This window comes from Pelmatolapia mariae, linkage group LG17 (assembly GCF_036321145.2).
Source record: "Pelmatolapia mariae isolate MD_Pm_ZW linkage group LG17, Pm_UMD_F_2, whole genome shotgun sequence".
In the NCBI taxonomy this organism is placed as follows: Eukaryota; Metazoa; Chordata; class Actinopteri; order Cichliformes; family Cichlidae; genus Pelmatolapia; species Pelmatolapia mariae.
Window position 1 is genome coordinate 33,086,689 of NC_086242.1, and position 515,812 is coordinate 33,602,500.

At 40.4% G+C, this 515,812-nt stretch overlaps 9 protein-coding genes across 41 annotated transcripts; 5 read left to right on the plus strand and 4 right to left on the minus strand.

The window, feature by feature from the left end:
* The first annotated feature begins 30,793 nt into the window (after nt 1-30,793).
* ebna1bp2 (EBNA1 binding protein 2) lies at nt 30,794-34,378 on the plus strand. Its single transcript, XM_063501098.1, has 9 exons — nt 30,794-31,001; nt 31,270-31,353; nt 31,538-31,710; nt 32,071-32,194; nt 32,488-32,577; nt 32,687-32,762; nt 32,878-32,968; nt 33,099-33,261; nt 33,353-34,378. The coding sequence occupies exons 1-9, from the start codon at nt 30,906-30,908 to the stop codon at nt 33,398-33,400; spliced, it is 945 nt and encodes a 314-aa protein (XP_063357168.1). The 5' UTR covers nt 30,794-30,905; the 3' UTR covers nt 33,401-34,378.
* cfap144 (cilia and flagella associated protein 144) lies at nt 34,116-35,530 on the minus strand. The gene is made up of 4 exons (XM_063500562.1): nt 35,410-35,530; nt 34,992-35,051; nt 34,779-34,882; nt 34,116-34,211 (listed from the first exon to the last, which is right to left on the minus strand). The coding sequence occupies exons 1-4, from the start codon at nt 35,528-35,530 to the stop codon at nt 34,116-34,118; spliced, it is 381 nt and encodes a 126-aa protein (XP_063356632.1).
* A 36,955-nt stretch (nt 35,531-72,485) lies between these two features.
* Nucleotides 72,486-75,742, minus strand: dmrt2b (doublesex and mab-3 related transcription factor 2b). Its single transcript, XM_063460551.1, has 3 exons — nt 75,386-75,742; nt 74,158-74,260; nt 72,486-73,336 (listed from the first exon to the last, which is right to left on the minus strand). Exons 1-3 carry the CDS (start codon nt 75,740-75,742, stop codon nt 72,486-72,488), a joined length of 1,311 nt encoding a protein of 436 aa, XP_063316621.1.
* Nucleotides 75,743-144,914: 69,172 nt separating this feature from the next.
* On the plus strand, nt 144,915-315,550 carry lrp8 (low density lipoprotein receptor-related protein 8, apolipoprotein e receptor). Of its 4 annotated transcripts, none has more exons than XM_063460688.1 (19): nt 144,915-145,030; nt 145,806-145,931; nt 226,923-227,045; nt 245,411-245,539; nt 265,252-265,626; nt 268,670-268,792; nt 269,958-270,080; nt 272,348-272,467; nt 274,755-274,880; nt 282,547-282,718; nt 285,948-286,172; nt 287,789-287,907; nt 289,258-289,397; nt 296,147-296,288; nt 298,592-298,744; nt 300,896-301,267; nt 304,905-304,973; nt 307,555-307,745; nt 309,453-315,550. In XM_063460688.1, the coding sequence occupies exons 1-19, from the start codon at nt 144,964-144,966 to the stop codon at nt 309,489-309,491; spliced, it is 2,934 nt and encodes a 977-aa protein (XP_063316758.1). In that variant the 5' UTR covers nt 144,915-144,963; the 3' UTR covers nt 309,492-315,550. The 4 variants fall into 4 exon arrangements, with proteins under 4 accessions (XP_063316758.1, XP_063316759.1, XP_063316756.1 ...); XM_063460689.1 differs by having other exon boundaries at nt 307,573-307,745; XM_063460686.1 differs by having other exon boundaries at nt 307,555-315,550.
* A 12,727-nt stretch (nt 315,551-328,277) lies between these two features.
* Nucleotides 328,278-410,221, minus strand: kank4 (KN motif and ankyrin repeat domains 4). Of its 4 annotated transcripts, none has more exons than XM_063500762.1 (10): nt 410,157-410,221; nt 347,222-347,295; nt 343,211-346,639; nt 339,836-339,929; nt 336,793-337,068; nt 334,436-334,520; nt 334,123-334,342; nt 333,864-334,006; nt 333,248-333,448; nt 328,278-331,602 (listed from the first exon to the last, which is right to left on the minus strand). In XM_063500762.1, the coding sequence occupies exons 2-10, from the start codon at nt 347,238-347,240 to the stop codon at nt 331,483-331,485; spliced, it is 4,587 nt and encodes a 1,528-aa protein (XP_063356832.1). In that variant the 5' UTR covers nt 347,241-347,295; nt 410,157-410,221; the 3' UTR covers nt 328,278-331,482. The 4 variants fall into 4 exon arrangements, with proteins under 4 accessions (XP_063356832.1, XP_063356833.1, XP_063356834.1 ...); XM_063500763.1 differs by lacking the exon at nt 410,157-410,221 and adding an exon at nt 407,888-408,171; XM_063500764.1 differs by lacking the exon at nt 410,157-410,221 and adding an exon at nt 376,749-376,974.
* Nucleotides 410,222-412,214: 1,993 nt separating this feature from the next.
* On the plus strand, nt 412,215-420,552 carry usp1 (ubiquitin specific peptidase 1). Of its 2 annotated transcripts, none has more exons than XM_063460462.1 (9): nt 412,215-412,541; nt 413,024-413,264; nt 413,595-413,739; nt 415,009-415,110; nt 415,494-415,660; nt 416,123-416,847; nt 417,150-417,308; nt 417,559-417,760; nt 417,983-420,552. In XM_063460462.1, the coding sequence occupies exons 2-9, from the start codon at nt 413,092-413,094 to the stop codon at nt 418,788-418,790; spliced, it is 2,481 nt and encodes an 826-aa protein (XP_063316532.1). In that variant the 5' UTR covers nt 412,215-412,541; nt 413,024-413,091; the 3' UTR covers nt 418,791-420,552. The 2 variants fall into 2 exon arrangements, with proteins under 2 accessions (XP_063316532.1, XP_063316533.1); XM_063460463.1 differs by having other exon boundaries at nt 413,598-413,739.
* A 417-nt stretch (nt 420,553-420,969) lies between these two features.
* dock7 (dedicator of cytokinesis 7) lies at nt 420,970-466,297 on the minus strand. 25 transcript variants are annotated; one of them, XM_063501359.1, is made up of 53 exons: nt 466,173-466,297; nt 461,816-461,915; nt 459,757-459,932; nt 458,931-458,999; nt 458,697-458,826; nt 458,345-458,557; nt 458,111-458,196; nt 457,938-458,004; nt 457,290-457,439; nt 456,810-456,890; nt 456,378-456,540; nt 455,802-455,944; nt 455,595-455,688; nt 455,310-455,472; nt 446,570-446,687; nt 446,322-446,392; nt 444,223-444,361; nt 443,818-443,919; nt 443,472-443,558; nt 442,481-442,712; nt 442,229-442,393; nt 442,022-442,042; nt 441,592-441,761; nt 440,339-440,431; nt 438,641-438,730; nt 437,309-437,404; nt 437,032-437,172; nt 436,790-436,903; nt 436,316-436,483; nt 436,051-436,190; nt 435,739-435,908; nt 435,299-435,477; nt 435,013-435,195; nt 434,384-434,543; nt 434,014-434,110; nt 432,456-432,473; nt 431,388-431,484; nt 431,143-431,277; nt 430,897-431,049; nt 430,452-430,610; nt 430,166-430,266; nt 429,829-430,021; nt 429,560-429,703; nt 429,341-429,472; nt 427,966-427,980; nt 424,786-424,920; nt 424,605-424,694; nt 424,274-424,510; nt 424,046-424,189; nt 423,838-423,944; nt 423,457-423,624; nt 423,285-423,304; nt 420,970-421,800 (listed from the first exon to the last, which is right to left on the minus strand). In XM_063501359.1, the coding sequence occupies exons 1-52, from the start codon at nt 466,208-466,210 to the stop codon at nt 423,289-423,291; spliced, it is 6,453 nt and encodes a 2,150-aa protein (XP_063357429.1). In that variant the 5' UTR covers nt 466,211-466,297; the 3' UTR covers nt 420,970-421,800; nt 423,285-423,288. The 25 variants fall into 25 exon arrangements, 24 of the variants coding, with proteins under 24 accessions (XP_063357429.1, XP_063357426.1, XP_063357421.1 ...); XM_063501356.1 differs by lacking the exon at nt 423,285-423,304 and having other exon boundaries at nt 434,384-434,519; XM_063501351.1 differs by lacking the exon at nt 423,285-423,304 and having other exon boundaries at nt 424,786-424,911.
* Nucleotides 450,232-455,249, plus strand: angptl3 (angiopoietin-like 3). 2 transcript variants are annotated; one of them, XM_063500932.1, is made up of 7 exons: nt 450,232-450,894; nt 451,111-451,221; nt 451,372-451,483; nt 451,585-451,698; nt 451,927-452,022; nt 452,682-452,954; nt 453,112-455,249. In XM_063500932.1, the coding sequence occupies exons 1-7, from the start codon at nt 450,367-450,369 to the stop codon at nt 453,294-453,296; spliced, it is 1,419 nt and encodes a 472-aa protein (XP_063357002.1). In that variant the 5' UTR covers nt 450,232-450,366; the 3' UTR covers nt 453,297-455,249. The 2 variants fall into 2 exon arrangements, with proteins under 2 accessions (XP_063357002.1, XP_063357003.1); XM_063500933.1 differs by having other exon boundaries at nt 451,930-452,022.
* A 1,393-nt stretch (nt 466,298-467,690) lies between the features above and the next one.
* atg4c (autophagy related 4C, cysteine peptidase) lies at nt 467,691-478,487 on the plus strand. Its single transcript, XM_063500821.1, has 10 exons — nt 467,691-468,110; nt 468,523-468,606; nt 469,140-469,364; nt 471,231-471,570; nt 472,367-472,437; nt 474,665-474,867; nt 475,055-475,133; nt 475,904-475,980; nt 476,455-476,574; nt 476,958-478,487. Exons 1-10 carry the CDS (start codon nt 468,035-468,037, stop codon nt 477,123-477,125), a joined length of 1,443 nt encoding a protein of 480 aa, XP_063356891.1. The 5' UTR covers nt 467,691-468,034; the 3' UTR covers nt 477,126-478,487.
* Nucleotides 478,488-515,812: the final 37,325 nt, after the last annotated feature.

Below are 515,812 nucleotides of genomic sequence, written 5' to 3' on the forward strand. Positions count from 1 at the left end.
GGGTGAATACCATAGAGTAAAAGAGTGAATGTGGGAGTGGAGCTATATCCAAGGACCCTTATTATCTTTTCATCTGTACATTATACATACCTGAACATCAGACTGTGTCGCCAACACTTTGTTCAAATGAAGTTTTTGTTTGTTTTTTTGCATACTAAGGTGCCTTCACAGTGAGTTGTTCCTTCTGAAAAATAGCCTCGTTGTGATATAACACATTGAGCATAGCATCTCTGACACAAAGGAGATTATTGGGTGCTTTCTTTGAGGGGGAGGGGCTTTGCCAAGAGTAACTATAATCCATTTATATCGTTTGTAGCCTAGTGATGCCCCATAAATTGGATAATACAGAAAAAACATTTTATGCCTCTTGTGGAAATAAAAACAAAAAAGAAGAGTAAAATGATTTCATTACAAAAATAAAAGTGAAAACGTAGTGTCACCATCACTAATGTTCAGACATGGTGTCCTGTGATGAATTACCTCTATGGTTGCAATATTACAGTTTAGTACAATTGTATTTGTTTCCTTTTCCATTTGGCAATGTCATTCTTTGGATTAGTTCAATGTCTGATGTGTAATATGTTAGAATGTTAGAAAAAAATCAAGCTGTCTGTGCATGACACAAGCACAAATCATGTTAAAGAATAGGCCATCCATCCATGTAATTAGTCGCTTATCCAGTTCAGGGTCGGTGGAGATATGGAGCCTATCCCAGCTCTCATAGGGTGAGAGGTGAGGTACACCTCGGACAGATTTCCAGCCCATCACAGAGCTAAAACAGAGAGACAGACATAGAATTGCCAGTTAACCTTAGAAACATATCTTTAGACTGTAGAAGGAAGGCACTATGCAGGCACAAGGAGAACAATCTCCACGCAGAAAGGCCCTGCCAGGATTGACCCCTAGGACCTGTGAGGCAACTGCAGATTAATTTCAGTTTTAAAACATCACATTTGACGTTTTAACCAAAGTCTAGATGTGACAAGGTTTATTTATTTATTGTGCTGTTATCATGAATACAGTTTTTTACATTTTGGTTTGATGGTGTCAGAGTAAATGGTATAATCTCACCAGAACTGGAGGGGTTCATCAAAGAGAGATTGTAAGTGCTATCACTTTCATGTCACTTTAACCAGTGTATTTCCAGAGCTTAAAGTCTGACACACTGACATGGCCACGCTTAAAAAGATATTCTATAACAATAATAATAATAATAATAATATTCCAGCTAGACGAGAACATTCCCAGATGTTACTTTTTCAAAAAACAAACATTGTAATTAGATTTTCAAAGAACTTTACCCAGATGTTTAATAATGTTCCTGTAAGGTCAAAAGTTCAACTAAGCTCTAGCATTGCTACGAGGCAGCAGTGGCAATAACCACACCACCCTGCCACCACCAGAAGAAATCACAAATGTATTAATATTTTAGGTTGTTTTGGGTTACACTGTCAGACCTCTGGTGCAGCTAAGGATGTTGTTTGTGTATGTGTGAGTTTCCCTTTCACTTTGGCTGTAGTAAAGAGATTTTGTTCTCTGTCTAAGGGGACAATTTACTCTTTCAGTTTTTCGGGCTCCAGCTAAAAATTGTCTGCCAAGCTGAAGTAACACTCAACTAATTTTGAAATGGATCATTCAAAAAACTAAAAATCTGTTGTTTTGCATTTCCAAATACTAGCGCTGGGTGATGTGTTAACCCAGCACAGCACTGTGTTGCTGTTGATCCAACCAGCACACTCACTCTGGGAGGTAAAGGGGCTGTAGTGGGGGGTAACAGACAAAAACAAAAGCAGCCTATCATTTGGTTACATTAGCAGCTCTTGTTTGTTTTCGTGATACTCGTTTTTTTTTTTTTGTTTTTTTTCAAGCTGCATTATGCCACCCCCCCCAACTGAAGTAAACCAAATATCAACAATGACTGAATTTAAAGTGGCTGCCATCAAATGACTCCAGAGAGGGACGCTGGCATGTGAGAGTGAAACAAAATGTTACTGATGTAGTCTCACAGCGGTATATTTTATTCAAAGTTAAATTAAATTGCAAAAAAAGGTCACATTTCTTTTAAACAAACCCAACAGCACTCTGGCACATTATATTGATTATCACATTCTCCTTTGAATTCTGCAGCGGTGTTTAGAAAGAACCTTTTTGCCATGATTTTGCAAAAACTGGACCCAAGGAGCAGATTCAGACTACCGACAAAAGGTCTAAAAGATTTATTTACAGAATGAATTGAACTGGAAACTGGCAGGAGGTCAACAGGGCAGGAACTAATCACAACTGGTGGGCTGATGGTGATCGACAGCTGGTAGTAGAAGTTTGCAAAACAGATGCTGTATTCAACTTTAAGATCTTATTTGTTAAGTTTAGGGTTTGAGGCGTTGGAGGGGTAGCAGGTGGGCAGGCTGGAATCCAAGGGAGGCGGAGGAGGTTTGATGGATTGTGGGCAGGCAGGTGAGCAACAAAAGAGCCCATGTTTCCGCAGTGATCAACAAGCTTCCATGTGCATAAGAGGTAAGAGGGCAGCTCTGATCTTCAGACTCCTTGAAGGAAAACAGGTAAGTACTGTGGAAATGAATCACAAACTCAAGGAAGGGAAGCAGGAAAGGCTACTGAAATACACTAGGACAAGCACTAACCAGGAAGAGCAAAGTTACCACTGTTGTGGAAACAACAATTTGGTCTTTAAATAGCATGTGCTGTTAAGACACTGCACTGCAGGTACCTGTGTGCAAGCCTAGGACAGGGCAACTCCATTCATAGGTGGAGGCACAGATGATCAACTCACATTCGCCAACTAAAAACAGGGAGAGAGAGAGACAGAGAGTGAACAAGAAAGAAAAAAGGAAAAAACTCCTTTTTTGTCAATGACCTGGGCGGGAGGCAGGCATCAGCTGGAGGGCACAGGGGATTGGAAGAGACTGGCTTTAGTTGTGAAACACGGAAGGCTGGGTGAGATGTAGCAAAGAAAGGCAGCAAAACAATATCTCTGAAGGACAATCAAACATTCTGACTTGGAACATTTAGCAGGGCCCAGGTCCTCTTCCTGTTAGCAAGATGGCAAGATTTTCATCAGCAGTCCAAAGAAGGTTCAGTTCAAGTTTCTTTATTTACAGTGATTCATCTTTTCAAACTATAACATCCCGGATCAGGGCTCCAGCTGTCCTGCCACCAAGCTCAGCATCAGCTCTCATTCCTCTCTTCCCAGGTGCTGGTGCGCTACTGAAATAAGGGAGGCGAGATTAGACAATTATTGTCAGCTGTGTCCTCCAGCCTCCCCTGCACCTGAGCCACAGACCACACCCCGCCACATAGACTATGCCTTAAGAGATGCTGTGTAACCTGAACACATGATTTGCTCAGTTTAGCAGTTTAAGAAGCGGTGGGTAGCTTTGGTAAAGTTGTAAATGGCTGTGCGTCCTTCAGATGGGAGCAGAGGAGTTAGAGTCATATGTAAGACTGCGATCGATGTAGAATGGATAGTGGTTGCAAATGACCTGCAGGTGGTTGTGTGCCACTTTTATTGCTAGCACATACAGTGCATGCCAAAACATATTCTGTTCCATCATTGTCTACTGAGGGCCATCAAAAAGAACATTTTAATGATGAAATGATTCAGCTTACCTTGGGGTGGCATGCAAATTTAGCAGTGTGGACTAAGCGAATTACCTGCAAGTGCACAGAAGCACAGCACACCTGGGGGGATGGGTGCAGGGTTCGGGTCAGTTTGGAGCCTGCAGAGAACTATCGGGACAGAGCATCAGGTTTGGCATTTCGTGAACTAGAGCAATAGGTTATGAAAGTGAAGCAAATAGTTTGTTTGGCATTAAGGTAATTGGCGTGAAAGAGGGAAACATTTATCAGTGAGGCAATCTGATTCCAAGAGTCTCTTGAAGCAAAGTCTGACATGTCTTTGGTGTTTGGTGGAGTCTTAGAAAATCAAAATGTCTAAAAATGTTCAGGATGTCTCTCACAGCACATCATTTTTCTGGACCTGAAAGACAGTGGGAGCATTAGTGAGCCCAAAGGGTAGAACCAGATATTCAAACTAAACAAGAGAAGTGCAAAGTGCAGTTTTCCATTCATCCCCTTTCCTGATCTGGACATGACTATAAGCAATAGCAGTAGCAAAGGTCTACTTTAGTGAAAGCTCTGGTGCAATGTGAGCTCAAAAGTGGATGTGATTAATAGGAATGAATACTTGTTTTCTACTGCGATCTGATTTAGTCCTTAAAAATCAATAGAAGGTCTGGGAATCTTGTCTCAGACTCTGCACCTACCAGGGAAGAGGACAGATGAATTATACCAGCTTTGAGTTAATCTTTTCTTCTCCGTGACCTCTCTCTCGGGATGAGAGAGGTTATATAGATGACTGGAGAGAAGACGAGATCTATTGTGCATTTGTTTGGTGTGGAGGGAGTGACAGAGCCTTCTCTTTATTGAATACTGGACCCAAGTCGCGGTATGCCTTTGGAAAGAGAGAACGATCAGGATGTGTTTGTTTGGGTCTCTTAAGCTCTTTTGATCAATATGTCACACAGGCAGTTATTATTAATAAAAATCTTTGGTTCATTTCAAGATGACAATTTATCTTTTATCTGATCATTTAGGGAGGGGCTTTTTCCTTCCCAACCAGTTTAGGCAGCCATAACTCGAAATAAGGAGAAATCTGAGAATTCTTATTACCTTTCAGAAGATTCAATAAAAAGCAGGCAAACTCTTTCTCTTGGTCAAAAACTAAATCAGGCATAGCTGACAGATTTGGTGAGGTTAGTGATTATATAAGCTTTTGCCAATTGAAGAGTGTAAACCTTTAACAGACTAATGTGTGAAATATTGTGATAACCATTGGGGAAGAGCTTAAACAACAAGGTACACTGAAGCGGGAAATCTTAGCAACATCCCAACTCCCTGTCAAATGGCTCAGGTGAGCGGGGAGCAAGATGGCAAGCGTGAGGTTGTGAAGGAGCTTCTGAACTAGAGGTGAATGTACTGGTTTGGGCTGTTGCTTCAGTAATAACTAGGGATGGGTATCGTTTAGGTTTTATCCGATACCGGTGCCAAATCGGTACTTTTGAAACGGTGCCGGTGCTTAAACGGTGCTCGAACCGGTGCTTAAAGAATGGAGAACACAAAATTCGTCCAAAAACCTCTCGTGTTTTTATTTTTAGCAGTCCCTTTTTTTCTGCAAAATGATAAGAACTATAACAACATATAAACATCATCTGTGCAAAGATTTATGTTTTTAAAGTAAAACAGTGAAAAATTACAGCGCTGTCAATACATGAATATCCAGACGTTGTACAAAAATGTCCAATTCTGGCACACAATTGGACACCATGCCAGCTGATTTTTTTAGGTATTTAAGAGCAGAAATTAATTAATTTTATTAACATGCCTTAAAATGCTTTTTTAAAAAATACGTTTTTGAAGAATTAACCACACATTTACATGGTAATGGGCCTTTTCTGCCATGGAGCGCTTAATTGGCCTCTGGCCCTTTAAACTCTGAGGGGCTGTAACTTTGGTTTCTTTTTGTCAATTTGCATGATTGACACCTCTTTTTAATTGTTTGAGCCAATAGAGTCACAGTAACGATGCCACATTCACGTTACTTCAACCAATCAGACGTTCCAAGGCCAAAACCCACGTGGGCCCAAATTTACTGCATGTGACGTCTGTCCAGTCACGTGTCTATAGGTGGGTCTAAAATGGAGGTTGTTGACGGAAAACGACTCTGATGCGGCTAGGTAGGCGTGGTAACTGCTGATAATCACATGGCTACCGGCTACCGGCGAAAATAACGGAGGAAATCTGGACGGTAAGCCAATTTCTGTCTTAGCGCATTTGCGCCGCTGTGTGTTTTTGTGGTCTTCTTTTGTGGCTCATTCAGTGAATTTTGGTCAGAGTGTGGTGAAACTTGGTGTTTGGAATTGGTGATAGCTCTGGAAAATAACCAGCTTTTCTTTAGCCGGTTACATGAAGTCTGGAGAATTTCTGGTTCGCCTTGTTTGTTTAGCGGACTTGTGCGCATTTACATGACTGCTCGTTTAATCATGGCTTGTTTTCGTTGAGTTTGGTGGTTGTAGAAATGGTTTATATGACATTTTAGCTGAGATTCAGAGGTTTCTGTGGATACCACACATGTATGGACTTATATTTCTCACCCCGTGTTATAACCGATTAAATGTGATCTCCTCCTTTTACGTACGTACCTGGGCCCGCCTACTATCCTTGTAAAGGTAAAATGATTGGCTAGAATCCAAAGTGTATGACATCTCAAGAAAAAAAAAGCACCGAAATAAAGCACCGAAATGTGCGCTGCTTTTCGGTCTGGTTACTACCGTTTATGTCAGAACCGGTGCCATAATGGCACTGGATACCGGTGCCCATCCCTAGTAATAACTTATAATTTGTGGACTCCATAGTACAGTTCATTTGTTCTAGGTGTTGATGAGTGACACTTAATCAAGGAAGCCATAAACTGCTCACGTGGGTCTAACAAAACTGGGGCTTGAACTGCAGTTGGGTTTGCCGCACAGGTGCAAGGAGCAGACCCAGATTCCCGACAAAAGGTTTAAAGTGGCAGGAGGTCAACAGGGTAGGAATTAATCATGACTGGTGAGATCTGCAGAGAGGGAGAGAGACTGTTAGAGATGGCCAGCAGGAAATAAAGGTTTGCAAAGGAGACATCCTATTTAACTCTGAGATCTTGCTCGTTAAGTTTGGAGTTTGGGGCATTGGAGGGGTAGCAGTTGGGCAGGCTGTAATCTAAGGGAGGCGGAGGAGGAGTGGGCAGGCAGGTGAGCAAGAGTGGAGTCCTTGTTTTTGCAGTAACTGACTAACTCTGTTTGAAACAGAGATAATTGACTTTGGACTCGAAGGGAAACAAGTCGGTGCTCCAAGTTCGGTGTGTTCGGACTTTAAATACCATACATGGATAAGACAAAGCAAAAAAAAGGCAGAAGCACAACCAATGTCTTCTTCACCAGAGCGAGAGAGAGAGGAGAAATCAACCCAGAGCCTACTTAGAACCTAATACTTTCAAATGTTGTTCAGAGGTGCCTGAATCTTTGTAAAGAAAGCCACATTTCAAACAAGTCTTTCATTTTATAGATATTATAGGCTATATTATCAATCAAATATCTATGTTTGGCACAGAATAAAGTTAGAACTTGAAGTGTGAATCTGCTTAAAGCATGCATCAGTCTTGAAGAAGTCCTCTCAAATGTGCTCAGTAGTTTTTCTATGTAATATAGCCTTTATAGTCCACAGCTCTGATAATTAAAGGTCAACCATGTGTATCGAATGCTTCGATAATAAAAATGCACTACCTCACACTTTAGAAAATTAGAAGAATTGAACTTGGAAGAGAGTCTGCTCACTGTCGCCTGCACACAGTCTTATTGCCTAGAGGTTGACATTCTGTGAGTCTCAATAACTTGTTTTTCATCATGTTCCTCTTCAGAGCCACCATGTTTCTCTCCAGGTGCTCCCTGTGGCAGGAACACTCCATCTGTGTTTATTATACTTCTAGCCCCACCTGAGGGAAAAGGGGAGTGTTCTCATGAACAGATGCACTGCAATCTGTTAATAGTGGTGACACCACCATAAGAAAACATCAGATTTATTCCTAAAATACAGGGAGGAAATCTACATTCATTCTGGAAAATAACTCTTTAGGCTAGTATATTATGAATATGTGAATCACAGTTGTTCATCTTGACATTTGATACAAAAATGTCCTACAACCTCAATGTAATTTAGTTTATCTTTTTTGTAATTAGAGGAAAGGTGTTAGGGAAGGAACCAGTGGAGAGGAGAAAATAGGAGATGACGTGCAATATTGCTGCTGACATATGGGAGTAATAAGTAATGTCGGCACTAATGAATACAGTCACTTTAACAAGTGTTCACACATGTGCACCCCCATGCACCTGCACACACTCCTCCATTTTTGGCCAGTGGCAAACTGCAATGCCACACATTATTTGTGTATACGTAATCAATGCATGCAATGATCTGTATTCAGAACAATGATTATTCTCCTCAGCCTTATCCTAACCTTTATCTAGAGCTACGTCTTTGTCTTTATCTGCATTTAAATTAATTTTAACATACACAACAACCTGGAAAAAAACTAAAGCAAAAGCTTGTGTCTGTTCACAGCATATCAAGTCTTCTTCTTCACTCACCTCTTTTCACTCTCTGTGTGTTTATACATCACTTTAGATTTAATCATTATTATTCATCTCTGGCTCTTTTCCACAGCATGTCTTTTGTTGTGTCTCCCTCACCTTCTTTCCAACTGGTCGCAGCAGGTGGCAACCTGCCTGAATCTGGTCGTGCAGGAGGTTTCTTCCTGTCCAAAGAGAGGTTTTCCTTCCCACTTTTGCTTGGTAGTTGCTCATAAGAGGTCATGCTGGAGTTTTCTCTCTATGTGTTGTGGTGTGGTTGCAGCACTGAATTTAAACACTTTATTCTTTGTTTGTTACAATTACAATGTTAGATTCCTGGAAGAATTAATAAATTTTTCTACACATGAAAAGAAGTATCCAAAAGGGAAAACAAAAGTAAGTATAGATCAAATAAAAAATATCAGCATCATGTAATCCTCTAATCTAACACGATCAACAGGCTTTGGAACAATAGCATATTTTTCTGGCAGGTTAAATGTGAACTAAATGAATAAGTGATAAGGATTAGACATTCTTACTTACAGGATCTTCTTTCTTCTCAGCACAATGTTGTGTATGATGTATGATTTATAATAATAAACACTTGCTGCTTCCATATTCAAATGAAATACATTTAGCATCAAACATGCATTAGAAAGCACATCTTCTCCAGTGTAAATGTTTATTTTTTGTAGCCTTTTCTATTGATTTCTTTTATTGATTTTTACTTTTATCGCGTGGGTGCCAACCCAACTTTTCCAACATAACAGATGATACGTTGTCCGACCTTGCTCTGAAAGGCTATATATTCACCTAAACATATACTCAACTAACTCCACAATTTCCAAAAAGTTGTACTTGACATACTTTTTTTTATTTAACCCTGAACAGTATCTTAACCATCACGTATCCCATTTAGATCAAAGGAATAGTGAAAATGCTCTCATTTCCAACATATATACCTACCCTGAAAGTCTGAAGCTCACAGAGATAGCAGTTGAAAAGCACGCACTCACACGTACACATATGCATACCAAATGAGAGGAGAAGCTCATCCAGCACTGATCAGGCACCTGATCCTCAATCTATAAGGACCAGAGTCTCATTTCCATTTAAATTAAAGATAACCCAAGTTGGCAAGATGATACAAACTATCACCAATGACGAGGGAACAGAAACTTTTCTTGCCCAATAACAGCAGTGAAATGAGCCCTTTGATCAATAACAGTTTGTTTTTGCTTTTCTAATGATTGGACAAGTGTTTTCCAAGAATTCATTAATTTTTCATTGGTGCGGCTGAAAAACTCTTTTAAGATGCATGTAAATGACCACTTTTAGACTTTTAAGAACAAGGTGACTTCGAAAGGCAATGAAACAGCAAAAATACTTTGGATTAAAACAGCATTAGCTGTGAATGTGAACTGGAAACACGATTTTTGTCATAAATTGTTTAATGATGTGCTACACAAAGTTTTAAGAGTAGCATCAGAGCTGACAGTGATAGACCTCAGTAAAAGATGTGCATGATAACAGTGAATTGTCTGATAAGAGGTCACTTTTAGATAATGAAACAACAGTGTCCTCGACTGATCGCCACTTCCAGTCAGTGTTGAGACAAAATCTTTGACCTGCTATGTTTCTGGGGCTGAAAATCCAAGAGGAAAGTGTTTTAACTCTAAGACAGCACTGCAGTCTTGGTAATAGGATGTTAATGTAAGGCCTAGGACACTGGAATCAATTCAAAATTCATTTTGGCTTCCCCTTAACTTGTGACCAAATGAATGTCAATTATGGCTGTTTGGGGGGTGAAGTTCGGTTCATGCTGCTCTAACCTGGGTCGAAAAGATCCCTCCTGGGAAAGCCATACTCGAGGCCATCCACTAAGACATTTCCCAGATGACAGACTCTTTGGGTCATTGCTAGCACCACCAGAGTTGGGCTGTATGCATATTATACAGTTCTGTGAAAAAGTATTTATCCTCTTCCTTTTTTGCCCATTTGTGACACTTGTATGTTTTAGTTCATCAAATAAATGTTAATATTAGACAAAAGCAATCCAGGTAAATCCATCATGCACTTTTTAAGAAAAGCTATTTAAATCTAACTGGACATGTGCCCAAGTAAATCCCCAGTCATTCAGGAGGTAACAGCAGAATCCAGAACAATGATTAAAGTCAGAGTTCAACAATAAGAAAAAGACTGGGCAAAAATGGCATCCATGGGAGAGTTCCAAGGAGAAAAACGCTGCTGAACACGAGGAAAAGGCTCATCTCACATTTTCAAAAAAACATCTTGATGGTCCCCAAGACTTTTGGCAAAAAGACTTAAGCTGAAGTGTTTAGAAGTTTTGAGTCTCGCTACATCTGGCGAAAACCTGAGCCAGCATTTCATAGAAAGAAAACATACCAACAGTCAAACATGGTGGAGGTACAAATAAGTTAAAAAATAAAAAACTGCATTTTGTATTTACACGGGTTATCTCTGTTTAATATTAAAATTTATTTGGTTTAATTGTGACAAATGTGCAAAAAAACTAGAAATCAAAAAGGGGGAACATACTTTTTTCACAGCGCTGTATGTCCAAGATTATCCACTTTGCCAACCTCTTGCAGTCAAGATGCCAAGGTTGAGCATCTTGCTTGGTTAACAGAATCCTCACTATAGTTTAGCTAAAAGCGTCAGCTCTGCTGCACACCAGACTATAGACCAGGCCTAGGACACTTAGTTGAAATTTAGGAAGGGAAAATTTTAGTTTTGCTTTAACACAAAAAATACCACAATAAATTCAGATGAGATATTTATTTACATTTGACTGAAACCACACTCTTGGACTAAAGTTACCCAGTACTCCGTGTCAAACATAGTGTCTCCAGCTTACATGAAATGAAGTGGCACAGGTCGGAGTTCAAGCTACTTTCACCATAAAATCAAAAGAGTTGCTTTCATGCTCTGCAGTGCAATGAAAAAAAAAACAAGTCCATTCAGTCAGTAGGACATTAAACTGCAAATGGCCTTGTTCCTGTTGAGCTTGGAAAAAATACATTAACATTCACCAAAAATGATTTACACAGTCCTAAACTGGGGAATAAAGCACCTGAAATCTTTTTTTAAATAAATAATCTGTGTATGTGTTCTTTAACGTTTCTTTGTTGTTATTCTCTTGGGATTCAATATGTTTTCTTTCACCCCTTTTCTTCTTTTTGTACTCTAGACGAACCTTGAAAACGTCTCTCTTTTTTTCATCATGACTCACAGTCACACCTACTGTATTAATCCTTCTGTCATTCGGTGCTATGCTTAAGGAATCATGAATCACCATTGAAATAAAATGCTTGTACCCAGTAAAAGACAATGAATATCACTTGTGTCTCACCAACGGTCCTCTCAGCATGCCCAAATCCACTGATGTGATTAAATGAAGTGTAAACTGTTCTATTGAAATGGATTATAATTAGAGAGAGCCACAAACCAATCTGACAACAGAGCATGTGAGCAGCAGCTGCTCCACGAGCAAATCTTTAATCATGAGGTAGTTGTGAATGTATACACTCTTTCACTTCCACACACACAAATGCCAGAAATACACATACTTCCTCTGCACGTTCAAAACAGAGACAGAAAGTCCAAATTATTTTACAGTGCGATTGGTTTTCTGATAGAGAGCCTCAAAGTTTTCACATTCAACATCTGTGACACTTTAACAAAAACGTATCAATGACCGCCCTCCATCCCCTCCTCTCCAGCCAAACAAAAGAAACTGCATAGTGACCGGGATCGCAGATGGGATGTAAATTTCTGTTGACTAGACAGTAGCATGGTGGTGATGAAATATGGACTTGCTCTTTCCAAAGAGGGCAAATGCCAGACTGCCACACACACTGCTAAGGCAGACAGAAGTGAGCTCTGTTACAGAGGATCGCTTCTACAAAGCCTGTGATGAATGGGTAAAGTTTTGGGACAACATTAATGAGCTGTATCGAGCAAGCAGTCGGTACAACACCGTTTGCATTGCTTAAAGAGGTTGATTAAATGGACTTCTTGATGCCAGAATCAATTTTAACCTTTTCAGGGTGTTTTACTCTCTCTCTTTTTTCTTACCAAGCCCTCAAGTCAGATATCCTTTTAGACTGTGCACCAGATAAAGCTTTTGAATAAATTGAAGTAGTAACAATTATTCCTCTTTACTTTGGGCTTACAAAGCTGAAGATACGAGGAGGCCATTAGGAATTCACACTGTTTCATAATTTAGATGTGTTTTACATGTGTGCACTTCCACTTCTCTGCACATCTGTGCTGATTCAGTGTCATCACTCCTGACCCAGACTGCAGCTCAGTCACCTTGCCAACTGTGATGTATGATACTGAGGCTCATTGAGCACAAATAAGGTGAGAACTTTGTGAAGAGTTTAGAAAGGTGTGCAAATGTGATTGATGATGAAATGATTTTTCCAAAATGGAATTGTGCATTCAGAACGTTATCAGGCACCAGTTCCCACATTTTTGAATAACATTATCTTTTGGGTAAAGGGAAGTGAAACAAAATATAGTCAAACACTCCCACCGTGTTTGGTATATCTGTTCAACTTCTTAATGCAAATATCTAATCAGCCGATTACATGGCAGCAACTCAGTTATTTAAACATCTAGATGATCAAGACAAGCTACTGAAGTCCAAACTGAGCTTCAGAATGGGCAAAAAAGGAGAAAGAAGTCACTTGGAACATGGCATGGTTGTTGGTAGCAGATGGGCTGTATTCCAGAAACTGCTGATGAGCAGTTCCAGTGAGCTCGAAGTTCTCTGGGTGAAAATGCCAGAGGTCAGAGGAGAATGGCAAGACTACTTCAAGCTGATGGGAAGGTTACAGTAACTCAAGTAACCACTCATTACTACCAAGATTGCAATTTAGAGATGCATAAGAACATCTCTGAATGCACAACATGTCAAAGCTTGTACTAAATACACCACATTAGCAGAAAACCACACATAGCTGCTACTTTTGTCAGCTAAGAACAGGAAACTGAGACTACAGTTTACACTGTGTCACCAAAACCGGACAATAGAAGACTGGAAAAAATATTGCCTTGTTTCATGAGTGAGTCTCGAGCTCTACTGTGACATTAAAATGGCAGGGTCAGATTTTGGTGTAAACAACATGAAAACATGAATCTGTCCTGCCTTGTGTTAATGGTTCAGACTGATGGTTGTGTAGTGATGTTAGGGAAAAAAATTTGGGCCACTTTGGGCTACTTTGTGCTTACTGAGCATCTTTTAAACACCACAGTCTACCCGAGTATTAATGCTGACCATGTCCATCCTTTTAAGACTATAGTGTACCTATATTCCAGTGGCTGGGTTTCTTGAATTTAACAGTGAGACACCCTACTCCATAGTCACTAGATCTAGATCCAATAGAGCACACCAGGAAAGTGGTGGAATTGGTGATTTGCCTATCGACAAATCTGCAGCAATTGTGTGATGCTATCATGTGAACATGCACCAAAATCTCCGAGGGCGCTTTGGTGAATGTATGCCATGAAGAATTAAGGAGTGCTGAAGGAAAAAGGCAGTCCACCACAGTACTAGCAAGGTGTACCTAATAAAGTGTCCGGTGAGTATAATGTTACATCAGCAGTGTCATGGGACTTTAAAAGGTGTCAGTCACTGCATTTTACGCTTTACGTTTAATTAGGTAAATGGGTAATTCTAAAGAGTTCGGAGACTTAATGTCACAACTGCTTAATGAAAGCTCTGATTTTTCTGTGATAATTTTCTTTCCAGTCTTATTTCTTCTCTCCTGGGACTGTGATTTTTTGCTTTGCCAGCTTCACCTTGTCCGCCTCCATGTTTCATTCCTCTCTGTCCTTCTTTAGACTGCTGAACTGGAGCATGATCAAAACCCAATCAGTGGCTCTGAAAACGTGGCCACTGACAACAAAGCCTTAAAACACTGTTAAATCTCAGGTAAAATAAGACCACAGATATAAAAAGTGCTCAGACAAAATTATTTCTTAAATGACATAATTTATTTATTTAGTTTGTGACATTTTAAAAATGCAAAAGGGAGAGAGAGCGAGAGATGCTTCTTTCCATTCATGACAAATCAATATTATGCTAAAACAAGCTATTTTGAGCTTCGGGGTTTGTGTGATGAAAGCAGCAATCTTGGAATGCATAGCAAGATTTGATGATGCCCATCCTGCCTGGCATTTACCTGAAAATAATAAACACAGATTCAGGTATTTCTATCATTTTAGAAAAAAGTACAACCTTTAGAAGATGAGACAAATAGTTCCAGAAAGTTATTTTACATGTTCAGACAGTTAATAAAGAGCAAGGAATACTTTATATACCAACATCTTCGATCTATTGTTTCATTATTCATAGGAAGTCACATCTTCGATCTTCTTATTTCTATCTTTTCTTTAAATATTTGACAGAAAGAGTGACAATGATGTATATCTGACTTCATGAGTCAAACAATCCACTACTGAACAAGTCCAACAGCAACAACTCACTACAGACTTCATTACCTGCTGAAAGACTGTGCTTTCAGATGACAATGATAATCTGTTTACAGCATCACAGATAGATAGATGGAAGTTGAGTTACCATAAAAAAAAAAAAAAGACTAATGTGTGCATTATTAATGTCAAATAAGTCCTCTTGGAGGAGCCGTTGTGCATCTGCTCAGCTTGGAAACCACAGTTCCATAATAGACAGATATATCGATGTATCGATCTGATACCGGGTAAAGAAAGGGCCAGTACCAATATCGATACTGATACTTTAAACTTTTAAAGGCAGCTTATGTAGAGGTGACACGACTTATGAGATGAATCAACATCAAATTGCAAAGTCTGGACCATTTTATGACCACTAAATCATATTTTTACTTCCACAATAGTTATTCAAAACAATAAAACTCAACTTTAAGCTTTTATGCATTTTGAAAGTGGAGACCTGGGATGTAAATTTCTCCCATTGATGATGTAAATTTTGGGTCAACCTGTGTTATTTAAATGTGGTATAGGGCATAAATAAAAGAGACGAGGCAGTCAACACAAATAGATTGAGACATTTTTCATATTGCATGTTTTTTCATTTCCAAAAGAAATTATTTAACACAGTTCGGTGACCTATATACTGAACTACAAGGATAGAAACGATATATCGCTCCTACCGCACAACGGTCAATCCGATATCAATACCAGTGTTGATACTGATACTATCAATACGATTGCTCTGCCTGCCTCTAATAGAAAGACAGCAAAATGCAGGACTAAGACAGAGGGCGAGGTTACCATTCACACTCATGGCCAGTTTAGAATTGTCAATTAACATGACTGAGGCAGAGAGGCCGTATTACCCAGAGAGAACCCACACAAGCACAGGAAGAACATGCAAACTCCTCTCTGAGGAACCCCACCCGGCCAGTGGCAGTTCAATCCTCAGACCTTCTTCCCGGAAGGTAACTCCTTTTACCATAGCACCACTGTGCTACTTGCAATTCATAGCTATAACCCTATAAGTCTTAATTACCATGTTGTTGCCTTAACTAACTAAAATGTAAAAGTAGCTGCGATGATAAAATGTGCATATTCTTGTCTGTAAATGTTGTGTTAATGAGTTTAACCTTGCCACTTCAAAGGTTTGGCACACTCACACAGGCGTTCCTTACTCTGGCTAATTAGACCTCAGCTTATGTTAGAACTGTTTGGAGCGTTTCTGAGCTTTCTGAGTCTCATGAACCAAAAACAAGGGTCACGGTGTGTACAACTCTTAAAGAGGGTGACAAAAAATAGTTGGAGGCCAGAACCTTGGTAGTTTTTGGGCTGTAGGCCAAACGGTGTAGCTGCCAAGCTTACGGTTAGCCAAGTCACAATAGCTCCCAGGGTTTTTCTTTTCTTCTTTTATTGTTTTTTACTTTCCCTTGCTTAGGTTATATTTCCCTGTGATTTCTGCAGACACTGTTTCTGGTGGTTATCTCTTTGGTGGTCAGCACTGTCAATTGATGTCAAAATTATATTTAAATGAACTCTGAGCAGTCATAAGTAGTGATTAGCCACTCATCAGAAATCTCTGCAGAATCTTGCTGGTTTATATATAAGAAGTTTATTTCCACCCACACTGTTTTCAGTGTGTTTTGAAGTGGAACCAGAGAAAATAACAAAAGGTAAACTGCTGAAAGCAATATGCAGAACAAGTCAGCTAAATAAATCATGACACGAAAAGTCTGCAACAGCAACAGATTTAAGAGAGCTCTTGTGTTTGTGTGTTTTGCAGACGCTGTGAGCCAATGGCTGTGCTTGGGTTGAGTTAACTGAGGACAGGTGTACTGGATTGCACTTCCACTCTGATCTACTAATACTGCTCTCACATTTTCTCTGTTCAGCAATGTTATATATACAGTCCACATTTAATATCGTTTGAGATTAGATGCAATACTTTTATAGTAATTATTCTTTTGTGGTTCTGTGAACTTTACAGTTACGATCCTGCTAAATTCTTGGTCACGTTATCCTGTTTCTCTGTGCAGGGCAGGCCCTACTACATCTTGCAGTTTGAAGAGAGAGCAAAGAAAGATAAAATAGGCGTATGCAACTACATGATGTGCAGCCATTGACTTTTTTGCACTTTTCCTAAAACTCTGTGCTGGACTGGCATTAAAGAATTAATATGGAAAATTCTTTCATTTTAAAATGGTACATTGAGATGGGTTTTTGTGCTGTTATGTTTCCTTCTTTAAAAAAAATGAAATATTCTCTCTGTACACAATTTATAAAGGCGAGTCTTAAAAGATAGCCTGTAAACTTTCTTTATATCTTGTCATACAATCTTATTAAAAAAAATTACATGACTTTCTAAACCTAGTTACCCTATAATAACACCACAGTGTGTATATTAACAATAACATGAACATAAAACAGCAGAAAGGGTTTAAATATACTTTGCAAATAAGCTGGAGACCACACAACAACAACACAGATGGCGCAATAAGTGGGAAGCTTGAAGGTACGAAGAAACCTGATTTGCAGAGCAGTAATCAGTGAAGATAGGAAGACGGGAGATAAATGAGTGGACACTGAGTCAGTGAGCAAGGCAATTATTTAGGGGGAGGAACACGCTGAAAGAAGGAGAAAGGATGGAGACGAGAGGCCAAGGATAAGAGGAAAAACAAAGATAAAGAGGCGCTTGGAGAATGAAAACAAACAAAAAGAAATGAATAAATGGAACGAAAGACCAGAGAAAGAAACTGAAGGAGGAATAAATACAAAGACTAAAATGTCAGTGGTAACTTTCATAATTCACACTGTTGGAATTTTACAGCGATCTCTACACACGCACGTGCACAAATACACAAAAGAAACCAGTATTAAAATGAAAAACCCACACACCCACTGATTAGTGTTTAAGTGTGATGTCACGGTATGCATGTGCTTGTGTTAAACTTGTGCCAGGACATGCGTTCAAGTCATTCCCCACAAATGAAAGTGATCTGTTTGCTTGTTGTGAGAGAGTCAGTGGAGCACAGAAGGCTTGAGTACGGACAGATGGACTAACTGGCTGGCTGGCAGGAAGTAACAGGCTGCACGCTTCTTTTTGATTGGCTCTAATTATGATCTACTGCCGTGCCTCCCAGAGATTTGCTGACTGGTTGATGTGAGTTGTGTGGATGTGTGTGTGAGCGTGTGCGTATGCATGTGTATGTGCACACCCTTCTGTGGTGAATCCAAAGTTTTCACAGGGAAAATAGGACAGGCAAAGGTGTTGAGCAAGTAAGAAACAGTTTGTGTTTACATTTAGTTAAGCCATATGGTAATGCAGCAATCTGAAAACAATTTGTCTCAGCATCTGACTGCCTCAGAAAAAAAAAAAGGGGGGGGGGGGGGGCTTTGATTGGTTGCAGTTTATCAGTTGCACGGTATTTCATTGCTGTTAGCAAGTTAATTTTGCAAGCCCACAGTCATCTAGAGCTAAACAGCTCCATCAGTGAGATTTAATTAGAAAATACCCTTTTTTGGCTCTGTTATAATCTAGCGGAAGAATTTTCTGTTAGTTGTCAGCGATGCACTGGTGATTTAGACCCTGCAAACTCAAACCATGCAAAGTCTCTTTTTAAGAAATATGACCCGAGTCGTCATCCAATTTTCACACAAATTCTAGAAAGAGAACTCAATTAAAAAGATGACATTTTTAAAATGCACATAGTCATTTATTTATAAAGGAAAATGAGCTTATAGCACATATCTGTCAGGGGAAATCGTACGCGCACCTCTAGGATTAGCAGTAAGTTTGTAGGTGACCCTAGAATCAGGTGCTTAATCAGGTGTAAGTGTTTTAATTTAAAGAAGTGATCTATTTCAAAACCCGATCTTCATAACGCATATTTGCAGAACTCAGTCATGGCATAAACAAATTATATTCCTATGTTCTTCAGTGAAAAGAGTTGATGCTCAGTGGGTAAGGAACTATCTCTGAAGAGTTGCCTAATGCTAGAGTCACAGTAAGGAGAAGAGCAGTTGAAGGATGCGGCATGACCAAAATGATCCCGTATGTCAGTCAGTCGCCACCTTTAAAGCGACTTTGGTGCATCAAGATGGCGATAAAACAGCAGTTTGCAATTGAATGTGGTCAAACTGGCAATTACATGCAATCTGTTTGTGACATTACAGTCATTAATTGTGATAAATCAGCCAACATTGCCACTGCTGTCCTTTGTCCATCTGCTCCTTTCTATGAAGACATTCACAATAGACAGAAATTCACATTAACCACTTACATTCAGAGTCTAGTCAAAACCTCAAAGTTTTGGAAAATAAAATCAACAATTCTTCAACAAATAGTGGCAAAGTTGCTACAGGACAGCAATTTAACTGCAAAATGCCTTTGCTACTCTTCTATATAAAATCTCGCTTTTATATAGGAATGTATGCTTCCTACAAAATACACTGCTGATGGCTGTCTTTGTTCACACTCTCAGAATTTGTTAGTCAGAGCCTTTCAGTCTGTGGCACCAAGGCTGTGGAAGAGTCTAACACCGGAGTTACGTTTAGTTGACTCTGTGGATTCTTTTAAAAAGCTGCTAAAAAGTTTAAATAGGCTTTCTGTTCAGAATTTGTTTTGAATTATTATTTATTTATTTTGTGTCTTATTGTACGTTTTTATGGCTAGAGTAAAATAAATATGAGCTTTATGCGTACAGCACTTTGTGACTCCTTGTCTCTTAAAAGCACTTCAAAAATAAACTTTATTTACTTATATATCTATAATACAACCAGTTGTTGAGTCAAGAATGCATTGCAAAGAGATGTGTCACAAACCAGTCGCGCTCACTGGCACAGCTTGACTCTGACTAACAGCAATGTGTTGGCAATCTGCCTGCATTTATAAATTAGACTGCAATTATTTGCAGACCTTCTTCAATCTATCTGACTGTGTAACACCCGAGTGTTGCACACTCGTGCAGCACCTCTTGTGAGAAATGCAATTCCAGTGCAATCACAAAGCTACTGAATTTTCCTAGTCATAAGAAAGATGCTGTCCTATTTTAACTGGAGTGTGACTGAGCCATGATGTTCATGTTCATGACTCCACCATCAGGAGAAAACATGGCATGCATATCAGGGCTGCGGGGAGAAAGCCACCACTCTCCAATAAGAAAGCTGCTGTCCATCTGCAGTTTGCTAAAGCCAGAGGGTTACTGAAACAGTTTTTTGTATTCAAAGGAAACTTTACAGTACTAGCTCATAGGCTTTTTCTATCTATGAAACATTGCGGTAGTTTGAGCCTTTTTTTTTTGCTGCATTTGGACCAGAATAATGAATAATGAATAATGAAACAATAGATTTTGATTATACTTAAGTTGTTATCCTTGCTGTTAAATGTGTTGGCATTTTAAAGGACTTCCCAAGGGTTAACTCTCAGAACCATCATTAAAGCTAAATAACCTTAAAAAAAAGGTTTATTAAGTGCATTTAATTTCTAAATTAGGCAGAGAGCACTTGCTTTGGCACAGTTCATTAGGTTTATGTGGGATGCATGCCCTACGAGGTGAACTACAGAAGAACTGCCTCTTTATGCCCTTTCCCAATGAGTGCCAAACTCCATTGATGACCCTGGAAACACCCAAGTGTTCATGAAAACTAAATTTTCTAGTAAAACCATCTGCCGAGCAAGTAATTCAGTCAACAGCTTCAGCGTATTAAATGGCCCTTTGGTTTGATTTTTTTTTTTTGGTCAGACAGTTTTATTGGCTTCAGTGTTAGTATTCCCTCCTCACCCCTTTTTGCTCTTGTCTTTGTTTCTGATTTCCCTAATTTCTTTTCCACCCTCTACATCTTTAAACCTCCATTCTCTTCTCCCACCCTTCTGCAGTTTTGTTTTCCTCCTCCTCCTTTATCCTGCTCTTTTCCTCCCTTCCCTTCCTCCTCTCCTTATTCCCCATCTTTCAGCACGAGCTGCTCTGCATGCCAGGCCTCTCCTCTTGCCTTCTCTTCTCATCCAACCTCTAATCAGATCAATTCACTATTCCATTCACAGGGATATAATAAGGTGATTATGCATGGGCCCCGCGCTGCTTCCATACTCTTGCTCGCACACACACACACACACCCTGCCCCTTTAGCACTGATGGAAGTTGACGTTGCATTTCCCCTAAAAATTCTGTGGATGTTCTCCGTCAGAGAAAGCTGGCAACCTGGTGCTCCCCGATTAATTTGTCTCTTCGCTTCTAATCAGTGTCACGACAGAGGAGGAACGCAGAGATGAGAGAATGAGGGAGAGAAGGAGGAGGAGGAGGCAGGGAAAGAGGAAAGCAAACAAGGAAGGGAGGAAGGTCCCTCTAAATGTTTGATTAGAGTCCACCAGGAGACCTCTTCAGATCAAATCCCCAAACTCAGCACACAGAATAGGGGTGATTAAACTTCTATTGCCGTACTTCAGCAGCCACCTCAGCTTCTTTGCACACCCATAATAGCCCCATGACAAATACACCAAGGTTTCAGAGATTGCTGTGTTTGGTGTGTCTTACCTGTGGTGCAAACAACAGCAAGAGCAACAACAACAAACCCTTTAATCAGGCTGATTGCTGCATGTCTTCGTTTTAGCATAGAGGTTTAGCAAAGTAAAGGTGAAATATCAGCTCACTCACACACACACAGCACGTTTCTGGCTCTGCTTCTATGGCCCACCTCTGATCAATTGCACCGTGCATCACTGATTTCACTGTCCATGATTCTGTGACAGTGAAATCAGTGATGCACGTCCATGATGAGTTCATGATGCGCTGATCGTTTTGTTCATTTGTGTTTTATATTGTGGAATCTTTTTCCAGGGTGAGCAGATATCAAATAAACTTAAATCAGGTATGAGGATTTCTTTTGAATAGGCTGAAATTTTTGATGATAAAAAACCACAAAGGTTGGGATACTTGATGTATTCAGCTAGATAACATTCTACTCATTTTTGACTACAACCATTTGGTTAAGTGTCTTATGACCTTTTTGATTGGCATCTGCTTTTTTCAGGCCACAAGCAATCAAAGGAAGATAATTGTCTGTTACACAAGAACAAAACTGGAGAGGATTGTAGTATCGCTGATCACATAACTGATTAATAGGCCAATCATCCCAGTCTTGTAATTCAGGGATGCTAAAGAATTACCAAAGAATATTTGGCTGCAGGGAATGGTAAAGAAACAAGAGAAGCAGTGACAAAATCCAAGAAGAATACAGTAGGAGAGCTAGCTCACAGTTCAGGAAGAGAGAGTGGGTTATTTCACACAGTATTTATGTATTTTGTGTGTGTGCATGTGCGTGCGTGTGTGTCCTGATTCAGTGATTCACCGGGATGCTGCATAGCAAGTATGCAATTTTCACTTCATTTAGAGAAGAAGAAAGTCGTTGATAAGAGCAACGGTTGGGGGGGAATCACAGAGAGGTGGGGATACATAAAATGGCTCGGATGGGCAGTAGAACACCTGGCCATGTGGGGGAATAGCTCACTAATTGGATGGAGAGTGAAACACTCCCATGAAAGCAAACCATGCAGCCTTGTGGAGCCTGTTTCTCACTCTGTATGGGTATATTATAGCTCATTTAAAGAAACAGAATTAGTGTATGGTGGATGCAATAAGTAAATGATAGTGCCACTGAGAATGCAAGATTTTAGGAATTTGGCATGCTTATGAACAGAAACATTTTGTTTGTTTATTAAGAGGCGAATATTTTTTTAATTGTTGCTGGTCTACTCTGCTTTACAAAAACAGATGCTAAGACACAATTATGTCACTTGGTTGTTCGCATGTGATTTGTCACCTCCAGTCGAGAGCTTGGAGGTGACAAATCACATAAGAGAGTTGTGAGAGAGTTCACAACTCTCTCACAACCAGAGATGTAATAAGTATTTCAACCACTAGGGGCCACTGGGAGCTACTACTGCATGCAACTCACTGCTGTTGGTCAGCTTTCATCACTATTGTCTTCTGTTAAATTTCCATTATTGATTTAAAAGAGATCTTATCACGCCCAACTTCAGAAGACTACACCATGTGTGCAGAATGAGAATGTACCCAGAACCCCACACAAGACATATTGAAGACTAAAGAACCAAAGTCTGCTGTTTTTTCTCCAAAATAAATGCAATTTAGAAAAAAAAATGTGAGCAACCAGGTGAAAAATTAACAACCAGTGTCTCTGGTAATCATATACCTTTTAGTTTGCTCAGTCCTTTCGAGTAAAGGTTGCAGAAGGCATAACTGAAGGCATGTCCATCCATCCATTCATCCATTTTCTTCCACTTATCCAGGGCCGGGTCGCGGGGGAAGCAGCCCAAGCAGAGAAGCCCAGACCTCCCTCTCCCCAGCCACCTCCTCCAGCTTATCCGAGGCCAGCCGAGAGATATAATCTCTCCAGCGTGTCCTGGGTCTGCCCCGGGGCCTCCTCCCGGTGGGACATGCCCAGAAAAAACTCGCCCAGGGGGCATCATCTTGTCAGATGCCCGAACCACCTCAACTGGCTCCTTTCGATGTGGAGGAGCAGCGGCTCTACTCTGAGCCCCTCCCGAATGGCCGAACTTCTCACCCTATCTCTAAGGGAGAGGCCAGCCACCCTTCGGAGGAAACCCATTTCCACCGCTTGTATTCGCGATCTCGTTCTTTCGGTCACTACCCACAGCTCGTCACCATAGGTGAGGGTAGGGGCATAGATCGACCGGTAAATTGAGAGGTTCTGAAGGCATGTACACTTCTTTTATGAATAGGAATATAAGGGTGCTTCATATATGTAGCTTACCAAATGAAACCAAAATAGCCATTAGCAATTTTTTTCAGGTTAAAAAATGCCATGACAATAAAGCAATTTTAAACATGACTGTCAGTTTTCTGACAGTTTTGTTTAGCCAGTGTATATCCCTTCCAAAGAGAACCTCAGACAGAAACAATTTGAATCCATGAAGCGCTCTTATCAAAAACAGTTGTAGCCATACAGAATATTCGAACAAACCCTGAGCACAATGAAGACAGAAGATATGACACAGATAAGCTGTGGACATCAAAATTCCCCTTCCCATTTGTTTTACAGCAGTCTGCTGTAAGCTAGAACTCTGGGTTATTATAAGCTGTTCTTCCTTAAAATAAAACACCACCAACAAAAAAGGCCTTTATTTTTCACAGTATAAACAGAGGAAAAAAAGCACAAAATGTACTTTCTACTTTTTTTTTTTTTTAATTTAACCAGTGATTTTCCATCTTGAATGTAGCCTCATAACTGATATTTGACAAAGCAAATTCTGCCAGTGAATCTGCATTAAAGGGTGGGTATTATCATCTAGATAATGTGAATAAACATATGCATGAACTGCTTTTTCTCTCTACTGTAATTCCCCGTTATAGTGATTTATCTTGTCTCGTTCCTATCCTTATCACTTAATGTTATTCAGCCTGATTCTCTCCAGCAAACTGAGCTTGGGCCAGAAAAAGCTGGAATATAACAACTGACTGGGATGCGACCAGTATTCACTCTTAAGGGTATAAGCCATGAGTGGATTTTTTTGCCCAACACGGACTACTTGCTTTCACTGTAACACTTAGTGACCAAGGTTTCTGCAGGCACTTAATGACCACCTGAGGATCTACAGTATAGGCTGAATTATAAAGCACTTTGTCACCTGGCCAGTGGTTACTTTTTGGACCACATGAGTGTCTGTCAGTCAGTGCCCCACTAATGCGCACAAATGGACTTTGTGCTTCCTCCGTCCAAAGCAAAATGTCTGCTGACTTAATGGCTGGGTTGGACAGTGTCAGCAGTCAGCATTTTAGACAAAAGTCAAGGTCGGAACTCAGGGTCGGAGACCTTTCTGAAATTTCTTGCTTTCTGGCCTCGTCATTTCCAATTCTAGCCATTTCCTCTCTTTTTTTTCCTTTTTCCTTTCCTTTTTTGCTAGTTTGCCAAAAGCTTTCTCACTAAGATTTCCTCTGGAAACATCTGCTCTCTATTATCGCCATTTAATTACATTATATGGTGGTAATCATGCCTTCCTCATGAACTGATGACATGAGATGTGACAGAAAACCCTAAAAGAAATCTAGTAAGTAGAACACAAATAAAGAATTTCTGTGAAACATTTTCTTAAAGGTTGGCACGGTGGTGCAGTGGTTAGCACGGCTGCTTCATAGCAAGAAGGTCCTGCGTTTGAATCCACTGACTGGTTGGGGCATTTTCTGGATGTATGCTCTTCTATTGTCTGTGTGTTTTTTCTTTAATTACTCTGGCTTCCTTCCATAGTCTGAAGACATGCATGTTAGGTTATTTGGTGGCCCATATGAACGTCTGTCTGTCTCTCTGTGTCAGCCCTGACCTGGTGTTGCCTTATAACAGTTGGGGTAGGCTCCATTCTGATGCGATCCATCCATTCACTTTCATATACAGAAGTGAATGGATGGATGCAACACAACCTTTTGAACTGCAAATTTACAAAGTTCATTGAGTACAGGCTAAAATGTATTTATTCATGCTTGGCACACAGTGTACCTCCTCTTCACTAGTACATTTTGGTCTATACTCCCTTGCAGACAAAACACATGGACAGCTGCCTGCAGCAGCATCAATTACACACGACTGTGTATTGTTCTTGTAACCCACAACAGACCAAAGATTGAGCAAAAGGAGGTAGATGAACTATGAGAGAATAAACAGATGAACTAAAGTGCTGTTGGCTATTTCTGAGAATGACAATCAAAATAAATGCTGATGTGATGAAGTAAACACATCCTACTGCGGTCTAATAGTGTTGGGGATCAAAGATACATTAGCCTCGAGAGCTAACGCCAATACTTAAAGTTGCTTAAATAAATGAAGCCAGTATTTTTGCCTTAGAGTGACATTTCTGGCTTTTAGTTCCCAGTAACAGTAACTGTCAGATCGACTTCATGAAACAGAGTGTTGATCCTGGCCAGAAGAGCAACCTTGACTGATGGTGACTATGGTGATCCAGGTTCTCAATAAAGGTGATTTTGACATTTGTGGTTTTGAGGGAAATCCCTCAGAAGCAATTGCATGGATTATTATTGTTATGTAAAATTTTACTCATGCCTCTTCCATTCAGGGTGAATTATAACCATGGCAATACTGTAGTTGTGATTACTTTCATTTTTGTCCCAATACCCACAAAACTAAGCAATTCTCATCTGTCTAATCAGTACTTTTTGGTATTTGAATTCAATCCATACACAACCAACCATCTCCAGGCATTTTAAGGTCAGTGTCTAAGAGCATTATGAGAAACTCAAGATTTTCTTATCTTGGAAATAGTTGGCAAAGGTGCGTCAGACGAAAAACCCACAATTTTCACAGAAAGAAGCTTCCAACAGGGCAGGGAGCTGTTTGTCTCAAATGGTAAGGGTGAGAAGACAGTGCAAACAGAAAATATGAGAAATGAGCAACAACAAACAATAAATATAAAAGAGATTTTTAGAGAAAGTAACCTCAAATCATAATGTAACTTCCAAAAGTCAAAAATGCCTGGGGCACAGGAAGTGAGGGCAAAAGCATCTGGTGAACATGGTAAAAACTGCCTGGAAATATGAACGCACTGATATTAGCGATCACTGTAGTGTCTAAATAGGACTTCATAAATGCCACAGGGCTGCTGTTTTCTTTATTGGGGGTATGGCACAGCAAAAAGCACAACATAAGCCATGGCATCATCCTCAAATTTAGCTTTGTATTAATAATATTTGATCTTGAAAACACTGGCAACAGTATAGATGTAAGCCCATTCCTTGGAGGTCACACATGCTAGCTGCTCATGGTTGACAGACAACAGAATGTGGCTACTGTGTGGCTAAAGTAATACATGGGTATAGGCCTGTTCTTTAGCAGTCATCTCACAGATGTTTTGATGGATGGAGAAGGAATGGATATCCACTCAAGAAAAGGACAGATCAAGAAAAAATGACCTAAAAACTTTTCCCAGTAATTCATCCAGTATTGTTTACTTGCACATCCCTAAATCTCCTTAGGCTGATTGAGAGCTGTAGGAGCTAAAGCACTCACCCATCTTAGGCTCAGACATTCATGACTGTATTATTGTTTTTTTGTCCAATCCTCCAGCAGCCAGGAATAACTCCAAAAGAGGAGCTTGACAGAGTGAATCCAACTTATTTTCAATCTGGTGTCAGGAAGCAGTCTGTTGCCCTGATATGAAGAGTGACAGCAGAATGGGAATTTAATAGACCACATTTCTGTCTGGCTCAAGCGATTACAATGACAGAAATGTAAATTATGGGTTTTTTTCTCCTTTTGAAGATATCTCAGAGCAGGGCTCTGACCATGCAGAGAATGGAAGAATTAAGGGTGGTGATGTTCAAATCGTAGAAATCGATTTCCATCAGAATAGAACGAATGTCACTCTCAGGGGGGCTCAGACAGCCTGTGCTTTGAGGACTAGGAGGATAAAACACTGAAAGAGGCCGATGACATCTCAAATGAACAGCGGCTGTCAGCACAGAAGTCCCCAGTCTACTTCGTATCCTGCCCATCTGGTATTAGTGATAGTGGAACTCCTCTAACCTGCTGAGCTGTGAAATAAACAAAATTTGCATGGTTTAATACCAAACTAAATGTCTCATTAATATGCTAAAGTGACATGAAAAGATCATTCTTCATCATCAGTGTACATAAAAATCAGTTTGTTATTGCTAATTATTACATCTACAATCATGGTAAGAAAAATAAAGTAAACTCTCTTTAAATTCCAGTGTAGTAAATATAACCTGTCTGCCAGTACTGCTTCCATAGGAATGAAGATCGTAAGTAGCAGACAGGTGCTGATAATCAAATGCACTTAAGTCATAAGAAAGCGTGACCACCTCTTTGAAACCTTTGGCAGTTTTCTGACCTGAAGTACTCAGGTGAATTAGCACAGTGCCAAGGAGGAAAGACATCAGCAACAATCTTAAAGAAGCAACTGTTGCTCCCCATCAATCTGGAAAGGGTTATGGGGCCATTTCCAAACAATTTGAAGTCTATCATTCTGCAGTGAGAAAGATTATTCACAAGTGGAAAACATGACACATTCATGACAGCTACCAATCTTTTCAGGAGTGGATGTGCCAGCAAATTCATCCCAAGGTCAGACTGTGCAATGCTCAGAAAACCTGAAAAAAAAAGCCAAAGTCTACATCTCAGACTCTACAAGCATCAGTCAGCATCTTAAATGTTAAAGTTCACGGAAGAACAATCAGCAAACGGCACAAGTATGGCTCTTCTCTCTAAACAGAACATGGCAGCATTGCTTAGGTTTGCAAAGTCTGAACAAACCACAAATGTCTAAAACAATGTATTTTGGATAGATGAGACCAAAAATGTGGCTTTTGGATAGAAGAAAGCCAAACACAGCATATCAGCACAAACACCTCGGTGGTGGAAGGGTGAAGATTTAGGCTTGTTTTGCAGCAACAGGCCCTGGAGACCTTGTAATCATTGAGTCAACCGCAAGCTTCTCTGTATAATAAAATATTCTAAAGTCACATGTGAGGTCATCTGTCTGACAGCTCAAGCTTGGGTCACGCAACAGAAGAATAATCTCAAACACAGCAGCAAATCTACAACAGAATTACTGGAAAAGAAAAGCACCAAAGTGTTGCAATGGTCCAGCCAAAGTCCAGACCTCAAACTGTAGAAATGCTCTAGCTGGACCAAAAGACAGCTGTGCATAAATGCCCACAAACCTCAATGAACTGATCAGCCTTGTAAGACAGGTGAGCCAAAATTTATTTGTTACAATGTGAGAGACATATAGTTAATCCAGAAATTATAACTTCAAGTTACAGTTCGACAAGCTATAAAATGATTTGCTGTACTTAGTTTTTAACACATTTCTTCTGCATTTTGGCTAAGTGTAATATATCAGGTGTTGTTGTCCACCTGAGGTTGCATTTACCTAATTTTAAGACTGGGTAAGGACCAGATGACCTTTTATTAACTGAATTGCCAGAAGGTGTACTGTCATTTCACCATGACTGTATGTTCTAATTATTACAACTGTTATTCATTAAAAATAACACATTTCTGCAAGACTACTCTGAGCTTTCATGACAAATCAAAGTAATGTCAGTAAGCCTGTAAAGTTGGATCACTTTTGTAGTCCAGGTGTCATGAAAGCGAGACGGTTATTAAGAAGAAAGCTGTTCATGTTACTATTAGTCAATCTCAAAAGCAACCTTCAAAGAGATAATGAATTTAACTTTCAGTAACATAGATAAGAGCAGCAGTGTCATGTAAAGAGAAAAAAAAGTTAGGATAAAATAGGCAAAATATTAAAATACTGCATTAGTTCCAGATTCAATATCTTTTGATGTTTTTTAGTTATTTGAATGGCGTATGAAAGCGAAAATCAAAGATGCTATGTGCTGTTTCGTTCAGTTAGCAGTTCTGATGCACATTGCATAAGCTAGGACACCAGCAATCACCCATGTTACGACCATACAAAAGAGTTTCAATATAATGATATGTCTTATATTTTTCTTTATGTTACATTCACACTGAGAAACCTGGACACCACATAAAACAATGAAAAAAGGCAAAGATACGTCTGTCTGATTCTGCTTTACTTTCTGGGTGATTATTGATTATCTGTTTCTTTGCTATGTGGCTATAATAAAGGTTTGCAATTACCTTGTCCTCCAAAGGAAACCATATCTGTTAAGCAGCATAAACATAACACAGCTAACCATTAATTGCATTTAGGAGTGTTTTACTTCTCACCACCCGAAAGGGTAAATTATCTCTTAGACTAAGTTTTAGTTTTAGTATGCACACTTTAAAGCATGTCAGCTCTTTGCCTTGCCCTTGGTATGGTTGAGGTCCTTGCTTGACCACTTGAGATGAATCCCTTTCAAGTGACATTTTGAGTAAGATCAACTTACTTCCATGGTCATAGGCAAAGCACACCATTAGCATTCAGCACATACGCACTCTGGTTCTAACTGCAAGCCCTTCACTCTACAACTGCTACGTGACCACATAAGATGAATACAAACTGTCCTTCGCTAACATTAAAGTGAATGATTGTGACCCCCATTGGAAGTACTCCTCAGTTTTGGACATTTCAATGCTGATAGCCTTTGCATACTGCACATCCACTGGTTTCTCTCGGGTACAGATCAAAATGTGTGTGATGTGCACTGGAGAGTTTAAGGAAAAGGTCCTTGGGTAGCATGATTAAAGAGGAAAGGATCACAGGCAGAGATCTGTATGTTAAAGACACATAGAGGCTACATCCCAAGAAATAAACAATAAAAGAATTTATTTATTTTTGAATGTCTAATGAATGCAGAAACAAACTTTACTCAGAGCACCAGATTTTGGCCTGTCCTGATTTTCCCCACAGACAAAATGTTCATTGACAGTGACACTGGGCCAAAAATGCAGACATTTTTCTCAGTCGTGCCATGTCAAAGTGACAGAAATCGACTCAGGAATTGAGTAATGGAAAAGAAATGTCGATAGTTTCTCTCTTGATGAGGTGGCAAGTGAAAATCCTGAGTCTTCCTTTACACAGTAGGAAAAGATTTAAAGTAGAATCTCTAAATTGACGTTAGACTGTAAAGTTCTCATATCGACCCATCCACTGTACTTTCCAGTCTGCGCAGGTGTACAACATCTCCTCTAAGAGGACTTATTTGATATTACACATTAGACGTAACGGAAACGTGTTTTCGTCAATGACCGTAGACTTTTATACAGTCATTGGTTTTCGTAAACCACCCAAGGCATTTTATTTTATATGTTAAATCAAATTTAAAGACCGGAATGGAATTCAAAACAACATTTTTATCTATATGAAAAGCGGAGATTTAAATAAAATAAGATGATACGTGACAAAAGTTGCATCAGAAACTTACTTGTAATATAACTTACTTGTGATTTTCGCCGCTCTTCAACGAGCGAATCGGACATTGAGTTATCGGATAGTGTGACTTAAACGTTATTTACTTATGTATTATTATTATTTTTTTAATTATTTACTTTTTCTGCGTTGTTATTTTTTCCGGGTTGGAACGATTATTTTTACACTTTTTATCCGCCGGCGAACTGAATAGGTAGGACGTTCAGAGGCGTCACTTCCGGTCCACGTGAAAGGCTCCTTATAGTCCATGTGAGGAGCACTGTATATCCGAGGCGTATTCTTTTACGTTTTAACATTGATAGTTCACATATAGTCATTTCATGGTTATCGACAGCAAGACTATGGCGTCCGTAGAGGAGGAGGCGCTGCTCGGTCAGGATTCAGAGGAGGAAAACAGTGAATTATCGGACGATGAGGTCAGTTTCCTAACATGCTACCATCGTTAGCTAACCACATTCCTGTTAAGTATTAAGGTTTTAAACGTCACTGTGCCTGGTGTTTATAAAGTTAATCAAACAAACAGAGACCTGGTACTATTATCAGTGTCAGAATCTTTATTTTTCTAATCAAGCTTTTTAGATAGCACGAAAGTTCACGTTTAGTAGGACCGTGTAGTCTTGCTGTAGCAAGTGGTGGTTTAGATAAGTCAGAGTTAATATTATTCATCTTCATTTCATTGCCCAGCTGCAAGAAGCCTTCGCAGCGGGGTTGTTGAAGCCTGGGATGAACGTTCTGGTGGATAAACCCAAAAAGTTCGTCAACAATGTGGTGAGTGGCATCTCACATCTTCTGTTAGTGGCAAGTTATGCTACACAGGGATGATCAACGTACTATAAACAACCATACCACTGTAATAGTTTTAAAGCAGCAATGGAACAGTTCTCGAAATTCCCTGTAAAGTGAATAATATTGTTACTTGTTGTACCTTTATTGCTCCTATGTTGTCACACAGGAGGGGTTGAAACAGTGTCTTGCTGATTTTCGTAAAGATCTTCCCTGGGTGGAGAGATTGGATCTGACCAACCTACCAGCTGCAAATATCATTTCTCAAGCTGAAGAGAAAGCTTCAGCGCCAGCCGCTGGGGAACTGGATGCTGATGATGATTTCCAGAGGGAGATGTTCTTGTAAGTGACCGTTAATTCAGCTCAGTTTTATTTATATAGTGCCTGCTCATAAGACAGAACCAGGGTTGGGGAGGGGCAGCCATCTGCTGCAACTGGTTGGTGGTAAGAGAAAAAGAAAAGGAAGCAGAGCGAGATTGGACTATAGGCAAAAAAGCATCACATATACTTGTATTTTGTAACCACACTAATATAGTTTGGTTACGAGTCAGACAAAGAAGTCATTTTTTTCAGCTAAAGAGTTACAAACATGCATACGATGTTGAATGTTTTAGAGAATAGCCTAAAAAAACATGTTGGAAAAATACAACACAGCTACAAAGAGACCATTCCAATTCCTTTGTGTTTTTTGTTTATTTACAGCTACCGTCAAGCTCAGGCTACAGTCCTCGAGGCACTGCCACTCCTAAACAGGCACAGCATAGCCACCAAGAGGCCCGAAGACTACTTTGCAGAGATGGCCAAATCTGATCAGCACATGCAGAAGGTGAGTCTGGTCTCCTATGTGATGATGCAGGTTCAGTTTTAACAAATATATTTAAAGCTCAAACTGTATTTCATTACATTAAACCGCCAAAGCATCAGCTGTTTGCTTTTTTTTTTTCCTCCTTACATGTTCCATAACACCTGAAACAACATCAATGTAATTTAGTATTAGTTCTGACCCAGATAGTAAAGCAATTAACATTTCTTTGCACATACTGGTTCAGGACCTGAGTTTAGTTCTTTCGTTCTGTCAGGCTTAAATTCATATACTTTTTCATTTGTTGGTCTGTTCAGATCAGGAAAAAGCTGATCTCAAAGCAGATGATTATGGAGAGGTCAGAAAAGGCCAAGAAACTGCGCGAGCAAAGGAAGTTTGGCAAAAAGGTTGGTGACTGAGTTCAGAAATTCTTCTTAACACCTGTAAATGTTATGTGTATGATACTTCGACTGTACATGGCTAAAAGACTGACTCTAATTTTGAATTTTTTGCCAGGTCCAAATAGAAGTGATCCAGAAGAGACAGCAGGAGAAGAAGGCCATGATGTCCGCTGTAAAGAAATACCAGAAAGGTGGGTGTTTACAAGTGTAGCATGGACGTTAGTTCCTTATTTCTTTTATCGTTTTGTCGCTACACCAATTTGGGCGCGTCACTTATTGAGCACTGGGAACATCTTCTCTTTCTAGGAATGACCGACAAACTGGAATTCTTGGAAGGTGACCAGAAGATGAATAAAGAATCTTCTCAGGGCTCAAAGAAAGCAGTGAACAAAAAGGGGTAAGTTTGAACTTTTCAGCAGTGCACACAGCAGTCATTGCTTTTTTTCTTTTTTTTCTTTTTGCTCCCACTTCAGATTTGTGGCATTTTTACAATGAAACTCTTATTTATTTTTTTATTTTTTCCACAGGCCTAGCGCTAAGAGAAAATACAAGGACCAGAAGTTTGGCTTTGGAGGCAAAAAGAGTGGAAAGAAGTGGAACACCAAGGAAAGCTACAACGATGTTTCTGGTTTCCGTGCCAAAATAGCTCACGGCAAGGCAGGGAAGAAGGGGAAAGGAGGAAAACAAAATGTGAGTCTCTCACACACATGGTTATCTATTGACTGTTTTATTCAAATGAGTAAATAAGAAAACAAATAATTTCTTTCTCTTTGACTTCCAGAAACGTCCAGGCAAGTCTGTGCGCAAGAAGATGAAGAATCGCTCTTAGAGACTGGTGGGCTGCTCAGCAGACTGGACTTTGCACTCTGCTTTTTGGCAGGATTTGCCTTAAGGGACTATGAGCTCTTCTTCTACACTTTTTGGTACAATATACCTTTCGTACATGCATCTGGATTGATATGGAGGTCCATATTAATCATATTCAAACCACAGATGGACTGAGTCCGATCACACAGCTGGGGAAGCTATTCAAAGGGCCTGTAAAGCCAAGAATGGACTGCACACAGCTCCAAAATACAGAGCTTTCCTAAGGTTGAGAAGGACAATGTTATTTGCTGTAGATACCCTGATATTTGCATCTGTGGCTGCAGTTGTCCCTACCCTAAGGTGGTTTTAGATCCACTCTCTGTGATTACACCTCCATATCTCCACCTTCTCAATGACACAGTGTTCTCCTGAGGTTTGTGTGTTCTGTTTTACTTTACTCACTCAGCTTTTTGACTCGTTGATTCTCTCCCATGTTACATGACATTTTATAATATTGAGCAGCTGTCAGTTTTGCCCTTTTCCATTCATTAGTATGATTAGTATGTGATGGGCGTGTGTGTTTTGTACAGACCTGTGCAAATGTTTCCCCCAAGTGTTTCTCTAAGAAGGGTCAGCTTCTGTGCTGACACCCACATGATTGTTTGATGAACAAATACATTTCAGTAGGCATTCAGTCTTTATTCTCTCTCTTTTGTGTGTGTGAGGGGGGGGGGGGGTTAATTTTGTGTTCTTTGGCCAAATTCATGGTGTTTGGTGACGTCTGTCATAAATCGGAAGAAATTGAATCTGGTGTCTTGGCGGGACTCCGGGACCTGGTGGAAAATAAATCAACAGAGTTAAGGTTGATGCACAATTACATCAGCCTACTGGTGTTGTTTACTGTCTTAAAAAAAGAAAAACAATTTTCAAATATCAAAATGGCATGAATAAATGATAAACAAATATCTGTATTGTGTGTGTTATTCTAAGCATCCTTGTCAGCCCAGGAATTTAAAATAAGTGTTTCCCTAATTAAAAGAGGAATGTTTGGACATGGTGTTCCCAATTTTCAAGTTATTCCACCAATAATTGTCGTTTACATTAGGCTGTGACAACGGCTTCTTCCCTGAAGTATTTTTTGGGTGTCACACTATTTGCTGCAGACATTAAATTAAACTAAACACATTAAATATCCCAGCTGTGTCCCAGCCATTTCTACTCGAGCTTGATGTCCCACACCAGACTAAACACTGAGAAAGTATGGGGGGGGCAGATTCTTCAAAATTTACACAAGCGGGGTTTCATGATGTCATCATAGTAGTGTTGGGGTTGTTAGTGTTAATTTTTCACACATTTAAGCTACAGTTTGTTCCAGAATCCACTAACAGAGTTTTACTCACCAGTGGAGTTGACATCCATCCTATCTCCTGGCTCTCAGTGAGTGGCATAGAATACTTCTTGGTAGGAACTTCGTGGGCCTTGCGGAAAGCCTTGATGAAATCCTCTGGAGGCCAAAAAACTCAAATTATAAAACCAACTTGTTTAAAAAAAATTATATAAACGGAATAGATGGATAGAATATTTCTCATATTTAATTTCAATGGAAATTTTACCGTCCTCTGGAATCACTTCTGTCGTTCTCCTACACATGGGTTTGTCTGGCAGTACATGCACTGTAACACAGCATACACACACACATAAGAAAAGGAGGTATACAGTACAACAATTATACAGAGCTCTACAAAAGAGGACCAAACTGCCATGAAATGCACAGCACTCGTGCTTTTCAGTGTCTGGCTCTTCCTAATAAGCATGCTGGACACTGAATCATAGTGTAACCTTGCTTGCAAGCACTGCTGAAGTGGTGGGGGCCCTGATTTTGGTCCCCTAATCGCAGTGAAAGTCAAAAGCCCTTTGAAGGAAAAAAAAACCCCTGCCCACTCACACTTTTGAGTAAGTGATAGTTCTTATTTTTATCATATTTTTGATGTGAGGGAGAAACGGAGCAAGAGGGGAGATTAGCTTACTTACATTTCCTGTGGGGGTTGATGCTGAACTCCGTGTGGAGCTTCTGGTGTCTTTGCTCTTTCCGGACCCGCTCGGCGTGAATCGCGTCCCGATGGACCAAATCCAGTTTATCTTTATCTGCCATGTTGAGAGAAAAATAAAAACGCCGACAGTTAGGGTTGGATAATCAGCAGAAAGCCTTTCACTGGCGTTAAACTACGTATGCGCGTTACCTAGCAACAGTAAACACCGCCTCATGCTGGCTGCAGTTGCGAGCCTCGAACACGTGATGGCGCCATGCTCTCAGATTTGGTCATGGTGGATTGGTAACAGTAACAGTTTATATTAGACGATTTATGTAATCAAATGTATTTTATTTTGGAGGAAAAAATAACTAACTACTTTTCTTTTCATTGTTATTATTTTTCTAAATCCTCAATAATTCAGTCTGTGATATCAGCAAAGAGAAGTGACACTTGCATCTGACAGGTTAAACACTATATGAAATAAAAATTGAAGATGTTTTGAATTGGTTGATTTTAAGCTGCCAATTCAAATCAAAGAAGAAATCACTAGTTATTTATTATGACATTTATTAGTTATTAATTACACATAATTAACTTGCCATTATTGTTGCCTGTTAATTCTCTGTCAGTCTGTTTGATGAGGTCATTTCACCTCTACTCTTATCTCCTGGATACTTAGTGGCAGGGCAAACAATGAAATTTCTATGTATGATTATGTGTAATAGAGACTCACCATGTGTGAAGGTCAGTATAATTAATCCAGTGAATACACCGGGGTTAGGCTGAACTCATCCTACTTCTGGTTTCACAGTTTAAGACTGATTTGCTTACTCAAATATATATTTCTCACTTTTGTAGTACATTTTAATGTGAAATTTTTAAGATGCTTTGCTTTGGCTGGATTTTGACAGGCTGAACTCTATGCAGTCTAAATCATTAGCATTTGCAGTGTGCAATTGCTATTCAACATCACTTTCGAATAGATCCTCCTAATGAATACTGCAAAGAGATAAAACCTTCCATTTAAAAGAAATATGAGAACCCAAAAACATTTGAGTGTTACACGGAAATGTTGCTAGAGAGCAGATGTGGCATCTTTCATGTAATCTCATTTCTGAACTCCATTTGTGTTTGATTAGAAAATTATAGCCTAAATGAGGCAATGTTGTGAGTCTTTTCATTTGAAGCTTTACTAGCTCCTTTAGTCAAGGATTCTAAATATATTTAGTGTGGAGCACTTTGCTCTCAGGAAGTGCTGACTAATCTTTACAACATATTAACTAGAACCTAAAGATAAAGAAGATACGGAAATAAATTCAGTGACACTGACTAACCATCTGCTTTTTCTTAATATTCCATTAAACTAAGAGCAAACATTAATTTTTAAGAACCAACATTTTTCTTCACTATCAATCATAAAAATCAAAGTTACAGAAAATACCTGTGACTTGATGCCTTCGGGAAAGGTGGAGGCTGATCAAAATCCTGCACATCCTTTGGCTATGAGCCAGGATGCTTCTTATGCCCTTCTTCTGATGCAAGGGCGTGGGAAGTCCAGTTTACACTGGATTTCATCCAAACCACTAAACCATGCTGAAAATGTTTGCCTGTAACAAACACACCCATCAAAACGTGGAGAAAGAGCTCTGAGTGAATAGCAAAACCCATCAGTTTAGAAATATTGTTGTATTCCAAAGAAAAAAACACTCTTTTTTGAATGAAAATGACATTCATTGAATCTCAAATACTGGAAATGGTTATTGACGAGTGCTGGAAAATCAATGTAGGCGTACAGCGGCCCATTTATTAGGCCTTCAAGGCTGTATTTGCTACAAATGGGAAATTCTTCACTGAAAACGTAGAAATAAAATCTGCTAGCTGAGTGTCTGCCACCAGCCCTGGTGCTCCAGATTTAAATAAATTTCAAGAAAACTGAAGAAGGAACGTACTACTCCCTTTACAGAATGCTGCATACTAGCTCTAGGAATAGAAATGGAAGGCAAACCTGGGCAAGAAGGCAGTGTTTCCGTCTCTACTGTGATAAAACAAACACCTGACAGGTCCTCAGCTGATAACGTCATTAAATGGCATGTACAAAACACAAGTCTCGGAATCAACCAGCATGACTCCTGGATGCTGGACTTCTAGGCAAAATGCAAAGAAAAGGCCATATTTGATACTGCCTGGTTGAAGAACACAAACTCTGATGATTGTATGATGCCCACTCCTTCCACCCGGGAATAAGAACAGTTCAAGTCCAATATTATCACAGCATTCATTCCCATGATGAGTGTGCAAGTGTACATAAACTTCTGGCCACAGCTGTAAACAGGATAACAGTCTATCACTCTGTTTTGCAATGCCACACTACACCCCGTGTTGCTTGACAACCGATGAGGTTTTGTGGGAATAGTTTAAAGAAAATGCCCATCAAACACCTCTGAACTTTAGGAGGTAATCTCTAGAAAATCTCACTAAAGGTCTCTAAACCTCTAAGTGCAAACTGGACTATTTTGTGACGAGACAAACATGAAAGTGAATCACTTATATTGCATGTCCACACTGAGAAAATATAGCCACCCCTGTTTACAGTGTGATCTTAGTTTGTACATGTTCTCTTGGGGCGACAGCTGACAGTTCAGGCCTTTTGCTCGGTTCACTCACCAGGACTTTCCGAGTTACGCACACAAAGACAAACATGTTGACACGTTTTTGCCGAGCATGCACAAGCCGGCGACTGCACAAATATGTTTGTGAAGGTTTATTGGCCTTGAGCGTGTCACACTAACTGGAAACAAATTTGTAAGAATGCAACTGGAATGACAAAGAAGAAAAGTGACCCAGTGACAAGCGCAGTGTGTTTAAAAACCAAAAAAAAAGTGGAGTGGCATTTTTCACATTTCCTTGTACTGCCTTTGACTGTCCCTGCACTCTGTGGCATTACAATTCACACATGAATAACGACCCTTTCACATTTATTAAATAGTACTTATGGTTGTGTGATTCCTGTGAAGGCACTGATAAACTTTCAAGGCTGCTGTGGCCTACGCTGTCTGATGACTTCTTACCAATTGTCTCCTCACATTAGGATATCTTATTTAATTTCCTGTTTCATTTGAGTTCCCCTCTTCGCCTTCCTCTTCCTCCAGTTCTTTCTCCCTTCACACCGTCCCATCGGCTCATCTCTGAAGCGATCACTGTGCTTTTATGCTCTCCAGTTTCTGTCTGTGTTGATTGTGGGAACTTTAACTCTGTGTGTGTACGTGCGCGGACGCTTCCTCTTGCAGTAACAGACAGCTTAATAAAGGCTGAAATGTTCAGCTCTTGGTTCCCGTCTCATAACTCGATTCATGCTTTATTGGCACTGTGTGAACGATATAATAGAAACAGGTAATAACTCAAAATGTGGAACGGCAGGGCGGTAGATTTCAGCGTGGGTGGGTGACAAGTCCCCTGTGGTGTTTGTGTACGTGCGCGAGGAAGAGTGAGCAATATGTATAACGGAGGATGGGAGGGCTTGCGGTGTCAAGCCTCGTTCCCTGGCTCCTGTCACAGTGTCGGACCACGTTATCATCAAAGCAGCCACTGAGCTCCTCAGGCAGAGAACAGTCAAAGGCCGGTTTGTGAGTTTGTTCAAACTCTACTTGCCAAAGGAAGGTACTACAGATGGTGTGTGATTTAATCAAATATGACAACTCTTTCCCATTCTCCCCGTGTGGCATGCAGGTAGAAAGGAATCATTTTATGCCATTTATGTTAACTAATTCATGTTAGGAAAGTGGATCTAATCTCTTTTGTCCCTGAGTGTCAGCGGGAAGGCATCATTTTGTTTGGCTTTAATATGGTTTAAAAGAGATATTAATGATGAAACAAAGTGATGTGAACTGTGATGAAAGTATTATCCTGCCATGCTGCTTTGTCAGCCTGCCTCATGAACACAATTATAAAATTGTGGCATTTAAAACATTCATTTGCCAGCGTCCAGATGGTTATCAGGTAAATTCTTATCTTTTTTTTATGTTTGTCTCTTAACTTTTTTTTGGACATCTAATTTGGCCAAAATATAGAGATGACAAACCTCATGTACACCGGCACATGGAAATGCTCCTCTTTCATTCTCAGTCAGATCCACCTCTTACTGCCGCATCTGGTTTTTAAACACAAGGTGGTTTACCAGTGGCACTTCATGAACCACTGGTTGATGTCACAGTGCTGTGCTGTCTGTGTAAATAAAAATGGACTCTTAGCAAATTTGGTGCTATTCTTATAGTAAATTAAATGATTGTGTCGCTTTGTCAATGACTGTAGTTTTTTACAGTCATTGTTTAGTCATGGCTCCAGGTTCCTGTGGTATTTCATGATTTCATTTGTTATTTTTTCTTTCTAATGTTAGTTTTTGCAGTTAGTGGAATTGACTAACTGCAAGAGTGCAAGAGGATGGATGGATGGATGGATGGATGGATGGAATTGCTGTAGTCCTGCTGGAAAACTGTTCCACAATTTTACTCCACAAATGGAAATTAACTATTTATATCACATTATATTGTTTGTCAATTAAGACACTTCAAGTTTAACTTTCCCCTGTGGTTACTGTCCCCATCTCTGTCAAAAAGCATCCTCTGCAGGTTTCCTGGTAGCATATTAAATGCAGTTTTATTTTATGAGGTGCATGAACTTCAAAAAAATAGAATGTAATTGCAGACTCTAAATCCTGCACGATGAACCATTCCGACTGCTCTGTTTTTGGAAGTTTCCATAATGATTGACTTGAACTTTTGAATGTGTTGCCCCAGACTTTTAAACAGTAATCTAAACAAGGTAACGGAAGTGAACAGTAAGCAACTAGCAATGTTAAAGGTGTTACTCTTTCTCAACGATATTTATCATAATTTTTACTCCAGTATCTTTTATACAGTTTCCAAATTACATAAAATTTGAACAGTAAGTAAATTTATGTCTCGATGCATGATCAATCATCCAGGTAAGAAAATCACAGAAAGTTAATTTTATTCACCTGGATGCAGCAGTGGGAGAAACGTTTCATCACCTCGTCATTTGCATAATGAGAGAAACCAGCACCGCTGACTAACAATGATTTTAGGCAACGCTATGTCTGAAGGAACAGGATCAGCTTTGTGGGTTCAAATTTAATGTTCACTGCTTTCCATCAAACCATGAATTCAGCTGACTCATTTCTTGTGAGACAATTTCCATTTTTTAGTTTTTAATATTAAAATTAATAATGTATCAGATGACTTTTCATCATCAGTGGAATGCTGCCTATTCTCCCTCATCTGTTTTAGAAGGAAAGCAAACAGTGACTTTACTAGCTGGTTTACAGCAGAGGCACATTTCTGTCCGCTCATCAACTATTCTGTGTGTGCAGTTCAGATACCAATACAATTTGGAGAAAATGAGAAGACAGTAGGTCTGAACAACACCACACCATCAATTTGAAAATATATTCAAAGAGTAACAGCAAACGCGATGAGATATTTTTGTTGGAGCTTCTTAGATCAAGCCGTCAAAACCTCCTTTCATGAAAGAAATCTCAACTTAATTTGCCCAAATGATCTACAAATGATCTTGCAGACAGTGAAAAAAGATAAGACAAGCACACTGAATGAGACTCAGTTTCAACTGGAATGTGACTGGCTTCATTCAGGAGCCTGCATTTATCTCGGAGATCACTTGCTTCCTTTTAAACAAACTCCCAGGCCCCAACGCGATCCCCTGACCTTTCATAACAAGACTCTATTTTAATTAGCAAGTGCCCTCCACTGCCTGCTAATTAAAAACACCATGTCATGTATTATTCAGCCATTTTCCCAACCACCACTCCAACATAAGACAAATGAGAGGTACACACTGTGTCTCGTCACACTCCATCTAATCCCCTCTAACATGTATGATGGCTAATGAAAGGTGCTGATATTTTTCAAGAGGAGGAAGTGTTTGCTGAGGTTTTAACCTTAATGAAATCCCCCCGTATTCCCTCCCACCCCCACTTGCCTCATCCTGCTAGCTGGTGACCTTTGTATGGAGTTTCTGTGACTGAAATTCAAAGGAATCTGTGCTTCTTCTTCTTTCTTTCTTTCTTTCTTTTTTTTTTAAATCAAGCACCACTTAATAAAAATGGAAATTGATTTTCTGTTGCTCAAATACATAGCAGAATGGAATTTTAAAGAGCTGCTTTCAATGAAAATACACCAGTATAACCAGTGATGAGTGAATGATTAAGGAGTGCAGTAACCTGCCAAAGCTAAAATAAGCACATTGCTTGTTTGGTATACATTTAGATTAATTCCTAGGGATAATGTAAAAATTCAAATGTTAATTTAAGTTTCTTTTACAAGAAAGCTCTGAGGATTTTTTATGGGGGGGACACAAGAAGCTCAACAAATGTGTCTAGTCAAGATCGTGAGAAAGTGGTTTTGTGGTTTGCCTTTGGACCCCCTTGCCTGCTCCATCTGTGGCTGCCCGTCAACCAGAACACTAATCTAACAGCAGATAAAATCCCACTCATGTCACCCCTTTGTCTCCTCACGTACTGTGATAATAATTTATCACAGGTTTATCTCTCATTTTCTTTTTTTTCCATCCCTGCAGTGGGACTGTGGTTATTTGCTTATCTGATTATAGATTTTTATTCTCTATTTTAAACAAGTCATGTTTGGAGACACGGGGCACCTTTACGCAGAAGCACGCTCATGTTCACCTCCCCTCTGCGACTGTCTGTCCACCTTGCTCTGGAAACAAAAGGTGATAGCTGAGCTCATGTTCTTCCACATAGATAAACACACACTTACATGCCTGCGCTTTCCAGTTTGTTTTGATAGTCATGTAGGTGTGCGGGGCTAACTGGAGACATCATGGTCGTGGGAAAGCTGTCTTTTCATCAGATGGTAGCTCTGTGTCACCATTGCTCTTGTCTGTAATCTCCTGTTTTGTCTTAGGAAAGAAAACTTTCTCAGGTAGGACAGACAACAGCAGAGATTAGTGCCGTAAACATTAGGCTAGACTTAACTGTAGCTCTATCATAGCAGAAATAGTAGACACCCCAAAGTTACACATAAGTAATTTATACAGCTTTACGCATGTTTTATTAACCATAATAAAATTTTGATTGCTCATTAGCATTACCTATAGTTAAGCCTCACTCACACAAGCACAGGACACAAGTGGTGTGGTTGTAGTACAAAGTTTGTATGGAGGACACCGCGTTGTCTACAAACACTGAAATTCTCATGAAGTGACAGTAAAACTGTGATGATTGGGATGCAAACTGGAAACTGAGATTATTCGTCTCCAAAGTAAAAGCTACACATTATGAAGTGTTAGTTTCAGGAGTAAGGCACAACTTTTATTTTGAAAGGTTTGCATGATACTTATCACTGTCATGGTACGCGTCCCTCCTTGCAACTGATTTCACCCAGCGACAGCCAGCAACCTCCAACAACCACTCAGGGAACACATATTTTTCCCTCGTGCCAGGAGCCCTAACTAGTCACTGTCAGCTGCACAGGCCAGAGGAGTATAATGCTGTTCCTGTATGAAAATTTAAATGGTCTAATTTTTCATCCTTTTTTTGTCTCTTTGAAATCGGAAGTGATAAGCAGAGTACGTGTTACTCATAATAAGCTTGGAACCTAAGCATATGTTTGTAACTCTCAGCTGATAACAAAAATCTGGTATGGTTGAAAAGGTTTCTTTTTTTTTAATTGCTGATGGAGCAGTTTATCATATGGTTGTACTGTTATCTGTCTGTGTACTAACAGCTGAGGAGAAATGGTTCCCCAAACAGGTGCTGCATAAAACATATGGCCCGTATTTGCTGACAGCAGCTTATTGTTGTTAGGTTCAAGAACTTTCTTCTTCAGTATTAGAAAAATAGAAAACTTCTACATTTATTAGAAGAAACTCACAGCCAAGATTGGTTATCCGAATTTTCTGTCACATCTAAACAGATGGCTACAAACAAATGACAGTGATGAGTATGTAACTTTTCCAAAGATGTAACTATTTTTAACTGAGAATGCTGTGATTGTGGCAGAAAAGGAAATAGTACGATGAGGACATTTTCACATTGAGGACTGTGAGTGCTGTGCTGAGTTTCCTAAAATGTATAGAAAACAGACACTTAAACCTCAAAAACATCTGCCTGTGAACACAGACGCTTGCAGTTAATATGTATATAACTGTGAAGGTGGTTCCTAACAAGCCTCACTGTTGTTTTTGGGAGTTAGTCAGTCTGTGGTGGCTATGGACACCATAAACAGATGTTTGGCTGTTTCAATCCCAGAAAGCAAGGTGAATAAAAATCTCTGGCATTGCTTTTCTTTTGCTATTATTATTTCATAAAAAAATTTAGTTTCTTGACTGCAGAAGCTTGTAATCATGAGCAGCAATGGCCTCTAATGAGTATTACATGGATGGCTTTTCTCTGCTTTGACTGCTAGCGCAGGCAAGTGATTAGCTAAACATAGGTTGGGTAAATGGTGGCAAAATAGTGCATCCCTAGGTTTGTGTGTGCTTCTTTGTGCAAGGGGCAGTATGAATGCATATGTAGAGGCTAAGCCTACACTTGAAGCCACTAAGGTGTTTGATGGCAGGGGCTACGCGGTGCTACTGTTATGAATGAAACTTGACATAGTCCAATAACTCCAGCCGTACTTATCTTGTCTGTTTAACACCTGTATTGATTTCTATCGGTTGCATTTGTTGTTCAACAGTTTGTATCCAACGTCATTTAACATAAATTACAACAGTGCAGCGGTCACAAACTGTTTGCTCCTTCAGACTAACAACACCTGACAATATTTGCATGTGTCCACCTTAAATACCGTACCATAAAAACATACCATACTCTCAAGTCACAAAAAGTGACCCCTAATGGCACACACTGTTACAACAAAAAAAACTGGCTCCTACAGGATAGAGGAGAGAAAACATGAACGCTTCTAATTGTGAGAGACTCCTTGTGCTCCATGACTCACGCTCCATCAATCTGCTGAAGAGATTGTGTTTTCACTCTCTACCCCAGTGCCTCTTATCACCACTAATGTGTGTGTTTGGTCTTCTGGTGAAGACAATCCCACCCAGTTTATTTGACATGTAGAGTTGCACACATGCAAACAAAGTCATGCGTTAGCAATTCATCTGTTTTTATCAGCGTTCCAGATGTGATCTGATTATGTGAGCAGGTGTGTCATGTAGGGTTGCTGAATCAAAGGATTTGTGTTGAGGAGAGGAATGATGCTCTAAAATACACAATCGTTCCCCTTGTACAAATGCCCTGGCCAGGTACACATCTTCTCTGAGTGAATGTCCCATCTCCCCTCTGGAATCAGCATTTATTACCTGGACACATTTGTGTCAGTTGTATCACTTTTTACATGCAACACTTAATGGAAAGCTACATGTATTGGCTAAATCATGTATCACAGAAGACAACTGAATTTCCTGCATTACACACAAAAATGCTGCAAACATATGTGCAATGATTCAATGATCAGGTACTTCTCACCAAGTCTAGACTAGATTAAATATTCATTTATTTAGTAATTATTGTTTGGGCTTTTTTAAAAAACCTAATTTTGTTGCATGTTGAACAGATGCTATGCTAGCAGCTTATTTGGAGTCCATTCAACTTTAGCTCTCAAAACATCATTTTTCCATTAATCTTAGTAGGAAATTCCAAGAATGTACCCTAACTTTCCAAAGTCTTGAGCCACCCACTACTTCTTTATATTTTGCTAGGAAATGGAAAATAAGTGTTGTAATTTATCAAAACATGCCAACATACATAGAAGTACAGTATATATGTCAGTAACTGGTATGACCACGTTTATTCTTCAGCACAGCCTTGACTCTCTTCTTCGGGAGTAGTTCTCCAGGCTTCTTCAAGAATAATCAAAGCTCTGCTTTTGATGTTGGCTACTTTTAGTTTTTTTCTCTGTGACGCTCACCCAATACTGCTTCATTAATGTTGAGGTCTGGGCTGTGAGGAGGCCAGTCCATGACTGGTCATGTTCCACTGTGTGGCTTTCTATCCAGGTCTGTTTTTAACCCTGGAGAACCCATGGGGTCAGATCCGACCCCACTGGTTTTCTAGGGAAACCATGGGGTCAAATTTGACCCCATGGGTTCTCCAGGATTAAGATAAGATAAGATAAAATAAGATAAGATAAGATAAGATAAGATAAGATAAGATAAGATAAGATAAGATAACCTTTATTAGTCCCACACGTGAGAAATTTGTTTTGTTACAGCAGAAAGGGGACAGTGCAAAGTTATATAGCAAAAATTAGAGAACACTGGAATACAATAAGAATAAGATACTGTACACAACTGTACAGAATAGAATAGAATAAAATAAAATACTATATACAATAGAATACAATAAAATAAGAGTATTGCACTTAGTCTTATTGCACATGTGTGGGTTTGTGTGTTTGATCAGCTGCAAAGTCTTTGTTGTGCAGTCTGACAGCAGTGGGGAGGAAAGACCTGCGAAATAGCTCCGTCCCACATCGTGGGTGCTGCAGCCTGCCACTGAAGGAGCTGCTCAGTGCTGTCAGAGTCTCCTACATGGGGTGGGAGGTGTTGTCCAACAGGGATGACAGCTTAGCCACCATTCTCTTGTCACTCACCACCTCCACTGGGTCCAGAGGGCATCCTAGAACAGAGCTGGCCCTTCTGATCAGCTTGTTCAGTCTCTTCCTGTCCCCGGCAGAGATGTTGCCACCCCAGCAGACCACACCATAAAAGATGGCTGAGGCCACCACAGAGTAGTAGAAGGTCTTCAGGAGTGGGCCCTTCACTCCAAAAGACCTGAGTCTCTGCAGCAGGTACAGCCTGCTCTGCCCTTTCCTGTAGAGGACTTCAGAATTATGAGTCCAGTCCAGTTAATTGTTCAGATGAACACCAAGGTACCTGTAACTGTTCACAGCCTCAATGTCCATACCTTGGATGTTCAGTGGTTGCAGTGAAGGATGTTTGTGCCTGCTGAAGTCTACCACCAGCTCCTTGGTTTTATTAGTATTGATCTTGAGGTAGTTCTGCTGGCACCAGTCCACAAAGTCATGGGTCAGTTCTCTGTACTCCTTGTTGTCATTTGACTAGCTGGGATGTCATCCTCAGTTAGGTTTGATGGTATTTCTGGTAGATAATAGCAGATGGCGTGAGCATGAATTGAAGCTGGGGTTTGGGGTAGGCCTCAGACACATACAAACAAACGAGAACAAACACCAGGTTGTGCAAAATTTAGATAAAGTATTTCCATTGGCTGTGTGTTTGGGTTCAGTGTCATGCTAAAAAAAAGAATCCATTGCAAATCAGATGCTTTCCAGATTGCATTACATGCTAAATCAAAATCTTTTCTATGGTCAGAATTCCATCAATTTTGACAAGATCCCCAATGTCACTGGCTAAAGTGCAGCTCCAAACCATGCCAGAGTCACTACTGTGTTTCACACAAAGCTTTAGACACTCTCTCTCCCTCCTAACCTCCTCATTTATACTGATAACCCAAAATTTCAAATTTGGATTCACTCCTTAAGACTTGCTGCAACTACTTTTCAGTCAAGTTCTTGCGTAATCTACCTCAGCCTTTCCTTCCTGTTTTGCTTCCTTAAGAATGGCTTCTTAACAGCAAGACCCTTTCTGATGAGACTATGGTAAATAGCAAATGGATGAACTGAAGGGCCAGATGTATCTCTCTTTTTCTCAAGGACATGACTTTCAGGTAATCTTCATCTGCTGTAGATAGTTTTTAGACCTGCCACTTCTTTTTTTGTCCCCCACTTGTCCAGTTTCATAATAGTTTTAAGGACACATCACACACCATGCTGAGATATGTCAAGTTTTTATCTAATAACTAATAGCAACTTTACTATTTTATATCTATCAAACTGTGTTGTCTTTGGCATTTTTCATACATTCAGATAAAGAAATATGAATTTTTGTGACAGGCTGCCCAAAACAATGTGCCTAAAGATACAATTAAAACTTAGTTCTTTGCTAACTTATGTGTAGTCACAACAACACTGGTTCATCCCTTGTGTTAGGCACCTTTTTTATGCTTGGATTGATTCATAGGTCAGTAACAAACAAAAGAAAAAATCAGTCTTCTAAAAATGGTCAGGTACAAGAACTGGACTGAAAATGAGTGAAAAATTAGCCAATGTCCAAAATAAAACCCTTCAAGAAAACATTCAGATATCCTGAAGCACTAGTGCTAAAGGCCACCTTAAAGACAAGCTGTAAAAACTGAGATTTTTGCACAGTACTGTAAAGTATATAGATAAGGACAATGTGATAACACATTCTAAAAACAAAAGATAAAATTAAAACTATTCAACAATAGTATAATCCAAGTTAAAAAGGCAGCCTTGTTAAGCACACAGCTCTTGTTCTCCTGTCTAGTTTACTCGAGCCATCATGACCCACTCAACTGGCAGCTGCTCAGGCAGCCATCCCCTAGTCCCTCATCAACCTCCCAGCGTAAATAGAGTTCACTTTTCGGTGCCACTTGGGTAAATTGTGTGTGTTTACAAGCAGCTGTAGCACCCAAACCATTTTTGTACCTGTTTCTAGTTATCTGACTATAATCACTTTTTTTTGCTTCACTATGGCTACCCTGCAGCTGCGTGTCTGATTACCTGCTTCCCTACATCAATCCTCATTTGGTTTGTTTTCCTCATTTGACTGCATGTGCTTGCAACTGATTTTCACCATATTTTCTGTGTCAGTCAAGTTATTAAACACAGAATTTCTCCCACATTTCTCTAGTAGAGTAAAGCAGAGCTACCTGCTGTGGCGATCTCAAAGCAAAATCACTTTGCTGTCAACTGTTTTGTGACTTTAAGATAATGTTATTTTAGAGATTAAAAGTTGGGGAGCAGAAGATAAAAATGTGTGCAGCTTATTTAAGAAAGCAGCGGAAGTCTCATTTCGGTAAGTAGAAATGAGTTTGCAGGCATATCCAAATTTTAATTTGTTTGGAAAAAATTCTATCCAAATTAGTTTATAGCAGGAGAAAGAATTGCCTCAGGAACGTGAAAAACAATTTCAAGGTTTTATAAAACTGTCTGATCTGACAGCTCACTAAAGCCTTATCACAACATGAAACAATCCCCTTTATAAAAAAGTGATTCCACATTATTTTAATGCAGTGATTTTTTCAGTGCTACTGTGAAATAGCAGAACAGATCACACTGAGACTTAATAGCAGCCTTTTCCTCCTGGCTTCTAAACATCTTATGAGAGAATAATTTTGGACAACATCAGTAAATTTAGCCTGAGAAAGAGACGTGAGCTATGAATCCCCGTCACTGCATTTGCTCAGACAATCATCTTCATAATGACTGCTTTTCAGCCCAGCGCTTAAGTGTCTTGTTATTCAGGGATTTTTCATATTCTCGGCATTAAGACCAAGATAAACCAGCTACTATTTCAAAAAATGTCAATAGACAGTACCGCTGCAAGTCAAGAGATACATAGAGGAGAATTGATGAGCCTGTGATTATTAAAAGTACTGCTGGTGGGCTTAACACTTGACAGTAAAATTACCTTAATGGCAACTGTTGCCAAATAGTGGATTTGGAGTACTTGAAGCTGATACGCTTTATTCATGCGACATTGATATTTTTAAATATCAAGATATACATTAAGAGAAAATAACCACTCCTTACAATTGTGACTATAAAAAAACCCTCCAGATTTATAAAGCGTGAGCAGCGGAGCCAGAACTGACAGACATTTAATTTTCTTTTGACTTTATAATTTCAGCATGAAATGATACATTGCAGAACAATTGTGCTAAAAAATGCTTATGCATTTGGCAACATGTTAGATAAAACTTGTTTTGTATTATTCTCCCCTTATCTCCTCACCCAGGTAAGTGAATGAGCTCTGAGTTGTATGCAACACTGTCATTTCTTGCTGCTTCTAAATCCACATTTTTTGGTGCTTTTAGTAATAGTTCATGTTTAAAGCAGGCCTCTGAAAAATGCTTATGGGTCTCTTGCATATCTGCAAGGACATGCGCCAACACTTTGGCAACCTGAAATAGTCAAGATGCTAAAGTGACTTCATGTTTGCCTAACTTAATCCTGTTGATATCCACTTACACCGCATTTGCAACAAAATGGTTTACAAAGCACTGCCTCTCATTTACCAGTTCCAACACACACTTTGACACCAGCGGCGGCAGAGATCTCATGCAAGGTCAATCAAGTAGCCAATAGCTGTGAGTGTTTTATCTCATTTTGTTCCCGTCATTGCAGTCTGGTTTATTTTTCTTATAATTCATTGGTAAAAATCTAAGTGATGCCTAATGTCGTCAGTGTACCTGTAGTTTCTCTGACCTTTAGATAAGCAGTTCTCTCTTCCACTATGGTGTTTACTGCTTCGCTGGTTTTACATCATTAACCCTCTGTAGCTCCAGGGCTGATAACACAAACCCAAGTGTCCATGCCTCAGATCTCTTGAATAGGGAGATTGTTGGGAGAGAGCGATGGGGTTATCACTCATGTCAAATTCCTGGCCAAAGAGGTCCACTTTGTTTTTTTGAAAAAGATCTGGCTGTGTCACGGCTTGGCACTCATTCACTCCCATCAAGTGAAAGGAGCTCAAGACAGACCTCAACACTCAACAGACCGTCACTACGCTGAGGAGATCTTTAATTTTAAAGCAAACGGAAACTTTTTTTTTTTTGTTATCCTCCAGGAATTTTACACCATTCTCCATCAGCTCAGAGGTTTCATGCTTGTAAGGCACTTTGACATATTTTCTTTTTTCTTTTTTCAATAATCGAGCATCAGTTATATTTTTACCTGGATAAATAAAGGACTAATAACAAATAATAAAATAAAGTTATAAAGCTACCTCACAGTTTCGCTAAAGTCCTTCTCCAAGACAGGAGATTTTCATCTGACACGGATATGAGACACTGAAAGTGAAGAGGGCCACTTAATCACTCCCAACATGAGCTTAGTGAAAGACTCCAAACCAGCCATGACATGCTGGGATAATAAATATGTCAAGCCATCAATTAGGAAACTAAAAACGGGCCGTATATAACTTGGCAAGGAGTGTAAGGTCCAAGGTAGAGCTGGGCATTGCTGAATCTGTATCAGCACAGATATAATAAGGTGTGACAGTGGCTCACACAAGGTCACACAAAAGATTATGTTTCTACATGCCAGGTGAGAAAAGTGAGTCAAAAACCTGTAACAGCAACGCATAAGAGTGGTAAGATTAAGGAAGCATAAAATGTATCAGAAATATGAGGTGACAGTGATGCATGTTGTAAAAACAAAAGCTTTTCCCCGTGCAAGTTGGCAAAACTCATTATCTGCTGAAAAAAAAAATCCCTTTCCTGTAACTTTTACAGGAAATGTGTAGCCAGGCTAAATGCTGGGTGTGCTACATATTCTAAAGGGGATATTTCCTCTACACACCTGCACTTGTAAGTGGATCGTTTTGGAAGTTTGAGAAATCAGAACTAAGTTCCCGGTCCCCTTTCTCTTCTCGTCCAGCTAAATGTCAGATCTGTCAACGGCTAGCACTTTAACCGAGCGACAAAAGAGGGGTCGAATTGCAGCTGCGGCTCAGCGTTTTGACGAGGAACTGGTAGAAGCTTGACACTTGAGAAGCTGGTTTCTGGAGTTAAAGATACTAGTCTCGAAGCAACAACAGACATCTAAGTTGGCAAAGTGTAAAATAATGTGCTTTAAAAAAAATCACCTCTTTGTCCACATTTTTGTCTTTAAACTCAAATTCTAGCAATAAAACTGCTTTTCAAAAAATATGTGAGCAGTGCTTTTAAGCATCTAGGTGCACAAAGTGCTTACTAACGTGGGTTTTTTACTTCAGTTTAAATTTGCAGAAAATAAATGTCTTCCTCCCAGAATGCATTGTGCATCCTTGAAGCCTAACAAATATGTTGAACACTTGAAAAACCAAATCTTTTGAAGGACTCGGAATGAACAGTCTTCCTCATTCCCTTCTCTGTTACACTGTATCTTTCTTGTCGATGTAATAAACCCATGGATGTTTATGTGTAAGTCTTTTTTCCATTAAAATGTTTCTTCTTTAATTTTTCACCATTCTTGCAGAGGCGCTTCTGTGAGGCCAGGTTGGATGAGAAGGCCTGGCAAAAACCACCCATAGGGTGGGTGTTTTCCTGGTAAAGTATAAAATGATCAAGAAATTAAGTACGCATTGAGGAAATTTGGGGAAAGGGATAAAATTCCAGTGTTCTCCAAATAAAATCCCAATCTTTCTGTTGCTGAGGTAAAGAACTGCAAAGTATTATTTGAGAATTTGTGGAAGCAGGTCAAAGTTTTATGAAAGATGAAACAGAACTTCAAAGTGACGGTCTAGGTAATGGTGGGATAAAATTTTCATAAAAAAAGGTGCTTGTGAAAGCAAAATGAAAAAATCTTGCCTCACTGACACTTCGATATTCGGAAAAATGTCTTTAATCTATGTTAATGCAGGAGGGGAGGTTTTAGGCAACACTTCCAGTGGCTTCTACCGAGATACTCGAAGACAGGTGCCGTCAGACCCTGTTTGAATAATCATTATCTGCTGCAGAGCAAGAAAATGGCTGACCAGACTTTCACGGTGAGGCGGCCAGGCGTGGTGTCATCACCTTAAGTTTTAAGCTATTTCATCAGCCAAGAAAAGGTGATGCAATTCTCCTCTCATTTTCTCCATTTTACTCCTCTTCATCTCTCACGATCACCCACAAACTCTATATCATCTCTTCACAAACTCATCATTTCTTTCATATTCCACTTTTCAGACTTCAACCGGAAAAACTTGAGGCCCAATACAGATCCAAAAAAAAAGGAAAGGAAAGTAAACAACTTCTTTTCTGGGCTTCCATTAAGCTGGACTATTTATCAATAGGAGTGTCTGACTGTAAGGTGAAAGATGGGAACCGCAATCGTTTTTTGATTTGGCTGTGCCTGGAGGAGAGCATATAGAGATTGATGAGCTTATTAAAAGCAAATGGACTCCCAGACAGACAGCTCATTAAAACTACAGCATTTGGAGCCCTTCACAATGCAGGTCAGTAGTGAAGTAGCCACTAGAAATCGAGCTTGTCCATCATAAAGAAACTCTAGACAGTAAAAAAGAAAAAAAAAAGAAAAAGAAAATCCAGATTGTTTTTCATCTGTCAGGGCAAACACTTGAAAGAAGACTTGTGGACATATTTGTCAAATGTTTTTTGCGTGGTTAAGGTGCGTTATCTCAGTGATAGCAAGCACACCGGCAAAAAAAGAAACTGTCTTTTGTGCTTCCAGAAATGCTGCTTATCCTTCGCCTTTCTTTATTCTGAAGTAATCATTCGTATTTCGGCCTCAGAGCCATTTGAGTTTGGAGATCGATCGCTGCAGAGCTCTGCTAGACTTCGGGTCAACACGTAGGTCGACCATTGCACCGCTTCTATTGTCTTCACACGTCCTTCCAGAGTGAAGCAGTGTATCCCTTCAAGGATTCCTGGCTTTCAAAGTGTTGGCTTAACTGGAAAAAAATTAACCAATGTCTCATCCACATCCGGATCACGGCTCCTACAGACGTAAGCATCAGAAGAAAAATGGCTTAGCTGACATTTGCTTCTTATGCTGTATAATGCCTGGCGACGTCATGCAAAATAGGATTGGGTTTATGTGTGTGTGTGTGTAGAGTGAAAAGAGAGGTGCCGCATCAACGGGAAGTGGGTTAAACGTTCCCCTGTGCTCTCCCGCGATGGCTAAACCGCTGACTGGCATTTTCCTGTAGCAAGACTGAGAACATGCGCAATATGTATCTTCATGCATTCACATACACACACACAAGCTTGTGCGCACGTCCAGTATACACACACCTGGAGGGCTTACATGGCTTTACATGGATGACTGGTACTCAGCCAAGAGCTGCTGCCAACAACCCATCATCACACTTTTCACCTGGCAGTGTCTCGGCAGTCCATCTTTTTACAGCTCTCCCATTAAAACGGGCCCGTGTCTGCGTGTGAGTGTGTGTATGTGCAGGTGTTAATGTGTGCGTCTCTGATACGGTAATGTGTCACAAAATAAAGTGCTGGCAAAGTGAAGTGTATGCTGAGACATGGAACAACAGTGGAGGCTGTTTATGTGCAGGGCCTCATTCCAGCCACATTATGACTCGTAATGGGTTTCATCTTTAAACGATTGCATTTGTTGACACAGCACCAGCTGCCGGTGATGTATTGCTTCTCTATGTGCATTTGTGTTGCGCTGCTTCAAATACAGAGAGCAACAGAGAGAAAGGTAAAAGTTTAGGACGAGGACACAAACTCTGGAAGAAGACAACAGCCCAGTAAAAGACTGATCCACCACTCATGGTGGATCAGTCTTTTCCAAATTTTGCTATCAAAGGCCCACCTCCTAAGTTTGAGTGACTCACTATTCAGCAAAATTACTAGTTAAGAAGACGAATGGGTGCATTTTCTATAAATTTAAAAAAGGGGGGCATACCTGTTTGTTTGCTACTTATGATGCGAGGCTTCACCAACTTCAGTCACTCCTGATTCACCACGTTGAAACGGCATTAAGGTATTTATTCTTGAAACTGAATGAAAGTAATCTTCAGTTGCACTAAAGTGGTACCCAGGTACTAACATAACTCCTCCATCATTTCCCTCCTTTCATTCTTTTCTGGGATCACTGCTCATCTTGCTTTCTGTCACTCTTCACCATCCAAACACAGAGATTATGTTACAGCCAACAGCAGTGACCCCCACTTCACGCAGAGATTCATCTGGAGAGGCCTCCTTTGTCCAGTCACGTCAGAGATGGGGCTTGTGTTCTGCCATGACTGGCCTCTAAAGACAGCAAAGGATGCAGCGACCAAGACCGAGTGTGCATGTGTGTGTGTTTTGGAGATGCTTTTGCTGGAATTACTTGCAAAAACCTTTCACTCCTTGTAGGCTCCTGTTTGGAATGATGATAACTGTTTTGGGTGATGGAATGCATTTAGAGGTCATAAGCATATTTTTGGGCAAGAGTGGTTTTCAGTGTTTAATTTACATGAGCAGATCTGTTTGGGGCCTAACCCTAAACCTTCCAGCACAAGGATAAGAAATGCTAACCAGTTTTTATGCAATCAACATCAAGTCCTGTCCTTTAAATTCACTAGTGCACACGGACCGGGTCGACACATTTATTATAACACAATGAAGCTTAAAATGTTTAAGACATTCTGATTTTTTATTATTTTAAATTAGGTTTGAAAGGAGACTATTTTTTCCTTCGAGGACTGAAAATATATTCAGCTACTATACATTTGTGACTTCTATACCCAATTTTTTAAAAATCAATTTTTTATGTCTGATTCATCTCAAGGACAACAGATTTTCCTTTTAACCTTTTCTGATTTGAACACAGTAAATGAAAAAATGAAACAGATGTTTTTTAAACTTGTGGCTCAAACTCTGCTGTATCTCTGTGGTTTGTTACAACAGCTCAGAGGCTTGTATAGCGTGTAATCAGCTATTTATCGCTCAGTGTTTGTTATAGTGTGAGCTGATTTCAAATATAGATATAGTTTGGCTCTTAGATTGACTTTAACGTTTGAGGATTTTTTTTTTCTGTGTAACGCAAGCATTTTATTTAAATTTCTTATCTACCAAGTAACAGCTTGAAGCCAGTAATGTGACAGCTGGGTGGGTTTGTGAAAGAATATATCTCCGTGTATCTCTCTGGAGAGCGTAGACACACTCATTGCATTCCCTCTGGATCTGTGTGTGTGTGTGTGTGTGTGTGTGTGTGTGTGTGTGTGTGTGTGTGTGTGTGTGTGTGTGTGTGTGTGTGTGTGTGTGTGTGTGTGTGTGCGTGCGTGTGTGTGTGTGCAAGTGCGCAGGCTGTGAACTCTTTTATGATTTCTGCAACTAAATATATAGCATGCGTGGATATACATAACCAGGCACATTTTCATTTTCAAACGAAGGTTCACGCCTCTCCAATTACACCTTATATTCCTCCTGGCTGTGCAATGAAAATCACAAACCCAGTGTCATTTGGGTTTAATAAAATATGGTTGCAGTGTGCACTTTGACAAACAGCACGGGCTTCCATCGGCCTTCTTGTGTACAGCAAACAAGACAACTTAATTGCTTCACATAAATGTATATGATAGTTAAAAGTTTTAATGGCGTTTCATCCTTCTGACCAAACCACGAGCAATGGCGCTGTTTGCATTGGAGTGAAATTTCAGCGTGTAAAAGTCAATCTCACACAAGAACATAAATCACTATGAAATAATTTGCCCAAACAGCCAAAACCCATTTTTTGTGACTGTGTGCTGCAGGTGATGTGTATTGCATTACATTATATCATTTACATTATGTTGGACTATTATGTTGCCACATTAATTTCAGCCTGCAGTAATATGTCCAGGAGAAATCTCTCCCTGAGGAAAAGCAGTGTGAGGGTTTATTATTGAAACCCCAAAGACTTTGGGGACACCACCAAATAGAAAATAAAACCTTTTTGTAAGTAAGATGTAGTGGCACACTTCAGCAAAAATGACTCCATCGGGGGCGGCGGGTTCGTCTTTCATTTTTTCTCTCTTTGGTGTCCTAATTTGGCCCACGTGGAATATCGTCCATTCCCTCCTGGCAGCTATGATGCTCTCCAAAGTGACAGATGTTGAGAGCTCATTCCCAGAGCTCCATCTCTCTTTCCCTCTGTCGCCCTCTCCCTCTTTTTCTTTCATTGTGTTATACTGACAGTATACTGACACTCACACTCACAAAGATTCTTACACATAAGCAGAAATTGTTCTTCCTCACACATACAGTTATGTGAAAAAGAATATTATCACAGGACTGTAAAATCAAGTACATTCAGTGGCTTATCAAACCATCTTTAGCAGCAATAACTTTTAAGTAATCATTTTCTGTGTGACTCTCTCATCATTGTGGAGGAATTTTGATTAACTCTTTGCTACATTGTTGCAATTGCAATAGTTCCTGTGCAGTTCTTTTAATTTCCCATCACAGCATTTCAGTCAGATGGCGTCTAGACAATTCCTGAACTTTCATTCTTTTGTTTTCAGCCTGTGGATGCAAAACAAGCTCAAATCATCACCCTTCCACCACCGTGCTTGGGAGCTAGGATGATGTGTTTGTGCTGATATGCCGTGTTTGGTTTTATCTGTCCTTTGGTTTGATAAAACCAAAGCGCTTTTTTGTTGTTTTTTTTTCTTTTTTTCTTTTTGTCTGTTCTTCCTTCACTTCTCATGAAGATTGTGACAGTGTGCTAAATACTCCTGATCTCAAACTGCCAAAACATCTGCTTTTATATTGGTCCTTACACTTGCTAATGATCAGTAAATCACGTGCATTTGATTAACAGCACCTGGCTGCAGCGGCTATTTACCCTCTTAATTCCTATGGAAGCAGTAATGGTGTAGTTAGGACTGCACAGAGCCCTGTGAAAACTTGTTTTTTCACATGACTCTACACGCAGTATTGGTGCGCTTGTTCGCTGAGGTTATTAGTTATATGCTGTGTATTTGAATGGCAGTATAAGTGGTGACAAATCATGAGGTGTTGCCAGTGGAGCAGTATCATTAATTATAGTCATTATACCTATCAACCTCAAAAAACACATTTACGCACAAATTTAAACACTGTCCCTATGTAACTACCATCGTGATGTCAAATACTGAATCACAACTAAATAAATGTGCACCTGTTGACACAGCTGGAGAGACAGTGTGTGTCTGTGCAAGACTAACTTCTCTGTGTGTCACTTACAGAGGTAAATTTGTCTTGCGATGCATGCGATTCTGTGTTTTCGAATGGCATTGGCTATGCAGGACCCAGAACAAGACATGTGACAAACAAACCTACCAGGCATCACTGCTGAGTAATAGCTGGTTGTTTCTGTGGTTTTGGTCTGACAAATGTCTTTCTTCATTAGCGTCAGAAGCTTTCCTTTTTGCCCCTGACCTGATGATTCCCAGGGAACAATGACTCATTTTAAGTTGGTAACAAGAATTCACATCATTTGACTGTATATTTTCTCTGTTTCTCATCTTGTTCTCCAGCAGCCTGGACATACATTTAGCACAGAAGGCGGATAGCATAAACCTAGAATAAACAAAGGCGTCACCAGGCAACAAACAACATTCATTTCTTTGGATCTAAGAGATTTAAGATTATCTAATCTTGCCCATGTCTCCTTTACTTCTTTGCAGCAGACCAAAATAAGAACAATTTTTCCTTCAGGAAACATATCTTTACGGTCCTTTCTGTCATATTTATCAAAACCTTCGGCTCTCGGAATATATGCTCGCTGTTATTTTTAAACACATTTTTGGTTATTTTATCTCAGCAACAAACAAAAGCTCATGTGTCAGTACAGAAAACTATTTCTAAGACTGAACACACATTATTCTCACACAAAAACCAGAGTCAGAGTTTCTGAGTCTGATTTTGTGTATGTGTGATTGTGTGTGTAAGAACAGTGATGCGTCTGAGATTTGTGATGGGGCAGATTGCCGGATGACAGGGAAAGAGCACAGGAAGAGGGGCAGGCGTCGGGTCTGACACGCAGTCTGACAATCAGCAGCCTTGCTGTCTCCACTCTCTTCATTTCTATCTGTCTGTCTCTATCTTCCCCTCACATTTGCTTTCACTTGCACACACACAAGCGCCGTTTTAGAGTCTGGCACATAAGAAAAGAAGCTGATTATGATGATGATGATGATGATTCATTTTCTTTCTTGGAAAAAACAATAAAGGGGATGTTTAATGTTTTTGGGGAGCTTACAGTGATATTTTTTCAGACGTTGTGATGATTCATAGAACTGAAAATGTTCACAATAAACATGTAATCCATTAATAGAAGCAAGACTTTTACATCATATCCATATATGGTGGGTCATAGGAAAAATGTTCTGAATTACAAGGGGAAAAAACACTTCTAAAATATATAAAGTGTTACGACATGTGTTGTAACACTTGACATGCACTTTCATGCAATATGATCTCAGTTTACTTAGCATCACCGCTGATGGTTGAACCCTCGGAAAACTGAACGGGGCTTGGTAACGTCAGTCCTATTTTTGCCACTAATCCATCCACAAACTATAATGCACTCTAATTTTGCGAGAGGAAAGTAGCCCCATTTGTCAGCACCGTCACTACTATGTTTTCTCATTTATCTGTCAGTGATTCGGCTCAGTGACTTAACAGCAACCCAATTCCCGCCATTCATTCACTCGTGGTTCACTCTCGCTAGGGTGTCAGTGACTCGCTATAGGGCAGTGATTTAGTGCACAGGAACATAACTACTGCGAGTGGAAACTCACAGAGGGAAGGAAGGTCTTTCCCTCCTCCTACGATGATTGATAAATGATAGTCAGGGGGCCTCCGAGCCTTCGCTGCCCTGCTGTAATAACTGGTTACGTAGTGAGGAGAGACACGCGACTAAATCCTTCCACTGCTGTCTCTCAGCCTGCTGTCTCTCCATCTTTCTTTTCTTTTTGCCTGTAACAGTGTAGCCACTGTCTGTGAATATGTTCCTAATCTGGAGTGACTACAGCTCTTCTGTTAGACTTTCGGGCTTTTTCTGCCACACTCATCAGTTTGATTGATTGTTAGAAAATAGTGGTAACCGCACGCTGCAATTTCAAGCCAATTTAGGCCACCTTAAACTTACATCAATTTCGCCTGGACATGGACTGTGGATCCATTATAAACTGGACTCAAAGCAGAAGCTCACTTTGCCAGAAAATTGCAAGTCGGAATAGCGCAAGCTTATTTGAAATAAAATGCTATAGAATTCATATCAGACATCAGTCATCAGACATTTATTTCCACCGTAAACACTTTCATCAAAATCCACATGGCCACTTTGGAGACATATCTGTATATAACCGCTGTATGTGAAATTAAATTGCTGTCAGAGAAAAAGCACAATAGTAAGAGTCATTATGAAAAAAAGGCTTTTTTTCATAAATCTGAAAATGAAAAGTTATTCAATTAGTCTGTTGATGCACACACCTGGAATTATTATTATTATTATTGAAAATGCAAAATTTACAAGATTTTAATAACGTTAAACAAGTTAATTGAGTGTTTGTGCGTGTGTGTTGGATGACTGATGCAAGTACCCACTTTGGGGTTTATATACTGCACTGGCACTGAAGTTTGGGATTAGAAATGATTAATTTACACAATGAAAGTCATTCCTGGGGGAACGTGGCAAGGTGTCATAAAATGTATGTTCTTTTTTTAAGATCTCATGTGTTTTGTCTTTTTTTTCTCCCACTTTTCCCCTCTTTTATTAGCCTCAGATTTGGGGGAGTATTTACTGTGCTATTGTTATGACAGATGGTTTTAATCCTAGCTGGGATGAGTGGGAGTGGATTCAGTGTTCCTTCTAATCTTTGAATATTTTATACCGGGTGAGCAGGTGATGGATTATCCACTAACTTTTGTGGTCCCTTGCTTAGTTAATTAGGATCTCACTTGATATTTTGTTTCTTTTAATATTAAAAACTGTTCATGCCTATTGAAGAAGGCACTAAACTGCTTGACTGAGTTCCCGAAGGCATGTTAAGCTTAGCTGCCTTGTCTGAACACTGCTGTAAAAGTGTTTATATGAATGAATTTCTAATTACTCTCTCATGTTGTCCACCATCTGTTTATAGCCTTCTACAAGCACTTTGATACGACCCAACAACTTACCCATCCCCTTTTAATTCCCCTTGATGTTTCATAAAGAAAGACAACACCCTGCAATGTGAATATCACCCACAGACTGCTACATGTGGGTCTGATTAAATCTGCACTTGTCTTCCTTGCTGTCAACAAGCATGGTTGGCATCATCTGTGGTGATCCAGCTCATGAAAGGCTATAGCAGAAGAGCACCACAAGCTGTGTTCAAAGGAGCATACTTCCATCTTGGATATCAAACATTTGGCAGCAGACCCTGGTGCGAGTAACCCAATGAGCAATCAGCAGTACAAGGATAAAAGATGATCCTGTGGGTAAGATACCTAATCTCTAAAAAAAGCTGGTTATCCTGTTGCCTTTATGGGTCAAGCTGAGCCTTAAGTTGATGTGCTGCAGTATATTTTTATTCATTTTATGTTAAAGCAGAACAGAAATTTAATATTTGAGTGGAACTATTCAGTACGGAGGAAACCAGAGTGCCCAGACAGACACAGGGAGAACAAACTCCACAGAGAAAAGGATCTTCTTCCTGTGAGGTGACAGTGCTGACATCCCACCATGCCTTCCTAAAGGTTTAATGTGAAATTTAATTGATTAATCCTCCAACAGTGTGACAGAAACACTGTTCATCTGAGCCCATTTTTGTCAGAGTGAGTTCAAGGTTTGACACTGGGCCCCTAAACATCTGAGCACTGGTACACTGCTTAATCCCATTCTCCCTCTTCAAGATCTATGACTGTGTCCCCATGTACAACACTAACGCCATAGAGAGGCTACTGATCTCATCACTGACAATAACAAACTGGCTTACAGAGGAGAAGTAAACAATCAGGTGGACTGGTGCTTAGTGCATACTTTGTCTCTGAATGTTGCAGATCACACTCCAGTCCTCATCCATGGAGTGGTGTTGAGAAGGTGTCCAGTATCAGGGACCTGGGAGTTCATGTGTTAGAGGACTTCACATAGCTCAAAAACACCACTACACAGGTAAAGAAGGCACAGCAGCAGCTGTTCTTTCCATGGACTCCAAGAAAGACACTGGCTACTTTTTACTTTTGCTCTATAGAGAGCATCTTAACATCTTACATTTTATTTTACTAACTCAGCTGCACTGCAGCTGACCAGGAGGCTCTCCAGCATGTAGACTCCAGTGCTCAGAAGATCACTGAGAGTCAGCACTGGGGGAAATCTACAACACCACCAGCATCTGTGAGGACCCCACACTCCCATGCCATCACCTCTTTGAGCTACTGCAATCTGTAAGATGTTACAGAGCACATCTGTAGGGCCTCAAACTAAATGTGAATGCACTGCATAATAAACACATGGCAATGACGATAAAGATATTCTGCTTCAGTTGCAAAGTTGTAATTGCAGCCTTCCTACCTCATGGCTGGGTTGAAGCCTATTATTTTGTGATCTTTCTGAAACATTAGCGTGTCAGTCATTTAAGCTAATCTTTGTCTCAGTGACAAAGCCCTCTAGTTACCATAGTAATTATGATGTAAGCAATGGAGGGAATCAGAGTGTACGTAGGAATGAGGTCAGGGAGGATGGATGGGTCAGGAAAATGTCAGACTTTAACAGGAGAAACCAGCATCTTTTCTTCTGGTTCAAACCAAAGTCAGTTCGTAAGTTTTTAAGTTCAGGTCTTCTAACCTTAAAAAGCACTCAGTCAAACCTAGGCCGTGATGTTTCATTGTCTTTGTGCCTTCTACAATAGCTGTGTCACATGACAAATATATTATAAAAATGATGAGCTATATTGTCACACCAAATTGTTGCGAATAAGCTTGGATCGTTTCACACACTGCAGGAACAAATTATCTACGTGGTTGTTTTGGCAGCAGCTGTTAGAGTTATTACATCGACAGAGAGTTTGTTGCTTCCAGCTATTCTCAGTTATTTGATTGTAATTGTTAATGTAGTTTTGGTTGTAGTTGAACACCAAATAGATTTGTGAGCATCCCAGAAAGCTGAAAATACATCACTAATCTCACGGACTGTTGTCTTGTTCACTCTTACATTGTTCTTGTGTTTTATTCCCTTTTTATTGTTTTCCTGCTGCAGTGTTGGGAGAAAAACAATCTTTGTGGGAAAGTAAAGATTGGAACTAAATTGCCTTAAAGAATTTGGAAAATGAAACTGTTCTTCTCTCTTTTCCGGCACTATGCTCTTTTGTGTTTCTGTGCTTCAGGGATTCCCTCTCCTCCTGCATGCAGCATATAGATGCACACAGCTTTGGGTGTATGCTTTTACCCTTCTGTATCGCTAATCTCTATTGGGCCCCCCCGTGGCTGTTTCCACCATTTCCCTCTAGCTAATGTTTTGTCATCTGAAGCAGTGATATCATGTGAATTAGCCGGTGGTGGAGATTGCCTTGTGGTGGTGATTCATCACCTGTTTGGCAGAGGTGACTGAATGAGCAGTCACTTGTGTGACGTGCAGAGCGAGCATCTGGCATAAGGGGTTAATTGAGGGCGATTAAGGTGATTAATAGCTTTGTTTGAAGTGAAAACACAAGACAGACTAGCTTGTGTTACAGAGCAAATATTTTGGGGAAAAAATCCATCAGTGGCAAGAGTGTAGCATGGCTGGAGAAGGTAGCAGTCGAGTGTGTGTGCTACACCTAGGATATTTAGGCGCTCAACTTAATGGGAATATTTTTTTAAAAAAAGACAGTGCGCATTTGTGTGTGTGTTGGATTTGGGAGCTGGCTGTGTGTAGAAGGAAATTGAGACATAGGGTTGTGTGTGATCACTGCTGGGGAAAAAGCAATATTGACACAGAGCTGGCTGTTAAAAAAGAGAGAAAAAGAGTGCTGTTTCATTCCTATTATTGTCTTACAAGAGTTTTGTGTGTGAGAATGAGTGAGTGTTAGAAGGAGAAAGAGAGCGAGTAACTTCAGAGAGACTCAATAACAAGACAGCATGACAGCAGTCATGCTCCCATATCCATGCAAGCATGCTCAACAACACTTTATCTGCGCTGTAGTTGTGGAAATCTAAAATTTCTCCTCCACAGATGCTGCTCTCCCTCACCCCTAACACACCACCACCTTGAAAAATCTTGTTACTCTGAAACAGGAGGCAATTCTGCTCAAGTGGATTGAGAGATGGCTGCATTTTCCTCAGGCGTTGAGGTTTTGGAGAGGCAGAGCTCCAGCATCAAACCACACACATCATGGTGAATCCCACTCATTTTGTTTCACAGCAGTGTTGGTTTGCTGCTGTGATTTAAGATTTTGTTGGAAAGACAGAAACCTGTCAGACAGGATTTTTTTTCCCCAAGATTTATTTTACTAGCTGTGTGCAGGTCATGAAATACTTGTAGCTCCAACCTTGGGGTCAGTTATGAACCTAAATCAGTTATAACACAAAGGCAATGTGTTGTGGTTTAATAATTACTAATCTGAAGAGGTATGAATACATTTGGCCTTTACTTGAACCATTTTTTATTCCACTTTATTTCATCTTTTCTGTGGTCACAACAAAAATACCTGATTTAAAGTCTGAATAGTGCAAAATCAGTTCCAGTCCTCCGGTTTATAAAGCAAACTTTTAAAAAATAATATGAAGAAGCCAAGCAATGAACTGTGGTGACCACTGCTTAGACACCATTATGGCTGTTTTTTAAAATTTGGAAGTCTCCTCAGGAGATATTCTACAACTGTTTTCACAGGCTGTGTACTGCTAGTTATTTCTGTAGGTTAGTAGTCTTACAATCATCAGGACAAAACTCATCTGTACATCTACTATGAGATGAGGACTCTGAAGATTACACATTGGACCAACAAGACTGTGAATGACCATTAATAAACAGAGGTGGTGGCCTATGACACCAGCTGTTAGCCACCTATGATGGACTTTTGGGATCTTTTCCTAAGCAGCTACTCAGATCTTGACCCACGTGATACACGTGACCTTACCAAATCACATAATGGCACAGTGAAGCATTCTCTCACAAAGGATTCACACCTTCAATCTAAAGATCCACACTTTGATTTACACCTTGGCTCAGGTGACCTTTAAAGACTCAAAGGTCAACAACCCTAAGCACTACCTCCAAGGTGATGCCTGTGTCTCCCAATCAGTGTTTTAGACCTGAAGAAGCCTCATAAGAGGCTTCATGAAGTCTAGTTGACTTTAACTCATGTGCATAAGAGTACTCTTTATGATGTATGTGATGAGTGTCTGAAAATTTGTGTGTTAAATAAGTTTTGAAATGAAAAGTTTCTTTGACCTCTTTGCATTCCCAGCACATAAGCTGAAGCTGCTGCATTTGGAATGAGCTGTAACTGCAGAATGGTTTATTACTAGTTATATATCATGTTTGTTCTCAGGTTGTTGTTTTTTTCAGCGTGAAGCATCCCATTTTTCTTATTTAAATATTTCATATTTAAGCTTTGAAGCCTAGATTTATGGGAGAGTTTCGTTCCTGAATTCTGAATGTATTCCACCTGTTTGCTTCTGGGAAGTTCTAAATACCCTGATGTCCATTTCAAAGAGTATCATTAAACTTAGATCCATGATTCATAACATCATGTTGGTTCAAAGTCAGCAGTCCACTGGACCCGAGAGAGATGCAAATTAGATTGCAATAGACATCAGCTGAGCTTAATCAATCCTCCATCAGCCCCCATTACCGTGTCATACACTGCTCAAAAAATTAAAAGAACTCTTTGAAACCACATCAGATCTCAGTGTGGGAGAAAAATCATGCTGGATGCTTGTACGCATGCCTGACAATATCAGGGAACCGGAGAATTTTTTATAAATGTACCATGACTGGCCGGGAGGGAGCGAGGGCAATAGTTCTGGGATCTGTCATGGTTGTATTTCTAAGGAGGATGCACCATCTGGATTCAGGGAAATGTTTCATTTCAAAACAAAAAAACATTTTCGAACCAGTCGCGAGGGAACTGAGCAGGGAGACAGACACAGTGGCATCTACTCCACCACCAGTCAAAACACCAACTTGAAATAGACGCTTTGTTCCCCGTAAATGGTTTTAACACGTGCGCCGCTGACACTCGAGATGTTTAATAACATCTTTTTACTGACCCTATTTACACTGTAAACGCTATTAAAGTCAATTGCATGTCATCCTCTTTCCTCTCTGTGTTTTTAATACCTCAGACACTTGCATGGTCGAGGGGTCCATCTCTGAGCATAATCTGTTTTGACTAAAAGGGAAAGTAAAATGCTTTAAAACATGTTGCTGATCTTGGCAGGTTGTCGTGGGTTATAGCGAGCCGCAGGGTTCCTGCTATCACGCCATCTTAACTTGACACTTTTCCTTGAACAGTTGCCACTCCCTCCCAGCGCTCTGCCTGTGCCAGCTGTTATTCTTAAAGGTCCGTGAACCTCACATCAAAACACAGTTTTATATGTCATTAAACTCCACTGTCCTTCCCTTATAGGCCTCAGGGATAATCAATCACTTGTTAAAGGGTGCCAATATGTTAGCATAAGGAGGGGGTACAGATCAGGACATGAATAACATCAGGGTGGATTGGATTACCAGGAGTCAGAATGTGGTCAATGGAATTGTTTAAGTTTGGGTTTGCAGAATTTTCTATAGAATAAAACCCGAAGCAAGCTGGATAAACACTGCTTTAATGAAGGGGGGGCAGTTTGAGCTGTTTTTGCATTGATGTTATTGCTGCCACCCTCGGCCTATAAAGTTCCTGAACTTGCCTGGCATGCACTGGTTTTATATTATAAAGGTAAGAGTCCTGAGGCTGAGGTACAGACCTGCAAAGGTTAAGCTAAAGCTGAGTGGAGCTGCTAGAAGGTTTTGGGAAACCTGCATTACAATGTATTTATATGCTAAACATTCATATCTGATGAAAAAGATTACGGCGCTCTTCCCCTTTTCCCCCTTCGCTCTGTTTGGGTTCACTTCTCCAAAAAGTACCTCATTCTCTGTACCTAGGGCAGGAAAGGGATGAGCAATGATAAGCAGGGAAAAGGCATATTAATGAGAAGGAAAGGGGTAAAAAGGATTAAGCAACATCGTTCAGTAGCATCCAACTTAGCTCATATAAAACCCATCCTGGGCATGCTGCAATATTGTGGCTCAATAAATGATTCATTAAACAGCAGGAAGTTGTTGACAAATGCTTAAAGTTGCATAATTTTCACTATAATTTTGATGTTATGCTTACACAGGATTGCAAGCTTGTTGCAGGCTGTTGTTTCAGTTTTTCCTTCAGTGTTTTAATGCTCTTTGGAGGCTGAGACAGCTAGTGAGAGAGAGAATGAGAGGTGAGAGAAAGTGCGGTCTTGTGGTCTCCTTCGGTTTCTAATATTGCAGAGGTAGTTCTTCAGGAGCCAAGCTGCACCATGTGATGGTAACTGGATCGCCACACAGCTGCAGCCATGGGCACCCTCGGTCGTCCCCAAGGCCGCTGGAATAGCGACAGGGCCGCTACGCACACACACACATATGCGAGCACACAAATACTGTACACAAACACACATCACTGGATGGAAAATCCCAAATACTACAGGATGGGGGTAAGTGGGGAGAGAACTCTACACTGCCTGTTTCAAAGATGTTTTTAAAGCTGTGAAATTTCTAGTCCAACCACAGCAGACTCGGTTACACACAGAGCTGTCTTTTAAGCTGAGAGCCTGTATGTTTGTTCTTCTGTTAAATGAAGGGTGGCGGTGGTCAGACGGGAACCCAACTATGTTCAATTAGGAATGTCTGTGTCACAGGGCAGACCAGACTCTTGTTTGCTATTAAAGCCTTGTTGCTTCTGTCTTCTGATGACAGAATTTATGGAGAATTTGCTACCTTAAAGTAGCATGAAAAGTTAAAAACAGACCACTTTCACCTGTGACTGAATTGTCTGATCCTTGCGAATAAATCTGCTGAAGCAGAACAAACGTAGCCTTGAGTATCACAGTCACACAAAACAATGATATTTGGGTTTTTTGGTAACACTTTATTGTATGGTCCACAAGCAAGGGTGCAATTCCCCATATATTAAATGGAATTCTATTTTATTTGAAATCTAAATGCATTTACCTACAAATACCTAAATACTGGTACACTAGAATAAGTTTTTACAGGATACAAAGGAAGCAGTGTGCAATTTCATGAAGGTTTTGCAAAAAAAATAAACATTTCCCAATCTTACATCTAAAATACGAGGTATTCTTCAGGTCGCTGGATGTAATATGGAGTGGATTCATCTTAACACATTCACTCGCGCATCTATATAACATTCATTATATAGATGTGCATGATGGATTTTCTATTACTCCCTTGTCCTTTCATTTTACCAACATAAATGTGCTGTCACTTAACAACTTAAAAGAAAAATAAATATGAAAATTTGCTATGTGATCTTACAGTGATAGAGCCAACTTATATTTATTCTTTCACAGTCACTGTTCAAGCATATTTTTTAAAAGGGGTGTACAGGAGTGTCTACTTTCCTGTAAGTTAGGCAAGGTTAGCCCACTCCATAATAAAAGTGCAGCATACTTACAATGTAAGATGGGGAAATATTGTTTGTTTTTCCTCAAAATTACCAAGAAATTATGTAGTATTTAAAATTATTTAGAGTATAATTGTGTCTCCTTTCCTCTAAATCACCCAGTACTACCACAGAGTATTAATGAATTTCTTATGCTTTTACGTAAGTATTTCTTCACTCCTGTAAAATACATGAAGTTATGCTATGATTAGAAATGCTCATGCACTACCTAAGCTTACTTATGAATTGCCAAAAATTACCTAAATATACTAACAGTATAAACATTTTTTTGTTTCTTGTAAAAACCTGGCTTGTTACCCCTTTTTTTGGGGGGGGGGGGGGGGGGGGTAACAAGCCAGTAAAGTTGTCCTTCATTTAAAAGTAAGGACTGCAGTGCACAGAATCGGTCTGTGCAGACAGAGTTAGGCAGGCTGTCTGGTGATCTATTGATATTGTCTTGTTTTGCTGTTTTTACCATCTATCCCTCATAAGGTATTTCATGTCATGTCTTGAACTGATACTTGCAGAGATCATATATCTTCTTACTATGAGCCAGTCTTTAAAAAAATTAAACTCTGTAGATCAAACAACAAAACACAAAGATCTCAGTTATCTTGGTCAAATTTAGAAAATCCTCTATGACTGATTCCTGGCATGGTTCTCTAACATCTAAAGAAATTACTCAAGCGGCCACTGTGATTGAAATGCAACACTAAGCTTTTTAGTCAAAGAGGTGAAGGCACACCTTTCTATCATTTGGGTTCAGTTGTGCTTTAGAAACAGTCAGACAGCAGACTGTTGTATTTTTAGTGGCCACTGTAAAGCATCAAAATCACTGTGAGCTGATTCATGCAGTATAGCACGGAAGATGCTTTCATTACTTTTCGGTATCTACAAATCATTGCAAGACTGCTGCACCTCTGTCTGTCACACATGCAGCACACACACACACTTACACAGATACACACAAGTAAGCAACGAAACCCTACACCAGTATCTCTGAGTCAGGCTTGGCTACCAAACACCAGAGAGCATGCAGGGCTGTTGCAGGGCAGGGTAGGAGAGGAACAAATCCAAAGTGCAAGTTGGCAGACAGATCAAACGCGCTGCCCTGAACCATGATACTCAATGTTGCATTCTACTTGTTAAAAATAAATGGAGGGAATGCAGATTGGAATGTAATGATAACATTAATCAGAACACTAAATATAGTGTCTTGGAGATATACAAACACATAAAACATACAGGAAATTTGAGTTTTTGTATTGAGAAAAAGGGCACTTTCTTCTCTGCCTAGAGCTGTGTATTGTGTGCCCGACATGAAGGATTATAATAAGTATAATACTGTTTTTTTAATACATTTTTTTGTTTTTAATGAACAAGGTTTATGTTTGTAGAACACTCAGAAGTAATAAAAAAATAAAACTTGAGTGATAAAGAATTAAATATACCCAAAACACCAGTCTTAGCTCTAAGCTCCTATTATTCGTTGTAGTAGTAGTAGTATTCAGGCTCTTGGCAAGATGTGGAAATCTGTCACCTTATTGGCTTTTGGATGGGTAAACATTCAGATAGCAGTCAAACCGTTTTGTTTCAGTGAAATATGTTTGAAATTTAGTATTTATTATCCAAATATACTCAATTTTATACCCGAGTTTTCACACCTCATCAAATGAATTTACTTTTTACAGGCCAACAAGATCACTACTAAAGACCCTGTGAGTAGGGATTCTGTTTATTTCTATTCAGACTGGAGGATGTTCACCAACCTGAAGAGTACTTTTCCCTGCCCTCACATCTTATTACGACACCATTAAATTCAGATTGTGTCTCTTTTAGAAGTGCCAGGGGTAATGACCTTGCTGGGCCAAGACATATGCTCTTAGCCCACTCTCGTTCTGTAATGAGGGGAGCTGGCAGGACGATCAAAGGCTTTCCACTGAACCCTGATACTAAATGTTGCTGATGATCTGTCCAAGGGGGGAGCAAACTGGTCATACCAAACAAGCAGAGAGTTCAGGCTGTGTCAGTCAGGTCTTAAAGTGAGGCTGGAGTGTAGTTATTAAAAAAATAATAATAACAATTCCTTGATGAGAATTTACCTTCCTTGCATGTCTACCTGTGTACACACCTAGCATAAACACAGAAAGGTGGGAAAGTAAATGAAGGCAATAGGGGGGAAAGATCATGTTGATAGTACTGTACAGTAAACTTGTAGTGTGATGGCTTTGTGCTAGTAAAGGAACAGGCCTATGCTGGTGTAGTTACAGACTGCAATTTCTTGGTTATACATTGAATTTTTAAAAAAGCACCTTCAAGGATGAAATAACAGATCGGAGGTGAACTTGATTGTTTTTTAATGCATGTAAAACTGGAGGTTGCTCTTTGTCACGTCTACATCAGCTCTTGCTGGCTGATGCATTATAGTGTCTGCAACGTTTACTGTTCCTACTGTTGATAATGATGCAGTCTGTAAGATGAAAATATACATATCAGACTTCCAGGAAATGCCACAGCAAATCTTTTCTACCCTGAACTGAGTGAAATTGATCTGGCTGAAATGGAAATGAGACACAACGCAAGACTGAACCGCAAGAGTGCAAGAGGTGGCCGACCAAAGGCGGAGGGCAGGAATTAAGGAGAGGGGTTGAGAAGACTCAAAAACATGTTTTAACCTGTTGGAATGACTTTGTCAGCAAACTGGCCTGATACCAAAGACCACCCCCCACCTCCCCAACACACACATTCTTTCTTCATTTTTCCTGGATGTGGCCAATCATAATTCAAATTCAGATTTATCATACCACAGAGCAGTTTCTTTGCCTCTGACATCTCAATTTTTATCATCAGACTTTTAATTTTCTGTTTTATTTTTATTTATCGATGCATCTTAATATGTGTTTTTGTATTTTATTGCAGTCTTTTAACTGATCTACTTTGTTAAACCTCCCTAGAATTAAAGTTGGATTGGATTGCATTAAATGAATTTGGGTCCAGAGAATGCAGCTGTACTTAAATCTTATTTATAAATAATATTGAGGGGGGCTTAAGTTTTAACATGTATTTGTCCAGCAATATGATGTGTTCACCAGCATCAGTTTTCAGCCCATGAAGTGACCTCCAATGCAGAAGTGTATTTTAAATGCAGTGCAACCCGTTCAGTCTTCTGCTTCTGGATGGATTTTTTGGAGGTGCAATATCATATCAAAAGAGCACAGAGTATAATTAAAGCTAATCTGTTTTTCCACAGTCCTAACAAGAACTTTGGAGAGTGATTGACATTTCAGAGCACTCGATGCCTATTAAGCTGACACAAAGCTTGGCTACAGGGACACTGCAAAAACGAAAGGAAGCGGATAAATTAGCTTTTTTCCTCCAGGTGAGGAGAAGCTGATTTAGATCATTTGTGTTATTCTTCACAGAAGTCATTATCAGCTCTCGGTGACTGATGTGTATCTTTTGTGAAATTGGCCATTTGTGTTCCCTGCAAAAGAACAGGTTTTAATTTTTGTTAAAAAAAAAATGACACAGATAGCGCGCAATAAAACAGGACGCCCCACCTTCTGCGACTGCAGGCTCCAAATCTCATCTTCTTTTTTCCCCCTTTTTTATGCCAATCTCCCTTCCCTGTCTGTCTGTGAAAAGACACGGGGGAGAGAGGCACTCTGATATGCTGGTAGACTCTCGCAAACAAAGCCTCTGCGCTATCACCTCTGTGTTGACGCCACAAGGTCCCGAGTTGTCAAAAGTATCTGACCTCCATCTCTGCGAGATTACAGAGCAGAACAAAAAAAACTGGAGAAGAGAAAGAAGTAAAAACCGGATATAGATCAAATGCGTGTTCAAACAAACTCGGCTGGCGTCAGGTTCAGCATACAATAAAGAACAATGTCGCCTAGGCAACACTGGCAGCCTCCCAGTCAACCTTTTGGTGAGCATTTCCCATATCCCCTCAGTCTGCTGGTGTGATGAAATGATACTGTGTGAAATATTGAACCGCGTGCTGTGTGATCAATATTTATACAGTCATAATGTCAGAATGGCAACATGTATTCTCACTGAAGAACTGCAAAGCTTATCAAATGCTGATAAATATTTAAAGCATATTGCATTTATTCTTTGGTGAAAAAAAAGGAGTAGATAAATGTTAAGCTGTTTATGAAAGTCTTTGTGCTTTAACTGTCTCCTTGACAAACAGCCAGCTTCACCTAGTGCTCCTTTCTTTGTCATTTTTAGGTGTGAGCTATTTCTGAGCAACAGCACCTTGTTTAGACCCTAAACAGCCCTGTGAGAGCACCACAGAAATCAGCCAGGGACATCTGCACTGCAAGTTAAAAATCAGAGCATCGAGTAAGGAATGGGCACAAGTTCAACAAGCACTTGACTTTTTCATTGGCTTTGTTTTATGTCTGTATTGTATATTTCTTCTGAGGATAAAGACAGTAAAGCGTGACTGATGAAAGAGAGTCCAGACAGACTGGTTCAGTAGATTTTTATGGCACTACTGACATGGGATGATAAAAAAGAAAACACTTTTTCAAAGTATGCATGGTGCAAGATGTGATTAGCCCAGAATGGAAATACAAATATGGTATTGTAGCACATATACATATCTTTTAGCGTTACTTTTTTCAATAGATAAAATATAGTAAAATACCTTTTCATGGAAATAAAAAATACAAACACTGTGATTTTACTCTATAGAAATCGTTTTTAAAAAATCTCTCACTTTTGGCACTTTACAGAATAGCGTTTCCAAACCTGTACCACAAAATCAGTTTTTGTAATTATATTCAGACAGTTCAGGTTGGATTGTGCATAATAAAGTATGCACTATACTCTGCTTGCAGTTGTCTGTCAGGCCCTCAGCAAAGCCTCTACAGAAAAAGGTAATGGCCTCACAGCCGGAGTCCTGATTGAGCCGCCGTGAGGGCTCTTAACAGAGTCGGCATGAGGAGCTGCCTGGGCGGCAGGAGTGTCTGAGCTCCAGCTCTTAGCTGTCAAAGGTCTGGGATCAAAAGTCCTGCTGGGTGCGCTGATGTCTGGCTGACCCAGGACACTCTGATCTGATGCAGAAATAGCAAGTGTGACTGTTGAAGAGCCATTTGAGTCCATTATTTCTGCTCGTTTTGAAGGGGATTTGACAGGAATAGCACATGACATGGCCTTGCCATCATTTCGGAGTCTTTGTATGGATGTCGAAGGAATGACCTCTGCTTGTTTTGTCTTCTCGCTGTCTTTCCATCCATTCTGCACCTCCTTCTCCTGTCTGCTTTGCTGGGAGCTCTGACATAACAAGAAGTCATTATAGTCATTTCCTGTGGAGTACCTGCTCTTCAGGGGAAAGAACTGATAAAGCTGGAAGTCACACTCATAAAAGGGCTTGTATTTGCACAGGGGCACATAGCTAGATTGCCCTTCAGTTGTGGGATCCTTGCTGGGAGGGCAGCAGTGGAGACCAGGGGAGATGGGCAAGGGTGGAGGGTGAAGCATAGGAAGGAGAGCCGAGGGGGGGAAAAGGTCATTCTGTAGCTCCCTCTGTCTCAGTTCATGCTCCAGCATCACATTCTCCAGCTCTTTGTCTGCAAACGCTCGTCTCTTCCTCATCCGGGCGCTGATGGAGGGGCACGTAAAGTGTGCTTGGTCACGTTGCGTCTGCTTCGACCAGCAAGGGGTGTCGTCCTCTGGAGGCACAGCAGGTTTGATCCCTGAACGTGGGAGCAAAGCCACATATTGCCGTTACACATTTGTTTATGCAGTCAATTTATGGATAATGATATTGTTCCGACCAATTAATTGCTGTGTTTATGTCTGAGCACTTTGTTGTTTATTATTTTAATAATGCAGTTGGTTAGCCGCGTCACTGTTGCTTTATGCACTGCACTGCTTTTAGGGAAGACAGAGAGGGCTATAAAGAAGACAAAGCCTCCAGCAGGTCTTGACTGCAAGCCAGCAGGTAATAATGCACACAGTGTATTACAATAATGGCCTGTTGTTATGAAATAGTGAAGTCTCGATGATGGGGGGTTTGTTTGGATAAATGAAGTGTGTCTAGGCAAACTAAGAAGGAATACCCGTGGCACACTGACTACAAAAGGACCTGCAAATGCTAATGCAATTACACGTTTCTACACAGGGGCTGCAAATGTCACTGAGAAGGTCACTGTCACCATTTGAGGACAAATATACATTTATTTGGGGGGGGGGAGCTGTTTCCCATAATACCAGTTAGAGTTAAAATTGAGTTTCTACTGGTTAAAGCTGGAGGAAACCTACAGGGAAACTACGTCTGCACAATTTTATTTCTCTTCCAGCTTTGACAGAAGGTTCAAAAGCTTTACCATGTCAGCACGGAGCAGGTGATTGATGATATGCTCCATGGAAAGCTTAATTTATGATGTTGCATGAACCTAAATACCATTAAATCAAAAGCAGAAGTTGTCTACACGTAAAGATTCATTCATGTACAGAACATGAAAATCTGGGAATAAAGCGAGACGCGATAAAGGAGACGCTAATTAAACTTTACCCTGCAGGATGCTCTTGGCCACGATGCTCGACTCGGCCGCTCTGGTGTAACACTGATATGCCGTTCTGCGCAGTGGAGCTGCACACCTGACCCCCTTCTTGCCCTGAGAGAAACATATGAACAGGAATAAGACATTTGGACATAATTATCTTACAGTCAGACGTTCACAAGGTAATTAAAGGAAAATAGTGCATGATGTAAGAGGCAAGGAGAATCTCTGGGATTAAAACTAAAGACAGAGAGAATTTGCCCTTTTAACTCCAGCATTACTGCTATTACTAGGATTGCTAACTATGTGGAATTGGTATGCTATTTTGCGCAGAGAAGCACCCAAGCACCCAGTTGTATCTATAGCTGCTATTTATAAAATCCATTATTATACCATATGTATATAATTAGTTTAAATTGATTTTTTTTTTTTTAAAAGGAGGATTTAGAATTTTGTCTGCAGTAATAAAATCAACGTAATTTTTCCTATAAATGCCAAATTAGCAAAGTAAGAGGCACTCGTTATTCTAAGGGATGTTATTATTATTATCATTATATTACCTAATTTGCTTCTTTTCATTTCTGCACTTTTCTTTTTATTTGTGATATAACCCACTGAGCTGGTTTCTTATATTTCTTTTCTGTCATCCTAATGAGCACTTGACGCTCTCTCTTTAAAGCTCAAACCACTCATTAAAATTAGAAACAAAACAGGGCTTAAATGTTTAAAATTTGAGCATATAAATGCTGTTACATGAAAACAATGCAAGTATTTAAAATATAAAAGATATAGTTCTGCAGTTCATCTAGATTTTAAAAAGTTGTCCCTTGCTCGATATATAATTATTGTATCGACTGAAAAAGTAAACAGTAGTACTATCTCTACAACACAGACTGTGAACAGTTTTTTTCTAAACGACCTAATAAAATGTATTATATGCCCTTTGTGTCGCTATAGAAACAGATACAGAGACGATTATCCAAAGGTGATATTAAAACGTGTTGTCACCCTCACTGCCTCAGGCTCATCCTCAGCTTTTCTAGTCCAGACGATCAGAATCAACTTTTGGGGAGCTTTCCTACTGATTTTGCCCTTTCATCAACCATACACTGTGCGTACTTGCTCCATAATAATCATCAACAGGATGCCATGGATACGTTTTTGTTTGTTTGTTTTATTTGTTTTTGGTTGCCCCCCTGTCTTTCTTCTTTCACTGACCTGCCCCTGTGCTCGTCTCACCTCCGCAGCCTGCTGCCGTCTGAGAGCGACCTGCGCCGCCATGACGCGCTGGCGCTCCACCACCAGCAGGCAGCAGGCGCAGCGGCAGTCCCTCCAGCGGCAAAAGCGTTTGTGGCCTTTCAGACAAGAAACGACGCCGTGGTTTCGACAGCGGGCGCATTTTGGACTGCGAGTCATCTTGCGTGGCTTCATCTGGGGCTGCTGCTGCTGTCCCTCCGGGAACAGAACCACTTTATTTTCTCCTCCGTCCCGGGGACATCCGTCAGGCCTTGTCACATCAAAAACTTCTTCAGATTTTAGTTCCTCAAGTTTTACTGTGGTCTCCGGCTGCAGGCCTCCTCCCAGCTGAGCGGACATCTATGACTAATACTGAGGGAATTCCGCTGCGAATCTGCTTTCCTGGTGCTTGACTGAGTTAACCTTTACGCAAATGGTTAAACAGGATTCTCGAGGCACAATACAATGCAGCTCAGTTTCAACAGGAGGGTGTTTAAATAGAAATCTTCCAATATATATGTAACAATTCAATCAGGAGAATTACACGTAAACAGAAACAGAACAGCTCCTTCCTAAATGAGCAAACAAAAAAGAGAGAGAGAAAAAAGAAAAGAAAAAAACGAGGCCCCTGGTTTGGAGTGGCTGTGCGCAAAGGTTTACAGAAAACTCATTCCTACAGCACCAACTCATGTGCCGAGGTGTCCTGTACCAACCCTACTGCTACTGCCGCATGACACTGTTTTCGGGGTGGAAACTTTACAGCCTACCGCCAGACGTTTGAAATGTTAAGCCTTTGCTCAGCTGCTCTCTGACGCCGTTTCCAAGAAGAAGCAGATAGGAGACCGGGCCACAATGCCGAGCTCCTGGCGCGGGACTCATCCGCAAAGATTTCGGGGAAGCCCAATCTACAGCAAAAGCGTTACCCTCTCCCTATAAACGCCTATACCTGCCCTGCCCTGCCCACCTTCCAAGCTGTTCTCATCTTTCAGGAGAGAGATTTTGGCAACTTGCCTGACCATCTTGAGCATCTTGCTGCTCGGCGCAAGATCTCAGTTTGTGTCCGGAAAATATGTTTTTTAGCATAAATGTCCGACGCCTTTCATTAGTAAATTCTAACATATAGGTGGGTTAGGTGGTGGATTTAATATAAAATATACAATAAGGTCACGTGCAGTTAGTGGTGCATGTGGGAGCTGTTATGTTTTACCAGACTTCTACAATATGGGCTAATTGCGCACGCGCCTCCGGGAGCGTAGGCTGAGAGAGTGAAACAAGAAGAATGACATTTTCATATTACCAAGCAGTCATCTTCATACTCATATTTATTCATAAAACGTTAAATAATTCAATGATTTAATGGTTCTCTTGATGTTAGGCTCATTTACCATTTCTGACTCTAAATCGGAATAATCTAAAATTTAAAAAAATTAAATGCAAAAATATTCCCTCTCAGTAAGGGTTGAGTAAATGTGTAGACAAGTGTTTTAACATTGGTTTAACGAGGGGAAATTAATCTCATTGTCATATTTTTGAGAATTAATATGGTTTCGTATATTTTATTATAATGTCAACATCAGTAAACGCTGTTGCATTTGCCAATGAGTTGTCACAAATAGTGCATGTTTTTGCAGATTTAAATGAAAGCTGGTGCGCCCCCTTCCTCTGATTTAGCGCTCAGTTTGAAAAGAGCTCCTTGTCTGCATGGGTACCACACACTCTGCTAAAATGCTATGAAAAGCCTGCTCCCTACTGGAGGCGCTCTGCAATTACACCCGGGGCAATTTTGGAATTTCTTGGTCATTTGACATCTTTGTTATCTCTGCATCATCTGACTGGACTACCTCAGGTGGCTGTAAGCATCTACAGGTGTAGCTCCTGACGACCGCTTGTCAGTTTTATCATCATACTACTGATTAATGACAATTTAATTATAATGATAATTTTTAATTCTCTTAAAAATCTCTCTCTCTCAGATAGATAGATAGATAGATAGATAGATAGATAGATAGATAGATAGATAGATAGATAGATAGATAGATAGATAGATATTCAAAAATTCAAATTATAAGCAGATTTTTTTCCATGCCATGTCTTGGTCTCAGCGTCTCAGATGGGAAAGGGCCAGTCATCTTTGGTCTTGATCCTAGATTTAGACAAAGCCAGACGTGCTCAGTCAGGAGATTGTAGTTGTGAGCTCATAAAGGGCCAAAAGATCAGATGGTAAAGCTACTGGTAAGAGCCACCTGAGCCCAACATAGGAAAATCAAATATTTAATAACAGACATGTAGGACAGCAGCAGACGTTGTGATGATCTAACATTTTGTCGTGTCAATAAGCAGCAATCTGGAGCTCTGCCACAGTGGACAAATGTGTTACAGTAAGTCATAAATGTATTTTTCAGTCCATCAGCACCTTTTAAAAGACATGTTGTTCCCAAAATAGTGAAATATTTGACAATAATTGACATTTGACTATGCACAATAGATCAATAAGCAATAAATCACTTTACATTTAAGATGTACATAAGTCACAGCTTTTACCATGACACTCAAAATTGAGCTCAGGTGCATCCTGTTTCCACCGATCACTTGACAGATGTTTTTACAATTTGACTGAAATCCACCTGTGATAAAATCAGTTTATTGGAGATGGTTTGGAAAGCCACACAGCTGTCTATATAAGTCCCATGGTTGACAGTGCATGTCAGAGCCCAAACCAAGCCATAAAATCCAAGGAATGGGCTGCAGATTTCCAAGCTAGCATTGTATCAAGGCACAGATCCGGGGAAAGGCGCAGAAAAATATATGCAGTATTGTAAAATTCCCAACAAACACAGTGACTGACCTCCATCATCTGTAAAAATGTTAGGAATCATTTGGACTTTTCCCTAGAGATGGTCAACTGACCATACTGAACAAACATGATAGAAGGGTGACCGAGAACATGATGGTCACTCTGACAGCTCCAACATTGTCTGGTGGAGAGGAGAACCTGCTTCACTGTGGATCAAGTGAAACATTGTGAATAGTTTTCTGATGCACTGTATTTGGCCATCTTCTGTTGCTCAATAAGTCCTGTCACTATAAAGCCCCCAGAGCTTTTGTCTGCATTATATGCATCTATGTGAGATAAAAAGCATCAGTCATGGTGACCCCATGTGTATCAAAGAAAGCTCACAAAGAACAAAAGGAAGGTCATATAAAAGAAAGCTGGTCCCTAGAGGCCGCAGCACTCGGGGGAACTGCTGGTGTCCAAGTGGCTTTCACAAAAACTAAAGTACGTTTCTTCAAAAGGAAAATAAATGAATAAATGAAAACTGTGAAAACTGTATAAATGTTTCATGTGATGTGCCACTTAATTGATAAGTCTAAGAAAAAGATCAAGCAAATAAGATAAAATGTCAAAACAATACAGGGGAATACATTACAATAAGCTCTTTGGTTCTTCTGAATGTTGCACAAAATTCAGCAAGTCTTCTTCTGATATATTCTTTTTTTTCCTGACTTCACCATCATGTGAATACACATACTAGCTGCTACACCTTTGACAAGAATGACTTATATAGATAGATAGTGTTACGGGTTCGAAATTGAGGACGAGAGTAAAACAATGATGGTCCAGAAGAGGTCGTTCAAACAATTGATTTTAATGAATGCACGCAGCGTGGAGAGGTGCAAACTGCAAAACATCAGTTGTACATCTCTACCCAAAATACACTCTAGATTGCTTTTATAACATCAGGGTATTGTAACGCCCCCTCATGCGTTTACAGTCACATAATTTGCATGTACAGAACATTCATGTATTTTAAGAGATAACTGCAGACACAGAAGTTCCCCTTTCTGGCATCCATCAAAATATGGTGATGATCTCAGGCCTTTGAGGTCTCCATGGACTTGTCCTCCTTGTGTCACCTGTAACTATAAGCTTTTAAGATGATAGATTTACCTCAACGATTTAAAGTGGTTATAACTGCACCTGTCATAAACATGTTAATATTTGATTATGATAACCCCTGTAATACAAATTATAACATCATGCCGACAACTTCAATAAATGCTTTGATGAAATGATAATTAATGTAATGATAAGGATGGTGGTTATATACAGTTCAGCAGTAAACTAATTTCTTTAATTCTACAATTCCCTCTCTTGATGTCTCTCCAGAGACATCACCACACCATTTCCTTGTGTCACTCCTCGACCCACTCTGTCACCTCTACATCCATTAATGGCATCATGGGCCCCGAAACCACCATTCCCAGGTCCACTGCCTTCGCTGTGACCCTCTCTAGCCGTGCTCTGACTCAGCAAATCAGACAACCACCTCATGTCCTCTAGGTGGTCCAGTAATAAAACACCAGCTCCCACTTGAAAACACTTCATGCTTAAGTGGTCCCTGCTCCTTTTCTGGGTCCCTCTCTAGTGGAAATCTTCTCCTGTAAGGGATAAAAACAAACAGCCTTTCTCTGCTACACCTCACTAACCTACTGTGTTCATCTAATATTCCTTGAATTATTCAAAGTCGGTTGACAATATCATGTTCTGGGCTCTATCCATTATATTAACTTTACTTAATCTCAATACTCTTTATGTGTGTGAGCAACGCTTTTAGTTCTATTAAAAACACCCCGGGTAAAATATACACCATCCCTATGTCAGCCTAAATGTCCGCTAGAAAACACACTTCAAAATTTTCTATCATCATTTACGCCTCTTTTTGCTTCAAGCATATACATAACATGCAAAAGTTACTGTTAATACCAGTTAGACAAGTTTCTATTATCTACAACATTTTGTTTCACCCGGCTCACCCTCACACATTTCCTGTTCACTTATTGCATATTTATCTTTAACACCTTTTACCTCAGCAGTTGCTAAGCAGAAACAAAGCACCATGTATTCCACCTTTACCCTACAAAATAAATCTATGTCATGTTTGTGTCTGTAAGCATGTTTTGCATTCATTCATTACACTCCACGCCATTCCTGCAAGTTAGGAGCTGTATATTTAAAAGCTACATAAAGTCCAGGCCTTCGGCCTGGCCTATATTTAAATCATGTGTGTTTGTAAGCGTGCATGCAATTAACCTACTATGTTCTCATCTTCCCTCAACATGTATCACCTGGACACTCTCACCAGTGAAGCTTAAAACCCTTTTGGACGGAACATCAACTCTAAACAAGCACAGTTATGCTTTGTGTATGAAATCAACTCAACCTGTAAATAGAGACATCACTGTTATCACAAACATATTCAATACTATTAAAATAATACTGTACAACCTGTTATTAATGCAGTCATCATAAGACAGATTATATGATAGCAATAAAAGAATCTCTAAATCCCAAATCCCAACAGGTCCTGCTTTTAAATCTTCCCTGACTTTCCCTTCAAGTTCTGCTGTCTTAGTACAATAATTAGGTCCTCCTAATCCCATTAAATCTGCCATATTGATTTCTTCATGTGTAAATGTCAGATTTCGAGCATCTAAAACTTTACTCAGTCTCTGTTGTGCTAATGATGTCATAGTGAACGCCTGCAAGTTCACATAAGCCACCACACTATGTTAGTCAGAACCTTTAGTGAGTATTCTCTCCCTACATGTGCTGTTTCCTATATTATTTTGGCAACCCCTGCTGCATGCGGTGCGCATTTAGGGTGCCTTGCTTCTGTTGGGCTCAACCTTATGTTAACCTACATAAGTACCTGTCTTAGAGCGACCTCTGCACAGCTCAGACGCCAGTTGCAAGAGCTCTCTAACATTAGAATCATCAGCTATGACTTATATAGTGTTATTTCGGTACTTTATACTTCACACATTTTGAATGTTGTTTATATGGGGAGTTCCTCTTTTTGTGTCTATATTTTTAATATGAATCTGCTCATTATCTTGTTTTATGTACTTTAATAATGAAGGCTGGCTTGTAGAGCAAGGCCACCTTTTACTCACAAACAAGTGCTCAGCCAGACTGAAAAACAGGAAGTTTTAGTGCACAAGGCATATTAATAAATATAGACACAAAAAGAGGAACTCCCCATATAAACAACATTCAAAATGTGTGAAGTATAAAGTACCGAAATAACACTATATAAGTCATAGCTGATGATTCTAATGTTAGAGAGCTCTTGCAACTGGCGTCTGAGCTGTGCAGAGGTCTCTCTAAGACAGGTACTTATGTAGGTTAACATAAGGTTGAGCCCAACAGAAGCAAGGCACCCTAAATGCGCACCGCATGCAGCAGGGGTTGCCAAAATAATATAGGAAACAGCACATGTAGGGAGAGAATACTCACTAAAGGTTCTGACTAACATAGTGTGGTGGCTTATGTGAACTTGCAGGCGTTCACTATGACATCATTAGCACAACAGAGACTGAGTAAAGTTTTAGATGCTCGAAATCTGACATTTACACATGAAGAAATCAATATGGCAGATTTCGAGCATCTAAAACTTTACTCAGTCTCTGTTGTGCTAATGATGTCATAGTGAACGCCTGGTTATATACAGTTCAGCAGTAAACTAATTTCTTTAATTCTACAATAGATAGATAGATAGATAGATGGATGGATAGATAGATAGATAGATAGATAGATAGATAGATAGATAGATAGATAGATAGATAGATAGATAGATAGATAGATAGATAGATAGATAGATAGATAGATAGATAGATAGATAGATAGATAGATAGATAGATAGATAGATAGACATTTTCTCTAGGTACAGAAGTTAATCAGTGAACTGACAATGCATTTGAACAGCTACAATTGCCTCAAAACTTTTCCATTTGTTTTGCAGTTTTTGAGTAGCTGCAAAAGCTGTCTAATGACCTCTTTTTAGTTTCAAAGATACACCAGGGGTACTTCCCAAAGTCTGACCTGCACAAGCCCAACCACTCTGTGTCCTCCTCAGTCATGTTGGTTACTCTGATTGCTGCAGAAGCACTAAAATACTGCGAACCGAATAAACTGAGCTCATACTGCAATAACCTACTGGCGATATGGGTGCTTACGTTTTTTATTATCAAACTGTGTAAATTAGTGTAACTTATGGTTGAAATGCATCACAATAAGCTGAGGAATCACAGTGACTTTATTGGTCAGGCCTGGATCCGCCCATAAAGTTTAATATAACTTATTAGTATAATAGATAATATAATTATATAAAGTTATATAAAGTATAATAGACTGTCTTCATGTATTGAATGAAGCCAAATCTTGAGAGCAGAAGAAGAAGAAGAAGAAGGACGCTGCAACAACTTGTTTGAAATCTTAGTACCATATACAGAACTCACAAAATGTTATACTGTAGCACAAACCTTCTAATTTTTTTCTTTTTTAAATTTTTTTCCATGGATAAAACACAACATCATTGTATTGCTACCTCTGCTACACAAAAGCTCTAAATTTTCTGGGAGATGAGAACAGACCAGAAATGGATAGATGGGTTAAAGGGCACAGTTGCTTGGTAGATAATTGGTGGGACATGCACGCTGTTGTACGGTATGTCCCTGGAAAACAGGTAAGTGCTCCCCTCATTAACACCATCAGCTCTGCTGCTGCCTGCAATGGAGTGCGCTTCTCAAAGCCCCTTGACTTTCAGAAAAATTGACTGTCATCAGCTGTGACATGGTGCTCTGGCATTCCAGTCACACGTCCTCCTCCTCCTCCTCCATGCACTCTCTAAAATGTCCCGCGGTTGTACTGAGAGTTGTGCTCTTCTGGTTCCATTTTCATAGCAGCGATGGAGTTTGACAGACTCCTTGGCTCCCACCATTCGACCTGCCAGCATGTCCTCTCCCTCTATGACTGACATCCTCAATCAGCTTGTAGAGGGAATTCAAACGAAACGCGAAAGACAGACGACCTGTAAGTCGCTTTCAAGGACGAGAGGGCGGCTCCGACTTTAAATAACGTGCTGAAGTTTAAAGGAGGAAAATTTTAAAAACAGAGGAGTTTGGGAGGGAATGTGCATGCTCAAACAAAATCCTGAGCTGAATGTCAATTCACTTCAAAGAACAAAATAAAAAAAGACACTGGGCTATGTTTCACGGTGCCTTTACACAAAGGCTTTAGCTGTTTTATCCACCTGCTTCCAAAGAGCGGGAGACGCCTCGGCAGTTATCAGCAAAAGGCAGGGGCCATTAAGCCGACAGTTTTTTTTCAAGGGAGGTTTAACCTGCACCTCAGAGAGTATTTGAGTTTGTCAAGCCTGTTAAGATGAAACAAACACCTGCTTAAATAAAAGTACTTCGAACGTCACCTTATTAGACACAATGAGGTCATTTAGAGACTTTTTTTTAAATATTCAGTCCACGATAACAGGAGCATTATTAACAAGAACCAGAATGAGAAGTCTCCCATGACAGCGCTGTTTAAATCGCCTCCTTTAACCTGGCCCAAAGTGTTTTTTATTCAAGTCTTAAACTTTGGCAACAGATGAAAAGGATATAATCTATGCCTCGGGCTTTGCTCTCTGTGAGAGCCGCCTGGCATGGCTGGCAAGACTGAGAAAGGATTAGATTTATTCCTTCCCTTCGAAGAGGTTGAACCGTGGTCAAGAAGCAGCATCACTCGGAAGCACAAACACCAAGATGAGTGATGGCTTGCCTTCATACTCACCTTCAGTCATATTATTATAAAACACTTCCAAAGGGTAGCATGGTGGTGTGGTGGTCAGCACTGTTGCCTCACAGCGAGAAGGTCCTGGGTTTGAATCCACCATCTGTGTGGAGTTTGCATGTTCTCTCCCCATTTGTGTGGGTTCTTTAGTGTCCTTCCCCAGTCCAAAGACATGCAGTTAGTCGGGTTAGGTTAATTGGTGCTTATAAAAATGGCCCCCTAAGTGTGAATGATTCCTGGCGACCTGTCCAGGGTGTACCTCATGACCCTGAATTGGATAAGAGAAAAAGAATGGAGGTATTGATGGTTTACAAAAGCTATTTGAGCACTGATGGGCCAGTCTATGATGTTATGTCCGCCCTATTTCTCTAATCAATAGATTAGTCAGGTAAGTGTTTTGTGATGTTGTATTGCGTTTAGGGCAGGGGTGGGTAGCTCTAGGCCTCATGTCCTGCAGGTTTTATATGTGTCCTTGATCCAACACAGCTGATTCGAATGGCTAAATGATCACCTCAACATGTCCTGAAGTTCTCCAGAGGCCTGGTAATGAACATGTGATTCAGGTGTGTTGACCCAGGGTGATATCTGCAGGACACCAGCCCTTGAGGCCTGGAGTTGCCCACCCCTGGTTTAGGAGGTTTACAAAATGGACACATCTGCAATTGTAAGTCATGATAATATCCAGGTGTCAAAAGGCCAAAAGCATTGCAGCATCAGCATCAGCATCAGCGCCAGTGACAGAACAGTGACAGTATCGGGCTTTATCTAAAGCACAGAGACTTCTAGGGTATGCTGATATTTTTGCACTGGTGTGGGCGAGAGAGATCTGAAGAGACGCTGCGGATGGAGTCAGACAGTGGAGCAGAAAATCTATCTGGGTCACAAATATTCAGATGTTTTAATGGGGGCACAATTGAGGTTTCATATATTTCATGCTTCTCTAAGTCAAGCCAGAGTATGGTCACAGTTTACTGTTTAGCCCAGTCACACAAAGAAAATGAAGGAGAGAATGAAGAGGAAGACTTTCGGTTTAGGATGAGTCATGAATGTGGAAATAACAGAGCAGGGTTTTGGCTTCGCCCGTGCTTCCGTGGCTATAGCCGTGACCATGGCTGCGTTTGCCTCTCCATGATGTGATGCTTGATGACCTGAAGAAAATCCTCCAGGAGCCAGAAGTTGCCCCCTCATGGTCCATTTGAGCCGACACTATGTGCTGTTGGCTTCAACATCTCCATCTGCCCTTGAGTTTATCCTGCCCTTTATTCTATTCTTATTCCTCTTTTTTCCCCTCATTTTTTCTGTTTTTCCCTGTCACTTTCGATTCAAACTTTTCTTTCTGAAGCCTCCATATTGTATCTGTGAATACAATTACAGCAGCCCCGCTGTGTTTCAAAGAAAGTAGATGCTGGCAGGCTATGAACAAAATGAAAGAAATAAAACAAACGCGGACTGTAATCTAAAAGTCGATATTTGCCCACAGACAATTAGTTTTACAGCTTCACGTAAGCGCTAAATGTGTTTGCTTTTATTTGAAGAAGAACCATGAATTTGAAATTGATTAAACTGATTTACCATTTCATTTTATTCCCTGACTTCGTGTAGCAGAGAAACGCTTCACCTTATGTCTTGACAGCGCTGAAAAACTCTTCCTTCGCCAGCAATGTCACAGTGCAAAGCTGCCATCGTATTTTAGGCACTCGGTGGATTGCAGTGGCGCAGGTGTTGGATACAGTGCTCAAACTGAAGGTAAAAATGACACTAATGCTATGTGACAAGTTTGTCATGATCTCGTGAACACAAATGAAGACCAATGATGCTATTAGAGTGACGCTCAAACAAAATGGCCCAGAGGATAATGGGGTTTTTTTTATGGAACTTCTACTGTCAACCCACCAACATTTCACTTTAAGCTTGAATAAGTGAGATGCTGACCAATACCACAGCAAACAGCTATTAGTTGTCTGACTGAAAACACGAGTCGTTCGTTAATGGTGCATTGTTTCAGAACAACTTGGGCCGAAGGTGTCAGTGATCTGAGACTATATGTTTTAGTGCCAACTTGTCAGTCAGTCTCCTTTTGGTGATGTATAAGAACAGACTGCCAGACAGAACAGGTAGACCCAATCAAGCAGTTGCCATCCACTGAGAAAAACTGGAAAAGGACTCCTTTTCAGGAAGAACTGAAAGGAAAGACTAGGTGGCAGAGTGTAGTTCAGAGCATTCAGCCAGTGTACCTAAAACAGCAATTTTATTTATTTCATTTCAGCTCCTACTGCACACAGATACACACCTGCACACAGACAAACAGGAAAAACAAAGCAGGACTTTCGTCACAAGGGTAACCAGTCGCAGCAGATGGCTTTTCCTTCCCACTGTTGCCATGCGCTTTCTAATAGGGTTCATTTTCTTGCTGGGGTTTAAAGCGCCTTAAGGCGACTGTTGTTGTGATTTGGTGCTATGTTAGTTTCTAGCTATCATAATCTTTTTTTTTTTAATTCCTGCATGCACAGCTTTTTCTGGTCAGCACACCCACTTATATGGTTTCAGATGCTCGAGCTATAGAGCAGCTGAGATGACTTTCCTCACACAAATAAAGCAGACTGTGGATATTCAAGATCAAGGTGACCCAGCGTCATTACACAAATTCAGAATCCCTGATCAGTGTGTGTTGTTTGCCAAATCTGGTTTCAGGCCAAGTCAATAGAAGACAGGTGACCCCTGACCTAGACAGCCTCTGTGTTATCTCTGTTCAATGAATTTAACCCCACTTCTCATCATGAACCTGAGGACTAAATACGGAACATTTATAGCTCTTTGAAATGCTTTCTGTTCCTGCACTGACTATTAGATTTTGTCGCTTTCATGATCAGGTTAATGAGATCTTTTAAATAATGCTGACACAGCCGTGCACCATGTACACACAGCCCCCTTTTTTTAATACATTTTTCTTCCTCCCAGCATTTTCTCACCTGTCCTTTCACCCGCATCATTTTCTCCTTATAGACAACATCTGAGCATCCATAGAGGAAGGTTGACGAAGAGCACCGTCGCCACACTCCCCTTACTTTTAGTTTTACTGCAGTTTTACAACCTCGCCCATTGTCTTCCTGGCTGGCATGAGATTCAAAGGCACCTCTTACAGCCAAAGATGGGATACTAGAGTTGTGATATCAAGAGAACAAGAGGATCTCAAATTAGTCGCTTCTTTTTCTTCCGTTATCAGATTGGATGTGTTTCTGCTGGTTTATTGGCTCTTTTGTCTTTTAGCTTGTCTCAGGTATCTCCCTGAAAGCGTGGCTTAATGAATGGCCTGCAATATCCCTTCAGACACAAAGCCAAACGCTCTCCGTTGTCCAGCTATGAAAGTGTAATAAGCTTCTAGTTGAATAAGCTTTCAGTTAAGCAGCACTTCCTGCACCAAAGTTCAGCATAAGCAAAACTGTATCTGAATGCATTTCAAATAATTGAAAATAACGACCAGTCTTTCATTCTTTTGGCTTACGTTGCACTTTTCCTGCAAGAGAAGCGCCTCGGTAGTGGATGAGAAAAAGATTTCCTGGATTCTAATAAATATATTACTCAAATTTATTGATGACGGTCTGAAAAACATAAAGCTGTATTTGACGGTTTTAAAATAGCACGTGGCAAATCTCAACTCCTCTGTGCTCGTTATAAGTCAAGCTATTTGTAAGTCAGAAACTCCAAATTTTGCTTACAGTAGAGGTGATGAGGTCTCTGGCAGATTCAGCAGAGGCCTCCAACAGATACTTTGCAATGCAAATCACATCATTATGACAAAATGTGAGATAATTCTCGGACGCCTTTTGGCACCAGGGCGGCGTTTTAAATGGCTTCTAATGTTATTTTATTCCAGCAGGATGCAAAACTACACAAATACACAAAAACTAATAAAGACAATCACAGCTGTGCAGGGTACAAAAAAAATTGAAAACATCAAAGCTCTGTGGTATCTCATGTTTCTGGAAGTGTCGTCTGATACCAATTAGACAGCATTAATTGACATGTGGTTTTAAATTGCTTTTGACACGAAACAAAAAGACAGCAGGCAGCAGAAAGAGAGGGGCTGTGCCGTCGAATCACTTCTAATGGCGAGCTCGGTCTTCACATTCATGCGTTTGATCATCATAGTTGCGTCGGAGGCAGGCACAGGTTGAACTTCCCTCTGCAGCCTATGTTACACTTGGTATCTCCCCTGTCTGCTCCTTTAGGCTTGAAAACGAGATCGTCTTCCCGTGTCTGCTCTCCATTCAGCGCCTGTGACAGCAGGGGGAGAGCGTATAGGGAACAGTCGCTGGGGGTACATTATAGATGCTCTCACGCTTCACTGTTTCTTCCATTAAATCTACTCATGAATCAAATTAGCTTTCTTTCCTCGTCTGTCACTTCTTTTTCAAAGCCCACCAAAATGCGGTAAGGCCCCCGTATTGTGGTCCTGATAAACACTACAATGAAATAAATAAATTGGGTTTTACATAAATGGAATAAGTAACAGTAATAGTAACGTCTGCAAAGTGGTGGGGCCTAATCAGAATCTACTGCGGCTGCTGGGAAACTCATTAGCATAGAGAATATGCTTTTCCACTTTATTGCTTCCTAATTGTCGATTTCTCTGACTGGATGGTTGCCTCCCTCTTGATAATGATGCCATGCCACCCTCCATATGGGAAGAAAGGCGAGAGGAGACACAGGAAGAAGGCTCAGAGGAAACGGACACTGTAAGCTGTTCATTTACAGCCCACCCCCACCACCTTTCCTCAGACAGTTGAAAAGCAGCATATCCCGCACGGCTCTGTACTGTGGAAAAGAGAGGGACGGGTAAAAAAATGAATAAATATGATGCAAGACGCAGAAGCCTGGACATCACAGGTCGATACTTTGAAGTCGACAACAGACGAGACTCAACCAGAGCAGCTTGAATTCTTCCAACTTCAAAAGAAATGAAGTAATTAATATTTGATAGGTGTCAACTGAACCAAAACAACTCTGCGCACAGCGAATACAAAGGGAGAGACTGCGACTTTAATGCATCTTTTATACGTTTGAGAATAAAGATTGTCTTTACATCGTGCTTTGAGCCCCCATCTCTGTCAAAATATTTAGACCCCCTGTTAACCCTCTGAAGTCTACGTTGTGATTGGTGATGATCACAACCCTGGGCAATCTGAATGTGTCATTTTTGTTTTTATGGAATTCTTCTCTAAGGTCCTGACCTTCAATAACTATTTAAAAAAAAATCAAAAACATTCTAGTATCTTTCTATGTTTCTCCAAAATACAAAGTTAGGGTTACCTAACCTACCATGGCTTAGACTGCAGAGAGTTAAAGTCAGTTAATTTTTTCATATTATCACTAAGCCTGTAAGCATATCATAATTGTATATGGGAACTTCCACATCAGTGTGATTTTTATGTCTTTTTATGTCTAAAACATGTTCCAAGTTATCCATATTGTCCCTTTATGATTACTGACAATGATGTCTTGCGATCAACATCTGTAATTGTCAGGAGCTGTGACCCAGCATTTTCAGTTTGTTTCAGTTTGCTTGTTTTGTTATTATGTTATATTTTGATATAATGTTAAGTTCTAGGATTATTATTAGTTTGCCTTAAGTTTTAGTTTAGGTTATGTTTCACCCACTTCTTCTGTGTTAGTTGTATGCATTTCTTGTCTGTGTTACATATTGTCAAGCTTGTGTTGTCATATCTACGTCTCAGTGTTTCCTGTTTTATGTGCTTAGTTTTACTTTTCCCCTGTGGCGTCATTATGTTCATTCCATTCAGCTGTTTCTCCATGTGTTTCCACTTCCCCCAATCACATCCTGTGTGTATTTAGTCTGTGTGTTTCATTCAGTCTTTGTCAGGTCGTCTGTGTTTAGTCGTAGTTATCATGGTTTTGTTTTGCTAGTTTAGGTTTCAGTTTAGTTTTCGTGTTTGTATTCATGTTTTCCAGCCATAATAAACGGCTCGCTTTTTGTTTGAACCCAGTTTCGTCTCCTTCCATGTCCACACTTGGGTCCTCCTTTTCACTCTCACACAGTAAGTGAGCGACAGTAATGCACCCCTTTACTTTCATATAAAATCTTTCTTGTATGTATGTCTGTAAACTGTGTTGCTTCTAAGGGGGATGTACGGTGGCCCTGAGAGGCCTGCAACTTAAGGACCTTGCAGGAACCAAACTTCCAGGGTCAACTTGCAGGAACCAAAGCATGCTAGATAAGTGTGTTTTAATCTCATGATTCATGTAATACTGATGACAGATTTTTAGGCTAATAGTTAGGCTAACACACTTACCTCTCATCTTTTCTTTCTTCACAAAACTCCTCCACTTCTTTTAAGTGTCTCCCAGTGCGATACTTAGCATATTTTGGTTCCACCAACTGGTCCGTCGGCTTATTGTCTGCCCAGAAACACTTCCCTTGTGCTTTTGGAAATCTGTTTTTTCCTATTTCTGTTTTCTTTTTTCCTATTTCCGTTGTGTTTTGTGTGCTTTTGCAGCGTTTTTCTTATTGCTGGTGTTTTCTTAAGTTGCAGTCCGTTTGGCCTCTCAGGACCACTGTAGGGATGGCTTTGTAAAAGAAATTCTTAATGTCAAATATTAGTAAAATAATATTAAGAATAGTAATAGCACTTAAAATAAATGATAATTCCCATGGCCCAAGGTCATAACCTAGTGCCTCCATTTAATCATTGTTTCTATTTATATTTTCATTAATATCTTTATCTTCATTTATTTTTCCTACTTTCTTCTCTCAGTAGTGTTGTTGTGCTGTTGTTACTTATTTATTTATCATGTAGCAACATGATGTGCATAATCTTAAATACACAACACATTCATACATGTGTAACTCACAGTTTTAATATGGAAAAATGTACAAATATTTCATTATTGTTTGCGTCAGTGCACAAGAAGAATAAGAATGATAATAAAGCTGTACAGAGAAGGCAGTTATACAAGCAGCAGCGATCAAATCTGGGCTGATAGTGAGGCCACATTCAAACAGGAAGCAGGAGTGTTGGCTGCTTATCTGTAGAAAATACTACAGGAAGAACAGCAGTGGTGGAAAGTAAGTGCACAGATTTCTTTGCTCGAACTGACAGCAAAGACCCCATGGGGAAGTGAACACGTGTGTCTGCGATATTGTCGCCAAAACTGTCTTCACAAACCCAACTGTTTTAAAACCAAAACACATCCCATCCTTCCCAGATGTGCTTGTTTTAAAGATGCTAAGACACCGTAGAGTTGTGTGGATCCTGGACATAAAGAATAAAGCCTGGCAGATTTATCAGTGGGCTGATATTATCAGCTGATAGTAACTTTATCCAAATCTATTTGTAAACACCCATAAATGAAAATTTTAAAAGTAAAGAAGAGATGGAAGAAGCAGCTTTCATCCTTGTTATGTGTTATTGTTGCATAGATTATCCACTGCAGGGCACTTTAGAACTTACCTGTTGGGAACGCATATTTTTAGAGCGTCACAAACAACAACCATCAGTAAAAAGTAGAAGAGTTAATAAATCACTACATGCAACAATGTTATTTTCGTGTGTCTGAGTAGGAAAAAAAAATCCGTTGCTATATCTGATTTTTAAAATGACCAAATATCATGATCGCTCTAATAAAGGACATAGCCTGAAGCACTTGCTAAACTGGCACTGAGCCATTGCTTTTACTCCCTCCACTTCTGCCCTCCTGTGAGCCACGGTGCATGCCTGGCTGTAAAAACCTTACCTGGGGTACTTGGCAGGGTGATGCGGTCCTTTGATGAATACTGATTAAAAAACTTCAAATGCCCTCTCTGTGAGTGTGAGATAATGTGGGATGACTGAGAATCCGGCAAATAAAGAAAAATGTAATTTCATCATGATTTCATAATATTTCGAGTAGTTAAGGTGAGTTTATTGATCTTTCATGACTGTTCTGCTGCCTTAAAAGTGAGTACTTCAGCTAGAACTCGAGATCAAATGCTTCTCATCCGTTTTTGAAGCTCTATCTATATTCCAAACTTGTCCAACAGATAATTCATCAGCATTTCATCTGTGTCTCAATCACAGCTTGTGACATACTGATAAAAAAAAATGAATACATGAAGTACTTCTATATGTAGTTGAAGCATTTGCTCTCGGCATCTAATTTTTGCCTCAGCTGGTGCATCACACCACCAAAAGACATCCTATGCGTATCTCAGAGACACGAGCAGCTTTGACAGAACTGCGGTATTTGATGCCCTGCGAGGGGAAACATGTTGAACACATTACAAACTTGTGCACATACACATTTCCCCACAAACTATTTCAACCTGGAGTGACAGATTTATCCCATACTTCTGTATTTAGATTGTAAAACAATTTGGTTTTGTTCTTCTATAAGATTTTACTGTTCATTTGATGTTGCCACCATTACTGCACAGAGATATTATGGAAGATTTGATTAGAGACTGTCAACCAGTCATCAAACATCAAATTCCTGCAACTTGAACCTGCCCTCTGTTCTTCTCAGTGACCAAAGGTTGAATAGAATTCCCGGGCAAACAGTAATATATCGTCACACGAGAAATTTTGAGCCATTTTCTTTTAAATGAAGTCATAGATGGCTGAGCAAATGCTTCAGAGTGAATCTGTACTGAGTGAAATAGCTCGGCTGTGAGCCTAGTCAAACAGTAGAAAATATATTGCTCCTGTGTATGCTAATCTGTCAAAAGACATTAGCATTTAAATAAAGTTTTATACCTCTTTTCAGGCAGATATTACAGATGATAGATATGGATAATAATATCAGAATGCAGGAAAGTGAAGTTAGCACGCATAGTTATGGGTTGCATGGTATACTGACTATTTTAATCTGGTCATCAGCGATACAAAGGGTCTTCTGTTTACTCTTTGCTATTGGGTCACAAGCTAGTGTACTTGCAGCGCTATTCCCAAGACCAGATAAATAGAAGGGTTGCATCAGGGAGGACATCTACAACAACACATGGATCCATCTGCAGTGGTATACCCTTGATAAATAGAGGAGCAGGTGAGAGTTTTTATATATTTCAAAATTACATAAGAGAAAAGCCATCCACACATATGGAATTCATTTAACAAAAACACATACAGGCATATTTTAGCCTTAGAGACTTGTTGGTGTTGTCTGTGGTGTATTGTAGTAATGAATAATCCATTAAATTATATCACACGCTTTGCAGATGCAGTTTTGTTTTTATTATTCCATCTAGTCTCTAGAGTCCTCTGCGTCAGCACCTTGTGTCCTGCTGTGTCACACTTTCCCAATCATCTCATTTAGTCTGAGCCTTCATGTCTTAGTGTTTTGTACCTTTAGAACATTTCCCACCTTACTTCAAAGGTTAGTTTTTTTTCTCTTGTGCCTTGCACTAGTTTTACTTTTTGTTCTTTTATCTTCTTTGTCATTTGCTTCCTTGTCTTTATTGTTTTCACCCGTTATCGACCCGCTCACCTGCGCTCAGTTCCCAGCTGTGTCCTATTGTGTAATCCGTCCCCAGTGTGTATATATAGTCCCCCCGCCTCTTGCCTTTTATTTTAGCCAATAAAGGCTCCTCCTTTGTGTATTTTCAACCTGCCTATGTGTACTGCATTTGGATCCTTCCCATCTCTCCACTGATGGGTATTAATTCCAGTAAGAGGTAAAAGAAACTAACATACATTGTAAATCTGTAATACCATGATGTGAAACTGCTAATGTTCTTTGAGCAATGAAATAATATCAATAGATTTGAAACCATCACTGGGTTTCAGTGTTAATATAAAGAGAATAAAAATAACAAAATACAATAAAAATAATACAACTTAAAGTTGATCAGTGCCAGAGTTGGGCCACTTGCTTGGGTAGAATGACAATGATAAGAATGGAAAGAAAGGCCTGTATTACGAAATAGGATTTGGGCCTATCCAGGTAACTTCAGAGGTGTCCCTGGGTTTTTCAGTACTGTAAAGGTGTTTCACTTTTTTACAGAGGTACGTTGCCATCGTAATTTGTATTGCAGATCTAACTTGTTTCAGAGCAGATGTGAAGCACAAGGTTTAGGGTATGTTTGAGATTAGTGTTTACCAGGTAGAAAATCATCACTCACTGAAGAATATATTCTTTGGAAAATAGTGTCACCATTTCTGGAAGATGCCTTCGACCTAAGTGACCTAGTACGAGGGTTTAAATTTTCTCAGTAGTATCTAATGTCTTTGTTTATCCCTGATGAGCATCAGTGGTAACCAGATCCTTAGACAGTTTTATTCATTGCCTTTCTCTTTTTGGTAACAAACAGGTTTACAATAATTCTACTGTTCTATAAACATTAATATATAACCAAAACCCAGGAAACCTATATTTACTTGCTGGTAACTACTGTACAGTGCCTTTCTACACAGCTGCTGTGTTGCATTCAGTATGTACTATGTGTTTAACCTCCTCATATTTTTCCCACAGCATAGTTTTATCTCCCTTTATAAAACCAACTACCTGCTAGAAGCAGACTTATACATGACTGCCACTGGTCATTGTTTCCAATGAAAACCCTTTTATATGGAACACACTTCTGCTGGCTGGATTTAGCAAGATGCTGATGTTAGGCTAAGTGAATACAATAATGCAAAGATGTGTAATGTATGTGAAAAATCTGTCAATTAAGATTTTTTGAGTAGGTTCCAATCGCAGACCTACAAATGACACAGCTTCTTTAACATGACCTCTTCCTAATGCTATAGCATGCTAAATACTGCAGTGCATTAGCATCAGTGGATCTACTATACTACAGCGATCATTTTACAGCCTACTTTTAGCTAGCCAGCTATGTTAGCTAGCCAGCTATGCTAGCTAGCGGTAGGCTGGAAGCTAACGGTGGACCATTGTAATAGCCAGTAGTGGCCTGTGACACTGATGAGGAATTACTGTATATTTTACACAAACATCAGATAGATAAAGATTAGATATATTTTTATTTATTTATTTATTTGCTTCAGTGTGTGGCATAATTACCAAACCTTTCAACCATTTTGTTGGGTAGTTGTTGTTTTTTTTCCAACTTTCCAAACTGGCTATAGGTGCAAATTGATGAAAATATTCTACATCTAAAGTCGTTGAGATTTCACCACCTAACTGTCATATTTATGTGGACCCAAATTTAGGATTCAAATTCAGCAAGCCTTTAATTCAGGCTAAGAACAAGATCCAAAATGTAAATCTTAGCAGACATCCAAAAACATCAGGAAGCAAGGGAAACCAGGAGATCATGGAAAGTAATACAAAGGACGGCAGAACAGCGTAACAGCGGTGACAATGAATCAGGGGATTCAGGGGAAGACAGGGACAAGAAAGAAAACTAACCTTCAAAGTAAAACAGGGAACAGCCCAAAATTCACATTAAATATTAAGACAGGAAACACTGGAGGACAAAGCTATAAACACAGGAGACATCACAGAGGAAGAACCGACAAGGGAAGAACTGTGTACCCAAACACAAATACAACACAAATTCAATATTGGAGCTATAGCTTAATACAAGAATTAGAAACTAAAATCTAGGTCTAGGTCAAAGGTTGTTCACTTGCTAGTTACTAGATCTATTAAACTAAAGAACCTTCATATTAGATTTCCATCAGAAAAATTTATCAAAAACTAAGCTAATTAAATTAGATTTTAAGTTAGAAAATGCATCTTACAAATTACTAAAAAAGACTACAAATTGTGATTTAAAAAAAAAAAGAAAAGCTATATGTTTTCTATTAAAATTTGTCTCCTGTTATGTACTTTGAATATAAAAATTACCTTGTTAATAGAAGTAGCTTTTTAAGAAAATAAATCTTTTGGATAAAAAAGTTTGTCCCATTTTGAAATACAATTTCGAATAAAATTGCATTTGCTTATTTTCTGAGCAATCTGTGAAACAATAAGGCAATCTTAATTGGTACCCAAAATTCAATGCAAGAATTAATACCTCAAATTATTAAAATGAGCATAGGTAGCAAGTAAAAATAATAAAAACACTCTAAATTCAAAACTTGACAACAACAAATGATGTTGCCTGATTTGTTCCTTTTTTTTCCTGCCATTAATTCGGCAACACTTCTATCACTGGAAGAAAAGGTGGGGATGTGGGGCAAACTGAAGAAACTGTGTTTATATGAGCATGTCTGGGGGAAAAGGTAGCGGGATACACAATAAATCATTTAAGTTACAGGGACATCCCTGACCCGGTCTACTTAACTACATGTTTACAATGACTAATTTTCCACTTCAGTGGCACTTGTTCATCTTGGCAGCCTAACACACTCATATTCACACACAGCCATACAGATACATATACAAAGTGCACACAGACACAAATATATACAATAATAAAAGTTTCATACAAGTGTCACACATATTTGTTGAAAAAATCTGAATTAGTGCAGAAAGAAAGGAAAATGAGTCGTTTTCAAGAAAGCTATTATTTCAGTGCTGAGCGTGAGATTGCATCTGACTGTGATCTATGAGACAAAGTCCTGAGTCTTTTCCTTTGAGATGTGATATCCCACGGGACATTTATTACCAGTGTGCTGTCAGTCTTATATTACTTCAGTTGTTGCCTTTTGATTGTTCTAAAGCTTTTATATTTTCATATATATATTCTTTTAGGATGAGCAGATTCGTCACTTTGATGCCACCTACCACAGATTTAAAAACAGTACTTTTGTCTACCTTTTGCTGGTGAAAGAACACATGAAACCATTGGTGAGTTGGGTTATAAGAGTAGTGGTTATAAACAACAGTACAATAAAACAGCAGAAATGCAGAAGAGCCAAAAGAAACCCAATAATGCTGAATAAACTGTTATAGAGTAATACTGCAAGGTGAGAAAGTAACGAACATCATTAAACTAACCTTTGAAGCCAACTTTCATCATCCAGGACCTGCCTGTGTACTCTCATCACATGAGGTTGGGCATTGTTGAGCACAAGGAGGAACCCAGAACCCACTGCACCAGAGTAGGGTCTGACAATGGGTCCTAGGATTTCATTCTAATACCTGATGCCGATGCCTAGCCTGTAGAGTTCTGCGTGTCACTCCATGGATATGCCTCCCAGACCATCACTGACCCACCTCCAAACCAGTCATGCTGAACAATTTTACAGGTAACATAATGTTCTCCACAGCTTCTCCAAACCCTTTCATGTCTCTCACATCTCCTCAGGGTAAACCTGCTCTCATCTGTGGAAAGCACAGAGCACCAGTGCCAGACCTGCCACTTCTGCTACTCTATGGCAAATGTCAATCAGACTCCACGGTGGCAGGCAGTGAGCAAAGGTCAACTAGAGGGCGTCTGGCCCTCAGGCCACCCTCATGAAATTTGTTTCTGATTTTTTTGGTCAGAGACATTCACACGAGTGGCCTACTGGAGGTCATTTTGTAGCTTTGACGGTGGGTATCTTGTTCCTCCTTGTACAAAGGCCCAGATATCGGTTCTGATGATGGGTGAAGCATTTTCTACAGCCCTGTCCAGCTCTCCTAGAGTAACTGCTGGTCTCCTGAAATCTCCTCCATGCTCCCAAGACTGTACTGAGAGACACAGCAAACCTTCTAGCAATGGCACGTACTGATGTGGAGTTTATCTACCTATGCAACTTGTGCAAACTCTGTAGGGTATCGCCTCATGCTACCAGTAGTGACACTGACCCTAGCCACAAGAAAGAAAAGACAAAGAGGGAAAAATGTCAGTGTCCTTCAGCTGTAAAAACCATTCCTGTTTTGGGGGTTGTCTCATTGTTGCCCCTCTGGTGCACCTGCTGTTAATTTCATTAACACCAAAGCAATTGAAACTGATTACCAACCCCCTCTTCTAGTTAACTGGGCAAGTCAATATCCCCAAAAGGTTAACTGATTTGATCCTATACTCTAATTAAAAACCTTTCCTTTCATTTCTTTTGAGTGGTGTATGAATATATAGATAGATAGAGAGAGAGAGAGAGATTCACAAACAACAGCAACAGCCTCACTCTTCTTTAGCTGTTTGACTGTGTTTACAAGGCAAAAAAATCTAATTTAACTGGGAAGGTTGAACGAAAAAAAATCTCCTGACCAGATAGCTGTGAGCATAATAATGGCTCTCCCTTGAAACCCCCCATCTCCCCACGCTGCCACCCAAGTCCATTTAGACTTGGATTGGTGCATTCCACCCATCCCATCACAGTAAGCCATTGGTGGATGTCTAAATAAACATTTGTTATGGTCTGAGTGACAGTGATGTTGCAGTTTGGAGGTCACGAGGGAAGAATGAGGTGACATTATTTGATCGACACACAAGGAGCTACGGGGACAGATGCTTTTGTTGCAGTTGTCAGATCAAAAAATTAGCATAGGGCACATTTGCATCTGCAGGCGTCTGCCACAAACTTCGACGACATCTGAATTATAATTCAAAAGCATACACACAGTCACATCGAGACGTGTTTAAGTACACTCACACATAACATGCCCAGAGTCAATTTGTTCACCCAGTTTGTTCATTTCCTCAGCTTCCTCCTTTCATCACTCTCTCTTACTGTCTTCTGCTGTGATGACAGCCCAGAATAGGATGTGTATGAGTGTCTGTGCTGAGTGTGTGCATGTTTTGCCCAGTGTTTAGCCTGTGAAACAAGATATTAATAATGAAGTCTCCTCAGTCCAGCCTGACACCATTGTTATTAGCCCCCTCCTTGCAATTACCAGCCACAAATCACTGGGGTGTATACACTGCGATGCACGCTGACACACACACGCACGATCACTCATGCACGTACAAATGCAAAAAAAGAAGAAAAAGGCATACAGACGCGAGAAGATTCAAATATTTCAAACAGGGATTTTTGGATGGGAGCGTAATGGCTATTCACTGAAGTCAAATGTGACAACAAAAACTCAGCCACAGATTTGGCCGTTGAGTGTCATCCCATGCCGGCTGTGCCAGACTTTTAGGAAATTATGCAAATTTGATTCAGGAGGCATTTCCAGATGACTGACAGGCTGCCTAACTGGCAATTAGCATGTGTTGGTTTCTCATTGGCTGGAACGGTGTGACTGTCTGGTGACAAGTGGAATGGATATACCCTTCTGGCTCTCAGGCATTTAATCACATCTCTGTATTTGTCTCTGTCTCTCTCTGTTTGTTTACTCCCTCCCCCTCTCTCTCCCCTTTTCACACTCTTAGTTATTAGAATTTTCAATTTTTTGTCACTTGTATGATTAAGATGCGGTGTTTCTAAATATGCGGCCAACAGCACTTTTTCACTAGATGCCCCTATCGGGTAAAATTGCCTATAATTTTCAAACTTATATGCATTCCCCAAATGGTGTCGTCTGATTTCTGCTAAAAATCACCAACATCAAATCCTAAACAGAGGCTATCCTGGTGACATCATTAGACGTTTATTTTCTTAGACAGCAAAAACCCTCAAGACATTAAATGGGTATATCCATCATAACCAGTAGCCAATGTACTGCAGCAAGGATGAGAGTGGTGTGGTCTTGTTCCTTTAAAAGTCTGGCAGCCTGAGTTTTGAATAAGCTGGAGATAGGAAGTGGACATCTGATACTTAAAACAGGGTTTCCAGGGTTTGTTTTGTTTGTTTTGATCCAAAATTACAGGTCAGCTTTGGGGGCCAAGTACAAAAATCACAAAGCTGAAAAGAAATTTTTATGACACACAGCATTTAACATCAGAGAGACAAGCCACAAGATCTGAGACTGCACTTAGATTGCTACCTGTCACTGGAACACATATTGGCATGTCATCCATATAACCATGGAAATTAACCCTGTATTTATGGATTATCCAACCCAACAGAAGCATATGGATATAGAATGAGAGAGAGGATGAGGACAATTTTCCCTTCACATCAGAACAGAATCTGTTAGATTGGCAGGAGCAAAACTGGCAATCATAAGCTTTTGTAGCATACTGTATGCTTATATGGACAGATGATAAATTGCTATTACATGCAGATATCAGCATCCCAGTTCATTCAGTCAAAGCTTAGGTTAAGCATAATACTTGTGTATCACATATATCTATATCTATATCTATATCTATATATATAGATATAGATATAGCTAGATAGATATAGATATATATAATATCTATCTAGATATGTATATCTAGATATCTATCTATATAGATAGATAGATAGATAGATAGATAGATAGATAGATAGATAGATAGATAGATATAGTGCAGATGATTTAATTCCCTTTCGAAAGTAAGAGTAAGAGGAGGACACAACACGACCATAGGAAGATATGAAAAGGTGCTTAAAGACATTCAGATGTGTTTCTTTCTCAGCAATGAAAGCAGATTGGAGGATTAGGCCTGCCTATGGAACACTGGATTTTATCAATGCCATCTAACGAGTCACGATTTTAATGAGCAAACCAAATGATGTGCTTAGGGTTAGTAATCACTTATTCTTATGGCTGTACTTGCTGGTACAGTGTTGCTGTGAGCAAACATCTTAATGAAGGGAACAACAGTGTTCTCTGTTTCTGACAATGGAGCTATATCGCTATGGCCCCAGGTTAGATTGCAACGCACTGAATTTCATTGTTTCCAAGTGGAAAATACAAATTAACATAATTAGTAATAATCTGAGTTAAAGTGGCACTCATTATAAATGTAGCACCTTTTATGTGTTTTAATGACATTAACCAGTGTATCTGACATGCACCCCCCGCCCCCATAACATAACCAAGGATACAGTTGTATACACTAGACTTTTTATTTTAGATACAGGCATAATTGGAATGGGAAGTGCAGATGTGTTTAATGGATAATTTCATGGGCATCTTAATGAAAAACTATAACTCTTAAAGAACCTTTTCTATTTGTGATGCTCTTTCATCCTGCGCCTGCATCATTTTTTTTCCTTCCCTTCTACCTCACGCTCTAACTCTCTGAACCAACACACTGTTACACAACCCTGCCGCATATCGCTTTTGAAGAAGAAAATGTTTTAATTTTTGCTCTCCATCTGCCTCCTGGGGAATGGGGAGCATGAATTTCACACCAAAGTCTGTGTGCTTAAACTTCCACTTTTATTAAATACATTGGATCTCCTCAGGCGTTTCAGTCAAATCCCCCAATATTCAGAGCAAATGTTTGAGTTGATATGCAGTTCCAGCCCCAGTATACTCTAAATCTAAGCCTGCACCCTGTCATTTTATTTTATCATCATTGCAACGTGGAAGAAAAAACCCTAACACTATACCTCAGTGGAAATGGTTGTTATTGAGGGAAGTTAAATGTTTACTTCTTAATGGAGAGAAAGCAATGGCGGTACACATTACACTACATTCCACATATATATAAGTATCACTGGCACTATTTTATTTGGCACAATTTTAAATTAAATACAGAAGTGGTTTCTGACTAAACATTACATAATTGGTCACTTTTGATCAATGAGGCTTCAGATTCTCCCCCCGAAAGGAGTAAGTATGTAATCAGTTCTGTTTGTTTGTCTGTCTGTCTGTTTATTAGCAGTACAGCATCCACATTTTCAAATTTTATGTGATGGTAGATACCAGTAACAGCTTGAGCTGAGTGAAGTTCGCTGAAAATCAATGAAAACTTTATATTACTCACAATTATTTATGGATTATGTTAAAACTTCACAATAACATACTAGGCCTTGGGGGGCATGAGTAGCTAGTGTAGCTAAACATCTGACCTAGACCTTCACTATTAGTGACAAGGTCAAAGTTGACTGTGGAAATAAACGTTTTAAGAAACCATATCGAGTAACATAGCATATGAAAGGCTGTGACGATGTCACAATGATGTCATAAAGTTTAGCAAAATCACACACTGCATTAATACATCTTAAATCTCAAGTTTTTACAGCTTACAGAAGCCAAAGATTTCAGCTGATTCCACTCATATGGGTAATCAGAATAAAATGCACAATTTTCAGATGCAATGCTTCAGAGTCATAGGTCAAAGGTCAGGGTCACACAAATTAGGAAATACTGACATCAGAGTGTAATAAAAGCAGGTTGATGTCAGTATGTGGTATTAAAAACATCATTAAACATCATTAGTATAGCCCTTGCCTATCGGGAGGAGTGCTCATGTTTTATACAACTACACTGCAAAATCAGTCCTGTGTAGCAATAAATCAGATACAAGTCATCTGTCTGGTGCTGGATTAGCTCTGCCATGAACTATATTTGAATTTACAAACACAAGACAAAGAATGAACATGAGTGAGCGAATGACAGTGTGTCTGGCAAAGACAGAGAAACGCCGGATTGCGAACTACATCGGCCAAAGCTTCAGCTCATTTAGGACTTCTTGAGGTTGGAGATGGACCGGAGGCACTGGTGCATACATTTCAGAGAGGGCAGTGCCAGAACAGATGGAGAAATAAAATGAGATCGAGAAAATCAATTCTATCAGACAGTGGTGGTGATGGCCATGTCATTTTAAATAACTATCATATAGGGTGCTCTGCTGCTCCGCCCTGAGCCTATTTTATTTCTAGTTAGTTATGTGCCCTACTCTTCTCCACATTGCTCTCTTACACACTCAAGGAAGATGGGAAACAAGATTTTTTTTAAACTGATTCCTAATAACCTCGGCAAAGATCACTTCATTATCCCATTGCCTATATCTCACCAGTTTACAATTTTTAGTGCCTCTATAGGTTACGTTAATCCGGTGCACTTAACAGAAAAGTATTGCTGCTCCTCTTACAAGTTTGGCAGTAAGGTTTTCTTAATGGCAAAAATATACCGCTGCTCTTTTGGTTAGTCTGTTTTCCATTTGTTCAGCCTGACTTGCTGATGCCAGAGGAGCAACCGGGACAAAGATCTGTTTAAGATGCAAAAACAAATGTCACCCACACTTTAGAAACAAGCGCTGAGTGGCTGATTAAGACAACATCTACTAATCTCTCATAGTGTTTGACAGATTAACACAGTGCATCGTTTGCTGTTTGACTTGGCTTGTGCGCAACAACATGTTGTTCTATGACGGAATTTGACTGCATAGAGATGACTCAGTATGTCTTTGTTGCCGCTGAATGACAAATGCATCCTTTGTTACTGACACTGAATTTAATTTTATCATGTGGATGACGGATTATCATCTTTTTTTTAACACACATGTGCTACAGAAATGCTGCTGTAGCACATCTGTGCTGTACCATTTTCTTGGAAAAGAAAACATGAGAAAAAAATAATAGACAAAGAAATTGAAAAAAATAATTGTTCTCTCATGGTGTATAATACATATTTATCATAAATGTCTATTTTTATCCATTATGTATATAATGGATATTTTAAAAAATGCATCCAAACACCTCCGATTGTGATGAAGGCTGTCAGTATTTTTCAAATTTGTCCGACTGTCCCCTCACAGTAAATCTGATCTCTTCCTGTTCAAACGCTATTACATTTCTTATCCAGTGAATGGAGGGGAGTGGCATTTCTTATCGTCTTTAGACGGATCGAACCCCTGGCAGGCAAGAGTATCAAAGGCAGCAGGATTTAATTATACTTTGAAGATTGGTTTCTGCTATTGCCAGTTCTATTGGATTTAGAGAAATCTCAAAAGATATGTTTTTTGGGACTCTCAGAGTCCAAATCATGGTGATGAGAGCTGCTGTAAAATACTGTACATATTAGCAAGAAGCTAGTTTGTATAGTTTGAAGAAGTATATGTGCAATAGAGTTTGATCTGTTTCTTCTTTCTTGTCAAATATAATAATAGATAGACATGTAAACATGCTGTTATTATCACTTTATTACTCATTGCATCCTCTCATGATATTTGATATCTTTCCTTCTTTTGATTGTTTTGTCAGAAAACTGTTGCCACTTTATAACATACTTCCTTGCCTCCGTCAACCCAAGTAATCATCTTTTGACTTCTGGTTCAATGCTTTAGAAATTAGAATTATGCCAGTTGTCTCTCTTGATTGGATGTTTGGTTTCCAAGTGCCTCATCATGCTTAGCACTTTAGCCAGCTTCTCCAAACAGATGACGCCATCGGACTGTTGCCTGAAGATCATAAGGCAGGTAGCTTTTACAGCACTATCCTATGTTTTTTTTATCTGATTATCTTAAATCATATTTATAAGATAAAATAAATTGTGGCTAACAGGATAAAGAAAGTACAAATGAGATAAAATAAGGCATCCTTGAAAAAGAGTAGAAAACTAATTTAAGATGTATCGTCTCCATTTAATATCTAGCAGGGGTTTAAGGGAATATTACACTGTAATGCACTCAGCCCAATATTATTTAATGAGCAGGTTTTATTAATGGAAAGAAAATCCTATGAAATTATGAAAACAGATCGAGATAACACCAGCAAGTGTTTATATTTGGAGAAAAAGAGTGGAAATCCCAGAATTTATAACAGCCATGTTTAAAGCTGGTAAGTGCATGAACTCTGGTGTAAAATGCTTGTGGTCCTTCATATTTATAGATGAAACAGGTTTCTCATCCTGCTCGCTCCACAATAGAGAACGATTCTAACAAATGTGAAGGTTACAAAGATATTGGAGAAGCTGGCATAGCAGTTTTGATTGACTGATTTTATTTCTCACACACATAGGACAACACTGTTAAGCCACAAATACATATGTGGTTAGAGCAACAAAAGCAGAGACTAGAGCTATCAAATGAGAAAAAGAAACTAGAATTTAGGGGCTGATGGAGGAAGAAAATGTAAAGTCTAGAGAAACACCAGAAGACACTGGATGCATCATAGTGCTGTATGATCCCAGTGAATTACGTCGCTCTCAGGCTCCTGGTTTACTTGTGGTTCCTATGGCATTTAAAAGTAGGATGAGAGGTATAGCCTTCAGCTTTTAGGCCCCTCTTCTGTGGAGCCAGCTCCAAGTTTGGATTCAGGAGACAGAGACTATCTCTTCTTTCAAGATTATACTTAAAACGCTCCTTTTTGACAAAGCTTATAGTTAGGGCTGGATCAGGTGACCCCAAATCCTCCCTAAGTTATGTTGCAATAGGCGTAGGCTGCTGGGGGCTTCCCATGATGCACTGAGAGTTTCTTTTTCACTCACCTTTTTACACTCTCCATGTGTTTATACACAACTCTGATTTTTAATCATTAGTTATTATAAATCTCTGGCTCTCTTCCACCCCGTATCTCTTGTCCTGTCTTCCTCCTATCACCCCCAACTGATCACAGCAGATGGCTGCCCCTCCTTGAGGCTGGTTCTGCCACAGGTTTCTTCCTGTTATAGAGATTTTTTCCTTCCCACTGTTGCCAAGTCCTTGCTCAAAGGGGGTCATTTGATTGTTGGGTTTTGTCTGTTTCCGTTGCATTATTGTGCGGTTTTTAACTTACAATATAAAGCGCCTTGAGGCAATTTGACACAAAATAAATAAAACGGAATGAAAAATAAATTGAATTCGTTGAGGTTAGACACATTTCACACCTCCTGTCTTCTCTTCAAATATTTTATGTGCATGTTTACAGAGACAATTAAGACACAGAAAGGCTGGAATTATGGTTTAAATAAAGGTTGGTGTTAAATGAAAAAAACAAAAAATATCATATCAGGATGATGAATGTGTGAATATAATTAGTTTCAAAGCTGTGTATGTTAATTTGGGGGTCATCTCATTCCTACTCATTTAAAGGTCAATCATTGACAAGTCCAGGCACTGTGTCCTCTGTGATTGTCGCTCAGATGTGACATAGAAACATCACAATCTTTACTCATTGCACCATACCTGCCCAGCAACGTGTACGTGTTTGACTGAATTTTGTGTGTTTAAATGTGACTCTTTCTTCCACAAGCACTTGCATTTTGTTGTGAAGCCAACAGAGAAAACAGTAAAAACAGAAACAAACACATATTACTTTTATTATTGTGCCAGCTGAAAGGTGCACGCTGGCAAAGTCCCTGAACATTTTTGTGCAGCTTGTTTGAAACAAAGTGAGGGGGAGTCATGTTCCCAGCTGTACACAGAGACACCAGGGCATTTCATACATGTGAATGCACACAAACAAGCATGCTGCCGGGGACAACAAAGATGTGAGGAAAGACAAGGTCGTACCGCTAACCTCGGGCTCTTACTACATATGTCAGTCACACGTTTAAGCTGTCAAGATCAACAACATTTTCTGGGGAAAAGGGGGTCACGCAGCCCCAAGATGCAGATCTGTCAGCTTGGGTATATATATATGTGTTTGCGTGTGTGTGTGTTTTTTTCCTGCCCACTTTACACTATATAAAATGTCTGCAGAAGAGATTTTGTTGTCAAATGATTCGTCAATGTGACCTCCACAATGTTTTGTTTTTCTTCGCAATGTACCATCCAGCAAGCTCCCTAAAGCAGAGCTGCATAGAAATGTAATCATTAGGTTCCCTACATATATTGTTAACATCTATGCCCTCATTAGTGCATTTCTTTGTGTCAGGGGAAAGTGGAAAGGCAAAAAAAGGCACACGAGCTCTGAGGTTGTCAGGGTCTGTCCTAAGGGTCATCAATATACATTTATTTGTGTACATGTTTAGGTGTGCATGAGCTTGTGTGGAGGTTTTTAATGGCCCCATGTGTGCATTATGTCTACTCTGCCAGAGAACTCAATTGATTTCCCTCTAGAAGACAGGAACCCAAGCTCTGCCTACAATAGCCACTAATGCTGCCAAAGTGATACTGATGGCAGTGTTTGAACAGCAGTTCCAAAACATTTAAGTGCCAAGACACTCGCTGGCTGAACAACAGCATATGAAACACGAGGCTGTGAAATCTTAACTGAAGGCTCAGAAAGCACAAAGTGTGGTGCGGCTTTGCTTTAAATCTTTTTTTTTTTAGTTTGTTGAGGTCTCAAATGTCAATGAATATCTGTTCAGTCTAATTTTGTATTTTTATTTCTTACTTACTTCCTGGTACTTTTGCCATTAGAATACAGAAAGGGTGCATGGATAGTGAAAGTGGTTGTAGAGGTCATGCAGCAACAGAACAGGCTCATTATTATTTTTATAGATCTACTGGGTAGATAAATAGACAAAATGGGTGGTTACAACAAATGCCTCTTTTCTTTAGTACCTCCTCAGCCCGACTTAACTGTTCTCTACTCAGTTTCGGTCTTTCTCCATTACAAATGAGTACCACCTCAGCATGGTTCGGCTTGTTTTGGCAAGCATCTGAAAGGCCTATGACATCAATTGTATGCGACAAAATGCAGATTGGTGATATACCTGCTGCTGAACTGTGAGCATCTGCACCTCTTTGCTGGAACAAGGTGTTGGTTTGTGTGGAGCCATTTCCCTTGTTGCTGGGTTTCAAAAATGGCAGCGACATGTAGAATCACATTATAACCTTAAAACAGGTGTCTTGGCATATGGATCAACAGCTGATTTTTTTTTTCATTTGTGTGGATGCTTATATTGTAGATACTTAGCCATGAGCATTATAGGCCGGAAGACCAGTGTAACAAGTTATGAAACAGGATATTACATTACTTTTTCATTGTAATGCATATCAAAACAAATTTGTTTTTCAATAAGAAACTTGTTACCATTGAAAAAAAATTTCTTTTTCCTTTCGTTGTACAAAAAGAAAAATATCCCAAATTTATTGACAGTGTTTCCTTCTATCTCTGACTCGTTTATGCTTTGTGGAATATATCTGTAACACCCGTCCCACGTTCTATTGAGAGGGGCCCTGGGTTCCTGTTGTTACTTTCCTATTGATACTCCCTTTTTAATGCTTATGGTACAAAATATGCAATAAAACTACACTGTATAGAAATAAATCACACACAAGCAAGTCAATTATAAAGTTAACTCCACTTTAGTGAATGATTAATTAATGACACAAAAGAAAATAAGTAAAATTAATAAAGTTTGTTAAACAATGTAATGTATCTACTTTAACAGAAACAAATAATCAAACAATATTGTGGGCCCACACACACTCTCACCGACACACACAGACCTCAAGTGCTACAGTCTTTCTGCTAGCAAACCCCTCGTTGCAGGCCTGAGTCGTGGCTCGGGTGCGTTGGGACCTAAAACAATATGGTCGCTTCACTTGTTGCCAAGCAGTAAAATAAAAAGCACGTGCAAACAGTACTCACACCTCCAGGCAGTTCAAGGGGATAGCAGGGGAAACTGGGTCAAGGCTACCAGCAGGCCACGGCAGCAGCACTCACAGTCGTCCTCGCCACGTGCTCCCACGTGAACATATACCTTCAGCACACCAGCAGAAGGGACTTCTCCGACACGCCAGCAAGACGTCCGTCTCCTCCTACTGAATCACACAACCCCGCTAAATGCCAATTCACAACCAAGAACATTCAATCTTAGCATTAGCTTCATAAATAAAAACAGAGCAGGACAAGAGCTTAACGAATATGCTAGGCTACGCTAGCGGCTATGTTAGCAGCTGTGCTAGCGGCTGATCGCGGTTAGCGGTTTTACACAATAACATAAGGCACAAGTGTAAGACAAAATTGGCATTTACCTCACAGTAGGGTACAACCGATTTTCACTCCAGCTAACTATCCGTCAACCCGAAAATACGTCCGTCGGCCCTCTATGAACTCTGCGTTCACTCGACACTGTTCAGCTCTCGTCTCTCTCGCTTCCTGCAGAGTGCCCACGGCTCCCCACTTGCTCCCACCCCCTCTACCTGAGACTACTTCAGGGTTCACTGGAGCTGTAGTACATGTCAATACCAAATCAAAAACAATGACATAAACCTCAAAATACAAATACAAAGGTTGTGCATTGAACTCACACACATCACAAACCTTACAGGCATTTGTATACACATTATTGAACACAGTGAACATTTGCATTTAACAATCAATATAAATGAACTATTTAAATAAATGAGCTACTTATATAGCCAGGGCTACATATCAAATCCTATGATTTTGTCTGTGAGCATGTTAAAGTCAGCCAGTATGATGGCAGACAGGAAAGCTTTAACCCTGCACAAGTATTTGGAGTATTTTGCATGGTCCTGGGTCAGCAACAGTAAGCAACCCCCTGCGGTCACTCGCCAGCGAGCCAGGTGACCAATAGCTGCCAGGTGGTCACTGACTAGTCTCTAGGCTAGTGTTTCTTGGGCATTAGCAGTTGATTTTACAGTGACAGCCAACAACTTCGAGCAACCATTTCCAACCAATGGAGAATACTCATTTTTCGTAAGTCATGGTGGTTGCCAGGTTGGTCTCCAGGTGTGCATGGGGCCTTAAGCTGTGTCTACACTGGCAGCGATTTGCAGCAACATAGTGGCCAGAGACCATAGAAAGTCAAGGAAGCGACTGAAAATGACTACACTCAAGACAACTACCGGTGGCGCAAAGATGGTGGGACCCGAGATAAACTTTTTCCAAATCCTAGGTGAGCGACTGAAGCAACTACCAATGAGAACATAAGATACCACTGACTGACATATGACCTGGTAGTAATTGGATGGTTACCTTGACAACCGGAGCCTGGAAAATGGCAAACGACCAGCCGTTAGCTTCAAAGTAATGTGGGACAAATGAATGACTTTCAGCACTTTAGGAAGACTTTGCCACAGCTCTTAAGTAGCAACTGCTAGCTAAATGCTACTTTAAGGGAAATTAAGAGTTTTGCTGTTACTTATGTGGTGAAGGAAATACTGCCATTATCAGCGTGATATGCAATCAAGTAAACACGCTAAGTCAAGCTACACAGCCTCTGGGGAATAAAACAAACTATGTAAACATGGTGTGCTTCATTTTTATAAATGCAAAAGTACTCACAGCAATACCTGCTGTTCTCAGGAGAGAATGATGTGATGGAAAAGATTGCTTTTTAATGGCACTAGTCTTGTAGTGTAACAAGTTACATTTAAAAAATAACATTACACTGCTGGAGAACCTCTAACTTCTCACAGGTGCTTTCATTGATTCTAGCTAATTAGACTTCCACTGCCCTCAGGTTGAAGTTAGGAGCCATGCTGCCAAACGAGGGAAGTGTGGTTAAATCAGAAAAAACAAGCCCAAACAAGTGCACAGATGTATCAGATGCAGACAACCACAAAAACTAAACTACTGAGAAATAAAAATGATCTCAGACTGACAATCAGTGCAGCACGCCAAATTCCCAACAATGATCCTCACCACATCTACTGTGAAAACTGCCATTGGGTCTGCAATTTTCTGAATGTGTGGAGTTTATACGCTGGAGAGCCTTTGATCTCACACTGGCACCATCATATTCTCTACCAAGCCAGCCTGTCTGTGTTACAGATGAATCCTTTCCTGTTGCATCTTTCATGATGAACTAGCCAGCTCCTTGTTGACTGTTCATGAGGACCCTCATTTAAAATCAACGTGATACTTCAAGGAAGGGCTGCTCAGAGGCAGAGCTCCCTGTCCCTCTTTGAAATGATAATAGGGCCATGTGGAATAACAGATGTAGGTGAAGTGGGAGGGACGGATGGAGGGACAGATGCCAAGAGACAGAAATATATGTGGATAGTGAGACAGATTGATGCAAAATAAGATGTATGAATTGACTTGAAAGGGGGTACACACATTTAAAGAGTGTTCAAAGAATGTTTGGAGGAAAGAAAGGAAAACTTGGTGAATGTGGTAAGGAAAGTAGTAACAAATATATAACAGAGGACAAAGGCAAAGGATGAAAAGAGAAGTAATAATGGTTGGATGGTTAGGTTGGGTGGTTTCTAGTCCCCCCTCTCTCTTTTGTCTTTGGAGATAGTAGACATTTGTGTACCCAAAACATAAAGGTGGGTTTCTTTTTTTGTTTTCATTTAATGCATGAAAGTACATTCACTTTTTTTGAATAAAAAACAATTTTCTGCCAAAATTAGACATGCAAATTCCAGCATTTTTATCTAATAGACTTGAGCTTCACTTGTTGAATAACAAATAAAAGCCTGACTGAGTGATTCATACAAACTTCTGTTTAGTTTACATCAAAGAAGTGATTGAAACTGAGGTTTGAAAAAAACTTTTATCTCCATGAAATCATTATAGTTATTATATCCATCAGCCTTTGTAACTTTTCAGTCAAGACAGATATTGTAAAATTGCTTTTGCCGTGGCTTTAGTCAAGTAATTAAGCGCAATTGTAATCTGAATCACAGGGTAACATGAGACCTCTTTTGTTATTTAGGTATGAGGACTCTTAATGGTATTAGTGGCAGGTGTCAGTGCGGGCGTATATGCAGGTCTATCCTCCCATTCCACAACATCCCAAAGGCAATCTATTGGCTTTAAATCTGGAGACTGTGGGTGCAATGAACTCACTGTCATCTTCAAGCAACCAGTAGATTATTTGAGATTTATTGTTGGAAGCAGTCATCAGAAGATGGCTACACTTCAAATTGGAGCCTAATTTTTCTGTTCTTAGCTGACAGGAGTGGCAGTCGATGTGGTCTTCTGCTGCTGTAGCTCATAAATGTGCAACATTTTGTGCATTTTAATTGTAACAAGTGGTTATTTTAGTTACTGGCTCAAAGCACTCTAACCAGTCTGCTGTTATTAGTATCAATAATCCCTTTTGACCCAGAGAATTGCCATTAACTGGAAATGTTTTTCTTTTTCAGACCATTCTCTGTAAATCCTACAGAGAGCCCTGCAGATCAACAGTTTTTCAAATATTTAGAGCAGCCTGCCTGGTACCAACCAAAATGAGAACTTCAAAATAACTTCACCTTTACACATCACCTTTATGACTAAATGTGCTGAGTTATGTATGTGACTGGCTAATTAGATTTTTGTATTAAGAAGCAGTTGAACAGATTTACCTGCTAGATGGAGTGTGTGTTTTTTAATGTGAGCATCTAGTTGGACAACTCATAATTCCCAATTCTTTTTATTCACTATGTCTTTTTAAGACTGAATTCCCCACAGGGTTTAGACCTAATCTTAATAAAGATCATGTTATTTTCTCAAGTGTGGAAAATGTCAACTTTCTCATCCCACAGCATTAAACATCAGTGTCTCAGAGCTGTCTGTTAAGCGCTGCTGCCTTAAAACACAGGCTTTGACAATAGCCGATGCTGAAACCAATAAAGTCTCTAAGCAGTCTATTTAAAGAAAGAAGCGGTGATGGTGTAATCACTAATTTCCCAGTCTTTCAAAAACTTTTAGTTTGTTTGTTTAGCCACTAAAACTCCTTGGTTACGTTTTGGAAAAGATTGTGGTTTAGATAAAACAAACCTCTTCACAATATTACCCCTGTGTGGCAGTGAAGACGGATCCGACCACATACTCGCACTTTTAAACACTTTTTATTCCCGGTTGCTGTATCCAACAACTCACGGCAGCAGCTTTGCAGCTGTTTCCTACACACAACAACAACATTAACCTCAGGTCTGGCACTTTTAATATAGTGGAGGCGTTATGAGCTGATTGAGCTCTGGTGTGTCAGCCTCCCACGCAGCTGCGCCACGAACTGCTGCGCCCTGCCACACCCTGCTTATTAAAAGATTACAGATTAAATGTGCCCAGTGGATTTCAATGTGAGACCAAGTGTCTATATGAGAAGTTGGGAGAGAGAGATCCATCTCACATATGCTATGACCCATGGCAACAGTGAGATGAGACAGGAGGCTGTCACATTCAATCATGGCATCAAACCAGGGGGACACATTTTGCATGTCTAAAAATTCCTCCGCACCATATTTACATATCAGAGCCATTTTCTAGTTTTGTATTCCCTTGTCCAAACGCCAGGCAAAGTTTGCACTGGATTTCATTTCATGTCAGACACAAAGACATTTATCTGGCAGAAGTGGAGATGGAATAAATGTATTTACATTAGGTTTATGAGTTACGTTTTAAGAATACTGTGACGCACGTTCTATAAAAACATTGCTGTTGGACTGAGAAGAACTTTTCATGTTATTTTCCAAATGTTACATGTTTTGCAGTCTGATCTGGATTATGAACAAGGTCACAAGTGTCTTGATGGGATCCGCAGCAAGTTGCCAACTCAGATGAGAGGCTTTGGTTGGAGTCGACAGCGGCACTACACAGGTTTATATTTATCTCCATGTGGGCACTTGTACATGCTGATATAGCTCTCTGTGCAGCACTCCAGCCTATCCTTCATGGGTTTGAGAGTTGTGCCTCGAGTTAACTAATATTAGAGCCTCCAAATGGACCATTTTCAACACCGACAAATGTTTATATTAACTCAGCTTGCAGCAGGAACACAACAAAGAAGCCAAATGTACGATGATATAGACAAGTGAGAAGCAGAGCATCTTACATTTGCGAGGCTACAATTAGCTAATCTTCAAGGCTACAGTTCATTAAGTTTCCCCACAAATCAGTTAATCTACTAAGCATTTTGTCACCATTTGCTGTGACAAACCAGTGAGTCTCTAATTCCAGAGCAGCAAACAGTTGTTAGGCAAAAATGCAGTGGGCTGAACTGTGACATCGTTTAACGATGAGATTTTATTTTATCTCTGTGAAGCAGGCACTCAGGCTCCATACATTACTTTCCCCCTACACACTCGTGCCTGAATACCACTGCTGATTTGCATCAGCGGCATATTCCTTGCTACTCCGCATCCATTTTTACCTCGGTCCCCTCAACCTCTCTCGGCACTCGGAATAAAAAGGACTTTTTGCCCTCTAGATGTGTGTCAGCCCTCAGAATGTGTCTGTGCAATGCAATCTTAATTATATCGCATTAGCCGCCATATCACGCGGAAAGGCGTCTGAGTAAAAAAGGAGTCACTAAACACATTTGGCCTGTGGCTTCAGTCCTCTGGGTTTTCGAAGTCTCGCCCCTTGCATGACTGTGTCAGTGAGTCAGTGTAGGACTGCATGGAGTTGCATGTGAGCAAGTGAGAGTAGATTAGTGTCTAGGTATAGTGTGTGTATGGAAGAGGGTGGGGGGTATGTTTTATTTTTTTCTTCTTTCTGATGCTGTATTTATGGATAACCAAAACATATGCAGACAGTGATATAAATGTATATTACTTTGCTGAAGGGGCCAAAATATGCATTTGCATGCGTATGCATTTATCGTTGTCAGTGTGTTGTGTGTTGGCCCATGATGTGTACCATTTAATTCAAATTTCAAACTCATGCAGGCAGTAACATACAGATGTGTATCACCCAGAGGGTTCTGTCTCTCCCAATCCTGTGCAACGGTGCAGCTCTGTGGTCTGTACACAGATGTAAACCAAGCAGGTCATCTGAAATTAATTTTCTTTCTGTCCTTTGAGATTATAGCCAGAATAAATAATGCTAACTGAGATGGCTTCTTTCAACATTTAATCCGTCTCCTGTTAAAATTGTTTTTTAGGCTGCTGTGTAATCTTTGAAAGGATTAAATTAGGTTTGAAAAAGAAGGAAAAAAAACAGCATTGATATCCTGCTACCTTCTTAACCAGACAGCCAACGGTATCTCTATTACGTAAAGCGAGACAGTGCGATGAGAGACAAATCCCTTCAAAGGAGTGATTCAGAACTACATGTTCCAACTTTCTTTTGACATCACAGCTTTATGTAGCTTTCTGGTATCTTAAAAGAAGTACAGTCACAGTAGGTGACCTATATTAACTATGCTCTTGTAGTGCATGTTAATTTGGTTTCCCTGTATGATAATGACCAATGCTGCTTCATGGCATGGACTCCACTAGGAACCTGAAGGTGTGCTCTGGTATCTGACACCAAGATGTTAGCAACAGATCCTTTAAGTTCTGTTGTGAGGTGGGAACTCAATGGATTGGACTCATTTGTGCAGCACATATTAGAGATGCTTGATCTGGGGAATTTGGAGGAAAAGTCAACACCTCAGACTTGTTTTTGTGCTCCTCGAACCATTCCTGAAGAATTTTTACCTCCCTACGCCCCTGGCAGGGCACATTATCTTGCTGAAAGACGACCATCTTCATCCTTCTGTGGTCCAGTTCTGATGCTCATGTCTCTATTGTTGGCGCTTTCAGTGGTATACGAGGGTCAGCATGGGCACCCTGACTGGTCTGTGGCTATGTCGCTCCTTACACAACAAACTACAATGCACTGAGTATTCTCACACCTTTCTGTCAGAACCAGCATAAACTTTTTGGTCTGTTGGTTCGGATCACAAGGACCAGCCTTCGCTCCCCAAGTGGAGCCTTGGCTGCCTATGGCCCTGTCGCTTGGATCTCTTTTTCATAGATACTGATCATTGCAGACCAGGAACACCCCACAAGAGCTTCAGTTTTGGATATGCACCCAGTCCTCTAGCCATCACAATTTGGTCCTTGCCAAACTCCCTCAAATCTACGCTCCTCCATTCCTCCTGCAACCCAAACTGATTGCTGTAACTCTCAGACAGATTGGCAAACGTTTGCAAATAATGGCCATGTCCTTTATAGAACAGACAGATTGCCAACATGTCAATGTGAGTCAGTCTGATGAGTGCAACTTATCTGCAACGCATCCTTTGGCAGTAGGAGACCTGACTGAAAGGGTTGTCAACTGGTTGTGTTCTAGTTTTATTCCTATTTAAAACAATTTAATTGCTGTCCCAATTAATATGAGTTTCATACAGATGGCAACAGATTTGCAACATATTTTCACCAATTTATTACAGTTAATTGCTGTATTATCACAAACAGATTGCATATAACTGCCAGCTTGACAGCAGACTGACTCTGTCCTATTAACATTTTATTGCCCTGTGTATGCAGACAAGTCACTTTGAGTCACAGCGACTGATTGAGAGTGGTGGCAGACCTGATCCTTCAAAGGTTCGAAGGAACCGCTTAAAAAGTGAAGAAATCATTCATTGTACACAGTCGGAACAGTCCACTCAAAGGCCCTGGCTGAATAAAAGGTTTATTTGTACCTTCTAATGCAACAGAGGTAAGTACTGCACTGCTGTGCCAAACCTTCAGGTTGTTCTGCAGTCCATTTCCTTAAAATAAAACATTAACAGTCAAAATGGTTCTTGTGTGTGAAAATGATGCTCCTGCATGTATATTCAAATTACACAGTTGCTTGTATGTAACTGGTGCTACTTGCTCAGAGGAGACATAATTTCCAAAAGAAGCAAATCTCAACAAACATGAACTGTAATAATGTTTTAATGAGACAGCCACAGTGGTCACAGGGTCATCTCCCCTGCAGACACAGTATATGAGTCTAGTCAGAAAATCAACTATAACGGCTTTAGTCTAATTTTGGCTCTATTCTGTATGCAAATACTGAAAAAACTGATGCAGCAGAAACAAAGGAACAATAAATATGCAGTACTTTCAGGGATCCCATTTAACAGTGCCTAATATTTGTGGTAAGAACAATGTCAATACCGATGATGTCATGAGAGAACAATGAACTATTAAGTCCACTGTAAAGAAAGAATATCTGACAATCCTTTCTAAAGCATATACAAATTGCCTCAATAAAACACACAGACATGCACACCCGAGAGTAACACCATTAAGTAACCAACCAGAAAAACAATGACCTATTTTAAAAATGCTACAGTCTAGAAACAAGCTTTTAGTGTGTAGTAACTATAGTTTCAGCACAAAGTGACCCAGTCATGGCTTTTTCCACCAGCCAGCGCTCTTTTAGTGCCCAGGGAGAAATTTGTTGAAGATCAAAATGATGGCGTTTTCGGGCATTTTCAGCTGACAGTCACCTATTGTGACTTGCTGGACACATTCAAGCCAAAGGGAAGTATGAATCACTCATACTGCACTCAGTTTTCCCTTCACTGCTTCATTCCCCCTGCAATGTGCTCAAAAATAAGTCTTAGTGCTTTGTGTTTGCACACAGAGCCAGTGAGCGATTTAAAGTTGAAACTGCATGTGTTTTCATTCACGAATGTTCCCTCATTAGTAGAAAGCCATGTACAGTTGTGAATGAACAGTCATAATATTCTGGCAGCTGTTTACTTGGGCTTCTGCAGTTTATGCTGATTAGCTTCTACTGAGAGACAGACAAAACACTCTGGAGGATGTCAATTAATGTTTTTTTCCCTACAACACAGACTCCTTAATTAAGCTCAGTCAGCCTCTTCAGCGTTGATTTACTGAAATGAGAATTAAGATTTAATTCCATGAATAGAAGATGCCAGTAAGTACTCCTCAGAAATCACTTGAGTTTCAACCTGCTTTTCTTCCTGTCAAGATAGACCTTTGATTAAAACCTCATTTTGGGATTTTCAAGAACCCCGAGGAGAGAGGTGGGTTCAACTTCCACTAAGAAATTCAAAATATTGACTTTTGCATATGCTTAAAAGGATGTCTGGATTAAAAATTTTGGATGCAAGATATTGTTTTAATGCTTTGATGATTTTCATCTCAGCTAAAACTTGTAACCTTGCCAGAAGCAAGGTTACAAGTGCATTTTTAATGATTAGAACTAAGCATCTACACAACTAACAGCTAATTTGCAAATCTTAGTATGCTAATCAACTGAACTAAGATAGCTAACATGGAAAATATGTGCTAATCGGCTAATTAGCATCAGTTTTGGTGTTGGCATTGTGAAAATGTTAGCATTTAACTCATAGTATCTATCTATCTATCTATCTATTTATCCTCTCTCTCCATTCTACAAACATCTATCAATGAGAGGCATCAGTGTTCCCACATTACCTCAGGGTTATCTCTGCACTAGCAGACTGATGGATGGAGAGAGCGTTTGTGCTGGCAGATGAGCGGAGGTCTAAGGTCTTCTTTATCTATCTGCTACCTGTCATTCATCCATGTCAGGCTTTTCAAACATTCTTTCTCTCTGTCTCCCTCCCTCTACAGACTCCTCTCCCCTCCTGACTTGTACTGTTTCGTTATGATGTGGTAGGGGTTAGAAGGTGAGGGTGTACGTCCCCCTCCTTATAGCGTAGGCCTGCAGTCTTAGTACTCATCGATCCGGCTTTACAGTTGAAAAGCCAGTCCACCCATGGGTCTGTAATACTGACACCGAGGTGTGACATCAGGGATGAGAGACATGGTCAGCGTCTGCAACCTGATGGACTGTCTAAGCACTGACTTCCTAGATGTCTTCTGGGAGCTTAGCAAACATAGCACAGTTGTATCAGTTAACAGTGGCAGTGTAGTTAACAGTGTAGGAATTTTTTACTAGCCTCTAATCTCATAAAATGATATGTTACTGTAGAACACTGGAACACAGAAAAGATCAGATGTTTAAACTGAAAAAACTCCCATTGATGGGAACATCCCAAATTCAAAATCTGATCATTTTGAATTTGAATTTGAGGCAACACATCTCAGAAATGTTGGGACATGGCCATGTTTACCACTCTAAACATACCACGTCTGGGAACAGAGGAGACGAGTTGGTAGATTTTTTGGGAGAGAAATGTTGTCCCATTCTTGCGTGATAGAGGATTCCAGTTGTTCAACAGTCCCGCATCTTTTTGTAGAAATGTTTTTGTTCCATGATGCTTAAAATGTTTTTAATTGGTGAAAGGTCTGGACGGCAGGCAGGTCAGTTCAGCATCCAGGCTCTTTTACAAAAAAGCCCTGCTTTTGTGTTATATGCAGTATGCAGTCGACCATTGTCTTACTGCAATATACAAAGCCTTCCCTGAAAAAGATATTGCCTGATGGAAGCATATGTTGCTCTAAAACTTAATTTTCAACACTGATGACGCCTTTCCAGATATGCAAGCTGCTGATTCCATAGACACTAATGAACCCCAAAAGAACCAGAGATGTTGGCTGAGTACTGATAACAAGAGGGATGTTCTCTCTACTCTTTAAAAAGAATTTCAAATTTGGATTCATCTAACCACAGAACACTTTTCCACTTTGTTTCAGTCTGTTTTAAAAGAGCACTGGCACAGAGAGGTTCACATATGGCTTCTTCTTTACATGACTGAGCATTGAGCTGCATGGCACGGCAAACTGTGTTCACAGACAGTGATTTATAAAAGGGTATCTGAGCCCACTGAGTGATTTCCACAGCAGAATCATTATCATGTTTTTAATTGATCATAGTCATTAAATATTGATTGTCCCTTGTGCACAGAGACTTCTTCAGATTCTCTCAATCTGTAATTTTGTAATATAGATGGTGAGATATTGAATGTCTTCACAAGTTTATGTTGAGGGACGCCATTCTCAAAGCAGTTTTTGCAGACTGGTGAACCTCTGCCTATCTTTACTCCTGAGAAACTCTGCCTCTCTAAGATGCTATTAGGGAAGCATCATCTAAAGAATATAATATCATCAAGTCCAGTCATGTTACTAACCTGTTTCCAGTTAACCTAATTAGCTGTGAAATGTTTTTGCAGCTATTTCTTTTTAGGATCACTTAGTTTTCTATTCCATTATTTACATTTTGCACAGCATCACAACCTTTTTTTTGTCTAAAAATTCCCCTGTAATATAACTTCTACAGGAAAAAAGAAAGTGAGAAATCACACATGGGAAATTTCTTTTATGAAGATTACTTTGAAAGGCACTGTACAGGCAAATTTCCTTGACTTCACATTTTCTAGAAAAAGTGTTTTGGAACAGATTATTTCCTTAAAATTATGCTGTTAAAATATTTCTCAAGGACAAGCACAAAACATTGTTACTGTTCATCGAATTGTAAGCTTCACTCTACAGTTGAAACAGATTCAGTGACTTGTTTCAATAATTATTTTACTTAAAATGACAGAGCGATCTGAAAACTCACACTTTCTGCATATTTCTGCACATTAGAAATGGAATTTAAATAATCTTTGTACGCATGAAAAGTTGATTACTGTTGAAAAATCTGTGGTTTCTTTTATTATATTCCTTTCACCCACATGGATGTGATTAGTGGTCCAAAAATATTCTCACAGGGACTGCAAGCCAAAAATGTTTAAACCACAGTAACTTCTCATGTCTGAAGACAAATTTACTCATTTCAGCAACATGTTATGATGGCCTGCATACATTACTTTTGCCTTGACCTTACTTCACTATTAGACTTTGGCACGAACACCTTCTTTAGTCTCAGCTAATTACTTTATTATTTTCACCTGGAAAGGGGACACTAAAATATTAAATGAATAATTGACCACAATTGACCAAAAACTGCACTGCATGTTTCCTGGGGGACCAAAGCACATATTACTACAAAAGTGTGAAAATAGTGAATGTATATTCAGATTTATAAAAATATATTTTATATTATATATTTTTTAAGTATATAATAAAATTAAAATAATCAGTAATAAATTAATAGATAACTTTATTGGTATTTCAGCATCAAATTCTTTATTTTCTTTTTTTATTAGTGTGTTGTTATAGTATGGCATAATACTATTATACAAAATGTGCCATTACGAGCACAAATTGATAATATTTTTGATTTGTATTTGGGTTCAATTGCTTTAAGGTTTCTGGACTTTGTGGGTAGACAGGCAGAGGATTATTTATAGAGAAGTCAAAGCAGCTGGATTGCTAATGAGGCCTCCAGTGTGAGCGTCTATGCGCACCTGTGCGGGATGGTAATAGGTTACACGTTTAGGGGTTCAGGTGGAACTCCACTTTGTGTGTTTTTCTCTACATGTGAATGAGAGTACAATTTATTCCAAAGAAAATCTCTCAGAGGACTGTAAAGCTGGGAAATTTAACCGTTTTATTCCACCACAAAATGACATAATGTTGAAACAAACGTGAACAGAGTGTGTCTGTGGATGCAGGTATGCCTCTGTTGAAGTGTTCTAGTAAAAAACATACATTAAAAAAAAAACCACTCACAAACAAGGTAAACACTGGAAAAGAAAAGGAACTCTGTGGAAAATTATGAAAACCAGGGATTGCATGCACACATCAGCAAGATTCCAGTGCAAAATGAATGCTGTAACTGGTGCACAAACCACAGCATTTACTCCCATATGGGATTTTGGTGCTTTTTTTGTTTGCAGAGGCAGCTTTTTGCACAAAACCCTCACCGTGTCACAATCCTGCATCTCCCTGTGTCCTCTATTATAACTGTGTCAGTGCACTGGGGCATCTGTGTGTGAGCACACCTGTGCTTTCATGTGTCTGACAGTGAGTCCCTGTGACTGTCACTGTGTCAGTACAGTTCTTTCTGTTCCTCTGTCTGACCAGCACCTTGTCCAATTACAGAGTCTTGCAGTGGCTTGTCTTCTTTAAGCTCCGTGTTCAGTTCCCTCAGGTGTGACATTTATTTCTGTCCCAGATCCACCTTTGTTGTCTCCTTTTCTTTAATCATCACCAGGTCACACCTACTGTTCTTTTTTTTCTGTTTCCACTCACCTTCCCCTCTCTCCCAGGTATTATTCTAAATGTGTGCAGTACGTTTTTGTATATCATGTCCTCGATTTCCCTGCAAACACAATTCTGAAACTGGTTTTGAAACGTCTGCATTTCAACTTTTGCCCAGGCTTACATAAGACTGATGTTGAACAACAGACTGTTGTAATGTGACTAACTGAACTCAAAGGAAATTCCTTCCTGTGTGACTGAATGCTATAAAAGTGTGTTTTCTGGACATGCTTATGATATTAGTGAACTGACTGAACTGTTTTCAGCTAAAGATCATAAAGTTGGCATTGCTTTTTCATGTGGAAGTTAACAGTTTTGTGAGACTGAACTGCACATGGAGGGGAGGAGGTTTTCATTCATTGGCCCCTAAATGCAATGAAGTCGTCCTGGACCCTTTGCAGAAAAACAGCCCCAAAGGATGATGTTGATGCCAAAGAGCAACTGCAAAGTTCTTTTTATGGTGTAGTATGTTATCCATGGTGTTCTTGTAGACTGTGGTTCCAACTGCCTTCAGGTCATTAACAAGCTCCTCCCAGGTAGTTTGGGACTGATCCACCACCTTTCTCATGATCCTCACACCATGAGGCAAGATCTTGCTTTGAGCTTCAGACCAAGGGCGACTGATAATCACACCAGCAGTCTTCTCACCAAGCTTCTTGCCGATACTCTTGTAGACCATTCCACCCTTGTGCAGGTCTACAGTCTTGTCCCTGATGTCCTTTGACAGTTCTTTGGTCTTGTCCATGCTGATGAAGAGGTCGGAAGGGAAGAAAATGATTCTGTGGATCTGTGCTTTGTACACATAACGGGATGGGATCAGGAAAGCAAGGGCACACAGCAAATGTGTGGGAGCCACAACTGTAGAGGATCAAATATTTATTTCGCTCAATAACACGCAAATAAATTTGTATGTAATGTGTGTCTCTCACCATTAAAATGAAGCTACCATAAAAAATGAGTAAACCCACAAATACAGCAGGGGGTCAAATAATTATTTCCCCCACAGTGTGTAGGTTTGTTTCTAATTACGATATCTTAATTTTACTCTTCACAGAGATTTAAGACACGGATTACCGTAGTGCCTCAACCTGTACTGCAAAATAAAGCAGGGTAGGATATGACATGGATGGATGGCCGGAGTGGGAAGGTAGGCCTGTGTATATGCGTGTGCAAAATTCATTTAGTCTGTGCATGTGTGATGAAATATTTTCTGCATTTTCATCTTCAAATCAAACTCAAACTTTCAAGTTCTAATCACCTTACATCCTTACGTGACCTCATGCTGTTTTAATGACTGAAACAGTTTTTCATATCTATGTCAACAAACCAAATCCGTCAAAATGAGCACCAAGTGTCAAAGCATCAAGGCCATCATCAGTTCAGAAAACGGATCTTTTCAGAAGGAATGTAAATCTGACATTTAAATGATGCAATTTTTCGGTAAGGCCTGAATGAGTCCATTTCCTCGCAGCTCTTATTTTCTCATGAAGATTTGATATCATCAAAATTCATCACCTTTTGAGAAATTTCCCCCTGGCAGTTTCTCAGTCCATTTCTTTTTATCTTGCCATCACAAAGGCTGTGCAGAAACAAAGTAAAAAAGGGGAAGAAACGGGCTAATTTACGCTCCTCTGTCTAGATTGTAGCAGTCAGGAAGAAGAAAGAATTCAGTCATTATAAGAAGATAACTTTTAGACTGAGCTGTTTGCTTGTAGAGTAATTGTTTCATTGAAAACTTGTTTCCTTTCTGAAGCTTCTCTTTGGGTTTCAAAGTTCGAATCATTTTTCTTTGTCTTAATTTCTGTCCTCCTGTCTGTCTGCTTATCTGCTTCCATTTATTCATCTCTCAGTTTTTCCTCTTTTCCGTTCCCTTTCCCATAAATTTTCTCATTCTCTCTCACATAGTCACACATTCCCTCTATCTACTCTTCAGGCATAATTGAGCATTTTCCAGCATTTTGGTCACAGTAATAATTACACATGTCGACTCACCTTTGTCTCCTTTCTCTCTTCCCTGGCAGTTTTTACTGGCAATCTCTGTCCTCTGTCTATTCTTAGTCCATCTCTCTTTCTTAGGGTTACAGCCTTTCCACCCCTCTGCTATATCTTCTGGTAAGGGCACCCAGTACTGTCTCATACCTTCTCTGTCTTGCTTAATGAAGGTTTTGATGGAAGAGGAGGAATAATTGTTGGTATCCTCTTTCAAATTATTTTACCTATTATGATGAAAGAAACAGCAATGCTAGATGTGCTTTACCCTGTCAAGGATACCTGAGAGGGGGATTTGCCAGTCCATGTGATTTGTGGACCTGAAGCAGAAGGAGATGGGTTGTTTTTTTGTTTGTTTTCTTTTAGATCTATTGGGTCTATTCGGTCACAGTACAGCCTTAGTTCCTGGTCTGCTGGGGTCAGTATCTGTCAAAAGTGGTCCAAGAAAGGAATAGTGGTGAAGCAGTGACAGGGTCATGAATGGCCAAGGCTCACTGATGGACTTAGGGACTTAGGGACTGAAGGCTGGTCCATGTTGTTGTTCCTGGATGCTACTATCACATGTACCTCCTACTTTAGCACTCTTGGAGACCATGTACACCCGGTATTCCATAATAATGGTGGCGTCTTTCAGCAGGATAATGTGCCCTGCCTCAAAGCAAAACTGGCTGAGGACTGGTTTGAGGAAACTTGGCCTCCAAATTTCCCAGATCTCAGTCCAATCAAGCATCTGTTGGACTGGCTGGACAAACAAGTCCATCTATGGAGGCCCCATCTCGCAATTTACAGGACTTAAAGGATCTGTTGCTAGTATCTTGTTGCCAGATACCACAGCACACCTTCAGAGATTGAGTGGGGTCCATGCTTCGATGGGTCAGGCTGATTTGGTAGCAGAGGGGGACCAACACAATATTAAGCAGGTGATCATAAGTATTGTATAAATTCTCTTTGGCTCTCACTGTCAATATAATCAGTACTGTGACCCACTTTGACAGAGAGGAAATATCCACTCATAATCATAAACAAAGTGACATGAAACTCAGTTTCAAGCTCATTCTACCAGAACAACTTCTATCACAACACCAAAAAAGTAGTGAGGCCAAAATATTAGTAAAAATAGATTGAATCCAGTGTCACATTATTAAGCTCCAACTCCAGGGCTGTTGTTACAGTGGTGTTGGAGTGGGATTTGGGACTAGGAGAGGGCATGAGGCTAGATGCCTGGATCAGTGCCCTGGCTCAGTGCTAAATCCCATCACTCATCCTTATCAGCATGAAAGAGATGAGAACTGGTCTTTAGCCTCCAGCTCAGAAAATGACTGAGCAAAGTGAGAATTAAATGTTTAAACTGGAAATGAACTTTTAATGAACCAGTTCAATAAAAATGGTTTAACAGAGAGGTTGTGCTTGACAGAGGGGATATTGGTGGTATAGGAGTAATATTACAGTTTTATGCTAAAGGGGTGAATTTAAACACCAACTTGATCTCTGACTCCAATCCAAATTGCACACTTTTCCCTTTCCCACCGTCTGAGAGCTCTGAGCAGGCATCAAACTAAATGCTCAGTTTTTAAACAGATACCTACAGTTAAGGATATTTGCTGGTCGTTTCTATATTCCTTTTTCCCCTTTGGCACCATTTGCTTCCGACTGGCTCTCATCTTTCTGTTTCTTTTTTCTGTATGTGTTCATATCTGTCTCATTAGCGGATGTGCCATGGTTGCCTATGGCAACTGAATGCCATCCCGTGACCTGTATCTCAGCAGTCCTCCATTCAACTAACAGCAGGAGGACCATCCCCTTCTTGCACCTGACACTCCTTTGCTAATTTGTTCCCTCTCCCCATGCCACTGCACCCTCCATCTCTTCCGTCCTGCTTTTCCACTCCCCATCTATTTGCACCAATAAGAGCTGACCTTTCTTTTCCTAGAGCACTTTGAATCTTTACAGTTTTTAAAATTACAGGGACATCAATTGTTGCCAGATTCAGATAGTCAAAATAGTTTTTCTAGAACCCAAAACACAAGAATAGAAACAGGAAAACATCTGCAGCTTAAATTTAACAAAGTCCTCCAGTTGCAAACCCAGAACCTACATTTTGTGTTACACCTTCAGTAAACGAGAAGGGAGGGGGGAAAAGACCTGAACTTGGGAGGCGTTCATGCAGCAGCAACATGATGAAAATACCAAAGCAGGCCATGTAGTAGATCTGGAACTCTATCTGGGCCATATATCCGGTAAAGCAGCTTTATTTGGCTCTGTTCGGGCCAGCTGAGGCCAAAATAAAGTGTGACGGAGACAGATTAAATGCTGCAGACGATTGTAGAAATCCCATGGTGATATACTCAGTGATTTCTCACCTGATATATCATTCAGATTTATTTTTTTTTCTTCATGACTATAAGTTGGTGATCATTGTAAATACTGTTTATGAAAAGATTTTTTTCACCCAGCAGTCAAGTTTGTAAGCACATCCAGTGTATATATTGTATATTGTAGGGTTGTTTGTGTGGTGGATGCAGCTCAGGAGGTAGAGCAGGTCATCTACTAATCAGAAGATTGGTGGTTTGATCCCTGGCTGCTCTAGTCTGCATGCCAGATATCTTTGGGCAAGATACAATCCCGAAGTTGAAACCATTTATGTAGGAGCGCTGTGTAAGATTGTTATTTCTTTTTTACTTACTTGGTTAGTTGTCAGCTGTTGTGGCTGGACAAAATATTAGAGACACTCTTTTTAGTTTAAAAAAAAGGTCAAAAGTATTTTTTTTTAACTTCAACACAATACACCCTTAAAATGCAACATAAAATGAATTTGACGCAAATATGTTTGAAGTTGGAGCTCATTATTAGAAAGGCAGCGTTGCAGTGGATTACATCATAATTCAATGCTAGAAACCATCATTTCCATTTTTTCTTGTCATTCAGTGGAAATGTTCAGAGGTACAGCATGCACGATCACGGCCCGCGATACGAAACTTTAGAAACTTTCTCCATGAATATGTTGCATCGAGTCAATTTTATCTTTTCAGACATTTGTATCATTCTGTGGGTGACATTGCAGGCAAGATACATTATCAGTCTACCTCCCCAAACCCTTCCAATCATCCAGCACGCACGCACACACCTTTGGCGTTAACGCGGCTCATAGAACATTGCACCGCTTCAATCATTTGCATCATGCTCGGCAGAGATACACATGCACATGTTTCTGACACCTGCGCTGTATAAAAAGCATCTATTTTTTTAGGTGACAGGGCCATTTATAGCTTGGATTTCTTTTTTCCTTAACAAGGCTGCTGGCTGCACGAGCCAAATATGACACATCTGCAGCAACTTTTGGTACTGCTGGCTTTGCGCACGATCATGCACATTGATCATTTGTAGGAAAACGTATGTTTTCTGCTGCTATTATTGCTGTGCAATATATTTTTTTATTTTTATTTTTCCTAATATTCTGTGCAGGTTTGTACATGTATATGACTTGCTGCAGATTTCTCTAAGATTCTTGTACATTTAGATTTATTTATTACTTGTGTTGTACAGTCCGATGGTGAAAGAATGGACAAAAATTTAATTCTATTGTGCACTAACTGGTGTATGTTCTGAATGACAAGAAAGTGGTTATTTTGTTCTATTCTACTATTGATCACTAGAACGTTGTCTTTTTCTGTTGTCCTCTGGGATGACTTGTTGATGTCATGGTCCAGGGCTGGTCAGGTTTTTTCTCCCTCCCCAGTCTACTTGTTTCTCTCTAATCTCGGGTGGAGTTTTGGTCGGACCCAGCTTGCTCTCTGCCAGTCTGTTTCCCAGTCTTTAGCCGGCACACCTGTTTGTCAAATGTTAATTCTGTTCTATATTTAAGGACCAGTTCAAACCTATACTTCTTGCCAGATTGTCATTGGAGAGTGATGGTGATCAGACACTCAGAAAGTCCCAGTGAGATTTCCTTGCTAACGTCGCTCTTAGGAAACCTGCTAGTTCTTGGTCAGCCGAAGCTTCTTTCCCAAAAGGATTACTTACCTGGAATCCTGAGCCAATTAGAAAAATGTCACTTACCTGTGCCTCATCTGCCTGCACATCCTCCACCGCTTCCAGTTTAACTTCACACACTCATACAATTGGGGTTCAGTATCTGGCCCAAGGACGCTTCAACACAGATCAAACCTCTAACCTTCCAAGCAGTCAACAGCCCGCTCTATCTCTTGAGCATCATTCATTCTGGATTCTGGAAAAGGGATCCAAGTAAGAACTCCCACCAGAATGCCAAAGCACTGTGCTCTGGGTCCTGCTGCAGAGTAAACTTTAAAAGTAAACGCGATTGGTTTTGACAGTTAAAACACCTTAGATCTATGGACCCAAGAAGTGTGCTACACATTTTCCCAACACTGGATACAGATTTAGAGGGAAAGAAAATGCTTTAAGAAAAATCCGGTTTCCATGTATTAAACCACCTCCATCTTGTTCTCTCTTTTTTGCTCACTTCTTCACAAACTCGTGCCTGTTTACTCAGAGAGCTCCAACCTACAGACAAAGCCTCTGTCAAGTGGGATTTAACAGCGACATGGGCAGAATTGGCTGGGACTGTGAGTGACATCATTTTAAAGCAGCCCCATGAAGAGGAGGGTTATGAAAGGAGCTGAGGGAGGACAGGGAGGAGCGTGATGTGTTACACAGCGTGCGTGTGCGTGTGCAAGAGGTGGAAAGAGGGAGAAGAAAGTGTTTATGCATGTTTACAGGCCCTGCCGCGTATGATTTTTGTCTCACTTTCAGCATGAGATAAGCCTGACTGATGTCTTCACAGCTGTCTAACACGTTTGTAATGACGGTTGTTATTGAGGAGGGAGAAGTACAGAGCGACCGAGAGAGCAGACAAAGACCCCCAGCGTATTTCAGGATGTGCATGATGCAAAAAAAACAAAACCACAAAACAGTTAGTGTAGCTGTAATGTATTCATAAACGAAAACCTCGCTAAATTGTATTTCACTCACAGAATGAGCTTTCAAAGAAGCTCATCTGAGAGCGAGATCAACAGGTACCGCTCAGCCAGTCGTACATCAAAGCTCCCTGCAATGAATCTGTCTCTGTTCAGCCTCCATCTGTCACTTGCACTGCATCGCCCTGTCATTCCAGCGTGCTCTAAAATTTTCACAGCCTTTCCATTCATCTACAACATTTGGGCACATTAGAGCGCTAATGTTTTTAGTAAAGTGATTTTCCTTTTTTTTTCAGACGCAGTAGATGAAATCCAGCATACTGGCTGATTGATTTATTGACTGATTAAATTAATGGATGATGGCTGAATGGATGCCTGGACAGATGGGCAGCGGAAGCAATAAAGGTCATGCAGGAGACATGCAGTACCTGGTTAAAAGTAAGGAGGATAAAGCCTTTAACACTTAAGGGAACTGTTATAAACGGGCCAAATACCACTGTGAAACACTGAGGTTAAAATGCAGCACATTTATAATGTCAACCTACACTTTTAAGCAGTCTTTAATGGCAAAAAAAGTGAAATTGCTTTAGAGGTAAAATAGTTGCCATGTGCAGCTCTCCTGCTGTTACAGTTGTTGCTGCAAATAAAGAAACCCGCTACAACGAACAAGAATCATGTCGTCTTTGCAAATGCAATTATTAATAAAGGACTTGTTTGTGAAGAGAAGCGTGAGCAGGTAGCAGCTCCCTGCACCTTGACATGCTTTGTGTGTTTTTGGATTCTCTGTGCTGTGCAAACACCATATGGTCAGGATTTTTTTCAAACCAGTCAGTCATCCTGGGAACTAATCTAATGAAACAAATAGCTCTGCGCTCATGTGGGCAGCTCTAGAGGAATATGCCTCTGACAAATTTTTTATATTTTTTTTACTCTAGTCCATTAGGTTAAGAAATCGGGGCATATGGTGTTGCTTGTATTTTGCCAACATTGTCTTTGAGCTGGGAAAAAGGGGGAAAGTGAGTTAAATAGTTTTTCTTTAGAGGCACATGTGTGTTGCCGTTTTGTAGCCCGGAGCAATAACTCCCTGTGTGAAACCAACCAACAAACCTCTTCCTCTCAAAATGAAGTTGTTAAGGCAGACATAAGCCAGCACGTTTGATTTGGCGCTGTTAGTACCCAAAACAGCTGTTTCTGTTGCTAAAACAACGTAAGATAAACGGATTTGCTATTTATATTGTGTGTATTTTTAATCTGTAAAGCAGTAGCATGCTCAGATATGAAGGTTACAATTCCCAAAAGGAAACAATTTTTTTTTTAAGAAGCCTTAAAACATTTTTGGCTTCAGCGAACAAGTGGATGTTTGCTGCGTTCTTTTCCCACCAATCTCTATTCTTTAAGGTACTCAGCCTGGGTTTACAGGTTGACAAAGGCCCCCTCCACAAAGCTCCACTTGACCTATTTTAATCGCCTCTTGTTGGGCTTAGGCAACATGTTGCCAGCATGTGGTGGTCTAAGCTGACCCCCCCCCCTCCTCCCCCCATCTTAGAGCGCAGGAGGGACTCAGCAGAAGAACAGACCAGATCCCTGTTCTCAGAGTATAAGTCCTTACACTTAATCCCCCAGGGAGGTTGTTTGTGAGCAATATCACTCTTAAGAGTATAGCAACCCCCTAAACCACTTTCCTCCTCCTGCTGCGGAGAAAACCAAACGCAAGTGTGTCGCCAGTGCTCCGGAGCTATCTTCCTTTTCCATTTTCTGACTTTCTCAGCTTTTCTCTTTTCTTTTGTTTTTTCTTTTCCCATCGAACATACCTCACTCACTTATTAAATCACAAATACATGTGCCTGAGCGAAAGCGCACACAGCTTGCCATCAATCTACATCCACGTCTTTCCATGTAGCCTTTATGTCTGCCTCATTGCTCCCTCCTGGACCAAAACACACAGGCCCATAGGGAAACACAAGCACACGCAGCCACCTGCCAAACCCTGGTAAGTGGCATCACTCACTTTTATATGGCTCGCTGAGTCAGCAGCTCGCTCTTTCACTCCGGCATGTGTTCAACCAGAGGCCGTCTGCGATTTCTTTTCTCCAGTCCAACTCGACATTAATCATTCTTATTCTCTCTCCCATTCTTCCCTCCTAAGCCATCTAGAATTGATTTGATTTACTATTGCCAGTTGTCATTTAGCCCAATTGTGAAATATAATATAAGATCTGAAAAGGTCACCTCTGTAGGTACAGTACAAATGCTGGAGGGTTAAGGTTATGTCTGTTTCTTGGCAGCCCTAAGCTTTGGTGATCAATTTTTTTCTTTTAAGCTGGGGGGAGGTTGCTTTGTACTGCTAAGAAAATATCAGATGTAGTCATAGAACTGATGGTTTCATACAGGTAACCTTATGAGAGGTAAAAACTAAATATTCAAACAGTAATTGCATGACATTACATAAGACTGTGCTCCTGGACTTTCTTTGGTGTATTGACAGAACATGTACTATTACTTCTTTTGTTTATTGCTCTTCTACTATGTTGTTTACTGCTTGAACAGAAGGATTAGACCCGATCTCAATATTCTGTCTTCATCCCCTTGTTCTTAATTCCACTTAAATGCTCGTCTGAACACAAGCCAGGTCATCCCTATAGCCTACTTTCCATCTCACTTCATTAACAGTGCTGCAGCCCTTAAGTCAAATCCCCACTGAATAGCAAATAATTGGACATCCTCTGTGTTTTCGTGGGTGAAGACGCATCGTGCTCTCATGCCGTCATGACTTCTGACCTCTGCTGCATGTTCCCCTCCTTTTGTCTTCTCACGCTGAAACACAAAAACACAATCATACCCAATGAAGGAGTCAACATTACAGTAACATAGTGCTGTGACAGTCCAGAGGATTTGTTTACAGTAATGTGCTGTTCTTTGTGAATATTATTAACACCGCTGATGCTGATACCTTTTAGAGAAAAAGTAATGCCATAGAGGTTTTTTCTTTTTCAGTTTTGTTAGTTTTGAGCTCCACTGTGCTTCTCCAGTCTGCCCCTAGCACATCTACAAAAAATGATTTTGCAACATGTCCCACTATATCTGATTTAGCAAATGGTCAATTACCAGAATGACAAAGTCGCCATAAAGTCATCATACAGTGATCCAGTTGCTCATGGACAGATCCCCTCCTGCCAGTACAAACACACATGGGGGAAGGTAAACTTCATAAGTTTAAACTACATTTACAGCAGCTGTACAGCCAAGAACAGTGGTAAGGTTTAGCTATATGGCCACCATAACATTCTGATATCTTCAGTCAGTATAGTGTTAAGTAGAAGTACAGAAGATTAATTTACATTATATTTTTTTCCCTAACCACACAAAAAAGGTAACAACCCAGTTTCAGCATTGTTGCATTTATTGATTTTTCAGTTCAATTCAATTTTATTTATATAGCATCAAATCACAACAACGGTTGCCTCAAGGTGCTTATATTGTAAGGTAAAGATAGACTTGTAGTCAAGATCGCCTAAACCAAGACCAAGACAATACCAGAGGGTATCAAGACCAAGACACGACCAAGACCAAGACAGACCGAGTCAAGACAAGACAAAGTCGAGATGAGACCGAGACAAAAAAGTCTTTAAATTGCAGCCAGATGCTGCTTCGTTTATGGGTTTCAGGCATCTTTATGTGTTTTTGCGATGCACTTGCACAGCCCTCTTCACCGCTGTCTACTGTCTCACTTACTTACTAAGAGGACAGACGCACGCTCCACTTGACTGTCGCGTCTCTCACCCTCTCTGTTTTTCACATAATGATATTATCCTATATCCTCACATGCGATTGGCCACAATATGGAGGGATTGGAGCCAGGGCTGGACTGGGACAAAAAACCGGCCCGGGCATTTTGACTAGAGACCGGCCCACCAGGTATTATAGGAAAAGCCATAAAGCCTTTGAATGAAAACAAACGCTGTTGTGACAGTGATGTACGCTGTCTTGTTGGTATGCCGTATGTATGATTTCTATACATTTTACATCAGATAAAAACGTTGGTTGTAAGATACAGATAATTATTTATTAAAAGCTAGACATTTTAAATGAAAATAAGAAAGAAAAGTATTTCTTTGTGCCCCCCTTTCCCTGTTAATGCTCTACCTGGCCCCCTGGCAAAACTTTGTTAGACCCGCCCCTGCACAGTTACCAGCTGTCAGCTACATAGAAAAGAATCCTGGTGTTATTTGTCTCTCAGAAACAGTTCATAACTTCCCTTCAACTCATTCATGTCACCTAAAAGGTAAACCTGTTTCTCCATCACCTGTTCAGCTCTGATGATTCAGTAAGGACATCTCCTGGTTTCATCTTCATGTTTTCCTCTCACCACATATCCAAACTGATATCAGGACCAGCAGCTTTACGTCTGTGGTTCCAGCAAACATCAGCTGATACTAGAAAGTAATATTAAATAAATTCTACCAACAGCTGATCAAGCTTAACCCTGGAGAACCCATGGGGTCAGATCCGACCCCATTGGTTTTCTAGGGAAACCATGGGGTCAATTTTGACCCCATGGGTTCTCCAGGGTTAAACGTGCTGCAGTTGTTTAGCGCGACATCCGCTGGTTTCCTCTTTCTGGCGCAAAGTGATAAACAAACAAGAGAGACGGGACTTGCGTCAGAAAAGCCGATCAGCTGATCATTGATCAGTTTCATGACTGAAGTAGCAACAGGAGAGGGAGGGGGAGAGAATGAGAGAAGAAGAGGCAGCTGTGCAGCGTAAAGATGCAGAATAAATCCAGCTTGTGTCTTTGTTTCATTCTAGCTGAAGTACGGGACAAACTGTGCTCCTTTTCAGCTCAATACAAAACGCGTAATATTTTCTCTGAATACGGATTCGTCCCGTATTTGTATACTCTACTAACCTTATGAATAAAATAAAGTTCACTATCAGTAACATCATAGCACCCACCCAGCTGTATAGAAACTCCGTCATGCTAGCTAGTACGCAGTACGAGTTATTGTAACTGACTGTAAAAAGTCAGCACAACGAAAATAAACTACACCTAAACTCGGTTTATATCTGACCCAGACAGACTGCAGGTCATAGCTTCTTACCTGAAGTTCAGTTCACCTGACACTCGGACCGGCGGCCGTCTCGGGTCTCTCCTCTTCCTGCCTCCCCTTTCCCTCATCCACCTGCTGGCCTCTGTGGAAGCTCCGCCATAGCCACCACCAAACAACTGAGTTATTTTTATCTGGCCGATGTGTTAAAACGGCCTATACCATTATAAAAAAAAAACATCGGCCAATAAAAACGAAAAATCACCATCGACCCACCAGGCAAATGCCCGGTATGCCTGATGGCCAGTCCAGCTATGATTGGAGCATAGCTGAGCCACTGTGTGAGAGCTGAGCAGCTAAGGGAAATTAAGTGAGGAGCCGGCTCTTGCTCAATGGGAGTCGACTCTTCTGATTCACTACAAAGCACTCTCTAAGCACGGCTCTTAGAACTGATGCTTTTGCACATGACACATTATCGAACGTTACGTTGTGTGTCATGGATACTGTTGACTCCAAATCTCCCGACCACTATATCGATCTAAGACAGCAAGACCGAGACAGCGAGACCAAGACAAGACCAAGACCACATAAAAGACCAGTCTCGAGATATCCAACTCTAGGTAAAGACCCTACAATCAGGTGACCCCCCCATGGAAATGCACTTTGGCTACAGTGGAAGGAAAAACTCCCCTTTAACAGGAAAAAACCTACAGCAGAACCAAGCTCAGGGAGGGGCAGCCATCTGCAACTGGCTGGGGGTGAGGGAAGAAGACAAAGACATGCTGTGGAAGAGGGATTAATAATAACTAATGATTAAATGCAGAGTGGTGTGTAAACACATAGTGTGTGAAAAACGTAAGTGAAGAACAAACACTCAAGTTCAAGTTCAAATTTATTCATATAGCACTTTTAAAAACAACAGGTGTTGACCAAAGTACTGTACAATAAAATGGACAAGGCAGAAAACATAAGAGAAAAACAGAATAGTGTTTAAGAAGAGAATAAAATCATAAAAAGAATAATAGTAACAAATGCATGATTAATCAAAAGCAAGAGAATAAAAATGGGTCTTTAGACGAATTTTAAAAGTATCCAGTGTTCGGGAGGACCTGATATGCAAAGGCAATGTTTTCCAAAGTTTGGGGGCAGTCACAGCAAATGCCTGGTCTCCTCTGTGTTTCAATCTGGACCTATGGACAACCAAAAGCATTTAGTCTGCAGACCTCAAGGTTCTTGGGGGAGAATACCAGGTTGACATTAAGGATTTTTCATAATGTTAAGATTCTAAGGAGCACTAAAAATCTCAGTGTAAACTTCTTTTCCAAATAAAAGACTGAGGCAGGAAAGATGTAGGGAGAAATTTCAGTATTAAAATTCCACAGCAGCATGTTTATTTGGATGGAAACACTTTCATCTGCGTACATGAAAATTAGACACAATGCATTAAGTAAATAACTGGAAATGACATTTATGATTTGCATTTAGATGAGCAGATTTTCATCCTGTACTGATATTGTTATTATCAGCCCTGTGGGGAAATAATAGCAGAGGTGAGAGAGAACGCCGCCACTGCTGACGGAGCAAGGTTCACTGCGACATAAATAAGACCTCGTCCATTTATACACATCCCGCACAGTCACAGCCTCACACAGAGAGTCCAAGAAAATAAATGGCTATTCATGAGGTGCTATTGTTAGTTAAATGGCAATGGCGAGGGAATGGGGGTTCATATGGGAATAGATGCTTGTAGCAAAAGAACAGAGTGCAGTAACTTATTATGAATTCTGATGTGTGCTGGCAATGTTGGAATTGATATATATATGCATGACTCTCTTTCAAGAAACATCTAAATCCTTAAATCCTTTTTCTAATATTTTTTTATGTTTATTAAGTAAATGATTATTATAAAAAAATGAGTTGGTTGGAATATTGGAGCTATTATTGGAGCCTTTTCAAAGAAAGAAAGAAACTAAGTGATAAGCAAGTGTCAAAGTCACATTAAGCACTTCTGTTGAGTAACAAACAGTACAGACAATTCACTCGTAGTGTAAATGTTTATGGCTGTCAAGGGAAATGTCTGCAGGTTCTTTGCTTCAGTAAATCTTAAGTCATCTGACTCCTATCCTGCATTTCCTCTTCAGAAATCCTAATCATCTTGTTGTATCTCTAAGATTAAGAGTTTAAGTCCTATTAGACACTACATGGATGTACAACATGGATGTACAAATCAATATTTGGTAAGCCAGCTCAGGCTGTGGGAATTTTTGACGGATCTGCCTTTCTCCTCTCCTCTCCTCTCCTCTCCTCTCCAGAAAGAGACCTGACCTTTCACCTCTGTCTGCCTAATGATCTGACCTCTCTTTTTACCTCCCTCTGCACCATCTCTTCAGCCCTCTCTCTGCTCTCCCATGGGACCTAGTAAGTGAGGAATCAGAGGGAAGAGGGCAGACTGGGTCTGCTCTTTCCGGATGCTTTGTCCTCCTTCACCTTCACCTCTGTCCCCCTTTCCTCTCTCCCACTCTCTTTTCTATCTGCCTTCTCTCTATCATTGACATCTCTGCTTTTTGCTTCCCTCCATCTACCAAAGAGGCCAATCCGAATAAGCTGTGCCTCTCACTCTTTACACTAATGTGTAAGCTGGGACCCGCTGGAGTAGGTTATGTTGCGGGAATAATGATGGCAGTTGAGGGAGAGAACTAAACTAGTAACATAGAGGCTTCATATTTACATCCAATATTACTCAAGCCATTTCAAGCCACAAATTAAAAGTTAAAGAATCGCCATGCTTTTGCCTTTAATAACCAACCTATGTTTGCACCACGACTTGATTGGTCCTGATTAAATTGTCTGCGTCAAAGTCACAGCTCAGCCTGGGGGGTGGAGTAAACAGGCCTATTAGCTGTTAACAAAGCTTCCCAGATATGAAACCATGCCTGCATTCGGTGCTAAAGCCAGTGGGAGATTATCCAGACTGCAAATACATGGGCGACTGAGATGCCCTTTGTACCATACAACAGAGGGCATTTCATGGGCAGAGCGCTGATCCCCTTACTGGTGTGCAGCTGAGGCAATGTAATCCCAAATTATTTAACCAGATTACTAGAGCATGAGAAAAATTCTGCCTTTGAATTATGTATGTGCGGGGGGGGTGGGGGGGGGGGGGTATGTAGCAGGATATGAGTTCCAGTGTCAGTGTGATTATGCCCCACTAAAGCCAGAAACATTCTGCAGTGGGAGATGGTCTGTGAATGATTTCAAAATGCAGGTGAAGGACGGGAGAGCACACAAATACAAATTTTCATTTCTGTCTACTTGTGTTGCTGATAAATTAAAGTGCAGGTCTTCCAAACAGCTTGACATCTTGCATTAAACATATCTGAGATGCAATGATATATTAAACATGTCAACAGTGGCTGTAGTTGAAAGCCAAAACAAGAAAAAAAAATAAAGAATAAACAGCTTGGAGTAAGAATTTTATGTACTTGGCAAATACCAAGCTCGGAAACAAAGAACATCCTGGCAATTTTATTGAAAAACAGAGGTCATGCTGCCAGAAAAATAAAGGCTTTTTGGCAGCGAGGTTCATTCAACCCCACTTGTGTTTTAACCACTACAAGCTGTTCGGAAAGAAGTGCCACCAATAGGTTTGACCCAGATAAAGTTACCTGCCAAATGATTTTATTTTTCTACAAAATTTGCTCTCTATCCGTTCATAAATCAACATCAGCTCTCAAGCAACAAAAGCAGGACAATTCTCCATCAAACAGCCGTGACACTGGTGTCTTCTCTCCTCTTTCCTGTGTCTACATATAGCTGTTAACCCTTCAGCATTAGACAGAAATGCTGGTTTTTGGCAGCTCCAGGTGTGGCCTAGCTCAGTGGATGCCCTTATCCCGGTGGTTCAGTACCAACTTTTGTGGAAGAAAGAATAAGGTCAGATGTCAGGGGATGAAAGGGTTGTGAATCCAAAACACAACTCAAGACCTGCAAATCAAGAGGCTTTCTAGATCAAGTGATGTGAACATGGTGGTGGTTATTCCAGTCCACAGTCTGTATAATAAGATGGTGGTTCCAGTGCTTAAAAACTGAAGTCAGCGCAAAAGTGACTTAAACTTGTAATGGCCAGGAATTTGCAAAAGCATTTCCAGTGTTACTGAATTACAGTGAACCCTTTTCTAGTGAGCTTTTGTCCTGTCACTACATTAATGTCAAACTAAATACAGCATTATGCTCATTTCTGACAATTATCGCTCCCAGTAGAATGGGATAAAGCATTGTATGCATCTGATAAGTCACTTTAGCCTCATGACAGTGTGTTGCTTATTAGCGAGAGCCACGTGTCAGTTGAGCCTTCATAACAGGACTTGTGACGGTTATGTCCATTTTTAAAGACAATCTATTTTTTCCTCACCTATATGAATTATTAAAAAAGGATTGATGGCAGGCTCCAGTTTTGAAAACAAAGTCAACGTGCCGATGTGAGCAGTGTGAGCAGGCACTGCCCCCAGTTTCTGATCAGTGGGCTGAAGGCCATCCCACCTGCTACAAACTGAAAGGCTGCATCTTTGACTGGTTGCCATTCTATCGCAGGGCCAGCACAGAGAGATACACAACCATTCGTGCTCACATTCACACCTACGGCCAATTTAGAATCACCAACGAGCACGTCTTTGGACTGTGGGAGGAAGTGGGAGTGTCCTGGAGAAAGCCCACAGAGGCACAGGGAGAACATCCAAACTTCACATATAAAGGACCCAAATGGCCAAATAACACAAATTGCACAGTGGCAGTAATTTACAAAAATACTGAATGCCTTTTTAAAATGGTCTTCTTCTTTTTTTTTAACTGTCTCTGGTGATGTACATTACTTTTAAACAGTGGTTTTCATTCCATTTTCAAATAGCATGGTTTAGAAATATAGATATTTAAATAGTAATAGTAATATTGACGGTGAGAAATTTGTAGAGGATAAAGGAGAAAAAAGTGATTTAAGTTTGATATCACTGAAAGAAGCTAGTTCTTGATTTCATTTTTTTAAATCCAAGAAAATACATAGAAACAGCATCATAAATAAAGGATTCAAAAATCAATAATACATATCCTCTAACAGAGCACATTAAAGCAAGCTTCCTAACCTTTTCTGCTATATTGTCTGATGATGAAATGACGTCAAAGTCTCATCTATCGCCTCTCCGCCTGCAGCAGGCACCTGGCCAGCTATCGACCAGACCTCACTTGTGGTTTTTGGGTCACAAGCTGTGACAGGAAAGCAGATGACTCTCCTGTCCCATATCCAGTACTGTGCCACACACACACACATGCAAGCACACACATTGATGCTCCGCGGGAAACACACAAGATTTGCTGACCACCGGATCTGTTGGCTTCTTCCGACAGCACTATCTGTCTCATGCCAGAGAGTGGGCGCAGTGTAGAAAAGAGAAAAAGGGAAGAAAGAAAGGACAGAAAATGAAAGAAGAACAGTGGGAACGAAAAACAGAGGAAGAGAAAGCGAGCATGGTTAGAGTGAGCGCAGGCAAAGAGAGGCAGAGAGATGGGCAAAGAGACAGAGGAGGAAAGCAATCTTCTTAAAGGTCTGAAGGTCTGAGTCGGACTCACTCACCATCCTCCGGCAAAGATGAATGCACGCGTTAGCTCCAGCTGTGTGTGCAAGGATGAAAGATGAACACGATTTCAGCATCGACCTCAAGGGGGGGTGAAGAAATCCGAAATTGTTAAATATAGTGTCGAAACATGACAGCATGATACTGCAGTGGAACTGCCCTGCTGCATGGTCTCACCTCAGACATTCAATGGCAGGCTGCTAGCATGCCCTCCGTATCGCACTCTCTCTTCATTCAGGTAGACCTGCTGCTGCCCGATAACATCAACGACATTCTCCACTTCAGCGGGTGAATGTGACTCGACGCAAAGGAATCTCATCACAATGTCTGAGAACCTCTTTCATTAATCAGCGTTTATCCCAGTTGAGCAGTTCAAAGAATTTAATTCGTTTTTCTGAAAATGATGTCCAAGTTCCCACTGCACAGACATACCTGGAATCTCTGGGATCATTTTAAAGGCCTGCAGACAAAATAGCCAATACTCACCTTTAACTTTGTGTGGACTCTACTAACTTGAGAGAAAATATTATCTGCCTCTTTGAATGCTAAATCCTCTGTTGTTAGTTTTGAACGTGGGATTTCGGGGGGATTTTGTGAAGCGGGCTTTTGGCAGCTACATCTGAAAAATGGCACTAATGAGAATGGAGAGAATAACTCAAAACAGTAAAGCTATGAAACCAAAAGTGTTTGCTGAAAACCAGCGAAAAGCTTTTGTAGAGTTGAATGAAACTACAGAGCTGAGTAATAATAATCTGCAGGTGTTACAGTGGTGAGAACTTTCACAGCACAGCGGAGCGAATGCACTCATTTGATCAATTGTTCATATAAAAAAAAAAAAATCAACTAGGCTGCAGACTGTATCGTCAAATGCCAAGAATTATTATTAGCTTGAGCTCACTGTTGGCAATGCACAAAAAATACGATTTTAACCGATTCCAATGAGATACTACTGGCAGAAAGAGTTTTTTATGTACTTTTAGCCAATCTCAAAGCCTATCCATCCAATGCAGCTGATTTTTTTCCTGCAGATTGCTGCTCACTTGCAATAATTCAGGAAGTTGGTTATTTTATGCATGTGACCTTTTAATTCGCTGATATTCATTTGAAATTTTTTTATGATGTTGCTGCTGGCATCTATCTATCAGGTCTTGTCAGAAAACCTGCTCTTCTGCTCTTATTCATGCCCATCCTCACGTTCGCCAGTACTGTGGGGCTACGCCACAGGTGCAGCAGACACGGTGTTATCCTCTGAGCTTCAAAATGGCATCACATGTACATGAAAAGTCAAACATGTGCAATAAACTCAGAGGATCTAACAACAGATACGCACAGTTTAAAAAAACCCAATTTGTATACTATAAGAGTTTAAGTTTTCTTGAGTTTCTCTAGCTATTCTGGTATGTCTCCTGTAGCAATAACATATGCATTTGCTTTTGTGGTGTACTCCTTCCCCCGAGGAACAACAAACACTGCTAGCAGTTAATGTGAAAGTGATGCCAAACATCCCCCCCCCCCCTTTTAACCATTTTCTGCACCTGTGCTAGCTTTTTAATGTTTCATTCACACTCTTTTTTTATTGAATAATGTATAAGAGGCACGAGTGGTATTTTTTTTCCTCCCCTTCTATTTATACAGTAGTTTTATTCATTATTCATGTGTTGATTCATGTGTTAAAGTCATTTCATGCACATGAGCCATGCTGAACTGCAGAAAATCAAAACTGAACTCTTGCTGCATAGAACAGCAGTGCAGACCCAGCTGTTCCCTTTCAATGCACACACTTTTCATTCAGTTCAAGATTGAACTCGGTTGTCATTCTCTCTCACTATGTCAGGTCACTTTTCTGGCTTTAAGTATCTCTACTGATATGACTCTACATACCCCCAACTTTGTATTATTCTTAAGCTATTCACTATGATTCTTCCAGGCAGCTAAAAATCCACCGGCCTCATATTTCAACAAAACATATGACACATAATCGCTTACAATTTTTTAAATGAAAGCACGCCAGTTACTCAACTGTTTAACAAGCTTACTTTAGAAGATGAGGAACCAAAATAAACCTTGCTAAATGCACTGGAAAGCATTAAAAAACAGCTCCAGCTTGCGGCATTTGCCAGTGAATAAAACATGATTTGCCAGTGGTGTTCCCATTTATTAGCTAGCTTATATTGTTTTCCGTAGCAACACAATGCATGACAATTAGATGTATGTGGGAAAATTACACTAGGACTTCTAATGTTATCTTTTACAATTATCACTGGATTACAATGGCCATTTCGGATGCTGCTGACAAACTTTAAAAAGGACATTTACAGAGCAAAGACAACACAGCTTTATTTCACACCATGTTGGAAAGAAGACTATTTGAATACGTGGTGATTCCACTGAAGATGCTTGCTTTCACATGAATTTTCATCTGGTGCTCACTCAAGTCCCGCCATGTGGTAGTACACTGAAAAGAAAAACTTGATAGAGAACAAAACAAATAGTGAGTGCTGCTCAGTGGACATTTCATTGTGACCAGTTTCTGACTTGTAGGAGCAGAATATGATTTGAGCACACAGGAGTCCTTATTCCTGAAAAAGGTCTCAGTTTTTCCAGTTATTTAGGCAAAGGTCATGCACTGCAGTTTTTCAAGACAACCTCATGACTGTTTGGGACAACAGTGCGATTTACATTACCAATATGCCTTCTCATTTAGCTGTCAGGTACTTATTATGTTGTCAGCATGTTGCTCTGCACTGTGTATTCAGGTTGAGCCAAATTCTAGGAATAACAACTGATCCCCTCAATTATAAATGATATAAAGAGGTGAGGCTCTGCACAAAGTGAAAATTTAAGGGGATTTGGAGAGCCAAAAATGACCATGAGCAGCTATCAGCAACTGTGTGATTCAAGGTTGTCTTAAAAGAATATTATGGCATCTCTGGTAATAAACATATTTACCAAGAGTTACACAAGCGTTACACTGGTTTCTGTATCTGTGAGTATACAACCCAATGCTATCATCTGTTTAAAGTCTTTGAACCACCGTCCATGTGCCCTCCATTTAGTTGTGACTATACAGACTTTTACACCGCTACGCTACAAGGCCACCAACTGCTTATGCGTCCTTCAAGTGAAGTAGAAAGTAATAAATATAGTACTGTGCAAATGTTTTGAGTCACTCCTTTGTATTTTTAAGAGGTTGCAACAGTTCTCTAAGCTTTCTGAAGGTCTTTCAACGTTTTTCTTTGGACATTATCTGCTTTTTCACTCATTTCTGGTGCAGTCCTTGTACCTGACCATTTTCAGATGTATGTTTTTTAAGACACTTTTTGTTTAAGCACTTTGTTACTAAGAGCCTGTTGCTAAAACACATAAAATTTTTTCCCATTTTTGTTGGTGGCACCTATGAAAAATGCCAAGGATAACACAGTTTGACTGGTATAAAATAGTATTTTTGCACCTACAGAGTAAATCCTAAAGAGCTATACGACATGGTGTTTAGCATGTCCTTAAAACATCTGACAAAATAGGACTAGTGAAGAACAAAAGACAACGAGTCCGGCCTAAAAAATAATGTGACATGGGATCTTAGAGATGCACTAGATCAGTTAATCCATGTACGGTTTACTGAAGCCTCATCAAAAATAGTTTTAGTGAAACGATGGCTGTGAAAAAAATCAGTGGCAACAGGTCTAATTGAGTGATGAATCCATATTTTAAAAAATTTGGTTCAGATCACTGTCAATATGTACGGAAGAGGCCAGGACAGAGGTACAACAGTGAGCTTCTACAGCTTGTAAAACACGGTGGAGGCTCCGTCATGGTTTCGGACTGCATTATTCGAGATCAAAAAAGAGACGACATCAGCAGCTGGTGAGTCGTGACTCATAAACAAATGACTCCTCCGACTGTCGCTGGGGCACTCATCAGTAATCTGCATCCACCATATGACATGAAGAGCTAATGGTGGATAGAAATTACTGATGTGGTTACATGGTAGAAAAGCCATGCTTTAAGCAACCAGGTAGAAGACCTGACTCAAGATAGAAATACCCAGGTAGTGCAGATTTTTCAGTTTTATTATGTGACAATATTGTGCAGGCTCCTAATGAGCTACAAGGTTAAATACTTTAGTGATTGTTAAATAACAGTGTTAAGAAATTATTTTATACCTTTGTTTAAAATTTTATACTTTTGAGACTATGTGACCCACCCCCACTTCTAGCTACAAAAAAACCTGATAGTAGCCAAATTGCTAGCATGAAACTTTAAAATGCGCCCAAAAGCAATGAGTGCAGTCATGGTGGCTGTGCCCATGTTCTATGTACAATCTATGATTTCGATGGGACACCATATTCGAATTTGGTATAACTAATACATCCATCACCTATCCACTTGTGTATCCTTAAGTTAGTTAAAGTAACTTAACTGAGTTGTGTTTTCCTATCCTCTCAATTCAAGTGCATAACCCTGACTATGGTGGCCGCTGTAGGACAAACAACTCTGGCCGCCATTCATCTGTAGTGAGTGTAGACTGTCAGTTTGCTGTTTACTTAAGCAGCCAAGATGACTGCAGTGTCAATATGCCGGGTATCCATGTCTGTTTACTCTGGAGGAGGCTGTAAAACTTTGTGAATGGAGTCCAATATGAGTCAATGAGTCATCGATGCTCACTTCTGTCCCATGACAGCGATACTGAAGTGAGTTATTAAGAATAATCTCAACTTTTTTGTTGGTAGGCACAGGGGTTAAACTGTGAAACTTTCTTTGAGATGGATCTAACATTTTGGACTTGAACACTTAGAGAATAAACATTCATACCATGTGAGAATGTAATCAAACTATTTCGACTGTGTGATGTATTTTTTTTAGAACCTCAAACCCTGCGTAAGTTGGCATCATGTTATAATCTCATAAACAGCAACTTCTGACAATAAGTGCTGAAAATAATTGACAGTAAGTGACAACATTGGAATAAATAAGCATATTTATGCATGTTTTTGTGTGTTAGAGCCCTGACTTCAGTCAGGAGATGAGGTTTGAGGTGAGTAGGAAGAGGATATCAGCAAATGTGGAGGAGTTACGAGTATTTTCTAGCCACATACATTAAACGTGATTAGGCAGAATTTCAACGTCCATCTCAGCCACTGTATTGAAGATGGTGTGACAACATAGCAGCTTTCACAAACTGGCGCCCGCTTCTGTTTAATGGATTAAGTTCTAAGTTCATGAGAACACATCAAGTGACTGGAAGACATAATTACACACTAAACAGTGAATATTTATGAGCACAACATCCTTTTTTTTCTGTTGAACAACATAAATAAAATACCTTTTTGTACCTTTAAGGACATTATAATTTTACAGGGATTTGTATAGTCACTGAGGAACGTTCTTTGTTTCCAGTTGTTGCGCAGCAGCCCTTAAACTCTTATATTCAGCCACCTTTGTATTTTTCACCTGGTTATACACCAGTGAAAAAACCGCTAGGTTAAGACCACAAAACTACCGGGTTAGGACTAGTGAAAGAAGACGGTCTGCATTACAGAACACACCCCCTTCCAGAAAAAGTGAACCACGTTTCAGAGAACCTGTCTGGGGTTTCCGTTGTTTCACGGAGGTGGGCAACTTCCTCTTTCTTGTAACATTTCCTTAATTTTGGTTACATTTTATGCTCTTGACTAGCATACATTTATATCATTCCAGCTAACTCAAGATGAGGAAGTCAGAACTATTTATTTAGCAGTTTACTTTCGGTTTGCTACTAAAGTGCTCAATAGGAAATAAAAAAAAAATGACTGTGACTCAGCTCTTTCTGCAGATGTGTCTCCTTTGGCTAGCAGCCAACCACGTAGTTTTTTTTCCTACCTACTACTTTAACCGCAGGCACCATCACACGCTGAAACTATCCCGCCCATAAGCGTCACTGATTCAAATTGCAGCCGAGGCAGAGGGAGAGAAAGCAGCAAGCCGGGCTGAGCACACTCACACACTCCGAGCAGACAGGCTGGCAGAGCAGCACGGAGCGAGTCACTCGCTGGAGATTCTTCACACTGTCTTTTTTTTTTTTTTTTTTTTTTTTTTGGGTGGGTGGGGAGGAAATTTTACTTACATGCGGACAACCGCGGAGCCCCCCAGGATCTAACGATGTGGACAGAGGTCGGAAAGCTCGTGCTATTACATCTGTTACTCCTGGAGCTCCATTGCGCTAAAGGTAGGGGACTTGTTTCGAGGGGTGAATTTGCATCGCAGCGCGGACACTGGCAACGCTTTCTCAGGGGATCTGGGTTGCCTGTTTGAAAAAAAAAAAAAACCCAAAACAAACGAGTTGTCTGTCAGTGCGATCGGCGTCTTCTTAAGTGCCGAGCTAATGTGCTGTGTGCATCGTGCGTACATACTTATGTCCGCATTTGGACTGCTATGAGCGGCGGTAGGAGGTGACAATGAATGAAATAAAGGGCAGCACATGCTCTCTAGCTGATGCTGGAAGATGGAAAAAGGCTGTCAGTGGTGATGTGATCGCTGAGTGGAGATTGTAATGGTGTGCATTGGATGCATTCTTTGTAATTGGAGCTGACATTTTGAACAGATGAAATAGCCTGAAATTGGTCTGAATGTTTAAGTGCCAGCAGGAACTTCGGCAGCAACCTAAGTTAACCAAAGGTGGCATAGTGGTATATAAACAACAGCATGCCCATTACAGTCATGGTGGAAAAAGGGATAGTTGGCATTTGAGCAACACTTGAATTAATACTTGATTACAGCAGCAACATTATTAATTGGGGCAACTTTACCAATTTCCCACTTTCATTAGTCACAAATGAAAGTTTGTCAGTTAACCTCCCAAACTTGTTTGTAATTTGTTGTATTTTTGTTTCTCTGATTCACTCCTGTGATGTTCACAATGTGATTTCTAAATGAGAAATGAAAGTGACGGACAGTTTGTCTTTCTTTCTTTCTTTTTTAAAAATATTCCCCTCAAAACACAGGAACTCACACACAGTCAGAGTGTGAGACCGGGCAGTTTCAATGCAAGAGCGGAGCGTGCATCCCGATCGTGTGGAGATGTGATGGAGATGATGACTGCCCCGACAGCAGCGATGAGGAGAATTGTCGTAAGTAGCCCGTACAGAGTCTTTTGTGTTGGCTGATTAAACGCAATGATGCCTTTGCTTGCTGCTTCCTGGAGTTTGAACCTGCCGTGACATATAGCTGCGTTCCTGCTTCCATAGGAGCAGGCGCCTTTGGATGAACTCTGGATTTTCAGCAGCAGGCGTCAGTGTCTAAATACTGCAATCTGGAGTTTTAATCCAGGGCAAGACATGCACATGAATGGATAATGGTGGATGCTGTAGATAACCGATTAAATTCCAAATATAACTTTGGAATGAATGAAGTTATACTAAGAGTTGGCTCCTAATCATTTTGCTTGGGGCCCCTCTGGAATCTCCCATTCAGTTGTTCTACACAATAGAGCGCAGAAACTGTTGATCCTGGATCAAAGTCACATGGCCACAGGAATTTTTTCACTAAGCAAACCTCTGACATAAGCAGATTTTTTTTTTTTCTTTCAAAAGATGATTTTTTTTTTTTTCATCTTTCTCTGGCTGTGTGGAGATAATGTCAGTCTGGTTATCAGTTCTCAGCATTTTACAGTCTCATAATTAATCTAGCATGGTTTCACAGATGGAGTCCTATGTGAAAGGGAGTGATAGCATTTCAGGGTTATGTTACATGACATCTAAATGCTGAGTAATGCCGGCTCTTCTGAAGTACTCGGGCTCTTTGATGGGGCTAACCACTAATTTTCTGCTTTTCTGGCCTTCGGTTATTGTATTAGTGTTATGTTAGGGAAGGGGAATGGGGGCTGGTAGTTTATGCCTCTGAACTGGATCCTATCAGGAAATTGCACTGACAACCAACTTTACTAATCATCACTTATGAATTTGTCATGGTACTAATTGCTCGAATGGTTCCATTAGGGGCCAATTGATTCTTCACTGATGGCAGGGACCAGCACACCGAGCGCATGATTCCGTCCTCTGGCACGCCGGTTGCTGCTGACTGTCTCGAGAGTTTCATGCAGGAATGCCGTGACATTTACAGGCGCGTGTCGCTGACTGCGGAGACTGATTGGGATTATTGGACATTTAGTGGGCAATACTCGACGGTAGCTGAATTGGATTTTAATGAGCTCCGCTTCAGTCTAACAGGTTGGGTTTACTTTTTAATTCAGTACGGGGTTGGGTTTTTTTTTTAAAAAAAGCATTAGACTGGTACTTAAGCCACAAGGTGACAGAATGACCTTTCAACTGAGCTGCTCTGTCTGCACCAGAAATGTACTCCTGTAAGCTTCAGATGTGGGTTTGATTTCCTCCTGGGCTCTCTGTCACTCTCTTGATCTGTTCTCCTGCTCAGACTCTACCTTTATCTACTTTTTCAAGCCCCTCTCACTGTGCCTTATATACTCTTCATCCCTTGCTTGCGCTCTCCCTTCCTAACAGCTTTATGCTCTATTCTTTGAGAGCTTCAGCCCTCAGCTTGTGCTGGAAGTTTTTTTTTTTTTTTTCTTCTTTTTTAAATCAAAAGCCACTCACTTCTCTCACTTCCTCAGCGTTGAAGCGCCCACTGAGGCACCCCCCCCCCCATTTTTGAAGTCTCTTGTGGCCACTTTGGCAGTGCGAATGCCCCATCCTCAAAAAATAGGAAAAAAAAAAGAAGGTTATGCCCGCCCAGCTTAACGCCCACAAAAAGCATCAGCTGACAGGTTGGTTGGAGATAAATCCAACAGTGTGACTCTGGCTGCTGGAGTGATGCTCGATGGCTGGCAACGCACCAGCCCTTCGAACAGATGCCAGCACTGCCACTGCTGCCTCCCCACCCAGCAAGAGCCCTATGGAGAGGGGGAGGTGGTGGTTGAAGGGGAGGAGGAGGGGCAGATATGATCAGGAGGAACAGGATGCTGTAGGGCAGCCATGATAAGGAAAATAGAAGCAAGTAATTTTGTAGAGTGGGCGGGGGCAGCATGGAGAAGGTCTACAGCACAATTGTGGGAAGAATAAACCCAGCGAAGCCAAATGATAAACTTTTCTGTCACTCATGATGGTGGGATAGGCTAAACAGGGTACAGGCGTCTTTTAACACACTCTTATTCACAAAGAACCCTTTTAGTGCTCTTTGGTAATTCAACATGATTTCTTTTATGGCAAATTAGCCAAAGAATACTCTGTACAAAAAATGATACTGTGTAAAATTGTGTGGACATGGGACTAGTTATTCTCAGTTTCCCTGCATGAGATTTAAACAGTTTATTATGGAGAACTTACCCCAAACATCAATGTTCCCTCGAGCTTGGAGGGTTATTGGCTAAGTTGATTGCATAATTTGGTTTCTGAACAAATTGGAAGCAGGAAATACTTAAATTTCATGTGTGCAACACTGAAGGAGGACACTGCATGAAAACCTACATGCGAACATGTGTTTGTGTCATTGCATCAACTGTCACATAGAGTTTAGGCAGTAGTTTATATGCAAATAAACCAGACATCATTCTTTTACACATGCCAAGGCCAGATATAACTGTCTGAGCATGTGCTCCATTATCTGTATCCATCAGACGGTAGCCACATTATCCACCTCTTTACACACTCGCCCATAGACGGGTGTCCCACAGCAGGGATTACCCCTATAGTATCCTCCTCCTAGCAGCTTATTAGAATAAGTCTTGGTAGATTGGGTTGTCTTTTGTGTCCATCTCTCCGTTCTTTCATTCTCTCTTCTTCTTCCTCCTGCTCCTCTCCTCCCCTCTCCTCTCCTTCATTCTCAACATGCCTCTTGGTAGATTCCGCTCTTGTTGCCCTGGGAGACGGGTAAAGTGGTGATGGAGGTGGTGGTGGTAGTTGGATTTTGTGCACGCGCTTTCTTTGTAGGGAACAGAACACTGCTGCACATGTGTGTGCATCAACTCTGCATCTCTGCTTGGCTCTGTGTGACCTATATTTCAGCTGTGGAACATACAGAAAAAAGCCCTTATCGTTTTAACAGCGGATTTAAGTGGATTTAATCACGTCTAATCCCAAGTGCTACTGTACAATCATTCCACATCAGAACTCTGTGTTAGATTTCAATTGTTCTTCCTCTTTTGCATTACTGTAGATTCCTCTCTTCCAAACGGTCTAATCACGTGGCACTTTGATGGTCTGTCAGTTACTTTGAAGTCATTTGTTAAGCAATCGTGCCTAATATTAAAAGTTCACAGGTTTAAGGATTGACGATATTGATATGAGTACGTTTCTAATCAGCCACAAAATCAAGATTAGAACTTCTGAGAGTTACTTGTATGTGGATGGTACTAGGAGATGCAGCACTGCAACAGGTTTGTACTACAGAGGTCGCCCAACTGGGGTGGCTGTAGCTCAGGAAGTAGAGCAGGTCATTTACTAAGGTTGGTGATTTGATTACTGGCTGCTGCAGCCTGTGTGCCAAACTATCCCTATAACTAACCCTAAGTTCCTCTCCAATACCATCAGAGCGTAAATGTGTGTGAATGTTAGGTAGGAAGCTCTTGGGTAGAAAAAAGTGCTTTTGTTATTGGGGGAATGTTGTATAAATTGCTTTGAGTGCTCAACTAAAGTAGAAAAGACGTGCTTTGACAGCCATTAGAACAGGTTTTGGGTTTTAGTCCCAGTAAACTGTGTGGGAGATCAGCCTCACTAACTTTTGATGCACACAGTCATTTTGTTCAGGAAGCAGGCCCGAAATATGACAGAAGCCACTCACGTCAGAAAAGAAACCACTAGTAGGCGTCCAATAGGGAAACAGTTAAAGCATTTAAAAAAAAAAAAAAAAAAACCCTCCTTTGCCTGGTTTTTCTAGAGTGGAAGTCACCCCCTCAGTCATTATTTTGGTATATCCACAGATATTCATTGTGCCATTTATAAATGTTATCTCCCCAACACTTCTTGCACTAATGGATCCCTGTATCATCGCACTCACACTGCTTCTGTACTTCACTTTTGGGACTTTGCATTCATACATTTGGATTCATAGTTTAAAGCTTGTGGCTAACCTGCTTGAACCCATGTGAACCCCAAAAAATATTTATTTGATTAAAGGATGTGGTTTCGTGTTCTTAGTAAGTTCAGAGTTTCAGTGACTGTTCATTGGAGGAAATGTCTGCTGATCAACTAAAAAAACAGCAAGTTTTGAGAAGTGATACAGGTGTGACTTATTCAACATCAAGCGATATGCAGGGGCGTACTCACTGCTGATCTGAAAGCATTTTCTGCAGCCTTTACTAATGATTCACACGCTGCTGGAACACGTTCAGCCAGAGGATAGGCACTGATTCAAAATCGTAACTCGCCAATGAACTCAGAGGACCTAATGTTTCAGAACATTTACAAGCAGGGGCTGGAAGACAGAAGACATAAGGATGGAGGTAAAAAAATTAGCTGTGTGTGTGTGTGTGTGTGTGTGTGTGTGTGTGTGTGTGTGTGTGTGTGTGTGTGTGCGCGCGCACGCTCGTGTGTCACAGCAAGACAATGAGTTTGAGCAGGTCAGAGAAGGGGAGCGTCTCCTCTGTGGTCTCAAAACAGCTTCCCATAGCGGAGACATCACAACACATTTCACGCTGCTTCTGTGGGTGTGTGTGGAATCAGCCTCTCTCTGTCTCACACACACAAACAGGCACACACACGCAGACACACATGACACTGTAATAAGAGACTGCAGAGAAACGCTTCAGGCATAAAAGGCATTGTACTGATAGGCTCACCAAAACACATTTGGTCACCTGCTGACCCAAACACACACATGAACGCACACACATGGCTTTCTCTCACAGCTGGGGTCAGACTTTTAATGGGAATATGAGTTTGCAGGGACCAGTAGCTTAATACATTACACACACACACAGAGACACACACACACACACACCGACACAGACTCTGCACTTGTCTAGGTTAAAACAGCAGAAATCCACAGATCTGATATCAGGGTTAACGCCACCACTGAACGTGTTTCTAGTCCAGCTCCTTAGCAGGTCAACCACACACAACCACACATGGGGTGTGAGTGACACGTCACGTCATCATTTAGTTTCCTGTGCTGGCACCGAGTACCTATATGTGTGTGTGTGCATACGATTATGGAGTGTTGCACTGATCTTTAGAAAAGGAACCCCACTGCTGTGCGGTGTGACTATTGAGGCCCCGTGGAGCTCTCTAATTTTGTGTGTGCGTGCGTGCGCCTGTGTTTGTTTTATCTGTTTGGCCTTGTGTGTGTGTGCGTGGTGGGGAAATGGATAAGTATTGTATACTGAAGAAAAAGCTTGTCAGTAAAAAGATAAAGCTGTCCTTTAGAAACTGTTTATTTTTTGCTTTTACTACAACTTGAGTCTTGTGTATTTTTATTTTATTATAAAGTTGCACACTACTCCCTTTGTATTCTGCACTCAGACACCATGCATGTGACTGTAATTTTTAACTGCCACTACAGACTGTTGGATGTCAGCTGCAGATTAATATCTTCAAATTCTATCAGTCTTGAAGCTAAACAGTGAGAATCTGTGTAGCTGCATTTTACAGTGATGGCAGATCTGTGTAGCAGTTTTCAGAAGAAATGTATGAAATGTATTGATCGCCAGTATTTGTATCAATGAAAAAGGTAATTTATTCAGATCTAAAGTAAAGCAGTGTCATTATCCACTATTGATATGAAAAACTGTCCCTTTTTTTTTTTTTTTTAACACATTAAAGGTTAAGAATTCTGCCTGGCTAATCCTAATACAAAAAACTTTCTGTTAAGATTATATATATGAAACTTAATCAGATGGACAGTTTCTCCCATGCAGCTTTGCTCACCTGACAGATGACAACCCCCAGAATTTGCCAGGGCGCCACCTTTGTCAGAGCCTGTATCATGTTCTACACGATAATAGTACCTGGTGTGTTGAATAGGTGTTGGGTGCAGCGGTGCAAAACAGCAGCAGGGTAATTTTAGCTGGGGTCAGTGTTGGCCTGAGGCGCTAACTCTGCCTTCTCTTTCTTTCGCTCTGCCTGTGTGTCCATCTGTTGGTCTGCTCTTTCTTGCTCATTTTTGGACATTTTTTACACCTCGCTGCCTCCTTCGTTTCCTGCACGTTAGGCCTCTGAGTGTATGAAATAATGACTTTGTATTGACATGAAGGAGTGTGAAATGTAGCCTACAAACACGCTTAAAAGAATAGTGTGTGTGTGTGTGTGTGTGTGTGTGTGTGTGTGTGTAATAAATTGAGACTTTACTGTCTGTCTGCAGTACTTACAATCCTATTAGTTAGTGTTATTATTAGTGGCTTTTAAAAATGGTGCCTATTTAAGTCACTTTAGCATTGGCTTCACTTTTCGTACCCAGAGTCTACTTCCTTTTTTTTTTTTTTTTTTTTTTTTTTTTTTTACACTGTCTATGAATTGTTTGGTTGCAGTGGGGGGAAAACGCCTTCATCGTTAGCTTTAGGAACTGATATCAGTCAGACATGGCTGATCCCTGTGATTACTATAAGGTATTTACATATTTTGGAAATCCAAAAGTGGTTCCTGCTCGTCTGCAAAGTGACTCTCTTGCAGTAGTTTGAGTTCTGATGGTATCATTACACTTATTTCATTGTGTTTACACTCCCACTCTCCCTTGTGTCTGTTTTGTCAGAATTAGCTTGTGCCATTTCCGAAAGATTACCTGGTTTTGTTTGCCTGCTCAGCTGCAAAGTCACATATTGTTCAAAGTCAAACCCTGATAATACTACAATCCTAATTCCCCACCGCTTGAGTGTGTGCGTGCTTATATTTAGCTATGCGTTGACTGTGTTGTAGTTACCCCCCCCCCCCCCCCCAACCCAGCCATGTCTGACAGGGTATCATGACATTAATCCCCAACTCAGATTAAGCGAATATCTTCATGTGCTTCCAGTTTATTATTTACATTTGCTGTAATCCTGTTTTTCACCGTGTGCTCTGTTGCCTTGTACATGCAGTCAGGATAAGGCATATGCAATGACAACTAAGAATGCTGATGAATAAAACATGGCCGCTAATACCAGTCTGCTCAGCTGACACCAAGATAGGGCCCTTAAGTGCAGCATGTCAAAAGTTTTCATCATAAGTTTTTACACAGAATTTAAGTAGTGGGGGAAGAACTCTAACAATGCTCCTACTTTAATTTCTGACTTATGCTTCATGAGTACTTGCCAATGCTCTGTTGTTTAGCCCATTCGTGCTGTTGGCAAAGGGATGGTAAATGTTGTTTATATGCTAAAAATGAGCCATTTTAGCATATGCATGTTTAATATGTCATGTGTAACTCCATCTATGTGGACATAAGCGAGATGTTATCATGAAATTCAAATGATAGAATGCTTTTATAAGATGTAATTGATGCATAAATGCTAAAAATTGGTTGCTAGGCAAAATAATGACATTGTAATATCTGATATAGATTAAAAACCCTTAGGGGCCTATTTTATACCTGTGCGCAAATTTTGGTCACCATACTCTTAATTGTCTAGGAAGAGTTGAGCGGACAAAGAGGTAAACGCACAGACAGAGCGATATTTCGTGTTTGGATTTTGCTCCATTGTGATGTTTTTGTTTTTTTTCGTTTTTTTTTTTTTTCTTGTCGTTCCATCTTTTTCTGCGACTCAAGTGTCTGTTGTGTTTGATTGTTGAAACAGATAGTTTACTTTGGTTAAAGAAGGAACTGTTGGTGACTCCGGTTTGATGAGTAAACCTGTGTATTTTTGCATAATGTTGAAATGTAGGTTTTTGGGTTTTTTTGTCATCTGAGAAACTCGAGTTTCTGGCCCAGCACCTGCTGTAAGAAAGCAGATGGGTAAAGCCTTTGAAGATGTCGGGGGTAAAAAAAGGCAAAACTCTTAGAAAGCCTCTGGTAAACCAACTTTACATCTCAGCATCATTAGCAAGAGGAAAACACCAACTGATACAGATGCTAAAAATACATTTGAAATGATAAAATGATAATGTAGATGGAAAACCGTTTGAGGCTACACAAATTGGATGGACCAAAGCTGAAATGCAGTGTGTTTTTTATTAATTTGATTTGATGATTACAGCCAGCTGTGTGAAATATCAGAGCAGTTATTACATTAGTGAGATCTGTGCTTTCAATTGTGTGTGCCTTATCACTGAAATCAACCATTCTTGAATAGTAGCACAAAGAAGTATAAAAATGTTAGCTACTGTTTCCATGACACAAATTAAAATTTTATCCATGAAGTAGCTTGTGTTGCATCTAAATACCAAATCTACTATATATGTATGTTTCATCCAGGATGTAATTCCTCCTGTTTCAAGGATCTAAGTCTTGTGAACATTGTGGATAATTGATCAGTTGTTTGAATGATTCACAATGAATGGAAAAAACTATTAATCAGCTGGTTGGTGCTTAGTTTTCTACTTGTGCTTTTTGGGGGTTTCTCTTCTTTCTGTTTTATCTTTCTGTTTGTCATCTTCCCTCCATCTGTTTTGAATGAAGCTGTTCATGTAGATTACACACAAACTCATACACACAACGTATCTTCTTCACACACACACACACCTCGCCAGCTCTTAAGCCTGTGAAACGGGTCTTTTACCTTGAGGGGATTTTGCTTGTCATGTGTCGCAGAATGATGGGGGTGAGGTGGTGGAGGGATAAGGCACTCTTTGATGATATACCCACTGCACAGTAATGCTGGTTATCAGGAGAAATTCTGTTGCAAAGCATAATCTTACATGCACGCAGAGGCTATGTTTTGGGGATACACACATTACTAATGTTTTACCTGCAGGATACTTCATTATCGCTTAGCGCTCACACTGTGTCAACATAAAGAGAGCGAGGGGAGATTAAAGGGTGAGGAAATGGGGAGGGAATCAACAGCAAGCACTGTGTTTTTCTTCACTGATTAAGGAGAAAAAAGATTTTTTATTTTATTTTATTTTTTTTTTAATTAAAAAAAAAGCACTTTTCTGATCTTCTGCTCAAAATCAGATTAAAAAGTACTTCCTATCGGAGTTACAATGTGGGGATTATTAGAAGTGTGTTTGAAGTAAAACATAAAAAGCGAATGCGCTGTAGTTGCTAGAGCGACATCAGGATACTCATGGGATGTATTGACATGCGGACTGTCCTTGGCTTTTTGGATTGTTCGCTGCTTTGCAAAGATTGTGACTTGTTAAAAGATGCTGTTTTCAATGGAGGAGCCAAATCTTAAAGCAGATCAAAGTTTGGATCAGGTTTCCCTTTTTATTTGTTTTCTTTCCCGCCATCAATGATGTGTTTTAAGCAGTGACAGTTCTTTCTCTTGCTTCTTTTGCCTTGTCCCCTCCACCCCCACGCCCTATTGTGCATCATTGAAAATAATTCCTGAATGTTTGGAAGCAGGGTGATGCCTTCTGAATAGGCCCTGAGAGGCCCTCTGTCTCTCACACACACATTTTCACCCAAACTGTCCAATGCATTTAGTCCCAGGAACGTTGTTCAGGGTACTCAAAGGTTCCTTTTAGATGTTTGTCTGTGTTTAAACTGCAGAATGTATGCTAATGTAAATTTGTACATTTATGTATGTAGGGGGAAAACATTTTTCTTTATTAGAACTTTTTGGATAGTTCAGTGGAACTTCATTTACATCCTGGTTCCTGTTAGAATAATATTACCTGAAGTTCTTTAATACTGTGCCTTTTATATTAATCCTCATATTAATCAAAATGCCATATAATCATATAGTGTGGTATTAAGTGGACACAGCCCTGAATAATAAAGGCCTTAGAATAGGTGTCCTTCAGTTATAGACTCTCGCCCACGTTTGCCTGCAGAACAGTAGATAACAGGGAACCATCTTCTAGTGGAAACTTACTGAATTGCTGTTGTTTAGACTAGAATAGGGTGCCCGGTAATAAAAGTGTCAAGTGCCCGTCACCATTTTGAGATCCGCGGCAATGTGTCATGCAGGACGCATCTCCCTTCTAGAAGTAATTGTGTAAGAGAATAAAGTGTGAAATGGTCTACTGAGCAGTGTTTTGTCTTTCATCGGATGCCTCTGAGGTATCAAAAAGAACTCGGTGAAGTGTTGATATTTAACATTCCTCCAAATGTTCAGAGTTCCTGGGAAAAGCAAGACTGATATACACTTCCTATTGGATAGAGTAACAGTGGATGTGTTATTGTCGTCTGCCTGCCAAGCGGCATGGAGACCCAACATTCTGAATACGTGGATTTTCAAATTGATACCATTGGTGCATCTACTAAAAATCTCAGATGAGTTTAAATCTCGTAATCTTGACCTCAAAGTCAAGGTCAGAAGTCAAGTTTTTTGAAAATGTTGAAAACACAATAAATTGAAAGATGTCCCCTAAGATTTAGAAATTTAAGCCATAAGTGTATCTATTTAAAAAAAAAAAAAAAAAAAAAAAAAAAAAAAGAGGGAGAGAGAAAAACATAATAAAACAAGTTGTTCGACCAATTTGGCGTTGCCAACAGTGCAGAGTGCCCTGCAGCGGACAAGCTATATAATGTTGAGAATGGTCAAGTTTACCATCACGTTATGTTATTATGTTAGCATATCTGTGTTGACATGGTTGAACGGTGTTTCTCCTGTATCTTATTTACTTTATCAACTGTTATAAATGCTAAAACTGATAAGATTGCAAATAGCTAATATTGGCCAGGCTCTCTAGGCTCCATACTAACTATATAAATCACTAAAAACAGTGTGCATTGAGAACTGTGTGTGGTTTTGAGTGGACCGTATGGTGCATGCAGCATCTGCAGTGTTATTTTATATATCAGCTTTTCCAAACAGCTCTTCTTGTTCCCTTTAGCTTTCCGAAATCAGTGTCTGCATTTACATAAGCATGTGTTTATGTATATTTTCCAGGATAGGATAAAAAGTGAGTCCAGAAGCCTTTTTGCTTGTCAGCTCCTCTTGTTGTTGTTGTTGTTGTTGTTGTTGTTGTTGTGGTTGACAATTTTTGTTTGATTTGGACAGGCCTCTGAGGTTTAGCATAATTAAACGAAGCAGAAACATGATCAGCCAAAACATTTTTCAGGGATTTGTGGGAGGAAAACTGAAATTCCAGTTACTCAGATACACATACCCATCGAATTAACAGATGAAAATAGCCATAGCAGCATGACAGACCTGCATGTAGCGTATGCAAAACTCTGATCTGTACCTGTAGTCTCTCCGGTGTACACACACATGTGCACGCACAGTTTTGCATGAAGAGACTGAATACCATGAACTTGTATAAAATACAAAGTAACCTGCTTTGCACAAGAGCGATTTTGCCTTTGTTTGGTTTCAGATTTTTAAAATGCTGCTTGATGCCATCTGTGTGGCCCCGGCTTGCTAATGTTGTGCTTTCACTTGGAATATTGAATCTTACCTGACCCGTGGGTTTTAATTCTTTTGATGTGAGACATTTCTTTTCATGTTGTTGCATCACTTCAGAAAACATTTACTTGGGGGAGTTTAAACACCACTACCGATGAGCAGTTCACATTTATCTGCAAGATTCTTCTCTGCTGTGTTCTGTCATTGCGTATGCCCTCCACTTCGTCACGTTATGTGTGGCATCACAATTTCAACACTTCCATCTTGTCTTCCTATTGCTGCCTGTATTCAGAACTTTTTTTCCGCCCTCATTTTCTGTGAGGCTTATCCAACACCCCACAGCTTCTAGGCCCTTAGTGCTGAATCCATACATCTGTTTTTAGTGTATTTTTCTCAAATAATAGAACGGTGGGAACACACAATACTTTTAGATGAGTTGGAACGTAAAGATTATGCGGTAGTATGATTAGCTGTTCTCGGAGAGGATTAATAGCGAAGCCCTGGCCGTCACACCATAAATGCCAAGTCTGTTTAGCAAGAAATGCTTGGGGAGGAGGAGGGGGGACTCCCCAACTGCCATGGCCCATCTGCAAGTTTTCATGCCTTGTTGCCCATGAATTTACACTTTGCAGTGCCTGCTGCGCTCAGGTGCAACCACCACTAAATCCCACAGCCATGTTTAAGAAGCCAACATTTAATCCCCACAAGTAAACATCCAAAAGAAGTCTTCCAAGCTAAATTCCCAGTTCCTTCTTAAAGTAAAAGGCCAGGGGAAGATTGGAGGCTGGAAGTACGAAGTGTTCAAAGTACTTTTCAGCAGACTTAGAAAGGAAAAACCTGACACTCCGATTCCCAAAGCCAAAAAATAAAGCATTTTGAGCTTGGAAACCTTACTTACTTTTTATTGTTATAGTTTTAATGTTTTGGGTTTTTTTTTTTTTGTTTGTTTTTGTTTTTGTTTTTATATTTGCCTTCCCAGCTTTGGAAACTGTTCCAGACAATAAATTATTAAAACTCTGAGTAAAATTTAATTAAAAAACAAACAAAGCAAAAAATAAAGCCTTTGTACAAGTCTGAGTTGCAAACCCAAATTTCCAGAACAAATGTGTATATTGGAAAGATATCTTCTGGAAATATTGTCATCACATAACAACACATGTGCAAAGCAGACCTTCTATAACACACACACATGCACCTATCTCACTCAGCATGGAGTGACCCAGTTGTGACAGACCACAGGCAGTAGTTAAACATAATTGGCCCGCAGTGTTGTTACAGTGATGTGTTTTTTTTTTTTTTTCTCCATGTAATGGCTTTATTCCACCTCTTTAGGCCCAGACAAGACCACTTTGGTCCTGTTTCTTGTGTGTTGATGTGTTCATAAGTGATCATAGAGGTTAATTAAACCCTGACACTCTTTGGATGAAACACCATTTGATGTGTACCTGTACTTTGTAGTTTGAATTTAACCTTCATTGCACTATTGAATGATGGACATGCTGGTTAGCCAGCAGTTATATGTGTAGAGTATGTAGTATTATTAACATAATCCTAGACTGATAACCAGATTTTGTTGGTAAAGGCTGTATAGTTGATGGGCATTCAAAGCTGGGCACTTGTTTGTTACTACTGAGGCTTCTTGGACATCTGTTTCTCTCACCTGGAAGATCCTGCGATAAATGGAAGTAACAAATTATTGCATCAGCATCCATATTCTGCTGTGGTAAGTTAAATGAAATTAATGCCCCTTTTGAAGTCGTTCAAAAGCAATTTTTTTTCAGCATCTACTTTCTTTCTATCGAGCATCACTCCTGTCTTTGGACTTAACTGTGCGGGAGTTCAAATCTCATGGTAAGCGCTGAATAATCAGCCATATATTGCCATTTTCCTTTCAGTTGTGCTAGTCATGGAGTGAGATAGAGAGACAGTCTCAAGTTGCCTTCTATAATTAAGACTGCTTCACAGCTTCCCTGATTAATTCTATTCATTCCTGTCCTCTGCTTAAAGTCTGCAATATTGAAATGTCTTATTGAAATATTAAAATTGCCCAGACATCATTTACTTCAACGTGCATTTATTAGACGCCACGGTTTTTTGACTTTTTAAGAAACGTTGGGCCTCATTCACTAATTAAGTGCATTCAAACTTTTCTTACTTCTTAATAATTTGTTGATGTGGCATATTTGTTGTGTTTGTTAGTCAAACAGGCACGAAGCGCTATTTGCTATTGGAATTGCACAGTGCCACCATTTCTCCACATAGCTAATATTGTTATTAGACAAACATCCATAAGTGGGATGTTCACAAGTAATGAGGCTGAAAGTGGGAAAAGATTTTCTTAGACAGCTGGCTCTTTGTTCTTGCATTGATGCGGCTCTACATTTGTTTACAAACAAATTTCAGATCACAGATTCATTCAGGAAGCGTTGCGAGGAGTGGTTCGAGCAAGGATTTGTTTGCAAACTACATTTCTTGCGTGAGTGTATTTGTGCATGTAAGCGTGTCTGTTTTCTAAACTTCAAAGAGCAACGGCACGCTTTCAGCTCAACACGCTCGAGGTGGTTCGATCAATTTCTAATCGAACCGTTCACACCTGCACCTGATAAAGAGTCCAGAGGGAAGACGGACAGCTTGCACGCACATTATTTTCTATACATTGAAGAAGTGTTTAAAAGAAGTATAATAGTAGGACACATCAGTATGTTTGTAGATCATTGATGGTCTTACTAGTGTGTATGTGCAATCAAACAAAGAGCCTTTTTATGGTTTCATTTCAGCTCAAGTGCTACACTGCATTTATCATCAAATACGTTATGATTTCAGATACCTTCTTAATGTCGCTTTTATGAAAACAAAATACAATCTTTAAATTGAAAGATAAAATACTAACAGTAAGCAGAAAAGGCAGTGAGCTATAGTTGTGCCCAGGGCGTTCATATTTCGGTTGAAAATATACTTAAATGATCGATTCATAATCAAAATCATTGTCAAAGTATTCTGTAAAGTTATGTTGTGTTTGTATGTTTTTATATGTGAGCAATTTGTCATCATTTAGCAGAGGAAAAACTAAAAGTTGCCCAAAATATTTGGCATCATTGGATGTGTGGCAGTCATACAAAAAATTGATCTTAGGTCAGTAACCAAAATTGCAACATGCATTTATCAGTAATTTGACTGAATCAGATGTGGGCTGTTGTAGTCACTATGGTACATCTACAGCTAGAGGTTTAAAAATTGGGTGAGATCTAAAATATGTCAATGCTGAAAGCAGTGGTCACAAATCACCTGGTGTGTGTGTGTGTGTGTGTGCGTGCAAGGTGTGTGTTTTATAATGAAAGTTTAACTCTGTGTGGTTGACCTTAATTTATCACATTAGTACCATGTCTCTAGAGTCTATGGAGATGTGTTTAAAGTTAGCAACTTGCGGCTAATTGATTTCAGTGAATGGCATGTTTATACTTCAGTTAGTGAATTACACCAAAAGGCAAGTGTGTGTGTGTGTGTGTGTGTGTGTGTGTGTGTGAGAGAGAGAGAGAGAGAGAGAGAGAGAGCGAGCAGCAATCTGTAAAGTCTGTTTTTTAATGAGATCAATGCTTTCCTTCCCACATCCCCAGATGGTCAGAGTGCTAGAAGGTGTGTGTACGTATGTGTGTGTCAGAGTGTGTGGGTGAAAAGGGAAGGGGCTGCAGGGACCTTGGGCAGATAAATCTTTAATCATGTGCTTGCTCTCATGTTTGATTTAATTGGTCCCTTAAATCCATAAAAGGATCGAGGCATAATAGTTTACTAGCAAGTTGTCTCTGTGTGTGCATGTTTGTTTGTTTGTTTGTTTGTTTGTTTGTTTTGGTGCTTAAAAAACAAACAAACCAAAATATCTCAGAGACACTGTGTTTTTAAAAACAAAGTTATAACATGTCTTTATTTTCATGCCTTGGTCATGTTTAATCTAGTGACTGAAGACTGAACATACTTTATTTGCTATGTAGATATATACTCACAATACAAAATTTTTGTGATTTTTAACATTTTCTCACATGCTAAGTATTACTATAACACATATTGTGATGTCTTAACTTTTTATGGTAAATGTCTTCAGAGGCAAACTTTGTCAAAACATGCCAACACTGGCACTAAAACCTGCCATAAATCTTTCTATAAGATGGAGTTTATAGATTTTCTTATGTAAGTAAGCTATTAGCTTGCTCTGCATTATTTTTCCTTTGAGTCAATTTAATGTAAGTCTGCTCAACTAACATTATCTCAGGATGGTGATGAGATGAGTTTGTAGTATTTCCAGAGTATTTAAATTTATTTAATAAAATATTGATATTTGGTGTTCATCCATCGACACAATATCACAAGCAAAATACAGCAGAGTATCGCGATATCGACTTTTTTCCCCCCCACCCCTAGTGACATAAGGGAAAGCTCATTTAAAACCTGTTCATGTTTGCATTGACTTTGCACATATATGCACCTGTATGTAGCTGCTTCTGAAAGAAGAGAGATACAAGACTTTCCTCAAGAAGTCTCTCCCTCTGTCTTTCCTTTTCCTCAATTTTAAACCCTTCACTGTTTTCTCCCTCTGTCCCTGATGCAAGCCTTTTAATCAACAGGAAGAGCTGTGCAGAGGGGGTAAAGCTGTTCATGTGTGGAAGTGCTGTGATTGCGTTGTTTCTTTTGGGGCAAGGAAAGCGAGCGTGTGAGACAAACAGATGTCTGTATAGGTTTGACTAAATGTGCATGTGTGTGTGTGCGGTTGTCTGTATGTATCTTTGCATGTGTGGTTTATCTTGTTTTCTGCAACATATTCAACCAGTTTCCTTAAAATCCTTTAAATGTTTGTGCAATGATATAAATAAATACATTGAGTGATTAAAAACTTAATTAAAACACAAACTAGGTGTATGCCAGACTGTTTATGTGTCTGTTTCTCACGATCCATCTTTCTATGCAGTGTGGGAGAAAAAAAAAAGAAAAAATAGATGTATGAATTGCAGCCAAACTTGCTTCTTAAGTTTTAATTTTCCAGCACAGATGTTCACGCTCACCACAAGGGAGTCAGCAGGAGGAGCTGCAAGGGAATTTTAAAGAAGCGTGAAATGGCATTTTGAGAGCTTCATGCTTCTGATATTTGACTACTTTGAACCAAATGAACGAAGAAGACAGTTCTCCTTTGGACAACCATCGGTCGTCTGTGAAAACTTCTATCACTATAGTTTTTGCAGCAAGCAGTGTGTGACATTTGCGTGCAGCAAGCACTCTGTCCCATTTTATGTAGCTCTGAATTTACATGTTTTATGAGTAAGATTTTAATATTCTTGTTTTGTTTGTGCATCAGCTCTGTGTTGTGCAGAGGTCTTGAGTCATCACTAGTTCAGTAGGTTCTCTAGGGTTTTTTTGAAGGTCTTTAAACGGCTTTCTTTGGACATTTTTCACCCATTTTCATGGGAATTAATGTTTTTTGGTAAGCCACTTAAGACTTATGAATCATTCAAGTGTAAAAAAAAACCGCCGCTTACTCAAGGTGAAAAGGATGAATTATGCCAAATTACATAAGTGGGCTGAATATCAGTGGCAGCAGGTCTCATGGAGTGATGAATCCAAATTTGACATTTTCACTTCCTTCCTACGTCAACATATATACAAAGGAGGTGAGGAGAGAGCTACAGCACTAAGTGCCTGCAGCCATCTGTAAAGCACGGTGGAGGCTCTGTCATGGTTTGGAGCTGACTTTAAACCAGTGGTGTTGGGGATCTTGGGAAAATTGAAGGAAACTTTCATACAGAAGAGTGGCGTAATCTGGAAATCACCTGACTGGCACAAGCTTCATTTTTCAGCAAAAGTTAATCTCTTCTAGGTTGGGCCGAGACCCACCTCCAGTAAAGTTTTCATTATTTTCATAACCTTGGTGGCAGAGGGAGTAATAAAAATGCTGTGCACACAGTGACAGTGTGTATATCTCTATGAGCCTTTTCATACCGTAGGATCCTTTGTATCTTTGCATTTCTGTGTGTGTGCGCCTGCTTCCTACTGTTAGTGTCACCGTGATGAAGAGACTATGGATTGGTGTGTCGGATAATGAGTCTCTCTCTCTGTGTGTGCCTGCATATGCTTCCGAAATGTCCCGGTGATGAAGAGTTTTGCACCTCCTGTGTGTGCGTTTGTGTGTCTATAATGGAGAGCACATTACAGAGTGTGTTCCCAGAGATGGTCATTAACTTTGAAGGATTGTAAAGCCAGTGACCCCAGCTGGAAATGGAGGAGCCTGACCATTCCCCGTTTCCCCCTACAGACCCCAGACTTCTCTACTAATTGATTAAGCCAAGCATCGATGGGGGCAGCAGATACACACGAGTACACTGCACAGAAAGACCAACACAAACGCAAAAACCCACAGCACGCTGATTTAGGAAGCTTTCCACAATGAGGCTTCAAGGTCAGAAAATAAAGATCTAATATAGAAGCAGTACACACACACACACACACACACACACACACACACACACACACACACACACACACACACACACACACACAGTTCAATTTGGCCTTCAGCATTCCTAGAAACAAAACTCTGCTGAAACACTTATGCTGACAAACCGTCATCTTTCCCTCAGACTTGACAGTGAGATCAGTAACCAACTTCCTCCATGAGCAATGGTTGCATTTTGAAGTGAGCAAATTGTGTTTTGCAGTGGACAAAAACCATAAATTAACTGAATTTTTTTCTCTCAGCTCCATAAGCAGAGCACATGCATGCAGGGCAGGGAACACCAGGAATAATCTAAAGTATAAAGTTGTCCGGGACTCGTGGGGGTGAGTTCGAGTCGAAGAAGGTAATCGGTTTTCTCCAAATTAGCCCAACTAACCGAGGAAGCGTGGTAATGAGAAAATGATTCTATTTTCCTTTTTTGCTCTATGGCTAGGGAAGGTCTCTCTGTCCCCATCCCTCTTTTTCTTTTCTTTTTTTCAGGAGGGGTGATCTCTTAACTTAAAGTTTCAGGAATTCAACTGCAAGGCTTATCAGATCTGGTGTGCAGCAACATAAATTTTAAATGCAAATGGATGATTTTAAGATTAAGTACAGGCTTTGGGGGATGAGTGATGGGAGTGTGTACACGGTCTTCTGAAACGTTATTTACCAAATGATATTATGAAAACTATAAATGGGGAAAAATGATCGTCTGTGGCCCAAGTTTGAAATTTACTGATGGATACTAATGTAAAGTGCAGGAAAAGTCTTCTGTTAATTGCTTTCATTTGAATTGTGAAATAGAATTACTGACACACATGAACTTGTGCGAACAGGGTGGCTTGGAGGGAAGAGATCATGTGTTCGTGTGTGTGTGTGTCCTGCTGTTCTCCCAGTGTGAGCGCACCTGCTGCTTTGGAAAAAGGATGGATCCAAGAAGCGGATGAACGCTGTTTCCATGGACTGAGTCAGCTGTTTGTGTGTGTGTGTGTGTGTGTGTGTGTGTGTGTGTGTGTGTGTGTGTGTGTGTGTGTGTGTGTGTGTGTGTGTGTGTGTGTGTCTAGGTTCAAGGCTAAGGGAGTGGGAGAGCAGGCGAGGAACAGATCAATTTCCTTTTTATTGTGGCAGAGCGGAGACTTGAGATGCATGGCCTCCTGTGACCCAGATTCATTCCTCTTTTCTCCCTCTGCTCCTCCTCACTGGCAAAGTGGCGTAACATCAGATGGAGGGAGAGACAGAAAAGGACAGATGAAAAAGAATGGGTGGAAGAGGAAGGCGAGGGAGATGGTGTTGGATCGTTGCTGATAATGGAAAAAAAAAAAGTGAGAAGCAGAGAAGAATGGAAATACGAGGCTTATTGTGAGGGCATTTTATGAATTACACCTGAATGCTCATGAGAGCCCTTTGTGCATATAAAGAATATGTCAGGATGGAGAGTCTGAGATACTTCCATTCCTTTGTTTGTGTACTGTAAGTTGGACTAATTCCAAAGTGAGTGACAGCAAAGGGACAAAAAAATATATATACCTGAAGTTTGTTGTAAAGTGATGGAGACAGAACTGCATCACCCAGGAGAAAGGGTATTTAACAAACATGCTGCCATTATGTAATATGCTAATTATAATTACAAACATCCTCTAGCTGCTTTGCTTCCTTCCTTGTTGCTTCAGAGAGTAGGCTGCAGGCACACATGCTCCAGGTACCCAGCGCTCCCACTACCTGCTATGGTCACTGTTGTTTATTCAGACCTTCTTTGTGATGTCATAAAGGGTTCTGGGGACAGAGTGAGATTTTCCAAGGTGTGTGTTTTTCTTTTTTTGTTTTTGTTTTTGTTTGTTTTGTTTTTTTTAACTCCAAGAAGGACACTTTGATTTGGCCTGCTGGGTGGTTCGCAGCAGGTGGAAAAAAATAGTCATCAGCAATTTTATTTTTATTTTTATTTTTTGCTGAAATTCCGACCTGCTTACTGGCCTTGAAATTCTCCTTGTGAGCAGATTAATGTGGTAAATGTTTAATATGTTATTTCTGTGGAACTAAATCTGTCGTCTGTATCCCTTGGTTAAAAGAACGCCTCCAGAGGCTGATGGTATTGACAGTTTGACAGGAAGTAAACATTATTGGTGCATCCTTAAGCTGAGCTGCAGTGCTACCTAGCTGTATTCTCCTTTCAGTTGGTCGATGTAGTTTTTCAGATGTATTTGTTTTTTTTCTTTGTGGGCTTTGAGCGCATAAGGTGATAGATTTACAGCCAGTTTCTAAAACTTAACTCACAGCTGAACTCTTCCGATGGATTAAAAAAAAAATAAGTTGTTTTTGGGCTCAACTGTCACAGTAATTGTGATAACACTACATGGCTACCTCACAGTTGTAGGCAGCATTTTTTTTTTTTTTTTTAATACATCAGACTTAGTTTGAGCAGCCACAGAGCAACATTTCTTCACTGACTTTCCCACAGTTGGACAAAGGCAAACTGCCTTCTAGCAGAAATGCAGAAACGTCACAGACGAGGGTGTCCGTTTGCCCTGTCCTTACCTTCTGGCTGCCATCTGTTTCCCTCCTTCGTGATTTACAATTCAATTTATAATTTACATGAATTGCTAATTCTGCAATTTATACGTCTGACAGTTGCATTGTTAGAAGCCTCATTTACCAAAGTATTTTACACAATATTAAAACCTAATTCTCTGCACAGGCTTTTGGTCCAAAGCCTTGGCTCGCCTTGGCCTCATTTGGCTCACTTTGGTCCTCTAACACACTGACAGATCCCGCCAATGCACAGATCTTAAGTCTGTCCAGTTCAACGGGAGTTGTACACACACACACACACATAGCCCCCCACCCCCCACCCCAGTCCAAAAATTCTTGGGAGGTGTGAAGGTTACTGCATCCAAAAGTGACTTACTGCTACTGTGAGTGGGGGGGCCCATCTGTCACATGGAGAAGAAGCGCCATTTAAACACACAGAGCAACATGGACGTACACACGGTGTCATGCTGAGGTAGGGGAAATGGCTGACTATCCCCTGTGCGAGTGGGAGTGTGTATGCAGTGAAGCAATGCAAGGTCATAGCGTGTGGCTGAGGCTCCAGCTTTGTCTGAATGTAGGAAAAAGTAGCATAATGGCTGTCATCATATACAATATATAGAGGTGTATTTCAGTCTGCATATCTAAGCAGCTTCTCTTTTTTTGTGCACAAACAAAATGGCCAGTGCACACCTATGTGCAAGCAGATTGTATCTGCTCCTCGTTGGCCTTGTGGTTTGGCTGGAATTGTCTTGTACAGTGGACAATTTTTCACTTCACAATAGGATTTCTCTTAATATACGCATATGCATCTTTAGGTTTGCCAATTAGGCTCCTCACATGTAACAAACTGTGTAAGCGGTGAGTGAGTACACTGCAAAAGATGGTAATCTCTTAAGATATTAAAATTACAAGCAACCCCAGTGCTCATTTCTGCACCATCCTCATTCGCACGCGCGCGCGCGCACACACACTAAAACTAGCAGACCATGTAGCTTATTATTAAATACCCAGTGACCTCCATCTAAACAGACCTAAATCTGAATTATAGTGCTGATTAGAAAACACTCATCCTTCACTGTGTGTATGTCACCTCATTAAATGAGGAGAGATCCCAGTCAGCTTCTCTTATTATCTCTGAAGCGTCATGCACGTGCTCCTGTGGAATATTGGGTAATGAAATGTCATGATACTCTGAGGCTGTGGTCAACCAAATTGTACCTACTCTTTAACCAACTTAGTGTTTTAAGCCTAAATGCACATTAAGAACCTAGTATTTGCAGGACGTTGAAGCACAGCAACCTTGTTATTTTGCACTGAATTGATAGTTTGATGAAGCACAGTTAATGAGCATGCATGTGCACGTATTCAAATGGCATCAGGGCGGATGATGATAAGGTCAATGGTCACTGGTCCTGAGCTATAATAAACATTTCCATCATGATGTAATTTTTCGAGATGCATGCACTGGATGCCTTTTCGGAAACATTAGGCTAAAATATATTGAAACATGCCAATTTCAATATTATATTAATATTAAGCCTTCAGCTTTGAGTGTAAATATGAAAAATGGTCATAACATCTAAACGCACACAAATTATCTTGCCGATTTTAGATGAGATGCCATGAGGGTTGTCGCAGTATTCTAAGTTTATATGAATTAAGTTAGGCAGGGATGGTCCAACCCTTTTCAGTATATTTTGTTAAAACTATAGATTAGACAGTTTTCTAACCAATTAGAATACAGGCGGTCAAGTTGTATTGATGAAACAATTGTTGAGGTGACCTTGACCCTACAGGGTACCAAAGAAATTGAGGGGAAGGTAATATTGAGAGTTTGATGTATGTTTACTGTGACAATCTTTGATATTGATGTCATGGGCTTTGTATGGCCAACCTTCCACATTGACCTACACCCTTGGACTTTCACTATAAAATTCACTGCACGACTTCACTGTTCATATGATATTATTAGTAAAAGGTTCAGAGGGTTTTAAATGAATTACTGGTGCTCTTGCTATTCTTGGTCTTTTTGTTTTCCTCTAAATTGAGGGTAGAGTATCTGTTGTTCAATAAAAACCATATGAAACCACAAGAGATCTGTCTGTGTGTGCTTTTGCTAGCGGCTAATGAATGAAGGTAAAAACAGCACTCAAGTGCTGGCAGTCACAAATGTTTAATTCTGTCTTCGAGTTTTATAAGTGTTTCTGACATGAAGACACGCACACACCTTTCTGTGTCTGTTAACGGTGTGAGGCTCACCACTGAGTCACCCTCTTCACCGACACCTTCACATTTTTGCAATTCATGCTCACCCACCAGTTATCACCACCCATCTGCCTTCCTCTCCTACGCCTTGCAGCTTGTTATGGCTCAAGTTGGCAGCGGGTAGACACTCATTCGAGCTGTGCTGGTGCTACATGTGGGCAGAGTTCAGGCCTGCAGGTCATTAAATGGTGACAGTGTCCGTCATGCTCTTCACAAGAGGGATATATTGACTCCAGTACTTCACACTTGATTTTTAAAGCAGTCAAAGAGTAGTTGGCACTGTGAAAACACAATTTAAAATAAACGAATCGACTGCAACTTTAAAACCATGGATACAGGAAGTGAATTACTTTTATTTTCTTGTTACACTGCAATGTACTGTTGAAAAATTCTGTGTCCTGGCACTCATGCGGATGTTACCTGGTTATAGCCATGACACAATGCCTGGGGCAGTGACCTGGCCTCCAAATTCCCCCAACCACAATCAGTTTTCTGCAGGATGCACTAAAAGGAGCCAACTCCTCAAGACCCCGCCCCAGAACCCACAGGACCCAAAGGATCACAATCCTGGTGGTGGTTGTGGTGTCAGCTGACTTTGGGAAGACTGGTGTTCAAGAAGGCTATATCCTGTTTATAACACTTGCATCTCTTTGGTACTTTTACATCTAATTTCTTTCACAATAATAAATACAGATAGATTCTTGAGGGTTGGCTGCACAATATGGAGTATTCCTGTTTGCCTAACTGTGTCCCACATTGAGGCAGGACTCCCTGTCTGACTGCCCTGCTCGTCCTCCCCGCGTTATCTCCCCTCCGTTTCTCCCTTTCTTCCTCTTCCTCATCTGATTTGGTTTTCATTAAGTCTTAATCTACGTTGGGGCTCCAGCGTGTCACACAGTGCTCATTGTGTAGGATCGATGTGTCGCTCGTCTCCTTCCCGGTCGGACCCTTATCAGCCCAGACAAACCACAAGGCCCCTAATCAAGGCTGCCCTTCTTTCCATGCTAATTCAACAGCAGCTAGAGCCGATTGGAATTCGGCTCATTGTTTGCCATCCAACTCAATAAAACACTTGCACCTCGGGGAGGAAAAGGTGTGTCGGCTAGCTTCACTCATATTGCTAACAAGACTTTACTTAAGATGACTCAGGGAAAAAAATGTTTCTCCCAGTGTGATGAAATCTGATGGGCACAAATTCAACAGTGAAAATGTTGAGGTGTACCCAGCAGGTGCCTGAAGTATCCTTGAGATGCTTTAACTAGTGTTTAAATATGATAACTGTTTGTGTGGGACTCTGAGTATTAGCTAAGACATGCTTTGAGCTAGCACTTAGAAAAAGAAGAAAAGAGTTGTATGATTCATTCCTGCATTTTGTTAGTTTGTGGAAACTTTAAGCTCTTTGCACTAATCTGTATCCAGGTTCACAGATTTGTGTGGTTGGTATGAAATGTTGCCTTCAGTTGCAATTAGGAGTGCATTTCAAAGTTGATCTCTATTGAATATATTCAAGACAGAGAACGGGGGAGCCTGGCTTTCTTAACACTTTTCTTAAGAGTTTCCTGAGGTTTGTAATTAAGGAGAGCAAAGATGCCTTTTGATAATGATGTTGGAAACGTAACTAGTTCTCAGCAGATTAAGGCCAGCAGAACTCAGTAGGGGCTTGAGGAGCATCTGAAATAAAATCTAAAAATGGACAAATGAAGCCAATAACCAGCCCCCACCCACCTGCATCTAAGCAACTAGCTGACACTGAAAATCATCAGTGCTTTTAAACGGATTATTTTATTTAAGAAAAACAAGTTTGCCGCTCTCTTCTCTCAATAGGAACAAAAATCTATTGGACTTTTGGATAATGTTGCCAGTTATTCATTAAAAAAATGAGTGTGATTAGATCATCGAATAATTTGTTATGAATAATTTACGTAATGACGAAGCACTTGAAGTACCTCTTGTTTTTACGTGAATCAGCAGGAAGTGACAGTCATGTGTAGCTCTGGGTAACATTAATGCCTTGGTGTTACTTGAGGATGGATACAAAAGAAAATATCTATAGACTGGACAAGGTAATGGAGCATAGTCGATAGTAAGTGTATAGAGGTCATGGCAGAGTGAAGGGAGAACAAATCTGAACCTTTTGCAAATGAGGGTCATTTGAAAGGAATCTGAATTTCCAACCCCAGCTGTGGTCGTTCTTTGGTTGAATATTTGAATCCCATGTGCATGGTGTTTTTATTTGTTCTGCTTTTGCTGGTGAAGTTTGTTTTCAAATTCAAAAATCAATATATGACTTTCTTTTGGTCCCCCCCCCCCCAGATACTTAGAGTTGTTGATATGCTTCCTTAGCCTAGCTCAAAAAAGATTTAATTTTAAAGCTGCACTAATCAATACTTTATCATTTTCTGTTTCTTGAACATGATGGAGTAGCTGACAAATAAAGCGGCAAATCCTGACATCCGAAAATCTTGAACCAACTAATGTTTATCCAAATGGGTTATACAATTAATGAGCAAATGTATTAAATTAACCATATGTTTTAGTGATAGACTGGTGTTGGGTATTTTTTGTGTTCACACATATTGTATATTGTGTCAGAGTTACTGATTGACTCAGCGGTGCTTTGTGCAAGGTCTCAGCACGCAGCTTATGGAACCACTTAAATAGTAGTGAATTGAATGAGGCACAAAAGGCTGCGTGAGTCATTTTGCCCTGGACTCGTATCAAACGCGCATCAATCTGTCCATTAAAATTTATATGCACAACGTGTTTCCTGCGCTGTGCAATAGGAGTACAGCACTGTGCAGCTCAGTCACTGACAAACAGCTGAACTTTTCAGTGTAGTAATAATAGCAGGCTTTACGATGAAGATTAATGGACATGTGTTGTGTTAATGATGATTGTTAATCTTCACCTCACCACCCCATCCGCGGCACATACACACGCGTTCTGGCTTTTCATTGATCCCCACTGTGTTTAATCACGGGGTATCATTCTGCAGAGATTAGGACACTCGCGCACACTAATCGTGGGGTGTCAGATGGTCTACGTGGGGTCTCCTTCTCCATCTCTGTCACTCGCTGATCCTCGGATGTCAGTCAGTGATGATCTGTGAATGATTTTAGAAGAGATTAGATGGGAACTAGCAAAACACTTTGAAGATAATGACGGTTATAAGAAGCTGTGTGGGGCGGAGGATCGGCTCCTTTCTGACAAATCTTTCAAGTTTAGTGTAGTGCTTTCAACGTGAGTATTAAAAGTGAGGTTGAATCTCAATGCTTTATGTCCTTTATGTTCCTTTGCACTTCCTCTGCTCCTGGTATCACACCCTCCAATTATACCGTCTGACTTTACCGCTCAGCAGGTTTTTGTCCTGTAACCTGGAGGTCAGAAAAATCAGCACTGTTTTTCCTCTCGTTTTGCTGCTGTACACCCTTCTTTAACTGCTTAATTGCAGTAGTTGATAATTTATGATACTTCCTTTTATAGGTGCCCCACAGGGCTCAGCAGAAAGGTTAGACATGCCTCAGAGAGTGAGCTCCTCAGCGTGCTATCCCAGGAAACTGTGGTGTGATGATGGATTTTGAAGCTGAACTGTGCATATATTTCTGTGTGTATTATTTCAACAATAATGGAAAAGAGAAATAGAACATCAGCAGTCTTAAGTCCTTTACAGACTTAACGCTGTGACTATTTCGTGGTTTAAAACTATTTTTTGGGCTTGCCTATTCCTAACACAGTCGATGAATTTGATCTAAATAAACAGATCTGACCAATCAGACCACAGCATTTGTTAACAGGTGCACAAATAACTCAATACGTGCGCCGGTACTGAATACACAAGTAGTAAAATGAAACTGTATATACCTCAGACACACAGCTAAATGCTGTTCTGGGTCAGTCGTCTCTCTGAAAGGATTTCCCTGCCTCCTCAGATGTGGTCCCAACTCTACCAACAGGAGCTCAACTTGCCCTGCTGACAATCCTGACATATGTACGAAAGCGGCCGAAATACAGCTTCAACTCCTGGATCAGATCAAGAAAGTCTCCCTGCTGCTGCTGCCGTCTCGTGAAACTTTTTGATAAACCCAGAATCTTTTGTTTCTTCCTTTTCTTGTTTAGAAACATCAGCTCATGATTGCTTGATGTCGACTACATTTTTTTGTGGCAGTGCATTTTTTTTTTAAAAAAGACAACCTCTTTGCAAAATGGCAACGCTTTCAGCATGTCTGTATACGTTACACGATGCGTTTCACTCCAAAAACATCAGAATTTCATGTTTTATCACGGTGTGCTCAGTGTATAATGGCCTCTACAACCTTCTGCTGTACAAATAGATGTCTTGTGATTTTTTTTTTTCTAAGTTCATCCTTTGAGCGTACATATCTTTCATCTTGCATTGCCTGCATGCCTTTGTATTATTATTTTTATAGAAATATTATTGGTGAATCTTTCATCTAATAGCTGTTATGCAATGAACTGCTGAACACAGGCTTGACTGTGGCCAACGCTTTTTTTTCTCCTACTCTTTGCTATATAATTTATACACCAGGACTCCTTTTAATGCTGATTCCTGTGAAACTGCCGTCCTCCACAAAAGGATGGGGTCACTTGAGAACAGGGTGTACTGAATTGCTAAAACAAAATATATAAACATTTTTTAAATATCTTTTTTTGTAAGTTTTGTCAATAACATTTTGCTTAGATTTGTGTGACTAAAATTGATTCCCATAAATCTTCTTTCAAATCTTACACCTGCATGGTCTCTAGTGCTGACTCCTGCAGAACCAGCTTGTTTTCCTCCTCTGCTGCTCAGTGGAGGTGATCAGTCAAGGTCATAGTGTGAGCTCCTTTACTTCTCCTGCATGGCTAAACACCCAAGCCCTCTGTGTTTGGCTCATATTTGTCCCCAGCCTCTTGAAAATCCAATTATTCTTATCCTTGATGAATGGATGGAGGATTCGGGGCCTGGGGATCCACCCCACATTCAAATTTAGTAACTTAATAACTCCACATCCATGCATAACACTTCTCTCATTCCAAAGAACAGCACCACCGAAACATAAATATTGTTCAATTTCGCTGCGCCTTATTGCAACATTTTAATGAATAGACATATGCGCTAATCAGATATTTTTCATTATATAGGAAGCTGTCAAAAGTCGCTCTCTGGATGTTTTTCCTTTGCCCTTGCTCCCCTTTTCATATTAAAAAGCTGTTGTGTTCCAGTGAAACCAAATGGCCAGTTTTTATAAACCTCCCATGTTTGTTTTAGCTTTCCTGCATTTCCTGTGTTACTGGAAGATTATTGGGGGAAATGTGAATAATAATGAAGTGAGGATTTCTCCTTTGTGAATGGGGAAAACTGAGGCCAGCTGCTAAAATGTCAGCATAAGAAACGGGGAGAAAGACAGCAGACAGGCGTACACTATTGCACACAGGTGGTGATATACACAGAGGCCCCTATAGGCAAACCACTTCTGTGTATGCTCAGAAGCTGCTGATAATACTGCTAGGACAGGTTGGAGGAGGAATTGCAAATAAAAGAGAGGTGAGTTACTGCCCTAAAATTTTCTGTGTGTTTGACGGAGACGGAGAGAGATGGAGCTCTGTGTCGAGTGAAAATGTCAGCCATCCTTGTGTAGCTTGTTGTTGAATTCAACATCTTGGCGAGAGAGAGAGAGAGAGAGAGAGAAAGGAGAAGTGTTCCTCTCTTAAGCTTTTCAGTTTCCCACTTTTCCTCTTCTTCTTGGGTCAAGGCTTTTATGACTCTTTAAGCTTTAATACTTTAGATGGCTGCAGAGAGAGAAGAAAAAGCAAACGTGACTTCATTTCATAATGCAGAATGGCTAAAGGTAAACAGAAGTTTGTTGCGATGACAAACCTAATTTTTTCCAAACCCGGGGAAATATGCAGTTGCATATTTGAATATTAATATTGGTATAAAAATGTTGCTCTGTCAAAGCCGTACCCTGATCAACATCTTCTGCTGCCTCAAAATGAATTGTAATCCACCTTTAATGTATCATCTACTGTTAACTGCATGTGATTCACATTGTTGGACAATTAGATGGACCAAGAGCTAAACAAGGGAACACCTGGCCCTGTTTTACCACGCAAGTTCAGTTACCCGGATGAGTCAAAATCCTGCTTCATAATACAGTGAATCCAGATAGCTTTCAGTTACCTGGAATCGCTTATCCAGACAAATGTTTATCAACGCGCTAAGTTAACATGGTTTCTCCTGCGTGTTCACATGGAAGGGGTGGTGTTGGCAGCATTTGACCAATCAAAAAACAGCATTTCATGGGTCATGACTTTTCTTCCCCAGAAAATGATCCCTATGAGTGCCACCTACTCCAGAGACCTTATCAAATGGTGATTAAAAATCTATAAAGAAAATAAAAAATAAATTGGAGCGGTAAAATAGAAATTTTAATTCCAGTTGATTATTTTATCACTGAATGCGCTTTTGATGATGCTCTTTATTTCTGTGGTGATGAGCGCACATTGGAGCTCTGAAACTTACAAATGGCTACATTTGACATTTAATGTTACTGACACACCTTCAGTCAGTGATTTTTAGTACAGAAAACCCTGGATTAGCCCTAAAGTTACCTGATTAAGCCAGTATCCTGCTTCGTAGTACAAGTCCCTTGTAAACAAATACTGGAAACTAAATGAATAACCAGGCACAAAGACAGGAAGTCATGCCAACACAAGTACACAAGGTGACTGCAAAACACAAAGGAGTTGCTCATACAAAATTACAACAGAAGGCAAAATTGAAGCAAAAACAGAACATGACAGATAACCCCGTATGTAAAAGTCGTAGATGAGCAACGAGTGGAACAGATCGACAGGCATCGGGCTTCTACTAATGCCACATGACTCGGTAAAACATGTCCCTGTGATTTCTTACAGCTAGTTCATGAATAAACGATCTCTAACATGACACTTAGCTGCTGGAACATTATAATCTCCATGCCACTGAGACAAACAGAAGAAACATACTTAGGACTACTCAAACTGCACAATCTCTGAAGGCAAGCTGTGTTTTTGTTTTTGTTTTTTTTTTTCTTTTTTCTCTCACACTTTTGTGAATTAGAACAAAACATCTCTTCATGATTCTTTTGAATCTAAAACCATTTTTCGCATTGATTGGGAAAATTAGGAAAAGCCATAAACAAGTTAGCCGCTAAAAGCTTGCCAATTCAAATAATGTTCATTTTCTAAAATGATTATTGACCCTTGTATCAAGAGAAAATTTAATCTGTTTTAATTACCACTCGAGTTTATGAGTTAAGTACTGATTTTAAACCTAGCTTTTCCAAAGCAAACACTGTTAACAGCTGCCTGTCAGTAAGAATAAACTAGTTACTGTTTTATTTCTTTTTTTCTTTTTAGTCTTCAGATTAATTACTAATAGTTTGGATTTTTGTTTCTTCATGGTGTAACTGTAGACCTGCGATGACTGATGTGTTCCATGTCTCTTTATATCAGTATCAGTTTAATTAATGTGGTAGCCACAGACTGAATGAATGGAAAGGTCATAGCCAGGACTCAAACGCAAGATATTACATATCCATCTAATCTGTACTCGGCTCCCTGACTGGGAATTATGTTCATGTGATACACTTGTCCCAGTGTAACCCAGAGTCTGTATATGCAGAGAGAATAAGTTAGACGGCCACTGCCTTGTTATTTAGTGTCTATTTAGCTCCTCAGGCAGTGCTTTTAAAAAATAAATGTTATTTTGACGGTGCAATTATATTGCAAGTGTTTGCATCAGACTGCTGAATTAAACGGTTGTGCAAGTCCAAAATGTGGTCCAGGTGCAGACCAACACATGTGAGCTTGCGCTTGTGAAAGTGGTGGGATGCTAAATCTCAGTGCACTGATCCATAGAAACAAAACCACAGGACCCGCTTGTGCCACCTTCACACGGCTAAACTCAGTCGGAATCGCTCTCCCTGATGGGTTCTGCTGTACGGTACATCTGAAGTTAGTGTTGTAGAACGTAATCTTCCAAACATAACTGGAAACAGGATTGTTTGCCACTCGAGACAGATTAAGACGCAAGGTTTGAGCCCAGGCGCCCCACCCCCACCTCCGGCAGGGTCGGTGAAACCAAATGCAACTTTTCCTTAGTAATGCTTTAAACACGGCTCTCACACACTTTGCTTATACTCAGTTTTATAACTCGCTGATAATGCCCTCTTTCCCTCCATCTCATTTCGATTGTACCGGCCAAATGACCTCTGTTAGGAATATTGATTTGAATGGGAATGCTTGTTCAAGCCTTTCTAAATCTGTGCGCTCACCATCCGTGGAAGAAAATAACATGCTGTTCTGTCGCTCGCTGGGAAAATGTCATTACACCAGCTGTCTCAGGCCCGATGCCCACCGCAGCCACTCGACTGGCTGCTGAAACTCACAGAAACGCACAGAAAATGACATAAAGCTGCGTCGTGGGAGGATTCCTAATAAGATGTTATGCTGATATTCCCATCTATAGTAAGTGCAGCCATAATGACAAATAATATATAATAATGTAATAATATATACTTAGGTTTCAGTTTCAGTTGGGGAACTCGGCATCTGCTGCTGGTAGATAGAGATGTCTGGTCTACCACAAGCTACCACATCTGCTTAATATGACTAATGGATTAGATTAAGCTGGGGTGATATGCATGTACTGCATGCATGTCTGCTGGGATGGGACGGGGTGGAGCCGAGTGAGAGATTGTGTTTGTAAGCATTTTATTTCCCCAGAGTGGGTGTGCGTGTGTGTGTGTGTGTGTGTGTGTGTGTGTGTGTGTGTGTAAGAGGGGGTCTGTATGCATGCATGTGCAATAAATCTGCATTAATTAGATGTGAGAGAGGGGGAAAAAAATTCAGCAACCCAGAATTTTTGGCAGAATTTTGACGCGTGCAACGTCAAGGTCGAAAATTGTTCGAGAGATTCAGGGCATCTTTTAACAATGACATGAATCTCTTTGTATGTACTACTTTATTACAAGGCCTAAAAAAACAAAAAAACAAAAAGAAAACAGAAGACATAAACTGTTTAAGCGTTCTCTGTAAGGGATTTAGTCTGACTAAGTATGAGTGTAAATAGGATGAGTAGAATGTTACCCTGGCTTTATATGAAATTGTGGTGCGGTATTTTGGTTGTGTGGTCTGCCACGTCAAGCTCTGTGTTTTTGGGGATGATGAATTTCACTGTAAAGAAACACTCCTGCAGTAATAATCAGTATAACCAAATGTGATCCATTTCAGGAAGCAGCATAACAGCATTTTTGGGCAAAATGTACTTTATTCGGCCTGAAGACCTGATCTGACGAGAAGATCGATCAACAGTCTCTAAGCTCTTGACAGAGCCGGCCATGTTTACCCTGTAGGCCCAAAAAATTAAGACCACTTCAAAACCATTTCCTATGACAGCAAACAAGCTTATAAAAACTTAATAGTTTAATTAAAGTTAAATGTGAGCAGTGCAGTTTCCATCTACTAACCCGAGGGCTCGTTTCAATCTGATGATGCCTGATGTTCTCATGTGCTGTCTAGATTTCAAAATCAGTTTTCACTTAAGTTGAGTTGCATAAGAGGCCATTGTACAGCCGAGCGTAACAGATAACACGGGGAGAAATGGAGTAGACGGGAGCATAATGGACTGTGAACCAGACTTAAAATCACAACATTATGAGCAGAAGTATTATAAACCCATCTGGAGCGCAGTACCTCCCTTCATACCTCCTCTTTTTTTCTTTTTTTTTCTTTTTCCTCGAGGCAAAGACTCCTCAGGCAATTTAGACATGACGGCATCGACAGTCCTCAGAAGCTGGAGGTCAGAACAGTGAGGAAGGCTTTATGCATGATAGTCTTTGTTAGCCACTGTTATAGTAGGTGTGTGTGTGTGTGTATCAGAGAGATGGAGAAAGTGAGAGAGAGGATGCCCTGGAGTTGTGACTTGCTGTGGGGCTCATCTCTTCTCATCCTCGCTCCCTCCATCACTTCATCCTCCTCCTCGTCATTGCCTGTGGTGTTTCTCTGTCACTCTCTGTTAGTTAATCAATGTTGTGTGATATAAAAAAATCACTATATTTGAAAGAATAATTCTGCTTTATTAAAGCGGGGGGAGGTGGGGAGGCAACATGTATCTTTTGCAGCATTAGACAAAAAAAAAATCTATACTAACCTTTCAGCATTTTGTAATTCAAGCAGCCTGAGAGGGAACAAGACTCCTGCACATCCTCTGGGCTCTCGCTGTGTCTAGATTTCTGCCAACTTCTGTGATCAGCTTTGGTGTTTTTAGCCATAATTTCTATCAGTAATACCAATATTACACTCAGCAAGTTAAGTGCGTAGAATCACACTGGCATGTCCTGATATGTCCTGATACCAACAATCCAATGTTGATGCCTACTCCAGCAAGTGGAAGGGTTGTGGTTTTAAAGCTTTCTCTATGTCATGTGAACAGTACCATGGCTGTTTGTCGAACACATTTGATTTTGGAAGCAGTCATATGACAAGTACTCAAGTATACCTTAAAGCTAGCCAAAGATTTTACAGGAAAAGAATCTCGGTGGGATCGTCACTTAGTTAAGACAACTTCTCTATTGGGAATATTTCTATAACTTTATCTTCTCTGATACCGATTAGTCTGTCAGCAATGACCCAATACTAGTGATCTTGTTTTTAAAAATTGGAAATATGCTTAAAATTCATAGAAGGAATTTTTTTTGGAACATGCTGTGATCTTTATTCAGCAGGATAAGAAACAGTTTCTTTCCACCAATAAAGAAAGTGTAGTTACTGTAATACAGGGGGTGGCTGTAGCTCAGGAGGTACAGTCATCTACTGATCGGAAGGTTGGTGATTCGATCCCTGGATCCTCCACTCTGCATGCCAAGTATCCTTGGTCAAGATACTTACCCGAAGTTCATCCATGCATCCATCAGAGTATGAATGTTAGGAAGCACTAAAAAGCTTAGAATAAAGTGCTTGTGTGATTGGGTGAATGTGACATGTTGTACAGAGTGCTTCGAGTACTGTGGTAGAGTGGAAAAGGGCTATATAGGAATCAGCCATCCATTTTCAGCCACTCATTCAGGGCAAACTGGTGATATACAATAAAATAGATCTAGGGACAGCCTTTTGGGTCCTAGACTCTTTTTTTTTTTTTTAGTTTCCTTTTCTACTTTGGGCATAGTCTCAGGTCCGTTGATGAATGAGGTTTGCGAAGATACTGGTTCCAGGCAAGGAAAGCGGTACACGTGGCAAACAAAAGTCAGATTGCATTTCCTGAAATGCAATCTCGAAACCACTGGCTATCATCTGGGGTCAATTTGGTTTTCTAGCAATTGATCTGCAGATGTAAATAATGACATCTGCTAGCTGCACCAGAAGCACTGTCCCCAAAAGCTAAGGTAGCAAGCAACTGATGAGCTCTGATATGGCTGTGATGGTGTTAAAACCTTTTCAGGTCCAGCCATGATTGGTGACTTTCCACATCTTTTGGAAGGCAATACAGCCTTTGGGAATGCTTAATAACTAAAATCTTTAAAACATCCACTGCTGGCTATAGACTGTGACTGTCACTTTCTGCTTTACTCCAGGCAGGTGTTTTATATGTAGACTATGTAAACAGTAATGCTTACTTTCAAATTATTTCCCCCCAAAATTAGCCAACATACACCAAAGTTACTTTTCTAGGCTAACATTTTGTGTTGGACACAATGTGGATCAAAACGGTAGAAGGTGATGGATAATTATCAGATAATGATTTGTTATGGATAAAATTCTATATCTCTTGAGCAAGAGCAATCAAAATACCTGAAAGCAGGTCTTGTTCAGTAAATACACTACTGAAATGTCATGCAATAATGTTGCATACATTTGTGTGCTCTGAGTACTGAGAATCCAACTCTGAGGATGACATTCTGGCAGAACAGATAATAATTTAACTGTCTGCATTTCTAAACAAAAATCTTGCTCTAATTGCAGCATGTACAGCATTCAGTTAAAATCGTATGCTTACTAATAGCTTTCAAGGCACATAAAGAAATGTTGGTCCAAGCGTCACCCTCCCCTTGTAGAGATTCCTCTACTCTCTTTGCTCCAATTACTCCAGTGCGGTCCGCCATAATGACTTGTCGCCAATTGTGTAGAGAGGAGGGGAGGGTGTATGAGAACAAGAAGTGTCGGAGAGAGAAAGCATGAAAGGGTGATGAGGTGTAAATGATCTCCATCCCACTGCTGTGCTGCTTGTTTCCCCATCCTATCTCGTACCCAGTTTTTCATACCGCTTATGTGCCTGCAGTCTTGGTGGTGGTGGTGAGGAGGTTTTCATTCGCTTCATTGCTTGAGACCCAGATTTGCTTCTTGAGATGCAACACATCCACAGACTTTGCATTAGTTGAATCTCAGGAGTTGACGCCTCTCCTTCCTAGGATCTAATGTGAAAGCTCACCTCCTACCACTGTCATTACCCTCGCGTGATCTTGTTTTTCCTTTCTGCCCTCTAGGCTTTGGGGTGGACTTTGGACCTCGCTCAACTGTCTCATCATAGTCTTCACCCTTGCTCTTCTTTTCCTTACTTTGCCCCTGTTGTCTGCTTTGCCTTAGACAGGATCACACAGAGTTAGAAAACCACCTGTCTTTGTTCACCTGCTGCCATAGATTTATTTGGAGGGTTTGAACAGAAGCAGGAACCACTCCACTGCATTCCCACTGAAAGAAAAGTGATGATTTATGCTTTTAAATGTGTTTATATCTCATAAGAAATGTTTCATCATGTGGTTTATTTATGAAAGTGGTGCCTATCTCTTTTTATGTCAAATGTGTATGAAATCACCATACGAGATACAGATCACCATACGAGATCTCTACAAGTCTAGTATGTACAAGCCATACTAGACTTGTACATAGGGGAAACTGGAAGTTTATTTTCCTCATATGGCTTAAGTCTTTGATATAACACCACACTACAATGTTAACGACCCATTCTGGACCCACTTATAGCCATAATTTAACTCCTTGTCTCCTGTGGATTACTACCATTTGTTGGCTAAAGTGCTCCTTTGTTCAGCAGCAGTTAATTATGAAAAGGGGATCAATTGAATTATTCGGCTCCCCTCAGCAGGGAAAGTAAAGGCATACCTCTTATTGTCAAGTCTGACCAAAAGCTTTACAAAGAAATTCTGTTCTTGCAGAGTACTGCAGTTTTCTTTTACCAACATTACCACTTATTTTTTTCCCTGTCCTGAAAATCATTATATGTTGTTGTGCATTGTGCATTGCCTGGGAATGATTCACAGGAGGGAGATTACAAAATAGGGTAATCATAATCCTGACATTTATTTGCAGTTGAGTTTTACACAAACTATTGCATCTTGATAACATGTTTTCTTTATCAGCCACCAGCACTGTAAAACTCAATTTTCTTTCTGGGCATTACTGTCTTTGTCCAAAAAGGTCTATAGCCTCAAAGCACAGACAACTCTCTAGAATGTAGACTTTGAACAGCTCCCTCTATAGCAGCAGAAGCCATTATACAACTGTTTTCACAGTGCAAACACTTCCCATGACTTTGTACACTGACGGTAATGTGTCATTTAGATTTAAAGTGTCAGATGTTGAATATGAAATGCATACGTGCCCAGAGTTTCCAAAGACATTGAAGGATAATTCCCTGGAGTACTCTGTCGCTGTAATGGTATTAAAGACGTATATATTTACCAAACCGCTGTAAAGTAAATCTTTCTTTTTGTCAACTTATTTGTTTTGGCCCCCTACCAACCAAACATGGTTCTGCACGAGGTTACTTCCTGTTAAAAGGGCGTTTTTCTTTCCCACTGTTGCCAAGTGCTTGGACGATGCTATGTGTCAGGCAGGGGATGGTATAAGACACTCACTGAAAGATGCACTTTATATATCGATCCAATGTTTCTCGTGTCAAGTTTAATAAACACACCTAGTGCCTTTCCTATTAGGAGGAATATATTACAGATACATGATTTCTGTAAAGAGAAATTGTTTTCCCAAGTTGGCATCTGCCTTTCCACTGGCAGTCTGTGAACATGAATGTGTTTATAGATGTAACAAGAGTGTCTCTGGCCCCTTAATAGCTCCTGTTATTGGGTGCCTGAACATTACCACCTTGGAGGAATAGCTCTTTGGAAACCCGTTAAAGAGAGCTGTCACTCCAAGATGGAGCCTGACGAGATGTCGCTATAATAATGATGAACGATGCACCTAAACTGGCCTTTCGGTCTCTATTAACGCACACACCCGGCAACGTCCATATACTTACACATGAGTTGTCACTTAGTCCCTGCTATCTAATGCGATGATATTCAGGGTGTCAGTCTGCGCTCATCCATGCATGGATTCATTTATTTGGAGGGGGACTGTGTTAAAATATTAGCATATATTTCTCCTGGTGTGTGGCCATGAAATAGAGGTGTTAGTCATGTTCTAGATTTGTGCTTAAAAGCACTTGTTAATTTGGAAAAAATAAGCCACCAATCTCTTTCCAATGGCGGTGGTTAAGGAAGGTTTCAACAGTAAAAGCTTTAATAAAAATTACAGTCTGACTTAAATAAAAACTTCTCTCCCAGAACAACTTACACTGAGGAACATTTATTTGTATTCTGTCCTCATAATCAATATCCAAGTAATAAGGATGGATTAATTGCTTATTCATCACCTAACACCCGGTCCCTAATCCCATCCCTGATTATCATAACAGGCATTATCATGGGTGGCTCAGTGTTGCCACACGAGATGCTGGATCCTCACAGTTGAACTGTTGAGCTGCTGTGGTGTTTGAATTTTGCATGTACTTTCCCATTTTCCTCATGCATGAGTGTCAGTTTTTTTTGGCCATTTACATGTTTGTTTCCTGGTCTTGTTTCCTCATTAAATCGAGCTTCCTTCCCTATATGTGCCATGAAATACTCCAGCTTAGAAGCACAAAGTATAAGGTTTAGTCAAAAATAGATCCTGATGTTCTGTCAAGCAACAGAAACGTTCTGGTTCTATGCAAAGGTAGTTCGTGGAATAAGTCTTATTTCCTTGTAGCCTGACTGGGTGCAGTCAGTTAGGATACTTACTAGATGGATGGAAAAAATAAAGTGATTTGAATGAAGTGAATGTCAAAGGTTCTCAACTATGTTACCCAACTATGTCATCAGAGCAATTGAATACATACATGCATAAATACCAAAGCTGAATCTGTAGTTGTAGTTGTATAGCATGCTGTGTATTACAGTACTGTGATGCCTGGAGGTTTAATGTGCAGGCTTACCCATCGGGGTTTTTTTCCTTTGCTTTCCTTTCCTGATGTAAGTGCAACTGACCCTTGACAGTAAAATCCCGAGGCTGTCTTTGCTCATGTAAATGTGGCACATCTGTAATTTACTGCTTACAGCTCGACAATGTAGACCTGTGACTGTCACAGCCTTTTCTGCTTGATTGGCAGTCGATGAAATTATCATTTCTTCTTCCATCCACCTACACCTCTACCTCATCCCCCTTTCTGGCAAGAATGCTGACTCATGATTTTCATACATCATTACTTCCCCCCCCCCCCCAGCTTTCTGCATTTTCATCACTGTGGATGTACTGGCGTCTTCCTCCTCCTCCTCCGCTCGAAACGTTCCCATTCCAGTGTTTGTTTCTTCTGCACTGACTGTGCCGCATGATCCTGTCATGTGTTGTTTCTTAAGAAGACTTTTTAGGAACAGGCTTTCATCTGCTTCTACAAGAAATTCTTCCGAGTTGACGGCTTTTCCCAGGCCTTTAGGGATCTGTAAACAGCGCAAGAGCAGCTGAAGTGGTGGGCAGTCCTGCTGTTCTATGGGCAGGCCACAATGACTTTGGCATGCAGGACAATCAAGGGCTCCTTTCTTTTTTTTCTTGAATGTCTTTCTTGCTCTCTAGTTACATTCAGTCACTCTTTTTTTTCTCCTCTCCTCTTCCTTTTGCCACCTCCTCCTATTTTCCCCCCTCCCTTTTTATCTGAGAACAGAGGCTTATGAAGGCACTGACCCCAATACCAGTTTGCTGAGGATGAAGAGTTGAATGAAAGCAAATTAAACACAAAGACCTCCCTTACTCAGCTGAAGCCACACACGCACTAGAACACAGGATGAACTTTCAGACAGTCAGTTTTACATCTTCCACACACTGAAGTTCTCTTTTAAAGGCCAATGTCTGTCTGGGGCTTTTTACTTACAGATTTTATATGAGAACACATGTCATTATCATTGATATACTGGTGTGTGTGTGTATCTGGGGGGGGGGGTTCTGTATATGACTGATTGCTCCTTTTTTGCACAGCAGGTTTGCTTTAAAGGAGTTTTAAAAACCTGTAACAATCTGGTTGTATAGTGCAAATCATTTTAAGCGAACTTCACCTTCATCTTTCCTTGAAAAAACTGCAATAATCAAGATCCTTTGTAGCAGAATTATGCTACGTGATCAGACTCACAAATCCCCTCACAGATTTACATGAACTCGTGATAGCATGAGTGGTTGTACCCAGAGTGGAAACAAAGTCTTTTCAACTTGACACAAAAGTGTAACTTTCAGATGTCTTCATCCTGACTTTTAATTTTATTTTACTTTATTGCATCTTTAATTGACTTTACTCATTATCCTGACAAAGCTGAAGAAATCACCATAGAGGGTACAAAAGATACCAAGATATCCCCAGGCCACCCGAGACATGCAACCTCTCCAGCATGTCCTCCTTCCAGTAGTACATACCTAGAACATCTTACCCAGGAGGTGACCACCTCACCTGACTCCTTTCGATGTGGAGGTGTAGCAGCACCTCCCAAACGGCCGAACTCCTTACCCCATCTGTAATTGAGAGGACCTCTACCCTTCTGAGAAAGCTCATTTCCGCTGCTTGTAACCACAATCTTATTCTTTCGCCTTCAAAATATAATAATAGCAGCCCTAACAAAAAGGTCAGGCCTAGATTAACAGAGTCACAGCGTTTTTCCATGACGATGTCTGGGCAGCAGCTCCATCTGGTGGCAGTTGGCTGCTATGAAAGAAGAAGGCTATTTGGGCTAGCACTGCTAACGAAGGCTACACTTACTAGGGTTTTGACCTTACAACATATCGTGCCTTGAGGTGACAGCTGTGATTTGACGTTATATATAATAAAATTGAACTTTAACAAATCTGAACTTAGCAAACCAATCTGCCACTGTGTCATCATAAAGAGGTTTAAAATAAAGTGCTTGTTAAATAATGTGATTAAATGTTTCAAATAGCTCTTAGAAGACACATGCAGTGGGTGGATAGATGGTATTTATTGTCGTTCATTAGATTGTGCTCAATTCGGACTGTTTTCTTAGTGCTTTTTAACTTTCAAATTGGTCTGATTTTGATTCTCTTATTTAAACCAGTAAATTAGTTGCCCAGGGATATCTCTGTGGACTGTCTTGACACTTGGTAAAATTCCATTCTAAAAGCCTAGCGGGATAATTGGTATTGACCACAGCACAGCTCGTGCCAGAGAGCACAGAGTCACAAAATGCTGTTAAACTTCTTCACTCAAGGGAAAGAGGACATTATTTGATCCCAGGTGGTTGTTGCCTCCACAGCTACTAATTAACCCCCTCCAACACTGAAACAATGATAGCCTTGCTAAGGCTATTGCCAATCTTCGTCCAATATGCTGTTTTCTGCAAAAAAAAGTTGAGCATCATTGTAATTGTTCCACAACCAGTCATGCCTTTGCCTAGTTTATGTGTGAAAATGTGGTTAACTTATTTGTTTATCTGTATGACTCCTCAAAAAACAGACTCGTCAGATGGCCCACCTGTACTTGTACGAACAGTCACCTAGACCTCACAGTCCCACATTGCGGCTTTAATCTCACTCCCACTTGCACAATTTGAGGATGAGTGTAGGTGGTGGTGGTGTGATTCCTTAAAAAGATCAAAGTAGCTAAAGCAAAATCTGAGAACAAAGAAAGGAGTGTTATTCTCAATTTGCCTAAAAAGGAGAGGCTTTAGCTGCGTAGCCCTTGTACCCTTCAACTTTGTACTTGGCAGAGTGTTTAAACACCATCTTATTTTTAGTGATGGAGAAAAGGCAGGGGGAAAAAAGGAAAATTAGTTGCAAGATCTTAAAGGAAGTAATTGGATAAAATATTCCATATATGGGATTTAGCTTGTTTAAAAATGACCCTTGTTCTTGTTCGTATTATTTGTAATGTGCAGAATGTGTGCTCTCTCTTTCACATATACATACATGCGCACACACAAAACTGTGAGCCGTGGTAATGAAATGCTTGGCTGTCAGAAAGGCTTAAACCTGTTTCAGATGGTTTCCTTTTATTTGCCTTTTTAATAAAAACGGGATTACTGCATCCCAGCCACAGTGTGGAGTTATGATATAGAGGCATGGCACTGACAGACAGTTACATATGGGGCTGAGCTCTGTGGGACAAGCTTCCGGAACAGGAGAAAATCTCCTCACTATTGATTTGTCTGGTTGGAATCGGTTTTGAAGAGCCTCCCTTCTGTTAGTGACTTTGTTTTCTGTAAGCAAAAATGCTTTTAGCATTAAGATTAAGACAAATGGCTTAATATGAGTGTTTAATGGTTATATCCAACCAAAACCAGACCCGGTACAGTGTGTGTTACTGCTCGACAAGAAGGTCATTTTCTGTAAACGCTATGTACAGTAGGAAGAAGCATTTTCAGTTTGTGAATAAATGATCTGTCCGTTCTATTTTTAGATGCACATGAAGCATGATTGGAAAAGGATTTGTTGCCCTCTACTGCATTTCTTTTAAGCTTTTGTGAATACAGGTATAAGTATATCTAAATTCAGTAGACGGGAAGGACATTTACCTTCCAACTGATTGCATTTTACGTATGTGGCTAGAGACCGGCCCCATGTGTCGTATGAAACATTATACCTATGTTTTTTGTTTTTGTTTTTTCTGGAGAAGGAGTCAGCTTCACCAAAGAAGTGAAAATGTGAAGAAAAAGGCATAACACCACAAGAATCTTGATTAAAATCTCATCTTCTTCCTCCTCACCTCAATCCTAATATCTTGAACAGAAGTTAGGACTCTAACGAAACATGATTACTTATTGCAATTACTTATTATCAGCAGATTAGACATGCGACCTTCCCGTCTCTGGACAGCTCACGAGCTAGCTAGACCAGCGGTCCCCAACCCCCGGGCCTCGGGCCGGTACCGGTCCGTGAGTCGTTTGGTACCGGGCCGCGAGAGTTGAGGGTCAGGTGTGAAATGTATGGTTTTCAGGGTTTTTATCGGTTTTCAGCGTTATTTTGTTATCGTTTTTTATCGTTAACTCAGTTTTCCTGGGTCTTTTCACGTGTGTTATGAATAAATCTTCTTTTTTTCGGTACCGGTACTAGTTTTATTTTGTTGTATTTATCCGCGACACCTAAAGGCCGGTCCGTGAAAATATTGTCGGGCATAAACCGGTCCGTGGCGCAAAAAAGGTTGGGGACCGCTGAGCTAGACAATGTAACAGCTGGTTATAAGATAAGATTAGGCTACCTGAGGTTAGGCTCAAGTGTCCTCAAAATCATACTTGGCCTTTAATAAACAGTTTGATTACATTCTCAGGTTTTATGAGAGTTTATTCACTAAATGTCAAAGTCCAACAATATTAGATCCACTTCAAAGACGGTTTCATTAACACTGGGTAACACCAGCTAACAGAGGCTAACAGTGGCAAAAATGGCATCACTTATTGTTAGAAAGGTTCAGCATGTCCTCAACAGCTCACCGGGGTATGGGTGTCATCAGTCAGAAGAGCTTCACGGAGTTATTAACTCATAATGTACTCCGTAAAGTTAGCCTGCTCCAGAGTAAATAGACAAGCTCGCATATCAACAGGTGTTGCATGTACGCAAGAATAATATTTATTACATGTCACTGGACTGACAGCCTACCCGGATAGTGAAAGACCTTGCGATGGAACTGGTCTGGAGTCACTTTGCCATCTGCAGATGAACAGTGAGTTATTGAGGTGACTCAGTAATAAAACTAGTTATCTAGTGGTGATATTTAACACACTGTAACTTTAAAAAATGTGCCCATTTTAGAGACACATTTTAAGAAAAACAAAACAACTTCTTAAGATTGTCAAAATCAGCTTTCTTTTACTCAGTGTCATTTCATGCCTCTAAAAATAAAAGGCCACTGCAACTCATCATGTATATGCATTATTCATTTCTACTGTACACAGCAGTTATGAAAGTCATTGTAATACCAACTCCAGGTAAATGCATTATTGATGATATTTAATGATGTTGAATTAGCATATGGAAAAGACTCGTGCCGTGCCTTGAGCGCTCTCCCTTGCATTCCAGTGGACTATTTTTGCCAGGCGACCCCGTGTTGTAATGAGGAATGTGTTTATGCACTCTCATTTCCACTAGAGTCAAGTGCCCTTAGGCAGAGGCAGAGCACTGAGAACATTTTCACTTGCATATGGAGGGACTGTGTGCATTGTTTGAGTTCATCTTTCTTTTTTTGCTTTAAGATTATTACCTTGGTGTATCAATTTGAACATTTTACTTGTTGGTGTAGCTGTATGTACATGATGGGCAACCTCATTACAATATTTTGGAAGAATACTGGACAAATTTGCATCATTACTATCTTTTTTTAAGAGAAATGGATGGATGTACTTCTTCGTGTATGTAGGTATCTTTTTGTGTATCTTCGTTACTACTGTGGATGAGACAGTACATGCATTGCATTGCATTGCATGTACGCAAGAATAATATTTATTACGTGTCATGACATCATGATTATCGCGTATCGTAGCATCACTGACCGTGATATCGGACAATGTATTGCAGCAACACTCAGATTCTAACCCACTGACATGAGATGCTGCACTTGGCTTTTGTTTCATCCTACCTTATTATTTTTCCTGTGAGCATTCAACCTTGCATTTATAAACCAGTTTTTTTTCTTTTTTCTTGATGAATACTGATTTACATCATTTATTTGTGCTACAGTGAGATTTTTTTTTTTCTCTTTTCCACACCTTGGTGAGGTTATTCTTGTCCTCCAATGCTGCCACGGCTCACTGTTATTAGCTGTAATCTTGCTGTAGGGATCAAAGAAGAGATCAGAACCAATCCTTGTTTGCCCCACCCCCCACCCCGCCCGGCCCCCTTCCCTCTATTGTAATGAAGGAACTGAGATGTTTAGGTTGTACAGTACAAATCTGGCAGAACGGAAATGAGGAGACGTTATCACCTACCTATCTTGATACAATACAAATTGCTTTTGCAAGGATACCTGCAATATACCACGGCTCTCTCTGCCCTTTCCCTTTCACCCTCCCATGAGCCCCTCCCTTTTTGTAGTGCATCTCTCTCTCTGTTTTCTCTCCTCTCCCCCCCACATCCAGCCCCCACCCCCCACATCTCGTGTGAGACATCCATAAACACGGGGCACATATCGCTGTCACTTCTCATTTATCAGGCTCATTCGTTTCACTGCAACATAACATCGTCTTCATTCATGTGTTCATTTCTACCTGGAACAGATACTGCTCTTTTTTCTTTCTTTTTTTTTAGACTTGATTGTTGAAACGTTGCCACATTAACGCTGTAAATAAGGTGAGAGGGACAGCTAGCAATTTGTATGGCTAAATAGCCTGAATCAAGCTAACAAAGGGGGTAGAAAGAGAAATGCTTTGTGTAACATTTTGAATACAGGATAGAACAGCCTGCACCAAAGTTGGGGAAAAAAAGATGAGCCAAACTGTAGAGCAGAAAAATGAAAAGCAAAGCATTTTTTTCCCAGGCTGGTTTCAGTCAGACATTTCTGTGATTAAACCATCACAATGAGGAAATCTTGTTCAATACATGTGGACGCCTCTTGTTTGACTTCTGTTTATAAATACTCACATCAACTCCTTAAATTAGCTTTTAGATAGACCTCTGTTTGAATGATACTGACAATTTTTTAAAAAATCGCATTTTCAGTCTGTACTACAACTAAAGACTTACCGCTCTCCTCCTCCTTCCACCGATATTATTCTTTGTTTTCTTTTTTTCTTTATTTTTACCTCTACAAGCTGCAGCTACTATATGACCTTGTTGATGGAAAATTGCACCACTTCATAACTAAAAAAAAATCCCAACAACCCCCAAAAAAGCAAAACAGCAGCATATTACCCTTTCAAAGTGTTGAATTTAAATCTGTGTTCATTGATTTCTGGCCGTTGGGGAGGTGTAAAGAACCCTCTTACATTATCTCCTTGTGACGCTGCTGTCATGCACGAGGCTTCTTTTACACACATTATTGTAAACACAGAACAATGCTGGAGATTTTGTGTGTGTGTCTGTGTCCATGAAGTCATTACACCTCCACCTGGCTCTTTAGCTGCTAATGCGTCACAGTGCTCACCATCTGGTCGTTAAGTTTTTTTCTGCTCGCCTTTTATTGCGGGGAAGGCAGAGCGCGCCAAAGAAATGAGCTGAGGTGACCTGCTTACCCTGGTGAAATTTTTCTGTCGGTTAGTCACTTCGGACGGATGCCCCCCATTCTGCACGACGACGTGATGTATTCTTTGTGTAAATGTCTTTTATTAAAACAGCTGGGTGTGTATGGGTGTGTAAGGGGCAGGTATCTTTCTGCACACACACAAAAAAGGAGGAGGTGAGAAGGGCTTTGTGATGACTGGAGGTAGAGACACACACACAAACACACACAAACGTATACGTACACAGACACTGATAGCTGCAGACAGGCACCACAATGCCAAGGCAAGGTCGCAGCAGGTCACTGTCCCGCCGTTAGCCTCCTGAGCTTGCTGAGTTCAAAGGCTTCTCTCACTGTATCTTTCGTTGGCTGTCTTCCGACTGTACCACTTCATGCTGGAGACGTAAACAAAAAAAAAAGTTTCGAATGTTACAAAATTGTGTTTCATAATAGTCTCAGATGAAGTGGTGACTAAGTGCTGCTCTAGCTGGTGGTGACGAAGCTCTAAATGTCCCGATTTATCCGCGCGGTCAAAAATAAGGCTAGTGTAAGCTCCTCTGTATGAATTCATTCCAGGTTGGTCCAGGTGTGTATTTATTAAAAGAGGGATGATGGTGGCTATGACTCCAACTAGTCCCGAGGGACCTAGTGGCCTAGTAACAGCTGCCTACGCACACACGCTTAAGCATCCGAACACTGTCATGGTGTAAAGGTGGGGGGAAAATCACCTTTTCTTAAACCGGTGTATCACACGGCTGTTCTGACCTTGTTCTGGGTTGCTACGAGCTACGGGCATGTGTCAGAACACCGGCTTTGTCTGTGCAGCCTTGACAAGCATTCTTCCCGTGTGTGTATTCTTGTGTGGTTTTGGCATGTGTGATATGTTAGCTGTCCAGAATCTCAGAAATCAGTCATTTCCATCTCCCTCGAAAATCCCCTTCAAACCAAAACCTACAGCCCCATTCAGAGCGCTGTCGGGCTGGAGAACCATCTAAACACCACATTACGGGAAATAATGGAGGAATTATCCTATAATGTACTTTGTCACAGGAATGGAAGGGGGATTTGCATTACACATGTAATCTCCTCACCTCAGAAATAATTGGACTTCCACCTTGAGATCATCCCATCAGAGATGTAGGAAGATTACCATTCACTGTAGACAAAGATGGGAAGCAAATGAGGGATTGTAAGGAACACTGGGAATCTTTTTATTTTTACAAGGCCTGCTGATGGACAGAGAAATAAGTCCTTGGCTAGAAAGAAAAGCTGCAGAAATGCCGGGTTATGTGTGAAATTCATGAAAATATTATCTGCTTTTTATAGTAAAGCTGAAAAAATAGGTGTTTGGGAAATGAAAAGAGAATATGTTTGTGATGTTTGCTGTTTAAAAATAGGCCATGGAGTTAAAGAAGTTCAAAGTTTCTGCTGAACTTCTTGTTTTGCGAAGACAGCAAGTTTATTGTGGAATCATTTCTCAAGCACCCTAGACTTTCAAGTCCAGTGATTGTGCACAAGTGTAAAAGGAGTGAAACATCTCCCTTCTGACTGATCAGAAATTGCCAGTTGATTCCCTCGGTGCCCTGAGCAGAAGCAGAGAGAGGCACCTTTGGACATCTTTTAAAAGAATCCTTTAGAGCTTTATTTACTCCTTTTGCTGAGTGGTTCGGGCAGTTTGAAGAACAGTTTTTTGAAATCTTTGGTGGATTTTTTTTTCTTGATCCAAGTGAAGTGTAATATTTAGATGTAATTCAACTAAAATCCAAGTGCTTTGACATTTTAATTTTCAAAAAGTGTTACCATGTCCACTGACAGATCTGCATGTGTAATTATTAGGGGTGCAACGATACACAAAATTCACGGTTCGGTTCGGTTCAATACTTTGGTGTCACGGTTCGATATTTTTTCGATACAAAAAAAATGTTCATGCTTTTTTTAATTTGTCATTTATTAAAATTATAAATATATATTTTAACTCAAAAGTGCAGTTTTTAAATTAAATGTTGCTGAAAGAACAAAGTGATAAAAAAATAAATCTATCTGATCGAGAAATCACTCATCTTTGGAAAAAGAGAGTTTATTACAGATAAATGTCTCTTTCCAAAATAAAAGCTATACTATACCCTTGTTCTGGGCTATATTCTCAGCAGCATATTAAACATATCAGGTCCCCATAAGGAGAATCATGTGCTAACGGCTGTCTAAATGACTCGGGTAAAGTTTGTAGCATGCGTGCTTGTTGTTTTTGTCTGCTTCCACTTGTCTTTGCACTAGGATGATGTCGGAGTAAATGTGCAGTCATATTCATTGTGTTCCCACTAGTGCTGTCAGCGTTAATCTGAAATGACGTTAACGCCACAACACGGCAAATCTCCGTTAACGAGCTACCGCGGATCGCCCGTGCGTGGGGCTGGACAGCGTCAACACGTTAACGAGCAAACTGCACTAACGCACTAGTTCCCACCCATGTAATTGAGCATTGCGTGGCACATCCGACATACTGTTTTACTTTTGTCCATGACGCGCTTACCTTCAGGGTCATACTTGACATGAAGACCAAAATAGTTCCAAAGGCCAGATCTGAATGAGGGTGGGGGAGGTTCAATTTGCCATGTTGCAGCGAGCTTAGCCTCTGTCTTGCTAGCTTGCGCTGCGCTCAGTGGATCTGCGCTCGACAGTGCAGCCTAGGTGGAGTAGTCGAACGCAGATCCACTGAGCTCTCAACACAGACAGCATCGTCAGAAGAAAAGTTGATAAAATAAATTAAAAATTTTGTATTGTTCGATACACATGCATACCGAACCGAAAGCACTGTATCGAACGGTTCAATATCGATACCAGTATCGTTGCACCCCTAGTAATTATGTCTGCCAAGTAGTCCAAGTTCAGTAATTAATGAGATGTTGCAGACTCTAATGCACATTAGAAGGACATAAAATATCTTTGATCTGCATTTGATTGTGGTGCTTGTATACAAGAGCGGTCAAAGTTGCCTTTGAGATCAGCAGCTATCTCTGTAGCCTTGACGTGGATAGTCATCAGAAAAGAGACTGCTGCATATTCAGCGGTATGAAATAGGAATGGCACAGCAGTGGCCCACAGGAAAGAAAAAGAAAAAGGTTGGAGGTTAATACATATCCCCAGACACATACATATATAGTACTGAGGGCGGAGAAGCTGTTATGGTGGGCTGCTATCCATCCCCTGCCCCAGTACTGGCAAGAACTGAAGTTAACGCATGCTCACATGAACACACACCCGAACAAAATGTGTGCTCTCTAATAACCTCCCTCTTTGTAAATCTGCTCACACACAGATTGGACTCCTGAGTCTGGTTCCTGGCTTTAGTCACTGTGAAAATTGAAGCCTTCAGGATTCCCATTGTAACAGGCCAAAATTACTTGGACACCAGCTGGGCGTGTGCATGCATATATACATGTTTATGTGATACTTGTGTGTCTGTGTGTGTGCATGCAATATGTCGCAATAGAATTGTAGGCATAGGAGACTACCGGTATTCTGCTGGTTTTCATAGGCTGCGTGTATATGGACGTTTTTGCCCCGCATTCTTCGTACACAAATAATCTGTGTGCAAATGGTAAATGGCTCCAAGTGTCCTTCTGCTTTCTGTTTTAGAAAGCAGAAAAAGGACGCTACCTCATATCATTTCGATGTGAAGTATCCGCAAATTTTCCCTGCCCAACACATGGCAAAGATACATGACATAAATAGGATGGGTTTCAGCCATTGATTTCATGAATACCTAGGCCATCTAGTTTATTGCCAAGTAGCAAGTTTATTTCTGAGCACTGGTTCCCCACTGGCCTGCTCACATTAATCTCAGTCCACAGGCGAACCAAATGCACAGAGCTACCAAGCAACAAGTAACGGTAGCTATTAAATCACCACAGAGGAAGGGCATTACCACAGAGTACTGCTGGAGCGTTCTAGTGTCTGAACAGGTCAAGGCACATACTGTGTGCTCATTATAGCCTGGATTTAAATGATAATCAGTTCACTCGATCGACTCAAGGTTTCTATCAAAAGAGACCAGCGTTACTTTTTGAAGAAAAAAAAAAAAAGCTGAAATGGTGGACTAATTCTTGAATGCGAGTTGTATGTTTGCAGAGCACTACACCTTAATTCTAGGGTCTTAGGGATGTTGTGCCTTTAAATGAAAGACATAATAAAATATTTGAAAGTAAACTTTATTGGCTGATGTACATATTTAGGCGTTGCTATTAACCCATAAATTGCTTAAGGGTGTTTCACACCATTAGTTTGTTTACCCTGGTCTGAGTTTGTCGACATGTGGCTGTTTCCCATGGTTTTATTTTTTCACACACAGGAAAATCCAAGTAAACTCCAAGCAAACCAAAATGTGGTCTGTACCACGTGAGAATAATCAGTCCACTTATTGGCCAGATCTGTCTGGGGCAGGGCAACAAAAGTAAAGCCAGGAAGAAGGTGTTGTGTTCTAGACTACTGGAGAACATGGAGAATTTACTTTCATTTCACGGCTAGCTGCTAGCCCGTACAGACTTTTGCACATCTATAGCACCTTGCTGCATACAGAATACAAAGCAAATATGAAAGTTCCACATGAAACTTTCATATTTAGGTTTTAGGGTGGTTTCACACAGCACTGTTTAGTCAGTTTAAAGTCATTTTCCACCTTTGGCCTCTTGTTATTCAGTCTGGCACTATGTTCATGTGTATAAGGGCAGTTTTTGAGACATGGGGGCTTCTTGATCTTGGGAGGGGGATGAAAATCCAGGTTTTCTTACTATAAAATGCCTTTTTTTATCAGTTGATTTGAAGGACCCATTGGACATGGTTGTTGGAGCGTAAATGCATGCGGTCTGCAAAGTATTTGATCTGGATGGCAACAACTGTAGATTCAGAGGAAATGCATTTTTAACACAGCTATTATTGGTACCTGCCCAGCAGCTCTGAGGTGAAGCAATGTCTGCTCAGCCGCTTTGATTCGATTGTGATGGGGACAGTTTTCATGGAAAAGAAGGCTGGTGTTTGCCTCTTGAATCAATAAGCCATTAGCAACCAAAGAAGCAGATGTTGTCAATGTTTGTCCTCGAGGCATCACACTCACCTCAGCTGTTAGGTTTTCATTTTGTTAACTCTCTCACCTCTTGTGTGGATGTGTCCTGGACCCAGACAGGTTGAACTTGGCGCTAGAGCCTCCTTAGAGCTTTGTTCAGGTTGTGCCTTTGCTGATGTGGCTTTGCAAACATGTCAGTGAGTCGTGAAATGAGATTTCTCTGCTATCATTGATGGACCGAGAAGGAATGCCACATCTTAGTCGGACTGAATGCCCCGCTGCTTTTCCCCTTTGCCTCCTCGCAGCACAGGCATGTCTAACCATCACTAAGACGGATCGATAGAGCTGAGCTCTGTAAGCTGCCTGCTGCCAATACAGGGAATACTGTATGCTGTAATGGGATGGGGATATTAAGCAGTTAAAGAGGATGGTTTTAGCTAAGCAGTAGCAAGATGTGATTAGCGTATTTGGGGAAAAAAAAGGATTTGTTTACATAAGTTTTTTAACACGAGAGTCTTTGATCTCCTTAAGGGGCTGCTAGGCAGAATAAAGCACGGGAGGCCGTATCTCTCCCTCCTGTATTGTTTTGGGAGCTAAGAGTTCACAAGATTTCTGCTGATCTGACATTACAGCCCGGATATTGAGTTCCATTGTTTTCACACTGTGTGATTGATCTCTTTGTGCATTGTGAAATGCTCAATGGCTTAGGCACTCCTTAGTGGTGAGGTGGCTTTTCTTATGCTTCCCATAGTAGGGTGTGGGAACTAGCTAGCTGTGGGTCTAAATATGACATAATACTAAATTTAATCTAGTAAAACAATATGGCACACAGACTTAACTATTCCCTCTACTTCAGAGTTTACATTCGCTGTAGATCCTTTGCCTTCCCTACCTGCAGCTTGGCTGGATGCCTCAGTTTTGCAGGCCACATAGACATTTATCACAGTCGCTGCATAGCGCAAGCCTCTGGAAATTATGTTTCCGAGTGATGAAAAACCAACTGTGAAAAGCCTATAATAATCGTAGGGACAACCCTACCATTAATCTGATCCATCCGGAGCTTCTTCTGACAGGTCAGATGTTCACATGCTGAGCGTGAATGCATGGCACATGTAAATAGAATTATTTTCTCTGTTCAGTGAGTCTAAGGCAGTCATTTGCGGTATTTATTGCACATGCATACGTGAAAAACATAATTTATGGGGCATCACCAAGTGTTTTTTTTTTCTTTCTTTCTTTCGCATAGTGTTATAAGCAGAAATGCGCAGCGATGAAGGGAGTCTTGTTTGACGTTCGGCATTGAATCAGCTATAAATGATTCTGTTGGATCCCTGTATGAAACAGTAAAAACACTGTTTTGCCAAGGGTAGAAATTCTTTTGAAGCCAAATCTCAATCAACTGAATATCACATCAGAGCATCACCAAAGATCTTTGAACAAATCAAGCTCACCTTACTTTTCTTTTTTAGAGGAGGATGAAAGTATATCTTTTTTCTTTTATTTTTGATAATTTAGCAGTGTTGCCCATATACTCATATATTTGCCAAAGGGCATGTTTTGACATCAAAGGGCCAGCTGTCAGCCTTGAAGGGCTTATAGTGATGGCAGATGACTGTGAATTGAATGACTTCCAAGACTTGATCAAAGATCGAGTGTAACATTTGGAGACAGTTTGCCACTTTCCTGACTATCCAAGGTCTATAAAGGCCACGCAGTCTGCTTGTTAGAGAGCAGTCTTCTTTAAACAGCAAAAGCATCGATTCTTCTCTTCAATCAAAATAAGAATCCAGTAGTTTGATATACACTTTTAATTTATGCTGTGCTCTGGGCTCGGTGTGTATCTGTTGAGCTTTTTGTTTCATTTAAATAGATAATGGTTCAAAAAACCCCCCAAAAAAACCAGAAGTGTGCTCCCATTCAAATACATCCAGCTCCTCAAGGTGTTTACATTTCAGCAGGGCTGATACCGTCTTGGCTGCTGTAGAGGTCGGTGTACTCGCTGTCAGGGTGGTGCCAGACACTTCCTGTTGCTTCTGCATAATAGAGGGCTGTAGCATGCCAAGCTATGCAGCGCTGTTCCCTCTAACCTGGGCTCCCAGTATTTTTGCCTGAGGATGATTGTCCATGGTGAATTGGTCTTTATGTAATTAACAGTAGCTCTGGAGCTTTTTGGAGAGGTTGACTCATTAAGGGCTCACATGGGCTTTATATGAATTGGCCTTTCAGGAGGATGGCACTGGCCAGACAGCCCCTGATTGAACTTGCTTTCGTTTGCCAGAGATTGTGACATTTGTACCCGCCTAGAGTGTTCTCAATTAAATGGCCGTTATCAGTTTTAATTTACCTCAGAAATTAACTTTAGGTGCTCTACTGTATATACCATGAGTCCTGAAGAAACGCAGACTGTGTAGTACTGCCAGTAATGGTGTGAGTAAGTGTGTGTACTAGAGTAATCTTTGGTGAAGTCTTCAATCTGGTAGTCCAGTAAAAAGAGCTTTCTAATATGTGGTTAATGTTGGGAAAAAAAGGTTGTTTTTTTTTAATGCAACACATGCTCTTGTCTAGATCCTAACAAAGTAGTTTTTGCTGCCTAAACTGATTTTAAATAGAAAGTGAAATTAAATTTTAAATTGTAAGTCCAAAACACTTGCTCAAGTCCCACAGCTGAGAGGTATCTGATTTATGCCACTGCCACATCTGCTACCTCTTTTTTTTTTTGGATTGTTAGATACTTTTTGTTGAACTGATAAAATCAGTTGATAATAGCAATCCATTATCCAGAGGGCTAATTAAAATTTGCCCCAAACAAGCCGTAGATCTAGAAACTAGTGTCTCAGAGGACTTTTAAAGATTTCCACCAGGTGTTTCAAAGTCACAACTGATCTATGCTTGCAGATTTGATTTTCCTCATTTTAAAATTGATGATGATGCCTTGCATTACTTTGCATTCATCTGACAGACTGCTTTGCCTGAAGCAACTTATGACAAATGCATTCAAACTTCATAGGATTAAATACGAGACATCAAAAATGCAAAGTGGAAAGAAACAAACAATGAAGTGCTTCAAAGTACAAGCGCTCAGAAGTGAGCACTTGTAGAAGAAAATTATTTACATGGAAACACTGTTTCCTTATGGTAAAGTGGCACTGCTGTTTTTCTGAAATCACTCCAGACCTCTGATTGATACTCATAATAAAGCAATATTCTGTAAGATATAAGATAACATGCATTCAAGAAGCAAAGCAAGACATTTTCTAAGGGACGGCTATACTGAACAGAGCTGTAACCTGAATTAACCCCAATTTACCTGTGTTTTTTTTTTTTTTTTTTTTTTTTTTCTTCTGTGCTGAACGGCTCACGTCAAATTCATTGAAGATGAAGGTGGTTAGAGCTCTTTGTAGTGAGGCTGAAGGAGTGGACCAATATTACTCACAAAAGGTATAGTAATAATGAAATATTTATGCTTACACATCAAACCCGTTCAGCAATTAGTAAGTCAGTGGGATCCACAGAATATGAGATTCTGGATGGACATAGAAGAATTTTGTTTCCCTTTTGAGCCAAAAAAAGAAACAAATCTTCATTATAAAAACTTGTTACAGACAAATGCAATCAGCTGGATCTTTCCTTAACATTGTTTCTACAGATGAAATTTTAAAACTTTTAACTGATTTAAATTGGAGCCATCTAGAGTGGTCTAATGTGGAAAAAATTGGTAGTGATATAAAATTCGTTACATGCTGTCATAAAGATGATGTTCTGCTTTCCCTCCAGCTGCCTCCAACTGCTTCTGTCAGCAACCTTTCTGTCACTCTTAGGGATATTATACCCCAGCTGACAGGGGTTTGACAGCAGTTTAAACTCAGTAATTTTTAGGGGCCCTTGAACAGAAACAACCCCAACCAGCTTCAATTGACTCGCAGTGTTAAAGCTATCATCTTTGATTTGGAACCAGTCTAGATGAAGACAGTTCCTCCTTTTGTTGCAATGTGTCAAAATGTCATTTTAATGCAGTAAGTCTGGCTTTCTGCAATACTGGTGACAGATATAGGGTTAGGGGTATCGACTCAAAGCAGGACTGCATGCATTGCATCCGAAGTTTGCAGGTGACATTTGATTGGTCTCAATTTAGACCAATCTATATACTATCTCGCCTCGATTCCTTTTTAATCTTAAAGTTTAAATCAATTTTCCACATGAATGTTTTATATCTGCGGCACGAAGTGTTTATCTCTCGAGTGTTTGACGAGACGTTGGTAATATTTGTCTTTGCCTCTCAGCTTTTGTGTACTGTGTATTTTGTTTGTGTACAGTATGGGCAGATACTTCTTCAGCTGCCTCGGGCATTCGCATTCCACCATCTCTGTTTGCCCCTCGATCGATTTAATTGCACAAATATATTTACAAAGCAAAACAAGCTATTCGAGCAGCTATACCGAAACATCCGACCAGCTCAGCTGGCTACCCTGGATTCCTCCACGAGTTATATATACAGACTAGATTATGTATATTTGAACAGCAGCGTAAGCGAAAGCCTAATCCAAAATAAATTCTGAAAGGATTAAAACAAAAAGTGTATCAAAATGCTGCTCTGGAATCTGGAAACGAATGAATCTATTGACTTACTGTAGCTCTTTTTCTTTCCTCGTCTCTACCGCGATTCTTCTTGCCCATTTCTCGGGATAAACTACTCTCCCTATTCTCAATCAGAAGTAATGAGACCATCTGTCTCACAGTGCTGCATAGGAACAGAGCTTATCTCTGTGTTTGCCATTAGAGGTGCTTATTGCCCCAAGAACAGCCAGCTATCATTAGTACACTATCATTAATACTTGTCGCACAGCTATACAAAGTTTTGGTGACTGCCACTCGGCTCTTTTTCTTTATATTGCAATGGAGGATAAATCAAAAGGTGGCCCGGCCACTTTGCTTGCATGAAGACTCTCAATAATTGATATCAAGCAGACGCTTTCACCACAATGTCTAAATTGATGTTCATGTGTGATCTGCTTCTGACTTGTCCTCATCTCTTCTTACTTTTTCGATTTCGTCCTCTTAACTGTCGTTTCACAACAGTCTCCCTCCCTTTTAAGTGGTTGAGATCAGGACAAATGCATGGATGAAGAGTTTCATTGTCTTCTCCTCCTGCTGTGCAAATTGCCCTGTTGCTGTTCACATCTGATCTGCAGGTAATTGGATAGTGCCTTAACCAAGGAGACTTCTCTTGAGGAAAAAAACAAGTTTTTTGCTATGCTCATCTCTACCAGCCGCATCGTTTTGTTCCACAAACTTGTTTTGTGCAGAGGTTTATACGCCTTTAGATATTTAGAAATTTCTGAGTAGTCTGGAAAAGCAGCATTGCGCTCGTACACTCGTAACTTCTGCTTTTGTTCGGCGTCGGCAGTTAATGTTCCTTCGTGGCCCGTCCAGTGTTTGAAGCCACATTCCTCACGCCTTGTTTGTGCTAGCCTGCCAAAGAGTTGTTGGGGGTGGAGGTGGTGTATGTGTGGATGTCTAGTCTAAATGATGGGGAGGAGGCATTTATAGAAGTCCAGGGTCCATGTTGGAGACAGAAAGGGGGACAGCATTAATCTAAGAGTTCAAGTCTATAGTTGTCACCCTCGTGTGGGCTTGGAGGGGCTCGGAAGGCCCCGACACTGACTTTAGGGCCTTTAGTTTGAACAATAGATACCTTGTGTTTTGGCAGAGAGAAAGCAAAAAGTTTAAAGTTCAAACTGTCAACTTTTTTTTTTTTTTATTCCCAATCTGCCTTTTTATGCTTTTTCTTTTTTCCATTCCTCTAATGGCACATGCTGTTCTCTCACTCGGTTTTTCACATCTCTTCTCTTACACAGGACTTTTTCACACATGCAGCCTTTTCTGTGTTTCATAGCAAGTATTCTGTTTAGATGCCATGTTTGAATAAGCTGCCTCGACGCGCAAGCAAATCAGCTTTGGCAGGCTGACAGCTTGATATGTAACGCTGATGGGGGGGGACAAACAAACAAACAAAAAACAGATGAAATATGACATTGGCAGCTTCAACGCATGGGGCCAATTTCTGAGCAACACAACATTGTTTTACTGAAAGATCCAGCTTTTTGAAAAGACTGAAAGTGACATTTTAAAAAGCCACAAAAATGTAAATAAAAGTTGGAAGCTGTGTATAAAGTGTAGCCTCAAATTTACAATGTGAATTTACCAACATAGATTTGTTTTTGTGCATAGGAATGTCGTACAGTACAGGACTCCTATATAGAGTTTAACAGGAGTACTCAAAAATCTGATTTGTTATTGGAAGGCAATATCAATGGAGCGATATTGTTATTTCGTGATTGAGAAATATATATTTTTCTTTACTATTCAGATACATGAAACAAGCAGATTTTCTTAACATTTGATATGTGTGCTTGGATCAGATAGTTGTTGTGTTGCGGGACTTGTTCCCAACAGGAATGTTGCAGAGTGCCCTCTGGTGAGCAAACTGTGCAACATCAACATTTTTTTTACATTGTTGAAGGGTGTTTCTCTCATCTTTTAAATAAATGCCACTGCCTAAAGATCGGCAAATGGGGAAAATCAGCTTCCTAATAAATCAGTTGGGCTCAACTCTCATCCAAACTTGGCATTGCACTTACTTATTTCTTACTGTCAAGTTAGGTAAAGAACAGACACACCCACTCTATAATACACATACAGAAATGACTGGATTTATTAATAAGATTCAATTTCATTCCATTTGGGTCATTATTAATTAAATAAAATTCACTTCCACTCCCATTTTTCGCATCATTTCTTCATTGACTAAAAGATTTTCCACTTCAGGAGAGCATAAATGTGTCAGTGTGGGAGCAATTTAATCAGATTTGTTGTTTATATCTAACCATTATGATTTGGTGTAATTTGCACAGTGGTGCTGTTAGAGATGTGTAGCTTCTGATGGGGATAGAAAAAAAACAGTTGTGGTTGCATCAGAGTCATAAAGTGAAAGAAAAAGGCAGAGAACACCTCTAGAATGTCGGCGAGGGATTATTTATCTTTCACTTAAATCAGAGTTCCATTTCTGGTTTCCTTCACCGGGTTTGGACGCTCCCTCACTTTACGCCTCCCAGTAATGCAATTAAGATCTATAAGCTTTTCCCAGGAATAAAGGCACTGAAAGACGGATTGTTCCGTGCTTCACTGAAGTTGGGCAAATCTGTGTGTTCTCATGTGTGTGTTTGCAAAGATGGATTGATAGAGGGGTGGAGCTACAGAAGGTAATAACATTGTATCCCTGCTCCCTGCCATTCAACTGTTTCCCACTAACAGACATGGCGAAAGGCTTGGAGTTGTATTCTACCCAATCGAGCGCGCGCATGCACAAACACACACGCACGGGCATGGAAGCAGTCATTTCTCTCCCTTTGTTACCTCCATTCCCAATGAAATTCTATTGTGTTGCCATAGTGTCAGCGTGACTTTTTGAACAAAACTTGAACCATTCAAGCTTTTCTCTCCCAGCCATTTCAAAGCGGGCATTGCTGCCAGTGCAGCAGATTGCTAGTTACTTATCTAAGCAAAAAAAGAAAAAGAAAAACACATTAAGCATGTTAAGCATGTTTGTTGCAGATCGGCAGTGTGCCGTTTGCTCGTGTTTTACCCTAAGCTGAGTATTCCACTGCATTTTGCGGTAATTGAACATGAATCAGTAGGGAGAGGGGTTTACAGATAGCGTCAGATGCCTCATCTCATGCATTCATATTTTACCTTTACTCAATCCAAGTGACATCTTCTCGCTGTAGCTTGCTCACGAAATTAAGAGAATCATTTGATGCCTTTTCACATTCTGTTGCTGCAGGCAAATTACCGTTTCTGATCTTAATTGTGCATTTATTACCACTCATAGTGCCTGCTCCATTTGCTTTTTTTACGTTTTAGGATTATGATTAAAACAGAATCCCTGTATTTCATTTAGTGTCATAGCATCTATACAGAGAGATGTAAACACTGCCACCTAAGCAATATCATTTCTGCATAACACTATATATTTTCCAACTGTATATCTCACCTAAAGCAAACTAGATTACCCCCACAATTTTCATCATCCTCTGCTTTATTTCCCATTTGTGAGGAAAAAAATAAAAATAAAGCAAGACCGTCAGCTTATCCCTTACAGATCATAAATTAATGCGGTTAAGAGGTTGTTAGAAGATGCGTTAAAAAACCTCTGCACAATGTGCTAGAGTTTTTGATTAGGAATGCAATCGAGTTTTCCTCCTTTCTGTCACTGTTGCATGCCCTGCCCCAGTTTTGTCACTTCGCCAGCATTGTTGGCTGTTTTGTACGTTCAGCAGTGGCGTGGGCAGTGCCTAAGCTGTATTGTGGCGCGATTGAGACGATAATTGGCTTTTCACTGAAGCAGTTTTATGCTGATGCAATTGAACCGCTGCGCGGCGTAAAGGTTAGGGCGATATTAGGCCCCATACAAATGAGAACAGGACAATACACACTGAGGCAGATGTCAAAGCCAATCTCTTCTTTTGGCCTAACCAGAGGGAATGTGTGTCTGTGCGGCTCAGAGGTTTGTGTACTCTGCTGAGAGAGTTGGATCTTCTTTTACGTGGAACAAATGAAAAAGTCAGAGGGTGTTAAGTGTATTGCAGCTGCATACAGATAAAAATAAATAAATAAAAGCAGCTTGAATGCACACTTCTGACCACTTGCATTTGCTGGCAGGCACAGAAGCAAATGTAATCGCAGTTCATATTTTACATGCACATACCCACACGGTCTGAATAAACAGATATGTCTACAGAAACTGTGATTGATGAAGCTAAAGTACTGATCTCGAAGTTGCTCCACCCTCCTTAGTGTTTTATTGCTTCTTCCTGATTTCTCACTCCTGAAAGGGTTTTTGTATTCTCTGGACAATCAGGTGGATTTGTTTTAAAGTTCATCTTTGAAATTAAAAAAAGCAATTCGAGAAAAAAGTAACTCTACTTAGAGGAAAAAAACAAAACCGAACTGAATGTGAAACTTTTAATCTAATAACACATTTTACGTAATAAAATAATAAATGGTTATTCCATTTACATACTGTCTTCCACACAAGTCTTTATAGAAGACTCGGGACTGCCTACAAGTTGTCATCTTGGGTTAAAAAGCCTGTAGTTAGATAAATAGGAAGGGAGCCAGAGATTAATGCCACTAGCTGCCGGTATATTAAAACTCTTTCCACATGCTCACAAGTCAAATCTGATTTAAAAACTTTATAAAATGATTGATTGGCTGGGGCAACCTTCATTCCCCAATAGTGTCTTATTCAGGTTTCTCTGAGTCTCATGTCTCAACTTTTGGTGTGTTCACACCAAGCATAAGGTCAAGTTTATGCGTAGCACAAGTGCATACAAAGTCAATGCAAAGAAGCAAACTGATGCATGGGTTTCCAGTTTGACTAAGGGTGACATTTCTGTGTGAATCCACCATTATAATGCCTGTATATCAAAAGTGGGAAGTACTGCACTTAAGAGGATTTTCAAGTGCTTTTCTTTTATTTCCTGCTTTTTTTCCACAGATATCTCTAATTTATGCTTTATAATGATTTGAACATCAGTGGAAGGAACAACAAAGCATTATAGACAGTCTTATTGGGGGGGGGGGGGGGGGGGGTGTTCATCGTTGTTTCTTATCACACGACACACATGAAAGAGACACAAACATGTAATTTATGGATCCTTTATTGCACTTTACTCAGGGGTTAAACTGCGCCAGAATGATCTGGAACGGTGTTCAAGGTGCAGATGTCAGTAAATTGTTGCTGTGGCATGTCCAGTCAGCTTAGTACAAAATCAGCAGGTAGAATTGTCCTTCAAAGAGCTAATTTTAAAAAAAAAATGGTTTGAGTACATTTCAGAGGCTGTACAGTTTCACTGTCACTTGAGTAAAGAAGCCGAATCAGTGCTTCAGTATTTTTTTAACACAAGCATCTCTATTTCTATTTAAGTTGCAAATGTGTACTTTTTGCCACCTCTGCTGTACTTCATTTCACCGAGGTTGTATGGTTCAACTGAAGTATCTCCATGACAACAAAGTAGACTCGGTGCAAGACGATACTGAGAATCAACCTTGTGAATTTGTTCCTTTTTGTTTTCAGTCAATAACTTTGATTTCTCTTTGACACAGTCGATAAATCAAGGATTTAGGAAGGAAAGGACACTAAGAGGTGAACTAAAAAGTACTATAAGGTTATTCAGTACTGAGTGCAAACAAACAAAATCGCAATGTTGCACATTCGCACATGACCGAAATCCCCACTTGTGCCATTAATGTTGTTATTTTTTCTTCCCTTTAATAATTCAAACCATTCTCTCCCCTCTTTGCCGCCTCCTAGCTCCTTTGTTGTATGATTGTATGTTGCTATGCTCAGCTATCTGCAAGTGAGCTATGTCGCTATGGCCAGTCTCTGACTGCCTTTGGCCGTAGTGAGGGAAATCAACTGTGGCAGAGCTGTAAATTATTCCTCTGGAGGGCTAAAGGGGCCTGAACCCACACTCGCTTCCGTTCGCCATACCTTTATCAGAGTTCAGTCGGTTCCTATGGGCTCCTTATCCGTCAGGGCTGAAAGGCCCCAGCCAAGCAATATCAATGACACGGACCACAAAAAGAGGTTGTTTAGTGTGCCGTGTGTGTGAGAGAGAGGGAGAGAAGATGGACAGAAGGATAGAAAAACAGTGAGAGAGGATGGGGGAGGAGAGATATCCTGGTGGGATTGTGGAGCTATTATGTGTTAAATCTAATTAACGGTGTTGGAGTGGCAGCGATGAGAAGAATCAGAATCATTTAATTCCCACAATGAAATAAAATGTTTTGTTTTTGTCTTTTTCTTTGAAATATATCTCTCTTTTCAAAATGTTAACAACTCTATCATTATATATTTGATGGCATTTTATGCTCGCGGTATTTCTTTGGATTGAAGGAATCAAAAATCAAGACGCGCTGCATTTAAACTCGAGGCTTCAGTGAGTGAATTCAACACTATAAACCAAAACTCAGACATTAATCTCAGAGGTCAGAGTTGGACGTTTATTAAGACATTTATTAATAGTCAGTTTGAAAGAAAAAAAACAAAGTGTTTAAGAATTTGAAATGATTCATGAATTCATGACAAATAATAAAGGGGGGAAAGAAGGTGTCACCTTCATCAGTCTGTGTGATTATTCAGGAATCCTAATGTTTCAGCTTGCAAGGACTTCAGCGTCTGCATTTCTTTTCTTTTTTGGCAGCACTTTTTTTTTTTTTCATGGCTGCGCACGCTTTGTTCCTCTTGTCACAACACTGTCCTTTTATCCGACATGTTCAGATGCTGTGGTCTTTTGGGGAAAATGGGTATTCGAGGCACACGCTGACTCGATATTCCATACCTTAAACTAATTTCTGCTCGCCAAAACCATTTGCAAAGATCTTTAAAGACACCTTAAAGACGATGAAGGCTTTTTCCTTTGCTTAAGACTGTGCTGCATTGTAAATGCGATCTTTAAAGCTTTGTTTACATGGTAGACAAGCCTCTGCTGTCTCGTCCCCCTCACCCTCACTCCTTCGCTGCCTGAAAGAGGACTTCCTTGCATTCTGATCGCGGGCCTGTCTGTTCTTACAGACTCTAAAGAATACTAATCAGAAGGGCCTTCTCCGCCTCTAAGCAAACTCTATTCATTCGGCGATGGTAGAAAATAACAGGGGATGTATAGTAAATGGCTGTTCTTATAGTTGCTTTTATTTATTTTTTTAAGTCCCGAGAGCCACACGCACAACACTACTAATACTTAATGCTACAGCACCTCTTTTGTTACGTACACAGTTTGGTGCCTTACCGGTGAACCTAGTGCTCTTTAAAACTGGATTGCATGGAATTTAATCATCACAGCCTTTCTTTTCCTGTGTTGCCTATTCAAAATCGGTGTAAACGCTGGGGAAGACGAGTATTAGCAGTATAATGATTTAATTTATCCTGCTAGTGTGTGCAGATTGTTCTGTCAATGTCAAGAGTGTGGCTGAGAGTTTGGTTTACCTTTTGTGTAAGCCTAAAGAGAGAGGGAGACAAAAAACTCTGCACAAAAAGAGAGAAAACTGTGACTGGGGAAACAAGAAAAAACTGAAATTTGACATTATGCGCTAATTATATCGATGTAATGATCCAAAGCATACAGCGGAGTGGCTCAATACCACTGGTATTGGTGTCATATCAATGCTAGCACTATGTGATCAATACTTTGTTTCTAGCCACTAAGTTCAGTATGTAGCTCAATAAATTGTGTTAAATTAAAAATTATTTACTTTGGAAAAAGAAAAAAATACCACAAAACGTGAAAAATGTCTGAACCTTTTTGTGTAGACTGTCACGTCTATTTTATTTATATCTGTAACACAGTTAAACAACAGAAGTTGACCCAAAATGCTTTAGAGAGAGGTACAGTTACATTTCAGGTCTCCAAAAAAACATTATAAAAATGCAGTTTTAAGATGCATGAAATGCTGAAATGTGTATTTTATTGTGTTAACTAATTATTTTGGAAAATAAAAAGCACAGTGAGACATTAAAATATGAACAATATTTGCACGTTTATAATGATTCATCTTATAAGTCATGACAAAACGCTCTCCCCCTCACATAAGCTGTCTTTATAAGTTAAAAGTATCTCAAATCAATACTGAAATACCAATACGGTATTGATTTCAGATTGATTTGGAGTATCGCACAGAACTAGGATACAAAGGAAGAAAACAACCTGAAGAACCTTCGTGTTAATTCTTTGTGCCGTGTTTCTTTTATAATGGTTAACGCTTTTCAGGATCAGCCAGAGTATTTACCAAAGTACATTAGGAAACTCACAGGATGGCTTCTGCATTCTTTTGTTTAAAGTGTTGCTTAATTACAGGCAAAACTCAAGCTGTGCCCGTTTGATCGAAAAAGGTCCATTAGTTACACACGTGTGAGCTTCTAAGAAGAACCTAAGAGCTATATGCGCCTAGCTTCCGAGCCTCCATTTGTCCACTTTTTTGTCCATTTCGAAAATATCCCCTCAGTCAAACTCCCACTATAATATCTCAGAGTACCTGATTCATTTCAATGGCCTGGACTATACTGCATACCAATCTGTCATATATTCAACATAAGCATTTTTAAGATTTTGAAATAAAGAGCCTTTCTTTAAAATCGACATAAATTTGTAGCGTAAGGATAATTTTATTCTGCTCACTTTCTCCTTCACCACTGACGGAAACCATGTATAAAGCTTAGATCAGCTTACCGGCTAGCCGCAGATTTGGGTGGTCATACGGGTTCAACCCCCACCCCCCAAGTGGCTGGCACAAGCTGTACAGAGCGCACACATACTGACACAAACACACACAAAGGAATTAGAAAACATCATTGCCATCCAGGGATTCTTTCCAAAAATGCTAATGTGGCGTATTTGACCTGTTTGCTCAGCCTACATTTTTTAAAGGCATTCAGACTTCAACAGAATATTGGAAGACAGTTCTGCATTAGGTTAAAGCGCTGCTGTTATCACATTAAGCCAGGAGTTGAGGTCATCTTCCCCTTAGCTGGCGGCAAAAAGAGAGGAGAAGATGAGGGGGGAAAAAGAGAATAAGGAGTGACGGGGGAGACTATCCTGAAATATTAAAGGCACCTTCTTGGACATATATATATGCACATGTAGCGATGAAACTGCCTTTTCTCTTTGTCTGCTTTTCCCACACAGACACACGTTTCTCCCTTACCTGTAGGTGCCTCTGGGTGAGGCTGATCAGGGTCTAAATACCCCTCCGGCAGGGATGTCTTTGATGGCTGTTGCCCAGCCTAATTTGAAGCAGGGCTCATCGTAAGCCTCCCAGTGGGATACTGGATCAAAACACAGCCAGTGGAAAGAAAGCTGGGCCTGGAGGGGTGTGTGTGTGTGTGTGTGTGTGTCTATGAGGGTTTTATTGTTGATGCCCAGTGCGTGTGTGTAAATGTGACTGTGTAGTGAGTGTGCGAGTGCATGTGTGTACTCACCTGGCTGTTCGTCTAAGAACTGCCAGTTACAAACACTGAAAGAGGACAGAGGACTGAGGGGGCGTTACTGACAGTTCTAGCCAAGGAGCCAGCATTTCCATTTTGTTCGCTGGAAACGGAGTGTGAAACTTTGATGAAGAGCAATTTGCATCTCTGGATGGCTGTGAAGAGGTCTGCTTTGTTCGGGGCCACCGAAAAAGCCTGGGCCCGCGCACTGCTTTCTCCAAAAAATCTGCCCACCCTATCGCCCAACGGCACCCACCCTCTGCCCTTCACCATCAGCCCTCCTGGCACCACTTTCCTGCCACTTCGGCCAGTGGCTATTCTAGTATTGTGTTGTGTGGCCAAGAGCACCTGCTGGGAGTCTGTTCATCGTCCTTCCATGGGATTTTTTTTTTTTTCAAAGTGATCCAAGGGCACCCCCACAACCTCTGCACATGACTGAAATCAGACAGAGAGGTGGAGGTACAGATGCAAATTTTTGTTCATGTGAGACTAAGATAGTTGTGTCACGCTGACTGCACAATCAGTCTTCTAACCCATGTGCGTAAAGAGGGAAAGTGGGTAAAAGGCTAAAAGTAAAGCTCCCTTTCTTTAGTTCAAAGGTACATAATGCATCCCACTTTAAATTTTGCATAATCTCTGAAGAGCAAATGAAAGAGCGGTTCCCCACTGCCCCGTTTATTAAAACTGAACAAATAGTCCCCTGTGCCCGTCTCGAAACAGAAGAACGGTTAATGAAGGGGGATGGTGTGAGAGACAGTGGAACAGGAGTGAAGACGGGGTGGTTTGGGATTTGTGTGTGTGTGTGTGTGTGTGTGTGGTAATGGGGCTGAGAGGCGAGCGTTTGGGTTGTATTTGTATTCCAGTGGCCCAGGGTATCCGTGGATACACCTAGGTGACTGAGAAGCATGCAGAAGGAGGAAGTGGGAGAGCAGTTATTTCTCCAACATGCCTCTGATACCCACGATGATTAAAAAGAGCCACACAGTGTGAGGTAACTTTAGGTCATTCCTTTGGAGAACATGCTCATCTGTGGCCACATCCTCACTGATTTATTTCATGTGACCGTGAGTGATTGCAGATGATTTTGTGAGTAGGACAAAAAGGGAAGGTGTCAAGACACGGTTACTGTCTCCAAAGCACTAGCAAACCACTGTTTAAGAAGCAATTGAATATAGAGGCACGGTTGGTTCTATATTTGCTGAACCATGATATTGCCAATTTTAACAGAATATTGAGCTGAATATGCAGAAAAAAAAACACGTTACCCACTGCAAAATGATTTGAAAGAACTTTTGTTTGACACTTTTTTCATGCAGTGATTGAATACATGCAGTATATGAAATACTGAACGTGATACTCATTAAACAAGAAGTGTGGAACCAAGGTTTGAGGAATTTCTCTGGTTGCCTTGCATTAAACTCAAAATTACAGCAAAATTACTGGAGCTGCTCAGCCATAGAAACCCATGCAGTGACGAAGCTCCCAGAACAGTTTTCGAGCTGATGTTAATGCCAGAAGACGTTTGGAACTTATTGAATCAGCGGAGCGTTGGTGTCTTTAAACCTCCCTCTGTAACTTTGTGTGGTCTACAACTTCATTTCTGAGTTGCTGTGGTTACTAGATGCTTCCACTTTACAGTAATACCACTTACAGCTGATTGTGGAATATCTAGAAAGGAAGAACTCTTGAAAACTGTTTTGTTGCAATGGTGGCACCAAATACAACACCACGCTGTGAATCAGTGAGCTCTTTAGGACCGCCCATTCTTTCATACTGTAAGTGTTTGTAAAGGTGGTTGACTTTATACACCTGTGGCTGTGGGACTGAAACAGCACAAAGTCAAAGATTAAAAGGTGTGCCTCAATACTTTTGTCTGTATAGTATATGTATGTAAAAAGAGACGTCAGTTTTTGCCACTTTGGGAAATTTAAGCAGATGATTGTCATTCGCTGGCTGCAATTCACAAAAGTTGCAAAGCACTTGCAAGTCACTGTAACAATAAACAAGCCAAAAAACAACAGTTGAATAGCAGAAAGCAAGAAGACTGTATAAGATAACTGAAATAAAACTTGAATGAATATGTTATGTGAAATCATTTAACATAATTGCAACAGTAATACTGCTCTACAGTTGAAACAAACTTTAATAGATATGTCAGTGGGCTACATAGACTGGGGGATTTGGGCTTAAGTTCAGTGTAAGCCTCATCTGATTGTGGGCCAGTTAAGCAGTACTTTGTCAGCAGAGTAGCTGAGGGAGGGTTTTCTGGCCAATTAAAACACGTCCCATGTTGTTTAAGATTATCAAAAAATCCCAGTGTCTTAGTGTGTTCCCAGCTTTAAAAGCGAACTCGGATGAGGTCACCTCTTAACCGACTTAAATGAAAATTTAGTCACTGTGATCAGTTGTCGTCATTACGAAATGTCAACACGGCTCCCGGCAGCTCCTCCATTTAAAGTTGAGATGTCACGAGATTACACCAGACAGACGAGCTCATTTGGTCGGCTTACGGAGCGGGATGATTCATAAGCTGCAACAAAGGCTGTGTCAAATGGTTCCCACCGCATGCTTTTCTTTTCTTCCCCTCCTAATGTTCCCAAATCAAGAAGCTTTGAGGGGGCCAACGAAAAGAGCTTAGTCATTGTGCAGTTTCATTCATCCAGCTGATGATGATGGGACATGTAGGCCTTAAAGGGATTAGCGTAGAATACATGCTTACTTTAAGTTTTTTAACTTGCTCGAGACAGTCTCGGCGCTCTAAAGAGGAAGTTAGCGAGTCATGGCACTGACCGAGCTTCCTTTGGCCGCTGTGTGGACAAGTCTCCTCATTAGCTTGAAATTCCTTACTATAAGCAAGTTGTAGGTATGTGTATTAAAGGGGGAAAAACAAACCTAAAAGTGAATTTTAAAATTAAAATGGCAGTAGCTATGACAGGAAATAGAGATGGATGTGACGCTCGTGGAGTGTTGAACAAACTGCAATGATAGCTATAAATTGACCCTTAAAACTGGTAGGCAACAAACTTTGTGCAGTTTTGTATTTAAAAAAGAATTCAAATTAAAGTCCGTAACCCTATAAAGCAAGTTGTTGTTCAAAGAAAAGGCTCCTGCATCTTCCCTTGGCTCTGTTTTCAGGTTCTTCCACATTAGATCAGCCCCCACAGCAGCGGGCAGGTAGGGTGGGTGGTGATGGTGTAATTTAACCTCCTAAGACCCAAACTCTTTCATGGTATGCATTTTTAATTTCTCTTTGCTATTTGGGCTGATTGGGACCTGATGAATATAAAACAAAGAATTATCTTTTTACCTGATTTTGCTCTACAAGGGCCTGATATCCACATATGAGGACATTCGTTTTAAATTTCGATAGAACAGTGGCTGTATAATGTCCTCATAAGTGGATATCAGGCCCTTGCAGAGCAAAATTTAGTATTGTGTTCTAGACAAGACAAAATGTGATGTCCACACATGTGGATGCCAGGTCCTGGGAGGGTAAGCAGAGGGTTCTTACCTGGGAACATTTTAAATGTCCTAACTGTGCTCAGCTATAGTGGCGATTCTGGGTTCCTTCAGTTTAATGAGAGTAATTAAGGCGGGTGGACATACAGTTATAGACACACAGACGTCGTTCATTGTGAAATATTTCACATGCAGGTGTTTCGTCGCATCTCGCAGGAGATTCCTGCAGCTGATCTGCATTTTACAAAATCATTTATTTTTCTAATCAGCGATCACAAACAGCAGACAAAGGAGAAAAGACAACTGGCTGTTTGCCAAAGGGGAAAAAAAAAATAAATGTAGGGGGGTGGGGGCGGAGGAAGGAGGGGAAGGGTGGAGAAGAAGGGCATAAGTAATGCAGAACGAATAAGTGTGGCGAGAAAGACAAAGGATAGGAGGCTGTGTACAGTGTTTTTGTTTTGCTGAGAGTGCAGCACAACATGGAGGCGGGTCAGCGTGTCACAGACGCACACGACAACAAAACAATCGCCGTCCTCCATCGCTCTCTGCAGGTTGATGCTCTGCTCTTCCAGCTTCTTTTTGAACCATAAATAGATAAGAATGCAGATAATGTATGGTGCTGTACAAACAAATGCACACATGCTGCAATTCCTGTTGACCTTTTTATGAGTTTTTTTCCCCTCCAAACAGCAGCCATTTGTAATTGAAATGAATTCTTCTTGCTTGTCGTCAGCAGCAGCAGCAGCAGGAGGAGGAATTCGTCCCTCTCCTTTGTCTGTGGACGCTCAGTAGGCTTTATTGGAATCCCCCCTCCGTCGTAACCCTCCTCCTCCCCGGCCACTCCCTCTGGCGAGTGCTGATTTTTGATAATAAGCCCAGCAGTAATTTGTCATGTGGCCCGACCAGCAGCGCGCGGCATGTGAGCGGTTTGGGACTTGAATGGCAATGGTTGGAAGTGCAGGGCCGCGAGAGGGAAATTACGAGGCTCACAGCGAGCGTCGATTCATAGAGCCAGCGGGGACATTGTTTGCTGGTACAAGGCTTTTCTTTTTCGTTTTTGGGGATCGGGCTGCTGAAACCTCACCCGTTCCTGCTTGTCAGTCAGTCGCTCGCTCGAAGAGTAATTACAGGAGAGCTTTTATCAATTTTTATTTTGCCACTCGACTGTTGCTGTCACACACGTGGCAGTTTGGCTTTTAAATTTGGGGTTTCCACTATTTTGCAATTGAAAATTTAATTGCTATAAGTCATCAAGGTTATTAATTATTTAGCAATTATGCATCGATAAAGAGAGCTGATGAATATTTGACTATTCAGCACGTCAGCGGGCACCTATAGGTTTAAAAAGCAGAGTTTAGCGCTCTTCCTGTTGGGTTGTGCAAATATAAGCAGTATAGGAGTGCGCATAAAGAGCAAACGCTATTGTGTACTGTGTGTGACTATGTGTGTGTTTGCTTGACAAACTAGGGTTTCATATAGCACTGTACATCCCATCCTCCCCCCATGCATCACAACAATTTTATGGCCCCAGTGGGGGATTTACACTATACGTCTGAGTGAACAAGTGAGTAGGCGTGTGTGTGTGTGTGTGTGTGTGTGTGTGTGTGTGTGTGTGTGTGTGTTTGCATGTATGTGCGCATGTGTTCTAACCTCTGGAGTCCGGCTGGAAGCTGGCCTAATTGAAACGGTTTCTTGACTAACACAGCAGGATAGGTCTTCCCTTTGAAAATACAATATTTGAGTTTTTGAGGGGGGAAAAATAAAAACTTGTATTTGCAATGGCATCTTCATAGTTTCAGTCTCACATGTCTACATTATGATACAGTGTGTCCAATATGGATCCTTCATGAATGCAAAGCCTTATGGGGTTTTATGTTGACGATGGCACTGTCTCAACAATTGAGCGCCTGATATTCTGATGAGATTGGCGTGTGGAGGTAGAGGGGAGGAAGTGTGTGCAAGCATGTGTGTCTGTGCGTGTGCATGAATGCTAGTATGTATGCGAGTAACAGGGTCGGTATCAGTGCCTGTGTTTAATAAATCAATGCAGGTCAAGTCTGAGAGCTCGATGTCACCGATATAGAGGTAGTTGAGAATACAGGAGCAGCGAAGTTGCTCTATGCATATGTCATTTCTAATGAGCGGTACTAGAGCAGAAAGATATGACCTCATAGTCTCCTGACTTCTTGGAAAAGAGTACCGTCTCTCTGCACACACACACACACACACACACACACACTGTTTACTCACACCTGTTAAAGGCCTGTGCTCACACACACTTTTCGCGACCTCTTCTGCTTCCTCGCGCTCGACAGATCTGGTATGATGCGCGGCGTAAACAAAACAAAAACAAGCGCGGCCTCGTTTGTTTCTCCCTCACCGTGCGCTCCCACAGTGGCCCCTTTTGTGATGCTACTTAATTAGCAGTCTCTGAACATAAAACAGCGCGGCGCACAAAGCCACCGCTCTCAGGTCGCTCATACAAGATGCTCCACTCACCGGCACAATGACAAAAACACTTGGATTTGTTTGTCTCAAAGACGAAGCAAAAAAGTGTTTTGGACATATGACATCCCCCCCCCCAAAAAAAGAATGAGGTTTAGAGAGGAGGGGGAAAGGTTAGAAAAACACGGCATTATGTGCATAGAGAAGCACAGCATAAAGGAGACCGATACTTTTCCTGTAATGTCATCCCATCAGATCTTGTGTCTTTAATTCTTTTTTTTCCCATTTTCTTTTTGTTGTCTTGCTTCATGCCCATCACTTCTAAGCTGCTTTGCAGAGCTGTAATGCCCCAATTATGTAAGGGAAAGAGGGGGCGGACCTAGGATGTGACAGAATTTGGGAGGTCTCAGGCTTTGGCATAAGGCTGATGCAAACGCTGGCGTTCTGGGAGTTAAATCCCAGGATCCGGGAACAACACAGAGCCACAATGACAAAAATAACATAAAACACAGATTTTTTTTTTCTTCTCTTTAGCCAGATGGAGAAAATACAGACCAGATGATTGGTAATTGTCAAAGCTGGGGCATTAAAGCTGTAATGCTGTAAAAGTATGTCTGACGTCTACCATTGTAGGCACACAATACTGGATAATATCAGAGTAAAGGACCCTCAGTTTCAGATCTAGTGTAGTGTATTCTTTTTGCGTCCTCAAATTTTTATCTAAACAAAAAATGTTACAAAGAGCTCAATGTTATGTTGCCCCAGTGACTAATATATTGCTTTAAAGTTTGGAGATGATCCAATGGAAAGTAAAGCTTTTTCCTAATTCAAGTGACCCTGACCTTTGACCTATGACCTTGAGGCCTTCCATATTAAAAGGATGTATTTTATTATCTTTACCCATATGATTGGAGCAGAATGGGCTGAAATCTTTGGCTTTTATAAGCCATAGTGTGTCCTGTAGTGTGTGATTTTTTGCCAAACTTTAAGGCATCGTTGTGCTGCTGTAGTGCATTGTATTGGAAAAAATTTAAACATTTGTTGTACAGTTTTGTGGTTTATTTAAATTTCTTTTAAGGTCAACTTTGACCTTGGGTGCTAACAATGAAGGTCAGAAGTGCTTTGTTATCTGAGGCACTCATGTCCCCTAGTGCTTAGTATATTGTTGAAGTTTGAAGACGATCCATAAAAAACACAGCAGACTTTGGCCTGATTTTGGCCAAAACTAAATGGACACAAACTGTTAACGGTGTCTACAATCACACAAAATTTAAAAAGTGATATGTTGAAAACTATGGACACTAGACTGCTAACAAACAAAGGAACTGATTACATAGTCCCTCTATTTGGGGGAGAGTAAAAGTTGAGCTAGACATCTTGGGGCTGGAGTGGCCACTAGCATCATTTTAGCATGATTTAAGACTAAAGTGGACCACACACCTGTATGCATATTAACACACTTATTGGCTCAGGCACACATTAGCGTTAGCCAAGGTCAAGTAGCAGGGAGATGGGAGAAAATGTGATAAAGTTGCTGCTTTTTTCCAGATGGGAGACACAGGCTTGTGTTGTGCGTACAAAGAGAAGCGATTTCTCTGTTAGATCAAATAAAGTGGACACATAAAACCAGTCAGTAAGAGAATTCTTATAATTGGTTTCTTGAGTTTGAAGACCTGTTTAAATACAACATTTTCACTCAATGTCAAACGGGTGGAAAAACAGAAACCGGACTTTAGTGTAATTTAATAGCATTAATATTTGGTGAAGATGTTAGGCAAACATGCTCGATGCCAAAAACGCAACTTTAATTGTGCTTGTCAATGTAAGCAAAGAGACAGCTACTAGACAAAGAGGATCCTTGAAGTGTGTGCGTGTGTGAGAGTGTGTTTCCTGTGGCGATGCTTTGTGCATTTGTTCACACTAAGGTAATTCTGCTTTCACACTGCCTTAAAACTAAATAGTAAAAGTTGCGTCATTATTCCGCACCACAGCCTCTCTTCATGAGCTCCTCTTAATGCTAATCCCCGTCACAGCAAAGTGATTCTCATAAAAGACTCTTCATATTTCTCTGGAAGCTTTGAACATAGAGAATGCAGTCCAAGCTTTTTTCTTAAAATAAGTACACAGGTACAGCCTTAAGCAGAGGTATAAACAGATTCATGGGCACACACGCTCATGCAGACAAACACCGATGAGAGATTAACCTCCGGGAAGCAGTTGAATATGAGGGGAAACTGCACTGGCGTTTCTTCTATAATGCGCCTTAGCTTTCCTGACATTATTGCTTCCTATTTTGGAATTGGTCCTTGAACATATCCTATATGATGCCTGTGACACTAATATATATTTGTAGTGTCATTTCTTGGGCTATATTACAAGCAGCAGCAGAGGTAGTCAACTAAAATTTGATGTCCAGTTAAAAAAAAACAAAAAACCTCACACAATATGCAATACGTCTTGAATTTGTATCAGTGTCTGTATATAGTCAACAGCTGGCTGTCAAATAAAACAAAGAAAGTACAATTCAGCAGTAATTCAACAATGTTTATTATCCATTTAAATAATAAAATCTAAAAAGTAAAATAAAAAATAGAGCTTTTGAAAATGGTGTAGTTTGAGCTTCTCCTCTTCTTGTTTTTCCTCAGCTACATTTGACATGTAAAGTTACAATGCAAACAACTGTGTGTCCTGTGTACATACTTGGACTACCGTAAAGACAAAGGAAAAGGCAGCCCAGGTTAAAATAACCTTACCGTAAATATCAGAAAAGTTGTGCAGGGTAAAATAGAAACTATCTGTCAAAATCTCATAAGAGGTCTGGGTAGTTAGGTGTGCCTCTTTCTTTTTTCATTTCATTTTTAAAATATTTTCACCTACATATATAAACCTATTTTACAGAGAAGCAGCTAGGTGTTCCATATGTTGCTGGAAGATTAACATAAAGGCGCATGCATGCACCTCAGGTCACTGGGAAATGCTCCCCAACTGTCCGCTGCTGCTGTCTCTTTCATCTTTACCACGCTCAACTTCAGAGGCTTTCTTAATACCACACGGTGCAAGTGTCACCCAGGTACCCTGTCCAACTCTTCTCACCTCTGGTGTTCTGCATTATTTATTCTCTTGTTTTTGTACCCCCCCCCCCCCCCCCCCCCCCCCCCCCCCAAAAAAAAAGTCCAGAGCCAATGTCTTGCCCTATAGGCCCGACTCTCCTGTGTCCAGAGAGGGAGATCATAAAAATTGTAACAAGCTTCTTTGAACTGGTAGGTGGTATTTGATGTGGTGAGAGGAGCATAATATATGGTGTATTTGATCTGGCCAGCTGTCTGAGTTGCCTGTCCATGAGTTCTCTTCACATCTCTGGCCTTTGTAGTGCGTGCATCAGTCTCATGGCCATGTACACACACACACGCACACATGCACTCCTTAGATTATTGGCCTTGACATTAGGCTTTAGAATGTTACACTCGCAGCATTTTTGGTAACAGTGATGATTGCTGCCAATTGTGGCTGCTGTTTGAAACTAGAGTTAATGTGGTTTAGCATTGATATACTTTTTCAATACTTGAATTTTGCAGTTATACCTAAAGGTGTTGCTTCCAGTTGAGTTTCCTTTTTAGTTTTTAATAAGTAGGATAATTTAAAAATGGTTGCCATCTTATCCCGGTATTTTCCCCGCTACATCTCTGTCTGCAACTTAGGGAAGCTTGATAGGCCTTTAATCTCCTCAAAAGACCAACATTATTCTGCTTTACTCCATTGCCGTCTTTGTTTCTTGCTCACACACTCACATAGATTTCTTTGAGTAATGTGCGCTCCCTTACGTTTGTAGTTTTCACCTCCGCTCACTGATTTACAGCCTCTCTCGCTCTCCTGACACGCTCCGTTCTTTAGCTCTTTAGCCGATCACAACAATGTGGAGGACCATCCATTTCCTCTCCTCTTTCTCCCACACTTCATCTCGCTCCTCTTGCTCCTTTTGTCTCTAATTTTTTTTCCCTCCCTTCTGTCCTTTTACAAGAGGGTTTGTACTCTACTGCATAGTACATAGGTTGTGCTTTAAGATTACCTCTGGGACAGCCAGGGATTTTTAAAAAAAAAAAGAAAGAAAGAAAGAAAGGAAAAAAACGGGCGGGCAGAAACTTTCCTATTGTAGAATTTTAAGTTAAGAAAATGAATAATGTGCCAAGTAAATACAGTGAGCAAGAAATTAACTCCAACTAACAGGTTGAGGGGGAGGAGAGTTAATTTTCATAGGCTAATCATCAGTTTACACAGCCGTTCTTTGTTCGGCGTTTCCCAGGATTTTTATCTTTTACACTGCTGCGATGACTGCACAAGCTGCTTCAAACACTTAGTGGTGAAGTTCTGTGTCTACGTCTGTCACACGTTTCTTGTCGGTTTAGTTATTCAAATGGGCTTTTGTGTAACATGCAAATTATCTGCACACAGTTTGAGCTGAGTCTCTGTAATAGAATGACTGATGATGCAACATGGTTACCCTGGTATTTAGTCTGGCCTTCCTCGCTAGAAGAACTGACTGAGTGGGTTTAGTAAAGTCTTACTGGGATATTTTAAACCGAATTTGTCTCAGCATCAAACGTAATTTATTTATTTATTTTTTTGTTCACATAATTAAGCACTAGCTTAAATATCAGGTCCAGCTAAATAAAAGTAGGATTTGGAGAAAGCTCAGGCACAAGGTACAGGGCAAAGACTGTGTTGTGTGACTTTATGCATAAAAAAGAGATTAAAAGAGATTACCTGCAGGAACTTCTTTCTATGTAATGGAAAATTTTCCCAACGACGGTTCTCTGAATGAGCTGCTTAATGTGTGATGAAATACTGTGCACTCCACACAAATAGCCCTGGAGGAAAGGAAATGTGTAGCTAGTAGAAACCCATGTTAGGTTGATGCTGAGCCCTAAAACTAAAGAAAGGTCCCTCCATGAGTGCATTGCTATACCGATATTAACCCTGGTACTGGAGATACCTAATGATTCAGTAATATCAGTTAATTTACTGCAACTCGGCAGGGCCAATCCAGATGGTTGCTACTTTCAAACACATTATTATCCCAACTTTATGAAATAACCATAGGCATCAGGGTAAAAAAAATAAATAAAAATTTGGACATATCCGACTCTAAACAATGAAGCCAGTTCTTCGTATCATTCTTTAAAATAACCTGCAGGATTTTAACCTCATCAATAGTGATGATATAGGTGTCCATTGGAAATAATGCAGTTGCTTGCTTGGTCCATTTGTAATGTGTAGGGAAGTCAACAGAACCGATGCTTGTAATACGTTAGAAGAACTGTACATAGAACAACAGAAATTAGATGTGGAAGATTGTGACGAGGGCAGCTGCTGTGATAGCTTCAACACAAGTCTCTGATAAGAAAGGCAGAAACACTTGGGTATGGAAGCACTTTGCATTTAAATTGGATGATCAAGTGGTGATAATTTACCCACAAAAGCCAATATACAAACAATGGTGTCATGCCAAGGGACCAAGGGAGGAAATGCTTCCAATTTAGCAAAGCACCTAGAAGACCGGCATCTAGATCGTTTTAAAGAATTAAAGGTGAATGAGTTTCAATTAAATGTTCAAAGTATTATCTAAAGTATCTTATTTTATCGTGAAATGCAAGTTGCAGGTTTTTTGAGACAGCTGGCACTGCCACTGCAAAACCAGCTATGTCCCATAGGTTAATTTGTTTGTTTGTCTAAAGTTGTATAAATGCTTATGCTAGCATGTACTGTAATAAGGTTATAGCTTGTAGGTTACTTGGCAACTGTCCTTCATATTTCAGTTCGTGTCCTATCAACAAAATATCATGTTAACAATTTAAATACACAATCATTTTAAATTAAAAAAAATTCATGATAATAAAAAATTCTACTGATATTGTTGCCAACTACAAATTTCTGCTATCATGACATTGGTATCTTTCTAATCATGAGCACATGTGTTTATGATTGGAAAAGATAGCCGGGCAGGGAGGATTTTAAAAAAAGCTACATTTAAAGCTTCATTTATAGCAATAAAAAAATTGTAACGTGAAAATTGCTTCACATTTTTAAAGACATAAGCTTTAACTTTAAGGACTACCAAATGGCAAAGCAGTGTAGAAGTCCAAAGGTGGTTTATTGAGGGTGCTTAAAACCCAATTCAAAACTGTCACTACCTCTAATTAAAGGATGGAAAGTTATCTCACCACAGCGCTGTTGTCTGTTTCATGCCATTGTTGCCATTGCAAATCAACATTTCAGGGCTGGAGTCAACAGGTCCTTATTAGAGGTGACACAGCTATGCCTCTGTTGTAGCTGCTGGATGTTTAATTTACATTCTGCTGTCCCTCTTTGTGTTTGTGTGTGTGTAATGGAGTCTGTTATTTGAATTACTTCAAGGCAGGAGCTGACCTTTACCTTTTCTCAGGGCAAACTATAGTGTCTCAAACCATGTTGTCAGGAGTATATGGAGAGGAATCTGTTGTATGTGCTTTGTATGGACAGAATGTAGACTGTATGAATTTCGATAGGGCAGCTTAGTCACTCATTGATCATGAAGGTCTCCGGAGTGTGCCGTTAGTTGAATGCCATAGCTTGTGCAGTAGCTGCATCCTTGAGCAATTTTTCTGGTACCATGTACATTGGGGCGTCCAAGTAATTTAAGTAATGGGACACATATACCCAGGTTAAATGTGGATGAGGCCAGCCCAGTAAAATCAGAAACACCTTTTTTTTCTCCACAAAAAAAAGGAAATGGTTAGCCTGAGAGGTCTTAAGAAACATACATGTGTTTTCTAAAATATGTCTCAGTTAATTGGCATTCATTTACTAGTCTACTGTCATTATGAAGAAACTCTAGTTTCTTTATAAGATCACTGTCCTAACCACCTTACTTTGGTGTGGCAATTGCACATTCATTCACCATTGCTCTCTTAAATGTGGGAACCAAAATAACAAGGGAAGGGGTTGTTGGAGTATTCTTTACTGCTCAACAATTTCAAAATCCTGTATTGGTTGGGCTCTAACAGTATTAATGTAAGGCCTCCTAATACTGATCATTCAAGTGTGACCGTTCAATGTTAATAAGTTTTTACTTCACACCATACATTTTTTGGGGATATCAGAGGATTAAAAAGTTGTTCCCAAAAGCAGTATGTTGATACAACATAGAACATCCTTGATGTATTTACAGTTTTTTAATTAAATCCTATTATGTGTGAGTTATTGGTGTGTTTTTGTTTTTGACAGTAAACTAAAATCAGATTTTTGACATCTAGGATGAGGGTTTGTTGGTAGGTATGTATGGGTATATTTGCATAATATGTCTGTAGTAGTCTTTCCACTCCACATTATTTACTCTCTCAAAATAACCTTATCATAAGGCAGGTTTAGGCTGTTCCATATGGATGGCATCTGTATATGACAGGTCTTGGAGCATCAGAATGTGAATATAAATGTAAGCAGCAGTTTGTGTGTGTATCAGCAACTCTTAGGAGGATGTGTAGATGTTTTCCTAGTTGGTTCTAAAATAATATATGCATGCTTTTACAGCTATTAAACTCCTTCCATAGTCATTAACTAAAGGAGTTCTACTGTGTGTAATGGAACAAGTGAAATTCGAAAGTCTTTTTGATGTGTAGTGATATTTTTTTATTCTTAATGTCAGTTTTTGAGCCTTTTGCTGAAAACTGAGTTTTTATTTGAATTTTTATTTTGTTACAGTTTTCTGTCCAGACTGTTCTGCCGTAGATCTGTGTGTGAAATTTTATTTAGAACCTTAAATGTCAAGATGAATGGTATTGTCTAGTTACGATATATTTTTTTGAAGTTTCTATGTTTTCACAACCCCTTTCTGAAGATTATTTGCTGACTTTTTCCCCCAGAACAATTAAAATGTCCAGTATTCTCTACAAAACACATTTCTTTGTGGGTTTTTTAAAAAAAAACCTGTATCCAGTGTAAACCGGGATGTGTAAGAGTACTATCATTGAAAATGATTTCTGCCCACCAAAACAAGAAGGAAGGCATCAGGGAAATTATATTTTCATTTTCATACTTAAGATAAGAAGAAAATTAGTTAACTGATACTTAAGTTTTACAAAAACTCTTGTATTATATGTTGTAAACAAGGGTTAAGTTTTGTCGATCTGAAATAGCGTAATGTTCATGTGAAAACCTACAAAGCTAAAATTAAAGTACATTAATACTAATTTTGTCTTATTCAAGTTTGCATGAAAAAAACTATCAGTTTGGTAGAGTTTAGTGCTAGCTAAACTGGTTAGTTTAAACTTCTAATGATCAACTATGTTGGTTCAGAGCAGACACGGCGTTCATGGTCAGTTTGAAGTCGCATCACGGCATCAGTTTAAATTTAAAGTGATGAAGCTCACTCGTTGAATTCTACCTTTTCTACTAGCTTCTAGTGTTTAAGGATCAGGACACGGGTATATAGTTTGTGAAACATCTACTTATATCTTGATGAATTCAGTCTGCTAAACCCAAAGATCAATGAATATCTGAGTAGTATCGCAGCCTAATAAAAACTAATTTACTTATAAGTTATTATTTTTTCGGTGCTGCACTGCTACATCCAATCCTAGGGTTTCATCATCTGTCAAATCCCACTTTAACTCCTGCTTGTAAGTCTTTCACCTGAACCAATATTTATCTTTATCCGAATTAGGCAGTCTTGTGCTGAAAATGACTGTGTTGTGCTATGAGCAGAGATGTATTGTGAAGGTGAAGGAATATTCTAGTGTGTACACGGTGGCCTGTGTTTTATTAGGCTGTAGGTAGAGATGGAGGGAAAGACAAAAACAAGGAGGGTAAAGTGGAAGAGGTGGTATTTATGTTAACATGCTGGTTGGAAGGAAAAGGATTTATGTCGTCTGTTGTGAAGAGTAATGCCATTGCACAAGACCCCACCTCAACAGCCTGTATCCCTCTTGTCTTTTCTTTCTCTGCCCCTATAGTCTCTCCTCTCTTCTCTTTCTCGTTCTATTTACTTTTGTCTCTGGCTCTGACTAGTCTGGAATCCCAAGAGATATGCTCTTTTTCATTTATTCTAGGCCTACACCTTCTTCAATCTATTGCACCACATGTCCCTAGACTCCCTTTTTTCTATACTTGGAATGAATGCTGTACAGGTGAGCGTGCGAGCAATGGTTGTCTGACTTTTCTTCAATTTGCCATACATTATCATTTCATTTAAGTAATTGTACATACACATTTAGAATGCATTAGTCCCCACTGCTGATATAATGCTCTTTTCCATAGTGTGTGCTTCTTTATTATAGCTTTCCTTTGGGCTTTCAGTTGTTACTCTGCTTTCGTTGATACCATAGACTACACACACACACCAAACCCTTTCTCCTAATAATATGGTGTCCAAACAACTAAATTGCGGTCTCAGTTGTGTTCACAATTTTGACAAAATCCTGATCTGCTTTTTATCTCTTTCCATTAACGTTAAACTAAGCTATTGGTGTTTGTATTTTGCTCTACTGTATTTAACCCCCTTTTTTTTTTTTTAACTTTTGCTAGTTTTTTTTAGTCAGCTAGGATTCATTTAGACTACTGTATGTCCACACAGTATTCATATCTAACCTGTGTTCCCAGCAGATCAGGTATCTGGTGCATATGAAAAAAATGCACTTGTCAGAATAAAATCACGCTGACCTACACACCACCAAACGCACAGTGCTGTTCACACTCGCACACTTTCTTGCCATTTGTCAACCCCCTCCACCTCCTTCCCCCAATATATTTCATCATGGTGAGCCAAGGCATCGCTAACATGCCAGGCGAGTGCTTTCTCTTGTTCACTGGCTCTCACTGTCAGGGAGAGATTTTTTCTTTTCACCTTTTCCCGTGACAGACCCAAGTGCTTCAATTTTCCATTTGCTTGGAGAAAGTGACTGCACAAAACCTTTGGACTCCATAAGCTATCACTGCTACACAGAGCCAGCGTTAGCCTGGAAGGTGGATCATGCGGTGGTTAAAAATGGAGAAAAATCTCTGACCCCCACAGCACATGTTGTATATCCAACACATCCTCACAGAAAGAGGCCTGGTTAAGCTGCCAGTGCTTTTCTCATTCATTCAACCTGAAACACTGTTATTTATTTGAATTTGAAAGAAATAAAACCCACCTCACATTGGATCACCAGACTCATTTTCCTTACCCACTAAGTCTGCCTCAAAGAAGACGCACAAACAAAGGGTACCTAATCAAACGACCCTCATTCCCTCTCGTGTTCTGATACAAGTTGCACTTGAACACACCATTGATGCTCTGAATGCCTAAGTAGAAACATTGCCTGCTGTAGGTTAAATTAAAATTGGACTGGAAAATTGGTTTCAAGTTGGTGCTCAGAATTGCTCTCAACTAAAGTTCAATTTTGATTACCTTGTTGACTTGTTAAGTGGATTTGAAAACATTTGACATGTTTTCTTGGTGCGTACTTCTACATCACATCTTTCCTAAAGTATTGGTTTTTTTTTTCTTTTTTAGCTTTAATCAGATATTGTTTGCTGTGCTTAAGAGACTATGTCCGAGTAAATATCAATTATATTGTCTAATAGTGGTTTTGGATCTGCCGGGTGACTGGGGCTTTCTGTGTAGAGTTTGCATGTTCTCTGCAGATATTCGGTCTTCCTCCCACAGTCCAAAGACTTGATTGTTTGGTTAACTGCTTATTCCGACTTGGCTGTAGGTATGAATGGTTGTCTCCCTCTTAGCCCTGTGTTATACTGGTAACCTGTCCAGAGTGTACCCTGTCTCTTGCCTGCAACCCTGAATTGGATAAGCAGTTAAGAAAATGGATGGATTGATTCCTAATCTGATTCAATCATTCACTGTGTTGATGACTATCAGAGTATCAGCAGACGCAATGCTTTCTTGAGGCCATATGATAATGTTGAATGTTTCTCTTCTCTACACAGCGAAGAAGACGTGCGCAGCCACAGATTTCACCTGTAAGAATGGACAGTGTCTTCCTGCTAGGTGGCGCTGTGACGGAGAAGTAGAGTGCGCAGACGGTTCAGATGAAGCCGATTCAATCTGCAGTAAGTAGCAGCACAGCCACACTGACTGGGCAAACTGTGAGCAAAGTCAGTTTTGTCAGCACATACACATATGCACGCACACACACGCAGGCAGGCACACGCAAACTTCCCTGAGCATAAAACACTCCCAAGGTCACTCATTTTCAGTGTGTCACATTTTGCTGCACACTAGCCGCCGTGCTAACCTTCTGTTTCTCGCACATTGCCTCAGAAAATAGCTTTTAGTGGCTTTTTTGTTGTCTGTTTCAGCAGCAGACTCAGAACCTTTGTACAAGGTTTGATCAAGGCCATCGATGGCAGAAGAGTGGACAAGATGTCTGCTGAGCATCCTCAAAGTGAGAATTAGAAATAATTACTGAGCCCTAAATTCATCTCGTTCTCATTAAGTAGCTCATGACACGACAGAAAATTTCTCTAAATTACATGTTCAGTCACGCAGTGCATTTTAGAAACTTTTTTCCCCATCTTGTCCAAGTTCACATATTATCACTTTAACCCTAATAGAAACTGTAATGCTGTTTGATAGTTACGGTGCATTGCAGCTAATGTAGTTATATTTTACACAGACAAATGTAATGTAAGGTTTTATTAGTGTTCCTGTAATTATTAAAATAACTGTAGTTGAATTTGAGTCTGTTCTGGAAATTGTGAATGCAGCAGCTCATTAACCATGAAATACATTATTCTGTACTTCTCCTTAATACATGTTATATTATTTCAAAGCTTTTTTAACTGTTAACCATAAGCTGTCCATTTCAACATTTTTGTTTCTCACTTCAAATTAGTGATGCCACAGTGTTGCAAAACATGCTTATAATACATAATAGATACCTGAAAAAAAACTGAGAAATGTTCCTCTGCACAAATTAGTCCATCTCAAAAATTTGAATATTGTCAATTAAAAAAAAGTAATACGTTTCTTTGAATTAAAAAATGTAAACTATTATCAGTTCTCCATTCATCATATATATCAATATAGCCAAAATAACAGATTCCTGAAAATCAGTAATCAAGTGTCTCAAATGATCTAATTTGGGTTTGCATAAACAGCTATTCATGCAACGTAAATCCTGAGTATCACTCAGTTTAGTTCAGTACATGTGACCACAATCATGGACAAAGACCGTTGACTTGAAAGCTGTCCAAATGACGGGTGGGGTAAGCCACAGAAGTTAATTCCAGAAAGGGTGGTTGTTCACAAAGTGCTGTATTGAAACATATCAATGGAAATTTGACTAGAAGGGAAAAGCATGGTAGGTATATCTAAAGCTAGATGTCGTCAAGATAGGAGTGGGAATGCTTGTGCCAAATCATATTGTCCGGAACAACAACACTAATCCGGGCATGTCTGAAAACAACACAGTGTGTTCCGATTTCACACCTAAAAAGAGAGTTACTTCAACAACCTCCAACAAGCCACAGTACTTTACATAGTGTATGTGGTAGTGTGGTGGAAACAGAAGCTCACTGAAGCTCAAGTGTTTAAAGACTTTACTTTTTGTTTTTGGATGGGAGACCAATGGCCTGTGGTAAAATTGGTAGATGTTAGAGTACTTCTTTGATATAAGAGGCTTTTACTAAGATATATATAGCTTTCAACTTTATGAATACTTTTTCTTGTTTGTTAACTCCATGTTCAAGCTGTTTATTAAACAGACCAGGAGGTCTCAAAGATTGAGACTTGGAGTTGTCAGTAACTTTCAATAAATCTGTGGGGGAAAAAAATAAACTTGAGAAATATTTGTATCAAATGATTATAGTAAGCGTGCTCTAAGATAATTTTGGAAGAAAAGAGCATAAGGGGTGTAGTCAACATGAAAGCATGATGGCTTTCAGTTTTGACGTAGATGAATTATCTGTTTATTAGTAGCAATCACTGGCATTTTACAGAAGATTCATTTTAGCTAGTGGTGCCTTGACTTCCCACTTCCTTCTTTTTCAAAAAGGCTAACACCTATTTGCAGTTTTTTTAAAAGATGATTTTCAAAGAGGTGATCAAAGGACTCTTTGAAGATCCTTAAAGTAATAAGTATGATTGGGATAGGCCAAGGACATGTGTTGGTGCGTGCATTCATGCATGTGCCTATGAGTGATCCAAGTGCAGGCACTGGCATAAGCATGTGAATAAAACTAGAGTCGATGCTCTTATTTAGTATTCATCACGAGGTGAATCTGTAAGTCATTTCATCAGATTAGTAGACTTGTGGTTAAATCTCATTACATCCAATCAAGGTCAGACACTGTCAGAGCTTCTGTAACTTTCCCAGCCATTGATCCTCATGGCTGTGTGTGTCCAGATGCGTTTATGTGCATGTAATAGAACGTCTAAGTTTGCTGTCTATGCTTTCTTGCAAACATCAGAATAGTATTAACAAAGTACATTTTTCTGGAAACGTTAATGTGTGTTTCTGACTAATCTAGTTTTTTTTAGTGCTTGACTACACAAGCAACCATATTTCATACATGAATCTACTTCACGTAGTGTTTTGAAGATAGTCTTGGAGAAAAGCATTTAATATGACAGTTAAAAAATCTCGAAAAGATCTACCATTAATTGAGTGATACAGTATATAGAAACATAAAGTATATCTGGATTCATTGTTTCTTTTTTGTTACCTTCTGTATTTTATTATCTGAGCCAGTTCTAACAGCATCATCATCATCTGCACTAAGATCTTCCTTTTTTTCTGTCTCTCACTCAGCACACTTGATTTTGTCTTAAAGTATAAACTGTATATACCCCCCTTTCTTACAGCCTTCTACCGCCTTGTGTCACATTCTTTACTTTGCCCTTGTGATTTCTTCTGTGCAGTTTGTCTCCCACTTTCTGATCTGAGTTCAGTTTAAGTAATGCCTTTGATAGAATTGATTGCCCCAGGAGGGAATCGATGAGCTGATCCCCAAGACTTCAGGTCGCCTGCTGATTAACTATGGACCTCCGATGACGCCTCTGAAACCACACGCGCACACTCTCTCACACACACACACACACACACACACACACACACAGGCAGGCCTCTCTGTAGCTGTCTGTAATTATACGTCTGAAAATGAACCTGGGCCTGGAGGGGATTCTGGAGAAAATGTTCAATCAGACGAGTGCTGGTTGATGCATGAAAGAGTGTGCACAGTGTTCTGCACTGAACGTTTTCTCCAGAGAAACCAGAGAAAACCTACACAGGCATACGGAGGACACGCAAGGTCCAAGCAAATTCAAACAGAGACCGTGCTAACCATTTATTACCGTGCACACATTTTTGTTTAATAGCTGCATCATAAATTGCGATTGAAGTATCATAAATTCACATTGCTCAACAGCAACATTTATTTAAAGTAAGTAAACAAACATCAAACTACAACATATATATTTGAAGCAGTTGCTTTCCACTTAAAGCGCTTGAAAAGTTTAATCAAAGTGGCACTTTAACAAAAACACCTTTTTAATAATTAGCCAGTTATGCAAAATGGTGTAACAAACTAAGCTAAATACTTCAGTGTTTGAGAACCATGTTTAAATACATTTCTAAATATAAATTAGTTTTACATGCATTGTTGCTGCAAATGTTGCTGCACTTTGTAGTCCACACAAGAAATGAAGGAGGTCACAATACCAGAAATCAAGTAGTACCAATACCAGTTGATTTACATGATTCTCTATGATCATCCTAGATACTGAAACATAAAGTTTAGTAAAAAGTATTTTTAATTTAATTTATTAAATATATTCACATTATATTTTGCTCACAAGGCACAAACTAAAATGTTAGGATGGTTGTCGAGTAGGTTGCTAATGTTACTTTACATTATGTTCACATAAGGTTTTAATTTTAGGCATTGCAAACAATTTAGCCAATGTAGCAAAGCTGATTTCACAGTGACATTGCCAGGATAATACTCTGGATTAACATTATCACTGCTAATTGTAGCACTTAGCAAATGGATTGTGCGTGCATTTTTTTTTTTTGCACGGTACAAAGTTCCATTCAAAATATGATTTGATTATTGAAGAATACCATTAATAAACATTAATGGTATTCTTCAAGAATCAGGGGCTCTTGAATGTGTAGTCCACACGATGATTAACTTTATCTGTTTGACTGACTTTTTGACTACTTCACCATTAAATATATTCAGTTCAACTTTTCAATTCAGTTCTGTTTATGTAACACTGAATCACAATAACATGCAAGTGTACATTGTCACCATGACCAAACACTTGGCGAGAGTGGGAAGGAAAAACTCCCCTTTAACAGGATGGAACCTGCTGCAAAAACAGGCTCAGGGGAGGACAGTCATCTGCTGCAACCAGCTGGTGGTGAGGAAGAAATCAAGCAGAACAGATGTAGAATAACACATGAAGGCAATAAAATAAAAGTAAAGATTTTCTGTTTTAATAGTTTTATTTTAAGTTGTTTCACTCAATTCTTCTTCTTCTTCTTCGTCTGAGTCTGAGTCTGATGTAAGTATAACAGAAAAAAATTCTTGAGGTAATTAGCCTTAAAATACTAGATAAATACCTTAAGCATCTTTATTGTATTTTGGCACTATGTTAGGGTTCCTGCATCAACTGCAGTTACCAGTTTAGAAAAATAGACTCATTATGCACTACAGTCATGTGAAAATAAACAGACAGATGACCTCTCTTTTAAATTTTCATAATGTTCCATGCTACTCGGAACACAGTCCATTTACCAGACATCAAAGCCCTGAATTTCTGGGGTCTAGACATTACAGCATCCATTTACTCTGAGTGGCATCAACAAGATCCTGCAGTTTGACAATCAGGGCTGATTAAAGGAGCTGTGTAGTGTCTCTCAAGTATTATTTAAAACCCCATCTGTATGTGCATTCTGTCTCTGCTGGTGCATGTCTATAGTTCTGGGATGAAAGTGAGGACTCCTCACCGTCTAAGTGTCCCCATATAGATAAAAGTTACCGAACACGAGACACTCTGCACCCCTTATTTAACTGCATATGGAGCAACGTCTAACCTTTCCAGTGGCCCCGTCAGTCCAAGTGATGCTTGAAAACTTTGTATAAAAAGCAAAAACTGTTCAAGAGTGCTTAGGCTTTGTGTGTTTTGGAAGTTGTGGAGGATATTTTATATTCATAGTACAAAAGACTTATTATCAGTAGAAGTAGTCTACTCAGGCATTTTTCACACTCGGAGGCATGATGATAAAGAGTGTTCTGAAAAGCCTCTAATTGTGAAGCATAATGAGTGAAAATTAGACAAACAGAAATGAGAATTGTGATAACTTTATAAGTTGAGTCATCTCAAATCATCATTCATGATAGGGTAACACAGCGGGATAAAACAGAGAAAGCAACAGTCTTATTATTCCCTTTAGCTCTTTTGATATGATAAGAAAGCAATTATTCCTTAATTTACTCAGAAGAAACTATAAAGGAGTTGGCAGCATTTGTTTCTTTGCTTCAAATACAACTCCATTCCAGGGCTTTGAACTCGGGATATTTTCCCTAAAATTCTTCTTTTAATACTACAAGATTACAATATTGAGTTCCAATGTGTCATTAAACGCCATGAATATAGGCTCACACTTTGAAAACTGTGCCTCTGTTTAGTCCTTTTTTTATATTGATAATCTCATTAGATCATTTTTTTATCAGCTTACCCAACCCCACCGGGCTTTAAAAGTGCCATGATTTCATTCCATCTGATGAAACTCATACATCTAAAGACACAAACTGTCAAAGCAGAGTCTCTCATCACAGCAGGACGTCTTTCCCAATTTCTAGTAGCGATGATTTATAGCACTTATATCCAGTCGCCACTCTTCAGATTCTTTTTTTTTTTTTTGACCTGGTAATTATGGCACGTCTGAGGAAACAACTTTAGCAAAAAATATTGAAATTGTAGGGTAAGGCAGATGGAGGACGGATGCTATTTTTCTTACTCTAATAGATATTTAGTTGGCTAAAGTTGCAATGCTTTTATAGTAAAGAGGAAGGTTAGAGTCTTTATCAGTCATGATGAAGAGCTGATCATAATATCTCATGGATATAAGTCAAGATGAACACATTGAGAATTTTGAATTCAAAACTGACAGTCACAATGTCTCAGGTAAAAATACAATAAGTGTCATCTAATGTTTAACTATACAGCATTGCCCTAATTGCCAGCTTCTCCTATTCAGTCATCGTCTCTGTCCTCTCTGCCATCAGTTTCACCTCCTTCTGTGTCATGAGGTAGGCTTTGCCTTGTCTCTGTGTGCTGAGACAATAGGCAGGTCAGCGTATTATAGCGAGGAGGCAGGAGGGTGTGCGAGTTAATTATTTTGGAACGTGGAAGGGAAGGATCCAGTGAGTTGCACTGTCGGACAGCTTCACTTTCATGCTTGAGGCGGCGGCAGCACCTGCCATAATTTCCCAGGTGGCCTCTCCCTCTCTTTTATCCAACTCTCTCTACCTGTCTGCCTTCCTTGTTCTTTCAGTCTGGGAGAAAGCAAGTGACCTGTCATTAAAGGACACACTAACAACGTGCAAATTTAAGAGCTGTGCAAAAGAAAGTCAACATTCAAAAGCTGTTATATGGTTATGAACACTGGAAATATATGAGTGAATATTAGGAGGTCACCTAGCTACTTCAGAGACAATGAAGTCTAGTGTCTTGCTGCATGTTCTTTTAGTTGCTATGAGCTCAATGTCATTCACAGACTGCAACATGAACACATGGTTACAACCCACCATGATGTAACCACAGAAGACTAACATGAGTTTTGTGACTCTATTGTACCACACTTCAGGTCTGAATAACACAGACAGTAAAAATGAGATTCATCCTCCAAAGAACCAAGGAAAGAAGAATCTTTTTTTGTAGAAAGGCCATCCAAACACATGAGATATCAGTGGAAAGCCCAGGATGTCCTTTATTTAGTTTGTCAGGACTTAGTAGGGTAGCTCAAATAAGTCACAAGATATAGACCAAAAACAAATATCAATTAAAGAGGATATCATTGAATAGGCTGCTTCTCAGGAGGATATATGCATAACCCCCATGTAATGTCTATACAGCAATAGCGTTTTTCCACTGGTACCTACTCAGGTCGGCTCGGCAAGGTACGACAACGCTTTTAGGGTTTTCCATTAGGTTGTAGTACCTGGTACTAGGTACCTACTTGGCCGTGGTTCCAAGCAATCGGAGGTGAGCTCCTTCACGAAAAATGAAAACCGCCATTTTTTTAAAACTTGGCAACGAAGAAAATGGCTGCATAAAAACAGCACCGTGTGTCCCGAGTCTGACCAAAAGCCACAGAGCAGCTGGTATACCATCGCCTCGACGTCCTCCTTTGTTGTGGTGTATATGTTGCATACCAATGACGTCACAGGACGTTCAACCGTGTTGCTATAATGACCCCACATACATTAGGTCCGATTTGAGTCACGTCAAGCCAATCTAGGTAGGTACTAGTGGAAAAGGGCTTTAAGCTGACTTATTCCATGGGGCGGGGTTTATGAAAGAGGGACTCTATGCAGTCCTGTGATAAATTAAGCACACCCAATGATTGAATAGCTTCTAGAACCACCTGACTTTACATTTAGAATCAGTCTTTACATTGTTCACGTTCTTTAAAGTGTTGCTTTAGTTCATTGAGGTTTGCGGGAATTCATTTACGCAGAGCTCTGAGATCTTTCCACAGCATTCCAGCTGGGTTGAGGTCTGGACTTTGGACCATTGCAACACCTTGATTGTTTTCTTTTTCAGCCATTCTGTTATAGATTGGCTGCTGTGTTTGAGATTATTGTACTGTTGCATGACCCAATTTGTGGCCAGTCTTTAGGATTTCAGGGAGGTGTTCTCACATTTGACTCTTGAATACTTTGGTATACAGAGGAGTTCATGAACAGTTTGCATGTAGGAAGTGATAAGAGTGATTTTTTATTTTTTTTTTAAAGATGAGTGTGTTACTCAAATATTTGTTTTTTTTCTCTCTCTCAGCCACTGTATTTAAATACATTTCCTATTAATTGCATCATCATTTCCTGTAATGTCCGCTATGCTGTGGTTGTGTGAACAGAAACTGCAAACAACCAAAAGCTTCAACACAGCAAACACCCGCATGTGATTTTAATTTCAGTTGCATTCTTCCGTTCAATTAGTGACCTTTGCACTTGGCTGGGTACAATTGATTAGTGGTCAATATTGTTTTGCTCACAGATATGATATTGTGGAGCTGGAATTACCTGATGAAATAGCTCATTTGTTTTTTTGCTCATGTTTGGAAAGATCTGGGCATAAAAAACAATTGTATTTTCATGTTAATGTTTTCCTCTTCAACCACTTAAATTAGTGGGGGGGGGTTGTTGCTTTTAAGGAAGTCTTAAACTGTAATACTGAGTGTGGCATCAAACGCAGGCTTAGGATTAAAGACTTTATTTGGCAAAACTTTCAGGTTTGAATTTGGCATCAGAAAGGCAGTCAGTCAGACAAACGGATCTGCTGAGGCAGGAGGAAAGTAAGGCAACAGAAACGGGCAAGATCAGGAACACAGTGATGACAAAATGAACCTCAAAGACTTTTGACTTGTTTTAGCAGAAAAATCACTTGTTTAATTTCAGACTAGCTGTCATGGTACGCATAATACCATGGTCCTGTCACACCTACAGCAAATGAAAAGCAGCAGTTTCATATAGATATTTAAATGCATCTAATTTTGATTTGTCAAAAATGTCTACAATGGAGAAATTAGTCATAGGAGCTAGAAGAAGAACAGCAAATAAAGAGAAGCTGCCGTCTCCATGACCAAAGCATGCGTAACACAAGTAATCTTAAAGCTGATACAGCATAACTTAACTGGTGTTTTGTGAGTTAAATAGCTGTGTGGTAACAGTATAACGTGAGGGTGTGGGCATAACAATTTGCCGACTTGGCAGAAGCGAGACTGGATATAAAGCTTGCCTTTTTTTGCAGTTGATAATTACAGTAATAAAATGTGATTCATGCAGATGTTCTTTGGGGATGATACCCGCAGAGCTGTCATTTTCAAACATTCTCCGTGGGATTCCATTTTCTTGTTGTGACTCAAATTAATTATCCAGGAAATTATTTATTTATTTCTCTTGTTTTTAAGACCACAAAAATTGGTTAAATTTATAATTCGACCGAACCCATTTTCCATTGTCTAGATTTTGTGTGTGTGTGTGTGTGTGTGTGTGTGTGTGTGTGTGAGTGTGAGTGTGAGAGAGGCAGCTTCACAGAGCCAGAAATATTTTTCTTTCAAAATCCCACAGAGAAGTCTTTAGAAGTCATTTTACCTGCCTTTGTTTCTCTTTATAGATCTGTTTTTGTGCGTTGCCCTTGCATTTCAATAAAGTGCCTCGGAGGAAATGAGCTCAGTTTCCCCATCAAGCTCAGCGCGACGCTCTGCATCCCTCAATAGAGTCCTGACTGCCTTTTTTCCCTTCTTCGCCTTCCTTTTTGTGTACCTCCCTTTCCTGCATTCTGTCATCAGCTGAGAGATGTGGCACTAGCCACTGGCAATATTTTTAATTCCCAATGCGTCGTCTACTAAACAACAATTTAGAGGGCCCCATTGGAAGAAAGTGGCAATTTCCTATGAAAGCGCTGGTGTTGCGCTGTATTTCTTCCCCCCATGGCACTGCCAGACACATAGTCTAGACTGTGCTAATGGTTCCACATTTAACAACCGTGTTCTCCTGCTCCTTCACACCGGATAGAGTTAGGGGAAAAATAGAGAGAGGGAGCACGAGGGAGAGAGAGCAATTTTCATTGGAAATTTTCAGCGTCACCTACGAGAAAATATATGTGAGCTAAACCCGCAGGAGAAATCTACCCGCGCTTATTCACATTTTCATTTGCAGAAAAAAAATGAAATAGTTCGGCTGGGAATTTAAGAGGTGACTTTTGAATTCTAATAGGCATGTTGTCACTCACTGTTACATGCTTTAAAACACACAGCTCAAAAATTCGCATCTGGAGAAACTTTGTTGCCATGGGTGTATATAGCTGCAGTGACACCAGTTCGCATCCTGAAGGCTGGAGGCTGCTGTTGGTTATCTATCCCCATAGGCTTTTCAGATCTTACTTTGGACTTGTGGCTGTTTTGTCACAATTTAGTTTTGTTGTTCTCACTGCATGACCTCCCAGCCCCCCTTGTTTTCCTGTGTTATTGGCATCCCGCTTCTTTCTCCTTTCTCTGCACCTGCTCTCTCTGATCAGTTTTTTTCCCCCTCTTCTTTCCCTTGACTTTGATCTTTCTCTCTCCAACATTCTCCCTCCACTCCATACATCAGGGCTGCAATAATTGGAGATCAGCGTTCCAATGAAAGGCACTAATCAACACTAACCTTCATTTAGAATGTAATCTGATATTAACTGCATACGCCCTTTCCCTAAATTGGATTTCACATCTGAAGGACAATGGCCGGTGGAGTTGGCGATACATACTTAGCTGGGCTGGCTTTTCCCACTGCTTCCAAACTCTACGTCATTTACATTCCGCACCAAAGGGTCAACCAACTCAACCAAACTTGAGTTGATAGGTAAACAAAATTTGTGAAAGGAGACATCTGTTATGTTGGATCCATCCAAACATTTAACGTTTAATTGTTACTAGCTACTAGCAATACCCCGGAATGCCGCTTGAAACTGTCATGAAATCATAGACTGTATAAAACATGGTTGTAGCTCACAGGATGGAAAAATGAAGCCAATATTGAAGTGCCTTTAACTTGGTTTCTATCCAAAGACCATAAGATGGCAATAGCTGTGGTTACAAAGAGACGTCTGGAAAATAACTCTGTAAGCACTTTTCTGCTGTTTATGGCCTCAGTTGTTGATTTGGGGCCAAAAAAGAAAAAAATAAGTATTTTGTAAATCTTGGCCATACTATGTCTGAAAATAGGGGATTATATAATTATGGGATGAAACAGTCATACTCATTACTCCCCATCACATCTAGTTTTTGGCAACCCAGATGGCAATGGCGCATACGCTCATGTAAAGGCTTCAAAATACGGGTCAATTCCTGTGTACTCCTTTGCTAAAATCTCCAGTTTATGGTCTCACTTAGTTAAGGACGTTAAATTGTGAAATTAGAGGACCTTAGTAAAAATTCTAATGTGACGCTCTTGTTTGATTTCTAAATCGAGCTCCGTTGTCTTTCCATTGTCATTTTTGCCAAATACAATTCCCCATTGCCATGAAATATCATGCTCCAGTTCTCAATGTGCAGTGTTCTTCGTGCTCAAGCATTCACACATACATGGAAAGATATATAAAGGTAACCAAAGATGTACTCAGTCATGCATTAACAAATATATGTAACCACCCTTATATTTAGAGTACATGCAACCCCTTTTTAACTCGTGCATGTAGTAATTCTGCCTGTTGTACATGCCTAGGCACACTTAATCTGTCTACAAAATAATCCATGTGAGCTAATCGTGCCCGATAAAGCATGATTTTCCTCTGAGAGTAATGCAGTGCTTTGTAGGCTAATTCAACACTATGAACAAAACTAACTGTCACTGAACCTGAAGTAAGATTTACATGTCATTTGAATCCTTCAATTCTTTTGCTGATCTTGTCTATCAAATTTGCACAAATGTGAGTAAATATGCAGGACAAATTCTTTATATTTACTAAATTCCTGTATGATGCGAAAGGGGGGAGAAAAAAAACTGACCGCAAGGATATAATGCATGCACTGATTCATCCATCCACCCATACTTTTCCACTTATCCAATTCAGGGTCACGGGGGGGCTGGAGCCTAGCCTACCGTAGACACATGACACACCATGGACAGGTTGCCAGCCTTTTCATCATAGATTGATCTAAAGTCTATGAAATGCCAGACAAATGGTGAAAAAATGCTGTCACAAATTCCCAGAGCTCAAGCTGACTTATTCAAATGTCTTGTGAAAACAAAAGTCCAAAACCTAATAATATTTAGTTAAAAGTGACGTATGAGACAGAAAACCACATTTGGGATGTGCAGCCAAAGAATAACTCACTGTTCCCCCACCTTTTTTTTTTCCAATAAGCTATCTTCCTGTCAATCATGCAGTTAATGAACTGACTAATTGTTTTGCCTCTAATAACCACATTAAATATCACTGCTTAGACCTGAGCAGGTACTAGCTGAAAGCTTTAGTCAATGGTTAAGAAACAAAGATAAATGGTACCTGCAGTTCAAAGTGTCTGCCCCTTGGAGGCACCTCACGCGCCACTAATGAAAGCATTGGGCGCCTCAGGGAGGACAAAAAAGACTGCTGCTTGGAATGAGGTTAATGAGTGTCCACACGATGACACGACCCACTACAAACGATCAAACCATTAGATTTAAAAAGTCCTTACACGCCGAATAATTGGCTGATCCCTACATCCCAGGTCTCGAATGAATCATTGATCATCTGCGAGGTCTCGCCTTCCCGTCCTTTGTCGACTGCGCTCTTCTCCTCTCACTAAGGTTACAGCTCTAAAACAAAAGTAATTATTCCATACTGCGTCGTGGACTGCTTCTCCAATTCGAGTCTACATTAAGATGTAATTCGGCTTGAAACGCAGCGTGGAGTGGAATTTTACGTTTGTGATTGGGTCTTAATGTGCAGGTCGATCTATTTGTAGAGTGTTATCTTGTAAAAATGTTTCCAGTGTAAATGAGTGCGTGGCCAAAGATTTATTTATTTATTTATTATCTGTGTAAATTTGGCCCTGCAGTCACAAGAAGCCCCTTTCCGATCCAATTCCAGCTCGATGCCTTTCTCTTTCTTTCTAGTAGCTTCCTCTAATTGCCTCGATTCCAGTTTGTCCTTGTATTGATGTTCTCCAATGTTGTGACCAATATCTGACCGCTTTCCCCCACCTTACATCCCACCTCCCTTCTTTTCTCCCTTATTTCTTGTCTTGTGTACTTGAAGATAAATATAAAGACATTAGGCTGAGACATTTAAGTGTTTGTGGTGTGGCGTGTACTTAATGGTCTCAAAATACATGGATAAAATTTAATATGACCTTTAAATATACAGACCAAGCCTCCAGTAAGGTGCAGTACCTCGCTGTGTATTGATTCAAGACATGCTTCGGCCCAGATTTTATACCACACAGAGTAGCCAAGCAGTAAAGGTTTACTGTTCTCAAGCAGGCAGTCGCCAATTTATGATGCCACCTCACGGCTGAAACTTGATTTTAATGATTCAGTTTCACAGACGATCAACTGTTATGGACCCCCCTGTTGGACTTAATTGATGATCTGTCAAACACATGCAAGAAATATGTTTATTTTCTCTTTTTTCTCAGCTCTGATGAACATAGTTTGTAGTCCCTTCTGGTACCTATGTTGTGTCCTCTAAAGTTAAAAAAGACCAGGAAAAATGAAGTGACACAATAAAAAGCAAGTGGCTACAAAGAACTTAATGCCTTTCATATGGCACACACTTTTTTTTTTTTTTTTTGCTTTGTACTTCTTGCTTGCTGACTCAATTGACATTCAAAGCATTGCAGAGTATCTGGGCATTCATAATATGCCACCAATGTAGTGAGACATGTCATGTTTCTTCTGTGTTTTTTGCATAAAAAGACATTAAAACGGGGTACCTCATCAATCAGTGCTGTGCCGTCTGCGGTGTACCTTTAAAGCATTTTAAATTCATGCAGCTACAATGCTTCGTGTCGATACAGGGTAAATCATCTACAAGCCTCCGTTCCTCCTCATTTATCATGTGCCATATTACCACATACTCTCCCAAGTGGCTTTTGTTTTGACGTTGTGTCTCATTGTGATGGACAGTGACTTAAGGATGGCTTCTATTACCTGGCCTCACACACGCAACTCGTAATAAATAATTATCTTAGCATTAGCCTACGGGGCTTGGGGACTTCTACATCAATCAACTACGAGGCTCGCCTCGATGCTGAGCATGGAGCTGTATAGTGGACGTGGTGCCGTGCCACAATGCTCCAATCCCTCCCTCCTTGTGAAGGGAAATTAAGAAGGTAGTTAATCAAAAGTTCATTAGCATACAGCTCCTTGCTCCGTCCACCCCTATACCCTCCTCATAATAGACACTTAGACGGGCCATGTGAGGAGAATAACAAGTGTGTACTACTTCTGCTTGTGGACTTGTTTGAATTAAAAGACTGCATCGTGTTCTGTGTGCCAAATGAGTTTTCTGACCCCAGGATGAGCAAAAACCTATTTCATATCCAGAATGTACAAAATACTAAACCAACACATTAAAAATGATTAAAGCCATTTTTTCCCTTAAAATATACAGTGGATTGATGTAGTTAAAATAAAGTTGACACTGAATGCATTTCTTCCAATCATCAAAATCCCAGTCATCTAGTGATGACCTAATAAGTCAAACATTCATTGAATATTTTCTCATGTGATAATATGCTTCCTACCAATAAATTCACAAAGCTAGAGCTGCTGTGTAAATATTTTTTTCCTCCTAGAGCCAGCTATCTCGTCCTAGTTCACTTTCACACTGCAGCGCAAGCTTCTATTAATGCAATCTGCACAGGAAGCCACGGAGGTCACTCATAAATTTAGTTTGGCTTGCAGCATTTCGCTACTGCATCCCTTCACAGGCTGTATTGCTAACTCTAAGCAGTGAATTTTTAATTTATTCTATGCACACAAGACTGTTAAGGAATTTAACTGGGTACACTGTTTTTTCCTCATCATAATTTCCTGTGTTTTCTCATAGTACCTGCTATTCTCTAATAGCACTGCCATATTAATGAAATCAGGCTCATGCCCTCAAAGTAAAATTACCCCTTACCCAGAGTCGGCCTGTGAATAAATATATAAATGGGGTTACGGTGTGAATAGAGAGGCTCAAGGCTGAATCTGTTGAGCCTCGCGTGCTTTGTTTGTGTCACAGAAATGAAAGTTGAGGGAAAGGCTCTGACCTGGTCATCCAGCCAATTTGCACTTGTTTGTTTCCTTTACACTGATGTATCCTGTTATATTCACTAAGAGTACATGCTTGTTTCCCAACCTGTTTTTACACTTATTCGATAATGCCTACACCCACCAGGGAGCTGCTGTATTGAACCCTCAGTGTCTTACTGCTCATCACCAAGCAGCTCCACTGGAGCATGGCTAGTATCAGTGCCTCGCCTATTATTTGCTCTAAGCCTTGGCAATAAGCAAAGGTAGCTGGGAGCTAACGGCCAAGTGTTTATATCTGTGCCACAGCAGTTTCACAGCTCTTGAAATATTCATTCAGTACAAAGTCTTGAGAATGGCGAATTCACTTACATGCCTTTGACTGGTAGCTGAGGCGATGATTCACAGCTGCTTTGGTGTACATGCGGTCTCCACAAACACCTCATTTGTAGTTTAGAGTTATGTGCGTCTTTATTTGCATTAGGATGCTTTTATGGTCTTGTGTACATCTTTTTCCTGAGAAGGTGGGAGCAGGAGTCAGATATTGCACTCTGCATGTAACACGATCGGAGTCTGCAGTATCTCTCCCTCAGGAAGTCCTGCAGTTCTCTTTAGTGCCTGCTTTACCACTTTGTCCACCTTGTCAGCATTTAGTGAGAGAAGGAACAAGGAGAGATAGACAGAGGGCAAATTTGCGCTCAGCACCAATTTTTGAAACACTGGGGAAAGCAACTTTAACTGCAACTTCATTATCAACACCATCTGGACTGGCAAAGAAAAAAAACAAAAATACACCCTAGATTAAAAAATACATAATACGATGTTTTGTTTTCCTTTTAAATACATGCTGATCAGATTGTTCCACGCTCATGTTTCCATGTCCTTTAGTTGACGCAATCTGGAGATGCAGACTTGATAGAGCAGGCATGTTTTTGTTTTTTTATTTTGGCCTGTACAGGCACGGCGACCGATGTTGATCATGCCAATTGCTCCATGTTCTACCCGCTTCAGCTTAGTCCACACAAACTCCTGTTGCTTCCGCATGCAGTGTAAAAACAGATTTCTTAGCTTGCACAACCCAATTTTGTCTGGGAATGGGCTGCACAGTAACTGAGGCAGCAAATAGAGAGACCTTATGTAGAAGCTATTGGTGGGGCTGAAACTGTTATTATGGTCTATCAAATTCTAATACAGAGCAGAAGAACTGACTTTTTAATAGTTATAGGTTACTGTTTGATTGTACATTAGCAGGAATCGTACTTCTTTGTATTTATGGAAAATGATTACCCTTGGGGTGAGAATCCTCTAATTCGTTTTGTCATAATCAGTGTTAGCTCTTTTTTTTTTTTCCCTCTTGCTCATCTGTATTCAGCCTCGTGATTGGCAGTTTATCCGTGAGTCGGCCATTCTGACTCGCAGGGGCCAGAAATGGTCAGTCAGACAAATTACATCCTTTTAACCCAACTGTCAGTCAGACACTTGGTGGACTGAAGCCCTTAGGGGATGTTTCCATGTTAGGCTTTGTATGAAACTGAGGAAGTCTCCCACAGTAGTATTACAGTGTTACACACACACACACACACACACACACACACACACACACACACACACACACACTCTAATATACACACACACGCTCTTAGAAAAGCTAGATAATGTGGAGGCCTGGAACACTATTGTCTGTATAGTACCATATCTCTGAGGTGCACATTTAGATTGCTGAGACAATTGACATGTTAAGACACCTCCACACAACCCACATCACATTCACACCTTCACATCATCCAGAAGAGCTGCGTTCTTTGCATCAAAGGCACAAGAACATGGGCACGTGCACTCACCCGCACGCACTCTTATTGTACACGCAGACCATTCAGTCCCTTTTGGCAGTAATAGCTACACTGCGCTGATATGGCGCTTACTCGTTGGGTCTTTTAAAGTGGATTTGCAGGAGGCTTTTTATTTCTTTAAAGGAAAGGAGAAACCTCATTTAGGGGATGACGGTTTGAAAAGATGCTCACACAAGAGCTCGATATTCAGCGAGAGGAAGAAAGATGGAGGCGAGAGGAAAGTGGTCACCCAAAAGATCCAGCCTGGCACCAGGGCCCAAGTCTAACCCTAAACCCAGTTTTAGAGAAGACTGAAAATTCAAGTGGATGACTTCAAAGGTGATCACATCAACCAAAATTGCACAGCTGGAGAAGATTCGTGCAGTCCCTCTTGGCTAAACTAGTCCCAACGTCCCACCACCAGGGGCAGTGTTTGAATATCAGAGTGTTGTTAAAAAAAAAAATCAAAACAAGGAGGAGGAATGTGAGAAGAATAAAATGGAGAGTGAAGCCGGAATGAGCGAATCCCATAGGTACTATTGATCTGCGGCTGCAACAAACATAGGCTTGTTGCCAGCGAGCATGCTGGTGGTCAGATGTGTGTAATTGATGGAGTTGAGTTTGACACAGTGCTGTAATGTAATCTGGGGCTCGAGTCTCTGTGGCGTTAGAGTGGGAGTGAGAGACATTAAAGAGAGAGGTGAGGGGAAAATGAGGCAGGGTGAGGGTGTATAGTGGGTTGCAGGAAAAAGGCATGGGGATTTGCTGCAGGGACTGTGGGCTGTGTAAATTTGATGTATTAGAACGGTGTATTTCCCTCCTCCCCCCTTTAGCAACCTCATGGGTTACAAATGCAGGAACAATGGCCTTGACTACTATAATAGGCTTTTATCTAGAGGGACTACTTTCTCAGTCGCACACAGTGTGTAAAGGAGTGTGTTTCACTGTCTGCGATGTGCAGCTTTCCACTTCTTTTGCTTTCTCTGATTTACACTCAAAATAACAACCAATATAGTATTCTATACACCAAGTGTCCTTTTTCACGGCAGTTTGTTGCGATATGTGTCTGAGTTTAAGTTAAGAGGTGAATTAGACGCATTTTGGAAAGATGTTGTGTAGCTCCATTTATAAATAATTTGGAAATGAGCTGTGGGGTCTTGGCTTGGGCTTTTTAACATTTATTTTGACATATTGTTGTCTAGCGCTTAAGGCTAAATATTCATGGAAAAACGAGCCCTGGTTGAAACAGTTGTTCACACACAGACTTGGGCACTTTTTTCTTGTTTGGCTTCCTTCTGTTTCTTTATTTGTTTGTTTGTGTACTTTGTTTTTCCCCCAGCTCTGTGTCTTGCGTGACAGTGTTCCCACTCCTTTGTTCCACTGTAGCTGTGTGTCTAATTTAATTGCAGACCTTTGAAGGGGGATCGATTTGAGCGAGAAGATAACTAAGTTATCAAACTGCTTCATTGACTGGCTCTCCTTTCTCTCTCCATCTTTTTGCCTCCTTCCCTTTCTTGTCCCATCCTACTCTCCCTGACTTCATTCTCTCCCCCCTTTTTACGCCAATTTTCTTCCACTCATTCCTCTTCTTCCCACCCCCCACCCTCCGCCTTTTCTCCTCTGCTGTCTTTCACCCTTGCCCTGCAACCACAGGCCGACAGACCTGTCCTCCAGAGAAGTTTGATTGCGGAGGGGCTGCCAGCAAATGTGTTTCATTGTCATGGCGATGCGACGGAGAGAGGGACTGCGAGAACGGGGCAGATGAGGAGCAGTGCGCCGCGGGTAAGTTTGTGGTGGAAATGGTGAAGGAAGGAGCACATAGTTAAACACTCGGCACACTTTTCATGTTACAGTGCAGTCAGTCTGTTGTATTCCAGTTGGGAATATTGTAACATGTAACCCCAATTCCATAAAAGTGGGGACACTGTGTAAAACATAAATATAAACTGAATGCAGTTATTTGCAAATTGTATAAACGTGTTATTTTACTTATAATAGAACACATCAAATGCACCATTGTAAGAAAAATATTGTCTCTTTTTGACTTTGATGTCTCAAAAAAGTTGGGGCAGGGCCGTGGTTTCCACTGTGTAGCATCTGCTGTTCTTTTAACAACTGTCTGTAAACATCTGGGAACTGAGGCGAGCAGCTGCTGGACTTAGGGACAGTAATTTTCTTCTACGTCTTGTCTCATATAAGATTCTGGCTGCTCAACAGTCCTGAATCTTTCTTGTGATGTTTTTCTTTTTGCAATGCTCCCAATGTTTTCAGTCGGTGAAAGTCTGGACTACACTTAGGCCAGTTCAGCATCCGGATGTTGTAATAGACGCAGGATGCAGTTTAGTATAGTCTTGCTGAAACAGGCATTCATGAAAAAGACATCATCTTGATGGAAACACATGTTGCTCTAAAACCTGTATGTATACCTGTATTCATGGTTCTTTTCCAGATGTGTAATCTGCCAAAACTGTAGGGCTGATAACAAGCCCGACTGTCCCTCTCCTCTTTAGTCCAGAGTGTGCAGCGTCCATCTTTTAGCCATCTTTAGTCATTTTACCATAGTTGATTTTAAATGAGATGTTACTCAGCAAAGACGGCAGCATTTATGCATGCTTTCATCTCATGCTTGCATCTTCTTTGTCTGATAGAGCTTTAACCTGCATTTGTGAATGGCACTGAGTCCATGCACTGATTTCCATGACAGAATCATGCCTGTTTTTAACGCAGTGCTAGAGATCACAGGCACCCAATATTGACTTTCAGCCTTTATATTACAAACCGTAAATGATAAGATACCCAAAGTCTTTGAAATTTTATGTTGAGGAACATTATTCTGAAATCGTTCCACAATTTGTAAATGCACTTTTTTTTTGCAGATTATTGAACCTCTGCCCATCATTACTTCAAAGCATCCTAACGCTTTTGGAATTGACTGCTAAATTTCTTGTCATCTACTTTACAGTCATGATGGAAATCAAGCCCAAGTCTGTCTCTTCAGAAAGCACACACTTGTTTGATCAGCAATGCCCTCACATGTTTTTAGTAATTATGCATACATTGACTGCTGTCACACTTTGTAGCATACATCCTCCCAGCTGATATCAAAGCTGTAGGAAAAAAGGGTATTGATTTTCATCAGCATAAACATCTGGCCTCCAGCATTATTGAAGCATTATTGATTTTAAGCCTGAAACAAACACATGCACCCCCATTTTTTTAAAGAATATAGATTGCATGTACAGTTTGCCCTTTATGTTCTGAATTTCTCTAATATCTCTAATACAATGTTGGTGCCTTTGTCCGAATGAAAAATGGCTTTTAATTACTGTCACAGTCATTATGTTTTAATGGAGACAAGGTGGGGTCATTTTAGACCAGTTTTTGTATACAAGGGCCTAAAGCAGAGAGAGTATGTACCAAGTGTCCTCACTAGGAAACTACAAGATTATCTGCGTGATGCATTTCAGATTATTTCCATAGTGCTGGCATTGTCCTTCAGAAACTTTGACATTCATATATTCTCATGCTGAAGATGAGGCACAAAGATGTGCAGACTCCCCCAATTTGGCAGTCAACAAAACTCTACAAATGCCTCTTCATGTATTATTATTAATACAGTGTTGCTGTTAGCTGTAACATGCTGCCTTCAAACCATGGATATTGGCTCACCACATAAGTCACGGGGGCATCTGCACACTGTGAGTGCATCACATGCCTCTTCATCACAGTTAAAAGTATCGGTTTGCAGCTATTGTTTGCTTCCACAGAGGGATCCTGTGGTTTGCACCAGGATGGATCTCTTTCTCCTTAATGTCTCTTCTACGAACTCTCCTCTTTGATTTCTTTGTGTTCTCTCCACACCTTCATTTTTGTTCAGTGTAATAATTCACGTTAATTGCCATCCACAAAAAATTGATATAGCATAGTATAGTGATATTTTGCATGCCGATATTATATCGATATAGAGACCCAAATATTGATGCTTTATTACATAAATTCAAGTACTCTGTGAATTCAGTGAACAAGAGGGACTGCAGGGTCGCCTTATAGCAAGTGTGAATTTAAATGTGAATTCTTGTCTTTATCACACTTTACTGTTGTATTATGAGAAACAGATTGCATCATAAGGTGATAAACTCTGATTTGTTATTGCACAGCATATTGCAAAATGTTAAAAATCGTAACAATGTCGTATCATGAGTGAAGTATTGTGAAAATACCATGTTGTGGGGCGTCTGCTGATTCCCACCTCTCTGTTGTCTATATGGAAAAAAAAGCTTTCACACATCAGCTGCGTGCTAATCCAGAATTTTCTTAATGGTAAATACATGAAATTTGGAACTTGTTACAATTTTTCCACATTTTAAAAGTTGTGATAACTGTTTTGGGGTTTGTTTGTTTTTCTCATGGTTAGCAGGATGTCCTAACTCATCTTCTTTCTCACACCTTCCTTCTAGTCTTTTCTGTGTTTGTCCCAGTTCATCTGTTTTCATTGTGTGTGTGCGCTTTAGGTTGATGGTAGCACAAGGAGATCTCTTTAGGGAGTCGATGACCACGACCTAATGAAAACAGCAGGCACTGTTGATTTAGTCATGTAACCCAAGCTGCACTGTTCACATACCGTCTGTATCTCGTGTATAAGTTTTCTTCCCATGCTTGCTTAGCACCTGTAATTTTCCATTGTATTTCTGTGTATTGATAGTCTTCCATTGCCTTTCATCTGCCTGGCCTAGCCAACTCTTCATCACCTTTTTCAAAAGAAAATAAAGTGGTTAATACGCCTGTGGGGAAAAAAAAAAAAAAGAAATTCATAGGGCCCTTGATGGTAATTGATTTACTGTCTGAAGTGGTTTGATTATATAGGTGGGTGTTATAGACGTTCTGCTGCAGAGATCAGCCTTTGATGAATATTAAAAAGTTGACCGGACATTTAGAGATCACACATTAAAGCTGACTTAAAGCCCAACAGCACAATGGATCCATTAACGCTAGTCTTTATTTTCATGAAAACTTGACTCTTTTTCCAAAACAGAAAATTTCACAAAACAGTTCAGAGTATCTGAAATTCAAATTTCATATCCATCAGTTAAACACAGAGTGCAGATATCGCCTTATTACAGATGTGGATAACGAATTCAATAAGTGGAGGAACACAAATTAAGAACACTACAGCATTTAAAAGCACCACCTTGCAGTTTTACACCTCCACCAGCCTCTGAAGGTACAGTTTACTTGCAGGTCTGCCGAGATTTGACATTTGAATTTCTTTTTTTAAATACAAAATGTCTGCTCTTCATCATATTATGTGTGAAGTCACAAAAGAGGATTCATTGTTGGTTAAAGTATTAAAAGAGCTGTAGTCACAAAGACTCCTCAGCTTACATGACTGTTTACTTCTCTGTCACTTTAGTCACAGTGTGGTAGTAGCAGCAAAGCAGGTACTGTTTTTACATTCTGAGTCTGTGTGCATCATCGTGGGAATGCATGTTCCTGAATACACCTCCTCTACAAACACTCCTTTCCATTAATCTGAGGACATGTGATCATATCAGTTTCATGTCTAAATAAGCACTCTCATTACTTTGTCATGAAATCTGTGATGGAAATATTTGCAGGTCATATCTAGCAATACTCATGTGTCACTTTCAGTGTGGCACAAGATTGAAGTTTGCATTTGCCCCTATAACACACACGCACACATACACACACCCTTGTGTGTTTATGGAGCAAGTCATATAACATCTCTGAAGAGGGCTTCTGTCTGAGTAGATTTTACAGAATATAGATAATATAATGTTACCGTAGCTTAATGCTGGTGTAGTCCATGAAGGGGTTGAAGTGGGATTTGGCAGGTGGGAGAACCCTAAGATGGAGCGTAGTAGTGTTATGTGGGGAAAAGTATTAGAAATGCTTCACACAGTAACTTGTTTTGTGAGCGACAGAAGGGATTTCTTTATGTGCAGGCTGTGACCAGCGCTGCTTCTCAGAAAATCACTGCTCTTGGGAGATTTAGTCAGCTAAATTCAGTAAGATATAAGCAAATGACTCAATAGCTGATTTTCTAAACCTAATAAAGCTTGTATGAAATGTAGAATTGAGCAAGTGAATTTAATCAGCAACATCAGCATAAATTGGAATAGATATCTGCTACCCTTGATGTTAACTAACTTTGACCATGAACACCACAGCCGCTCTGCAGCAGTGCAACATCAGTGTAAAGTTCACAACAAACTAACCAGTTTAGACTAGACTAAACTGCACAGTAGTTTCATGAAAACTGGGAATAAAACAGAATTGGTATACTCACAGTTTGTTGATTTAAAAACTTTAAAATGAATTAGGACATTACATATAAGATTTAAATTTCATCTGCAGAGCAGTTATTAAAATGATCTCTCATCTGCCCTCTCTCTTTCTTACATCTTTTTCCATCATGCATTTAGGTTTTTTTCCCTCCCTGGGAAATGCACTAACTGTTCATTCATGTAGCAGACACATTTTGTGAAAGATTTCACAGAAACAGTTTGTGTGTTTGATGTTTGTGGAGCTACATTTAAAATTACCAACCACAAAAAAAAAAAAAAAAAAATACTAGTCCATTTCTGTGCACTCTTCGTCTGTAGCGCTGGCTAGATGCTATTAAGTACAGTGAACTTTATTTACATCTGCACCTTGAATGCACACAGGTATGAGAGGGGGAAAAGCAATGCGTTGTGGGTGTTATTATTTACCTATTACTAAGCGAGTATCTCAATACTGTCACTGGTGCTGCAGCACAAGAAAAAATATAAAAGTATATGCATGTGTCAGCCCACCTCCTTCTCGTCCTTTAAACAGATAAAGATAAAACATTTGCAAAGACTAATGAGACCAGCACTCCCTTTGGGTATCTGGTAACCTAATTTTTTCCCACTCTTCCATTTGTTGTTCTTGGAAAAGTAATCTTTAATTGATGTACTAGACACAGCTGGAACATCAAATGAGTGTTTGCCACACAAACAATGAAGTTCAGTTACGTGATAAACATTTGGAAGCAGAATAACGGACCAGTAGCCCTGCCTGACTTTCTTACATTGTCATGATTGTGGCAGCGTACTCATCAAGATCTTTGGTAAAACTAAAGAAATGGCTGCACAGAGAGAGAGAGAGAGCGCTATACCACCCACAAACACAAATTAGTTCATCGGTGGTATGTCTGAAAACATAGTTCCTTTTTGAAATCTGTTACTTTCATCCATCCCCTATCCTTACCACTGCTGTCACCACCTTCCTGCACCTTTGATCTCCCATCTCTTTCCCTCCCTCCGTCAGAAGCTACAGTTGTACAGCTAATGTTAATTTGGGCCGCTAATTGAGCATATCCAAATGTTGAATAAAACATGGATCCAGGAAGAGAGGATCTCTGTTACATTAAGAGGAGGCCTCTGAAGAAAGTTTATGAGCCTTTAATTTATGTTAATGTGAAATTGCATGTGTTTAGGCACACATCTGCTGCAAGCTATGTGTTTGCATGCTTCATAGTGTGCGGATGCTAAAACATTTTTTTTCAACACTGATAGAGTATTTTCAAGATGGATGAACTGCCTTTTTTTCTCATTTCTGTTTTATTAGATGAGGAATTCAACCAACAAATGCCAGAAAAGTGTCCTTTACCACCTCAACTTATAATTTTAATAAATTGAGCTGTTCTCTAGAGCTCTAGCTACAAGGGGCTCATTCCAACCTAACAATAACATGATTCATATACCATGTGTAGTCAACAATACCCAAATGAAAACAGAATTATGAATAACATATGATATTTATGCTAATAGAGGCAGTTCAATCTTACACACTGGTCCTAATTTCCTCGTACAACAATAAACTGACATTTTGAATATTTCAACATATCAATTGAATGACTGAATGTGCTTCTGTCGTTTCTACCTGGAGAAAGTAGAAAGTCGATTTTTTTAAAAGATCTTTTTTTTAATCCATCTTGCTTGCTACATCCTCTTCCTCTTTGTTACTTTCTTCTAAGTGTACTAACCCTTCTGTAGAAGCAGCACAACTGTATCACAGTGAGCCAGGCTACTTTATCTTTACAGCAATAAAAATGCTGCATTCATGCCTATGTATGTATTCAAACAAAAACAAAAAAGATTACAGTTACATAGCTCCAACATAAGCCTTTTCATACAGACACCCTAACCCACACCTGGTCTATTGGGAATGATAAGCTTGTCCAGTTGGGCCTGTCACACTCTTATTCTTGATTGTTCTGTATTTTTGTCATTTAAAATTGTCAAGGAGCAAGTCTATGTAGAAGTAGGCTATGCTGATTAGTCTTATTTCATGTACCTCAAAAACATGGGGGCATCTTTGTGTGCTTGCTTATAACAAGGATTTCTTGTTCAAGTTTGATCAAAACTTATCTCAAATCATCAAAATGTGCAGAGGAGGTCAGGAGAGAGGCACAGTGAGTGCCTCTAGCCATCTGTAAAACATGGTGGAGGCTCTGTCATGGTTTCGGGCTTCATTTTAGCCAGGGATGTTGGCGCTCTTGTCAAATTTGATGGAATTATGACAGCAGAAAAGTACCATTAGGTTTTGATCCACCAGTGCTTTATGGAAATGTCCAATTGGCAACAGCTTTATTTTTTAGTATAACAATGATCCCAAAGGCAATGCCAATGCAATAAAATCATACCTGGATAAGAACACACAATGAAACACTGTCAGTCATGGACTGGCCTCCCCAGAGACTTCAACATTGTTGAAGGAGTGTGGGATCATCTTGATAGAGAGGACCAAAAAAGGCAGCCGTCATCCAAGAAAGAGCTTTATATGTCCTTCATGTAGCCTGAATTATTCCTGAAGACTACTTAAAGAAAGCTTCCCAAAGAGATTTGTTGACGAATAAAGGTGGTCATACCAATTATTATTAAAATTCAAGCTTATTGGAATTGTACAAACTCAGTTCTTTTCCTTGTGATGGAATTCCATGTATGTTTGCACACGTTTCAATAAATTAGTGCAGCTATTTCCCATTTTCCTTGGAAAAAAACAAAAAAATGAGGGGTGGCACAAGACTATTCCATAGTACTCCAGTGTTCAACTCAGTGACTTCATTGTGCTGAGAGGGCACCTTTGCAACAGTGAGTTACTAGAGCTGCCCGTGTCAGTATTGCCATCAGTGGTAGGTCAGGTCAGTAGGTTGTAGATTTTGTTGTGTAGAAAATCACTCTCCATTGCTCTGATGAAGGCAGGAGTTACATGCTCCTAAACATGCTTTTGTCTTTTGGACATTTGAGGAAATCTGCATCTGCTTTATTTTTGAACCTTTGCCGCTTAAACATAGCATTACCACATCTTTGGTGTTTTTAGTTCTCTTCTTCACACTCTGATGTGATGGTTTTATAGTCTCCAGTACCCAGTCAGTGAAAGCATCACTATCTATGCCCAGTGCATATGCCTCTTTTTGTCTTTGCTTTAGTTTCATCTCTCTGCAGTGCTAATACTCGCTCCAGATATTTCCAGCAGACTGTTTCTCTGTGTTGTTCCCCTCTCTGTCCTCATCTGCAGAAAGGGAGAAAGACAGTAGTGTGAAAGCTCCCGCAGGCCCCGAGGACCTGTTGCTCTTTTCACATCAGCCAGTGCTGCTGCGTTACATTACAGCAAGTTGCTGCCGAATCGATGCCCAGGGATATGTTAGATGGTGTTTTATAGCAGGGCAGAGAGGAGCCGAGCAGAGGGAGAGATTATGTGTGTGCTGTATGTGTGTGTTTTTCTGATGGAAAATAAAAAGAAGCAAGTGGGGGGGGAAAAAGTTGCACATCTTAATAAACACGTTTAGCAGAAAGCTCAGGTGCTTTCTGCACAGAGTAAGTATCCTAATAAAAAACACAGATAAAAACTACACAAATGAAAACATATACCTGCACATCCCCTTTTCCTATACATCTACACACATGCAATATGTAGCTTCTTTATTATAGGAAGCTATAGAAAAAAACATGGATTCCATTATTTGATAACAGATCAAAGAAGACTAAGAAGAGTGCACTGACATATTAAAAAAAAAAAAAAAAAAAAAAGTCGTCGTAATGCATTTTTCCCTCTTTAATCTTGCTTCACCCACATTTACACTACAAGAGGTGGCTGCATAGATACAGAGTGCTAGCTGTTGTCTCAGAGTTTCTTCCCATTATGTTCTCCTTCATTTATAATCCTTTGACTGCTCTCACTGTGCGCGTAGGTGTAATGTAATGGAGTGCCAGCACACAAACAGGCTCACTAGGCACCCAGAGGCGGTTGCACTTCAGTTTCGAGCAGACTGTTTTCTTCCATTGATGGTTTTAAGAACATTACTCATTCCTCTTTCACCCCCCAACCCCGGCCAAGCACACACACACACCCTCTCAGTATTACTTGGAGATGACAGTGAAGCCTGTTTGTCTGGAAATTGATCAAGGTGCAAACACCGCTTAGCTCGAGTCAGATCTAGGATCTTTTCACTTTACTGCTTTTCCTGCCCAGCGAGCTCTAGACAGCTGAAGGACCCACCACACTTTCCAGGCAAGCAAATGTTTTCAAAGCCCTATTGCTATTTTTATTTTTAACTTAATGATTTATTTGTCACCTAAATGGATGCTGCTAACGTAGTGGTCAGTAATTTGCTAATACATAATCACATTATGTGATTGTCTTGCGCTACTAAAAGCCATTAGCAAAGAATTTAAAGCAACAATGAGCCACATTCAAATTATTAAAGCAGTTATGACTTAATAGTTTTTGTCAGACTAAAACCAGGCACTAAGTAAAGTCAATGGTTGTCATATGAGCAGGTATGAGGTGAACAGAGTGGACTCGGCAAACTAAACTCTAAACCACAGACTTTTTTACTGGGGGAAAAAAGCAATGAAAAGCAAAAAAAACCCAAAAAACAACTCAGCAATAACAGGGCATACTATGAATTGACTAACTGACAACAGGCTAACTTGACATTTAGAAAACGTCACCGTCAATGACGGAGTATGTGTCAGCAGAGGGCGATGCAGACAATATATACCCAAGAGGGTGATTAAGGAAAGTAGACACACCTGGGGAACACAGCTGAAGAGAATCATAACTAACGAGACAAGGGTACAGCAAAACTGAACATCACACACACGAGAGAGGAGACTATCGAAATAAAACAAGAAGTAACACACACAGAGACTCAGATTCAGAGACGTGAACTCAAAACTGGGACTTGGGGCAAGGCCACTAGGACATGACATACTGGGGATATCTAAACATATTCACGGAGACAGAGACCAGACACTGAGAAGGAATAATCAAAGGTACACAAACGTGGGGACACTGATGACAGGACACAGAGACAGACTGGACACAAAGGGAAACAAACATAAACAAACCAGAAATCAAGACTTATAAATAACAAACTAGGAGGCATTGGAAAATAACATTCACGAACTAGAACGTAAACTATCAACCAATAACGAGTCCAGAACCACAACTCAAAATACTGGGTCAAAGACTCAGCACCATGACAGTCATATAATTCAAGCCATCCAAAATTGTAATTTGGTCATTGTGCTGTCATGACATGTTTTCTGCGGCGATGCAAGCACCACACTTAATGACCAGCCTGTAATAAATTCAATCTTCTGACAATAATGGGAGGGATTACAATTATTTTCAGACAGGCGAGCAGACGAGCATGGCTATGTGGCTTACACATGTGATGTGCGCTTGACAGAAATTGAGGACAGTGATAAGAGTTAACACTGAGGAAGAGAAGGGAGTGACGGGCATGTCAGTTTTAACGTTCAGTGGCTGAAATCTTACAACACCCAGAGTGCTCTTTGTGCAAATGGACGTCTATGTGTGCTGTATATCTAGACCACCAGGACATTCATCATACAGGAGCTGTATACAGACATACACACACATTTTCAGTCTGCAGTGATTGCTTGTGAGGCTGTTAATATTCAGTTCTAAGCTGCTGTCAGATGGCATAATGATTGAGCTGTTGAAATATCCTGTTCTATTCAGTATACCGGCCGTGTTGGGCTGCGTGTTCAGTGTGTGTGTGCACAGTCCCAATAGTCCCAGCTCATCATGAAGGTGGTTAAGAGAAGTCTTTCCCTAGAGTATGCTAATCAGGTTGCTTAGAGACTTTCAGAGTCTCAATAAGTTTTGTGCCATTTTTCTCTTCGTCTAAGCTGCCATTTCAGTCGGATTCCTCAGGCTCAGCTGCCACGCTTCATCAAGGCTTTATTCTCACTGGCTTTTCACACTTAGTTTGACATGTTTTTACTCTGAGCAACGACGGTCTAACCCCAGGTGATTGGAAGCTTTGAAAGGCAGAGCAAGGGAGACAAAATTGGAATGCTTACATTTTTTTTGTGATTTAAAAAAAATCGTTTGCATTTGTTGCTTCACTGTATTAACAATGGTATAAAACTGATTTTGATACGAATTGATCAGATTGTGTTTTAATTAGACTCATTTGTGTTTGTTGTCAACATGTAGGCCACTGTCAGCTTCCTTATTCACCACAGCAGGTAGCTCCGCATGTTTGATTTGGTGGATTTTTACACCACCTGGGTTTGGGTCTCCTCTTGGAACTTTGTCTGACTACACTATAGAACCTCTGTGTTTGTTTTTAATATAGCTGTATTTAAACGTGTAACATTTCTGTCCAATTACTGGAGAAATCTTAAGCTGAAAGGAACACTTTTTAATTAAAGTGTAGCATCAAGTCAATTCCTAGAATATTGATCTGGTCAGTCAAGTAGAATTGGGAGGTTGTTAATTCAACTGCTTTGGTGTTAATGAAATTAACAACAGATGCACCAGAGGGGCAACAATGAGACACATTAGGGTGGAGGCTAATGACAGTTTTCCCTCCTCATCTTTTCAGACAGTTTTTTCACTAGTAGGGTCAATGCCACTACTGGTAGCATAACGCGATACCTGGACCTTACAGAGGTTGCACAGGTAGTTCAACTCCTCCAGGATGGAACATCAATACTTGTCATTGCCAGAAGGTTTGCTATGTCACACAGCACAGTTACTCTAGGAGAGCTGAGCACGGCTGAGAAGATCCTTAACCTATCAGCAGGGACTGATATCTGCTCTTTTGTGCAAGCCGGAACAGGATGAGCACTGCCAGAGCTACAAAATGATCTCCAGCAGGACACTGGTGTGAATGTCTCTGATCAAACAATCAGAAGACTCAAGAAGAGACTTTATGGTGGGCCCAACATCCTCCAGTGGGCCCTGTGTTCACTGCCTAGCACCGTGGAGCCCAATTGGCATTTTCTATAGAATACCAGAATTGGCTGGTCCACCACTGGCGCACTGTGCACTTTTTACCACAAGGTTATAAATGGCCCATGGGATGTTATCATCACACTGCCGGGTGGCCAAGCGGTATGGACGCATAAGTTTGTGAATGTGATAACTTGAGAATGAAGCAACGTAGCAGCTTCAAATTAATACCCATAGGTGCATCTATTAAAAATATCAGACAGCTTTGAATTCTGGTGACTTCGACCTCAAGGTCAAGGTCGGAGGTCAAGTTTTCTAAAAATGTTGTGAATGCGATAACTCAAACTAAATTGAAAACAAAAGGTTTTCAATTTAGCAATTGGGATGCACTTCATACTGTTCAGGAGCTCAGTGATATCCTGGTCCAGATCCGGGAGGAGATCCCCCAGGACACCATCAGTCATCTCATTAGGGGCATGCCCCAGCATTGTCAGGCATGCATACAAGCATGAGGCCATGCAAACTACCATTTTGAGAATGAAAATTTGTCAAAATAGACTAGTCTGCTGCATCATTTTTTCACTCTGTATTTCACAGTGGCTTTGAATTCAGCCCTCTGTAACTTGGGAATTTTCATTACCATCGAGCGATGTGACACTCTAACATTTCTAACACATTACCCAGTCTGTATAGATATGCAGCATGAGATCTGATGTGTTTTTAAAGCATTCCTTTAATTTTTTGAGCAATGTTAATTTTTAATAGTACTGTTTATGACTAAAAAGAAAATATGATCAAAGCTAAAGATGACTGAAAATTCAGAAAAAAAAAAGATGACTGACATGTGTAATGGTGCTCCCCACCAATGCCCTCTGCAGTCATACTGCACCCAGGCACTTGGTTTGTATGGACTCCAGCAAATGTAAGCTGACAACTTCATAGATAATTCTTTGTTTTGTGATCTTTAGAAGCATTTTATTATAGTTTTGAGTACTTGGACATAACGAGCCTCAGTTAGCTTAACGGCAATTATATAGTACCTAACGGCAGGAGCTAGTAAACATATCTGTATCTAGAAAACCTACAAATAGTCAGCAGTTTATTATTATTTTGGTTTATTAATTAGCTCTTTCCCTCACATTGAGCGGTGCAGAATGTAAAATACTTATGTTCATTTTTGATTGCATTAAACTATTGCATGAGAGAAGCAACTGAAAAGCACTCTTATGATTCTTTCCCCCATTTCCAGGGGTGTAACATTTACACTCCAGACTTAAACCCCATCAAGCTGGTTTGGGATGAACTGGAGAGAAGAGTGAAAGCAAAGCAAACCTACAAGTGCTGAACATTTATGGAAACTTCTGCAACCACTGTGCGAAGAATTTTCTGAAGAATATTTGATTTCTGTTGGGGAAAGAATGTCAAAAATTTTGATTACATTTTGGTCTATAATATATCATTCCGTGATTTCTTTTTTTTAACTCCAATTACTTAATTTGTACTGTGCTTTCATTTCAAAGTGCCAGGAGACATGAAACTGCATCATTTAAAATTATGATCAAAAGCTGCCTCTCCCTCTGTCTACTCAGTGTTTAGATTCAGAGTGGCATCAGGTTAACGTTTCAAAACGCCGGTGACACGCAGCCATGTTGTTGCAGGGCGATGCTGGGAAGTTGACGCCTCTGGCTTGTTCTTTCTCTGACAGTTTGCTGTTTTAATGATTCCAGGGGTAATGTTCCCTGACACACAGCAAATGGTACATTAGGTACCTGTTCTCAGAAATGTTCTCACACAATGTTTAAAGATATTTCTTGAATGCTTTTAAGTTGTGGAGAGCAAGAAAACTGTGAAATTCGTGAATTTTCTTATTGGTGGGCCAAAAAAAACAAAAAAACCCGAGGTGTCATCATGTAATTCCACACTGATTTTAACTTTTAATACTGTACTTTCTCCTTAGCTCCAGTAAAAGGAGGTCAGATATGTCAGTAAGAGATGGAGGGAGAGCTCTTTTGCTCTCTCTTGGTGTCATTTGCACAAATATGGTAAATATAGTGTGCGATGCATTACCATCACTCCTCTGCAGTCCCTTTATTATAAAGCACCGTTTCTTTGAAAAGGGCATTTGCCTTTTTTTTTTTCCTGAGTATATGACATTTGCCTTTGTTTTGGTGAGGGGGATTCCTGCTTTTGCAGGTTAGGTTTTCAGCAGTGAAGACTGTAGGCAAAGTGACAGTTCATGCAACATCGGTCCAAAGTCAACCGTGAGCTAGCAGAGAATACATTTTGGACCTATCAAAATGCTTTTCTGATGTTGGATAAGAATGCCTTTGCTTTAGTTTCATCTGCACTAAACAGAATAATACTTTCTAACTTTTTAATAAATATTGAATAATTAAGCTGAAAAAAAAATCCTGCTGTTTGAGGTTTTTTTTTTTTTTTTGCTCCCCTAACCTCAATCCTCATGAATATAGATGGCAGTTTGTTTACAATTACCCTCGTGTATCTGATGGTGGTATGCTTGAATTGACACGGATGTGTTTTTTTTTTTTTTTATTGATGCTCTCGTGTGAAAGATAAGCCATACATATAGATATTCCATAGAGAAGATGATCATGTTGTTTGTCTTCTATACGGCCCATTAAGTCTGCTCAGTGTTAAAATGCTTTCAGGTGTTGCTGTTTTCTTCTTTTTTTGTTCCAGCAGATTGCAGAGCTGCAGTTCAGTTAAATGCAGCATTTTACACATCACTGTGAAATAAATATTTTATCTCCATTTCTGGTTGTTAGGAGCTGATCTATGATCTGCAGCTTGCTTTACTGCTAGTGCACCCGGTGAACTGAAGTGATCAGACAAATGTACGTATGTGGACGAGATCGCGTGTATGTGAGCGCGCACGTTTGTGCATACACACCGCGGCTCAGTGCCTGACATGTTAGACCACAGTCTGATTGGATTCCTCGCTCCAGAAACATTAAACTCACTGACTCGTGGACAAAAGCTGAGAGATGATGTGTGTGTGGGTGTGTGCCCAATATTTTTTTTTGGCTCTTTTATTGTCCATTTGTATATTTGTGGCTCTTTGTGTTTTAGTAAAGATTCTTTATCTTTTAATCTCTGCGTGTGCGTGTATGCATAGCTGTTTGCTATGTTCTGCTCCATGCTGAAAGAGAGTTCAGTTGTCCTTAGATCAAGGTCAACGAGCTGTGCCCTATCGTATTGGTTCATCTATTAGCTGTTAACTGGTGGGTCTATGGATGGATGGAGGGAAAGCTTTGACCCCATGTTAAGCACAGTCATCTACAGGGGAAAGTAACCGTCAAGATGGAATTGGGTACAGCTTACTGATTACCTTTTTAAAATTGCAATTGGTCCACTAATCTGTTGGATGGGTGTGTTTAATTAACAGTCAGGAGTCCACCTCTATAGTATAATCAGATACCTCTTAACTCTTTCATACTACAACATCCAATATTTCTATTCTCAGATCTATCAGTGTATTCATTTCTAAGGGTTCGTTTAAGCCTGAATGAATGCAGAAGCCACCAACAGTAATCAACCAAAGACCAAAGTGATTTTGGGAAATTATCAAGTTTTAAAACTGACAGCAATCTATAGTTTTCATCTGATGTCCTAGCTACTGGGACACACCCACCTGGTGGGCAAAAACAGTACTGAGGTCTTTTGCTCTGCTATCGGGTACACTAATCTTTGAGATTATGGCACCAACATGTGAACACGCCTCTCCTAACCCTGCCTCCCAGTCCCTGCTTCTCCGCAGAAACCCAGACTGTCCGTGTCGGCTCATTTCAGCTGTAGATCAGCTTTTCGTAATGACACTTTTATGTGACAAATTAATTAGAATACCAACATTTTTCTGACCTTACATTGTAAAAGCCATTGCAAAATGTCTCTTCATATCTTCACTTTTCTCCCATTGATAGATGATCTAAGTAGTCTTGGCCAAACACAGGTAAACAAAACAACACCTTTGTCCTGCAGTAATATCAACTGTCCAGTGTCGGACGTCACGATGGAGTAATGTTTTGCCTGCTAGGTTAGTAAGTTAATCACTACCATTTTTTTTGTTTTTGAAAATGTACTTCATGCAAAGAACACCAAAGCAAAAAACTTCAAAAGGGTTGTTTAGAGTAACTTGTCAATGTTCCGTTGTGAATGTAGGGTGCCTCGATATCTTATCATGTACTTCCAGCCTCGGTGGATGATGTTGAGATGAAAGCTCTGTGCAGGTCATAACATCCTTCTTCCTTAATTATTATTATTCAAACTCGTCAGAGAAAGGCCAGCCGAAAGGTTCGAACTTTTAGTCTCGCTGTTATTGACAGCACTAATCACTGCATCACGCTGACACGGGCAAATATGGCTTTTCAGCATCAGCAAATTGTGCTAATTATAAGTGCAATAACTTTAAATTGTCATTCACAAAATGGGCAGTCAGTGATGCAAAAAATAACAGTCTAAAGATCTCTGTAGGATGTTCTTAAAGCTGGTTATGTGAAGCCAGAAGAAACAGAGATAGAATTGGGGTTATCTGAGACAAACCTGCTACTTTCTGAAAAAGACTTCAGTAGTTTTGGTCATATTAGGTGACATTTTCACTTACAATTCCTGTGACCTAAGAGGCAAAAGTAAATGGCTTTGGAAGAGTCTAATTTTATAAGCTAATTTGTTTGAAGTGCTTTTAAGAACGCCTGTGTTTGAATACTTTAATTCCCTCTTTGGAAAGAACTGTGCACCTATTTAAAGGTTTGAAAGACGACAGTCTTTTTCTGTGTTAACTGGTCTGGTTTAAAAAAGGAAAAGGGAAAAAAAGGTTTTAATGTTACGCAGTGTTAATTTGGATCATTTGTGCTCTACCAATGTGGAATCCAAATATGACTTTATTGAATTTATGCAATTGATCATATCTATATACTCATTACATATGACCAACCCTGCCTAATGTACTGTTGGTCCTTCACATATTGACAGGGCTCCAAACTCCCTGAGGCCAGGACTCCTTTGAAAGTAACAGATTCATGGTTTATCACTTTTTGTGAGAAGGTGTGAGACACAAGAATGTGTGTCATGTCAGAGTCACTTGGGTGGCTGACTGTGAGATTAGGCTGTTTATTTTCTATATTTAATTTCCACTTTATATCCCAGGCCCTGATATGCAGCAGTGCTGCCAGATAGTTATTGCTGCTTGTGTCGTACGGTACTGTGCAGAAGTCTTGAGCCACCTCTCATTTCTTGATAGTATGCTTCCAAAGGTGCCATCTCTCAAATAGCTATTGGCTAAAAACCTGGCATATCAGGGCATGGTGTCAGTTCATCCTTAAAGACTTTGAGCAGATGAACAGTATTTGAATGTAATGTCTGACAGAAATGGGAAGAAATCTAGCAAAGACCTGACACGTGACCTAAGAAATGCATCTCGCCAAACTACTGTTCAAGAAAACGTTATTAAGGATCGAAACAAGAAGAAAAGTATGACACTTTTTGGTTCAAATCATCAACATGTACAGAGACGTTCAGGAGAGGTTGATGGATGGATGTTTACGTCCATCTGTAAAACACAGTGGAGGCTCTGTCATGGTTTGGGGTTGCATTTCAGCCAGTGGTGTTGGAGATCTTGTCAGAATTGAGGGAATAATGAAGAGGACTCAACATTATTTAAGCCAGTGGTTCCCAAAGTTTTTTTGCTAGGCCCCACTTTGTTTTACAAGAAAAATCTTTCCCCAGTAACTTTACTGTATAAAGAGCTAACATCTCCAAAATGTCAGGAGTAGTTAGTTATTACAAGAAGTGTTTGTGAACTAAAAATCAAGAATGTGGGATACTGTTTGTCCGTGATTTGGAGAGCCCAGCGCGTGCTCCCGACGCAGGGAAAACCAATTCTGCAGGGGAGACCTACCTTGGCACTTGTGCAGGTGAAGCCAAAGGGAAGATATGCTTCACCATATTTTCTAGTCTTTGGCTTAGAATGAAGTTGGTTTGGAAACATATATGGCGATGCTTCATCTCCTGCTTTGCGTTTGTGTGGAAGCCCCGTCAAAAACCTGTCAATTATGCTAACAGTGTCCAAGCATCCTTTTTTTTTCTTTCTTTTCATACCGCGCCCCCCCTGTAATGGCTCTGCCACACACTTTGGGAGCCTCTGATTTAAGCAATGTTGGATCATCTCGACAGAGAACAGAACAAACAGTAGCTAACTTCCACAGAGAAGCGTTGAATGTCCTTCAAGAAGCCTGGAGAACTGTTCCTGAAGGCTAATTAAAGAAATTACAAGTAAAATTTACCTAAGAAAGTCAGGTCGTGTTGAAGAATAAAGGTGGTCAAAAACCAAATGTTGATTTTCAGACTTTTTAGAATTGTAGAAACTAAATGTTTGCCTTACTGTATTTTCAGATATGTTTACACTTACAGAAAAACAAGGGCTAGCTCATTTATACACAGTGCACTTTAGGTGCGGGTATATATTGCGACTCATTAGTTCCTTACAAAATAGCTTCTATTGTTTTGATGTCACTTTAGCATCTAGGGAAAAATTGCTAGGGAAAACCTCAACTTCATTATAGTGTTAAGACAAAAAAAAATCCTTGAATTGGAAACTGCCTACTTGTTTTTGTAGTAGAAGGAAGAGCTATTATGAGCCAACTATCTCTTTTGTCATTCAGTCTCCCAGTGGGAACCATACTAACAAGCTTCTTATCCCAGCCTTGCTGTTTATATCCCACACACCTGGCTGACCAAGCCTTCTGCTATAACGATGGACTCTTTAGAGCATAAAAGGTGTTTAATCTAACAGGAAACACATAATCGCCCTCAGGGATCTAGCAAAAATCTGTTTGAAATGTTCATAAAGAAAGTGTGTCTCGCTGTTGATGCAGAAAGTTTTGAAAACAGTCCGTTTGTAACTTTATGCATCTTGCACAACCGTACTTTCTGCTGGGATACTGCTGATGTTGTTTTTGTGCTCATGTTAATTAAATTACTTAGATCTGAGTGGGGATGATTAGCATGCTAGTAGTAATAGCTAACAGGGAATCCGATAGCCTATTATCATAATGAGTCCCTTTGGCGTGCTGTGTGGGTTGGTAAAAAAAAAAAAAAGAGAGAGAGAAAATGAAGAAGTTATGCCGGTCGCCCAGAGAGGAGCGTTGCATCAGTGAAGTGGTTTGTTTTGATTTTTTTCCCTTTTTTTTGGAGGAGATTATATGATTCAAATTGATTTGTCCAACCTGTCTGGAATTTGATAATGCCACTGCTGAAAGGAAACATATAAACACAGCAATATAAAACAATACCAACAGAACAACCACATGCACACTGAAACACAACACATTAAAAGCTGAAATGGCATCACACTTTTTGTCGCAGGTCTTTAGTTACCAGTCTGGAAAAAATCAAAATGCAGACATGGACATGAATATTCATTCTCTACAGGTGTTTCTGTCCAAACATTCACACACATGTATAAACACACACACACACACACTCTAGGGGGGACATTTCTGCAGCTGTACTCATCATACAGCCATACGCTGGACTCCTGCTGCCTTCGACCTTGTCCCATACATGGTCAGCAACATCTTTATATGTTGAAAGTATTTTGAATTTCTTGAGGTGGTGTTTACGTTTTTTTTTTTTTTTAATATTTCATCATTTATACTTTTTCTACAAGGCAAGTTTATGTTTTCTTCCTGGTTCTTTATCCCTTCACTTTGTTCCTGCACCTGCCCCATTTTGTCTTGTCAGACTTTTAAGGAAGCTGTGCTTTAAAGGGGTATTCTTCAGCGTCACGCAACTGTCGACAGTTTGATCAATCTTTCCTTTTGATTCTTGCCAGCCACTAAAAGCTCCGGAGCTAAAAAGGAAGCTGTGAAACGACTCTCTTCTTGTTAACTCTAAATTTTAACATTGGCAGTCCTACCATCTGTAGAAAAGGCATAAAAAGTCATATTGGTGTGCATATTCCCACCTCTGATTGGGTTTGATTAAATGCAGAGATAAGTTAGACTATATCTGTCCTTTAACTCGTATTTCCCCTGATCTACTCCTACTCTGAATGGATGTTTCATGTAACAGCTGACTTAAAATAAAGCTATTTACTAAAGATATTCTGTAATTATTAGACTGATATTAATTTGCTAAATATTACAGGTTATAATAATCAATGAGAATTAAATAAAATACATATACAATTATAATTTAATGTACCTTTCCTCCTGCAGATGGCAAGGCCTGCCCCTCCAAAGACTTCCAGTGTCGTAACGGGAAATGTGTGGCACCAATCTTTGTGTGTGACGGAGACGACGACTGCGGGGACGCCAGCGATGAGGAGAAATGTTCGACTCCCACCTGCGGGCAGCATGAGTTCCGCTGCAACGACTCGGAGTGCATCCCCGCCCTGTGGAGCTGTGACGGCGACCCTGACTGCAAGGACAAGTCAGACGAGTCCATGGAGCGCTGCAGCCGGAGGACGGAGCCCCAGAAACCCCGCTGTCTGGTGAGCGAGTTCCAGTGCGGGAGCGGCGAGTGTGTCCATTTGAACTGGAAGTGTGACGGCGATGCAGACTGCAAGGATAAATCAGATGAAGCAAACTGTCGTAAGTCAGCCTTTTTTCTTTTTGCCACCATGTGTTCCCCCTGTGCCGTTCGCTTTATTGTTGTTCAAAGCAATTAGAAAACACAGGAACGAGTCACACCACTGGCACGTTCCTTAATCAAAACATCTTTTTTAATTATCTTTGATTATTCCATAACAACGGGCACAATTCAACTCTGATCAGTCTGAGGAGAGTGGTAGTGAAGTAACTGATCAGCCTAAAGAATCCAGTGTTATTAATTTTAGAAATTAGGATGAATGGGTTGTATTAGTACTTTTGGATATTTTGTGTCATTTATCTTTACTTGTTAGGTCATGTAATTTAATATTGGCTGGTGTTGTAGTGAAGCTAATGCCAGCTATCGCCTTTAATGAAAGTTACGGATGGATACCAAAAAGTAATCAGCTGTTTTGTAGAGCAACAGCTTAAATGTACCGGAGGACTATGCTTTGAAGACCGGCTCTACTCTGAACAAAGACTGTGTGACAAATGTGCCACCAAATGACTAAAGGAAGATCAATTCTAATTTTATCGTGACGATCCACAAATGTGTTGCCATGCAACCATGTCATCTGTGCAAGAAGAGACAAACCCATCTGAGCCTGTGTAAGGTGAAGGTCCTTCATCAAGCGTGACCCCCATGTGGTCTCCTCTTCACACGCCCACACACCACTTAGAGAGATGACAGCAACTTCACACATAAGACATGATACAAGCACAGTGCGCAGCCAGGTGCAAGCTCTAACACACACATGCACCCACAATAATAAGGTGTTAGTACAATATATAAAGCAGAAATCACAGAGTACATGTTGTTTCAGTGTTTAGATCACTGCTTGCCCTTTATCACAGTACACACCCTCCTTATCCTTAAATTAATGGCTGCTGCACTCCAGACTAAATTACATGGGTCTGTGGAGTCGTCGTTTACGAGATTGGAATAATTATGTAGGTAAGCACTACACGATTGGTTGTTTTTATGTGGTTATATTTTGACAGCAAGTTTCAAAAACAATGTCTAAATCTGTGACACGGTCGAAACGTCACTCTAAAGCCTCAATTCTGCTTTCTGCAAGTATGCTGGAGTCCACTCAGGTCTGAATGACACAAATTTCATGATCAGACTTTGAGCGTTGATCTTTGAGGATGCCCGTGTGCCTGCCTGTGCGTGTTATTGTGCAGAGTTGTCTGTGGAGAATTGACACGAGTGTGCACCAACTATGCATGCACCACAAAAGACCTAAAGGAAATATATATAACAGGAAATGACTACTAACCCTTCATGTCTCCACAGCGGAGTATAATCAAGACTTGTCTCAGCCATAAATGTAAATAAAAGACAGACATGGACGATGATATGTCATTTATTGGTTTGAGAACTATGACGTTGATATTGGTGTTTCAATCAGACCCACTTTAGTCTCTTTGACTGGACCTGAGCATGTTTTAATGAGAGCTTTGACTTGATTAGCTAATGCTAACACCGGCTTTGTTTGGAAGTTCAATGCATTATTCACTGAGTTATTAACTGGAATGCTAGCTTGGAGAATTGGAGGCTGAAAATAAAATTCACTGAACATGTAAACAGAACAGCCGACAGCTTAGAGTATATTTTATTAAAACAGACTATTTTCCTAAAATAATTAACGTATTTATTATTTTAAGAAAGGAAAATGTCCTTGCTACCAACTGATATCTTTTCCAAAACATTTCAGACTGTTTGCTAACTGCCTAAAAAACATTTTAAAAAATAGACCAATAAAATCTCTCTATTAACCAAAAAAAGGGAATCTGTCCAGGGTGTACCCTGCATCTCACCCCATGATAGCTGGGATAGGCTGAAGCCCCCACTGCTGGTAGGTTAAGCGGAAAAGAATGGAGGGATGGCAATTTAAATGAGAGTATAGAAGACAGCTTAGCAACGCTTGAGTGTAAATGAGGATTGTGACAATAACTGCATACTATACCTCCAGTTTGTTCTTTCCTTGTTCGCCTCGTTTCCATCAGGCTCTGCTCATTCCCACACACGCGCCCCTTACGTATCATTTCCCATCTTATTCGAAACATCTGTCTCAATAACCTCGAGCTTCTTCATGGACACACTGAGACAAGCGACTGTGAGCAGAGTGACAGAAGGTTAATGCAAATGAGAAATGGTCAAATCGTATCGCAACTTTCCTTCTTTCCGTCCTGTCAACGTTTCCGCAGATGGCAATCCATTATTATAACTATTCATCCCGGGGATTTATCATTATTAGCTGAGCTCAGATCCCAATAATTTGGCTGAAGGAATCGGCACATTTTGCAATGGTCCAGGCTTATGTCTTGCCCAGTTTGGAGATTTTAACATGAACATCTGTTTGTCTTTATTTTATTTATTTTTTGTTTGAGTGTTTCAAAGTCTGTCTCAGCTTTCCCTTTTCCTGGCATTCACATGTCCTGCTGCAAGCCTGCATTTAATTTTGCTCATTTAATAATGCCTGTATGAGTCTGAAAACAAAATGTGCCCAAACCGTTGCGTGTGGCTGTGTTTATACCACATTTCCTGATACAGAGATTGTCTGCCGTGTGTTTTTTACCGGCTCCACAGTCATTGATCATGTCTGCCTCTGCTCCGTTGGCGGAGCCAGTCCAAAACACAACACATGAATAATTAAATAGCCAGTTAAAAAGACAAATGAGTTAAATAAACTGTCTCTCTGCCGTTAGAGCAAGCACAAATGTCTATATGCACATTTACACGCACACACCTTCTCAATAGGTCACTAGATGTGGGTTTGCTTCAGATGCTGGATGAATACATGAATGCTTTTCTTTTCAGTATAGCAGTTTATGAGGATTTATGCCCTATCAAGAGGTGTGTATGATAGATTAGAGCTGAATACTGGAATGCGGTGTGAGAGGAAAAGGGCTGAATTTGACTTTGTGAACAATTTAAAATGCTCTGGATTTTCATTGTGGAACTTTATCATTGTCTTTTCATGGATTAGACAAATGGGAATACTCAGCTAATTCTTAACTCTGTGTGTTTTGTGTTCCTCAGCACTGCTTACGTGCAGACCTGATGAGTTCCAGTGTGGCGATGGCTCCTGTATTCACGGCACCAAGCAGTGTAATAAAGTTCACGACTGTCCGGACTACAGTGATGAAGCAGGTTGTGTCAACGGTAAGCGTCTCACGAGTACGGAAAAGGAGGACGGCCATGAAACAAGCAAACATCCCGATTATTATTAGAAGAACATATTGTTCTATTTTGTTTTCCTCCCAATAATGTTGGCTTTTCTTCTAAACGCCGAGTCAAAATTCCAGATTTTATTTAAAGTTTCAGTTTATGTTTTCAGGCCTTCTGCTTCTCGCTTCTGCCTCCTTTCTTAAACTTCATTTACTCAAAAAAAAGTGGCCAATTACAACTTTAATACTTTTAACTAGCTTCACAGGAGCTATAACAAAGAGCAGCACAGATGGCCTCTCTGGTGAGTTCGGCCCCATGAGAAACTTTAATCAGAAAACTGTCCACCAAAAGATAGGCTTAGAGGCATGGGAGGATAAGAGGCTGTGAATCTCCACTGCCTTAAATCTCCCCTGTGTTCCCTCCACTTAAATCTCCTGAGTGGTCGAAGACGGAGGTGATGATTCAAAGAATTGCAAAGAAGCTACAGCGATATTTTTATTTACTGTAACAACTCAGCTGCGTATAACTTGCACAGAACAGATATGTAGCAGCTGAGTTGCTTCGTGCATTTAATAGGCACTGGATGTCACATCTGCTACTCTTCTACATTTTATTTAGCTTCTACTTTCAAGAGAGTTAAAGGGCCTCTTTGATGGGAGCTCAGCTGCCTCTGGCTCATCTGTAGTTCAAACCATATAATGCATATATTTTCCATGAAGCCTTTCTCTTTTTTTGAGCTTGTGTTTACTATTAGTTACCATACATATGATATGTCTTTCTCGGTAAGCTTCCCTAATTAGAATAGCGACAAACTTTTGTTAACCTCGCACTTAACTCCCTGTAGCCTGTCTTTATTTATAGAACTAAGCAATTTATTGATCAAGCTTTGCCTAATGCTTCTCACTGAGAGTCAAAACAGTCAACCTTTGGGCTAATTATCTCCACAGACCACAAGAAACATCGACAGCATTGCTTTGCTAAGGCCTGACATTTACTGTATCTGCATTAGAATCTTGTACTCTACAAAATCTGACGCGCTAGAGGCTTTCATCACAGTAGGGTTGAATTATTGTGTTGCCAAACACTAATTTGGTGCGCAATCTGATTAAAACACTTGCTAAGAGTCTAACCTTTAAGTCATCTGATGTCTTCACTACAGTTACAAAATGCGACGGGCCCAAAAAGTTTCGCTGTAAGAACGGGGAGTGTATCGACAGCAGCAAGGTGTGCGATAACGTGAAAGACTGCAAGGACTGGTCAGATGAACCTGTGAAGGAGTGTGGTAAGATTCTTCGTGTTTCTTTACACACACACACACACACGTTAATGTGAGAACACTGACGCACACACTCTACCAGGGATCATTAGCTTGTTCAAATGTGGGTGGTCACTCTTCTCTATGTAAAGGAGATTCATTTGATCAAGGCTGAGTAAATCAGGATATTTCTCAACTACCTTGTTATGATGAAAGACCCAAATTACTCTGCCCTCCGGTGCGATCTTAGCCGAGAAAGCGTGACACGACTACGTTACCCATAAGGAGCCACAGAGATTATCCAAACAGCACAGATAATTACTGCTTCCTCAGCTTTGGTCACACATTTGACACCACAAGCAGTGCAGTTCATCCGCAATCAGATGTAAGCAGCTGAGAAAAGTATACTTATTAATAGAATCGTATCAAATTAATGAAACAAAGGGAATTGAACTGAGTTGTAGCCTGAGATTTTACTTTATGTACACGTTAAAGTGTCTGAGGTTATTAAGAGAAGCTGCACTTGACCCATAGCCTCTCTGAAGTGGAGTGGCCTGGCGTCCATCGTGTCAGTATAAAATTATATGTGTGCGCACTGCCTTTGCATACTCCTCTAACCTCACAGCTGATGGATATATTCAATTCGATTTTATTTTTACGGCGCAAAATCACAGCAACAGTTGATTCAAGGCGCTTTATATTGTAAGGTAGACCCTACAATAATACATACAGATAAAAACCCAACAATCACATGACCCCTTATGAGCAAGCACTTTGGTGACAGTGGGAAGGAAAACTGGAAGAAACCTCTGGCAGAACCTGGCTCAGGGAGGGGCAGCCATCTGCCGCGACCGGTTGGGGTGAGAGAAGAATCTGCCATGATTCCCATGTAAACGTATGATAAGAATTAAATATGATGATCTGTGAACTGGAAGTTAGCACACATCACAGCCAAGAAGATGGCACTGAGTTAAGCTGAGTCTACACAGTAATATCACTTATTAGCAGTAATATAGCTTTAGCTTATTTGTGAATGACATTGCTGGATTATTTTTGGTATTTAGTAAAACTCTGAGTTTTACTCACTCATTCTGTGTATATGTGTGTCTATGTTCATCGATCCACAAATTGATCCATAAATCGATGTGTATAAACACAGAAGTATAAGAATTTTTACTCCAACATTGCTGCAGACATCATCTCATACAGTTCAGTGTCTGTCTGGCGCTAGAATTAAGATGTTAGAAAGAGTTTATTGGTATCTGAAAAGGACCTCCTGCCAGCCACTTCCATGTTTTACCCATGCTATTGTCATTATAGTTTATGTGATTTTCCTAAACTATTAACTAAACCTCAGTACAAACTATACAACATTACAAGGGAATAGAAATATGGATATGAGTGTCCACATACTTTGTTTTTTGTTTTCTAGCGCTCCTGCTAAAACCTGCTTAAACTGCTTTAAGCAGGTTTTCATGTTTTCACCTTATTTTAGTTTAAAATAAATACTCAGTTGCTATTCCGTTCTACTATAAATTACCAGTCTAATTTTGATTAAATGCAAATCTGTAAAAGTCCATACTACTCTATTCCTCTTCCTGTGAGTCTCCCTTAATGTCTTGCTGTCTCTCTTTTTCTATCTCTAGTAGTGTCTTAGTCTCACAGCAGTACCTGTAGCCTTGAAGCTTAAATCTTTAATGTAAACCGGTAATGAAGTACCAGCTTTAGCTTTCTGCAGAGATCCCTCTTCACTCCCTGGAGGGTAGTTGAAAGACAAAAGGGATAAATGGAGGCACAGAAACTGATACAAAAGGGAAAGGAAGGATGACTCAGTCCAATATGTTCTGTTAAAAGGAAAAAAAAAAAACAAGGAGGAAATGGAGAGAATTGGATGAGAGGATGAAGGAGAGCATGTGCTTGTGTTACAATAGGCAATATAGTGCAGTAGCACCTGGGATAAGCAAAGGTTCCTGTTAAAAAAATGGATCTGTTCCAGGAACTACTAGCTAAGACTAGTAGAGCACACAAGAATCACACACAAACTTGATTTGTTGATGTATACAGACATACTTGACAGGACAAAAATATCTTTACTGGCAGGATGATTAAAACTGTCCATACAGACCAACCTGTGGGATTGTCTTCCTGTCCATCTTGTTCTTGTGTTGCCAAAGTTATTCTGTCTAAAAACCTGCTGGAATTTATTGGAACAATACTCAACTCTTTGTTTTATTTTTCACTGTTTCCTCTCTGCCATCCCTGCCCTTTCCTCTGCTGCCACTCTGTCTCTGCAGGCCTGAATGAGTGTACAGACAACAACGGTGGCTGCTCCCACATCTGCAAGGACCAGAGAATTGGTTATGAGTGTGACTGCCCCTCTGGCTACAAACTCCTGGATAAAAAGACGTGTGGAGGTAAAGAGAAAACAAATGTGCAGCAGAGCTCCTCATGCCTTGGTCCAGAGAAGCACAACCAAAGGGCAGTGACATTAATCAGCTGAACTTTATCTGTGCTATTCTGTGGTTGTTTGGTTCAAGAGTACTTTTAACTATGGCCATTTTCGGGTCTAAGGAAAACATTAACATGATTCATTAAACACTGCCGTTTAAGATTAGCTGCATTTGCTTCACCCGGTCTTGACAAAAATCTAGTATGATAACTAACTTAAATGCAAAAAATGGGGTTAGCACTCTGGAGTAAACTGCCTCAGCTTGTCTTTTATGCATGTTGCAACTTATTAATTACATGCAGACATTCTGGATTTGGGAGCATGAATAAGTTATTTTAACAACCAGTCTCCTTAGCGAGGTTGCCAGGTCCAGAATGTAAGATGAGGCATTTGTAAAATGTTGGTATGCTGATGATTAGAAAGTGTTCCACCATAAAAAACAGATAAATGATGTACAGAAGCACAAAACAACAAAACATCAATTCACAAAAACTGCTACTCCCTCTTCAGTACTAATTACATTTTCACTGATTACCTAATGGGTCCGTCCACCCATTGTTACGGCCCTAGCAGGGCCAAATCCTGAAATCGATCTTGTTTGGATGTGTCCTGCCATATCTCCTGCCTTAGGTGCCACCTTTTTTGTACGGCTGACTCCCATCGGCAATTAAGAATGCTTAAAGCCAGAGAAAGATGAGCTCTAGGGCCAGAGAGAGCTTTGTTGGGTTGTAGCTAGTGAGCTGTGAGTATGGTTGTCTATTGCTCCTACTCTGTGGAGAGGAGTGTGTTTTGGTACTAACCCCCTTTGACTTATTTTCAGTTTAGTGATGATCACCTGAGTTTTGTTGTTTTCTTTCTTCAAAAGGTAATAGTGGCTAGTCTGTCTCTTTTAGTTTAGTTATTAATAGAAATATTAATAAAACCTGTTAATGTAACCATTTTGCCTCTCTGCCTCCTTTTTTCAACCTGGACACCTTTTGTTACTTTCCCTCAACCACCCAACCTTTTTAGGGGAACGTAAGAAGACGGGGCTTGTCCGGGATCACTGAAAAAGGGAGTTTTGGAATTGTTAGCATTTGGTTTCTGATTATTTTGCTTGTAAATGGCTTGTGAAATGATGCGGAAACAAAGTTCAGCTCTAGAAACCGAGAATCAGTTCAACTTACTGCTAGCTATGTGAATCAAGCTCTCATTACAGTTGTACAGGGACCAGATAGCCCTTAACAAAGGGCCTAACACCACATACTCCAGAAGCAGCCCCTGCGGACACAGCAAGCAATGCCATTGAATGCCTTCTCGAAGTTCATAAAACAATAGTTGAGCAAACTCCCAAGTCCCCTTAAATATGCTTAATAGGATGCAGAGCTTGTCCCGTGTTCCACAACCAGGACAAAAGCTGCATTTTTTCTCCTTAAGCTAGGGGCCGACTACTGGATGGACTCTCATCTCCAGTATCCCATCATAGACCATCCTAGGTAGGCTGAGAAAATCTGATCCCCCTGAAGCTGTAGCGTACCCTCTGGTGCCCTTTCTTGAAGAGGGGAACCACCATCCTAGAGGCCAGTCTAGAGGCACTCTCCCCAAGTTCTATCCATTTTTGCAGAGGTATGTCAGTTGAGACAGTTCAGAACATCCAGAGGCTTACAAACTCGAGTCCAGTCTCATCCACCCTGGGGACCTTCCACCATGGAGTTGTTTAACTACTTCAGTGACCTTGCCTCCAGTAATGGGAGGTTCATCCCCTTTGTCCCCAGATTCTGGTTACTCTGACCTTGGAGGACCTTGACCCTGTAGCTTTAAATATGACCCTGAATGCTTTCAGAAATGTCAGATTTTCCATTTTTGCTAATTTATTTGGTTTAAGCTGTTTCCATATACAAACCCGGCCATTTGTTCCAATCCAGTCCAGATTTTAAATGTGTTTAACATCATTTCTATTATCCAGTTAAAGCAGTGTAAGTCTGTTTCTCAAAAATATTAGTGTTACAACATTCAAATTTCTCAACAAAAGATCTCCTCCTTTCTGTTGAAGCTCAAAGACGTAAATCCTAGAAATTAAGCTAGAAGAATAAGAATCTTGCTTTTTTTTTTTTTTTTTTGAAGTGAGGATCCTGCTGAGAAAGATTGTTAACATGCTAGAAACAGAAAATATTAGCTCTTTTATGTCTCAGTCTCCAGACAAATAGGACTGTGTGTGTCTATAGTTATGTTGTTTTGATCTTTATGTCTTTGTTCCATGTTTCTCTCTGCAGACATAGACGAATGTGAGAACCCAGATGCCTGCAGTCAGATCTGCATCAACTACAAAGGGGATTACAAGTGCGAGTGCTATGAAGGTTATGAGATGGACCCTGCCTCTAAGACCTGCAAAGCCGTAGGTAGGGCATTTATCACACAAGTGAATACACACACTGTCACTGATGGAAGCTCCCACCAAAATACAGTCGCACATACATATGAGGAATCACACATAGAAACCAACTCTCACATATTCAGCAACGGCGCTCCAACTCTAGCGCCGACTACCCAGTCACATCCTACGCAGTTCTCACACAGTGGGACTCCGTGAACGGAGAGTATTGCTTTGTATGCACTTCTTGCACAGCAATCTGTGCAAAGATAAATATTTGCCATCTTTTTTCTGCAGCTCTCACTAATGAAAGTTTGCAGCCAGCTGCTTTTGCTCTCCCCAGAGTGTTAAGGGAAGGGTGTTATGCAGGGGAAAGGTCTGCCCACTCACTGCAGGACACAGGCAGGGTCTCTACCCATTGTTGGCCAGAGCAAATACACTGAACAGCGGTTTGAATGAAAATAAAATCTTGTCCTCTAAGCTGCACTTGGCAAGTTTGCAACTGAAAAGAAGTCTTCCTTGATGCTATTCAAAACACAACTGTACATGAGCCCGTTAGGTATACCTGAGACTTGTTTAAAAGCACAATTTGGGTTCTTGGTCCTTCTAATCAGTTCGCACAGTTTTCAGTCTGTTAGAGCTGACGTTAAAAATAACTATCCTGTGGTTACCAAGCCTTTAAGTACCTGCAGATAATGTTTCTATATATTTTACTACAAAAAGTACAGGAAACGGACGGTCTAGAACAGGAGTGAGCAACTCCAGGCCTCAAGTGCCGGTGTCCTGCAGGTTTTAGATATCACCTTGGGTCAACACACCTGAATTAAATGGTTAGTTCATAACCAGACCTCTGGAGAACTTCAAGACATGTTGAGGAGGTCATTTAGCAATTTGAATCAGCTGTATTTGACCAAGGACAGATCTAAAATCTGCAGGACACCGGCCCTCGAGGCCTGGAGTTGCTGACCCCTGGCCTAGAATGTGTAACAGTGCATGCTTTCAAGTTTTTAAGCTTATTAGCATGTCCCTACGATGTGTTGTTTCTGTGTTCGAAGACATATCGGTGAAATAAGCAGTCAACACAGTAGGTGACTAGCCTGACTGAACAAACCAGAACAACATGTTGCCTATGTTGCCACTGTAAAGTTCACTTTTCTCCTCCTTCCTATTTTCCAAAATCAGTTAACAGCTCAAACACGTATGGCTAAGGCACGGCCGAATTAGTCCAATATCGCAACTTGTTTAGAGAAGAGACACAGAAGCAGACGTGGGGGCTTGTATGCATCTCTTATATATGCATGAATATTAAAAGAAGTGAACATGCAAAGTTGCATCTGTACGGTGGCCCTGAGAGGCCAAACGGACTACAACTTAAGAAAACACCAGCAATAAGAAAAACGCTGCAAAAGCACACAAAACACAACGGAAATAGGAAAAACGAAAAAAGAAATAGGAAAAAACACAAAGGAAGTGTTTCTGGGGAGACAATAACCCAACGGACCAGTTGCAGGAACCCAAAACATGGTAGGCGTGTTTTATCATGATTCATATAATACTGATGACGGATTTTTAGGCTAATAGTTAGACTAACACACTTACCTCTCATCTTTTCTTTCCTCACAAAACCGATACATCCTCCACTTCTTCTAAGTGTCTCCCAGCGCAATTCTTAGTATATTTTGGTTCCTGCAACTGGTCCGTCGGTTTATTGTCTCCCCAGAAACACTTCCCTTGTGCTTTTGGAAATCAGCTTTTTCCTATTTCTGTTTTCGTTTTTCCTATTTCCATTATGTTTTGTGTGCCTTTGCAGCGTTTTTCTTATTGCTGGTGTTTTCTTAAGTTGCAGTCCGTTTGGCCTCTCGGGGCCACCGTACATCTGAGCCGTATGAAGACATTAAGGGTTTTTACAAAAAACAAACAAACTTCTAAATATACAATTTCAGTTTTCAATTTAAACTTTTACAGATAGGTACCTGCTATCTTGCTACATGTGCTAACCATGACCAGTTGGTTCAGTATTAGTGCTGTATTTAAAATATATATACAGTATATTTCAAGGAAAGAAATTACCTCATGTTCTGGTGATGTTAATTCCTTTCTACTCTCTATTTACATACATACATTGAGAATGGAACTTTTAACTGATTGACTTACACAGCAAATTACTTTTCGGCGAGAGAAAAGAGTGTTATTAGTAATTACGGTCTGAGGTTAAGTCATCACAGGGTAAACTGGTCTGGTAATGAGAGTGCTTAAAGCAGAAAACAGACCTTCACTTCTAACCTAAGTGGCATAAAAAACAGCATTGATTGCTTTGTGTCTCTGTGTGGGAATCTTTATTACTGTTAGGTAGAGCAAACAGTCCTTATCGGAGGCCAGGCCATTTATAAGATGGCAGCATGGAGAAGCAGAAGAGAAATGAGATGGATACTTACGCGGTATATGACTTATTTCTCTGCTCGTGTATACATACTGTTCATCATTTTCATTTTTTTGCCAAAGGAGACAAAAAAAGAAGTCTGAAATGTGACTGGATGGATTCCTGTTTAAGTTGAGGATTGTTTATTCAGAGGAACAAATCGGGTTGGCACCATAAGTACAGGGATGCCTGTTTTATGAAGCTGAGGTAATTTGGATTTAATAAAGCTGCGTTTTGCTTATGAACTCATTTCTAGACTCGCACGTGCACAGCAACAGAAATCACCGTACATGTACACAGCGCATAAGTAGTTATTTTGAGGAGTCACGTCATGATTTCTAGACAGATGCAATTCCTCTGCGACTGACTGGTTAGGAGGAATGTCACATTCTGCGATGAGATGGGAAACAAACCCGGTGCCAATATCATCTGCACATATTGAAGTTCAGAAGCTGTCATACTCATATCATCTGAAGGTTATTAAAGTTGCATATAAGTCCATTTTTAGATATGCTGTTGCTGTGAGTTGAGGTAATTGTGAAAACGCTACGATGTGTTTGGTGTACAGTAACTGTGTTTCATTTATAATCCTAGAATGCGCTTTCTGTCTCTGCAGATTCATTTCAGAGTAATACGCAAGTGTTACACCAGCAGTGCTAATTCAAAGTAACATCTCAGGCTGGAGTTATGATGTGATTTCTTTTCTCAGCTCTGTTTGTGTGAGCGTTTGTAACAGTATATGGCAGAATCCATGAAAATGACCAGATAGTCACGTTTTTAGCTAATGGTAGCAAAGCAGGATGTACACACTAACGGGGTGAACCATACATGCGCGCATACTTGCAAATTAGGCCAACCAGTCGTGGCAGACGGCTGTCCCTCCCTGAGCCTGGTTCTGCCGGAGGTTTCTTCCTGTTAAAAGGGAGTTTTTCCTTCCCACTGTCGCCGAGTGCTTGCTCAAAGAACTTGGCAACATTGATTGTTGGAGTTTTCTCTGTATTGCTGTCGGTTCTTTACCTTACGATATAAAGCACATTGAGGTGACTGTTGTTGTGATTTGGAGCTATATAAATAAAACTGAATTGAATTTGATATTTTATCCTCTGGAGTTTGTCACTTGGTCACTACAATTAGCAAATCTAAGCTGTAAGAATAAAATTAACTTCGTACTAATTAAAACAGGCTTTATTGGCTGTATTAAAAAAAAACCTCTTTAAAATACTTCAATTAAAGTCTGTGAAATTAAAAGAAATATAAATGAATACAATGGCAAGAACAGTGTAACAGCTGTGGGACTACATTACAGGTACACTCGATAAATGCAGGCTGTGGCAGTGATGCAGAGGAAAGTTACAAACTGCCTTTGGTCCAAAGTGTTGTGTTATTTTTCTGTTCTCTTGTTTCCTTCTCTTGTGTCTTGTCATCTCTCTCATCTGTAGTGTACTGCAGGCTTCACCTCAGAGCTGAGAACAATTTGTACCTTTCTTGACAGTTTGTACACACTTCTCAGAAAGGTTTTAAAGGACTGGTCAAATTCTTTTTCCCCCATTGTCAGAAGATTTTGCCACAGGACCAAAAATGTTGCTGAATAATGTCAAAACTCATCAAAGGTTGTGTCTTGTGCTTTTAGGCTTCAAGTATGATATTATTTAGCATTTAATTCTGTTTGTCTAGAAAGAAACTGGTCAAATTAAACCAGAATTTAAATTCAAATTTACGCATCTTTATTCTGCTACTTTAACTGATCGCATCAGTGTTCTCATCATGAAAGTCCAGGTGCACCGACAATTTTTTATATATAAAATATAAACGCATATGGCTTTTAACCCCAAAAATAACGAAGTGTTATGTAAGCTGCTTTGTGATGACGAATGACAGGAAAGTTGAATGACTTTTGACACAGCTGTCGATGGGAAGTTCATTTCTGTTCTCCGCTCTCGCATCTGTTCGTCATTATATAGCACGGTTTGTAAGTCTTAACAAGCACTTCTGACCCTGACGTGCGTGCATTCTTCCAGACATACCATCATCCTATTTACCTCCTCTAGTGCTGGTCTGTTCACAAAAGCTTCAGCTAAACATCGCTGTCAGCCTGCAGAATTTCTCACCATTATTTCTGACCTTTCTGTCTGTCTTTTTTTTTTTTTTTTTTGGATTTCATTTTTTATTTACCTCTTACTTTGTGAAGCTCACAACATAAACACCTGGAAATCAGTGCTCCTGCAGCATCTAACAGTGTTTCCCAGGCTGCACTTATCCTTTTGCAGCTTTATCTTAATTGGCTGATGGGGCAGAGCAGCCCTGAACGAGCACTGCAGATTAAAATATATTTACGGAACCATGTTGCTGTTCAGATAGCTGACTGTAGCTTTGCAGTATCTTGTAGAAGAGATAATCTTGCACTTTTTGATGACATCTGTAGTGCTGGGGCCTTTCGGAAAACAGTGACTCAGCTTCTTTTTTTTCTTTTTTTAAAAAAATAAACTTCAGAAGGACATATTGCTGTGACAACACCGATGAGGGATAAGAGATATTGTCGTGAAAAAGTGAGTCTGTGGGGATTGATGAAAGACATGTCGGAGTTATCCATGTCCTCATTATACAGGCTTCAAAATGTTCTTACTTTTCTCTCTCTTTTTCCCACTTTCCCATGTTTTCACTTGTTTTGCTGATGGCTTTTTCCTTCGTCCTTCCTTAATTACATCCTCTTAATGATCATTTCTCCCTGACTTTACCTGGATTTGTCAGATTTACTTGCGCTTGCCTGTTCCTTTGTCTCTCTCTCGCTTTCTCTCTCGCTCGCCCTCTCAGCAGGGGAAATTGATGATTACAAACCCAGTAGTAAGAGAAAAATGATTGGATCCTAGCAGTAGTAGAACTGTAATATTTTCTCCTTGTGCAGTGGCCTGTAATAAACCAGGGCTGAGGAAACCTGTCAAAGCACGGTTGAGTCGGTGTGAAAGTAGGAGTTTGTGCTGTCTGTGCACGCTCAAACGTTGCTGCCGTCCGGCTTTCTGTCTTGTTTGAATGCTTTTTGTGGCAGTGTTTTGATTTTTGTGGACAGTGGAGAATAAAGATGACATGACAGCTAGTACAGAGAACAAACGTGAAAAAACGGAGCTGGAAAATGTAATGGGAGTGGCAATCCAGGACACAGCAGTGCTGCTAAATTAAAAGAATGTAGTATTATTAGCTGCACTGTAGTGAGAGTCCAGGACTACATTTCTTGTATTTTAGGTTGAAAGTGCTTGATGACAAGAGTATGGATGTCACAGCAACTCCCATGCTCACAAACTAAGGTATCTCTGTGTGCTAGAGTTGACCTTGTCACCTACCTAGAATTATTCAAATGCTTGAGCCATCCTCACCTTCAGTCAGCTGAAGTATGTCCCCTACCAGGTGACTAATGTGCCAGCGAACGCCACATCCTGAATGCCCCTGAAAAAGAGAACCCAGCAATGCACTGTTGTACTTAAAATAGACTGTGTCATGGCTCTTGTTGGGTCACTTCACTAACAAGAGTAATGTAACTTTTTCCAACAGTAGGACACCACACTTGCATGTTTATTCCAAAACAATAGTCTTTAAAAAGGGATGTGTGCTTTCCATTTGAACCGAATCATACCACATACATCATTTTCCCTGTTGTGCATAATTGTGTGAAAAACTCACTCAATAATATGATGTTGTTCTAAAATCTATGTGTAGATGGGCAACATTATTATTTTAAAGGGGTTGTTTGGATACATAATTTATGTTCACATCATCAAAAATACATGCTTTAAGGACCTAAATAGTACAAATGCAAAACAAGAGTACAGTTGGCTTACATTATGTTCCCTTTTGGGAATAAGGCTAAACACTCAGCACTACCCACGATATCTTTGTACACAACAGTATGTAGGTTATTAGACTGGTGAAGAATAGCACAGGGAAACACTCGAACAGCCTATTTTGTGTGCATGTGTGTTAACAAAATGCCACAATGTTCCCAGGAATGGGCGTCCCAATAAATTCCTCTTAAGGTCAGGCCATGCAATGCCCAGAGAAATTGCTTAAAATCCCAAGAGCTACATCTCAGACACTAAAAACCCCTGTTAGGGTGTTAAATGTCAAAGTTCATGACAGTTCATGATGCCAAAAAAAGGCTGAACAAGTGTGGCGATAGCGTCTTCTCTTAAGAAAGACAGCGGCAAGCACACCTTAGCTTTACAGAGTTCATCTTAGCAAACCACAAGACTTCTGGAACCATGTCCTGTGGACAGATGAGAACAAAGTGGAAATGTTTGGCCATAATGCACAGCCCCACGTTTGGCAAAAACCAAACACGACATAATCAGCACAAACACTTCATACCAACTGTCAAGCACGATGCTGTATACCAAAGTATTTTAGAATCAAATATGAGGCCATCTGTCTGACAGCTAAAGCTTTACCCAAATTCGGTCATGCTACAAGACAATGATGTCAAACACAGCAGCAAATCTGTAACAGAATGAAAAAGAAAAGAATGAAGGTGTTGCAAAAGTCCAATTAAGGTCATCCAGACCTACACCCGAGTTATGCATCATCCTGCCAAACCTCAATGAACTGAACCAACGTTGTGAACAGTCAACCAAAGTTCTTCAGTAGCTTCAAGTTATTGCTAAGGTGATTCTACAAGCTACTGAATCATGAAGAGTACTTTAGAGTTTTTCAGAGGACTGCATAGAGTCCTATCAGAACTTCGGCTTTCACGTGATTGTGTAGATTTGAAAACTGTGGAGCAACGACTGCAAAGGCTCTTTCACCTCTTTGCTTGAGGCATGACCTTGAGACATGTACAGTAAGAAGTCTTTACCAGTGGGTCTGTGAGACTGGAAAATATTGATGAATATGAATGAATAAGACTGGTAATACAAGCTAGGGGCTGCCCATTAAGAGCCTTGATCAAACAACCATAAACTGAATTCTAGAATGAGACACAATGCCAATGCAGAGAGGCCAGGACTGGAGTGATGTGCTCATACTTTCGGTTCTAGTCAGCAGTCTAGCTGCAAATGCCTATAACAGTACAGCTTCACAAGTTCAGCTTTCATGTACAGGTATTTTGCAAGGGTAACAAATATTTCCCTGTGACATACCAAGAGCAAAAGCAGTACAAACGGCCCATATTTGGTAGGTTCCTAATTTAGAGTCACAGCAGTGGGTTACAGGGCAGATGAGCTGTTCTGTATAACTTCTCTGTCCAGTTGTTTCATTGATGGTAACATAACCATCTTTCCTTTTCCATCAGGAAAGAGTCCGTACCTGCTGTTCACTAACCGTCATGAAATCCGTCGTATTCACCTGCTGAAGAGTGAGTACACACAAGTGGTCCCTACACTGAAGAATGCCGTGGCCCTGGATGTGGACGTGTCCACCAACAAGATGTTCTGGTGTGATCTGTATCATCAGAAAATATACAGGTACACACACATACAGCACGCACACACAATGACAAGTTATATATATTTTTTAAATTATTTATTTAACCCTAGATTTTTCTGGATCATTCTGTTTAATCGACAGAAAAATGATCTATAATTGTATATTTTAGTACAATTATTGAAATGCTGTAAATGATGTGTATATATTCTGTCTATAAAGGCAGAGGAAGCCCATATAAAACGATGAAAGCCACCGTATAGACGCAGGACCTTAAAGTTAGATAACTCACTTTTGTCATTCTTCAGCCAACATGTTCATTATCTTTCTCCTCTATCCATCCATCTTGTGTGCTTCAACCTGTCACACCTTCTGGTAGTGAGTCAGCCGCACCTGTTTGTCCTTCACACACACTGTGTGAGTCTGTGTGTGTGCACATATCATAGCTTTGCACATACATTTGTGTGTGTGTTTGTGTCACCCTGATGGCTGACAGGTTGTGGGAGGGGCTTTCTATCATCTCAGCTGAGCCATATGCTCTCACTAATTTCACTGCCTCAATAATCGCTGCCATTATTCATCTCCATACACACACATTCACACGCAGACATTCTCCCACACAAACTTGGTAACACAGTCAAGGGCTTGTGACAGGGAACGGACAAATGAACTCATTTTTCACAGCGAAGTCTATTTTTCGATGCCGTAAATAAACTCACATATCAAAAGTTGCTTTAAGTAGCAAACAGCGAGGGAAGTTATACAGCTTAATCTACTTGGCGTTGTCCTTGATGGTGTTTTCTTTTCTCTAATCTTTCAAAGCAAAATCTTCTGCACTTGCACCTAAGTGCATAGCATCAGAATCAAGCTTTCCTGTTGTATAGAATATCTGCTCTTTTTGACATTACCATATGTTTTCTTTTCTCCTGTAACGTCACAGTAGAACATATGTAAGCAAATTATCCAAGTTGGCTTGGTGACAGATCTTAACCCCAGGTAGAGATGAAATTAGAAATCGGAGCTTATTAGGTTGGACTACTATCAGTAAATTGTGATTTATTTATTTTTTATTTTGTTTTGTCCCCTGATAAGGTGATATATGAAATAGCTAGGCTTATTAAAGTCTGCACTACTGATTCACCCTCAATGTGATAATGTGGTTTTCCAGACTAATTCATAGTGATTAGCATGCCACGGGTCGATGACTTGTTACCTTCTCCCAATGATGGAGATGTCTGTTGCAAACAATGGTTCAACCAATTAAACATGCAATCTGCTCAGTGGACTTGGACTCATCTGTCTCTGTCTTATTCTTCACTGTGCCTGAAGCCTCTGTTCAGCCCACCAACCTGTTCAACCTAAGTCTGTGTGAAGATTTTCTAACTCAAATTAAGGACATAGTGAAATTAGAGTGAGTAAAAGAATATAAAGTGGATATAAAACATCCTCATAGCACTGTCAAAATATCGGGATTTGGGATGTTAAGAAAATATGAGCCCAAGAAAAATGACTTCAGAACTTTGTCCATTTTTAATGTGACATACATAAATTAAAAGCCATGGTCCAGAAAGAGCTTATAAAGCGTTAAAGAGATCTCATGATTTAAAGGTATCAGTCAGGAGAAGGGTACACAAGAATTTCCAAGCTGTTAAATATACCATAAAATGCATTGTGTTTTACTCAAAATGGACGGAAATATGAACAGTTCCAATACTGATACCAATTTGGCACAAAAACTTAAGGCAGCTGCTAGACGAAAATGATGAGGAATTTCACCCTTTAGCACAACAATGACCCAAATCATTCACTTCTACAAAAGAATGTCTTCACCAGATGATTAAAGTTTTGGAAAGACTTAGACCTGAATCCAAATCAAAACCTGTGGGGTGACCTGACGATGATTTGTGGCACTTTTGCAAAGAAGACTGTTAAGTATTGCCAAATCAAGAGACACAATGCTGCGGCAAACTCCTAGCCAAAAAGACTGAACGGTGTAGTAAAATCAAAAAAGTTCTTTAACAGTATTTTAGTCTAAGGCTGTGCACATTTGTGCAGCCAGGTAACTGTAAGTTTTTCAGTGATTGTCCCCCACCCAAATAGAATTGAAGAGTGACTGTGAATTGTGCAGGTTAAACTTTAAAGATGGAAATGATTTTCTTAAATCGTTTACCTTGATCTCATTTTCTTCATTTTTATACATCATGAAAACCTGACGTGTTGAATTTTTATATCCGCTGTGTTCGTAAAAATTAAATATTGGAGAAATTGACCAAGAGATTAAACAGAAAATATGTTTTAGTGGAACTCGCGATTACTCAGTATCAAAGAACAGAATGTAATGTAAAAGAAAATTGTTTCAAATTGAATTTGTGTCAAATGTAATTTTTGTTCTGGCGTTTCAATGGAGTTCAGTAGATGCATGCTGCATCAATAACACGATGGGTTTCCTTCATGTCCACCATGCTTGAGCCGTTTTAATTTAACCTCGAGGGTGAAACAGTGTGGTGTTGGATCCATGTTACAAACCCTGAGGCACTCTTGAGAACCCATAGATTATCTATCACACTCACACAATAACATCCCACACTCACCTGACTGTAAAGATATTTGGGTTGGCAAAATGTAACAGTGAGCATCTCCACCTCATCCCTCGCTCTGACTACCAGTCAACCTTCTTCTTTAGTTAAGATGCACCTCCCGTCTCCTCTTCACTCCTGTAGGCGTTGCTAAAATGTGAAGGCACTGTGCAACTTGGGACATTGCTTGTCCCAACCTTTTATCAAGCATTTTTTCTTCCATCTTGCTCTTGCATTCATATATTGTCAAGGCAGTAGTCTATTAAGTTTTAACAATTTTCACCAATAAAGGAAATGTCAGTGGGGAATGGGGACAGAAGAGTTGACAGAGTAAGTGGAAGGAGGAGGAAAATCAAAGAAACTGAAGACAAGAAAGGGACACTCGGTTAAAGGGGAGATATAGGCATGTGGTGCTGATAGAAAAAGACAGACTCATTCTCCCTGGGAGGCTGTGTTTGGTGTGAAGGCTGAAGTTGTTATAAAGGTGTCAGGATTGGGTGCCCCTCACACCTGAATAGAGTGAAGAATCTGTGTTCCCAACAAGATATCTAAGCCACTCACAATCAAGTCATTCCTCCCAAGGAAAGGAAGCCAGACGGTGGTAAATCTATCGTGCCAGCACCTCTGTGATGGATTAGGCTTTTATAATTTCCAGATTACTTACTGATACATTTCCTTTCCATCCGCCCACCAGCGCTTACATCAACAAGGCCAGTGACTCATCACAGCAGGTGACGCTCATCGATTCGCTCCACTCCCCGGAGGGCCTTGCTGTCGACTGGGTCCACAAGAACATCTACTGGACGGACTCAGGCAATAAGAGCATATCTGTCGCTACGGGAGATGGCAGGAAAAGGAAAATGCTCATAACCACTGAGCTGAACGAGCCACGAGCCATCGCTGTGGATCCGCACCAAGGGTGAGTTGGGTTAGTTTTAGGGTAAAAGGATTTTGAAAACATGCACAAAGGAGCAAAAGATGGCAAAGGAGTTGAGCAAAAAGGCAGGAAGGAGGGAGGGGGAGTAAGAGGTCCTACTGTCATTGTGTGTGTGTCTGTAAAAGCCAGTGTTATTATAGTAGAAAGAGATTGGGTGTAGAGGTTGGCCTAAAGTATTGCACCAAAGTAAGGCTATTTGTACCACTGAGCCCATCTGTTAGATTAAGCAGTTTAACAGTTTTCTTGAGATGGGTTGTAACACTTTGTCTTCCCTTTCTAACTCTTTCCATTTGTCTCGGGTGCCTTGAGCTCCCCAAAGACGTCTTTTCACAGCTCTACAAAGCTAGACTAGCATGAAATACATGCAAATGAAGCCACGATTTCACAGTTTTATCATGGACACACATATTCAGATAAGGTCCAAGTTTCTAGTACCTGCTGTTTTGCACAGTGCTTTCCCTTTTATGTTTTCACTGCCTGTCTTACTAATAATACAGTCATTTTGCAAAGAAAATGAGAGAAGATGTCTGTGGAACATCGTGTGACGGAGTACAGTTGATTTTGTCAGTTAAGAGTTTTTCAGAACAATTGACATTGCATATTGCACATTAACCTCTCTTCACTGGTCCTAGGAAAGTTACTCCTTTCATTTCTGACACTGAACTGGCCGTGCCTTAATGATACAACATGTATATAAAGATGAACTTGGCCACAATGGCATCTCTCACTGGTTTTGGACTGTATTTGGGTGATAAGCTGTATGTTAAGTTAGCAGCTAATGCTAGCTAGACACACAGATAAGCTGCTAGTTATTAAGTAACAGACAAATAAAATACTAAAGTTTCACTCACCAAAAGTAGAGCACACAGGAAGCCATATTATTTGTTAGATGATTGTATTAAAAGTTCAAAAGGTCACAAACGCAGAAACAAAAAGGTCCAGTTCGATGACTTGAAGTAGCGGAAGTTGAAGCCTTGCCGCAAGTTGGTGCTACAACCGCCTGTATCAAAGTGTCCGTCACGCTCCACAGCACTAATAATTCACAACTTTAAGTCTTAATACTTTAAGCCCCTATAAAGGGATGAAATGTAAAGATGTCACAAAGGTGGAAAATTGCTTTTTATACAAAGCTAGAAACTTTTTTCACCCCTGCTCTAAAGCTAGGCACTCAGCCACAGATAGCCACACATTGGTTTCTGAAGTGCCATATTGTGTTGAAGCTTTTGCCATTACCAGCTTGGTTGGCAAAAAACCTGAGTTGACAAGAAGTCAAGTGTGAAACCGCACAATAATTGGCTAATGACTTCTGATGGACAGCTATTACCCATCAAGTGTGCAGTTTTTATAGCATTTTGTAACATGGTTACAAAATATTTCAGTTGATATTTTATTCAGTATGACCCAAAACAAATGAGTAAACCTTTAAAATCAGAAAGCCATTTCTCGTAGCCTTCTGTAAGACTTCAGGTCTCTTTTACAACCACAGCTATCGCCATCTGGTGGCCCTCAGAGAGAATGCCGGCAGGTCACGTTGGTTTGATTTCTCAGCCTCCGAGGTTGCTGCTTCAATTTAATCTAACTTGTGTATCTTCCCACAGGTTTATGTACTGGTCAGACTGGGGAGGTCAGGCCAAAATTGAGAAGGCTGGGATGAATGGAGTGGATAGACAAATTTTGGTGTCTGAACACATTGAATGGCCCAATGGAATAACTCTAGGTAAGGAAAAAAACATGTAGCTTTGAACATGCAAAGCCCACTGAAGAAGGATGAAAAGCTAGAAGATGATGCCTAGATAGAAAAATCAATCAGCTCTGACAGCAGTTTTATTTAAAAAAAAAAAAAAAGTTATTATGCTGACATTGCTTTTAGAGAGAGAGAGGAAAAAAAGTGTCTCGAGTGAATTCAACACAAAGAAAAAAAACAACACATGGAGGAAAGCCAGAGAGAGACAAACAGCACAAGTTGAGAGAAGAAAATAGTCTATGGGTGCTGAAACCCAAGTAGCTCTTATTGTTATATACCTCAGTTTGTGTCTGGCTCTCATCAATCAAGCCAGTGAGTATGAGGCTCCGAATTAATAAGCCAGACGCTCTGTGCTGTCGATACCTCCCCTCATCCCTTTCAACTCCCTCCGAAGCACAAGCCAATTCCTCTCAGCTGCCCTTGCCTGAGGAGAAATAGAAGCGCACAGTCGCCACACTCTGTGGAATTGAGGTGTCGCCGCATCTGTATGAAAACAAATTATTTTTTGGAATAAGGCGAATGAGAGGCTTGGCGCCAGGCGGCTGTGGGAGAAAGGGTGAATTGTGTTCCCCTGGTCATTGATTTCATAGAGACCACCGAACAGTGCAGGTGATTGAGTCAGGAGAGGTGAATGGGGACTGAGAATCGTGTTAATTCTCTTCCTCCTTCAGTTTACTTTGGTGCTTTTATTGGATGTTTTTTTTTTAAATATACTTCCAGTGTTTTACCAATTTCGAATTGCTTATTGCACACAAAAGCTTAATTCTTTATTATTTACTAATTAAATTCTTGCTTTCTGTTTTTTTAAATGATTTTCTTAAAAGCATAATCTTAGAGTCTGGTGAAAAAAAGAGTAATACAGGGATTATTTCCTTTGCTGTTTAAATTCAATGTGGTGTTTCGATTTCAAAGTAAACACCACAACACTTTGACGCTCGTAGCAAGGACACAACAATGATTTGGGCCTAATATAAATAATATAGCAGTGGCTGAAATGTGGAGTTATTTGAGATTTGCGAAACAGCAAAGTTTTTCTTTAAAATAGGTCCAGCAAGACTAATGAATCTGTTCAAGGGCACGTATATTTTCTCCAGCAAAGAAGTCAAGCGGCAATATTACAATCACATCTGTGTTTTCTTAGTACGGGGCTGAGGTCGTCATGTCAAAGAAGATTGATTGTGTAGCTACTGGGCCATTACATCCATATACCCCTCACCCTAGGCCGTTTCACTCTGAGTGACCTCTCTCTCTCCATTCACCTTCTCCCCTACCCCCTCTTGATTTTGTTCTCTCTCGCTCTCCCCCTTCCCTGCATGTTCTCAGACTTGTCCAACAGACGACTTTACTGGGTGGACTCCAAGCTGCACCTGCTGTCCAGCGTGGATTTCAATGGTGACAACCGCAAAGTGCTGCTCTCCTCGCATCACCACCTGGGCCATCCCTTTGCCCTCACTGTCTTTGAGGTACAGCAGTTGAGAATTGAGATTCAAATGCAAAGAATCAGACCAGACGGTAATACCAGAGCTCTGGTCTGGTGCATACAGCTGTTTCTGTAATATGCATTTTTGAAAGTGTGCAGTGTTTTTTTTCGTTTCCAACCTTTTGGGCAAATTTTAGTTCATGCTAATGTAATAATTCATCATTAGACTATATCATCATACAGGGATATATTTTCTGCTCTAGCTGTATACCTATTGAAATATATGCTGAACGGTTTATTAGGTACACATTGCCACTAAGGCATCAAACAGTTAGATGTGAATCTCTTGTGCTACCACATCCCAAAGGTCCTTTTTTGGTCTGGTGACCGTGGAAGCCATTTTTGTATGGTGAACTCCCTGTCATGTTCAAGAAACCAGTTTGAGATTATTTGAGTGGCATGGTATGGAGAATTATCCTGCTGGAAGCAGCCATCAGAAGATGAGAACACTGTCGTCGTAAAGGGATGGATATGGTCACCAACAATACTCATAAGTTAGTAGAGGGTAGGGACCAAAGAATGCCAAGACATTTCCCCTGCACTATTTAATCACCACCAGACTGAACTGTTTATATAAGGCGGGATGGATTCTTGCTTTCATTTTATTTATGCCAAATTCTGACTTTACAATCCGAATGTAGCAGCAGAAATTAAGACTCATCAGATTGGGGATCATTATTCTAATCTTGTGTTGACCAGTTTTGGTGAGCCTGTGTACGCTCTAGCCTCAGTTTCCTGTTCTCAGCTGACAGTAAAATATGTTCATGCGTAGGGTTTCTGTCTTGGTTAATGTCCTTGGTTAGATTAAATTTCTCAGTGTATGTCTTATATAATTTTGGGTTAGGGTTGGGGTTAATTTGAAATCAGTTTGCTTAAAGTATCTTAAATAAATGTGAAGAATGCTGAACTCTTTTTAAGTATATATGGATATACACAGCACGCTTTTTCTTTATTTCCTAATAGAGTTAGTGGGAGGCTTTACCTGGAATGTAAACAAGATCCAGAAGTTCTTATTTCACTCCCAAAATAAATGTAAACACACACACCAAAGGGGTCTCAGCTCAGTTATCGCTGCCTTGTAAGTGACAATCATATCTTGTCTGTTGATTCCCAACATGGTTGCGTATTTCTAGACTTGCAGTGAGCAAAATTTTAGCAGTGGGATGAGTTTTTAAGTACACTGTTTTGATGCCATTTATAACTATGCTTGTTCATCGTCATAAATGGAGGACTGTCAGGCTTAACACACATTTTCAGAGTATACTAGCGGTAAAAGAAGTGAGAGAACTCAAGGGGGAGAGATGAGTCGGTGCAGGGGCATGGCTGACTGACTGAAAAGAAATGAAGATGTTATAAAAGTATAGAAGCAGGATAAATCCAAAGAAGAAATTGTTGTTTGCTTGCTGACGAGTGTAGAGTCACAATAGAGTGCATCAATCAATAAAACTAATTTGGGTGTATTTATTGAGGTGGGAGTGAATCGGTACGTTAGGGCCCATCAAGCATAGATGATGGTGCGGATGGTGGGAAAACAGAACTGGAGGAGTGAGGAGAGAGCAAGGATGAAGGTGGGGAAAGTGGTAGGTGAAAATGTGATCAGTAAGTAGTATTTGCTCCATTCCCCTCTTTGCTGCACACACTGTGATGATGGGAAAACAAAGGGAAGAAGGGACATCCATCATGTCCAGCTGAGAGCGTGTGAGTGTGTGCGCGTGTCTGTGTGTTTGCGTGTAAAAGAGAGAAAGGAAACCGATGTTTCGAGCAGCAGTGAAAGTTCACCCCAGGAGATTAATAGCTCTCGGCTCTTCTGGTCTTTCTTCTGCTCTGGTTATGATATACACCAAATTAAAAACCTTTAGCAGCACAGGAGGATGTCACAGTGCCTACAGACTGATAATGGGAAGTTTGTTACTTTTAGAATTGCCTGGTTCAAATTTTGAACTAAAACACTGAACGTTTTTGATCATTTAATTCATTCTGGCTTCAAGGAAATGCTCTAACAAGTAAGGCACCAGCTGTGATACTTCATAAAGATAGGATAGGATAAAAGAGCTACTGTTCTAGGCTACTGAACAGAAACAGAAACACGCTTGCAGCATCAGTAAGGAGGGACAGGATGGGGCATACTACCAATAACAGAAGGCACAGTGCCCGTCCTGCAGATGTGATACAAGGTAAGCCTGCAGCATAGACCTGACCAGGACAAGCACACTTACTGCACAGTGCAGAAAATATGGAGTGCAGTTTACTGATATGCACTGATATAATTCATTTTAATGGAGAGAGACAGAATAAAGTCCTATAGAAAAGTTCCCAAGAAGGCTAAAGACTTCAGAGAGTTTCTGGCCAAAATCCCTCCTGAGATGTGTGCAAACCAACTCCATGAAACAACAAGACAGGAACTAAGTCATGTTTTGCTTGGGGATCAAATACTCAATTACATACAAATCAGTTTAGAACTTTTATGTGATGTGTTTTTTCTGTATTTTTGGTTGATGTTACGTCACTCTCTTTAAAATGAATCTACCATTTGTAGCCATTTGTAGATGGATAGCAAAGGCAAGTCTATACCCAAGTTTACACTGAATCCTAGTGTGAAGATGCTTTGCAGGGACAACATTTTCTCCAGCCAAAACATAGCAATTTCAAACACAAGTTTTTATAGAATGAAAAAAGTGAAAGCTGTGGCCCGTGTGTCCTGCCTCAAATTCAGCAGAACAGTTGGAGTATTTTAAGGTGGACTGTGGAGCAAGAAAAACAACACCTCCAGCAAAGAGCACCTGCAAAGAATCATCTGTGTCGAAAATGGCAGAACACATTTCCACAGAGTCACTCATGCAAAATATTTAAAACTGGTGTCATCCATGCCCAGGAAGTTTGAGTTTTATTAAAGGTAAAAGCAGAGAGAGTAAAAAATATTACAGCATGCACGAGTTGCACGGTGTTGTTGTGGTAGGACTGTCGCCTCGCTTTAGTTGGTCTTGGGTTTAAATCTAGGCTGAGGCCTTTCTGTGTGGAGTTTGCGCGATCTACCTGTGGCTGTGTCGATTCCCTCCACATACTCCAGCTTCCTCCCACAGTTCACAGTCATGTATGGGGTTGGGTGAAGCTTAGGTTGGTGATTTTAATTGGTTGTAGGTGTGAATGTGAGCACAAATGGTTCTCTGCCCATAGTGTCTGTCCCTGAGTGGAAGAAAGTAGACTGGTGAATCAAATATTGGAGCCACGCTAACAAAGAGTGCACTTACTTGTGTTGCAGTTGATTCTTAGATAGTGTAAATTAAGCAAACGTTAATTTAACTGTTCCTATTCTTTGGTTAAAAACAAAGTAACTGTAAAATGTTCACATTTAGCTCATACACTGTTCGGTTAGTTTCAGTTAAGACAAATCCACAATAATAAGACCTGAGGGATCACATGTAAAACTTTGTGAAAACTGTAGAAACTTATTGTGAACAGGAATTGTTGTGGGACTGTGTAACCCCAAATCAGTCATCCTCACATGTTTTCTCGCATGCAGAGAAAATGTTTCTGACATTTAGTCACATTTGATTATGCACAAGCATAAAAAACCACAACCCCACAGCTCTTAAGCATCCATTTCTTTCACATGCACATCCATATAGCTGCTCTTTTGAGCATGTGAGATATGAGTTGTCAACTCATGTGCGGCGTACGGTTTATTCCAGCTCCTCATATTCCTGAGCGATACAGTGAACGCTACAAGTCATTACACTCGAGCGTGTCATCTGCAGACTTCGTTTTGATGCTGATGCGGGAACGGGTTTTTTCAGCACTGCAGAGAAAGATGCAGGGCCTCGGTATCAAACCCTGAACAGACACACGCATGTAAACTCTACCAGTTAGTGCCGACCGCCTGCCTACATGCCAAACCCCGAGGAGATGTAGATCGCAGAAGCTTGCAGAGAGTAATGTTGTCTCTTTTCAAGCTCTTGACAGGAAGGAGATAGAAGAGAAGGTGGGATGGGTTTGAGAAGAGAAGTGGTGGTTGAAAGAAATAAAAACTGGAGTAATATGTAAGGAGCAAAGAAAATGTAAACTTTTATGTTTTAAAGGCTCTATGTGAAAACAGGGGCAGTCAAATGACATGTGACCAAAGCTTTATTTTCAAAAAACCTGACAAAGACGTCCGTCAGGCCCTCTCTGTCCACATCTGCAGCCCAAATAAGAAAACTAGTCAGCTCACATAATAAAACTAGTCAGCTCACATAACTAGAGACATGTTGTACCGTGCACATGAGAGAGATTAAAATTCTCTTTTGCAGCTTATTGGAGATTAAATGATTTACCGAAAAAGCCCCCACATTATTATTTCATAACTTGCCTAATTATGCCAAAGAATGCAGATCAAACCCATAAAAAAAAAAAAAATCAAATCCTCAACAGGCGAGTGGGTTGGCTTTGTTTGAGCTTTCATTTGTAGTTTTCATGCATGACATCCAGGTATCCAGTAGGCACCTGAAGCTCATCAGACAGATGTGTCAGACAGCCCCGACGCATATTCTTCTGGGATAGAATCGCAGCAAAATCATAAAGGGCTGCTTTCCCTCGACTCAAAAATGACTCCATATCAATTTAGACGTGCTCTCACTTCCCCCGAGTCGCAGCTCCATCTGATGTGACGTGGCGCCATGTGTTCATGGGAGCAAGTCTGCGTGCGCTTTGTGTATAACTTCTGGCCTATCCTTCAAAACATAAAAGATGTACCTTGATCCTACAATTGAAGAGCACTGCCCTTCTCAGGTTTTGTGCTGCTGTTTGAAGCTTCAAGGTCACAAGCGGCGCGCGGAAAGATTGACAGTGGAGAAAGTAAAAAGGGGAAAACAATGTCAGAGACTGACTGCTGAGGTAGAAATCAAGACAGAGAGAGAGAAGCAAAAAGAAGAGATGGAATAATAGATTTGAGTAGTGTTTTATCAGCGTGGCTGATATTTGTCTTTCATTGTTTCAGAACTACTGTCATATGAGTAAAGGTTATCAGAACCTAAGTGAGGGAGAGATTGAGTGATAGAGAGCTCACTGAAAGATGGGGAAAAAGGGGGAAGGTGAGAGAGAGGTCAAGTCCACTGATAATACAAAAAGCATGGATGGCTGCTGTGACTAATCCCCACACACGGACACACACATACCCGCACACCATACAAGTCTTGCAGGTCTTTGCCTTTAAAAAGATGATAAAAATACATCCTCCCTGTAACGACGAAAAAACCTGCAGACACTCTTCCTGATTGGTCTCTCCGTCTCACACTCACCTCCTAAATCGTCTCTTCGTTGTTTTATCGAGCTTTCCATGATATCAGCCTGTCTGTGTTTTCTCGTGCAGTCATTTGCTGCATTTTTCTTTTTTTCTTAATTGATGTGTGCTTGCAAAGACAAAGCCGTCTGGGGTTGCTGTGGAAACCAAGTGCCGTGAGCACTTGTGCGGTTATATCGTGTAGTATCATTAAAGAGAATAATGAGGAGGTGTGAAAGAGCGGAAGGGAAATTGAGAAGGAAGCTGAGCTAGGACTACAAAGACACCGTACGCTCCGCCAAAGCAGTCACTACCTTCTGCTTTGGCACAAAGCTTAAACAGAGAGTCAAAGGTACAGACGTTTTTACAATAAAACACCGGGGCTTTTTTTTCTTATCAAGCATGCAACTTCCTTACAGACTTAAAACGGTGTTTTTACTGTTTTTTTGTTTTGTTTTTTTAAGTAAACACTGCTCCCCTTTTCACCCACCGAGCACAGAGTAGGTGGCTTATTTTAACTAAACCGTCTCCAAGAGATGCCACACCTCCTCCGTGTCCTTGCATTTGTTAAGTAGCTGTTATAATTAGGGTGGTTAAAAATAGAAATTAGCAAAGAGTGCCACCTGGGCTTTCTTCTCTGGCAAATTGGAGTAATGTGACTCTGTTTTTAAGTTTATTTGGGGCTGATTATTTTTACCAGAGAAGAGAGAGACTGGCTATAATCTTAAATACCTGGAGTGCTGGAGGGTAAAGATGCTAGAATGGGGGCTAAATGGCATGTTTTGGGGGTTTTTTTTATTGCATTTTTGAAAAATGAACCAGTTACCTTGGATATAAAACACCTCTCTATTCAAGTAAACCACAACGCATCCTCAAATGTAATCGTAAATTTAATCAAATAGCCATTGTTGGGACGAGGACATTTCTTTGCAGCAGACTGGCTTTTTTTTTCTTCCTTTTTTTAAATTAACAGTGACTACAATCAATATCAGTGCACAGTTTCTAAGCAGAGACAAATGGTGTTTATGAAAAGCCATTTATTCTAAAGTTGTATGCAGATTATGCTCATTTGCAGCATGGTTGCTCCATAGTTGAGGTCTCACGGTTCTGAATTACAGAGTCACTGGACTCTGAAAATGATAAGCAACAACAGCTTTATAAAACCCTAGAATGATGCTCTCTTTAGAGAAAACACAGATGATGGGCATTTTTGTAAGTGTTCTGTTACTGAAATATGAAATATATATCGTCATCACTGCCATTCGATTAGAAAAGTGTCCGATCTCAAGTGGTACAGACCCAGCAGTTCTGGATCTGCAACATGCATGTGGCTTTATAACATTATCTGTGGTATTAGCTGAGTTATCTTTCATTTATTCTTTTTTTTTAATAGGTTGATCGTTAATCATCAAGGCTGGTTTAGGGCTTTTTATTTATTTGTGTATTTCTCAAGCTGACTTTCCTTTATTTTAACCCAGGATCGCGTGTATTGGACAGACTTGGAAGATGAAGCGATATACAGCGCCAACCGACTGACGGGACATGATGTGGCCAAGGTCGCAGAGGACCTTAACAACCCCCTGGACCTGGTGGTGTTTCATGAACAGAGGCAGCCCAAGGGTAAGAAGAAGAAACGCATAGAAGCTTAGCACAGGTGATCTAAGTGGGGCTGTCCCAGATTACCTTCTCAAATAAGTCAAAATGTCCGTTTCGTTTTCAGTCTGTCATACTGCCCAGTCTCTGTCTAGGTGCTGTTTGCCACTCGTAAGCGTGCAGGATCTTGTTTGGTATAATGAGCAGGATTTTGGGGCGTATGTGCACACAGGATACACAAAATCTAACCTCCTTCCTGAGTACAAAGCCTTGCATTATCAGCACGTAGACACGAGGATCCACTTAGTGAAACGGTCTGAAACAATAAACAGATAATCTGATGAGTGTGATTAGACCGGTGGATGTGACGGGCACGTCAAAACGATGTGTTTGTCTTTTTTTTTTTTTTTTTTTTTTGCACTCTCGATGTGTGTGACTGCATGCGCGCATGTGTGCCTGTCAACACCTCTGCTTGTGAATACCTGGGTGTGTTTGACACTGCATGCCAGAAATGTGTTTGTGCGAGTGTTTTCATGCTTTGTTTTCTCTCCTCACTCACTGAGCGCTCAGAAGCAATCTTGTCTGTGCGCCAGTAGGCAGCTAATTGCATTCCCTCATTAATAAATCAAGAGTCCTGGTCAAAAAAAGAAATCACAGAATTGGAAAATGTTTTCTCCCAAATGCCAACAAAAGCAAGACAAAACACTGCAAGGCTAAGTGAAGGTGTACCGAGTAGCCCCCCCAAGCACACGAGTAGCATTGATAAGCAAAGTATTTGATAAAATGTGACCTCGGCTGCAACGCTTGGTGAGTTCAGACTCCTCTCTGCCCTGTCTTTTACCAATTTATCTTTGTTTTTCTTGCATTTTGTATCATTTCTTATTTGTTAGTGTACTGCACCTAAGGAAAACCCCAGTGAGGAATATTATCTGTAAGTGTGGTTTGGTACAGTACTGTGCGTCTCCACATATTTCAAGATGCTCAGATGTCTTTCATGTTTATCGACACACTTCCTTAAAAGCGGCTTTCGTCCGATCCTTCCCATGTTGTGTCTGTTTTATTATTAATCTCTTTATTTTGTGTGCGCTCAGTGGGTCTTTGAAGCCTAAGTTCACTCTTCTTAGTTGGAGCCCAAAGAGAGGCAGTGCAGGAGGAGAAAGTGACGCTTTTATGGCTTAAAAACAACATAATTTTGTTGTTGTTATCATCTCGGTCCTTCTTTTTTTCCTTCTTGATCCTCATCATTTTCATTCACTTTTCTGTTGCCTCCCTCTCTCTCCTCCTCTGTTTTCTTCTTTCCTTCCTACACTCTTCCTTAACCTTTTTTTCCCATCCTCCCCAGTTTGATGACTCCTTCCAAACCTTTTGGAGCTTTGAGAACTTAGACAGCTGTTCTCATTACATAGTCATTATGCTGAGATACTGTACATCAAGTATAAATGTATTCCCAGCTTATTAAAATCTCACTCTGTGTAGCAAGTGATATTGCTGCTTTTCCTGACAGCTGATGGCGTGCTGCTCTCCAAAGCTACATAAGAAATCAGGAAAGATTGCGACCTGACCTAATTCTCGCGCTTCCCCACATGACACAAAACTGCAATGTTTTTCCATGAGTCTGCAACTATGCTTAAGAAACTGCATGTAAATTTTTTATTTGGGTTACAGAGATTAAAAGCAGTTGAGACTCTCCTGCATTCACCTACGCATCTCTAAAGTCGGCAAGAGGAAGTGTGTGGAATAAAGATTAGATTCCTAAGTCTAGCATCAAACTAGTTAATAGTTTGATGGCAGCAGAAACTTTTTACTGATGAGATACCGGCTCCTACGTGTCAAATTTGATGCTGGTTTTTCTTTTTCTTAGGTTCATCCAGTTTTTCATGTGTTTTTTCTGCAGATTGATGAACCTCAGCATCTGCGAGACGATATAATATAAGATGATTATCCCCAGTCGTGTTACTGACATGTTTCCAGTTAACATAATTAGTTGCAAAATGTTTCTCCAGCTGGTTCTTTTTCGTTAGCACTTACTTTTGCAGCCTTTTCTTACCCGTGTCCCAACTTTTTTTAAGACTAGTTATTGCCATCAAATTCAAAGTGGCCTTATTTTTTTGTTATAGTTGTACATTCAATTTTAAACCTTTGATATATTTTCTGTGTTCTAATTTGAATTAAATTTGGGCTGCTGAGATTTGGGCTTTGTGCAAGTTTTTTTTTCCTTTTCCAGTACAGCTCGTTAATAAAACATTTGGGGTTTTATTGTTTTCCAAGAGATAAATGTGTTGCCAAAAGTCTTTTTTAATATTTTTACATTTCTGCCTGTGTTCCCAAAGGTCCTGATACCTGTAATATGGGCACATTGCCTAATGGTGGCTGCGAGTACCTCTGCCTGAAGGCGCCTCAGATCACAGACCACTCCCCCAAGTACACCTGCGCCTGTCCTGACGGCATGGAGCTAGGACCAGACATGAGACGCTGCGCGATCAGTAAGTCTACATTCCACAGGCGCACCTGAATGAATGATTCGCGTGGATAAATGTCACATGAGATTCACGCTGCTGGGATCACAGTGAAATTCAGGAGCATTGTTGCCATTCTCAGGGGTCGTTGGCTAACAGTGATCACTCCAATAGTAAGGCCTGAATTTTCTGGGGTTCATAAATTCTTTTATGAGCACAAAGAATCCAGGCTAACTTCTCAGCTACTCCATCAGTAGAACATAGAACAGCAGTGGTGCACAGCAAGGCTGCAAGAACGAAGCACACAAGTCATTCTATGTATAAGTAAAATTATTTGGAATGAGCTTGTTTCTAAGTCAAACTTAATCTGACAGAAATATTTTGGAAAGACCTGAAGTTCATTTGAATAAACCCACAAACATGCAAGCCGTGTAATACTGGATTAAATTACCAAGAATATTTTTGTCTCGTTTATTTATTTGAGTTATGTTCGTCTGTGTGACTAGTGTTAAAGTCTGATCATCTCTTAGGTCATACTTAAGCACAAATATTTAAAATTTTAAATATAAAGTGTTTCTATTTATACTGTTTCTATTTGTTTTAAGTCATAATACTTTGGATACTCCAAATACAGTATTTTTCAATGTCTGCAATTTAACAGTACAATGTTTACAAAGCTAAAAGTGCCCTGGATCCTTCAGAGAATCTGAACCTTAAGTGTTGTGTAAAACTATCTTGGGAACTAGGTCAGGGACTCTTCCCTGCACTTCTAACCTACCTCGCTTATTTTGCTGACCTTATTTCATCAGTCAGCTTGTCCCCCTGCCCTTATAGAGTCACTACATTTGTAAAGTTGCTATTTTTACTAGACCTACACCTAATGTCTATATAGGTGAGATAGGAGGAGCTGACACAGAGAAACGGGGGGAAAGAGATGATGAAGATGTATTGAGGCAATATTTCACAGAATCCCTGTGAGAGAGGCTGGGAGTAGGTGCAGGGGCAGTGAGTGCATTTGTACCAAAGCTTTTTGGATTCTTACTGTAACACAAATATTTCTGTTGGAAAAACTCACTGGTTTAATTGTGACTGTATTGGATCAAAATTTCAGTTTTACAACCGCAAAGAAACGCATATCACTTATATTAAAAATAATGTTTAGAAGACACAAAACAGAATGTTATATCAGCAGCAGTGTGTGCACTGGGATTTGTGTAAATCTGATACACCAAAAAAAACCAGTGATCGGAGGAAGAGCCCGGGGTGACATGTGGTGTAATTTAGCTTCAGCTAAAATGCCTGACTTGAATACTTCTTTTAGTACATGTAGTACACTATGAACCAAACATACTGGTGTAGTACATCTGCTTTAACAACGTAGTGTTTTCTCAGATCATTTCTTGTGATGTGATATGATGTTTGCAACATTTGACTGCAACGCTTGCACTAAATACTGCTTATTATGCGCTTGTGCAACTTATCCATCTGGCAACTTGTTACTTATGAATGTGTGAATGCACTTTAGCACAGTGTGTACATAGAAATATCACAGTACCTGTCACTGTACTGTATAGGACTTTAAAGTGTCACACTTCTGATTAGCAGTAACGCAGGCGTTATACCGGACTGCTGTGGTGCACGGAGAAAGCTGAAGCTTTTCATTTACTGATCCATCTATGTCTCAATCCAAACCTGTGGTGTGATGTAAGATCTACAGACTTCAGTTCAAAGCCTATAAATAAATACAATTGAAATTATGGTCATGAAATCTGAGTAAGATCATGAATACAAGCAGCTAAAATGAGTTTCCTCTATAAGGTGGTTGGGCTCAGCTTTAGAGATGAGACGCTGAGGAGCTTGGACATCTGGAGGGACCTTAGAGTAGAGCCGCTGCTCCTGCGTATCAAACACACCAGCTGAGCATCTATTTAGGATGCCTCATGGGTGCCTCCTTTTGGAGGTTTTGCAGGCGCGCTCCAACTGGTAGGAGACCTCATGGTAGACCCAGAACCCTCAGAAGAGATTATATATCTCATCTTATAAGACAATGGAGGCATTGCTGGTGACTGCAGTCGTATGCTGAATATTGATGCAGAGCTTACAAGTGGAAACGGCTGCAACAGTCGAGCAATCTGGAGTGAAATCTCAATTCCTACTGGTTGTTTTTCTGTTGCGCAGTTCGACCCCGAACAACCACGACAGCTGCCCCCACCACAACCACAACTTCCACAACGACCACCACAACAAGCACAACAACAACAACTCCCACAACCGTCGCCACGACCACAACGCCCACTACCACCACCACCAGCACCACCTCTGCTACTACCACATTACCACCCACAGCCAAGACTACAACACCAGCCCCTCCTCAGACCACCAGGAGCGGCAGAATCACAGAGCACCCTCGGACTCCCGCTGCTACCAGTACAGAGACGACCAGTTTGAGCAGCACTAGTCAGAAGTCCACGTCCACACACACACCCTTATTGGCTGCCGTGGCTCCCAACAGCATTCAGAAAGAGAGTAATGCCAATCTCTCCCACAGAGGTAAGTGACATGATGACAGGAATGTGGATGTGTGTAAAGCGAGTGTACAGCGTGTTTTCTTCTGCTCTGCTACCATCACTGCTGTTACCACCCGTCATTGAATCAGCAGGAAGCTAAAAACCAATACTTTTATCCCTCCTTTCTCTAGCTTCTCCTCCCCTCCACTTTTCCCTCTGATCATTTGCTTTACTGGCCCTACGACCTCCTCCTCTATTCCTTTTCTCATCTGCTGGCACACCCGTCCGAACACTCCACAGGCGTGCACTATGTCTCAGTCTGCTTACTGTTGGTCCCTCGCGACCAGCGTCTTAACAGAAGTGTCAGAGCTAAGAAATGACAGTCCCCTCCATTCTCGCATAAAACTACTCATCACTCATCCTCACTTTCTGACAGCCTCTCTCTTACTCTCTTTGTCTTTATCTCTGTCTTGGTCTCTCCCTCTGTACCTCTCTCCCCTTCTCTCTTTAGCTCTCGCTCACTCTCTCTCTATAACTGGCAGTGTTCTTCATTCTCGCGCCAATCACGCTTCACTAGCTCGCAAGAAAAATACCACTTTGCAGCCCAGACAAACAGTGACAGCAGACTAACAGCCGTAACAATGGTTTACAAAGCCACGCTAAGACTTAAATTGTACTTGGAAGCGGACGAGAATCCTTGATAGCACCACGCAGCAAAATTGATGAAGCCACCAAATTGTGTGTGTGCGTGTTTTCAGAGATCTGTATTTTTCAGCAGTTGTTTTGAAAGTCTTCTTAGCTTTTTTACTGCATGGAGATATTAAATTGAGACAGTCAACCTGCCAAGGCAGCTTTTTATTATGTCTTTTGTTTCTAAGAAAATGAAAAAGGTTGCCTTTTTAATACTGACTCTTCAGATGAATATATATTTATGTCAGATAATGGGCATGTGCACTATTTAAATGCCCTAAAAGGAAGATTAACACTAAAACACTTATCGTAATACTTGTATATCTTTATATCATTCTAACAAATAATTTAGAGGAGAGAAAAAAAGAATTAAAATTTGCATCGGAGAAAGGCTGGTGGCTTCTGTACTGTGTCTGAACTCTTGATTTCTCGTTTCCTGTTATATTGAGAAACCAGGAGAGCAGGTGTTGAGGATGGGAAAAAAAAGCTGAGAGAAGCAGGGAAAGATGATGAAAGTTTTAAGTGGGAGTTGGAGGACAGGGAAATGAATGAGAAACGGAGCAAGGAGTAAAACGAAGGAATGTTAAATGAAAAAAACAAAAAACAAAAACGTGCAGTGTGAGACAGTAAAGGGGCCACAGAGAACGAAGAGTGAACAGAGAGCGAAAAAGAACATGACAGTCCAGCACTTTAACGGGGAGGATGGGAGTTGTAGATGACACACTGTTGGGAGGAAAGGCGGCATTTACATGGATGTGAAACGACGGGATGGAAAAAGAGGCGGGAGAGAAAGTGATTTTCTGGGAATTAAAGAGGTTGCCTGCTGTATTACTTTAGGGGCCGCCGTACTTCAGAGTTACTAAGAGGCGAGAGGCACGTTTCTTCCGGTCTCTGAAGTTGTCAGCCCTCCTCACCACACCACAAGTGCTCCAGATGAGAGGTGGAGCAGACACAGATGAGAAAAATGGGGCATGAACAAGACGAGTCTCCAAACCCACGGGCCATGTGTTATAATTTTCAACTCGGTGCACACTGTCAAGTTTGCCGGGATCAGCTGTTACACATGTGCGCTGCTGGGGGGGGGGAGGGAGGGAGGGCATGGTGGGGTGAGGGAGAACCAGGAGTCTGATTGGGGAGGGCAAAGATTAAACACAGCTGGTAACCAATGTTTTCTTTTGATATCGGTAGTAATTTTGCACATCTTTCAGCGACATTAAAGAAAATTAATTTCAAGATTTTGGAAAAAAAAAACCCAAAAAAACAGACGTGTGACAGATACAAAAGAGTCTGTAGAAGCCACGATGCTGCCCGTAACATCGTCCAGCATGACAGGTTTGGTGGCGGGTCAGTGATGGTCTGGGGGGCACAGACCTCTACAGGCTAGGCTGTGATAAAAGTGTGCAGGCAGTTCCAAATCCAATAAAAGACCTCTGGGATGTTATGTTTTGGTTCATCCGATCCTGTAAGGTCACACCTCAGACTGTCCAGGAGTTCTGTGAAGCCCTGGTTCAGATATTCAAGGAGATCTCCCAGGACACCATCCGTCGTCCTGTTACGAGTGTGCCCCATCATGGTCAGGGATATGTACAAGCACATACCATTTTGAGATGCTGCAATGAAATTTCCACAAAACAGACTAGCATGCTGCATCATTTTTCACTTTGATTTTCAGGGTCTCTTTGAATTCAGCCATCTGTGGGTTGATAATTTTCATTTCGATGTGGCATCTTCTCATTCCTAACACATTACCCAGTCCATATCAGTACAGATATCCAGCTTTTTCCCCCCATTGAGATCTGATGTATTTTTAAAGTATATTTTTGAGCAGTATATTTACGATATCCTGTTTTATTAATCATTGTTAATTGTACTGGATATAGCATTCTAACCCTGACAGTTATATTTAAATAATAAGTGGCAGTAAACGTTTTGATATTAAAATCCCTCCAGTAAGAATGACCCTCATGAAATTGAGACTTTTGTCCCCTTTTCTTCTTCTTCTCCCTTTCTCAGTGCCCTCCCTTTCCAGAACAGCCTTCTTCCAGAGCAGTTTCTTTAATGAGATTCAGTTAATCTGCCTTTTTGAGTCTTACTGTAGGACCCCTTGGACGTCACTCACGCTTAAGAAAAGCCAAAATTCGCTTCTGCTGACTCAGAACTCGCTGTCTGAAGTTGCTTCACCTTTTGTGGCTCTCGTGTGTGCGCACGTGTGTGCATTTATCTGCATTTCATTCACTATATGATTTCATTTATGAAGAATAATGTGCGTCTGCATTGTCTGTCACATCCATCACATGCCATCTGTCTCTTTTTGCCAGCCATAGAACTGGAACAGTCACCTTGTTGAATGAGCCAATCAGTATGCAGGGCCAGCACTGTGATCTCTTGTGTTAATCTTCCTTACCAGACTTCATTATAGCCATCTGATCACACTTTTGGCTAACAACTAGCCTGCTGCTAATACGAGGGTTGGGAGCGAGATTAATGTCAAAAGCTCCCCCGCCGACCTGTTGGGGTGAGAGCTGAAGGGGAGTAAGGATGCAAAGCATGTCCAGAATAAATGTCTTCTGCATTGCATTGTGACACAGTTTTGAAACGTCTCGTAGAAAAAGAATGGAGTAATGCGAGATCATGTGCTCGTTGCTTATATTCATACAAATTCTGATGCATTGGTTTCTGGAAACGCATTTGTTCCTTCGTGTATTAAAAGGCATCTCACTGCATTTTTATGCCATCCCTGTGTGATTCATTGGCTTTTTCATTTACACATGCTGCTGGGGAAGAAAAAGTCAGCAGTCCAAACTGAAATCAGATGGATTCTCTGCCCTTATATTATGCAAATATCCTTTTCCAGCCTTTCTTTTGATGCTCCCGTGTTGAAATCTCTCTTTCTCTCTAGGAGGGCACTTGGTGGGGGTTGAAGCAAAACTTTTTCTTGGCTTGATTCTTTTTTTTTCTCTCTCTGTCTTCCATCTTTCTGTTCATCTCAGCTGCGAGTGATCACTACCTCATAGGTAACAACATCACAGTAGCTGTTCTGGGGATAGTCATTCCTATCGGTGAGTACTGTTGACTCCCTCACTGTGTTGTCTTTGCTTTCTGCTTGCCTGCCTCTCCCTCCTCGCTCCTTCAAGTCTGCTTAAGTCCTGCATGTTGCGTGTGTTTTGTTTTTAATGTGTGTGCGTGTGAGTATGAGATTATGTGTTTGTGTGCGTGTGCCTGGGTTTTAGGATGTTTGCATTTCCACCTGGCTGATTAAATCTAAAACATTCTCATTAAAATAATAACAATTCAACACATGAGCCCTCTATCTGGTTCAATAGTGAGATTCGGGCATAAAATTGTATCGCATCTATTGAGAAAATGTACTGAGGTGTGGTATTATCCAGCATCGTGGCCTATGGCTAGAAAAAGCCATTACATGGAAGTGAGCCCCTCTGTCAGTAAACGGCCAGGCCGCTGTAATATGCACATTATGTCATTATTAATGACATTTGAGCAAATGTGAAATTCAATTCAGGTTTTGTCATCACACTTGACCAGCTGTTAGAACATTTTGCTCGTGTTCACCGCTCTGATCAGATCGTATCAATCAGGCCAGCGTTCTGACCTATTTCTGTGACCGAGCGGACTAAGAGTGGGTTATGCCGCTTTACGGGAGACGAGGGGAGAGAAAAGTGGATTAATGCCATGAAATTGTGTTTTTGGCCTGGAGCAGGAAGCTAATGACCTCAGACATAATGCTGTTGTCTGTTTAGGCAATGAAACATAAAGAGAAAACCATCAAGCTGCCTCTACAAAGGCAGAAAAAGGCAATTGTAGTTCTTTCAATCAAACCGGCTTAGAAAAGTTAATCTACTCTATTAGCTCCGATTAAAATGAAAATCTAATTTTATGGAAATATTTCATACTTTCATGCCCAACTTAACTGGGAAATCAGCTGAATGTGCAAATGGCCTTATAGTGGCAGCATATGCCACTAATTGAGATCTCTTTCATCCCTAATATTAACAAGTTTGATCATTCAGGGGAGCGCTAAAAGATTGTAAAGCTTTTTTTTTTTCTCTTTTCAGTCTCTATAGTTGAAATATCAGCTCATTAAAATAACCCCGGAGACTATTAACCCTTTCTGCTTTATCCTTTTTTTTGTCCTTCTCCCATTTATTGCGGCCACAAATCTTTTTTTTAGCAGCTTTGAAACGTTAATGTTGGAGGTCCACACGGGCTGGATTTCTGCACCCCAGCTCTCCGCTCATACCCAGTAATGCAACGCACCCACCCACAGCTCCGTAAGGGGAAGCAGCCCAGCAATGATTATCAGTTTTAGCCAAAGACAGGCTGTTTTGCCACTCGCTCATTGGAGATAAATTTTCTAAATGAGAGGAAAGCTGATGGGTTTTTTGGGGTTTTTTTTCCCTTTAAACCATTGCACATTTAGAGAAGAACAAAGGAGGAGCTGGGGTTTCCAACCCAGCCACGAAGGAATCTCAAGTGTCTATCCAATAAAGTCGCAATTAGACAGGCGTACTGTAGCGGAGGAAAACACATCTATGAATGCAGGCACACATATCCAAACCTCCTTGACTTACCTCTGGTTTGGGTGTTTGCGCTTTCATTATACAAAAACTCTAAAGCATGCACTGTACACACACACACACACAAACACACACACACAGGTCCTTGCAGGGCAGTTATGCTGATATGGTAATGAAAGAGGAGAGACGGCGCTTATCTCAAATCCTCCAAATCCCAACCCTTTCCCCGTCTTCTCTCCTCCTCTTACCCTCTTCTTATTCTCCTCCCATAACCCCATCCAGACACTCCAGATATTAATTTTTCGGTGCAATAAAATACAAAATTATAAATCATTGCCCAAAAATCTGTTTTTTTGAGCAATGCGCACCAGGATTATATGCTGATGACAATTAAGCAACCTTGTGGGGCTTTTATTCAAAAACAAGGTCGTAATCAGTGTCTTCAGGGCTTGAATGGTTACAGATTTAATATAAAATGACAGTTTGGTTCAGTGTGCCCACGTGTGTGTGTGTGTGTGTGTTGGAATGATGTTTATGTGCATGTGTACCATGCAGACATTTATGTTGCATATTGTGTGTGCATGTTTTTGATCGTTTCGTGACACTGAGGGGGGGATATAATGCAATGAATGATTAGTTCCTCTTTGAAGGCTCATTGTTTCTCTAATAAATGCTTAGATTTTTTTAAATGCAGATACAGAAGACATACAGGGGATGAAACATAAAAAGCTCAGCCCACTAAATTTATAGAAACAGATGCATAAAGTGCCACCAGTTTTTCTAACAGTTTCAGAAAAGTGGACTGCTTCCCCTTCAGGTTCATCTCCTTGTGCACCTCTGGACTTTTTCCAGAAGGCGAATATTCCCATGGTTTTTTTTGTTGTTGTTTGTTTTGTTTTGTTTTTAAATTTTTTGAGAAGCTGTTATTCAAACAACATTTTGCATCTTTCAAAAACAAAAACTGAAAAATAATGAGCCTTCAGGTGAACAGTGCAACGTGTGCTTGTGCGTGTGCGTGAGTGCTTAAAGCGCCGCTCTGTGTCCCCCGGGCTGTGTTAACGCTCCCGCCGTGTGTTGTTGTTGTGTGTGTGTTAAACACATGCAGTCCCTATCCTTGCCACAGTGGTCATCGGATTGCTCTGCACTGGTGGATACCTGGTCTGGCGCAACTGGCGGCGCAAGAACACCAAGAGCATGAACTTCGACAACCCGGTGTACCGCAAAACCACAGAGGATGACGACGACGAAATCCACATCGGGCGTCACAGCGAGTCCATCGGTCACGTCTACCCAGCAGTGAGTGGCAGCCACAGTCAGCCATTCATAGCGCTTCCTCTAGGGGGCGGCGTCACAGACAACAACTCTCACTGGTATTCGGGGGCGCCGATGCTCTCGAATGCTAAGTGAGAGGTACTGCGGAGGAAAGGAAGAAGTGTGAAATATTTGGAAAATGGGAGTTGGCACGAGGGTTTGGAAAAGCCCGTTTTCTTGTACATGTCAGCCTGGTGGAAAGAAAGAACAGGCTCGCACACGTTCACATATCATTTTATTTCTTTATGTTTTTGAAGTAATTACCGAATACACCTGTCACACGTACACGTAAACCCTCGACACAACGCCATGTCCACATTCCGTTCACCTTCAGCGACCATATTCATGCGATACATCCATGCTGCCGACCCGCCATCCCATTTATTTGTGCATCGTGTTAGTGTTTTTGGTTGTTGAAGTGAGTGATCCCCATTTCCTGACAAAACCCTTGTGCACAGGCAAATCATTATTCCTTTGCTTCAGAAAGGTTCAGCAGCCAAGAAATCACGATTAGTGCAGATGAGATGCAAAAAAAGAGAGGTGAAAGAGGAGTCGCTCTATAGCCACTGCTCACGAATAAAATGGACATGTAGAGTAGATAGTTGCGTTATAGCATTGAACTAATGCAATTTTGTTTTGAGGTCACACAAAATTTGAAAAAGGGAGCACAAATCAGGATGAAGGACTCTCTCGAAATACAATTTATCTTGCAGAAACCATAAATCTCAGCGACGCGATTTCAGGATTACCCTGATGACTTCCCACTGATGTATATGCAGTTTTAAAAGTCACTGGAAGCGGCATCTTCTACAAACCCTGGACACAGCGGCAGCTGCAACACATAGCAGTAAAGTAAAATGCCCTTAAATCCAGACTGTGCGTCATTAGGAGTTTATGACATTTACCGAATATGCTTCTTGTTTTGGGTGTCAGAGAGCAAGCGGTGAAGGGCAGCCAAAAAGGATAAAGGAGGGAGGGCGAGACGGGAGTCTAGCGCTTTGATCGGTTGGCATGGTAACACAGATTTCTTTGTGTCACCCCGGAGAGAAAGAAGGCAAAGAATTCTGGGTATCACTGGCACGATGACAGGCGGGAAGCACGCTCAGACAGACACTGAAACAGGTGCACGACTGAGTCATATTAAGATTCAAGGTCGAAGTAACAACCTACCCTCGCCGAACGAGAGAGGGGGCTTTACTCCTTCTCTCTCGTTTTCCCAGTTTTATTACAAACATTTGTACAAATCTTATGTATTGCCTTTTATCTCTTTAGTGGTTTTCTTCCTCTTCTTTTCTCTTCCTAACTTTTTCTTGCCCTTTGTCTCAGTGTGGCAGCTCGGGCAGCCAGAGGAATCAGGCTTGCATTATGTGGGCCAGACTTTCGCAACCGTAGGCAGGCAGCCTGCATTCCTCGCTACGAGCAGCCAGGGAAGGAGGGGACAAACAAGACGTTGGGGGGGCTGAATTGGAAAGAAACGAAGACGAAGGTTGGGGAGAGGAGGCAGAATAGTGAGAGGGCATCACATAACAAAGCTGCCATTTTTCTTCTGGGTTCCACCTAGATTGGAATCTTGTCTCCCTTTCTCCTCTTTTTCCACTGAGCCTCTCTGTTTTCATTCCCCGCTGTTCTATCTCACTTCTCTCTCCTTAACCAGCCTGCTGTGGTAACGGTCTTTTTATCTGCTGTTTGCAGCGCGTGGCACTCAGTCTGGAGGATGATGGCTATCCCTGAGGGAGGAGGGGGATGCAGCCTGCACCCCTGCGCTCCCATCCTGGCCCCCTCCTCTCATCACAGCCTCTAGACCACTACAATGAGGCCAGTACAACGCAGAGGAGAAAAGAAAAGGAGACCTCATTTTGCCTCCCCGTTTTTAAAGAGCAGGGATGACATGTACACCTGTTAAATCCCCCCTCCATCTCCTACCGTCTCCACTGGAGTAACACTACTACCATTATTAGCTACTACTACTACTATTAGTTTAGTAGCCTCTGCTCCACTCCTCTCTTCTCTCTGCCTCTTGTTAGCACCAGTGCTGCTCAAAATGCTGCTTGATGATGATATTGTCCATACTAACCTCATTCAGCTGTCTCAGTGCACTTTGTAAATAGAAGGATTTCTGGCCGGCGTGCAAGCAGGAGAAGGCGGCATGCATAATTTTAAATTCCTCGTGTTTTCACTCTATTTATTTCTGTTGCATTTGCTGTTGTAAATATGTGACCAACACCTCTCAGTGCACAGCACGAAAGACAAGTTTGCGAGGATGGTGCAGTACAGTGGCAAGCAAGGACACTGTGTTTCTTCATTGTCATGTAAGGAGACCTTTTTTTAAGGGGTTTGTTGCAGGGGGGTGGCATCCTTTTTCACACCTAGTCCCTCAGATTTGCCCTTTCACTTACTGTAAAGCTAAATATAGCCAAGGAGAGGAAAACTGATGGGGTTGTCTGTACATTTAGAGGTGATTTTCTTTTTTTTTTCCTTTAGGGGGAATTGGAGGGTTTGTGCTACCAGAGGGTAGTGCCTCAAGGCTGAAAGCAGCAGGGTAGAAAAAGCAAAGGATTATGGGTAATCCCCTCTCCTCTCCCATCAGAGGTGTGCATACAGTCAATAATGAACTTGGGATTGTTTTCCTGTTTGCACTGAGTAGCAGGAATCCCACATGTGTTTCTGAGTCTTCATTTACATCTGCCAGCGTCAATATTCTAACAGCGAGAACATATTCTTTTGAATTGCTGCAGGGAATTTAATTGGATGTTAAATAGTTGTTTAGTGATCGGATTTAAAAACATGTAAGTGCATGCTGCACTTCCTGTATAGGAATCCTGGAGGAAATGAAGAGTGAGATGACAAGCTCATCACAGCAAGAAAACACAGAGGTGTTTGACTTTGAGTGACCCCATAAACATCAGTCCCAGCTGGGGTTTTTTGTTTGTTTGTTTTTTGGGATGAGGTGGGGTGGGGGGCTACCTTTACTCCCCCTTTTTAACAATGCAGCTGTGTGTTTTCTGGATGTGATGCTGTGTTTCTTATGTCTGTCACTGTCACCGTCTCTGTGCGGTGCGCAGATGAGTAACACACCGAGGCCGAGTGAGCTGAGCGCCGATTTGAAAAATGGGACCTGATCTTCCTTGGCTTGCTTCGAACCAGCTTCCAGCCTATTGAATCAGTTGCGATTCATGCCAATGAATATTGCAATAATTGCTCATCTTGTGCTGGAATAGGGAATCACTAGAGGCCGCGATGACAGAATAGCAGAGCTGTTACAAGTAGTCGAGGCAAATTGCCAGCGTTCTTATTCAGGACATCATTTAGTGTCCTAATTGAAAATTGGACAGTTTTAAGCACAGTTAAAACACATTATATACTCTGTAAGGCAGTTTTGGATGGTCTAAACTATAAATACATGAAACACTCGTCTTCCATTCTTGCCTAATGAATCTGATCAATGCTGCATTTAAGAGCCTACATATTGGACTAGTAAATCCAATATGACTAAATAACACATACACGCAAAAGTTCCCAATGCAAATGTTAAAGTCTTCCATCCTAGACTCAGTACGGTCTCAGATTATGTATTCATGCAACAGTTGATTAATGACGGTTATTATTCATGGATTTCACTATTTCTTGGAAGGCTCAGCTTCAGCATAGAAGCTCAGATAACCACGAGGGAGGAACAGAAAGGCAAGGAAAACAAAGATGAAAGGTGGTGTAGGGCTTGACTGCCAGAATTTATACGCCGCCATATGTGAGCAGGTTTGTACTTGGAAGATGAACGGTGGGTCGTTTGTTTTCCCGGATTTCTGCCAGTGTTGGCGTCGCCGTATTCTGACAGTCACTCCTCTCACCTCCCTCGAAAGGATGGCACTCTCTCCTCTCAGTTTATGAAGCACAGTGGGTGATTTGTATGAACTGTGTGTGACAAGTAGCAAGCTAGACAGGTAAATTGTAGTCCTCTCCAGCAGCGCGCTCCCCCTACATCCATCTAACGGAGGAGGATCGAGCACAAGGGGGAGGCCATCTCCCTTCATCTTCACCTTGTACAGATGAAGCAAAATGTAATGCACTGCACAGTGGGGAAGATTGGGACTCCACTCAGCATGACGTTAGACTGGTTTGTTAGTTTCCTCCAGTGGCTGCTTTTTAGGCCTTTAAGGATTGACATATATTAAACAGATTTGATTAAACACTGAAAACAATGATGTATATTAGCCACTGGAGTTTTTATGCGTATAGGATCCAGTTCCCAAAGGAGAGATTAGGTAGTGATGGAAAAATCTGGATGTAAAGATATCTTTGTGAATTTAAGATTAAATAAATCACAGCTCCCTGAGCTGAGTCAGCTCTGCGTGCCAACACTTTCCTTCATGTCCATGTTTGCTTCAGGTCTAATCAAGTTCCATGCTGGGGGTGGGGGGTGCAGGTAGGAGAATAAATTGCTTATTTATTGAGGTGTAGGAAACTTATTATGGCTACAGTGTGAAGACAGATTGGCTGGTCCACTGTGTGGTCACCTCAAGAGCATTCGTCTATTTTGAAGGACATTGAAAGAAGCCCGGAACGGTACTTTGTCTTTAACTATTCGAGGTAGTAATTGTAGTGGCAATGGAGGGCTTACTGTGACCATAGGCTCTCTAGATATCTGCTTCACTGTTGTTGCATATTTACAAGACTATTAAGGGACTAACCACTGGTGTGATGTCAGCTATATCAGCTTTTTTCCTGTAGGATAAGATAAGCTTACAGTGCACTGGGTCACTATTTGTTTTTTAGTTCAGTGTTAATCTAGTAATCGCTGCTTTAGAGAACAAAGTGCAACATTACAAACGATACTGTGAGTTCTTTAACACTTAATGGGGAAATATACTGCACTAAAATGAACTTTTTCCTTATAGACTGTGTTTACTGAATTGAAAATGTTGATGTACGTCTAAAAATGTCTCGCTAGTAAACTTGAAATCTTTGAGAAAAATGAGTTAATTAAATGAGTTGGTCTTGGCATTGTTGTGTTGTATGGATTTCTGAGTTACTGGAACTCACCACCTTTTGTTGAAGGAAGAAAACAGGGTACATTTGTTCTGGTGATTTACATTTAAGTGAATGCTTTGCTATTTTACTTTTAACACAGAATCAATGCTGTCACCTAGAAATGACATGTATATGGTACTAAATACTAAAATGTTATCTGAAAGGCCGATTTTATTGGTTGATGTTGCATAGTTTGTCCGCTAGAGGGTGTGCCGCAACTTCCCTGTTGGCGGTAATGCGACACACGCAAAAACCAGCAGATCCAAACAACCTCATGCAGTGTGTAAATGAGTAAACAACTACATATCAGCTGATATGAGTTTATAAAATTTAAATCAGCAATTTTGACTATTGGTTTTAAGAATTCTATATCGTTCAGACTCTTGTAGATGCTAGGTTGTTTTGTTTTTTTGTTTTGTTTGTCTTTGAAAGAGAATACATTATGTTTATATACCACGCCCAACCAGAATTGGCAATCAGATGTTCAAGGTAGACAGAGGGCATACAAAACAGAAGAGCTATTTTCCTCTCTGTTTTAGAGCTTTTAGTTGACTGCTGCTCAAACAGCTCTCACCTACAGTTCAAATAGAAACCAGAGCTAATATTTACATATATCATATCAGAACTATATAAAAGGACTAATATGGTCCCTTTATATGTATAGACGCCTACAGCTACTACATATAAAATGTGTTGCTTGAGACTGTGTTTTGCTTCAATGTAGTTTCTAGGTGACAGGATTGAAATGAATATAAGTTGTTATTTTACTTATGTAGAATGCATACTGTTTACACCAGCAAAACCATATGTATAGACATATTTATCATAATATTTAACTCCTTGATATTTAACTCTATTTAACTCATTCATTGATTGAGAAAACAAATATTCAGAACAATCCTAATGGACAGCTTAAGTGCATAAACTGTGCAAATTGTTACTAAATCGAGGGAGGAAGTTGTTGCATGTTATCAGCGTAAATAGTAAATACTAACAGTCCTGATAACCCCGATACAGTCTTCCTGATCTGTGCTCTCCATTTTATCGTACTGTTGCTTGTCTTTTCCTTTTCTGAGCGGAGACCTTACGTTGCTTTAACCACAATGCTTTTCTAACATCGCTCCACCACTTCATCTCCTCGAGCACTGTATCAAATGTAATTCCAACTGTGAGTTTTAAAGTGTTTCTTTGGCTGTCGCACTGTTGAATTTTAGCTTCAAGGGCAAAGTCCACGCTGTTGTTTCTGTGCACTCTCATTCGCTTGCAACCCTCTCATCTTCATCTCACCCATGAACATCTTTCCTTTGGCAAGGGCTCTCAGTCTTTGGGTAGACAGGCACACAGCGGAAGAATTAAAGAAAAAGAAAACACTGGAGGAAATAACCTGAAACGACCACAAAAATAATAAGGAAATCCCCAGAGATAGAAAGAAAAATGTGAACCAGCAAACCGGTGAACAATCACACTCAGCTTGGAGAAGCGGCCTCCCCCTTGAGCTACAGTTTTGGACTGTGGAAGGAACCCTCAGTGACTCTACTTGGATGGCACTTAGCTTTTGTTGACCCAGTGACTTTCCTCGATACACTGACTCCTCTTTTTGTTATGTGGGGAGGTTTTTTTTGGACTGTGTAAGTGAGTTGTAGTTGTTGCTCTCCTCCTTTCTCTGTCTCTCCCTCTCTATCTCCTCACCAGACTATTTCTAGTTTCATGTGTAATCTACTTGATGTTTGATTACTTGAAGGGGCAGCGTTCAGTTGCCTAGATTTTTCGAGCACTCTGTAAAATGAAGGCTTTTGGGAAAGAAGGTGATCTTTGTGTAAATCTTTTGATGGCTCGGGATGATGATGATGATGATATGTACAGGGGGAACGTTTTGATATGTCTTTATGATCCTTCCACAGTCAAACAGGATGAAGAAATTGAAAGAAAATCTAAGGCTCCAGATTCTTTTTTTTTTTTTTTTTTGCAAAACTGTCCACCTACATTTTCTCAGAAATCTTGCTGATGTGTCTTTGTCTGCAAGGAAAGATTAAAAAAAATAAAAAAAAAAAAAAAAAAAGGAAAGGAAAAAAAAACCATTCGGGCCTCTAACCATTCCTCAGCCATAAGACAGGCATTTTTTTCTTTATGCTGTTTGTTGCACAAAACTTTTCAAAAAGCCTTCTGCACTGTGTAAAGAAATAGCGTTCTTTGTAAGGGAGGAAATAAAAGTGTGGTGGGGTTGGGGCTCGAGGGGGGTGTCCAGTGGTACAGTCCAGTGGTTTTGAATCCTGACTTGTAAATAATACGTTTTCATACTGCAGAAATCTTTTGATAATGTTTTAAATGTATCTGTAAAAACAACAACAGCGGCAAAAAAACGGAGAAAAAAAAGATGTACATAAACTTCTGGGGTAAAAGGAGTGTAGACGATATATGAATTTATTTGTACACACGAGCACTGGATTTCTTTACTACTTGATTGTAACTAAAATTTAATAATCTGCCAAAGTGTTCCTATTTTACTTTTACTTCCATTTGTTCGTTTCTGTTTTACTTTCCTGCTTTTTAACAGCAATGCGGATTTTTAGAGTTTCTACTGTATTTAATTCTGTTTAAATTTAATTCGTCTTTTGTTAGTTTTTTTTGGGGGGGGGGGCTTGTTGTTGTTTTTTTTAAGTGGGGCTGGGGAAAAAAAAGGAGGAGGAATCATTTTAATTTATTGGTGCCTTGTTTTGTGCTCCTGTACACTTCTACTCTGTTTTTCTGTCTTCTGTGTCTGTTTGAGGGAGGGGGTGGGGGGGATGCAGGGTGGTTAACTGGGGCGGGTTGTTAAGGGGGGGGAGTGTTGACAACTTAGCAACTTCTGTACTTACATTGAATATCTGTACTGTATGCCAAAATGGTCTCACTCACGTTTCTATGAAATCAAGCTGTTGATAAATATCTCTATATATTGATATATTAAATTTATAAAAACTGTCCAACCCTTTAGTGTGAATACTGTTTTCATTTGTATTTGTTTCTTTGTTTGTTTGTCTTTCTGTATGGGCTGACAACTTGTCCAGGCTGTGACAGCTACTATAGGTTGCAGAATAATGTATTAATCAAATGTATTACTCTTGCTCTTCTTTGCAACTTTTCCTAACACTAGTTTCACTCTAGTCCAAAAGCTGGTCTCAGACTCATTCAAAACTATCCATCCATTCGCTTCCGCTTATCCTTTTCAGGATCACGGGGGGCACTGGAGCTTATCCCAGCTGTCATAGGGCGAGAGGCGGAGTACTCCCTGGACAGGTCGCCAGTCTGTCGCAGGGCTAACACACAGAGACAGGCAACCATTCGCACTCACATTCACTCATTCAAAACTAAATGTCTTAAAACATCTTGAATCTAGGATTAGAAAACTTTACTGAGGGTTAATGTGAAGCTCCAAAAAGTAAATAAAGGAACACTTAGAAACACATCAGATCATGCTGGCTGTCTATACTGACGTGAACTGCGTAATGTGTTAGGAATCAAAGGATGCCACATGGTTTAATGGCATCCCAGGTGATTCTTTTTTTGTTTTTTTTTTTGTTTTTTTGGCCCTCACATGCTTGTATGCATGCCTGACAATGCTGGTGTCCTGGAGGATCTCCTCCCAGATCGTGACCAGGTCATCGCAAACCTCTTGCAGTAACTGCATGCATGCTCTCGCCACACGAGGACAGGTATTGTTGTACAGGAGGAATCAACTGGAACAGAGTAGTGTTTGAATAGTACAGGGCGTCAGTGGTGGACCTGACAATTCTGCACAGGGCCTCCTAAAACTTTTTTTTTTTCACACCAGTGGCCTGCTGGAGGTCATTTTGTCACACTGGTAGTGCTCATTTTGTTCCTTCTTGAACAAAGGACCAGATACCACTCCTGCTAAGGGGTTAAGGGTCTTCTGAAGCCTGTTCCAGCTCTCCTAGAGTAACTGTCTGTCTCCTGGAATCTCCTCCATGCTCTTGAGACTATGTTGGGAGACACAGCAGACCTTCTGGCCATATACCACCCTGGAGTCGGACTACGTGTGCAACCTCAGCAGGGTTCAGATATCGCCTCATCCTACCAACAGAGACAGTGACCCTAGCCAAATGCAAAACTTGTGAAAAAACAGCCAGAAACGATGATTAGGGACAAAATCTCAGTGACCTCCACCTATCAAACAATTCCTGTTTTGGGGGTTGTCTCATTGTTGCCCCTCTAGTGCACCTGTTTTTAATTTCAATAACACCAAAGCAACTGAAACTAATTTTAAAACGCCCCTCTGCTACTTGCTATAATGCTATAATGCTAATGCTATAATTTGTGGACAACACACAATGAATTTTACAGAATGTGGTTTCAGGACAATAAATCATCTTTCTAGACCGCAAAAGCAGCACTTGCCAGAAAATTTAAGTGCTTATAATCAAAGATGTTTTTCTAACCACCAGGTATAGTAGGACTGTGACTGCGAGAGTATATAGACAGACATTACAGTGAATTCACATACACTGGGTCATTTGGATGTACTCTGTTGATTATACAGTACGGGTGTAGTAAATAAGTTACAGCTTTGAGTCATGGCAGAACTCCCCAACCCGCCCACCCAAAATGTTTCTGGCTCCTGCCAGCTTGTTCAGGAAAACAGTATTTCTAGTGAGGTTTTTTTTAACTGTGCTAAGTAACATTTATTCTTCATTCACATAAAGAGTGTACAGTGTACACCAGGAGTTGTATAAGTCAAAGACAGAAATTTGGTCGACTGAATTGAATAAAATTGAATGCAATTCTGAGTTAAATAAGCAGATTCTTTAGAAAGGGTTTACATCAGTGTCCTCAGGGTGTGCTTTTATGACTTCTATTAAATTTTATTGTCCAGAACAGAAAATAATGCACTGTGATCAACGATTATGTGCAGACCTTTATGGTCAAAACATGTTGTCTCAAACTGAGCCAAGAGCAATGAGACGTTTTGTGTTTTTGGCGTTTTCTTTTAGGGCATTGAGTTCACTCAGTGCAGATGTTTTGCATTTGATATAATTACTTTGAAAACTCATTTGAGAAATGAATTCCATGCTCTTTCACTTCACTTCTTTTGTTGTCTAACCAGCACTCCCATCAGGATGTGGACCTGCCATGCCTTTGATATTAATTATGCTAGATTAATATTAATCTAGCATAGGTATGAGTTAGTAATTAATTAAATTTCATTTATACAGCACCAAAATCACAACAACAGTCACCTCAAGGCACTTTATATTGTAAAGTAGACCCTACAATAATACATACAGATAAAAACCCAACAATCATATGACCGCCTATGAGCAAGCACTTTGGCGACAGTAGGAAGGAAAAACTCCCTTTTAATAGGAAGAAACCTCCAGCAGAACCAGACTCAGGGAGGGGCGGGGCCATCTGCTATGACCTGATGGGGTGAGAGAAGGAAAACAGGATTAAAGACATGCTGTGGAAGAGAGCTAGAGATGCATAACAAGTATGATTCAATGCAGAGCGGTCTATTAACACATAGTGAGTGAGAAAGGTCAATGAAGAAGAAACACTCAGTGCATCATGGGAATCCCCCAGCAGTCTACACCTATTGCAGCATAACTAAGAGAGGATTCAGAGTCTCCTGATCCAGCACTAACCATATGCTTTAGCAAAAAGGAAAGTTTAGAGATAAATAGTATTGTATATGTCCACCTAAAATAAAATAAAATGAAATAAGCTTGAAAGAAGGGGTTTTGTGTGTCCTAAAGGGTGTTAAAACCTCCAAACATCTTTTTTCTCCTTTCTTTTCTATTTGCTAAAATATTATATATGATACATGGACATTGGAGATATTTGCTCTTTGTCCATGTTGTCAGGCTCACAAAGAAAAGAAAAAGACAAGTTTTTCTAAAGGTTAGCAGGAATGATCGTTTAAAATGGACTTGACTGTGTAATGGGGGGAAGGAAAGGAGATAGGGGACTTTTCTAGTCTATGGAGACATTTGTGGAGTGACATTTCACTCGGAGTTTGATGGATGAGCCAGCAAAAAGAGTTGGCTCGGGATGTGGGCACTGTTTGGCCTGAGAGTTGTTCCGGCGTTGCTGTTGCTCTTCATTGAAGATTCAACCTGTGTTTGAAATGTGTGTTTTAAATCAGTTCTTGGCCTCGAGAAGACTTTGATTTAAAAACAAGTGTCCTTGGCATAATGTTAGTCAGGATTGACCGCCACCTTGAAAACCACAACATGCTGAGACCTTTCATGCCTAGATATCAATCTGGCAGAAAACAGTAGCATTATGACTTTCCTGCTTTCCCTTCTTTGGGTTTTGTGATTACGCCCCTTGCTGGAGTGGGCGCTGTCTTAGCTTCTCATTAGTTTTTCTCAAAATTCTCACACTCTTAAATAAAGAGAGAAGAGGCCACGCAAAACTGATCCAGGAACACAAACAGGATTTTTCCATTCATCTTTTTGTTACTAATGCACCTGGTGTCTCTAAGGCCTTTATTATATAAAATTCCAGAGGCGCATTGCTAAGATAAAACAATCATTACGCAGCTAAAGCTTTCTGTGGTCGCCTGGGGATTGGCGTTGATTCCAGTAAGGGGCAGAAAGTGGGAAGAAGCCTCAAACAATTAGCCAGTCTGTCACAAATTGAGCACTGCATGTGGGAAATTTAGACCTTTTATATTCATCCACCTAAAAGCAGTCAGTCTACTTTCATGGTGGAAAGAGGTAGAAAATCCAGATTTTTCAACACTATCCACATTACTATAGAACATATTAATTTTCTCTGTTTGACCTGCTAGAATCCCTCGAGCAGTCGACTTTCACAGCGCTGTGGTGGCAATCCAGCCTCACTCCACACCTGCAAGCTACCGCTCTCATTTTTCCTCTCTCTCTCTTCAGCTATTTCCCTCTCCTCTGCTAAATGGAGCTCATGTCGGACTCTATTAGCTACCATTCGGAGTTAGTAGGGCATCCAGGTGTCTGAGTGCAAAAATTTCCTCTCTCCACCTGTCACTTAAAATGAATAAAATATTTGGGGTGCCTGGAGTGACACCTGTACTTATGAAAATGAAGTAGCACAGCTGACCTCAATGTCTAACCTCCCTGGCTCTCTCTGGAAAACTGTTTTGTCTGAAATTTTGGCAAAATTTTAGGTACAGATTTCCTGAGGTATCTTTTCCAAATATATTTTGGGGCTTTGCATCATTTTAAAACTGAATTCTTTAACATGAATCATTATGTAGTTGTGCTAGTACTCTGTGTGCCAGCACAGTACATTTAAAATGAAACAATGACAATATATTTTTTAAATGTTCCACCTTAATTTCATTGCTAACTGGTGAGGAATTACAGCCATGTTTCCACACTGAGGACAGTTCAGTCAAAAGATGCTTTTATGAACGGGAGTGCCCCACTTAGTGACTGTTTATGAATTATTGCAGATAAATACACTGAAGCTGATTGTGGAGTCAATTCCAGATGTGGCATTTGAAACTGCAGCTGTTAAACCATATGAGGCAGTCAAAGGACCTGTTAATGTAAATGACAAAGATACACTGCAGAAACAAAACATCAGAGAGACAGTGGAAACATTTGGAGTGTCTGAATGAGCACATATAGACGCATAAAGACCTAGACATCCATGGAAGACGCAAAGGAAATCCTTTTTCTCTCCAGCAGTTAGTCATAGCATTATATATATCTGCAATGAAGAGAAGACTCAGGGAAGAAGTGGGTTCACAACAGACTACCAAGTCTTCAAAGGCTTCACGAATCAAAATCCCAGAAACATCTTTAAAACCCAGGACCTGCTTTCTTTGGACAGACAAAACAACCTGTATAAGTATGACAGCAAGAAAAAGCATGTTTATGAGCTTAAGTTAGCCATTATTTCTTTAGGCAGGCTGTATGCTCTGCTGCCCCTACTGGCAGCAGGTCCCCACTCTGCTAATGTCTGACCCCAAAAGGTACCCTGTGCATACTTTGGCTAAGGTTTTGACTCAACAGCAGCATCTGGCACAGATGGCAGGAACACAACAAGACCCAGGCTGCTAATCTGATTGCCTCTTTCCAACCAAAGACCAACTAATCTGCCCTTTTATTTTCAGATCACACACTTGGAAACATAGTGACACACTGCTGGATCTGTGTGCTTACATTTCACTATAGTAACTCTCTTTTGATTATTCTACGTTACTGCCTGCTCTTGCTCAGCTCCCTTATTTCTTCTCCTCTGATTATCATCCTGTCTTCCATTGTTTCTGCCACTGAGAAGCAGGTTTATGGTGCTCCTGTGTGATAATAATTTCACAGGATTAACAATTGAAGTGTTTCACAGCCGTCGCAGTAAAACTTAATTGTAAAGAATCGTGCTTTTCAGCCCTTTCAATTTGCTTCAGTTTATCCCCTCATATCCTTCCCCGTGCTTTCCCTCTCATGCCGTCTTTCACCCCGGTCTCTCTTGGTCCATTTCATTTTACCTCCATCATCGTTTTTGCTGCTCCCTACTTTCCCGCCATGGCATCATTTGTTGCAGTGGTAAGGTGTTTCTGCTTTGGGAAGCTTGCTTTTAATATGCCACATCTGGCCTCATAAAGTTATTGCGATGAAGTCTGTCTCTGTTTAAAAATGCAGTGAACACACAGCCGCCCCTCTGCCACTGTCTCCCTCCTCCCTCTGCCTCATGGATGACAGTTTCTATTATCTCCCGGATAATAAGTTGCACAGATTAGCCATGCGGGCAGACAGGGGAGCGGGGATATGGCACGGCACGTGTGTGCATTTGTGTGTGTTTTTTTGTGATTGTATTTGTGGATTTCTGATTAACCGCTTGTGCAGCTTTCAGTATTTGTCTTTTCCATCTCTGTGTTCATGGATGTCTTCCCAGCTGGATGTGTACATGTGTCTGTCTAACTACGTGCAAGTATGTGTGTTTCTGTCTTAGTGTGAATGTGAGTGTGCGTGCGTGTGTGAGAGAGAGAGAGACAAGAGAGAGCTACCCTGCCTGCAGTGGGACACGCGAGAGGAGGAGTTGATGGGCTAAGTGCCATTACCAGATAATTACAGCTAAAAGTCTCTAACGAGGACGGCTCATCATCATGGTGCTGGCAGACAGAGAGGCCACAAAAAACATCTGCAATTCAGATTAGGAGCACTTGCATGTTCGCTTTATGTGTGTGCATTCACTATGTGCCTCCCCTGTTGTTCCTCTCTTCCTCTTGTCCTGTCCATGCAACAGATCCACACTTTAAATTTAAAAAAGAAAGGGGGAAAAAACAGCCTCTTAGAGAGCATTTGCATGTGTGAGGGTGCACACACGCACAAATATGAACATTGTACATCAGTTTAATTGGCTGGTAAGGGGCCTCTGTGTGAGTTGAGTTTGAGGGCATCCTTACTCTACACAGCGATGTCTGTAATGGGCTCACTCTTCACTCTCTGTGAGGGGCTTATCCTCCTCCTAAATGTGATCTGTGGTGCACACCCGCAGTCAGCAGCAGGAACAAGCGCATGTGTAAGATGGGGGTACATAAAAAGAACAAAGCAAATATTTTACCCTTTTGTCCTGCAGATATTATATTTTGCATAATTGTGAAAAATTAATCTAATTATTATTTTTTGCTAGCTGGGAAAGGCGAGGAGGTTCAGATCCTGATAACAAAGGTTTTTCTCTTAAGCCTTATCTTTGCAATCCACACACCTCCAAATAGTTGCTGATGATCGTTTTTATTCATTATCCTTTATTTAACTGTGTGCACGTGGGTGTGTGATCTCATGGTTTTTATGTATAAGGTCAAGATGCAGAAAAATCATCTAATCCAGTGGTTCACAAACTGTGGTATGCGTACCACTGGTGGTACTTGGGCTCCTTCTAGTGGTACGCGGGAAGTCTCCAGATTAAATAATATACCACGTTCTGACTGAGGGATTTATGAAAAATTAAAATGTACAGTTCTGCTATCACTTCCAACATAAATTAAGACAGAAAACTAAACAGCAGTGACGTTTGTAGGGTTACTGAAGTTGGGCTAGCTGGTATATAATGATGTGCTACGTGGTGGCTAGCTACACAGCTATGTTAGCATAACATAAACACAGTGAAGCTGGAGGATGAACACTAACTTTTTTCCACTCAGTAAACGTTAACGTGAGGGTTCCCAAGGCTTAGGGACAAATGCAATTGCATGGCAGGATGCTGTAAACGGACCAAACTTCAGTCAGGAGAACAACTGAGATAATCCATCCACAATATGAGGTTAGTAATTAATTTACTGCTGCATGGGCTGGGCTGTAGTTACATCGTAATGTTTGAAAAACTGAGTTTTAAAATGAAAAGTGGTAATAAAAACCGAGAGAGGGCGACAGTGATCAATACCTTTTTTATTTGCTTGTTCAGATTAACTAGAACAAGATACAAAGCATTAAAACATGTTAAAAACACAACAGCCTTAATAAACACAGAGTAGTTTGTTCATATGTCACCACTTAAAGACCAGATTTGCCACCTGCTGTGAATGTTTTAGTGCAGTACAATTGTTATTATTATAACTTGTCACATCCTGTTTATGACAGTTAAAATAGATAACATTCATATAAGAAATAAAATTACCTCATATAAACTGTATATGTTATTAAACAGGCCTATACTACTGTACTTTAATATCGGTCATAAGGGTGGTACATTAAGAGCCATATTTTATGAGGTGGTACTCGTCGTGAAAAGTTTGAGAACCACTGATCTAATCTTTAGCAGGTGTTAAAATATGGACATATGGCACAATGCAGTATGTCCCCTAGAGATAGGGTGATGAGTTCAGTCATTCAATGTTTGCTTAGATTAGAGCCACTGCTCCTCCACATCAAAAGAAGCCACTTGAGGTAGTTTGGGCATCTGACTAGGATGCCTCCTAGGCACCTCCTGGGTGAGATGTTCTGGGCATGTCCCAGCAGGAGGAGGCTCCAGGGCAGACCTAGGACATGCTGGAGAGATTACATCGCTCCGTTGGCCTGGGGAAAGGGAGGTCTGGGCTTCTCTGCTTAGGCCGCTAGCCTAAGACCAGGTCCCAGACAACCGGAAGAGGATGGATGGACGGATTGATGTATGGGGACGGGATTAAGGGTGATGTTATGGTTATGCTAGGGTTAGGGTTAGAATAAGTCACCAGGAAATGAAACTAAATTAATATAATGTTCTTTAAAATCGTGGACTACTGTGCGTATATTTGTGCACACGGGCAAAAGATGTTTGTGTAAAATGATTGCAAGGGGAAGAACTCAAACACAACAGTACAACATCATCCACTACAGCTAAAAGCTTCATCACTCCCCGCCTCTCTGTTTGTAAAACAGCCATTTGTCTCCTGTAAAAACCAATCTCCAGCCTGATGTAATCAAATCAACCCAACTAAGTATTTTTATTGATGTGATTTTTTTTTCATGTGTCAATTGTTGGTATGATAAGAAAACTAATAGCAATAGATTTGATGTAACACCCCCAAAATCAATTTTTACACTAGCATATAATAGTCAGTCCAGCTCAGCTTTGTTCACTTGCTGTCTCATTGTTTGTTTGCTGCAGCTGTATCTGGGTGAATGTGAAAGGTAAAGAAGATGAAATAAAGAGCTTTTAGGGTTTGAAAGTCAGAGTCTTTAATTTATTATGCTTTGTAGCTGCCTTGTTTTAATGTCAACTTAAGCCATCGAAGGGAAATGCACTTTAAATGAGTTTATCACTTGTTTGATTTTCATTTCTTTTAATATCCATGAAACCGACACTTTAAAAGAGCACACTGCTTCCTCCATTAGTACGAATTAGATCATTTTCTGTACTGTGCCCTCACTTGTAATATAGAGTGATTATAATAGCTGTATTTTTCATAAAAATGTTTTGCCTAGAGTGACTTGATAATCTAACGAATCAATATGGGAGAACATTTATAGCATTAATGGAATCAAAGACGAGGGAAAATCGAGTCCTCACTAATCTCAGGCAACAGCTCGAACAAAGGAAATGTTTAAAAAAACGAAAGAAGGATACAATGCTGATTGATAGCAGGTGTTTTCACACAGGCGTTGCCCCTGAGGAAATCAAGCGGTTAACATGGCTTATCATCAAGGTTATCCGATGATTGGCACTCCTAATTGTTCATTATGTTTGCTTCCACAAGTGGAAGAAAAGAACTCGGCTCTTCAGGGGAGACTGATTGCTGTGGAATGTCTTGAAGCATTTGACATTTTGTCCCATCAAAATCATCAGCTGATCTTACTCTGACGGATGCGCAGGATTAATATCGGAAATTTGTGTTGCCTGTTATAAACAGTGCATCTACTGCACTGTTGCTGTGCTGTAATAATGCTGCAGCTGAAGTTCTGATGTGAATATTGGTTTTAAACAGTCATGGCTATTCCTTTATTTATTTCTAGACTCTATTAAAGTAGCTTTGCATCATTCACAGTTAAAACATATTCATTATTTAGCTTCTTCCAACCCTTTGTGAAGCCCCTGATGTTGTCCACTGTCTAAAACCACCCAGCATTTTCCTCTGATTGGCTGCACCTCACAAACATAAGGTTTGGGCAGCAGGTAGTAATAATACTATGCTAACACTAAAAATGTAAGGGAAATATGACGTAATTTTCAATCATGAAGGTCATAAGAAAGCTAAAGTCAAAGACAGCTCACCTGACTAACTAATTCAGACATCGAACACCAAACAGAAATTCTCAAAACAAATCTAAATAAATAAATACATTAAAAAAGCCAATCATATTTTTGAAAAATTAGATGCAAATTATCTTTAAGAGATCAATAAGAAAAACTGTTTGTGGCTGAGCGATGAAACACTGGGAAATGAATCCCTCAGCTTGCTCTTCTTCATCCTGTGTGAGTGTACCGTGGGGTTATACCGCCATCTGCTGGCCACTGCTTTTATTTCACCCTCAACCGCTGTTGGTGCTGAGCCCCTACGTTCGAAAAACAAACGGGAATATGAGCAGATTGTGTTTCGGGAAAAAGGAAAAAAAAAATGTGTACCACTAAAATATGCATATCTTAAAATCTTATCTTAAAGTTTTTGTGCACTGTTCAATTATTATTATTTTTAAATCACGAGTAGATACATATTTTAGTTAAATAGCAACCAAAGTGTTGGAGCTGTTTTCTCAGTTAAATGAAAATATTTTTTCAGCCCATAAAAAGTTAAATGGACTGAAAAAACAAATCATTAGACGACACAATGGTTTACCCAGTAATACTACTCATCCATCTTATTCAATTTTTTTCAATTAGAATGATGACACACAGATCATCAGGAGTCATCCTGAATGACTGACTGTAATTATAATAATTTCATGACACCTCCACAGGTAAGCCATCTAGACCAGATGATTATAGATTATTTTCATAGCTGCCCTGTGTCTCTTTCAGGTAACTGGGAGTAGCTGCAGCACACCTGAGCAGGCCAGGCTCAGGTGCAATATATAGCATTCAGCCATGGCATGCATACGGATATGCTGACAATTGTTTATACTATTTGGGTTTCTTTATTTTATTTAAATACAGCCTTCTACGACTGTGTGCCATCTCCCTCTTTATGTCACATACAGCTGTGTTGTGATGATACAAAATACAATATTATATAATATACAATATTAAAAGTAAATACTGCCCAGACATTGAGCTGCATTGGTGGAGGTTTTCAATCTGAGGGCTTTTTCTGTGTTGAGTCTTTTCTGTTTGATTCTCAGTTTGCTTTGTGTTTACTTTTTCAGTTTTTGTAGACTTGTCTCTAATGTCTTGATTTTACTTTATTTTACTTTAATCTTTTTTCATGTTTCATTGCCTTTGATTCCTATCATCTGCCTCTTGTTACACAAATGTGTTCACTGTCCTCTAATTGCCTTCTTGTGCATGAATAGTGCTTTGTTCCCTGTTGTCTTTGTCTCAGTATCTGTTAAATGGGTGTTTCCTTGCTGATGTTTGGATTTAGTTAGCTACTTTATCTAACGGATTTTGCATTTTAGACTTAGCTCATCAGGTCATAGACTTGTTTTAGGGTTTTGGATTCATGACTACAGTCTAAATAAGGGTTACCTTTCCTAAATCACCTCCCAGTACATGACACTTGCTGCTTCCATAGAAATTGATTATCACCGAGATGCTGCTATATAAGTTTTGATCAGTTTGCTGGCTTGAAGCATTCAGGTGTGCCTTAACAGAATGCCATAATCTTTCCAGGAGTGGATGTCCCAGCAAATTCACTCCAAGCTCAGACCATTGAATGCTCAGATAAAATTGCAAAACTCCCAAGAGTTACATCTCAGACTCTACGGGCACGTTAGAGTTCATGAGAGTATAATCAGAGAAAGGCTGAACAAATATAGCTTGTTTGGAAGGGTTGACAAGAGAAAGTGTGTTCTTTCTAAAAATAACATAACAAGACAGCTTTGTTATGGAAAATAAATATCTGAATATATTGCAAGACTTCTTGAACAATGTCCTTTGGAAAGACCAGACCGAAGTGGAGATTTGTTTGGTGAAAATTACAGCACCCCTCATATCAACTTTCAAGCATGGTGGTGGAATGGTGATGATTTGAGCTTGTCTGTCAGAACCAGGATGTGGGTACTTTGCAGTCATTAAGTTGACCATAAACTCCTGTAAACCACATTTGATTCTGGAATCAAATGTGAGGCCATCTGTCAAACAGCTGAAGCTTGGCACAAACTGGGTCATGCAACATGACCCAAACACAGCAGCATGAAAAGAATCAAGGTGCTGCAATGGCTCAGTCAAAGTTCAGATCTCAACTCGACTGAAAGGCTGTGGTGGAAACTTAAGAGAGCTGTGCATGAATGAATGCCCTCAAACTTCAATGAACTGAAGCAAGAGTGCAAAGAAGAATGGTTCCTCAACAGTGATGTGAGAGACCGTTAAAGCCATACAGAAAACAATTACTTCAAGTTATTGCTGCTAAAAGTAATTCTGCAAGCTAATGTATCACAGGATGCACACAGGGTTGCATGACTATAACATTTTATGTGATTTGTTTGAGTATATCACATTTTATCAGTGGGATGTTTCCAGAGTTATAAATGTATTTTATGTTATTTATATGGAACTAATTCACAAAAACAGTGACCTCAGGGTTTATATTGTGAGGTAAAGACTATACAAGATTAGAAAGTTGAGCAGAGTCACCTGCTCAACCCACTGAGCCATTCCAGCACCTGAAGTTGGGCATTTTATCATTTTATCCATAAGGTATACTTAATTTTGGAGCCAGACTCAAGCCACTGCAGTTTTCAGTACTTCTCACTGGCTTAGTTAAAATACATGAGACAAAAACTGTTTTCATTGGTATGTACTTACTTTTTCACATCTTCCGACAGAAACTTTTTTGGTATACTTTTGCCTGAATGGCCTGAATGTGTAATTCATCATGTCTGTCACAGCTTTGTGGTTGATTTAAAAAAAATCATATGCGACAACATGAGTTTATCATTTATTTATTTAGAATTGATTCTCTGGTTTGTAACATACAAGCCTGTTGTACAAGGAATATTACAGAGAGGTACAACTTTTTACATTTGACTCTGTCATGTACGTCGGCTCGGATTTCCACTTTGATATTCAAACAAGGGAGACGTTGCTCTCACAGCTTAAGTCAGTGTCAGATCTGAAATGTCAAGAGTAGCATTAAAGGACACATGACAGTCCACAACCTCGTCAAATCACACTATGTACTATAACCACCCAACCGATGAAAGATAAGTTAAATGATCACATCATCAGGGTATACTCAGTACAGTTTTCAGTCATTCAAAATTCCCATTGAGCTGTATCACTTGAATATTTGTCCATGCATACATAGGTATATTATACGATAAAAAATATAGCATTTGGAATAAATACTGTAATCTTAGAGCAAACTGTCAGACAATACTTGTTATATACTTTTCACAATACTGTATGTACATATATTTGGCTGGATTTACAGGAACACATAAAATACATATTTAGTCCCATGTGAAACAGATTTGGTTTCAGTTCTTTGGTGCTCACGTGAAACCTTATAATATCTGGGTCACAGGGGATTAAACATATAGATTTTCATAGAGACTTATACGCAGGCACGGAAGACCAGATTCACCAGATAATTCTCGCAGCGCCCTCCCGATCGTCCTTTGGCTGTCTGCAATGCAGGAAGCTACGGCTGTACAGAGACTCTTATTTTTGTTCCTTCATACACAGACAGTCAGTGATGATCAGATGCGCTGCACAGAGTTAACATTGAGATTTACTGATGTTGTGTGAATGCAGCGTCGTTGTGGAGAAAACCTGTGCTACTTTGTGAGCCCCCACAAATACTTATCTGATTACTAAGTCAGTGTGAAAAAAGGTATTTTCTTGTGTAAATGTACTATATAAGTCAAAGTATATAGATCTATATAATATACTTCATTTAAAATGAGTCTTGCGTCATGGTCAGTCTACATATTTTTATATTTGTGCCCGAAAACATTTACTAGAATGACAAACCCCACTGCAAAAAAAACCCCAAATTAATACCAATTAAGACAAAATGCTAATGTATTCCAATGACATGATGTATCACTATGGCCACAAATATTCAATTGCTAATCCAGTTTTATTAATAAATGATAATAACAGCTGATAGGTTTGATTTGTCTGTATGCTTGAAAAATGTTCAGCGTTTCGTTTCGTTAGCTGTCTGGAGTGTAGCTTTTTTTCTTTTGTAAATTCAGACTGGATCATGGTCATAGGTCACATATATGGCAGTTGTTAAAGTAGTAAGTGGTATTCCCCTTTAAATCCCACCTCCAACTCTTTAAAAAAGAGAACAAAGATCAGAGTAGTCATAAATATGATCATAATCAGGTGAAAAGAGAGGCTTACAATGAACTTGATCGATTTGCCTATCAATTTTCTTTTCTAATTTAGGCTTACTCCCCCTATTTCCTTTGCAGTCCATGAACTACATGAATTATCTAAAATTAATAATAATAATAATAATAATAATGTTATATTACAGATCATTTTATGCCATTCTGTTATATCATTTCAGCATTCCATTTAACTGTAAACATACGGGACTGTTTGACATCAGCAGCGGTCACAGAGTGGGAAACTGTAAACTTTATTTTAAAGACCGCTACTCCTGCTTTATATTAGCTCAGGAATACGAACGTAGGTTTGTGGTACAAAAACATCAACACTGTGGAAAACATCTTATGTCTTATGTTGTCTGATTAAGGCTCGACCAAGGTCACTCACTCGACCTACTTTATGACTGACAGTAAGGTAGTATTCAATTACTATTGCTTCTTAAAACGCAAACCCAAGTCCCAGCTCTACCCTCAACCCAAACCTCGGGTCAGATTTACCATGTTGTCTTACCGTTTATGAAATGAGACCTCACGAAAGCAAGGACAAGACGATGTGTCTCACCACGCGTAATATAAATAACCAGACTCATTCCAATGTCTGCCACATCCACTGACAGTCTGTGTCTGTTAGTCGTAAAGCCCATGCCAGTGTATTTAAACTTGCTACATTAATTTCCTGGAATGTGTCACAGCCAGCCTGACATTCATTGTGCATTTTGTAGCAGTTGCATACATGGTTTGATTTTAAAACGAGCAGGCGAACAAGGCATACATTATATTTGAACTGAAGGCGGGAGATGTAGAGAAAGAGAGAGACGCTATGAGAACAGACAGTACTACAACATACTGCTGTTTAGTACTATAAGACAGCCAGTAGGGGGAGTAAACGTATTGGCATGCATGCAGTACAATCTTCATAAGAGAAGAGCATTGTCTTTCTTCAGCCTGGTCATGTTGTGGTTATAAAAAATAGTTTAATGTCCCACAGAAAGGATTTGTTTCTCATTAACACACAGCTGATGAGCACCCATGTCCCACATGTGAAAAGCGATGGGTCCTACGGCAAAAACGATACACTGAATGTCAAATATATTCTGTTATAAGTTATATTCTGTTATTTAAATTCCTAATGAATGCTTTTCGGAGATATATAATTTCATCTGGACACCACTATTATAGAGGACTATTTACGAAACACATCAACAATTTTAAAAAAGTGCAGTAGAAAATACAGTTTTTGTGATTTTTGTGATTATAATCTATTCTACATAAAGTATGTCCTCAATAATGGCTTATGTCCAAATATGTAAAGACTGATTTCAATGTCATGAAAGGGAAAAAAAATAGAAATAATGTATTATTTCATATTCTATCTTTGCAAAGGTAGATCATGTGCTTAGTATTTTGCTTTAAGAGTTAGCTGATGATAGGAAGCAGCAGTTCAGAGGCTCTCTCTGTCCACTTGCTAGGCCGCCCAATGTGTTGTCCTGCTTTATAGTCTCACCCCGTGTCCTACTTAACATCCCGTCAGTCACACTTGACACTGTGGAAACATCTTCTCATCAGGCTGTCGGGGCCCTCAGCTGTGGACCTGAGCGGTTGATGCAGCATATCCATCGACACCCACCAGCATTACTGGCAGAGACGTGGAAGAAAAGCTCCTGCCACGTCTTATGATGTGTGCGGTACCACCGTGTGTTTATTTCAGTGTTTTCTCCCCATGTTGGCGGGCACGGTTAACGGAAACAGAGCGGTTGAGCGGTTGAATGGCGAGCTGGGATGGTTTGGAGAACTCTGACTCAGAGGAGGTCTGCGGTGCTTGTGGACTCAGAGGTTTGGACCTCAGCGTTGGCCTTCAGAAGGTCAATTATGTCCTGTTGAGAGGCTCCTTCTGCCACCAACAGAGCCGTCTGACCGTTCTGGGGGGAAAAAAAACAGATATTTCAAAACACTGCAGTGACTTTTTTGAACCACACAGTGGCAGTGTTGTTTTGGGCTAAACACATTCTCTAGTAACTGAACATCAGGAGTATGGTGCATGCTGAACCTGCCCTGACTCTGTATACTAATAAACCCTTTTTACATCCTACAGCAATTGTCTCTGAAATAATAAAGGTTTTAAGCCTGGGATGTTTTGTATTGATGTTAAGCTTAATACAAGTAAACCTTGTATTTTGCTTATGAAACATATGTAAGAAAATTTGGGGTATTTTTTTGTGTATTTTCATTTTGTGTTGTTACTTATTGCACAGGCAATATGATAAAGTAGCGACAGGGATAACACACTGTGACCAGTATGTGATTGATCTCTTGAAAATGCACTCAAATATCTAATCACTGCCACTGTCACCTACTTACTTATTTGATCATCTTTATTTTCTTGCAAGCATATTTTTAAAAATTAATATGCACAGATTACAATAATGTTGTTGTTTTTTTTTTAATGCAGCAAGGTAAAATAAATAAACGCTGTCGGGCTTGTGCTGTAATTATGTACTGTGCGAGGATTTATGGCAAGCACTCAAGTCGCGCTCTACTAGCAATTATCAGAAATAAGAACGCTTATCGGTGCTTGCGTCCTTACGGATAACAATCTCCCCAACCCGCTGCTACAAACGCTCTTCAGAATGCAATCACTTGCAAGCACATCTCCTTACAGTTTAAGAAATGCGCTTGATGCCAAGACGTCAGTCAAATGATACAGCTGACAGATCTGCAATATCAGGATTCTGCAAGAATATTTTTGCAGATTACCTTTGTGTTTTTTCCTCCTTCTTTTAATTCTATTAGACCACATCCAGAGACATGAGCATAAATGTTCTGTATCACATACGGTGTCAATTTTGTCCACTTGTTAAACAAACTGTTTGACTTGCATGAATAGAAAACAATGAGTCAGAGCTGTTTATTTCCCCACTTTGAATATTATTTATGTGCCCACTACTAAAATATGGTGTGTATTCATGTGTTTTCATAGAGTCCCAGTGCAGAAACTATATCAGAACGATGCAGAATCTGGAAGACTTTTAATGTTGTTTTGGGGTAAGACGCAGCACGGTGTTTGTTGCAACACTGTTGCTACTCTTCCTGTGGCATTTACAAAGACTCACCTCCACACCTGCATCCATCCTTTTTTTTGCCACAGGACACTAAGTGTCTTTGCTCTCCATTTAACGCAGCCAGTCCATTTGCCTCTGTGTTTCTAGGATTGCTCTCATTACAGAAGTGCTTCGGCAGCGTAAAGCACCGGCCATGATGTGATCACTCTCTGACTGGGGAATCTACAAACTGGAGAAATCAATGCACCAGGCTGAACAATCAATCTACTTTGTGTGGGCCAGCCATCAGTTCCCATATCCTTATAACCTTACTGAGAGCCCACAGTCTACATTTTTGAGCGAACCACGTGGTAAAAGCCATGTGACCATTAGTGGAATGCGAACAGCGAAGAATTATGCGCTGAAATTAATTGCTGAAAGTCTCATAAACGAGAGGTAAAACATCTACAAGTTTACAACAAGCCACTAAATGGCCTGATTTTAACTGCACAACCTAAAGCTATACCTTATCTTTGAGGCTGGTATCACAGCGACCTGTCTCCAGCAGCAGGCGAGCGATGTGTGTGTGCCCGTGCTCGCTGGCACACATCAGGGCCGTCGAGCCCTCGCGGTCCTGGGCATTTACATCCGCGCCGCAGCTCAGGAGCAGCTTCACCATGGCAACGCGGCCATGGCTCACCGCAAGCATGAGTGCTGTCTGGCCCGCCTAGAGAAAGAGTGAGAAAAACAGAGATTAGAATTAAACAGTGAGAGGGCAGGAATGATGGGAAGATATGTATATCTTACATGCAGACAGAGAGAGAAAGTGACGAGTTAAATAGTACATTAACTTGTTATACAAACATGCATAAATATTCGTTCTGGTGACCTTGATTTGATTCTGCAGTCCATTTCATGATTCCTGTATGGTTTCCACTAAAGGAAGTCTTGCAGTTGAGGAAAAAAAAACATGTCCTCCTGTAAAGTGACCTACATTTTATAACAACCCCTCACTGCCTTAGGGAATGTATTTACTTCCTTTTTCTATTTTATTTTATTTGTACAACACACCAAACTGTTTGATATCCGTTTTATTTTTAGTTCATCCAGTGTCTAAGTGCAATTGCCGTCTGTATGCACACCTGTCTGGAGCGTGCGTTGACATCTCCCACTTTCAACAGTTGCTGTGCCACTTCAAGATCATCGGGGCTCTCAGCAGCCGTCAGTGCAGCCAGCATCACTGGAGTATAGCCTGCCTTATTGAGATTGTCTGTTTCGCACAGGCCTGAATGTACACAGAAAGTGATGGAGTGAGTAAAAGAGATGAGAAACGAAACGTATGCACAGTTATAATCTTTCCTTTTAGTTAGATTTGTCGTTCTGTGTGCCTTTCCGTCTCACCGGTATCCAGCAGCAGTTTGACCACAGGGAAGTTGGAGTGTGACACGCTGTAGTGAAGAGCCATATTCCCATTGCCGTCTGTCAAGTTAACAACATATGGCAGGAGAGTGGGTGTGGTCATCCCCACTTGTCGCAGGTATAATCTGACAGTATCTGCCTGCGAGTCTTTTTGACTGGAGACTCTGAACCACTCCTGGTAGAGCACCACTAAAACCTGGCGCTGAGGAGAGAGACAGAAAACAATGGAAAAACGAAAACTTACCATAGTAAAGTCGGGTTAGATTTTGTTAAGTCCAATCAAAGAAATCCTTACCATTTCTTTATCTGGGGATGAAACCTCCTCCATGCGGTCCTTTACATAAAGGCATGCATCTATAAACCCCTTGTCGACTTTTCCCCTGAAAACCAAAACCATACAACACAGCAGGGATTAAGTATGGCCAAGCCAGCTTCTGTGGTTCATGTCTAAATTCTGTCAGAAATGATAACAAGAAAATACAAGAAAAAATGCCTTGCACGCCTCCGTGGCTTACTCACATCACTCAACAGTCTGACACATTGATAGCACACGCAAACCTCAACAGTTACAGTTTGCTCTGATTCACTGCCCATTAATATCCAGAGAGCGCTCAAACTGGCCATCCATCACGCAAACTGAGCATCAAGCCTGAGTGGGTCACAATGTGACCTATACTAGCTTTCCAGCTATAACACCTATACACATATAGAAGCACATCCTGCACGTACCCACAGGAATGATCAGACAGGTGCTGAATGATGAGTTAATATAAGTCCTGCTTTCTCCTCACTGCCTGGGCCCATGGCCATCAGCCCTGTCTGCATACCTGAGACTGATAAGTGATCAGTCAATGACAGGGAAGACAACACTGCTAGTTATTTGCTTTGTCCTAGAACAAAGTACATCTGTGTGACTACTGAGCACCTTAATCAAAGAGTTTAGTTGCAAGTTGGAATATGTGTGTGCTTGTATGAAGCTTACAGTGTACTTGTGGCGACAAATGTTGCCATTTTATTATTGTACGATCTACTGTGCAATATAAAGCGCCTTGACGCAACTGTTGTTGTGATTTGGCGCTATATAAATAAAACTGAATTGAATTGAAATGTCAGTTTAGTGTGTATATATATTACAGACACACGTATGGCAATGAATGTGCACAAGATTTAAAAAAGCATGAGTGTGTATTAACTGAATTCCCATGCATGTAAGTCAAAGTCCCAATGTAATGCCTCCGGTGCATGCATGAAGCATTATTCAGCACCTGTCCTATACCAAGTATATCAGATAAGGCTGCATACGAATGACTGTTCCAATATTTGTACCTGTGAGCAGAGAATGCAGTCTCTATTTAGAGAATTTACACACATAAATATTTAGTAATATTTAACACTAAAAACCATCTTGTGTTTAAAAATTCATGTAATTAAGTATTTACCAGTGATATAAATTCAGAAGTTTAACAGTTTGAATCTGAGCCTTCAGTAGTTTGATCAAGGTGTTGATAAGTTTTTTAAAAGGTTACGTATCGCTGTCGGTGTCGAAATAAATGTTTAATACAGCGTTATCAATTTAAAGATTAATCATTTAAAGATAAAGATACCATTTAATATAGCACTGCTCTTTTTATAATGGCCAACAAACCTCTATATAGCTTGATTTACTGGCAACTGCTTTGTTAATTGATAAGTTGTGAATTTGTTTTTTCTTTCAGGGTGTGAAGGTAATATTGTACCGTTCACAGTGTCTGTGAAAACTAAGTAGCATAAACCAGAAAAAATCTAAGCTTGATCCATCAATATATTTATGCTGGCTGTACTCATAAAATGAGGGAAATAAAGTGAAAAACTTGCACTACAATCAGGTAATTTAAGTTTGCGTGCAGGGAGAGAAAACTTGTGGAGCGGTCTAGAGCTCTTCAGGAGTGGAGATATGGGCATTTAAGTGTACGATGGTGAAGTGCAAACTGCCTCCAGGGCAAAAACAGGAGCATAATAAGGACAACAAAACCTTGGCTCTTTGCAACTATCTGCACAGATATGTCAGCAAAAAGGTAACGAAAAACCCAAAGTGATATTTATATGATATAAGCTGAATGCATGCTGACCCCAGTCCTGCAGCCAGAGCCTGAACTTCAACAAGTAACAAAAGCAGCTTTAAGCCGCAGTTTTTCACTATATGTGTTTGTATAGTAGAATTACTCTGGTGATTGCTTTAAAGTCTTTTTGGCAGGTTTTCATTTTTGCTTTGTGTTGATGGTTTTGTGCTCATAAATAGTAAAAGAATGATCCTATGTATTGTGTCCTTAACATATGGATATTTGCTGGTTTGTGGAACTGTAGACTGAGGTTTCTATAACTGGTAATTAAGTGCCAATTTGTTTCTGGTCATTGCAAAAAAGTAACGAGTAGTGTAACAAGTAACAAGTGCAACAACGTTTTTAGGTAACAACCCAACACTGCTTCTAGCAAATTCTGCAAATGTGGTTATTTTTGTTCTATATTTGTAAGAGAATATCAAATAGCAGGTCATGGAGAAACCATTTGGTATCATAGCAGACCCAATCTTTAGTTACATTTATGAGAAACACATCACATAAAGTGCAACACGGTAACCCAAGATTATAATTTAAGCTCTGCTGTCGGTCTCACCCTCCAGCCTGCTCTTCCAGGAGCTCCTGGCTACTTTCTGGATCCAGCAGACCTCTTTCAGTCTCCTTCTCTTGAGCCACAGCACCTCCTCCCTCAGTTGGGACCTCTGAATCTTTTCTCTGGGCTTCTGCTCCCTCCTCTGGCTGCTTCTCAGGCTCCTTCTCAGGCTCCTTCTCAGGCTCCTTCTCCACTTCTGGTTCTGAGCTATCTTCCTCTTCTACCTCCACCTTTGACTTCTCATCTCCACTCGACTCTTCGCTGGATGTCGTCTCATATCTTAAAGAGAACATAATAAAGAAGACGGCAGATTTTATAACAGCTCCACAGAAATCATTCAAATCATTCCACAAGCTAAAGCTTTCCCACACTCTCCAAACATAGAAATCCATCCAAGCCATTTTGTCTGTTATATATTCAGAAATATTTACAGAGTCTACTGAAAATCTAAGTTTGTGCAGCACCAGCAGCATCACCAAGGAAATGTCTAAGCAGGTAAAACTAATATTAAGTCAATGTTAAGTCAGCTCCAGGCAAGACAGAGTAAATACTAACAGGTTATTCCCCTCTAGACTTCACAAGTGAGATGAAAAAGATGTTTGCCTTGTGCAGCCTTGCCCTCATATCCTAACATAAACATAATTTAAACATACATAAAAAGCCACAGACATGTTTGAGCACAAACATAAGCAGCCTTGAACAACGTACAACCTTGTTCGTTGAGAAAAGGCTAACGATATGCTGCGGAGGCTGCTGGAGTAGCATGTATATAAGTGTGATTACTGGGGCGCATCATCAAGCCACCTCTGTAAGGCCAGTGATCAGATAAGGTTATACTGAATACCACTGATTCAGACTTCTTGTGGACACACAGACACAAACTGAGACACCACAAGAGACGTTCAGGGGCCACAGCATTCTCGAGATTCCAGAGGAGCTCAAGGGAGAGCAGAGATAGGTTAGACTATACAAAGAGAAGAAGTATAAACAGCAGATCACTTCCTGCTGTGGGCAGAAGCCTAAAGATAGTCAGAGAAAATATTGTTGCCTGACATGTTTGCCTCATTATAAATAACATCTGCATATTTCAGAATTGGGTGGGCAGAACATGGAAATGGTCAAATATTTATAGATGTTGAAACGAAACCAAAAGAGATGTACACTAGATGTCAAAAAGTTTCATATAATCTCATTTATTAAACATATTAGTCCAAGTTTATAAGGAATAGATTCTTGCAATACCATAAAAAAATCTGTTACGTGTTATTCTGAATGTGGGTATGTTTGCAGATCATTGTGTTGAAGGGAGGAAGGAATGGACTACACCACAACAGTCTGCAAAAACACTGCAAAGGTGAGCAGGTCATAAAACAGTGAAGCCCAGGAATGTAAGAGCAGGAACACAGGAATAAAACAAATGCTACGCATGGCAGCCATTTCCGTCATATGCAGGAGATTAAAATAGCCAGGAATTTAAAACAGAAACTTTTTACGTAAGTGATGAGAAATACTGTAAACGACCACAACAGGATATGAAATAATGCTGTAAGCATGACCTAAGAACAAATGCAACTTTATAGTAAGTCTTTGTGCCCAAATTTTACTTTGAAGGTTAGTTTTCTCATATCTTGTAGTTTTCCTGCTTTTCCTGCTTTGTGATTGTCTACCTCATTAGTAGGTAAATCACCAGAACCAATACGTATCTTCTCAATAACAAAATTTTGAAAACACAGTGGTACTTTTTTCCCTTTTCCAGTAGTTTAGATAAAGTTAGTTTAGTTGTTTAAAGAACAGGATACGCGGATGCTAATCGATGCTAAAAAATTGCTCTCACATTAAATACCCCTTTGCAATATTACTGATACCAGCACAGCAGCTTAGACAAGAAACCCCTCCCTCCACTAGCAGCTAACCACTTGAGCAGCAGCACAACAAAGTCGGCAAAGCATCTTAAAGATGACACCGTAAAGATATTCTTTATGAAGAATTTTTCAGGTCAATAAAGCTCGAAGAACATTTAAGTATAGTGAAGTTATATAATTGAGACAGAAAAACCACTTTACTGAATTACTGAACTCCTCCTCAGTTTTATTTCACTAAAATACAATTCCTTTCTTAGATTTAATAACAGAAAATTGCACTGTGTGAGCCATGCCAGAAAAAAATTGAGAACCACTGCCATCCCCATACTTTAAATTCATAAACATACACACACACACACACACACACACACACACACACACACACACACACACACACACACACACACACTGCAACCAGCATCAGCAAATGCTGACATAAGCACGCTAGCACAATCACCTAGGTGCCATCAACAGAAACTATGCATGCATATCACATAATCTAAACACACATTAATGCAGGCATATTAGCACACCAGCAGAAGCAGCAGCAAGGTCAGATTCAGGACAACGTGTCTTTAGTGAGCCTGACAAACAGCAAGAAGCAGATGTCTGAAGTACAGCTTAATGTCGAAGTTTAAAACAGTGACAAAGCTGATGCATACATGGCTAAATGACAAAAGATTAAGATTAACACTGCTGCACAGACAGTTTTTGGTCTTGAATGAAAAGAGTGTTTGTTACGAATGGACCTCATGTAGCCTGAAATACAGCTGCATGAAAATCCAAACTGTCGCCTGTGGACAAAGATGAAGAAATCAAATAACATCAAATCAAATTTCTCAGACAATCCTGTATCTTTTGCTCTTTCTGAATTTTTTCACATAATGTGTGGTTACGTGGATTACCCACAACATTGAAAAAGAAATTTGTGGGTAATCCATCAAACTTGAAGCCCCTTTGCATACAGTAACACATCAAACCTAATAACAAATACTTTTAATGAACTAAATCAAGATAAAAGGGGATTTTTTTTTTACATTAATCAGAAGTGGCAACACATTATTTTTCCTATAAGGATGAAGACTGACAAAAGCATGAAAATATAAGTGCACAAAACACATTTCAGCCCACACAAAGATATAAATCACAAAGAGATTGGACGATGACTAAAAAGAAGATTTTACCCTCCATTCACCCCCACAAACTTCAGGTTTTTCTTGGCTCCCTTGTTCCCCTGCTTGCCTGCTGCACCATTTTTCTTCATGATGGATTTGAGACCTAGTGAAGAGGAGGACAGAGCAAGAGGCAGAGGGGAAGATGAAAAATAAAAATGAGGAGAGTAAAAATTAATAGGGTTTCTGTGGAATTTGGATGTGTGCATGTGTATCTTGTGTGTGTGTTCAAGTTCAAGTGATTTGAAACATCCTCACAACTAAACAGTGTGATATGAGTCAGAGGACTTCACAGTGTCTCAGTGTTTTAAGATCTGTCACCTTTACAGGCTTATGGTTAGAATGAATACAGCCCCGTAACATTAGTGATGCAGGTTTTTGAGCTAAGTACTGATAATGAGCCCAAAGGTCCATTTCTTCTTTAGTATGGAGGAGGCGGTATCCTTTTTTTCACATTTTAAATCATCTGACTACAGAACAGTTTTCCACTTTTCCTCATTACATTTTAAATGACCTTTGGCCCAGAGAAGATGGTGACGTTTCTGATTCACGTTCACAGCTTTCTTAAGTTTTAACCTACATTTGCGTATGGCTTCATGAACTGTGTTCACAAAGATTTCTAGAAGTGTCCCTGAGCCCATGCACTGATTTCCATGACAGAAACATGCCTGTTTTTAAAGGTCTGCCACCTCAATCACAAGCATTAAGCAACCAATATTTTGAGCCTTGTCCCGTGCGCTCAGAGATTTCTCCAAATTTGCAGAATCTTTTGATAATATTATGCACTGTAGATGATGTCTTTGCAATTTAGCATTGAGGAACATAATTCTGAAATCATTCTCCAATTTATAGATGCAATTTTTTTGCAAACTGGTAAAATGTTGCCTCTCTGCGATGCTCTTTTTATACCCAATCATGTTACACACAAGCTTATTATAAACTTTAGTCCCAAAATGCTCCTCTAGCTCTTTTTTTTAGTACCACTTACTTTTCCAGCCATTTGTTGCTCCTACCTGAACTTTTTTGACACATTACTGCTATCAAATTCAAAATGAGCTAATAATGTTTCATTTGATATGATTTCTACATCCCATTATGAATAAAATATGGGTTGATGAGATTTGTAAATCATTGTATTTTGTTTATATTTACATTTGCACATAGTGCACTTACATTTACATTGTTATTGACTTTTATCTCATTAAGTAACAGACAACAACAATTTGCAAACGGCGACTGTATTTCTTTGGGCTAGTGTTATAAGTATGTCTGTCTGCTTGTTTCTGTGTGCTCTTGTGTCTGTATGTGAATGTCAGTGATTTTGAGCCTGGAAGATATTGGAAAAAAACCAACGAGTAAGTACAGCCAATCAAATGATGTGGAAAGCTTGTGTTAACACAGAACAGAAAAGCTAGAGCCCCATTTGCTATACTCTATACAAAGACAACAACAAAACTAATGTAGAGGAACAGTATTACACTGGGAAGAAAGATGACCTTTGTTATTAAAAGTGCACGGCAAAATGATCTGTTAATGTAACAACATTGGTTAGATAATGAAAAAGACAACAATTAAGACTGCTGAACTGAAATCTAAAGCACATACTTCAGTTTTTAATTAGATTTAACTTTCCAAGTACACACTAAGGCCTCGAAGTATTCTCCATGGAAATATATACAGGTCAAGACTATACACCTTATTGACATCATCCAACCTTGACTCTGCCAGGCCCGTTTATGTATGTAACTGCCCAGGAATTGATTCTGTGTGGGCTCTTATGCTGACTCCCTTTGGCTGTGAGCCCAGTATAGCTGTCTCAGTTGTGCGTGACAGCAGACATGGTGCAGAGTATCTGTAATGTTTTATGCAAGGACATAAGACCGTAGCTTTGAGCCAAAAAACACCAGTTTAAAAAAAATTCCCAGGGACCACCATCTAAGAAGAATGATGCTTTTAGATCTAGTACCTCCCAGGAGACAGCAACATGGAATTTGAAAATATCCTTTTCCTAATTCCTAATAAATAAATTAGTTGTGTGATTTAACCCTCCTTCGCTTTGTCAGAGATATTTCTCTTATTTTTGCACATCTCCAAAGTTTCACTCAAGGCACAGATTGACTAGAATGAGTGAATTTCTCAATGCAGCAGTAGGCGTTTCTTTTTAACACACACAGAAGATGATAAGACGTTTAAAAGGCCACACTGGGAAACTTCACATCAGCCATAGGCACCTCAGAAATGGGTCTGAAATACACACATCTCAAACCTGACTTAAAAACACTCCTGTACCACGATGTGCTCCCGGCACTGAACTGTAGATGAACTTTGAAAATAAAATATGTGTGTGATAGTTGAGCGAGTGAGTACCATGACCAGAAACAGGAGAGACATATCAGGGGAGGGAAGAGAGAGGCGTCATCTGTTTGATATATGTGTGAGGACCGGTGCTTAAGGATCCATTCGACTGTGTACTGTAAATAGATGCTTAACCACACGTGTGAACTTTGCCGTGTGATTCTGTCTTTGCATATATTGTGGGGAACAAGAAATGTGTACGTGTGCTCTTGAAGGTCACTGAACCATGTCATTTTGACAGTTTTTAGTAATGTGTGTTTTTTTCCACTCTTGTATATAACAGAAAAAAATGCCTATTCCCAGCTCCCCATCCCTCACCCCTCCTCCACTCTGCACTTCAGAGTAAAACTGACATTTACTGTAGCAACAGTGCTCAGTGTGTTTTGCGCTCTGCGTAATATGTCTTATATTAACAATGCCTGCGCTCTCCAGAAAGAAAAGGCACATCAATTTCAAGATATTAACCTTAAAATAAGTTAAGCAATGTCATTTATTTCTATCGCGATCCTATTACGGCATCTAATCTCATGACTAAGGCACACTAAAACTTTTGTAGTACTTTTGTAGTACAGTACTATTCATAGAAGCAGGAGAAGTGATAATTTGACAGCATATCAACTTGAGTATAATGTTCCCAGTAATTGAATGGGAGCAGTGTGGTTTCAAGTTGCAATGAAAAAAATCTGTGCTGTGAACGCACCATTTGTAAGAGTTTGCTGGTATGCAGGGCTAAGATGCGCCTATACAAGTGAAACCATGGATGTTTGTCTAACCACACTGAAAGTGTTTGGCTGTTTCTGCAGGAGTTCTTTTTAGGGAGAGAAGTCATTGTTTCAGGCTAATGAGCTGTACACATTTATAATACTTCATGACGATTATAGATCATAAGGGACATGTTGTAATGAAGTGGCATGGCTAATGCATCATTATGCTCCTTGAAGGGATCTATTCAGTGACTATAAGAGAGAAATAGCTTTAGCTAATACAAATAGGTGAGCAGCTATCAGACAGACAGATGAACCACGGGCCTACCTTGTTCTTGCTGTTTGCTGGCAGCAGCCACTTTCTGGCTTGGGGAGTAGAAGGCAGAGAGGACACTGAGGGAGCTGACCAGTTGGCTCTGAATGGAGCTCATTTTGGAAGTACCAGGTTTCCCCGCTGGTTTCCCTGTCGCTGCTGCTGCTGGGGCTGCTTTCCCCGCTGGCTTGGCTGACGTTGCCTTTCCAGCCTCCGCTCTTTTCCCTGTCGTCTTTTTCTGTGTGCTTGCGCTCTCCTGCTGGCTAGCTGTTTGCTGAGTGCCAGAGCTGCTTCCGAGATGTGCCCACTGCTCTCCTAGCAGCCCCGTTATCCGAGTTACAACTTGACCCAAAGCTGCAGGCGATGTTGGTGATTCGCTGGAGCCTCTTCGAGGAGGCTGGGCCTCCCCGGTGTCGCGACGTGAACCCTGGGCTTCGCTTGAGCCACGGCGCTGAGCTGCTTCACTGGAGCCTCTGCGCAGTGACTGTGTCTCACTGGCATCTTTCGGAGGGGCCTGAGCCTCACTGGAGCTTCTACGTGAACCCTGAGGTTGAGTTTGAGCATCGCTTGATGCTTGGCGAGGTGGTTGGGTCTGGGCTTCTCCCGATCCCCGTCTAGGAGTGTGTGATGCACCAGACACCCTCTGCGGTGCTTTCAGCTCTTTTGAGTCCCGCCGAGGTGCAGAAGTTTGAGATTGGGCTTGTATTGATTTAGGCCTGACTTGGACTTCACTAGAGCCCGGAGACACGGCCTGAGTCTCAGACTGAAGCCGAGATTCAGACTGCTTCTCTCCAGACCCTCCAGGAGGTTTCTTTGCTATAGTGTGATCCTCAACCTGAGGCACAGACGGTGTTTGATGTTTTACCTGTGTTTCAGAGAGCTGTTCTGGGGACCGAGCTTCAAGCTGAGCTGCACTCTGTTCCTGCACCTGGGGCTGGGTTTTCGTCTGCGGCTGGGTCTGAGTTTCACTGGATCCCCTACGAGGACGCACAGGCACCACCTGAAGTTGAGGAGGTGACGGCTGAGTTTGCTCCACTGAGGGTTTCCTGCCTCTTTGTGGTCTTACAGGAGCTGCTGTCTTCACAGCTGAATTCCCCTCAGTTACTGCAACAGTGTCAGCGGCTACAGTTTCTTTGACTGCTGCAGACATAACCTCCCCGGCTCCTGTTTCTTTCTTCTCTGTAGTCTCCGGGGCAGCTGGTCTTGTTTCAACCACTTCTGTAATTTCTTTTGTTTCTGAGTCATCTTGTTCAGAACTCACTTTAATCTTATTTTCTCCTGCTTTAGCAGCCGAACTGGCGCACTCTTCATTCTTCCTAACAACATCTAAAGTTTTTATGCTTTCTACAGCTGCCGCTGAGCTTTCTGATAAAACCTCAGCAACTAAACGTTCACTCTCTCTTTGAATTCTTTCATATGTTTCCCTGTCTTCTGTTCTTTCGCTCACCACGACTTCGTCTCTTTGGCTGCCTGTGTTCTCACTCACTTGACTCTCTGCTTCTACACCTCTGGCTGGGTTGTTGTCATGACGTCTCTCCATCTCTGTCTCAGTCTGCTGGTCTGCTCTCTGGGCTACCTCTGTCTCTGTCACTCTGTCCACAGTGCCCACCCTTTCTGTCTCTGTCCCTCTGTCAACACTGCTGGCCCTCGGTCTCTGAGGATGGTCCGTCACCATCTCGCCTTCTGTTTCTGTGACTTGGTTTACCCTTTCGGCCACGGGAGTCTCGGTCATCTGATCCAGAGTGATGATGCTCTCGGTTAGTGTGCCTCGTTCCATGCTGTTGGCTCTGGGCCTCGGTGGACTTGTCGCTGTTATTGCTGCCTCCATCTCTGTCTCCTGGTCATGCGTGTCAGCTTTTCCCGTCACTGGTCCTTGATCTGTACTTTTAGTCTGTTGTTTTGGTATGCACACTTCAATGCAGATTTTATCAGTGTCTGTCCCCTGATCTACAGTACCAGGCGATTCTGTCTCTGTTTCCTGGTGGGTAAAATCTATCCTTTCTGTCACTGTCCCTGTGTCAATGCTCTCTCTTCTTGGACGTTCATCTGCGGTGCAAACCTCCACTCTTGTTCCCTCACTCAGTTGTAGTATTCTCTCCTCTTTTAGCTTGTTCTCCTCTATTTGCTGTTTCAAAAGAGCATTGGTTCTCTCTAGCTCCTGGCTAGCCTGAATAAGTTTAGCCTCTAGTACTGTTAGCTTCTCCTCCAACTTCTGCATATCATCTGGATCCTTTGGTTTTCCTTCTTTTGCTGCAGTCTCTGTTTCTTTTAAAGCCACTGTGATAGATAGTAATTCCTCCCCTGAAATGTCTCGTGGCAGTTTTTGCACTGTCTGTCCCAGTGGACTCTCTGTTTCTTTTTGTTTGTCAGGTATGTCCAGCTGCAGTGATTGTCTCTCCACTTCTTGTGCTGACGACATGCTACTTTCTCCTTGTGCCGAGCTCTCCACTTCAAATAGTAACATGTTAGTTTTCTCTGTCTCACCTCGTTTCTCCTTCCCTGTAGCTTGGTTTGATGGCCCAAGACTAGTGGGTTGAGTCTTTAGGACTAACTTCATCTCCTGTGAAGGTCTCTGTCCTTGCGATTGATTATTTGTCCTAGGATCGTAACCTGTTGGTACTGTAGCAGATAATTTGGAAGCCTGGGCCTTGGCTTGTGCTTGTAGCTGAAGAAGCAGCTGCTCCCGCTCCTCCCTCAAAGAGCAGATCTGAGCTTTCAGTTCTGGGATGGTTCTGACCTGTTCCTCTAGCTCTCTGACCCGCTTCAGTGCAACAGTAATCTGTTGGTGAAGACCTGCTCGATCTTGGGGAACACAGCGTCTTTCTGTTACGTCTGGTGAAGCCCGGAACATGTTCTCTGTTGAGCCGTTTTCTGGTGTTCCCACGGTACGGTCAGGGCTGCTTGAATCTGAACTCTTACGCTGCTGTAGCGTGATGGGCATGCTCGATGCTCTGAGCAGATTTGGACGACTCTGAATCTGAATCCCCCCAGTTCTGTCTTCAGCACCGCGAGCCCCCGCGCCTACTTCATCTTTGGGTTTAGTTGAAACATAGCCAGTTCCTTGACTCGTGGTCACCCTGCTGCTCTGGCTGGAAATCACGCCTTCATTTGCTCGAAAGTCAAAGATCTGTTGAACCTCTGTCACTCGTGATTTAGGCTTGGGACCCAGGGTAGACGTCCCAGACCAAGTACTGTCCTTTTCCTTTGGGGGAGGCCTTACTCCATGCCCAGGAAGACTAAAATTTCTAGGCAGAGTGCTGAATTTAGGTGGGCCCTTTACCCTGCGCTGAATGTGGACCCTTTTGATTGTGTTGCCTTTTTCAATATCATCAACATACTTGAGGAAATCAAGATCCAGGTGGAAGCCATAGGGAGTCTCCACTGAGTAGGGCAGCTGCTTCCTTTGAACACCACCCTCACTGGCCTTGGACTGAAAGCCATTGGCTGTAAGAATTAACATCAAATGATTCATTAATGAAATAAGTCATTAGTTGGTGCTTATTTTCATACTTCAGTGACTAGTCATAGTAATACTGTAGTATCCGATATGAAAGAACTAAACATGTGCAATTAGTTTACAATAAGAACATGAACCAAATCACACATCATCAGCATTATTAATTCTTTTCACCCCCTTGTGCAAGCAGGCTGTACTGTGCCGAACACACAGTGCTTCATTATGTAAAACCCGATCACTTACTGGGAAGTAATTATCATGCAGTGATTGCGCCAAAACAAACTAATCAGCATGTAAAATGCTGCTCATGCTGTGTCAACTTATGAATGCAGTATGAGACAGGGTGGTTATCACCTGAAGGAAATAAGCCCATAGCTGTTTTTGGCCACATGAAAGGAACAGCGAGATAAAAATGTCACCTTTTATGTCATGAACTAGATTATATATTGGAATAAAAGCAAAAAATAGAGTCTGACTTATTAAGCTTCTCACAGTTGTTAAAAAAGGTTGCTGCACATGTTAGAAGCAAAGAGGATTGCTTGTTTAACTACAGACTTGGCGACACTCACCACTTTTCTTGTCCATCATGGGAGGCCGAGTTCTCAGTCATCTACTTGTGTTTGCTAGAGTAGGAGCTAACAGCCTGGGAGAAAAAAAGCAGAAATGAGAGAGAAACATGAGAAACTGAAATATCGCCCACTATTATTATGCAAATAGAACCAAATTCTGCAAGAGTAAACTTTATGGCATTTACATCATACCTTTGGACATTTTTCAATATCAAGAAAATGGCAGTTCTGTTAAATCAAACAAAACAAACCAAGACAAAAGCATGTGATCCCTGCAGATAAAGGACCAGAAAATGTTTCACAGCGAAGTTATTGCTTTCCAAGATTCTCGTAATATGCTTTAATGATTTAGTGAAGCCACCAAAATAAGACAAAACGATTTCTTAGAGATATGATATTTGGTTGGTTTTACATGAACGTAACTTTAACTTGGCTTCCGGGAAAAACAGGCAGACTTAATACACACAACTGTTATATTTCAACTCTGGCTCTCCACAGTGTATCTGTTATCTTGTCTTCCTCCCCTCACTCTAAGGTTGGATGGCTGCGCCTCCCTGAGCCTGGTTATGCTGAAGATTTCTTATTGTCAAAAGGGGGTTTTTCCTTTCCATAGTCGCCAGGTGCTTGCTCATGGGGATCCCCTGATTTTTTGGGTTTCTCTCTATTATTGCAGGGTCTTCACCTTAAAATAGAAAACACCTTGAAGCAACTGATTTGGTGCTATCTAAATAAAACTGAATTGAACTACTGTGCCTCATTAGTTTATTTTTATTAGGAAAATGATAAATGGATGCACATTGTATGTTTAAAAATAAATATGCAGTCACATATTGTACAGTCTTGGGTACCCCACTGAAGACGAAAAACATTTAGGTCTGCCAAGAAAAAGCAAACATTAGTAGCACATTGCAGTTAATTGCAGTGCCGCTGTACCCATTAGCTTAAATTCGCCTTTCGTCAACCTTTAGGATCCACTTAGGTCAGCACAACCGAGGACAAGCTCACAAATGTTTGCATAATTTGTTCCACATGGAGAAGCCAATAAACCAGAGCTGCTATGACTTTTTTTTTTTAAACAATTAGTTTATTGCACAGTAGACCTATGTGAGAGGGAAAACAATTCAGAATGTGGAGTCAAAACTTTTAAGGACTAAAAGCTTCTAATAAAATATCCAATACTCACAGTAAAAATAATGGCAATTTGCCCAACTTTGAGTGAGTTGCACAGTTCAAATCCATATTAAATGAACACTTAAACGCTTGCAGCCAAATATCAGCTCTAAGGCTATTTGGAAAATAGGCACACATTATTCACGCAATTTCCATGCAAATTTATGGCACTGTAGAGGATACCTGCTATGTATGAGACATATAGCACATAAGTGCCCGAGGCTGTGCTTTAATAAGCACTGGAGTTCAAACGTCGACACCTGAGGTAGCTAAGAGGCTTAAATTAGCATTTTCATTATTTTTAGGAGTTCCACAACCATATATGTAGTATATGAATACTACAGATGAGTGTTTTACACCCCTCACTGATGCTCTGTAATCTATAATACCTCTAGCACTCAGTTTCAAGTCACTGCAGACAGCTGATTCGATGGATACAACGGTGCAACAGTGAAAGCCATTTTTATTGTTTAGATGCTGTATTTAGATTCAAAGAAGATAAAAGTCTAGTGGGAATATTGAAACGCTGTCTTCTACGAGGTAGTTTCCCCATTTGTGATGACTTCTTTGATGTGTGGATGAGAACATTGAAAAAAAAAAGTCACCCAGATGAAGAATCTCACTACTGACTAACCACTTGTCATTTTTGTTGCAGGAGCAATTCAAATGATCACATTTTCAAGCAACCATGCACCAAATTAAATCAAACGTTTGCACCACAAAGTGCTGAGATTATTTTGAAGTAAGTTTGTGGTCTAGTTTGTGGGAAAAATGTGTCAGGCAGTGCTGAGTGAGGACATACTGCAAGGCAAGCATTACATGAGATGGCAATATAATCAATCAAAATGACAGCCAGTCCACCCAGGGACCTAAACAGGAGCTGTGACAAGCTCTATTTGGCCTCCTGTCCCCTCCTGTGCAGACTGAGCCTTAATAATGAAAAGAAGAGGTGACCTAGAGCAAAGTTGTTGTCTCAGTTACAGATGAACAGATAAACACAGACACACAAAGAGAAACACCGATCATCTGACTGACAGTCGCTGCACACGATCTGACAGGGCGATGGCTACCATGGCAACCACTGCAAATCCACTATTTCTGTGTGTCCCAGGAGTGAGACAAGAGAACGGGCATTCCTGACTCCTTGTGACGCTCAATGCGGCTACGATGACCTCGCTGTCCATAAGGCTTAATTAGCTGATTCGGGAGCAAAAGAATGATGCTGGTAATTGCAGAGCGAAGTACAGGCACACCCCAGTGGCAATTACACACAGTGGGCAGGCAACAAAACCCGCCTTAATTAGATCATTACCGGAGACAGAGGTAGAATGGGAAAAAATGGAGCAGGGACGAAAAGCAGAAGAAGAAGGTGGAGTTTAGATGATAAGTAAGAGGCGAGAGAAGAAAAACAAAAGCTTCAAAATGACAGATAGGTTTGACAAGATGGGATGAGCAGGGTAAATGTGGGGGGAAAAAAGAACTGCTATGGTTTTCCCAAATGAGACATTCTTCCTGACCTTCCCTAAAGTGGAAGTTACAGGACTTTTGTTTAAAGTTTCCTCTTTTAATTAAAGTCATTCCTAATGTGTGTGTGTGCTTAATGAAGGTCTCAGAGCAACAGAAGGATCGTGTTACATTAAGCAGTGTACTGTGGATGATTAGCATAAATGATAAGACATAACAATCAGTCTATAGTGTTAAATGCATATGTTTCTAAATTGCATGCACTGTTATTTCAGCATAACTAGAAGATTACCCAGGTTAGACTAGTAATTAAATACTGAAAGCCCACGGTGACACTGATGATGCACAATACACACTGGATTACAGTCATAATGAGTATGAGCTGAAAGCTCCAAAAGGCTATGCTAATCCAAATTGAAAGTATCTGCTAGAGGCCACGCGAAGCTAAAAGGAGGCCACGGGTGTGAGTGTTCAAAACTGTTTGTGTGTATCAGCACCAATTTAGCCACTCTCTTTGTCAGTGTTTATTTATGTGTGTGTGTGTGTGTGTGTGTGTGTGTGTGTGTGTGTGTGTGTGTGTGTGTGTGTGTGTGTGTGTGTGTGTGTGTGTGTGTGTGTTTGCTAGCTCTGCCCTCACCATGTAGGTTCACATGTGTGTCAGGTTGAGCCACTGTGTTTGAATACTCTGTGTCTCTCAGACGCACGTAACCCCCTTAAAGGACATGCCGCAGTCTCTCGACACCAATCCAATAAGTGTGACAGCTGGTCGAGAGGCAGCGATGGTGATAATGCGAAGAGTAATGACAGTACAGTAAATAAGCCCGTACTGACAGCTGTGGGTTTTCATATGTCACCAGTATAGAAACCCCAACCACACTAAGATAACTGTTCTTTTTTTTTCTTTTGCACAGACCACGAGATCAACACCAACATTTATTTATTCACTGAGTTTTTTTTTTAATGTGTTTTTTTACTTTATGCGAGGGCATCAAATGCGTGTACCCTGGCTGTCACCCTTGCCAGATTATACACACAGCACCAACTCAGGGATTCACACATGCACATCAGGCAAACACACATACAATTACTGGTGACTTAACCTACCAAGAAGCATTAATTGAATGTCATGGGTCATTACACTGGAGTGCCTGTGTACTGGAGATTGAATTAGTCGGATACACTGACACACAGCAGGACTGGATAGAAGACAGAACAGCAGGAAATGAGATTGGAGAGAGCGAGAAGGAGGCAAGAGGTGGGCGGATGGGAGAGGGAGAAAAGTGGGCGAGAAAGTGAAAAAAGAGGCAGAGACGGGAGTGGCAGATGTACTCGTATCTCGTGCAAGCAGAGCGGTTTCGCTCTCATTTTTCCCGCTCTCCCGGCTCTCCCAGCATCCCTTCTCTCATTTTCTGTCTCAAACTTTATCTCATAAAAAAGAAATTACCCATGAATTCACTACAATCTCTCATATACTCTGAAGCATTGTGCACTGACTGCAGCTGGCGCTTCAAACACAAGTGTTCATCAGCTGTGTGAAAGTGACATTAAAGAAACTGCACGCAGCAGCAGATTAAAGAATAACGGGCAGGCTGAGCGACAGTAACACAGGTCCCAAGGTCTTATCACAGGAACGACATGCATGGAAACAGCTATCTCTGTTTACCCTTGTACTGCCCTGAGAATCCGAGCAGGAGCGTCCAGCTTAATGTGCCAACTCTCAGCCCGAGATAAAAACAAATTTGAGGAGGAGCACATGTGCAGAGAAACACAGGGATACGGATAAAGATGTGAATATGCAAAGTACTGCTGTTAAAAGCTTATGACAGCACAAGACTGCCAGAGTGCAGTTTCAACAAGTATAAAGTCAGAGGTAGAAACCCATGGTGGGGACAGTCAGAGCTGAATTTGCAGCCATATTTGGATGCTTAAAAGTGCCATATTATCATTCAAGGTTGCTGGAACTGATTTATTCATTTAAAGTGGAGTGGATTTTTAAAAACTCCAATATACTTGGGTTGGTTTTTCTAAGAACATGAACAAACTGAAGCAGATGCAATTTAATATGATTCGACATTGGAACATTTCTTTAAACTTCACTAAAATATTGAAGCATTCCTTGTGTTTGTCTGTTCTTCACCAGTATTGACAATCGCTCATATTATTGTGTTCCAGTAATATCAGAAGTGGGCTCTGATGATGATTTATGATTTTTGAGATGATGATGATGATTTTTTTTAGAAATTTTTATACACTAAAGCACAATTTGTGCTTCGATGTATAAAAATTTCTGAAAAAAATGTTAGAAAAGCCACAATTCATGGCATGGATACGTATCAGCATGCATGCTGTTATTCTTCCTCTGTCACTCAGGGAGTCATATCGCATGAATGCTCATCAATGTCAAATGTGCGTGAGCTGTGTTACTAAGCGTGGAAAGATAGGTGCTCCTGTATATGACCAGTTAGCCTTTCTAATTAAAATGAGTTTCAAGAAGCGGTATACTCGGAAAATAAAACATAGGTATTCTTTTGTGTCCGTAGCACCGTAGTCCTGCTTCATGTAACATAGTGATATCAAGAAATCTACACATGTCACTTTAATTACTCTGGTATAATCACAGCTCATTTCACTTTAGCTTGATAACTGGCATCGTTGTCTCACTGAGACTCCTCTCTGCTGGATGTTTTAGCCTCTGCAGTCAGCCAGCGGTCATCTAGCTGCTATGAGTGCTGTCATCAGGTTTGTGACTTTTTCAGTCGGTCCCAAAAGTTGATTCTGTTCATCTGGACGTAGCGTTTTCAATGGGAGAAACATTTCATCACTCATCCAAGTGACTTCTTCAGTCTCAGCTGACTGCAGGTTTCCCCAGTCTTATAAACATTACATTTGCACAATAACTGAAGCTGTCAATCTGATGTTACCCATTTCGTGCTCATCTGTGTCACATTACAGATGCATCCCCTTTGATACAAATGTGAGTGAAGGACGCAGCTGACGGTGCAATTAGCTCAATCTCGTGAATTGCAGGTGCAGATAACAGTTTTTGCATAATGACTTTGTTGCTACTGTGCAACAAAGTGTGAAAACTGGGAAAATTTACCGACAAGTCAACTGGGAACTGGAAAGTTTAGGCTCATGCAGCTCAAAAAATGCTGTTAGCATCCAGAATACAAGGAGTGAATTGGGGGGGACATTTATCTGATATTGCAGAGCTTAGTCTGTCTGTGTTCTGCAGGAACAGATCAATCTCTCTCTGCTCTACAAGAGCTATTTGAGTAGAGTCTGGGCCATCCCACTCCAGTCTAAGATTATCTCTGTCTATGTATAGTGCATTACAAGAACAAGGTCCTGCTGTATTACATCTTCTGGTCCAATTTATCATTAATTTACTTCACGCCAGACCTTTGGGTCTATTGTAGTTCATCTTCAGTCCTAATCCTGTATGATCCAGTCAAGTTTAGTCTAACAGCGTCTGCATTCATCAGGGGCCAGATTGTTCCCTTGTGCTAAGCAACATCTGGCTTTCAACTCCAGAGAGAAAATGAGAGAGGGAACTTCTGTCTATGGGCTTCATTAAACAGTGGCAAAATTTTCCCACAGGGTTGCAGTGAGCAAGCTATTATAGGTCAGTTAAAAGTGACGTTTTTTTCTGTGGAAGAACTGCAAATTCAGGATATGGCCTTTATTGGACGGTTTAGTAAGAATCCGTCTTTGAAAGGAGCATGAATTTTAATGTAGCAATAATAATCAGATGTCTGTACAATAGTGAGTTCACTAGTTACCTCCAGTTGTTGGCTGGTTATCAGCAAAGTCCTTACAACGTCTCTCTTATCAGTTATTCACAGAATGAAGGAAAAAAAACATCTTTCCTAAGCTCAAGGCCAACAATAGAAATTGGTCCTTATACAAAAAGACCAAAAGGCACAAAGCAATGTTTTTTTATGCACTTGCCAGTTTTAGGACGCCACACAAAGAGCTTTGTTTAAAAAGGAATACTGCAGACCCCAAGTATTGTACTGATGATTCACAAAGACCATTCAGGATGTATTCGACTCATGAAGGAGAAATCCGAGCTTTCTGCCTAATTTGCCAAATATTTCTGCCTTGCTGTTTTCTAACATGTAAGTGAAGTAAAAATAAATTCCAAGGAGTCTTAGTCTTAATATATCTGATCATGAGGTTTCCTGAAAACCACACAAATTGCTTAACTTACACTCTAATAAAGTTATTTCAGAAAAAAATAGAAACTGTGGGGAAGTGGCACTGCGTGGATATTCACTTAGCAAAAGCCGTGGTTGTAATTTTCACACTGAGATTTCAGTGAGCCACTGTGCAGTGGTTTAAACAATTTATAACAATGAAATAAATACACACTGCACGTCAACAAGACAAAGCTTTAAGATTTAGTTTACCATTCAGCTACAAATGCGTCTACTCTACAATGCAACACAATAAATCTTGTCTTTACCTCCACCAAGGGTGTTATATTTTTGCAAATGTGCATACCTGCATGTCATTATGTCTGTAAACACAATAGCTCAAAAAGTTTTGTATGAATTCTTTTTTGCCTGTCCCATTCGGCACTGTAGCAGTCAGAATTATTGTCTGAAGGTCAAGAAAAATGCCGAGGTCTTATCACAGGACCGACATGATTTATTTTCCCAAGTGGATCCATCAGATCCAGGCCCCAGATATAGATGCCCCCCAGATCATGAGAGCCCAAGGAGGACCACTGGAGGGGCAGCAGCACCACCCTCCTAGAAAAGAGCTGAGGAGAGCCCCAAACGGTGGGGTCACCCAGCAGCCACGTTGCAGAAGCCACAGAGGGCTGCAGCGACGTGCCCGTAGGCTCCGCCAGCAACCTGCTACGCTAGAGTGGACCAAGGACCCTCCACCCTCCAGAAGGGGCCCGACTGAACCATGGGCGCCAGGCACCGCCCCCAGACTCAGGACATATTTCCCCTTATTCTGGGGTGGAGACAAGTAGACCACCCCCGGTCCTGCAGCAGCAGGGAGGCCCAGCATCCCAGACCCCGACCAGACAGCCAACTCCCTCTCTCGGCCCAGGGGTGAACAGAGGTGTGAAGACCCCATACCTCTCTCCGCCCACTCATATGTGGTGTTTTGTATGAATTTTTATAAAAAAAAACTTTGTAGAGGGGTAGCGTGGTCAGTTTCAAGGTCAGTTTAATGATTTATTGATCAAAAATGGACAAAAAGCCTTATGACTTAGAAACTATGATTCTGATAAGTGTGGTGTGCAATGTTCCCTCTAATTTTTCACGTGTCTGAGCGAACACACAAACTCCCTGAGCGATCCCTTGGACAACTGTGAGCGACATCAGACGTGTGCAATGTGGTCACGCCAGCATTGAATCCATCCAAGTTACATGGTTTATTAAGATAATCAAATTACAGCATTTACATTTATGTTAGACTACTTTTAATTAACTGCTTTAGCCCACTTACAATGAAAATGTAAAAAAAAAATTGTGTTCATGACCTGTGTAGTATGTTAACACTATTGGAAGTAAAAATAACTTGAACTCCAATTTTGAAAACACAACTTTCTTTCTTTTTAAAAAAAGCTCTGACTTGCATTATGAGTCTGTGGTCTGGGAGAGAGTCTGTAGCTCTCTGTCTGCAAAATACAGTATATAATGACCAATGTTGGGCAATTAATTATATAGTTACTTCTTTAAAAAAGTAACTCAGTTTGGCAAACAACAAAGTTTTTTTGCAGCTATTTTTTTTTAAATGCAGCCAAGGCGTTTTTAAACAAACATTTCAAACTATTTACAGAACAATCAGCTGTTCTGCATCAAATCTGATGCCACACAAATTATTTGTGCCACTCCAAAAAATAATTTCTGTCCACTATGAGATAAAGTAGAACAGCAGCCTGATACCTGCAGGCCTGACAACAGGAGATGTACCACTCCTGTAACACCTGTAACATTCAGCAGTCGCCTCATTGTTCTGACACACACAACAAAACTATTGACTACACTACACACTAACTACACAAGATTTGCGCTAAACTTCTCAAATCACTCACATCTCAAAGCACCGTCATCACTCCTAAAACTTCTCCCAGTTTTGTAACAACTAGATGTCACGTTGCCATATCATTTTTTGATTGGTCGACATGGTACTTTTTTGGACGAATAGGAAAGGTGGGTGGAGTTTGTTTTTGCTCACAGGCTTTCGAGCCTTTTTCCTTATAAAACGCCGTTTTTACCGTTTCTTCCCGCAGTAAATATAAACAACGATAGTATTCAGGAAGAAAACCAAACATTGCATATATGTCATGATCCTGGGCCATGTTGGCCCAGCATTCTTAGTTTTCATGTATTTTTGTATTTTGTTCTTTATTTAGGCCATGGTTCCTGCCCTGTTACATTGTTCCTTATGTGTTTTCCCCCTTGTGGCTCTTACCCCCTGTGTGCCCCTTTGTGTATCTGAGCCCTCCTCTCTCCTTGTGTTTTATTCCATGTTTTCCCCAGCCCGTTATGTCTGTGCTCTCCCCGTGCTCTCTCTCCTCCTGTCTGAACCTCTGTGCACTTCCTGTTTTGCTTTGACAGTCCCTCATCAGCATCCGTCATGTTGTGTTCACTCCTGCCCTGTCTCGTTATGATTATCAGTGTCACCTGTGTTCCCCGTGTGCTCCCCCTCCCCTCGTTAACCCTCTGTGTATTTAGGTCTGCGTCTCCCTCAGTTCTGTGTCGCGTTCTCCCTCATACATGGCCGTGTGTTTCCCCGTGCAATATGTTTAGTTTCCAGTTTAGTTTGTATGGTCTTCCTGTCCAGCAATAAAGCTGCGTTTTGAGTTCATTCCTGTCTCCGCGAGCTTGCGTTTGGGTCCACTCCCTGCCTGCCACACAGCCGATCCATGACAGAAGAACGCGACCACGACATGGACCCAGCAGCTCACAATCCCTCCGCTGAGCTCCGCGAGGATTTAATCTACACGGTGGAGTATCACTGTCAGGAGTGGGCAGCGCTGCCAGGGGCAGAATATCGGGAGACCGTAGCCATCCGTCTACAGAGGATGGTGTCCGGACTCCCATGGCTGTTCGGCGCGCTACACCCCCACATCCAGGATTTCCTCGTCTCCACTGTACGCATCCGCCCGGAGCTGCCGCTCCAGTATGAAGAGCTGGAGGACGTTCAGCCCGGTCCGCTGGAGGATTCGCGGCCTGGCTCGTCTCCTCCCCCTTCTCGGCGGAAACGGCGTTCACGCCGCCGTCGCTCCTGTACAGCCAAGCAGGCTGCACCCGTGGGAGAGAGTGACTGTGCGTCACTCACTCAGCCCAAGTTTTCTGATCCCGGACTTCATGACTTATCCACCACTGTGAGTAACTCTGTTTTGCCCGCCATTGTGTTGCCTGAATCGGATAACTCCGCCACTCTGTGTTTGGACTCTAAAGACGTTATTCCGAGTGACACATCCGTGCCGAGTTATTCACCGGCTGTCCTAACCAGTGATCTTTGTTCCTGAGCCATCAGATTCTTGCAATGCTCGCAGTGTTTCCTCTGAGTTAGCCAGTATGAATGTTTCACCTGTGGAGTTAGCTGAACCAAAGACTGTTATCCTACACCAGACTCACCTACATACTGCTACCAGCATTGTAGCCCCGCAGAACTGTTTTAATCAGCCTGGATGTTCTGAGGTTTCCCAGTCTGAGCTCAGCCACACACCACCACCACCATCAGCTCTAGATGTAACAGTGCATGCTGTGGAGCACAAACCATCCGAGACTGAGTGTTCTATAGCTGATGCTCCTTCAAATGACTGTTTCATGTTCCAGCCCGCTGTGTCTTTAGATATTTCTGATATTTCTCAGCCAACTTCTCAACCAGCCACTGCTCTCTCAGCTCCTCAAAGAGTTACTGTGAATGAGGCCTGTGTTGCTAAGCAAGCCAATTTACCGTGTACTCCTAGCGTTCTGCCTGAGCCAGGTGACACAGAGACTATTAGCCATTCCTCTGCTATGAACAGTTTAATCTTTAAACCAGCTCTTGTATCTGTGACTCCCAGTGTTGCTCTGTCCGTTTCTCAGGCTGTGGTTTTTTCTGTGCCACAACTTGAAAGTGCTAACTCGGACGCTACCTGTGAAACCTCACCTTCTCCCGTGCCTGCTAAGCAGGAGACTGTTTCTGTTTTTCCTCGTGGACTCCTTGCAACTGTGTATTCAATGCCCGCTAAGGTTAAGAGCCGCAAGGTGTCATCTGCTATACATAGACTGGCAAAAGAATTTAGTTTGAGCACTGCAGAGCTGGTTGCACAGGTTAACTTTTCTGTTCCCCGGTCATGTCAGTTTAACTCTGTGCGCTATGCTTTTCGGCCAAGTTTCATGGACTCTGTGTGTACTACGTCTCGAGCTACATCCTGTACAACTGTGTGTAGTATTGCTTCACACCCAGGTTATCCAGACACTACTTGTGTGAATTCCCCAGTAACTGTAACTGCTCCTGAACTCGCTCTTCCAAAGACTGCTACCTCTAACATGGACAACTTAAGTACAGCAGAGTTGCTTGAACCAGCCCACCATAAGTCGCAGATTGCTAGTACTGTGTTCGGCACCACTAACCTCGTTTACCCAGTGACTGTAACTGTTCCTGTGCTTTGCTCTCCACCTCCAGTTCCTGTACCCAGGGCAGCTCGGGCCCAGCTTCCCCTTGCACCCGTATCAGTTCCTCGGGTGAGGGTGGCTGAGGTCCAGCTGGTCCCTGCTCCTGTCCCCAGCCTGGCAGAGGCTCCGCTCATCTCGGCACCCGTACCTGCTCCTCGGGTGGGGTTGATGGACACCCAGCCATTGCCTGCACCTGTTCCGGTTCCCCGGGTGAGGTCAGCTGTGACCCTGCCGACTCCTGCACCCGTCTCAGTTCCTCGGGTGGGAGCAGCAGAGGTCCAGCTATGTCCTGCACCTACACCGGCCCCCAGGGTAAAGGCAGCCAGAGCCCAGCTCGTCCCTGCACCCGTATGTGTTCCTCGGGTGGGGATGGCTGGTGTTCGGCCAGGCCCAGTACCCGTTCCTGTTCCCCGGAGGAGAGCAGCCAAGAGTCAGACACCTGCTGAGTCACCAGCTCAACTACCTGCTGATCCACCATCACTGCAACCACCGCTACAACTTGCACTTTTGTCCATAGCGCAGTCATTAGCTCAGTTATTAGTACAGTTTCCTGTTTTGTCACCAGCACAGTTATCAGCTCCATTGTCTGCTCAGTCATCCGTTTTGTTACCACCTCAGTTTCTTGCTCCACTGCCTGTTCAGTTATCAGCTCAGTCATTACCAGCCCAGTTTGTAGCTCAGCAACCTGTTCAATCACTGCCATCCTCGGCTGGAAGCTCTTGTGTGCTCACTCAGTCAGTTGAGGACAGCGAAATGCTGACAAAGTTTGGACAGACTGTTTGCACTGCACAGCCCCAGTCGTTGCATCCCAAGCCGACTGCGTGCCCTGTGCAGCTACAGTTAGCGTCCCCTCAGGCAGAAGTCTGCGTACCCGCTGGCTCTGTTTCTGTTCTCGCTGGGGGTTCAGGAGGACCCCTCCAGCACTTCCTCGTCTCCGCTGGCGGCTCTGGTCAGCCTGGCCAGCAGCTCCTCGTCTCCGCTGGGGGTTCAGGAGAACCTTTCCAGCCGCTCCTCGTCTCCGCTGGCGGCTCAGGTCAGCCCGGCCAGCCGCTCCTCGTCTCCGCTGGCGGCTCAGGTCAGCCCGGCCAGCCGCTCCTCGTCTCCGCTGGCGGCTCAGGTCAGCCCGGCCAGCACCTCCTCGTCTCCGCTGGAGGGTCCAAGTCAGCTTCTGCTCCGCCTGGCCCGGCCTCCGCATCGGCTCCAGCTTCGCCCGCGCCTGGCCCGGCCTCCGCATCGGCTCCAGCTTCTGCTACGCCTGGTCCGGCCTCGGCTTCTGCTACGCCTGGTCCAGCTTCTGCACCTGGGAATCGCCGGTCCCTTTCCGGGCCACCAGCCAGATGTCACCGCCGTCGAGGCCGGCCCCCTGAACTGTTCCCGCAACGTTGCCGTCCACACGGTCGGCCCCCGGAACTGTGTCCACGTCGCCGCCGCCTTCCACGCGGTCGGCCTCCGGACCCGTTCTGCTGCCGCCTTCCACGCGGTCGGCCTCCGGACCCGTTCTGCTGCCGCCGTCTTCCACACGGTCGGCCTCCGGACCCGCCCTGCTGCCACTGCCGCTTTTCGCGTGGGCGGCCTCCGGAACGGCCGTACTGTGAACTTTGGTGCTGTCGCCCCCGAGTCGACACTCTGTTCTATGTGGACATTGCTTCCCTGTCTTGGACTATTTTTGTGTTCCTCTGAACCTGGTTTTGTATCATGCTCTTTGTGTTTCGTTTGGTTTTGTTCCCTCCGTCCTGGTCCCCCGCCGCCCGCCCTGGGTGGGTTGTTTTTGGTTTTTCTTGTTTTGGTTCTCGGGTTTCGGCTGTCAGGAGCCAGCCCTTGAGGGGGGGGGGGGGGTGGTGTCATGATCCTGGGCCATGTTGGCCCAGCATTCTTAGTTTTCATGTATTTTTGTATTTTGTTCTTTATTTAGGCCATGGTTCCTGCCCTGTTACATTGTTCCTTATGTGTTTTCCCCCTTGTGGCTCTTACCCCCTGTGTGCCCCTTTGTGTATCTGAGCCCTCCTCTCTCCTTGTGTTTTATTCCATGTTTTCCCCAGCCCGTTATGTCTGTGCTCTCCCCGTGCTCTCTCTCCTCCTGTCTGAACCTCTGTGCACTTCCTGTTTTGCTTTGACAGTCCCTCATCAGCATCCGTCATGTTGTGTTCACTCCTGCCCTGTCTCGTTATGATTATCAGTGTCACCTGTGTTCCCCGTGTGCTCCCCCTCCCCTCGTTAACCCTCTGTGTATTTAGGTCTGCGTCTCCCTCAGTTCTGTGTCGCGTTCTCCCTCATACATGGCCGTGTGTTTCCCCGTGCAATATGTTTAGTTTCCAGTTTAGTTTGTATGGTCTTCCTGTCCAGCAATAAAGCTGCGTTTTGAGTTCATTCCTGTCTCCGCGAGCTTGCGTTTGGGTCCACTCCCTGCCTGCCACACAGCCGATCCATGACAATATATTTTTATCACAACTCTGGTTTTACGTGGCCTATCAAAACAATTTAAAAACTGGTATAAAGTCCACACTTTTTCCGTAATTGTTCCGTCTTTCCTGCTCACATCTCCAATGGTTGTACACGTTTCATTAATGTGGCTTCACTCCACATCAGCCACGCCGCTTTGCTCGCTAAAACACCGGTGTCGGCACATAAGTATGCTGTCATAGCCTGTCAACAACGTTGATTAGCTGCGTATATACGAATGTAAATCGCATCATTGGCTGGACTATGGGATAAGGTGGAATCGTTCTAATCCCATACGGGAGCAGCCAGTCACTTACTGACTAACACTGCAAAACAGAATTGTTAAAGTATTAATTTTAATTTCAAATCAGGTTAGATTTTTTTTTTTGTGCGCAACACAGATTTTCTGTGCGCAGAGACCATGCCAGCAGTGCGCAGCTTAGAGGGAACATTGGGTGTGTATTGTCAACATATAGAAAGTACCATATAAAGATTTAAAATATTGTTTAACATTTGACCTCTGACCTCTCCTTCAAGGTCAGTAAATAGATCTGAAGGTCAAAGTGATAATATTGCTATACAGACCTGTTTAAAACTGTTTCTTACTTCCAGTGTTTGTACTAACAACAAATGGGCATATAGGGAATAATATATGGAGATTCTTCTACAAGGTCAAATAAAGTCAAACCTTTCTGAAATATCTGTTATCTTTAAAACTATGCTTAAAATCTACTGCCTTTGTTTGTATTAGAAGCATTTAGGACATGAGATTAGTATATCGGGATTGTAAATATCAAAGTTTCCATGCCAGATTTGACCTCTGGCCTAATTTTTACATTTCACATGTGCCTATTACATCACATATATTAAAATGGGTCTCGAGAGGAAATAACAAAAGCCTGCACATTTAAAGAGTCATTTAAAGGACAAAGAAAACAAAATGTAGAAAATACAATACTGTTCTTGTTTAGTTTGTTTTACTAGTGAAATTACTGGGCATTTAGTAGAACTGTCATGGACACAGCTCCACTCATATCTAACCCTTTCTAAATGTAATGAATGTTTTTCAGATACTGTAGCCCATCTGTCCACTGAGGCAATATGTCCTGCTTAAGTAATTACATCTGCCCTTTAATAGTTGGTAATAAATGTTATTAAGGCCCTCAAACAAATTTTCCATTTTTACTCAGTCTTATGACACCAGTCAACATAATTAGCTGTTTTCAAATACAGAATGGGTGAGGGGCTGACAGAGTAAGTGCAGTGTTTTATCAGTAATAACGTGGACACGACCTCAGTGCAACCACCCCTGTCCTGCTTCTGCGCTGTCTGTCAAAGGACAGATAACGCTTACGCCACGCCTTCGCTGCAACTGCCTTTTATCTCTTCTATCTCTGCATCTCTTCTGTCTCTTATTGCATGAGCTCTGTATGCCTCCATAGACATAGTGAAAGGAGCTCTTTTCCTCACGTTCTGTAGTGGCATTCCAAAAATGAGGAACAGCTGCAGGCTTTCATTAGCGATAAAGGAGGTGCTGTACCATCTATTATTCATTCTAGTTTGAGATACGTTAGCGTTATGGTTACTCCCCCTCATGGATGTTAATAACAGTGGTGAAGCTAATTAGCATTTGGGCCATCTGACTATTGATGTGTCAACAGTCGGTGAAACGATGCTGACAAAAAAGGGTAGAAACTAGAGAGACATGCAGAAAACGGAATAAATCTGTGACATCTGTCAGAAAGACAGATGGGATTAGGAATGTCTAAGGTTATGCAGTCTGGATTTGAAAGGCTTAGATGGTCAAAGATAAAAAGGAGGGAAACATGACAAACAGCAGAGAGTCAGTTATACAGCCGTGACGTTACGTCCTCTTTGACAGGTAAAAGCAAGTCTTTCTCAAACGCACACAGATACTGTGTATGTGTAACATGCATAAACTATGGAAGTGACAGCGTAAGCTGTCTGAGATGTGTTTCTGTGAGTGTTAACATGAGTTATAAATAAATACGGGTCCCCTTGCTCATTAATTATGGCTTTCTACTTACACAGAAACACAGAAGGCACGTGCACGCACAAACACACACAAGTAAACACACATACAGATTTGCATAAAAACAGGAAACTCTAACACAGTAAAGCAATCATGAAGTAAGTGATCTGTGCACAGAAGCACATGGAAACGTGCATGCAAGCACATAATTCTGCCAGAGAGGACGGCTTGAAGCCAGCAGAATATAAGTGCAGGAAAGCAATTCAGTTTGGTACAGCAGCACATTCTGCAGAACAAGCGGGAGGTCTGTGCAAAGAAATCAACACTTATAAATTCACACTCTATCGCTCTTAGCATAGCATGAGGTAAAACTTCGAGCTTTGCTTCCCTTTGCATGTACGGAAAAACACACATAAGTTTAGTATGTCATCTCTTATTTTACTGTGTGTTTGTTTTAATGCATTATTGTGTGCTGCCTCTTACATCTCCAGCAAATATATCGCTGCCAAAGAAGTGTGGGGGAGCGCTAACATTGTCCGACCAGAACAATACTACCCTCTCTCCGTTACACTCGTGCACATCCTGTACATACACCCCTTTCCCTTTTCCACACTTTCTTTCTCACACATCCGAAGCTCCTACACATGTGACCCGTGTTCTAGACTGTAAAAATAGAGCAGGGAGGAAGGAGGAAGGTAAGGTGAACAAAAAAAGCAGAGCAAACAACGGTGAATGATGGCAAATTGTTCATGAGACATGAAAGCTGAGGGGAAAAAATGAAGAGTGGCAAGAAAAACAGAGTTAATTCACAGGGGGCATTTTTTCTCTCACCTGCCATGTAGCTCTTCTCACCTCCTGTCCTTCCTGTTTCTGTGAATGCTACTGACCCTGTCTCTCTTAATATCAGCAGAGAATGAACGAGAAAAAAAACTGAAAAAGAGGAGGGAAGGATGGGTGGGAAAGAGGGGATGTGTTGGCATATGGTGCCAGAGGTAGAGAAGAGAAGAGAAGAGAAGAGAAGAGAAGAGAAGAGAAGATCAGTTGTCTCAGTGTGATAGATTCACCAGCCTCTTTGGTGCAACCAACTGGCCCAGAAAAAAACAAAAATAACACCCGAATAGACAAATGGGCTCAACAGAAAACACACGAACAAAAACACATACAGACACACAAGTGCATGGTAATGAACCACCACAGCCTGTGTTAACAGCACAGCAACTTCCAAGCATGCATAGAAATGGAAGCTTATAAAGCTCATGATTTGAACAGAAAACAACAGAACAACAGAGGAGTCTTGTCTGGTTTTTAATTTATGCACCTCTTTTTAAGTACAAGTTTGTGTTCATTCATGCACCTACTGTTGCGTGTACACGCTTAGTTCTGGGCTGTGTGGATGTGCAGTAGTGTCTGTGTGTTCTGCCTCTGGGCTAAAAGGTCTAACCCTGCAACGATCACACACTGTGTAACACTGTAATATTTACTGGAGGACTCAAAATTACCCACCCCCTCCGCAGTGCTGCCACATGAGACTGGATCACACTACTTTCAAGGTGCTCCAGACTATCATATCTGTGAAATTTATCAAGTAAACCCCCAAGTTATCTCAGTCTGGCTCAATAACAGAAAGCAGTCTAATGAGTAAACCCAGCCTAGCCCGGTTGGCTCTATAGTGTAAATGAGGTAAATATTTGACTGCCTTTAAATAGGCTAACTGCCCAGGCTAATGGGTCCTATCTCTTATCTCACTCCTGCACCGATTCCTCAGTCCAACAATGCTAATTCCTCTCTCCACGAGTGTGTGCAAACTTCTACTTGAGAGCTGCTCGACATCACAGCATGCAAAGAAAGAAAAAAAAAATCCAGCATGTCATATGAGCAGTGTTGGGCATAATGTGTGCAAAGTAATCAGATTACATTGTTTTTGTAACTCAGTAAATTAAATCATCACACTAAAGTTACAGTTGAGTTACATAAGTTCATCAAAAAAAAAAAAAGGGCATCAAAGGCAACCTTTTACTGTGCACTTCTGTAACAATCAGCTGACTTCAGCTAGTATGGAGTGAGGAGGCTAAAGTGTACACCTTCTCAGGAGTGGAGAAATCAATATTACTTTCCAGCTGAGCAGCCAAAGCTTGATTTTCAGCAGGTGACAAAAGCAGTGATGAGCAGTCAGGCTTGTAGCGGTGCGTTAAGTCTACCTGTACCTGTTTCAAAAATAAAGTCACAGTGGTCAAAACATTTTTCTGTGATCCACCTCAACTCTGCCGTTAGTTTGGTGATAAAACTTCAAAGCTAAAATGAAGCTCTTCTAGGTATCCTCATTAATTAAGCATCATCCATCATATTTATCATCAATTATATAAACTATTCATCATATATTACTTTCTTATTGCTTACTTTCTTATTATTAAGCACTTGGTGACAGTGGGAAGGAAAAAAGCCTGTTTAACAGGAAGAAACCTCTGGTTGTTGGTGTACTTTTTAACTGTATTATTGTGTAATACATTACTTTTTTTTTTAAAGTAATGACTCTAACATTGCACAAGAGCACACAAATATATCGATAGGCCCAGAATCTTTATGGGGATATATATCGTGGTAGCAACATCAATCTGTATGCGATGGTCTATCCTTTTCTCTGGCCAAAAGGGTACATTTTAAATTCTGGACACTAGCACTGATTATACTTAAACTGCTAATGTGAACTTTAAACCACTTTGCTTGTTTTGATGATGCTGTTTCGAATGACTAAGTGAATTTAAGAGAGGCACAACATGGGAGTGTGTTGTATTTAAATATTAATGATTTTTTTAAACCTATTAAGGGTGTTGACTTGCACAAGGAACCTTTGTCAAACATGAACTCAGACAATATTCACAGTTTCTGTGGCTAAATCCCTCTCGAAATATGTCTAACACACTGCACACAATCAGCTCACATCCTTTCATCTAAAGCAGCGGACTGAAAGAGGGTGTGATGCAGCCTAGGGGGTTAAACTTCTCCCTTCCCAATCACATGAACCTCTCCTGTCAGGAGGTATCAGATCCCACCTCAGACCCTAAGGACTTCTCGAGGAATCACTCCTCCCCTGTCTTTTCATTATATGTTGCAGTGATGTTGTCTGTCCATCTTGGTTCCTCTTGTGTTAAAACAAAAGAAAAATGTAGCTTATAAGTGCAGGCAAAGTTTGTGGAGTGAGCTGTTGCCTCAAGAGAGGTTCAAATAACTTAATATTACATTCATGCACAATTTAAGAGCAGCAGGAAATCAACACGTGGATATGTGCAGCACCCTCAGTAATGAATTTCACGTGGTTCATGCCCTTCTCTTCATGTACAAGGTCTTAAATAATCAGACCCCATCCTATATTAAAAACCTTATAGCACATACTTGGGCTTCCTAAGGGGGGGCTTTCCATGATCCGCTGAACATATTAATCTCTGGCTCTCTTCCACAGTGTGTTTTTTGTTCTGTCTTCTTCCTCTCACCCGCAACTTGTCGCGGCAGATGGCTGCTCCTCCCTGAGCCTGGATCTTCCTGTTAAAATTGAGTTTTTTCTCCCCACTGTCACAAAGTGGTTGCTCATAGCATTTGATTGTTGTGGTTTTCTCTGTATTATATTAATGTCTTAACCTTAGAATATAAAGGTAACTGTTGTTATAATTTGCAACTGAAGTGATCTGAATTGAATTGAACTGTATGAACCATAATAATCATAATTATTCAACTGGCCAACACTCATGAGTGGGGCATTTGTGACAAAGTCTTTTGTATATCAACAGTCTCGGTTTTCCAGCCGAGGTAAAAACACGCAGTTAAAATGTTAAAACAACACAAGGCAGTATTATGTAAAGTCTGACACCCCAGGATTCTGCAAATGTATGTTTTTAAATACGTGTGGCTGTGTGTAAGTGTGAGAACATAAAAATGCTTTAACTGCTGCACTCCACTGTTCAGAATAACAGCTTCGACTCATATACTGAATGTTTTCACAACGGTGGGAGTTACAAAGATAAAAAGTCTGCAAACAAAAGTATTTGTTACATGCAGCCTGTAGTTACAACTAATCTTTAGTGGTCACCACCAGGCACTGAATTCATAACTCACTATTACCTCATGCAAGCCTTCAGCTCACCTCTGATTGGATCACAATGTCAAATATTTTGACTTAGCATACATTTTTTTCATCATCGCAGTTCTGGGAACAGCAATTAAAATATTTAGATTATACTGTTAGGAACATTCCTGCTAATCAGTTTAAATGTCTGCTATGTCTCGCAAAATAATTTTATATAATATTGTTACAGTTTTAGCAAACTGGCAGCCTGGGATTTATGCCAAGTCTTGCAACACACAATTATCCATGCAAGTGTCGTCTGCAGTATGTGTATGCGTGTGTCTGAGTGGGTTCAAGTGTGAAAAACCAAAAACTGTTTTTACTGGCAAAGCTCACAGTTCTCAAACCACTTCCAGCAGCTTTGAGCCTTCTGGAAATAAAAGTTCTCTTCTCAAAATAAACTAAATCGTCATCTACTCCCAAAGTTTTCAGTTTTTATTCGTATACTGTGCTTTCGCACCAGGGTCTGGAAATATGAGTCAGTTTTTATACATTAAACTGGGAAGATGACATGTAGGAAAATGGTTCATAGTCAAATTTCACAATTATGAAATGTAACTTGGCAGCAAAGTACGATTTATTAAAAACAAATTTCAGACTCATTTGTTTTGTTAGGGGAGTTTTCATCCAGTTAATCTACCTTTTCACAAGGCCTTGCTTTCCTAATATGTAATAAATATTATTTTGCATCTGTGAGCCATGGGTAGACTTGCACTTCTTTTCACAATACTGCACTATCCCACATTATTCAAGCAAGAACGATTTACAGTTTTTAGCAAATATGTTGGCTCACCAAAACTTTCAAACTGATTTTAATTTATAGTCGCATCGCTTTTCCAGTGTTTGAAATGCATGTCGTGTGTATGCATAATTGAAGCCATACATCACTGCTTCAGTGTGCACACAGTCTGAAGGTCCAGTCCATATATAGTCTAGACTAACCTTGCAGCACCAGCTGATGATATTAAAGGCCGTTACCCCCACCAAAAAGAATGTGTGCTTTGTTTTCATTGTTCTTGTTTTCTCATTCTTTCATGGAAATCACACATGTAGACACAGACAAGAATAACACCCAAGATAAACACTTTGCGAAGTGCTGCTGGAAGATTCTACTAGCCCCCTTTTTAGCCCCACAAAACTTTTCCTTACTTGTCATACACTCCTCGAATAAATTAAAGGAACAGATAAAACACTAAAAATCAGACCTCTTATGCTGAAAACCTCTTATTTGAAAAAAAAAATCATGCTCCATGATTTTTTAGGAATTAAAGGATGACACAACTCTTGATAGAAATGAACATTTTTAACCAACAGATGGCTGAATTCACCCTGAAAATCAAAGTGAACAAAATTATGTGGCAGGCTAGTCCATTTTGTGGAAATTTAATTGCAACAACTCAGTAGTTTGTTTGGCCCCCATGTGCTTGTATGCATGGCCACAATGTTGGGACATGCTCCTCATGAGATTACTGATGATGTCCTGGGGGATCTCCTCCCAGATCTGGACCACTGCATCACTGAGCTACCGGACAGTCCTACGTGTAACCGGGCGGCACTGAATGGATTGAAACATCCTATTTCAAAATAAATAAATATATAGGTTCTATTGGATTTCAGTCAGGCGTGCCGGGGGGCAATCAATGGTATCAATTCCTTGATCCTGCAGGAACTGCCTGCATACTCTCGTCACAAGAGGCTAGTTCCAGGAGGAATCCAGCATCCACTTCACCAGCGTAGTGTCTGACAATGGGTCCAAGGATTTCCTTCCGATACTTAATGGCAGTCAGGGTGCAGATGCCGATCCTGTAGACGTCTGTGTGTTCCTGTATGGATATGTCTCCCCGAACACAACACCAAACAAGTCATGCTGAATGATGTTACAGGCAGCAGGCAAATGCCATTCAGACTCCATGGTGTCGGGCAAAGGGCCCACTAGATGACATTAGTCCCTGAGTCCACACTCATGAAGTTTGTTTCTGATTGTTTGGTCATAAATGTTAACATATTAACACCAGTGGCCTGCTGGAGGTCATTTTTTATAGCTCATCCTGTTCCTCCTTGCACAAAGGAGCAGATACTGGTCCTGCTGATGAGTTACTATGGCCCTGTCCAGCTCTCCAAGTAACTGCCTGTTTCCCAAAATCTCCTCCATGCTCTTGAGACTGTGCTGAGAGACACAGCAAACCTTCTGGCAACGGCACATATTGATGTTCCATCCTGGAGGAAATGAACTACCTGTGCAACCTCTGCAGGGTCCAGGTATTGCATCATGCTACAAGTAGTGACACTGGCCCTAGCCAAATCCAAAACTAGTGAAAAACAGAAAAGATAAGTAGGGAAAACTTGTTAGTGGCCTCCTTGTTGCACCTGTTGTTAATTTCATTAACACCAAATTAGCTAAAACTGATTAACAACCCCCTCTGCTACTTTACTGACCAGATCTATATCCCAGAAGTTTAACTGACTCAATGCTCTACTTTAATGTTTCTGAACAGTGTATTTTTGGCGAGCCTCTGTTACTTTGTGTATTCCAAGGAGAAGTGTAGAGAGGCAGCAAATGCTGAATTCATTAACGCTAAAAATGTCAAAATCTTGACAAAAATCATTCAAGAGTGAAATAAAGCACCACTCTTGACATTATGCCCACCGACTGAGCATTAAATCAGAATTTCTCCATCTATCTCACATCAAAAGACACAGACAAGAACACCAAGAGTGAGTGTAGCGTTGTACCTACAGGTAGGGATGCAACCACTGCAAATTAAGCAGCTGCAATAATGTAATCAGTTCCAGGCTGAATCCCCTTAATGCAGCTTGTTTTTAACTCTTATTAAAAAGTTGAAGCAATGCCTGGGCAAATTCTGTCTGTTCAAGAGTAGCAGCAAATACTCATGACTAAGATGGTTTTAAAATAGGAAAAACAGTGAAACGAGCATCAAAATTGGAATCAGAATACGTTAATAATGACCAGGACTTTCCACTCTAAACAAGTGTGTGTTTGTATTGCTGGGCTATGGTTAGCAGACAGACATCCTGAGGAAGGCCAGTTTCTGATAAGGCCATTAGGCAGGGAAAAGACTGTTTATATGTTGTAACAGAACTGACCACAGAGCGGACGTCACTGCTCAAGTGGAAACGATCTGAGCTATCTTGAACACTGTGTGTGTATGAGAGAGACAGAGTGCTACAGAATGAAGACTGCAGATTAAAATCAATAACTATCACTCTTTTCTTGACTTTCCAATTAAATATGGTGAGATTGCCGAGAGAATACAAAAACTACCGACAGCCGCCAGTGCTACCCCTCAGCCTGCTGGTACACACACCCACGGTGTCCTTTTCAAAAACCTACATTGCCTTGTTCTCAAGTTATCGCATTCACAAGATTTTCAGAAAACTTACTTTGGCTTTTAGGTCGAGGTCACTGAGATTCAAACTCATCCAAGATTTTTAGTAGATGTATCAATTTGAAAATCATAGATGACTTTCTTCTTGAGTTATTGCATTCACAAGATTTTCAGAAAGCTTGACCTCTGTTCTTGACCTTCAGGTCAAGCTCAGTGAGATTTGAACTTGCCTGAGATTTTCAGTAGATACACCTGTGGTATTAATTTGAAGCCAGTTGCTGCCCGCCCGGCGGGGTGACGACAATACCCCATCATACTTTTATGGCTGAGGAGTAAAAGTGAAAAATACTGCATGCCTTACTTCAATCCTCATTCTTTTCACCATTTCATGTAGATATGGTTGCTATGTTACTATGTCAGCAAACAGTCACAACAACAGGTTGAGTACTGAAAGCTGTCATTTGTAAAATAGTCCAGCTCTACATTTCTGTTATTTCAGATTCATTTAGATTTGCCAGATGCTTTTCTTTGTATGCTACGAGAGCACATTTCCATGGTTTGCCCATTTATTTTACGCTCTCACCGGAGCCTCAAAAGAGTTACTACAATCCACAATTTCTGCTAAATCAATAATCCTTTCTAGCTGTCCCGGAGAGACTTCATTAGAACAAATAAATTGGGGAAGCGTATGCACATGTACTGAGGTCAGACCAGTGCATATCAACTGCTTTTAACTGTTTCTCACTATGAAATTTAAACAACTAAAATGAGCTGGGAAAAAGTGCAATACAGGCCAGCACCGAAACTTTATTTTTGGATTAAATTCACTTTAAAAGGCTTCCAACCCTTTTACTGTGTTACTTTAAGTGTAAGTGAGCATGAAAGCCTCATTTAAATTCATTTTATTATGCTTTCATTTGAATCAATGAAGCACAAATCACCTAAATCACTTCTTTTTTTATTTGTTTGCCATTCAATCCAATACACGATGTTTATCAGTTTATGAGCTCGCATGTTTCCATCAGCTCGCTCGCTACATGTCCAGTGTTCATTGATTTCTGAGGAGGCACTCTCCGGTGATTGCTGGCAACAGTGCAACTTCAGCATTAGTTTCTTGTCGAATGCCTCCCTGCCTTAAAAAAAAAAACTCGTGTCACTCTCTGACTTTTTGAGATAGTTTTCTGATTTGAAAGGATGGAGAAAATCTGCATAAAAGTGTGAAAAAGGCAAAAAGAAAAAGCACAAACTGACAAAAAAAAAAAGAAAGAAACACAGATTTATCATCAAGTGTGGGTGAAGTATGGCCGAGCAATAAGCTGATTGCTTCCCACAGACAGTCTCTTCTAAAGGCCTGAACTCTGCTGGCCTGTGTGGGCGAAGGAATATACAAACTAAATGCTGGTTTCTAATATCACTAATTAGCATAACATAGAAGAAACCAAATCTAAAGAGCACAAAGCATGGAGGAAGAACATTTATACAGTAGTTTATGTGTTTATTTATCTGTGTTTCACTGTAGAAGCACAGTGTGTGTTGTTTTTCTCCTTCTTGGTATCTAGCCATAGGTATTCCTGCCCATGAATCAGCATCAAAGCCACAAAAACTTAAACAATAACCAGAACTGACAGCCGGTGTATCTGAACCTCCCGCCTATCATGGGAAAGGTGTAGGTTATGTATGCAAACACATGCAACGATATGAAAGCAGTTAAGACTGAACCTGCAGCAGAGATGAAAACAGTCTGTGCTGTAGACAACATTACACATGGTGATTGTATAACAGCAAATCAGTCTCAGTCTACATTTAGATTTATTTTCAGAAATAAATCAAAGCCTGTTTCAAGTCTTTCCATGTTGATTTTCACCACACTGTGAGATGGACAGAAAGCAACAGATGCTGGGAAAGTAGGAAATCAATCTAGGAACATATGCTTTGGAAAATGCTTTGCAGTGATGTTATCAGCCTAAAAATACAGAATAATGACTCTGGAGTCTCAATTGCAAAACAAAAATGCACACTTCCTAATGCCAAAAGAGCTCTGACCCATCCGGGGCACGGACGTGGGACCTCTGGGTTGTCTTGGTTTCAGCATTTCCAGCGGTGTGCTCAATTCAACCGGGATCGGGGGAGTTAAGAAGCCAGGTCAGGTCATGGTCATAGAGCCACTAATTCATGGTGTGGCAGGATGCACTCTCCGATTACGGCACTCGTCATCATCCTGAAGCGTCATTCCTTGAATGCATGCCATTGCAATGGGGAATGTGTTAGGTCTGCAACAATATAGGTGGGTGGTAACAACCATAAGAACGCCAGCATCATGTTACATTGAAACAAGATGATTCACTTCACCTGTTAGTGCTTTAAATGTTGCAGAGATCTGGGAAATGATCTGGCAGGCTGATCTGCAGCAAGTCCTCCAAAGCAAATAGCAAAATATGTTGTTTGCCCATGCTGTCTAGAGCGGCACATTCAACCTAATTAGGCTTTTTTTTTTTTTTTTGTCTTAGTCTGACACCCCTAATAGTGGGACACAATTTCCCTGTACCTTCCAAAACTGTTCTAAATCTATTTTTTTGACACTACAGTAAGGTTTGTGCAGAACGAGCTATACAGACTTGCTAAACTGTTGCTCAGGTGAAAATCCTCCATCCACTACACCCTCCTCCCAGTATGGCTATTGTTGCTGGATAAACAAATGCTCCTCTGCTTCCATTATAACAACTACTGCTGTAAGACTATTTTGTGACAACAAGATTTTTCTATTACATAAAAATTTCTAATAAAGCTTAAAAAAGCTTGCAAACTTGCCCCGTATAATGTTGCTCTCACTGAAATCCACAGAGATTAAAAGTAGGGTAAGTAATATGGCGATATGTATAAAAGGTATAATATTATTTGCTTTACTTTGATTGTGCTAAGTATGTTACATGAACCATGCCACACACCACAGCACCTACACTGTCCATCTGCAGCCGAGCACATCTGAGCTCGCTCTGTGCCACACTGTACACGTGGAATACAGCGGTGTTAGCCAGGAGGCTGCGTCAGCTCTCTCACCACATGCAATTTGTTGTTGAGTCTGATGGGAAGCTACACGGGGTCGCGAACTTGTCTGAACAGTTCCCAGGAATCTCCCCTTACATAAGTGAAAATGGGGTAGGGGGTATGTGGGTTATGTGTGGGTCAGAGGTGTGTTGATGCTAAAGGGGTTAAATCCATTCGTTTGGTCTTCCTTCTGTAAGAGTATCTATGACGTCCTAAGATTTTACAGATAGGACAACTAAACATTATGATCGCCATCAAAAGGCTTCAAGATGTGGCACTTAATCGCACAGTAATGAGGCCAAATGATTATAAAGACAAACATAATTTTGTACAACATATCTCACAGACTGCATCTCCTGCTTCAGACCACTGAATAGTGCTCACACAAAGCAGAGCCATTTTTATCCGCCCTGAGGGAGTCCTTTGTGTGAATGTAATGTTTTCCTTTGAGTTTAAAAGGGAAAAACCATGAGATAGCGTGTACATAAATCTCTATAATTCAAACAAAATGTTCTATATAAAAAAAAAAACTGAGGCCACATGTTGGGATGACTTTGGGGATTTGCATAATTGCTGATAACAATGGGAGTAATTTCTTTGGGTAAATAAAATGTCTTTTGTGGGATTTTATTTCTGGTATGGTTCCAGTTACACACAAATGAAAACGTGAACTCGGGCATTTTACTCCCACTCGCTGTTTTTTTTTAAATTGCTGAGAGGAGAGGAGAAAAAATACAAGAGCGTCAAAGAGGGGCAGTGCTGGTGACTAACCTCGTTTTGAGCTTTCTACCATGTACTTCAAGGGTTCACGCCTGGCTCATAGCCCTTTTTCGCGTGTCATACCCGCTCTCTTATCTTTCCTGACACTCTCCATGGTTCCCCATCTTAAAAAGCCTGAATGTCAGACTAATCTGGAAGATGGAAGTGCAACCAAGGGGAGAGGTTTTTGTTTATCGGCATTGTTGAGAAACAGCTGCCAACAGCTATGAAACAGTGAGTCAGCGCCGAACCCTTCTATTTCTTTGACCTCATTCTTTCTCCACCTGTATTTCTTTCTATGCTTTTCTTCTCTTTTACCATTATATGTCTTGCCACATAGGGAAGCACACTAAGTACAGCTGAACGCTGCAGGCAGAAGGACTGCACAAAGAGCAACAGCAAGCTATTCTACACGAGTTGGGAACAAGGGCCACCACACAGCTGAGAAGACAGAAGTCATAATAGGCAAAGAACTTCTTAGGGGTGGAGTGAAAATGATTAAAGCCATCCACTGCAGCCATTGTCAGGCTTCTTACTCTACGGTATGCCCCATTATGGTTCCCTTTCTTGTTCAAGACAACTTCCAAGCAGCATTTTGCCCAAAGCGTTAGCGCCAATCAGCAATACATTCACTTTTTTGGAGGAGTTTATGCAAGTGTCTTTATAGCCTTCAAAGTTTTCATATGCCAAAATCCTTCTCTGTAGACAAAGGGCTGCGTAGATGCACACAAACAGCAGTTGATGAATCCTTAAGTTAGCAGCAGAGCTAACTTTAGCTAACCAGAAGTACCTTTCCTCCCAGACATTTACAGACATTTGGGGTCAATCTGTCTCTGCTAGATTGTGGTTTCAGATACATTAACACCTTTTGGAAGGCTTTAATAGCATTTACAGTAGAGTATAGTAGTAGAGAGTAGGGTTGGGCAATAAGTAAAAATTTTCCAACCGACAATTGTCAGTCCAATAATCGACGATGGGCGATACGCGCATGCACAGACTTTTTGATGGGTGGAGCAATGTAATCATGCACGGACTGATTTGGGCGTTTACAACACAGAAGTCCAAACATGGATGAACTAATTTCCCCCCAAAATTTGGGCTGTCAGCGTTAACACAGTCATCACGATTAAAATTTTTAACGCGCTCAACCCATCTGGAGCGCAGAATGAACAAACTTTGGACAAACTGCCCGAAATGTGTTGACAGAGACATTTCAGGGATTTTGACTCAGTCTACGCTCCAGACGAGTTAAATGTTAATCGCGTTAGTCGTGATGACGGCGCGTTAACGCTGACAGCACTAAAAAAATATATAAAGTTGCCCATTTGGGATGAAAGAGGTAAACCTAAGGATGTAACCAAAGCGGTGTGCCGCTTGTGCAGACGTATAGTGCGAGCAAAGTACTCAAACACGACTAACTTGCATGAGCATGTACGTGTCCACCATCCGGCTAAGTATGCTAAGCTATCGCCAGCTTCTGCAGCTCCATCAACAAGCATTTGGGCGCACTCTGAGGAGGGGGCATTTGCTCGCAGATGAAAGAGGTTGCTGTTAAAACAGCGCTATTATTTTTTTTTCTTCTGTTGACTGCTTTTATTAGCCCTATCATTATTAGCAAACTTACTCATGGGGCAAATAAATAAATAAATCATAAAAACGATTGCCGATGGGCTCAGCCTATCGTTGATATATTCGTCCAATCGCCCAACCCTAGTAGAGAGTAGATTTTCTCTACCTTTCTCTACCTGTTTTATATGGTGCTGAAGTGGCAGAGGAATCACCTTCCACAGTTACTCACCGTCCACTGGTGTATCAACTACTCCACACCAGAAGTACACATTTATGGGACACGAGTTAATGGTGCAAGTGCTTCTTCACTGAACTTATTCTCGAGATCAAACTGAAACAGAGAGTGCAAACACAGTTCAAAGAGAACAGACATTCATCACAGCGCAGAGGGGAAATGAAACCACATACTAAACAGGGAAAGGAAGAAATAAAATGACAGACTGACAAGATGGAGATGAGGGGATGCTGATTATTGGCCGTGCCTGTAATGCACAGATTGGACTCATTTTGACAGCAGAGCTTTTAATTTTCTTCCCCCTCTCACTGCCAACTGAGATAATGGCAGGGTGACAGCATGGTATATTTGGTATTTTCCAGAACATCTCAAAGGGACTTTTGAACACACTTTTTTTAAATTAAATTATTAATTTCTGTGAGGGATGTGCTGCTTCTTTCTCAACTTTTTTCTTTCTAATCACGTCTGTGCAATCGCTTTAATTAACTAAAGTTTTTCTAAGTGCTTTTGATCTTGCGCTGTAAGCGCTTTCAGTGGGTTCTGACCAACCCTCATTCAGCCCCTGCAGCAAAATGTAGCTACTCAATTTTAAAATGCTGCACCATCCATCTGTCTGTCTCTGTGTTAGCTGCGTAAGACTGGCTGGACACGGGTTTTCCAAAAAAAAAGAAGAAAATGCCCACCACCATAAACCAAAACAAACAGCAGCTTGAGAACACGCAGTAAGTGCACAAATAAGAGGAATACACTCACAGATGTGGAGGATCTGAGACACAGTCGAACAATGGAGACATCATTTCACCTCACAGTCCCCTGCAGCTGAATCCCAAAATATCATCAACCCCAAATCTATCAAAACAATGTGTCCTACAGGGGTACCTGCTTCTCTGTAGCTAAACCCCCGCTCAACTCGCCTCATTCTGTCTCTCCCTGTCTCATAGAAGTCGTCTATCTCTGCAGTACCATGGGGGTGAACTGGGATTCCTCTTAGTGACAAAAAAAAGAGGCTTTATCCCTTCTTAAATACATGCAAAGGGGTGGAGTGGAAGTGAGACACAATGCTGTAGTAAAGACATCTTATGTTTATTTGGAAAACTGTCAACACTCCCAGTTTTCCGATGCCAAAGCAAATATTTCACAGCAGATACGAGGGTCTGAGACAATGGCTCGCCATCTCTCCGGTCACGAACGGGCCAGCCTATCCTGTTAGATAAAGTTCACTACATGAAATGTGATCGGATAAAAGCAGATTTGTGAACTGTTAGGAACACGACAGACCCCAACAGATCACAGCACAGAAACATGAAAATCCTGGGTGAAAATTTTTTAAATTCCTTCCAGTTCTGGTCTGAGTGCCTCGCTGAAAAATAAGAAATGCAATATCAGAGCTATAACACATTCAGAGCACTACAGTGACTGAGACCGCACCCAACATGGCAGCTGTAAAATTTATTGGGAAATAATAACACCAATTAAACTGGGCTGAAAACAAACATGCTTTACTTGCTGCAACCATTCTGGTTCAGAAGAGCAATTCTAAAATCATTTTCAGTGTAAAAAACTAAATGTCACTTCTTTGCCTTTAGCAAAAATGTATCCCACAGTTTATCTGATGCTGATGTCAGGCTTTAGCATTTTGTGCTGGATCACAATGGTTTCTTTCAAGGTTACAACTTTTTTACAATTAAAATCCCTCCACTGTTGTAAATCATGAGAATAAAAGGACCCGATTTCAAGCAAAAGGGCTTGTGTCAAGGCTGATTTGTGACAGAAGGATAGCAGCAAGAGTAAAAGAGAAGGTTTACTTTATGATAGTGAGACATGCTACGATGTATGGTTTGGAGATGTTGATACTAACAAAAGGAGGCAGAGCTGGTGGTAGTATAGCTGTAGATAAAACGTTTCACTAGGAGTGGCCAGGAGAGACAAGATTAGTAATGAGTATATCAGAGGGACAGCTAAGGCTGAGCAGGTTTGGAAACAACATTAGAGAGGGAAGGCCGAGATGGTTTTGACGTGTGCAGAGGAGGGATAAGTACTGGACAAAAGATGTTTCGTATGGAGCTGCCAGGAACAAGGAAAAGAGGAAAACCACACAAAAGGTTCATGGATGTACTGAAGGAGGACACGAGGAGGTTTGGGGTGACAGAGGAAGTAGGAAGGGAGAGGGTGAAATGGAGGCAGACGATCTGCTGTGGCCACCCCTTAAGAAATCTATTTGAAAGAGTCCCTTTTTAGCAAGTGTATTGACCAAACAAGTGTAAGGTCCCTTGTCTATGCCCTGATATTATGGAGGTGGGTTTAATGTTGTGTAGGAGATATACAATGGGGGAAATAACGATTTGATCTTCTGCTGAATTTCTAAGTTTGATCACTTACAAAGAAATGAACACATACATTTATTAAAGTCGCTCCCACAGACTGTTTTTGTGCCCATGTGGCAGACAGATTATAGTCACTCAATCAATCAAGCAAGCAATTACAGATATTCCCGATCTCAATCCGTTATGTGTATGTGTATAAAGCACACCTGTCCATAGAATCATTTTCTTCCATTCCAACCTCTTCACCAACATGGGCAAAACCAAAGAACTGTCAAAGGACGTCAGGGACAAGATTGCAGACCTGCACAAGGCCGTAATGGGCTACAAGGCTATCATCAAGAAACTTGGTGAGAAGGTGACAGGTGCTGGTGCAATCAATCAAAAACACGCCAAACAGAATTGTTGAATATGACCCAAAGTACACAAACGCCACAATCAAGAACAGAGATGGAAAAATTATGCTTTGGGGCTGTTTTTCTGCTACAGGTGAATAGTTGGGTCCGTGTACTGTAAAATCTTGGATGAAAAACTTCCTTTCCTCAGCCACAACACTGAAAATGGGTCATGGATTGGTCTTTCAGGATGACAACAACCTAAAACATACCACCAAGGCAACAAAGGAGTGGCTAAAGAAGAAGAACATTAGGCAAACCAACTCAAGTTTAACTCCTCTTCTCTCTTCTTCTTACTTTATCCTAATGAGCAGAAAAAAACTACTTTGGAGCTCTGTACCACCCAACTCTGGCTTTGAAGTACTATTTTTTCTCACCTCGTTAACTCCAGCTATTTTAATCATCAGACCATTTTTGCTTTGCCACAAGCAAAATCAAAAATCTCAAAATACAACATTTCAGTCACATTATGTCATAAAGCGTGAAATATGATAATGCAAATAAGAAAACGTTTTCTCTGGGGAAAATGGATTTTCCACTGAGTTCCGACTTTGGCATGATCCGTCATTTTTGCATCTTGCCAAACTGAGATAAAGAAAGTGCTGGTCAGTGGGTTCTAACTGCATCAGAGCTTTCTCGTATCTTGTATTTGTTGATATGGTATAAATTTCTGGTTTAAAGTGTTAATATTTAGGCATGTTAGAAGATTAAAAGATTTAAAAAAAAAAAAAAAGAAAAGGTGAAGGCAACAGCCTGCCATCTGTCATCTTAGTTTGGGACAAAAAGTGATGATGGATGGACAGCAGATCTGTAACTTTACTCCTTCATTGCTTAAGAATATTAGTTACAGCCTGGAAAAACACAAACAAATACCAGCCCAGTGGCAGAAAGATTTACATAATACAAGAAAGAAACAACATTAAGATCAGGATGATTGATGAGGTTATCAAAAAGCACAGAGAGTGAAATGATAAAGCTGGAATAAGAAGCCAAACACCAGCTATACATTTTGCATTTAAGTATAAAAGTGAGAAAAACACCATCAATTCTATAAAAGAAAAAATACAGAAATTAGCTTTTAGTGCCTCATTAGCCACCAGTCTTTATCAGGTCTGACTTCAGAAATGCTGCAGTCATTTATAAACCCGTCAAAAACAATGAACTATATAATGTACTATTGAGGAGTATGTGCAATTGCAAAAACATGTAGTTTGAACAGTTAATGGAAGATTTTTTTTTTTTTAATGTCTATTTCAACAGCTTTAATCTTTGCTAACACCAGATGTGGCAAACATGTGAGGTCCTCAGAGATGTGGATGCCTAGTAACCTGAAAGTGGTGGTAGGCAACTGCCAACCCATTGATGTGAATGGGCATGTCTGTACCACCTTCCTTTTTCCTGTAGTCCACTACAAGCTCTTTGGTCTTAAAAGTGTTAAGGAGCAGGTCCATGTCAGTGTACAACACAACCAGGTGCCCCACATCCCCCTATAGGCTGTTTCATCATTGCAGATGATACCAGCACACTATGGTATCATCTGCAAACTTGAGAGAGCAGGAATAGAGGAAGGGGTTCAACAGACAGCCTTGGGGCTGAATGATGACCGAGGAAATGCTGTTGCCCAGTCTGACCTGCTGGGGTCTATTTGTCAGAAAGTCCAATATCTCTGGGTAGTCCCAAGGTATTGAGTTTGCATTTGGTTTTTAGTTTTGTTAGGGTTTAAGTTTCGGTTTTCACTTACTCTTGAGTATCGCAAGCCTTCAGTTCTGTTTATACTTTATTTCTACTTTGTATTTGTTATTTAATTAATCCTTTTTCCCTGTGTCTTCTTCCCAGTTTTCAGTTATTGTTACTCATTTTTGTAGTCAGTTTCCTGTCATATCTTACATTTAGTTTTACTTCCTCTTTTTTTCTCATTGTCATTGAATGTCTTCACCTGTGGGATTAACCTCGCCTGTGTCTTGTTCCTCCAGGTGTTTCCACTTCTTTGATTACCATATGTGTATAAATAGTCCCATCCTTCCCCTCATCATGGTCCCGGTGTACGTTTGTTTGGCTTTGTTTCTCCCTGCATTTTCTTTGAAAGTTTTGAATTTAGAGATGACTGCCCTCTTGCACTTTTGTTCAAGCTAAATAGTTTTTCCAATTCCTGTCTGCTTTTGTGTCCTTATTCCACATCTCATGAAACAAAGAAAAAACTATGAAACTGGATTAATGCTGAAGCACCTGAAAATGAGTTGATGCGTAAATCTAATCCTTACAGATATTAATTGTTTTTGTTTATGCATGTTGGATAATAACTGAGTAGTAAGTGTTTAGATGTAAGTGGAATTATATAATCAGTTCACAATCTTTTACAAAGCTCACAAAGCTTTTTTTTTATTTTCCAAAACTTTTTTGCCATTTAAAACACTGGGTTAATTAGCGTTTGTGGTTTTTGTTATAACTGAGTTTGTTTCTGGATAGAAAACAAGAAAAAATAGCTTTGGATCTAGTGAAATGTGTTTTGGAACGATTTTCGCACATTTCACTTTAAGTGTTGCCAAATGATTTATTCTTTCTGTGCTGCCAAACACAGAAGTTTGTTTTTTCAAAAGTTTTGCTTTCATTGGGTGTTTACTTTTATTTTTGCTCACAGTTAGTATAGATTTTTGCACAATAAGCTCCACGGGGTTGGGAAATGGTCAAAGTTAGAGTTCAAATTTCATTTCAATCACAAATTTTTCAATCACATTTTTTGGCAAAATTTAACCCGTCTTCTGAGATGTATTCAGTAATACAGACCTAGTGACCACCACATACTGTATTAGCATTGGTCTTTCCAATCTCAACCTATATGAATGTCTAATCGGCCTGAATAATATGAAAATACCTGTGTTTATGGATCATAAAAGTGGATCTGCTGGTGGTTGTACATGAAATTGTTCCTTGCTTTTAAAGATAAGAAGCAAAAAAAAGGGTCCAAGATATCATGTTAAATAAAACCTCCAGCAGACACAAAAATTGAAAACAAGAAACATTCTGACCCACAGCTTGCAGGCTCTGTCAGCTCACACTGTCAGTCCAATCTTATTGTCTTCAGTCTGTCTCCTTCTGTGCCTGCTGCTTTCCCCTCTCTCTGATCTTTTTTTTTTTTTTTCATTTTTTCCCTTCTCATATCGTCTTTTGTACTTTAAAGCCCAGCTTGTTTCCTCTTCTACCACATACAAGCAGTTAAATCATTCACATCTATTTAATTCTATAAGTAGTGTTTGGAGCCGAGTATTTTGTTAAGTTGAAATTATTGACATTTTAGTTGGTTTCAGAAAGATGTTTTTTCATGAAATGGTCAGATGAACAATTGCACCATTTAGGTTATTGAATAGTTTGCTGCCTATGTTATTCCTGTGCATGTCTTCTGTATTGATGTAAATACATGGACATGTTTGCTTCTTAATCACTCATCTATTGGGTTGGAGCCCATTCACGCTGTTCTTTTTGTGCGAAAGGAAGGGTAGACTCCAGACAGGTCACCTGTCTACTACAAGGCAGACACCAGACCATGTTATTAAAATAAATCCCCCGTTTCATTCATACTATGATGACTTTAGAACTACTGAAAGCCTAACATGCTTGTCTTTGTACGGTGAGGAAAAGGCTGGAATACCCAGAACCTATACAAACACATGGGGAACATACAAACTCCACAAGCAAAGGCCCCAGGTGGTGGCTGACAGATTCAAAGCCAGGGCCCTCCTGATGTGAGGTGACAGTGCAAACTGCTGCACCACCGTGCAGCCATGTATACTTCTCCTCTTTCTAAAAATAGCAGCTTTCAAGTTAAACTTTTCTTAAGCTGTTGGATTGTTTATAATGATTTCGTTTGGAATTAAAAAAATTGGGCATACAATCAGCGCTATTGTTTAGGTATGTCACTGTGCAGCAATAAGCACACGGTGCACCTGTAGCACAGAGAAGTCCAAATGAATTGTGTTCAGGCTGGCTTAGCTTATAGCCAATTGATCTTCCTGTCACAGGTACATGATGAGAATGGGAACATGGATCAGTGCCTTCTTAACACCAGTGTGTGGGACGACTGGCAGAAGTCCAAACATAACTCTGACTTATTAAAAATTTTGGAAAGTTCTAAAGTCTCCTTGAAATATTTAACTAATTGGTGTAAACAACAATAATACACATATGGGCAGGAGCTCGCAACAGGCTAGACAAGGTGCCCTAGTCTCAGCTTAATCCTTGCTTGAGGTTTTGCAGAGGTCAGACACTCTGATAGTCAATAACATAAAATTCTTCCATGGTCCCTAAGCAGATCCTGTGTGAATTCCATGTAATGGATATGAAGAGCCAAGGCATTGATTCCAAGGGCAGCTTTTATTCTGCTATAAAACCAAAGAATGAAACACAGATAGCCAGCGTGAGAGAAGAAGGAGGGAGTATTCCCTGAGCAAAGCAATGATATCAAATTAAATCTGCCTCCCACTCCTCTCCTTAAACCCCCATCCACCCACCCCATCCACTTTTTCCTACAAGAAGAGGGTTCCCAAGGTCACTTTCATTCTCTTTTACTCTCGCTCTCTTTCTCACACACACACACACACACACACACACACACACACACACACACACACACACACACACACACACACACACACACACACAAAATCAAGTACAGACACATAAAGAGACGGATAGATACCATTTCCGCTCTGGGATTCCTGCTTAATTATTCACTGCCGCGGTCATGTGACTGCAACATTCACATACGAGCATTTAAAGATGCCCGTAAGGATGCATTTTATGCATCAGTCATGCTGGGTGGCATGGATGAAATCATTATAATATATTATTAAAAGGGCATTAGGATATATTTCTAAATCAATATACACTGTGATGAGCAGGGTGAAACAAGCACTGCTGTCAGTTTACCGACCCCTTCGCTGCAGGCTCATTGATCCTTTTGTTAATTGTTGGGAATTCTTTTTTTTCTCAAAAATCGACAGTGTGCCTTATTTATGAATTCTGGTTGTGCTTAATGACCGCGAACCGATTTTATGTGGTACACAGCGCTCAGAAACCTTTCAAAAAATGTTTTGGTACGACTTTGGTAAGCTACGAAGCTGGACTGCTTGATGGATTGTTGGAGCATTACGGCTACCGAGGAGCCTCGCGGAGTAATACGTACTCTGCTTCAACGTAATATTACTGTACTGTGTGCGTATAAGGACCACAAATGTCACCTGTTAAGAGACATGGTTACAAAGAGGATTTCAAACTCAAGGCTGTCAGTCACGCAGTAGAACTTGGGAACAGAGCAGCGAAATCTGTCTGTCTTTGTTATTATGCTCAGCGTCTTTTAGTTTACATTTTGACTGCACAATTGTGAGCTTTTTGTTATGCACAAAAACAACATTATTTTATTTTATTTATGGAGCATTATTATTTAATAAATGCTGATAATTTATTTCTGAGTAATTTTTTCTTGTACATCTACGCTGTATGATAATAAAAGTGCTTATGTGAGATCTGGGACACAGCTTTGACTAAGAACTCTCTTTTTGTTGTTACTTTACGGCTTTAAAAAATATCCAGATATATATCGTATATTGCCATCCAGCTAAAGAATATCGAGATATGAATTTTGGGTCATATCGCCCAGTCCTACTCCTGGTGATCTGGTAACCTACTCTAGGGCCACTGTGACGTTAAGATTTTTGGCTTTTAGTAAAATGTTTTGAAGTCTAAATTAGACTGTAAGCAGCAGCATCAGGTCAAAATTTACTGACTCAGTACCAGATGAGACCAAACACTTAGTTTTATTTCATGAAAAGGACAAATCTGGTAAAGGTGCACACACATAACCAGATAGACAGAAGTAGGAAACAGACAGTAAAAGCAAAAAAAAAGAAAAGAGAAAAGTTGACTGTTTGCAGTGTCTGATTACTGTCAGGATAAATATAGATCTGTTCTGCTGGAAAATAAACACATGAGTACATACAGCATGCACACCCGGCACGCATATTAATCACCCGAGAATACACACAGCAGAAAGTGCAGTCACAAAGCACGGGAAGTTCAAGCTCAAAGTGCAGAGGTTAAAGGTTAGTGGAAACAAAAGTTGCACACGATGGACCCAGAATGTGAATGCAAAGATACATATTTTGAAGGCTGCGGAAAATACTTTGTGCTCCATCTTTTGAAGTTTAATAAATCCCACACTGCTCCACATACCGTATTTTTCTCCATTTGAAGTAAAAGACAGCAGCCTCCTCCAGTCTCTGCTCTCACATTAGTCAGCCAAAAGAGAGAGAGAGCAGACAGAGTAAAAAGACTACTCTTCCAGCATTGTTTTGTTTCCAGAGCTTCCCAAATTACCATCTTCTTGAAATAGACTCAAACTGCACTCTGGTGAGATGAAATGTGTGTGTTCGTAGGTTCACTGCAGGACGAAGGGAGGAGATTTCAAAGTGATACACATACAGACACACGCTGTTACAGATGGCAAAATAACAGCACATTTACACCAGACGATGAACTCCATTTCTCTCTGGATGGAACTTGAAACTCTTTACAAAATTGTGGGCTGGGATTCAACCACTTTTTATGTCTATAAAACAGATACCTGCACGGGGATCTGTAGGAAGGGACAAGAATTGTTGATATCGAAAAGGTGAAACTGACTTTTATAACTCACTTAAAGTGCAGTCAGGTTTTCACTGGAACCATAATCTAGTAGCTGCTAATCGAACCACAGTTTAAGACAGTAACAGGCTATAAAAACAGTGCCACAGTCAGATAAGGACAGATGGGCACTGGGTCATTCAACTGCGCACTCACACACAGCCGCGGCCAGAACACCCAAATAGAGAAAACACAATATAGTTTGGCCTGAAGGGAGCTCATTTAGAAACACAGACTTTGTTCGGGCAGCGCAGAGGACCCGAAAACAAGAGGCTAGCTGGCTAGCTGACTGACTCACAGCACACACACACACACACACACACACACACACACACACACACACAGTGCTCAGAGGCAGTTCTGATGTTTATAAAAGATGCACATTAAAGAAGAGGGAAATGGATGTGAGGAAGCACACAAATATGAAAATTGTACACCGAGGTAAAATAAATAGCAAATAAAAATCAGCATGGGGGGGTGAATAAAAAAAAATAAGTGATGAAGTCTTACTTGAATCCTATTTTCCAATATGGGGAGTAGCAGAAGGCAGAAGGCACTCAAATGGGAAAAGAACAGGGCATGCATGTTCTGTGAAATCCTGGCTGTGTTTAGGCAACCCTCTGTGCTGGCTAGGAGCACAGTTTTGCCCCACATTACATTGTACTGCCAAAGATCAAGATAATTCAAATGGGCAAAAATCTCTTTATCTCCCACTAATGATTTCATTTTATTTGGAATATATTTAAAGTCATTCCCGGGATCCACGAGTGCAGAGGAAAAATCTAAATTGGTGAAAAAAATAAAGCAGGATATGAAATCAATTTTAAATCCATAACCCAGGGGAGGGTCTTGTTGAACATGTGATATTATTTTTTTATCTCCATAGTTTCCAGAAATATGCCTGTGGGCTCTCCAGTAAAACCACAGCTCATTACGCTGTGATACAGGGACAAATGTGCTGGTGCTGCTGGGGCTTCAGTTCTTAGTTTAAAAGCAGTTGTCAATTAAGGTCATTGCTTTATAATACAGTATCTGCTGTATTATAACCATAGGCGTATATTGTAGATCAGACTCAAGGCCCGGGGGCCACTTGCGGCCCACGTCACCCCTACTTGCGGCCCGTATATTAACATGAAAAAACCCCCACTAAATTTTCGAAAATATTTGTGGATGTTTTCCTGTTCAGTTTTTGTACTGCTTGAACCCTCCAATGAGATGACAGTGCCAGCAGTGACCCACAGTTCATTTACGTTTGACAACTATGTTCTCCATGGTTTCTGTTTGTCAGAGGGCAGCAGAAAGCTTCTGATCATATGAAACCACTTACAGGAAACAGGCAGGACAAAGGATTCTGGGAGCTGGTCACCTCAATGGGATTCCCTAGCTCTTCAAAGGGCCATAGCTGCATACACACACACACACACACACACACACACACACACACACACACACACACACACACACACACACACACACACACACACACCACCTTTATCTCTTTCTTCAGTAAATGGAATAAAGCCATGTTTGTTCCTGCCTCTCCTCTCTTAGCTTCAGAGTGATGAGTGCAAGCATGGCTTTGACTTGTTTCTGCTTTCTGCCTCAGCTCCTTTTTTTTCTCCTATCACATGTGTGGCCACAAAAACGTGACCCCCAACCCCCCCAGCTTTGGACAACTGACCTGGGAAATACATGCGCTGGGTGTCGACCTGTCTGTTAAGGTTGAAAAACTAACTACAAAATAACAGCACTGCAAACTAATAAAAACTTATTAGACTTTGGAGGGACAGGCACAGTGTTCGGCAGCTTTACCGGATCTTCACACTTACTAAGAAGCGAAGAAGCGAGGGGAACATAACAAATCAAAAAAAGCTGAATTTCAAATCGCAAGGGGCAGAAATCAAACACACTTGAATGAGTTATCGCCAAAAATAGCTGTAGTGTCACATTAACCACATTTTAATCGGGCTGAACAGCAAGAAGCTAATTGATAGATCAGTCAGCTTATAAAATGCCAAACAAAGATAAATGCCCACTGCCTCCTAAACGCCCTGAGCAATATCTTCCAATTATTTTTCTGAACCATTATTTAATTTACAATGACATGAAATATTAGACCCAAGCTAATCTATTAATATGTTTGAGAGCCTGCAGCATGCAAATGACAGGGTGTTTTTACTATAGCAAACATCATTAATAAATGGTAAACTGATAGCTGAGTAGCTGTTAAATGAGCAATAATGCTACCATCTAAGAACCTATTTTGATGGTTACTGTAAAGTTGCAGCTGATGTTTATAAAACATCAGAAGAGGTGAATAAGTCCCATGTCGCGTACATATAAACATTGCTGGATGGTGATTTTAAAGCTAAAGTTAAAGTTAAAGTAACACAGGTGAGGCCAAGCAGACATCATTAAGATGCATCAACATTCCTAATTTTTACTCTTTACACAATCCAAAAGGGTGAGTTACAAACAAAATCACCTCTTATATGGTTTTACTTTGAACTAGGCTGGAAGAATGCTTGTTTTCCATTGGGGTGGTGGGCTCAGGAGGTAGAGCAGGTCATCTGCTTATTGGAAGGTTGATTGTTCAGTCCCTGGCTGCTCCAGTCTGTGTGCCAAAGTATCCTTCGGCAAGATACTAAACTCAGAGTTGTTCCTAATGCCTTCACTGCGTGAGTGCTTGGGTGAACATTAGATAGAAAGCACTTAGAAATAGAAAAAAAGTGCTTGGGTGAATGAGTCGTGATGTGTTTTGACTTCTCAGAGTGGAAAAGCACTATACAAGAACCCGTCCATTGACCATGCTGATTATTTGGAAATTTTAACACGTCTAAAGGGACTGACTTGCTTCAGATGACCAGTTTTAAGCAGTTCATCCATTGCTTTGTTTTGTTTTTGCTAGCTTTTTGGTTGGGAGCAAATGCCAAAATGAGTTGCTAAGGTCAACATACAACATGCTATCCCTCTTAAATAATGCAGAACCATAAAAAGATGATTAAGCATAACTAATGGAGAAATGGGAGCAACATTAATCTGCTATACAGCTGTTCTATTTGGCACACGGGTAATAAAATGTACAGAAATATAACACATCGATCCATCCACTCATCCATCATCCACACCCTTTCATGCTGTTTAAGGTCACTGGGCTTGGGCTTTCCCCAATGGGAGGCGGGGGCACTGTGGACAAGTCACCAGTCTATCACGCTGTCACTATTTCCCAGAATCAATCAAAGTCAAGTCAGCAGTTTCCTATATTTCAAATATAGAACGGGATGTAATGGATTGGCAAACCAATAACATATCTACTGCTGTTACTTAGTGTCAGTTACTTAGTAACCATCTGTTACTTGGTGACTAATTTGTACACATCACGCACTAAGCAATGTGGGAGAAGTCAAAATGTTTAATCTGGTCACCTTGCCATCAAAAGCATTGACATTTCGACCACTGTAGAGAGAGCAGATGGCCAGAAACATACAGTACAGATGGCTTAAGCCATTTTCACACATGCACTGTAGCCCCAGATATTACTCAACGTCAGTGGATATGAGAAGTCTAGTGCAGTTGAATCAGCCATTAGACTGTATTTAATCAATCAGCTTCCTAGTAATACTGTGTAATTTCTGATTGTGAGAACAGCTTCAGCTGGCGGTCTACCAACCACGAGGTTAGTGGTTTGATCCCTGGTTCTTCCGATGACCGCATGTTGAAGTGTCATCTGGCAAAACACTTATGGAAGAAATCAAAGGCATAGGGAGAATGTACTATGAATGTGTGCGAATACGCCCTATAGCAAAAAGGGTTTTGGGTGCTCAGTTAGAGATTAGATATGCAGTTAGGTTACCAAGAGTAACCCTGATTACAACTAACATGTTAAAAAGCAAATGATTAGCTTTAGCTCTTTTGGCTTCACAGGCTTTTCTTAGATTGAAACATATGGGTCAATAATTCTGTCAGTTACATACAACATTAAAAAAAACCTGCAAGGTTTTATTATGACTAGCTGCAGGATTCGTGTCAACCACATCTCTGTTCTCTCATCTCACCACATAACAGTGGGGATCTTATCTCTCTATTCTCTCAAAATTGATTTCCTTCCCTGTTCCCTTCTTTGTCTGCCAGGATAAGATGTCACTACTTGAGTTGCATTGATATAATGAAATCACTGAGCAAAAAGAAAGGAGAAAAAATGTACAGCTTGCGCAAGTGAGAAAAATGAACTAGGGGGAGGAATTAACATGACCAAGTCTGCAAAATTGCCCAGTATGTTTGTGTGATTGCTGTGTGAAGCTGAAACAAATAGCCTGACTGTTGTAACGCAGTTGCCTAAGAGTCATTATTTTTCAGGCTTGCTTTTCCCCTCCTAATTGCTAATGTGCTACCGTTCTTTGTTCTTATTATTCCCCCACTATCCAATTTGTTACAGATGCCTGTGTTGCCTCTTTTTTCTCACAATACCCCAAAATGGCACAATAAATAGTTGAGAGGATGAATAAACAAGGTAGTTTTTATAGACAACAAACATGCCAAATACACCCCCCCACCAGCTCAAAAAAACCCAATAAACAAAATGTAATAACATTTTAATCTCATAACAAATTAACAAATATCACATACAAATAAGACAAATTCATCCAGACTGGGGATTTGTTAAATATATATAGCATTCCTCCTTTTCTGGGCTGCAGACAAGTTCCAATTCCCTGCTATCACACAGAGACTCTGCAGAGCTTACAGCTTTTCTTTCCCATCACGATAATGCCTGAGTAACCACTCTCTTACATACTGTCAGTGCCCTCTATGCACAGTGTTCCCATTAATCACATACTGGGAATGATGCCTGGAAAAAAATGGACAGAATTTTCTGTGACTGTAGATAATAGAAATTCCCAGCTCGCTCTGGCAGTGCTAACAGAAGGCACATGAAAGGCACATTTTGAGCTGTATAGTAAAATGGTCATTTATTGTGTCTTGGGGCTTTTTTAAGTCTATTATTAATTCACATGTGGCTATACTTTTTTCCAGAATGTCATTCATAATTAGGGCTTTCATAATTCAGCATTCAACGGTCATTCTTATTACAACTGTAAAGAAACCAGTGTGCTCATTGTAATGTAATGTTATAGAACAACAACAGCAGGACTTCTGTTCCTGAGTGCTCGGGCACATTTCCTCACATTTGAGAAGCCAGACACGGCTGGAAAGTTAATAAAATACCCAATCTGCTTTTTTTTTTTAACTGAATGAAGGTGCCAACGTCTATGCTGTTAAGCTGGATTTAACAGCTACAATCTTAGAACCTGCTTAACTCTTTAATAAATTTCAAAAATCAGTCTAATCTGATAATCTGGCGATGAGACGTGTGCAAGCAGTTTAGAGGTCTGTGGCAAGACAACTAAATCTCTAGATTAACAGCAAACAAATGAAATTCATCTAGCATTTCTATGCGAATTGGTTAGATGGGTCAAACGTGGCCCAAAAAGCTGAACTCTGAGCTAAAACTAAAATTTGTAAATGTCCGAGTCTGAATTTGTAGAAATCTGAGACAGCCAAACACACAAAGAGTAAAGACAGACAGAAAAGTTCTGATTCAAGAACCAGTTCCAAGTTTAAAGCGTGGAACCATGCTGGGCTCCACTTTGCAAACCAGTTCAATAATATGTAGCAGATTTTTATTTTTCAGCTCGAATAGGTTAAGAAAAAATTATACATATACATTTACCTTAAAGTTTTTAGCATTTCATGTATTTATTATATATATTTTTTTCCATGTTATTTACAGTGATCGACATGTGTGTGGAGTGGTATGTGACATTTTTTTCCTCTTTATTTCATTTTATTTCACTTGTCTCTTGCACAGCTCATTACAATTGACATGGTTCCGATATGTGAAGCTTTATTTTCCTAGTAGAAGCGCATTTATCCCAGTGAGGGCGTCACTAACTCTTCTGCGTCGACCAAAACACACGCAAAAGCAGAAGACTGAAGTAGAGTAAAGATAGATACCGTACTTTAAATCCTCTAAGCTGAGTGATGGAGGACATCACAGCCAGTGTTCACTTCCTATCTTTGCCATCTCATCTCCCTTCCTCCTGACCTTTATCAAGAACCAAAATTCAAAAAACACCATAATAAGGAATGTAAAAAATGAATAAGACAGACAGAGTGACAGCTCAGAGAGTGCAAATGAGATTTAGATATTGTTTGTGAATATAGATGGGGGGTTGCAGAAGGATGCTGGCCACACATGCCACATTAGGAGGCATGATTATCCATCGGGATTACACTTTAATCAATCTAAAGTACTAGTCCCTGTCTGCCACTGTACTAATCCCATCAAAGGGGGGCTCTTTCTGCCTGTCAGCTTATCCCCTTCCCATTCACCACCATGTTAAACACCCCATAAAGCTGTATGTCAAGCATCAGCTGGGCTTCGGCATGGAAACGTCGGGACCCAGCTGAGCAACACTGGATCCAATCTACCAACAATTCATACAAGATGACAAAAGACAGGATTTCCACATTGTGGGGCAAATTAAATGCTGCAATGTAGTTTAATGTAAAAAAAAACAAAACGTAAAAACAACATTTGCCTTCATTGTGTTCAAAATGTTTCATTAAAGTCATGAGATTGTAATTTAATTATAGACAAGGTGATGTAGCAATGTAATGCACTTGATCAATTAATCACCTATTAAAAATAATTGATTGTGAACAAAAAGCCATTCATAAAAAGGTCAAACATTTCCTGACTTGAAATATTCAGATAATAGAGTTTCCTTCTTGTTTTTCTTTGTTTTGTATCAGTGTAAGTTAATTATTTTTGGATTTTGGACTCAACCACATTACCACAACTGAAAATATTTGTAATTTGAAGCTCTAATAATATCGGCATTGTGTATTTGTGTGTGACAGAACAAAATGCAGAGCCTTTATTTCCAACAAGCTAAATGCATGTAACTGCATACTCACCCACAGGGAGATCAAAGGGAGGCACACATACTCTTTTTAAAAAATAAATCTAAAATTCACTGTCACGGTCTTATGGTAACTGACTTATCCTGGCTATTTTTGAGGTGCACACCAACAGACAGAATTGGTTCGGAATCTGACGAATGACCCAGCTAAAATGTACCTCTGAACACACAGGCAGCTCAGCGGCACGCAGGGCGATATGTTTGAATTTAAAAAAAATAAAAACACTGGCAGAATGCCGGAGAAACGAACCTAAACGCATGCATTCATTTCAGTGCGCATGCATGCTGCACTAGTAGGACAGCCTATGTGTTTATGTGTATCTGTGATAAAAACCCCACTCTGAAGTCTTTCATCTCCTCACTGCCAGCTTCACTCTCACACAGCCCTAATGAATGGATGGAGAGAAAGAGCAAAGAAGCAGAGGGAGAAAGAGAGCGAGCGATGTGAAAGGAAGATAGAAGCCACTGAGGGGTGCGTAAAAAGAAAGACTTACGAGCTTACAAGCATTCAAGATAAAAATAACCCAAGAGCCAGGAAGAGAGAGAAAAATATTGTGCTTTTTTCACCAGACCTTTCTCCATCCATTTGTGTATGCATGTGTGTTTATCTGTGTGTGTCTGCATGGTATTAAAGCTCAGAGGGAGGATGAGGGAGGGAGGATCATGTTTTCAATGTCGATAAAGAAGGCAGATGAGTGCAAGCCCATGCATAGTGTACACCGACGCCATATACAGAAGATACAGGTTAACCATAAATCTACTGGCAGATAAAAAACAGAGATGTGCAGGTTATCTAGACAGCCTATATCTTTACACAGTAAACAAACACATGGCAAGACGCTCAGATAAAGACACATCAGGACCGGACTGAACAGACAGGCTAAATATTACCCATCTGCTCGTTCCTGGTGGCAAATTGGGTTCATTATTCAGGCTAGTTACTTCTCTCCATACTAAACCACAGTTGGCACGCGTGTCCCAGTTGAAATGGTTAGGCCTAAATCTGGGGCTCTGGGTTGTGGCCAAAGTGCTGCACTGCAATGAGAGATTTGAAGAGGCTTAGTCAGCTGCAGACAATGCACAGTGCTCGCATCATGACACAGAAAAACAAAGCGTCAGTGGGTCACTCTTGGTTTCCTTTTGTGCCATGATGCAGGCTGGAAAAGCATGTGTCGACTATAGCAGTCTACTGGGAAACTGCATGGCCACACAGCAGGAACAAACTGCGATGATAGTAGTAGCATCTGTTCTATAACTGTAATGTTTTATCCAGTTTTGATGCTAGTATGTGAAATGTATAATGCAAGTCTATCTAGAGATATGTCTAATTATATCTTTGGTTTAAAATCTGTGTTGTTTTGTAAAATAATTGTTGATTTCCAGCCTTAATTATGTATGAGAGAAGGTTATTGTTAAATTAATTTTTCAAACTCTAAAAGCATTTTGCCTTTTTAACCTCACAGTGATTTTTCTTTTAGTCCCAAAGTGCTGGAGTAGGTGCCAATGCAACGCCGTGTCCGTCACATCCAAAAATCTCCATATGGCACTGCAAAACCAGTCTAATGAGTAAAACCATGCTCAACTCTCTGAAGATGTACTTAGAAACGTTGTTGTATTTAATCATAAATGTAAGTCACAGTGATATTTTTGACTTGCTTGTAAGGCCCATGACAGAATATTAGGACCACATTAAAAAAAACTGAGATTAAAGGCAAAGTAGAAGTTTGACTTTTTTCACAACATTTTAACTTTACTCTCAAACAAACAATAATAAAACTCAAATCCTTCTAATATTTTTTTCTAATACTCCTTATTACAAAATTAAAAGTTAGAAGGAAGAATATATTAATAACGCGGGGAACCGGAATATGGACATTGCACTTTATCATTGTGCAATAAAAATAAAAGCAAACTGCATCCAGGACAGAAACAGCTGCATACTACTTAAACTACTAACAAAACTTCAGCTGGTGCAAGAATCTGCACAGACAACATGCTAACACAAAGCTAGCCAAGAACCCCAAATTACATAAAAGCTGAGTGTAAGCAGACCCCAGCCCAGCAGCCAGAGCCTGAACTTCAGTGATGAGCAGTCAGGCTCACAGCCTCCATCTCTACCTGTTCACGGTTTTTATACAGAATCACTATGGCATTCACGTTTATAGCATTTGGGCTTTACTCATTTTACTGAGAAAAGAGAAAGTAATGTAACAAGTAGAGTAACAAATTGCTTTCTCCAGAGAGAAATTAAGTAAGGTACTGCATTAATTTTGAGAAAAGTAACAAGTAACATGTAATACATTACTATTCTAACAACCCCAATACTGGTGTTGAGTAAATGGTGCTTAGAGAAACATACATTTGGCTAACTGTGGCAAATAGTAGACACAAAGTCTAATAGTAGTAATGCAACATAACTGTAGCAACTTGAAATGCTAATATAAAAAAAAAAATTAAATATCAGATGCTCACTGCATATATTTGTGAAGCGCATAACGATGTGCAGGACAACTGGAAATTCTCCATGCCTCTCTCTGGACAATTACACTACAGGTTGTCAGTCTGCACCCTGCTCATGAAAGTCTGAAACATTTATTTCATTTTATGGTTACACTAATTCACACTGACAGCTGGCCAAGCTGCTTAATTTGAACAGGAAGGTCTTCTCCATCCATTCCAAATATGCGGTGCAACCAGTGATCATAGTGGCGAGGAAACCAATTTACTCTGAGGTTTGGTCCCGGGCTCGGATGAGAGTTTCATTAATGTCACAGAGGAAATACGACAGTGGAGTGACGAAAGGCACATCATCGAGTAGTATGCTGGTGAGACCCGAACCCTCATTAAAGAAGTCAAATATATCAAAGATGCAGATTCTCCTCTCCCTCTCCCTCCTCTTTTCAGCCGTCACTGGCGCCTTCTCATCTGCTTCCTCTGTCTATCCCCAGTCTGTCTTTTGGCCTGCTTCCCTTCCTTTATCTCTCCGATCTGATTTGCTGGATAAAAATGGGGAAAAAAAGAGGTACCTCAGTGTTTCAGGAACCCATGGCTGACTGATGGAAATATCTGATTTGGAGGCATACATACAGGCAGTCAGAGATACGGGGAAAACATGGCCTCTGGAATGCAGTAATGACAATCTCTCTCGCTCACTCTTTTTTTTTACCCATTCATTCCTTTAACATCTCTCCAACCCAGCTTCTTCCAGCTGACATGGGAGGAGAGCTGAAAGACGGATTTTGTCTCCCACCTCTCATCACCTCATCCTATTCACTCTATGCTTTCTATTTTTTTCCACCGTTCCTCTGCTTTCTTGTTCTTTCCTCCCCTCCCCTCATTGTTTCTGCATCTTTAACAGGAGCACCATATCATACGTCTGCCCCCCCCTCCCCCCGACTCCTTTCTCATTATGTCCGTTTTTCACATGCTGCTTACAGTAAACACTCGGCGGGAACCTATCTGTCAAGCAAAATGCTTTCTAGCAGCAGGATGAAAGGCGTGCGGCGCTGATTTGAAATCAGGGGCTATCTGTTATCTGATTGGCTATGCTGTCTGTGTGGATTTTAGTTACCGGGGAGAACAGGGAGATAATGGCACCGTGTCAGCAACTTCTGGCATTCCGGAGGCCAGAAGAAAATGGAAAACGACAGCTAGTCAAACTTTTGAATGTTTATAGAGAGTTTTGGGGGATTTGGTGAAGTGAAATTGGAATTTCAGTTTCTATTTCTTTGTTTTTTACCAAGACACTGGAAAATGAATGCTTACAGTTTCAGTGAGCATCACATTGTGAGATGTCAGGAAAATTTGAATTTATACTGTACAGATCTATGGAGATTATGTGATCCATACAAACTTTTTGGTGTGACTTTGTGGCTGAATCTTTGTTGTTCCTGTACCAGAACTACAGTTAAACCACAGTGAGGGCCATCATTTGTTCATAATCATAGCTAAAGTTCACACACAGCTCATCAGAGAGCTGTGTGTGAACTTTAGATCTTCATATCTTTCTAACTGCAGTTGGCCCGGCTTGTGCCTGAGCATCCACGGCTGAGTGCGCCAACACGCTCTTGCAGATCACTATTTTTGTCTTGCAGCTTAATAAAATAATTTGCCTTTCGAATAGTGAACTAAAGCTGTAATTATTTGTTGCTGGCAACCTATTTGCTTTCATGAAGAGCTGTTTAACTAACCCCTAATTTTAGCCTGTCCTTAATCCCTTTATCCTTTGATTTTGTTTGCTGCCAAAACATTTTTTAAAGGATGTCATTTGGATTCAATCTCTACTGCTAAGTATATTTGGAGGAGCTGGCTTTAAAAATGAAAAGTGGCTTCAAACACTTGGCCCTGAGTGACAGTCAGAAAATGCCCTCGCGGATGCAGTCCTGCTGATTAGAGTTATTCATGGCGGGTGTGCCTGTTCAAGTGCTGCAATCTTGCCTGATTGTGTCACAGTGACACCTGTGCCTTCCCAGCTCCCCCTCGCCACACGCTGCTGACTTGCTTTTTGAAGTTTGTGCTGAGGTTCCACATATCAGGGGCATTAGTTGAATTTGGGGATACTGAGGGCAATAAATGATACTCCAGCCGCGTCCTTTAAATTCCCCCTCTTTTTCCACAGTGCTTGGAAAGGGAGTGCTTCATCAGAAGCAGATCTATACATTTGTGAAAGGCAAACATCGAGAGGCAGCTTAAGAATTCCCAGCACAGTTTTCTACACATATCTGATAAGCCTAATGTTGCTACAGCGGCAGGTTTCCTTTGATCCAAAGCAGTTTCAGTTTCCCTGCCTCTTACCTGTTGCCTGCCAGCTGTTGATGTTCTGCCTGCCAAGTCTGCTGTGTTTGTTAGCCTGATCCTGCCGCCTGTCACCGAATCAAAGTGTTACTCACTATGAACTGCCACTATTTCTGAGCTAATGTGACAGGCTATTCTACCTGTGTATACATGAAGCCATGTTTGCTTCTAACACACATTTTTTTCCATTGATTGATCGTGTATATGGAAATTTTAAATGGTCTTTTTTTGCCATTTTTTATTTACTAAGTATTTTTGTCACCCCTGAGTGTTAAATTAAACTTTATAAGTTGTATGCAATCTTGATTTTCTCAAAATTCAGTGGGAATACAGGGGGAGCTCTTTGTATTGTGGCTAAAATGATGCTATCCATAACTAGCAGACACATTTTGCCCTAATATGACGTACTTTTGGCATGTATGCGTGAGCCAGATGTGTCCCAAAAACCACGAGCCAGACTTGACCTGGGTCATGGAAAGTGTGCCTAAATTTGACAAAACACCTGACAGCTGGTCTATAACAGGTGAACCTGTGGTCAAGCCGCAGAAGCCGGACTCGCTTTCAGTCAACACAGTCAATCAAGGTCAAATGTGGCCGGTAGAAAAACTGCTGATGCGGGGACACATTTGGCCCAAACATTCAATGCTATGTGAGAAGAGAACGCTGAGTAAACACTTTTTGAACAAAAGTATCCGCTTGTTTTGTGACTGGGGGAAATAAGTGTTTTAGCAGCTCCGGCAAGATGCTGATAGGAGCTGAAATACACAAACGCACACTCAAAGGTGGGGGAGATGGCCAAGGTCGAGGCTCATTAAATCCCACTCATGCAGCAGCTCCAATGAGGACAAACTCGCTGCAAAACCGACAAACTCACACGAGAAATTTTCTGACCGCAATGAACGCACACAAACACACCTCTAACATCTCATGGCTTATGCATGCGTGTGTGTAAATTAACACTGCATACATGAGCAGTGTGATTTCACACGTTTAGACACAACCAAAAACTCGCATACAGTGCATGCAGCACCAAAGCATTCATCTGCTGATCTGCATTCCTAAGCTTCATGTAACTTATTACGGGATGGGAAGGTGGGAAGAACATCAAACAACTGTTCTGAACACACACACAATCACAAACACACACACACACACACACACACACACTGGATTCTTTTACACAGAAGAATTCTTCAATCTCACCTGCTACCCATCATCATCTCACTTCTTCTTTATCCCATCTTTGTTTCATCTATGCCTTTCATCTTTACTCCTATAACCTCAAATGTGTCAGTTTTTAACCCCAGGGGAAAGCGATATGTACATTAGACACAACATGAGGTGAGCCTGCGTCTGTAATCTGTACGTATGTGCCAGTGTGTGTGTGGGGGGGGATAGCTAGAACAAGAAGATGGAGAACAGAGAGGGTGGAAAAGGCATAAGGACAATTTTCTCTTTGGCTTGCAGACAGAAGGCATAAAATTTTCATTAGAAAAATGAGTCGTTAGATAGAGAAAGCATGTGTTGTGGTTGTCCTGAGAGTAGTGTTGGGGATTTCGAGCACAAGACAGACATAAAAACCATCGCTCGGTTCTCAAAGGTTCACAAAAGCGTACTCTCAAACACTTGGAGGCGTTGCACGTTCACATTCAGAAACTTTTGTAACAAAACAAAGAAAAACTGACTTAAAAGCCCACACACCTGCAGGCATGGTGGAAGACACAAGCAGCAGGAGAACACAAATGCAGATAACCTTTAAATGAATGCAAACTATATATAATGTGTAACAAAGAGGGAGATATCTTAGATGTGGATCTATTCATCAAACGCATACTCTGAGGAAATAACAAGAAGACTGACATGTCTCTGACATCTGCAGTGCTACACCGCTGCTGCTGCTGTTTCTTTTCTTGCCAACAGGAAGCATGGGTCTGCTGCCACTGCAGTTATGCAAATGGAAGATACCAGTTGTGCCTGGTTTAAAGTGCCTGCAACAGTGGTGTGTGTTTGAAAATTAGTTTTTTATCCAGGTTCTCATTCACCTGTGAAAAGCATCATGTGACATTTTTAGTTGTTCTTTTTAAAATTCTTGCCATTGGTAACTTGTCGAACACTTTTCTGTCACCTGTAGATACTATAAAGCTTTAGAAAGCAACAAACTGGCCATCACTGGCCCAAATATTCTCTTCACATCTTTTTTCTCCCCGACTAACTGTCCAAAATCCAAAGATACTGAGCTTGAAAAGTAGCTAACCATGAACACGGTGACTGTAGCTCAGGAGGTAGAACAGGTCATCTACTAATTGGGAGGCTGGTGGTTGAATCCCTGGCTGCTCCAGTCTGAATGCCAAATATCCCTGGGCAAGATGCTAACCCCAAGTTGCTCTCCGATGAATCCATTGGAGTGTGGCTGGGTGTGAATGTTAGACAGAAAGCACTTACGCATAGAAAAAATAGCTTGTATGAATGGGTGAATGAGGAATGTTGTATAAAGTACTTTGAGTGATTGGGTGGAATTGAAAAGTGCTATGTAAGAACCAGCCAACAGTTAACTTTGCAATCTTCTAAGGCAAAATAAGCTATCTATTTTTTTTTTTAAAAAACCAACAATCTAGAATCTAACTACAAGCTGAAGTGAAGTCGTCACATTACTGTCCAGCGACCAGTGTGGCATTTATAAACTCTGATACTCTTCCACGTATTTGAATCATGTGCAGTTGTGGTTAGAAGTTTATGCATCAGGGCTTAATCGGCTATATATATAAAAAAAAAAAAAAGCAGAGTCCAGGATCATCGGTTTAAACAACTGTATGTGTGCCAAGGTCTGGAAGAAGATCCAAACTGTCACTGTCAGATGAGAGGAAACTGGTTAGGATAATTTAGAAACAGAAACATTGAGCTACTTAGCCACAATGGCATGTTCAGAGGTGGAAGGTTAGCCATTCAAACCTAAGAACCAGTTGGTACCAACTGTACCAACTGTCAAGCAGTTTTGCTGTTAGGTGTGCTGGTACATTGTACAAAGTGGATGGAATAATTAAGGATGGGGACTACCTATAAAATCTTCAACTTCACCTGAACACAACAGCTAGATGGTTGAAACTAGGCATTTCTGGTGTGTAACAATGATTCCAAACACACCTCAAAATTGTTTTTGGACAAAGTTTTTGGAATAGCCTTACCGAGGCCCCATTCTCAACCTTTTTTGAAAATTTGTGGACCACGCATAAAAGCTAGGAACATGTCAGAAAACCAACGAACTTAAATGAAACCTACCAATTCAAAGATATATCCAGAAAGAAATATCCAGCCAGAATTATAACTTGCTATGGTAACCAAATATTAGTCAGGCTGTATATATACTTTTGATCCTGTGCGGATGTATATGCTGTACAGCTATTCCACCCTGTAAAAAGAATGGTTCAAAGAAATCATTAAAAGCCAAGAATTACCATCAAATTTATGCCCATGATGAGTGCATGTAAACTTTTTACCACAACCGTATCCTTCCATATACTCTTCTACTGCATAGCTGTGGTTTGCCCATAATCCCTCCTCATCATTCATGCTGTCAGCAAGAGCAGTAGGAGTCAATGTAATTCAGTTAGCAAGCTCACATGGAACAAACTTGTGGATGCAGAGTATACAGACAGCTGATAATTGAAGTCTAAACACTGGTCGCATCACTCAATGTAAGCATACATTAAGTGCAGCACAGTGAAGGCTGTGAAGTGACGGCAATGAACTTCTATTTGAGGAAAACATATAATCACAGCCTTCAGGTAGCTGATTGGGTGGGACTGAGATCCATGACATGCTCGAAAGGTTCAGAGCAGGCTTTAAATAAACTTGCTTGTAAGCGTTGCCCATACACAGGTAAATGCAACCGCTTTTATACAAATCAAAGGAAAAGGTTTGTATAAAAGGCATTTATATAAAACGTGCAAATGCTGGTAATGCCACACACTTTCACGCCCCTTTTACACATCTGGCCAATTACAGTGTAATGTGGTGGCATCAGTAATTGCAAACTGAGTGGTAAAGCAGTGCATGTGCTCCACAGACAGCTTCACTAGAGCACTGTACTGCAAATTATGCAATGCAATCAAAGGCCAATTCATGTTTCAGAGAGTAGAGTGTGTCACGTGATAATAGCAGCTGAACTTCAATGGATGGAAAGCTTTGCTCTATTTCAGTCTCTACTGTGCACACCAAAAACACAATCCTCCCAAGAACTTCACAGTGCATCCACAGCGAAGATTTCTATGCACAGACATCTTATAAGTAAATATTCTGAACAACAAAACATTATTCCTGGATTAGAACACACATGAGCATAAAGTCATACATACACAAAACCTTGGCCTTTCACAGGGAGTGGTTACTTCTAACAACACTCCAACAGGAAGTTCCTGCCTCCTGCATCCAGCCAATTAAAACACAGTATTTAGCGATGAAATTTCCATTAAGGAAGTCCCACGTTCCCTTCAGCAGTCTTGACTCCACTCACGACAGACTCTGTTTTTTCCTGCCTGTCAATGCCAGGAACCCATTAAGAATCAGTGGTGGGGATACTTAAGGGAGGGAACAATGTAAGGATGGACAAAGCCATTGTTGGTCAGTGTTGCTCCTTGAGAAACGTCCAGCTGGTTTGAACCTTGAATCTTTACCTGAAAATCCATCTGTATGTTTTTTTACTTTTTATCACAAGGTAAGTACATCATCAACGTCTGAGGGGGTGAATCTAAAATGCAAGTGCCTAAGTTTGATAATCACTTTAAGCATTTACTTATAATATGATCACATTATAAGGTATTTTGTTTAGAAAGCTCTTATTGCTGCCAGCAGTGTTGTAATGACTTGAAAACTTCTGTTTCCTTTCTGATAACATTAGAAACCTTATCCCTGGGCTTGTTTGCAGTTCGTACTAGCAAATACAGCACAATTAAAAATATGGGTAAGTATCTGGTGAGGTGGGTGGAGGACAGCGGTGCTGTGAAACGCTTTGAATGTGTCGTCTTGCTGAAAAATGAAAACCAGGGCCAGTGTCCCCCACCCACCCCGAAAACCAAAGAACAAGAACAAGCCTTGCTGTATTGTTCCTCTGATCTCCACAGTCCCACTCAGCAAAGAACTGCAGCCCACCTCAGTGACCCCTGTCCAGCTAAACTCACCCACTCAGGCATCCACCATGGAAACTCCACAAAAACACACGCACCATTGTGAAGCTCAGTAACAATGCTCGCATAACCCATTGTTTTTCCAGGACTGGACTAATTCCTGTTGCCATATAGCTATGAAAAGATTATATTACAAAAAAAAGATCATCTTAGGAATAATGTTATTTAAATTTTAACAACAGCTTGAAACCCTTTCAGATCTCAGTTTGAAACTGACATCGCCATGGCACAGATATAAAAGAAGAAACAGAGAAAGGAATCAAACAAGGAAAGTTAAAAGCAGGCTCTTTAACACAGCTACTGTCACAACATGCATAGGAAGGGGTGGTCAGGTATGACTGTCAGCACAAAAGAAAGCAAAGCATAAACGTTAGATGTCTGATGAATCACCAGCTTTCTGCAAAGCACTGAATCTGTTGCAGATTGCCTTGATCACCAAAAAGAGGCTCTTCAATGTGTGGAGGGAGTTGCACTGGAAATACAAATACCAGACTTTAATCGCTAATAATCTGTATCTGCACAATATCCCAGCAAAGCATAAAACAGCTAATGGTGGATTTATCCAGGGATGTGATACTCTGTGATGGAGTGATGGTGACCAATGAGTCGTGCCTGTAAACAGACGTTGATACGAATAACACCGATCTGAACGGCTTCAATTAGTTTGCCAAAAGACACACTGATAGAGCAAATTGTTTCAGTCTGTAGTTAGACTGTGCTGCCCACAGATCTAGACCAGCTAACATTCCTTTAAGCACAAAACATGCTTTCAGGGCAAAGAAAGAAATCTGCCTACCTTGGCGCTGACTTTCATGGCTGGCTTGTGTCCAAAAATGGTCTGGATCCACCTCAGCCAATTCGTGAACGTCTGCGGCCAAAGTGCTGACTTCTACAAAAGTCTCCATTTTCAAAGTTGATAAAGTTGCACATTTTTCATTTTATTTGTACTTTCAAATCCTTTTTTTTTCTTTTATCCTTTTTTTATGGGCAATTCTGAATTTTAAATGCATTTGTTCTTAATCTGTTCACAGCAGCGCTCCAGATGAACTCTGCTACTAAAGGCAGCTGAAGTGCTAACTCATCTAAACTTTTGCAAAGAGTTATTGTTTTGTAAAATAGTGCAGTCTGTGCACAGCTGTGGTTTGCAGATCAGAAATGCTGAGGGCACAGAGTATACACACACCTCTGGCCCTCTGTGAACTTTACCTTCTGCTGACTCTGATAGCAGGGAATACACCTCCAGCGTCAGGATATCAACACGCTGCGAGAGAGCGCTCAGAAAGCGTGGCACAGCTGAGGAATAGTATGTCAACAGAGAATGAGATTAGTAGTGCTGTCCCTGGGCGTTCACTCAGCTGGTGTGTGTGTGTGTGTGTGCGTTCTAACTCTTAGTGCTTGTGTACTGTATCAGTGTGTATTCTCAGCAAGGGGTTTTTGGCTTCTTTGACTGCTTAGGAGTCCCTCTCCCTCCCACAGCAGTGCTAAGAAGCCCTAAAGCTCCTTACCCACAACTCTGCCACTTGTTTGATGAAAGCACATCTTTTTTAAACACTTTGAATACTGTGGAGATAAAAAAAATCAACTTTGTGCCCCCCCTGCATTGGCTCAACCTCAAACACGCATAAAAGGAAGTGTTTTTGACAGCTCACACAAACTCAACTGATTCTTTTTGTTTTTGTTCCTGGCTCTGTTTTGTCTTTGCATTGCATTGTTTGCTACAGTATGAAATTAGACACCCTTATCCTTTTAAGCAATCAAATTGGTGCACACATTTGTACACAAACACGCACATGTTGTGTGGGCCAACAAAGACATTTATGGGTTCGGTGAAGTCTTCGGAAAAGTCACTGGATGTGAAATTCTGGAGAACATAAACCACATGGGAGCACTGGGCACTCAGCCAGGGCACAGACTGGCATCTACTGGCACCCGCTAACTTCACGCACACTCCCACCATGCACATTACTGCCCATTCAGCTCTACAGGCGCTCCTCTATACACACCAGACCCGCACACACATCACTGCGATGACGCTGTGAGGGATTCGTGTCGTGTGCCGTGTGAAGTATTTTGAGCTGCTTCTTTGTTTGGAAGCTATCTTCAGAATAATAAACTGAAATAATTATCATCACGACCATCACGTACACAAACCCAGACAACATGACAGGGTTGCTGAGGAAAGAAAAGCGTAGCATGATTTTGTTCACGGTTCCATGTTTTTGCTCTGCATAAGAGCAGCCATGCTAAATGCTCACTGAAGTGGCTACACATTCTGGGTGGGCCCAGGGTCTGTGTGTGTGTGTGTGTGTGTGTGTGTGTGTGTGTGTGTGTGTGTGTGTGTGTGTGTGTGTGTGTGTGTGTGTGTGTGTGTGTGTGTGTGTGTGTCTGCTTTAGTGCTTCAATAGACTTTCCATCAGATTAGGCTGCTGAGGCCTTCCTTTACAGTTCTACCTATGGCTTGGTCTCTAATGCATCTGGTTTCCACTGTAAGACCAAACTTGGCCAGTTTACCCTTCAAGCTGTTTTTAGTTCACCCCAGAAAACGTAAATGTACGACCCCAATTCCAAAAAGTCTGAGATGCTGTGCAACATGTAAATAAAAACAGAGTGTACAGATTTTGAGATCTCCTGGAACCATATTTTATCCACAGTAGAACACAGAAAACATATCAAATGTTTAAACGGATACATTTTGCTTTTATATGAAAAATATTATCTTGTTTGGTATTTGATGGCAGTGACACGTCTCAAAAAAGTTGAAAAGGTGGTGAGAAAAGGCCGGCAAAGGAAGTAGACCTAAGCTAGAGGAACATTTTGCAGCTAATTGAGTTAAACTGGCAACAGGTCAGTAATATGATTGGATATAAAATGAGGCAGCGTGTATTAGAAGCAAAGATGGACAGAGACTCAACAATCTTCACATTACGAAACAATTTCAGAATCCTGTTTATCAATGTAAGCATGATTCTCATCATCTACGGTACATAATATGAATATTTGCATAAAGGCCAAGGCTGAAAATCAATACTGGATGCCTGTGATCTTCAGGCCTTTGGGTGACACAGCATTAAACATGAGCATGATTCTGTGATCATGCAAACACAATTTATGGTGCCATTCACAAATGCAGGCTAAACCTCTGTCATGCAAAGAAGTAGAAGCCACAAGTGGCCAGAATGGCCACAGTATCCTCTGAGTCAAAGGTCATTTAACATGGACTGTGAAAAAGTAGAAAACTGTTCTGTGGCTAGATGAATCAAAATGTGAAATTCTTTTTGGAAAACATGGACACCGAGTCCTCCATAACACTCAGTTCAAAGGTCTTCATCTCTGATTGTATGGGGGTTCATCAGTGCCTATGAAACTGGTACCTTGCACATCTGAAAGGCACCATTAGTGCTGAAAGTTAGATGAAGGTTTGAGGTTGAAGATCAACACATGCTCCCATCCTGATGGCATCAGTTTCAGGGAAGGTTTTGTATATTTATATTAAACAGCAGCACAGACATTTACAAACTGCTGTTAAAAAAATAGTAACTACAGAGGTAAAAATGGCTCAGAGTTTATGAGTTTTGCAGATTATTGCATTCGGTTTATATTTACATTTTACACAGCTTCACAACAGCCTCATAGGGAAACTCTGTCGATCATCAAAGTCAGCAGGATTCTTCCTCAGGGTACCGTAAATGTCTGTCCGAGCTTTCATGGCAATCCAACAAATAGCTGTTGAAGAATTTCAGCAGACACTCCCAATCAAAGAACCACGCTGCTATGATCCCGCTGCGGGTTATAGATATCAACAAAAACATGTTCTGTGTGCTGTTAGTGTTTGTTTTGTTTATGTTAAATATGCATGCTTTTATTTTACGTCTTAGATAGTCAACATTTGGATTTTTTTTATGTTATTTAACAGTCTCTCGGCTAGCTTGAAAACACTACAAACCCCTCTGTGTGGAGAAAGTTCTGTTAGACTTGAGATGACAAAACCGCTTCCAGCTGTACTAGAAAGCCTTAAAAATGAATGACGACTGAGCTTAAAAAGGCAGTTCTGCTTGCTTTCATTTCCTGAAAAGTTGGCATTTCACAGATACACGGTTCCATCAGACAGTGTCGATTTGCAAATCGCACATCAAGGCATCGTTACACCGAATGACTCTTACAGCCACCAGCCTCTGAGCTGGTATGACTCACCTCTCTGAACCTCCAAGGAAATCACACTGACACACACAAACATAAACACAGAACACACACACATACACACTCAAGGACTAAATGCAGGTCAGCTGTATCTCTGAGGACAATGTGTGTTATGTGTGAACAACCGCGTGCCCTTTCACCTGAGCAACGGAGTAGAAATCCAAAAGTCAGTAAATGCAGCATATAGCACACACATACACACACAAAGTGGTACCCTGCGAACATGCCCCGCAAAATAGGAACTTTTTGCCTTTTTAATGTTGTGTAGCTGCGGTTAGCCATCCAACCATGGCCAATGGTCTGTGGCAGGCAAGCAGAGCAGTGACCAAGACTGTGAATACAAGCAGACCATAAGAGAGCAGAGAGAGGGAGGGAGAGGGCAGGGAAAGGAAAAGCAAAGAGAGGCACACTGAATGCAGAGGCAACCAAGCAGAAGTTGCATATATGATCACTCCGAACAACAACCATCCTTCGCTTTTACTCCTTCTGACCGGCCACTGACTAGTTACAGCACTTCACCACAGCGTGCTTATATTGTAACCCCACACATATGTGCACATGTCAGGCTCCAGCTGAAAGAGGTTAGCTGGAGCAGCAGTGAGTTTTACTGATGCTTGCCCTTGCTAACAAAACACTTCAGAGGAAGAATCAGCAGGTAGAGGGAGTAATGATAAATCTGTGAAGGTTCTCAGTCATCCAGGTCATCGTAGTCTAAGGAGCTTGGAAAGAAAAGCGTCTGGACTTCTTAAAGTTGCTTGAAGACGTTTCACCTCTCATCCGAGAAGCTTCTTCAGTTCTAAGGTCAAATGGCCGAGAGTCCATTTGACCTTAGAACTGAAGGTCAAATGGACCTTGGCTGATTAGGTCCCACACCCGCTTTCACACCTTGGCTCATGTGATTAGAGGATCACCAGGGGGTCCTTTGTCCCTCTTTGGGGGGATACTCCCACTGGGTTTAAATCTGGGACTCTCGGCCATTTGACCTTAGAACTGAAGAAGCTTCTCGGATGAGAGGTGAAACGTCTTCAAGCAACTTTAAGAAGTCCAGACGCTTTTCTTTCCAAGCTCCTTAGAGTAATGATAAACAAAGAGATATCATTTGTTAGCACGTTTGCTCATAATGCACAGATATATGTGCATGCCCGGACTACTTCATCTGATTACAACACAGACACTAAGAGATCCATAAGCTCAGAGAGAAGCCCAGAATAAATATAATCAGTTGATCAAACACAACATGCTAAAAAAAACGTGTTCTCAAGTTGCCAAGGAAGACCAGGATGTACCAGGGGACAAATGCATGTGAAAAACAGTCAAACGGAGAGAAATCTATCTTTCCCTTACCTCAGCAGCTGCTTGTGAAATCCTTTGTGATGGAAAAAATGTAGTAGCAGGGAACAACAAATGTCAGTTTAAGAAGAACTGCTATCGAGCCCCACTTTTATGTCTTTGCAGGGTGGTGTATATTTTATATCTCTATCAGCCAAATGCAAAGTCTCGGGTCCGCTAGGAAGGTGCTCCGTCTGCCTCTGTGGGTTTGTGTAAATATATATATATATCCTTAGATGGCGATGAATAATGGTGAGTGAAAGCAGAGTACTACGCTAGGAGGCAGACAGACTGGCTGAAACAGGAGAGCAGTGAGAGTAGAGAGCAGACTGAGTAGGATGGAAGTTATTGCCTCCCAACATCAGAGCGGCTGGGCTGGATACACCCACCTCCTCGGCATACATCAAACGGGATTCGCTCAGATGCTCACAAGTATACACGGAGAGAGAGAGAGGAATCCTATGTGCAGCCTGAGATCTGATCAGATGTGATATATGCAAATATCCATCCATGCAGGGTTATGCACACATGCATACTTATAAAGGGTCGCTTTAACTTACTTTCACTGACACACTTACACATTAAACTACTTTCTGTGAGAGAAAGGAATGGAATAAAGTGTTGATGTTAACAGTTATAGTCATAGTGTAGAAGATATACATATCCATCCATTCTCTTCTGCTTATCCTTATAAAACCCTCTCAGACAGGATGCAAAACACGTGAAAAGTGAGAAGCGTAGCTGTTCACTTATGCTTGTGTTTTTGCTTTTTTCGGATCGCGCTCCAGTTTTTCTTTGTTCCAGCTGCTCTAAGCTGAAAGAAAAGTCTCTGTTTTTCATCGCATTTCTGAGTACATGTGTGCACACAAGTGTAGCAGACTTGGACATGCTTCTCATTCTTGGAGTTCACCACTGCCTGTCGTTCAGCATGCTTTCATTTTCCTACCAGTGCTCAGTTCTTGAGAGAGAACCAGGCTGGAGGCTGGAGGAGGGGGGCTGTTTTGTCTCATGGGCTTTGAGCCCGCCACACCACCCACCTCTACCGCTCCAGCCACTAGAGCTTTGGGCCTCGTGGGACAAGGCCAACCTTGATAAAGGCCACTTGCATAATTCAAGCACCTCATTGCTCAAGTTCTTGTAAACTTGGCCCATAAACAGTACCTGAATGCGTCACATCCAGGTAAAAGAAAAGCTTTTTTTTCTTCATCATTGTTCCTTGAGTCATTTTTTTTATGCCTTCTAAAAATGGAAAGTCTCTCCGGTGAGAGAGAGTATTGCCACCAACGTTTCACTGCACAGATCTCTCCAGTTATCGCATTCAGCGTCTGAAATACCGGAAAATAAAGCCCTGCGTACATTTGACCCTTCAGCATACAGCAGCTTGACACGTGGGTGACCTGGCAATGCCCTCTTTATAAAATTCTGTTATAAGGAGGTGATGAGAGAAGCGAAACACAGTAATCCTCCTGGATGTGAGTCTCCTGGTTAGGATTTAAATGGTGAGTGAGAGAGAAAGCATATCCAACACCTCCCCTCCCCGGCCCTCCTTCTGTAATCTAAAGAGATCACTAGCTGCTTCTTTGATCTGTAATGAAGTCACACCACAAGAGTGATTTAGGATAAACTGAACCCACTTTAAGTGAAGTGTGGGACTCTGGTAGGCTACAGTAAGTTAATTAAGAGGTTTGCTGTTAAAGCTACCTCAGAGCTGGAGACTGAAGAGTATTCTGAGCCATCAGACTGAAGGATGGCGATGGCATCATCATCTACAGTCCCACAGGAAGTCTTAGCACCCCTAAAGTACTCCCATCCACTACTGCATCAGCATCCTCACTGCAACATCCCTCCACCATCAGCCTGAAAGCCACTGAGGTTTTCTGGAAGCAGAGGCACAGCAGCTCAGTGTCCATCGGTACGTTGCTGCTGACCAAGCAACCACTCTTCAGCAGCAGCAGCTGTAGCAACAGCAGCAGCGGATCGTCCAGCCTTCATAGCGTCGTACTGACAAATGCCTGCACTGACTATGTGCATGGATGAAACGAAACACCATGTCTGTGCCGCTTTCAGGTGATGCGATCCTCTCTATATCGTAAAAAAAAAAAAACCAACCCAAAAAAATACGCCAGCCAAAGCACTCCGTAATACTGTAAAAGCAAAACAGTGCAACTGATACAAATAAGCTGTAAAGAAGATTAAACTAGACGCACTCGCTGCCCGGCTATTCGGGCAGATTTAGGTTTATCAATTAACGCTGCAAGCAGGGGAAACGTAAACAGTGTCTTACCGTCACAGTCGCGGAGGGATAGCCTCGGAGACTGTCAAACGATGAGATGCTCCGGTGAAGGAGGGAATGATACTGCTGGACAGATCGACCTCCGTTCGGCTGGATAATGTCGCCCCCTGTTGGTGCAAAGCGGGCAGTGCCTGTACAATAAGCGTTTTGGTTTCTCTCCCTGTTTATGTATTATATATACATGTAAATGGATTCCTTAAATATAATTATGAACAGCTGGTGTGGGACAAGTTTCGTTATTAAACAAAAGTCCACAAATATACTTTGGTTCCACAAAAAAAATAGTTTCATTTTAACAGCTGCAAACTATGAACTTCCGTTTACTTTTTTCAAAATAAAAGAAGAACTGGCTAATGAAAGTCGGTGGTTGCCATGTTCTTGCTTAGGATTTTAGTAGGACACTTGCTTGGTTTGTTATCTACGACTTTAAATGGTACGTGCAAAAATCTCATCCCCACTCAAGCTAAACTAACTCACTTAATCCCAGAAAATCAACCCCGGTTATCTGGTGGCAGTGATTTCCTAACTTGGAGGACTACAGATTTCCCCTGTTGTGCCAAAAAGTGATCAACTGTCAAAAAAGGTCAGATCTAGTTAAATTCGATATGTTTTTATGCGTAATAGCTTTGCTTATATTGTTAATAGACTGTAGTCGCTGTATAACATTAAAAAAATGCCTGTCTGCAAGTATCTTTGACTCGATTAATGTAATTACATTATAATCAATCCATTCCTTTTTAGCCACTTAGAATATTTTTATAGAACTGGGATGTTAAACTTGCTGCAATTTCTGTTTTCCGGATCTCTCTTGGAAAAGGGTATTTTTAATGTCAGACACTTTTTACCTGCATGAAAGTGACTCTTATATATATATAAAAGTCACTTTTTTATTGCAGCTTCTACCTTGTGACAGGATTTTGGTTTTGTCTCACAATGACTTGATATCATTAATGAGAGCACAGCACAACAGCCGACAGGCCCAGAGTTCAGTTTTATGATCGTTAATATGCAAACTGTCATGACCATTCATCAGTGGCATGAGTACCATTCACAGAGAATTGGAGAATAGCCACAAACAGCGCTGTAAAATGGTGAAGTAAGGCCCTTGTCCTTGCTTCAGAGATGGTCATTCCCTTTTCATGTAAATGACCTCCTTGCCTCCATGTCCAGAATGGTCTGGGATAACCAGGAATCCTTCAGCTTCCCTGCCCTGTATTAGCCTAAGAATACATCATTCACCATCTTAAAGTGTTGTGATTGCAGTCATTGGGCATCAGTGGTTCAGTGATCATTGATCAACGGCCTATTGTTAGTCATTAGTGGGTGTTTTCAGTCATCATGCAAATGAACTGCTTATAATGCTGGGGAAACCTGCAGTCAGCTGAAAACGTCACTTTGATGGGAGATGAAACGTTTTTCCCACTGAAACGTACCTCCAGATGAACAGATTCAACTTTGTGGGATTTTCTTACCTGGATGACTGAGCATAATTCATAACTTACTATTATATAACTATACTATTATAGTCTCGTGGGGTTTTTTTTTTCAGGTAATTAATAATCTTTTTTTCGTTTTTGTTGCTGTTGGACCCACTTTTGTTCATACTCATTGGTTTTTACTTAATAATTTTATATTGTCTATATAAACATCTGATTCTATGTTAACCGTTGTTCTGTAAATCGCAATTTTTTTGTTGGGTCAGATATATAAAGTGTGAAGAGGATTCAAGAAATATAGAGCGCAGTCTCCCAAATTATACCTCTTATACAACAGACCACCTTCAGCTTGTCTCAACTTGAAAATTGAAAGCCTCTGTGGCCCTTGGCTTCCATGGAAGCCTTGATGAGTTGTATACTTTTTTTACATTCATTTCATGAAAGCAAATATTTTATTTTTTTTAATGGCCTGTATTTAAAATCTTAGTACTTCAAAAGGGAAAAAAGTGAGACATGAGAAATGACTGTTCAAGTTTAGCTCGACTTTTAATTTGAAGAAGCTGGAGAAAGGACTACAAGAATGGCGCTTGGAGCAGGCCGGTTGGGCCTAGTCGAAATAGTTGTCTTAACATTAGCCTGAAATCTGGCATGTAAATCTTTTCAGGTATAGAATTTTCCAGAGTTCTGTGCGCATTTCCAAATGTTCGGCAACACCTGATGATTTTCAAGCTTAGTCGTGACCGGTTTTTTTAAACATTCTGGCCGGATGTTTTGACGCGATATCCGAGCGTTGCCGGCGATGTAGCGGCCAGCGAATCTTCAAGCAGGAAAAAGCGCCAACTTCTGTTGCACCGTCTGAATTGTTAAACACTCCATAAAGCATTTCGAGACGGGATGTTTAATGGAAAATATCAAACTTAAACTGGAATGAAGCATTCGGGTAAGTTTTGTTTCTCGACTCAGCTGGGATTTCAAAGAAGTCCTTTTTGGCCGTGAACAGTTTGAAACGGCGTGCTTTCTGTTTTCTCCTCCCACTTCTTCACCGCACCTTCTCGAGCCAGTTTGTCGCTGTGATGTGCGCAACGTGCTCAAAAAACAGCAAGTTATTTGTTGCTACCCTGTAATTTAAAGCGAAAACAGTTGCTAACGTAAGCCGTTCTAGAGCGGTTGTTTGTGGGTGGGATTGAAACAAAGTACCACCTTTAAGTTAGCGTTAGCCAGCTAACATGTTACATAATGCGTGGTGCGGTCAATAACCGGTTCGACTGTATTATTGAGAAGTGTGTGCTTGATTGGACTGAACCTGTCCGTGTGTAGCTACACAATAGCGGACCATGAACTTAAGTGCGCAGCTACGTTCGTTCTCGTTGAACTCTGATGGCGCCCGCTGAAATTACATTGTGTGTTTCCATTTTTCACCAGTGAGGTGCGCTGTTGCGTCTCAGTAGGAATTTAAAAGAAAAATCGCCCTCAAGGTACCGGGAGGAAAGATGCCAGGTCTGCAGGGTGAAAGTGTGGTATCAGCGGCTCCGGGGAGCCCAGTGAAGAAGAGTAAACTCTCTCTGAAGTTCTTCCAGAAGAAGGAAACCAAGCGGGCTCTGGATTTCTCTGAACCTCAGACAGAAGAACCCAAAACATGTGAGCCAGAGGAGCCTGAGGCAAGGTAGGTCTCTGCTACCAGTGTGCGTCAAACACAAATAGTTTTCCAGACTGATGTGTTTTGGGCAGCCCGAAGCACTCGTTTTCCCACAGTTACATTCAGATAATTATGGGAATTCCACTGTTGTTGTGAGGGCAGGATAATGCATGTGTGGATGAGTGATACCTTAGATTTTAATAGTAGGCTTCATCTCAATCAAGCTGGGGTTACACTTCAACATTAATCTCAGTGTAATCATTTTAAAACGGTGTGTGTGCGCGATGGTGGATGTCATTTGTGAAATTCAATTTATTAGCTGCTGACTTTCTGTTTGCTTCCTTCTTAACTGATCAGCAGCTGCGATCAGGTGGTCCCTGGGCCTTCTCAGTGTCCTTCCTCGCCCAGCCTCCTCCTGTCCTGCGAGAAGAGAGAGAACTTGGTGCCGTTCGTGGGGCTCAACAATCTGGGCAATACCTGCTATTTGAACAGCATCTTACAGGTGAGCCATTACCACAGATGGAGTTAATTTCCAGCATTAATAGATGTCACTTGTTCCAGTGTTTTAGTACAAATGGTAGGATGGGTTTAAATATACTGAAGGAAAAGTTGAAAACTGCACAGAAACTTCACAGTGTGTGTGGTTTGTTCTTGTGCGATTTAAGTTGCATTGAATCCTCAAACCTGTTCACCTGTGTTATCCCACTCAGAAGTGGATGTTGTTGTGATGCCGGGAATGTTACATTTTCTGATGGGGAAATTGTGGTTCAGCGGTTGTAGTGTGATGGCAGTCTGTGGGGAGCTTTGGACTGTCCTACCTGCAGAGAGCGTCTGTAGTCAAATGGAGGCAGTGCTAAAAAAAAAAAAAAAATGTGGTTCAACCGGTCTGTAGGCTACTACTGAGTGTTGTAAACAATGTACAGTATTCACTGCAACCTCTGACTGTACTGCTCATACATTTTTTTTTTTTTTGAACTCCTTTCCCTGTTCTGGCCCACTTGGCAACCAATCAGCACATTTCTGGTGGTTAAAAACCTATCTCTGTAGGTAAACATCTCTGGAAACAGACAAAATCTCAGGAGCATAAATTAAGCACAATGTTTTCACTTAAATACTAGTTGCTAATGGAATCAAGTGATGGCACATCACTTTTCTGAAGTATGGAGTTAGTTTAGTGAGCAGGATTTGATGTACTCACTGCTTGAATAGAAGATATGTAATTACAGTAGCACTTATTTGCTTTAATTGTAATCACAGTTAGGAATGCAGTTAGGAATAGTATAGAACCAGATTCTTTTTCTCTCCATCCTCTTTTTAAGGTTTCTAAACAGGACTTTTTTAAACCTTACTTTGGATGACTAAAGAGCTTATTGTAATAATTAGAATAATTCTGAAGTGCATCCAACATGTGAAAGCAAGAAGCTGTGTGACTAATGACTAAAACAGAACGGTTTAGCTTCATATTTGCACAGTCATTTTTTAACAGATTTTTGCCACTATGTTGAGCCGGTAAAGGAAATTATATTTCACTGTGACCATTAGTGGGTTAATGGGGAATTACTGTTGGACTTTCTTTAAGTACTGAAGCACAAATGACTGTGAAGGTCATGGACACGTTTTTCGCACTTATTTGTGTCATCATAATATTACCAGCATTTAACAACCTGATTACTTGAAGATGCTTTGAGTTTTCCACTCGTGTGGATTACTTGTTAACACATCCAGTTTAAAATCACAATAATGACGTGTTGACGTCTGATTGCATCTGCAGGTTCTTTATTACTGCCCAGGCTTCAGAGAAGGCATAAAGAAGCTTCACGATCTCTCCATCCAGAAGGAGAAACCCAAGGAAGAAACTGAGAAAAGCGAAGAGGTACGTGCATAATAAATCACAGCCACAGTGTGGGTCCAAAGTTAGCACTTATTAACTCCTCTGATGGGAGATGTTGCATGCTTCATTTTAAAGTTGTTGAACAATATAGTGCACTCTAGTCTTCAGAGCTTGAAGTTAATTACGTGGGACTCCCCATAAGTTTTTAGAACTAAAGAAGCCTTTTGGACGAGAGGTGGAAACCTTCATGAACCAAAAACAAGTCCAGTAGCCTTCATCTCAAAGAGTTATGACACAGTGTACTGTATTCTTATTGTAAAATGTACAGTTTTGAAAAAAGAAGCAGCATTAAAGGAGGCTGTCTGTCTTCTGAGCTACGAAAGCACATTTCAGTAACCTTTTTACTCTGTGTCATTTTCCTACAGCCAGACGGTGTGTCGGAGGCTCTGCCAGCTCATATCGAGCTTCTTGGGAGCTTCAACACTTTGATAACTGCAGTGGAGCAGCTGCAGTCTAGCTTCCTGCTTAATCCTGACAGCTTCACAGATGGAGAGCTAGCCACACCGCCACGCAAAATTCTGTACACGCTCAGGTAAAGATTTGGTAGTTTCAATAAATATTTGTAACCCAGTTGCTTATTAGATCATATGCTTGTGTTGCTAGGTAACCAGTTTGTACCCACGCTGTCTTTTTTCTAACATGATGACTTAATGGCTTTCGAATATTAAATGTTACTAAACACCCAAATATTGTCACATTGTATACGTGCATATAACTTTGATTAAACACTTAGTTGCAGTTAGATGCACATGTAAGATTATGAATGTGGAGCCTTGATAATTATTGTGCTGTTTAAAAGGTAAAAACTTGTCATCATTAATGCTCATTCATAGCTCAAGCTGATGAGTTGGTTACGAATCATTTTTAAAGTAAGCATGCTGACATGTTTAAACTCCACATTGGCACTTTTGTTTTACTTTTGTGTTTTTGAACACTTTCATTAAAATTGCCATTTTCTGTCAGTTTGACACAAGTTTGTGGTTTTGTGTCGCAGGCAGCTGAACCCCATGTACGAAGGTTATCTCCAGCATGATGCTCAGGAAGTTCTGCAGTGCATCCTGGGATATATCCAGGAAGCCTGTGATACTATCAGGAAAGAGCTGAAAGTAGAAGGCGAGGAGGAGGATGTGTCGGAAGTTAAACTCGAGAATGGTCTCGATTTGGGGTCCGGCGGCTCTGGTGCAGAATCCAAAGCTTCCACGGAAGAGGATGGTCAAGTTGCCGGGAAAAGAAAGAGCGACACAGAAGTGGGGAACGCCAAGAAAAAATCCAAATCCCTGAAGTCTAAGAAATCAGATTCTGCGGAGGAAAACCTGAGTAGAAATAGACCCCTCACTCGCTCCAAAAGGAAGTCCTCCAGTGAAATCACCATGGACAGCAGCCAGAATAAAGGTGGAGAGGAGGCGGCAGGTGAGGAAGAGACGAAGAAACCAAATGTGGAAGGAGGAAGCGACGATGAGGGGAAAGGTGAAAAGACGTGTAAAGAGGCAGATGGGAAGAGGAAGAAGAGAGCTAAGCTGAGCTGGCTGAGGCCGTCTGGAAAGCAGCCAAGTATTTTCTCCAAGTTCCGCAGCGTGGGAAAGATCAGCTGCACAACTGTGAAGAACCAAAACAAAACAGAGCAGGAAAATGGAGTGACACACGACCAAAGCGAGAAAAACCTTCAAGAGCCGTCCAGCCAAAATGCATCCGAACACAGCAAGGCTCCTAAACATCAAGGTACGTGTGACCTGTGATCATCGTAAGAGGCAGCGATTATGAAGAAAACGTTTAGTCGAGAAAGAAATGACTCACTTTAACCTCTTAAGCCCCAAGCCTAACTGATCTCCTGCCTTTTGCCCCCATATCACAATTAATGAATTTAAATGAATAAGCATCCCAAAAAAAGCAGAAAAGTTGGGACAGACTAAATGTTTAGTCATTCACTTTAACTTTTAACTTGTGCTTTGACGTGCATTAGGAGCCTACATTTATTTATGGAGTTATAGATGTTACTAACTGTGGATTTTATGTTCTTTCAGTGGGCCTGAGCCTCATGGAGCGTTTGTTCCAAGGTCGGCTGGTTCTGAGGACTCGATGTCTGGAGTGTGAGAGCTTCACAGAGAGGAGAGAGGACTTCCAGGACATCAGTGTCCCTGTGCTTGATGACCAGCCCAGCAGCCCCGATGACCTCTCTGAGGGTGAGAATTTTTACAACTATTAGTTGTAAAAATAGTAGTTTTCTGAGGGTTTTTTTTTTGTGGGTGTGGGTTTTATTTTCCCCCTTTTTATCTTAAAAGGTCAGAAACTAAAACTGAAAGACAGTCTTGTCAGTGAAAGCCAGAAAAAGTTGCTTAGATTTTTTTCATCTTCCTTTCTCCATCCTACAAAGCAACTCATAAACATTAAAACAAGCAAAGCAAACATGTGCTATCATCTTGTTTTTTTCAGTCTCACCAGACCCTAAACCAGAGCTGAAGACTCTGAAATGGGCCATATCTCAGTTCGCTTCGGTGGAGCGCATTTTTGGGGAGGATAAATACTTCTGTGAGACCTGCCATCACTACACAGAGGCTGAGAGGAGTCTGCTGTTTGACAAGACTCCTGAAGTCATCACTATTCACCTAAAGCGCTTCTCCGCCAACGGTTTAGAGTGAGTCCACTGAAGTCTCAGTTATCACACTGCCGCACTACACGAACTCTACTGGAATGAATTTGAGCTACTGTTTAAAAAAAGTTATTGCTGTACTACATAGACTAAAAAGATTCTCATCATGGAGAAACAGAATCAGTCCTTAGCTGTAGATGAGTTTTTACTGCTTTGATCTCTAGTTTCTAAATGTACTCTTATATCTGTATTGTTTTCTCTTCCCAGACTGGACCCATATGCTGGTCTTTCTAAAGTGAACACTCCCTTACAGACTCCTTTGACCTTATCACTTGAGGAGTGGTGTACCCAGTCCTCATCCACTAAAGGTCAAAACTATCAGCTGTTTGCTGTCGTCATGCATAGTGGTGTGACCATCAGCAGTGGCCACTACACTGCCTACATCCGAATGTCTGATTTAACAGATGTGAAGATCTGGCTGCAGGACACAAAAACTGAAGAGAAGAAGAAGAAGGAGGAGGATGAGGTGAAGGAAGACAAAGAAGGTGCTCTGGTGAAGGAGAAGGTGCTGGACTACGATGATGGAGAGGTGTCTTTCAGCCTGAATACGAGAGGACAGCGGCGCGAGAGTTTGGCAAGCAGCAAATCGGGCAGCAAAAAGCTGTCAGAGGGGGGTGTCGGACTCTTGGGAGGCCAGAGGAGTGTGTCCAGTTATGACCTCGGGAACAGCAGCAGCAGTAAACACACAGAGAAAGCAGCTAGCAGTGGTTCGACGGAGGGTTGTAATAGGAGAAAAACCATCAACATTTTGAGCCAAAACACTGAAGCTGGACTTAAAAAAGAGCCCGAGGCAGTAGAGGAGACATCGCAGGCTTCCTGTGGCAGCACAGAGACCAAAGAGCAGAAAGCTTTAAATAGCCTCTTGGAATATGAAGGGAAATGGCTGCTGTTTGATGACTCTGAGGTGCGTTTGTTTGAGGAGGAGGACTTCCTGCGAGCCTGTTCTCCTGAGACGTGCTGCTCATCAACACCTTACCTGCTGTTCTACAGAAGGATGCCTGAACCTGGACACTGAAATAGACAGACCTTACAGGAAACTGAGCTCCCAGGCAAAAGACAGATGGAGTTTTTGCAATACTTCAAACAGTGCCAGACATACTGTGGCTGCCACATTTACACTGAAACTGAAGTGACTTTTCAGCCAAGGAAAACTAAACCTGCAACAGCCCCACGGTGGGATCAAGGCGCTTCCGCCTTCTCATCCACTCATGTGCAGGTACTCTAAACAGAAACGCCCAGTTGGGGTCAAAGGTTTTTTTTTTTTTGAATGACAATTGGATTTTCTGTACGTCAGGGATGATTGGTTGTGTATTTTTGTTTTTTGGTCTTTCTCCAATGTTGACTTTGTTTGTTTTTTACAAAATGGCAAAGCACTTTGAACTAAAATTTAATCAAGTAAAAATATTGAAAACTGACTTTTTTCCCCCCTGGGTGCAGCAGTCTGTATTCTGTTCGAATTTGAAAATGTTCTCATGATATTTTTTCAGTTTATCAGAAAAGCTTTTACCCTGAAGCTTTTCCCATCAACTGATCCCTTGTTTTGTGAGGGTTTTTATATAGAAACCTGTACAATTTTAGTTGTATATCTGAAGCCTCAAACTGATGCCATTTATACAGTGAAGCCGACAGATTCTCAGAAACTCATTTAGTTACAACAGATATTTACAACAAACACTCAGCTGTCTAATAATAATTAAAAAGTTTCTACATGCTTCGTTGACACTAGTGGTTTATGCAGTCAACAGGCTCAGATGCCAGATTTGTCAGAGTGAAGGACACAATTTGATTTTATCAGTGAACGATCAGGTTTTATAATATACATTTTACAATGTTATGGAAAACTGCATGTTTGATATTTTACTATAGAGCCCAACCGATTTAATGTGAGCACGATTGGTATCTGTATAGTCTGACCACAAGAGGGCGCGCAGCAGATTCTCTGTGGCAGCTTGTGATTGGGATGCCACAAATGTAAAGAAAGGCTCATTGAACAGAATCGGGTGGAGCATAAACAATAATTAACTACATATAACAAATATCAGAGAATTCTGTTTGTTTTGTGTATCTGAAATAAATATTAGAATATGAGACTTTTAAATGACCAAATATCGGTCTGAAAAATCTTCTAACAGTCAGTCTCTAATTTAGTGTACAACTGTCAAGTGAGCTGTTTGCACTAGTCAGTATTTTAAGATCTGAATCTCTAATTTAAAACTCCTTAAGCTGTAGTTCAGTTTTATGCTGCAAGGAGGGTCAAAAAGCACAGTATAAATATCATTATATACAGTTCATGGTTATTATGGGGAGGAAAAACTGCCCACTGAGACCATGATTTAGCTTATGACCTACCTCCATTCTTCTTTTAAAAGAGAGAGAACAGTTTTTAAAGTTCATTAGAGATAAAATAACAAAGTTAAGACTAAAACCGGACTGATGGAAGTTCTCAAGCAGCGAATATTCAGTTTTGTACTTGCATATTGCTGGTTTTGAAATCTATGTCTATATCTATATTTAGAGATGTATATACATATCTATATTTTGATCTAATAAAACAAATCACCATCCCTCTGATTACACCTATGTAACATCAAGTTTTGTCCCATGACAGATTTAAGATACTATAGTTGAAGGAAAAAAATAGATTTTCCTCTTTTGCATTAATATGCTCCATATCTGATCTAACAGCCTAGACACAAAACATTTTAACTTGATGTAGTAAGGTAACTTTCCTGTTTACGATGGACTGAATCTTTTGTGACAATTAATTGATTAGTCATGCATAGCAGGTGATAGATTTTTTTGGGGGGGGGGGGTGGGGGGGGGTTGCATCAGTTGAGCTTTACAAACTCAGTAAAGGTAACTTTGTTCATCTCAGGTCTAGTGATGGTTTCAGAGATTTACTTGGGTCTGATGAGCTGTCTTTCTAAGTATTACAAACCCTTTTCACCTGTCTTTCAAAGATGAGTTTATTATTTAAAGTGAAATGCTTGCACACTTGGTTAAAAGCACCCTTAATGTGTTTTTGTGTCCTTTTTAACTGTACCATTCCAGTTCTCATTATGCGGAAGTGGCATAGCGGGGTTTCAGAGTGAAAGCAATAAAGTTTTTACCTTCACAGCAACTTCATGCTTTTTGTTGTCTTGGTTTCTGCCCGACTTACCTCAAAGTCCATAATAACATCACATCAGACCACCTGAACATTAAAATATTTATTTAGTAAAATATTTAAAATAAAACAAAACTACATAAAATTATACAATGAGGTTTAAAGTACCTAAGTTTAAAACATTGGCGCCTCAACTAAAAACAATAATAAAGCATCATGATAAATACTGGTACAATTTTTTGCATGTTTTTAGGTTTCCCTCCCATTTTGCATTACATAAACTTTCAAGTTGTAAAATGCAATGCTACACCATTAAAAAAAAAAAAGTGCACACATGAAAATTGAGTACAGATTTTTTTGACACATCGTACATAATTAAAAAGACACCTTGACTTTTAAAATTGTAAGAATTTGGCAGAAAAAAAGAGTGGTTTTTTTTGGCACTTTACTGAAATACAGAACTCTGGAGCATTCTTCATAGCTTGCAGCCATTTCTACTGGTTCCAAGAGTGAGTGCTGATATGAGCTTTGTTTTTTGTTATTTTAAGGTAGCATGGGGACAGTATAAGCACTTGTTACCTACTGAAATGACTAGCAAAAAGAAATTCTAAATGCCAAGGTATCTCTTTAATTTGAAGTTCCACTTGTTTGCTGCGCTGATTGTGTAACAGTTTGTCTGTAAACAAATTAAGACACTGGAATGACGTACCAAGCTGCAAGTCTTTTCAACCTTTTCTTTAAACACGCTTTTTTCCCAAACACTGACCAACTTTCAAGAGACACACCTATTTACACTGGAGAATAAATTAATATTGCAGTTTCGGTTAAGTGTTTGTGTAGGTGTACAGGTGCGCTTGTGTGTAGTTCTCTTCATCTTCAAATGTCAAGCTTGCGAAGACTCATTCTGCTGAAGGAATCTCTGCAAATTAAAAACAAAAAGACGTTAACGAGGACAAAAAAAAGAAATAAAATACTAAGAATTTTGAGCTGTCTCAAGAAGCTGACCTGAAATGTTAAAGCTGCAGTAGGAAGAAATCTAGAAAAGCCTAGTATGTGAAAATAGCTGTCCTCCTGTAGCTCTACCTTCTCACAAGACGAGCACAAGCATATGACACATGCTTCATACATGCTACAAATCAATGCTGACCCCAGTCTCACAGGCCTAGAGTAACCACCAGGCAACATATTGTTAGGGAAAACTATGTATTCTCTGGTTGCTGTAGTTGCTGTCAGTCACTGTGGACTTAATTTTGAATGACCCATTAACCAAGGCCTTGGGGCGTGGTCAGTGACTGCCAGGCAACCACTGGTTGTATATTCTGTGACTGTTTGGCAAGTGATTGGTGGCAGTTGCTAGCCATTTTCTGTTTTCCAGTTTGCGCTGCACTATTTCAAGATTTACTACAGCTCAGAGTAAATAGCATCTGCGTCTTAAATGAAAAACCACAGACTGCTTGCAACAACCTGCAGATGTTTTTAGTGCAACCAATTTCACTCAGCAACAGCTAGACCCCCTTGCCAATGAATCAGGGAATACACGTTTTTTCCGACTGGAGATGATTGAGTTATGTAATGTAGTATTTGATCTGTAGCCCACTGCCTGTGATTGTTCAAAGTATTTGTAGTAGATTTGAAAATGCTACGTTTAATTTTGTCAGAACAAACTGCCCCTCGTTTTTTTGTTTATTATTGTTAACTATTCTAACAATGTTATGTTTACGTACCGAGGTTATACCTCGTTACGTCAACCGATGGTGCTCTTGTACTGCTGTGGAATCACTAGAGAGACAACTTCGGTGTCCTCTCGATAAATCCAGTTTTTTATAATTAGCTACGCCGTGCTCTCGAGCCTTTTTTGTGTCCAATGGCAACATAAAGAAGTTGCCCAGCCAAATTGCAGCTAATTTTGGCTGCTGCAATTTTAAAGCCTCGCAAAGCATATACATATACGTATATTTCCATCAGTACACTTTTTATCTGTAAATCTGTAAACAAAATCACAAATGCTCGACATCCTTGATAAAAATATAACTAATTTATAAAATGAACAGACACACTGAAAAAATGATGTTCTGTAGGGTCTCTTCCTTACAGTATAAAGCGCCTTTAGGCAACTTGTTGTGAATTGGTGCTTTATAAATAAAAGGTAATTGCATTCATTCGGATTTTACTAAGTCTGTGTGTGGCTTGGTTGTTCTCTTCATACAACAGGTAAATTCTTAACTGATAAATAAAGTTGCACGAAAAAAAGTATGATGTATCCTAAAACATTTACAAATCCAATTCATTTTTAATTTCAGAATTAAAACTGAAAGCATTTCCCTCTAACTTGAACAGTGAGAAACATGCAAACGAAAAAAACAAAAACACAACACAAAACGTACTCCGAAAAGTCCAAACTACCTTGTCAAGCTGTCCGTTTGCTGCATCGTTTTTACAGAAGCAAAAAAAAACAAAACAAAAGCAAAACAATTTTTTTTTTAAAAAGACTGATTTAACTTAACAACCAAGAAATTAATCTCTACTCTCACTCACATCGTACATACACATGGAGAGAAAGCCAGCTTGGTCCTACCTGTGCGAGTTGACCTGCAGTACAGGCTTATAAAGCTGGGGGATCTTCCTGTTGATGAGAGGCTGCAGCGCCTCCTTCAGCCGGTGATAATTCCTCTCCAGCTCCCTCTGGTACTCCTTCTGGTCTGGACCAATCAGGCTCTTGTTTTTGCGTAGGGCATCCTCACACCTTAGACAGGGAAATATAGTGCGATACTGTTATGTAAATACACAGCACGTGTTCTCTGTTTCAAATAAAATGATCGACTGAAAGTCAAAACAAATTTGGTGAGTGAAGTGAAAACTATAGCACCAACATCAGTGGTATCGTATCATTTTTACAGCTTGTACAGGGTGAGAGGAGAAGGTTTCAACTTCTGCCTAGAGGAAGGACAATCCATACCTTTTGGTGAAGTCTTTAAAGCAGAGCCGAAGCTTATTGTGGTGTCTGTACAGTTTTGGGTCACTGGGGATCTCCGACAGGAACACCTGAGCTACCTCCAAAGGACCCTTGGAAAAACAGAACAATCTCATAAACATCAGCTTTCAGTTTTATGAATCAGTAGTGCTGTAACTAACAGTTGTTGCATGCTAAAAATTCAAAACCTTACCTGGTTTACAGTTGTGCCTACTGATCCCTGAAGGACCATCTGCAGCATCTTGGCATCGGCAGGGTCCTGGTGGGTGGCAAATGCCAACTCCTGAGTCTTCTTCTGCATGTCCTCTATTGCCACTTCTATCGGTGTGGATATAATCTGGAAGAGTGACAGAGTGGTTGCATGAAAAGGCTGAACATTTGTGGAATTTGCCTGTGAAGAGCAGGCAGACTGTAGACCTACTTCCTCTTTGTGGATGATGTTGATCCGTGTCTTGATGTACGGGAAGGCGTGGGAGGTGGTGAGGATGGTCTTGCGTTTGAACTGTTCGTGCAGGTCCCCGTGTGCTCGCCCATCCAGGGTGAAAGGAGTGCAGTAGACGAAACGTCTCAAGTTGTAGTTCTTGTCAAAGTATGTGATGCGGTCTTTCATTTCGTAAGTGTCAAAGTACGGCTCCACGTATGTGATCTGGATGAATGCCTACAGTAAGAAATGTTTTTGGGTTGGTTTTTTTTTTAGCTAAGACCATTTCCATCCGTTTAACATATGTTCATCTCATTTATCAACACTAAACCTTATTTGGGTCCAGCTTGCACTTGTCCACAGGGTTGGAGTCCTTAATGACTTCTACCTGGTCCTCTCCAAATCGCTCCCCATAGAAACCCTACCAGAAAAGACGAAGAACAGAACATTTTACTCTTTCACAGAAAACGATTAGACTCATAGAGAGAGAACGCGAGCACAGCATAGCTTACCTCTAGCCTGTGAGAGATTTCAGCCAGCTTTGTGATGGCAGGCTCTTTGTACACAAACTCTTGCTCATCCAAGTCGCCAAACTTCGTACCATAAAATCCAACTCTGAAGTAAGTACCAAACATTCTCTTTCCATCCTGAACAAGCAGAGGGAAACATTGATAAATGGGTTAAAAACGAGGCAGAACACCATCACCCTGCTACAGCATACTGTGATATACTGTGGAACAGTAAGCATTTGTGTATTTTTACTTTATTAGATTTTACAGCTCTCTTCACAGAGGTAAAGATGACAGAAAAAGGTTATAGTTCACTGAAAGAAATGGTATGCCTACAATCTGATATATATGTAGCTATATAGCTACATATATAACAATAACTATTAGAAGTTTCATGCAGTATGTGATTAAATCTGTTGGTTCTGTTCTAAAAGTTGCAACAAGCTGTATGTGAGTGTACTGAAGGTTCAGACAGAAAGTATGTGATTTCAACAACCTGTTTTTTGTTTTTGTTTTTTAAAAAAAAGGTTGCTCAGCAGCTTTTCCACCGCAGTTAAGGACCTGACAGAACTCAGGCAGGTAGCAAGTATTTTTAAAGCCGAAACAAATATTGATATTTTGTCATTTAAACATCTGACCTTCTGATATATCGACTGACTTTTTGTTTCATGTGTCTGAAAGAAAAAAAAATCCCATAAAATAAATAACTACACAATTTGTTATATGTAGTTGCTTATTTACTTGTTTGCTCTCTACCCAACTCTGGGAAGTTGCACAGTGCCCTCTGGTGGACAAACTATGCAATATCAAATAGAATCTCTTCTTTACATTTTTCGTTTTCACCAAGCAGTTATTTAAAATACAAATACCGACTGTCAAATAGCTAATATTGGGTGATGATACTGGCCTGCTAATAGATTAGTCAGGGTCAAGTACCAAGCAAACTAGGTCAAACATCAGCAAGAAAAAAGTGCCAGGTTTAGCTCTTTTCCTTTCAAGCCCTCTCTTTTTAAGCAAACTTTCTTCTGACTGACTGCATTCTTGCAATCAGAAGGTTTGAAAAGTATGTGGGTGGGGCTTCTGTGCTGCAGCTGCAAGCATAGAAAAAAAAAATCTGAACCCTGACCTTTGGGTCATAGGAATTACTTTCATATTATTAGCTTCTCATTATTTGACAGTTTGGTCCTGTTTAAATATTATTATAACAGTATATAAGCCAAAAATAAAGAAACACACAAGGTCCACTGTAAGTAAACACAGTAGACATTTGGGTTTATAAAATGGTCAGAAATCACTAGAAAATCTATATAATTATAACGAGGAATGCAGATGAATTGCCTTTATTATGCAAGCACAAATGTGCTTTTGTGAAAAATCCCAATCTAAGCCAAGAAATACCCCGCAGTGTCTGAAATGTATCTATTGTTGTCAACATGAACTCGACATCTCCTTTGCACCCAGCTTGTAAGTGCTTGTGTTCTTCATGTGTGCAATTTTTGCCCATGTTAAGAATCAAAACAGCTCAAGCTCACAGATCAAAGCAGCACCAAAGTTTTCTAAATAGAAGCCTTAAAGTCACAAACAGACAGATAACAAAAAAAGAAAGAAAGACGGAGCGGGAGGGGAAAAAGTTTGTGAAACAAAACAAGGCAAAAACTACTTCAACCTCAACCACCCCGTTACATCTTTGGAAGTTGTTGACAGGAAAAACATCCATCAACTCCATTTTTTTTTTTTGCTTAGACCTCTACTTGGAAAGAAACATCCAAAGGGAAGCCCCACAATCAATCAGCAGGTACACCGTGAGTGCCCAGTGTGTAAGTGCGTGTATGGCAGGAAAAAGGAAAATGATGTGAAAATCTGAGGCAAATGCTACACAACTTGATGCACAAGATGTTTAGATAAAGCATCAGGGTAACTTAAGGGAATATCAAAAAAGATACAAGTCATGTATTGCTAGTTAAACCACTGATTTGAAAATGTTTTTAAACAGTAATTAAGGAAACCCTGTAAACTAAGAAACTTACCACAAGACACAATTAAGTAAAGAAGGAAGGAAGGGTCGGCAACCAGGGAAATCAAAAAGGAAAAAAAAAACAGAACAAATTTTAATCAGGATTGGGTTCCTCCGGAGAATTTTAAAAACAATACAAACTAACACACAACAGTAAAAATATCTCCACTGATTGTGAGAAAGAACAGAAACTCATTGTGGAGGATCCAGATCATGCAAAGGCAGACAGTGAAGAATTTAAAAAAACAAAAGTGAGGGGGAAAAAAAACAAATAATCCACAACCCTCGGAAACACACCATGCACGCTCAGTGCGCTTCCTGTGCTCTGTCCAATTCATGCAACAGACCATGAGAACTCAGAGGTTAATACTGTTAACAAAGGGACAGAATGCATGAAACAAAAGTCAGGGGTCGATTTAGTTTAAACTATTAAAAGAAAGGGCAAGAATAACAACCAATCAAAATCAAAAGGGATAAATCAAGTAATCCTGAGATTACTGTGAGTTGAACCCTCTTAGAAAACATCAAACTGCCTTTGGAGAATTTGGTTCCAGCCTCGACCCAAAGTCTGCAACACCTTGCGTGTTAAAAGGCTCATTTAATTGTGTGTGGCAAGAATGACCCCACGGCTACAGGCTAACAGACACCTTTCATGTCAAAACAGTGCACTGAAATCGAGCCCTGTGGTTGAAGATGAGATGAAGTGTGACAGCTGATGCACGTGTGTGCCCACCGACACACCCAGCAGACACATAAAAGATGAGGAATGGAGGGGGGTAAAACGGTGGATTGTGCAGGTGATGCATTCACTGAGACTTTTGTCATTAGTGTCACACACCGTCGCTCCCATGCACAGCCTGTCAACACTGTCACATGTAAAGAATAAAAAAAAAAAAAAAAAGACACAAACACAAGCTCCTCTTGCAGTGTAAGAAGAGTGAGGAGAGAGGAAAACGGTGAAGGGTGTTGTTGCTTAGACAGCGAGCGTCCCCAGCGGGTAAAGGGGCAGACAGTTGATGTTGTCTGCAGATGTTAATGGATTTGGATGTATGTAACAAAGAAGAAGAATGCCAACAGCTAGCAAATAAAAAGATGAGAGTAAATAAAAAGAAAATACAAAAAGATAAACCACATGAGCAGGGCCAAGCAGGAGCTGTTTAGTCACCTACCTCCCAGCCAGTACTCTGCGTAACAAAGAGAATACAGGACATGTGAACGACAAGACGCATACGCCCTCCGACACGCGCACACGCACACACACATACAAAGGATGTTACAATAAGGAGAATGAACGCTTTGAAACGAATCCAGGTTACTAAGTTGTTGAGCTGGAGAACAGAGCGTGTGACAGAAATATTCTTTAAAAAACAAGCAAACAAAAAATCAGGGATGCTTTCTTTACACATGAATGTTTTTGTCACTATCAAAAAGTCTGCTTTGCAAGAGCAGTTGCTCTGCACACCAGATGACTGTAACCCGTCTGTGTCACACAATCCACACAACTAGCCTTTAACAAAAAATACAACTAAAAAAACCACAGCTGGAATCCAAAATGTCATGCATGCTTAAGTTCATACTTCACAGAAAAGTAAAGCATGGTGGGTATCAGGCATAAATAAATACTAGGATTTAACTGCCAACTGATAAGATCATGCAAAGCTGTGTCTGTGACAGCTGGTGTGTACGCAACATTAACTGGAATCCATTGTTTTTCTGTGTAGTGACTCATATCGAGACTGATGTATGTACATTTTGAAAGTCCTGCAGATAAGAAGCTTTGCTCCTAACATCCTTTTTTGTTAATTGGCCTTGATACCATCTACACTGGCTGTTTAACATGACAGTTAATCTGTGTGAGAAAAGTGTACTTGTGCATATATTCATATGACAGTGACAAAAATAATTCTCCTTTTCATTGTAAGTGCTGATCTTGATACCACACCATAATTACTTAACTCTAATTCAACCGCACACGTCTTAAATTGTGTTCACTCAAGCAATTTTTTGGATGAGCCGCATGTGAGAACGCAAAGCATGCATTATAAATATGAAACAATTTTTGCCCTGCTAGCTCCATAGAACAAAGTCTATGAATGTCCAATTAAAACTATGTTTGAAGAGAGCCCATGACTTTCTGGAGAATTCCTTTAAGCCCTGCCTCCTGCACCCTCTACCCAGGCATTGTGCCACATAAAAACCCCCAAAAACAAATGGAGTATTTCCAGCAGCGATAAGGTATCTGACATGGACTGCTCCAGACAATTTCCTGACCCGATTCTCCTGACACTGTCTGGAATTTATTTATAAAAACAGCTTTGGTGGATTTACATAAGAAAAAAGAAAACAAAAGTAACCTTGTGTATCCCAAATTTAATCTTCTCATAGCAGAAGTTAGACAATGAAAACAATAAATCTGGGTCACACTGAGATATAAAAAACATTAATCTTAGAATTTAATTGCATAAATTCATTGTCAGCTTGGCACCACAAACTGCTGGGAGTTGTGATTTGAAGAAGTAGTCTACTTTGTGTGTGTGTGTTTACCTGATGAACAATTTTGCCAAAGGCTTCCTGTAGTTTACCATGTATGGTGGCTAGCTTCTTTGCGTCCCTGTTGGCTTCGTGAATTGGGATCAGTACCTTATAAACTTCATTCACAGCCTCATACATGCCGGCCTGGAAGGATGAACAATTATTTTAAATAATAGCAGGTAAAAAAACAAAACAAAGAAATAAGCATCGGTTCATGTTTCCATCTCTCACCATGGAAAAAGAGGCAGCAGCCTGCTCTAGGAGACCCACGAGACCGATCTCAGTGAAATATTTCCCTGAACAGATTCCCTCCTCGTCTGGTGACACTACATCATCAGAGACCGCAGATTCCTCCAGCACATTTGAAGAAATATTCTAGAGCACATAACCACACATGTTAAAAACAAATGAAGGTTATGGTGCATGCACAGTCATTGCAAGAAATGTGTTTCTGTAGAGGAGAGACATGTGCACAAACAATACCACAGGAATGCTCCTACCTGGAAGGTGACACAGCCTACAGGAAGATATTTGCGGTCCTCCAGCATGCTTAGGTATTCTGCCACTAAGGCAGCACTGTGCACCAGACACTGAGCAGCCTCAGCATGGTTGTTTCTCTCAGAGTGCTTTCCAGCCATGTTCTGGAGCCACGTCAGCCGCAAGTCTGGAGATGTCTGGTAACCTTTCGCAATCCTTTAAGTGGACAAAAATGCAAATGCACACACAGACCACACAGGAAATCACACCCACAACCAGATATTGACTAACCAACTACAATTAATAAATGCTCTTATAAGTAATCAAAAGAAATCACTCCATTGCACATGGGTTTTGTACCTGTACATGAGATCTATCAACATCTCAGGATCTTCCTGGTGTTCCTTCATCTTCACTGTGTCAGACAGGATCATGTGCAGATTAAAAACAAGGTCCTGAACCTGAAAGCAAGAAAATACGGCTCAGGATAAAGAGGCTCCTTCTCCAGGATGATGACATGTTTGCAAAGTAAAAGGTCCAGAGAATCACATGAGAAAATCAAATTAGAAAAATAGGATCAGCAGCAATCTGGATATTTTGCCTTTTCGAGCAGTGATGGAAAACAACTAAATAGCTAACCCAGTACCTGGTCTGGGAACGTGGTCTCCCTCAGCTCCAGATCCTCCTCTGCATAGGTAAGGATGGTCTTTAGAGAGCGACGGAGGAACTCTTCATTGAAATTCTGAGATGTTCCAACCAGCGAGGAAAGAGACATTGTCACCTGCATCTTTACTCTTGCAAAGTTCTAAAAGTTCAAGCAAAAAGAAAAAACACATGTTGTCAAAGCTGTTGGCTTTCTACTGACATATGAAGAGAGAAGGAAACACTATACATATAATTTCTAAAAAGATATTAGCACAAAGTCTGCTTTCAATAATGCATACATCAGTAACTGAACTAAAGTTTGGTATGACTGCACAGTTTGGTATTCAGATAAACCAGGTGAATTAAAGTTAACAAATATGTTATTTGTAATAGTACAGCCACATTCCACAGTTCTAACTTGTTCAACCCATCACCTCTGTACTTACATTGCCAATCTCAAAGTTTTGCCTCATGAGGAGGTAGAGGGAAGCACTGGCATGGGATCTGATCGTGCTTATGCTGCTGCTGCAGCTCCTCAGCAGTCGCAGACACAGATCAGCACACTGCTCTGTTTCTTCCTCAAAGAGTAGTTCAGGAAACTACACAGGCAGAGAGAGAAGTATTTATTACTATGTAAGCCTGGAAGATGAAATAAGCATGCTTCACACATAAAGAAAGCCCAGTAGTCTAACCTTAGATACCAGGGCCCTCTGTGTGGCAAAACAATGCTGAAGGTAGAGGGCGCTCTGGTTGCAGGCCATGCTGTGGAGCAGCACCTTCAGCACTCCACCCAGGATACTCTCCTTGGATTCCGTCACTGATGCCGTCTGGAGGGAAAAGGACTTATAAGCAGCTGTAATAGGCCTCTGAACACAGCCTGACTGGGAATATATGCCTGTTTCCATTTAGTGTGGATACGTCTTCTTCGCTTACATACCTGTACAATAATCTCCAGAGTATCAAGTATTATTAAATTGGCCTCTGTTGCGAGATTACCATCAATAAGAGCTTCATGTTCCAGCTCTGCCCTCGTCCTGCAAAGACACAAGACGACGCCGTCACAAACTGAACTCATGCATTGCGGTGTTGATGATGTGCCACTGAGTGCTGCATGAGCTTCCAGTCACCACATTAATCCACTGCACAGAATCATGAACAATGAAGAAAATTTAGAGGAAAAACATGTTATGTGTGGTGTGGATGCTCAGCCAGCTGTGTCTAAAACACAAAACAGTATGTTTACGCTATTTGGTTTATTTCTGGCAAAATCCAAGAAAGCCCTACACTGAGAGACAGTTAGCCTAAACTTATCTGCTCTTTTCTTAGAGGAAATATGAAAGGCATTAAAAGACTGGCATAATTTAAAGTTAGAAAAAAAGCAGCCCATTATTCCTGATCTACAAGAAGAACGCAGTGACTTTTATTTTGTCACATGTCCTAAAATGCCTGTGATTGAGCATCTGAAATAATACAGAACTGAATAAGTGACCGATAACAAAAAAGCTTTTGCCACATTTGACTTTCCCCCCGGCAACATCAACCAGGGAGCAACATCAGTCAGGACCCCAGAAAAACAAGCACACTGGTTAAAAAGCAGAACAGGCCCACTGCAACCACTACCAACCCCAATGCAGAGTTTGTTGTTACCAGGACAGAGGGACTGATGGGACAGGGGATTTGAGGGTCAGGGCCAGGATCAGGGGGATTCTCTTGGTGCTCTGATGTGCATGTGTGAACTTAAGTTAAAATGGAAAGGAAATGAATGTGAACAAATCACTGATTGCATTAGTTGCTAAAGTGTTAAAGTATCTCACTCAAAATTATGTTAATTCAAAAAACTGTACATGACTTGGTGAAAGCTAAGAATCAAATACAAGCTAATCAGTTCAGTCTGCATCCACTTCACCTGTCGGACTTCCCACATGCACGGCAGTACACCTTAAAAGAGGCACTAAAGCAGGGAGGAATTTAAAGGAGCACACAGCAAATGTGGACCATACAATACCTGACTGATCTGTGACTCCTACATTAACACACAGTGACATGAGAGAACAAATGGAAATTAACAGAAGACAAATGCTGGAGCAGAAATGATAAAAGAACAGGAATTAAAATTAAAACAGTAAAACAAAAAGATATAATGCTATATTTTTTGTCATCATCGGACAAAAAATATTGGCAAAAAGATGCAAAACCTTCAAGCTTTAAGCTCCCGTGTTATAGAGATACTTTTAGTTGTTGCTTGAACATGGCAACGTTTGCATAGTCATACACAAGTACATCACAAAATAACAATGTGTTTGCAATGGGCATGTATTCTTAAATTCACAGTTAGGATCATAACTGTTTTTTGCATAACTGCATCTGTACACCACTACAGTGGATTTTAAATAAACAAAATCAAAACCTGACTGAAGTGCAGACCTTCAGATTTCATTCAAAGGGTTTAACAAAAGTTAGAAATGATTTTATATGTAGTCCCCAATGCATATATATGCAATGTAAAAACACTGCCCCATCATCATATGCTTTGGATCAGGAGCTCATTCTCTCCTTCTCCATGTGCTTCTGTTCTCATCATTCTGGCTTCCAACACTTGGAACCAGTTTTGAATCTTTGATCTGCTTATTTTGTCACGGCAAAATGTGGGATCAGACCTCATGTGACTGATCACCTCCTTGTCAGTCCATTCCTTTTTTGTCTTTAAAAATGTGAAACTACATACAACAAAGTTGTTAAACACCCCGAATTAAAGCTAAAAGTCTGCACTTCAATCACATATTGATTGCTTCATTTAAAATCCACTGTGTACATTGTCCAAACCTTGGCAGTGGCATCCTGTAAAGGGTATAAGTAAACAATTTACTGTTAAATGAAAATAACGATGCAATAATGGAGTGGTGCCACAAAAAAATGAATATGACCATGAAGCCAAACTTTACATCTGGACTGATGAGAAATCTTTGAGATTCTTTTCATATAGAAAGAAAAAACATTTCCATCTCATGGTTTTCCACTATCTGAGGTTCATTTTGAACTTTAAGTCCTTTACCTTGTTAGAGTGTCTTTCTCTTGAGTGCTGGGACCAGAAATGGGACCAGCTTTTTAGTTCAACTTCTGCCTATTTTGTGTAAATTTAAAATGTGATTGGAAACAGACCTGACTCGTGCATGTGCCCCTAAGAGAATAAAGTTCCACAATGCCATTAAAAAAGATGTCTGTGTAGGTCCTCAGTCATCCAGGTCATAATAATCTAAGAAGCTTGGAAAGAAAAGCGACTGGACTTCTTGTGTCCTTTGATGTGGTCTCACTCTTCAATTGCATACCTACAACCGAGGCAGTGGAGACTTTGGAGACTCCCACTAGGGCTTAAATACCTGGGACTCTCCACCATTTGGTCTTAGAACTGAAGAAACTTCTGAGAGGTGAATGTCTTCAAGAAACTTAAAGAAGTCCAGTCGCTTTTCTTTGCAAGCTCCTTAGATTATTAAAAAAGTGTTGTGTTTTTTTGTGCATGAAACAGTAATCAGAAAAATGCCCTTCAACAGTTCAAAAAACCATACTTGTCCATCTTTTCGCTGTTTTGTCTCCAGTGGGTCATGTCCTTTCTCCATCTAAGGTTTTCCTGGCTGCCAAAAGCACTGCCAGATGGACTCCGCTCTAGATGATGGGGAAACATTATTTACCGTTTCATTTTTAAACTGTGATGAAAGAGGCTCCCTGCACACAAAAAACGTGACAAACTGGCTGTAGCCAGTACTTTCAAAAGGTACAGCTGAATGCACGTATGTATGCATGCACCTGTGTCCAGGAGAAAAAGCAGAATACACTGATTATTGTAAGCGTTGGTGTAATCCTTAAATTCTGCTTCTCAGCATTTCTTATTTCTTCCTACCTGCAACTGTGTGAGTGTGCCTGAAGTTTTAATCTCACCTAGCTGCCCCCGGCTGCGTCGCACCATTTCCTGTCTGGCCCCGATGCTGCCCAGTATGGCTTCCTCCAGCTTGGCCTTCATATCTTTGGATTTCTTAAAGGTTAGGCTGTTCATGCGTTCAAACGCCTTCTTTCCCTGCATGGTGAACACAACATGGGCCTTGTATCCATGAGGTAGAGGGTGAATGGACGGACAGAGAACACACACAGCAGGGAAGTTACTTGCAGCGAAGCACCAAGCAAGCAAAGCGGGTTAGTAGCATGAAAAGCAAATATGCAAGCACAGCACAACAAACACACAGCATAGCATAAAGAGCTTGAAACACACAGAAGGAAATAGATAATTATAGAACCTTTTGAAAAGAAATGTAAAGTTAGATGGTAAATGTGAAAATATTTTTAGTTAAGTTAGTACTAGAGCACATGCAAAAGTTTGGTTTTGTAGTTTCACCAAGTTTCAATCAGAAATATTATCCAGGCTCATGAGGTCCCCCAATTTTAATATAGAAAATAAACAGAAGAGGTGGACGTAACCCACAATGTAGATTCCCCCAGTACGCAGTGCGATCTCAGGTGGGTAATTAATGCTTAATTAGCTCAAATTGTTAGGCAGTGATTGTTGATGTTACCTTGTATTCAAAGCAGGAGACGCAGAGGTAGAGGAGATCCAGAAGGCGGTTGAGCTGGGACACTGACAGGTCTGTGAACCATTTCTGTAACACTAGCTCATCAGCATTCTTTAGCACCCACAGCAGACAGATCAGCAGGCTCCGACTGGACTCGGCTGAGAAGCTCCCGTGCTGACGACTCGCCTGGAATGCCAGAACACAAAAGGAGGAAGCAGCACACGGCACTGAGATATTTCCATTAACTGCAGATAAATTGATACAGTCACTGTGTCTTGCAGGAAATTACCTGCGAGTTGAGCAAGAAGCTGCTCGGTCGGGACATCGGAGATGCAGTTGAAGTGCCTGCTATTGCCATGGCGACAGTCTGACTGATCATGCTGTTACCTTCTCCCTCTGTCTCTTCTCCGCTGGTGCCTACGGCTGCCCCCTGAGGGCCGCCCGGTCGACCCCACTGATTATGTGACTCTAATAAAACAAAAACGAAAGAACATAATTTGCCAAATAATTAGACATGAGACAGCAGACAAAGATAAAAACTGAGGAATATAATACATTTGCGTTTTGATAAGGAATTTATCTTGACAAAATTGAAAGAAGACCTGAGAAAATATTTAAACTAATGTAAAGGTTTGAAAAAAAAAATAATCAAAAAGTAATCAAAAGATTTGTACATTGCTAACTCTAGCTAACTCTTAAGCTGCTTCATACTAAAAATGTCACCTGTACCTGTAAAATCGTGGAGTTGAGGCAGTGCTTCCATGACAATGCTGATGAGAGGCAGGTAAAGCATAGCAACACGGGCCTTGACTTCAGGATCGGCGTAGCGAGGATCAGAGTCGTGGCTGGAAAGGAGGTTGTGAACGACGCTCACTACTTTCTTATGCAGACCGAACATCCTACAGCACACAATACGTAAGAGAAGAAGCAAAACAAATTTAAAAGGAAGCAAATTGGAATGTTTCAGCTCAATCACGGGAAGATTCAGACAATAAAACACATTCACATTTAGAATCTTTCTTAATTAAAACATCTTCTCACCCCTCATTGTCTGGGTCCAGTATTACTGACAGTTCAGACAGTACCAGTCCAGCCAGATAATGCTGTTCTCTGAAGGGGACAGACAGCTCAAACATGTTGGCTATCTTTTGGTCCTGGACGTGTGTGGAGAAGCCAGAGCTCTGTGAGAGATAAGAGACACTATTAATGTTCTCTGTCATTACTTTGACTGTACTTAAATCTAACATCTGTACGCTGAAATTTTCAGAGTGTCAGCCTTTTAAGGGCAAAAAGAGTGAAAATTGACCTGCGATGTTGCTGAGGACACAGATGGGGAAGGAGAGGCAGGTGGTGTGAGCAGGCTGCAGGGCAGGTTGAGGGTGACGTAGTGTTCATGACTGCAAACAATCCTTAAGAAATCAAGCCGCAAAGACTCCAAGGTTGGGTTCTGTAAAGCGTAAAGCTTTGTGGACACCTAGAAAGAGGCAATAGAAAATACTCATTGACATATTAAAAAAAAAAAAAAAAGAAAAAAAAAAAAAGAGAGTATGTGCAGTAAAAGAAAGTGTTGAAATGTCATCACATATTAGGCTGTTATAGTCATAGTGCTGTGAATAAAGCTGAAATGCACAAAAAGGAGATCCACGCTTTAAATAGTTTAATGAAGGCCTAATCAGAAATTTCGGCACTCACCTGGCTTTTTTTCAGTCGTACTGATCCTGACAGCCATGGCAATTTAAAAATTAAAAACCAAAAGACAGAGAAAAACAAACTCATTTACCTGTTTCCAGTATGCCCTAATCAGGCTGAAGACAAAACCTCGGTCCATAACTGACAGCAAGTCATTGAGAAAGAAGGCCAGGCTCAAGTTCAGCCTCTCCACCAGCTCCAGATCCTGAACGGATGAGAAAACATGCTTTATACATGTCAAGGGCATGCCTTGGAAATTATAACTCCAAACTTAATATGCCACAAAATAATATCCAGAAATTACAAAACTCACAGAACTGGGTCATTATTTACCTTTTGGAAGCGAGACACAATGTCACCAGCGATGGTGCTGACCAGAGCTGTGATGTCATCCATGAAGCGTTCTGGGAAACGGTTCTTCCTGGGTGACTCCAAGCGGTCAGTGAAGTAAAGGTGGTGGATAATACTCTTCACCTGAGGTAAAGGTGTTCATTGGGTTAAAACATAAGCTGTTGGCAAGTTTTATTATCATTATTAGTATTATTTTTTATTTTTACACAAAAAGAACAACCCACACATGTTACACTTTATCCAGATTTTGTTTTCTTACCATGAGTTCAAAGAAAAACCAGGCCTGTTGCAGAGCACCCTCACGTACACTTCCACTGCTCACCACCCATTGGAGAGCCAACTCTTCATGGAAGAGCTGAGTCAGAAAATCAAAACAGAGACAAAGAAAGAGGGATGGACAGAGAGGGAAAGGGAAAGCAGTACAGCCAGACAGAGATAATGTGAGGCACCAGAAAAAGTAACCAAGCATAATCTAGTCAGATAGATCTCAAAATGTATTTATTTTCGTGGGTTATGACATAAAAGAAGTTTTAGATTGGCTACAGACATAACCTGCTAGCAGGTATCAACTGTTGTGACCAGGAATATAGAATGAATAAGAACGCGTACTACATTCTCTATATGAAAGAACAAGACAGCCCAGTAAAGCTTCTGCTCCTCCAAAGCTGAAAATGAACTTCATTGCAGACAAAGTTAGATATTAATAATAAAGAAAAACTGTTATAGACGTGTGCAACCATTTTTGCTTTTAACAAATGATGCACTCCTTTCACCATGGAAACTGCAGTATTTTGTAGCGCGAAATATATATGGCTAAAATACATTTCTCTCTTTTAAAGTCAGAAAAATAATTCTAGTTTTACAAAAAACATTTTTTTTATTTATTAATTTTTTTTTACATTTGGTCGTCTTATTATGCAAAAATAACATTTTTCGAGCTGTGTGTATTTTATGCAACACTAAAATCCACCACAAGTCTGGCTAACATACTGACTTTTCATCAGACTGGTAAGTCTTAAATACATCATTTTAAACCTGTATTGTACTGCCTACTGGAAAGAAATATTTTATTAAAGAGTTTAAGGTTGTTATAGCAGACACACAGCTTGGTATAAAACACCAAGTAAACAAGACCTGCTTGAAAATTCTATTATAAATTGAATTTTTTCAACCTAAGTGAAAATTATGAACTTTGTCCCGATAGACACTAAACATACCCACCCACCTGTCTGTATGTTTACTGGTAAGTATGTCCTATGGTAACATAGCACCTGACTGAAAGTCAAACAGTATCAGATTTTCTTAAATGAAAACCAAATACAATTTGCACTCTCTGACTGAGCGGTGGACAATAAAAAAGACTTTCCAATAGTCAGTGTTAGCCAGATTACAACCAACATTCACATCACATCAAAATATCCTCATACATCAAGAGGCAGATCGGTGACATACGGCATTCAACAAGACTCCACAACAACCAAATACGACATCAATCAATCCAGAGGCACACATCCACAGACAAGACAGGTGAGGAGGAGGAGGACAAGAGGTGGCTGGGGGTCGGCTCCTCCCCCAGTGCAAGTGGCTCTACCTTTTTTGTGGGCAACCGTCCTGTTAAAGTTTGCAAGAAACTGGCGCTCTCAGTGTGCGAAGACATGCGATTGCCACAGCGCTCCATGGCCTATGAGTGGGATGAATGGAACGGTGACAGCAAGGTTAGTGGAGGAGCAACGAGAGAGTGGGGTTGCACCTTCTTCCTCAGCACACAGGCAAAACGTGCGTGCTGAGTAACACAGCCCCCTCACACACACACACACGCGCACATTTTTGTGATCTGTTGGACATTTTCATACATGAAGACACAAAACAACAGACACAGGACAGGGCCACAGCACTTAAAAAGCATTGTACCCATAATCTAAAACAGCTGATACATCAATAGTTTGAGCATCTTATGGTAGAGATGCAAAATGGCTACAGAAAAGTGCAATCAAATGTAGTCTCAACATTAATAATGCTTTTGTGCAACACTCTAGCCATTGCTTAATAATGAGCCATTCTGCATCCCTCCAGGTAAATACAAGACCTTAGAGATGGTTTTATTGCAGGTAGGTGGACAACATCCCATGCTAAATGCTTATTATGAATGTGCTCTGCCAGTCTATGCACATTTACTGTGGTAAGCTAGGTGTGATTCTATGGCTACAATATGCCCATTTATTTTTATATTTTATATTAATTAAATTAATATGTTATGACAACTTAAAATGACAGAGGACTTAAGATCACATTAAGATGGAAATTGAGGCAGACAAAGACCACACACGTAGATGCACAGTCACACTCACAGATATACCATGCTCCAGAAATAAATGAACTGTGGTTGAAATGAGGGGTGTTAGGAGAGGGTCATGCAGGTTAACTAGCTGAGAGCAGAGGAAATCCAGAGAGGGAAAAAGGGAAATTTAAAAAAAAAAAAGAAAGGGGGGGGGGGGGGGGGGGTTAAAGATAAATTTAAAAAAAAAAAAAAAACATAAAAAAGAACAACTAGTCTGCTGATGGATTTCTAACACAACTCTCTTGTTTTCTCTACCAACCCAATTATTCTATGAAAGATTGTGTTGGATTTAGGCTAGCAATGACTAACCACAGTAAACCTAGAAGAGAGGTCAACAATATCTGAGAAACTGCTACCATGGATTGCTCTGGCCTATTTTTGGATATATCTTAATTTTGGCTACTTTTAATGCAGATACAGAGAAAAGAAGAGATGTGTTAGATGTGATTCGCAAAGAGGGCTGACACCTAAGACTAACATGACTGGAGGGTCATGGAGGCGGCTGTGACTCCCACGTATGGGATTAATGGGAGGGTTGTGACTTGAGGTATAACAGAATACTGTAATATTCTGAAGTTTTGGTCTTTTATGTCTTTGTCTTTAGTGTCTTTGATACTAGCCACTTTGTGTGTGGTTTAGAAATATGTGTACTTTGAATTTTTAAAAAAGCAAAATGTGGTCGGCATCACAGCCAGGTCACTTAAAACCACTGCAAAGAGCTTGAAGGATAGGCTGAAAATATTAATGAAAGGTGTGAGCATGACAAAATAAAAAGACACAAAAATGAAAAACCTTAGAATGGATAAGCACTGATATACCCGATATGCCTCGCTATTAATGATTCCAGCAAAGCACACAAATAAGCCAAAACTCCAAATATCTCAGTATCCCTTAAGTGTAGGTTGTTTTTGTTGTGAGGCAAAGTGGAGGACGGGGCATTCATAAAACCACCTGCATGGTTTCTGGAGCGGACCCAGGGCTGGATCCCCAGGGGGCACTCTTAGAGCCCATGGTGTTCACCCACGAGTTGGATCGGTCTAAGCCCTAGGGGTGCCAGGGTCAAAGGACACAAGGCAGGCGGGAAGCAAGGGAACAAGCGAGCAGCACGGGGGGGAGAAGGAGGAGGGAAGGAATAATGACAAGTTAAAGAGGTTCAGAGGTCAGGACAGCTGGACGATGCCAAGGGCCTCAAAACGGTTAGCTGTCAGTAAATTAAAAATCATCACCACATAGGAGCAAAGCACAAAGGTTCTCTCTCTCTCCCTTTCTTTCTCTGCGTTAACCCCCCCCCCCCCCCCCCCAAACAACAACTACCCCTCCCTAAGAGACAAGAGAAGAAAGGTTTAGTTAAGTATTAGCAGCAAAAGGAAACATTCATCAAAAAAGGGGCTGCATCCATCATGTCATGGTTACAAGTATAGCAAGACCATTAGAAAGGCACATTACATCGTTCAGTCACTGTTCACATATTTGTTGGGTTTTTTGAGGGGGTTAAATGAAAAAAAAAGTTTGAAGTGGGAACTCCCAAATTATATGAGACAAAATACATGACCTCAATTAAAAGAATAAAATGAAATAAAAAGGCACAAAGAAATCAAAAATAGACTGAAGAGTCTATGCTACTGTTAGAGTCCTCAGAAAAGACAAGGCTATTGGAACAATATTTGATCTTGACTGATTTGACTTTAACCTAAATACAACGTACATTTTTCACAATGCATAATAAGCATTATTTGTGCATAGCATGTGAGTGAGTGAGTATATGTGTATGTATGTGACAGGTTGCTGGTACAACGGTTGGAGAGATAAGATGTTCAAGCTTGTGTTTGCACAACGCTCATGCAGTTTACATGTTGATAAAACTGTGGGTCACTGTGCAGAGGGAGGCCTCTACCTTGCGTGGTTTAAGATACACATATTCAGTACAAATACCTTACACGAGTCTGTCTAAAAATACATCACAGAGCAAGAGCTCCTACATTACAACAGTGTTAAATAATTAACTACAGTATCTGACATCCACATGGAGTATGTATGAGCCAAATTTAGAGCAAAGTGCTCCCAAAAATATAAGCGTGGGTTCAGGCCACATTTGGACCACATGTAAGAATTTTACTTCGTGCTTCGTTAAAGATTTAACAGAAAACTGAATGACCACTCAGAGAAAACAGGTTATAGGGTCATGTATGACTTGAAGACCTTACCTTGCTGCCAATGATGGAGCGGACCTCATCGTCAGGAGAGGTGGGCGTACCGGAGATGTCGGGGTTACTGTTGCTAAGACTACGGGAGCGGTTGAGGTTAAGGCTGGCTGGTCGAACAGCTGAGCGAGCCATGGTGGCATAGTGAACCGAACCTCCCAACCCTCCTGGGCCTTTGGCAACACACAACAGAAAGAAAATGAGGAAAATAGGACTCTGATGAGCCACTGCACCTAACCATACAGTAATGAACCCATTATTTCAGAGTAGTTTATTAACACTTCTGGCAGTGGATGGTTTAACAACAAAAGCCACTGCAAAAAAAAACCAAAACCTGTATATACCAAATACAAGCCAATACACCAAAAAAACAACTGTAACTTTTATCCAAAGGCTAAATCTGTTGTGATGTACAGACGCTGGCCATATCTACCTGTTAAGGATGAGTTGGTGTCTGTGTTGAGCAGGGAGAAGACAAAATGGATGTGGGAGGAAAAAATAGTAAAAGATGAAAAGAAATAGAAAAAGAAAATTATGGCAGGAAGATTTGATGAGTTAAGGGTTGAAAGGGGTTAACTCAAAAGGAGAAAATAGAAGATTCAGGATAAAGAAAAATGGGAGGACACGGTAGTCACTGTACCTGGCGAGGGTGAGTTGGGGTCGGTGCTGGGCAAGCGGAAGACATAGTGGATGTATGAAGACAGCAGGCTGTTACGGCCGTGCATGTCCTGGCTGGTGTCCAGGTACTTATGAAGCCGGTTCACTATGGAGGCCATCACCTCGAAACATGCTTGCCCAAGATTCACTAAAGACAAAAAGAAGAGCTTTCTGCTAGTTAACATAATTACAAGTGTAGCCTTTCGTTTTTATCTGGTGCAGGCCTTTATCATACCTATCTGTCCAGCAATGACGGGCGGGCGCACTACCAGCAACACCAACTTGTCAAGTAGAAGGTGAAGGAATCGAACTATTGGTTCCAGTTGGGACGAGTTTAGTGCTGCAATGCTGGACTTGAGCTCAGTTTCCAGGTTGTTCTCCATGATTCGCATGTCTCCTATCCTTACTGGGAACATGTGCTCATCCAGGGCATGCACCAATGCAAAGAACTTATCCAGGTACTGGTCCTAATGATGGAGAGTTGGAAGAATGGGGGTAGAGATGAGGTTAATAAGAGAGAGAAAGTTTTTTGGCAAAAACAAATGTCGGTACCATAATGTGGAAGTGGCAAACAGAGAAAATCACGTAAAAAGGAGAGAAAGGAAGAAAGAAATGTGACAAAGATTAATGGATAGAAAAAAAAATACCAAGAGAAGAAGAGGGCAAGAATTAGAAAACACAATTGCGTACAAGGATGAAAAAGCTAAAGGGGAAGAAAGTCAACAAAAGTAAGCTTGGATCTATTCTTCTGTATTCTTTGCTAAACCAGCAAGTTGGCTCCCCGAGTAAAAACCGCAAGCCGAACATTACTACAAGTACACAGGAGAATCCAGCAAGTCTAATCTGTGCCAAGAACAGTGATTTATGAGCACATTAGTCCCAGCTGGGTTCCTAGAAGCCATGGTCAAGCCCCTCCCAACACCACAGTCGAATCAGAGATGGAGTAGGCCTCAGTAAATTACTGGCAAGGTAAGAGTCACTACCTAATGAACTGGTGCTGGGAAGGAATTACAGTTTAGGTGTGAAAATAATGTTTTTTCTATTAACGTTAAGTGAAATATTTTGAGTCACATTACAATAATAAATCTGTCCATCTTTGTTTCAAAATAACAGGTTATGTTGCTATTCTAAGGTTTTACATTCTAGGACATAATTTAACTAATGAATCTGAAAAATGCACAAAACTACTGTAGCTACTGTGAAGCTGTTGTGCTGAGTACTATTACCTGTGTGTGGATGGTTGAAACAGCAACCACTTCTACATTGAACACTCCTCGATGGTTGTCTACCCACTTCATGCCCGGGAGAGGGACCTGAAGGTACAATAATGGGAGAGTAAATCCGAGTGGCACTTACATAACAGAGAGAAACAATGAAAGGGAAGGGCCAGGTTATCTGATTTGCTTGTGATAATGCAGTATTATATAATAATGATTTCTGAAGTGCATCCTGGGAATCCCATATACAGCACACTAGTTATATTTAATATAGAAACATTAGAAGTTCTCCTTTAGCTCATCTCTCTGCATTATGCTTGTTTCATTCAATATAAGCTTAAAAAATGCATCTTACATCTGGGGAGAGAACAGAGTAGGACTGCGGTGGTTTTTCCAGAGACACGGGCAGACAGAAGTGTCCCGTTCTCAGACGCCCGTTCTGCAACATGGGAATCCACTGCACACAAAAAGAGAGAGATAAATGATAAACAATACACATACATCTTCTAAATTCACCAGGAGAATGTGAGTGACTGTTTTGAAAAAGATTTGTAGGCTGTGTAAACATCTCTCTAAATAAATGAATCACCCTTTTCACCCTTTCATATGTTGTACTTGTGCTATTTTCAGTTAAATTTCTTTCATTTGTGTCTTTTTGCAAATGGGGTTTGAAGTGGGCGTGTCTAAATTCACAGCTATGAAAGAACAGAGCACAAATTTGGAATTATACACACGTGCATTATCACATGATTTTACCTACCGTGTATCCCACAGGGGTCTCCAGTGGTGTGTTCTGCTTCTGCTGGCAGCTGACATGGTAAAAGGTGAAAAGAATGTGGTGGTGGTCTGACAGAGAGGCGGGCAGTTTGATCTTAATCTCGTCATGAAAGTCGGGAGATCTACATCAATTAGTAAAAAAAACAAAAAACAAAAAGAATTTCATGAGCATCACAAACTGATCATTTTAGAGTCAGATAATTGAGGACAAATCTCTTTTGAGTGGCTTGCACTCAATCGATTAAACTGTGTAGGCATATCGTACAGTTCAGGCCGCTATCTCGATGTTGCTTCACTTGGCTGATGGTTCCAGCTACAGCCACTTTAACTATAGATCTTCCACTGTCTGAACACACCGTATAAGCACAGCTTAGGCATAGAGAACAGTGGAAGAGTTTCTTAGCTGTATCAAATGTGCAAGTGCGCTGTTCTACCAACTGCCTGCTCACTGGTTAACACCTCTTCAATACTGGTGATCAGTATATGTTACTGAAGGGAGAACATGTCAGTCAGAAATATGCAAAGGCTTTTCTCAATGCTTTCCCAGAAGGCTTTTAGAGAGTTAATTGCAAAGAATATTGAATACATTAGGCCTGTTGTTTTATAAACCGGCTTAACAGGCTTACGTGCTCCATTTTCACCCCCACAATTACAAATATTTATATCAATTGACCTAAACATATTCCATTTCCACCCTCAATTTTTAACTTGGGAATATTTGTCTCAAGTAAAGCAGGGGTTCAAGTGATCTAAAAACAAAGAAATTATATAAACACATTATTATTCACTTCAGCTGAATTCTTACAAGTCCCTCAGGAGGAAACTTTCAGAAACAAACAACCACAGCTATAGTAAGCCCATCAACAGATCTACTAAGATAGCTTCAAGGATGGAAACAGCCCAAACTGCTTAAAAGGGTCATAGAAGGCAACTGATTTCTCATGGGAAGAAACAGTTTGGTTCTGGACCAGAAAAGGAAAAATCCTGGAGCAAAAACAGCATCAGGAGAAACTTTTATCGGAAATTATTGTAGGTTATTGGCAGGGCAACCTCCATTAAGACCAACAGCAAATACAAGATGGAGAAAGCAGTTCTTTCTTAAGGCATTTCTTATTTTTAGAGATATACATGGTAAAATATTTTGTGCTAGTTCTAAGCGAAATGCAAACTGTATTGACATTTCTTCTTTTGCAGCAAATTCCTAGTCAAAGTGCTACTGTCACTGAGATAATTATAAACAACAACAAAGGCACGTTCAACAATTTACACTAGTTATTAAAATGAACACCACTTGAAACCATCTAAAAATGAACTTAACCCATTTCTAAAAAAACAGCACTGAATGTAGGACAAGTGCAGACTTTACAGTGATGTTGAAGTAGTGGTGATTTTTCCCCACCTTTTAAATTTCTGGCCTTTGTAAGCTGGCATGCTGGTGCAGTGATCAGCACCGTCACCTCACAGCAAGAAGGCTCTGCGTCCACACCTGAAAGCAACCTGGTGCCTTTCTGTGAGGAACTTGCATGTTCCCCCTGTTCCTGAGTGGGCTCTCTCCAGGTACTCTGGCTGCCTTCTGCGTGGTAGATTAAGTGGTGATTCTAAATTGCCTATAGATGTGAATGTGAACGTCAACCGTTTTTGTCTTTATCTACCAGATATTTTCCCCAGTGTCCGCTAGGATAGGATCCTCCCACCCTTCGTGTCATTGATTTGGTTTAGTGGATGGATGGATGGATGGATGCATTTCTGTTGTGACTTTGAACAGTGTAAAGTATATAAAAGAATAAAAAACATGCAAATTAAGAAAATATCTTTACAACTTTGGTAAATAATACATGCTATTCTATATATTCCTTGGATTGCAGTGGGGGGTTTTTTCTCCTAAATGCTTGATTTTTGTCCTCAAAACAATGAGGATGTTTTACCTGATCTGCTTGTGTTTTGTCTTTTAGGATATGTTTTTCTCTCATTTCGATACAGATCAAGGTTAACATCCTTTTTCCTGATTTTTCTAAGTAGAGTTGATTTTTGACGACGCGTTTGGAACAGCACACCATGTAGCTTATTTCAACCAAAACACACCTGTTGTGGTACACCACTGCAGTGTAGGCCTCTTTGTAGAAATCAGCACAACTTGACTTCCCAAATATTACCTGAGGAATAAACAACAGTTTTACAATAAATCAGATAATCAAAAATGTATTTTTTAATTATTACCAACTGCGTAATAAAAGTTGCCAAGACACTAAAACATCTGACAGATATTACATTCATAGCTTGACTAAAATTCAAAAACAACAATCTTCATGTTCTGGAAAATCATTGTGTACCGGCATTGCATTGCTTGGATCTTCTCCGTTCATAAATTGCACTTTCACGGTGATGTTGCGGGCGGAGCCTTGGCGGTTGGCAAAGTTCAGACTCTGAGGGTTCACATATAGCAGATTTCTGAAAAATATACGTTCAAGAGCACAGACACAAAGAGAGGAAAAAAATGCACATCAGAGATTCAACCACACTGGAATTAAAAGACAGGGATAAAACAGTAAAGAAGCATAACATAAACCTTAGAGGAATTTACCTTTATATCAAAATCTTTTTGCAACTGAGAGGTTTAACATACAGATTCATATTGTTTACATTTTCCAGGCCTTAAAATACAGCTAGGAAGCAGCAGTGTTACTCATCGTCACAAGGTAAACTATTATAAAGTGGTAACTTTAATACACCTCAGTAAATTTTATAATACTGCGTAGCACATTTTCAAATACAGATTTGAAAAATAATCCAAAATGAGGGCCATATCATTTGACTACGTAAAGAGGATTAATGACCTTTTACTCTAATAACCAAGTGTCTCTGAAAGTGCTTGACCTACTTACCCTAACACTGTTACATCAGTTTCCACGAACTGATCAATTAAAAGGGGCAAGACTCCCACAGCAGCTAAACCTATTCTGACTGGTACTTATGGGAGGCTTGGCCTATCAGTAACCATGAAAGGTAACCATTGCAAATAGACTTTACTTTTCAGAATGGGTTAGATAAGAGGGGAATAGGAACTGTATAAATCACTACAAAAGGATATTAACTATCTGCAATGATTTCTAATATTTTAAGATGGGTACTGAGAGCGTGGCATTATCGTCAGTAATTTCATGCAAAGAAGGAAACCAGAATAATGTGTGGAGAATAAACGGCTGAGGGCCCTGGGGAAAATTTTCCGAATTTGAGATGCTATTTTTCCAATTTTATCAACTGCCACTTCACAAGAATGGCTTCCATGTGAAGTAAGTCTCCCTATAAGCCAAACTACTTTGGTTTACACTGGATGTTTTTTGCAATTAATTCATATACATGAGATAAAAGGCACCTGGTCAATCTCTTGTTTTACTTCACAATCCCATTCATTGTTGCCAAAATGTGTGTGGTATACTCGTTGCTGAACTGTTGGGAAGGAGGAGGAAGCCCCAGAATAGGAAGTGTAAAGTAACCTGGGATCAGCTGACAAACCGCAATGACGTAGTCGATTCTGTGGGGGATAACCCCACAGAGACCGCAGCTGGAACCACAAGTGACAAGGAATCGTGGGAATCTTTGTCTAATGATTAAAAATCGAATCCATCTTTTCCTCTGTTAACATCCATCTAGCATGTCCTAGTAATTGTCATGGCTGTTCTGAAGCAGGCTGTTGAACTGAAATAGACCCCAAGATGACATTACTGTGGCAGAGCTGAAATACCCATAAAAGCACAAATGGAAGCATCCCTGATTGGTCACTTCACCTCATCCGATTCAACTTCAGTTAATAAGTACACATGTGAAAGCAAACTTTACAATGTAGATGGCACTTAGGCACAGTTACTATTTTGAGATGAGGGGCTCCATAAGGGAAAACTGGCACTGTTTATCAGCTCTAAATAAATCTTTAGCTTTGTAATAAACAGATTAGATGTCGTTGGAAAAATTTCACAGTACAAGTAATTATAGAGTATTAAAAACTGAATTATTAATTTAGTAGGATTCTTAAGTGCTTCTTGATCTATGTGACCTGGTAGAGGTAGATTACACTCCACAAGTCCAAAACATTACCTTTGTCACACAATGTTCTGAAGGATTTTTCATATATTCTTCAAGACTGATAATGTAGTAAAATAATGCAATGAAAAAAATTGTTCTAGACTTGTTAAGGTAAGATTTCAGAGTTACTTTTTTAGACCCATTTTAATTTCTTTTTAAGCTAACAAAAATCTATGTTTAAACATTGAAAAGTGAATTTCTTTAAATGCATTACATGGAGACAATTTCCACTTAATCACAAATGTCCCAACCTGTTAATTGACCAGTACAGAAGAGTGGTTTTCCTACCCACAAGCCAACATATAGTGAGATATTCAAGGACATGAAAATATGTTTCTACATGCCTTGAGTGAGAATTTGAAATCAGATGTCTCTGACATCAAAACATTAAGCTAGCATGTTTGAGATCTGCCTGAGTCACAGTAATAGGCGTCTTTGGACATTTCAACAAGTTATCAAATAGATGCAGTACGAGAAAGACGTGAAACAACTTTATGGATGCCTGTCTGGGTATAAGTCTGCTGACTATCAACACAAAAATTCGAGGATGTGCCGTCTGCAGTTAAATGATGAACTCCAGCATGGGAGGTTACATTTTAACTCTCAAGTATCTTCAGGTTAGCCAAAACAATAATCACTGTACTGGAATGGAGGCTAGAGAGCTAAATATTGTTAGGAACTTTACGCCAATAAAGTAAATTTCTGGCACATTTACTCAGTCCTTCTTTTCCTTACCAAGTTTATTTCCTCCCTTTTTCATATAAAAGACCAGTAATCACTCCAACCTGAGGTACTAAATCCTTAAAACCACAAATTACTAGCAAGCTCATTATAACGACTGTGTGGTATTTTAATGCATAGTAACTGTAAATTTAACAGTTTAAGCTAACGCTAATTAAGAAAATGAAGAAACAAAACTAAAAACGTATGTTTTTATGGACAATTTCAAGTGTTAAACTATTTGCTTTATTTTTTTAAATGCAGCAATGTGTTACTATGACAAAATTACAACATTTATATTCCAGTTAAATATCACACCAAAACATTTTTACTGATTAGTTCCACCATCCACCGCAGTTGAAGCATATTTCACTTCCACTGCCAAGCCTATAAAACTGTTTTTTCTTTTAACGAGTGATCCCAGTGCACAGGAATGATTCCTTAAAAGCTGCAAGCTAATCAGAAAACTCAGTATTTCCCATTTTGTGTCTATTTATATTAAAGAAACACACAAACACACGCACACACACACACAAAAACACGCCATGACATATCTGAAGGGAAAAAAATGAGTGAGCAATAAAACTGTGATGATGAGTACATAATATCCAAACTCTCTGACATCATTCATGCCCTGGAGCTCAAACCTTGCACAGATGACAGACTCAATCCCATCTCCAGACAAATAGAGGAAAAAGAGCAAGAGAGAGAGAGAGAGAGAGAGAGAGAGAGAGAGAGGGAGTGTGTGTGTGTGTGTCTGGTGTGAGGCTGATTCAGCAGGATGCTAAATCAAACCCAGGAGCATTAATTACACACAGCATTATCAATCAGAGCCCAGTGAGTGCAGGGTTATAAGGTTTGAGATTGATCAGGCTGACGATCCATCAAAACAGCAGTGGTCATTGTTGGCTTTCTGCTGATCAGCTAAAGTGCTGGAGAGCAGGGTAGGGTGTGGTATGGAGAGGGGATTGGGGTTAAATGGTTAGTGTGTGTGTGTGTGTGTGGGGGGGGGGGGGGGGGGGGGGGGGGGGGGACGACACATGTCGTTTGCACACTGCTGTGATTTGTTTGTTCAGAAGAGGGAGGGGTCAAGGGGGATTTGGGAGGAGGTGGGGTACATGGCTAAAACATAGTAGGGATTAATGATCAGCTAATCCCCCCTCCTTTACTGAGAGGGCAGTATATAACACGAGGCAGCTCGACGTTCTCGTATTGCTTTAGCAGCAAAGAAGTCTAGCTTAGCAGCAGAGGCAGCAGAGAGAAGAGTGTAGAGGAGAACACGAGTAAAGCTGAAGCAGGGTTCTAGGACTGGAATAGAAAAATCATCATGAAGGTATTTTTCCTGTTGCTGGTGCTAACCAGTTCAACCGTTGCTGCCCCCCTGGAAGCCTCGGGTAGGCAAGAACACCCGACCCTGCCTTCCCAGGCTTCCACCATAGCACCGATCCAACCCGAGCCCAGGTCTCGCTTTGCCATGCTGGACGATGTTCGCCTACTAGCAAACGGCCTCCTCCAGTTAGGCCAGAGTTTACGAGAGTTCGTCCACAAGACCAAGGCACAGATCAACGACATCTTCCAAAAGCTCAATATTTTTGACCGCTCTTTTTACCAGCTCTCGGTCGTCACATCAGAGATTAAAGAGGAAGAGGAAGAGCTCAAGAAGACCACTAGCTTTTTGAAGGCCAACAATGAGGAGATCAAGAATTTGTCACTGGAAATCAACTCAAAGATCAACAACATCCTGCAGGAGCGCACACAACTGCAGAGCAAGGTGGGGAACCTTGAAGAAAGTCTGAAGGGCTTGTCGCAGAGCATGGTCCCTGCCGATCAGCTTAGTGAAATCACATCTCTCAAGGTAAGATGCTTCAGCAGCTAAAACTTTACAACACAAGTCATTCAAGATATGCTCACTGAATAAGGAGCAGACAAGCTGTGTCTGTGCAGTGTTTGTCCACTAAACAGATTTAACTGCATTTTACAAACTGAGTTAACTGAGGATAATTTTTGTTTTACATTTTTCCTGAAAAACTTTCACATCAACACATGAGACTCAAAGTATTATATTTTTTAGGAAGTGATTGAAGCTCAAGATAAAACAATTGCCAATCTTCTGAAAGCTGTGAAGGAGCAACATGATCAGCTGGACTACCAGAAAATAAAGATTAAAAACCTGGAGGAAAAGGTACTTGTACAAGAAATCATTATATTTTGCCTTTAAAGGGAAAATATCTGAAATCTCTGAGAATCTAATTTGTTACATTACCAATGCACATTCTCTTTAAACTATATATAAAACTATTTAAAATGAGTGACTCACTTGCATCTCCTGCAGCTCAGCTATGAGAGTTTTCAAGATACAGCTGATAAACTAATGGACTCTGACTACGAAACTCTTGATATGTTTGAATATCTGAAAGGAAACTCAACTGGCCTGGAAACAAGTGGTAATTACTTAATATACTCAAATATTTTTCTTAATGCCAAACTTACTTAAATAAAAGTAGAGTTAAGGAATTCATTTGGCTTTTCTACACTGTTTTTTCAGATTTTCCCGTGGACTGCACTGACATGTTTAACAAAGGAGAAACAAATAGCGGTGTCTACGTTATCAAACCAAACCAATCAGAGCCGTTCAACGTTTTCTGTGAAATGAGTTCAGGTGGGTAAGCAATCTCGAGTTCTCATCAAAGACGTCCAAATACCATTTCTGCATTCACAAGCACTGACATTTTTTAGATAACACACTGGCATTTATGCACATTTCTACAATGATTGAGGAAAGAGCAAAAAAAAGAAAAGAAAAAAGAAAAAAAAAGTTGATAACCTACTCACATTATTTATGACAAAACTTTTACATTCCCTGAAATATTTCTTTGTTCTTTTACAGAAGGGGGTTCAACAGTCATCCAGCGCAGGGTTGATGGTTCGGTGGATTTTGATCAGACATGGGAAAAGTACGAAAAAGGTTTTGGAGATCTGGAAAGTGAGTACACTTTATGGTTTAAATTTTTAAATAAAATATTCTATTTTTAGAATTAATAAAAAAAATGACAGTCTTTACTCGTAATAAACATTCATTTTTCAAAAATGTCATGGCATATTCAGGAAAAAAATATATACTGAAAGTAGCAGAAAACAATAGGGGCTGACACAATATAAAGAAAAAGCCATAATCAATTGATCAGAACAGTTCCTAAATATTTTCTATTAAAGTAGAAAATCTATTGTGTCAGCAGTGTCTTGGTTGCAGGAGCATTTGTAAGTGCTCCCTATAGCCTTGGTCACAGGAAACAATAATTGTCAAATATCGGCCCTGAACGACTTCCTGTATTATCCGAGCACACAGCCAGTTTGGCAGCCTTCCCTACAGCACTTGGTATGCTCATACAAGCACTCATAACCCATTTAAAACAAAAAGGCTCTTCATCTGCAAAAGATGAGTTGCAACCTTCTTTCACAGCTACCTGCCTAATGATTCCACCCCAATGCTACTAACAGCATGCTTTTAATACCTGGTTGACCCAAAGTCTGCTGGAAGTTAATTACAATTTTCAATCCATTATAAGATGAACTGAGACTTCAGAGTTTCTGAGATTTTTTTTTTCCTACAAATAAACAAAATAAATTTGATTTGTCACACAGAGGACTTCTGGCTGGGCCTAAAAAAGATTCACAGCATTACACAGGAAGGCGTTTACATCCTTCGCGTTGATTTGGAGGACTGGAAGGAGGAAAAACACTGGGCTGAATACCGCTTCTCACTGGAAGGTCCCTCCAAGGACTATAGTCTTCGTGTCAGCCATTTCTCAGGTGACCTGCCTGATACCATGGCCAACTGCACCGGCATGAGATTTGCCACGAAAGACAGAAACACCGACAGCAACCAAAACTCCAACTGTGCACGCAGCTCCACAGGTACAATCCCAAGTCACAGTATCTTGGAATGTTTCTCCACCATAGTAATAAAATAAATAATTATCTCTGATGGAGACATTTTTTTCTAAACAAGACAAAATCACATAGCTAAGACCGATATATGCTGATATAATTTCCTATCTTGACTCCCTGGCAGGTGGCTGGTGGCTCAATGCTTGCGGTGAAGCCAACCTTAATGCTAGGCATGTGTGGCTCAGACCAAAGGGGCGCTTGATGAGGAGGAAGGGCATTCACTGGAGACCAACCACAGGCTCCTCATACTCACTCAAGATGACCAAAATCTCCATTCGACAAGCTTCAACTGCTGATATCTCCAACTGAGCCCCCTGTCCACACACTATATAATACTATTGGCTTTTTTTTCCAATACACGGACATCCAAAAAGTTCAACAGGAGGGGGAAGTGACATAACACAGGCCTTCCATATGTCCAGTCTTAATTCACCCACAACATTGAGCAGATTCCTCCCTAACATTATTCTGCCATTGGCTAGTGCTCACCACCAGATAGCAGAACAAAAAAATGTCAGAAGTCAGCAAATGCCGACCTGTTGCACCGTGGCACACAGGTTGTTAACCTACTGTGTCTGATCCGACAAGGACAGAAAGCAGCAACTGTCATTATGCAACATCTGTCATCGCTTGCAAAACAGACATATTGATCCACATCAGCAACCTAATTCAGAATTGATTGCAAAGCAATACATTGCAGTTGTATAACAGCAAATGAGGTTTCTGAGAATAGACTACAATTTTGAAACCCACACTGCTTAGCAACCATTAAGGTGAACTTGGATACATTTATGACAACAACAAAACAAGGTATTTTAAAGTATGTTTGAAAGAACTACATGTTCAAAGTGGCTAAAGGGACAAATACCAACAGATTACTACATAAAGCATGCAAGTTATGCAAGTCAAGGTAAAAAGATCATCTCCTGCTTCTGAAAAAAGTCCACTACAAATTGGCTACAGTGTAACTGTAACTAGTCAAATTCAGTAGAACACATTGAGGATAGAAAGCTTTAGACAGCGCACTGATTTTTCTTTTTCTTATTCTTTTATATTTTTTTTATTCTGTATTTAAACTATGATATGATATGATTTATGCAGGTACCGCTAGAAAATTATAATTTCTGTGTATTTCCTACATTATTGAGTCATATTGACTTTTGCTCATTATTACAAAATAACCAACTGTACTGTAAAGTTTCTCATACTAACACATCACTGTGAGAAGCAGGTTTGTGTGCTAAAATCATATTTATGAGGCCAAAAATAAATCTACCTGTATAAAAACAAAACAAAGGTACTATTTCTTTGTTTAATTTTGTCTTGAACCAAATGGAGTTAAATAAGTAAAGAGGACATGTTGAAAGGTTGACACACTAATGAAAATGAGATCTAAGGAATAAAACCACTGTAAAAAAAGCAAAAACTTTGATCCCAGAAAACCACTGTAAACAAATCCACTTAACTCAGTTCGGCTAACTATCAGTCACAGGCCAATTGCATCTGCAGACAGTCAGGCCCTGTCAGCACCTGTCTGGTAATGTCTGGATGTAATCACCTAATATCGGTCTATCAAAATATACTGCTCAAAGAAAAAAAAAAAAGAACAAACTGAAAATCTTTACTGATATAGACTCATGTAACAATAGTAAATTCATACTTCATGTAATCCCTTGATGTTTTCAGCAGTACAACATTGTATGCTAACATAAAATGTTCTGGATGGAACACAAAACAGAAAAAATGGCAGGTGTAATTTTTAAAATACTCCTCACATAGTTTATACTGCACAGTAATATAAATCCTGTCAAAACTGTTTCATATTTTCTAATTATTATTAATAATTATTATTAATTTATTTTAACCCTTAAATAATCCCTTTTTTTTTTAATTCACTTTAGCTTCAATTAGTTTCCAGATTGGAATTTCTTGTTTCACTTCAGTTTTTATTGTTTGAAAATGTTAAGTTTTACTTCATTTTTGATTAATTTCAGCGTTAGTTTTGGTCTTTAAAATTATTACTGAATAAAGGGCAAATGTCAGAGGCCAAGATTGAGGAAAATCAGAAAATGTATTAAAATAAAAACACACTTTTTAACTGCGAGTTGACTCACGGCCTTGTAGACACTGCAGGTCTCAATAAACACATCCATCAATAAAATACATTTTTTAACCAGTGAGCTAAAGAGTGAAGTAGTATTTAGATGTTAAGTTAAGTACAAACTGGTTTGTAATTCATTTTTTGTGTAATCTCGATGTCAAACAGACAAATAAACTACCATTAAGACGTTATTCATTCACTACAGATGTTTTTTTCTGTACCTGTATATGGTGTTCGGCACATAGACGTCCCTGGCAGGAAACTCAAGGATCTCCCTGGTGGGACGCACCCTGCTGTCTGGGTAAGGCTTAACCTGCAGGAGGTCAGGGGTCAAGCAGTAGTGAGGGTTCTCCGGAGCTGGAGAAATGTCCAGCTTCAACTGGGCTGTGGTGAGTGTGTGAGTAGTCAGAGGAAGGGGAAAGGAGTGTTAAAGAAAGAGCAAAGAATCATTTTCAGATTTCAAATCAGGACAATCAAAGGAAAGCATAAATTCCACTTTTAAGTACCTGTGATGGGTCTGAGTCTCCTCAGCACTGAAGACGGTCTTCTCATATCAGCTAAGAACTTATACAAATCCTCATCACTAAGTCTGTCTCCCTCCTAAAATAACAAGCAGCATAAAAAACCATGAGAAAATGACAAAGGGAAGGAAAAGTAATCTAATAATAATAATAATAATCTACTATCATGTGAGCAAGCACATTCACATGGACCTGTTTAAAGAAGTTGGTGATGGTAAGTGTTGCAGGTCTAAAACCTGTCAGGCTACATGATTCATCTCCACTTGTAGTTCTCTCCAGAGAACGCCTTCCCATAATGCTCGAGTTCCTCCGTTCAGACCATGAGCCTTTCCTCTCTAAAAAGATACAACAAAAACAAACTCAACATTTTAAACCCCACATTTATTTTTCACTCTGAACATGCAGACATTGTTCTAATCTGCCATAGCAACAGAAGGCCACCAGTCAGCATCAAAGATAACCTCTAAGGTCAAAGGGTAGTCAAACACCAAGGGTCACAGTAAAAATAACACAGCAGGGATCAATATGATGTTGCCCTGTTTGTTTCTAAAGCACGCCAATTTACTGAAATGTCCATGCACCTAATGCATGACTGCCATGTCTGTTATGGTCTCTTCAACTAGACCATGTGTGACACGGAAAGTGGGCATAAAAAACACTGCCATGTTTTTTTTCCTACTCACTGGAACTTTTGATATCATTCTGAGATACATGGTCAACATCTACAATTACAGTTGGAAAGCTTGCATTAAAAGAAGATGGTTAGACCTGAGAGGCTCATCTCTAGCTCTGTATCTCTCTCCAGGCTGCCGGCACTGTTAACAATGTTCATTAGATGGATGGCTGTCCACGCAAAGGACATTCGGTAGCGCCCCAGACGTTGGCAGAACTGCTCTGACTGGCCTCGAAGCTTCTCCAGCTTCTCCTTGTTCTATAAAAAATAGAAATGTTAACGTAAATACAGGGTTTGTGGTACATTAACAATGAGTCAGAATTCTTTTTGTTTTAATTTTTATTCACTGCAATATATTGGTAGCAAAATTAGGAGATGACCATGAAAAGGAATGTACTTTTAAATGAGTACTTGCAGTTGCAGAAACAGTAATGAATAAATACATTTATTATAACATCACATATAACTGAAATCCATCTGAGACTGAGCTTTCGTGGTATTCATCATCTAATTCACTCTCAATGTACCTTGGCAGCGTCTGACTCTTTGAAGACCATATAGGGCTCTGCGCACTCTCCAATATCACCCTGCTGCAGTACTTTTTCCAGCTGTTGACAAAGCAAACACAGCCTTCAGTAACTACACTCACGTGCAGTGAAACAGGTCAGAAGATGGGTGTCAAATTGTGAAAGGATAGCAGGTTTCTTCAATTAAGCTTTATCTTTCATACTAAGTCAAACACTGCAATGAAAAACTGTCCAGTGTTTGTTTTGGTTGATGTAATGTATTCTGGTGCTATCAAAGAGGGACAATAAGTCAAGGTTTTACTTGTAATTTATTAAAAGACATTTCTGTAAGAGAAACACGAAGCCTCAAGTACCCTTATACTGATGGCATTGCATAATCATGGATATCTAACATTCAGGGAAACCCGCTATTAGTACTCTTTTAAGTATTACAAAACAAAAGTTGACAAGAGAGATGAAATTCTAGCATGACTGTTTCACCTTGATGACTAGGAAGACATCCTGGGAGGGGTAGGTGATGGAGAATATGGCAGAGCGAGCCAGCGTGGAGATGGCTGCTGTCTGAATGTGAGGACGCAGCATCGCTTTTGTCTGCTCAGAGTTTAGGTCAAAGAAAAAGTTTTCTGATATCTGAAGGACACATGAAACAGACACGGATAATTATTATTTGACCAAAACACCTGTTAAATGTAATCATAGCACTACGTCATCACAACTATTATTATTTAATTGTAATTTCTGATGACTCTATTACTGAAACATGGCTTCTTGCTCATGGAGGCTGGCAAACATGTTAACATCTCAGTGATGAATAAGCCACCAGAGAAGTTTATGGAGCCGTGAAGGGCATTATATATGAGAGATCTACTTATCAAGGCATCTGCTACCCTCTAGTGTTTGTTAGCTAAAAGGGAACAGAAAGAAGCGGCACTAGATAAGATTGTTCAGATAGATACATAGTTCCAGAGTATGATTTAACGGCATTCCCAAAAACATAACAGGCCCACAACATAAAATTTAATAGCCCACTCATCAAATTCGTTTGGCCTCCCAACGATTTTAACGGTTTGCAGAAGTGACCCAACAACTCAGAGCTGAGGAGGCACTGAGGAAAGCATAACAGCTTACCTTTTTCTTTTCCTTGACATCATATAAGGCCAAACTAGCAAATATGGGTTCAATTTCGATCTCAAACCTTCAAGGTGGAGAGAAAAAGGAGTGGATCAGCAGAAAGCAGCAGTTAAATAAAAGAGCTACATGGCGGTTTTTTTCTTTTCTGAAAAAGGCCGTCTACCACTTACTTCAAGGACAAGCACTTGACGAGTAGCCTCTGTCCAAAGTGTTCTTTAGGTACTTCAGGCACACAGTGGCGCTCAACGGGCTCCTCCTACACATTCACACAAATGTGTGGGTTAAAAAAAAAAAAAGACTGAATTGCACAATAATTTTATCAGTTATGTAAAACTGTTTAAACTATAATTTTAATGGAGAGTAGCAGAAAAGGTTTTAAGGATATGGAAAGGTGCTTACTGTACCTCATCGAGGGCGGGGTGCAGAGCAAAGAGTTCACGGTGGCGGCTGGCCTTGCGCTGGTCTTCGTTATGCCGGTCAATCTCCTCATTGGGGGCACGGTCAAGGAGGTGAGGAAGCAGGGCATCGGGGAGGGAATTCTTCAAGTCAAAAATGCTACAGGCCCAGCTACCCCTCGGAGTGTCATCGATAGACATTGACCGTCGCTTCAAGTCATCCTGCAATACAACCAACGCAAAAAAGACTGACTAGCATATACACTGTGGGACTGTTTTAAACCTGTATCTTGATATTGTCAATCTGAAATTAAGACACATCATTCAGGTTAATTATTTTCCTAATGAAAAAAAAGGATACCTGGTCATCCTGGTAACTGCTGCTGTCTGGCATCTCATCAGCTTCAAACACCTGTTTGGGGAGGCCTTTCTGGCGCTCCTTCTGCTTGTCCAGAGTGTTGGGATTAAAGCCAGTACCAAGCTTATGATATCTGAAGGAACAAGCCATTACTTAGAACACTTTAATTCATTTACTAATATTATTTCAGGATTATAATGTGTATTTTAAGAATATTTTCACATGGTGAAGCCTTACTTTCTATTGACGACTGCCCAGTCTTCTGTGTAGGATCTGACGCAGTCTCTAACATGAGGATCAGTGTCCCTGCAGCCAGACAAACAGAATCAACCAAACAAACATTATTTTAACAGCAGAGTCAGACTCTAAATGCAGGCTTACTGATATGGATGGCAGACCATTAAATGTGTTGAAATAAATACATCTTTCTGGTATATCACATGCTGAAGCACACTTGTAATGCTTCTGCCATCTCTTCTGAAATACTAAGAGCCAGCAGTACATTAAGTAAAGACATTAAGCCCACATAGCTTGAAGGATTCCAAGGCGCTCATTAACTTAGTAACCAAACAGTTTACATACACATCTAATATACAGGCATTTGACTTCCATTCTTAATTTTTGCACCTCTATTAAACTGTAGGTAAGCTTATCTTACTATATTTAGTAAGATATAGTAAGATAACGCAGCCTCATACAAATGTAGCAAATGATTTCAGGACAGTGCCTTGACATGTAAATATATTGCCGTTGAGTAAATGATAATTGTTTTTGGAAAATGAAATATGGAACTAAGATCACTATTCCTCATTAAAACCTGCGATTTCCCATTAATTTGAAATATGCGCTCTCAACTTTATTTATCTAAATTATTCAATCTCCACTATATATTACAATCTTTTATAGCTCATTTGTTTGTACATTTAACACAAATTATTTGCATTACAAACAATTACTAGTCTCTCTAGATCAACACATTAAATTCCAGATGCTATTAAATGAAGAAAAGAAAAGAAAAAAACAACAAAGAACACTCCACATCTTTCTTCCACGGCAGCCTTACCCGTCTTCAGGGACAGCTTGTACCACTGTTCGACACTCCCTGGGTGTGTAGATGACCTCAATGTCATCTGGGGGAAACTCAATCAGATCTCTCAGGGGACCTGACTCAACGATGGGAGGGTGAGTGATAAGGTACTCCTCAAAATCCACCGGCTCCACCGCCTCCGTGAGCGGAACCTGGTGGGCGATGAGAAAGTGTGACAGGGAGAGAATCATAGGGATGGGAGAAGTTAATTAGCTGTTAAGGGCATACACGCCAGTACAGCTCTGCTACTTTTTTTTTCTTTGTCTACAAATGTCTTAATAAAGTCATCTCTACTTTTAAGCAAATGCTTCACAAATGCAGTTATTGAGAAAAAAGGGAGAGCTGGTGTTATTTGTCACTCTATTATAGAGCATCATGTTCTGCAATAATAGATCTAAAATATGAGGTGATTTATGTCAATTCTGTTAGGGGAACTGTTTTAGATTTCAGATCATTGTTAATTTCATAATAAAAAAATCAGTTGTAAGAAAGATCCATGTGGGATTTGAGAATATCCTCAAAGCTGATACAAGCAGCCAGATTATCACAGGCTAATGACATCATGGGTCTTACTGCGCTGACACAGGGGAGGATACTAGCAGTAATGTGGTAACCACACACCGTGTATGTCAATGAAATTCATTTTGTAACTTGTGGCGATGAAAAGCAACAAACTGTAGAAGCAAAGAATATTGGTGAGGGACATACGAAGGAGTGATAAAAATATACGCAACCGGAGCTAACACAGACCTACAGTTAACTGCAAAGCAACGCAAAACAAGCCAATCACTATATATGTGAATAAAACTTATGGCTGCATCCTCTACTTGGGTTTCTTTCTAGTGCCCGCATCTTTATACCATTCAAGGCCTCTAAAACAGATATCTTGCCTGAAAGGGCTTCCAACCCCATTTCAGTTTGAAATGTCTGATAATATAATCAACTCTAGAATTACTTTATATGCTAATTATAGGTCACTTTGTCTGCTTCTCTGATTTACACAGGTGTTGCTAACATTGTTGTCTAAGCTAAAAGCTGTTATGCTTATTAATTCTGAGTTTCCACCTTGCCATTCGTCCTAGCAAAAACAAACAAACAAACTCACTGGTCTTTCTGTTAGTGCTGTTCTTCCACCAAAATATTTTCTATAGCCAAGCAACCAGCCCTCTGCTTCTATGTTAACATTTTATGTGAAAAGTGGTGTCATATACTTTTCAGCATCTTAATGTGGATGAATATCCTTTTGAAACATTCTGAAATGAAAATGTGCTAGTGTGGACGCAGCCTTTGCCTGCTTCTACAAGTGGAACCCAGGGAGAATCTGTTTTAGCAGCTTCATTTTAAGGGTCTGTCTGTGCGTGTCTGTGTTTGTCTGTGTGTGGGTGTGTGCATGCATGTTTGTTTTTCTTCCTCTTGAGGAATTTGAACACGAATATCTTTCACAGTTTTAATTAGAGACCAACTGTAGCCTAATTAAGTAGTGAAGGTGGGACCATGTGTTGGTGTTTGGGCTCAGGAGTACTCAGGGTCAATTGACACTACTCCTTTAACAAACATGAGCCATTTGTACACAGATGCTGAGCCAAATAAAGGTAGCATGATACTGCCTACAGCATGTGATTTTAGGTACCATGACCTTGTTGTGGAATTGAAGGCACAACAGTTTATACATCAGTACTATCATTGTAATATTATCATGCCTTACCTGCTAATCTTTTCTACAATCAACGATTGTCACGCTCAAAGTCAGAACAATAACGATACAAAACAGAAAGGGATAATAATGATGGTGCTGCACCAACACCTTCAAATGTCTGTGTAAAAAGGCTTAATGTGGTGAACAGGACAATCAATAATTATCCCTCATGGCACTCTGCTAGACAGTTGTGCAGCTTTTCACATGTACCAAAAACCCAACACAAAACACCCCTGACCCCAATTAGAGAAAACATCGATCTCATTTGAAGAAAACTGACTACTACAACTGTTTACATGTAAACACAATGAATGATCAGCGGCCTTTCAGACTACTCACTGTGTTACTTGTTGTTGTTCCAACGTTGAGGTTTTTGAAGAGCTGTGGGGAGCCTCCATACTGTCCAGCTATCTGTTTCCTAACCTCTGCTGCCACAGTCCTGCAAACAGAGGAGTAACAGGTAGAGAGGACAAGAAATAATTCAGCTTATGCAAAAAGTCTCTCTAGATATCCATTAAGTGGATATTGCAGGCTTATTAGTATTTAGAAGCATATTAAGACCATCCCAGTATATTTCTCACAGTAAGGACGAGATTCAGCTTGTGAGGCTAATCTGAAATACCTCATGATTGTTGATGAATGTTAAGCAGCCATGAATGACGGATCCCAGTATTGGTGTGATTAAAACAGAACAACAGGACAAACCAGTGATGGAAATGTGTCTGTGTAAAGCTGCATACACACTGCAAGCAATTCACAGCAACGTGACAGCCAGAGATTACAGAAAGCGAATGATATTTGGTAACTTCAAGCAACTATGTTCAAAATAACTGCTAGCAGCATGAAGTGGGCAAGACCTGTGATAAACTTTCAGGCAAGCAACTGAAGAGACTCCTAATGAGAGTGAAAAATACTGCTGATTGACATATGACCTGCTACTAAAAACATTAGAAGGTCAGCTGGGCAACCGAACCCTGCAATGTCCACAAGCAACCAGACGGCAATTTCAAAGTGATGTGCCACAAGCGAGTAGCTTCAACAATGTATACAGCTTAAGAATAAAAAAAAACAACCAAGGACAGTGATATAACTACTAGTGATATAACAAAGCATGAATATTTTCATATTCTCGAACATATGAACATATGAAATGGATTCTTTTATACAAATATTGTTCTGCAATAGTGGTGCCATTGTAGATTTAGTGGAATAACCCATAAATTAAAAAAAGTGCAAAATAATGCCAAGATGAATGACAGAAGCTACATTTGAACTCCTGTGATTTCACAGTGCAAGCTCTGATTCATCCAAAACTGTGAACAACAGTGGTTGCACTGGGAGCGCTACAACCACAGAAGTATTATAAGTAGTAATCTCAAATATGACACTATGTGTGAATGTATTTATATCCTTTCAGAGGTTTTTGCTGGGACTGTCCCAGAAAGACCAACAAAGGTTTATTGTACAGTGAGACCTTTCCAGTAATGTATGGTATGTGACTGTCCCTGGTACAGTCAGTGTTCTACATTAAAAAATGTCCCACGCGGTCCAAGTGCAATAAAGAGGGTTGGATCTCCCACAAAATATTATTTCCCCTATACAACATTAGGTAATAAGATTGCATTATTTTTTTCCTCAATTTCATAATGCAATTCTAGCACCAATCGTATTTATGTGGAAAACATACTTCGCTCTGCCTCCAGTATATCAAAATTTACACTAACAACACTGGTACCACTGTATCAGCTATGTAACACAAGATTAACTACAGTATCCAGTGTGATATTTGTCTCAGTCAATGATATGGAGTACTGACAAAGTCAAAGTTATATTTATTAATGCCTTTAATGTTGACATATTGGTGAATTAAAAAATAAAAACTGCATGATTACAATAATGGCATATTTATTTACTTTAAATTCCTTGAGAAGCTAAAAATGTGGGCTTTTTATTGAATCATTTGGGTTATCTCATAAGATACATTAGATACAAAGATTTTTTAAAAAGGTATGCTGAAGGATTTTGGCTATGTCCAACTAGTTGCTACTTCAAGCAACTCACTGGGATATGTAAAACTAACAAACACAGAGGATACATTTTTTTGTATTTTAACTCTCTTTCTGTCTCTGCTGAGCTTCACTGTGTCAGCTCAGACAGCATCATGTATTACACCAATACACAGCAGAAAAAAATTAATAAAAAAAAAAAATCCCTGGACCCCAGTGGTCAGCACAAAGCTCTCAGTCTTCAATTGTGGCTGTAGCCACGCACATTCGAAGGTCCTTTAAATCACAGCAACCACCAAAACCACTTAAAGATTTTTGCCTTGAACAGAAAAACAATGCAGCAAGAGGCCCAAAGCGACACAAACATATTAAAGCCAAGGAAAAAAGCTACAAACTAAAGGGCCAAGGTTATGTTACACTGCTAATGCAGAGTGTCCATGGTTATGATGGTTTTTTTGTAATATTTTTCCTCATAAGCAACAAACTCTCTAATCTGTCTGTTTCTCTCCACTCTCATTCTAAAAGCTGTATAACGACTAGCTTGAAGGTGACTTTAGACCCTGGCCCATAATTACAGCAATTGTGAGTACAGATCACTTGTGATTGAGTCTGTGAAATCATTACAAAAGTCCCATCCCTTTCCGATTTTCTAAATCGGCTAAGATCATCTCCACTCCTGTAATGCACGAGCATCAGACAAGACTACAAACAAAATGTCACAGTTATCATTTTAAGCAGGAAAACAAAACAAAAGCAGCATGACCCAACTTTCCAGCTTAAGATGAACAAGATTATGTTCTGTGGGAGAGATCAGGAGGTCTCTGCAGAGCCGTGCTGTCACAGCTGGAGAAAAAGCACAAGGCTGCACTGACAAACACATTCCACACTGCTCCCCGAGCCCTCTTGCCAGACCTTTACTTAGCACTGGTCACTGCACAGAGGAATAACTTTATTAACCAAACAGGATATCTGACAAAGACAGTAAAAACAACAACTTCTCTTCCCAGGCGCAAAATAGAAAGTGGAAGCAAAAGAAGAATCATAGTTTAACAATCCTGAGGCAGGACTGTGCCTTCTGAGTAGGAGGAAATTTGACTTAAAATATGTGATAACGGGCGTCGGTTTAGGTCGCTGGGATGAGCAGGAGACCATATGCCCGTGGCTGAGAGTGGCAAGCCTCGATTCGAATCCGACCCACAGCTGTTTGCCGCCTGTCTTCCCCTCTCTCTCTACCTCTGCTTTCCTGTCACTCTTCACAGTACCCTTTTTCAAAAGGCCAAAAAAATATGTGATAATAGCTTTCATTAAAAAGAAAGAGTGTAGCTAAACAAGCTCAGCAGAGAACTCTTGTCCTTTGTTACGTGAATAATTTTAGCATGGTAAAAAGCATTCCAACAGGCTGTGAGAAGATTAACAGGGAACCATTTCAACTTTTATTGAGGCCTGTCATGCCCATAATACAGATATAATATCACAACTGCAATATAAAGCAGCCAAATCCAATAACAAATCTATTTTGTCTACTTAAACTGAGCCAGAAAAATGTCATTAAGTGCCACAGGTTTCTTAATGAGGGCCGCAACTTAATAAATACTATCTTATATTACTCTGTATGCTCATGTGCATGCCATCCAAAAGGCATCTCAGAATCATTCTGTCAGTAATTTAATAATAATGTCAAGTCCCAATAATATGATGGAAATTTAATATATGGTAGATTCATATTCTTTCAGTCGGGACATAAACAACTTCTACGGAAAATGTCAAGATGATAGTGAACTTACTACAGTTCAACAATGAAAACACTTGCTTCAAATAGATTATCGATTTTAAAATAGACAACACTCAGGAGCATGTCTGTGGTCTTATGTAATCATCTTTCCCTTCACTGTGGATCATAGTGAAACGCTCTCCAGAGAGATGTAAATTCTTATCTCATCTAACAGCACCACACAGATAACAGGTCAACCAGCAGGCACGCATGCATATACTTTGTAAAACGCCTTCATTGTTCGGGCATTAATTGATCAGCAATAACAGTGATTAAATACGTCTATGTTGATCTGTACTGTACAGCTATCTGAACACTGACTGGGAAGATGGCATTTGACAGCTTGCACAAAGCCCTTTGTTAAAGAGATTACTTTGATCTGTCTGAGGGGCGGGGAAGAGATTATAATATCAGTATTTGATATCAGCGGAGGGAGGCTTTTGTTCCAAGTAATAAATGTGCAGTCTCGTTTCAGTTAGGTAAATCTTTAAACATAACAAAGTTCAGGCACATCTCTCCCAGTGCCAGTAGTACCTAGCTGCCCATCGTTAGCTACTGTAAGCGAGATAGCTACTTGTCCAAAATTAACGGTTATCAATTTATAGTAGCTACGTTCATTTCGGTAATTATAATTATTGAAAGTCTGTTTCCTCTCCACCCCGGACACATACATAAATATGATATCACCCCTTTGTTAGTATTCACTGGTAAAGGACAGTAGCAGCTAGCAGTGTCTCTGTCTGGGTGGGTCTGAGCATCTTTGCCGTCACAGCTAACAAGCGGCTAGCTCAGAGCAGCAAGGCTGCGCTGGCGGCTGGGCCTCCTTCATAGGGTTCCCTCAGCATTGGTCTGAGGGCGACCTACATGGAAGTCCTCGGTGGGCATTTTGCGAGCACGTTGCGGTATGTTAAGTCTTTACCTGCTAATTTTTTGGGCGAAGGCGCGGCGTTCAGCCATGGCAGTGGCCGCTGATGTGCTTAAGCAAATTCCCAGGCAGGCAGGCAGCAGGCAGACTCCGTTTTCCACTCAATACGGCCACAGGGAAAAACGGGAAAACAGGAGAATGGATCATTACCGTAATGACCGTAACGCTGTGCCACAGAACACACCCAATGAAAAGTACTTGCGCATTCTCATTTCAAAAAGAACTCGGATGGGTTAAGGAAGAAGGATTACGGATAAAATACTATTAATGAATAGCGCTGTTCTGAACATCTTTCAAAACTAAAGACACTTGAGAATTAGCAGTTATCACGAAATGATAGTAAAACCAGGTGCAGGACCTATAAGAAGCTGAAATATGTAAATAATACTGATAATTTTGCATGATTATAAATGTCAAATATTTTTACTTGCATTTTTTTGTCTTCACGGGCAAAGCAGCAATATTTTTAATGGATGATAATAATTTATAAATTAAGTTGTAAGTTAAATTATTTGTTTCTCAATATATATTGGAGTAGAAATAAGTAGAAGTAAAATATTGATGTAAAGAGCTTCACATTTGTACTAAACTTCAACATTTGATACTTGAGTAAAAGTTACTTTGTATGCCTATTTGTATGCATGAGTTAAACAAAGGAGTATTTTTAAAAAGGACTGGAAGTTTGTGGGACATAGCTGAGAAAAATATATATATATGAAAAAAGAACTACTTCATTGTCGTCCTTAACAACCTTAAACAATAATCATAATACCGTAGAAATGAAAACAAATAGCATAAAGACTTTGTCAGTTGTAGATAATGCAAATGAAACACATTCAAAAGAAAAGAGACTACATTTTATCATCTTCTTCTTTTATACGGATTACTTTAGAAGCCACTGAGTAATGTTGTCTTCAGGTTTTGTGAAATAATAGAATAAAGTTTTTTGTTTTTTAAAAACGACAATTTCAATAAAGTTTTTATTTCCTGAAAACCGGTTTACAGTAAATGTTTAAATAGACTGCAGTACGCTGTAGTAAAAGCAAACACGTAAATTTAGAGAACCATTTGTCAACATCATTAAAATAATTAAGTCGCAACCGTCTTAACACTGTTAAGACTTAACAAGTCTTAAACTAAATAGTCGAATTTCTTTAAGAGAAAGAGAAAAAATGAATATTATCAGGATAACTGTATAACATTGATAGGTTAAATCTCTACTGTATATTACTGTAACGGTACACTAAATCCATAAAATAAAGGACTGAATAAATAAATAAGATGAAAATGAACATCAGCCATTGTAGCGATGTAATTAAAATATTTTTTATACCACGCCCTGCCCATTTGTACGACAGAGAGCGCTTGTTCTTATTAAAAGAACTACCCAAACAAAGCAGAGTGGAGTTAAAGGCAGTTAATAGTGCGAAACCGCTTTTAACGCCGCCCTGTCGGGTTGTCTGGATTTATTTTTCAGGCTAACCCTCGCCGGTTTTACTACTTCTTCCCAGCGGAAACACCGCGAGATCACCTGACTTCACTGTTTCTACTTCCTCAAAATGTAAATATTGGCGTTCGTGTTTGGGGTGTGAGTTCATATAGCAACTACTGGACGACAAACTGTGTTTTAAATTATCTTTATTGTCTTTTTGGTGTGTTTCAACGCGGAGCTGCAACGCGTCTGTGAGGGAAACACGAACGGATGGAGGAAACTAAAATGAAGCGATGTTCTCACTGCAAGCTTTAATTTCATGTCATTTTTGTACCTCGAAGTCATAGTTAGTTAACACTGTGTGTGCGTCACGTAAAACGGTTGTAGGCTGAATGGGAATGGGTTTCCTCCCTCACTGTTTCAAATGGAGAATAAAGGGAGCGACGAGGTGGAAAAATTGAAGACAAAGTTCTTGTCCGTGTGGCACAATGTGAAGTACAGTAAGTAATTGGCTGCAGGCTCACACACACACACACACACACACACACACACACACACACACACCGATGTTTAACCCTGAGTGCCTGCTTTGTTTTCAATGCACGCGTCACTGATGTGTTGCTTTGCCTTGTCCATGTTCTCTACAACAGAACACACACTCACACAGTCTTATGCTGCTTAGTCACTCCTTAAAATAGTTCTTCATCAAACCTTTCCACATTGTATTGTATGTTTTCCCTCTACTGGCCTACTTTTGTCCAATGGCGAACGCTCTCCGTCTTATTAACAAGAAGTCAGGAGTCACGGAACTGACCCAGTACACTTACTGATTAGTTTCCTAGGATAGGTGTGTCAGTTAAACCACGCCATCGATGAAGCTATGATATATTGTCTGTTTACTCTGTGTCTTAGGTTGGGCTCTCAAACCAAAGACGTCATTCAGTAGAAATTCTCCTGTGCTGCTTCTGGGAAAATGTTACCATTTTAAGGCTGAAGGTATGCATGAACACATGCAGGTACATAAATAAATGGACACTTTTATGCTGATTGAATTCCCTGTAATGACAAAGTCACAGACAATACTGGTTCCCCAAAAAATGGGAAACTGTGTGAAACAAAAACAAAAAACAGAATCACACATCATTATACCCCACACAATTATAGGCTCACTTTTAATTATTTTATGTACACTTTACCCAGCACCCAACTTTATTGAAAAAATTTGTATACAGTATATATGTACGTACAGTATGTAACAAATAACTTAAGCACCAGTATTAACTTGTGTAATTTTTATGAATCAACATCTAAGTAGATACTGTTTAGATCATTCTCATATTTGTGGTTAGTGAAATAGCAGGATTGTGTCTTTGATCCAGCCATTGAATTTGTAGATAAATTGCACTAAGCAGTTACGCCAATTAGTATGAGCCACAAGTAAGAAATGGCAATAAGAAAGTTAAAATTATAATTTTATTATAATTGACACAATTAAAAAGTAACTGCAAATCCCTTTTATCTTTTTTTAGCCACAGATGAAGAGAGTCCTACTGAAGCCTCTGTTGAGGACCTTGTTATGGGGGATGTGGATGCTTTCCGGAGGGATTTTGCATCCCGTGTCTGGCTCACCTACAGGGAAGAGTTTTCCCCTCTTCCAGGCAGCACGCTGACCTCTGACTGTGGCTGGGGCTGCATGCTGAGGGCTGGTCAGATGATGCTGGCTCAAGGACTTATGTTGCACTTCTTGGGAAGAGGTGAGGAAAATGATGGTACTGCAGCTGTGCTACAGTATAACCCCTTACAACAAGATCTATGAAAAATAAAAATCATATATCATTCTAAATATTCAAAGTAGGTCATTGTCCAAATGTCTTTGGTCCCAAGCGGCACAGTGTTGCAGTGGTTAGCGCACCTGCCTTTGAATCCATTGGCTACGTGGGGCTTTTCTGTGTGGAGTTAGCATGTTCTCCCTGTCCATGTGTGGGTTCCTCCCACAGTACAAAGACAGGCATGTTAGGATAATTGGTGATTCTAAATTGACTGTAGGTGTGAATGTGTTATCCCTGAGATAGGCTTGTGACCTTGTGCACCATGTACCTGATGTCTCACCCGATGACAGCCCTGGCAGTTTAGGTGTACTAGTCTGGTGTTTTCACCTGTTTGTGTTTCAGACCAACTCTATTGTCCTAAGATCTCTGCAGTGTAAACTGCTGAGTTTTTCTCTTTGTTTTCCAAAGATATCAACTGTGAGATAACATCTTTTGTCACTTTAATTAAGCTTAAATTTAAACTTTTCATGTACACACACACAGATGCCAGTTTATTTTTTGTTAAATGTTTATTTTTGAAAAACACGTTTTAAGTTTGAAGAGTTTCCTTAATTCGTAAGTTTTTAGTTGGTCCAAGGCATCCAAATGAGTGAACTCTTAATATCTTTGTAAGATCCATTGTCTCTCAACAGCTCTAGTCTACATAATGAATGACTGCCGGTTTAAAGCAGTCATTTAGAAAACAATATTTAAAACTTGTTCTTCTGTCAAATCTAAAATATGTCACTAATGAAATATTTCTCTATAAAATGACTAATGGCCACTTTAGGATATTTATTGATCAATTTTCGCTTTGATTCACTTTGAATCAAGGTCATTTAGTTAATGCCTTAGACTCTATTCTGGTCCATTTTATGGACTGGGCCACTCCCATTCTCCCCGCCTTCAGCTCCCTCCCTGTTTGTAAGGCTGAGGCACAGTTAAAATGAAATACTGGGACACTCAAACTTGTAATTGAACAGAATGACACCTATTCTTTTACAGAAGCACACATGGTTCAGAGTCTTTAGGGCAAAAACCTTTAATTTCAAGGTCTGAATGACTTTTTGTTCTTAATGTTCTAAATGGAAGTTTGATATGTTGAATGATCAGGTTCAAAGATCCTCATAAAGAGTTGGTCAAAGGAGTAGACTCTATTATTTTCTACTTCTCATATCAGGCTTTAAAAACCTATAGCCTGTCCTTGCACTGCAAGTACTGTGTCGTGTATGAATTCTCTAACTATTTTCTGTCTCGCTAGAATGGTGCGGATTACTTATGTAACACCTTGGAAGTAACATTTTGTAGCTTATTTTACCCTGCTTTTGAGAAGATTGCAGAGAAACCCCTGTAGGGGTTGGAAAAGTAAGCAATCTCTTGAATTTAGTAGCTTTTAGAGCTTCTCTTATCAGCAACTGGCACCATTAGACATTTCCTGTAGCTGCTTGCGAAAAAAATTGTTTCAGTTAAACTCTTGGTGTGGTTTGGGTCATTGCCATGTAGCATCGTCTAACGATTCCCGATGATAGTCTCCTGGAAAATCCTTGATACAGTTTTGCTGTCATTGTTCTCTCAATGGCTGCAAGGCGTCAAGGTTCTGAGGCAGCAATAAAAGCCCCAAGCCACAAAGGTCCCTCCACTGTGCTTCGCAGCTGGAATGAGATTTTGGTGAATGCTGAAAAATTTGTATCAGTCTACAGAACTTGGAATTTAAATATTCTGAGATTTTCTGTTTTTCCAAACAGACTTAAGTAGCTTTTGTGTTCACAGAGGAAATGTTAATTGTTGCTCACATGTTATATTTGTCCAAAGACTGGACTTGGTCAGAAGCACTGACACTCCAGCCTTTAGACACAGAGACGTGGACTACAACTGCAGCCAAACGTCTGGTGGCCTCTCTGGAGGCTTCCCTGCAAGGTGCTCCTGGACCCTCTGTACGTAGCTCATCACCACAGGCCCAAGCACTTTCCCTTGGATCTGCAGAGGAGGCAGATGCACATTTAAAGGAGATGTACCACCGCACTCTGGTGTCTTGGTTTGGAGATAGCCCTTCGACTCCACTGGGCCTCCACAGACTCGTCCGCTTAGGCCTGACAATGGGAAAACAGGCCGGGGACTGGTACGGACCAGCTGTAGTGGCACACATCCTCAAGTAGGTTTAACGTTTTGGCCTGAACTTACAATTGTTTCCATTTGATTTGATTGGTTTAATCATGACTATGCATCAGTGATGATCTAGTTTTGTTTAGGACAAAAATTACTGGGGTTTGTTACTGGTTGAAGTTTATATTAGTTGCCATGTTAGCCATGTTAGCCATTTTTTTTATATCTACGATTTAAAACATGTAACAGGAAAAAATGTACAAATGCACGTTTGTCTTGACATAAAAAAATTATCATAAAATAAAAGTAATTCAACAAAATAAACATTTTCTTGAGGTCAGTAAATTATTTCAGCACGAGGAGGGAGACTACACCAAAACATTTGTACTGCTGAAAAATAAAAAAACAAAAATAATAACCTGCTTAATGTATGTTTAATTGTGCATATGTAAATTGCCTGTATTAAAATCATTATACCCATTATAAAGCCTCCGCATAGCTGTTCCACAAAATTGATTTGTGCCAATGAATCATCATCTAATGTAACCCATGTTTACATTAAATGATGGAGACTTAATTTTTATTAATCATCATGAAATAATTATAATGTATACAATCTAGTGACCATATGTGTCTATCAACAACTGTGTAATTATCTGGAAATATCTTCATATATTTTAACCTGTTTAAAACACCCATCTGTTGCTATTTAACTTTGCAATGTGATGATGAACAAAGCCTCGATGTCGGGTTAGCATAACCTCCAGATACAAACTTCCATTTCTCATCCATTTCCTCTCTGCTTCTTCTTCTTCTTGTCTTCCTTCCCTTTCTCTTTCTCTTAGGAAAGCTGTCGAGGAAGCGATGGACCCTGGTTTGGCGTGTATAACTGCCTATGTCTCCCAAGACTGCACAGGTATGAAAGATGAGCCTGCTGTTGATAAAACAGGAGACTGGGCACAGCGCCCAGGCGGACCTTGCGTTTTCCGCCATCTTTTTGCTGCCGTGAGATTGGAGCTGCGTAAAGCAGTGACAGTAGTCTCACTGTGTCTATTATCCAACAAACACATCCATTCCAAATCTATAACCTCCCACTCCGGGCTCTTCTTAACCTCAATAACTTGAGAGCTGATTCTAAAGTCAAAGAGAGACAGTTATTGGTGATTTATTTATCTAAATGCAAACTTTGACTGTTTCCTGCTTTTCATACTATGAGAATTTGTGTATCCTCTCTTGTTTCATATGGACAGAAAGTGAAATCCAGGAACATTACCTTGAGCATTTTTAACTGTGCCATTTTAAAAAATATTTTCTTGAGACTGAGATATTAAACAATCAGTTTATTGCACAGATAAAACAACTCTTTAAATTCACAGTCTGGTTAATACAATAGATTTTTTTTTCTGGTTCATAGTTTGAGTAATTAAAAAAAAAAATATTGCTACTATTTTTAGTTATTATTAAGTAAAAAAGGGATTTAAAAAAATTACCATAGCACACACTAGCATGCACCAGACTTAATAAGTGTCACATGCTAACTAGCACAAGCAGTATTAGCAGATTAGCATTATATATACAAGTGAAAGTCATGTGATAAAGAAAGCACAACCATTTTTACTTCTAAGATTGTATGTGTCATGACATAAAAAATTACCTGATCCTTTGAAGATCTTAAAATTCCTTAAGCATAATCTCAAATGAACACATGACAAATGAAACCATACCGTGAGACCATAGTATAGAAGTCATCTGTGAAAAAGTGGAGTTGTGCATGATGGTCAGACACCTTCTGTTTGGTCTCGTCTGTCAAATGGACAATGTTCCAGAAGTCTTGTAGTTTGTTCAGGTGCGACTATGCTAACCGTAGCCATGCTGCCTCTTTTTAGAAAAAAAAGAGGCTTTCTACCTGACAACCCTTCCAAACCAGTCATACTTGTTCAGTCTTTAACTATACTGTCATGAATTTTAACATTTAACATGCTGGACTGAGGCCTGTAAAGTCAGAGATGTAGCTCTTGGCTTTTTTGCAATTTCTCTGAGCATTGCACTGTCTGATCTTGGCATGAATTCACTGGGACGTCCACTTCTGGAAAGATTGGCAAGTGTCCCTTCCACTTGTCAAAATCTTTCTTACTATAGAATGATGGATTTCAGATTGTTTGGAAATGGCACTACAATTCTTCTCAAATTGCAACAATTGCTTCTCTAAGGTTATTTTCTTATGTCTTTCCTCATTGGTATTGTGTTAACATTTTAACAACAAAACAACTGAATGCTCCAGACCTGTAAACAGCCGAAACTTGTTGACATATACATATGTCAATAATGTGTATTTGAGTTTGATATAAAAAACAAAACAAAATGTGTATTCAGATTGAATTAATGCTTCAGTTCTTAAAAACACGTGTATACTTGATTTTATTTTAAAAAGGCTAAAGAGGTGCTTGGTGTTCTTAACCACAAAATCTGACCAGCCCCTGATAGATAGTAGCTTAGCTACAGTGATGATGTGATCTTTGAGTATCTCTCCCATCATGTAGTTCCCCTGGTTACATGAATGTAAATAAAGTATCTACAACACGTGGACGCTACTTTGAAAGTAATGAGCTCTACTGCGGCAGCAGCAGGGGGCGATATCATAACAAGAGAAGATGGTACACGGTTTACCCTTTAAAAAAAAAGAAGTTTTGTTTAGTTGTATAGTCAAAGTCATAATCAAATAACAAAATGATCTTTCTAAGGCAGAGACTTTACCATAAGAGAAAAAGCAAAAGCCACCCTCCTTTTTAAATTCAGTATAATGGCATAACTGTATAAGGTCACCATTCTGTGGCAGCTCACAGCTGAAACTGTTTTTGTTTTTGGGGTTGTTGTTTTTTTGTTTGTTTTTTTTACCACTGGGTTGGACAACAACCCAAAAACTGTTTTTGTTTTGGGGGGTTTTTTTTATTAAAAAAAACAACAACCCCAAAACAAAAACAGGTTTGTTTTTTTTTTATAAAAAAAAAAACATGAATGTGACAAAAAAACAATAACGTTTACCAACTACTTACTGCTGACTGTTCATCCGAATGGATTTTGGTGAAAAACACAGCAGACTGAATGACCTCGATCTGACCTTATGTGTTATTGATCCTTTGTAGTATACAGCGCTGATGTCGTCGATTGCCACAGGGCACCGAGAGCAGAGCGGACCTCTGATGAGACACCAGACGCCCCTACTCTGCCACAGAACGACCAGCCAGTGCATGCTTCCACCTTACCGGAGAGCCGAGCTGTAATCATCCTCGTCCCTATTAGGCTCGGAGGGGAGAAGACAAACCCAGAGTATTTTGACTTTGCAAAGGTGAAAGATGCATCTAGATTTGAGTGGTTTAAAAAAAAAACAACCTACAAAACAAATATTATATTCATATTAATAAGAACGAAGATGTTTGGAGATTAAAGAAAGTCAAGATAACTGGATTTTGCCGCTGGGATGGTGGGAAACTTAAGGCCGCGCATCTCCGTTCTGTCTTTCTGTGTCCATTCAGAGCATTTTGAGTCTGGAGTACTGCATAGGCATCATCGGAGGGAAGCCCAAACAGGCCTGCTACTTCGTAGGATTTCAAGGTTAGTAATGGAAACGAGGGAAAGAAGACGCACAGAGAGGTTGGTGCGAATAGCAAATTACTTTGCATAATATACCCTTCTTATGTGAAGAGACAAAGTGAGTTAATGTATTCCTGTTTGCGCGAGGAAAACGGAGAGGAGTGGAGATGGAAGCAAGTGAAGCAGGGCTTACTTTATTCTCTCTGACCCATCAAAGCCTTGCCCATTTATCACAAGTAAACCTCCCAAGTTGTGAGCCGTAATTGATTTCCATAGGAGGCATGCATTAAATTTCATCTGAGCCCCAAAGTGAGCCACTCTTCATCACCTTCAGGAGCCAGGAGGAACCTTCAGTTGTACATCTTGGCAGTCAATATTTACGCATTTACATTTTACCAATTTGAAATACAGTGGTGGATGATGTCTAAATGACAAGCAATACATTCTCCCTGCCAAGGCGCACCTCGGCGCGGCATTTATCATATGCAAATGGTGGAATATAATTGTGTGTTTGTAAAAGTAATTCCCCCACACAAAAATTAAATGACAACCTCTTTTGTGGGTGTAAAGAATGGGCTTGTACAAACGCATCTGATTATGTAGAATTTAATCCACCCCGGTGGATATTAAAAAGCAACAACCTTCTGGGAGGCATATTTGACGCACCACAAGCCTAACAGTAGGCTAAGCGTGGTGACTTTGAGCTGCTCTGCATAGAAATTGGGGGAGAAACGCATTTTTGTAATAATCGGATGTTTTTGAATAACTTGTCTTTTGTTTTGTCCTTGCAGATGACAGCTTGATTTACATGGACCCTCATTACTGTCAGTCTTTTGTGGATGTCAGCACCAGCGATTTCCCTCTTCAGGTAATGTGAAATTACACAGACGAGCTGACTTGGGGGGGCCCGGTAATGTGAATTTAATAGTTGCTGTTAGTACTTAAGGGTATGAATCTTAAAGCAGCACTCGGTCCAATTACAGAGTCCCCATCTGCTGATTTATTTGCCGCTCGGATAACTGAAGCTGCCACTTAAGAGAAATACGGCAAATATGGGCTCGGGCACTGTGAGCCTTAATATTTCAGGGCCCGTACGTACAAATCGGCACACAGCACTGTGCCGAAACTTTGTTTTATGCTTTTTGCACGCCGTGGTATACAGTGTGACAAGGTGTTAAATTTCGGATGCTGTGACAGCAGATAAATAGGATTGCATTCATCATGTGACGCAGAATACATCTTATTTGGTGTCGATGCTGTCATGGTGTGTATGTATGCCCCGCAGTCACCTGGCCCTTCAGCTTGATGAAGATTTTCATGTATTTTGTCTCTCTTTGTCTAGTCTTATCATTGTCCCTCGCCAAAGAAGATGCCTTTCAGCAAGATGGACCCGAGCTGTACCGTTGGTTTCTATTCCAGAAGTGTTCAAGACTACGAGAGGATCAGTCAGGAGCTGTCTAAGGTGAGAACACAGTAAAGGATACCTTGATAGTTACTTTGACTCTACACAATTCCTCACAATTTCTTTCCTTATTTTACATGCTGTTATTGTTGTTGTAATACTGCTGTATATTCATTGTTTCCTGTCCTGGCAAATATATCCGTCAGTTAACCTGAGTTGGCCAGCAGGTGGCACCATTTGGCCATAAATCTGTCTCAATTCTTACTTCTCACACCAGTCGTTTTGTTGTTGTAAACCAAAATCCATCCTCCTTAAATTTAGAAAAAAAACCCTTTCTCTTTAAGTGAAATGAATGTGATTTGCATCTTCGAAAAGAAGATCCTAAGCCTTGTTATCTTAAGCCTTTAAAAGCAAAGCCATGAAACACTGCTTTATTGTTCCAGCTGCTGCAGCCATCAGCGAAGGAGAAATACCCCGCGTTCACTTTCGTGCAAGGTCACGGCAGAGATTACGACCTGTCGGCAGGCCTGACCCCTGAAAAGAGAGAGTGGCCCTTCATCCGTGACCCGCGGAGGACGGTCACCACCGTCGGAGACTTTGTGCTGCTTTGACAGCCCTTTTTTAAAGTACAGAGAACAAGTCCTCTTCTGATTAATCAAATTTGTTAAAGTCCAAAGCCTCATGTAAGTGATATAGAGGTTTATGGAACTACACGAATACAGTTTATGCATCCCGGACACTTTACTGATGAATTTGTAATTAACTGGTGAGACTTATGTTTGTAGGCAATGTGAACATGTTGAATAATATGCCAGGAAGCCTTGGAACATCTTTTGGTGCTTTACTGAATTCAGTGACCTAACATTTTTTTTGGTGTTGTTTTGAAATGGTATTTTAGCAAAGGGGAGCATTTGGGAGAGCACTGTTCATTTTACACCATTATCATATTTTTGATAGAGACTTTATGAACTCATCAGATTTCAGAGGACTTGAGATTTTGCACCTTAAATCAGAAGCTTATAATGATCACCAGGTCAAGTTCACACCTCAGTTTTGTGAATTTAGGACTGAGAATGCCATGTCAAAGTAGTAATTATAACTAAGATCAGTGTTAGATTATTTTTTAAAAATCATAGGTTTGCAACTAGAGAACTCTTAAGTGTAGGTAGCAGTAGCCTAAGCGGTATGGTAGGTTAGGTCTATGAAGATGGGCAGAGCAAGTAATTTTTTCAAACTTCTCTGCCAAAAAACAAGAATGAAGAGCATCTCAGCAGCAGAATGCAGAAGCATATGCTTTGAAGGAGTGTTTTAAAAACACTGTTAATGTCTTTTTTATAATTAACTTCTTTGTCTTTGCAACATGATGTGGTGTATTTGCTTGCCTTTGTGCATTTTTGCCTGCTTGCATCGCAGTGAAAGGGACTAGGATTTGCTAAGGGGTTAACTGTGCCATGTTCTATAAAGCACAAAGCACTATCTGTTATTAATCTAATGTTAACAATAAGATTCTCTGTAGGATATCACCTCTTTGTAGCTAACACGTTTATAACAGCAAATGAATCAAAGAGTTAAAAAAGACTCTTTTAAATCCGATTCAGGGAATTGTAATCTAGAGGCTGCTAAAAGTTTTTTGGGATTGACAATAGAGATTCAAGTCAACACTATAAGCACTGTTATACTACTTTACTCCTTTATTTCCACATTTTTGAGAGATATTTTTCATACAAAGGGGGTTTTGTAACATTTCATGCCATGCGCCTTGCCATATTTCACTTTTCTTCATTCTGTTCTCCAGCATTAAGTGAGTAAGAACCAGGTGTGACACAGTTTCATAGTAACTATACGTGATGAAGGAAGTATTCCGTCTGTTAAGCACATGCTTTGTCTGCTTGCATAAATTAACTTATAAAATTACAATGTTTAACCACTGCCAAGCAAAAAAAGTTAAATAAACTTGAAATCATTTTTTCTTTCTTTTGCTTAGTTTGTTTTTTGTTCACTTTAAGAATCCTGAGCCATCCTAGGACAAAAATAAATAAATAAATTCAGTGCTACATACAAACCTCAGTGGTGTGTTGAAATGTATTCAGTTCCTTTCTCTCCCAGTCAAATGTAGTAGATTAAAACTAATCGTACGTGCTAACCATCTCTACAGCCCATTAACCAGGAACCGGAAAAAATGTGACCCAGTGACACTGGCAGCAATTGTGTTCCTCTGTGGAGGAAAAGAAAATATCCTTGTGTGCAAAGCTCTGTTACCATGGATAATCTGTCTGTTGCCCCTTTAGTTTGAGCTATGCCGGACTGTTTTCCTGTACAATACAAATTCTTGTATCATGATGAGGCATGCTTTTTAAGGAGGAAACTGTCCCTTCTGTGTTGGAGACAGGGCAAGGGTTAGGATGGAGGGACAGAAAGAAGAATCCATCTGTTCTCTGCCATGCTGAAGCAATGGCAAAGTGCATAAAGGCATCATTTAGATCCACTGTCTGATCTGTGTGGCAAGTTTCTTTTTTTTTTTAGAGGCTGGGCAACTGACTGTTTGGACAGAGCAGAAACATCAAATATGCAAGAGCAAAAGATCTTTGTACGATGAAGAGGAAGGGCTGAATGGACAGGAGGGATGATGGGACATTTGGGATTTTTATTTTTTTTTTTCACAGACATGAAGGAGCATTTGTGTCGCAGAGCACAGCGGTCTGAGGGCTGACTGTGTTCTCCAAGTATTTACAGGGGACGTATGAATATTTGATTAATATTCCCCTGAGGCTCAGGGGAAATGCAATAAGCAAGCGGTGGCTTTACAAAGCAAGCTGATCACATACACTATGCCTTACTGTTTAACACAGTTGTCTAAAGTGTTACTCATATTGCAGATTCCTGAAAATCTAATCTGCAGCCGAGCAAATTCCTCACAAACAGGGGAGTCCATGAGAGTCATTCCTCTGTTACGCAGATGGATGGATATGTGTGTGTAAGGGGGATTGGGGGGTCAACACAAAGACATGGAGACTCCCCATGAAGATTTTATTTTGGTGTCATCGGCAGGAGGAAATGACCTGTGGTGTGAAACTCTTAAGAGGGATTGGTAACATATCTTAAGATCGTGCTTGACTTTAGAGTAAACCCCTGATTAGGTCTCGTCCTACAGTGACCCAAGGGACGAGGAAACCTTTCAGATTTGGCACTCACTCCAACATTAGGATGTGAGAACAGAAAGCTGGATTATGATTGCAAGATGAGCTGTTAAAACAATTTTCATTAAATTTTTGAACCATTTCCTCAAAAGAAAATTAAAGCGAGACTAAATAAACTAGAAGATTGTCTCATGTTCATTGGATGTGATCTAGTTTGGCAATACCATAAAAGTTAGTAAAATTCTCAACCTGTCCAATTACAAGACGGCCATGTGATCACAGTACTGGGTGGGTGTCGTAAGTAATCTTAAGTGTCTCGCTCGCAGGGTCAAAATGTATAACCATTCTTTTTTTCCTTCTAATTTCACTTTTCCCAGGATCTCCTCCAACCAAAATCAGGCCATGACGAATGACACTGGGAGCGTTCATGGGAATTACATTTAACAAAGAGGGAAAGACACAGGTGAACCTCTAATATCCACAGTCTGTGTAGCTGTCTGGACATTAATAATGAAAAGTGATGTGTCTGGTGCTTTTCATTCGTAAGTGTGTAAATTTATATGGATGAATCTGTAGTTTACACATGTACGGCTTGTGTGTTAGACATTCTAAATCTTAGGTGTCATACTCCCTCCCTGTCTTAACGCCAGGTGCAGGGGTGCTAGATTTATACCCAGTAGCCCTTGCCCACCCTTGTGGAATGCCATGCATCTTCAAACAGGTACTTCACTTTGAAATCTCATCTCAGCTCGATATCTCAAGGCGGCTAAATATACCCGGCTCCCGCAGCCGTCAGAGCGTAAATACCGCCTGCGCTGCATCAGACCGTATTCAGAGTCGCAAGTCTGTCCATTGCAACTGTCCACTTGTCTCCGCCCTTCTCCTCCTTAAACCCTCAACCCCTAATCTATCCTATTCACAGGAGCTCCTGGAGAAGTGCTGAAGCACTGCATGTCTAACACATCTCTTCTGGGCTGAAGCCAAAGAGATGTCATGGTGTTGTGATTAATCAGCACCACACAGGGCAGAGGTTTTAAGAGCACTCCACCCCGTGAACATGACCTAACTATATACTAGGTCAAATGTTTGTCACCTTTTTTTAATTCTCCCAGTTTGGAATGTTTTTCTTTCATACATAAGAAACATCTTCCAAACTATCTTCCGCTATAATGCATATTCCAGTATAATACTGTTCAAATTACAGAAATTGGTTACCGTGTAGGGTAGAGAGGTTTAGTAATTATGAATACTGATATTTTTCGTATTGGTCAGGCTCTAAAGTGGTTTTAAAAAATGTTCATTCTCTACTTTAGTTAGATGTTGCAAATTCAGCAGAAATAGATCGGAATCATATTATTGATTTAAATTGTTAGTGATTAGTTATTAAAAACAACATAAACAGCCAGCTTTCACTCAGTGCAAAGAGTAAAAGCATACCTACAGACGGTGCTATTTTCTATATCATTTAAAACTGACTTACAGTAATGAATTAAAGAGAACATCTTTTATGCATGCAAAACAAAAGAAAAAAGTGGTGATATTATTAATATGTAATTTTGCATACATTTTGAGTTATTTCAGTGCCAGAAAGTTAATCTTATAAACACTGGGTTATCGAATATTACATGGACCTAAGTAATTATTTGTCAGTCTATTATAAATCCCACTTCCACTTTAAACATGATGGATGGATGGATGGATGGATGGATGGATGGATGGATGGATGGAGGGAGGGATGGATCTAACAAAACGACAATAGTAATCACAGTAAATGCAAATATTGCAAATCTTAGGCATGGGTCTTTTAGCAACTATGACATCAGAAGATACTGTAGAGAGGCAAATTTAGCGCTCTCTGTCAGCTGGAGTCCTCTGCTCTGAATCAATCAAATGTAAATCCTTTTGACATAATTCCTTGAAGTGACACCTTTTTAGCACCATAAATTTTCTTTGCGACAAAGTCAGTAGGGAACTTTTGGAAAAAAAAATCTGCTTGCATAAATCTACTACATAAATTCAAACATTTGAAAATAACAAAGCTTGGTGAGGAGCTCACACGTTACCTCTTTTCAAATCTTTAAACTATTAACAAATAAAGTAGAACTTGAGTGAGTGGCACAAAAGATCTACGTAGAAATACCCTCTGTGCTTCTCTGGACCTCCATGATGTTCATGATGGAGGCAAAGTAACACTATGTACACATGATATTGCAGCAAGCTGCAGTGGCTTTGTATCAGACTGTGCCTGTCTTCCAACAGGGAAGGGTTTCTGTGGCAGAGGCCCAAAGCAAAGCTTCTCACCTAGTGTTGGCTAACCTTGCCCGCCTGTGACAACAAGAAGGGCACTGGAGTTAACATTTAGATAACGGATGTGTGTGCCGCTTTCCATTTCCATTCCTGGTGACAGGGCATCTTAGGAGTACACCAGTTGTGTTTGTGTGTGAGGTGCTGCTCGGGGTGGGAGGAGCGGGGGCGCTCCTGTGTTTCCTGCATCTCAGGGGTGATGTGGGGGAACGCCGAAATTCCTCATTCTGCTCTCCTTTGAGGCATGGCCAGCCCTCTGTCAGCTTTTACTAACCAGATGCATCCGAAACAGGCACCGAGGCTGAAGGGAGGGGATATTGCCTGCTGTGTAGCTGTCGACTTGTTTCTTATTGCATGCTTGTGTCGAGCAGGGTGGCAAGTGTGTTGTGTGTACGAGTGGAATGGGGTGGAGTGGAGTTTAGGAGGTTGTCAGGCTGTCTGTGCGTGTGAAATGTGTGTGGCAGGACATGCTATGAATTTAGGGGAGTGCATAACACACACGCACACACACACTCCATCTGTCTTAGCTCTACCAGATTTTTGGATTGTAAGTAGCATCTGTCTCTGCTACGGTGTAGCCTTAAAGTTTTGTTCTGTTAGTATTCTCCAACTCCTCTGCTTGATGACATACAGTAGAGTGAATGTGTATGACTAAGAGTGATGAATCCTGAGCAAAATGGAAAGAAAGCAAAATGAGGTTTTTTTTTTTAACCTTTTGGGCTTTTTTTTCTTCATTTTTTGTGGGCGAATAGGTCAGTCCACCCCCCACCCCTGTTGCGTGTATGTGTGCGACTCTCCATCCTCCATCCTGTAGATTTGTGTCTTTGTGTGATACTTTGCAATCTCATCTCCATCTAAAACTCCTGCAGGCCCCGTGCACCATTATCACGCAGTTGCAATAAAACCCACAGTAATTAAAGGGGATCTGGCTGTAATTGCCTCAGTGAATCAACTTAATCAGCACCTGTGCTCACAGTCAACCTAATGGTGCAATCTAACCTTTTAATACCCCAGAAATTAGAATTGTAAAAAATTATACACATGATAATCATTCTGTATTTTGAAACTCTTGAGTGGACAATGAGTGGACCATTGTCCAAGGCAAATATTAAAGCTGGAGTCTGCTGAGTGGGCATTTGTGGGTGTGAGTGAGAGTGAGAGAGCGAGAAAGAGAGGAAAGAGTCAGATGCAATAAGTTCAGGGTGGTGACATCACTCAGTCAGTTTCCTGTCTTTAGTACCTTTAATACACCTTGGTGAAATTCATTGTGCTTTGCTGCATCTGACTTATAGGCTGATAAAAAGACAAATAAAGTAAAACAGCTGACAACAATGTACACAAGAAGAAAAAAAAAGGTAAGACTATATAATACGGCCACTTAGGGTGTAATTTCCCTCTAATTAAATTGAATTTTAGTGTATTTTATTTGAAATTACCATGGAATTATATTTACATACAAATACCTCAAAGTAGTTTCATTAGAAGAAGGAGGTAAAAGGTTTATACAGGAAACAAACAAACAAACAAAAAATTACTGTTAGTAAATTTAAGTAGTGCTTTTTTAATTTTTAAAAGTTGTATTGCTAATTTTAAATCGTGTGTAATTACCTAGTAATTTGTGGCAAAAGAAACGTATTTTCCTGTCCAACCTTGTATGTACGCTGTAATTTTCGCGGCCGTATTATGAAGTGACTTTACCTTGCCTTTTTTTACATTTTTATTTTCTTTGACATTGTTATTTAATATTCATTACATTGATGTGCACGATGGATTTTCTGTTATTCAAGCTAACATTTTTTTAGTATAATGTGTGTCTCATTTCTAGTAAAATACCCAGAAGTCTGGCAACTTTAAGCTACTCCATAGCAGCCTGTGCCCCAGGAAGTATACTGGACTAAAGATGCAAGATGGGAAAATATTGTTAGCTTTTCCACTACATTACTTTCACTACATGAAATTATGAAGTATTTAAAATGACTTGTGCACTACTTAAAGGTACTTGCATTTACTTACTTATAATTATTTCTTTGTTTCCTTTAAAAATCTGACTTGTTACCAACTTATCCTAGTGCACCCACCTTTACGTATTTGTATGTAAATATTATTACATTCTAATGTCATACAAAATACATTGCAAATCCATTTAATTACTGGGGAAGTATGCCCTTAGTCGCAGGCTGTGTTATAAAGTGTTAACAAAACGAACGAGCAGGTGATGCAACCTGATATTACTGCAAAGTATACGTGCAGAAATTGCATTACCAGCAGGGGGAGACAATATGTTTAAAGCCACAAAGCAGTAAGCAAAAAACCGTTTGAAGTACATTCCACGGTCCTTAATCGTCAAAACGATTAAGCTAGGCAGCTAATATGTATATGCATGCAAACGAGTTAATAATGTCTGTTTAAACACTTTCCCGTGATTACTTTTATGTTGGTTTGAAATAAAATTGCTCCCTCTGCTGTTACTGCAGATTACTGCAACTTACTGCCACTTCTGCAAGCGCGTGAAATAGACACGGTGAACCAGCATGGCTATTACACGCTTTGCCATGATAAGGGCCACCCAGCTTCATTTCTCTTCTAAACTCACTGTTGCTCTCTCACCCACATTTGTTTCTGACTCTTTAAATGAAATTAAAGTTTGGTTTATTCATAATTTTCTTCAACTTACTGGTAATAAAATTGAGCTCATTCTTACTGGCATCAAATCTACAGTTTCTCATTATCTACTGATAACTCTGCTAAACCTTTCTCTCAGGTTAAGATTCTGGGCAATATCCTCAACAGTACTCTGTCCTTTACGGAACATACATCCAATCGGCCTACCTTCATCTTTGCAATATTAAGCACCTTTGTTCTTAACTTACCTTCATATTACCACCATACTTGTCAATGTTCTTGTCACAACTCACCTGATTAATCTAATTCTCTTCACAAATTTCTCCATGAACTTCAGTTGGTTCAGAAGCTGCCCAGATCATATCCAGAACCAGATGAACAAATAACACCTGTTCTTAAAAAGCTCCATTGGCTTCCAGTTCACCCAAGCGTTGCCTTCAAGATCCTCCTTCTCACCTTCAAAGGCCTTGGCAACCTTGTTCCGCCAATATGAATCTGATCTTGCAGCCTTTACCTGCTCTGTCCCAAGACTCTGGATGCACTTCCAGCAGATCTCTCATCTCAAGACCGATCTGTTCGGGCTTGCGTATCCTTCATTGTAACAAGGTTTTAGTCTGTTGTTACCTTGATCAGTTTTTATAGTTCTGTGATTTGTCTATGTTTATATATTGCTGTGCTAATGTAAGGTAACCCTGAGGGTTTTGAAAGGTGGCTATAAATAAAAATAATTATTATTATTTTAATTTCACTTTTAGTGTTCTGCATATTAGCTCACTGAAAAGGTTTAGCAGGACAAAGAACTGAGCTAATATCAATTAAACCTGTGCTTTACTCGCTGCGATGTGTCTAATTATTTCATTACAAAGGTCTACAGTCAAACCCTCCAGTGTCTTACAAAAACAGCTCAAAAAAGTTAATGTGTTCACAGCAGCCGATTCAGTGGCTGCTGTGGCTTGCAATCAGCAGCAAAGCAAAATTTTACAGGACAAATTTTACAGTGTATTATCAATAAAAGTAACACGATGATGTAGAGAAAGAACAAATAGATGGTGTCCAGAATTTTTTTTTTCCAAGTTGCAGAAACGGGCTTCTCTTGGACATTTTCTGATAAACCTCACTAATAAAAATACAGTAGACATTTTGACTTTTGTCACAGCTGGAGAAGTATTATTGAAAATTGTAAAAAATGAATAGCATTTTTGAGAATGACTTGGCATCCACAACGTCATGGTTCAGAAAGCACAGTACAGCTACCATGCATCTGTAATTAATAAAATTACAGATGCATTGTGGAACTTTTTGAAATATGACTGAGCAGATGAAAGCAGATAAATATAAAAGTTATTCTGTGCACCACAGTCTTAAAAAAAAATAAAAATCCTGACCTAAATATAGTCTCGAGCATATGATGTGTACAGTGCAGTGCAGAGCAGGTGTGCATAAAGCCACGAGAGAGTCAGCGGTTTAAAAAGAATACACACACACAGATTGTCTCTTTTTAAGTGTTTAGAAGTTTATGTGAGCTTTTGTTCCACAACCTCATAGACTCGAAAACACACAACACATACTATTAAACAATAAAACCACAAGGAACAACACAGATAATGATACGGCTAAAATCATGAATAAATTAGCACACTCATTACTCTCACACCGCTGGCCCCACAGCCTCATTGAAATATAGGTCTTTTCAACACATATACCTAATATACTAAAAAAGAACATTTAAAATGATTCAGTGGCTGGTGTGAACACATTAATTTTCAGTACTAAAAATATAGTTTTAAGCAGGTCTTGGGCCCTACTTCTTTCTTGTGTGGAATGCATAATGGATTCCTATGTAATCCATTATAGCTGCTGAGGGAGCGGGAGATAAAGAGTCTTCAGCAGCAGCCACCCGGGGTTGTTCTTCTTTAAATGAAGTTTTAATAAAGAACGACTGAGAGGCTGTACAAGGTCAATTATCAGACTTTGCCGATTCTCTGATGCTCTCCTCCGATCCCTGCGCTTGCTTAGCCATAAGAGCTGTCAGTCATAACTTGCTGATCTACACGTAAAAACGTCAGACACCCAGACGAAGGCTGAACCTATCTATCCAACACCTCTGTCAGCGCGCGCTTATTGTTGACTATTTTTCGTCCTGACTGGCACATAAGGTCGCCACTGTCATAGACAGGCAAATCAGGAGAGCTGACTATGGTCGACGTTCATTTGTCAGTGCCCTCGTTGAGAAGGATATCTCTTTATGCATCAAGAATATGTTAAAAGTCACTGGGGGGGAAGGTGGAGATATTAATTTCATCTGTCCGGGTGCTCGTTTAGCGTTGAAAGTTGAAAAGCCCCCCACACGCACGCACACACACACACACACACACACACACACACACACACACACACACACACACACACACACACACACACACACACACACACACCCTACCGCCATGAACTCATCTCAAAGACTGAGGTGGATTTAATGTACAGGGTGCTTATGAATACACTTATGTATTCATTTGAGCAATAAACGCCGGGCTGGGTCCCACACAGAAAAACAAACTGCCTAGCTTCCGGCAGCCGTTTTAATTAAATGCCATGGATTGTCAAATTTATCGATCCCCCCTGCCCTGACACGAGCCTGAAGGATGTCCTGTGCCATTTCCATATCTTTAGCGGCTTCTCCTGCTAATGTGAGGTGAGGGATGGAAGGAGATGGAGGTCTGCTTGGCTAAATTGGGCCTGGCTTTAACAGCTTGGAGCAGAGGGAGCGATGCAAGGTGTAAATGGATGTAGATAGGCTAAAGAGGAGGGGGTTGCACATGCCCTGAAGCAATAGCCTGAGAGTTGTAGCAAGGTCTCACTCTCTCTTGCTCTCTCAGAGCAGATCTGTGTGCAGATGGGTGTCTGACAGGCCTACAGCTGTTCTCCTAATTGTTCATTAAGTGTTCTATTGATTCCCTTATTTCAAGTACATGTGTCTTTCAGGCGCTGCTCTCCATGTGAAGTGGCAGACACGCATGCCTCGCACACACACACACACACTAATGCACGCTCACACCTACACTCGCATCCTTGCTTGGGCCGAGATGACAGGGCCGGCTGATGGTGAAAATGTGAACTGCCACTTCTAATCCAGAGCTCGTCTCTCTGTGGGGTCCGGCAGGAACCTGGAAAGCGGGGCTGCTCACAACGTACCAGGCTTTTATTTTCCAAACTTTTAGCATCAATCAATTAAAGTGCTGGCAGCAGCATGGAAAAATGTTTAATTCCTTGTTAAGCGGCAGCAGCCTCAGATTGCACCTGGCTGATAAGGGAGCTTGTGTGAGTCAATTAGATCCTGATACTCTTGCCTTGATTACTCAGGGAGAGTGCAAGCTTTATTTAGGCGGAAGATGATCGAGAGGAGAGGAGAGGAGAGGAGAGGAAAGGACAGGAGAGGTGAGGTGAGGTAAGGAGAAGAAGCAGCATCATCTTAGAGCAGTTATATTCTAAGTAGTTTAGTAGTATTCTTCTGTTGTGTAGTAGGCCTATGACTTTTCTTTTGAGCGGCTCCTAACCTGCGCCACACTCTGCAAACAGAGTTATTTAAATCCTGTTTGTAAAAACAAATTATGGTAAAAGCTCCTTTTAGCCTATGCTTGAGAAAGTCCAGGTCTAAATGAGCAAGCTTTAAGCACGTAACACAAGTAAAAAAAAAAAAGATTTGTACAAATTGGACAAACACTGGTTTCACAGCCCTCTTTGTGGACTAAGAGTATGCAGAGCACGTAGGGAACACAATTTTTTTTAATGCTTTTATGATTTTATAGAATGGGTACCATTGTATGGACTGGTCAATGCTAAAGGGAGAAAAATCACCACACGCACTGTGACCATTTCTCTTTTTTCCCTCCTTTGTTCTAAGCCTCACAATTTGGCTTTCAAATTGGACTTAGCGCTTCACTGAGTCAAGTCATATACTCCCAGGCTGGGTGGTCGTCTCCATTTCTTGGGCGAGGAAATTCTGTCGGCCCTCCTGCGTTGAGCGGAGTGATAATGTTCTCTGTAAAACACAATCAGTCACCTCCTTCCCTGCCTTTGTCTAAGGCTCGAGGACCCCCAATCAATACTGGCTGGCTGGGTGACTTATCATTGCGGCTTGGTCGCGAAGCTGAACTGAACGGGGCTGCGGACAGCGGGCTGCATCCTGATGCAGACGTGAGCCGAGGCCTGGTGGCTGCATCAGTGACCCGCATGCCAGGCAATGATCAATTTGTTATGAGGTAGTTTTGAGAAAGATAGGGACGGATCACGCAGGCAGTGCATACAAATCTACTGTTTATGGAACTAGAGAGAATCTGCTGCATGGATGTAATCAAAACAGTGGCATTTATGAGTGAAATTGATTTTCCAGCACGTCATGATCTTACATTTTTATGTTTCTGGAGAACCCCCCCCCCCCCCCCCTCCCCCGCCCAAAACTTTTCTACTTCTCAAAGTACAGCGTGCACTTCTATTCATAGGCTAACATTTTTCACTGTAGTCCACAAATTAAAGTGTAATTATGTGGTCATTTTGGAAGACTCAACACTATCATGCAGTCGTTAGAGTGGAACAAAATAAAAAATAGAGAATCAATTCCAAGAATTATTATAAGCTTGTAGAAGGAGAAAAAAATACTGAGTCCAAATAGTAGATTCTTTATTTTATAGGCTTTTATAGACTTAATTTTCCACTGAATAGTTCTTAATCTTCCTGTTCAAGTTACTTTGAAGATAAATACATTCTATCTATCTATCTATCTATCTATCTATCTATCTATCTATCTATCTATCTATCTATCTATCTATCTATCTATCTATCTATCTATCTATCGACTTTTTTGGAGTTTGAGACTATAGTTTGAAGGCGTTTACGTAATACTGGAACTATTTGTCTGTGCATTCCCATATGGAAAAGATATATATAAATCTTATAAAGTTTGTATCTGTCTTGTGTGAAACTTGTATGAAAAGCATACAAGAGTGAAAACAGATATAAGATCCCTTGAAAAATTATATAAATGAAACTTGTATGTTTTGGATACTTACTAAAACAATATACGAAAGTAATGAGAAAGTGGCCACTTTCATGAGTAAATCATATAAGTTTTTACTATTTCTTTTCCATATGGGTTGGAAAACAACATTTTCTGAAACCTTTCATTATTTAGATTAGTTTAATTGGTCTTGCAAGATTTACCAGTTGTCTCAAGACTCTGTGCAAATAGGTAATTGACTGTAAAAATAAAAAATAAATTTTAAAAAATGGTTGGAAGGATGGAGTTTAGCGTAGTTCAATGATGTTTGTGGCCAAGGAGGCCTCTTAATGGCCTCTAATTGGGTTAGTAAGGAGAAGATGTTGACATTTGCTATGTGCTCACAGTCCAGAGCCTAGCTTTAGCCATTATGCTAATTCAACCATTATATATCTGGGGGTATTAATGGGACTGACAAAAGTGATGTTACAGGTAAAGGACTGTGAAATGGTCTGTAAACAGAGGGAATTGATTCCAAGGCTAAAGCGATTGTCACCGACCTGCACTGAGCCGACCCTCCACCTTCCTTTTTTTGCCTCACTCCATTCCTCCTTTTCCTCCTTCTTGTCCTTCTCTCTGTATTCCCCCTCCTCCCAACCTGGTCCAGCCTGTCAAATAGTCTCCGACAGCATTCTGCAGAAGCTGTCAGGGCCATCAAAAAGGTACCCAAACACAGCGTGAAAAGCCGTCTGCTTACAAAAATGAGACTGGATAAGGATCAATACAGTTTACCCCTGTTGCCCAACACCAGAGCCCATCCATCCACCAGAAGCGTCACAGACAAGCCTCAGAATCAGTTGCACTTCAAGTACAGACTCTATGGCTAGCCAGCTCGCTGTCATATAGAGTGCGGGCTTATTTAACAGGAGCATTGCTTTTGAAAGCCTGGGATGGGACACAAAGCTGATTCACAAATTTTTTTGGTGAGTTCGATTTATTGTGAGCGCTGTCCCCCTTAGATGATCAATTATGTTCTTTTCTGGAACTGTTTGAAGTGAATAGACAGGCTGTCTGTGTATATGACGAAGGGGTAAACTGTAAACTTGCAGAGACGTTATAAATACATTTACATGCATTTATCCAGCTGAGAGTATTTACTGTGTAGTCCTGACTTGAAAAACTCTTTAAAAGTACATTTTTATAAGACTGTTAATTATAGGAGATGAAGTTTTCATGAGCTCATACGTGCTCAGACATTAAAAAAAAAATCGAATCCTTTGACCAAATTAAAATATTGTTTTATGCCTCATAAATATTGCAGGAATCCAAGGCCTGGTTTATATTATTACTGAGGCAGCCTAACAGCTATCTTGTAACAACAGGGGGAGATGACCATTGCCTGCCATGTTCATTTACCTGTGGATGTGCTCACAGTGCAGAGAGCAAGCTATAAAACTAGGTCTGCACTGCCACACAGTAATTGAATTACTCTACCATCCAGCCTCGCATTCATTTACTGTTCTGATGTCTGCTAGTAATAGTAAAATGGTACATTTTCAATCTCATCCTTCTGGGAGGCAGAGAGGACACTAAAGAAGTTTCTTCACTGTATATTTCTTTTAAAATAATCATTTGCAAAGTGGTATTGTGACGTGTAGTTATGTCGGTCAGTCTAGGTGCTGCAGTTAACGTGGATATCAAATAACAGCCTGCTAACCAGATCTGTCAAAAACATGAGGCTAATAATTATCTGCCTCCATGTGGGGGGGCTGGGAGGAGGCGCTGCATAATAAATCTGCTGTATTCATCCAGAGAAAATTCAACTTCTTCCCTTTTTTTTCTTGATAGGGTTTGAATGCGAAGGCCAGGCTAATAAAAGATTGGCCTGTCATAATGAATCAAGAGGGCCAGTGTCAGGTAGGTAGTGTGAGTCTATCCTCTCACATATCCATCTCTGGAACAAGCCCCGGTGTGCCTATATGGCTGGAGAAAAGAGACCAGTTGACACCCTATTTGGCTCTCTCCACTGAAATTAACTTTAGGCCTAGGAGAGAAAGAGAGACAGTGTTTGGAGCAGCATGGCTTCATTTTCTCCCGCAGTGAGCACCGAGGCCCCAGAGGGACACCAAGACAGATTTGCATGCCACTCGCTATTCTCTGCTACCTGCTGCAAATTTATTATTGTGGCAAGTCAGCTTCCCCAACAGCAACTTGGAGGACTTTTCAAACCTAAATGGTATCTGCAGGCGGTCAGGAGACACAAAGAAATCACATACACACACTGTCTGTTTCTCTCTCTCTCTCTGTGACACACACAGACGCAGGGGAATGGAAAAGCTACATCAGAAAGTAATCATGGAAATCAGAATACAGCTGTCAACGGTGGCAAACTCAAAGTGATGCCTCTGATGAAGTGTTGGGCTGTTTTAGAAGCAGCTATCAACTTTTAGGACCAAGTTTGTTGCCTCTCATACGTCTGTACAGAAGGGTCATCACTGTGGCTCAGCAGGACAAAACATGTTACATACAGTATGTGTAACTTTGTGCTTTAACTCACCCTTAGACATGTTTTGTGTTGTCTGCATTTTTTTGTCCCTTTACTCATACTCTGTGATTACGTCAACACAGGAGGGATAGGGGCATTCAGATAAAATTCACAGTCATGTAAAACTAAGACAGTAAAAAAGAGCAAATCCTCACAGTGGAAAATTTTTTTGGCATCTTTTAACTGAAATTACTTAAGAAAATTATTGGGCTAGCAAAATAGCTGTAACAACAGATTTTTACAATGAACTGATTAAAGGTAATTTTTGAAATTTTATTTAATATATTGCTCAAGAATACATAGATAAAAACATAAACACATAAATAGTGTGTAATCATGTCTTCCAGCAAAACATGAAAGAAAGTTTCACTAATAAACAGCAGCTAACAGAAGCTAACAGGGGCAAAACACCAGCATTTACCCTCAGAAAAGTTCAGCATATCTTTAAAAACTCACCTCCGTATCACTTACATCGAACAGACGCAAATGTCACTAATTCATCAATTTGTCACTAAATTTTATAGTTTCCTCAAGAGTACACAGACAAGCACACTTCTCACCCGGCATTGACAGCTGAGGTAAACAGTAAAAAGAAAACTCAGGGGCAGATATAGAGTCACTCTGCTCTCAGGGTTAAAAATGTAGAATACTGCAAATTATTTATACACATATTCCTTTTTTATTTCCTAATTTATTGCTAAGTGTTAATATTATTAAAACATGTTAAAATGTAATGTTTACAAAAATGTTCTTTTTCATACAAACAGTTGTAGAAACATGCTTACCGGCCCAGCTGTTAGGGGCTACGGTCTAGATGTTATTGTTTTTTTCTTGGCTGACTCAAATATGTTCTGACATCTAGCAGTAAACTTATACACACTATAAGTTAAAGCATTTGAGGTCAAAAATAAAATTGTTAAAATTTAACATTCAATTCAGGTGAAATGGTTGTCTTCAACAAAAGTAGAGAAGAACAACATTATTTATCTACATGGCTCTAATTCAAAAAGTTATCTAGCAGCCTCTGCTGTCTCTATTCTCAAACTGTATGTGTTTTGTATATGTTTTGTTTTTTTAGATTCTCTATACGTTTAGAGAAGCGGATGATTTTACTATCAGAATTTTGGTTAAAAGTCAAAAGCATCCTGTGAAACTTTGGCCAAAAGCACAAGTTTTTTATCTGAAATTGAACTCCCCTGCTGACTGTCAATCATTTACCGTAGGCCTGTGCTGAGACAAGCTCAAGGTCAAACACCTTTTGCAAGGTCATGAAAGAACAAAATAAAGAAATATGGTAGAGTCAGGGTCACCAGTACCCATCACCCTTCCTCTGTCCCCTAAATGAGTATCGCTCACCTGATTATCTATTATCATGTTATTGGACGTAAATTTAACAAGCTGTTGAGAGCACTGGAAAATCAATACCTTTTAAATGCTGTTTATGTGTGATTAACGGTTAATATCCTCACAAATTATTTAATATAATAAGGTCATTTGTCTTTCACATGAGCCCGGTACCCTGCAAAGAATAATAGAATAATAAATGAGGACACTAGTGAAGAGGAGATTTCTGATGCTTTCCCCAGCTCCGTTTTATTACCCATATCCTCTTTACAGCTACAAAGCTGCACTATGGTTATTTTATGCAAGTCATAAAATTAGGCTGAGATGGAATTAGCAGACTCGGGGCTCTTTATAGGTCAAGCCGGTAGTTTATGAGCCCACGACTCCCTGGCACTATTGTCAGGAGGCTAGTTAGAGGGGTCTTTAAGCATGATTTAATATGTCCATGCCTTGGAAAATAGTTAAATAGCTAATTAAATGGAGGAGTTAATTTACATATTAATTGACCTTCCAGTAATATTTATATTGATACCTACATGAGGATCCCTTGTCTTCATTGCCTTTCATCATAGTTAGTCTGAGCAAATATGGTGTAACTTTTTTTGTTTAAACTCAAGTTTCTTTTTATTGTCGCCAGAGAGCGGCTGTGTATTCCCCACCATGTCAGGCACACAGCTGGCTGGGGTTTTTGTGTGCTGAGGGCTCCTTTTGTTGTCGGATAATGGACGAAGCACCATAAACAGCGATGGGAAGTGGCCCGGGGGGCTTTGCGGGTTGGGTGGCTGGGGCTAGTCAGAGTGTGTATGTGTGTGTTCGGGGTGGGGGGTGACAAAGGAGCTTGAGGAGGTGGAGGACTGTGTCTGTGTCAAAGCTGCTCTTAATTATATCTCTAATCACCAATCAGCTTGCCAACAGAACAGGACCCGGGGGCTCGACATTAGCCCAACCTGTACATAATTCGCACAACACTTCACCTGCGATGCCGTCTAACACACGAACACACACACACGCACATGCATGCAAAGGCACACGTGTACACACAGTCTCTGCTCAGCCAAGTTGCCTCCTTAGAGGGAGCACAACATCAATCTGTTTGTTTGCTACTCTCCACACCAGCTATAATGCTTCATAAGAGATTTGTGCCACATTCTCTGTGATAATAATCTATCGTGCTAATGCCGCCCCTGCATGTTGCATTGTCATGTTGATGCCCGCACGGCCATAGAGGGATAGTGATGACACGGATCAGCGATGATAGATTGGAAGCACATTGTTTGTTTTCGACAGGGGGCGCGTCCGTTCTGTGCACCGTGTTGCTAGCATGGTAAGTGTGTCTTACAGCCTATTATCAGGTTGATCATTTGTCACTAGCCTGTCTTCACTTTGTCTCCCACATTCTCTTTGGATAATGGCCCTTCAAGCAGATCTGCATATGAGGCCTGCGTTCAACAATAGCTGTCACAAATGGGTCTTTTCAGGCCATGTAAACTAAAAATGTGACAACATATCACACACAGGAGGGGTTTTCAGAGGGGCGAGGGCAAACAGAGAGAGATAGCCGCTGAGGGAGTTCAGGTAAAAGTTCCTTAAAAAGACTTTTGAGAGTTTGCTAAAGTCTGTCCATTCCAATACTTGAATTAAATTTATCATAGACATGTTTTCTAGCAACCAGCCATATTACTTAAAGTATGCGAAGCAGTGTCCATGCATGGCCTCTCCTGCTGGTTTTGACAATATGGCAGCCAGCCTGGACCCCTGATCCAGCCACAGGCCAGCAGCTGCCCCGCAGACCCATGCTGCAACACCTCGGGGCCATCAGTGCTCATCACTCACTGGGGCTAAGTAGCCTGTCAAAGGTTGCTGTGACTGCAAATTAAATATTGTTATCATCCATAGAATTTTCTCATCATTGCACCCATGCATACACTTGTTGTTAACAAGCTGACAGAAGACAGAACAGCTTGCAAAGCAAAAATTTGAAAACCCATTAATGGTAGAAAACTGCTCATGTCTAGTTAATTTGTTACTACCTCAAGTAACTCAATTTTAAAAGTAAAAGAGTTGGCTTATTAACAGATGAAACAATTAGCAAATTGTTTTCATAATCGCATCACAACATTTCAATAACTTAGCCTAGTTTCTGCACGTAGCAAATACTTTCTGTTTATGTGTTCCCAAAATCTGAATATTTTGTTGTCTTAGGACCGTTGGCTGGATAAAACAGGCCACATAAACCTTTCAGATTTTGTAATCTGGATTTTAACTAGTACCTAGTAGTACATTTTATAGACTAAACAATTAATCAGGAAATCAAGAAAACAACTTTCAGCTGTAAATCCATTTAATGTGAAACATGAATTGAACTAATATAATTCTAATGGCTGGCAGTTACAGACGAATAAACTGACCAACAGCTGGTCACCTGTAATTCCTCTTTTGCTCTGTGTCGTTTGTGCAGCGATTAGTGTCTAAGTGGCCCTGTCGCTCCAAGCTCTGCAGAAATAGCCTTGATATCACCTCTGGCTGTGGGATGCTCTGAGGCTAACAGTTATGTAGGGTCCCAGGGCCAGGTAGCAGCACAGAGAGGATACTGGGAGATGTCAGCTGTGCTGTAACAATAATCTAGCCAGGCCTCTCCGCCCCATCCTACGCCTCAGCCAGAGTCCAACATTTCCAAATGAATAACTTTATAAAATGGACACCTGCCACGAGACCCCACATGCATCACTAGTGCCAGAGTGGCGAGCACAATCGCCCAGCAGTCACGGCCAGTTGCTTGCTGATATATCAGATGCGATCCTAGAGAAGGAGTTCAGCGCCCCAGCCAAATGTTAAAGTTATTTGTTCTTGTCATTAAACTAAACTTTATTGTGACCCTCTCTTGCTGTTATTGCACTAGTAGCGATTTTCCTGAACTGGACTTTATCATTGAGACTGTCTATGAATCTCTCGGGCTTTGCCACTGCACTCCACTGAGTCATAATTCCTTGTTGCCCTTAAAGTCTAGAGGGCCAGAGAGAGGAGAGGAAGAGAAGAAAAAGAAAAGGAAAAACAGATATGACAGCCAGCCTTGTTCACTTTGTGAGAATAAGCGGCTTGTACCATTTTAGCATTTTAAATGTGACTACCAATTCTGCAATGTTTAGTTAACACTGTGCACTTTAACAAAAACAAAACAAAACATTTGCACATTAAGAGGCACAAACTTGGACATGAGAACTCTTAGGTATTACTGGTTATTTGTTGAACATTTTGTTTGTGATTCTGTCAAACAGATGCTTGAGCAGGTGGACAATGTCTGTAAGACAAAGACAATATTTGACACACAAATGGAATTAGTGAGGCAAAAAAATGTGGGTAAATCTTTTGCAAATACCAGTACTAATCACGGTGAGGTACTCACACACCCATTTTTCATCTTTGTCCTTTCCAAAGCATCGAGGCAAATGTGTCCCTGGGATTTTGAACACAAGTTCCAGGAAAGACGAAAGATGAAATAGTGTGGAGGAGCTAAGGTGTTTTTAGCTCTTTTTTTTAAGGGCTATATTGTGTTAATGTCAATGCAGTACGTGTAGGTGGTGTTGATGGCAGTTTTTATTATGATTTATAATATGGAAAATTGTTGCATGGCTTTATTTCCTTTTATGAAACACGTTACAAACACAGTGTGGCTCGTCAGGATCAGCATATAAGGGCCTTCTGCCCAGTTAGGGGTTGCTGCTGGCGGAGTGCTCCATAGACATTCAGTGCTGAGCTCCAGAAATCAAACGTATTAAATAGAAATAGCAAAAGTTGGCCTACACTAATTTCTGCCTCTGGCTTCAATGATTGTCACCTAGCTGCTCAGTTGTCACCCATCACAGTCCCTGTTTCTTACTACTTGAAGAAGCATCTTTTGCACTCATGACAAGCTCTATATTTTTTATTCTTGGATTCTAATAGATTCACTTTGCATGATTCACTTCTCATAATTTCATTTATCTCATGTCAGACCTTGATTCAGCACCTCAGTTCTTCCCCTTATGAAACAAGCATTTCTCTCCAATATTCTTCCCATTGGCTGCCCTTCACACGTAGGACTTGAACAATAGGTGGGCTGTTCTCACAAGGAAACCTGTGCCTGTAATGACCATATTAGGATATCCTCTTACATCTCTGACATCATAAACATCCAAGCATAGGAGCATTTATAGCAAAAAACTATATGTTAATACTGTCACTATGTTATTCTATTTTACTTGCACACATAGGGAAACCATTATTTTCTATATCATATTTCTTTCTATATAAGTATTAGGTCAATTTTAAAATATATTTAGTAAGCTTTAGATAACTTCAGATGATGTGTGTTAGATTCAATTATAATCAAATGGTTAAAAAATGTGCAATTGGAAGATTTCGGTCTCTAGCGTTTATCTACCAAAAAACTAGGCTCAGAAAATGTGTTTCTCTTTCAGTTTAATTCTACCTGAAAGAATTCTGAAAATATATTCTCTTGTCTGTCTGCACACTGCTAAGATCCAACCCATTAATCAGTAAGTACACAGAGAACCATTATTATTCTTTTTATTATAGAACTTTACATCAAAGTTTTGGTTTTAACGTTTAAAGCTGATGGTGAGAAATGGAAAGTATGGATCCTCTTACTGTTGTAATGAAAAGGGTTGTGATCCATGGGTGTTTGCCGCGGTTCAGTATGCTTTATCGCTGATGATGAGGGCATCCCTCACTAGCTTTATGCCATTTTCAGAATGTTTCATTACTCTCCTATTTTCCTCTTTTTTCCACCTTCACTGACCCAACATCTGCTGCTCAGGAAAAAGCATTTAAACCAATATTGGAGAGAAATATCTTGCACAAAAGTGCGTGTGGATCATTAGGAGGCTGCAACTGTTACAAAAACATTAGCATTTGTGAGGTACAATGCAGACAAAAAAGGTGGCCGTTTTTACAGCTTGTGTATTTTCCAAAGGTTCTTGAAAGAGACAATGCGGTCATAGAAAATATAAACTGCAGATAAACGATGTGACATAAAACTGCAGCCCATGTCCTGTCAAGCTCGGGTGGCTTCCAAGCTCAAACTGCCTTAATTTTCACCTCCTGTGAATAGCGCTAACATCCTCTTTCTCCTCTAGCATGAAAAAGGGGATATTTTGCTCTGCTTTAATGAGATGGTGTTATGCCTGGTTTATGCCATTTTACAGCTTTAGACATAAATGTGTTGAACCTATGACACTATGTTGGGTAGAAAAAGGGGGTCTCTATTCAGGTTCACGGTTGTCTTTCATTTAAATTTGCTGGGAAAAAAGACAACACGGTTAGGTGGCACACAACAAGAAGCATTTTAGTCGGCTCCTTAAGACAAATCTGGCCTTATAACCTTGAAAACTACCAGCTTGTCTCCAAAATTCCCTTTTCCCTCAATGAAGTAAAAAGGGCAAGTTTTTGCTCTTTAAGATGGCGGTACATAACCTGTCCATGGAACATAAACGTGTCTGCTGGTTGGGGAAGATGGATGGAGGCCCACATGCCTGCCTTAATAAAAAGGTCTTTAAACCCTTGTCCAGATCTTCTTCCGAAGGAAGCATGATATTAAAGAGGGGCAGGGAACTGGGTTCGGTAAACGTAATGGATCGGCAGGAAAGTTTAAAAGCACCAAGGGGGTAGGCCATTATGTAAAACAGGGCTCGCTCAAGTAATCTGCGCCCTGTCTCTAAGCTGCCAAAGACAAAGAACACATGCAGAGGCCCTGATTGCTTCTTAAGAAGCTCTCCCCATGCCGTGATGGATTCTGGTATTTTGACTGTTAATATGTTTGAATGAAAATTATTTATACATTTCGGTGAGGTTGAGTGCCTCTCCCTGTGATTACTGCATCTGAAAATGAGATCGGAGGAGCAGGAAATTTCCATGTCACAGAGACCTGATGTATACTCAGATTATGGGCTGATTGCCGCTCAGACGAGCACCGCGCGCCATTTTCCCTGCGCCTGTGACAACTCCCCATCCCTGACAAGGCCTCTTAGTTTCCCCAGTTATTGATGCATTCTGCATAAATACAATCCATTGATAGCGTCTCCTGCAGAATATAGGTAAGAAACTGTAACATTTAGTTGTGTGTGTATGTGTGTGTGAGTGGAGTGAAAGCGGGATATTTATTAGAGTCAGAGGCAAGGAGGCGAGCAGCGAGGAAAGCATCCTAAATGTTCTTTATCCAGCAGCGTAGAGAGGAGCTGATCAAAAGTGAATCACGTCGGAGGGGAATCTGCATGTACGATGATGATACCTGGGCAGGCATTTATCAGAGTCCCTGCGCTAGTTCAATGGGAACAAGAAGGATAGCATGATGTGGAGGAGAGAAACCGAGACAAGAGTGATTGGTAATGAAAAGACGCGCGGGAGGTCGTTGAAATAAAAGGTGTTTTAAAAGGATCACATATACAGAAAAGTGGTTCTGTAAAAAACACTGCGTTGACTTACATAAATTCCCAGAAGCTTTAATGTCAATGTTTAATCTAACTAAGCACATTCAGTCAGGCAACTGCATTCTTGTTCCAAATTAAAAATTCTAGTTTTTACTACATAACTACAGCTGTAATTTTACATAATTGAGTTCATTTCATTGTGTTATTATTTCTTTTTTAGACATAAGCTGTAGTTATTAAGTATGCTAATGTGTTTTGTAAGCACAACAGTATGCACTTATACCTAACTTATACCTAACTTTAAAAGCTTAGAAAACAGGGGCAGGCTAAATTACTGGGAAACCTCTTCTTTTTGCTGGAAGATGAAAATTAACTCACATACTTTTGTGTGCCTCTTTCTTTCTTCTCTCATCAGCAACAGCATGTCTGTACAGAGAACTACGGATATACCTGCTCGGTCCCACTCTTCCATCTATATTACATGTGTTACTGTGGGTGCTATATAAAATTCCTGAGCCACCACCATTCCTGAAAGCTTTTCTGATGGAAAGCGAGTTACTGAACACTTCATAAAGCCTAAGCATAACCCTACAAGAACAGACCAATTAAAATGCACATCTTTGTTTTTGTCATTTCATTTTTAAAAATACCTACAGTATATCATTCACATAGAGGATACAGAGAAAACAAATTGGATTCTGTTGCTAATCTCACAGCTCTAATCATAAGAAAAAATCTACTAGTTATAACTTCTGTTTCCATTTGAGCCTAAATTGGGTAAACTTGAAAAAAACTCAAAAGTGACTCGAGGCATGTTTTTTTCACTTATTCCAAAAAGGCTGACTTTTGATGATGAAAAATAATTATCTAACAGCATCAAGGACTTAAACAGGGCCAACATCCACCAAGCTCCAAGATAAAATGATTGATAGATCCACTTCCAGCGCAACAACCCCCTGAGAACAATTACCACCTCTTTAATAATTCTGCAATCATGGCACTTGATCATAACTCATTCATTCTGGTTTGGGCAATATTCAGGAGAAACTTTTGTCTTTTCCTTCTGTTGAAGAAAAACTAATGAAAATATTTCAGTAGCCAACTTTTTAAACCCATAAAAACCCAGCCAGAATAAAAGAGCCATTAAAGGGGATCGTGAGCAGTGTCATTCTGTAGTTAAATGGAATTAGCATTACACAGTGAAACAAATTGGGCCCCCTCCACGCAGACGCACACGCATACACACACCCTTATAAATGCACACATTTAGTCAGCACCCCCAGGCACGGGTTCAGTTATCCTCGTCCCTGTCTCTCTTCGGGGGCCTGATTTGAATATGTGCCTTATTTTATGGAGGAAGGTAATTGGAAGTCGGTGATTTACTGCAGTGTATACAGGGACTGCATCCAACAAAATATCTGGAAGCAGGGAATAATCGCTTTGTAGCCTGCTGCCGCATTTATCTGGACACAGGTATATTTTAACCACCGGGTGTTGACAGTGTTGACTATTAGCCAGCAAATAAATTATTCAGCACTTACAAGAGGGGGAAAAATGGGAAAAATCTCCTTTCCACAGCTGCAACAGGACAAAGCAGTGTGCAGCGGTGTAAAAAAAAAAAAAAAAGAGGCAGTCATTTTTTCTTCAATTACAAAAGGCAAATATTTATTATTTATAAGTACTTGCCTTGTATGGGCTTAAATGTTATTTATGAACCTGTTGCACAGTGATTTTCAATGTAACTCATTATTTTTAGCTGGAGGGTGTTGTAAAGGAGCAAGGATATATTTAATGACACTCTGCTAGTCGGTGCAATTACACTGTAATCATTATGTAAAATGTCCTATTAATTAAACCAATTTCTGCTGGGGGAACATTCTTTTCTGCAGGGCCTGTGCCTCATCCTTCAGCTGCATTGCTGCCTCCTGTTTTTCACCAGGGCCCCTATTATGTTGTGACTTCACTGCATACATGTTTATAAAAGAGATTTAATAAATAGAAAGTGCCACGGAGGTTTGAAAGGCAATTAGATTACTTTCCAATCACACACTGTTTTGGCCTTTTGATTGGTCTAGAACTTGGTGCATTTATAAGTTGAGAATTTGACTATTTTTTTAAGAGAAGAGAAGCGCATACTAAACTACTTGATCCTATTTGAATAACATCTCGTGCTCACAGGGTGGGAAGCTCAGTGGTTGTATTAAAAGAAGAGTTATTAATGCATTTAAACTTCAGTCAGAGGATGTCAGACTGCTTTAATGAATTCAAATCCTTTGATAAATAAGATTATATCAAAACACTGGGCTCTTTCTTTATCTAGATTAATGGTTCTTATTCTTTAAAAGGCAAGAAACAAAACAGAATTTGTCTCCTTTAAGAAAATGTTGGTGCTAGCAATCATGGAAGGACAGAGCAGCTGACCCATCTGGCTCTTTATCTGCTGTTCTGGCAGTCCTAGTGTTGCTGTCGTGACCGGGGGTCATTGGCACTTCCAATGCTCTTCAAACACAATCTGTTTTCTTTACTTCTTGGCACAAAGGAAACGATTAAGAAAACAATTCAATAGAGAGTGAGAACACACACGCGCATCTACATTGCAAATGGAGAAACTGGGATGTTTGCTATTCAGAAAGCATCGGTTGGGATAGGCCCTCTTTGCAAGAGTGCTTATACAAGAGGTTCACTCCTGAATACAACAGTCTGACACGATACTGCTGAGAGGATGACTGATTTTAGGTCACCATGCATAACCAATACCATAGATCTGGTGAAGGACTCCATTCAATAAGTCCAATAAACAGTAATTCATTAATGATGAGAGAAGAATTGAATATTATGAGATAATAAGGCAAACTACACTGCAATAAAAAAACCCAGCCTGTAAGACCTGAGGATTTTGAAAGAGCAATGTCACACATTTTAATTATTTTACAATTGCTTCTAAGTTGAAATTTGAAAAAAAAAAAAAGGTAGTCTAAATATCCGAGGGTCTCTAGGAATCTGAACAGATGGCAACAACATCTCTAACCACAACTGCCAGCCTGATCTTTTTCCCATGCAGCTCGCCACGTGTCATGTCCATTCATGAAGTTGTTACAGATGACTATCTCAGTGCGTCACCCATGTTTGGCAGCAGACAAAGCTGGGGAGCACAATGGCTCGGCCCTTATCAGGAGCGAGGACTAAAGCTCCTTGCAAGAGCGTGACTAAAGTGCTGACAGGCTGAGAGGCTTATAAAGATGAGTTGTTAAAGTCAAGGCACCTGCTGTTAAAGAGAAAGGGTGGATGGTGATGATGATGATGATGAACATGAAGATGATGGATGAAAAGAAAAGAAAAGAAAAGACTTGCCTAAGTAAACAGGCGTGGAAAAATCTCCCAGTTAAATGAGTGACTCAAAAGATGAACAACTGTGGTACAAAGCATCGTATTCTTTGGTTAAAAAATGTAACCCCATGTACATAAAGTACATTGTTCCATATGGAAAAATCAATTCACTCTAAACACTCTGGGTTAATTTTAGATTTATATGTTGCTCTCCTCTTCCGTTCAACAACGAGTGTGATTTCATTGCATGTGCTTGTGGCTATTTTAGTGTTTAGAATAGGAATCTGTGCCAAACTAATCATCAAAATCTTGTCTCCTACACAAAAAGGTGAAATAATTAAAATTGTGTATCAACATACACAATCTCACACAACACTGAGACTGTAAGAGCCCTATTTTAAGTAATACTGAGAATATTGTTTAAAAAATGCTGATAAAGAATTCTATAATCATGTAAATAAAATATTAATGACAATTATTTGTGAATAATAATTCCAAATAAACACTTTGCTGCATGTGTTTATTAAATGACTCAATATAAATGATATGCAGAAGAAGATTAGAAAACAAAAAAGTTCCATATTTCCATAAGAGGTGGATGTTCATTCACTTATGGACATTATTTGCAGAACAAGCATAAATTCTAACACACAGACACATAAACATGCACATAGTCAGAGTTTTCCAATCTGCAATACATCAGCAAGTTAAGATTATTATCGCATAGGCGAGAGGTGGCACCATGATTCCTATCATAGGTACGAATTACAATATTTATACTGCATGCTTTATTTGTGGCTGGCAGACGGATGGCACTGTTGCATTTTAATCCATTACACTGCGGCAGGGTGTCAAATTAGGCCGCTTCATTAATACACCATCCACAAGCCAGAGAGAAAGAGGAGAGAAGGAAAGTCGATCGAAAAAAAGAAAGGAGGAGGAGGAAAAGGGGGCAACTGTACATCAGGGAGAGATTATTATTATTCTGTCTCTCTCTGAGATGAGAGCAAATTATAAGAACATACACCTTCTTCATCTGTTTGGATAAGTGGGGGGCCGGCGCCTGATGGATGACTGTGTTTACAAATGAGGGTGATAATGTTAAGCAGAACTGCGCTACATACATTTCCCACCAATGACGCTCTAGATGGTCACACACATACAAACTCACATAAACACACACACACACACATACAATGAAGAGGCAGACTGATGATGAGAGTCCCTTGGCTACCGGATTAGGCAATCTTCCCAGCCGCCAGCAGATTGATAGAGTCACTGCTCACAGACACAATTGCAATAGGGAGGACTAAAGTTTGGCCTGCTGGTATCATCTGTGCTTACCACCAACTTGGTATGAATCTCTGAGGAAGGATGACCTGTGAGGGGTGAGGCATGGGACATATTCCTCAGTTTCCTTTGTGTCTGTGCAGCTGTGTGGCTCACCACAGTGAAAAGATTACTGTGTCTGCCAAAGAACAAATCACATTATTCTTATCCACTTTGTTATTAGACTATTCAATATAAATATTAAAGGGGATAGCTTTAGGTTGGATAAAAACAAACTATTTGCGCTCTGGAATTTATTTTACATTTTTTCATACATTTTTGTGGATTTATCAAGAAAAAAAACTGACAGCTTGGCAGATAAGGAAAACTGATTAGGTTATTTGTAGCTCCTGTCTGTCCTTGTTCTTGTTCATTCTATTCTATCATTTGTGTAAAGCAACTTAAAAGTGTAAATAACAAGGTGGTGGAAATCAGAGGTTTAAACATCTGCAAATATGGATATTAAAATGATATCCTTGCTTTTCATAATATAGGGCTGACAAATAATTTCAGCCAGCTATGCATTTTTGAAGGGAATATAAAGTCAATAAAAACCTGTGTCCCATCTTATTTATTAAATTTGACTTTTCAAAAAAAATTATTGGTCAGTATAACCATGGAATTACTTTGAATTCATACCCTATAATTTTTATAATTACCCTGTAATTACAGTATATGTTGTCAGCTTTAGTATTACTTTGCATTTGCCTTACTTTTGCTTGTATTGCACAAAAAAGTTCCATTTAGTAGTAGCTCTAATCATAATGACTATTATTGCAATAATGATACTACTACTACTACTACAACTATTAATAATAATTATATTAATAATAATAATGATGATGATGACGATAACTCCATAGGAGGAGGATTTGTCAAGGCCGATATTTGGCGATTTAACAATCTCTAATAACACCTGCCGATATTTTTTGAAACATATGAAACAAATCTGTTTGTGAAACGTAAATTCTGCTCACATTTTAAATGTGTAGTTATTTATGAGTCATTACTAAGATAATATGACAATGTAGTTTAAAAAAAACAATAATAATAATTTAACTGTCACAAGCTGTGGAATACTCGTTCATGCGCCGCCTGCTCGATTTGGCTTTTTGTTGTTTGTGATGTTTCAACATGTTTGTCCACAGGGAAGTTGTTGAAGTTGTTCCCTCAGTTGAATAAACTATGCTGCGTTAACACTCATAACATGTTTTAAGGGTGTTTCTCCTGTCTTCATTTAATTAATTTCCATTTATTTTAGATTCCGATGCAGATATGTCGTCCAATATCTCATTCTGGCCGATATATTGACCCACCCAATATATCAATCTGACTCTAATACTAATATATGAAATATGTAAAACTATGAAATATATTTCAGAGTTTTCAGTGTCACTGATTCAGTCTGTTGTCAACTTTCTGACATGCTGGTGAACAAATAATACTCATAGTTTCATCTGCAGCCAGTCTCTTTGGCTAAAATGAATGAATGGTCGGAGTCATTTAAGAGCAATTGCAGCTGAAGAGAGGTTAAATGTCTGCATTAGAATGTGTTTGCCCCCCAAGCATGTTAAAGAGCCCTTCGTTCAGGATGCCCCATAATTTCACAGACCCTAGCATGTCATCTTTCTCCGAATGTCACAGAAAATAGACTGATGAATCACTTCCTGATGTCACTGCGGTGGACTGGTGACAATCAGTGAAATGATAGTGTCTGCCTGCCTACACATATCTGTAATTGATAGCCCAAACCCCAAACACTCGCCTCTCTCCACTAGCGATGATGGAACATTGGATTGAAATCACCCCGGATGAGGTGGGGTCCGGGCCATTTGTTATTTACTTCTCGCTCGCTTCGAAACAGCCCCCCACCCCCCCAAAACCCCTCACCAACATCACCACCTCATCAGCCCCCACCCTCACTCCCCGCCGCCGCTGCCAGAATTTTTGCCACAAGAACACATTATGGTAATCAGACGGTATGTGTGTATAGGAATCAATCAACAGAAAAGCCCATCGCGAGAGTTATGACACAGAGAAGTCTGTTTGTAACTTTTGATTAATGGGGAACACGTCGTTGTTTGACTGGATGAATGGGGAAGTGGGACGACCTGCAGGACTAGTAAGTTCAGCAAAGGTTATGCTGGTGTCTTTAGAATCACTGTTCAGGTGGTGAAAATCCCATGTTCTGGGGAAGGGTGTTGCCTTCAGTACAGCAAAGCAGGGTTTAACCCATTTTCTTGACAGTGTTATGTCAAGCGCCACAGAGGTGATGAATGCCATCTCAGATTCCTCTCATCAGCATTACTGCCACCTTGGCACTGCCTCTCCCCCTCTCTCTCCTGCACCTGCCATCCCTCTGCCTGCCTGATTTATAAAGTTGTTATGGCAATTCACTCTAATGTTATTTCCTGCCACATAAATACATATATCTCAGGCAGGTATTATAAGGCCTGTAATGGAGGCGCATCAGGGGTGCTCTGGGGATCCTTTTTTAGGATATTTGGCAGGATGTTATTGGTTGCGCCGAGAGAGAAACTTACATTAGCATTAATCCTCAAGGTGCAAGATAAAAGACCGCAGAGGCTGTTTTATTATCATCAGACAGGCTTTGTGCTTCAGCCCCTGTGTGTTCCATTTGTTTTCAGTGGAGTTTCAAAGCAAAAATTGTTCTTCGGGTGTATTTTTGACCCCCTTTCAGAGTTCCAGCTTTTTTTTTCATCACAGCAGTTAAAGTGCTGTTTAAAAAAAAGTTTTTCGTGTTTTCTCTGATTGTAAACAGCAGGCACAGCATGACAAAAGAGAGTCCAGATTCCTGGAACCTTGATACCTCTGGGATCATAAAAGCTTTTTTATTGTGAATAAATCACAATGTCCAGTAATTACATCACAATAGTATTTGTTTGTCTTTGCTGACCACCAAATACTCAGGTTGTAATACACATCCATGTCCTCTTTTGTTCCTGAGTTTTAACATCTACTAATGGTCAGGAAATTTGAATTTTTGACTTTTTAGATATAAAATGCTATCACTTTGCTCTTTATCCTGCTAAGCAGTTGTTATAATAAGCCTATGTGTTCTTAAGTTGAGGCCAAAACATGTTTTGTGAGGTCAGAGTGAACTTGATGTTTGACTTGCAAATCATTGTTGTGTAATACTCAATCCAAGTGAACCTTTAGGCCATATTTATCAGGGCATTCCTGAGATTAATGGAAGGATAGATGGACAGCTCCAAAACAAAATACAGACAAAATCAGATTCTCCAAGCTTTAACGTCTACAGAGTCCCATAGTCCTCAAGCAACTGACACTTTCTTGCCCTTGTTTTAACATTACTGTATGTGGATACACAAACAAATCAATCATTCATCGCCCTTTTGTAACTTCTGCAGACAGTTGGGGTTTGCAAATCCAAGGAGCAAATTGTTTTTGGAATCTCCATTATGCCCCTTTCTAATGTTGCCATTAGCAATCAGCTCACTGGGAAAACAGGACAGCTAAAGCTATAGGAAAATCATTTGAACCTACGTCCCCATCATAGATCCCCTGTCGCTGAGTGGGGTCAGGGGTGCCGGACAGGGTGACAGCTTGGGTCAATACTCGGGAACCGGTGGAGGATTGTGCAGTTGGGTTTTAGTGTAGGTAGTCCTCCTAGATACGCCAGCTTTAAGGTGGAGTCTGCAGAATGTTGAAAAGACAAGGTGTATGCGCATGTATTCATTCTGGTGTGTGTATGTGGTAAATATTAGGGGGAGGGAGGTACAAGTGATAGTTGCTGACGATGCCAGCTTAAGTCAGAAGTTCACACACACTCACAGAGAAGCTAATGACAGGCCGAGTGGAGGTATTGAAAGGCATGACGGCCAAATCAGGGAGTGTCCCTCCCTGTCCTCTGCTGCCAACCTCCTTTCTCCTCCCGCCACTCAGGGGGCATGGCACGCCACACAAGACTGACACCTGAAATATTGAGTTATCGATACAGTGTCTCTGCGTGACAGCGTGAGTGTGTGACAGCGTGTGCACCTCCTCGTACAACCGAGTGAGCTATTGATACAATGCCTGCTTAACGTAAGAGCGTTGTGTGCATTTATGTGTGCGTCTATGACTTTTTTTTCTAAGTGTGTGAAGTGTCACTATACGTGCGATGGAGTTATTGATATTGCACACTTGGAGTCAAACCACCTATCGATTCCTAGAAACACGACACCTGCATGCAAGTCAGGTAAAGCCGGCATACTTCAGGTTTACCGGCAGAGACTAAAGTTTTCAGCAAAGACATCCAAGGACTTTAATGATACATGTTCCTGAAACTAGCCAATCTGTAGATGTGTTAACATTATGGGGCTGGTTTTATATGTACACAATTGATGACATTTGGGTGATAACATTTGCGTGTGGGCAAAGAAAAATGGAGGGAAAAAAAGAATAAAAAAGATGCCAGTGGGTAATAGAAAAATCCAGAGTATGATGTCAGGTATGGATGTGAGATATTAAGACATTTTTTCTGCCAGGCCTATTTCAGCCAGACAGTAGGGGGCTATTTGGAATGGAGGAGGAAAGTAATAACCTCCATTTGTTCCCCCTTGTCCCTCGGCTTATGAAAAACGCCTTTACAACTTGCTTTGCCTTAACTGGGTTTTCTGGGGGATTTTGAAGTTTGGCAACTTGTCACTAGGATTGGAGCAGGTGGAAATATGATGTTCAGGTCATGCCTTTCTCTGCTAGTTCAATATGTTGCTGTGCGATGGAGGTAGGCTTGGCAAAAGGGGGATTTGGTATATTAATAAAGCACAAGGTGTTTCGGGGGCCTCTACATACTCCTCTGCTGTTGTCAAGAAAAAAAACACCCCATCATGATTTCTCAGTGAATAAATTACAAATATATTTGGTGTAAGGTGTAATATTTCATTATATGTGAAGAAGGAAAATAATAAACAGCAGCGTCTATGCTATGTGTTATTCCACATTCTGTTCTAGCTCTCCCCGAGCCCCCTGAGAGCCCTGGCTCAGCTCCCCCGCTCCCACTGGCTCCATCACTATCAATTGTCTTTGAACAGCTCCGATCATCACCTCAATTATCCGTTGTCCTGCCCACCTGATGGGTTTTTTGCCAACTATAACTTCTCTGTGGATGGACAGGGAATAATGACAGCTGAGGCCTGTGCTTTGGCAGCAGGGTGGAATACAAAGAGGGCGAATGGATGTAGATGTGGCTGCGAAATTCAGCTTCTCTCTGGCACACACACACATTGATACATGAGAAAATACACATACAGTCTTGCATTCACACCAAAAGACTCAAAGAGTCCACAGATGTTGATGCAAAAACACACACACACGCACACACATATGCACACCCAAACCCCTATCCCACCTCCTCCTGTAGAAAAGCCATTTACTGACCGAGCGCCGAAGTGTCAAGCTCTAAAGTGAATCTAAGAACGTGCTTGATGCGTTCTCTCTCTCCCGCTCCCGCTCTTTCTGTCTCTCTCACTCTTTGAGGCTGAGAGAAACTCATTTATCCTGCAAATCCAAATACACCAGCAGAGTAGGGGAAATGTATTCATACCACAGGTGATCTTATTATGGGCGCGGTAAACTGAGCAATGAGAACATCATCCAGCGCAAATGACACCTAAACACATATCAACAAAAGAAAAAAAGAAAAAGAAAAAAGAAAGTAATATCATCTGCATAATCAGAGAAAAAGCAGTCAGCTACCATCGTCTGGGAAATGGAATGAATCGAAAAGTTCAGCGCCGGAGCGTCGTGCTATTTATGCACGACGGTGATTCGATTTAAAGTCCGCCAGGAATCTCCATGTTGTTACTGCGTGGGAAATAAGCATGCTGTGGGCGCTTTAGCTATTAGCCAAGCAAAATTCACAAAAACTATTGAGTGCTGGATGCATATATAGTTCAAGGGGAATTGGAAGTGACACATAACACATAACCATAATCCACTAAAGCAAGAAACACTGCAATTACTTCAAGATTACATACTTTATTTAGTCGAGTGCAGATACTCTAGCCATCCCTCAGGTAGCAAGAAGTTGATGCTTAATAAAGTGTCATTTTGACATAGAATGCAGTGATGGTGTAATCCTAATTTTTCCCAAATGGAGCTCCATCTGACGCTATGTTTAATCTTCAAACCAATGCAAAGAGGCTATTTTATCACAAAATTACAGATACTGCACATTTTTTATTCATGCTACTACAAGAAATATAAAAAAAAACAGACTTTTTTTTTTTTTTTTTACCAAAATGTGTTCAAAAGACATGCATGCTTTGAGAAAATTGTTGGCTTGTGTGATGAGTCACATTAATGAATGAGTTTTAAAGCTTTAAACTAATTAATGTGTCCTAAATAACCAAGAAAAAAATCTCTGCTATTATTTGAGGAAAAAATCCAGAAACAAAGTAGTAAGTTTAGTGATACAAAATATAATAATTAGAGCCTGGCCAGTTTATTGGCTGGCTGATGTAAAGCTCAACAATACGATTCTGTAATTAAAAATCTGATTCATATTCTCCATAGGAATTTTGATTATGAGTCATGATGTTGTATCTAAAGCAGACTTACTTTGGACTGACATTGTGGAATGATGGTATGTGCTTTGGCAGAAACAACAATTCTGCATGACATGTTTTAACAAAAACATGTTTTATGTGCATTGTTGAGAGAAAACAACTACTCTACCCACAAAATCAGTGACAACTCTAATTGGTGGAGGTCATTGGAAATACCTGCAAACTTCAGGCCACTTAGTGATCATGAAACTTCAGAAACACCCTGAATGGTGTTTGCAGTTACAAGCCAAGAGCTGTACTATATGGATAAGCTATACAATACACAGAGACACAACACAACATTTAAATTTAAATCTTTTCAAATGTTTTCAAAACTTTTATTATAGAATACTAACATAATGAAAGGGTTAAATTCAAGAAGGAATAAAGTCCTTTATTTTTTTCCTTATTTCCCTTTTTTTTTTCCTTTATTAAAAAAAAAAAAAAATCCAAATAAAAACCTCTTATGGTCACCTTGCAGCTGTTTGGCTTGGTTCCAGATTTAAATCTCTCTTTATAATTTCTGGAATGTCAATGGAAAAATGAATGGGAAACTAATTTCCAGAACCAGAGCCTTTAAAAAAGTGGACAGACACAGTTGAGTTCTAGTATAGACTGATATTAGCTATTTGCTGATCCATTGCTACTGGCATTTAAAACTGTCAATTAATGAAAATTAAATGTGTAAATACGAAACAGGAAAAAGTCTCTTCAGTCCCGTTATGAGTGTTGTCGTTACATCTTTTGTCCACCAGCAGGCACTCTGCAATTTCCCTGTTGGCAACAAACCTGTTTGGAATGCCTCAAAGAGCAATCAGCTGATCCAAGTAGTAAATGACTAAATAAATAACTCCACATAACAAAAGTTAAGGAACTCTGTTTAAGTTTTGCGTCTCTGAAAGAAAAAAATCCCAGGCAATATATCAGAATATCACATTTTAAAATCCTACATCGGTTGTACTCTATTAGGAATAATATGCTATTACAACAGAATATATTATCATCTGTTTCAGGTGTATAATGCCATGCTTCCATCCTACAGCAACAATGGCTGCTGACATATAAATAGAAATTCTTGTGTATAAATCTCAAAGGTTATAGTTGGCCTGTGATAGGAAATTATTATTCTGCATTGTCTCAGGGCCATCCAGCCAGATAGCTGCGCCATTAGCATTTTCCTCTTTGTTCCCATCTATAAACATTTTTGTTGTCCTGAAGGGTCATCTCTGTATTCTTCCATCTCCCCCTTCCTTTGTAATGAATGAGTGTAATTACCAGGCCTGATTGGTTGGAAGGTCATTGGGAATCCTGTAATTTTTCACTTATGTTAAGCTTGTGTTTGTGATGAATGTACCCAACCTTTCTGCATCCCTCCTTAGATTACTTTAGGCATAGAAATGCATCCACAAATTAAGCTGTTCATTGAACACTGTTCCTGGCCGGCCATGAGTACGTTTATACAGATAAACAAATGGAAAGAGGTGGTGTGGTGTTTTTTTAATGCCTGGCCTATTGCAGAAGAGGCATGCTGTGTTTTTATGTCACTCATAGTTTCTTTATTTATACATCGGGAAATCCGTGAGAATAAAGTTTCAAGTCTTTGTGTACATATTAGCTAAAATCATTGGCAGTTTTAGCTGAAGGGTTATTTTAAGGAGAAGCACTGATGTGGATTAGATACATTTTTGAGTGTCATAGTATATACTAAAATGCTTTTTAAAGAGATATCTAATCATTATTAGATTCCTCTTTAAAGAAGCTTGTTCACGAACTTTGTAATTTAATCGAGCTTGTTCTTGTATTGAATTTAACTGAACAGCAGATTTCCCAGGTATCCATCTTCTCATCTGTACTCTTTCAGACTTTCATTAAAAGTCCATCATTGGAGTAACAGTAAGATCTCCAGGTCTTAAACCCACCACCATGCCTGTCTTTCCTAGTTCATTTTCACATTTTCTAAACTTTTCTTCCCCTCTCTTTGGACCTATAATCTTAGTGTTTGGTTGTGGTTTCTCTTCTGTTGGTTGAATTAGTGGCCTGTCAGAGATGGTTCTGCTGCAGGGCGCTGGCAGCTGCCCCACTCACTCCACAGCCTATCAGCCTCACATTCAGCTGTCCATGAAGGAGGGATGGAAGGACAGAAGCATCATTGGATGGAAAGAGCGAGGTAAGGCTTCAGAGGGCCAAAGGATGGAAAGATGGGAAGATGTGGTGATGGAGAAGGGAGAGGGGGGCACTCTTGATGGAAAGAAAGAGCAGAAAGTGGTGTGGCTAAAGAATGGAGGGATGAAACAAAGGAGTGAATCGGCTAGGGGGCTCTGTGGCCGAAAGCCAGGCAAGTGAGTCAGTGAATGGTTGCAGAGGCTATAGTCTCCTTGTCTTCCTCTTTTTTTTTTTCCACTTTCTTGCTCTCCTCCTGTTTCCCTTACAATTGCCTTCTTGGTGGACTCCTGGGCTTCTATCTCTCTTCTCTCTCTTTCACCTTCTCTTTTCTTCCATACTCAGGCAGCTGACAGGCGGACCGGGGCCATGATGGACGATGCCCTCTCCGAGTCCGACAACATTTTCTCTCAGTCCCTGAAGCAAGATCAGGCAGTATGAGACGCAGGCCGACGCTGGCCTCTTTCAGTGTTTGTGAGGTCCAATTGCTGTGTTCAGTCACCCCTCTCACGACCCCCATATCAGCTGCACGGGGCTTGTGCAAACTGGAGCTGACCACACGGCCCTGCTTCTCAAAATCTGCACAGTGGCTATGCCACAGCGAGCGGGCAACATTTAACCACATTTCAGCCCTGTGACTTTTCTCTCTTTCTCTTTGTCACAGGGCGCAAAACAGATTTATGAGATCACAAACAACAACAAAGCTTACATATGAAGTCATCAAGCCCTGTCAGAAAGTTTTCCCTCTCAGTATGCAAACGAATCCACAAAGATTTTTATAAGCCTCTTAACAATTCGTATAACAATGCATACATTTTCATTATTAACAAATTCACTAATATCAGCTTAATTCTTTGGACTCTTTCAAGATGAGCGACATGGTAAATATTTGGTCGAATTAGAAAACAACTCGAAATGTATAATAAAATTCAAATATCTTCAGACAATAAGGTTTCCCTGCAGCCCAAAACAAGAAAACAGCCACAACTTAATTCAATCTCATTAATTTGATAACGCTTAATCAATGAGCCCGCTGTGTTAAAAAGGTCTAGTTCAAACATCGATTACTGCCTTTCAATTCTATCTCAACAATAAGCTGGGGGAGGCAACTTACCGTCAATGGCCTTAAGATGCTTTAATCTGCGTTTTCTGTGGCATATTCATGGCGTAAACCCTGGCATGTGCTTATGCGCGCGCGTGGGGTGGGTGCTCGGTCTTATTATTGCTGTAATATCAAGTTTACCCCACCTCAACACACACACTCACAGTGTTGGTACACCAGCGGCCACCCACCCACCAACCTGCCAGAACCCCAAACCCACCCCATCCCCAGCCTTAATCCAATTTGTTCAGTCCCCCTGTCTTCTGCTGGCACAAAATTAAAGGCCTGCTCCCACAAAAACACCTCACATTTCCAAGGTATTGGCTGCCCTGCAAGACTAGAAACTTCATTTATTCTGGCTAACTTCTCAATTATCTTCCCAGTAGTGGAGACGTGTAAAAAGTACAAAAATCAATAGGATTCCATTCCCCTTGTATTGGAAAGGGGAAAATTAATGAGATAGGACACTCTCTTAATCAGAAATAAATGTTTTAATTCAGACAATGACATAGTTTTCCCTTGCAGAAGGATGACAAATGCCGAAGCGCTAGGAGCCCCACCAAGAAGCCGTTTCAATTTTATTGTAAATATAAAAGGTATTGATCTGTGAGATGTACAAACCCTATTGCTTACAAAAGCCATTCAGGGGGACTGGGAAAACTATTAAGCGGCGGGTCAGAAATCAATAAACAACACTAAGAGGTGGCTGTGCCTGCCCTCTCTGGCAAATCTCTGGAAAGCCAAATGGCGGAGTTAGTGACAGACGGCTGAGCGGTGGAGCAATGTTAAGGATGATAGGGTCAGCTGGTTAATGTGGTGAGGGCCCCGACAGGTCGGCAGCCCACCTCAGAGCTGAAGGCCTGACAAGCTGCCATTTAAAGAGACACTGACTCATCAGCCTGTCGCTACAGTTAGTGTTTCACTGCAGCGGGCCTCAGCTGACAGGAGCCATTCTGCTCTTTCTTTCTTTTACTTCATTTTTCTCTCATTTGCTTGCACTCTCTCATCTCCTTCTCTTCTGCTGTGGTTTTATCTTCTATTAGCTTGTTAATCTAGCTTTCATTTTTGTGTCTTTTTTTCACTCTGAGGCAGCCATGTTTCGCCTTATCCCAGCTTCTTTGCATGCACCTTAGATCAGGCGGACAGCAGTAGTTACATATGCGTGTGTCTTTATGCTGGCATAAACAACTCAGTGAGAACAAGCTGCTTGGCTCTGAATTGCTCTGGCTTGAATATATAAGGCCGATATAGAGGTCACAAGTTATTTTCAATAAAGCTTTTACAAAACAAGACAAAACAGATCTGTGCGACACATCAAACAGCTCTTCTTGAAGACCTGCAATTTTTCACAGGCTTTTGAGTTCTGTCTATATTTATCGTCGCTTAATGTTATTGAATGATGTAGTTATGTCTGTATGTGTCTGTGTATATATATGCA

Bases quoted from the DNA above. Each gene is read 5' to 3' on its own strand.
- lrp8 (XM_063460686.1), top strand. From the start codon at position 144,964: ATGTGGACAGAGGTCGGAAAGCTCGTGCTATTACATCTGTTACTCCTG. The intron at 296,289-298,591 runs GTAAGAAGAAGA...GTGTTCCCAAAG, and splicing joins TGAACAGAGGCAGCCCAAGG to GTCCTGATACCTGTAATATG. The intron at 304,974-307,554 runs GTGAGTACTGTT...AAACACATGCAG, and splicing joins GGGGATAGTCATTCCTATCG to TCCCTATCCTTGCCACAGTG.
- angptl3 (XM_063500932.1), top strand. From the start codon at position 450,367: ATGAAGGTATTTTTCCTGTTGCTGGTGCTAACCAGTTCAACCGTTGCT. The intron at 451,222-451,371 runs GTACTTGTACAA...CATCTCCTGCAG, and splicing joins TTAAAAACCTGGAGGAAAAG to CTCAGCTATGAGAGTTTTCA. The intron at 452,023-452,681 runs GTGAGTACACTT...TTTGTCACACAG, and splicing joins AGGTTTTGGAGATCTGGAAA to AGGACTTCTGGCTGGGCCTA.
- dmrt2b (XM_063460551.1), bottom strand. From the start codon at position 75,742: ATGTCCGCTCAGCTGGGAGGAGGCCTGCAGCCGGAGACCACAGTAAAA. The intron at 74,261-75,385 runs GTGAGACGAGCA...TGTTTCTCTCAG, and splicing joins GACGGCAGCAGGCTGCGGAG to GGCAAGAAGGGGGTCAGGTG. The intron at 73,337-74,157 runs GTAAAGTTTAAT...TCCCACGTTCAG, and splicing joins GGCCAAGAGCATCCTGCAGG to GGATCAAACCTGCTGTGCCT.
- ebna1bp2 (XM_063501098.1), top strand. From the start codon at position 30,906: ATGGTTATCGACAGCAAGACTATGGCGTCCGTAGAGGAGGAGGCGCTG. The intron at 31,002-31,269 runs GTCAGTTTCCTA...TTCATTGCCCAG, and splicing joins GTGAATTATCGGACGATGAG to CTGCAAGAAGCCTTCGCAGC. The intron at 32,195-32,487 runs GTGAGTCTGGTC...TGGTCTGTTCAG, and splicing joins CTGATCAGCACATGCAGAAG to ATCAGGAAAAAGCTGATCTC.
- atg4c (XM_063500821.1), top strand. From the start codon at position 468,035: ATGGAGAATAAAGGGAGCGACGAGGTGGAAAAATTGAAGACAAAGTTC. The intron at 468,111-468,522 runs GTAAGTAATTGG...TCTGTGTCTTAG, and splicing joins GTGGCACAATGTGAAGTACA to GTTGGGCTCTCAAACCAAAG. The intron at 475,134-475,903 runs GTTAGTAATGGA...TTGTCCTTGCAG, and splicing joins CTACTTCGTAGGATTTCAAG to ATGACAGCTTGATTTACATG.
- dock7 (XM_063501350.1), bottom strand. From the start codon at position 466,210: ATGGCTGAACGCCGCGCCTTCGCCCAAAAAATTAGCAG. The intron at 443,920-444,222 runs GTAGGTAAAATC...TTTTGTGTGCAG, and splicing joins AGACCCCTGTGGGATACACG to TGGATTCCCATGTTGCAGAA. The intron at 429,473-429,559 runs GTGAGAGATGGA...TCATCCTTCCAG, and splicing joins CTGCTGCCTCTTTTTCCATG to GCCGGCATGTATGAGGCTGT.
- cfap144 (XM_063500562.1), bottom strand. From the start codon at position 35,530: ATGGCAGATAAAGATAAACTGGATTTGGTCCATCGGGACGCGATTCAC. The intron at 34,883-34,991 runs GTAAAATTTCCA...TTTGGCCTCCAG, and splicing joins AGAAGTGATTCCAGAGGACG to AGGATTTCATCAAGGCTTTC. The intron at 34,212-34,778 runs GTGAGTAAAACT...ATTTTCCACCAG, and splicing joins GATGGATGTCAACTCCACTG to GTCCCGGAGTCCCGCCAAGA.
- kank4 (XM_063500762.1), bottom strand. The intron at 337,069-339,835 runs GTAAAATCTTCT...GTTCTCTTTAAG, and splicing joins TTTGTGGGGGTGAATGGAGG to ATATGAGACGACATCCAGCG. The intron at 334,343-334,435 runs GTAAGGATTTCT...CTCTCTCCTCAG, and splicing joins CATCCCCAGATAAAGAAATG to CGCCAGGTTTTAGTGGTGCT.
- usp1 (XM_063460462.1), top strand. From the start codon at position 413,092: ATGCCAGGTCTGCAGGGTGAAAGTGTGGTATCAGCGGCTCCGGGGAGC. The intron at 415,111-415,493 runs GTACGTGCATAA...ATTTTCCTACAG, and splicing joins AAACTGAGAAAAGCGAAGAG to CCAGACGGTGTGTCGGAGGC. The intron at 417,761-417,982 runs GTGAGTCCACTG...TTCTCTTCCCAG, and splicing joins TTCTCCGCCAACGGTTTAGA to ACTGGACCCATATGCTGGTC.